Source organism: Schistocerca nitens, chromosome 3 (assembly GCF_023898315.1).
Source record: "Schistocerca nitens isolate TAMUIC-IGC-003100 chromosome 3, iqSchNite1.1, whole genome shotgun sequence".
NCBI classification, from domain to species: domain Eukaryota; kingdom Metazoa; phylum Arthropoda; class Insecta; order Orthoptera; family Acrididae; genus Schistocerca; species Schistocerca nitens.
In genome coordinates, this window is record NC_064616.1 from 932,416,895 (window position 1) to 932,993,610 (window position 576,716).

At 44.2% G+C, this 576,716-nt stretch overlaps 1 protein-coding gene and 1 pseudogene across 1 annotated transcript; one reads left to right on the forward strand and one right to left on the reverse strand.

The window, feature by feature from the left end:
- The first annotated feature begins 94,033 nt into the window (after positions 1-94,033).
- LOC126249495 (uncharacterized) lies at positions 94,034-440,080 on the forward strand. The gene is made up of 5 exons (XM_049951147.1): positions 94,034-94,102; positions 265,267-265,502; positions 324,571-324,666; positions 352,616-352,734; positions 439,643-440,080. Exons 1-5 carry the CDS (start codon positions 94,034-94,036, stop codon positions 439,717-439,719), a joined length of 597 nt encoding a protein of 198 aa, XP_049807104.1. The 3' UTR covers positions 439,720-440,080.
- Positions 383,984-384,101, reverse strand: LOC126250084 (5S ribosomal RNA; annotated as a pseudogene).
- Positions 440,081-576,716: the final 136,636 nt, after the last annotated feature.

Here is a 576,716-nt window from a genome sequence, read left to right on the forward strand (position 1 = left end):
ATCTGTCCAAGTGTGAAGACAGCCACTGAAAGCGCGCTGTTTCCTGTGAAACTATTTCATCATCATCAGGATCATTTTAAGATTAATGTGTGGGCAGGAATTGTAGGCGGATGTCTGGTGGGGCCATACGTTCTCCCAGGTCGTCTTAACAGGTGCTGTCCACAGGGACTTTATTTAGAACACTTTCCAAGCCCTACTAGAAGATATGCCCTTGAAAATAAGCAGAAACATGTGGTTTACTCGTATGCATGATGGAGCGGCAGCACATTCCAATCTCAGTGTTCGAGAAGCACTGGCTGGTGTCTGCCATGACAGGTGGATAGGTAGAGATGGATAAGTTCAAATGGTTCAAATGGCTCTGAGCACTATGGGAATTAACATCTATGGTCATCAGTCCCCTAGAACTTATAACTACTTAAACCTAACTAACCTAAGGACATCACACAACACCCAGTCATCACGAGGCAGAGAAAATCCCTAACCCCGCCGGGAATAGAAGGATAAGTTTCATGGCCTGCAATTTCCTCTGGCCTCAGTTCTTTAGGATACTACCTCTTGAGATATCTTAAACAAATAGTCTATGCAGCAGACCACCTGGACGCAGAAACCCTTCATCGACGTCATGAAGCCCGCGAAATCATTCGAAACCGTCGGAAGGTATGTGAAAGTGTGCGACAATCCGTACTTCAACAAGTGCATGCGTGTTTAGGAGAAGAGGAGCCGCCTTCTCTTGCTCCTAAACACGCATGCACTTGGACTGTTCCGAATATTTATTAGGAGTTTATGTCTTGACAAGCTCCAATCACTTAAATTGTAAACTCCCATTAATAACTCGAAAACAAAGGATTTACGGGCACTTGTTGATATGAACTTCATTTCTTGGTATGGTGTAAGGAACCTGTCTCCATAGTCTGTAAAACTCTTTTTTAAACACCTGTGTAAGTTATAGGAGTGGACCCAAAATTGACTGTTAGCAGAATGTGGAATCAGTAGGTTCAGGAGGGTAATACGGAACGCCGTGCTGGACCCAGCGGCCTCGTATCACTAGCAGTCGAGATGACATGCATCTTATCCGCATGGATGTAACAGTGGACGTTACATTTCAGATGTGTTACGACCCGTGGCTCTACCCTTCATTCGATCTCTGCGAACCCCTATATTTCAGCAGGATAATGCACGACCGCATGTTGCGGGTCTTGCACAGGCCTTTTTGGACACAGAATACGTTCGACTGCTGCCCTGGCCAGCACATTCTCCAGATCTCTCACTAACTGAAAACGTCTGGTCAATGGTGGCCGAGCAACTGGCTCGTCACAATACGCCAGTCACTACTCTTGATGAACTGTGGTATCGTGTTGAAGCTGCATGGGCAACTGTACTCGTACACGCCATCCAAGCTCTGTTTGACTCAATGCCCAGGCGTATCAAGGCCGTTATTATGGCCAGAAGTGGTTATTTCTCAGGATCTATACACCCAAACTGCGTGAAAATGTAATCACATGTCAGTTTTAGAATAATATATTTGTCCAATGAATACCCGTTTATCATGTGCATTTCTTCTTGGTGTAGCAATTTTAATGGCCAGTAGTGTAATTACAGCCTGGAAAAATTACATACTGTGCATCAATGATGGCATTAAGTTAGAATGACTTTTCAGAATTCTGTTTGGAACTCCAACAACACCAAATGAGGTTTTGTTTTTTAGAAGTTTTATAATGCTGTTAATTTCAGTGAAGGAAGTTGATGTTACTTCAGGTTGTTTAAAATTTCGTAGAATGACATTTTTAATAAATTCCCTTGTTTCTTCAACTGAATCATTTAATCCCATTTTTTTCTGCTGCATTAAGAAATTAATTGTTAGAAATATTCATAACTTGTGAATTCAGTTTGTCATTCAGTTTAATTGCGATATTATCTTGTACACTGACAGGTTTTTCTGTCTTCCATTCCACAGTAACATGTATAGTTTTAATCTTATTCTCTTCATTATTATGAATTTCTGTCATGATATATATTTTCTAGACATTTTAATGACTTCCATTAAAATACTACAGAGTTTTTTGTAGAATGCAAGTAACGTCGGATTTTGACTATTTCCGGTCTTTATATGAATTTCCCTTTTCCTCTTACAGGACATATAAATCCCTTTAATTAGGTATTGTTTACTCATTTTAATGGAGTTTATGAATAACTTTTTAGGAAAGGTACTTTCAGATATTGGCACGAATGTAGGGTATATTGAGTATCACATTAACATCTCTTTTCATATACACCGCTTCCCTCACTACCACTTTTAACTTATTCTTCAAACATTGTATCCTGGTATCATTAATAACACACACAGCTGTGTTTGGCTGTCCCTCAGAGCTGTAAATTCTACACGTTTAATTACATTAATTGTGCATTATGGGCAGATAGCCCCCTAACAACCGGGTACATATTATTTCAACCTAAATACTGTCTATAAAAATATAACAATCGCAGTCCTGCTATCTTGCTGTGCACGAGTTAGAAAATGCACTATTGAGTCACACTGAATCAGCCAAATAATGATTCCAGTTCATTTTTCTTATTAGAATCTTTTTCTACAAGCTGTCAACTATTTTGTCTCGTCTGACACGTAGTTCAACAATGAATTTATTGTACATGTCTCATAAACAGTTGACCGTTTCCTACGGGGATCTATAGACAGTTACAATAACGAGAGAAGTATTCTGCAATAACAACTCACCCGCAGATGTTTCTAGGTTTTCGTCTACACAAAAACTGCTTGTATCAATATTTTTAAATTTATGTCCGACTTTCACGCATATTGGAACTCCTGTTTCCTATTAACTATACATGAAAATGGTGCCAGTCTGGTATCTATGTCTATTCCTACGGTTACGTGGTTTCTTACATGTATCCAAATTTAAAGACAACTGTCAAATGGCATTTACGTTCAAGGCTTTACGCATTTCCTTACGATCATCCAGCGATGATACTTTCCTGCAGATATCACTATTGTCTGCGAATAATCTAGTAGTTCTGCTGACCGCGTCTGAGAAGTCGTTCATGCATATATGACTAAGTCTTCCATTCCGGTCTGGTTCGTGATGAAAATGGCTCAAAATGGCTCTGAGCACTATGGGACTTAACATCTGTGGTCATCAGTCCCCTAGAACTTAGAACTACTTAAACCTAACTAACCTAAGGACATCACACACATCCATGCCCGAGGCAGGATTCGAACCTGCGACCGTAATGGTCTCGCGGTTCCAGACTGTAGCGCCTAGAACCGCTCGGGCACTACGGCCGGCTCTACTGCGTGAAAACTAACAACAATAAATAATTTTTATGTTTATTCATGTAAACTATACACGTATCAGAAGTAATTACTTTGGATACATAAAAGCGCAGAAGTTACGCGATTATATTATTTTTATTCCTTATAAAATGCAATTTATACACACATCAAAAAAAGCTTTATATCACCCCGGTTCCCAGAGCTCCTGAAGGCAGATGTTGACTGTAGATATTGTATCACAGACACAGTCCCTTTCACTGTTCAGAGATGTCACTAACCCCACCCAGAAATGCAAACAACCGTGCATCAGCAGCGTCTATTAGACGGAGGGGATCCGACAGCCGATCAGTTCCAGTCATTCCACCTGGAAGGAGGTACACGGCTCGTGTTGTCTGTAGTTCAACCATGCCTAGACGCTCAAAACCGCAGTTCGATCGCGTTCGCATTGTCACTTTGTACCAGGAAGGGCTCTCAACAAGGGAAGTGCTAGGAGTGAAACAAAGCGATGTTATTCGGATATGGAGCAGATACAAAAAAACAGGAACTGTCGATGACATGCCTCGCTCAGGCCCCCCAAGGGCTATTACTGCACTGGATGACCGCTACCTACGGATTACAATGAGGAACCCTGACAGCAACGCCACCATGTTGAATAATGCTTTTCGTGCAGCCACAGTACGTCGTGTTACGACTCAAACTGTGCGCAATAGGCTGCATGATGCGCGACTTCACTCCCGACGTCCATGGCGAGGTCCATCTTTGCAACTACGACACCATGCAGCGCGGTACAGATGGGCCCAACAATATGCCGAATGGACCGCTCAGGATTGGCATCACGTTCTCTTCACCGATGAGTGTCGCATATGCCTTCAACCAGGCAATCGTCGGAAAAGTGTTTGGAGGCAACGCGTTCAGGCTGAACGCCTTAGACATACTGCCCAGCTAGTGCAGCAAGCTGGAGGTTCCCTGATGGTTTGGGGTGGCATTATGTGGGGCCGACGTACGCCGCTGGTGGTCATGGAAGGTGCCGTAACGGCTGTACGATACGTGAATTCCATCCTCCGACCGATAGTGCAACCATATTGGCAGTATATTGGCGAGGCATTCGTCTTGATGGACGACAATTCGCGACACCATTGTGCACGTCTTGTGAATGACTTCCTTCAGGATAACGACATCGCTCGGCTAGTGTGGCCAGCATGTTCTCCAGACATGAACCCTATCGAACATGCCTGGGATGGATTTGAAAGGTCTCTTAATGGACGACGTGACCCACCAACCACTCTGAGGCATCTACGCCGAATCGCCGTTTTGGCGTGGGACAATTCTGGAGCAACAGTGGCTTGATGAACATGTGGATAGTATACCACGACGAATACGGGCATGCATCAATGCAAGAGGACGTGCTACTGGGTATTAGAGGTACCGGTGTGTACAGTAATCTGTTCCACCACCTCAGAGGGTATCGCTGTATGGCGGTACAACATGCAATGTGTGGTTTTCATGAGGAATAAAAAGGGCGGAAATGATGTTTATGTTGATCTCTATTCCAATTTTCTGTACAGGTTCCTGAAGTCTCGGAACCGAGGTGACGCAAAACTTTTTTCGATGTGTGTATTTTGCAAGGATGTAAAATAAAAATTGGATTAACACTGAACGATGTGTGGATCTAATTTTGTGCAAAACAAGCAAAAAAACAAAGCGAAGTTGTCTGCTAGCAGTTTCTCTCTCACTCCCTAGCAATACTTCCGGTAATCCTACCATTTACTACGTCATTTACGTACTGTACCAAAATTACCGACCCGTAATTTTGCTAATGCGTAAGTCTATTATATGACTCTTCAGTTAAGCGTGCGGGCTGAAAAGCCGTGGCTGATGTAAACAACTGTTCACTCACGTTTACTCCTCATCTGCAGGAGATACCTTCGATGAGCAGTCGACAACAGCATCGAAAGCTCAAGGGACCCGCTTATTTATGGAGCTGCACAGAAGCGCCTCCATTCGTAAAGTGATGGCGCATGCTTGATTGTTTGCGGATGGTGACATTGTTCTCGATTATAAGTAATTGGTTGTTACTTTCTCGACGCAAAATCGACATCCATATTTTATTTTGTTTTATTTAACACCCTCTTCTTCTCTATTAAAATTATCACGGTGTTTATAAATTTATACCACCTCTTTTTAAACGTAAATGCCGTGTGGCTAGGGCTCCCCGTCAGGTAGACCGTTCGCCTGGTGCAAGTCTGTCGAGTTGACGCCACTTAGGCGACTTGCGTGTCGATGGGGATGGAATGATGATGATAAGGACAACACTACACCCAGTGCCTGAGCGGAGATAATCTCCCACCCAGCCGGGAATCGAACCCGGGCCGTTGTTATGACATTCCGTCGCGCTGACCACTCAGCTACCAAGGGCGAACACTTCTATATAAGACCGCATGATGATGTACTGTAGCGAGTAAAACGCTAAATTTTATTTCATGGATGGCATTTTGAAAAACATGTGCTGCTACGGCCGATTTGTCAGTGTGGCCAGACCTACATTTCCTGTTGTGTTCGGCCAAGCGGGCGTTAATACGCCTTTTCGTAGTTCCAGTGTATACTTGGCCGTAACAGCACGAAATTTTAAACACTCCAGCTATCGCTAGTGGACGATGTACAGCTGTTGCTGTTGTCGGGCAATTTCCAGGTGGGTTGAAAAACCGTTTCAAAGCTTTGCGCCTCATGTTCAATTAAAACTTTTCGAACTGATCAGTAACTTCGTTAATGAAAGGGAGGAAAGTTTCCCTTTTGGCGGCTGTTGTTCCCCATTAGTCTTTTAATTCTGTCCTTTTGGACGTAGCACTAGTTCAACCTCCTTATTGGTTTAAACAGTTCTTCATGGTTAGATTCTTTATGGACTTATGCTATATTTGTATCGCTCCCTTGTACATGTTGTAGCCCTAAGTTCCTTCCGCTGGTTTGATTCTTCAGAAAGGCAAATTGGTCATTGCCTTCCTTTTGGGTTGAAACTATAACGTCGTAACAGGAAGAGATATAACTCCTCTTCGCCGTGCGTTCACACTACACCAGCGATACCACTTAGCCGGTGTTTTATTGGCTGTCTGATGCGACGAGTGTTAAAATATTCTCCACAGTCAAGTAGGCAACACCTGGACTAAGGGGCTTCCCATGGTCAGCGCAACAATTGGACAGATTCACACGATAAATTTAACATAAAAGAAGAGGGTGTTCAATGAAACTTAATTTGGGCGTCGACTTTGCGCCAAGGGAGTAACGGGCAATTACTTTTACTCGACAACGCTGTAAACCCGTCGTAAATAATAGCATTAAATGTATTCACAATCGCGAGTATGGACAACAATCAGCCGTAGAATGGAATAACGACAATGACAATCCATCCCGGTGAGGCATGGATTTTCATTTTCGTCATCCCATTCTACAGCTGATGGTTTTCCTTATTCGCAATTGCGAATACATTTAATGTATTTAATTACGGCTGTTATCGCCGCAGTGCCTGTTCGTTTGGACGTGCATCCATGTCCAAAGGAAATTTCCACCGTACTTGAGAATAACATAGGCGCTGGAATTAGGCATAAATAATCGCGCATTTGACATCACGTGAGTAGTGGCCGTGTTCTGGATCCCCTTGAGTTTTCGATACAGTAGCTGATTTGTCTCCGATGACGTCTCCCGCAGGTAGAGACGAAACGTCAGGAAATGGTTTTATACAGGGTGAACCAGAACTCGACCGACAAACTTTCAAAAAAATATTTAGTAAATATGAGCTCTAAAATGCATACCTGAAGAGGAATGAGCGCTAAATGACCTTCGACATTGTGAAATATTTCGTCTACTGCAAGCTCTTTCTTTTCCATATTTTAAGATGGAATCATTTTTTCTTGTTTTGGTTCACCCTATCACCTCTGAACATATTTTGTTGGAGTTCTGGTTCGCTCTGTATACAGACCAAGGCCTCTCAGCCCGGAAGTTTTAAGTGGCCTGAAAGGTTGCATTGTATTGTTACGTATGTGATGTACAATAAGTGTAATAGGGTATTCAACTGAAAGATGACTGTTCACAGTCACTGAGCTGTCTTGGCAGGGAATATGACCTTCAAAATATTTATGCCGGATTACTTTTGACTTAGTAGAATGGACAGATGAACGTAGAACAACATTCAGTATAATCAGAGTCTGATTAGATGCGGCTCTCCTTGCTGGTCTATCTTGTGCAAGCGCCTTCATTTCTGTGTAACTGTTACAGCCTACATCCATTTGAACCTGGCTACTTTAGTCAAACGTTGGTCTTCCTCTACAATATTTACCACCAACTCTTCCCTTCATTACCAAATTGAGGAGTGCTTGATGAATCAGAATGTATCCTATCAAGCGATACCTTCTTTGAGTTAACACACTTTTCTCCCTAATTCGATTCAGTTACTAGTTATCCGATGTTCCCCTCTAATTTTCTTCAACATTCTCTTCTGGCACCCAATTTCAAAAGCTTCTACTCTCTTCTTGTCCAAGCCGTTTATCATCTAGATTTCACTTCTGTACAGGACTACACTCCAGATAAATCGCGAAGATACCTCCGGAAAAGACTTTATGTTCGCCGATAACAAATTTCTCTCTTTCACAAGAGGGCATGACATAGGCGCGTGTCACATCTGCCGACTCGTCCGTCCCTATTCGAGAGTACTACTGTACGCTACGTGCTGAGACCAGGTTTGCCTCTTCCTTCGCCGTGAACGACAGAAATACGACGACACAAAGCACGGAATCATGACGTGAAGTAAGGGTGTCAGTTGTGTAACTCCCGCTCGCCTAGCTATGACAATTTTCACACAGCGTGTGCGAAGGAAGAAGCAATTTTGAAATCGGTTTCTCAACAACTATTCAAGATGTTCCAGCAGTCCGTGCAGTATAACTTTAGTATAAATTCCTTGTAAGCAACAAGTAACAAGGCTCTAATAAAGTCTACACACTACTTGTATTTCCTTTAGATACAAGCACAGACGTTGGTTACAGTCATTATCACATTGGGCCACACAATGGCTAGTCTTCAGAATCTAATACGTGTAATCGAATATCATAAGCTCGTTCGTAGACAGATCTGAATAAGAAGCGACAGATTAAGAGAATATTTAGTTTGTGTTTAAAAGAAACTGAAAACAAGGAACTAAAGTGCAAGAAACAAAACAGTTCCAGAATGTATTGAATGTAAGTCTACTGTGATCTTAAAGAGTGATTAACGCCATTAAACAAGATTTTGCAATATAACCTAAGGACAGTGCTACACTTAAAAACGTAGTCTCCGAGATTAAAATCGAAGGCGAACTAGTCAAATTGAGTAAATTTGAACAGTTCAATACAGTGATTAAATCAAAAGTTTCAGGGAAGTCGACAGGGTTCGTCACAGGAAGAGTCTACTAAGAATAAAGCTGTAAAAAAATTAAATAATAAGCTTTATGTAAGAAGTCCTGAAGATGACAAATATTTGACAGAAATCGGTAATGACTGTAGTCATCCACTGTGATTGTGTACAGGAGACATAAAAAGAAATGTATAACACTCCAGTCACTTTCTCCATAGACTGAAGGTCGTTTTTTCTAAAACTCTCCATATTTTTCCACCATTCACATGATTTTCATATTTACTGCCATTCACGAATATGATTACGTGTCCTAAACGGAGATAGGATAAATAGCAGAAAGAACGGATGCGTATTGCGTGATTTTCAATTCATTTTCTACTCTCATTGATGTATCTTAATTGTTGTTTTGTTTCAGGTGCTGCAGAAGATCGACACCCCTTGCAAGAATATACAAGAGAACCTACGACTGAATTTTATGAAAAGTAAATCATTCTGTGAGTGTGAATGAAAATGTACTACAAATCCGTTGCCTCACAATCAATCAATGGGCTACGGAATTTCCACAGAACTTCACCGCAGCTTTTCTCCTACTTGCGACTGGAAAACAGCGTTAGCTGAAAGTGTGTGTACGCTCGTACCCCACTTGAACTTTTGCTGCTGACTACTTTCTACTCCTCAAGAACTGGCTTCGTTCTCAACTTCTCAAAGAGGGTTTGGAAAACCTTGTTCGAGTTAACGGAAGCAATTGGAATGAAATAGTGACTATGTACAAAAATGATCTTAAAGTATTATATTGCTTGTTCTCTACAAGATATAGTGCTTTTCATTTGTTATAATTCTGTTCTACCAAGAACCGACGGAAGAAAGAGAGTGTTTCCATCTCGCAATAAGGTTATCATCTGTATCTTTTGTGATAATTCCTTACTAACCACCCCCTGATATTTAGCTGTGCATCCTTTTTTACAATGGTAATACTCGGCAGTCGTTAAAAAACGTTTCATTCAGAAAAGTGTCTGTCTGTAACTCCTGACGAATTTCTCAAGACAATTTATCTTTAAAATTTTTCTTTGCCAATTGAGGAAGGCCTCTTAGAAATGACTGTGTACTATATTGCTACAAAATAATTGCAGTAAGCACATATACAGATTGTGTGTTCATAAAAATTTGTTGGTTGCAATAATTTTACTTAGAAGTACCATTACGGGTGAAATACGAGGTACTGAGCGCTGTCAGTGACGAATCTTCTCTAATAAGATACAAAGACAACGATATAAGTTTCGTAGAACACTTCTCTCTTTTATTCCAGAAATGTTGCGGCGATGAGAACAATTCTGGGATTCAGAATGAGATTTTCACTCTGCAGCGGAGTGTGCGCTGATATGAAACTTCCTGGCAGATTAAAACTGTGTGCCGGACCGAGACTCGAACTCGGGACCTTTGCCTTTCGCGGGCATGTGCTCTACCAACTGAGCTACCCAAGCACGACTCACGCCCCGTCCTCACAGCTTCACTTCTACCAGTACCTCGTCTCCTACCTTCCAAACTTTACAGAAGCTCTCCTTTCTTTCAGGAGTGCTAGTTCTGAAAGGCTCGCAGGAGAGCTTCTGTAAAGTTTGGAAGGTAGGAGACGAGGTGCTGGCAGAAGTGAAGCTGTGAGGACGGGGCGTGAGTCGTGCTTGGGTAGCTCAGTTGGTAGAGCACATGCCCGCGAAAGGCAAAGGTCCCGAGTTCGAGTCTCGGTCCGGCACACAGTTTTAATCTGCCAGGAAGTTTCAATTCTGGGATTGAAGGTAATGAAGGAAAGTGCGATAAATGCCGTAAATCGCAGGAATAGAGATAGTTGAAAGAACCGACCACCTGTCACTGCCCAGAGACAGACATTGAGTAATTTAAAAAAATGCAAAATATATGCTCCTCACGAATCCTTCGTACTAGTTGTAGTAACAAACGGATGAAGAAAATCGCTTCAGTCGATTGTTGGAAAACAGTCGACTCATTTGAGTGTAGTTTTACATATCGGTTGAACTGTTCATTCATTCTTTTGAGTGAAGTCAGTCTATAGAAGCAAGCGAATGAAAACAATCGCTTCAGTCGGTTGTAGTTTCGATTGTTTTGCCATTCTTAGGTAATTATTATTGACTGCACTCTGTTATCAACTGTCGTCAATGAATCTGCCGTTCCGATATTTTTTTTTTAATTGAGTGCCAATACGTAGTTTTTTTCAGTTTTTCGCCAATAAGCATTTGCTTAATAGTGAACTTTCTGTCTGAATCAGACTGTCGAAACGCTCAGTGACGTGAATAAAAAGTGATCATCAAGATAAATTCAGCGCGATGTACAGTATCTGCAAAGATGATTAATCTAACGAAACTATATTAACGATTTAAAAAAATGAACGAATGGTGACACAATTCTTACAAAAAAATGATACCTCCTAAATATAATGGTATATGCATAAGAAGCTAGTAATTAAGTCACCAAAGAACTAAAAATTGTTTCTTATATGCTTTCTGTTTCGTCACGTCAGCAGTTATCTAAACAGAACTATCGGTGATGATTGCAAAACCAGCGGGAAGAGAGAGAGACAGATTTTTCATTTATTTAAACATGAGTTCATAATGTAGCACTAATTATTAATCTTTTAAAAACAAATAAAAATCCATATTTCATACAAGAAGTACGAAAAATTCGTGTTCAAATAAATAAATACATGAATTTCGTAAATACTTTACTTTCAGAAAAATAATTTTTATTCACATCTCCGTGAAGTGAGATACGTTATTTGTCTCTAAAAAGGTTGGGAACCCTGTTTATGATTCATGTATAACCGAAAAGGCTGAAGAAGTAAGTAAATGGAATCACTCAAACCCGGAGACAGATTGAAAACATTGATGTAACGGCGGTAACTGTCTGAAATTTGCGGCACTCCGTTATGTCAGATTAAATGAGAGTGAGTGGAAACATTCATGTAGCTGACATGGCCGCACAAGTAAGTTTCAATCAATTGTCCATTCGACTGAAGAAAAAACACTGAACAAAAACAATCGACGGGTCGATAGGTTTTTAAAATCAGGCAGCTTACAGTACTTTATACAGAAGGGAAACGCGTTTGCTGGCAAATGAATGATCACGCAGTTAAGTTCATACAGTTATCTTGCAGTCAATAGGAAGTAACTGATATGGAAATAGATACAGATAGACAGATAGATAGATAGATAGATAGGTACATAGATAGATAGATAGATAGAGAGATAGAGAGAGAGACAGATAAATATGATACGGTGTAGACATTGCAAACTGCCTTTGTAGGCGAGCTTACTATTTATAGCCAGTGTGACAGTGCTCGAACCTGAGATAATCTTTCGAGTTTTGCGGGTACGAGAGTTTTCTTCTCGAGATGTCGGCCAGGAAGAGGACAAGGCGTGGCCGCCTGCAAGTTCTGATGTTTAGACTTGCACTGTCTTCCGCTGCGTTCGACACACATCCGCAATGACTCGTGAATATTTGAGAGTTGTTAGCGCTGGGTTTCATTTTGTTCATTCTGTCTGTCGTTATCTTCAACAAAATAAATCTGTCACCACTATCTACCCGTCCTTAGCACGTATATCCACAGGAAACATTTACACTTCGGAAAAGAAAAATGTTCAAATGTGTGTGAATTCCTAAGGGACCAAACTGCTGAAACCACCGGTCCCTAGACTTACACACTACTTAAACTAACTTATGCTAAGAACAACACACACACACACACACACACACACACACACACACACACACACACACACACACACACACACGCCCGAGGGAGGACTCGAACCTCCGGCGGGAGGGGCCGCGTAGTCCGTAACATGGCGCCTCAAACCACGCGGTCACCCCGCGCGGCTTCGGCAAAGAACAGTGCCTATGTATTGATGGGAGCATGCAGCTGGAACATCATCGCGAGGTTCCCCAAACGACAATATTTTACGACCAGTCTTCTAGAACACAATTAAAAAACGGTTGTGAAGATTTCACTGAGTCTCCCGTAGCTATGCAGTGTTCCGCAACCGCAGATTTTGTTGGTTGCTTTACTGAAGCCCACAAGCTTTTCTCAGGTATGTTGATCACACAGTTTTGGTGTGAAAATTTCAGGCTTTAATTACACAGAAGTTACAGACCCACAAAAAGAAACACGGTGAGGAGGTGAAGACAATGGCGTATCTGTCCTACGGCGGCAAATTATCGAACGTAAGATTAAATGCAGTTTTACAGCCGACTCCGAAAACTATTCAGTACGGTGTAACTCCGTAAACCGAGCGTCTACTGTATTCCATAAAAATAGGGTGACGCGGACAGTCGAATAAAGGTCCAAGAAGCATAGGAGACACGCAGAATTCAAGCAGCCAACAAAACCTGTGGTTTCAGAACACTGCAAGCTACAGGGAACTCAATGGAAACGTGTATTCACGGATAAATGATGATTCCCCGGAAACGGAAACCAACTGACGGTTCGTCCTTGACATTGATCATGATATGACCGGAATAAACTGCGAAAAGGTTCAGAATGGTTCAAATGGCTCTGAGCACTATGCAACTTAACTTCTGAGGTCATCAGTCTCCTAGAACTTAGAACTAATTAAACCTAACTAACCTAAGGACATCACACACATCCATGCCCGAGGCAGGATTCGAACCTGCGACCGTAGCGGTCGCTCGGTTCCAGACTATAGCGCCTAGAACCGCACGGCCACTCCGGCCGGCCTGCGAAAAGGAATGGAAGTGTTAAGACAGACCTCGGCGTTTTGGAATTGTGTTGTAAAGAAGGCTGTTGTTATAGGACTGACGCAACAGAGACAGTGCGTTTACTCTCAGCAGGGCGCGGGACACAGCGGTCAGCCAACTCAAGTCACAAAGCAGACCAAGTTCGACTTCCAGAATGGAAATTTGTGGTAAGGGCTATGGGACTAAACTGCTGAGGTCATCGATCCCTAGGCTTACGCACCACTTAATCTAACTTAAAGTAAGTTATGCTAAGGACAACACACACACCCATGCCCGAGGGGGGGCTCGAACCTCCGACGGTGGGACCCGCGCGAACCGCGACAAGACGCCCTAGATCGCACGGCTACCCCGCGCGGCCTCGTCTTCCGGCCCGGAAAAGACGCTGATTCTACAGGTAGCATAGTAACAGGACGTAGGCTGCGCTGCTGAGGTATCGTGTTCTGTTAACGACTGCACCCAAAGACCATCCTACTATCCGCAACCACTAATACTGTCAAATCCGAAAATCATCAAGCCGACCCTGTGAAGATAGGGGATAAAGATAGCTACATCACTTGGGCGGAAAGCTGAAGTTGAATTAACAAGTGTTCCAGGAGTTAACGGTGTCCTCATCACGTTTTCGGTACATACGAGGGGCGTTCAGAAAGTAAGCTCCGATCGGTCGCGAAATGGAAACGACTATGAAAATCCGATAAAGCTTTGCACATATGTGTTGGGTAGTGTCTCTAGTATAACCCCAGTTAGCATCACGTCGCTCTTCTCATTTCTGAGCTCGCAGTGAGTGCGTAAAGATGTCTAGAAAATAGTGTCTGCCGCCAAGTACGAGGGCCTGGTGAGAAATTTCGCCTGAAGCTATGCAGCTAACATTACATAACTGTCGTGCTGTTTCTTCTTCAAGACAATTCTCAGCCGCATTTTGCAGGGGCAATGAAGATGCTCCTGCATCGTTTTCAAATGGAAATGTGAGATTACCCACAATACAGTCCGCAATTGTCTCCCCCTGAGTTTCATCTCTGGTCACATGAACCGCTGTCTTTGAAGACAACATTTTGACACAGACAACGAGGTGTAGGCCAGCGTGGAGAATTGGCGGAAAGCACTGGCGGCTGCCTTCTATGATGAGGCTATTGAAAAGTTGGTACAACGCTATGACAAAAGTCTAAGTCAGAACGGCGACTACGTAGAGAAGTAGCTGAAAGGTGTAGCTAATTGTTACAAGTAAAACATTTCTGATGTTCACTGTGGTTTCAATTTGGCAATCGATCGGAGCTTACTTTCTGAACAGGCCTCGTACATCACTGAAAGTATTTAAAAAAACCAGCCTAGATCGCAATAATCATATTTATTGGTGACCAGTTTCAGTCCAAGGGCGAACCATCTTCAGACTGTACTCCAAAGGTGGAGACGGGTCCACGGAGCGCGAACTGCAGAAGTCTCCAAATGCTGCCATTAGTTGACCTCGATACGAACGGGCAATACGTTCTGCAGACCACTCAGTGAAAGCAATTATCTTGAATTGCCGACATACTGTCATGCAGTCACTCGCATGCGCCTGCGATTGATGACTTCTCGCACAGAGCCGAAGTAGCGCGGAGTGATGGACCCGTATTTGTCACCCAGATCAGTACGGCTCTGTGCCCATCTGGGTTAGAGCCATTACTAGTGACAGGCGTGTGAGGTATACACAAAATAAATAATATTTAGCTATTTGTTATCGTTTTAATGGTCAGCACTGTACAGGCGATAGGCAAAATAGTGTGAACAGTGGTAGTAATGGGATGGTTGTGTTTGACAGTCAACAACGCAGGTACGGCACTTGTCGCGCTGGACTGTGCATGTTCAGTACGGACTAGGCGTCAGTGCAGGTTGTTTTCGAGTAGTGCACACCTCGTATTTGCTTTCAGAGGCCGATGTCGGCGTGCAATGAGAGACCTAAGAGAGTTCCATAGAGGGCAGATTGTGGGCGCCCAATTACCGTGAGAATCAGTAACCAAGACAGCCAACTTATTGAATGTTTCAAGAGCAACTGTTTCAACAGTCATGACAGCCTACACAAAACACGGGAAGACATCATAGTGTAAACGTAATAATGTGCGCAAATCAAAACTAAATTACAGAGATCGTCGTACGCTAACAAGAATTGTGTCAAAACAATAGAAAACTACGGCTGCTAAAGTGACTGCAGAGCTCAATAGCCATCTTCGAGACCCCGTATCTATCGACACTGTTCGCCGAGAACTCCTTAAATCGAATATTCGTGAACGAGCTGCTCTACGGAAACCATTAGTGACGACAACCAAAGCACAGAAGCGTAAAATGTGGTGCCAGGAGCATAAATCTTGGACGTCTGATCAGTGGAAACACGTCATATAGTACGACGAGTCAACGTTTTCTTTATTTCCAACATCGGGCCGTGTTTACTTCTGGAGAACGCCAAAAGAAGCCAATAATCCTAATTGCTTGATTCCAACGGTGAAGCATGGAGATGGAAGTGTGATGGTGTGGGTAGCCATATCACGGTATTCAGCTGGTCCCATCATTACTCTCAAAGACCGTGTTACAGCCAACTTTTATGTGAACATTTTAGGTGATCCGGTGCACCCACGATTTAACTGTCGTTCCCCAACAATGATGCCAAAATTCAGGACGATAATACGCCCATTCATACAACCAGGACAGTACAATCGTAGCACGAGAATCATGCCAGCACAATCCCCGGTCTTGAACATTATCGAAATCTTGTGGGCGGTATTGAAGCGCAGACTCCGGAGTAGATGCCGGCCGAAGTGGCCGTGCGGTTAAAGGCGCTGCAGTCTGGAACCGCAAGACCGCTACGGTCGCAGGTTCGAATCCTGCCTCGGGCATGGATGTTTGTGATGTCCTTAGGTTAGTTAGGTTTAACTAGTTCTAAGTTCTAGGGGACTGATGACCACAGATGTTAAGTCCCATAGTGCTCAGAGCCATTTGAACCAAATAAGTACAGGTGTTCACATTATTTTGCCTATCGCCTGTATATACAGCCGTGAAAAGGATCCTCAGCACCGCTATTTTGTCACATACTCTTTCTTAAAGGGTGCCCGTTTTACCTGTCACATAGAGCGCTAAAGCGGGTCAACATCTAAAAACCGTGACTATTCACTTTCGTGAAAAGGTCAACTTCCAAGTTATTCATTATTACGCGAATTCTGAGTCGAACATCTGTTGCAAAGACATTCTGTACCTAGATTATCGATTGCTAAACGTACTGCGATCCTTGGCTGGTAAAGCGAAGCTGTGTCTGCTAGGAGGTACTTTTAGGGAATAATGGATTAACCATTTAGAAGCACTTGAGCACATTATGTAAACCGAAGGCGGAGGGGGGGGGGGGGTTAGGGGAGAGAAAGGAAAGGAACTACTGATGTAAGCTGCACCGAGACCTCACTCGGAATCTGTGGCGACGATGAAAATGCGTGCCGAACTGTGCGGTTACGTTAACCGCTGCACCATCCGGCACAGTATTTACAGTATTTATCGCAATTGCGCAGACTGTCTCCACACCGAGCCCCACCTATCCGCATTCCCCCCTCCATGTCCTCCATGTTCGTTACTTTGAGATTCCCGTAGGAGAATCAGTGATATGAATGCGTGGTGTCTCTTCTTTCGGACTTTCGTATTTTGCTAACGTGGCCAGTTGGACGGACACAAAGGCACTCTATTCTACTGCTCTTTTCTGATTTCTACGAACCTCTTCCTTTTTTCTGCTTCTCGGCGCTGGTTGGAGCTGGCTTATGGACGACGTGTATTTGAAATGAGGTTACATTCTGACAGCCTTTCTCATGCGTCGTTCTGTGGGTTGCGGTGAGACCGTGGCATGCCTCACTTTCTTGGCGTAATACTTTATTTGCAACACTTTCGATGTAGAGCTTAATTCCAATTTAGCCTCCGTTGTTCAAAGAGATGGTTCTTGTTCCATTATCTCTGCACGGTATCGGTATTATACTACACATCTGTGAGGTTAGTGTGCTGGCTTCGTTACACTTGCTTAAAGTATTCTGATGTATAGCGTTTTCTTTTGTTCTGATTTACATATGTGCGTGGACTTACATACCATGTGGTCCATCAGGGCATCAGTGTAATCTGTTATTTGTTATTGCTTATTGAATTGTATAATAATAATCAGAAATTTCACTACAACATCAACAATTTATTTTCCTTTTCCAATGCTATATTTCGTCTGCACAAGTGCTTTGATGTTCATTCTTGTCTCTGTACTTGTGCACGATCTTCATTGTAAATTCTTCCCTCAGCAAAATTACTAGTCAAAGCGTAGTGAAACTGCCACCAACAGAAGAATTTTGAATTCTCTGCATGTCTTCACAGCTCGGAAGGTAAGTTAGTGCTGGCGAGACTTCGAGACTGCGTGCTGTTCCCAGACGACACTGCTTTATTTCACGTTCTTGTGTGGACAGACATTAGGCTTTTAGTGTGAGGCTTAAATCCTCATCGCACATGGTTTGCATATAACAGAGATCGCATATACACTCATGAAACATGGAAATAAACTACTAGAAGTAATAGCGATCTCAGATTCATTCAAATATTCATTCATGCTTCCGTTTCTTTCCACTGCGGAATGAAAGCATCTCTTTCTCTCTTGAATAATTTAACCAAGGGCAGACAGCGTTAACATTTTTTCTTGCGTCAGAATTTTGTATTAAAAGGACACATTATCAGGGGATTTCACTGAAATCAGATGTTCTCATATACTCAGTTCAGTTCAAAAATGGTTGGAGGCTTAAGCCACAGAGTTTTAAATTTTAAAAATTTAGCATAAACCATTGGCTGCTTCAATGACTACACACACATCATTTCACTGCGAAATTTGGATAATATGTTGAATGATTTTCATGAAGTATTGGCAACGTGATGTGAGCTTTGACACTTGTAACTTGTCGATGTATAAGATGAAGGATGATTTACAGTAGGGCTGACGCAACAGTTTCGTTTTGGAATACCTACATTGGTAGCGGCCTAGATCATTGTTGTCTAATGTCACACAGCGAAACGCTCGCAAGAATTTGTCTCTTAATATGTTTCCAGCAGTCCGCATTGCTTGCTGAGGTAATGCTCCCGTTGTAATGATTTACGAAGGAATCTCGTGAATCTATTTATGGGAAATGATTCAATGGCGCAGGAGACCGAAGAAAGCAGTTTTCTAGGTAAGTATGCCCTGACATCCTCTATTGAGCACCACAGATAACTTGGCTGCGTGAAAGGCTAGTCCTGAAAGAGGTGAAACAACATTACAACCAGAGCTGTGTCCCAGCACGTTTTTTTCTTTTTTTTTTACAGAAGTTGACTGTTTTCCTGTCGTTGTCTGAGGTGGCGAGCTTGGGGCTGTTGTGATGTCCACGCTAAGCCTATTAAGACTTGGTTCACTGTTACATTTAGCTCTGGATACCTGAATTCGAGTCGACTTACGACTTAGCCGATCTTCAGAAGGAGGTTTTTCTTGCGAATTGTTTTCAGTATTTATGACTCATGTATTGGTCATTGATATTGCTTATTGCCTTTTCCGTAGTCTAATCACGTGGTGCCTTCTATACCGCTGGTAAGCATCACCATTGCCAAATTTAGTTTCTTGGTATCATTTTGGGTATTCGTCAGTCAGCTGGTTTGTGATCTTCCTCTACTTATCCTCTTTATAGCGATGCAACGGCACTTTTCCATGACGTGGGCCTCAGGTCTTCGTGTTATGGTTCAAATGGTTCTGAGCACTATGGGACTCAATTTCTGAGGCCATCAGTCCCCTAGAACTTAGAACAACTTAAACCTAACTAACCTAAGGACATCACACACATCCATGCCCGAGGCAGGTGCCGAATCTGCGACCGTAGCGGTCTCGCGGTTCCAGACTGTAGCGCCTAGAACCGCACGGCCACTCCGGCCGGCTTATTCGTGTTACATGACCGTACCATCTCAATCTGGATTCCGAGAGTTTCTCACTTGTGGGGGCTACTTTAAAACTAACCCTTGCCCATAGCAATATGCACGTTTCTTGCTGTATCGGGGCTCATGGCACTCCAGCATAACAGCACTGCACCACCGGTAACCGATGCCAAAAGTCGCTGGAGGTACAACGACGAACATCACCTCTTAATTTCCGAGCGTACCACTCGCCGACTGGCGGCAGCAGCATCGCTCCAAAAGTGCGCAGCCGCTTCTGCAGGATTATGTGCTCGAAAATAGGTGTCATCGCATCTTGCCCAATAATATAGAATGTCTGACAGGTAGAAAAGGAAGTTTTAAATCTAAACTAAAATCATTTGCCCTTGACAACTTCTGTTCTCCTGACGAATTTCTACTTAAAAACTGGTGACTAGAAAAAAATTGTTTTTATGTGTAGCTGCATGAGTAGCACTACAAAAATAATGTCTTCATTAATTTTAACACTAATCATGTATACATATCCTGTAAACTGACTCGTTCCACATCTTATTGATAAAAGAATCGTTCAGATGATCTACGCCAAGACTTGCCCTCTACTGTGCGGACCTCATGGTCTTTGGTACTCTGGCCCGACGCGGTGTCTGTGTAACAAGAGACAATCAGTGCCTCGTAAGCCAGTATTGACTCTAGTAATGGTGATTCAGTTTTCAGTGGGTGACAGGCCAATGGGCTTACGTATTCACCCGCTTCAAGGACAGAGTCTTATTGTGAACCATTTCACTCGCATTTCATTCTCTTCTTGGGCTTTCTTTTATCTGCGCTGAACCCGGCGTGGGCAATTTCATATCTGTTGCATGGAGCTTCTGCTCGTGAGTCTCTTTTGATTCCCAAAAATCTTGTTTTAGCCAGATGGTTCTATGATCTGGGTCTGCTTCAACTGGTCGGAGCTCTGATACTACTGATCCCAGATAGTTAAGATTTTTAACTCTTGGAAGAGTGACGTTATCAAGCGTGATATCTGTGATTTGTGTAGCATCGGGGCTGAAGCTGCACTTCATGAACTTCATCTTTGTTCTGCTAGTTCGTAAGCCATTTTTTCAAGTGCGTTCCTGCATTCCTGAAGGTTCTCTAAAGTTTTCTGCATGCTGTTAGATATAATGGCTACGTCATCGGCATTGAAAATATTCCACTTTGATGGTTTCTGTATCTTTGTGGCTAGATAATTCATTACACCCTTGCACAATAAGGGGCGTAGGGCGTTTCCCTGATGGCCACCTATATTAACATGAAAGTTCTTTGACGCAAGTTAGACGTTGTTGTACATGCTCATGATAAGTGTGTGTAGTTGTGTGGGTACGATGTGCACGTAGATTTGATACTCGGTCAAAATATTTTTCTAGATCTATAAAGACTAACTAACATTTTTGCTTGGTTTCTTGAGATTTGGTGCACTTTTCCCCTCTGAAGCTAGCTAGGATGCGTGTTATTTTAAATGACGTGGAATTAAGGAACTTCTACGATAATCTGTATATTTTAAGGCTACATCACTAGTTTGGCTTGTGCTAATAACCCAAGCGCGTTTCGTAGCTGTATAGCACAGTGAATTAGATGTCATAATACTGTGAATTTTCGCTATTTGTTCTGTTGGAAGCTTTCTTAATAATATTTTGTCGTCTGAATACATTGACTTAAGCTGCTATATGGTTTTTAGTGTGGTAATCTAATGCCCAAAGAACATTTTTTGACTGATGGATAGCTGAGAATGTTCAGTTATGTAGTATGTTTGAAGCTTATCGATTTTTCTTTGCACGGAGCAAACACGAAAATACACGTGGGGCTCTAGTGACTGAAAGAAGCTTTCACCCTCGCCAGTTGTTGACGACAGAAAATTTTATAAAGAGCCCCATAATGGGCTAATTCCTTGGAGGTATGCTTGGTCGGCGAATTACTTCTGGCAGAGTAAACAATTATTGATTGAGCAGCGCCAGGTTCGGGAGAAGCTAACATCCAAATTCCGGTACGTCCACGCGGAACTAACGCCTAGCTGTCACGTAATTGCGCACGAAATGACGTTACTTGTTTTAAACAATGTCTCTTTCAGGCGAGGGGCGGGTAATCGTCGTTTCTCGTGTGAGGAAGCAAGTAATGGCTCAGTCGCTCTGCCAACCACACAGCGACACAAACAAAGTTTTACTCGAGTGTTCAGAGGGCGTTTGGTATAAAGGAGTAAATTCATTTGTTATTGGCTCTTAAGTATAACCAACCAAAACATATACAATAATTTGTTTGTTACCTTGGTACAAAAACTTTTACCATCGAAAGAATATTTTAGTTTATGAGGGATCATAAACCACGATGACAATGTCACCGCTGTTTTTCTGTTGTGAATTTAGTATCACCGAGTAATTTGTCCGTCTTACCTATGATTGTGAAATACAGTTCAAACATCAGAAGGGGCTGTTTGAAACGTCCATCCGACATGCTCCAATACAGTCTCTGACGTTCTCTTAAGTTTCTCTGACTCGTGCTATAGATACTGGCGTTCTAGTTGCCTTATTACCGTCAATACTTCGCTGTTAATAGCTGTCACGCACAAAGAGCTGTGTTCCATTTTCCAAGCACTACAAAAGGGTTTCATTTCCAAGGTTTCAGCCAAATCATTGTATTACAAATATCTGAAAGAGTACATATAATGAACAAAATGCAATTTTGCTTCCAACAGATAGTGACGGAAATGGATGAATTAAAACATTCAATTTCCTATAAATTTTAGCGTCATGTAGTTCAGAGAAGGGCTGTTTCACACACTTAAATTAAATATTTACGTATTGAGAAACTGCCTGTAACTACAAGAACAGTTTTCTTCTCCTCAACCATTTTTCAACCCTGCGCTTCCCCCCTCCACACACACACACACACACACACACACACACACACACACACACCTCGCAGCCTTTCTCTCAAACCCCTTCCCCTCCCCATCTCTTCCCTTCTCTTTTCAGGTTAGGTCAGGCTGAGAATAAGAATCGGGGTTGAACTGTGTAATCGTCCATCGTGATTTACGTCATAGCTGGTGTTTTTAAACCAGTTCAGACGAGTGGTGAGAAATCGTTCACCATCAATCATCCAAAAATATTCAAGAATGCAGCGCTAATCAATTCTCCTCTTCTGACATTGTAAGTAGCGTGAATAAAAGGACGCTATGTGCAAGAAGCATGAAGCGCCCTTTGAATGTATTCTGATAGCTAAAAGAGCCACGCGCACTTTGAATAAGAAAATGCTATTTGACGCTGAAATCAATATTAAAAGATAGGGTCGCCACCAACTCTAGCCAGACGACAAAGAAGAGGTAGCACTGAGTCGGAAAATTACTTAATTCATTAATAAGAAAAACTCACAAAAGAACATTCATTGTAAAGTCATTGATAAAGAATGGGATGTAGTTATTAATATGATCCAGGCATTCTTCCCGTGAATCAAATATTGAGTAAAGCAAAGAGGGCGTGAACACCATGCGTAAGTGCAGCCTGCAGCAAGATTCGTGAAAACACGATCTATTCCAGAGCATTTGTTTCAGATAAAAAAAGGGACACTAATCACTACACCTGTGCACATGGAAACGCTATAGGTGGGCCAACAAGGAAAACTACAAGGTAAATGGCGAAGGTAACGGCGACGTAACATCGGTACACAAGATAAGATTGAAGGCAAAATTATTTATTCCTTAAAACATTGATGTAGTGCATCTATAGACTGCTGTTGCATGCTAACTATGTACAATTGCTTGTGAAATACTACACGTTTCATAACAGACTCGGGTGCCCACTCGGTCTGCGGAGACAATTTCTATGGACCGTGGCCAAATTTTAATCACATGAGACAAAGAAAATTCACAAATACACAAAAATTACCAAGATCCGGAAAAGATTAGAAGCATACACACACAGTTGTAGGCACATAAACATTCACACTGAACCGAGGGCACTTCAACATATGCAACTCCTTTGTGCTGCGTTCCTCTCACGGATCAAAGTCAAGACTGCATTGGGAATCAAACTGCAAGTCTACAAAAGCCTTGCATTCCCTGCTGTAACCCAGCAAATAACTCTTTATAAGACGAAATTCGAGACCAAAAGCTAAAAGCTCCCCTCTCTATGTGACAACGCGCCACGCGGTCAGTCCAACTCACCCTTCTTCGACTGGAGCACAGCTGTGTACGCTTCCCGTACCGGCGGCAGACTGCCTCCCGCTTCTCCAGCCTCTTCCACGCTCCGCGTGGACCGGAAAACCCCACGATGCCATTTCCGCCACCAACCTAACGCAGGTGGATTTCTCACAAGTAGCGGAAACCTCTTTGCCGACTTGACCACTACGAGAGTTGGCAATGAAAGGTGGCTACAGGACCCTTTCAACATTACGCGTCAGAAATGCACCCAGTCGCTACAGCCTGACAAATCAGCGCTGACATTGGCACGGGCCCCTGTATGGATTAGGATAACGTCAAAAATCAGGCATCCACGTCATCTTTCTGGGATTCAGTCATCGAGGAAGCTATTGAAATCCGTCTGATAAAGAACTAACTCAGTCGCAGCTTCAATGAAGAAAGAGTTCGATTTCGGCACATTTGTTAGTCACCTCGCATAGCCAACTATAGTGTCCTTATCGATATGTTCTAAATCTTGCGACCAGAGCCAGACAGGGGTTCAGGCAGCGCACATCTCTATGGAATTTGTTTAGCTTCTGCTGAAATACCAAAAGAGAAGAATAACTGGTTACATGTGCAGTTCAAGACCATATTGGATTAATAAATCATCCGTGAAAACATGAAGACACTCATCTGTTGTTCTTCTGTGCTTGTGCTCTATAGCTAACCATTTCGATACCGACGAGACTATAAAATACAGGAATCTTTCCGTTCCTGCGATGTACGTAATCACCATTTGGTTTGCTATATTGTAAGATTGGGCATATTCGCAGAAGTTAAGCACGTCTGCGTTAATTTTCTGAGCACCCTAATTAAATCACGAGGAGTTTTTAGATATCAAAATGTATTAAAATTTTGTGTCCTCACATATCTAACAAAATAGGAAACCACTGGTGATAGTACAAATAAGTCGGAAGATTTAAGTGAGAAGGCTTCCGCGTCCAGTGTAAATTTGAGTGATGTACTCCTGGACAACAGGCAACATAGTCCGTCTGTCTCTGCAGCAGTCCTCCTCAGTCACCTTGAAAAGCTGGTAATGTTAAGGTACGTAGTAGCATGTAAGTGCTTTCGAAACGTTGCTTTTAGTAGTGCTTTTATTTCGTAAAGATATACCTAATTATTGGATGTAAGGTCCGCCAGTCATGCAAAACACCGTTTTTTTCCAAGTTCTCAAACATGTTTCAGCACCACTGTGCCATAATCAGTGGCTTTCTGTTTTATTTAATCTGTAATGTGAACATTTTTACTAAATGATTACAAAATTTTGTGGATATTTAGTTCAAACAGGAAAGAGAACACAACACAGAAAAAGATCAGAACTCAAGAAACACCCACGAATAAATTTAACAGATCAGGAATATATGAACTCACATGAAACACTTGCCAGTCAGTGTACATAGGACAGACATCAGAAACTTCAAAACCAGATATTAAGAACATCTCAGAGCTTCAAAAAGCAACAGATTCCATAGCACATTTGCTGACCACCTAATAGCCCACAATCACCACGCAACTACAGTAGAAACAGACTTAAGAATATTAAAACCCAGCCAAAGCCTATACAGCAAATTGTCCATTGAAAAAATACTTCTACATACAGAAGGCATTAGCAGAAGCAAAACAGGTCATAAATGAATACACTACACTCCGCAAGGGCACACTATTCAACACATTAAAGGAACTTCACAAAAATTACAACACAGACAGCTATAAAGTTTACCAACTCTCTCTCTCTCTCTCTCTCTCTCTCTCTCTCTCTCTCTTATTCATGATAAATGGATACACTACACTCTGCAAAGACTCAACATTTTACACACAAAAGGAACACCACGTAAAAGATTAGATTAGATTATATAAGATTAGACAGCACAAACAGCTAAAATGTGTACAACACACACACACACACACACACACACACACACACACACACACACAAAGATGTGCCAATCTCACTGCTGAAGAAATGAACACTGACTGGGCTCGGACGCACAACAACCACAACTACAGTGTGTTTTGGAGCAGTGCAAAGTGCTTTTACAACCTTATTTTTGAAAATATGTTTTATATTTACGTGTGCTTCACAACACCTCACCATGATGCTGAGAATAAAAGGGCTTGCCAAACAAAAACGTAAGTAAAATCGAATGTATATGCGAAATATAGCGACAAACTAAATTACGTTTAGAGCATAAAATGATAGATTAACTCCTAACAAAATTTCTCATCAACATCGTCTGGTTGTAGATGACAAGTTACTTGTAATAAATAATATACCATGTCGTCCTGAAAAACCATGCAAACCTTGTGAAAAGGTACTGACAAAAAGAAACGAATTGTTTGTTTGAAATAATATCCACATAATTTTGTAATAATTTAGTAAAAATGTTCACATTACAGATTAAATAAAACAGAAAGCCACTGACGATGGCACAGTGGTGCTGAAACATGTTTGGGAACTTGACAAAAACGGTGTTTTGCATAACTGGCGGACCTTACATCCAACAATTTTGACTGCAAACAAGGTAAACACAGAGAACTGCAAATCCAAATGATGAATATGGTACCTAATATACAAAAGAATGTTACTGAAGACATAACATGTCTGCACAAGGAAACTAAGATGAGGGCAAAGCTCCAGAGTTCGAGTGTCGGTCCGGCACACAGTTTTAATCTGCTAAGAAGTTTCAAACTAAGAGGAATTTATGATGTAGCAGAACACAAGGAGTGATTGAATTATGTTATTCGAACGAATATTTTCGGTACTGACAGTAGCATGCAAGAAGACATTTTCAATATAAAATAATCATCCACTCTAGTGTGTAACCTAAAATAGTTTTATATTTCATTTTACTTTCGATACAAGATTTCTGAATTTGCAGACACTACACATGTACCAGCTGATATCGACGTGTGTTGAGGACTCCTTTGTAGAAAGATGACAATGACCTGTGAAGGAAACATTTCGTGCCAGACACTACCTTATAAAACGTTTTAAGCTCGGCTACTGAGCAGAGTCATTAAATCTCAATGACGCCTAATTACATTACCTGGAGGGGGGACTTTCCACTACCGAATTCTACAGTTTGTCCAATAATGACAGAAGAGATGTTGTGACGTACATTTCCCGATGAGCAGACTGTATGTAAATGTTTCCCAGCGAGAGCATACAAGACTGATGACGCAAATTAGTATGGAGGGTAGCGCGGCGTTATGTCACACACAGTTCAGGTGCACATCTGCAGGAGGCTATGTGAAGACAAAATCTCTTCTTTCCGTCCCGTACTCATTCGTAAAGCATACATACATAGTCACTTTGCACTGCCTAAAGCAGCCAGCAGCCATGCACATTAAGCACATGTAACACACCATATACAATGAGGCAGAGTTGAAGCTTGCGTAAGAGTACAGGAAACACATCTTTAATGAGGTAACTGCCGAACTTTTACCTATCCAGCACACTTATTTAACCTGTCACTGAGTTTCACCGCAACTAATTCCTTGCTAAGGGGAAGTTGCACAGGCCACACCAACACACGAAATTAATTATAGACAAGTAGCAAGCAAGGGTTCAGAAAATATTTTTGTTGTGAAACACAACAGGCTTTTCATTCACGTGACGTAACGGGTGCTACAGAAAGGAGATTTCAAGTTGATTCCATTTTTATAGATTTTTCAGAACCCTTTTGACACCGTTCCACACAAGCAGCTTCTAATCATATTGCGTGTCCATGGAGTACCGTCTCAGTTATCCGAGTAAATTCCTGATTTCCTGTCAGAAATGTCACACCTTGTAGTAACTGATGGAAAGTCATCGACTTAAGCAGAGGTGGTATCTGGCGTGGCGTGACCCAGGGAACTGTTACAGGGCTTTTGCTGTTCTTAATCTCTTCAGGGTGCTTCACAATTCCTATTACAGGCTTCTAGAGGTTGTGAAGGGTGTGTGTACTGTGTTTTGAACCGGGGACCTAGAAATGACGGAGAGGCTTCGTCCCCGCCGTAGTCCTCAGTGGCTCACAACCCGACAACAGGCTACAGCAGTCCACTCACCCCACCGCCGCCTCACACCGAACCCAAGGTCATTGTGCAGTGAATTGCGGGGTACTTACGTAGATATAGAAGGATTCTGTATAGAAGCTAAGCATTACCTCCGACACAGTTTTCCTAGATTGTCCACAAAAACAGGGCAATGGGACGCAGCGAAGTCGTATGCGGGAAGACTGCGGTTAAATTGGCGACCACCGGTATAGATTTAGCTTTTCCGCGGTTTCCGTAAATTGCTTCATCCAAATGCCAGGATGATTTCTTGCTTGTTCTTCCGCAGCGAATTCGTCATTGACAGGACGTTAAGCTCTAATCTTCTCTCCTCACTTGTCCATAAAGTTATTCAGGAGAATTTCTGTGAATCTTGGACGATAGAGCGGGGGGGGGGGGGGTTACTGAAGGACTGAAGGACGTGAAACTATGAGGGTGGGTCTTGAAGAGTTCCTGTGTCGAATAACTTTGCCTACATAAGGCATGGCCCAGGTTCAAGTACCTGTTCGGCCCACAGATTTAAACTGTCTAAAAATTTCCATTACTTTCAACTGTTTGATCGCCACTGTAAAGGATACCGAAAGTGACAACGTTTTTTACTTTTTTACGAATTAAGTTCTGTCACTTAATATTCACTTTTGGCCATTACAGTTTCACTACCAGGAAGGATATGAAAATAACTAAATTATTCTTGTTGTAAGTGTACAGTGTAGAAGGGAGAATACACGATTACGTCTGTAGTGATTTAAGGGTTCACAGGATGCTAAATTTAGTACAGTGAGGAAACAACTCTCGCAGCAACAACTACTCTAACACGGTTGGGCATCGTACCGAACTAACATTGGGTGGCTGATACGGGCACGTCATTCCATGCTGCCGCAACTCCAATCCAGAGTACATCAACTGTGGTAGCTAGCGAGTGGTGGCGTGCCAATCTCTCAGCAACCCAGCGGCGAGTGTTCATCAGAGACAAGGGTATCGTCTGGAGTGCATCAGGGAATTGTGGGAGGACCGCTGTTGTTTTATATATACCGTATGGTTACAATTACGGTGCCTCTGCTCACAGTGGTTCATTGTGGGCTGTAATTCTCGTATGGTAGCTCAACTTCGCAGGTATGCTAATGTACGAGGGTCATTCAATAATTAAAGGGACAAATTGGTCTGAGGAAAAACTGTTAGTAGCCCAAGTTTGTTACTATTATGGCTTTATGTTGGAATTACTGGGATGAGCCCTGACCAGCTGATGTATCAACATTGATTTGTTTATAACATCAAAAATACATGTCAAGATGGCGAGTCCGCTTGAAATGTCCACATTAGCTGAACAACGTTCTGTTATTCGGTTTCTATTTGCTGAAGTGGAGGATACAGTGAATATATACTGCAGAATGTAAAGTTTATGGTGAAGGTTGTATGAATCGTGCAGATTTTACAAGTGGGTAGAGCAGTTCAAAAATGGTCGCGACTCAGTGACTGACGAACACCGTTCTGGCCGACAAGTTGCAGCTTCAATTCCCTCACTTGAAAGTCGAGTTGATGACATTATCCTTGCCGACCACCGTGTGACTCTGTAAATGATAATTGATAAGGTTCAAGTTAGTACTGGTACAGTTCATAACATTATCTGTAACCAGCTGAAGTACCGCAAAACATGTTGAAGATGGGTCCCAAAGGAGTTGACATGGATATACAAGGGAACAAGGTTGCGATTGTGCACAGAGCTGAAGGAAAGTTATGAAAGAGAAGGTTAACACTTCAACAAAATTTTAATTTGTAATGAAACTGGGGTTCACTATTATGAGTCAGAATCAAAACCACAAAGCATGGAGTGGAAGCACACCAACTTACCTGTCAAGAAAAAATTCAAAACCAAAGCATCAACAGGAAAAGACAATTTGACGGTATTGTGGGATGCTGGAGGTCCAGTTTTTTATCATTATCTCGAAGAGCAGCGTACAATGAACAGCCAGTAATACTCGGATTTGCTTTTAAACAAGGTGAAGCCAGCCATGAGAAATAGACGTCGTGGATCTCAGAGGAGAGGTGTAACTCTCCAGCACAACAACGCACGGCCTCATATTGCTCAACTAACCCGTGAAGCCACCGACAGAATGGGCTGGGAAGTACTGCCTCATCTCGCTTACAGTCCATATTTAGCACCTAGTGATTTCCATTTGTTTGGTGCACTGAAGGGGACATTACGTGGGAAGAGGTTCCAGGACAACGAGGACGTGAAAAAGTTTGTGGGAAATTGGTTCAAACATCAAGATAAAGAGTTCTTTGCAGCCGGAATAGAAAAGCTTGTAGCCCGTTGGAACAAGTGCATAAATGTTCAAGTGGATATGTTGAAAAGTAGAAGGTATTGTTTTGTAAAAATGAACGCTTTTTCCTCCATACTAATTTGTCCCTTTAATTATTGAATGGCCCTCGTATTAATGTTGAACGGGTTTAAAATGAAAAAAATTAGTTCCAATTATCGCCACCAGGTGCAAATCTGGTGCATCTCATCGAGGTCTCCGGTGCTCATACTGAACAAACTGTGTAAGCGGCGGTTTATAATGAAATCAACGTTATGGCTTTCTCACTTGTTTTACCTATTCTCCCCGTGTGCCATTCCTGATCCACTGCATATGGAAACATTTCTATACGTCTTTCTGACATTCACAGCGCCAGATTTGCACCTGCGGCCAAAATTGGATTTACTTCTTTCCAGGGTAAGTCTGTTCCGCATTAACGCATTAGAATATCTAATAAGTTTTGCTGCCATACGGTAATCACAGCCCACACTGGATTTCTGTGAGTAGCTGCATTCTAATTACAACCGCCCGGGAAATAAATGATCTGGCGGACAAGATGAACAGCAGTCTGCGGTTATTTGCTGATGGTGCTGTGGTGTACGGGAAGATGTCACCGTGGAAATGCTGTGGGTGGATACAATGTAAGTTGGACAAAATTTCTTGTGTGATGAATGGCAGCTAGCTCTAAATGTAGAAAAATGTAAGTTAATGTGGGTGAGTAGCAAAAACATGCCAGTAGTGTTCGCATACAGCATTAGTAATGTGCTGCTTGACATAGTCACGTCGATTCAATATCTGACCGTCCGCCTGCTTAGCTGGCTGGTAATGTGCTCGCCTCCCATGCAAGCGGTCCCAGGTTCGATTCCCGGCTGGGTTGGAGATTTTCTCCGCTCAGAGTCTCGGTGTTGTGTTGTCCTCAATATCATTCATCCTCATCACCGGCGCGCAAGTCGCCCAATGCGGCGTCGAATTGAATGAGACTTGCACTTGGCGGCTGAACTTCCCCGAATAGGGGCCTCCCGGCCAACGATGCCATCCGCTCATTTCATTTCATTTCATTTCAATATCTGACCGTAACATTGAAAACCGACAGAAAATAACATGAGCATGTAAAGACTGTAGTAGAGAAGGCGAATGGTCGACTTCCGTTTACTGGAAGAATTATAGGAAAGTGTGGTTCGTCTGTAGAGATCTCCTGTAGGACACTAGTGCCACCCATTCTTGACTAATGCTCGAGTGTTTGTGATTTGTACCAAATCGGATTAAAGGAAGTCATCGAAGCTGTTCAAAGGCCAGCTGCTGGATTTGTTACCGGCAGGTTCGAACAACCCACAAGTATGACGCAGTTGTTTCGGGAACACAAATGGGAACCCCTGGGGGAAAGGCGACATTCTTTTTCAGGAACACCTCTGGGGTTATTTGGAGAACCGGCATTTGAAACTGACTGCAGAACGATTCTACTGCCGGCAATGTACATTTCGCGTAAGGTCCTCGAAGATAAGAGAAATTAGGACCCGTTCGAAGGCATCCAGACTGTCGCTTTTCCCTCGTTCTGTCTGCGAGTGGAACAGGGAAGGGAATCACTAGTAGCGGTACAGGGTACCCACCGCCACGCACCATATGGTGGCTCGCAGAGTGCGTATGCAAATGTGGAAATAAAAGCCATGGCCACCGGAGCCTCAGCAGAAGAATACCTCCATCGTGATGCTGTATGTGGGACCTGACTCGTCTGAAAAGACGCCGTGGAGCCATTTTTGCGTCCAGAGATGTCGATGGACGCTCTACTGTCGGCGTGTCTCTCTTGTGTCGCCTCAAAGGAAGCCGTGACAATCCGCAGTGCTCCAGGTGTCGGCACGTAGCTCCTGTGGAAACATTTGGAAACTTCTCTTGCAGCAAGCAAGCCCATTTCCCAACTCATGGCACCGGGTGGTTATAATTAAGGTGTAGCTACTCACGGAGGTGCAGTGTGGTCCATAATTATCGTAGGACAGCGAAACTGATATGGTGATGCGTTAATGTGGAACCGAGTTGCGGTGGAAACTATTAGTTACAATTTTGGCCACCAGGTGCAACTTTGGCGCTGTACGCTGTTTGTATGATGGAATGGCAGCCACGGTGTGAGTGAACAGTACGGTTATCGAGAAGAGAGACCGTGCGCTGTTAGTGAATCTGTTTTCGGCAGGAATTAGACTGCTGCAGTGGGAGAGCATCGCCGACAGAAAGGTCTGACGAGATGCCCGATGTCACTAGTTGGTTTAAAGAAGGTGATAATGGCCGGCCGGGGTGGCCGAGCGGTTCTAGGCGCTACAGTCTGGAACCGCGCGACCGCTACGGTCGCAGGTTCGAATCCTGACTCGGGCATGGACGTGTGTGATGTCCTTAGGTTAGTTAGGTTTAAGTAGTTCTAAGTTCTAGGGGACTGATGACCTCAGAAGTTAAGCGCCATAGTGCTCAGAGCCATTTGAACCATTTTTGAAGGTGATAATGATTCTCGAAAACACGGGTGACATTGGTGTGGTACCTGGAAAGGAAGGCGTCCCAACACTGTGCAAGTTATTGACAAGGTTTCTGTTTGTGTAACTGACCATGCAGCACGTGTCTTGGGTAGTGCTCATGCAGCATCACGAGAGATGTCCATCCCATGGTCAACGGTAGGAAACTTCTGCGGTCTATTTTACACTGGTACCCGTACAAGACCCAGATGGTGCAACAACTGAAACCTCAAGATCCGCAGCAACGTTCTGAATTTGCTCTTCGGTTTGTGGCACGGATCCGAGTTGAGGACATTTGACCGGGCAATATTATGTGGAGTGACGAGCAAGGGTGCCCATACTCGCGGGCAATGGGGACCAACCCGCCTCCATCTCCGCCCCCCCTCCCTACCCCCCACCCCCCACCACCTGGCTCTCAAGTAAAGGAAAAAATATTGTGTAATTAGCGTTTTTATTTCATCGTTTTTAATAGGGTCGGAATTAAAAAACTGCTTACAAGTCTCCTTTCGTCTCCCAGAATACTGGCATTAAAAGTACTTCATTCCCCCCTCACCCGCCCCTCCCCGTCTGTCCCTCTCCTACAAACTATCGTATGGGCGCTCTTGGTGAAGAAGCACATTTTACAATACAGGTTGCCGTTAATACAGAGAACTGCTGAATTTGGGGTACTGTTAAACCGAGTATCGTGCACGATGAGCCATTGCACTCGCTGTATGTGAATATACGTATATTCTCGGTCCGTTCTTCTCTGAAGAGCGTAACTGTGTGGAAACCTTTGTTTTTACTCATGATGCGGCAACAGCTCCCGTCGCTTGCCCACTGAAAGATCTGCTTAATACAACCTTGCACGAAATGATATCTCCACAGGTTTTCCCGATGCATGGCCCGCAAGATCACATGATGTGAATTAAAAAAAAAAAGGTTCAAATGGCTGTGAGCACTATGGGACTTAACATCTGAGATCATCAGTCCCCTAGAACTTAGAACCACTTAAACTTAACTAACGTAAGGACATCACACGCATCCATGCCCGAGGCAGGATTTGAACCTGCGACCGTAGCGGTCGGGCGGTTCCAGATTGAGGCGCCTAGAACCGCTCGGCGACAACGGCCGGTGATCTGAATCCATGTGGCTTTTGGCTCTTGGGAGATCTAAAAGAATGCGTTTACCAGATCTGTACCTGATCTGAAGGCCAGTATACTTGTTGCTTAGATTGCACCTGAGTTACTGCGAACGACTGTTAATCACATTGTAATGTTGATGCATTAATTTGTTCTGAAAGCGGTGCTGATATTCAAGACTATAAAAGCGGGTTAAAAGCTGTGAGCTATCTGGGGAAGTTAACCTTGTATTACTAAGCAACTGTTTCACCAGGTATCCAGTCTAGCTTACCAAACTCCCAACCAGACTAACATTGATTATAATCTTTTAATAGTCATCTTACGACAACCAGTGATATATATATATATATATATATATATATATATATATATATATATATATATATATATATATATATATATAAAGAGAATTTGAATAAAAAGAAATAAATCAGTTTATATTTGGACATTTATTTTAACATTGATCATTGTTCCGTTAAAATTTCAGCATATTAAACTTGATTCAAAATTAAACTGGTGCCTTATTTAGGATTGTGAAAATGTGAGTTTGTAATCTTACAGAACACATCAAATATGGAGCCAAGATTGGGGGACTGCATACAACACTGCATTCATAAAATAACACACGAAGAATGTTGAAACATATGCAAGAGGTAATTAACCACAACCAACTGATTCAATTTTCACCCAACGAAGTTACGTTCGTTGCGCAATCCTGTCCGTCATGGAATTACCACACACTGGTATACTAAATTCATACTAACTCTCTGTGAAATCTTCCCGAAAAGAATAGATGAGGGCTACTTTGATGCTTACACCACATGCTTCAAGTGGTCAACTTGGTTTACACAAAGAGTGTAACTCCACAATAATTTTGATAATTAAAATAAATTACATCGAAACGCAATTTACAAAAGAAAAACCACGAACTGGTTACTATCGTCTTACTATTAACCTGATGGGTCAAACAATTGTATAAGCATGAGGTACTGGTCTCACAAAGTACACCCCACGTGGGTTGAACAATAGTTGCTATATTGAAAAATATTGTCAAGACGAGACGTTATAATCTCACGCACATTCGCATTTAAGATTGATGATCTTAGTTAGAGTTACGGATCACCAACGCGAGGTTCCACTTTACTCACAAAGAAGTGACAAAGCAACTACTGGAAGATATTCTGAACTTCACACTCGAATTACACTGCATTGCAATTTAAGATAACATAAGATATTTTAGATCTAAACCTGAAATAAAGGTGATTAAATTTTCAGTTAGGCTGAACTTAAGAAATCCGTTGTCCTACGGACTTAGCAGAGACGCGCTTAGCCGGAGATCTTACCACTTCAGATGCTCGCCGCGGACCGACTGCCTGGGCCCCTACCGAGGGTGCTTAACAGGTACAAACGGAAGTGACCAGAGAGGCAGCTTCCTATACCAACATGACAAGGGACGGACAGGACCATACTAAGAATAGAAACTTCTCTGCTTTTAGAAAGCGTAGCTATCTGTTCCGACGTTGGTCCTACTGTTCTCTAGCAGACAGGCTTGTCTGCTACCATCAAGCATGCAACTAGAAATACATTTGCTCATTCATCCTCTCACACAGAATGGAAGGGGGACGACAGTATCTTATCATACAGAGTATATAAAAGAAAGCGGATGTAGGTTCGTATGAGACTGTGTGACATTAATTACATATAAACTGTGTTTTAAAGTGTAGTAGTGTGACAGATCGTTCTTGATTATGTGTAAAAGTAACACATTCCACTGCTCAGTCTACCAGATAGTCAGAAACACCACAGTAAATGCCGTTAATGACAACAGTTTAAAAAAATTAACATGAAAGGAATCCAACAGAGACCTTTCAACGTTGTTTTACGAATGCAGCAGCTCATCGACGTCCCCGATGCTCACAGTGAACGTGCTGTGTAAGCGGCAATTACTAATAAAATCTCACTTGTTTGACCTTTTCTGCACAGGTCCCGTTCCTAATTCATTACATATGGAAACATTTCTACAAGTCTTTCTTGTGTTCACAATGCCAGGTCTGCACCTGCTGGCGAAAATTGGAACTAAATTGTGTTCCCGCGTAAATCGGTTCCGCATTAAAGCATTGGAATATCTACCAATTTTCGCTACCATACGGTAATTACAGCCAACACTGGAACTCTGTATGTTCACTTTAATTATAATCAAATGGTTCAATGGCTCTGAGCACTATGGGACTTAACATCTGTGGTCATCAGTCCCCTAGAAATTAGAACTACTTAAACCTAACTAACCTAAGGACATCACACACATCCATGCCCGAGGCAGGATTCGAACCTGCGACCGTAGCAGTCGCACGGTTCCGGACTGCGCGCCTAGAACCGCTAGACCACCGCGGCCGGCTAATTATAATCACCCAGTATGTGACATGGCTGTGCGATGTATGACGGACAATACGTCTGTCTGCCTGCGCAGTAGTCGCCGAGGGCCACTGAAATTCTGCATGGCGTTGAGTGTGTTTCATATTCACACGACAGTTGTGGGCTATCGACCACCGCGAGCAATAATTATATTGACGAGCGATAAACCGCAGTCTCGATAGGTCACGTCTTTACGGCTGTTCATTTCCAACACGTGCTGGTAGACATCTTCCCTTCTTACACGAGGCATAATTCCATCTCCTCACAGACAACCAATGTACAAAAAGTAGTTGGCGTTACTGTTACCTACTTTGGATGGTTGCGCTGAAATGCTGCCCGTCTGCGAAACCAAACATGTTCTAGGGCGTGCTGAAAAGTAATACCTCCGAATTTTTTATGTGAAAGCTCTCAGCTTTTTAAATAGAACAAACGTTATTAACATTACTCAACTTCATTCTTCGTGTCTGCATCTTTATTTCTCAACAGTCACCCTGGCGACGGAGGCATTAGTCCCAGCGAGAGACCAGTTTGCTGATATCGTCACTGTAAAATGTTTGGCGTTGTTGAAGCTACAACCTCACCTTTGGTGCACTGCTTCATCATTATCAAAGTCTTCGAGGGTGTACATTAAATTTCGGAAACCGATGAAAATCGGACGGGGCCAAGAGTGTACGGAGGACGGTCGATGACAGTGAACCCAGTACGTTGGATTGTTGCATACGCCGCAGCAGTTTTGTCTGATCTGGCATTATACTGCTGAAGTAGACGGTGCTCAGTGTGTGGACGAACTATTCTAATTCGTGTTTTCACTCTCCTGAGAGTCTCTCACGCACCAACATAGTTATATTACACACCGCCTTGTTACACACTACAATTCGGAGCCCTCTAGCGGCAGAACGTTGTAAATTGCTTAAGAGAAGCGGGAAAGTTGACTGATTAATGTGCATTATTGTATATGAAGGGTATCAGACGGATGCCATATTCCTTGACTTCCGGAAAGCGTTTGACTCGGTGCCCCACTGCAGACTCCTAACTAAGGTACGAGCATATGGGACTGGTTCCCAAGTATGTGAGTGGCTCGAAGACTTCTTAATTAATAGAACCCAGTACGTTGTCCTCGATGGTGAGTGTTCATCGGAGGTGAGGGTATCATCTGGAGTGCCCCAGGGAAGTGTGGTAGGTCCGCTGTTGTTTTCTATCTACATAAATGATCCTTTAGATCGGGTGGATAGCAACGTGCGGCTGTTTGCTGATGATGCTGTGGTGTACGGGAAGGTGTCGTCGTTGAGTGACTGTAGGAGGATACAAGATGACTTGGACAGGATTTGTGATTTGTGTAAAGAATGGCAGCTAACTCTAAATATAGATAAATGTAAATTAATGCAGATGAATAGGAAAAAGAATCCCGTAATGTTTGAATACTCCATTAGTAGTGTAGCGCTTGACACAGTCACGTCGATTAAATATTTGGGCGTAACATTGCAGGGCGATATGAAGTGGGACAAGCATGTAATGGCAGTTGTGGGGAAGGCGGATAGTCGTCTTCGGTTCATTGGTAGAATTTTGGGAAGATGTGGCTCATCTCTAAAGGAGACCGCTTACAAAACACTAATACGACCTATTCTTGAGTACTGCTCGAGCGTTTGGGATCCCTATCAGGTCGGATTGAGGGAGGACATCACGCGAGTATTACGGAAATGCTTCAGGAACTCCGGTGGGAGTCTCTGGGGGAAAGGAGGCGTTCTTTTCGTGAATCGCTACTGAGGAAATTTAGAGAACCAGCATTTGAGGCTGACTGCAGTACAATTTTACTGTCGCCAACTTATATTTCGCGGAAAAACCACAAAGATAAGAGAGATTAGGGCCCGTAAAGAGGCATATGGGCAGTCATTTTTCCCTCGTTCTGTCTAGGAGTGGAACAGGGAGAGAAGATGCTACTTGTGGTACGAGGTACCCTCCGCCACGCACCGTATGGTGGATTGCGGAGTATGTATGTAGATACGTAGATGTAGATATATCTGAGTACTGTCTGTTCTAGAATGAAATTTTCATTCTACAGCGGAGTGTGTGCTGATATGAAACTTCCTGGCAGATTTAAACTGTGTGCCGGACCGAGACTCGAACTCGGGACCTTTGCCTTTCGCGGGAAAGTGCAGTTTGGAAGGTAGGAGACGAGGTACTGGCAGAAGTAAAGCTGTAAGGACGGGGCGTGAGCCGTGGTTGGGTAGCTCAATCGGTAGAGCACTTGCCCGCGAAAGGCAAAGGTCCCGAGTTCGAGTCTCGGTCCGGCACACAGTTTTAATCTGCCAGGAAGTTTCACTGTCTGTTCTGTTCGATAAGTTGAGAAGCGAGTCCGGATGGCCGAGGGGCAGTCCGCCTTCGGCGTTGTAGCGGCTCGGACGTGCCTAGCGCTCCTGCCGCGTTCCATTAGCGTGAACTTTGTTTACATCCATGAGGCTTTACTTAGCGGTGTATTTCTTACTACCGATCAAGGTGGCTCTATCCTACGGAAAAGCTACAGTGAAGTTCACGTTCACCGCACAATATACAAGATATGGTGAAGTTAGATCCTCGGAAGCTGGTAGGGATCTATAGTGTCCAGCGTAGTATACGCCAAACTTATAGCAGCATGCGACCGACTCATTCATCTATCCACCAACTGTTATCGTTTTTGCCACACCGAAAGGAACGCCGGTGTGGTTTCATTTGATCATCTCGGGCACGGAGTTAGAACGGTACGAATATTCGAAGTTCCTGCAGAAATGGTAATCGAAGCATTTCGCACATATGGTACGGTCCTTAACCACGCTGCTGAGAAATGGACTAGCTTCGAGAGGAATCCCGTTCTCAATGGGATTCGCTAAAGAAGAACTGAACTCCGGAAGCACAAGCGGTCGCCGAAGAAGCGAAAGAAACGGCGGCTGTTAACAGAAGACGAGCAGCACAACCGATGAGACGAAAAAGATAGTGGGAATGATCACGATTCGTCTCCGCCGACTGGCAAGGTGATTTCCCACTCACAGCATCTTTACTTCAGCCACAACCTCAAGGTTGGAGAAAACTTACAGACGAACGACCGTCAACAGCGAGCGTCTCCATCAATTCATTGGGAGATTGGACACAATAAATGGACGAAACTGACGAGATGCAGGAGGTGAGCGTTCAGTCGCTGGCTCCCAACGACAATGAGTCACGAGGGAACGTCGTCCACGGCGGCCAATGAGGCGGTGTCGTGTGGTCCCACCCCAGGTAAAACGCTCCGTTGCCAACCCACTCTTTGGTGCGTAACATTCTAGTAGTGCACAGCCGATACGATGTTCCAAGTCTACTGCACTGGTACAATTAACGTCAGTGGTATTAGCATCCCAATAAAGATCCAAATGCCTCAAGACATGTTATGGACAGCGGACGTCGACAAAGTTATTCTGAAGGAGGTACGAACTATAACTCTATAGAGTTTTATGATTATGATGTCTATCGTTTGAAGGGCGCCGAAGGTAGCCGTGATACAGCCATACTATTACGAGAAGCTGTAGTACTGGAAGATGCGGAATACTTACCACGGACGCGTGGTGTTGCCTTTAGCGTAGGGAATGACCACTTGGTGAATGTTTACGCTCCCTCTGGCTCGACGAAGAGACACGAACACACAGAGGAAGTGTAACCGCTATTCCGAGGACGTCTGGTGAATTTAAAAAATGGTTCAAATGGCTCTGAGCACTATGCGACTTAACTTCTGAGGTCATCAGTCGCGGTTCTAGGCGCTTCAGTCTGGAACCGCGTGACCGCTACGGTCGCAGGTTCGAATCCTGCCTCGGGCATGGATGTGTGTGATGTCCTTAGGTTAGTTAGGTTTAAGTAGTTCTAAGTTCTAGGGGACTGATGACCATAGATGTTAAGTCCCATAGTGCTCAGAGCCATTTGAGCCATCATCAGTCGACTAGAAGTTAGAACTAATTAAACCTAACTAACCTAGGACATCGCACACTTCCATGCCCAAGGCAGGATTCGAACCTGCGACCGTAGCGATCGCTCGGCCGCAGAATGTAGCGCCTAGAACCGGCCGGCCACTCCGGCCGGCTCAGGTGAATTACGTGGTCGGCGCTGACTTTAATTGCTGTCTGCGGACCGAGGACCAGTGGCCACCCTTCGTCCCGTGCCCGGCATTACAGACGCTGGTCCGGGACCTTACACTGCTTGAAACCTGGGAAAAGAGGCACGGTGACAGCCGCGGATATACGTACCTTTCGAGCCATTCGGCCAGTCGTTTAGACTGTGTGTACGTATCGCGTGGGCTACGCACTTGACGACTGACGCTGACGTGTGGCCTATGGCCTTTACAGACCATCAGGCTTACATCTACATCTACATCTACATTTATACTCCGCAAGCCACCCAATGGTGTGTGGCGGAGGGCACTTGCGTGCCACTGTCATTACCTCCCTTTCCTGTTCCAGTCGCGTATGGTTCGCGGGAAGAACGACTGCCGGAAAGCCTCCGTGCGCGCTCGAATCTCTCTAATTTTACATTCGTGATCTCCTCGGGAGGTGTAAGTAGGGGGAAGCAATATATTCGATACCTCATCCAGAAACGCACTCTCTCGAAACCTGGACAGCAAGCTACACTGCGATGCAGAGCGCCTCTCTTGCAGAGTCTGCCACTTGAGTTTGCTAAACATCTCCGTAACGCTATCACGCTTACCAAATAACCCTGTGACGAAACGCGCCGCTCTTCTTTGGATCTTCTCTATCTCCTCTGTCAATCCGACCTGGTACGGATCCCACACTGATGAGCAATACTCAAGTATAGGTCGAGCGAGTGTTTTGTAAGCCACCTACTTTGTTGATGGACTACATTTCTAAGGACTCTCCCAATGAATCTCAACCTGGCACCCGCCTTACCAACAATTAATTTTATATGATCATTCCACTTCAAATTGTTCCGCACGCATACTCCCAGACATTTGACAGAAGTAACTGCTACCAGTGTTTGTTCCGCTATCATATAATCATACAGTAAAGGATCCTTCTTTCTATGTATTCGCAATACATTACATTTGTCTATGTTAAGGGTCAGTTGCCACTCCCTGCACCAAGTGCTTATCCGCTGCACATCTTCCTGCATATCGCTGCAATTTTCTAATACTGCAACTACAGCATCATCCGCGAAAAGCCGCATGGAACTTCCGACACTATACTGTAAGTAGGATGTTTAGGTTTTCGTATTGGTAACGCCACGTAGCGCTCTGTATGAAAATCACTGGCTGTGCTGTGTGCAGTCTGTGGCTAGTTTGCATTGTTGTCTGCCATTGTAGTATTGGGCAGCTGGATGTTAACAGCGCGTAGCGTTGCGCAGTTGGAGGTGAGCCGCCAGCAGTGTTGGATGTGGGGAAGTGAGATGGCGGATCTGTGAGAGCGGATGATCTGGACGTGTGTCCACCAGAAACAGTACATTTGTAAGAATGGATGTCATGAACTGCTATATATATTATGACTATTAAGGTAAACACATTGTTTGTTCTCTATTAAAATCTTTCATTTGCTAACTATGCCTATCAGTAGTTAGTGCCTTCTGTAGTTTGAATCTTTTATTTAGCTGGCAGTAGTGGCGCTCGCTGTATTGCAGTAGTTCGAGTAACGAAGATTTTTGTGAGGTAAGTAATTTGTGAAAAGTATAGGTTAATTTACTCAGGGCTATTCTCTTGTAGGGATTACTGAAAGTCAGATTGCGTTGCGCTAAAAAAATATTGTGTGTCAGTTTAAGCACTGTCATGTAAAATTTTTCTAAGGGGACGTTTCAATATATATATTGTGAAAAGCAATGGACCCATAACACTCCCCTGTGGCACGCCAGAGGTTAAATAAGCACAATCGCTCTGGCAAGACAAAAGACATGGCGCATCAGGGGTCCATGGAAGCTAAACGTTTCCCACCTATAGAATGAGAGCAGTTACCGGGTGGTTGAAGACATATGGCGTCAATGTCAACGGCATCAACACACGTATGATTCAACACCTAAATGATGGCTCTACTGTGTTAAACCCACTTCACGCAGAACATTCACACTATTTGGCCAAGGTAAATCACGTTGGCAACTGGCGACTTCCGAATTTTATTTCACTGTCCTATGGGAGCTGGCGACTCAACAACCGTCTCCTGGCTGCCAGCGGGCTGTTCAACGTATCAAAGCAGGACTGCTGCGTCTTACGGCGGTGAAGATGGAAGGGGTTAAAGTACGCGCGAGGCCGCTCGATGGATTTGCAACGAACGACCGCCATTATTTTATACAGTGTGAGAGAGGCTGCAGCGGCTACATGCACTTTGTATGGGACGTCGAAATGGTCGGTGGGTCGCGGGTCACGTCGCAGCAACATATTGCACGTGCTTTCTCTCACCACTGTCGTGGTTTCTATGCGGAGAACCAACTGGTCAGAACAGGACTCGCGGCAGTGCTTCGAGAAGTGGCAGCAGCTGAACATTCCATTGGAGTGGACGTCTTTATGGTTGAAGTTACCAATACCGATCTGGACGCAGCGTTAAACAAATCCCCTGGACTGGACGGACTCCCTCTGGAACTCTACCGTACCTTTGCTCCTCTGATAGGATCGACGTGGATACAGATGTGCAACGAACCCTTAACACCTACGTTACGGGTCCCTACCTAGATCACAGAGGGCGTAATGATACCCATTCTAAAACCAAGCGGCGGTCGTAGACCACAAGACTACCAGCTTTTGACATTACTGAACACAGATTGCAAAATCTTTGTACGTATCCTTCGTGCCCGCCTTCAAGTGACAGTAAAGGACAGAATACATTTTGATCAAACGTGTCTCGGTGGGAAGAGCAACATACACACGGCGCTAGGGGCATACAGAGATGTCATAGCACTGATGTCAACATGTAGGGTACGAGAAGCCCTGGTGGTAGTGGATTTCAAATGGTTCAAATGGCTCTGAGCACTATGGGACTCAACTGCTGTGGTCCTCAGTCCCCTATAACTTAGAGCTACTTAAACCTAACTAACCTAAGGACATCACACACATCCATGCCCGAGGCAGGATTCGAACCTGCGACCGTAGCAGTCGCACGGTTCCGGACTGTGTGCCTAGAACCGCGAGACCACCGCGGCCGGCGGTAGTGCATTTCGATCACGCTTTCGACTGAGTGGACCGTGTGCTTCTACGCGCGGTCATGGAACGGGTAGGAATCCCCCTCATGTTTGTCGACACGATCTTGTGGTTGATTCACGGCGCCCACTCGAGAGTCTTAGTGAACGGTGCTGACTCAGAACCTATAACGATCCAACGCTCAGTGCGTTGTCCCCTTTCGGCCATCTTATTTGCAATCGCTCTTGAGTCTGTATTAAATGGCCTTCGACTTCGCATTGAAGGCGTCCAACTACGGTCCGCATCTTTCGATTCCCCCGCACACGCCGACGACGTCGTTCTTTTGGTCGCCAGGAGACGAAATCCAGGCGGCGCTGAGATGGATTCAGCAATACGGAAGTGGCCAGAGGGCTGCCATCAGGGACAGCAATGTCCATTACCAAGGTTCGCTCTCTCAAGTGTTTGGAAGTGGTGTTCAGTGGAAACACATCGCGTACAGCGGCGGATAACTGTTGACGGCTACTGCAGCAGGATCGTGCATTAGTACGACAACACGCACTGCGTGCAAGAGATATGTTCCAGCGTGCACAGAACATCAAAGTCTATTTGACACCAAAAATAGGTCATTTGGTGCACATGCTGCCGTTGCCCACAACGACTGCGTCAAGATTACAGTCAGCCTTCGGACGTTAAGTAAGCACTGACCTCCTCTTTAATATCTGCTATGGTACCTTGGCGCTGCCACCAAGAGAAGGCGGCATCGGACTCGTAAACGTGAGGAATATTTCTTAATACAATGCAACGCATTTGGAGGACCGAGAACGTCACCGTAATGAGTGCTGTGATCGACGAAGTGTTTCCCCAGTCACTCCGTCCATAAGATATGTTGGTCACATTACGGCATCGTTACTACACCTTCAGGACTTCTTCATTGATCACAGTTACATTCAGGACGGTATGCCGGAGACCAGGCTGGCCACAGCAAAAGACAATTATCGATGCTTCCTCCAACAACACCCTCTGAGTGTGGTGGAACAAAAGTATACGCACAACAAAGGCAGAGAACATGGACAGGGGTTCATCAACCCTCTCAAATGGTTCAAATGGCTCTGAGCACTATGGGACTTAACATCGGAGGTCATCATTACCCTAGAACTTAGAACTACTTAAACCCAACTAACCTAAGGACATCACACACATCCATGCCCGAGGCAGGATTCGAACCCGCGACCGTAGCGGTCACTCGGTTCCAGACTGAAGCGCCTAGAACCGCTCGGCCACAGCGGCTGGCATCATCCCTCTCCCCCTACGGAGGTAAACTGGTGTCCAAAATTAAAGTAACAAACTGCTATATCCCCGTGTTGTGTCTAATTCACGATATAATCATGCAAAATGTCAACATATGCCGGTACGATTGTGTTCTGCAGGGAAGATGGCATTCCAGTCAATGGACAACGATGTCGTCAGGGCACCTTTCAAAAGGCGAAGTGTTTGCCGGGTAGTCCCACATCCATAACAGCTGTGTATACAGTCACAGACAGAGCAGTATGCCACAAAAAGACGCCTAGCAGAGTCTCTGCGGTGGTAGGCCATAAGAAGAATGGAAGGACAGTTCAAAATGGTTCAAATGGCTCTGAGCACTATGGGAATTAACATCTGTGGTCATCAGTCCCCTAGAACTTAGAACTACTTAAAACTAACTAACCTAAGGACATCACACACATCCATGCCCGAGGCAGGATTCGAACCTGCGACCGTAGCAGTCGCGCGTGGAAGGACAGTCGCAAACTGATCTGACCTGAAGGCTTAATGTGAATCGTTCTGTTGTTTCTTGGATGTGGCGGCAATTTATTGAGACCGAAACAGTTTCCCGAATACCAGGGCTGGACCGACCACGTGTGATATCAAAAAATGAGGACCATTATTTGGACATTAGGGCACAACGGTGGCGCCTTAGTACTGAACGGCAACTGGCATCTGACATCGCAGCATCGAGACAAACGGTGTACAGAACGCATCATCAGAGCAGCTTTTATTGTCTGAGGCCGTCTGTATGTGTATCTCTGACGTGTCTTCACAGAAGGGAGCGTCTATAGTGGAGTCATGAACATGCCACCTGGACGGTCGAACACTGGCCCAATGTTCTTTTTGTAGATGAGTCCCGATTTAGTCTGGAGAGTGATTCTCGACGCATTCGCATCTGGAGGGAACGTGGAACACGATTTCGGAATCCAGATATTGTGGAAAGAGACCGATGTCGAGGAGGATCCTTAATGGTCTGGGCAGGAATTGCGTTGGCCACTCGAACACCTCTTCATGAAATTGTATTTGTGAATCGGCAAGGTTTAACTTCTATCAGGTATCGCGACGAGATCTTGGGGCCTCATGTGCGGTTGTTGGGAGGTGGTGTGGGCCCAGCCTTCGTACCGATGTGCGATAATGTTCATAGAGCACGGGTGGTTGATGTTTTCATGGAAATGGAAGATACTACACGCATGGCGTAGCCTGCTTGCACTACCGATTTGAATCCCATAGAGCATGTTTGCTCTATGGAGACAAGTTGCATCACGTCAGCATACACCAACCACTCTCCAAGACTTGCGAGCAGCTCTGCAGGAAGAATGGGCATTATTGCTTCAACATGAGACTGATGACATCACTCACAGTATGCCCCGTAGACAGACGTGGTATAATGCTACGTTGAGCACATTAACCAGTTGCCGGAAATCCGTTGAGTTGGAAAAAACGAAAAAACATTTTTGTCTACCGTTATGCAGATTGCATTTCTTTACTTTCTGTGTTCTTTATATTGTTTCTACTTTGATATTATCGACTTATATTCTTTGTGACAAAATAAACGCAACCTTGCAAGATTTCCGTTTGTTGCTTTAATTTTGGACCCTAGTGTACGTGGGTTGTGGTATGTAGTGGTGAACGCAAATTCCCGAACCGTCAACGACGGCATTATGCTCACCAGGTCGGCACGCCGATATGCCTCCACTGCGCGGTCGTCGGCTCCGACGAGCGTCGTTTGGTTTGTGGGACGGCAGTCGAGTGTTGGCTGCTCACAAACTAAATGTTGGCCCTTTTATTGCGTACGGCGCACACGGCAATCAAAGCTGACGACCTACTGTTCCCCGGCGATATACACTTTCCCACCGCCCGGACAAACGCCGTGAACTGGATAAAGTGGATAGCGACGTATTATCTGTATAGTGCCGATGACAAGGATGTTTTGGACTTCTGGTATATACTGCAAGAGCAACATATGGATCTGCAGAGGTACGTAAAATATACAGTACAACATGTTTTCCCAGTTACTTGGGTTCGTTATTCACGGACCATCCGGCTAGCAGGGGAGATCCAGGTGCGAGAAGTGAAGTGAGAAGATAGATCACAGTTCAGGACATTACGTTCGTGCCTGACGTACTCGGGGGACTATATATCATTTTTTAGTTAGCGAGAAGCCAAAATCGATACACTCCAACTGGGCCGTTGCAGGGCCCCGTTTTGTTTTGTTAGTGAATTCGTTACATCTAGACGGCACTGGGAGCCGTTTTGTGTTTGGATGTGTTGAATGGCGCTTTGAGTTTCTTTATGTTGTGCTTTTTCACCTGTAAATCACAAAAAAATATAAATATATAAAACATAAAATAAATGAAAATAAAAAGGCGATTATGGTAACTATTGTACAGTAGCTGAGCATCACTGTTCAACTATTTTCAACTTTTGCCGTAGCATTACCAATACTCTGGATGTCACGAGGTTGCCGGCCGGAGTGGCCGTGCGGTTCTAGGCGCTACAGTCTGGAGCCGAGCGACCGCTACGGTCGCAGGTTCGAATCCTGCCTCGGGCATGGATGTGTGCAATGTCGTTAGGTTTGTTAGGTTTAAGTAGTTCTAAGTTCTAGGTGACTGATGGCCTCAGCAGTTAAGTCGCATAGTGCTCAGAGCCATTTGAACAATTTTTTTTGTCACGAGGTTCCCACCCATTCGTTTCCTTTACTTCCGCATCCTCTATTTCGTATAAATAAAATGCACGTAATACCTCAACCGGTGTTGAGAACAGAATAAAAAAGTGAGAGAGATTACTTTTCAGACACCCTCGTAGTACTTTGTTTCAATAATTCTAAATTTTTATATGATGAATGCAGTAGTCGAATATTCTTATAAATGAAGACAGATTAAGGAATGTAGACGGCTTTATTCCCTGGCAGCAGTCTTATTATGTATCAACAACATGCCTTCATTCATACAATTTCCTGTGATACTTCTGCTTCCGTCTCTGGAACATAGCATCGCTGGAAGCAACTACTACCTACTTGGCAAAGTGAGGAAAAACTAAACATTTTTGCAAGTGTACCGATAGAGATGGAATTAGATTTAAGTGATGTCAGTTGAATAGCATTAGAACTTGTTGATGTAAATATATGTGACGAGAGGATGTCTATTGCTCTGAGATAGTGCAGCTCGTGTTATCGATGCTGCAGCGACCAGCAAGGAGAACGCTGAAGATAGGTACCCATGTTTCAATAATGGCAAAGCTGGCTTTAACGTTTTTGGAGTCTGACAGTCTTGTCTGTAGGAGTAAACACGGAGCGCAAACAGTGATGATGTTAACTTCTGGTGTGTGTCACTGAACTCTGTCGAGGTAGATGCTGTGTTCCTTGACTGGAATGCGAATCATACAATACGTCATTGTCGTCTAGTGGACGCAATATGAGCTTACGGAAGATCGGTGGTACCATTTGTGACTTTTGACAAGTTGCCAATAAATCGAACTCTGCCTGTTATGCTTAATGGAGATTAATTTTCATATGTGGGGGCAGCTTCAAGCGTACCCCTAGTGAGTGTTAAAGGGCAACTATTGTCCACGATGATTGTAAATGATACGTTGCAAAAGTCGAAAGATCCTCGAGATTATTCGCTGGATATGCTGTTCGGTGTAGCGTAGCTGCAGCCCCCTAGTGTGGCGATGTACGGAAGACCTGAAGAGGATCAATGTGTAGTGCATTTACTTGTAAGCGACGCTCTACACGAAAAAATGGAACTAACGAGGCATAAATAGACGGAACGACCCATTATTTGTCGATTAATCAATTTGTGATCAACTGCAAAAATTAAAATCTCTGGAAGCATTTGAGAGTAATGATTTACAATGGAACAACCATATCGATCTAATCACACAACGTTTGATTAATAGGGAAGTGAGAGAAGTTTTGACTAAGTATATCACTTGTCGTTAGGGATTCGCTTAGGAAGAACGAGAGTGTCGCAGAAAACCTTGCCCAGGCGCCACGGGGCAGACGGTATTCGGCATGTGAGAGAAATGAACGACTACGTTTTACCGTGCAAGTTCTTATTTCCCTTATTTTGATGAAAATGGTGATTGGTCCCTAGGCGTGAGCCAACAAAATACTTTCGCTTTTAGAGGAGAAAGTTGGCGATCGAAATTTTAAGACCACCTATCGAATCCTTGTTACTCCCTCCAGTGTTACGCGATAATACAAAACGAGCTATCCTTCTTTGAATTTTTTCGATCTCCTCCATCATTTCTATCTAGCAAGGATTCCTAACTGTGCAGGAATACTCAAGAAAGTTGGCAGGCGTGCAGTAAGCAATATATTTTCTAGATTACTTGTATCTGTTAAGTGTTCTGCCAATAAAACGCAGTCTTTGAGGCTGAAAAAAAATAACGTCTTGTTTGCTATTTAGCAACAGGCAAAAATAAATCACCGTCAGTGTTGAAAACTTACTACTTATTAAAACCGATTCATCTGAAACTGTTGCAGCCACTACTCTGCTACCAACTGGCACAAACCACTGAAAACTTCCCTACGTCCGAATTTCAAAATGATTTAGTAGTCGTTTGAATGATCATTTGTACAATTTCCCGTGACACTGAAGGCCAGTTTCCAGTCTGATTCAGTGAATCAAAGCAGAATTCCAGGACCTTCACAGATGGCCTGTTCTGTTTCTGTGGAGATCTTATGTATGATATACTGAGTCGAGTTAAAATGGGTATAGAAGGGCTAAAAACACAAAATACGAAAATAACTGCAGAAAAATGACAAAAAATAAAAACTGAACAGAACGTGTTCATATACACTATGTGATCCAAAGTATCCGGACACCTGCCTGAAAATGACTTGCAAGTTCGTGACGCCCTCCATCGGTAATGCTGGAATTCAATACGGTGTTGGCCCAACCTTAGCCTTGATGACAGATTCCACTCTTGCAGGCATACATTCAGTCAGGTGCAGGAAGGTTTCTTGGGGAATGGCAGCCCATTCTTCACGGAGTGCTGCACTGAGGGGAGGTATCGATTTCGGTCGGTGAGGCCTGGCACGAAGTCGGCGTTCCAAAACAACCCAAAGGTGTTCTATAGGATTCGGATCAGGACTCTGTGCAGGCCAGTCCATTATAGGGATGTTACTGTCGTGTAACCGCTCCGCTACAGGCCGTGCATTATGAACAGGTGCTCGATCGTGTTGAAAGATGCAATCGCCATCCCCGAATTGCTCTTCAACAGTAGGAAGCAAGAAGGTGCTTAAAACATCAATGTGGGCCTAATGCCTCCGAATATTACTTTGGCACTACACACGCTGGCAAATGACGTTCACCGGGCATTCTCCATATCCACACCCTGCCATCAGATCGCCCCATTATGTACCGTGATTCGTCACTCCCCACAACGTTTTTCCATTGTTCAATCGTTCAATGTTTATGCTCCTCACGCCAAGCGAGGCGTCGTTTGGCATTTACCGACGTGATGTGTGGCTTATGAACAGCCGCTCGACCACGAAATCCAAGTTTTCTCACCTCGCGACTAACTGTCATAGTACTTGCAGTGGATCCTGATGCAGTTCGGAATTCCTGTGTGACGGTCTGGGTAGATGTCTGCCTCTTACACATTACGACCCTCTTCAACTCTCGGCGGTCTCTGTCAGTCAACATACGAGGTCTGTACGCTTTTGTGCTGTACGTGTCCCTTCACGTTTCCACTTCACTATCACATCGGAAGCAGTGGATCTAGAGATGTTTAGGAGTGTGGAAATCTCGCTTACAGATGTATGACACAAGTGACACCCAATCACCTGACCACGTTCGAAGTCCGTGAGTTCCGCGGAGCGCCCCATTCCGGTCTCTCACGATGTCTAATGACTACTGAGGTCGCTGGTATGGAGTACCTGGCAGTAGGTGGCAGCACAATACACTGAAAATGGAAAACGTATGTTTCTTGGGGTGTCCGGATTCTTTTGATCACGTAGTGTATATATTGAACAACGGCATTTTAATTACAGATAAGAAATTTGTATCTTTCCGGGGCAAAGTATTTCGTAAGTGATCCGTGTTTCATTACGACAAAGTATTTCGTAAGTTATCTATTCATTTGTATCAATATTTTAATTAGTATTAATATTAATAACTTACAGGGTGGCAGTCATTTAACTACATGATAAAAGGTAAATAAGTTACAAAATACAGCGTGCACACACATTATCCACATTTAAACGTCACTACAGATATTCGGATTAAGGTTATGACATGTTCGATGTACCTGCCGTTACTGGTGATGATTTGGCGCAGACGAATACGAAATTCTGCACGACCCGCTGAAGTGTCGGAACATTGATGCTGTCGATGACCTCCTGAATGGCTTTTTTCAGCTCAACAATGGTTTCGGGATAACTGCTATCAGCTTGTCTTTAGTGCAGTCCCACAAAGCGAGTCGCACGTGTTCAGATTCTGAGAATATGGCGGTCAATCGATCCCCATGCCAGTGGCCTCTGGGTACCGCAGAGTCAGACTGCGGCCCCAAAGTGCTCCTCCAGGACATCAAACACTCTCCTGCTTCGATGGGGTCGAGCTCCGTGTTGCATGGACCACCTCTTGTAGAAATCAGGGTCACTTTGGATAATGGGAATGAAATCATCTCCCAAAACTATCACGTACCGTTCGGTAGTCACCCTGCCATCAAGGAATAGCCCGCATCTCGTGGTCATGCGGTAGCGTTCTCGTTTCCCACGCCCGGGTTCCCGGGTTCGATTCCCGGCGGGTCAGGGATTTTCTCTGCCTCGTGATGGCTGGGTGTTGTGTGCTGTCCTTAGGTTAGTTAGATTTAAGTAGTTCTAAGTTCTAGGGGACTTATGACCACAGCAGTTGAGTCCCATAGTGCTCAGAGCCATTTGAACCATTTGAACCATCAAGGAATATCGCACCGATTATTCTGTGACTGGACATTGCAACCACACCGTCACCCGTTGGGGGTGAAGAGACTTATCGATCTCGAAATGCGGATTTGCAGTCCCAGAAATGCGCGAACCCATTAAAATGAAAGTGGGCTTCGCAACAAAATCAAACCATAATGCACTTACTAATTCCTATCATGGCCCATGGCCAACCTTGCAGTTTGAAAGTCCTGACGCAAACCGATCAGAAGTTATGAGGATCTTATTTCATATAGTTCCATAACTGTCAACCTATATATCGAGGTATTTTGACCTTGTACGTGGAATGAGATACTTAAATTTCTTCATGAAGCTTTTCGAAGAAAGTGATGAAAATTAGCCTTAGCGTGCTTACGTTATGGAAGCTGTTCCCCACAAAATCTGCTGTGTCGCAACAAATGAGAGCTGGTTCTGAATTCCAGCAAATGTTCATAGTGCTTGGTATAATTTCTAGATGAGCAACCAAATATGAACGCTTCAGTCACACAAACAGGACTGATAAATAAATACGATAAATATGAAAAGAGACGGATATTTTAAGCAATTTTATGTAGTGAAACTTCCTGGCAGATTAAAACTGTGTTGCGGACCGAGACTCGAACTCGAGACCTTTGCCTTTCGCGGGCAATTGCTCTGGTGGTAGACACTATTAATCTGCCAGGAAGTTTCATATCAGCGCACACTCCGCTGCAGAGTGAAAATCTCATTCTGGAATTTTATGTAGTAGCCGCCAGTATTTGTCACGCTAGAACCAGCTCTTATCACGTGCAGATTTAGGATGTGATGAACAAAGAAGCTACTGAAGCAGCTGAATAGGTGAAGATCTCTGATTTACAAAAAGAGAGGAGAATTCAATGGAATTATTTCACCATACATCTTACGAAATTGCTATGACGGTATTGATTGACTTAGCGTATAGCACTGCACGTGAAATACAGTCAACAATACAAAAATAACATAAAGAGATATAAATACAGGTAATACATTAAAAACTGGTTTTATATTGTAACTCCCAGCCTCATTATCCATGCAGTGGCCCTGAAAAAGTCGTTTGGGTCAGCCAGGTAATCTCTCAGTTTACACTCCTCGACAATGCGCCGGATGGTGTGATTGGTCCACAGTCACAGCTTGGGATGGGCTTCTTATCCCATTAGTGCTAGTAGTATGCACAGACTCTGTGTCCTGTTCGGATGCGATTTAAATTCTTGCACTCAATGCTGTGGAAGTTCAAAGCCCTTGGGTTTCTGCAGAGGATCAATGAGATACCGCACTTCATGTGGAGCATTGCAGTCCAGATTTAATGCAATTTGCTGTCAATAGTGAATTTGTTATCAGTAAGCTGCTGGGCCAGTCACAGGGTAAGTTTCTGAAACGAAGTCGGTTTGTTCTCAATCCGGGAACATCTTCACGAATGGGAAGTTGAAGATTATTCATTTTCTTGGAATATTGTTTCAGCAGGGCTTCTTGTATTCTTAACAGAGCGGGAGCTACGTGGCTGAATGTTGGATGCTAGCATAAGGGAGTCGTTCTTGTGCAAATTATTCTCATAGTTGTATTGAGATGTGTGTCTAGCTTATTTACGTGAGGACTGTTCATCCACACTGGAGCACAATATTCAATCTAGAAAACACTAAACCTAGCGACGAATTTCCAAGTGTATCCACTGACGCTTCCCAGCTAGTACTGCAGAATTTCTGGGTAAGTTTGTTACGTGTGCTTAATTTAAAGAATTTTTTTTCTAGATGCTTCATGGAAGACAGCGTCCAATCAAGAGTCATTCCAAAATAATTTGGATCAATCTGGTAGGGAAACACTGTGTCCTTCAGATGTACCTCCAGTTTATAATCTGCCTCTTTGTTGTTTAAGAGGAAACTGCTGACTTCGGTTTTAGAGAGAGTGGCTATAAGGCTCAATTTGGTGAAATCAGAATGCTTTCAACGCTTTTAAACTCTTTGTGTTGAACCGTACGTGCTAGATGGTCAGCATATCCAAACTTCTTTGCGCTGCTTTCAGACATGTCGCAAATATAAAGGTTGAAAAGTATAGGGTATAATACTGACCAATGACGTTATCCATTACTTTATTTCCCTTCTTTACTTGCTGTTGTGGTAAAAAACTGACAGCGAGACAGGTGTTCAAAAAAAATGATTCAAATGGCTCTGAGCACTATGGGACTCAACTGCTGTGGTCATAAGTCCCCTAGAACTTAGAACTAGTTAAACCTAACTAACCTAAGGACAGCACACAACACCCAGCCATCACGAGGCAGAGAAAATCTCTGACCCCGCCGGGAATCGAACCCGGGAACCCGGGCGTGGGAAGCGAGAACGCTACCGCACGACCACGAGATGCGGGCACAGGTGTTCATTCGGAGATAATTGGCAGCCGTTTTTTCTGGCAGGATTCATACGTAGAACGAGAAATGGAATGAAGGAACAGTGTAAACCAAGTACTGTAGGCCATCCACCGAAAGGTGGTTTGTAGAGCATATATTTAGATGTAGGCGGAATTTTAGTTTCGGCAACGGCCTTGCCGCAGTGGTAACACCGGTTCCCATCAGATAACCGAACTTAAGCGGTGTCGGGCTGGGCTAGCACTTGTATGGGTGACCATCCGGACTGCCTAGTGCTGTTGGTAAGCAGGGTGCCCTCAGTCCTTGTGAGGCAAACTGAGGAGCTACTTGACTGACAAGTAGCGGCTGAGGTCTCGGAAACTGACGTACGGCCGGGAGACCGGTGTGCTGACCACATGTCGGCCGGTGTGGCCGAGCGGTTCTAGGCGCTTCAGTCTAGAACCGCGCGACCGCTACGGTCGCAGGTTCGAATCCTGCCTCAGGCAAGGATGACCTCAGATGTTAAGTCCCACAGTGCTCAGAGCCATTTGAACCGTTTTTTATTTTATTTATTTATTTATTTATTTATTTTTTTTTTTGCTGACCACATGCTCCTCCATATCCGCATCCAATGATGCTTGTGGTCTGAGGATGACACGGTGGCCGGTCGGTACCGTTGGGCCTTCATGGCCTGTTCGGGATGAGTTTAGTTTTAGTTCTAGTTTCAGTGAAAAAGTGAAAACGAAAGTAGTTGTGGTTTGGAGGATAGTGAAATAGCAATAGGTTGTTTTCCATGCTCAAATTCCTTACGTCACTGCTACAGTGAAGTGACGCAGTCACTGTTGCCATCGGGAAGATTGGACATGATATTCCCATCCGGCTAAGCAGATGTGTGTTTACAGGTAACCTTCCAAAAATATTACACCCTGCTCTGTTATAAATGTAAATGAAGTTTTGTGAGCATAGCTACTACTAACACATGTTGGAAACACCCATCATTCAAAAGTAAACATGCTTGTACTGATGACCGTAATGCGTTAAAGAATGGTTCAAGGAAACCCCGTAGATTCTGTGTTTCGTCACTTTCCACACACTTTCGGGACAGTATCGTACCAGTGTCTTCCGAAGGAAACATATTCATTTACACCCAGCAAAACACACACACACACATGCATACAAATCCGTGACATACTATCATGATCTATATGCGTAGAAAAACAGACTGACGATTTCATATTCATTTAACACGGAAGATGTTTGTGTTGGCTGTCAACTTCTGCAGCTATTAACACCGCCTCTAACTACTTTCGTAATTGCTCTCAGTTTGCCAAGTTTTTAACTGTGAAGTTTCCCTGAGCGCGAATAATCGACGTCGTTAATAGTTCTGCTCGGCGTTAGCACATCCTCGTGTATTCATTGTTGTTTGCAAAATAGGCTGAAAAATTTATTTCTGGTCGATTGTGCAATTGAAGTCGCTAGCTGTCAAAATTCAACGTGAAAATTGCTTTTAATGAGTTAATATTCTGCAGAAGCGTTCTTACTGATCGAAATTTACCACCTGGCGGAAAACAGTCTAACGTGTTTTGCACATAATTGCGAGGGGCTAGTGTGTACCATCGCAGCAAACGCAACGCAAACACTTATCGCCCGGAAAACGTCAATCATCTGAGTAAAAAGGAAAAGAACTGTACGCTACTGGATATTATGCGACATTTGCGACAGAAATAACAACTACTGGAGCTTACGTTGAGGGGAAGATATTCCACATTTCATATTCACGGACAACTCATACCGAAAATTCGCAATGACATTTTTGGATTATTATCCCTATTTATGTCCGACGTAAATTCGTTGCTTCTCACTCGGCTACATGTTTCAGGTTACGATGTGGTTCCTGAGCGATGTTTTTCATTATAAAACGTGTAAGGTAACAGTGTTAGAATTCGGAATGGACTCTCTCTTGAGCTCAACGACCATGTGTCTTTATCACTGACAAACGCGACAGTTTTAATTGACACAAAAATTTTTCACGAAATTTAAGATTAGCTTTTGGACGCAGAAGTCGATATAGAAATATTGACTTCACAGACTATTTTCAAAACTATAGCACCACCTAAATGAAGGTGCACAAATAACTGTCCGTTAATAACTATTAGATGATTATCATGAATGTTCAGTGTCTTAAATATGACTGTGATATTTATAGGGTCAATAATTATGTTAACATTTTGGAACGAAACGCTCGTAAGGCTGGTACCCACTACAAGTTTTACATCCCATCGTCTAGATGACTTTGAAGCGCGCGCCTTGCGGCGAACAGTCGTAAAAAAAGTGCGAGTCGATTACAGTTCATCAGTGTGTGTGTACGTGGAACAGCGTTTGTCCGGGGAGGTGAAACTAATAGTGCATATCTGGTGTTTAACCAAGTGAAATTTGGTATGGTTGTTGTACTTATGCTGCGAAGTTGTCTCTCATAGTTAGTGGTGTGGAATGCAACATTTTTTGATCATAATGTAAAATGGAATTTTGAGCCATGCCTACTTCAAGAACAATAGCACCAACTGGCAGCGTAGTTCACTAAATATTATTCCATTAGCCTTGAAACGTGAACAACTTAACAAATTACTAACAACCAAAACTCTGCGATGTCACTGCAACACCTTCAATGATTAAGGCAAGAACATTTTAGTAAATTTATTTGTGCTTACAACCATCTCACTTTTGAATAAAGTTAGGTATTCAAAAGGCTTCGTAAATTATTTCTTCAATTGTTACATACTGGATCCCGTTTCCGGCCATATATGTCATAAAAAAGATTTCTACGTAAATTTATTCGATTTAAAACATCGTAACAGGATCAAAATTTTACGACAAAGCTTGTTTGACGTAAGTTGTAATTAACTGTATTCCTGCGTAAAGATCTATTATTTTCTCATTTAATCACAGTGGTTGCTTTACTGCCGCGCGGGATTAGCCGAGCGGTCTAGGCGCAGCAGTCATGGACTATGTGACTGATCCCGGCGGAGGCTCGAGTCCTCCCTCGGGCATGGATGTGTGTGTGTGTTTGTCCTTAGGATAATTTAGGTTAAGTTATGTGTAAGCTTAGGGACTGATGACCTTAACAGTTAAGTCCCATACGATTTCACACACATTTGAACATTTTTGCTTTACTAATTTTGTCGTAACTGATACTGCTTCAGAGTCAAGTCACAGTTTTTCAGTAATTAATTTCGGTAGTCATGTAATGTGTGTGTGAAATCTTATGGGACTTAACTGCTAAGGTCATCAGTCTCTAAGCTTACACACTACTTAACCTAAATTTTCCTAAGGACAAACACACACACACCCATGCCCGAGGGAGGACTCGAACCTCCGCCGGGACCAGCCACACAGTCTATGACTGCAACGCCTTAGATTGGTCATGTAATTCTCGAATTTTTTTAGAGGGTAGCCATTGTGCTGTGTAGTACTTTTACAGTTTTCATCCATCTTGCCTCTAAGTAAAAGTCTGTTTGACACAAGATAATTAATTTCATTTCAGTAAAAGTAAAATTAATTCTGATACATTAAAATTAAACTGCTCCTTCAAAGCTGGCTACAGAAATCTTCGTAGAACTACATTCTTTGCAGGGGGATTGTCATACGGTAAGAAATAACAGTTCTCTTCGAGTGTACAAACTGCATGCTGCTGTGCTGAGGATAAAACTAAGTTGTAAGGAATACACCACAGGTAGGAAGTGTAGTTTATATATGTTCCAAATTTATAAATCAGACCGCTTATCCTCATAACGCTTCGGCAAAGACGTCATTGAGATTCCACGTGGTCAAAAATATTTAGAATAAATTCAGAAAAGCGTTTTAAAAAGTGCAGAATAAACGCTAATAGTCTACTGCGGAAGGGTAAAACGTTAGCGATACTGGAAACAGTTTGTGTCACGAACGGAGTTTTTTGTAACTACAGAAGTGCAGACGTGCTACGGGCTGTCCCGACAAAGAAACGGTCTGTCAAGCAGCCGGTTTACAAGCAAGCTGGATTGTGGTTACCAGACGTTAACAGTTTGATTCCGTACATCATTTAAGAACCGCTGCAAGCATAAGGCAAAAGCAAATAACTCTAGTCCACTCGTACTTTTTATTTTCGTAATAATAAAGGTTATGCCAAATTACAGAAAATTTGTTGGTTTGATTTCATACGATCGGTTTCGAGAGAGTTTAGCACCCAGGCTGAATGGGAAATCGGCGGGTTCCATTACAACTGTAACTGAACAATTCGGCATAAACTATTCAAAACACTGAGATACGCTATACAGGGTGGTCCATTGATAGTGACCGGGCCAAATATCTCACGAAATAAGCGTCAAACAAAAAAACTACAAAGGGCGAAACTCGTCTAGATTGAAGGGGGAAACCAGATGGCGCTGTGGTTGGCCCGCTAGATGGTGCTGCCATAGCTCAAACGGATATCAACTGCGTTTTTTAAAATAGGAACCCCCATTTTTTATTACATATTCGTGTAGTATGTAAAGAAATATGAATGTTTTAGTTGGACCACTTTTTTCGCTGTAATAGTCACAAACGTATAAGTACGTGGTATCACGTAACATTCCACCAGTGCGGGCGGTATTTGCTTCGTGATACATTACCCGTGTTAAACTGGACCGTTTACCAATTGCGGAAAAGGTCGATATCATGTTGATGTATGGCTATTGTGATCAAAATGCCCAACGGGGGTGTGCTATGTATGCAGCTCGGTATCCTGGACGACGTCATCCAAGTGCCCGGACCGGTCGCTGGATAGTTACGTTATTTAAGGAAACAGGAAGTGGCTCTGAGCACTATGGGACTTAACATCTATGGTCGCCAGTCCCCTAGAACTTAGAACTACTTAAACCTAACTAACCTAAGGACATCACACAACACCCAGTCATCACGAGGCAGAGAAAATCCCTGACCCCGCCGGGAATCGAACCCGGAAACCCGGGCGTGGGAAGCGAGAACGCTACCGCACGACCACGAGCTGCGGACGAAACAGGAAGTGTTCAACCACAGACAAATTGCGCGAAAATCGGGAAACTCAAAAACGTCGGTGTTGAGAATGCTACATCAACATCGATTGCACCCGTACCATATTTCTTTGCACCAGGAATTGCATGGTGACGACTTTGAACGTCATGTACATTTCTGCCACTGGGCACAAGAGAAATTACGGGACGATGACAGTTTTTTTGCACGCGTTCTATTTAGCGACGAAGCGTCATTGACCAACAGCGGTAACGTAAACCGGCATAATATGCACTATAGGGCAACGGAAAATCCACGGTGGCTGCGACAAGTGGAACATCAGCGACCTTGGCGGGTTAGTGTATGGTGTGGCATTATGGGAGGAAGAATATTTGGCCCCCATTTTATCGATGGCAAAATAAATGGTGCAATGTACGCTGATTTCCTACGTAATGTTCTACCGATGTTACTACAAGATGTAGCGGTTGAAGCGGTATTGAATAGCATATTTCATGACAGGTGGATTGGTCGTCGAAGCAACATTCCATGGCCCACACATTCACCGGTTGATACGTTCACAAATGTACAACTGAAATAAAATGTTCAAAGGTACCTACGCTTTGTATTTTAATTTAAAAAACCTACCTTTACCAACTGTTCGTCTAAAATTGTGAGCCATATGTTTGTGACTATTACAGCGCCATCTATCACAAAGCGAAAAAAGTGGTCCAACTAAAACATTCATATTTATTTATGTACCACACGAATTTGTAATAAAAAATGGGGGTTCCTATTTTAAAAAACGCAGTTGATATTCGTTTGACGTATGGCAGCGCCATCTAGCGGGCCAACTGTAGCGCCATCTGGTTTCCCCCTTCAAGCTAGACAAGTTTCATTCTTTATAATTTTTTCGTTTGTCGCTTATTTCGTGAAATATTTGGCCCGGTCATGATCAATGGACCACCCTGTATACACTGACGGGAAAAAATCGTAACACCAAGAAGAGGTTGTGCGACGTAAGTTGATAGGCGTGTTTCTACATCTGGAAGATTATGTCTATTAAAGTTTCACGGCACTCGCGTAAGAGTGGCGCTAGTAGCTCCACTATGAGGATGCGAGTCAGGTTCGGTTTAAATACTCGCTGCAACGGTCGTGAGCGTTAGTTACCTTTGAGATTGGACGTGGTGAGTTGATGTTAGTTGAGACTACCTTTAAAGCGATTCAGACGCCATTATTAACACTTCACTGCGTTCGATCGAGGTCGTACTACAGGGCTACGAGAAGCTGCATGTTCCTGCTGCGATACCACAGAAAGACCCGGCAGAAATTTAGTCATCGGACACGATTGCTGGTGGCAGTGGTCACGACAATCTATGGTCGTAAGAAAACCGGGCTCCGGACGGACACGTGGAACTACAGCCGGCCGCGGTGGCCGTGCGGTTCTGGCGCTGCAGTCCGGAACCGCGGGACTGCTACGGTCGCAGGTTCGAATCCTGCCTCGGGCATGGGTGTGTGTGATGTCCTTAGGTTTGTTAGGTTTAAGTAGTTCTAAGTTCTAGGGGACTTATGACGTAAGATGTTGAGTCCCATAGTGCTCAGAGCCATTTGAACCATTTTTGGAACTACCGAGAGGGAAGAAGGTCGTGTTCGGCATATGGCTGTGGCGCATCGTGGGTCTACTGCGTCTTCAGCAGCAATTTGAGAAGCACTTGGCACTACAGTGACACAACGAACTGTTACAAATCGGTTACTTCAAGGATAGCTCCGAGCCAGACGTTCTGTAGCGTGCGTTCCACTGACCCTAAACCGCTGTCAATAACGACTTCAGTGGTGTCAAGCAAAAGCTCAGTGGAGGGCAGAATGAAGGTCTGTTACATTTTCTGATGAAAACTCGTCCTGCGTCGGTGGCAGTGATGGCCGAGTGTTGTTTAGAAGGAGGCCAGATGAGGGTCTGCAATCAACCTGTCTGCGTGCAAGTCACACTGAACCTACACCTGGAGTTATAGTTAGTTAGTCTGAGGTGCGATTTTGTATGACAGCAGGAGCAGGTTATGCCACCCACCCTGACTGCAAATTTGTACATCAGTTTGGTCATTCGACCCGTTGTGCTGTCACTGATGAACAGTATTTCAGAAGGTGTTTTGCAAAACTACACTCCTGGAAATTGAAATAAGAACACCGTGAATTAATTGTCCCAGGAAGGGGAAACTTTATTGACACATTCCTGGGGTCAGATACATCACATGATCACACTGACAGAACCACAGGCACATAGACACAGGCAACAGAGCATGCACAATGTCGGCACTAGTACAGTGTATATCCACCTTTCGCAGCAATTCAGGCTGCTATTCTCCCATGGAGACGATCGTAGAGATGCTGGATGTAGTCCTGTGGAACGGCTTGCCATGCCATTTCCACCTGGCGCCTCAGTTGGACCAGCGTTCGTGCTGGACGTGCAGACCGCGTGAGACGACGCTTCATCCAGTCCCAAACATGCTCAATGGGGGACAGATCCGGAGATCTTGCTGGCCAGGGTAGTTGACTTACACCTTCTAGAGCACGTTGGGTGGCACGGGATACATGCGGACGTGCATTGTCCTGTTGGAACAGCAAGTTCCCTTGCCGGTCTAGGAATGGTAGAACGATGGGTTCGATGACGGTTTGGATGTACCGTGCACTATTCAGTGTCCCCTCGACGATCACCAGTGGTGTACGGCCAGTGTAGGAGATCGCTCCCCACACCATGATGCCGGGTGTTGGCCCTGTGTGCCTCGGTCGTATGCAGTCCTGACAGTGGCGCTCACCTGCACGGCGCCAAACACGCATACGACCATCATTGGCACCAAGGCAGAAGCGACTCTCATCGCTGAAGACGACACGTCTCCATTCGTCCCTCCATTCACGCCTGTCGCGACACCACTGGAGGCGGGCTGCACGATGTTGGGGCGTGAGCGAAAGACGGCCTAACGGTGTGCGGGACCGTAGCCCAGCTTCATGGAGACGGTTGCGAATGGTCCCAGGAGCAACAGTGTCCCTAATTTGCTGGGAAGTGGCGGTGCGGTCCCCTACGGCACTGCGTAGGATCCTACGGTCTTGGCGTGCATCCGTGCGTCGCTGCGGTCCGGTCCCAGGTCGACGGGCACGTGCACCTTCCGCCGACCACTGGCGACAACATCGATGTACTGTGGAGACCTCACGCCCCACGTGTTGAGCAATTCGGCGGTACGTCCACCCGGCCTCCCGCATGCCCACTATACGCCCTCGCTCAAAGTCCGTCAACTGCACATACGGTTCACGTCCACGCTGTCGCGGCATGCTACCAGTGTTAAAGACTGCGATGGAGCTCCGTATGCCACGGCAAACTGGCTGACACTGACGGCGGCGGTGCACAAATGCTGCGCAGCTAGCGCCATTCGACGGCCAACACCGCGGTTCCTGGTGTGTCCGCTGTGCCGTGCGTGTGATCATTGCTTGTACAGCCCTCTCGCAGTGTCCGGAGCAAGTATGGTGGGTCTGACACACCGGTGTCAATGTGTTCTTTTTTCCATTTCCCGGAGTGTATAACGCTCGACAACATACTGCCATTGTAACTCAACATGCACTGTAGTGTGTCGGCATGTTGCTTTGGCCTGCTCGATCACCTGGTCAAGCTTATACGGGTCACCATAGGACGACAATACCAGTATCATCCACAACCAGTCCTAACCGTCCCTGTATTGACCAACCAAGAGCAACTGGCATGGAACTCCATCCCGCAAATTGTCAGCCGGCACCCGTAAAACTCAATTCATGCACGTTTGCATGCTTGCATTAGACTTTTTGGCGGTGACACCGGTTATTAATGTACCAGCACTTCACTTCTGCAACGTCTTATGTCGCTCTTACATTAAACTGTTAGCTGGCGATGTTAATCACTTAAACGTGTTACCTAGACAAATGTATTCCAGAAATTTCATTACTCTACATTAATTATTTTTTGGTGTTGCGATTTTTTTCCGTCAATGTATATTCTGCTGATTTAAAGATCCATTCCTCTTGAATCATTATTGATGAGTCACATCAGTTTGATGAAACCAGACATATTGATAGGCCTGAGATAATAATAATGAGCGTATGGCACTTTTTTTGTAACCATATACATTGATTTAAATATATTAACAACGATACATTTAAGAAAAGACATTTTATTCTATTAACCTATTATATTCCTAGTGTTGGTTAATATTACTGTCATTTTATAGGTTTTCGTTTTTATATTTTTTCCTTTTCCGTTTTTCTCTCATTGTTGTTCCCGAAATCCTTTTAGATGACCATTTGTCATCTTTTTCTTTGGGGGGGGGGGGGGTAGACAAGACATTGCATTGGTGGCCGGCGACTTGCGAGTGAATGAGGATGAAATGATGATGAAAGACACACAACATCCAGTCATCTCGAGGCAGAGAAAATCCCTACCCACGCCGGGAATCGAACCCGGGACCCTGTGCGCGGGAAGCAAGAACGCTACCGCAAGACGACGAGCCGCGGACGGCCTGAGACGATATCACACTTATTACCTACTGTTTCTGTTTGTCCAAGGTGTCATCATGTTTTCTAGTCAGTAATCGGCACCGATATAGCAAGTTAATCCTTGGAAGAAAGCACACAGAATAGACTTTCTTGTCTGTAGATATGTGCAGCGAAATATACGCTCCGAGGAAACTTCTTGGATCTCGAAAGGAAGGAAAGTAATAACATTACGTTTTAACCTGTTGTCGACGACGAGGTCTTAGAACAAACTTGGCCTCTAACTCAGATCTATATTATCGTGATCGCTGATCTTACCAGCTGAACTATCCAAGTACGGCTGATACCAGACCCATAGGTTCAGTCTACTAAACATTCTCCCCTGCTTCCCAAACGTCGCGGAGTCTGTACCAGAAGCCATGCTGTACTAGAAAATGTGGAGAACAGGATATTGCGGGCAGTGATTAAGGCACAGTTTCTGTAAAGCTGCCAGTGTAACTCTTTACATCCAAAAAGTTTTTAGTCCATCAGGAGTCTCAGCCACAGAAGTGTTGGTGCATTTGTGTAGCATATAACGAAGAATGGTAGGCTGTAGAAGCGGAGGTGGAGCAAACCAGTTTCGAGTCCTTGTTTTAGGTGGACTACAGGTGGTCTGGAGTACATGGCAAGTGGAGTGCGGTTTTAGTTGTCCATCGACGCTTACTGAGGTAAATTCCGTCCATATTCACACCATTCCTACCTCAGATACGCAACTTAAACGATATTTAGAAGTGAAATCACGGGCTCAGCGTAACAATACTAATGGTGATCGATGACCCACTCCAAAGCTGCAACAAGGGTCAGCCTCGGCAGAGAGGAAGATTCAGCCACTGCTCTAAAACAATTTTTGGTGTTTCTCGAAACATCAAAGAAATAAGAACTTACAAATTGTTTCTTTTGTCTACGTCATTTGTACTGTACTTTCACCAAATATTTTCGAGGTTCCTATAAATTTTTTGTATACGGATAAGAAAAATGGTAATGACGACTGCCCACCACGAGATTAAATGCCACCTGGTGACGCTGTGGACATATGACGTGGTAAGGAAAGTGTACATCTACATCTACATTTATACTCCGCAAGTCACCCAACGGTGTGTGGTGGAGGGCACTTTACGTGCCACTGTAATTACCTCCCTTTCCTGTTCCAGTCGCGTATGGTTTGCGGGAAGAACGACTGCCGGAAAGCCTCCGTGCGCGTTCGAATCTCTCTAATTTTACATTCGTGATCTCCTCGGGAGGTATAAGTAGAGGGAAGCAATATATTCGATACCTCATCCAGAAACGCACCCTCTCGAAACCTGGACAGAAAGCTACACCACGATGCAGAGCGCCTCTCTTGCAGAGTCTGCCACTTGAGTTTGCTAAACATCTCCGTAACGCTATCACGCTTACCAAATACCCTGTGACGAAACGCGCCGCTCTTCTTTGGATCTTCTCTATCTCCTCTGTCAACCCGATCTGGTACGGATCCCACACTGATGGGCAATACTCAAGTATAGGTCGAACGAGTGTTTTGTAAGCCACCTCCTTTGTTGGTGGACTACATTTTCTAAGGTCTCTCCCAATGAATCTCAACCTGGCACCCGCCTTACCAACAATTAATTTTATATGATCATTCCACTTCAAATCGTTCCGTAGGCATACTCCCAGATATTTGACAGAAGTAACTGCTACCAGTGTTTGTTCCGCTATCATATAATCATACAATAAAGGATCCTTCGTTCTATGTATTCACAATACATTACATTTGTCTATGTTAAGGGTCAGTTGCCACTCCCTGCACCAAATACCTATCCGCTGCAGATCTTCCTGCATTTCGCTGCTGTAGAAGCGGATCAGGGACGAGTGGGGAATCATTCTGGAACAAGTAAGTGTTACAAGTGTGGTTTCCAGTGGAATTAGCGACTATGATAAATGGCAGATTTTTGTGGCTCGACGTCTGGGAACTAATGTCTCGGGGACAGAAAAGCTGGCCAGCTGGTCGACAGTTCTGGAGCTGCCGTTGGGAGCATGTATGGAAATTGGTTGAAGTACGATGAAACCACGAGTGGACGATAAGGTAGCTGAACATGCACGTCTCATCACAGAGTATGGATACCTAAGGATTACCCACTCTGTAAAGCAAGACAGGCAACAATCTGTTACAACGCTGGTGAAGGCACAGAAGTTTCGGAGCACGCTGCTTAGAGTACATTGTTGACCATGGGGTCCGCAGCAGACACTCACTACATGTTCCGATGTTCATACAAGACATCGTCATTTGTGATTGCAGTGGGGATGAGACTGTGGCGCCGCCCGATGTGGCCGAGCGGTTCTAGGCACTTCAGTCTGGAACCGCGCGACCGCTACGGTCGCAGGTTCGAATCCTGCCTCGGGCATGGATGTGTGTGATGTCCTTAGGTTAGTTAGGTTTAAGTAGTTCGAAGTTCTAGGGAACTGATGACCTCAGATGTTAAGTCCCATAGGGCTCAGAGCCATTTGAACCATTTGAGACGGTTGCGATTGGACTGTGGATCAGTGGAATGTGTCGCCTGAGTGCCTGCATCACATATCACGTTACAACAGGTCGATTGTCGAGTCTGGGTACACTGTTACCCAGGAAAATGACTGCTTGAAACATGCATTGCACAACGGACGCACGTCAGTGAATGCACTATCATGCTGTAAGGCAAAACTCGCCTGGGGGTTCCATGGGGAATATGGTAGTAATCAAAGGCACCGTGACAGCTGTGGACTATACGGACATTACTGCATTCAGTGCAAATTTTCAGCATACCGCTGCGGCTTACGAACGCACCAGGTACATTTCGGATATTAATGAATGTCACGTTGGGAGAACTCCATGGGACGAAGTGTTTGGTATATCAGAAAACTTGGATAGGTTAAGGATAGATACATCAAAGTTACAACCAGATTAGCGTGAATTCCTGAAAAAGAAGGTAATGTTCTTAGGACACAAAATAACGGATGTAGGTGCAGAGCTAGATGAGCGGAATATGCAGAAGGAAAAGAATTTCCCAGTTCCGGGACCCACAAAGGAGTTAAAAGCGTATTTATGGTGAGCCAGATATTGCCGGCAGTTTCTTCTAAAGTTCAGTAAGACTGCAAGACCACTACATAATATGTCGAAATCAGCAACGAGCTGCATTTGAGGAACTAAGAGAGAGATTAGTAAATCCTCCCACATTCAGCTACCCAGATTTCCAGAAAGATTTATAGTAACTATGGATGTCAGCAGAGCAATGCTGGAAGCTGCTCTGTCACAAGAAAGTATAGGTGCTGATTTGGCAGTTGCCCATGCTTCACGATAATTGAATAAGGCTAAAAGGAAGTATTCTGCGACGGAGTTAGAGTGTTTAGCGATCGTATTGGCTGCAAAACAGTTTAGACCATGTGTCTATGGGAGACATTGTACCATAGTAACAGATCACAAGCCAGTGACGTGGATTTTCAGTGTCGAAGATCCACCATCAAGGTTACTGAAATGGAGGGTGAAACTTGACCAATGTTCTTACGACACTGAGTACAAACCGGCAAAACTTTATGCAAATGAAGATGCAACAAGAAGATATAAATAAAAGTAAGAGACATTTAAGAGTGGTTAGGGAAAGTGAAGAACAGAAACCCGAAATCATGAAGTAAATGCATGATAATCCGTTAGGTGGATACCATGGAATGGACAGAACCTGATACCGAATAAAGCAGTATAAGCAGTGGACAGGCATGAAGAAGACACGTAGAGGAATACATGAGGAAGTGTGATAAGTGTCAAAGGAATAAGTTCACTCAGAGCAAGAAAAAGATGCCTCTAGTAACTACAGACACAGTGACCGCAGTATTCGAAAAATGTAATATACACATAGCTGGTCCATTAGACGCAATAATAACTAGAAATCGCAACATCTTGACACTCCAAGATGACCTGAGTAAATTCACAGTAGCAGTACAAATCGAGAAACAGGACGCCGAGACATTGGCGAAGAAATTTGAAGCTGTCAGTGTGTTGAGGTACGGAATTCCGTCCGTACTGCCGACCAATCAGGGCTCGAAGATTTTTGAGAGGATTTTTCAAGAGGGTATGTAAACTATTAAGGATACGGAAGAACCAGGCCACTTCATTTCACCCACAGACAAACGGGTCACTAGAAAGAACACACAGGACGCTAGTGGAATATCTACGACACGATATAATAGTGGACTATAGTAAATGATGTCTATGGGTACCATTACAGTATTTTTGTATTTATTAAAACAGCGCATAGCAGCATGGGGTGCACACTGTTTCACTTAATGTTTGGAAGAAAAGTGAGCGTACCAGGTATCCTACAGTGAGAGGGAAGAACTGTTAGGTGTAATTACAGTGACTGTGTGTATGAATTGCAACCTACAATTCTAGAAGCAGATCGAGTAGCACGATAAAATATAAAAGAACCGAAGGAAATCAGTAAGGCTCACTATGACCAGACAACGAATCCATAAATATTTAGAATATGCGATAAGGTTCTTTTATATGATGAGTCCGTAAGAGGTCGTTGTAAGAAGCTATATGCACAATTCCGAGGACCACATGAAGTAACTACAGTACACCTGCCCAATGTGATAGTTAAAATCCCTAGAAATAAGCAGATGAAAGTACATGCAAATAGGATGAAGCCTCATTATTAAAGACAAGAAAAGTCGCGAGGAGACAGCAGAATGAGGAAATATTTGTACTGGAGCCACGGTCCAAGCTGAACTGATCTCATGGGCACTTGTCCCACTAACCGAATGGCTGAGCACTGAATCACGTGGAGACGCAGTGGAGACCCAGAAGACAGAAGACTCACCTGGGATTTACTGTCATCATCGTGGCAAGGTGGAGATTACGAAAACCGCATTGATTATTGTGAAATACACTCCTGGAAATGGAAAAAAGAACACATTGACACCGGTGTGTCAGACCCACCATAGTTGCTCCGGACACTGCGAGGGGGCTGTACAAGCAATGATCACACGCACGGCACAGCGGACACACCAGGAACCGCGGTGTTGGCCGTCGAATGGCGCTAGCTGCGCAGCATTTGTGCACCGCCGCCGTCAGTGTCAGCCAGTTTGCCGTGGCATACGGAGCTCCATCGCAGTCTTTAACACTGGTAGCATGCCGCGACAGCGTGGACGTGAACCGTATGTGCAGCTGACGGACTTTGAGCGAGGGCGTATAGTGGGCATGCGGGAGGCCGGGTGGACGTACCGCCGAATTGCTCAACACGTGGGGCGTGAGGTCTCCACAGTACATCGATGTTGTCGCCAGTGGTCGGCGGAAGGTGCACGTGCCCGTCGACCTGGGACCGGACCGCAGCGACGCACGGATGCACGCCAAGACCGTAGGATCCTACGCAGTGCCGTAGGGGACCGCACCGCCACTTCCCAGCAAATTAGGGACACTGTTGCTCCTGGGGTATCGGCGAGGACCATTCGCAACCGTCTCCATGAAGCTGGGCTACGGTCCCGCACACCGTTAGGCCGTCTTCCGCTCACGCCCCAACATCGTGCAGCCCGCCTCCAGTGGTGTCGCGACAGGCGTGAATGGAGGGACGAATGGAGACGTGTCGTCTTCAGCGATGAGAGTCGCTTCTGCCTTGGTGCCAATGATGGTGGTATGCGTGTTTGGCGCCGTGCAGGTGAGCGCCACAATCGGGACTGCATACGACCGAGGCACACAGGGCCAACACCCGGCATCATGGTGTGGGGAGCGATCTCCTACACTGGCCGTACACCACTGGTGATCGTCGAGGGGACACTGAATAGTGCACGGTACATCCAAACCGTCATCGAACCCATCGTTCTACCATTCCTAGACCGGCAAGGGAACTTGCTGTTCCAACAGGACAATGCACGTCCGCATGTATCCCGTGCCACCCAACGTGCTCTAGAAGGTGTAAGTCAACTACCCTGGCCAGCAAGATCTCCGGATCTATCCCCCATTGAGCATGTTTGGGACTGGATGAAGCGTCGTCTCACGCGGTCTGCACGTCCGGCACGAACGCTGGTCCAACTGAGGCGCCAGGTGGAAATGGCATGGCAAGCCGTTCCACAGGACTACATCCAGCATCTCTACGATCGTCTCCATGGGAGAATAGCAGCCTGCATTGCTGCGAAAGGTGGATATACACTGTACTAGTGCCGACATTGTGCATGCTCTGTTGCCTGTGTCTATGTGCCTGTGGTTCTGTCGGTGTGATCATGTGATGTATCTGACCCCCAGGAATGTGTCAATAAAGTTTCCCCTTCCTGGGACAATGAATTCACTGTGTTCTTATTTCAATTTCCAGGAGTGTATATGAATCAGGGAATGCCTGATGAGAAATTCTACAGAGCTGTCCGAGGCCGTCCAGCTATGTAACCTTCTAGGTAATAAGGCTGATCGTAATATAACGAGGAAGGGAGTTTTCAATTTCGTAAGCGAAATCAGTAAAATACTATTCGGAACTCTAAATAAAGCAGATGCGATCAGAGCATTTTCTAAGACTATCAAAAGAACAAGTTTCTGTAATATGGGCAACGTTCTCTGTGCTGAATCATACAGTCGATTATATAATGACTAATGAGTAAATATTACAAAACCGTATGAATAATTTAAAACAATTCATTACGCATGCACTAAGGATGACGGGTGCACGACTATAGAAAATATCCGCGTTCATCACCATCAATGAAAAGATGGTACAATTAGCCTCACTGATTGCGAGCAGTTATTAAGTCCCATTGTGAATGCACGAAAGAGGATCTTAGCACCCCCATATGTTGAATTCAAAACCATCTTAGAAATGTACGATTCCCGGAGTCTTATCAGAAGCCTGTGAGTACATGCTTTTAAAAATAATCCGATGTCTTCGTGATGGATAATGAACTAAAGTATGTTATTAGCATTCCGTAAGTAGAAAACAGAGATTCAAACAAATATAAACAAATATAACAAAAATATAACAAATATAACAAAATAAACAAATATAAACAAATATAAAATGCTGCCACTCCCAAACAAAACAAGAGATGATACTTAGAAAAAGTATTTATTATTGGACAATTCTACAGGAAATGTTTGGTAACCTCCCACTCGATCAATTAGAATGGAAAGAAACTGCTAAGGGAACAAAGATATGTAAACAAATCTTTGTAATGTCATCCACGTCCGATAAGATTGAGTGTGAAGTCCAAGTATTACAAGGTATGAATGTTCAGCAGAATTTTGCCTGAAAGTTAATTACCTTAGAGAAATATTTGTGGACACATCTTAGTGACAATGAATTGCTATGCATAACTGGAAAGGAAGAAAGTATGACCATGTTGTGTAAGGAACAGGCCTCCAAGGAGATTCCTGGGATTGTTAACAAACTGCAAAGGTTATGGATCGCAGGAGTACATAAAGTCGAGTAGATTAATAGAGTTTAATATTACTAAAACGGACATTTTTCCTAGTAATACAATGGAAATCGACTGTTGTGAAAAAGTGGGAGAAGAGCTAAACATGTCAGTGGTACCATTACAATTACCATTAAGATCTACCTATGGGAAATTAGAAGAAGGAGAGAGGTGGACCACGAGACAAGACTATAGCTACGTACGTAGGCATAATCATAACTATAACAATAGTTATAAGTTTCTGTTGTTCGCATTGCCTGTGTTATATATAAATTAGTTTCAGACTGTTTTGGTGGTGGAGATTATTGCCAGTCAGTATGTTTAAGGGTACTGTAGTTAATACACAGCAGTCTACTAGTTTGGGAAGAGTAGATGACATTGTCAGTAATGAAAGATATCTTTATGAAGAAAAAGATACATTATATTTAAAGAAAGGAGGTAGAAAATAGATACGTATGAAATGTAACTAGTTTATAAGGCAAGAGGAAGGGAAACAGCGATTGAAATTGTATTTGTTAGACTAAGATTAGAGTGAATCAGTCTCCAAATAAATAAATGTCAACTTTTATTCCGAGGATTGTTAAACACCTGTCACCATTTTTATAAATGGGAGAATGATCTAGGGCTGTAAAAGAGATTTGTGTTACTATTCATTTGCATTATTCTATTCATTCTTTGACGAAATATCCTCTTGGACCTACTTTGTGTGTTGCACTATGTGGTGGCATGCGTAACGTACTGTGTAGATTTTGAAATAAACGCACTTCACATACTCATACTCGAATTCCAGCATATTTGTTCTCGATTCCCTCTCCACTACATTTCTGGCTAATCGCTGAGTTAAATTTATCTTCTCGGGAAGAGATCAGATTCACTTAAGTATAAGTATAGGCCACGAGAGGCATCGACTACGCCACATCAATCGAGGCACGAGGTAAATGCACTAATAAAAATAATTCAGTCAGGGAAGGCCTCTGCACCGAAAATAGCTATTGTGCAAGGGGACAGATGAGTTTCGGAGGGAGGAAAGTTATCCAAGTAACAATCTTGATTTTCAGCTGAAGCGATTCCGCGAGAAAAATCGCGGCCACAATCCCTCTAGCGGTAAGGCAGGCATTGCCATTGTTCTTTAAATTTTAAAGGGAGTGAGATGGCGCCAAGGTAGCAGCTTTTTACCAGGCTGGGACGTATTTCCATCCAGTCGGAAACGATAAAAGCAGCTCAGTGACAGAGCTTATTTCCAGGCAGAAATACTCGAGTTTCTGATTTTCTGAAGCTACGGAATTCAGATTCAGATGAAACAGAGAGATGCAGCTGTCTCTGGCCGTAACATAAAAGGCTAGCTCGCTGCAATTTCTCTCTTACTACGTCAGTAATCCTCACATTTCGGTGGACTCGGTTGTGTCGTGTTAGGGAATCCAGCAACTCCCCATTTTCCAAGTCATTACATGTTGTTTTCTGTGATGCCTTAAGACCCAACGAAATCACAACCAGTCTATTATTTGCTGTAGTAATAAATGATGTTATTTCGCCTGCATATTCCACACTTACGTTAGGCATGACGCTGCTTGTAACCGGCATGAAATATCCTCATATTATTTAATTCACTCACAACGAATTTATCAGTATTATTCAAACTTCAACAGGCCACTAACAGCGATTCGACGACTGTCACCAATGCTTGCAAGCAGAAGCCATACCACACTAAAATATGTGGTTAAATTAATCCTCTCGATACCATTCCTCCACACAGGTAGTCATTGGATGTATTAAGATTTCTCATTATTTGTTTGTCTTTATACTATAGTTTTCGCTTACCCGCTGCTTCCATGACTGACATGTTTAGAAGTACCTATATCACAGAGGCACTTATTGTTGTTATCATTGCGGTCTTCAGTCTGAGAACTGGTTTGATGCAGCTCTTCACGCTAGTCTATCTTGTTCAAGTACCTTCATCTCTGAACAACTACTGCAACCCACATCCATTTCAGCCTGCAGGCTTTGAAGATCATACATGGGCTGTATACGCATACAATTGTTACTGCAACGCTTCCAGTACCTAAGAAAATACATGGAATTCCATTTTAATGTATTTTATCAGTTGGCGGCGATGTGGAATTACATGTCAAGAGGATACGGCTGCAAAGGAAGCAGCCACGTTATTTTATTAAAAAGTATTATTTTTCTTCTTGTATATGTTTTGTAAATAAGTGGTTAAGCATATATTTTAAAATTAATTTAGTTTAAAATCTGGTTTCGAAATCTCTGTCTTTCCACTATATACTGAACCTGAAAGCTCTGAGTAAACCTAAATCTCTTCCACGTATACAGTCTCTTTTCACGATTTTCAAACGAAGCGTTAGTGATGATTTAATAATGCTCTGTGCAAAGCTATACCAGGCTCTTCCCTCTTCTATTACTTTTCCACAGTCCATGTACTCTACTACTTTTCCTTCTCTTACTTTTCCTGTGCGTGAAATTCAGTTACCCATCACAATTAAATTTTCGCCTCTGTTAAATACTAAATAATTTCCTTCATCTCATCCCGCATTATTTCAACCTGTTCTTCATCTGCGGAGTTAGCAGGCATAGGAACTATTATTACTGTGACGGGTGTTGGTATCATGTCTATCTTGGCTACTAGTTTGCTTTCACTATATTGTTTATAATATCTTTCTACATTCCTAGTTTCTTGTTCATTGTTAGACCTACAGCTACATGATCTCTGCTTCATATTGTGTTGATAATCATTTACTGACTTGACTAGAATTCCTGTTCTGTCTGCCACTCCACTTCACTATTTACCACTATGTCTATCTTTAAAACTACCTACTTTCTTTTTTAAATTCTCTAATCTCTCTACCCGATTAAGGAACCTAAAATTCCACGCTCCGACCCGTAGAAGGACAGTTTTGTTTTTCCCGATGACGACATCCTCCTGAGGAGTCCCCCACCCGATGGGGGGCTATTTTACCTCCAGAATACCTTACCTAAGAGGATGCAAAAATTCAAATGGTTCAAATGGCTCTGAGCACTTAGAACTACTTAAACCTAACTAACCTAAGGACACCACACACATCCATGCCCGAGGCAGGATTCGAACCTGCGACCGTAGCGGTCGCGCGGTTCCAGACTGTAGCGCCTAGAACCGCTCGGCCACCGCGGCCGGCTAAGACCATGCCAACGTCATTGAACTATAGAGTTGGATGCTCTCTGAAAAAATAATGGCTATAGTTTTCTCTTCCTTTCATCGTTTTCTTTACCAGCACAGTGAGAAATAAACGTAAATTAACTGCAATGGTCATGGTTATCTCGTTGTCTAGGGGACGATTAAAAACCAGTTGCTGTCGTTTTAATTAATGAATACAATAAAATTGCTTCTGAAGAATTAATTAGATTTAAACAGTGGTAGGCTGAAGGTGGGTACAGCAGTCTAAATTAAGTTCCCCAACTACAAATCGTTAAAGTTTATTACTAAAGTTTATTCTCCTTTGTTACAAAATGGCTCTGAGCACTATGGGACTCAACGTCTGAGGTCATTAGTCCCCTAGAACTTAGAACTAGTTAAACCTAACTAACATAAGGACATCACAAACATCCATGCCCGAGGCAGGATTCGAACCTGCGACCGTAGCGGTCTTGCGGTTCCAGACTGCAGCGCCTTTAACCGCACGGCCACTTCGGCCGGCTCCTTTGTTACACATACTGAATGTAGGCTGGTGATTAAACTCAACCACAGAGTTAAGCAAATCGTAAACAGCTCGAGCCCCCAATATAGCGGTTGTCAGCCACACCATATAATTAAAATAACTGGAAAACGTAGCAACTGTTTAAAGATAAAATTTTTCGAAGTAGCATCAGCGCTAACACAATAAAATGCAAGTCTGATAGACACACGATGTAATGATCCTTAGTGTTCATCAACGTCGAAATAAAGAGTCCCCACTAGCAAACTGAGTTGAAGTTAGGCTCAGTGCATATAACTCCTAGTCCGATCCAACTTAATTCCCGAAAAATACAAGTTCCACTGAGCTGCTTGAGAACTCCGCCCACTGTGCATTTCTCTAAGTGCCGACTGAACTATCGCAGAATATTTCAAAGTACTGTAATCGACGTCACGGAAAACTTCTAAATCCAAAAGTGCACAGCTACACCACCACCCAAGCCAGCTTCGGTGTTGCCTCCATAGCTCCGTCCAGAACAGTGCTCTCGAGGCAAGATGGTCGCTGCCTTTTATAAGTTCGGCTCTTCTTTCCCCAGAAATTACAAGATCTACGTCACTTAATGACTTAGAGCAATTACCAGTCATATTTACAATTTTTTATACAATAATGCGATCTGAAAAGTGGCTTTGCCATTAGATACGTGCTAAAAACTGAATAAAATGTTATCTTACAACTGATTCTGCGTAAAGTGGCTTGCCAACAAATTAAATTTTGCATATTTTAATTCCCTTGATCAAATTTAGTTTATGCTCTCTGTGCCCTGAATAATTATTATACAAACCCGTACGGCATCTATTTCTCACAAAAACGGGCCTGTTATTTCTACTGCTGCAATCAAAATTAATGTAACCCTAACCATTTTTAAGTTAATGATAAATCTGCGTGAAATAATAAAAAAGTAATTGAAGTAATAATGAAACATCTAAATCTTATAAACCAAAAGTTGCCAGTGATTTTTTTATGCATCCGCCAAAACATACTACCTTGCTGGTAGTGTTGCATCTGTATGTATACTTCGCACGCGACCTTACGGTGTGTGGCTGTGTACCAGCGTCACTTCCCTCATTTTTTTAATGAATGATTCATGGGAAGAACGACTGCCGGTAAGCCGCGTGTGGGCTCGAATCACTTTAGTTTAAACTTAATGGTCTTTTCGCCAGATGTATATAACAGGAAGCAACATATTTTCTGACTCTTCTAGCAACGTGCACTCTCGGCCTATAAGCTATGCTGAGTTTCATCAAATATCCAATTGAAACTTCTCTCACAGATTAATTATTTAAGTAATAAAATATGTAACTAGGTCAGTTGATGCATCGATGAGCGCTGCTAACTGATGGATTGATCTCTTCTGTGCAATTAAAATTACAATAGTTGGTACTTATTTGCTAAATTTCCGTTAAAGGAACCTTCTCGACGCTGTAGATTTTCTTGCAGTTCGTCTCCATAGTTTATCCACATATATACTTTCAAATTATGTCTAGCGCTTTATTGTAATTACAATACACGTGCGTAAATGTGTAAAATACCACTCATCCCTTTGTGACGGCAGCTGAGCAGACGTGACGTCACACCTGGGCAGCACACAGATGTGACAGTTCCGCGTGGTGCCAGACGCCCCTCCACGTGCCATCACATGCATCAGCCAGCAGTCAGAGCTGCGTCAGCTTGCCGTCCACACCACAGCCTGCGTAGATCTAACGCCTCACTCGACCAACGTCGGTCACTGTAGTTCGGTTTATAGCACATCGCGTCACAACTGCAAGACCGTGATGTTACAAGGCCAGATATGTCAGTCATCTGAACTGTAGATCCTGCAATACCAAAAGACCGTTGGCCCTTTTCTGGAACCATAGGTTATTCTGGCCCCTCCATAGGTGCCCCTCCGTTATGGTTGCATCTACGTTATGGCTATATGTATCGCTAATGCAAGCAACCACCCCACTTCGGCAAGGTCCACGGTTCAAGGGGTCGGGGGGCACTTACCGTACCATTTAAAGTTACCATACGTTTTTCACTCATTTTTAGTTCTTTGTCATCGATCTGTTCCCTGTGATCTCCTTTTCTTTCTGGACCCGGAATGCAACCAAGCTTTCCCATTTGCAGCTGCCTGTTTGCTAATGTATGTAGGGAAATCGCAACACAAGTGAAAAACTTACAAGCTTGTCGATTTTCGGACCACATTTGTGACTGGATTAAAGACTTCCTTTCATACAAAAAGCAAAGCGTCGTTCTTAACGGGAGAAAATCGACTGATATAGAACAAATTTCTGGAGTATTGCAAGGAGCAAGAGCTTAGTTCTGAGGGGGGGGGGGGGTCTTCACATTTTTTACTGATTGAAAAGAATGCGGAGATATAGGTTTAATATAATCAGAATAATTCTTTTTATTGCTAGTTAGTACATCGTTTTTGTTTTTCTTTGGGGGGCAGGAGGCATGACCCGTAGTGATCCCCCACCCTTGTTGGATCTTTGCCCGATTATAAGGTCATTCCTGTATACAATATGTAGAAATTATCTAGTCGGTAACATCGGAGCCTCCAGGATACTGTTCACAGTCTTAAATAATAAAATATAGCCATATGGTATTTTTTATGATTTTTCAAAAGCATTTGATTGCGTAGGTCATGTTACTCTCCTGGAAAAACGTAATTTTTATGGGACTGACGGCCTTCCAGACAATTAATTTGTATCTTCCTTAACGAAGACAGTGCAGAAAGATGTGCTGAACAATTCAAACAATGTTGGAAGGAGAGAAAATTTTACTGACTAAGGAGAATTCACAAAAGGAGTGCCGGCCGGAGCGGGCGTGCGGTTCTAGGCGCTGTAGTCTGGAGCCGAGCGACCGCTACGGTCGCAGGTTCGAATCCTGCCTCGGGCATGGATGTGTGTGATGTCCTTAGGTTAGCTAGGTTTAATTAGTTCTAAGTTCTAGGCGACTGATGACCTCAGAAAATAAGTCGCATAGTGCTCAGAGCCATTTGAACCATTTGAACCACAAAAGGGGTCCCATAGGGTTGAAATTTGGATCTACTCCTCTTCCTCCGATATGTGAGTGACTGCCCACTTCACATTCATCAAGAAGAATTGGTTCAAGGTGCAACAGGAATAACTCCCGAAATTTCAACATAATTAACAGGACAATGTAAACTGACATTAATTAATTTAATGCCCAGATTAAAAGAGCAGTGTTTGCCATTTACATCGCACACAGATACCCACTAGATTTTGAAAATGGTATATAAACGACGACCGTCCTTACATGTACATATACACACAAGATTTCGAAAATTATATCATCTAAATGACGACCGTCCTGTTCTATGCATATCTGAAGTATCTCCCTGAAGTTCCTCGTGACCCTTCACACCTTGAAACCTCCGCAGAGAAAGAAATCGCAAGGGACCAGATAAGGGGAATGGGCCTGCCAGGCGACGTTACCCCATAAGGAAATCATAAGCCCTGGAAACATTCCTCTGATGAGGCCCATCGCTATTCTGGCTGTCTTGATGGAACCACACAGCAGCATTACCTAGGTTATTGATTGTCGGTTGCAGGAAGCTGGGCAGCAGCTGTGTGTAACGATCATATGTTACTGTCACAGTTGTGTCTTCTTCTTCTAAGAAGTATGGACCTACAATTCCGAAATCAGCGACAGAGCTCGGAACATTAACACATTCACTATGGAGAGGGCCCTCGAGGATCTGTTGAGAATGCTTTGTGGACCAGTACAGAAAACTTTGTTTATTCACGTAGCCTGACTCTGTAAACTGTGCTTCATGAGTAGCCAGTAGACTTGTGTCAGCTGCTGCAACTTCCCTGGTGAACCTCACAAACCACTCTGTAACTGCCCCAGTCACGTTCACTAAGTTTCTGCACTCTGACAATTTTGTACAGATGGAACTCCATCTCAGTGTGTACAATTCTCCTTGCGGTGGGGTCCGAGAGTCACATAGCAGTTACGTGGCACGTGGCTACGGACAAAACTTTGAGGAGGTTATGTAAAGGCGTGGTTCACTGTAAATATGTTCTCTGGTGCTTCGATTTAACACTCAATGCAGTTCTTCTCAAACCACTCACTCACAGCCGAATGGTATCCTATGCGGAACTTTCGCATGTCGACCTAGCCTTAAGAGTCTACGAAATAAACGCTGTGTTGCGGTAACAGAATAGGCATTTTTTAAACACGTGTCGATCGCTAAACCTTAACGTTCTCGACTCCACGCCATGCTAGCGACTAACTATTGCAGAAGAAGTGGTGCGTATGTTCGCCAATAGCCCCTTCCTTGCCGTGCGCAGCTATGGCGCAAAAGTGCATGTGACATGAATGGGAAGCACTACTCTTTCAAAAAGCGCATAGTATTTTTGAATGCCATTTTGCAAAGTTGTGTTATCTACCTTTAAAATTCCGAAGTTATTTCTGCTGCACTCAGTCTTTTGGCAGCCGATACTTGTATTATAATAAATCCCATTGGGGACAAAACAACAGAAGAACTGTTAATGATGACTTCCAGTGAATTATTAGCCGGTTCTCCGAGAACAGGTTCTCCCTTAATTTTGAGAAAACACTCCATACAACAAATAGTGTTGTAATGTGTCCATTCAAAATAAAAGAAGAAATGTAATTGAAAAGTAATGACTATCCTTTATTCCTCGGAAAAGGAATTTTTCTGAGTCAGAGGAGGTAACAGTGATCAAATCAAGAGTATAATAAAGAAAGATAAGTCCAGAAGAGTTCAGTTTTGATTAAACTCACACCTACTGTTGGTAAAAATAAAACTCTTCCGTTACCTGATATCGTAGTGGTCAGGTTCAGAGTCGTTGTTGAGAGCAAATACGCTTGGTGACAGCAGGCTGTGACAATATAATGTGACCAAATGTTCTGCATTACACAAGAAAACGTTGATCAGACTTCGTTATAAGAAATTTAGACTGCAGGTTTGACTTGCAGTGAATCCAAATCTGCACATAGTCGACATGTCACCACACCAGTCGCTTCCCATAGTAATTAAAACCGAAACAGAGATAAATTCTTGATATATCATTGGTAAAGTGCGCGCAGAATAACGTGGCTGGTAGAGGCGCAGTCGGCAGGGCGCAGTAGTGGTGGGGTTTATGGGCAGGCAGTGAGTGCGCTGTACGGGGGGTGCCGAACCCTGGGGGGTAAGTGCCGCTCTAAATTCAAGCCTAAGCTCGTATTTTCTGTAAATATTAAGTGGAGGCTCTCCACTTCCACATTTGCATGGTGACCTTCCAACCTCTGCTTTGGTTAGTATCTACAGAGAATTCCTCTGAAAATGCAACAAAAGCTGCGATTTGTTTGGCTTGTTAAACTTTCAGAGGAGGGTCATGAGTGGCAAATTTTGAGTAAAACCTACATTTCTCTTGTTTCCATGTCAAAATTTGCTTCTTTTGCCAAAACACGGCTGAGTTTACACGGTGTTACCTCATTGACATGTTGTACAGACGCAGTTGCGAGAGAATTCTGAAACAGCGATTTAAGTGTATTAAGTGAGGAACTGAGGACAAATAAGGTGAAAAGCTTACTAAAAAGTACGACCTCAGTACAAAAATGAACGTGTAATATCTTCACCTAGCAGGTGTAAGGCCATTCTCCACAAACGGAAACTCACTGATGACTCACGATGCGACTGTGGTGCAGAGGAACAAACAATCCCTCACCTGATCTTCGAATGCCCTACAAGGAGGTTTGAAGGAGAATGTAGGGATATCATGAATGCTACTCCACGTGCTGTTCAATGGGGGACCTGCTTAGATGCGGACTTGTAATAGCTGCAGTGGCTGTCTCCCTAGTCTTTCGCATATTGTTGTTTGCAATCAATCATTTGATAATACAGGGTGATTCAAAAAGAATACCACAACTTTAAAAATGTGTATTTCATGAAAGAAACATAATATAACCTTCTGTTATACATCATTACAAAGAGTATTTAAAAAGGTTTTTTTTCACTCAAAAACAAGTTCAGAGATGTTCAATATGGCCCCCTCCAGACACACGAGCAATATCAACCCGATACTCCAACTCGTTCCACACTCTCTGTAGCATATCAGGCGTAACAGTTTGGATAGCTGCTGTTATTTCTCGTTTCAAATCATCAATGGTGGCTGGGAGAGGTGGTCGAAACACCATATCCTTAACATACCCCCATAAGAAAAAATCGCAGGGGGTAAGATCAGGGCTTCTTGGAGGCCAGTGATGAAGTGCTCTGTCACGGGCTGCCTGGCGGCCGATCCATCGCCTCGGGTAGTTGACGTTCAGGTTTCGTAACTAACCTTTTTCGTAGGACTCTCCATACAGTTGATTGTGGAATTTGCAGCTCTCTGCTAGCTCTGCGAGTCGATTTTCCTGGGCTGCGAACAAATGCTTGCTGGATGCGTGCTACATTTTCATCACTCGTTCTCGGCCGTCCAGAACATTTCCCTTTACACAAACACCCATTCTCTGTAAACTGTTTATACCAACGTTTAATACACCACCTATCAGGAGGTTTAACACCATACTTCGTTCGAAATGCACGCTCAACAACTGTCGTCGATTCACTTCTGCCGTACTCAATAACACAAAAAGCTTTCTGTTGAGCGGTCGCCATCTTAGCATCAACTGACGCTGACGCCTAGTCAACAGCGCCTCAAGCGAACAAATGTACAACTAAATGAAACTTTATAGCTCCCTTAATTCGCCGACAGATAGTGCTTAGCTCTGCCTTTTGTTGTTGCAGAGTTTTAAATTCCTAAAGTTGTGGTATTCTTTTTGAATCACCCTGTATATTTGTAATTCGTTTATTACATTACTTAATAGTATGTGTGTAATTTTACTCTGTAGATGCCATACGCTAAATAAATAAATAAAATCTATCCTTAGAGACGATATCCATCCCATCGTGAAGTATGTTTTTCCTCGACACGATGGCATTTACCGGCAGGACAATGCAACGCGTCACACAGCTCGCAATATAAGTGGCTCAAATGGCTCTGAGCACTATGGCACTAAACAGCTGTGGTCATCAGTCCCCTAGAACTTAGAACTACTAGACTGTAGCGCTATAACCGCTCGGCCACCCCGGCCGGCTCAGTGTCTTCGAACGTGGACTAGTCAATAGATGTCACCTGAGTAACAACTCCGTGCAGGACGTTTCAGCCCTTCTGAAGCTGCCAGAGTCGACTGTTGGTGATGAGACTGTGGCTCACAAACGCGAAGGAACGACCACTGTCTCACGAAGACCAGGCTCATGAGGAAGAATGGGCTGTCATTCCTCGACAGACATTCAAACTCATCATTTTGACCGTGTCCCTAGCAAAGTTCAAGCCATTGTAAACGCGAACGGTGAACACACCCCATGTTAATGTCCAGTAAGAAGTGTCCGGATAATTTTGATCAGATGGTGCATGTGTGTGTAATGTAGAAATTATGCCAAGCTTCCGTTTCCAAACAATAGCTTTAATGAAGTGTATATTGGCCTCTCTGATTTCCAACCGGCTAGCCATTGCTCCTGTATCTCACTTGAATTTTTCGGCCCCAAGATTTTCATTATACTGGTTGAGAAAATTTACACCCCTTGCCGAAAAATGGGCGGCAGTGAACACATCCTTTACGGGGAGCTCCTGTGAAATGGTCCAGGACGTTATTGTGACGCAACAGGCAGTTTCCGCTACCAGGGGGAAGTGGGCTCCTATTTGGCCTGCAGATGTGGGTCTTGTCTTTCCACAGTCCTCCGAAGTAGATGGTGGTTGGAGCCGACTAGGCTGGTGCCTACAAATGTTTCACAGTATTTGTAAAGGCAGGGAGAGACACCTTACGCCAAGTGCTGTAAGTGGGGGCTTATTTTTTATTATTTAGCGTATGGCATTTAGACACAATTGTTATTACAATCAATATGCAAAATTGTAATAATTTGGCATTAGATATTCTTACAGTTATTGCAATAGTTATACAGTATTATACAAAATTACACACAATACACATGTTACAGTAGTTGTACAAAGTTATAGTAGTTTGGAAGTAATTACAAACAAACATCTAATGAGTTAATATATGCTATTGATTCTGGAGTCGCCATCAGGAAATCTTCTGGGGTCCCATCATAGGCTGTCCTGGGGCAGTCTTCTATTATGTGCTGGATAGTTTGATTTTCTCCACATTGACATAGCGGCGATTCTGTCATGCCCCACTGGTAGAGGGAAAGGAGCATCTGCCATGTTTAGTTCTAATTCTGTTTAAAGTTGCCCAGGTTTTGCGTGGTAAGTCAAAACCTGAAGGCTTCTGGGAGATACATGGAAGTTTGCTGATGTTCTTTAAGGACCATTCTTGGTGCCAGGCGCTGGTTATGTTGAATTCTTCCTCTGTTGCAGATGTGGCTATTGCGGTTCTGATGGGTGACCTTCTGGAGCGGAGGCGGCTTTGGGTGGCATCTTCAATATTCTCATGGATGGGTAGATTCCGATTGCTCATTATCTTTTTGTACTCCCTTATAAGAGCGTTTGTGCGGCGTAGGTTAGGGGGTGGTATGTGGCTTAGTACTGGGAGCCATTCCACGGGTGTAGTCTTTATTACACCAGCGATCATTCTCATTGTGTTATTGAGCTGTGCATCGATTCTATGGGTGTGGGGGCTGTTTAGCCATACCGGCGCACAATATTCGGCAGCTGAGAAGACGAGACTTAAGGCTGATGTCCGTAACGTAGTAGCTGCCGCTCCCCATGTCGTTCCACAGAGCTTCTGTATAATGTTATTCCTTGTTTTTAGTTTCTCTGCTGTTTTCATTAGGTGATCTTTGAAAGAGAGTGTTCTATCGAGGGTCACACCTAGGTACTTTGGAGTTTTATTGTGGGTAAGCCATGTGGTCTCGAATTTTATTCTGAGCTCCCTCTTAGCCGCTTTATTGTTTAGGTGAAAACATGATACTTCTGTTTTGTTGGCGTTAGGTTGCAGGTGCCATTTTCGGAAATATTCTCCCATCTTCTCCAAGTCAGCTGTTAGGGTCTCCTCTGCCCCTTCAAATGACTGACTTCTCGTTGCAAGGACCCAGTCATCGGCGTAGCCAAACATCTTTGATCTTGTTTCCGGTATGTCTGCAATGTAGAGATTGAAGAGGAGTGGTGCAAGCACCGATCCTTGAGGTAGGCCATTTTTTAATTTCCTCGGTGAACTAATATCTGAACCCATGGTGACTTGGATCGTTCTGTCATTCAGCATGTTGTTTAGTAGGCGAGCTGTTAGTTTACATGGGATTATGCGGAGGAACTTATAAATCATGCCTTCTCTCCAGACTGTGTCGTAGGCAGCTGACAGGTCTATGAATGCTGCAGAGGTTTTAAGCTTTCTTTGGAACCCAGCTTCAATGTACGTCGTGAGTGAGAGAACTTGATCGACACAGCTGCGGTTTGGTCTGAAACCTGCTTGTTCGATTGGTATAGCATTGAGTATTTTCTGGCAGATTCTATTGTAGATGAGCCTTTCTAACAATTTATATATTACTGGCAGTAGTGCTATGGACCTGTAGCTCTTCGGTGAGTTTGTTGGTTTCCCTGGTTTTAAGATGGCTATTATTTTCGATCTTTTGAGGTCACTAGGCACATTACCGGTTTGGATGATGTCGGTGAAGAATCTCGCCAGCCAGAGTTTTGTGTATTTACCGCAGTGTATCAGGAGTTCTGGGTTAATGCTGTCGAGTCCTGGTGCTTTCCCTGGCTTGACCTCTTTGAGTGCTGTTTCTATTTCTTCGAGTGAGAAAGGGAGAGCGTATTCAGTTTCTGTCGCCTTATTCCTCAGATTCCTGAGTTCTCGTTTTATCTTGATCGTGTGTGCTCTGTCACTAGGGGCTCTGGACGTGGCCACTATATGAGATGCCATGGTGTTTGGGGAGACGTTTGCTGTCTGTCTCTGAATAGGTGCTCCACTTCCTAATTTCCTTAACAGGGTCCATGCTTGTCGGCTTGAAGTCTGGAAATTCAGGCTCTCCATTGCTTCTGTTCATTTACGTTGTCTTGCAGTATCAAGACTGTGGAGAAGGTCATCGGCCAGTTCTTTGTCGCCCGTCTTGAGGAAGCGCTGGTAGAGCTCGTCACTGTTTTTGGACCACCCTGGGACATACTCTCGTCGGTATCCCCTAGGGATGTGCTTCTTGGCAGTGCTTATTACTGCTCCGATGAATCTTCTATAGTTTTTATGGGTAGGTGGTATCCATCCTAGACATTTATCAAGGTCTCGAGAGTACTTTTCCCAATTTGCGTTCTTGAAATTCCATCTGGGGCAAGGCATGGAAGTCACCAGTGGGATTTGGCTGCCAATTTCAATAATGACTGGTCGGTGCTGGCTATGAGGAAAGTCGCACAGGACTTTACGGGTAGCTGGTAGTGGTTGGTTATTTCCGTCAGTTGAGGTGAAACATAGATCCGGGTTGTATTCCTGCTCCCAGGCAGCTGATCTGAATGTGTAACGGTCTTTCGCATCAAAGATAAGGTTAAGATTTTCATTTTCAGCCCATTTCACCAAGGTTTCACCATTAGCATCACACTCCTTATATTTCCACTGTTCGTGGTGGCTATTGAAGTCTCCCAGATAGATTGCTGGGTGAGGTTGAGCCTGAATTACTGATCTTGGCCATGGAGTGGTTGGAGGTTTATAAATATTTGTAACGGTTACGCTCCCAATTTTTACTGTGACATTAGTGGGGGCTATAAGAGGCCTATGAAAATGACTAAATTCTGCTCCTGATTCTCAGTGGGTGAACAGCCTAAATTTTAAATAATTTTGTGAAGTGGTTTGGAGCTCGCGAAATCGAGAGTGATGAAAGCCGCGTGTCGTCTTGGGAGGAGGTGATGTTTGCGTTGTGTGGATTCTATGTGATCGGTCAGGCTGCTCGCTGGAGCGCGTAAGACAGAGAATCCAGTGGGTGTTCTCAGGAGCTGGCGTGGATTCTGCATAGAAACTTCGTTATTCTTCTCGCTAGTGTTGCGGGTTAGTGAGCGTGAACTTGTTCATTAAAAAGAGAGCTGAGAGGAGACAGTGATTAGCTACGCGGGGGCTGTGCTGGATAAAAGCAACAGATGTAGCTAGGATTGACTAAGCGCAATAAATTTTCTTTGTTTCATGTATTTTGAGTGTTATGTTTCTTCTGCCACTATTCCTATTGAGTATTAATTGTATCCGTGTTTAATTTTAGTGTTGATTACCGGTGAGAGTTGCTATTGGCCAGTTAGGAGCGGTGGCTGAATCATAACCGTGTACGTATTCCAGTGAAATGGCTGGGTCTCTGAATCTTTCTGAAGTAGTTGGATTGCGACACTGCTTTGATGATTGATATTGCGGTAGTGGAAAGTTTAACACTGTCTGACGGGTCAAAGTGAGGCTGCAGATCCATACTGAGACTGATTTTGCAAGAGGCGCTCAATAAGTAATGCTAAACATTTTTTTCTCTGCCAGTTTCTGTTGAAAAAATTCGGAAGATTTTCTGGGACATTGTGCAATATTCCTACTTCATACCCCATAGTTTCATGAAGTTCCGTTGGATTGCAGTGCTATACGTAGCCTTCAAAATGTCGCCTGTAACGGAGCATTCTAAGCAGAGAGCTATCATTGAGTTTCTTTTGATGGAAAATCAGAGTATCCTAGATATTCATAGGCGCTGGCTGAATGTCCAGGAGACCTGGCAGTGAACCAGGCTGTGAACAAAAGCACGGTAAGTCGTTGGGCGAGGCGTCTGACATCATCGCAACAAGGTCGTGGGAACCTGACGGATCCCCCGATTGCCAGCCGGCCGCTCACAGCTGTTACTCCTGGAACGTGCGGACACTCTCATTCGAGTTGATCGACGGATCATAAGACACCTCGCTGCTAAACTGGACGTCTCTGTTTGATTATGATGAAATTGCTGATGCAACAAGACGCTGGCTGCGCCGTCGACAAGTAAAGTCGTACAGTGCGGACCAGCAGCCTTTCCCAATAAGGTGGATTGAGGCCGTCGCGTTGAACGGAGATTATGTTGAGGAACAGGGTTTTGTAACCAGAAGAGTGGAGAATAATATGGTGTATTTCAATCCTGAATAAAACCATCTTGCTTGCAGTAAAAAAAAAGTGTTGCATTACTTATTGAACGCTCCTCGTACATGTGTAGCAGCATGAACAATTAATCCAGGTCTGCCAATGAATGCTTCCAATTAAACCCGCGGAGTAGTACGTCGCGTAGAATGTATCGCGAGCTGCACATTACCAAGAGCGCATGGATTCTGGCAGAGGTCGCCAAGGAATCCCTGACGAACGTATTAAACTCCTTTAGTTCCTTGGACGAATTTTTATTTAAAAATGGTGGTCTGAAAAATACTAGTTTTACGTGTAGTTACATGAGAAGGACTAAAAAATAATATCTTCATTAATGGCAAAACTGATCATGCACACACATCCTGTAAGCTGGCTCGTTTTCATCATTTCAATTAAAAAAATTATTCATATGATCTATAGAACAAGTAACTAACTAACTAAAATTTAAAGATAGAAACGAAAGACGACTGTATCGAAATACAGGAGTACCTGGGGAGGATCGCTGATTGATGTAGGGTCTGACAGTTGACCTTAAACGTACATAAAGGTAACGTATTACGCAGTAATAGGCGAAGAGAACCACATATAGAAGCTTACCGAGTAGTTGTGCCTGCGCGCCATTCACAAATGAAGAGGAGGGTGGGGTAACACAAGTACGCTCCACCACACACCGTAGGATATCTAGCGGAGTAACTTATAGGTGTGCATGTAGAATGTAACAAGGTCAGTAGAGGATAGACACTTGCTGTCGTGCCTGGCAGTCCATCCTCAACATTAATTCATTTGGCGTATTGAACACAAATAGGAAGCAGCTCTTCTATTACATGAATAGCGATCAGTCACTGGAAAGAGACTCAGATGTCAAATATCCAGGGGTGGGCGCCTGGAACGTCCTAAAATGGACGACCACATAAACTCGCGCCCAAGGAAAGCAAATGCACGCCTAGGTTAATGGGAAAAATCGTGAGGGAATGTAATTTCCAAGAACAGTCTGACAACCTATTGCTTCCTCACATGTACCCATATAGGTCTCGCGAACTGATCATGAAAAGAAAATCGGTGAAATTTGTACTGATAGAATACTAACTGAAATACGCTATTTGTAATTCTGAAGGGAGCAAAGGTTATGTACAACTTGTACAAAATTCAAACTGCTCGAAGGTTCAAATGGCTCCAAGCACTAGGGGACTTAACATTTGAGGTCATCAGTCCCCTAGACTTAGACCTACTGGAACCTAACTAACTTAAGGACAGCACACACATCCATGCTCGAGGCAGGATTCGAACCTGCGACCGTAGCAACAGCGCGGTTCGGACTGAAGCGCCTAGAACCGCTCGGCCACAGCGGCTGGCCTGCTCGAAGGAAATGGAAGGGAAGCAGTAGATCAGATGATAATGATACAGATCTATAGACCGTCGCCAATCTGATTCATCATGTACATTGGACAAGCAGGAAAAGAGCAGAGAAGACCTTTAGAAAGGACATTAAAATCTAGGGAAACTGAATGAAAACCTTACGGCTCGCTGCGGACACTGTATAAGGGGCCATCAAATGAAAGCGAGACAGACTTTAAAATAAAGCGCCGTAACTGTTAATTCATTGGACGCGCGGGATTAGCCGAGCGGTCTCAGGCGCTGCAGTCATGGACTGTGCGGCTGGTCCCGGCGGAGGTACGAATCCTCCCTCGGCATGGGTGTGTGCGTTTGTCCTTCGGATACTTAAGGTTACGTAGTGTGTAAGCTTAGGGACTGATGACCTTAGCAGTTAAGTCCCATAAGATTTCACAAACATTTGTTTTTTGTTTGTTAATTGATTTATCCCAATGTGAGAGAAGACCGTCAGTGCCTTCATGGAAAAACGTTTGCATTTGCCATCGGAACCCAGGCGTGCACCTCTTCGTCCACAGCAAATCGACGCAACGAATGTCTAACTTCAGGGCTCCAAAAATATGGAAATCGCATGGGGAGAGATTGGAATTGTGTGGAGGATGTGTAAGAGGGTCCCAGAGAAATTTCTGTAGTGTACGCTAGACAGTATTGGCAAGATGTTAGCGGGTATTATCCTGGTACATAATGATGCCGTCCTTCAACGGTCCTGGGCGTTTGGACTTGGTGGCGCGCTTCAATTTTTGTACAGTGTCCACGTACCGCTGTGGCTAATCCTGGCTGCGTGTTCCACAAAGTCAATGAGCAGCGGACACTTGCAGTCAAAGGAAAAGGTCGTCACAACTCTTCCGGAGCTGGCGTGCCTGTTGTTTGGAATACGCTGCAGAAGTTTCGCTGGGAAGGGCTTACACATCCTGTATATAATCCCCGTCTCTCGCCACGCAATTTCCACATTTCTGGAGTCCCATACATTTTCTTCGGACGAAGAGGTACACACCTGGGTTCAATCACTGTTCCGTAGGCAATCGCATACATAACTTCTTTATCAGGTGTTTTCTGAGTCTCAGGGAACATCTGATGGACACTCCGACTTCCGACGTCGAAATATCGTACCGCGAACACGCGGATCACCGGTAGTACTCTCGATTCCACAACATGACGACATACATTTTCCCATGAAGGCATTGACCATCTTGACGGACAGTAGGATAAGTGTACTAACAGTCATGGCCATTACTTTTGAAATAATAAACAGTTTACTTACCTTTTTTCCATCTGTCTTGTTATCAGGTGACACCCCGTTATAATTCTGTCAGAGAGGGGAAACGACCTGGAATATCGGTTGAATGGAATGGATACTGCATTGAAAAGAGATAATAAGATTAACATCAATAGAAGTAAAGCATGTGAGCTGGAATGCGGGGCCATTAAATTCGGCCATGCTGAGAGAATTAGATTAGGAAGTTAGGCACTGAAAGCAGAGCTATTTGGAGACCAAAATAGGCGACTATGGCTGAAGTGGGGAGGATATAAAACCCAGACTGGCAGTAGTAAGTAAGGAGTTTGTAGAAAAAAAGGAAAATATCGACATCTAATACAAACTTATGTGTTAGGAAGTCTTTTATGAGAATATTAGTTTGCAGTGTAGTCTCGTAGGGAAGTGAAAAGTGAAAGATAATCAGGTCAGAAAAGAAAAGACTACAATCTTTTGAAATGCAGTGCTGCAAAAGAAAGCTGAAGTTTAGAATTTAAAAAATGTGTGAAATCTTATGGGACGTAACTGCTAAGGGCATCAATCCCTAAACTTACACACTACTTAACCTAAATTATCCTAAGGACAAACACTCACACCAATGCCCGAGGGAGGACTCGAACCTCCGCCGGGACCAGCCGCACAGCCCATGACTGCAGCGCCCTGGAACGCTTTTTTTCCCCAATGTCCGACTTACAATCTTTGCTGACATACATTTTGTTGTACTACCTACCGCATAAATAGTGTCTACAATGTCCAAATGTTGACAAATAGTGGCTAATTAGAAAATTAAGTAATTAAGGAAATGAATAAAACTGAAAATGTCCGAATGAAAGACATGAAGACATTGCGGATAGTAGCAATACAAAAGAAAACATGCTCCTGTAGCAATGAAATGAAATTCGTGTCGGGGGCGACACCTGCTCACGACCCGACGTTCAATAGAGCAAGAGAGCCATCTATCGACTCGTTCTCCAGACGCTGGTGTAAGACTGGGTCGTCTTCTCGAAATTAACTAAGGGTCCGTAAGTGTGATCGATGTCTATTCGCTTTCTTCGTTTATCTCATCTCTCACCCGTCACACCCCATCTGGCCGGCGGGTCGGTAAATGTAAGTCACAAGTAATTAGCGAAGTCTTGTCCATATTTCTTATGCTGTTGCAGCTTCGTGTGTCCATCCAGGAGAAAATGCCAAAAATCCATTTTGTCCTTTTCCGGTTCGTTATAGACGTAGCCCACCACCATTCCCCGTACCAATGTCACTCTGTTGTTTTTTTTGGACCGGGAAATAAGATTCTTGGGGGAAAAAAAGTGTGTCTGATGAAATTGTGTGAGGGGCGGAGCGTAACAGGAACGCCAATATCTGTTGTGCCAGTGCCACACTGGAGCCGTCCCACTACATGCTAAACGATGTTCATCAGTGTCTACTGTTGCGCAGGCTAAATATAGTGGAGTGTCTGCCAAATGAATCGCGTGCCGCCGTTGATTCGTTGCGAACTTCCTATTTACCACCACATACCATGTTGAGTGTACCGACGTTGGGAGGTAAACGTTCCGTATAACGCGCCGTATCTGTCGCCAGTTCTTGTCTGGGTACTTCTTTTCCGGGGTATTCCTGGGACACCGGCGCAGTAAGAGTTGGTATACATCTCGCTTCGTCGGTAGTCGTGTTGTTGGGAAGGATTCTCTGACATAGCTAAGCTCCAAAAAAAAAAAAAAAAGACTTGAAATGTGACAGCTTCGGTGAAATATGGCCCACATTGACTGGGGGCAGCAACGAAGTGGGCGCTAGTACATCGGCCAACGCACCCGAGATATTTCGAAATTGACCGCGCCACTGTCGGGAAATCGTACTGACGAATAACGCCCGTGCCTTTTCGTATACGTTCACTAGACCAAGTCCACCCTCTCCAGGTGGTAGCGTAAGCGTTGTGTATTGGATCTTAAACAGGTGTCCCACACTCACGTAGGTTCCGAAAGTTGCTTGTATCCGTGATGCCATTGTGCGCGTTAAAGGCAGGACATGCGCTACGTGAGTGAGTATCGGTGCTAGGTATACGTTAACATAGGCCACACTCTGAATCATATCCAACGCTCTTAATTTCTGTAACAGCACCATAGTCCGCATCAGCTTCAATATGCGGCGGTAGTTATCCGCTGCTGTCCGCTGCACATCCGTGTGGAACGTAACACCTAGACATTTTATGGCCTTAACTAACATGAGCGGCCCTTCCTCCCCCGGTTGTAATCCTTGACCGACATTCATGCAGCGTGACTTCTGTAAATTAAGCACGCTTCCTGCCGCCATCCCGTATCGCTGTATCCATGCCAGCGCCGTACGTACTTCGTCGCCTGTCCTTGCCACCAGCATCACATCGTCAGCATAAGCGCGGCAATGAAAGGTCAGTTGTGGCAACGGCACTCCCTCCAACCGTCTTCGGAGACCATATAGACAGGGTTCCAAAGCCATTGCATACATAAATATCGAAAGGGGGCAACCTTGACGAACTGACCTGAAAATAACAATGTAGTCAGTGCCCCGCCCATGCACCGAGACCTTTGATCGTACGCCGTGTAACAGTCGCATGATCACTAGAATGAAGGCCTGTGGGATTCCCAATCTGCCCATCACTGCGTGCAAAAAGATAAGATCCACTCTGTCGAACGCATGATCGAAGTCAATAGCGACGAGTGCCCCACGCACTCGGCATGCCGCTGCTAATGCGATGACATCTCGGTAGTCACCGAGCGCCGTATGTACGTTACTCTTACCGCCGAGGCAAGTTTGATCTATGAGGAGTCTATCAGAAAGTGAAGACCGCAGGCGAGTCGCAAGGATGCGCGCGAAAATCTTATAGTCGCAGTTCAAGAAAGTGAGTGGTCTATAATCTCCTGGTCTTTTGCCACCGCGTGGTTTGGGTACTGGGATGATGATACCCTCCGTGAATTCGGCAGGTATCTCAGTCTGCGGCACATCTGAATCCAGGTCCGTCCCATGAGATATGCAAAGGCGCGGTAAAATTCAATTGGGAAGCCGTCCTGTCCTGGGGACCTTTTCGGAGCCCCCCTGGCAATTGCGTCTGTCAGCTCGTCCTCTGTTATCGCTGTGATGAAAGTCTCTGCATCCAGTGGTGGTCCTCTATCTGGCATTTCCGAGATGACATCATGCAGTGTCTCGTGGTTCACTTGTACAGGTCCATATAACTGGCGGAAAGTAAACACATGCGCAATATCACGCTGGTTCACAACTTGCTGGCCAGTTTCAGAGATTAGTTCCCTGATCAATGTTCTACGTCGGCGTTGGCGTTCACGTGCTACGTGGTGCATGGAGAGGGTTTCGGCAGTAACTGTGTCCGCCAATCTCGCCCGGACCATTATACCTTCCATTCTTAGTCTCTTCAGTTGTAATAACTTGGCTTTTATCCTGCATATGGCCGTGTGCCTTTCCGGCGATGGTTGTTGGGTCATCAGCTCCCTCAGGGCTGTAAAATAAAAATCAGCCGTCGTGCGGTTGCACTGCGATTTGTCCTGCCCGTATCGTATCAACGTTCTCCGTAACGTTGGTTTTGCGCATTTAATCCACCACTGGAGAACCGAGGTGTATGTTCGTTGGCGGCGAACGCAGGTCTCCCAGACCGCCTCTATCGACCGGCGACATGCAGCGTCACGTAAAAGTGCACTATTCATTTTCCAGGGACCCTTACTCCGCCATATCTTCTGACGCGTTAGTGAAATCGTACAGACGTACGCCATATGATCAGTAAAAGCCGCTGGCCAGATTTCGGCATCCAGTATCGCCGTCCGTAGAGCTCCTGTCACATACACTCTATCAAGTCTACTCGCCGAGTGTCCCGTTACAAACGTATAACCCGGTCTGCCGCCATGCTGCAGTTCCCAGGTATCCAGAAGCGCCATTTCGGTAATCAAAGCACGCAGTTCCATGCATGGCACATAATGAGGTACTTGGTCGTTTTGGTCGACGACAAAATTAAAGTCGCCGCCCACTATATAGTTATTTATCATAGCGTCCAGCGAACAACGGTGCTCTCTATTCGGTGTAAAAGGTCGCCCTTTCTCTTCGTTTTGTGGAGCTAGATGGCGCGTATAAATTGATGAAACGAACGCCGTCGACAGTGATCGCTATGCCACGTGCCGATGGGAGAGACATGACTTCCTCCAGTCCTATTCCTTCCCTGGTGAGGATCGCCACACCGGATCCACTTTCATCGGGCACTGAATAATGTGCTTCGTAGCCGTAGAACCCTGGCGGCGATGTGAAACACACTTCTTGTAGGAGTACAATATCCACGTCCGCATGCGTAACATATCTTTCAGAATTTGAATTTTAAGGAGTGTTCGAATGCCATTAATGTTTATCGTTGCAATGCGGTACGCCTGGCGTGTGTTCATCAGTTGTAGGGGGGTGACATCAAGCGATGGTGTTGGGAACCAGACTGCTGTCGTCTATCTGCGGCACCGGCGCTCCTCACCACACTAAGTTGTTCGACATTCCCCGGCCCCTCCCGGCGGCTGGCCAGGATTATCCTCAATCATCGCGTTCGTGTTTCCATTCTGTTCCTGTTGGTCCATTTCTTGCGCCCAGTCCTCCAGCATAGTTCCGGAACTGGCCGAAGGACGGTAGGCAACGTCGTCACCGCTCTGATGTTGGACAGTTGTCATCTCCACTTCTGCCTTCCGGTCACCAGAAGGAGAGTTCAAGTTATCGTCGCTGTGCAATTCCTGCACCGTCATCTCGGTATCTGTTGAATCCGCTGGTCTCAGGTCGATACCGTCGTTGTCGTCCACTGTCCCCTCGGGACTATGGCTGTCGTCAGCAGAAGTCAGTCGACGCTTCTTTCTTCTCTTCGGCGGACGCTGTTTCCGTTGCCTTGCTTCCGCATCGACTGTTTGGGTTGCGTATTCTCCGTCTTGGGCCTGGCCTATCACGCTCTCGTTGGAAGCACAGGCAGCCACCACGGATGAGCCTGGAGCGGCCGTCAGCTGCATCTCGTGTGTGGTGCCCTGTGTCTGCTGTGGTGGAACCGGTGGTCGGAGTTCCAGTCCGTTGGTGTCCATGTTCTCTATATGCGGCAGCTGCTGGTGCCCATCGGAAATCTCCCTCACGTCTCCTCAGGGCTTCCACAAAGGTCAACGGTAATACAGTCATCTGTTGTGGCACCTGAACGTCATCCCGTGGGGTTTGCACTAAACGTCGCTGGAGACTTTCCTAGCGGACGTGACCTTCCTTCCCGCACCCCGAGCAAGTGCGAGGTTGTCCCTCATAGATTATAATCGCTCGACAACCTACCATGTACAAATAAGGGGGGACGTGTTTTCGCAGTTCTATCCATATTTGTTTCACCCCATTTAGGACGGGGTACGTGGTAAAACTCGTCCATTTTTCGGCCACATGGGATAGAACTGTACCGTATGGTCGAAAGGCGTCGATAACAAGCTCAGACGGGACCTCAAATGGAAGTTCGAAGACTCGTATGGCGCGGATCCCCATTCCCGCGTGATCGACCGTAACCGCACCAACATTCCCGTCGGCATGACAGAAACGACACCCGTTCGGTGATCGTTGTAGAAGTCTTTCGCAAGCAGCCTCGTCAACAAGCTTGACATAGACGACGCTTGAAACGATCGATAAATGGATTCCCACGAGTTCCTGTGGATCGATTTTGACCTCTTCTCTTAAAAAACGTTCATTCTCGTGTGCCTTTGGTCGTGTATAGTCGTTCGCTAAACTGAACTTCAAAGTCGTTTTTCTGTACGAGTGTGCCATCTCGTTCTAGACTCACAACACCGCACACGCGAAGCTGCTCCGGCGTCGGCTAGGCGCAAATTGAGACGCGTATAGCACGTGTGACGTGACACGACACTACAGCGCGACACGCACGTGCCGCACGAGTCGCGCGGGTGCAGCTCATATTGCGACGAGTGCACCGTACTTCGACGCGGCGACTCGCGACGCCCTGCGCTAAAAGAACCAAAGTGCGCGCAACCTGTTATCTTTCTCAAACGATTTTGCAGGAACTATTCACTGAAAATATTTTATTTTTGTCGTACTTGTAGCGTTATATGTCAGCTTCGTGGCGAAGTGCCCATCACCTCGCTAATGACCATTCTTATTGTGATGTACACATTTTAGTAAGACACGACGCAAAACTCAAAAAGCTTGCAACGAAAATTAGGGGTCGCTATGATTTTGCGTTTGGTGCATATTACACCATATATTGCTGCGTATGAAATTTAGCTAACATGCTGAATTTTTTTTTTTAGACTTGGGATGAGGTCTCTATCTGCCTCCGATCTCGAGAAAATGGATCCTATGTAGCGCGCTCACTTCCGATCTTTCCCGCGATATTGAAATACTCGCAACATCTCTTATATGACCTAAACCGCTCGAGACATCGAAACGAAAGTTTGAATGATGGCACACAAGGAGGAGAGTATTATGCCAGTTCGTAAACACACTGAAATTACTTATTTATGGCGATATATCATAAATTGTGCTTTATATTTTATTTTTTGCACTCCAGTGACTGTAAGTTTTTAAGAGTTATCGACAGCTAGCGAATGAAGAGCTTCCTAGTATGGAAAAAAACCATGAAATTCCTATTTTATGTTACTGCAAACCGACACTGTGAGATTTTTCGTAAGCTATTGAGCTCTGTGATTGCCAATTACTTGTTTAATGACGCACTCCTTTTCGGAATTCTGTCTCGATAGCTGCTGTGAGATGAGTTTGGCAAATTAGACTGTGACAAAGGAAGCACTATTAAACCAGTCACCAAGAGAAACGTGGCCGTTACTCACAAATGGTGATGCTTCTTCGAATGAGAAAAGATTGCCAATTCTGTTGGAATTTTGGTGGAATCCCCGCAACCCATCGTATTTTTAACACTGAGCGACTGGAATGGAAACTTACCAAAGGATTTTATTCCTTCTCTTGATCTGAGCAGTATTAAAATAATGACGAGCGATCCTTCGGGCGAAATGATAGGCACATGCCAGATACTGATTACTCACCTACGGCTTGCCAAACTGACAATGTGTGATCGCGAATAAAATTGTTGTTATTGAGAAAAATAAGCAATTGATCTTTCGCACAACACAATGGTCAGTGTATTGTCAGCAGCGGAGGATAATGCGCGCGACAGGAATGCACAAGCTAGCCATGTGTGCCTTGTGAGTTGGAGTTCGAAAAACATTGTCATGAAAGTAGATCTGCCTTTGTCAGCAATACATTTCAACAAATTAAATATAACTAATCATAACACTCTTTTAGGATATTCCTACTTTCGTAATAATACCGACCATTTTCTTCATTTGTGTAGCCTGTTGTATAATTAGTTTACTAATGCTGATAATGTGCATGCAACAATGGAAATGCTTTTTCTCATCACGGCGAACCAATTAAAACATTGTTATTTGTGACTGCTTTTCGACTGTTTCTAGCTTGCAGTGGAAATGTGATGTTCACATGCATGTAGTACAGTGTGTCGTATTACATCCATATCAGAGTAATCACAGTGAAACTTCTATACTTCAGATCTTGGACGCTTTTTACCAGGAGCACGAAGGGATCACACCTATGGAGATTATCCCTATCTAAATTGTTGTAACAGATCGTACACACACGCCAGCATACTAGGCAGCGAGAATATAATCTTGTTTTACTTTCCTGCCTTGATTTTTATCACAAGATTTTATAGTATTCCTTGCTTCGTTATTCACTACCCGCTGTCCCTTCTTGTGATCTGAAAACATCGCGGAGGCATACGATACAATTCCAGCGGCCAATGGCTCATCAGTTACTGAAGTATGCATTTTTCTTGACAGAAGAAAAACAAAACTATACAGATATAAATAACAGAAAAGTATAATGTACTAACAAAGAAAGACGGAGTGGTGAAAAACGAAACATTACCCAACGGCAATAAAATCTAGTATATAGTAAGGCAATATTTATCGTATGGGCAATACTACCTCTGCTCATATGCACCGTGCCGATGTGAGCATACGGCCGTGCTACTTTTCCGCTCACCGCCTCAAATTTCCCACGGTGCTAGCGAGGTACGCGCGAAGCGCGGCGCGAGAAACTGTGCCTCAACCACAACGCCGCGCGACCTGGCACAGGCGCGTGTCGCGTCCCAGTCGCGTCGCGTCGCGTCGCAATTTGCGCGGTCACATTTGAACCTATGATGTTACAAAAACGCGCGCTGCGCTGCGTCGCGCCACACGCGCTATACGCGTCTCAATTTGCGCCTAGCCGACAGGCGCGCGCACCACAGCGCGGCCGGCAGGCAACACGGTCCGCACTGTGTCACTGCCGAAGGCGGACTGAACCGCTCGGCTAATCCCGCGCGGCGAAGTTTAGAATGGTAGATCACATAACTAATGAAGAGTTACTATATAGAGGCATCTAGGTATTGTCAATTTGGTAATGTTGTGGAGTACGTGTGTGTTTGGAGAAAGGGGAGGGGGAGGGAGGGAGAGGGGATGGTAATGGTTGGCGAAGGCATGACTACAGTGCAGATGGGTGTTGTTGTTGTTGTGGTCTTCAGTCCTGAGACTGGTTTGATGCAGCTCTCCATGCTACTCTATCCTGTGCAAGCTTCTTCATCTCCCAGTACCTACTGCAACCTACATCCTTCTGAATCTGCTTAGTGTATTCATCTCTTGGTCTACCTCTACGATTTTTACCCTCCACGCTTCCCTCCAATACTAAATTGGTGATCCCTTGATGCCTCAGAACATGTCCTACCAACCGATCCCTTCTTCTAGTCAAGTTGTGCCACAAACTCCTCTTCTCCCCAATCCTATTCAGTACCTCCTTATTCGTTATGTGATCTACCCATCTAATCTTCAGCATTCTTCTGTAGCACTACATTTCGAAAGCTTCTAGTCTCTTCTTGTCCAAACTATTTATCATCCATGTTTCACTTCCATACATGGCTACACTCCATACATATAGTTTCAGAAACGACTTCCTGACACTTAAATCTATACTCGAAGTTAACAAATTTCTCTTCTTCAGAAACGTTTTCCTTGCCATTGCCAGTCTACATTTTATATCCTCTCTACTTCGACCATCATCAGTTATTTTGCTCCCCAAATAGCAAAACTCCTTTACTACTTTAAGTGTCTCATTTCCTAATCTAATACCCTCAGCACCACCCGACTTAATTAGACTACATTCCATTACTCTCGTTTTGCTTTTGTTGATGTTCATCTTATATCCTCCTTTCAAGACACTGTCCATTCCGTTCAACTGCTCTTCCAAGTCCTTTGCTGTCTCTGACAGAATTACAATGTCATCGGCGAACTTCAAAGTTTTAATTTCTTCCCCATGGATTTTAATACCTACTCCGAATTTTTCTTTTGTTTCCTTTACTGCTTGCTCAATATACAGATTGAATAAAATCGGGGACAGGCTACAACCCTGTCTCACTCCCTTCCCAGCCCCTGCTTCCCTTTCATGGCCCTCGACTCTTATAACTGCCATCTGGTTTCTGTACAAATTGTAAATAGCCTTTCGCTCCCTGTATTTTAGTCCTGCCACCTTCAGAATTTGAAAGAGAGTATTCCAGTCAACATTGTCAAAAGCTTTCTCTAAGTCTACAAATGCTAGAAAAGTAGGTTTGCCTTTTCTTAATCTAGCTTCTAAAATATGTCGTAGGGTCAGTATTGCCTCACGTGTCCCCACATTTCTACGGAATCCAAATTGATCTTCCCCAAGGTCGGTTTCTACTATTTTTTCCATTCGTCTGTAATGAATTCGTGTTAGTATTTTGCAGCTGTGACTTATTAAACTGATAGTTCGGTAATTTTCACATCTGTCAACACCTGCTTTCTTTGGGATTGGAATTATTATATTCTTATGGAAGTCTGAGGGTATTTCGCCTGTCTCATACAGATGGTAGAGTTTTGTCAGGACTGGCTCTCCCAAGGCCGTCAGTAGTTCTAATGGAATGTTGTCTACTCCCGGGGCCTTGTTTCGACTCAGGTCTTTCAGTGCTCTGTCAGGGTTTCCATCTGAGCTCTTGATATTCATATAAGTCGTTCTCTTTTCTCCAAAGGTCTCTTTAATTTTCCTGTAGGCAGTATCTATCTTACCTCTAGTGAGATAAGCCTCCATATCCTTACATTTTTCCTCTAGCCATGCCTGCTTAACCATTTTGCAGTTCCTGTCGATCTCATTTTTGAGACGTTTGTATTCCTTTTTGCCTGCTTCATTTACTGCATTTTTATATTTTCTCCTTTCGTCAATTAAATTCAATATTTCTTCTGTCACCCAAGGATTTCTATTAGCCCTCATCTTTTTACCTACTTGATCCTCTGCTGCCTTCACTATTTCATCCCTCAAAGCTACCCATTCTTCTTCTACTGTATTTCTTTCCCCCATTCTTGTCAACTGTTCCCTTATGTTCTCCCTGAAACTCTGTACAACCTCTGGTTTAGTTAGTTTATCCAGGTCCCATCTCCTTAAATTCCCACCTTTTTGCAGTTTCTTCAGTTTTAATCTACAGTTCATAACCAATAGATTGTGGTCAGAGTCCACATCTGTCCCTGGAAATGTCTTACAATTTAAAACCTGGTTCCTATATCTCTGTCTTACCATTATATATTCTATCTTATACCTTTTAGTATCTCCAGGGTTCTTCCATGTATACAACCTCTTTGATGATTCTTGAACCAAGTGTTAGCTATGATTACGTTATGCTCTGCGCAGAATTCTACCAGGCGGCTTCCTCTTTCATTTCTTACCCCCAATCCATATTCACCTACTACGTTTCCTTCTCTCTCTTTTCCTACTACCGAATTCCAGTCACCCATGACTATTAAATTTTCGTCTCCCTTCACTATCTGAATAATTTCTTTTATTTCATCATACATTTCTTCAGTTTCTTCGTCATCTGCAGAGCTAGTTGGCATATAGACTTGTACTACTGTCGTAGGCGTGGGCTTCGTGTCTATCTTGGCCAGAACAATGCGTTCGCTGTGCTGTTTGTAGTAGCTTACCCGCATTCCTATTGTTTTATTCATTATTAAACCTACTCCTGCATTACCCCTATTTGATTTTGTATTTATAACCCTATATTCACCTGACCAAAAGTCTTGTTCCTCCTGCCACCGAACTTCACTAATTCCCACTATATCCAACTTTAACCTATCCATTTCCCTTTTTAAATTTTCTAACCTACCTGCCCGATTAAGGGATCTGACATTCCACGCTCCGATCCGTAGAACGCCAGTTTTATTTCTCCAGATGGGTGTAGGTTGCAGTAATTGTGCAGAGAAGAAAGCCCTTCACGGGATAGACTAGTGTGTAGTGTTGAGAGCTGCAACGAACCAGATTTCGTGCTCGAAAGCACAATAACAAAATAAATGGCTCTAAGCACTATGGGACTTAACATCTGTGGTCATCAGTCTCCTAGAACTTAGAACTACTTAAACCTAACTAACCTAAAGACATCACACACATCCATGCCCGAGGCAGGATTCGAACCTGCGACTGTAGCGGTCACGCGGTTCCAGACTGAAGCGCCTAGAACCGCACAATAACAACTGAGAATTTTGCCCTGAAGCTTTCGCAAATGGAACAGGATAGGAGACAGTAAAAATGCTCACGCAGGTACTTTTTGTCACACTTCGGACGGTGGATTGCGGGCTAGAGACGAATATGTCGAACTGTTGGATACAGACGAAGCTTTCTTCTAGGGCTGCGGGCGTCGGTTCGTTGGCGATAGGCGTCCTCAGGCGCTCTGGGAACCACTGGTAAATTTTACACGCGCAGTAGAGGTAGCCGAAAGAGAGCTCGCTACTGCGTTTCCAAATTCGATTCTCAGTACGCCGGCTAGAGGTTTAAAGAAATCTTCCGTCTTCTTCGGCTGGATGGAATTCGCGTTGAGCTGTTTGCCTTTGACTCTCACCTTCAATTATTCGCAGAAGTGTTAGAAAATTTAAATAACGGGCTACGGTGCGGGAAAGTGAGCCAGTGTCGCTGTGAAGAGCAGGTGGCGCCATACTTCTGTGCTGGCGTCTCGTCGACGCGGCCGCACGCGATATTCCCTTTCATCGGCCCCGCGTTCCGCCACGCATAATACAAAACTCGATACTTCTCACAGATGGCGCGCACTGTCGTCACAACCAATTGCTCGACACACAAATCGTAGTGAAAATTACTCAATAATAGCGAACGACATCGATGCAATGCACTATTCAGCACGTCTGGTCGCCGCTTCCTAGAGCGGCAACCGTGTGCTGGTATTTTCGAGTAAGAGCAGTGAAGACTGGTGAACGCTCAGGGAAAATCTTCGCCGTCTGTTACACATCACCGTACGAATGCTTCTCAGCTCTTGCGCATAATACGTTCGACTGTTTGATTGCAACGAAAAATCTGAATGCAAAATCTCCAAGATTGGCGATGTTTTACTGGAGATCGAAACTTGGCACGGACTTACATGCGAGATGTTTTTAATAGCATCCATAACGAAACTCTTTCTCAAAATCTGGCAGAAAACTGAAGGAGTACACCAGCGGCAAGACACAATTTGAGATGCCAGTGGTAATATTACTGATGACAGTAGCACTAAAGTGCAGCTAATAAACACTGTTTCCCGAAATTCCTTCAGCAAAGAACCAAAGAAGATGTAGCAAATAATGCACAGCGCGAATTAAGAACTCCTGCCAACATAAATAGCTCAGAAGTAGATATTCTTGATACAGCAAAGCAGCTTAAATCAATATATATTATAAAGCTATATTCATGAACAGTCGTGGACAAAACGAGCGAGACCCCTCGCCTTTTCGTTATGCTGATTCGCACAGCTTTAAAGTCTGCCACACAGCGTAACAGGCAAGGCGACGAAGTGCTACCAACATACTATGCACAGGCGTGAAATTGAAAAACTATCCGAACTTTGTCAGACTGTTTACAATCATGTCTAAGACTATTTTATTGCTGATTAGTGTTAAACACAACACGTAATTATAAGATGTAAATGAAAAGAGAAACGCTAATTAGTCTGAAATGTACTAATAAAAATGAATTTCAACTTATCGAGATAACATAACTGTTTTAGTAAGACAAAGTAGCTAAGATCGTTACGAATTAGAAAAATATTATGCGCATTCGGTTGCGAAACGGTCTGTGTCAACGTTCAAACCAGTCATACTGGATTACCGTTGCTGACCTACCATGAAAGCGTGCAAATTTAGTAATGCGTGAAGATTCATAACGAAATTCAGTTAAAAATCATTCAGTGCCACACTTAAGTCAATTCAATTATTGACAGAAGCGGAAAAGTAGGCAGTAACAAGTATGAAATTCTACAAGAGTTTCATATTGACATCCACAGGGCGCCAGTACAGAATAAAGATAGCAAAAAAACGTATTGGAGGCGCGAGAAATTCTTAAAATTGCCTTATTGGTAGTCTATCTTCCTCCATCGAGATTAGAACCGAAAACAAACCAGACCTCCCTTGCAGTAGCAAACACCTTTCACTACGCTAGTAGACATCCAAGACATTAATAAGCCGGCAATTTCGCAATGAAAATGGCAAAATTATCTGTAGTTTCTGTTGCATAGAGCTTTCTGGACTCAAAAGCTTGAATTTTCTACTTTTGTGTCAGCCCTTATGTGACTATCATTCGGGATGTTTATCGAAATATCAAATACTGTTATTAACGAGTAAATTTAGTGGGATAATTCTGCACCACCCCAGGAAATAAACGGCGACATAGCTGCCAAACGTATTCTATAATGTTTCGATTTCTCCATTAGACTCGCCACAGCCAGGAAACGTTCATTAGCCGAAGAGTTTCTTAAGCTATGGGAATGCTTGCACTTCTAAAACTCGGTAGCATTAATACTAGGATCTGAATTAGCACGTGTATAGGAAAATGGACTGTATTTGCTTTCCTGTAAACGCGATTTGGATCGAAAGCGTAGCTACGATTAATATACTGATGTATCGACTGCAACTAGAACATTTCGAATAAAGAGTAGGGGGAATTATTTATGCGGCCCTGATCTTCAGTAACTGTCGTAGCTATTTTCGTTGTTATGATTTAGTCACCTAAATCGATAAAAATGGAACCCTACTAGTCTCACTTTCTTGACCGTCTATCTGTCTACCCAACCCTTAAAACCCGTTTACCTCGAGTTCGGGTAGACATAATAAGCGGAAATGTATCGCACTTCCTGCGGTATACGGTCCCTTGGTGGTGTAAGAAAGTGAGCTTCTATGTGAATGCAATCTAAAGATACGGCTGTCTATGTAAAGAAAATTTACGCAACGGTAATGCAGTATGACTGGTCTGAACGTTGACACAGACCGTTTCGCGACCGAATGCGCATAATATTTTGCTAATTCGTAACGATATGGGTTCTTTGTCTTACTAAAACAGTTATGTTATCTCGATAAGTTGAAATTCACTTTTATTAGTACACTTCATACAAATTAGCGTTTCTTCTTTCATTTATATCTTATATTTACGTGTTGTGTTTAACACACTAATCAGCATTAATAGTCTTGGACATGATTGAAAACAGTCTGACATAGTTCGGATGGTTTTTAAATTTCACGCCTGTTCGTAGTATGTTGGTAGCACTTCGTCGCCTTGCCTGTTATGCTGTGTAGCAGACTTTAAAGCTGTGCGGATCAGCATAACGAAAAGGCGAGGGGTCTCGCTCGTTTTGTCCACGACTGTACGTATGTTCCACATCTGGTAAACCACTGGACCGATTTCAACCAAACGTAGTGCACATTCCACTTACTGTCTGGAAAAAATCGTCGTGGTCATAAGAAACACCTACCTATCATAGGAGTTGGGGTGAAAAACCAATGTGGCCCGTGGTGAGCGAATACTTATATTTTATTCACACAGTATCTGAAAATGAGAGCACTTAGTGACTTGCAACAAACTTTAAACATAATTTAAAACCTTTAAAAAACTTTTTCTCTCTGAAAATCCCCATAAAATGATGAAAGGAAAAGAGCTTATCGCTTACTACACTTTCGGTGTTGGTGCAAAAAAGGCTGTCGCAGCATGAAGTTTTAATTTATTGTTTCTTTATTACTAACTGTATTCGCGACACATTTTGCAAACAGTATTTACATATACGTACCACTGAATGCACCAGCAAAATTATATCACTGTACACCACCAAGGTAAGGAGAGATGACGTCATAAATACTGAGACGCGTGAAAACCTGTCACTTTAAGCATGTCGCTTTAATTTATTGCTTTTTACTGCCAACTCTGTTCACGACGCATTTCGCAGACGATGACATATGTACCACTGGACGTACCTGAAAAATTATATCACTGTACGACAAATAGTTCAGAAATTGAACGACATAAACGTTGAGATGCGTTTAAGTGAAACTGTGGGGCGAAATAAGTGTGAAGTGCGTTAAATCTGTGTGACATACAACTGACAAATGCGTACACTGGCAAAGCCACAGGTAAAAAGCACAACCTAAACCCCTGGAACGATTTCAGTCGAATCTGATACACATAGTAGTTACGATCCGAAAAGAAATACTGTGGTGCTAAGAATCATCAGCTTCCTATTCGGGTGGGGGTGACCATACGGAGAGTGAAGAGCAGAGAAGGAAATGCACAGACAGAGAAGGGGAAGTTGGACACAGATAGGGGGAGAGGAGGAGATAGAGAGAGTGAAAGGGAGGAAGACATGTCCAGAGAGATGGTGGAGGAGGAAATGAACAAAGAGGAGGAGGAGGAGGAGATGGAGAGAGAGTGGAGATGGACGAGCTGGACAGTGAGAGGGAGTGGAAGAGGTGGAAAGAGGGGGCAGGGAGGAGCAAATGGAAGGAGAGGGGGACGAAGGAGGAGATGGACTTACAGAAAATTGGAATAAATACATACCCAGGCAACGCTGTATGTTCAGTTAGTTACTTAATAAACGAAAATCTTCCGTTTCACATTGTGTATCAATTAGGTTCCTTTCGGAGCATGCTGACAAAGTAGCTCCATATTTAGTAGACATATACAACCGCTGGCTCGACGAAAGATCCGTACGTAAAGACTGGAAATTTGCACAGGTCACACAAATACTCAAGAAAGGGAACAGAAGTAATCCGCTGAATTACAGATCTATATCACTGACCTAGATTTGCAATAGAATTTAGGATCATATGTTATGTTCTAATATTATGAATTACCTTGAAGTAAACGGCCTACTGACATATAGTCAGCACGAATTCAGGAAGTATCGTTCTCGTGAAACAGAACTAGCTCTTCATTTTTCACTAAGTAATGAGTGCTGTCGACTGGGGATCTCACACTGTTACATATTTCTAGATTTGCAAAAGACTTTTGATACTGTTCCTCACAAGCAGCTTCTAATCATATCATATACACTTAGAGCAGGCTCGAGAACTACTTGTTCATAAACATTTTCGGAGGATTTCTGACGATGTTTCATGCTTACTACCGACTTTAAACATGTAGATTATCAAAGTACCGTCTCAGTTGGGCGAATGGATTCGTGATTTCCTATCAGAAAGGTCACAGTTTGTAGCCATTGACAAAAAGTGATAGAGTAAAACAGAAGCAATATCTGTCGTTCCCAAAGAAAGTGTTATAGGCCCCTGCAGTTCCAAATCTATATAAATAAATTACGAGACAGTCTGAGCAGCTGTCTTACACTGTTTGCAGATGATGCTGTCATGTACCGTCTAGTAAAGTTATCAGAAGCTCAAAACCAATTGACAAATGATTTAGACAAAATATCTATATGATGTAAAAAGTGGCAATTGATCCTAAATAACGGAAAGTGTGGCGTCATCCAAACGAGCGCTAAAACGAATCCATTAAATTTCGTTTACCCGATAAGCATAAAAATCTAAAGGCTGTCTGTCCAGCTAAATACCTGGGGATAACAACTACGAGCAACTTAAATTGGAACGATCACATAGATAATTTTGTGGGGAAGGCAAACCAAAGATAGTGTTTTGTTGGCAGAACATTTAGAAGAGGCAACATGTCTACTGAGGAGGCTGTGAACACTGTTCTTGTACGTCCTCCGCTAGAGTACTGCTGTGCTGAATGGGATCCTTAAGAGACGGGATTCACGAAGGACATCGAAAAAGTTCAGAGAAGGGCAGCTCGTTCCGCATTATCGCCCAATAGCGGAGAGAGTGTCACAGATATGACAAGCGATTTAGTGTGCCAGTCATTGAAACAAAGGCACTTTTCGTCCCGTCGTGGTTATTTTGCGAAACTTTAATCTCCAGAATTCTCCTCAGAATGCGAAAATATTTCGTTGACACCCACCTGTATAGGGAGTAGTGATCATTGCAATTACATAAGAGAAAACAGAGCTCGCAGGGAAAGATGTAACTGTTCGTTTTTCCCGCGCGCAGTTAGAGTGTGGAGCAGCACAGGAACAGTGCGAAAGTGGTTTGAAGAACCCTCTGCTAGCAGTTAATTGTGAATTGCAGAGGAGTCATGTCGATGTAGACGTAGTTGTAGAAAAACAGAAATATACAATACATATGGTAGTTGCAAAAGGATTGATATGCTAATATGGAAAAAGGCCTAGTTGTTTCAATTTGCGTAATAATTTTAAAAAAACCCTAACCACAAAGATTTAGGTGTATGAATATGATAGGTTCGTGGCTATTTTAGTTAAGAATAGTCAAAAACAAAAACTGCTAGAAACACTTACTTACACAGATCGCATCAGTGCACCGAACCTTCTCGAAGCCACCTATTACATAACGCTTGTGTTTGTGGTTTACCCTCATGAGCCAAAACATTATGACCACCAGTTTTGAAACTTCCCCTTTTAAACAATTATAAATGACTGTGCTTAAACTGACACACAATATTTTGTTAGCGCAACGCAATCTGACTTTCAATAATCCCTACAAAAGAATGGGCCCTGACTAACATTAAACTATACCTTTCACAAATCACTTACCTCACAAAAATCTTCGCTACTCAAGCTGCTGCAATACAGCGAGCGCCACTACTGCCAGCTAAATAAAAGATTCAAAGTACTGAAGGCACTAACTACTGATAGGCATAGTTAGCAAATGAAAGATTTTGATAGAGAACAACCAATGTATTTACCTCAATAGTCATAATATATATAGCAGTTCATGACAAATTTCAAAACTCCGCCATCTCTCTCCCCACATCCACCACTGCTGGCGGCTCACCTCCAACTGCGCAACGCTACGCGCTGTTCACAGCCAGCTGCCTAACACTACAATGGCGAGTATTACAACAATGCAAAGCAGCCACAGACTGCACACAGCACAGCCAGTGATTTTCATACAGAGGTGGCGTTACCAATAAAAAAAACCTAAACAGCCTACTTACAGTTTAATAGCTGCTTTGTCCGTCTTTGGAACCAAATACATCACTGATCTACGTATCAGGGGTCTGACAGTTTGTTGGTAGGTTTGTGGCATTCGATGTCTACGCTCAGCTCACGTAATTCACGTCAATAACGGGCCGCTGATAAGCGCACACGGTAATGGCTCCCGATAGCGACCCAGATGGATTTACATCAGGCGAATTTGGATGCCGAGACATCATCGTGAGTTCATTATAATGCTCCCCAAACCACTGTAGCACGGTTCTGGCTCCGAGACACGGACAATTATACTGTTGAAAGATGCCATCGCCGTCCAGGAAGACATCAAGCATCAAGGGATGCACGTGGTTCGCAGCTGTCATCGTGTATTCGATTACTACCACATGTCCCATGCAAGGGCAGGAGAATGTCTCCCGTTACACAACACTGCTTGCACCAGCCTGAGTCCTTGGCGCGCTGAACGTTTCGAGCCGCCTTTCACTTCGATGACAGCGTTTGTGGAGATGACCAACGATCTAAAATGTGAACCCGAATGCCGGAGCTTTTCCATTGACCGACGGTCGAATCCCAATGATCCCGTGCCCACTGTGATCGTAATTGACGATATCAATATGTCACTATGTGAACACGTAGGGGCGGTCTACTGCGGAACACCATATTCAACAATGTATGATGAACGGTGTGCTGCGGAACACTTGTGCGTTCTGCTCTTTCGGCAGATATGTCACAGACCACAATTTATCTACTTTACAGAGCAGACAAACCTCCAAACCCCACATTCTGTAAGAGTCGTGGACGTCCAACCATTTAGCGCCAAGTGGTAGTTTTGCACTTCTACCTCTCTCCGTAGTGCTCATAACGTGAACACTGGATCAGCTTCGCCGTTTTCGAGATACTCGTTCACAGGTTCTCCGTAATAATGATCTGCCCTTTGTCAAGAGCGCTTATCTCAATGGATTTCCCCATTTGCAGCCCATACCTTCGCTAGGGTGACCCCCGTCAGTGCTCCGCTTACATACTTTTGTTACTGCAACGCCACCAGGCGGCAATCAACGTCGCGGTAGGCAGTGGTCATAATGTTTTGGCTGATCAGTGTAGTTAACAATAAATATACCTATTGGTTCTGCTAAGAAATTAATCAGTTTAATAAATTCGGTCGGCTCCTCTTGAACAGTACAACATTAGAAGCTAAACACAATCGAAAACCATCCACTAATCTACACTGAACTGTCGACTTTATAATCAAATCGAGCTTTTTGGGAGGGCTTTGTCTTGTTACAAAAACTACGCCAATGTGGTTACCCGCAAGGAAAGAGTTCGATAGCTAACAAATCCTTATGTAAACTGCCGCTGCTGGCAAGCGTAGAGCGGTCCATCAACAGCCTAGACTGTCGCAGAGGATTCCTCTCATGGCTCGCGTTGGTACATTTTCCCCTTATCTAACGGCTACAATGAAAAGCTTTCTGCCTGCTGCTTTCCGGATGGGTTCGTTCAAATGGCTCTGAGCACTATGGGACTTAACTTCTGAGGTCATCAGTCCCCTAGAACTTAGAACTACTTAAACGTAACTAACCTAAGGACATCACACACATCAAATACCGAGGCAGGATTCGAACCTGCGACCGTAGCGGTCGCGCGGTTCCAGACTGTAGCGCCTAGAACCGCTCGGTCACTCCGGCCGGCTTTTCCGGATGGGACCATACTACTTACCGTAAGCACCCAGACACATCGACAATTTCGAAGACCCGCATGCTGAACTCGAGTCATGAACTGAGCAAGGGTATAGCAGTTATGAAAAGAGGAAATAGTTCGGAGGTGTCGAATATGGCGAATAATTTGGACTGGGGCGACGATGAGGCGTATTATTCAGATAAGAGATGTCGTTTCATGGCTGCATAATGAACTGTAGCCTTGTCATATAGCAATAAAACTCTGAACGAACTCGTTGAATTCCAACTAGTAAGCATTTCAAGATTTCTTATTGGAATTCTCAATTTACTGTTGTAAGTGGAGGTATGAATTCTTTGTGGACCAGCCACTTCTGCAGATAATCACGATCAACGTCTGCATCTAGATCTACATCCACGTGATTACTCTGCTATTCACAATAAAGTGCCTGGCAGAGGATTCAATGAACCACCTACATGCTGTCTCTCTCTACCGTTCCACTCTCGAACGGCACGCGGGAAAAACGAGCACTTATATTTTTTCGTGCGTGCCCTAATTTCTCTTATTTTATCGTGACGATCATTTCTCCCTATGTAGGTGGGTGCCAACAGAATGATGATTGAAATTTCATGAGAAGATCCCATCGCAACGAAAAACGCCTATGTTTTAATGATTGCCACTCCAATTCACGTATCATGTCTGTGACACTATCTCCCCTATTTCGCGATAATATAAAACGGGCTGCCCTTCTTTGTACTTTTTCGATGTCATCCGTCAGTCGCGCCTGATGTGGATCCCACACCGCACAGCAATACTTCAGAATAGGGCAGACAAGGGTGGTGTAAGCTGTCTCTTTGGTAGACCTGTTGCACCTTCTAAGTGTTCTACCAATGAATCGCAGTCTTTGGTTTGCTCAACCCACAATATTATCTATGTGATCGTTCCAATTTAGGTTATTTGTAATTGTAATCCCTAAGCATTTAGTTGAATTTACAGCCCTTAGATTTGTGTGACTTATCGCGTAATCGGAATTTAGCTGATTTCTTTTAGTACTCATGTGAATATCTTCACACTTTTCTTTATTCAGGGTCAATTGCCACTTTTCGCACCATACAGATATCTCATCTAAATTATTTTGAAAGTCGTTTTGATCATATGATGACTTTACAAGACGGTAAACGATAGCACCATCTGCAAACAATCTAAGACGGCTACTTAGATTGTGTCCTATGTCGTTAATATAGATCAGGAACGCTAACCACACTTTTTGAAAGCACAATTTTTTTTCGCGCTTTGGAAGAATGCAATTGCAGTTTCGGAGTTGTAACGTTTTGTTTCAAGAAAAACTCAGAGCCTCTTCATGGATAACAATAGTCTATAAAATGTCACCGCAACGGTAAATCATGACTAAATAACAAGTCTTGATGTAACTGGATTGTGTACTTGCTCTCTTCTCGACACAGACGAAATCTGACACAGCTTCCCCTCGTTCAAATCTTAATGTTACATTAACGAAGCCATTGTTTATAGGTTATCTGGCGTTTATTATATCATCCGAGAAGTCTGTTTCCGATTCTCTTTAATTAGTTTAACGACAGCTGCAATGATTTCGCTGGCACGACCCTTGCGTTCGCCATCCGTCACAGTACGTCGAAACCGTTTGAACAATTCAGAAATGGCTGTTCGGTTCACTGTTGATTGATCGTAAGCTTTCCGTGGCACTGAAGATGTCCTAAATGTAACATCTGCAACAACATTTAATCGCTGCCTCTCCTTGTCGTCCATCTTCAGAGTCCAGGTAACAAGTTACTTCAAATGTCGGCACACCTCAGCAGCCCGCATCTCGTGGTCGTGCGGTAGCGTTCTCGCTTCCCACGCCCGGGTTCCCGGGTTCGATTCCCGGCGGGGTCAGGGATTTTCTCTGCCTCGTGATGGCTGGGTTTTGTGTGCTGTCCTTAGGTTAATTAGGTTTAAGTATTTCTAAGTTCTAGGGGACTTACGACCACAGCAGTTGAGTCCCATAGTGCTCAGAGCCATTTGAACCACACCTCAGCAACATCGGCTATGCCGATGTCTCTCAGCATCGACAGTTCGAAACGGTTCAGATTACATCTACATCTACATCTACATCTATACTCCGCGAGCCACCTTACGGTGTGTGGCGGAGGGTACTTATTGTACCACTATCTGATCCCCCCTTCCCTGTTCCATTCACGAATTGTGCGTGGGAAGAACGACTGCTTGTAAGTCTCCGTATTTGCTCTAATTTCTCGGATCTTTTCGTTGTGATCATTACGCGAGATATATGTGGGCGGTAGTAATATGTTGCCCATCTCTTCCCGGAATGTGCTCTCTCGTAATTTCGATAATAAACCTCTCCGTATTGCGTAACGCCTTTCTTGAAGTGTCCGCCACTGGAGCTTGTTCAGCATCTCCGTAACGCTCTCGCGCTGACTAAATGTCCCCATGACGAATCGCGCTGCTTTTCGCTGGATCATGTCTATCTCTTCTATTAATCCAACCTGGTAAGGGTCCCATACTGATGAGCAATACTCAAGAATCGGACGAACAAGCGTTTTGTAAGCTACTTCTTTCGTCGATGAGTCACATTTTCTTAGAATTCTTCCTATGAATCTCAACCTGGCGCCTGCTTTTCCCACTATTTGTTTTATGTGATCATTCCACTTCAGATCGCTCCGGATAGTAACTCCTAAGTATTTTACGGTCGTTACCGCTTCCAATGATTTACCACCTATGGCATAATCGTACTGGAATGGATTTCTGCCCCTATGTATGCGCATTATATTACATTTATCTACGTTTAGGGAAAGCTGCCAGCTGTCGCACCATTCATTAATCCTCTGCAGGTCTTCCTGGAGTACGTACGAGTCTTCTGATGTTGCTACTTTCTTGTAGACAACCGTGTCATCTGCAAATAGCCTCACGGAGCTACCGATGTTGTCAACTAAGTCATTTATGTATATTGTAAACAATAAAGGTCCTATCACGCTTCCTTGCGGTACTCCCGAAATTACCTCTACATCTGCAGATTTTGAACCGTTAAGAATGACATGTTGTGTTCTTTCTTCTAGGAAATCCTGAATCCAATCACAAACCTGGTCCGATATTCCGTAAGCACGTATTTTTTTCACTAAACGTAAGTGCGGAACCGTATCAAATGCCTTCCTGAAGTCCAGGAATACGGCATCAATCTGCTCGCCAGTGTCTACGGCACTGTGAATTTCTTGGGCAAATAGGGCGAGCTGGGTTTCACATGATCTCTGTTTGCGGAATCCATGTTGGTTATGATGAAGGAGATTTGTATTATCTAAGAACGTCATAATACGAGAACACAAAACATGTTCCATTATTCTACAACAGATTGACGTAAGTGAAATAGGCCTATAATTATTCGCATCTGATTTATGACCCTTCTTGAAAATGGGAACGACCTGTGCTTTCTTCCAGTCGCTAGGTACTTTACGTTCTTCCAGTGATCTACGATAAATTGCTGATAGAAAGGGGGCAAGTTCTTTAGCATAATCACTGTAGAATCTTAAGGGTATCTCGTCTGGTCCGGATGCTTTTCCGCTACTAAGTGATAGCAGTTGTTTTTCAATTCCGATATCGTTTATTTCAATATTTTCCATTTTGGCGTCCGTGCGACGGCTGAAGTCAGGGACCGTGTTACGATTTTCCGCAGTGAAACAGTTTCGGAACACTGAATTCAGTATTTCTGCCTTTCTTCGGTCGTCCTCTGTTTCGGTGCCATCGTGGTCAACGAGTGACTGAATAGGGGATTTAGATCCGCTTACCGATTTTACATATGACCAAAACTTTTTAGGGTTCTTGTTTAGATTGTTTGCCAATGTTTTATGTTCGAATTCATTGAATGCTTCTCTCATTGCTCTCTTTACGCTCTTTTTCGCTTCGTTCAGCTTTTCCTTATCAGCTATGATTCGACTACTCTTAAACCTATGGTGAAGCTTTCTTTGTTTCCGTAGTACCTTTCGTACATGATTGTTATACCACGGTGGATCTTTCCCCTCGCTTTGGACCTTAGTCGGTACGAACTTATCTAAGGCGTACTGGACGATGTTTCTGAATTTTTTCCATTTTTGTTCCACATCCTCTTCCTCAGAAATGAACGTTTGATGGTGGTCACTCAGATATTCTGCGATTTGTGCCCTATCACTCTTGTTAAGCAAATAGATTTTCCTTCCTTTCTTGGCATTTCTTATTACACTTGTAGTCATTGATGCAACCACTGACTTATGATCACTGATACCCTCTTCTACATTCACGGAGTCGAAAAGTTCCGGTCTATTTGTTGCTATGAGGTCTAAAACGTTAGCTTCACGAGTTGGTTCTCTAACTATCTGCTCGAAGTAATTCTCGGACAAGGCAGTCAGGATAATGTCACAAGAGTCTCTGTCCCTGGCTCCAGTTCTGATTGTGTGACTATCTCATTCTATACCTGGTAGATTGAAGTCTCCCCCTATTACAATAGTATGATCACGAAACTTCTTCACGACGTTCTGCAGGTTCTCTCTGAGGCGCTCAACTACTACGGTTGCTGATGCAGGTGGCCTATAGAAGCATCCGACTATCATATCTGACCCACCTTTGATACTTAACTTAACCCAGATTATTTCACATTCGCATTCGCTAATAACTTCACTGGATATTATTGAATTCTTTACTGCTATGAATACTCCTCCACCATTGGCGTTTATCCTATCCTTGCGGTATATATTCCATTCTGTGTCTAGGATTTCGTTACTGTTCACTTCCGGTTTTAACCAACTTTCCGTTCCTAATACTATATGCGCACTATTTCCTTCAATAAGAGATACTAATTCAGGAACCTTGCCCTGGATACTCCTGCAGTTTACCAATATTACGTTAACTTTTCCTGTTTTTGGTCTCTGAGGACGGACGTTCTTTATCAACGATGATAATGTTCTCTCTGGTAAGCCGTCAGGTATTTTATCGTTTCGCCCAAGGGGGGGTCCCTCTAACCTAAAAAACCCCCATGTGCACGCCACACGTACTCTGCTACCCTAGTAGCTGCTTCCGGTGTGTAGTGCACGCCTGACCTGTCTAGGGGGGCCCTACAGTTCTCCACCCAATAACGGAGGTCGATGAATTTGCAACCATTATAGTCGCAGAGTCGTCTGAGCCTCTGGTTTAGACCCTCCACACGGCTCCAAACCAGAGGACCGCGATCGACTCTGGGCACTATGCTGCAGATATTAAGCTCAGCTTGCACTCCGCGTGCGATGCTGGTTGTCTTCACCAAATCAGCCAGCCGCCGGAAGGAACCAAGGATGGCCTCAGAACCCAAGCGGCAGGCGTCATTCGTTCCGACATGTGCTACTATCTGCAGCCGGTCACACCCAGTGCGTTCAATAGCTGCCGGAAGGGCCTCCTCCACATTACGGACGAGACCCCCCGGCAAGCACACCGAGTGCACACTGGCATTCTTCCCCGACCCACCCGCTATTTTCCTGAGGGGCTCCATAACCCGCCTAACGTTGGAGCTCCCTATAACTAATAGGCCCGCCCTCTGTGACTGTCGGGACCTTGCCGGAGAATCGGCCACTGGCCCAACAGGCGAGGCATCCTGTGGTGGCTCGGAAACGATGTCATCACCACTAGGAAGCACCCCGTACCTGTTGGAAAGGGGTAAGGCAGCCGCCACGCGGCCAGATCCCACCTTCGCCTTTCGGCCAGGCACGCGCGAGCCCACCACTGTCCGCCATTCACCCTGGAGTGATGGCTGACCGGTAAGATGCTCACTGCCGGAAGACGCAGCGACATCAGGGGTTCCATGCGATTCCAAGGCCACCGAAGTAGGCATAGGTCTCACCACAGTTGCCCCAACGCCACTACGAGCCGACGCCTGCGCCTCGAGCTCGATGAGCCTAACAGACAAAGCCTCCACCTGTCCCCGAAGAGTGGCCAATTCTCCTTGCGTCCGCTCACAACAACCACAGTCCCTACACATGACTATGTTTACCCTACTCTATACGGTGACAAATTCCCAAGATAATCTTCTGATGAGCTACTCTGATAATCAAGAAACACTCACTGAAATACGAGACGCGAAAACTACGCTAGGTTTTCCCAGAAAAACTATTTAAAAGCTAAGCGCAGCAAATAAGTACAAAAACACTGTTATTGAAATAAAAGGTTCTACCTAGTAAGCACTCGAACACGCAAGAAATTACAAAAATAAACTAGTAATTACACAGATAACTGAAAATAAGTCGCTGCTGTTTGTAAAATATGTAAGAAGCAAACGGTGTACTCGCCTTAGTAGTAGCAGGAGCTAGCGATGCGCTCTCGCTGACGGTCTAACTGACACTGGTTAAACAGTTGACGGATGGAATAAAAGTGACAAAAGTTCTCAATCCATTAATAAGAAAAATGCCAATAATATTGCCGTATTCCAGTACAGACAACGTTTTCCACAACTTTTGGGGAATGGAATGCTCAAGATGGTGTCTTAATACAATAAATTCATTATTAAAGTGGGGTTTGGATTTATGAGTGGTACCTCAATTAAGAAATCTGCCTCCGGAACTGAGTGGCCAGTGTAGATGGCTGCCATGCAGAGGACCCAGGTTCGATTCCCGGTACTGCCGAGGATTTTTTCTTACTGGGAGCACTGTTAAGGAGCGCACTCAGCCACGTAATGCTAGCTGAGGAGTTAATCGACTGAGCAGTAACTTCTTCATGGCCCGGCAAGTCTGCAAAACGTCTGTGAGAGCGGTGTGCTGACCGCGTGCCCCTCCATGGTGCATCCGCAGTCCGCAAGGCAGAGGAAGACATGGCGGCCGATCGACATTGCGTGATCTTCAGGATCTGATCCCGGAGTTTAGTTTTAGTTTTTACTTTCAACCAAGAAATGAATTCATAAAATATAAAAATTGCGAAGGTAGACAATCTCGCCAACTTTCTGGAGACAGTGGCTACTTAATATACAATATTCCGCTCCAAAAGAGGCATTTTATGGGCTTACTGGTGTCCCTTCAAGTGACACGTTCTACTGAGCATAAAAAAATGCAGAAAAAATTGTTGATCTCTTAAACGGTATAGACTGATAAGCCAAAACATTATGACCACTGCCCACCACAAAGTAGGATGCCGGCTGATGGGGTTGCGAGCACGTGACGCCGTAACAAAAGTATGTAAGCGGAGCAAATGGTTCAAATGGCTCTGAGCACTATGGGACTTAACATCTGAGGTCATCAGTACCCTAGAACTTAGAACTACTTAAACCTAACTAACCTAAGGACATCACACACATCCATGCCCGAGGCTGGATTCGAAGAACCTACGACCGTAGCAGCAGCGCGGTTCCGGACTGAAGCGCCTAGAACCGCTCGGCCACCGCAGCCGGGTAAGCGGAGCAGAAACGGACATGGGATCACCCTAGCGAAGATATGGGCTGTAAGTGGAGAAATCCATTGAGATAAGCGACTTTGACAAAGGGCAGATTGTTATTACGCAGAGCCTGTGAATGAGTATCTTGAAAACGGGGAAGCCTGTCGAATGTTCATATGCTACTGTCATGAGCATGTATGGAAAGAGGTGGAAGGACAGTGAAACTATCACTAGGCGCTAACCGGTTGGTCGTCTGGTCTGCTCTGTGAAGTAGGACAGATGATGATCTGTGCCATCTCTGCCGAAAGACCACAATGCTGCTGCCTGCACAGGTGTTTCGGAGCATACCGTTCATCATACATCGTTGAACGTGGAACTCCACAGCACATCACCCCTGGAATTCGATTGTCGATCAAAGGAAACGTGTCGGCTCTTCGGGTGAATCACATTTTTCCTACACTAGGTCGATGGCCGTCTCCACACACACCGTCATCGAGGTGAAGTACAGCGTGCCACGGACGCAGGCTGGTGGGAGCAGTATTATGTTACGGGAGACATTCTCCTGTGCTTGCGTGGGACCTGTGGTAGTACTCGAAGACACGCTGATAGCTAACAAGGGAACCTCCCCATCGCACCCCCCTCAGATTTACACTCCTGGAAATTGAAATAAGAACACCGTGAATTCATTGTCCCAGGAAGGGGAAACTTCATTGACACATTCCTGGGGTCAGATACATCACATGATCACACTGACAGAACCACAGGCACATAGACACAGGCAACAGAGCATGCACAATGTCGGCACTAGTACAGTGTATATCCACCTTTCGCAGCAATGCAGGCTGCTATTCTCCCATGGAGACGATCGTAGAGATGCTGGATGTAGTCCTGTGGAACGGCTTGCCATGCCATTTCCACCTGGCGCCTCAGTTGGACCAGCGATCGTGCTGGACGTGCAGACCGCGTGAGACGACGCTTTATCCAGTCCCAAACATGCTCAATGGGGGACAGATCCGGAGATCTTGCTGGCCAGGGTAGTTGACTTACACCTTCTAGAGCACGTTGGGTGGCACGGGATACATGCGGACGTGCATTGTCCTGTTGGAACAGCAAGTTCCCTTGCCAGTCTAGGAATGGTAGAACGATGGGTTCGATGACGGTTTGGATGTACCGTGCACTATTCAGTGTCCCCTCGACGATCACCAGTGGTGTACGGCCAGTGTAGGAGATCGCTCCCCACACCATGATGCCGGGTGTTGGCCCTGTGTGCCTCGGTCGTATGCAGTCCTGATTGTGGCGCTCACCTGCACGGCGCCAAACACGCATACGACCATCATTGGCACCAAGGCAGAAGCGACTCTCATCGCTGAAGACGACACGTCTCCATTCGTCCCTCCATTCACGCCTGTCGCGACACCACTGGAGGCGGGCTGCACGATGTTGCGGCGTGAGCGGAAGACGGCCTAACGGTGTGCGGGACCGTAGCCCAGCTTCATGGAGACGGTTGCGAATGGTCCTCGCCGATACCGCAGGAGCAACAGTGTCCCTAATTTGCTGGGAAGTGGCGGTGCGGTCCCCTACGGCACTGCGTAGGATCCTACGGTCTTGGCGTGCATCCGTGCGTCGCTGCGGTCCGGTCCCAGGTCGACGGGCACGTGCACCTTCCGCCGACCACTGGCGACAACATCGATGTACTGTGGAGACCTCACGCCCCACGTGTTGAGCAATTCGGCGGTACGTCCACCCGGCCTCCCGCATGCCCACTATACGCCCTCGCTCAAAGTCCGTCAACTGCACATACGGTCCACGTCCACGCTGTCGCGGCATGCTACCAGTGTTAAAGACTGCGATGGAGCTCCGTATGCCACGGCAAACTGGCTGACACTGACGGCGGCGGTGCACAAATGCTGAGCAGCTAGCGCCATTCGACGGCCAACACCGCGGTTCCTGGTGTGTCCGCTGTGCCGTGCGTGTGATCATTGCTTGTACAGCCCTCTCGCAGTGTCCGGAGCAAGTATGGTGGGTCTGACACACCGGTGTCAATGTGTTCTTTTTTCCATTTCCAGGAGTGTAGTTATAAGTTGGCACAGTGTATAGGCCTTGAAAAACTGAACACAGATCAATCGAGAAAACAGGAAGAAGTTGTGTGGAACTATGAAAAAATAAGCGAAATATACAAACTGTGTAGTCCATGAGCAAGATAGGCAACATCAAGGATAGTGTGAGGCTTAGAGCGTCGTGGTCCTATGGTTAGCGTGAGCAACTGCGGAACGAGAGGTCCTTGATTCAAGGCTGCCCTCGAGATAAAAGTTTATTTTCTTATTTTTGCAAAGTTATGATCTGTCCGTTCGTTCATTGACGTCTCTGTTCACTGTAATAAGTTTAGTGTCTGTGTTTTTCGACCGCACCGCAAAACCGTGCGATTAGTAGACGAAAGGACGTGCCTCTCCAATGGGAACCGAAAACATTTGATCGCAAGGTCAAAGGTCATCCGATTCCTCCACAGGAAAACACGTCTGATAAGTTCTATACGACACTGGTGACGGCATGTGCGTCACATGACAGGAATATCTTGTCGACCCACCTAACTTGTACACTTGGCGAATGGGTAAAAAGACTCTTCTACCTTGCACGATTTAGGTTTTCTTGTGGATGTGATAATTACTCCCAAAAAAATGATGGAAACATAAGAGTTTGTCACATAAACTGAAAATGAAAAATTAAACTTATCGCTGGAGGGAGGACTTGAACCAAGGACCTCTCGATCCACAGTTGCTCACGCTAACCACGGGACCACGGCGCTCCTGAATTCGCAATCTCCTTGACGTTGCTTATCTTGCGTATGGACTACTCAGTTTGTATATTTTACTTATTTTTTCATATTTCCATACAACTTCTTCCTGTTTTCTCGATTGATCTGTGTTCAGTTTTTCAAGGTCTATCCACTGTGCCAACTTATAACTAAATCTGAGGGGGGTGCGATGGGGAGGTTCCCTTGTAAGAACCACCTGCATCCCTTGATGCTTGATGTCTTTCCCGACGGCGACACACGGTTCAATCCCGCGTCCGGCCATCCTGATTTAGGTTTTCCGTGATTTCCCTAAATCACTCCAGGCAAATGCCGGGATGGTTCCTCTGAAAGGGCACGGCCGACTTCCTTCCCCGTCCTTCCATAATCCGATGAGACCGATGACCACGCTGTCTGGTCTCCTTCCCCCAAACCGACGGCGACACCATCTCTCAGCAGTATAATTGTCAGTGTCTCGGAGCCAGAACTGTGTTACAGCGATTTGAGGAGCACTATAGTGAACTCACGTTAATGCCTCGCGACCAAATTGGCCTGATGTAAATCCTATGGCTCCTATCTGGGTCGCTATCGGGCGCCATCACCGCTTACGCTAATCAGCGGCCCGTTATTTACCCGAATTATATCACTTGTGCGTAGACATCGAATGCCACATACCCGCACAAACCTACCAACAACCCTCGGATCCCTGATACGCAGCCTGCTGGGGTGGCCGAGCGGTTCTAGACGCTTCAGTCTGGAACCGCGCGACCACTACGGTCGCAGGTTCGATTCCTGCCTCGAGCATAGATGTGTGTGATGTCCTTAGTTTAGTTAGGTTTAAGTTGTTCTAAGTTCTAGGCGACTGATGACCTCAGAAATTAAGTCCCATAGTGCTCAGAGCCATTTGAACCTGATACACAGAATCAGTGATGTATTTCGTTCTAAAGACGGACAAACAAGTTACTAAGCTCGTGGTCATAATGTTTTGGCTCATCAGTGTATGTAACACAGTCAGTGTCAATAGACACAAAACAACGGAGGAACTTACAAGTAAAATTTTTAAAATAATTACTATTTTCTTCTCCGCTATGTCTGTCCCTCCCTCTCGTAATTACAAAACACTAATATTCAGTCCTTCACATTAAAGGTTGCCAAAACAACAATAAGCTTAGTGTGTAGCTTATAGTTAATAACTGAGGAAGGATATTCATAACTTTTGAAGTATAAGCTGCAGTCAAACGAACACAAGACGTGGTAATAACATTGGGATAGATCGTGAATCTATGGAGGTTGTGTAACGAACCAGCGAAACTTCTGCAGCGTAGTCGAAACGCTCTTGGCAATATGTGGGGCCGTCCACCTCACCTTAACGTTTTTGTTTCTTCTCCTTGAACCGTAATTTCCTTTCCACATTTCTCCTTGGATTTCTCTACTGCTTTGTCAATCAGCAGATAAGATTAGGGATAGCCTACAAACCTGTCTTACTGTTTTATAAATTACTGCCTACCTTTTCCCTTCCTTCGAGTGTTGTATCTGTAGTCTCGTTTCTGTACAAGTTGTAGATAACATTTCGCTCGCTGTATTTTATGCCTGCTCTCTCCAGAATTTCAAACAGTGTATTCCAATCAACATAATCAATTGCCTTCTCTACATTTACACATTCCTTACGAAAATGTCATTGTAGTAGCCACAGGACGGCTTGAGAGACCTGATAAATCCATTTGGTAACTCAGAACAATTCACGCGTCAAAACGTATTGCTATGTGATTCGCGGAGTAAGCAACAAACTGAAATAAAATGAACTGCAATTCGTATAGCGCGTTGAGGAGACTTGCTCTGGGAAAACAGACCATAGTTGCTTTATCACTGCGAAAACATCCTTCACATCGATTATATGAAAACGATAATGAAACTAAAAATTTGTTTTTATGTGGATTCAGAGTCTCTAAATATTTAACAAAAGAAGACATGGTCCGTAGCCTACAACGAACCATGACTTCTTTTATTAGATAATCGACGTTACAAAAAAAAATGATGGCAGATATCGAGTGTGAATCAACCTTATTCTTTGTGTCAATGAACCATTACTTGTTTCTTCAGAAACAGCATGGTTTTTAGAAATGCTGTTGTTTTTTTTTCTCGGGTACGTCCAGCTATGTCTACGTACACTGTTGTCCCAAATAAAATTGTTTACTGTGACTATGCACTGAGTTTCACTGATGATCGTGATTTATTTAAATACTTGAAACGAACGCCAGAAACACGTCAGATTCCTTGTTGATTGTCTGGGAGACAAAAGCTTAGCGTTTTCGAAACTTTGTCTTCAATAAAAATGTTACAGGTAAATATGGTTGAATTGTCGCCTGGGAAAGGTGTTTTAAAAACGGAACTTTGTTTATTCCTGAGTGTAACTACCTCCAAATATCTACTTGCACAGTAGCAATCAGCTACTGACACGCTTGAATAAATGAAAGTTATGTCACAGCAAGAGTGAAGAAATGTGTACGGAGCCAGTACTGTTGTCGCTCCGAAGTACCGCGACAGCCCTCCAGCGGGTAGACTGCGAAAGGGGCAGGTGGGCCCACGCAGCTCGCAGAGAGCACCCCGGAGCCATCTGGCGATAGGCCCGTGCACTAGGTGGAGCACAGCGCGCAGTTTTCAAACGCGACACAGCAGGCACCGCGTGGCGTGCGACCGCTTCCCACCACACGCTACTGTATAACGTCCAACGTGCATTGTATTTTTGCTGCCAGATAATGAATAACGTTTAATCTTCACTACAATTTGTTTTCTGGCAAACGACTCAGTACGCGGATAGCGCCTCTGAGTATTTGTAGTGGTTTGAAACTGTTTCGTATCAGGGCTCGAAACCGGTTCCCTGTGTTACGAAATTCACATACAGATGGCGTATGCGACGTCCCCTCCGTTCGAAGGCTTAGCTGGCGTGGCGTACGGTATGTGGGTCTCGCGTTAACAGTTGCACGCAGAACAGAGAACACTATTAAAATTACCGACTTAGAATATATTTGATCCAACAGAATGAACTTAAGACACACGAGAACAGACACGACAGCATAATTCGCGCGTTAGTATGTTAGTTTTTATCGCGAAAATCTCCGTCTAAATACAGGATAGCGTCCCATCTGCGGTACTCTCCACAAAGCGAAACGTTAAAATTAAGTGTTACTGCAATGTGGGACGTGTTTCGCGTAATATTTGCTACTGGAGATTGTTACGAATTTTTGTAACACTCTCGCACTCCTTAAACGAATACATGATCAGCCACATAGTTCTTATCTGAATCTTCCCTTTTTTCGGCGATTCAGACTGCTGAAGGGAGCAACAAACAGTCAGACGAGAATTTTGTAAACGCTTGTCTTCTTGGATGAATGAAACATCCTTACCGCATACCAGTTGATCTCATTCTGGCACCTGTGATCGCATCAATCAAATTTACATTGTTATATCAACGGAAGTCGCACTGTGTGGATGCTCCAAGATATTTAACAGTTGTGTCTGGTTGTAGTAATTGATTGGTGATAATGCAATCAAGAAATATCGGACCTTTTGGTTCTTAACTCTGATATGCAAGGAACGATGTTTCAATACACTTGCATGTTCCCCTAGAGAACTTCTTCATGAATCAGTTGCTTAGTCTGCGTGACAGGCAGATGCAACATTAAACTACATTAAATTTCCTACAAGAAAAGATCTATTTGTGTTTTCTCTGGGACTAACAGTTTATGCGTTGTAGGGGATGGAAAAATAGTAGATTATTAAAAAATATTGTTTTAACGGCATAAAATTAATGTTTATCGTTAAGGGGCTCCGGAACGCCCTATACTTGCAATGTTAAAATAACGCTTATAAATTACATCTTTCCTCACAAAGTATTTGAGGTAGGAAGTTGAACTTTTTACAGATTATTTATTGGAATATGGGCTACAACGTAACACAGGGATTTTACAAAATTTTAGTTCAGTTATTAAAGATGATTTTTTTTCAATTGTAATGAAAATTCACAACATTTTTTTGCAATTTTTTATTTATATATTAAAAAATATACAGTTTTTTGGAAAAAGGCTGTGTTAAATTATGCAGAAGGTACTGTGTAACATTTACTGAAAGTTTGAAACAAATATGTTTGGAAGATCCTTAGAAAAAAATGGCTCTGAGCACTATGGGACTCAACTGCTGAGGTTATTAGTCCCCTAGAACTTAGAACTAGTTAAACCTAACTAACCTAAGGACATCACAAACATCCATGCCCGAGGCAGGATTCGAACCTGCGACCGTAGCGGTCTTGCGGTGCCAGACTGCAGCTCCTTTAACCGCACGGCCACTTCGGCCGGCGATCCTTAGAAAACATGTAATTAGTATGAGAAAATAAAAGTTTTGGGAATCGAGCGACAAAGATTCGATTAACTTTTTAGTGCATTCCAGGTCCATAGGATGGATTATCTTCATCCTCTGCAAACTCCTCCTCCAGCTTCCTCTTGTTCCTCCTCCTGTTTACTCTTGCTTGTATTTCTAGACTCTTTACAGCCCTGTCTGCAGCCCGAAGGCGTTCCTTGTCTATAGCAAGCATCGCTCGTACCATGTTAGAACCTATCTTCATTCCCATATTTCTAAATACCTTGCACCTTACAATGTTGCCATCATTGAAAGTCGCAACAGCATCATACACACCAAAGTGAAGTGTTTCTATTCCAACAAATACAGTCTTGGGGATTCTCGACCATATAACACTATTTACACTTTCATTGGGGTTTTGAGTTTTTCCGTGAATACAGTTTTTCAACAGTTCAGGTGCTGCTAAGTCTCTGAAAATAGGTTTTATCACCTCCATTATTGCATGAGGCAGACTATGCTTATGAGTGTACACTTCACCATTTAGCAATCCTTTGTTATATTTACACCAACTGTCTTCTTCTTTGGGACACAAGCTATGTTGGGGATTTTCATCGTCTTTATTGTTTACAGTAATAACACATACCTTTGGCTTTCCAACATTTCTCCTTTTCTTAAAAGCCTTCAGAGGATTTCTAATAACTTTACTTTTACTCATTATTATACTTCAACAAAACAGAGACTCAAGAAACAGAATTAATTACGAATATTTTCGAGATAACGACAGAGTAAATAAACATGAAACAATCGACAATCACACCAGCGATATATATTGAACCATCACAGGTTAGCCACAACACATACTTTATCTCACATCACTAAAATGTACCTGATGAACACGGACGTTAATAATAACACCATTTGACAGCAGTTTAACAGCGCCACAGTGAGTCACGCCCATGTAGAACACATTTCAAAAAAAAAAATTTAAAAATAGTTGTAGTCTTCGGAATTGAATAAATTATATATCTATTAAAAGGTAATAGTCTGCAGATTCAGAAAACGCAAAAAAGTAAAAATTGAACTTTTCACGATTTTGAGCCTTTCCGGAGCCCCTTAAACGAGGTGGAATAAAAAACTATTAAATGTGTGTACCACGTCTCGGTGCAGTAGAGCGGTTTTAAGGCAAAAACTGTGTTCCGTAGTGCCATAGGCTGGAGGGGAAATGTTTCGGGTAGAAGCGCGAGGGAATATAGGACTCCGGATTTTGTTCATGCAATCCCTCCTTTCTAGGTCGGCAAAAATAAGATCGAGCAGGTGATTCCGCATTCCGTCTACCCCACTATGTCACAAGATGTAACTACAAGGTATTTCACAAACAGATACAGGCCTTCCATAGAGCGCCCAATGAATCACTGAAGACAAAGTGTGCAGACTTACCCCGGGTGTGCCTATTTTCCACAAAGTGCTTTAATACTACATGAAATACAGATATGAGTTACTAATAACACTAACGCAAGTAACGCATATGGACAGTGTGGTGTCACCGCTAGACACCACACTTGCTAGGTGGTAACTTAAATCGGCCGCGGTCCTGTAGTACATGTCGGACCCGCGTGTCGCCACTGTGTAATCGCAATCCTAGCGCCACCACATGGCAGGTCACAAGACACGGACTAGACCTCGCCCCAGTTGTACGGACGACATAGCTTGCGACCAGACGTACGAAGCTTTCCTCTCAATTGCCGAGAGACAGATTGAATAGCCTTCAGCTTAGTCCATAGCTACTACCTAGCAAGGCGCCATTTGTATCAGTGCTTATAGCTTACTACTATTCAAGAGATGTATTCCAACAAGAGAATAAAAGTTAAGTAACATCTACGTACTTTTCTTCTTATTCATTAATAAGTCTCATGTTCCAGAACTTCAAGCCCGTCTGCGTCAGTTAAGCGTGCACCTAGCTACCTCATTGTGTCTATGCTGTATGAGGTAGACACAACAGACAGAATCTACGTATACCTTTGCTTACTGTTCTACGCTGCTAGAGAGGAAATTGATTCTAGCCGTCCAGCACGGCAGCTGTATTTTTCATGTGTTTGTTCAGTAAATCGTCAAAGTATTCGTAAGAAAGTTCTAGAATTTATTGCCCTCCAGGAAAGTACTCGTGCTCAAATTGTTCTGTGTTGGACTTCGTTAATTGTTGGATGCTTTTACCTGCCACTAGATTCCGCTGTGACTGTTCTAAAGTGATGCAATGACAGTCTCCTGTCAGTAGCAAGTAAATACCCAGATCGCACAATCCTTTTTGAAGGTGACTTTAGCCTACCGAGTATAGACTGGAACATCTATGGATTCATTGCAGGGGATACAGACAGGAGTCTTGCGAAGTACTTTTGAACACGGTTTCTGAAAACTCTCTCGAGCAACTAGTTCGGCATCCCACACACAGTGGAATTATCTTAGAGCTTGTATCTACGAACTGGCCGGACCTTATCGCCGCCGTTAGTACAAAGACAGGAATTAGTGTTCATTATGTCATATAGCGACTACGATTACGAAAATTAATAAATAAGTGAAGAAGGCTAGGAGGGTGATTTTCTATAAAAAGCAGATAAGCAGTTGTTAGCTTCTCACTTAGACAATGAAATGACGCCATGTAGTTCCAAGATGATGGACGTAGAGGAATTAAGGGCAAAGCTTAAACACGTAAATCGTGGTCTGGAAAGGTACGAGCCTAGTAAGTGGATTACTGGCGGAAAAGACCCACCGTGGTTTAACAATGAAATCCGGAAATGCTCAGGAAGCAAAGTCAGTTGAACTCTCAGTTCAAAAGAGAACGTTCAAGTGACTACAGGTAGAGTTTAGTAGAGATTTATGCATTTGTGAAAAGATCCATGTGGGAAATGTACAATAACTACCTCCGTCACAGCTTAGCAAAAGGTCTGGCCGAGAAGCCTACATAAAATCGCTGTTGGGTCTAAGTCTTCATCCACACACTCTTTCACCAGTCGGGTGTTGCAGCTGAAGATAACAAAACAAAGGCAGAAGTTTCAAAAATTCCGCATTTTGGAAATCGTTCACGCAGGAGAATCGCACAAACATAGCATCGTTTTACCATCGAACAGACTCTCGAATGGACATTAATAAGCATCACTGACACAGAGAAACAACCGAAAGAGTTGAAAAGAAATAAGTCGCCGAGTGCGTAAGGAATCCCAATGAGGCTTTACAAAGCGTAGTCTACGGCACTGGCCCCTTACCTTGCATTTACCGCGAATCTCTCGCCCAGCCCTAAGTCCCAGGAGATTGGAAAAAAGCACAGGTGATTCCTGTATATAAGTAGGGTACACGGACGGACCAGCAAAATTACAGACCAGTACCCTTAACATAGGTCTTCTGCAGAATTCATGAACATATATAATAAATTTATAAATTTACTTAAGACCGAGAAGCTTATGTCCACGAATCAGCACGGTTTTTGAAAGCATCGCTCCTGCGAAACTGTGGCTCGAAGTCGTTTTAAGTAACAGAACACCGCATCTTCTCATCGACGGCGACCGTTCATCACGGACAAGGGTATCGTCTGGAGTGTCCGAGGTCAGAGGCATAGGACAGCTGTTATTTTCTATATACATACAGGGTGTTTCAAAAATGACCGGTATATTTGAAACGGCAATAAAAACTAAACGAGCGGTGATAGAAATACACCGTTTGTTGCAATATGCTTGGCACAACAGTATATTTTCAGGCGGACAAACTTTCGAAATTACAGTAGTTACAATTTTCAACAACAGATGGCGCTGCAAGTGATGTGAAAGATATAGAAGACAACGCAGTCTGTGGGTGCGCCATTCTGTACGTCGTCTTTCTGCTGTAAGCGTGTGCTGTTCACAACGTGCAAGTGTGCTGTAGACAACATGGTTTATTCCTTAGAACAGAGGATTTTTCTGGTGTTGGAATTCCACCGCATAGAACACAGTGTTGTTGCAACAAGACGAAGTTTTCAATGGAGGTTTAATGTAACCAAAGGACCGAAAAGCGATACAATAAAGGATCTGTTTGAAAAATTTCAACTGACTGGGAACGTGACGGATGAACGTGCTGGAAAGGTAGGGCGACCGCGTACGGCAACCACAGAGGGCAACGCGCAGCTAGTGCAGCAGGTGATCCAACAGCGGCCTCGGGTTTCCGTTCGCTGTGTTGCAGTTGCGGTCCAAATGACGCCAACGTCCACGTATCGTCTCTTGCGCCAGAGTTTACACCTCTATCCATACAAAATTCAAACGCGGCAACCCCTCAGCGCCGCTACCATTGCTGCACGAGAGACATTCGCTAACGATATAGTGCACAGGATTGATGACGGCGATATGATTGTGGGCAGCATTTGGTTTACTGACGAAGCTTATTTTTACCTGGACGGCTTCGTCAATAAACAGAACTGGCGCATATGGGGAACCGAAAAGCCCCATGTTGCAGTCCCATCGTCCATGCATCCTCAAAAAGTACTGGTCTGGGCCGCCATGTCTTCCAAAGGAATCATTGGCCCATTTTTCAGATCCGAAACGATTACTGCATCACGCTATCTGGACATTCTTCGTGAATTTGTGGCGGTACAAACTGCCTTAGACGACACTGCGAACACCTCGTGGTTTATGCAAGATGGTGCCCGGCCACATCGCACGGCCGACGTCTTTAATTTCCTGAATGAATATTTCGATGATCGTGTGATTGCTTTGGGCTATCCGAAACATACAGGAGGCGGTGTGGATTGGCCTCCCTATTCGCCAGACATGAACCCCTGTGACTTCTTTCTGTGGGGACACTTGAAAGACCAGGTGTACCGCCAGAATCCAGAAACAATTGAACAGCTGAAGCAGTACATCTCATCTGCATGTGAAGCCATTCCGCCAGACACGTTGTCAAAGGTTTCGGGTAATTTCATTCAGGGACTACGCCATATTATTGCTATGCATGGTGGATATGTGGAAAATATCGTACTATAGAGTTTCCCAGACCGCAGCGCCATCTGTTGTTGAAAATTGTAACTACTGTAATTTCGAAAGTTTGTCTGCCTGAAAATGTACTGTTGTCCCAAGCATATTGCAACAAACGGTGTGTTTCTATCGCTGCTCGTTTAGTTTTTATTGCCGTTTCAAATATACCGGTCATTTTTGAAACACCCTGTAAATGATCTGGCGAACAGGGGAGGCAGAAGTCTGCGGTTCTTTGCTGAAGATGCGATGTTGTAGATGTAGGTGTCGAAGTTAGGTGACTGTAGGCGGATACAAGAAGACTTAGATAAAATGGCTAGTTGGTGTGATGAATGACATCTAGCTCTAAATGCAGAATAATGTAAGTTAATTCGGATGAGTAGGAAAAACAAATCCGTAATGTTCGGATACAGCGTTAGTAGTGTCCTGCTTGATGCAGTCACGTGGTTTAAATATCTGGCCATAAAGTTGCAAAGTGACGTGAAATGGAACAAGCGTGTGTAGGGAAGGCAAATGGTCGACTTCACCATACTTTCAGCTTATTGGGAGAATACTGGCAAAGCGTGGTTCATCTGTAATGGAGACATATAGGACGCTAGTCCCACCTAATATTAATTTCTGCTCAAGTGTTTGGGGTCCGCACCACATCAGACTAAAGGAAGACATCGAGTCAACTCAGAAGCGGACTGCTAGATTTGCTACCGGTTGGTTCGAGCAATGCACAAGCATTACGGAAGTGCATCGGGAACTCAAATGAGAATCCCTAGAGGGAATGCGACGTTCTTTTCGGGGAACAGTACTGAGAAAATTTAGAGAACCTGCATCTGAAGCTGGGTGCAGAACGATTTTAATGCCTCCAACATCATTTCGCGTAAGGACCACGAAGATAAGATACGAGAAATTGGGGTTCACTCGGAGGCATATGGACAGTCGTTTCTCCGTCGCTCTATCTGTCAGTGCAACAGGAAAGGAAATGACTGGCAGTGTTACAGGGTACCCTCCTCCATGCCGAGTATGTATGTAGATATAGATATAGCTCCGGGAAAGGCAACTTCCCACACCACGAGCGTTGCTAGCTTTTCGGTTTACAGACAGACTGTAACTTCCCAACATTTTCTGTCCTGTTCTCTTATGTGAGCACACAAAATGACTTCACAGAGTTCGTGTTTATATAGTGGAGCTATTATCTGTTTATTAAATGAGCACTTATTTGCAGTTGTTAAGTGAGCTCTTAAGTAAAAATGCTCAACAGCCGGAGCTGTCAGGAGTCTACCACACTGAGGAGCCTGTCCCAAGTGTAACATGCGGTCAATATGTATTCGACAGTGTCCTTTTCGTGGTCATCAGTTTTCACAGCATGGGAGGTATCAAATCCATCACTATAGCCTCAGATTTCCAAACATTAGAAGAAGCCCAGAGGTTTAATATGTCTCCATCTGCGACAGATGTAGGTCACGTAGCTGTTACAACACTTCAGATATTTGCACGCAAGACAAGCAACGTGTTAGAGCGTATTACTGAACATGGTTGGTTCCATTCCATCAGACATATTCACAGCCAACTTGGATGACCTGCTGTGGATGTGTGGTAAGTGGCAGAAATTACTGTAACCGGTCAAGTGTGTTTCCACACAAGGAACACAGCACAAACAACTGACACGCTGTTGTGTGCATATATACGGTGCAATACAGAAAAAAAAATGGGAGAAATGAATCAAACGAAATACAAGTAACCAGCAACCAGCTAATGGAAACTATGGCCGTTTTGTACCAGAATACTCAGAATATATTGTTGAACAACTTTCGAAATTTTCGCAGTGAAGTTCAGATTCGCCCTGAATACAATGTGACCAAGTCTCTGAATTTAAGGACATGAACAGACTCCAAATCTACATCTACATCTACGTGATTACTCTGCTATTCAAAATAAAGTACCTGGCAGAGGGTTCAATGAACCACCTTCAAGCTGTCTCTCTACCGTTCCACTCTCGAACGGCACGTGGGAAAAACGAGCACTTAAATTTTTCTGTGCGAGCCCTGATTTCTCTTATTTTATCGTGACGATCATTTCTCCCTATGTAGATGGGCACCAACAGAATTTTTTCGCAATCGGAGGAGAAAACTGGGGTTTTTTCATCGCAGCAGCGGCGATACGAATTGTAGGACTTAAAACTGGGTTCACAAGCTGCGACACTGTAGCGAATAAAACAGTGACCCGTACATACAATAAGTTTCCTTTAATTTACGTCTGTGGTCACAATTTTTTGTTAACAGATTACCGGTTGCGGTCTATAATGACCATCGTCAGATCTGTTTTATATAAACAGAGTCCTAATGTACTGCAGCTATAGTGGCATCGTCAAATGTTAAATGCAAAACCAGCACAAACATCGTAAAATATATATAAACTAGCTGACCCGGCGAACTTCGTACCGCCTAACAGTCAATGAATGTCGTGTTACCTTTTAGCTGAACTAATTTAGGCTTTGATGAACGTAATACAATGATACAAAATAATATTAATATAGATAGAAATATAAAAGTATTTTATTTTGATGAATGATGATGAATACATACAGAATGAGAATAAAAATTAAAAAAATAATAATAATTAAGTATTTCAAACACATGTCAGAAAAAAATCATTGAAAACTATGTTGTGCAGGTTGGGATACACTCTGATTAATTCATTAATCGGATTTTCATTCAAGCACCTTATGGTAAACGACATTCTTTGTTTTTTGGTAAGGCGCAAGAACAAATAATGCGGATGGTTTGCCGACACGTGAGCATGCCACGTACAATTGACCATGAGAAAAACACGCATTTTCTAGATTGAGGCCACAAATAGTCAAGGATTGGCCCTGTGATTTGTTGATCGTCATGGCGAAGGCAAGACGAATCGGGAATTGAATTCGTTTAAACTCAAAGGGCATATCTGTTGGGATCATCGGAATCCTTGGAATAAGAACTTCCTCATCTTTAAATTTTCCTTTAAGTATCGACGCGTGAATCACATTGCTCATCAGTTTTCTTATCACCAAACGCGTTCCATTGCACAGTTTTGGTTGGTTTAAATTTCTAAGCATGATGACTACCGAGCCAACCTTCAGTTGTAAATTGTGCGGTGGTAAACCAGGCACATCCAAGGAGTTCAAAAATTCAGTTGGATAATTAGTGGCTTCTTCTTCGTTTGTTACACAGTCGATAGATTTGAATGAATACAGAGTACCTACGATTTGATTTTGAATTATAAAATTGAGGTCATCTACGTCTTTATTTTTAGCCGCCAAAATTGCTCGCTCACTTAACCATTTAGTATTTTTGTGGTTAGCAATGATATCCGGAAATACTTTGTTGATAAGCTCGTCTTTTGATGAGACGAAATTGCAAAAAATTGGAGGAAATGACATCAAACCGCTCGATTCGTCAACAGGAACACGGCCATTACCGATAGTCAGCAATTGCTTCGAGAAATCATCAGCAGATAGATCGTTCAACATTGCAACTCTCATATTTACAGACAGTTGAAGTTTGTTTACATATCGCCACAGATTTGATGGTTTGAGGCAAGCGTTTATTTCGTCGGCAGCAGTAGATCTTGGAATTACTGGTAGTGTTTGTCGGAAATCGCCAGATAATAAAATCATTGAACCACCAAAACATCTCGAGTCATTGCGCAGATCTTTTAATGTTCGGTCTAGTGCTTCCAATGCGCGTTTGTGCGCCATTGTGCATTCGTCCCATACGATGATTTTTGATGCTACTAAAACTTTGGCCATTGCGGAGTGTTTCGAAATGTTACATGTCGGTTGTTCAGTATTTTGAAGGTTTAATGGCAATTTTAACGCTGAGTGAGCCGTACGGCATCCGTCTAACAATGTGGCCGCTATTCCAGAAGAAGCAATTGCTACCGCAATTTCGGATCTCGCACGTACAGTGGCCAAAATCAATGACATGAGGAATGTCTTCCCAGTTCCACCGGGGGCATCCAAAAAAAAAAAAAAAATAAGCCACCATTTCCATCATCAATTGCATTAATCAGTGTATCATAGACTTCCTTCTGCTTAGGATTCAACAGTGGTACATTCGTTTGAACTGATTGGATTAGTTCATGTGGATCATATTCACGTTCACGTTCCAATTCTCTATTAAATGCGTCATTCATTCCGCGATCTGGCGCTGGCATTTCTAACCTACCTAACAAACTGTCGCACATGAGGTAACACATATCTTCGATCAAGAGCAAAGCCTGGTTATGCATCTCCTCATTCGCCTCAAGATCGGGATTTCTTGAGCTGACACGAATTCGATATAAAATGTCTTCTGACATGTTATCTTTGTATTTGTTCCACAGGTCACGTGGGTTCGATGGGAAGCATGTCGAAATGATGATAGCAAATAATGTGCGTATCTGACTTGGAGATGCAGAAATAATTGCTTCAGCGATTGTCATGTCCCAATGTGTATCGTTTTCAAGCAAATTCAGCTCTTGACATGCTGCACGAAATGTGGGGCACACTATACCATTAACAGTTCGTAGTGATTCAAATGATGTTGGCCCTCGAACATGTACCAGCAACAACCGCAAATAGAAACATTCATCATTCTTCGGATGAACTGTGTAAATACGACCAAGAGCATCAGCAGAACGCATATCTGGATGACCAGGAACTGCATCGCCTTGCTTCCGACGTTGAAATTTCTTCGATGTAGCGTTCCAAGTGTAATAACGTGGCATTTCCGAGTAAAGCAACGTTCGTGCGAACGGATCGTTTTGACAAATCGCAAAGAAACTGGTCAGTGTTGTCGCTGGAGGTGTTTCGGCACGTTGAGCAGCATTCGACGCTGTGAAATATACTCTCTGACCGTTCTCTAGATGCACCCCCAAATGTACAACAGTGGGATAACGTTCGTGAATAGGGAATGAGAATATACGCCAAATTGCTTCATTGCAGTTCACATATCTACCAACTTGATAGCGCGTGATTTCATCGTTGATATTGGATGTTTGGATACCAAAAACCGCCATGTCGCTCCCTTTCGTGACATATTTGCAAATGTATTTAATAGATTTGACCGAATTGCAATACTCAACATTACAATGTGCCTTGAATGTTTTGGAAAGAAGTGGCGAATATGGAACAATCCAACTGTTGTCAACTATGAAATCGTTTCCTTTCACTTTAGTTGTGATAGTTCTACCATTATCATCGGGCGATCGACGCCGATACAATGGATAACCATCGTTGCCTGTAATGGTCTCTGCCGTGAATTTTCGCGGATACCGTTTGGAACACTTGCCGTAGACCATGCACGGTGATTGGCGGTTGATGGTGCCACATGGTCCATGAATCATATTCGTGATTACAACATCATGTAGGTCTGGATCGGTTTCAGGAGCAGGAATCTCCGCACATATGATGTCATCTATTTGATCTGGCCGAATTCTGTCTACTAACCAAATTAGAATGTGAGCATGCGGTAGGCCTCGTTTTTGCCATTCGACTGAATACATCCAGCATCGAGTAATCCCAAAGACGTGTAGCTTAACAATGTAATTTATTAGTGACCGAATTTTTTGCTTGAAAACCCGTGCGGTGATGTGTTGATCACTTGATGTTTGTCCGGGAAGCAGCAATTGAATAATTTCAATCCATTTCGGATTACATGTAAATGTAATGAAAAATCTGGCCGACCATAATGACGAACATATGTCATTGTATCTTGCGCATATTCATGCATATGACGCGGGCTACCTGTGTATGTCGCTGGTAAAATAGTCAATCGACCAACATTTTCTGAATCTCCTTCTGAGCTTATTGCATCACGTAAATGAATATACCCTTCCAAACGCAATTTAGCTTGATTCAACCGGATGAAAGTCAGGCGCTCCGTTTCGATTTTAACGTACATGTCAACGCAGTATTGTTGAAGCAGTCGACGAAATCGCAACAAATAATTGTCAGAATTTTCACGAATCATCAAACGATATGCGTAATAATTCATCTAACTAACCTTCTTGGTAGTTTCCTCACCTGAAACAAATACAGTAAAAATTGTATTTTAGAACCCCTAATAGGTTAACGACTCTTACAGCTACTCTCTACTAAATTAGGAGTGACAACTTTTTTTGTGTACCAAAAGCAAACAGAATAAAATGTATATCATGTTAAAATGAAAACAATGATATTGATCTTACCATTCAATTGATTAATCATTTTGATATTAAAGTGATATCCATCGTCTCCTTGCCAAAACATCAGCGGGTATTGTAACGCGTCATATGAACGGTGTGTTTCATATATTATTTGTAGTTGCCCAGTATTGCGTCGTGTAAGCACAATATCACGTGTTTCCAAGTTTTCACCAACAATCAGGATTGCCACTTCATCGATTGTTGGAGCATTAAATGTGCGTTCATGTGTTCCAGCTGGTCTTTTACCTGCTCTGATTGCAACTTTATAGTCATCACTTGGCATGCGCTCTAAAGCAGTCTTGAACAGCCTGACCAATGCATGATGTTCATGAAGCATTTGCTGCAAATCTTGGAGAATTGCTCTTTTCGTAGCTGTGTTGATCCCTTGACGCCGGTCAAGTAGTTCTTCCATATTGCCCATGAAGTATATTTGCAAGAATTTGTGCTGTGCACCTTCAATAGGTTGCAATGATCCAATGCGATGGCAAATCTGGCCTTGAATCTGTAAATTCAAAGCCATAGTTATAGTTAGATTTACAAACACTTTTTTTTTCAAATAATAACATACCATTTTTATTTTAGAGACAAATACAGAAATCTAACAAACCACATTCCAAATTTTTTTTACCAGCATAGAAAATAAAGTTTTTAACGTAAATTACCTTAAATGTCGGATTATATCCGTGTTCTTCGATAATTTCCGCCCCAAATGAAGTCATTTGGAAACAGACATTGTATTTTTGAGTGTTCGCTAGAAAATGTCGTGATTCTAGTGTTTCGCCATAAAGCAGGGAACGCAATGGCTCTGGTGGCGGGACCACTAATGGCAATGTCACTTTACCACTAAGGCAGCACAAACCAGACGTTTCACCTGCAAACTTCAATGCGCCACAATGCTGGCAAACAACGTCCATTGGACCAATGCAAACTAAACGATGCAAGCTGTAGTCGATGGTGCAATCATATCGAAACGCTGCTCGATTCAAATCAATACTTGAACCATTTCTTTTTGCACTTCGAAGATTATTCCTCTGTTCATCTGTACGATAAGCTCGACGATTTCTCGTTTCCAATCTAGCCGTTTCACGGGCTGCCTCTCTTTGCTCTTGTGTTTGAGAAGCACGAATTAAGGCCCTTCTTTGCTCCATCCTAACGCGGCGCTCTTCTCGGGCAATTTCTCGTTCTTCGTCAGATAATTGACTCGCGATATTCCGTTGCCTAATTGCATTATGGCTCCGCTGGGAAAGATTAGATCTTCTAGGACGCGGCATTTTTATTACTAGTAATACTGAATATGCACTCGCACAAAACCACATAAAACAATCGAGACATAGACAATAGCTTATCAAGAAAAATCATAGACAACCTATGAAAAGACATTTACACTTTTGTTAACCTGTAGAATAAATCTTTAATTAATTTAATAAATAATTTACACAAATTAATGTCTAAAACAAACAAATATAACAGTACCTACCTGAACTTCCGAGACATTTTACACAAAATAAATTTCTGAACGCACACATAAATAGTTGTTACAGTATTTGACAGGATTGGATAACAAATGTTTGACATGTACTAAACAAATGAGCATTTATTGAAATGATTAAGTATTCATTACACATTTCTGAACGCACGCGTAATATTTTTCAATCTTTTTTTAAAAAAAATACACATAATGGTTTATTCATCCATTTTAAATAGTTTATGAACGCATGCATAAATGTCAATCATTACTTACAGATTTTGACAAAAAAATTTGACAGCTCCGAAACTAAAGAACTTTTAGGGAAAATAACGCATTTTTCAAGTATTCCTCAATTTTTCATTATTTTTAAGATGTATTCTGTTATTCGGGGCGGAGACAAATCCAACAAATCAAAAACCATGAAAATTTTTATTAGTCAATTTTTCATTATTTTTAAGATGTATTCTGCTATTCGGGGCGGAGACAAATCCAACAAATCAAAAACCATGAAAATTGGTCCAGCAGATCTCGAGTTATAAGTGTAGTAACAAACCCGACTTTGTTTTATATATATAGATAACATCATCTGCACGAGCCATGTTGTCAGTTTTTATAAAACAGATCTGATGTGGTCATTATAGACGGAAGCCGGTAATCTGTTAACAAAAAGTTTGTGACCATGTACGTAAATGAAAGGAAACTTATTAAAACTGGGTGTTGATTTGTTGTTGGTACAGTATTTCAGAGACAGCTTGAGCCATCACCTAATGCTACTTCTAATGCTGAGCTGTCAATGTGTCTCAACCTGTATGGTCATAATTATACAGATAATCCTAAAAAGTGAGTTTTAAGGCCAAGAACCACTGACCGGAAACCACTATATTAGGTTGTACACGGCTTTGAAAGAGCAATGCGTCTGAGGGAGGCGACTGCAAACTGCTTTTGCTTTATAAAAAACCACTCGGGTGCATTAGGTTCTGGGGTCATACTTCCTTACTGTCTCCTCCTACACCCACCCATATTCAGTTTGCTGTCACCATTACCTTTAACATACCACAGGTCCGTAGGCTTTTAACAATAATAATAACAATAATCATGTATAAAATGTTTTAATGTAATACGCTAATGTACAGAACATTGTTTTGGCTTAATCTGCCATTCAAAAAAATATCCTTTTAAAAGCATATATGCTAAAATTTGAGAAGCTTTGGTGTCATGTAATTGTTTTGATAACAGTAATAGCAACAAAGTATCATACCAACGATCGTGTCATAATTTACAAGATATTAAATCGAATCATCAGCATCAGCAAACAGCCGCAAATTTCCGCTCATCCTGTCCGTGAAATCACTTATTTACATAGAGTATCAGTGCGGTCGGGTCACATTTTCCCAGGGCACTCCTGACGATACGCTTGTCCCTGCTGAGCACTCGACGCCGTCGACCACTTAGGAAATCTTCAGTGCGTCACCGTGTCATCCACATAGCGGTACCAATTAGCTGGTCTCTTACTGGTTGTCTGCAGCGTCCATTGTTCGAAAATCTCCATAAATAAATTGGCAACAGAAGCTAGAGGGTGAGGAATTTATGTCATCGGCATAACTGAAGAGGTTTATGTTAGGTGGTCTAGCTATATATTTGTGGCCACAACCAGTCTCGTGGCATTATTAGTTCAAGTGTGGTATCTGTACGTACGCGACAGCATGGGTATCTAATTTGTTCCAAAGCGCCGCTTATAAAAACGGGATATTCCGGTGCTCATATCTCGGATTTTATTGGTGATAACAAGGTAGGGTCACGTGTTCTGGACAGCCTTTGAGCAAGGGACCATTTGGCTACCCAGCAGAAGGATCGTCTTACTGCTACTATCCAGCAGTACAGGTTCAAAGTATGAGTAATACACACTTTCTCCTACTTAGACAAATGGAGCTAGACGGTTGATTCGTTTTGCATTTGATGTAGTCTACGGTTGGCTTTATGGGATTTATGGAGGCACCATTGGCTCACGGGCGTTTCCTTGGAAAACCCCACAAAAGGAGGTTTTTACTATATTTTCGGCGTCGCCAGTGAATCAAAGCCCTGCCGAAGATTCCAAGACGGCTTTGCATAGAAAATGGCTGAGTTTCCTACGATATATTCATAAGATCACGATCTCGAACAATCTTGAAAATTGTCTAGATATCTTTATCCGTTTCCAAGATGCAAAAGTTCAAAGCCATTCTACATCTACACGTAAAACCCTGTATAAGACGAAATCTAAATAATAAATAACCACTGCAAATTCCTCAAATTTTAACAGTATATTCTGTAGGCATTCATCTAGAAGAGCCATCTCCTCATTTTCAAAAATGTTTGTACTTTATCAAGAAACATCCCAGAAACCTGTTTTTTGGGAACCAAAACCCAGCCGCTGATTCTGAGACGGTTATGCATACCAAATGACTGTAATTTTTACAACGTATTCCATAGATTCCGATCTCGAAAAACGATGATAATTTTCTTTATATCTTTACTCGTTTCAGAAATAAAGAGGACCAAAGTTATCGTACTTGTACAAGTAAAATAAGCTAGTAAAATCCGGTTTATAAAATGACGTAGCACTGAGAAATATGCTGTAAAGTGTCTTTGTTATTGATAATATTCTTCTCGGGTATGCAGGCGGATCATAACGTCTTCATGACACAATATTTCCGCGGTCCAACTGGCCGCCATCTTAAGGTGAGAGCGCTGGAGCACAATCTCGCCGGAACTGACTTCCCAGCGCAAGCAGCAGCCCCTATATAGGCGGCAGAAGACCCATAACGCGTGCGCGAGAAGGTGCCGTAGCTGCCCTCTAGCGCAGTAAACATGCCGCGCCGCCAGTGGTGGAAAGAGGCGAAATCGAGATATCGCTGTCAAAAATAAAAGAAATTTTAAAAATTTTTATTCCGACTATTGAAACACAGACCGTTGTTTTTTAATGTCAGATAACACCGGGTCCCAAGTCTTACTTAAAAGATGACCCTTGTCTCTATTAATAAGATTGTCAGATAAACGAATCTCTATGGATTCTTTTAAAACACAGTCCCAATAGCGAGATGCAGGGGCAACCATTTGTGTCGCGTCATATAGCATTCTGTGTCCCTCGGTGAGACAGTGCTCCGCCACTGCGGATTTCTCAGGTTGAAGCAGCCGTGTGTGCCGCTGATGCTCAACACATCGGTCCTGAATGGTCCGGATTGTCTGACCAATATAAGCCTTCCCACAGTGGCAAGGGATCTTGTACACACCGGGCTTCCTCAATCCCAAGTCATCCTTAACAGAGCCAAGAAGCGCTCTAATTTTAAGTTGGACCGCGGAAATATTGTGTCATGAAGACGTTATGATCCGGCTGCATACCCGAGAAGAATATTATCAATTATTACGCCGGGAAAGCCTTCGTAGTCATGTATTCGTCATTATATGGAGACTTCATGTTGTAGTTCTGAATCACAGCCCACGTTTATTGCACGTAAAATCCAGTCTGAGGTGTAAAATTAGTTTGCGTTATTTCAGTTTCACATAAGTAAACTACCTAAATTAAACTGACCAATACATTTCTTGTCATATGAGTTACATGCTCTGCAGCAACAGGTAAAAGAAAGGAATAAGCGGAAAAATGCCTCTGCATGATTGACTGATCTGGCCTTGTAACGTTAACCAAAACGGTCTTGCTGTGCTGGTACTGCGAACGGCTGAAAGCAAGGGGAAACTACAGCCGTAATTTTTCCCTAGGGCATATTGAGCAAGAAGTGAAGGAAACAAAAGAAAAATTCGGAGTAGGTATTAAAATCCATGGAGAAGAAATAAAAACGTTGAGGTTCGCCGATGACATTGTAATTCTGTCAGAGACAGCAAAGGACTTGGAAGACCAGTTGAATGGAATGGATAGTGTCTTGAAAGGAGGATATAAAATGAACGTAAACAAAAGCAAAACGAGGATAATGGAGTGTAGTCGAATTAAGTCGGGTGATGCTGAGGGAATTAGATTAGGAAATGAGACACTTAAAGTAGTAAAGGAGTTTTGCTATTTGGGGAGCAAAATAACTGATGATGGTCGAAGTAGAGAGGATATAAAATGTAGACTGGCAATGCTTCCGAAATGTGGCGCTACAGAAGAATGCTGAAGATTAGATGAGTAGATCACTTAACTAATGAGGATGTATTGAATAGGATTGGGAAGAAAAGAAGTTTGTGGCACAACTTGACTAGAAGAAGGGGTCGGTTGTTAGGACATGTTCACGGATCACCAATTTAGTATTGGAGGGCAGCGTGGAGGGTAAAAATCGTAGAGGGAGACCAAGAGATGAATACACCAAGCAGATTCAGAAGGATGTAGGTTGCAGTTGGGAGATGAAGAAGCTTCCACAGGATAGAGTAGCATGGAGAGCTGCATCAAAATAGTCTCAGGACTGAAGACCACAACAACAACAACAACAACAGGAGCACAAAAATGTCAATAGGTTCCTGTTTATTTAAAAGACTCTGACTGAAAACTAGCATACCAGCTGCCTCATTCTACCTTCCTCACTATGTTTATTTCGCGAAAATTTTGGCATTTGAACATTATCGTGCTTTCAATGCTGAGACAGAAGAAGACAGTGGCAGTGGCAAAGAGACGGAAAAGTAATAAACAATGGAAGACAGAAAACAGTGACTGTGCTATAGAAAGAGGCAGTGTGAGAGAAACAGTGACGGAATAGCAGCGGAACATAGTTGACAGTGAAAGAACAACAGAGCAGTTCTAGGAAAAGAGAGTGAAGGAGACAGTGGCAGGGGAGGAGGAATATCAAGTTTGAAAAAGTGGAAGTGGGTGAGAGACACTGATAGTGAGAGACAGAGTATATGAAAATGACAATGAGGAAGAGGGAGATAGTGACAGAGAGAAGAGACAGCAGGAGTAGAAAGGAAGGAATGAGATACTAACAGTAAGAGGAAGCCAGTGACAGTCAGAGGAGTAGGAGAGAATGAAGAGGACTGTGGCTGAGAAAATGACATACAGACACATAGACACAGTGGCAACGAGTTGGCTCAGTGAGTGAGTGAGAAACGGGAGCTGGGAGTGGATGGATATGAGCAACTTACAACGATGGACCAGTGGGTGTGAATGAGTTACATTTAAGAGAGCTTGTGGGAGGTTGAGGTGGGTTACATGTTTTAAAAAATGCGAAAATGCTCGCACGCCGGAATTTATGGGAAAAGTTTTGAAGGTGCTGAGGATTGTTGAACAAAACAGCTGGTACCCAACTTTTCAGCTAGAATCTTAAATAAACAGGAACATATTCGCATTTTTTTTGTGCTCCGGTAGGAGCATTCTTCCGCTAGTTGCTTAAATGGGCATAGAAAGCACTACACGTTTCGAGTTTCGTCCATTTCTGGTGCAACACACATTCATAGGCTATAAAACCAAAGCAACCTTTCCAAATTTATTCTATTGTAGCAGTATCTTTGTTGTTGTTGATGTCTGCTCCTTTGTTTAGCAGTAGCTACGGAGCTTAAACTGGGGCTGCAAACTCAATATAACGACAATGGAATCATATTTTGCGGCATTGTCCGTAAATGTAGTCAGAAGAAGTGCAACTCACCACTCAGCAGTGCTTGGCGTTGCACGGACGCATTATTTATCGTCTTGCGGCCTGATGTTGTAGCACAATGCACACTTCTTTTTATCACTTCCACTGTTCCGTAGGATCAAACAGTATAGCTCGCATTTAGTACATACTACTATTTCGCATGTCCTCACTGTTCGAGACAGCATTTTTTTACGTTTTGGCCCAACGATATGTGTTTTTTAAGCTATGGTTATCAAAGATGTGACATTTGAGAAAGCACCGTAGGTCTTTTTTAATGCTGTTGTGGTGCGACAACCAACGTGAGTGGTGGCTTCACACACTCTTCCAGGCAAATTCTAGGCTGGTTTCCTGTCTCCGCCTCAGGAAACACCTTTAACAAACAATCAAAAAAGATAACAGATAGCACAATGTCTCCACAGTGGTGCATACGACCCAATCTTTTGTGAGACAAGTTCCTTAATAGCAACAAATAAGAAATACCGTCATTTTAGTTAAAATTATGTCAATGAACTGAGAAATTTAAAGTAAATTCATTAATATAACAGGACAGTTGATACACAGGACATACTTACTATTTTACTGTATTACAATGTTAAGTAATAGATAAATTTTGTATATTCTTCTGTGTCCTTTTGGTGTAATTCATGTAGAGGTTTACACGCTTGAAGGCGTTCTGCCGCTAGAAAGGTTTGAATGCGTGTTGTTAGTGCTTCGGCGGAGGACATCGGATTCTTTATATTAACTTCTTCTTCTTATTTTTCTTCACTCTATGTATTAGGCTCAAATGGTTCAAATGGCTCTGAGCACTATGGGACTCAACTGCTGAGGTCATTAGTCCCCTAGAACTTAGAACTACTTAAACCTAACTAACCTAAGGACATCACAAACATCCATGCCCGAGGCAGGATTCGAACCTGCGACCGTAGCGGTCTTGCGGTTCCAGACTGCAGCGCCTTTAACCGCACGGCCACTTCGGCCGGCTTCTATGTATTAGGCACATTGCCTGTTATGGTACTCCATCTCTTATATGGCCTTCTTAAATTTCTTCTTCCAGTGCGTTTGTAATTGAGAGCCTTTATCGGAAGTCTTTCTCCACCCAAACGTTCTACATGTTCCTTTCATTTTCTCCCACTTTCCTTTATTTTTTCGTTTTAGTTATATATTCGCAAACGTTTTCCAATATCCTCCTTTCTTTTACGACCGTCCCTTGTAAGTGGACGTGATGAAAAGTAATACATCAGAATTTTTATGTCAAAACTCGTAGAGCTTTTTAAATAAAACAAATTTTATTCGCATTATACGAGGGGCGTTCAGAAAGTAAGCTCCGATCGGTCGCGAAATGGAAACGACTATGAAAATCCGATAAAGCTTTGCACAGATGTGTTGGGTAGTGTCTCTAGTATAACCCCAGTTAGCATCACGTCGCTCTTCTCATTTCTGAGCTCGCAGTGAGTGCGTAAAGATGTCTAGAAAATAGTGTCTGCCGCCAAGTACGAGGGCCTGGTGAGAAATTTCGCCTGAAGCTATGCAGCTAACATAACTGTCGTGCTGTTTCTTCTTCAAGACAATTCTCAGCCGCATTCTGCAGGGGCAATGAAGATGCTCCTGCATCGTTTTCAAATGGAAATGTGAGATTACCCACAATACAGTCCGCAATTGTCTCACTCTGAGTTTCATCTCTGGTCACATGAACCGCTGTCTTTGAAGACAACATTTTGACACAGACAACGAGGTGTAGGCCAGCGTGGAGAATTGGCGGAAAGCACTGGCGGCTGCCTTCTTTGATGAGGCTATTGAAAAGTTGGTACAACGCTATGACAAAAGTCTAAGTCAGAACGGCGACTACGTAGAGAAGTAGCTGAAAGGTGTAGCTAATTGTTACAAGTAAAACATTTCTGATGTTCACTGTGGTTTCAATTTGGCAATCAATCGGAGCTTACTTTCTGAACAGGCCTCGTACATCTCTGTTCTTCATGTCTACACATTTAATCCTCAACATGGACACCCTGGCGAAGAACACATTTCTCCCAAGGAGAGACCAGTTTGCTTACACCGTCACTGTCGAATGTTTGACTTTGTTGACGGAACCACAACCTCACGTCTACTCGCACCGTTTCATCACTATCGAAGTGAGGTTCTCGAAGTCGTTCTTTATAATCGGATGGGACCATTTCGGGACTGTATGGAGAATGATCGATGATAGTGAACCCAAGGTGTCAGATTGTTACACATGTCGCAGCGCTCGTGTGTGGTCTGGCGTTCTCCTGCTAAAGGACAGTGTTCTCCGTGTGTGAGCGAAATTTTCGAATTCGAAACTCGATTACAGTACGATGTTTTTCTCTCACGGACATAGTTACGTTACAAACTGCCATGTTACACACTACAATTCGGAGCGCTCTTGCGTGAGAGGGCTGCACATATGTAGACATGAAGAATAAAGATGAATGTTAATATGTTTCTTTTATTTAGAAAGCTTAAAGAGTTTTCACATAAAAAATTCAGAGCTATTACCTTTCAGTACGCCTCTTTACATCCTTCCACTCTTCTTAGGAAGGTCATTTCTTGAGCATGTATTCTACATTCTTGGCCTCTTGTTATCTGCGATGCTTCACTTCCATAAGTAAGGGTTGGTACTGCTGTGGTTTATAAAACTGCAGTTGAGTTTATTCCTGGTTTTCTTCTACAAAATTTTAACGATCGTTCCACATATGGAAGTCAATTGATTTAGTTTTTGGTATACGTCATTGTTACACTCGTCAGTGATGTCGCATGCTGGATATTTACAATGTTTAACTTGCTCCAAGATTTTATTATTCAAGACTAATTTACATCTTACTGGTTGTATGAACTGAAATGCTAACACTTCCGTTTTATCCACAGACTATGTTAGGTTGTAATCTGAGGCCATCTGCTGCAGCTTATAGACCCTAACTGAAGGTCATCTTCATTCACTGCAGTCAGGGTTATGTCAACTGTATCTAAAATTACAATTTGTCTTGTGTCACAATGTAATCACACTCATTTTATTCAGCTTTTTCCATTTACTATATACAGGGTGAGTCACTAACTATTGCCAGCAAGAATAACTGATAAAGTATAATAGGAGCTGAAAAGTTTGTGGGACAAAAGTTGCATGGGACAACAGGGGCCATAATATGACGTTGGTTCCTTGTTCCTAGGTGAGGTCGCGTCAGAGATAAGGAGGTCAACTTTGTTTTTATTTTAAATGAGATGCTATCGTTTGGTACTTATTTTCTGATAGCGGCTATCGAGACGAATCCAGTGTTGTGCAACAGTATGGTCTCTGAAGGTCAACGAAGGTCACAAAGGTGGCATGAACGTCCATTTACAGAAGGTGTTCGAAGTGATGACCACTGGCGTCAATGCAGTGCTGCAATCTTCTTATCATTGATTGAGTGGTATTCCTTATCACATCAGCACTTATCGAAGCACATGCTCTGACAACTCTCTCTCGCATGTCTTCAGGTGTAGTTGTAACGTCTCTATAAACAATGTCTTTTACGAATTCCCACAAAAAAAAATCCAGAGGCGTCAAGCCTGGCGAACGAGCCGGCCACGACACATCTCCTCCTCGTTCAATCCAATGATTTGGAAATTGTCTCTGCAACTTATTTGTAGACATCAGCGAAAAATGTGCCGGACACCCATCGTGTTGACACCACATTCTGTTCCATGTTTCTAAGGGTATTACTTCCAATAACAGACCTAATGTTTCTTGCATGAATGTGGTGTACTTCCTACCATTAAGATTTCCTTCTATGAAATAAGGGCTTATAATTCTGTCCTCCAGAATGCCACACCATACATTCACCGACCACGGTGGGCAACTTGCCGGAGCAAACATGGATTTTCAGTTGCCCAAAAATGCATGTTATGCAAATTAACATTTCCGTGGTTCGTGAATGTAGCCTCGTCAGTAAATAAAATCAAATTAATAAATGTGTCATCCCTCTGAATCTGAAGTTGAGCCCATCTGCAGAATTCAGTTTGACGCATACAGTCCGTACCAGTTAAATCTTGGTGGAAACTGATACGGTAAGGATGATTTTTATAGCAATGCAGAACACGAACAACTCTACTCTGGCTCATGCCAGATTCCCTTGCGATTTGACGCGAACCAACACAAGGATCTCGAACTACAGTGGCAAGAGTATCAATTTCTATTTCCTCATTATTGGCCTAACTTTCCTTTGCCGGATATGTTTCTGATGCTTTAAAGATCCAGTTGTTCTCAATTTATCATACACATATTTAAATGTACGACGTGTAGGGTGAGTACGTTGAGGATATCTTTCAGCGTATAAGTCTCTAGCTCTCACTGAATTTCGTTGGCATTCTCCGTAAACGAGAAACATATCGACTTGTTCTTCGAATGAATACATCATTCACATTCGCTTGATTCGACGATACTAGTCTTACAGTTCCTATTAGTGTTGTATTGCTAAACCTTTGAATGGTGTTTACATGCCTCTGGCACGTTAGATGAATACGCCGTATTCGGCGAATATTTGCTATTTGCACTGTATACGAGAGAGAATTGTCAGAGCAAGTGCTTCGATAAGTACTGAAATGATAAGGAAAGCCACTCAATCCATGATAAGAAGATTGCAGCACTGCACTGATACCAGTGGTCATCACTTCGAACACCTTCTGTAAATGGACGTTCATATCACCTTTTTGACCTTCGTTGACCTTCAAAGACCTTACTATTACACATCATTGGATTCGTCTCGATAGCCGCTATCATAAAATAAGTACCAAACTGTAGCATGCCATTTAAAAAAACAAGGTTGTCCTTCTTATCTCTGACGTGACCCACCGAGCAACAAAAAACCAACGTCATATTATGGCCCCCGTAATCCCATGCAACTTTCGTCCCACAAACATTTCAGCTACTATCATACTGATGGAGTTATTCTAGGTGGCAACAGTTAGTGATTCACCCTGTATATACAGAAGAGTGTAGGAGAAATATAACATCCTTGTCGTATGCTTTAGTTTGTGATCATAGATTTTGTGATCTTATTTCCCGCATCTATAACAATTTTGTTGTGTATTGGCTTTTAATATCATTTATGAGGTGAGAGGGATAACATCATTTAGCCATTATACTCTACATCATTTACATGTTCGCATAATATAATGTCTTTTCAGAGGACTGGTTTCCGTTCTGAATTCTCGTCTCTTTTCTGTAACTGGTTCTAGTGTAAAAACATTGTCAATAATTAATTGTTCCTTTCTGAAATGTCGTTGTTCTTCAGATGTTAATTATTCCATGATCGTTTTTTTTTCCTTGCATTCAAGATTTTAGCATATAATTTGTAGACTGAACGTAACTACTGTATTTATTTTGGTCACAGTTTTTAAAGATGTATATTATTTTGCATTTACCCAGTCTTTTGGTACCTTCTTATTTCTCCAACAATGTTTTAAAATGGGAAGAATCCTTAGACCTACAAATTATCCTCCATATTTCCACAGTTCCATATCAGTACCATCTAAACGAGTGGCTTTCCTATTTTTTGTAGCTTCTAGAGCTTCCGTCGGTTCTCTCAAATAACTATCGTCCAGGCCTTTTGTGTTATTTAGTTCATATGATGTCTGAATTAGTGTCATCACACCATAATTTTTTGTGATGAGCTGTCAGTTTCTTCTCTCCCACACTGACACATATACGATTCTTTTCGTGTCTGTTCACTGACTTCATCCCTTTATAAGTGATAGTTTGTCTGCCACATAAACCATGCTCTATATTGCTAATAAAAAGTTCCGCTTGTGCTTTCCGAGTTATGTGTTTCGTATTATTTCTTTTCTCTTCTTATTCATTAACATTTTTTTATTTGTGGGATTATTTATGTAGATATGGAAAGCGTCTTGTTTTTCTTTGATCGCTGTTTACATCTGTTCTCTCCAAATCCTTACTCCTCTACATTTCCTTTAGTTAGTTTTATTCCTCAAACTCATATTAGCTATGTTTGATATGCCAGTTTTTCCATTCTTCTTCCAAGTCTTCTACCGTTTCCTAACTTGCTATTGCTTTTGTAATCCGAAATTGATAGTGATCTCTTATGCTCCTATCTTCTAAGCAGTGCACCTTAAAAGATTGTTCTTTCTTAAATCCTTAATTGGTTACTTCGGTTTTCTTTATTTTGCATAGCTACTAACGCTTGTTCTAACTGGTGAAACAAATCTTCCCCTGTAGTCATTCATTTCAAACTACATGTCTGTAAAAGCTCCTCAAAAACATTAAAGTTGTGTTCCGTTCCGTAAAGAAATAGTAGTAACTGGGCAGTATTTAAAATGTCATCACATTCATCAATATCTAAAAAGAACCAGTCAAATAATCGCGACTATTCCTGAAGTTGAGCGCAGTAGAGGCTATAACAAACGGAAGTAGTATTGCGTTACATAAACGCTGTTTAGCTTTGTGAACTCGAGTATGTCATAAAACATTCTCACACTTGCCGAAATTCAAAACAAAATAGTTGTTAGTTTCGTACAGACGCTCTATCTATCGGCGCTGTTGGCATGCGGTCGGCAATTATCATCGAGGTCGACGTTTCGTTCGGTCGTCATTGTCAATCGGATTTGTAGTCTAGTCAACGAATAACGTTAAGGGAAAAATTTCGTGAAGTCGTAAATTTTTGTACAGAGATAGGTGGGAATGCCAGGAACTACATACTAAAAATCCTGACTGATGAACTGTGAGCGTTGTAGTGTTGGAGCATTTGAAGATGAGATTTTTTAGGTTTTTCTAGAATAACTCGAAAACCACCGCTTTTAGAGAAAATGTTTCCCAGTACAAACTTAAATTACGAGGCCTGTTCAGAAAGTAAGCTCCGATTGATTGCCAAATTGAAACCACAGTGAACATCAGAAATGTTTTACTTGTAACAATTAGCTACACCTTTCAGCTACTTCTCTACGTAGTCGCCGTTCTGACTTAGACTTTTGTCATAGCGTTGTACCAACTTTTCAATAGCCTCATCATAGAAGGCAGCCGCCAGTGCTTTCCGCCAATTCTCCACGCTGGCCTACACCTCGTTGTCTGTGTCAAAATGTTGTCTTCAAAGACAGCGGTTCATGTGACCAGAGATGAAACTCAGGGGGAGACAATTGCGGACTGTATTGTGGGTAATCTCACATTTCCATTTGAAAACGATGCAGGAGCATCTTCATTGCCCCTGCAGAATGCGGCTGAGAATTGTCTTGAAGAAGAAACAGCACGACAGTTATGTAATGTTAGCTGCATAGCTTCAGGCGAAATTTCTCACCAGGCCCTCGTACTTGGCGGCAGACACTATTTTCTAGACATCTTTACGCACTCACTGCGAGCTCAGAAATGAGAAGAGCGACGTGATGCTAACTGGGGTTATACTAGAGACACTACCCAACACATCTGTGCAAAGCTTTATCGGATTTTCATAGTCGTTTCCATTTCGCGACCGATCGGAGCTTACTTTCTGAACGCCCCTCGTATATTCAGTTTCTGACAAAATAAGTTCTATTCATTTTTGCTCTAGTACTAACAGTTCCCGCACTGCAGGGGATGATAATATCGCAGATTACCAAAATGTTTTAACGGTATAAAATTAATGTTTATCTTTAAATGAAGTGGGTTAAAAACAAATATTAAATGTGCGTACCACATCTAAATGCAGAAGAGCTGTATTAAGGGATAAACAGTGTGCCGGGAGTATCACAGGGAAGAGGCGGAAGGATGTATGGGGTAAGTGCACGAGGCTAGGTAGTTCACCGGCTTGTGGCCATTCACTTGCCTCCTCGATGCGGACTCCAAATCGAGCAGGAGACTCCCCATTCTGTTTACCATATTACGTCAAGAGGCAACTACAGGGCGTTTCACAAAGTTATATCGAAGCTCCACAGCGCCCCTTACGAATCACTAACGACGCAGTGGGCAGACAGATTCTGGGGTGTGCGCGGGTTCCCGGGTTCGATTCCCGGCGGGGTCAGGGATTTTCTCTGCCTCGTGATGGCTGGGTGTTGTGTGCTGTCCTTAGGTTAGTTAGGTTTAAGTAGTTCTAAGTTCTAGGGGACTTATGACCACAGCAGTTGAGTCCCATAGTGCTCAGAGCCATTTGAACCATTTTTTAGATTCTGGGGTGTTTATTTTCCACAAAATGCGTTAACACTGTAGGTAATGCAGATACGAGTTACCAACAATACTAATACAAGTAACGCATTTGGACAGAATCTACGTAAATCTGTCGACATTTGCAGACTGCTGGAGGGGAAACTGACTCTTAGTGTTCATCCGCGAAATGCAGCTTCCCACACCACGGGCGCTGCTTACAGACTACACCTCCGCAACATTTTCTGTCCAGTACCGGTACAAAATAACTTCACAGAAACTTCCTGACAGAGTAAAACTGTGTGCCGGACCGAGAATCGAACTCGGGACCTTTGCCTTTCGCGGGCAAGTGCTTGATAGAGCAAAGGTCCCGAGTTCGAGTCTCCGTCTGGCACGCAGTTTTAATCTTTCAGGAAGCTTCATATCAGCGCACACTCCGCTGCAGAGTGAAAATCTCATTCTGGTAAATTTACAGAGCTCGTGTTTATGTGGTGGAGCTATTTTCAATTTATTAATTGAGTACTTATCTGCAGTTCTAAGAGCGCTATTATGTAAAATAAGTTCCTGTAGATAATGGCTGAGAAGTGTTGAATTTGTAAATGCGATGTTGTCAGTGACCTTAGTGCTACCTATCACTGACAGCATATTGTGAAGCTGTGTAATAGCGCTGTAGTCACCTGGAGGTTAATTAATAAATGACCAGAAAGTTACTGCACTTCCCTCACCATGAACTGTGTTACCCTTAGACTGTATAAATCTTTTCCAGTCAGGAATTTCTGGCAGTTGTAGACTGGGTACCATTGAGTGGAGCCAAAAAATGTTCAAATCTTATGGGACTTAACTGCTAAGGTCATCAGTCCCTAAGCTTACACACTACTTAACCTAAATTATCCTAAGGACAAACACACACACCCATGCCCGAGGGAGGACTCGAACCTCCACCGGGACCAGCCGCACAGTCCATGACTGCAGCACTCTAGACCTGAGTGGAGCCACTTTAGTCTTTGACCTAAAGCTTGAGTTTCATAATGCGCACTTCGGTCTCGAGTTTTTTCTGATAGTATTAATTCTGCATTAACAGTGGTACACGGCAATATGCACGTCCTATATGGGTTCACTGTATGCAGTGGGGACAGGCACACCGACACTACACTTATTGACCCCACTGCAATGGTAACCACATTACATTATTTTTGCGTCTGTAAGTAGGCACCTACGAGAACTCGGACCGTTCCATGTTGTAATAGAAGACACTGACTATTTAAGGAATGCCAGAACAACCAGTCTGGAAGAGAACAATTGTGCCACCAGTAGTCGGCGCGTTCCACGAGCTCTGAATCCAAGCCAAACAATTGTCTTGTGAATCTTACGTAAACAACTATTACATCCGTATCATCCACAGAAGGTGCTGTCATTGCAGCAAGCAGACTTCCAATGTCGAGCGGAATTAGCAAATTGCTCTCTACAGCGTTGTATGGTATACTACAGTTTTCCTGCTTTCGTTTTTTTGACAAGAGAGAACATGTTCATCCACAAGTCGCACTTTTGTATTTTTCATTTATCGGTTTCACTCTTCAGACGAGCAAGAGCATCGTCAGAATATACAGTTTAAAGTTAGATGATAGCAGTAAAGATTGCGTTTAAAGTTGGCTGACAGCTCTGTATATTAAACTGGCTGTACTATAGTACTTAAACTTACGTTTAAAGTATGTTTAAACTACAGTAGCAAATGATGACATTGACATTGACAGTGCCAGAGATGAAAGTCATCTTTGGTGCCGTCAATGTCGTCGTTTACTACTGTACTATAAACGTACTTTTAACGTAAGTTTAAGTACTATAGTACAGCCATTTTAATCTACAGAGCTGTCAGCCAACTTTAAACGCAATCTTTAATGCTATCATCTAACTTTAAACTGTATATTATGATGATGCTCTTGCTCGTGTGAAGAGTGAAACCGATAAATAAAAAATAGAAAGTGCGACTTGTGGATGTTTTCAAAAATTTAGATCTATGGGGCAGTTTGTTACAGTTTTGCCGTAACATGGAAAAGTATGGAGAGTGAAGTGTCATATAGTGACCACTATATGACTGCACAAGTTAGCATTCTCAGCAAAAGATTATAAAAGTTTTATAATACAAGATAAAGTTAATACTCTAGCATGAAGTCCCGAGAATGTTTGGCTGACTTCGAAAAGCTGTTGAAAATGGGTAGTTAAAGGCGTAGAAACCGTCACTTCTTAGCTGCATGAATGTATATCACTACTGTTAAGAATGATATTTCATTGATGTGTCACGTACTCGCAGTCTCCACTGTGTGATTGCATAATTGTGCTATCACCAGAAGATAACCAACGTTTTGTACTGTAAGATAAAGTTAATATTCTAGCGTGTGGGTTTGTATACTACTTTGCTGACCTTGATATCGATTTTTGACGAGTATGGACAAATAATACAGAAAATTTATATGTGGAAATAACCTTATTTACTTTATTACAAAGAGCAAACTATTCTCATCGATATACAATATTATGAGCTACATATCTATGTTTTCTCGAGATCTGCAACTATTATGTACTGTATGAATTTCCATAATATACAAATAGTCCATCTCCTTCATGCAGATCCGAACAACAGCAGAGAAATCCAGACTTGACAAAGCTGCTGTCGCAGTATAATGCTGCTCTCCTTTCCTCTACGTGTCACAGTTTTCTATTTGTTTCGTTTGCACAATTCAGCTTACTCAAATTCTTCTAGGCATGATGCCAAGATGGCGTCTCTGGATTTGGCTGTTTCAGTTCTACAATTCATATCATTCCAATGCTTTTGAGCGTGGCACAAAATTCACGTTCCTTGGATACTTTTGAACCTGGCACCGATTCAGGCAAAAGTCAGATCATTTGGATACTTCCGAACATGCGCCAGTGTATCCCAAAATCAGATCGTTTGGATAGCTTTGAACATTGTGTCAATTCTCATGAAATTCGGGTCGTTCAGCTACTTTCGAACATTGTGTCGGTTTACACAAAGTCAGATCGTTTAGATACTTTAAAACATGGTTCAGATTTGTTCAGATATTTGTGAAAATGGTGGAAAATTCAGGTCATTCAGAAACTTTTGAACATAGCTATGATGGTGGCTAAATATTGATTGACTGTTGGTCGATGAAATACTAAGCTGTAACTGACTGTTACATTTTAATGGCTGGTAAGAAATTGGTTGGGATGAGGAGAGCAAAATGTGTGTCTGTGTGTGTGTGTGTGTGTGCGTGTGTGCCAAATTTTACTAATGAGCTGAAATTATTTGCTGTTGACACTGGATATTAGGTTATTGCTCGCACAGCATCTAGCCCCCTTGCATATAGGCAACCTAAACATGAGGCCCCCATACGTATGGCACAGATCTGTGCATGTTCAGGGTTTGAGGTCAGTTTTAGACAGAATGCAGCTATGATATTGTCAGCCTCCTAAATTTTGTTGGGTGCTATTAGGTTCATCCTGTACAAAGTACTGCCAATGAACTATCACACTGAAAGGGATCTGTGTGATCTCTTTCATAGTAATTAATCTTGCTATTGTGTTGTTTCTACCCTTATGCTGCATGTTTGTGATAACAGCTGACCTCAAGGAAGGAAAAGAGTTTTGTTTCTTTATTTTCACCTTTGTAAGAAGAGTATCAGCATTATTTCATTTCTCACAATATTTAATGTGAATCTGAATGCATGATAAATTGAAATGGGCGTATTTTTTGAGGCTGATGGAATTCTTAGTGTGCTAACTCAGGTTTGCCAATCTTTGGACACAGAGAGTTTAACTGTAGTGTTACAATAGGTGATTTTGTTGGGGTAGTTCAGGTAGATTGGCGAGGGAGCAACAAGACTCTTTGGTGCATTGCTCCCCTCCCCACCATTGCTTTAGATGGCTTGGTAAGACACTCTGCACATGGACTCAGGATATGACAGACTCGGTTGCCATTCACTCTTCAATACGCACAATAAAGGTATCAGAATGTTATTTAAGTGAATGTAATAATGCTTTTAGGCGATTTCTTGTGATTTTCGCATGATAGCTTTGTGTTCAGACCAAGTGCATTTCTCACACAAATAAATTGTTTGACTGTTTCTCAAAGTAAATTCATTGTTGCTGTGTAGAAAAATACTAAGGAAAATAAATGCTCTCAACAGAGGATGGAAATTTCAATATTTTCTGAGTTAATGCATCCCATTACCCCCAAGGGTAATGGGATGCCCACGTAGATTATGCTTAAATTGTTAATAAGTGTTTCAGTTAATTTACGTGTGTTGAAAGATTTTCATATTTTTTTGCCATTGTAAATAATTCACCTTTACAGTACTCGGACAAAGATGAATGAACGCGCTTCACGAATACTGAATAAGATCCCTGACTCTGTGTTTATCTGTGGTTCACTTACTCGTCTGGCAGTTGTGCAGCGCTGAGGCATTCTTATTTGAGGGGTAGTAGCGAGCAGTTGAGTTTTTACGATGAAGATTTGATATTGTGGACCTGACAGAAATTATCTGGAATACTTTATTACGGAGATGAAAACTTGTTTGTAAGCAATAATTAATCATTCTATTCGTAGAGAAGATTTTTTTGGAGGAATTGTTCAGAGTCACCAATACATGCGCAAGAATGAATATTTGTTTGTCAGAACTATTAATTGAAGGAAATATTTGTCTCTCAGGCAACTAACAACATTAATGACCAGTGTAAATTTGATCTTTTGTTTTCATTATGGCACAATAACGTAACGGGTTGGAAAGTCTGTAATTTTCGCATCGAGAGACTTTCGTAATTGTTAGGATCTTCTGTGTTCTACAGTCTTCTTTCTTAACAGTAATCAGAGTTTAATTCTGTAAGAGCGACTTTCTTTAAAGTAAAACCTATCCTTCATCATTCTTGTATTGTATTGTATTGTGTGGAGCTGCCGTAGCTCTCGGTGGTTCACAACCGCACATTAGGCTACAGCAGTCTACTCACCCCATCGCCGCCCCACACCGAACCCAGGGTTACTGTGCGGTTCGGCCACCAGTGAGTGGTCCAGCAACATGTCCATCAGGCAGTGCGTAGGCCCCCGTAATGCTACTGAATTAATAGAGCTCAATTTTCTGAGTCAGATTAATTTAATTCTGTTTGGAAACCTGGATTTTAACTTAACTTTCCGAGCTTCCCAGCGACATGTCCATCTGACAGTGCGTAGGCCCCTATAATTGTAATGCTCGGATAAAGCTCAATTTGGTGAGTGTATCTAACATCACGTGCCAACGGCCTTACTGCACCGGTAACGCCGGTTCCCGTCCATCGAAGTTAATCGTTGTCGGGGTTGGCTAGCACTTGGGTGGGTAACGGTCCGGGTCTGACGAGCGCTGTTGACAAGCGGGGTGCACCTCAGTCCTTGTGGGGCCAGTTGAGGAGCTACTTGATTCAGAAGTGGCGGCTCCGGTCACATAAACTGACAACTGCCGGGAGAGCGATGTGCTCACCACATGCTCCTCCGTATCCGCATCCAGTGAAACCTTTCGGCTGATGAGGATGACACAGCCGTGGACCAGTATCGTTGGGCCTTCAGAGCCCTATTCGGACGGAGAGTGGGAGAGCTATCTCGTATAACGTCCGATAACCTTCATTCTCTTCTAGATTGTGGAATTTAACTTTTGTACGGAGGTGCGAAAGTTATGGGGTAGCGATATGTTCATATACAGATGGCGGTAGTATCGCGTACACAAAGTATAAAAGGACAGTTTATTGGCGGAGCTGTCATTTGTACTCAGGTGATTCGTGTGAAAAGGTTTCCAACGTGATTATGGCCGCACGACGGCAATTAGCAGACTTCGAACGCGGAATGGTAGTTGGAGCTAGACGCATGGGACATTCCATGTCGTAATCGTTAGGGAACTATATATTCCGAGGTCCACAGTGTCAAGAGTGTGCCGAGAACACCAATAGCGGAACAAACACTAGTAGCAGATACTTCTGTAAAATATCTGGGAGTATGAGTAGGGTACGATTTGAAGTGGAATGATCATATAAAATTAATTGTTGGTGAGGCGGGTGCCAGATTGAGATTCATTGGGAGAGTCCTTGGAAAATGTAGTCCATCAACAAAGGAGGTGGCTTACAAAACACTCGTTCGGCCTATACTTGAGTATTGGTCATCAGTGTGGGATCCGTACCAGGTCGGGTTGACAGAGGAGATAGAGAAGATCCAAAGAACAGCGGCGCGTTTCGTCACAGGGTTATTTGGTAAGCGTGACAGCGTTACGGAGATGTTTAGCAAACTCAAGTGGCAGACTCTTCAAGAGAGGCGCTCTGCATCGCGGTGTAGCTTGCTCGCCAGGTTTCGAGAGGGTGCGTTTCTGGATGAGGTATCGAATATATTGCTTCCACCTACTTATACCTCCCGAGAAGATCACGAATGTAAAATCAGAGTGGCTTTCCGGCAGTCGTTCTTCCCGCGAACCATACGCGAGTGGAACAGGAAAGGGAGGTAATGACAGTGGCACGTAAAGTGCCCTCCGCCACACACCGTTAGGTGGTTTGCGGAGTATAAATGTAGATGTAGATGTAGAATTGCAGGCATTGCCTCTCATCAATGACAACGCAGCGTCCGACGTCCCTCACTTAATGTCCGAGAGCAGCGGCGTTTACTTCTAGTTGTCAGTGCTAACAAACAAGCAACACTGCGTGAAATAACAGCACAAATCAGTGAGAGACGTACGACGGACGTATCCGTCAGGAGAGTGCCGTGAAATGTGTTGTTCGTGGGCTATTGTAGCGGACGACCGACGCGAGTGCCTTTGCTGACAGTACAACATCGCCCGCAATGCCTCCTGGTCTAGTGACCATATCAGTTGGACCCTAAACGACTGGAAAAACGTGGCCTGGTCAGATGAGTCCCGACTTCGGTTGGTAAGAGCTGATGGTGGGGTTCGAGTGTGGCGCAGATCCCAAGAAGCCATGTACCCAAGTTGTCAACAAGGCACTGTGCGTGATGGTGGTGGCTCCATAATCGTGTGGGCTGTGTTTGCCTGCGATGGACTGGATCCTTTGGTGCAAGTGAACCGATCATTGACTGGAAATGGTTATGTTAGGCTACTTGGAGAGCATTTGCAGCCATTCGTGTGTTTCTTTTTCCCAAATAACAATGGAATTTTTATGGATGACAGTGCCGCCGCGTCACCAGGCCACGATGGTTCGTGATTCGTTTGTGAAACATTCTGGACAGTTCGAGCGAATGGTTTGGCCACACAGGTGGCCTAACATGAACCCCACAGAATATTTATGGGACATTATCGAGAGGTGAGTTCGTGGACAAATTCCTGCATCGGCAACACTTTCGCTATTATGGACGGTTGTAGAGGCAGCGTGGTTCAATATTTCAAGACTTCTAGTGTTTTGTTGAGTCTATGCCACGTCGAGTTTCTGCACTACGCCGGGCAAAAGGAAGTCCGACACGATATTAGGAGGTATCGCATGAGCTTTGTCACCTGAGTGTGGACCATCACCCGGGTCCAGCCATGTGTCGATATAACAGTGCACAGATTCCTGTAATGCTATCAGTCTGCTGAGTCTGTCTAATATCTACACGTCCAATATAACTTTTATTCTGTTCAAAAATCTGGAATTTAACTTAACTTCTTGATCTTCACTTATTTCCAGCCACATGTTCATCAGACAGTGCGTAGCCACTATAATGGATTTGAATGAATAGATCCTAGTTTGATGAGTCTGTCTAGTATCTAAGTTTCCCATCAATTTTATTCCGTTCGGAAATGTGGAATTTAACTTTCCGAGCTTCACTCATATCCAGCCACATATCTCGCAGACAGTGTGTAGGTCCCTGTAGTTGTACTGAACGAATAGAGCTCAATTTGATGAGCCATCTAATGTCTACACGTCCTATAAATTTCATTCTGTTCCTAAATCTGGAATTTAATTTAACTTTGCGATCTTCGCTCATGTACAGCCACGAAACATCTTGTTACAGATGAGTTAGCCTTTAAAGCTTGTAAACTGAAATTTTGACAGCAACGACGTTTCTAAAATGTTACGTGTCTCGTTAATGAACAGAGCTCAATTTAAAAATTTGTTAAGTCTTTTGTGGCCTCTTGTTGACGAATTTGGGGGCAGAAAGGAGATGTGTTTGGACGAGCTCATACGGCACTGTGAATGAAACAGCCCCATTTGTTGGTGTACGAAAGCGGACTTTGCAACATCTTCGCAAGGAGTTGTGTGCCATTTGCAGCCATATAATAAGACGTAGTAACACAGGTCGTGAAACATTTTAACCAACAAGGACCGAAGACGGGTTTCGCATCGTGTCAAAGACAATCAATTTCCAACCCGACTAGAATTGCCGCTCTCAGTGACTGCAAGTCCATCTCAACCACTTTCACAGCTAACATTGCCAATGGAATCACATGTAATGTACTATTATGCTCAAAAGTATCCGAATGACATGAACTGTGTTCCGCCTGGTACGCATGCTGCCCACATGACGTAACTGTCTTGGAGGTCCTCTGATCACTTTTCGATACAGTCAGTTGCCTACAATAAATGGTTACCACAAGTGACCACTAGAGAACAATGGTGTGTACGACTCGTGATGTAAACAAACAGGACGATGCTACAAATATCACGAAACATCTTGTTACAGATGAGTTAGTCTTTAAAGCTTGTAAACTGAAATTTAGACAGTAACGACGTTTCTAAAATGTTACGTGTCTCGTTAAAATTTGACGCAACAAATGCCCGTAACTCTACCTTATAAATAATTCCATAATCCTTAGTCACAGCTATATTCATCTGGTAATAAGATACATTTCAAGAATTAATAAACATTCTACTATAATTCGAAGTATGCTTGCTCTCTAAAAGGCCTTCTAAACACCTATTAACCGTCATTCCCTAGCCAGTGGTTTTGTGTAAGTTGGTGAATGAACTAACCGCTTATAAAAACCACGATTAACAGCGTCAAGTGTCTACCATCACCATCAAAAAACTGTCATTAGAAATTTCACAGTATTCATGATGGCACGCGGATCTATTTGCAGTTCGAAAGTCATCTATCACCTTTATTATCTAACGGAAAATCACATTAAAAATTTACGTCATTCACGTGAAGCTAATTGTGCATGTGTTTGAAAATTAATTGACATGTAAAACTGTTTTGTTCTCGATATGGATTAAAACGCGGCACCTGTAGGCATTGTTAACTAAGCAAAGTTTTCGTGCCTGGCCGAGTCTCGAATACAGGGCCAACTTTCATTTGCTGACTAGGCGTAAAAAAGATATGACCTCGTTTTTAGTCAGTATCATTTAGCAAATATGAACCTGATACTACATGACAAAAATCTTTGTACTGGTCAGGGACTCTTAACCAGCAACTATTGTCCTTGTTAACTAAACACGAAAGCCAGCTGCGGAGGCCGAGCGGTTCTAGACGCTTCAGTCCGGAACCGCGCGACTGATACGGTCGCAGGTTCGAATCCTGCCTCCTGAATGGATGTGTGTAATGTCCTCAAGTTAGTTGGGTTTAAGTAGTTCTAAGCTCTAGGGGACTGATGACCTCAGATGATACGTCCCATAGTGCTCAGAGCCATTAAATACGAAAGATATTAAATATGGTTTGATGCACGAGTAACAAACTTGAAATGAAGTAACGTAAAGTTTTGTGTCGGATGAGGTTCGAACCGAACACCTAACTGTTAACTAATTACAATCATATGTCAGATGTCGAATTTTCTTAGCAGCAGAGATTTGTTTGAAACGGAAATGACAAGACAAATGCATAATTTCTGCTTTCGTTCCCGGGACCTATCGCCATTGTTTTCTAGCCACGAATGAACATTAAATACAGGTTTGCTCCACCAGCAGCGTGATGCGCGAATATTTGAACGCGACAAAGAGTGCAGTGCTGACTGGAAATCGAATCCCTCACAGAGCGTCGTTGACTACGTAGGAAGAGATGTTTATTATCGAATTATTTTTCACCAGTATTTAGCAGTGCCATGTTTGAGCTTGAACTGAAGTGACTAAAAGTTCCGCGTCTCTCGGGAAGTCGAAAACGTCACATATGGTTATTCTTGACAACGAACACAGGGATTATAAAAATCAAAAATATGTTCCACCAGCAGTTGTGTTTGCTCATGATAGAGCTTGAAAAGACATGATAAAAAAAATTGTGCCGGACCAGGATTCGAACACAGACGCGCACCTTACGTGAAAGCCTTGAAGAGTTTGGTATCTTCAGCAAATAACGAACTGATGGAACTGTGGCGTCACGAAGGGGTGAAATCCCGCGAAAGGGGAAATCCGAGTTACACTTCCAGTCCAGAATCTATATATTCAAAATGGCTCCGAACACTACGCGACTTAACTTCTGAGGTCATCAGTCGCCTACAACATAGAACTAATTAAACCCAACTAGCCTAAGGACATCACACACATCCATGCCCGAGGCAGGATTCGAACCTGCGACCGTAGCGGTCGCTCGGCTCCAGACTAGCGCCTAGAACCGCACGGCCTATTATCCAATTCTCATGCTCACTTAAGATGAAATAAGTACCCTGCGACATCACATGGCATTTTGTTCAATAGCTAAAAGGATATTACTAGCGTAAGATAGCGTAATCCATCACTGCAGGAATTTTTTTTTTACATAAAAAGGAGCTTGGTGTATACATTCGTGGCGATTATGTTCGGCGTGTTTATACGCAAGTTGCTGAAAGTGTATTTATTAACTGTCATTTTTTATGTGGTTCTAGTATTTATCTTGCGATGATATCTTAAACGTTGCGTATTTGAAGGTTATGAATAGCGTTGTTTATGAGTTAAAAAATGGAGCGTTAAAGGGAAAAAAGTTCTATATTCGTAACATTTCGTTACGTTTCATTTTAATAGAGAGGTAAAGGCAGTTGAGGAAGCGCTAACATTTGTGCCAAGAGTGGAGTGAGTACTATAGAAGTAATCAGGACAGAAAATAGTTTTCACTCTTCATTTGGATCGTTTTGACACGAATTATTCGCCACATTCAGGAAGCCCAACGGCTGTAGCTCTGTCACCTAAGATGTAACATGCTGGTCCCCCGTGAGACTGGAACACGGAACCGACGAAGCTTGCCTTTAAAGCACAGTGACATTGGCACAGACCTAGCGAGCAACCGTGACATTCAGTTCTTCCTCATTAACCTACTACTTCACCATCCTTCCAAATTTACATTTAACGTAATCTCTCTTTGCTGACGACTAAAGGTTACGTTGGACCATGGCAAAGGCGGAAGAGGCGGCATGTAAGAGGGGCTTTCAATAAGGAATGCAAACATACATTTTTGTTGAAAGCACGTTGGAATTATTCAGGATTCCAATACACCATATTATTCACCACTCTTTTGGCTACAAAACCTTGTTGCTGAACATAATCCTCGTTCAATGCGACGGCCTTACGCCAGCTTACTGGGACTGCCTGTATAACCTCCCTATCATCCATGTACTGCTTCTCTCGGAATGCATCCCTCATTGGGCCAAACAGATGGATGTCGGAATGTGCGAGATCCGAACTCAACGGTGGATGAGGAAGAATAGCCCAACAAAGTTTTGATAACTCCTCTCGGGTACGCACACTTGCGTGAGGCCTTCCCTTGATACGGAGAAGGAAAAGTTCGTTTGCATTTTTGTGGCGACGAAACGCTGAAGTTGCTTCTTCAGTTTCCTAAGGGTAGCACAGAACATTTTACGGACACGATTGTTACACCATGAGGGAGGAAATCAAACAGAATAAACCTTTCGCAGTCCTAGAAGACTGTCGCCAAGACTTAACTGGCTAAACTTTTTCTTCGGAGAACACGTCGTGTGGCGGCATTGCATAGACTGCCATTTTCATTACAGTTAAAAGTGATGAACCCACGTTTCATCGCCTGCCTCGGTGTTCGACAAAAAATTCTTACGATCAGCCTCATAACGTGCAAGCAATTCTGCATGCATGGTCCCTCGTTCCTCTTTCTGTTCTCCTGTTAGGCGGCGAGGAACCCTGGGGGCACATACCATTGAGTACCCCAACGGGTGGACAAGTGTGTCAGCACTATCAACAGAGACGTCCAGTTGTCCAGTGAGGTGTTCGATTCTGATCTGTCGATCTCTTGCAATGAAAGTGTCCGCACGTTGCAACATTGCCGGAGTCACGGGAGACAGCACGGGTTTGTGCGACCTTGTTGCGAATATAACGGACGCCTCGCCCAACGATTCACCGTACGTTTGTTCACCGCCAGGTGACATTCTGCAAGCGCATATAAATATCTGCGGTGTTCTGGTTTTCCACCAGTGACGGCTCTGTGGCTGGAACGCACCTCCGTTACAGACACTGTTTTGAAGCTACGTATAGCGCTGCCACCTACTAGGATCCCATGAAACTATTGGGGAAGAACCGGGAGTATCAAATTCTGCGTTTTTAAGCAAAATTGGCAAAGGAGAAACTGTTGTGTTAAAGGTAGAACACCCCTCGTAGAACGTCTGTCACCGGGAATCTTCCTTACGCTAGTAATTTTATTTTAATTAATAAACCAAACGTCATATAAAGTTACAGGGTACGTATTTCATCTTTTACTTGAGCTATTTGAGCTTGACTAGTTGAATATAATGGTTCTGAACTAGGATTGGAATTAGCATTTTCTTATTCGCTGGACTTAATCTCTTCCTGAAGATACGGTTTCGTAAGTTCGTTGTTTGTTGAAGATTCTAATCTCCACAAGGTTTCCATGTAGGGTGCACGTCTGTGTTCGAATACTGGTCCGGCACACAAATTTTTTGTCGTGACTTTCCAAGCTCTAACATGGGCACAACTAACTAGAGATGGGCAAAACTGTTCTTTTCAGAGACTGGATCAGAACTGTTCACTCCCTGAAATGAATTAGCTGTTTTTCATGACTCACCACTCATTTACAAAAGAAAATAAATGAAAGGCACATTGCCCTTTAAACTTGGTTTATTCCAGTACTATACCTGTATTTTGATCTTATTTGATCCTATTTTGAAGTAACATAGATAATGAGTAAGAATTTTGTATTGTTTATTGAAATTTCCACGATATGACAAAGTTTTTGATTATTGATTTATTTTGCACTAGCGTGGTTTTTTGGGTGATCGGAAAATGTTGTAGCTTGACATTTACATTAACAATATATTTGGCTATAATGTATTAAAATTTCATTAACCTCATACAAATACATCGCAAGCCATATATTTTTCCTTTCGAAGACGCCTAAAATCGCAAAATCCGTACCAGAATAAGAAAAAAAATATATAAATTTGACTGTAAAACGAAAGTGCTGCATATAGCCTTACGCAGAATAAAACAAGGAAAATATTGGTGTATCACATTTTGCGATACGTTTATCGGTTCGCTCGTAATTAAAGCGTAAATTCGAGTGTCCATAATAAAAATCCTATAGTAAGAGTAGTCATCAGGAACGTAATCTAATCAGTTTAAACAAATAAAAATAAAATAAAAGCAATTGATGTATACATAACATAATAATGTAATATACATAGCGGTATTACTACGAAGAACAATATCCAGTGGGGACAAACTCCGATGCAGAGGCGCTGAGTCGAGCAGGTCGAGCCGCGAGCTGTATTACTGCGTGAGCTGAGACCGCAGAGACCAGAGTGACACCAGAGTCGCTTTGCTCGACGCTCTGGCTAGAGTCGAGACGGTGGGGTGAGCGTTGAGCGGGCGAGTTCCGAGGGTGGGGGGAGCTCACCCGCTCCGAGACAAATCGTCCGCTCCCTTGCGAGCAGGTTTTTGCAAGTAGTTCCTATGTTATCCGCTAGGTGGCTCTCTGTCCTGTTGCTGGCATCAACTGCCCAGAGGGCAGGACGTGCGACTGAAACGATCGCCGACAGAGTGCGATGCGAAGTTAAGCTGCGCCAGACACTGCACAGTGCACACGGCAGACGACGCACAGAGACGGCCCGGCATATGTGAAACACAAAATCCAATGGGGCACTGCACAATGCAGGCAGCCAAGGTAGAAGCAGGGCAGAGGCCGGCGCTGGCTGTGTTGTGTGGCGTGCACTGTGCTCTGACCAGCAGAGGCGCTGCTGATATGCTCCGTCTCTCTCTCTCTCTCTCTCTCTCTGCCTGGGAAACGTTTGGAGCTACCGTTCTTTTTTTCTGAATCACTGATTGTTCACTCCTTTGAAAGATTGAACTCTATGAATTAGTTCAAGAGCGGATCCCCCATCTCTACAACTAACTGCTGAACGGCGGTTTCGACTCCCACTGAAACAAAGAACTTTTCGTCACGTAATTTCAAGTTCAAACACGCCTCCCCCAGGTAATCGTGGAAAACAGTTGGATTATTAACGTCTCTTATTGTAGTTCAAATGGTTCAAATGGCTGTGAGAACTATGGGACTTAACAGCGGAGGTCATCAGTCCCCTAGAACTTAGAACTACTTAAACCTAACTAACCTAAGGACATCACACACATCCATGCCCGAGGAAGGATTCGAACCTGCGACCGTAGCGGACGCGCGGTTCCAGACTGAAGCGCCTAGAACCGCTCGGCCACACTGGCCGGCAAATTGTGTAGTCAAAGGCGCTATGTGAGGGGCTCGATTTCCAGTCAGCGCTGAACTCTTCGTCAAGTTATTTCTAGTTCAAATACGCGCGCATCTCGCTAACGGCGAAAAAAAACCTGTATATAATGTCCATTCATCGCTAGAGAACAACGGCTGTAGGTACTGGACTCAAATTCAGGGGAATCAGAAATTTTTAATTTGTCTCATCATTTCCGTTTCAAACATCACAACCGAGCGATGTGATGCAGCGTTTAGGACACTGGACTCGCATTCGGGAGGAGATAGTTCAAACCCGTGTCCGGCCATCCTGATTCAGGTTTCCCGTGATTTCTCTAAATCGCTTCAGGCAAATGCCGGGATGGTTCCTTTGAAAGGGCACGGCTGATGTCCTTCTCCGTCCTTCCCTAATCCGATGGGACCGATGACCTCGCTGTCTGGTCTGCTCCCCCCAGCTAACCAAACAACCAACCAATCAAACATCACGCTACTGCTGAGAAGATTCTACATGTGACATATGACTGTGCTTAGTTAACAATCCGATTATGCGCTGGGCTCAAAACCATATCTAGCCCAAAACTTTACGTAACGTCATTTCAAATTTATTACTTCTGAATCAAAAAATATTTAATATATTTTGTGGTTAGTTGACAACTACAATAGTTTCTGGATAGTAGTCCCGGTCCAGTACAACATTTTCGACATACAATATCAGGTTCATATTTGGAAATGATACTGGCTAAAAATGAGGTACGTCGCATCTCTTAATACCTCGATAACAATGAAACTCTATCTCGTGTTCGAGGCCCTGGTCAAGCATGAAAACTTTGCTCTGTTGACATTGCGTTGTAATCCAGATCCCGAACAAAACTGTCTGTCATGTAACTCAGTGTTCAGACAATGAGGTACGTCACATCTCTTAATACCTCGTTTAGCAATGAAAATCTATCTCGTGTTCGAGGCCCTGGTCAAGCATGAAAACTTTGCTTTGTTAACATTGCGTTGTAATCCAGATCCCGAACAAAACTGTCTGTCATGTAACTCAGTGTTCAGACACATGCACAACTAGCTGCTAGCGGATAGTTAAAAATTTTAATGTGACTTTGTGTTACATAAGAAAGGCAATAGATGTCTTTCTAACGACTCATATAGCCAAGTCCCTTCATGAATACAGTGGAATTAGTAATGGTAGTTTTTTATTGTGATAATAGAACACTTGGCGCTGTTATTCATCGGTTTTGTAACTGATTAGTTCATTCAGCAGCCCCAAAGGGCAGGTTCAGAAGCCTAATTGGAAAGATTTTCCCTGTCCTTCGCGTCCAAAGGCACCTTTCCGTCGCGATATATGAGCTGTGTATAGAAGTGTAAATGTTAAGAGTAGGTGGTTGTGTTGTGTGTGTGTGTATGTGTGTGTGTGTGTGTGTGTGTGTGTGTGTGTGTGTGTGTATGGTCTTTGAGATGAGAGGAAGCAGAGGTAGAAACCCGGTGCTGGCATATACACTCCTGGAAATTGAAATAAGAACACCGTGAATTCATTGTCCCAGGAAGGGGAAACTTTATTGACACATTCCTGGGGTCAGATACATCACATGATCACACTGACAGAACCACAGGCACATAGACACAGGCAACAGAGCATGCACAATGTCGGCACTAGTACAGTGTATATCCACCTTTCGCAGCAATGCAGACTGCTATTCTCCCATGGAGACGATCGTAGAGATGCTGGATGTAGTCCTGTGGAACGGCTTGCCATGCCATTTCCACCTGGCGCCTCAGTTGGACCAGCGTTCGTGCTGGACGTGCAGACCGCGTGAGACGACGCTTCATCCAGTCCCAAACATGCTCAATGGGGGACAGATCCGGAGATCTTGCTGGCCAGGGTAGTTGACTTACACCTTCTAGAGCACGTTGGGTGGCACGGGATACATGCGGACGTGCATTGTCCTGTTGGAACAGCAAGTTCCCTTGCCGGTCTAGGAATGGTAGAACGATGGGTTCGATGACGGTTTGGATGTACCGTGCACTATTCAGTGTCCCCTCGACGATCACCAGTGGTGTACGGCCAGTGTAGGAGATCGCTCCCCACACCATGATGCCGGGTGTTGGCCCTGTGTGCCTCGGTCGTATGCAGTCCTGATTGTGGCGCTCACCTGCAAGGCGCCAAACACGCATACGACCATCATTGGCACCAAGGCAGAAGCGACTCTCATCGCTGAAGACGACACGTCTCCATTCGTCCCTCCATTCACGCCTGTCGCGACACCACTGGAGGCGGGCTGCACGATGTTGGGGCGTGAGCGGAAGACGGCCTAACGGTGTGCGGGACCGTAGCCCAGCTTCATGGAGACGGTTGCGAATGGTCCTCGCCGATACCCCAGGAGCAACAGTGTCCATAATTTGCTGGGAAGTGGCGGTGCGGTCCCCTACGGCACTGCGTAGGATCCTGCGGTCTTGGCGTGCATCCGTGCGTCGCTGCGGTCCGGTCCCAGGTCGACGGGCACGTGCACCTTCCGCCGACCACTGGCGACAACATCGATGTACTGTGGAGACCTCACGCCCCACGTGTTGAGCAATTCGGCGGTACGTCCACCCGGCCTCCCGCATGTCCACTATACGCCCTCGCTCAAAGTCCGTCAACTGCACATACGGTTCACGTCCACGCTGTCGCGGCATGCTACCAGTGTTAAAGACTGCGATGGAGCTCCGTATGCCACGGCAAACTGGCTGACACTGACGGCGGCGGTGCACAAATACTGCGCAGCTAGCGCCATTCGACGGCCAACACCGCGGTTCCTGGTGTGTCCGCTGTGCCGTGCGTGTGATCATTGCTTGTACAGCCCTCTCGCAGTGTCCGGAGCAAGTATGGTGGGTCTGACACACCGGTGTCAATTTGTTCTTTTTTCCATTTCCAGGAGTGTAACCTACCACTAGCGATTCGCACGAAGGAGACCCCAGAGCTTAACGTCACATCCGATGGATGGATCACCATCGACAGTGTCACATGTGGAAAATTTTGGTTCAAATAGTGCTCTAAGCACTGTGGAACTTAACATCTGAGGTCATCAGTCCCCTAGACTTAGAACTACTTAAACCTAACTGACCTAAGGACATCACACACATCCATGCCCGAGGGAGGATTCGAACCTGCGACCGTAGCAGCAGCGAGGCTCCGGATTGAAGCGCCTAGAACCGCTCGGCCACAGCGGCAGGCGAAAATTTTGGAAATGAATTCAGAACATTGGCGCAAAGATTGTTGACCAGGAACTTTACGCCATCACCTCTCCTCCCCTTGCCGGCCAAATACTGGCAGGGAAAATTTCGTCCACCTTCAGAATTCGAACCGGCGTACTCCTGAGTCGAGCGCCACCGCACAAGCGGCTACAGAGACAGAGGCGGGTATGTTGTATAGTCAAACGACTGTACAGAAAAGTGATTAGTGGACTTGCGCGACAATTACGTTATGTGGGCTGCGTGAAAGTCAGGGGGATCAAATTTCAGGTCGAAAAATGTTCAAATGCGTGTAAATCCCTAAGGGACCAAACTGCTTAGGTCATCGGTCCCGAGACTTACACACTACTTAAACTAACTTAAACTTACTTATGTTAAGAACAACACACACACCCATGCCCGAGGGAGGACTCGAACCTCCGGCGGGAGTGGCCACGCAGTCCGTGACATTACACCTCAAACCGCGCGGCCACTCCGCGCGGCAAATTTCAGGTCGCTCTGATACTTTTTTGCATGATAGTTCATTTGGAACTACCATTTATATGCTGACGACGTTTTGGCGAGCCATAAGAACACGGCTGCTGCCATGTCAGGTACGAGTGTCGAGCTTTGTTCAGCATCACGAAGATCATAAACGCTGTGTCTTAAACTAAACCCTAAGAAGTCCCTGATCATCCGCATACTACATTGGATATCGATCAGCATTTGTTTGCGTGAAGTAGTTTCTCGAACACTTGGTAATGAAATCCATCTACCCCACCAAAAACAATAAAAGGCCTCGCCATAATCTTGGATGAGCATCTAAAATGGGAAGAACAACCTGTTGCAGCATACAGAAAATTTCTATCCCATCTACATGCAATTAAACATTTAGAAAAAAAAAAATTCACCTCAAATCAAACAAAAATTTGGATAGTTTTCAGTCTTGCCAACTGTGACCTAGTTCAGCACGGCACAAAAAGCGAAAACTCCACACGATTCGAGATAGCTATGAGTACTTGCGTAAGATACGTTTGCAACATTCATTTGTACGAACCCATCAGTTCTTCCTATACTCAGATTGGATGCGAGCGCATAGACTTGGTGATTTTCACATGCTATGTTTACTTCAGGTGTTTCTTAGTCACTAGTGTCTGCAGCACATCCCCACATATCAAATATCTTTCATCAGTGCATAACTGCAATACAAGTTCGGACATGTCCAGCACTTTGACTGTGTCTTCGCATAACAGTAAATACTTCTCCATTTTCTTTTTCATTTCAGTCATACGGCGGTGCAATAAATTGCTCTACAACCACCCTTATCTGTTATCATCAGTGTCATTTCTCTCTCGCCATATCGCAACTGTTTTCTTTCATTCCAACAGGGCACCAGAATCTGTTACATTGTAAATTATCTATGTTGTTCTCATCCCCTTCTCTTTCTGTTTTCTTCTTTCCGTCTCATCTGCTAATCTCACCCTTTGTTTCTCGCTTCGTTTGCGATCAGTCAACTTCTTGTCGCACTTCTGTTCATTCTTTACTATTACCCCTGTTTCTGCTAGATGTCATTAGTCACATTCCACGTGAACGAAATGAAGAAATTACTTAATACGACGTTAATAAGAATGGTATTTCTTAAATCCGATGTAATCACTGCTATAACTTATGTCATTATTATTATTATTATTATTATTATTATTATTGTTATTTCTGTATACTGCAAACTCACTATGCATGCAATTATGATTCACTGCCGGCCGTTGTGGCCGAGCGGTTCTATGCGCTTCAGTCTGGAACCACGCCACCGCTACGGTCGCAGGTTCGAATCCTGCCTCGGGCATGGATGTGTGTGATGTCCTTAGGTTAGTTAGGTTTAAGTTCTTCTAAGTTCTAGGGGACTGATGACCTCAGCTGTTAAGTCCTATAATGCATAGAGCCATTTTGTAAAATGTTGGAAAAGACTAATTTGCAAGTTACTGAAAGAAAAACTAATGAGAAAATGGATGTGTCGTTTAACACGCAATGAATTAATGAAGCAGGTTCGTAACGTACTCTGTGTGGAACCAGCAGAGGACATTACAAACTGGTTTGAAAGCATACTACCAAAAGAAAAAAAGCTGTCTAGCAAGTAATAATTAACTAAGCGATTATCTTAGTATGAAATGAATCTATGGTAACTTCATGATAGAGCGATCAGGTTTAACATTAAACAAGTATAGCTATGAATACCTCATTTAGAATTCAACAAAAATGAACTGACTTAGAAAATACCGGAAACTATCCAACAATTATTTAAAAGCTTCAGTTAAGGAAATAAAAGTTATGAATAGCTCAATACTGAACTGTAATTGTTGAAGTTATACTGAATGTTAATGATCCATAGCAGCTACTGACTAACGCTTTAACACGTAATATGGTGCACTGGTTAGCACATAGGACTCGTATTGGAGAGGACGACGTTCAAATCCCTGTTCGGCTATTCCGATTTACATTTCCACGATATCCTTAAATCTCTCCAAACGAAAGCCGTGATGGTTCCTTTGAAAAGGGCACGGCCGATTTCTTGCCACATCGTTTAGTAATTCGAAATTTCACTCCGTCTCTAAAGACCTCGCTATCCATAGGGCGTTAAACTTTAATCTTCCTCTCTCTTCCTAACAGATAACAACAATAATAATGGAATGACAGATCCCTCCCATGATATAAGAGTACAAGGTGCAGTCAAATGGAAACTAGACAGACAGATGGGAAAAAGCAAGTAAAGTATTTATTTTTCCAAAATAAGCGTCATAGCTGTTAAGACATTTTTCCTTCTGTGAGGCAAGAGGGTCAGCGCCTTCATGAAAATATGTTTGCCGTTGACTGTGGAATCGTGATTGTACCCAGGCATGCACCTCTTCATCTGAAGCAAATCGATGGCCACGAACATCTCTCTTCACGGCTCCAAAAATATGGAAATCGCAAGGGAGGAGATTAGGATTCTATGGAGAATGTGTAAGGACTTTCGAGCGAAACTTGTGTAGCATAGACGAAACAGTCCACATGTTGCCAAGGTTGTTTCGAGTACGCTTATCTTTCGTACACTTGTGGACCTATGTAGTGGTCGGTTGAAGGTTGAAATGCCTCCCTCCCCCAATCCCACAATAAGGCGAGCCTTTGAGTGTATAAAAGGGTTAATTTTGACAGTTAGCGTTATGTTAATAGAAGTTTTTTTCTGGGTAATCAGTCACAAGAAGAAGTGCTCCGGTTTCTCGTGAGGGTCCCCACTGTCTGCACCGTCCAGGGGAGATTTGGAACAGGGGTGGGAAATGGATCCGTCTGCTTTAGGTCCAGGATGTTGTTCAGGGCAGATACACCCACATTAAGTCCAGGGTGGATGGATCCATCCACGTAAGTCCCAGTAGTGCATTCACCCTTTGTAAGTCCGGGGGACGGGGGTTTTGCTGGAAGGGGGGTGGGGGGCGGGTTCGGAGGTAGGGATTGGGAGCCCCAGCGAGAAACCAGCACACTAAATATTGTAAATAAACCGGCACCCACTGTGGACACATTGCGTGGCGCTCATGTGCGCATGCAACAACCTTTCACAGAGCATGGATGACATCAGACTGAAATGACAAGGTATTTTACATCATAAATTATGGTAATATTTGTCTTAATTCGTTTTAAGAAGTACAACTGTGCTGCTGATTGTCTTTCTCACTATTACGAACAGGCCTCGAATGATAAAATTCACGTAGTTGGAATAACAATGAAATTAATTTATTGTTATTGTTTATAACAAATACCCAGATCCTAGCTTTAAAGAAACCGTATCATCTCTATGATAAGCTAGCCACTTAGATGGTGCACCTTAGAAAACGAATGTGGTCATGTGTGCGCATCCCTTATGATGTTAGTAGCAGGCACGGCTACGTCGGGCGAGTGTTTTCACAGTCAGGATGGCGTGGAGGCGGAGCTAAGTGCATGAGACGTGCTGTGTCATCATTAGACGGCAGCACCCTTTGAGGCGCAGTGATTGGCAGACGTTTGAGTATGAGAATTTTAGACTGCAGATCACATAAACAACAGAACCTCGCCACAAGGCCGGGAAAACCCGCCCGTTGGTGAGAAACGTGTCCGGAATAAAGTAGCAAATAAGACTAAATCAAACAATAAGTAAACCCAGCTAGTGACACAGGAGACAGTAACATGGTTACAAAGACCAAATTACGACGTGTGCGCGGGGTGAAAACGCGATCTAGATACGAAATGTGGTTTTTATGTTATTTCATGTTAAATATTTTATGAATAATATAATCTATAAAAGTTATTATCTCGAAAACGCCTCAAGCGAGATTTATAAAAAAAATTGTCTACGGCTTGGTCTCATTGAGCACTATCGGACTGCCATAGAGATTTTTTATGGATACTACCTATTTTGAATTACAGGTTCTGCGCATAAAAACTTGAATTTTCACATAAGTAATGTCCGAAAAATTGAAAATAGCTGCAGCGTTCCGAAGTGGACATAACTAAGGGTGTATGAGTGCACTTAGTTTTAATTTTTTATATTTACTAGTAATATAACAACGCAAAGTAGCAATTACTTGGACAAAATCATCATTTGTAAACAAACTCCTTAAGTTAGAGAAAAATCAATGACAGCATTAGAAGTCTGGGGAAATTTAGGTGCAGGTTCATACATTCTATAATTATGTATTAAACATTAAATTTAAAGTGTTGAGTGTGATCCAGAAGTCTGACTGTGTCCGCTTGACACACAACGGTGCGAGGGTTTAAATAGTGGTGGCAATCTTCGCACAAGGCTGTTTGGCTTTAGGACACTTTGCTTCTGGTTCGTGTGGCAGTCGGGCTCCAGATCTACGAGTATGAGCTCGAGTGTGGCAGTGGGCTGCGTTTCGTGTGAGTCGAAATATTTCTAAATATTGAGTCATGGACTTGTAATACACTCCTGGAAATGGAAAAAAGAACACATTGACACCGGTGTGTCAGACCCACCATACTTGCTACGGACACTGCGAGAGGGCTGTACAAGCAATGATCACACGCACGGCACAGCGGACACACCAGGAACCGCGGTGTTGGCCGTCGAATGGCGCTAGCTGCGCAGCATTTGTGCACCGCCGCCGTCAGTGCCAGCCAGTTTGCCGTGGCATACGGAGCTCCATCGCAGCCTTTAACACTGGTAGCATGCCGCGACAGCGTGGACGTGAACCGTATGTGCAGTTGACGGACTTTGAGCGAAGGCGTATAGTGGGCATGCGGGAGGCCGGGTGGCCGTACCGCCGAATTGCTCAACACGTGGGGCGTGAGGTCTCCACAGTACATCGATGTTGTCGCCAGTGGTCGGCGGAAGGTGCACGTGCCCGTCGACCTGGGACCGGACCGCAGCGACGCACGGATGCACGCCAAGACCGTAGGATCCTACGCAGTGCCGTAGGGGACCGCACCGCCACTTCCCAGCAAATTAGGGACACTGTTGCTCCTGGGGTATCGGCGAGGACCATTCGCAACCGTCTCCATGAAGCTGGGCTACGGTCCCGCACACCGTTAGGCCGTCTTCCGCTCACGCCCCAACATCGTGCGGCCCGCCTCCAGTGGTGTCGCGACAGGCGTGAATGGAGGGACGAATGGAGACGTGTCGTCTTCAGCGATGAGAGTCGCTTCTGCCTTGGTGCCAATGATGGTCGTATGCGTGTTTGGCGCCGTGCAGGTGAGCGCCACAATCAGGACTGCATACGACCGAGGCACACAGGGCCAACACCCGGCATCATGGTGTGGGGAGCGATCTCCTACACTGGCCGTACACCACTGGTGATCGTCGAGGGGACACTGAATAGTGCACGGTACATCCAAACCGTCATCGAACCCATCGTTCTACCATTCCTAGACCGGCAAGGGAACTTGCTGTTCCAACAGGACAATGCACGTCCGCATGTATCCCGTGCCACCCAACGTGCTCTAGAAGGTGTAAGTCAACTACCCTGGCCAGCAAGATCTCCGGATCTGTCCCCCATTGAGCATGTTTGGGACTGGATGAAGCGTCGTCTCACGCGGTCTGCACGTCCAGCACGAACGCTGGTCCAACTGAGGCGCCAGGTGGAAATGGCATGGCAAGCCGTTCCACAGGACTACATCCAGCATCTCTACGATCGTCTCCATGGGAGAATAGCAGCCTGCATTGCTGCGAAAGGTGGATATACACTGTACTAGTGCCGACATTGTGCATGCTCTGTTGCCTGTGTCTATGTGCCTGTGGTTCTGTCAGTGTGATCATGTGATGTATCTGACCCCAGGAATGTGTCAATAAAGTTTCCCCTTCCTGGGACAATGAATTCACGGTGTTCTTATTTCAATTTCCATGAGTGTATTTGCGTATGTCAATAGTGAACAATGAGAGACATTCATCTTGGAGACTTTGACTAACTCGAGTCAGGCGAACTGGTTGAGTCTTGGACATGTGGCATTTCGGTGTGGAACTGGCGAATGTTCTAAAGTATTTTCTGTGTGAGAACGTCAAGTATTTTGTTTTAGATGATACAGCCTAAACTTCGCTGCAGTTATTTTTCAGAGCGACCTGCGCTTGGAATTTAGTTAGTTTGCAGTTGTGGAACTTTAAGTTTAAACCTGGAATTTCATTAACTTTCTCCGTAATTTATGGAAAACTGAGATACTCTTCCGTTTCATTTTAACCCTTACTCAGAAGATTATTATTTCTGCGTAAGCAGTTATTAACTGTGATAACTGTTACTTTAATTAAATAAACTCAGTTCGTTAAAAATTTAAAACGCTGTTAGTAGTGAACTCTAATTTCACTGCAATTTCTTGCCTGTATTTATTTGAAATTCTGACTGAATTTTTTTAGGGTTGACATGACAGATGCGTTGGTGGGCCTCTAGACTGTAGCGTAGCCAACACTTAAAAATCCTGCCACGTATTTCTGAGTTCCTATAAACAGTGAGTTTTTGATTTACACTTTGTTATTCGTGAAGTTATGTGGGGGCTCACGAGATTTTGACTGAGCAGTTATTTTATGGAAATAACGCGTTTTACCTTCTCCATTCACTATTCATTATCAGCATCATCGTATACGGTTTGTATCGTCTCAGAAAAATCTCATTCCCATTCATTTATCATTTACCTGTCAACCTGCATATGTGGGATCAGTCCGGGATAGTTCACAATGGGCGGCCAGGTGTTAACCAGAGCTGAGGAAGCTCGGCACTTAGCTCGACTCCGCACGCTGCAGGCTCAAGAAAACTATTGCCGAAGGTATGACGCGAGGCACCCGCATGTTGTCTACCAGCCTGGTGACCTCGTCTGGTTCTTCACTCCTGCTCCTCAGGCGCTACTTTGGACCTTATAAGGTTGTAAGACAGTTGTCTGATGTTGCTTATGAAGTTGAAGATTTCGACCCCGACACAAGACGACGAATGATCAGATATACGGTCAATGTCCTTCGAATGAAGTCCTATAAGGATCCTGCAACCCTGGGTAAATTCGAAGCTCCAGCGACAGGCAACAATCGGAAAGGTAACGGAGAGCGTAGCGGCGAAAGAAGTTCTAAGAAGATCACCGCCAGGGCGAACATTAGTCATCGGGAGTCGGAGTATGCAGAACCGATGACTCGTTCCCGGACTAGGAGGACGTAACACTGAGACTCTGTTCTCTTAAGGAGGGAGTGATGTCGCAGAAGAAGTTGAGTTGCACCGTGGGGCAGTGGATATGATACTGAACTTTTGCATCGAGGGTTGCCGGCACGGTAGCTCAGCGTGTTCGATCAGCGGGTTTAGCTACCCCCTGTAATAAAAAAACTGAGTGAACGAATCAACGAACAACCTGAACGGGTGTCATCGGACGCCCGCCACGACCAAATTCAACGAAAATATAGAACAAAATGAAACAAAAAAAGGGTCGTGAGTTCAAAACTCACCTGGACCGTACAATTTTAATTTCTACATTCGGTTCGAGTACATTCTAGAAGTATCAAAAATGGCTCTAAGCACTATGGGACTTAACATCTGAGGTCATCAGTCCCCTAGACTTAGAACTACTTAAACCTAACCAACCTAAGGGCATCACACACATCCATGCCCGAGGCAGGATTCGAACCTGCGACCGTAGCAACAGTGCGGTTGCGGACTGAAGCGCCTAGAACCGCTCGGTCACAGCGGCCGGCCTAGAAGTATCCACAAATGGTAGGAATCATTATACTGGAATGTTCTGTACTTATTTTGGCCTACAGTGTCCAGCTATTAAGTAGGAAAAGGTCAGCTGATGATGATTAGAAAATGAAATAAAGTGATTTAAAGTCAGTAATATGAGATGTTAGGGTCGCTTTATTTATGCATAAGTTATTATTTTCGTTTGTGGTGTTATTTATTCCATGGGATTTGATTATGTTCTAGTACAGTGTTGTGTTCAGTTTTGTTTAATAAGGTGCTTAATTCACTAGCTATGACAGCGTAGTAAGATACTGCAGTCAAACTTGGGTATTGTTTAAAGGGAGACTTTAGTTTGTAAGTTAATGCTTCTTCATAACACAAGTAGCATCTTGAGCACTGGAATTCATTTTGGTTGGAGAAACTTTGTCTCAGTGTAGTACAGTTCCAGTGACTTGGGCTATACTGACATTACATGGAACAAGTTGTTGCTACAAAACTGAAAATTCTGTTCTTATCATGCATTCCTTGCAAACACTACTACCTGTAGTAGCAGGTAATGAGAATTTCATTAAAATTAATTTATTTCTCAAATGCGCTATATTATGCCAACAAACTTTGAAACGTCTCCGTAGTAGCCGTTTCATTGATTTTGTTGAGCTGTCTTCGGTATTACGAAATTTCTTGGCAGCTCTTCACTTTATGTTTCACATTCGTAGAAGTGTTTATGTACTCCTTTAACCATGTCTATGATGTATCTGCGCTGTATTTTTGTGTTTTCTTTCCCGCTCCTTCTCTCGTCTGCTTGAGAAAGTGCGTGATTGTCTACGTGTGATACTTCAGAATGCTTTGATTCACGGCCAAGGTTTCTTGGGATGTTAGTGGTATTTTAGCCAACTTTTGCATAGAATTTGGGTAGAGCTATGCTGGTTCAAAGAGACATTATTGGCTACTGGTCAACAGCTATTTCCTAGGTTGGCAAAGGTAGCTGGCACATACACTCCTGGAAATGGAAAAAAGAACACATTGACACCGGTGTGTCAGGCCCACCATACTTGCTCCGGACACTGCGAGAGGGCTGTACAAGCAATGATCACACGCACGGCACAGCGGACACACCAGGAACCGCGGTGTTGGCCGTCGAATGGCGCTAGCTGCGCAGCATTTGTGCACCGCCGCCGTCAGTGTCAGCCAGTTTGCCGTGGCATACGGAGCTCCATCGCAGTCTTTAACACTGGTAGCATGCCGCGACAGCGTGGACGTGAACCGTATGTGCAGTTGACGGACTTTGAGCGAGGGCGTATAGTGGGCATGCGGGAGGCCGGGTGGACGTACCGCCGAATTGCTCAACACGTGGGGCGTGAGGTCTCCACAGTACATCGATGTTGTCGCCAGTGGTCGGCGGAAGGTGCACGTGCCCGTCGACCTGGGACCGGACCGCAGCGACGCACGGATGCACGCCAAGACCGTAGGATCCTACGCAGTGCCGTAGGGGACCGCACCGCCACTTCCCAGCAAATTAGGGACACTGTTGCTCCTGGGGTATCGGCGAGGACCATTCGCAACCGTCTCCATGAAGCTGGGCTACGGTCCCGCACACCGTTAGGCCGTCTTCCGCTCACGCCCCAACATCGTGCGGCCCGCCTCCAGTGGTGTCGCGACAGGCGTGAATGGAGGGACGAATGGAGACGTGTCGTCTTCAGCGATGAGAGTCGCTTCTGCCTTGGTGCCAATGATGGTCGTATGCGTGTTTGGCGCCGTGCAGGTGAGCGCCACAATCAGGACTGCATACGACCGAGGCACACAGGGCCAACACCCGGCATCATGGTGTGGGGAGCGATCTCCTACACTGGCCGTACACCACTGGTGATCGTCGAGGGGACACTGAATAGTGCACGGTACATCCAAACCGTCATCGAACCCATCGTTCTACCATTCCTAGACCGGCAAGGGAACTTGCTGTTCCAACAGGACAATGCACGTCCGCATGTATCCCGTGCCACCCAACGTGCTCTAGAAGGTGTAAGTCAACTACCCTGGCCAGCAAGATCTCCGGATCTGTCCCCCATTGAGCATGTTTGGGACTGGATGAAGCGTCGTCTCACGCGGTCTGCAAGTCCAGCACGAACGCTGGTCCAACTGAGGCGCCAGGTGGAAATGGCATGGCAAGCCGTTCCACAGGACTACATCCAGCATCTCTACGATCGTCTCCATGGGAGAATAGCAGCCTGCATTGCTGCGAAAGGTGGATATACACTGTACTAGTGCCGACATTGTGCATGCTCTGTTGCCTGTGTCTATGTGCCTGTGGTTCTGTCAGTGTGATCATGTGATGTATCTGACCCCAGGAATGTGTCAATAAAGTTTCCCCTTCCTGGGACAATGAATTCACGGTGTTCTTATTTCAATTTCCAGGAGTGTATTTTATCTGACCGTTTGCGGCTCTACCTGAGAACCCCGGCCTGGTATCATGGGACGTCACTGTAACTTGGGGCTCCAGTAAGTGAAGATGTTCTTTCAGGGTCTGTTTAGTAGTGTAGTCGAGGAAGTTGTAACGTATAACACCTCGCTTAGTTTGAGGTTCTAATGAATTCTTTCATGTACAAGCACCGAAAATAATGCCAGCTAATTCACTTCACTTAGGGAATAGTGTCAGTTTAGTAATGTTCCATTCTTTAACTTGATCTTTTGTACTACTGCATCTTAATGATTAGTGTTTTAGTCAAGCTATGTCTGCATTCAGATAGTCTGTGTTTATAATGCGTTGTGTGTTTTATATACGTTCCTGCTAGAATTCCTCTTTTGTCGTTCGTTATCGTTTCATTTTCGCGAGTTCTGTGTTTGTTATAGTGTGCGGGATTGTGTTATCGTACGTTTCTCATAAGACGCACTGAGCCTTCAGCTCTGGTAATCCATCTTTTGCTGCCTCCTTTTAGTAAACTTGCGTGTGAGTGTGATTTTATTTAATTATGCTTTTTTATTAGTCATTGTTTCGCACTGTCTCTCTTGTCTGAATTATTCTGTTATTTATCGAGAGATCAGTGGTTTTCCGCGCTTTTACTGTTGCAGAATCTTGTTCATTGTCGAACCGTATAGTTGTTAGTGTACTCAAGTTCGTGGTTTAATCCAGATTCTACATCGCGTGCGAAGCTATCTATATTTTGAATGTTTCGGTTTTTACCATTTTTCAAAAGTTCTAAATTTCCACTAAGTTACCGTTTTTTCGGTTGACCGTTAAACCTAGTTACTCTCTGGCCCTGTGTGTGTAAGTCTGGTTGTTTGAAACATCCATACAATTTCTGTTCTTCTGCTGTGTGGACAGTTAGTACGAAAGTATGATATATTCTTTCTTTCACTTATTCTACATTTTCCTCCTGTTAAGGTATATATTCATAAAATGCATGATATATTGTATAGTAAGTATCAAGCACCAGTATTCTCTTGCGACTGTGATTTTTATTTGAAATCTTTTGTGTTTTATGGTAATCTAAACAGATAATAAATGTTAAATATCATTGATGATTTCACAGTGAAAGGTAATATTATGTTAATGTGGAGAATCAGGTTGTAGATAAAACTCAGAAAATTATGATTACTGAACTGTGTTAGCCATCTGCTTATCAGCCCCCACGAAAAAAGCTATTTGAATTTTAATTTATTGTTTTATGTATCTATGTATACATGAATCTCTACTCTGCTTTTTATTTAAAGATAATCAGAGACGCAGTTTTGCAAAATTTCTCTTCAATTTTAACTGAATTAATTATTCACCAACCTCTCAGTTAGTTTAACTGAAACTTACTCTGAGTAAACGAGCGCCAAATTATGTTTCGCCTTGGCCATCGAGAAGGATATTTTAAGAGAAAACTGAGTATGAATCACTGAACTTACTTTACATCTGCAACAAAGTACCAGGTTAAACTAAAAACATTCTTCTAGCTATCTGATTAGTAATTATTATAAAAAAGCAGGTACTGGTGTTGGTTGTTCATAACGTCCAAAGGAGGTAACTGTGCTATGGTGGGACGCCGAGGGGTTAGTACATGTTCATTTTCGTAGTGAGGTATCGACGAGCCAGGCTCAACTGCATGGGTGACTGGGTTTTTTCGGTCAACTGCCTGAGGATGGAAGTAGTTTATGTATCAAAAATTTTGTGAAGTGTACACTGCCATAACAACATATGGGTGTAAACGACAGTAGCCAAGAAAAATACTATCCAGATCATGTTACTTGCAATTCCGTCGAAAAAGCCGTCTTGCATGTCAGATCAGCATCTATCTGGACACGATGGCGAGTTATTGACTCGTTACTGTCTACTATAACAGATATCTTTTACGAATCTTTAAGCACAGGTATTTTCCTTGAAGCATGGAAACAGGAACTAGTTAACCATTACCTAAAAAGGACGTCGCCATTGTACCCTCTGATTACCAACCTGTTTCCATTCTTATTGCACTATCAAGGTTTCAGAATATACAGTTCACGTCCAGATAACAAACTATCTAAATATAAACAGCTTACTGGACGAATAGCAATCACGTGTCGTAAACATCGCAGAACAACGTCTGCCTTCCTAAAGGTAACAGATCACCTGAAGCTTGCCATGGATGCACAAGAGGCAACTATTAGGTGCTTCATAGACTTCAGCAAGGGCTTCGACGCTGTCGACTTCGACATTTTACTTGCTACTTTTAGCAGTCTAAATTTCTAGAAAAGTGCAGTGCAGTGGTTTCGCTAATACTTGACGTCTCGCCGGCAATGCACCATGTCCGGCACCATAAAATTTCAATGGAAACACGTAGTATCGGGCATTCCCAGGATTCGATATCAGCTCCTGTACTCTTTTCATTGTATGACAGTGATATGTCATCAGTTTTCTCGTACTGCAAATACCACATATACGCCGATGACATTCACTTGTATCTAAGTGCAAAACCAATAAACCTGAAGACAGCTATGGAGAATCTCTACACCGATTCGTGTGCACTATCAAAATGAACGCATAAGATAGGGTTAAAGTTTGACCCATCCAAAACCCAAGCAGTAGTGTTTGGTCATCTTAGACTCAGTGGACCGAAATATCTGGAATCCCTACCATCTTTAACCATAAATGGAACAAATATCAACGACTCTCACTCAGTAAAGAATCTAGGAGCAATAATAGATCAAAATCTAATTTCGGCTGAGCACATAACTGCAGTGTAGAAGAAGGCATTAGCACCTCTTCGTGTCCTACAAAAATATAAAAAGCTCCTCCCTCTTGACCTGAAAAAGAAACTTGTACAAACACTTACACTTCCAACTATTATTTATAGCGATGTTATCCTGCAAGGTCTTTCTCAGGAAACAGGTTGTGAATGCCTGTGTTTGTTATATCTGTGATGGTCGAGTCTTTGATCATAATTCACCGTCACATGCACAACTATCCTGGTTGCGTGCAGACAAGCGCAGAGATTTCCATAGCCTCTGTCTTCTCTAATGCGTTATCAACATACACCGTCCCAGATATCTCTCCTCGACCTTAATGCTCTGGTCGGAACAACATGACAGAAACACCCGTTCCCGTCAGAGAAAATTTCTTCTGTCTCACTCCACCGTTGCTCCACTTTCTCGAAGTCCATCTCATTAGCAGGAAAGCGACTCTGGAATAACCTCCCTCGTTACATTACAGAAATGAATAACATCTCCAGCTTCAGAAGCCAGTTAATTCCATGTCTATTAAAGCACCAATAATGGTTATCATTGTCCCTGTACGAACTCTCTACCTTGTACATCCTTCTTTCCAACCATATCTTCCCCCTTTCCTAATATTCTTAACTAATGCAGTCTCCTTAGATTTCCTTTCCCCACAAAACGCTACATCAGAAAACATCTGTATTGTCCACCATAAATTCTCTTTTGTCTGCCACTATCATCATTGTTATCCCTCCGCCACACAGCGTCAGGTGGCTTGCGGAGTATGGATGTAGATGTAGATGTTATTATTCTTATTATTACTGTTATCATAATTGGTGGCAGCAGCAGGAATAGGAGAAGTACTGCCAATATTAACTTTATTAGTTCCTGGTCAGTATTATTTACGCACATTGCCACTACAGAGACCCAGATCGTTTAAATGTTGTCATATTTAAATTGTTATTTCTTAGGTAATTATGATGTAAAAAGGTATTGTATGTGTGAAACGCTGGTCCGACGTTAGGGAGGGCCTGATGACCCTAATCAGATCATGTTAAATAAATAAGTAAATATTTAATCTTTTGAGGTTCGACACGGATACTTATGTGTCGGATACGAAACCTTGAAGCAATTAGCCCAAAAGCATTTTCTAAATTTCTCACACGTGATGATCTGTAGTTGAAAACTCATCTTTGATGACTGTGGTTCCGCTTAGTGTGTGGCTTCAAAACATTGACATGCAACGCAAATCTGCCTCTCCGAAAAACGCTAAGCTTAATCCTTCGCCTGTCTCTTCGTTAGTTCGTACATTTAATGTTCCCGATTCTAAGAGTACATAAAACGCTGTAGCTTCATTGACACTACCAAATGACAATCTTATTTTTCCTCCCACGTCAAAAAATATGAAATAATAGTGAGCATTAACAATAGCCATCAAAACAATACTATAACACTTTTATAACTGTAGCACAATGTTCTACTGTTTCTTGGTTTCACAGGCCCGTGATGACTGCGTGTTGTGTGATGTCCTTAGGTTAGTTAGGTTTAAGTAGTTCTAAGTTCTAGGGGACTGATGACCATAGATGTTAAGTCCCATAGTGCTCAGAGCCATTTGAACCATTTTCACAGGCCGGCCGGAGTGGCTGTGCGGTTCTAGGCACTACAGTCTGGAACCGAGAGACCGCTACGGTCGCAGATTCGAATCCTGCCTCGGGCGTGGATGTGTGTGATGTCCTTAGGTTAGTTAGGTTTAATTAGTTCTAAGTTCTAGGCGACTGATGACCTCAGAAGTTAAGTCGCATAGTGCTCAGAGCCTTTTGAACCATTTGGTTTCACAATTCTCATGTGTTTACCATCAACGCATCCTTCACAAATTATCGCCTGCCATTTCTTCTAAACCTAAGTGCGTCTTTCTCGTCTTTATCCTGTGGCATCTGAAACACGAAATGAATTCAAAAGTATTTTCAGTGGTCTCATGCACATCTGTTATTTTGTTTTGAGGTTTTCAGAGAACCAGAGGTGAAAAGGACCTCACCACATTCATGACAACTTGCTCTGCAGCTCTCAGCACACAGTCTACAAACACGGACGACTGTAGAGCACATGGCAACTGTGTTTCGCCGAAACTGCGTAAAATGAGCGATTCTTATGTTCTGGAGCGAATTTATCCGAACTGCAACTTAAGTTCTAGTTCTTTAGGTGTGCGACTCAGTTCTTGGTATGAGCATACATAACAAATATTCAGTGGTCCTTTACAGCCATCTAGCATTCTGCATTTTTCTGCAGAAATATATTTCAAAAACTTCTACTCTGTTGTTTTCGGTATTATTCTCCATATTTCTTTTCTGCACTAGGCTAGACTGCAGTAAAATACTTTTTGGAAAGATTTCGTAACACTTAAATTTTGCATTGTTGTTGTGGTCTTCAGTCCAGAGACTGGTTTGATGCAGCTCTCCATGCTACTCTATCCTGTTCAAGCTTCTTCATCTCCCAGGACCTACTGCAACCTACATCCTTCTGAATCTGCTTAGTGTATTCATCTCTTGGTATCCCTCTACGATTTTTACCCTCCATGCTGCCCTCCAATACTAAATTGGTGATGCCTTGATGCCTCAGGACATGTCCCAATAACCGATCCCTTCTTCTAGTCAAGCTGTGCCACAAATTTCTCCTCTACATCTGCATCTACATACATACTCTGCAATCCACCATACGGTGCGTGGCGGAGGGTACCTCGTACCACAACTAGCATCTTATCTTCCTGTTCCACTCCCAAACAGAACGAGGGAAAAATGACTGCCTATATGCCTCTGTACGAGCCCTAATCTCTCTTATCTTATCTTTGTGGTCTTTCCGCGAAATATAAATTGGCGGCAGTAAAATTGTACTGCAGTCAGCCTCAAATGCTGGTTCTCTAAATTTCCTCAGTAGCAATTCACGAAAAGATCGCCTCCTTTCCTCTAGAGACTCCCACCCGAGTTCCTGAAGCATTTCCGTAACACTCGCGTGATGATCAAACCTACCAGTAACAAATCTAGCAGCCTGCCTCTGAATTGCTTCTATGCCCTTCCTCAATCCGACCTGATAGGGATCCCAAACGCTCGAGCAGTACTCAAGAATAGGTCGTATTAGTGTTTTATAAGCGGTCTCCTTTACAGATGAACCTCATCTTCCGAAAATTTTACCAATGAACCGAAGACGACTATCCGCCTTCCCCAGAACTGCCATTACATGCTTGTCCCACTTTATATCGCACTGCAATGTTACGCCCAAATATTTAATCGACGTGACTGTGTCAAGCGCTACACTACTAATGGAGTATTCAAACATTACGGGATTCTTTTTCCTATTCATCTGCATTAATTTACATTTATCTATATTTAGAGTTAGCTGCCATTCTTTACACAAATCACAAATCCTGTCCAAGTCATCTTGTATCCTCCGACAGTCACTCAACGACGACACCTTCCCGTACACCACAGCATCATCAGCAAACAGCCGCACATTGCTATCCACCCTATCCAAAAGATCATCTATGTAGATAGAAAACAACAGCGGACCTACCACATTTCCCTGGGGCACTCCAGATGATACCCTCACCTCCGATGAACATTCACCATCGAGGGCTACGTACTGGGTTCTGTTACTTAAGAAGTCTTCGAGCCACTCACATATTTGGGAACCAATCCCATATGCACGTACCTTAGTTAGGAGTCTGCCGTGGGGCGCCGAAGTCAAGGAATATAGCATCCATCTGATACCCTTCATCCATGGTTCGCAAGATATCATGTGAAAAAAGGGCGAGTTGCGTTTCGCAGGAGCGATGCTTTCTAAAGCCGTGCTGATGCATAGACAGCAACTTCTCTGTCTCAAGGAAATTCATTATATTCGAACTGAGAATATGTTCGAGAATCCTGCAACAAACCGATGTTAAGGATATTGGTCTGTAATTTTGAGGATCCGTCCTTCTACCCTTCTTACATACAGGCGTCACCTGCGCTTTTTTCCAGTCGCTAGGGACTTTACGTTGGGCAAGAGATTCGCGATAAATGCAAACTAAGTAAGGGGCCAATACAGTAGAGTACTCTCTGTAAAACCGAATTGGAATCCCATCAGGACCTGGCGATTTATTTATTTATTTTCAACCCATTCAGCTGCTTCACAATCCCAGGGATGTCTATCGCTATGTCCTCCATACGGGAATCTGTACGAGACTCAAACGGCGGGCCGGCCTGTGTGGCTGAGCGGTTCTAGGCGCTACAGTCTGGAACCACGCGACCGGTACGGTCGCAGGTTCGAATCATGCCTCGGGCATGGATGTGTGTGATGTCCTTAGGTTAGTTCGGTTTAAGTAGTTCTAAATTCTAGGGGACTGATGACCTCAGATGTTGAGTCCCACAGTGCTCAGAGCCATTTGAACCATTTCAAACGGCGGTATGTTTGTACAATCCTCTTGCGTGATAGATTTCTCAAATGCTAAATTTAATATTTCAGCTTTCGTTTTGCTGTCTTCCGTTGCCATGCTAGACTGATCAGTGAGTGGCTGGATGGAAGCCTTCGACCCGCTTACCGATTTTACGTAAGACCAACGTCTACACAATTCTATTCAATACCTCCTCATGTGATCTACCCATCTGATCTTCAGCATTCTTCTGTAGCACCACTTTTCTAAAGCTTCTGTTCTCTTCTTGTCTAAAGTATTTATCGTACATGTTTCACTTCCATACACTACATACTACACTACACTACATACAAATACTTTCAGAAACGAATTCCTGACACTTACACTACTGGTCATTAAAATTGCTACACCACGAAGATGACGTGCTACAGACGCGAAACTTAACCGACAGGACGAAAATGCTGTGATATGCAAATGATTAGCATTTCAGACCATTCACACAAGGTTGGCGCCGGTGGCGACACCTACCACGTGCTGACATGAGGACAGTTTCCAACCGATTTCTGACACACATACAGCAGTTGACCTGCGTTGCCTGGTGAAACGTTGTTGTGACGCCTCGTGTAAGGAGGAGAAATGCGTACCATCACGGTCCCGACTTTGATAAAGGTCGGATTGTAGCCTATCGCGATTGTGGTTTATCGTATCGCGACATTGCTGCTCGCGTTGGTCGAGATCCAATGACTGTTAGCAGAATATGGAATCGGTAGTTTCAGGAGGGTAATACGGAACGCTGTGCTGGATACTAACGGCCTCGTATCACTAGCAGTCGATATGACAGGCATCTTACCCGCATGGCTGTAACGGATCGTGCAGCCAGGCCTCGATCCCTAAGTCAACAGATAGGGGCGTTTGCAAGACAACAACCATCTGCACGAACAGTTCGACGACGTCTACAGCAGCATGGACTATCAGCTCGGAGACCATGGCTGCGGTTACCCTTGACGCTGCATCACAGACAGGAGCGCCTGCGATGGTGTACTTAACGACGAACCTGGGTGTACGAATGGCAGAACTTCATTTTTTCGGATGAATTCAGGTTCTGTTTACAGCATCATGATGGTCGCATTCGTGTTTGGCGACATCGCGGTGAACGCACATTGGAAGAGTTACGCGTCAGTTATTTTGCTCCCCAAATAGAAAAACTCGTCTACTACTGTAAGTGTCTCATTTCCTAATCTAATTCCCTCAACGTCGCCTGGTTTAATTCTGCTACACTCCATTATCCTCGATTTGCTTTTGTTGATGTTCATCTTATATCCTCCTTTCAAGACAGTGTCCATTCTGTTCAACTGGTTTTCCAGGTCCTTTGCTCTCTCTGACAGAATTACGATGTCCTTCTCAAACCTCAAAGTTTTTAGTTCTTCTCCATGGATTTTAATTCCTACTCCGAATTTTTCTTTTGTTTCCTTTGCTGCTTGCTCAATATACCGATTGAATAACATCGGGGATAGGCTACGACCCTGTCTTACTCCCTTCCCAACTACTGCTTCCCTTTCATGCCTCTCAACTCTTATAACTGTTAGCTGGTTTCTGTACAAACTGTAAGTAGCCTTTCGCTCTCTGTACTTGACCCCTGCTACCTTTAGAATTTGAAAGAGAGTATTCTAGTCAACATTGTCAAAAGCTTTCTCTAAGTCTACAAATGCTAGAAAAGTAGGTTTACCTTTCCTTAATCTATCTTCTAAGAGAAGTCCTAGGGTCAGTATTTCCTCAGGTGTTCCAACATTTCTACGGAATCCAAACTGATCTTCCCCGAGGTCCGCTTCTACCAGTTTTTCCATTCGTCTGTAAAGAATTCGCGTTAGTATTTTGCAGCTGTGACTTATTAAACTGATAGTTCGGTAATTTTCACATCTGTCAAAACCTGATTTCTTTGGGATTGCACTTATTATATTCTTCTTGAAGTCTGAGGGTATTTCGCCAGTCTGATACATCTTGCTCACCAGATGGTAGTTTTGTCAGGGCTGGCTCTCACAAGGCTATCAATAGTTCTAATGGAATGTTGTCCACTCCCGGAGCCTTGTTTCGAATTAGGTCTTTTAGTGCTCTGTCAAACTCTTCACGCAGTATGGTATCTCCCATTTCATCTTCATCTACGTTCTCTTCCATTTCCATAATATTGTCCTCAAGTACATCGCCCTTGTATAGACCCTCTATATACTCCTTCCATCTTTCTGCTTTCCCTTCTTTGCTTAGAATTGGGTTTCCATCTGAGCTCTTGACATTCATACAAGTGGTTCTCTTTTCTCCAAAGGTCTCTTTAATTTTCCTTTACGCAGTATCTATCTTACCCCCAGTGATACATGCCTCTAAATCCTTACATTTGTCCTTTAGCCATCCCTGCGTAGCCATTTTGCACTTCCTGTTATTCATTTTTGCCTGTTTCATTTATTGCGTTTTTATATTTTTATATTTTTATATTTCCTCCTTTCATCGATTAAATTCAATATTTCTTCTGTTACCCAAGCGTTTCTACTAGCCTTCGTCTTTTTACCTACTTGATCCTCTGCTATCTTCACTATTTCATCTCTCAAAGCTACCCATTCTTCTTCTACTGAATTTCGTTCCCCCGTTATTTTCAATCATTTCCTAATGCTATCTCTGAAACTCTCTACAACCTCTGGTTTTTTCAGTTTATCCTGGTCCCATCTCCTTAAATTCCCAACTTCTCAGTTTTAATCTACAGCTCCTAACCAATAGGTTGTAGTCAGAGTTCACATCTGCCCTGGAAATGTCTTACAATTTAAAACCTGGTTCCTAAATCTCTGTCTTACTATTATATAGTCTATCTGGAATCTTCTAGTGTCTCTTCCATGTATACAACCTTTTTTCATGATTCTTGAACCATGTCTTAGCTATGATTAAGTTATGCTCTGTGCAAAATTCTACCAGGCGGCTTCCTCTTTCATTCCTTACCCCCATTCCATAGTCACCTACTACTTTTCCTTCTCTTCGTTTTCCTACTATCGAATTCTGCCACCCATGACTATTAAATTTTCGTCTCCCTTCACTATCTGAATAATTTCTTTTATCTCATCATACATTTCATCAATATCTTAGTCATCTGCGGAGCTGGTTGGCATATACCTGTACTACTGTGGTAGGCATGGGCTTCGTGTCTATCTTTGGTACAATAATGTGTTCACTATGCGCTCCTATTTTTTATTCATTACTAAACCTGCTCCTGCAGTACCGCTATTTGATTTTGTATTTATAACCCTTTATTCACCTGACCAGAAATCTTGTTCCTCCTGCCACCGAACTTCACTAATTCCCACTATATCTAACTTTAACCTATCCATTTCCCTTTTTAAATTTTCTAACCTACCTGTCCGATTAAGGGATCTGACATTCCACGCTCCGATACGTAGAACGGCAGTTTCCTTTCACCTGATAACGACGTCCTCCTGAGTAGTCCCCGCCCGGAGATCCGAATGGAGGACTATTTTACCTCCGGAATATTTTACCCAAGAGGTCGCCATCATCATTGAACCATACAGTAAAGCCGCATGCCCTCGGGAAAAATTACGGCTCTAGTTTCCCCTTGCTTTCAGCCGTTCGCAGTATCAGCACAGCAAGACCGTTTTGGTTAATGTTACAAGGCCAGATCAGTCAATCATCCAGACTGTTGCCCCAGCAACTACTGAAAAAGCTGCTGCCTCTCAACAGAGACCCCTCCGTTGCGGTTGCACCTACGGTACGGCTATCTGCCTCGCTGAGGCGCGCAAGTCTCTCCACCAAAGCCAAGGTCCATGGTTCAGGCATTTTGCCTTAGGTGTCATCATAATTTTCTTTTTAAGAGCAAATTTTCTTGTTATTTCCCGTTTGCCTTTTATTCCCTCCATAATTCGAGCATCGTCGTCTATTTCACTGCCCAAACAGTGAATCTCATCCTGATACAGGTAGTGCACAAGTCCAAAATATTTCCAGTTTATGAGAAGCAACTCTATCTAAAACTGATTGTACTACAGCTTCAGAATACTTCAATTGCGTCATAATTAGCCATCAAATATTGCTGCAAGGATGTATTTATTATTTTCTACACTGATTTCGATCAAAAGATTACCTTCAGCCAATTTGTACTTAACAGAAACGTATGAAAGAACCTTACCCGAAGGTGCCTAGAAATACGTTCTCGACGGGTAGAAAAGTTAAGAAAATTACCAATAAAGAAAGCGTTTAGAAAGAATTATATTTGGAGTCAGCAATCATAAAAAAGTGCTGTTTTGAACATAAAAACTTGTCTTGTCTGTAATATGATATATGTGCGATATAGGACCACCAGTTGTGGACAAAAAGTTAGTCACAACTTTCTCATCATGAAGGTGTAAAAGATGAAAAATCCCAGTTTCACGCTCGCTGTTCAGAACGTATTCATTATGAAAATGTAGAAGATGGGAAAACATTAGGTGGCAAAGAATGTTGAAATTAACATCGTGACTCATATTCTCGGTAACCTGAATGTGGGGGCCTAAGAAGTGATCGCACGAAAAACGCCTCCTAAACACCTCAGAACCATCTCGGCCTCAACTACAACCTCCACACTTCACTTGTTAAACGCCTCATTGGACGTTCGGCTCACTCGACGCTTTGCATTATTTGAGAAGAGGAAAAACATCGACATGCTGGACCACACTACACGGCTCCCGTCAACTGCTGTCTAGTTTATTTGTTGTTTGGTCGATTGAAGCTTGTCCATTGCAGCTTGTTGTGCCGCTGTGAGCAAATGGTCTTTTGAGAGATAACCGATTCCATGTGTCCATTGCATATGTTCCGTTCGTTACCATCGCTCGGGAAATGGTTTCAATGGACCTACATTCTACCACAGTGTTGCTCTGTTACTTGCACTAACTAACGGTTGTTAGTTTATTCAGACATCATGTTCAATAGCTACGCGAAGGGAATGAGACAGCGACACGGAATATAAGAGGGATATTTTTTTCAACCTCCAGTGTGTCGTGAAATTAAAACCACAGTGAAAATCCATTGAAGTTTTCTGTAGATGTATTGTGCAGAGTCTCCAGTATGCCCATCTGTCTCACATCGCATTTTTCACTTCTAAGCATACAGTGAGCACGTAAAGATACCTAGAAAATAGCGTCTCCCGTCAAGTGCGAAGTCTTGCGGAGGGTTTCCCCTGATTTTATACAACCCACATGACGAAACTGCCATGCATTTCCATCTTCATGATAATCCTTGGCTACATACTGCAGGCGTTTTCTATGAAAAGTGTTTGACCATCTATCCTACAGTCCGGACTGATACTCATCTCCTAGCTCACAGGAACTGCTGGCTGTGAGAATAGTATTTTGGCACAGACAAATAGCTGCAGACTATCATAGGGAATTGGTGGAAATCACAGGTGGCTGCCTTCTATGGCGAGGGTATTAGAAAACTGGCGCCATGCTACGACAAATGTTCAAGTCGGAGCTGCGAATATGTAGAGAAGCAGCTGGCGGGTGTAGCTAAATATTGCAAATAAAATATACTTCATTTTCACTGTGGTTTCCATTTACAGATCGAGCGGAGCTAGGAAAAAAGTAGCCCTCGTAATATCATTGGCAAGTGCTGAATATAGTCTATGTCTGTGTCCTAAACTATGTATCTGATATTGTTCGTGATAATATGCTCATGGGGGATTATTCACGGGCAACAGCATTACTCTATTTCTAGGTGATATTGTTCCAAATTAACATCTTACCGAACCATGGAATTTAAACAGTAATAGAACATGCATGGTGTTATTAACGCCTTATGAACGACTTCGATGCATGTAAGTTCAAAGGGCTTTACATCTATTGTGAGTGGCTGTCAGCAGTAAAGATCGCAGGATGAATTACTGTGGCTGTCAAGTTACGTGAAACGATCGAGGGGCAAATTATTGACTTCGTATGTAGTTCGTCGTGGTGTGAAATGGTATGTTGATTAATTTGTAAGGCAAGGATGCTGATGTGTGTGTGTGAGAGAGATTTGAGAAAAGGAGATGCGGAATGAATTGGGAACCAGACAGTGGACCACAAAATGTGATGCCTGCAACGGGTGATGGCCATCTCATCTTCACAGCAGAAATGGACCACAGAGTTTAAACTTCAGTAAATCCGTGTTGTTGCTCCTACGTGTTTTCTAATGTCACTTAGAAACATTTTATCTTGTTGTCAAGTGTGCCTTTTCCGGATCGTTCGAATCCAGCAAAGTTTTTGCTTGCTGCAACTGCCGTCCACTCGTCTGGCTGCATTCCCTGACAATTTCCGTGAACTTCACATAAAGTTATGATTACGTCTTCCACTTCTGTCTCTTCCCTGATCCATATGTTTGATTTCCTCTCTTTCTGCCACTATTTACCAACACCCATCTCTCCATTATTCGCTGAGGAAACTTCAATATTTCAACAGTATCACGTTAATAGCTCAAATCTCATTGCCGTAAGAAAAAAAATTGTTTTCGAAAACGCTTTATAGTTTAACAAAAGCAATCCACTACACGTTTCACCTTCACCCATCCGCTCGTTGTCTTCAGTTAGCCCAAATATAAAAGCTATCACCTTGTTCTAACGTTCCATTGCCAGCATGTACAGTTCTTTTTTCGCTGTACTTATGGTACACCATATTAGTCTTATTACAGTTGATTTGCATGCCTACTTTGCTCTAGCATATGTTCACAATCAATGTTGATCTGCTTTAGTAGAGAAAAAGCACAAAGTCATCAGAGAAGGTGGTTCATATACACCATCTGTTCAGATGTATACGGAAACACGTATGTAATGCGTAGTTGATCTCTGGATGTATAAAAGGAGGCGGTAGGAGGGTATTTTTTTTTTGGTCAGTAGAGAACCAATAACACCACAATGGATCGATCACGAGAGGTCAGTGGCTTGAAACGTGGACTAGTAACTGGATATGGTCCTGAGTAGCAAAACAATCAGTGACATTTCAGAACTTCTAAAGATGCTCAAGTCGACTGTTGGTGATGTGATTGTAAAGTGGAAAAGCGAAGGAACAATGACAGCTAAAGCCCCAGGTAGACTTTATGTAGTGACTGACAGGGACCGCGGAGCACTGCGGAAGGTGGTAAGGTGGTTGTAACACATCGCATCAAATTAGCGGAAGAAGTCTCTCACGATTTCCAAAGTGCTCCAGCAGTTCTGCTAACACAATGACTGTGTGTAGGGAGTTAAAAATAAACGGGTGCAATGGTGGAGCAGCTAGTGATGAAACCCACATTTATGTAGCCGATGCCGAGCAACGCTTGAGGCGGTGTAAACTGCGACGCCACTGAAATATGGATGACTCGAAACGAGTGATCTGGAGTGGTGAATTACGCTCTACTTGTCAGTGGCAATCCGGTACAAGGGTTTGTGTGATACGAATATCTGGGAGAATGCTTCCTGCTGTCACGTGTAATGCCAACAGCGAAGTATGGAGGAGGTGGTATTACATAATGGTTGTGTTCCCTGTGATTAGGATATGATTCCCTTATTTCGCTTACGAAAACACTAAATGTGAAAGGATATTAATCCATTTTATAGCCTTGCGTACTGCGTACTGTAGAGGGATGATGATTTTTTGTTTGAACATGATGATGCACCCTGCGATAAAGCTGCATATGTGAGAAAATGGTTTGTGAACAGTAACATACCTGAAATGGTTCAAATGGCTCTGAGAACTACGCGACTTAACCTCTGAGGTCATCAGTCGCCTAGAACTTAGAACTAATTAAACCTAACTAACCTAAGGACATCACACACATCCATGCCCGAGGCAGGATTCGAACCTGCGACCGTAGCGGTCGCTCGGCTCCAGACTGTAGCGCCTAGAACAGCACGGACACTCCGGCCGGCTAACTGAAATGGATTGGACTGCTCAGAGCCCCGATCTGAGGCTAATGGAACAGCTTTGGGATTAGTTAGAATGTTGACTTCTCTCAAGACCCCAGCGTCCAACACCAGTACTATCTCTGGTTTCGGCTCTTGAGAGAGAATGAGCTGTCAAACCTCCAAGGACATTCAGGCGCCTCGTTGAAAGAGCTGAAGCCGTCATAAAGGCGAAGGACGGGCACATCTCATATTAACATGGACTAATGGATGTCTGGATATTTTGTGATCAGATTGTGTATGTTAACTTCCTTAGTTTCCTTACACTTCCGTAGTTTCCACGTTTTAAGAATGTAAGAACTTCCTATACGACTGTTGACATTTATTTGGGCGATATAGAATCTTTTTATCTGACTTCTCTTTCCGTCTTTGATTTCTCAGTATCCCAAAGAAGTACAGCTGAAGCTGCAACATAAACGTACATTGGGTGCTCCAAGAAGAATCACCCAATTTCACCATACAATATACCTTAAACGAATGATTGTGGTGAATTTTAAGCCGGCCGGTGTGGCCGAGCGGTTCTAGGCGCTACTGTCTGCAACCGCGTGACCGCAGGTTCGAATCCTGCTTCGGGCATGGATGTGTGTGATGACATTAGGTTAGTTAGGTTTAAGTAGTTCTAAGTTCTAGGGGACTGATGTCCTCAGAAGTTAAGTCCCATAGTGCTCAGAGCCATTTTTTGTGAATTTTAACCTTTGAATAGGACTACAATATTTTTATTTTCAAAAGAAGAATCCCATTTTACAAAGACATGTTTTTCACATGCAGGCACATACAACCTTGTAGTCATTTCTACAGTTACGTTTAAGATGAAAGTTATCATTTACCTTTGAGAAATACTGAATGTGTTCTCCACCGGACACAGGAAAAACGTCCGGACGGCAGTAAAGCTCGTCCCACATTCCGCTAGGATGTCTGCATCTACTGCATTCACTGTTGTTACTGTATGTGTTTGTAGTTCAGCCAAGGTTGCTGGAGGGAGAGACTCATAGAAGTGTTTCACAAACTCCAGCGACAACAACAACAAAATCACATACCAGCGGATCCGTAGTCCTCTTACGACTGTAGCAGGTGCAATGCTGAATCGTCATCTCGACTCCATGGACATAAACTAATGAACGAGCGAGCGACCAAACTAGCTGCACCGATGAGACCACTAAGCCAACCATATGAGCTGACATCTTATAATCCGGGCCTAGGTAAACGTTCATCTTCGATACATTAAAAAATCACCCCAAGTTTCCATCTTTGTCCACGTGGAAGATATAGTCTTATGAAATTGGATGGACTGGTCCGAAACACCCTGTATTATTCATTATATGAATATACGTTGAATCAGTGTACTTTTTTTCAAGACCCGTTATTACTCGATTTAGTTGAAACCCAGACAAAATCTTTTTCAAAATCTACAGTTGCAAACAAAGTGCAGAGTCATACTCATTTCACCGTTATACGATTATACACTAAAGCGCCAAAGGAACTGGTATAGCATGCGTATTCAAATACAGAGATACGTAAACAGATAGAAGACGGAACAGCGATCGGCAACGCCTATATAAGACAGCAAGTGTCTGGCGTAGTTGTTAGATCGATTACTGCTGCTACAATGGCAAGTTATCAAGATTTAAGTGAGTTTGAACATGGTGTTACTGTCGGCGCAGCAGCAATGGGACACAACATCTCCGAGGTACCGATGAAGTGAGGATTTTCCCGTACGACCATTTCACAAGTGTACCGCGAATATCAGGAATCCGATAAAACATCAAATCTCCGACATGACAGAGGCCGGAAAAAGATCCCACGACGACTGAAGAAATCGTTCAGCGTGACATAAGTGCAACCCTTCAGCAAATTACTGCAGATTTCAATGCTGGACCATCGACAAATGTCAGCGTGCGAACCTTTCAACGGAACATCATCGATATAGGCTTTCGGAGCGCCCGCATCTCGTGGTCGTGCGGTAGCGTTCTCGCTTCCCACGCTCGGGTTCCCGGGTTCGATTCCCGGCGGGGTCAGGGATTTTTCTCTGCCTCGTGATGGCTGGGTGCTGTGTGATGTCCTTAGGTTAGTTAGGTTTAGGTAGTTCTAAGTTCTAGGGGACTGATGACCATAGATGTTTAGTCCCATAGTGTTCAGAGACATTTGAACCATTTTTGCTTTCGGAGCCGGAGACTCGCTCGTGTACCCTTGATGACTGTACGACACAAAGCTTTACGCCTCGCTTGGGCGCGTCAGCACCGACATTGAACTGTTGATGACTGGAAACATGTTGCTTCATCGGAGGAGTATCGTTTCAAGTTGTATTGAGAGGGTGGACGAGTATGGGAATGGAGAGAACCTCATGAATCCATGGAACCTGCATGTCAGCAGGGGACTGTTCAAGCTGGTGGAGACTCTGTAATGGTGTGAGGCTTCTGCAGTTGGAGTGATATGGGATCCCTGATCCGTGTAGATACTACTCTGACGGGTGACACGTACGTCAGCATCCTGTCTGGTCGCCTGCATCCATTCATGTCCATTGTGCATTCAGACGGACTTGGGAAATTCCAGCAGGACAATGCGACACCCCATACGTCCAGAATTGCTACAGCATGGCTCCAGGGTCACTCTTCTGAGCTTAAACACTTCCGCTGGCTACCAAACACCCCAGACATGAAAATTAATGAACATATCTGGGATGCCTTGCCACGTGCTGTTCAGAAGAGATCTCCACCCACTCGTACTCTTACGGATTTATGGACAACCCTGCAGAATTGATGGTGTCAGTTCCCTCCAGCACTACTTCAGACATTAGTCGAGTGAATGCAACGTCGTGTTACGGCACTTCTGCGTGCAGGCGGCGGTCGTACACGATATTAGGCAGGTGTACCAGTTTCTTCTGCTCTTCAGTGTATCATGGTGGAAGGACATCCATTTCTAGAATTTATTTCTTCGATTGACAGTTAGATTTATTAACCTTTTTATATGGGATTGGAAATGGTTTTAGTAATTATCTACTGTCCTACGATTTTTCTGTCACTTTTTGCTATTATGGTAACCACTCATTAATGTGGAACGTGCCAAGTTCCTCAGTGGAGTCAAATAAAAGGTCGGAGGGGGGCGAGGAAACAGCTCGTCCAATAGCAGCAGACTGGTACCATGATTTGTACGATGACTAGTAAGACACTGTGGTATTCCAGCCGACGTTAAGATTTATCTTGTACAGTTTGGAAAGGAGGCTGCAGAGTCTACAGTTATAAAATTTCTTGTCTGTTCACTTAGCTACGTGAATTATTGCACCAGCTTTGGGGAATTTTATTTCACCGCAGATATTCTCTGGACAGTTTTGTGTTCATGTAGTTGAAAAAATTATTATTTAAATATTTTCTGTGTTGAAAGGCTTCCAACACATATTGGGCGTCATTTTTACGACTTCAACAAAGCTAACTTTTTTCTGTTCACTGCGTCCATTGTCCTATAGTATTTTATAAATGACAACAACTTCCGCGTGGGCTGTTGTTAAAGGATTTGCTTATTAACGATCGCGATTTCGGCAATTCTACTATTCTCAAGTAACATCTACAACAACATAAACGCCGGCCTGGGTAGCCAAGCGGTTCTAGGCGCTACAGTCTGGAACCGCGCGACAGCTACGGTCGTAGGTTCGAATCCTACGTCGGGCATGAATGCGTGTGATGTCCTTAGGTTAGTTAGGTTTAAGTAGTTCTAAGTTCTAGGGGACTGACGACCTCAGAAGTTAAGTCCCATAGTGAAAAAAAAAAAAAAACAGCATAAACTGCTACAATGCCAAGTAAGTTTTACATTTTCAAAGTCAGAGTACTCCTATTTTTGTAAGATTTATTTAGTTTCCTAGAAAGTGTGCCTTTATAAAATGGAAATTATTATTTTTTATGATACAGCACTTACTGGGTACTAAAACTGTAGTGGTCTTTTACAAATGTTGTTACAGCTGTTGTATAAGAATGGTACAACATCCGAAACAGTGAAAACAGAGCTAAAGATGTTCTAAAATTAATTTAAAACATTTCAAAAGCCCATGTTGTTTCTTTTATTATTTGAACACGGGTACTTCCAGGAGTGAAGTGCAGTTCTTTTAAGAAATCAGCTGTCAGTATTAAATAAGTTCCCCGGCCGTGTTTGCTCAATTACTGTGAGTGAATTAGCTACAGCCAACTCGCGAGGCTTCATTGAAATGCGCGAGGTTCGCAGAACAGCGCCGCTGCGGCGCTCCTCTTGGCGTTTCTTGCTCTGGGAAGGCTGCGAGGCGCGTTCCCATTGGCTGTCGTCAAAAGTCACGTGAACGAATAGCGGAAGTTTTTGGATGTATTATTGAAAGCGAGCCGCGAGGAGCCGGAGCAGAGAGGCGGAGAGGCGAAGGCGGGCGGGGGGCGCCAAGGCGCCGGAGGGCTCCGGCTGGGGAGCCAAGGAGCCGCCAAAGTTTTGTTGGCAAAGTTGGTGTGACTGCTGTATAATCATAAAGTGTTAAACTCGGTGGGTGGTTTTCTACGTCATTTATTATTCTCAGTTGATGAGACGCCAGAACGGGATTTCTGCAAAGGTCGGGCAGAAGCGAGAGTTACGATCAATGCGGCGCGCTCTTTCCATCCATCAGCGGTCCTGCTCTCGCACGCCGCACGCCGCACTGCTCCTGCGTTCCGTTCCGCTCCCTTTAATTCCGCTTCGCGCTCTCCCACGAAGCCGCGAGCTACGCCCAGCGTTATAAACCCCCGCTAGCGCCGCGCTTTTAATACCAGACTCTTTTATCTTACGCACCCACACATAGCATAAAAATGGATGTCCGTTCCACATCTGCTTCTAAACCACTAGTCCGATTTCAACCAAACTTGGGACACGTACCACTTACTGTCTGGAAATAACCCCTGTGGGAGTAATAATGAGATACCTATCAAAGGGGTTGGGATGAGAGTGAAAAAGCAGTGTAGTCCACGAATCGCGATTAGACATACTTTAGTCATTCAGTACTTGAGAATGAGAGCACTTAGTGACTTGGAAATAACTTTATACATAATTTAGAACTTTGACGAAACTTTTTCTCCCTGACACCCCGCATGAATGGAAAAAAACTTTATCGATTAACACATTTTCGCCGTTCATGCAGTAAAATTGCCGCTCGAAACATAACGTATTAATTTCTTTACTGATAACTGTATTCGCGACAGTATTCGCATATACCACTAAATACGTTGGAAAAATTATATAATTGTACGACACACGATTGAGGAGATATGAAGGCGTAAACACTGAGATGCGTGAAAAATTGCCGCATCATGCGAGAGGTTTAAATTTATTACTTTTTTGCTACTGACTCTATTCACGACACTTTTCGCAGACAACATCCACATATGTCGTTGAACGTAGCTACAAAAACATATCCTTACACGTCGCAAAGTTCAGGAGATATGACGTCAAATACTGAGATGCGTGAAAACTTCCGTATCATGTTGTTGTTGTTGTTGTGGTCTTCAGTCCAGAGACTGGTTTGATACAGCTCCCCATGCTACCCTATCCTGTGCCAGCTTCTTCATCTCCCAGTACCTACTGCAGTCTACATCCTTCTGAATCTGTTTAGTGTATTCATCTCTTGGTCTCCCTCTACGATTTTTATCCTCCACGCTGCCCTCCAATACTAAATTGGTGATACCTTGATGCCTCAGAATATGCCCCACTAACCGATCCCTTCTTCTAGTCAAGTTGTGCGACAAATTTCTCTTCTCTCCAATTGTATTCAGTACCTCCTCATTAGTTATGTGATCTACCCATCTAATCTTCAGCATTCTTCTGTAGGATCACATTTCGAAAGCTTCTATTCTCTTCTTGTCTAAACTATTTTTCGTCCACGTTTCACTAACATACATGGCTACACTCCATACAAATACTTTCAGAAACGACTTCCTGACACTTAAATCTATACTCGATGTTAACAAATTTCTCTTCTTCAGAAACGCTTTTCTTGCCATTGCCAGTGTACATTTTATATCCTCTCTACTTCGACCATCATCAGATATTTTACTCCCCAAATAGCAAAACTCCTTTACTACTTTAAGCGTCTCATTTCCTAATCTAATTCCCGCATCATCACCCTATTCAATTAGACTACATTTCATTATTCTCGTTTTTCCTTTTGTTGATGTTCATCTTATATCCCCCTTTCAAGACACTGTCCATTCCGTTCAGCTGCTCTTCCAGGTCCTTTGCTGTCTCTGACGGAATTACAATGTCATCGGCGAACCTCAAAGTTTTTATTTCTTCTCCATGGATTTTAATTCCATCCCCGAATTTTTCTTTTGTTTCGTTTACTGCTAGTTCAATATACAGGTTGAATAACATCGGGGATAGGCTACAACCCTGTCTCACTCCCTTCCCAACCACTGCTTCCCTTTCATGCCTCTCGACTCTTATAACTGCCATATGGTTTCTGTACAAATTGTACGTAGCCTTTCGCTCCCTGTATTTTACTCCTGCCACCTTCAGAATTTGAAAGAGAGTATTCCAGTCAACATTGACAAAAACTTTCTCTAAGACTACAAATGCTAGAAACGTAGGTTTACTTTTCCTTAATCTAGCTTCTAAGATAAGTCGCAGGGTCAGTATTACTTCACGTGTTCCAACATTTCTACGGAATCCAAACTGATATTCCCCGAGGTCGGCTTCTAACAGTTTTTCCATTCGTCTGTAAAGAATTAGTGTTAGTATTTTGCAGTCGTGACTTATTAAACTGATCGTTCGGTAATTTTCACATCTGTCAATACCTGCTTTCTTTGGTATTGGAATTATTATATTCTTCTTGAAGTTTGAGGGTATTTAGCCTGTCTGATACATCTTGCTCGCCAGATGGTAGAGTTTTGTTAGGCCTGGCTCTCCCAAGGCTGTCAGTAGTTCTAATGGAATGTTGTCTGCTCCAGGGACCTTGTTTCGACTTACGTCTTTCAGTGCTCTGTCAAATTCTTCACGCAGTATCATATATCCTATTTAATCTTCATCTACATTCTCTTCCATTTCTATAATATTGTCCTCAAGAACATCGCTCTTGTATATATACTCCTTCCACCTTTCTGCTTTCCCTTCTTTGCTTAGAACTGGGTTTCCATCCCCGCTCTTGATAATCATACAAGTGGTTCTCTTTTCTCCAAAGGTCTCTTTAATTTTCCTGTAGGCAGTATCTATCTTATCCCTAGTGATATGTGCCTCTACATCCTTATATTTGTCCGTATCATGTTTGGCGTTTTAATTTATTACTTCTTTACTACTAACTCCATTCACAATAAATTTATCAAACAGTAGCCTTATATACCAGTGAATGTACCTGCAAAATTATATAATTGTGCAGCAAATAGTTGATGAGATACGGCGCCGGCCGGAGTGACCGTGCGGTTCTAGGCGCTACAGTCTGCAACCGAGCGACCGCTACGGTCGCAGGTTCGAATCCTGCCCCGGGCATGGATGTGTTAGGTTTAATTAGTTCTAAGTTCTAGGCGACTGATGACCTCAGAAGTTTAGTCGCATAGTGCTCAGAGCCATTTGAACCATTTTTGAGATACGCCGTTATAAATATTAACACGCGTGAAAACGAAACTGCAGGGCCAAATTCACTAGAGATACAGGTGAAATATGTGTACAAGTACGTGTGAAATATTTTAAATAAATGCGAAATTTATTTGACTCGTGCATACGTGGGCAAGGCCACAGCTCACCGTAAACGATTTCAACCAAATTTGGTAAACATATGATTTATAATCTGAAAAGAAATAGTCCAATTAGGACGTGCGTAATAACGTGGAGAAAGAAGGGGGAGGAGTAGATGGTCAGACATTGAGGGGAAGGAAGAGATGGACACAGAAAGGGGAGGAAGAATGGACAGAGAGGGGCGAGGGAGAAATGAACAGGTAGAGGGCAGAGGAGAAGATAGGCAGAAAAAGTAAAGAGGAACAGATGGACAGAGAAAGAGAGCGGAAGAGACAGGCAGAGGAAGAGATGGGCAGAGAAAGAAAAGAGGAGGAAATGAAAAGGGAGAGTTGGGAGGAGGAGATACACAGAAAGATGAGGGTGGAGGAGATGGACAGAGAGGAGGCGCAGGTTGAGATCGACAGTGAGAGGGGAAGGAGGAGGGGGACTAAAAGAAGACTGGAATAAACACATAGTCTGGCGACGCCGGGTACTCACCTATTATTATAATAAATCGACAATGGAAAGAGGACATTTTATTTCGTTTTCACGTGAGATTCAAAGCTAGTTTGCTGTAACATGTACGTGCCAACTGGCAACTAACAAGTGAAGACTGCATAGCTTGTACGAATTCGAGAAACATGTTTTATTTCACTTATTTATTTATTATAAGAGTCGAAGAGGGAAGCAGTAGTTGAGAAGGGAGTAAGGCAGGGTCGTAACCTATCCCTGCTGTTACTGAATGCGTACATTGAGCAGAAATCTGGAAAGGGGATTAAACTACAATGACGAGAAATTAAACCTTTGAGATTTTCGAATGATATTGTGATTCTGTCAGAGAGTGCGAAGACTTCGAAGATCAGTTCGACGTAATGCATTATGTCTCGAAAATAGGTTACGTCTACAAAAGTATAATAGGGGTAACGGAATGTAATCCAATTAAATGGCGTGGCGCCGAGGGAATTACATCAGGAAATGAGGCTAAAATAGTAGATGAAGTTTGCTGTTTAGGCAAAACATAAGAAAAAAACTGACGATGGCCTAAGTAGAGAGAATTTAAAATGCAGGTTGGAAATAGCAAGGAAAGTGTTTCTGAAAAAGATAAATTTATTAGCGACGAATGTAAATTTTAAGTGTTACGTAGTCTTTCCTGAAGGTATTTGTCTGGAGTGTAGCCTTATACATAAGCGAAATGCGGTTAGCAAACAGTTCAGATAAGAAGGGAGTGTAAGCTTTCGAGATGTGGTTCTACAGATGGTTGCTGAAGAGCAGAGAGATACATCGGATGCTTGGTGAGCAGATACTGACTCGAATTTGCGACAGAAGAATTTTATGGTATAACTTTACCAAAAGAAGGGATCGTTTAACAAGACACGTTCTGAGGCATCCAGGAATCGTCAATGTAGAAATGGAGACAAATGAGGAGGGATAAAAATTGTTGAGGGATGCCAAAGCTTGGCCACAGTAAACAATAAAAAGTTCAGACAAGAAGAGAGTAGGAGCTATTGACATGTGGTGCTAAAGAAGAATGGAGATCAGATGGCTAGGTCGGATAACTAATGAGATAGTACCGAATCGAATTAGGGAGAAAAGAGTATTCACTTGAATTAAAGAAGGGATCGGTGGATCGGACACACCCTGAGGCCTCAAAGGATAGCCAACTTTGTTATGGAAGAAGAGTAGTGGGCATAAACTGTATAGAGGTAGGGCAAGGTTCAATTACAGTAAAGAGGTTCAACTGGATGTAAGGTTGCAGCAGCTACACAGATATGAAGAAGCTTGTACGGGATAGACTAATGCGAGAGCTCCATCAAACCAGTCCATGGACTAAAGTCCACAACAACAACGTTTTGTAAAGAAAAAAATGTTGCTATTTTGTAAAAGATCTTCATTTTGGGATAGCAATGGGTGTTATGTGATAAGGAATATCTGTTACACTACGTATTCCATAGGTACACCGAGCCTACTCTCTAAGAAGAGGAAAGAATTGCAACGCGTACATTTTATTCAAATGTAACACAAATGAATAACTTAAAGCTAAGAAATGCTGTTCCCATCTCCACATGGCACTTTCCACGTAATTTATGCAGTGCATGCCAACTGCTGCTGTGCTGTGTGAGAGATATTTGTATGTAATTAGTGCTTCTTTTGCCGCATGAAGATGAGTGAAGTACGAGTGTATGTCAGATACACATTACTCTGGCAGGCCAAGTAACTTTCACTGAATGTTGCACACTAGTGCAAAGTTACACAGACGCACGACACTATTTTTCAAATACAGTCACCAAGTCTATGTAAACAACGATCGGTACGTTCTAGCAATCGTTCAATTCGTTGACCATAGAAATCCGCTCCTTGATCACGAACCGTTGGAGAACTGCTCTGTAAACTTTCTCACCGTTGTAAAATCTTTTTTCCCTCTGTGTGATCTTTCCATGTTTGAAGAGATTGCCTGGAGTCGTTTTTGGTCTATGGTGATGTCATTCCTTCACGATTAGCGGCATCTGCATCTGTTCGGCCTTGGTCAATTCGTTGGCACCATTTCACACCGGCTGGACGCGACATTGCATTTCGTCCACATGCAGCTAGAATTATACGATGAATCTGTCTTAAATCTAGACGTTTTGTTCACAAGAATAGTATTCTTCCGCGTACTTCAACTTTGGAACACGTTTCCAGTTGCTATACTGATTCACTCCCCGCTCTTGTTGCCCATACCGCAGCAGATCTGTGGCTGCATGGAACACGGAACATGTACTCTCTTCTGACAATGCTATACTCTCGTTACGCAATTAAGGAAGGAAGATTAGCGTTTAACGTTCTATCGACAACGAGATAAGAAGGTGAGTCAAATGAAAACCTTAAATATTTTTTTATATATTATTTATTGTGCAAATGGTTCAAATGGCTCTGAGCACTATGGGACTCAACTGCTGAGGTCATTAGTCCCCTAGAACTTAGAAATAGTTAAACCTAACTAACCTAAGGACATCACACACATCCATGCCCGAGGCAGGATTCGAACCTGCGACCGTAGCGGTCTCGCGGTTCCAGACTGCAGCGCCAGAACCGCGCGGCCATTTCGGCCGGCTATTTATTGTGCAGATGTGGTACAAAGCTGTATCACTTTTCAACATAATCTCCCCCACGCTCAATGCACGTCCTCCAGCGCTTACAAAGTGCGTAAATTCCTTTAGAAAAAAAATTCTTTTGGTAGTCCGCGCAACCACTCATGCATCGCGTGGCGTACCTCTTCATCAGAGCGGAACGTCTTTCCTCCCATTGCGTCTTTGAGTGGTCCAAACATATGGAAATCACTTGGGGCAAGGTCTGGTGAGTATGGTGGATGAGGAAGACACTCAAAATGCACGTCTGTGATTGTAGCAACTGTTGTACGGGCGCTTCAGTCCGGAACCGCGGGACTGCTACGGTCGCGGGTTCGAATCCTGCCTCGGGCATGGATGTGTGTGATGTCCTTAGGTTAGTTAGGTCTAAGTAGTTCTAAGTTCTAGGGGACTGATGACCTAAGATATTGTCCCATAGTGCTCAGAGCCTTTTTTGTTGTTGTACGGGCTGTGTGGGCCTTGCATTTTCATGTAGCAAAAGGACACCTGCTGACAGCAACCCACGTCGCTTTGATTTGATTACAGGCCGCAGTTGATTTTTTCGGAGATCTGTGTATGATACACTGGTGACAGTGGTCCCTCTAAGCATGTAATGCTCCAAAATGACGCCTTTTTCGTACCAAAAGAGAGTCAGCATAACCTTCCCTGCTGATGGTTCTATTCGAAAATTCTTTGGTTTTGGTGATGAGGAATGGCGCCATTCCTTGCTCGCTCTCTTCGTTTCCGGTTGGTGGAAGTGAACCCATGTTTCGTTCCCAGTAACGATTCTTGCAAGGAAGCCATCACCTTCTCGTTCAAAGCGCCGAAGAAGTTCTTCACAGGCGTCAACACGTCGTTCTCTCATTTCAGGAATCAGCTTCCGTGGCACCCATCCTGCAGACACTTTGTGAAACTGGAGTACATCATGCACAATGTAGTGTGCTGACCCATGACTAATCTGTAAACATGCTGCAGTGTCATTCAGTGTCACTCGGCGGTTTTCCTTCACTATGGCTTCAACTGCTGCAATGTTCTGTGGACTCACAACTCGTTGTGCCTGACCTGGACGAGGAGCATCTTCCACTGAAGCCACACCATTTGCTAACTTCCTACTCCATTCGTAGACTTGCTGCTGTGACAAACATGCATCACCGTACAGAGCCTTAATTCTTCGATGAATTTCAATAGGTTTCACACCTTCACTAGGCAAAAACCGAATAACACAATGCTGTTCTTCCCTGGTGCAAGTCGCAACTGGGGCGGCCATCTTTATACTGATACTGCGTCGATATGTGTGCATCTGCACTATGCTGCCACCTACAGGCCATTCTGCACGCTGTTTGTAGCACGCTTACCAACTTACAGGATAATGGCGCGAAATTTCGATTTGTTATTACAAATTTAAGGTTTTCATTTGACTCACCCTCGTAATTAGAGACAGAGCACAAGCTTGGTTTAGGGCAGGATGGACAAGTAAATTAGCCGTGCCCTTTCAGAGAAATAATACCGCGATTTGCTTTAAGACATTCAGGGAAATCACGGAAACCCAGAATCTGGATGGCCGGACTGCGATGTGAACCGTCGTCCTCCCGAATGCAAGTTCAGTGTGCTAAACACTGCACCACCTCGTTCGGTTTGTTGGTCAGTGGTCTTAGCATGAGATGACAATTGTGCCTAACATTCTGAAGTCTCTACGTAAATTAAAGCCAAGTCTGTGCTATACGTGGGAGATCATTTACTGGGAGGCAACACAAGACGATGGGATATGCTACGTTAAGTTCACAGCAGTTTTCGACTGTGCTGCCCTGCTTTCTCTGTACGAATCTTCGTAAGAATACTCGCTGGGTCTAACATGGCGCAGAGTTAAGGCGAAAATATTTCTGGAACAAACAAAACATTTATTATACTTGAATCCTGGTTCAAAATTAGGCGACCTTTTCGGCTTGGCTTTGCATTAAAGGTAGTATAGATACATGACAACAAGCTGATTCAGGTACAACGTTTTGCATAAAAATTACCTAACCTCAAATAACTGTACTGCTTTTCTTGCTCGTCGAGGGGGAAGCGTGTTATTTAGTATCTTTGACTATAGATTGCTTTGGCTATTTTGCTGGACTTGCCTTCCGCTTTTATGTTATATTTGACGTCAGATTCAAAGTCGTTTATCACAGAACGAACTCTGTGGGTGAAACGAAATCTAAGTCACAGTACAACTATTTTTCAGTTAACTGACTGTAACGATGGGAGAATGGGGGGAATGATGGGCCGAAGGAGAGACCCTCTTAAGGAACTCTGCTGGCATATAAAGAAATACTATAGTTCTTACGAATTCTGTTCAGGCGAAGCCTCCTGAACACGTCCCTTCAGTAAGGCTCATTCTTACCCAGGTTAGAACGTGTCCGTTTCGAGTAACAAAATGGGGGCTGGTAACCTCGCCATTTAGCGCCCTAAAACACCAGTCACGTCACCATCTTAATGTCGATGTGCTGTTGATCCCTAATGTGGTGTCACCGCCAGACACCACACTTGCTAGGTGGTAGCCTTTAAATCGTCCGCGGTCCATTAGTATACGTCGGACCCGCGTGTCGCCACTGTCAGTGATTGCAGACCGAGCGCCACCACACAGCAGGTCTAGAGAGACGTCCTAGCACTCGCCCCAGTTGTACAGCCGACGTTGCTAGGAATGGTTCACTGACAATCACGCTCTCATTTGCCGAGACGATAGTTAGCATAGCCTTCAGCTACGTCATTTGCTACGACCTAGCAAGGCGCCGTATTCAATTGATATTTATATTGTGAAGCATGTATCATCAAGAGCGATGTTCTACAATTGTGGATTAAAGTTAAGTATTCAAGCCACTACGTTCTTTATTTATTAGACTCAACTCCTTTAATTGTTCCAGACCTCACGCCAGTCTGCGTGAGCTTAAACGCGTGTATTTCGGCCTCCTCTAGCAACACGGTGTTGGCTCTTCTGCCAACACTACACCTAATTCATATTTTTTTTTTAATTCTTTTCTTTTTCTGATAAGAAACTGTTGAAAAATTAACCGTCGAAAGGTAATATTTGTGGTGCTTATCGAGGAGAGTAGACCATATGCAATACACATCCTCCTCTGGAACATCAGAAACCAGCACCACATCGCTCATTCACTGTGCGCAATACAATTACTCTTCTTAAACATCACCAAAGAGTCAGATATCTTCTCCCTAAACTTTCATTTCTTCACCAAATCTTACTTCTGTTTCCTTTACTGCCTGCTCGATGTACAGATTGAATAATATCGGGCATAGGCTAAAATCCTGTCTCACTCCCTTCTCAACCACTGCTTCTCTTTCATGCCCTCTGTTCGTATAACTGCCGTCGTTTTCTGCACAAGTTATGAACAGCCTTTCTCTCACTTTATTTTACCTCTGCTACATTCAGACTTTCAAAGAGAGTGTTCCAGTCAATACTGTCAAAAGATTTCTCGATGTCTATAAATGCTATAAATGAAGGTTTTCCTGCCGTTAACATATCTTGTAAAATGAGTCATTGGGTCAGTATTCCCTCCCATTTTCCAGCATTTCTCCGCAACCGAAACTGATCTCTCCTGAGGTAGGCTTCTACCAGTTATTCCATTCTCCTATAAATAATTAGTGTTAGTATCTCGCTACAATGGATGATTAAACTGATAGTTCGGTAATATTTACACCTGTCAGCACCAGCTTTCTTTGGAATTGGAATTATTACATTGTTCTTGAAGTGTGACGATTTTCATCGGTCTAAAAATGGCTCTGAGCACTATGGGACTTAACATCTGTGGTCATCAGTCCCCTAGAACTTAGAACTAATTAAACCTAACTAACCTAAGGACATCACACACATCCATGCCCGGGCAGGATTCGAACCCGCGACCGTAGCAGTCGCGCGGTTTCGGACTGAGCGCCTAAAACCGCTCGTCCACCGCGGTCGGCTTTCGTCGGTCTCATACATCTTCCACACCAGGTGGAATAGGTTGTCATGGTTGGCTCTCCGAAGGACATCGAAAATTCTGACGCTATGTCGTCTACTACAGGGGCCTTGTTTCGACTCCAGTCTTTCAGTGCTCTGTCAAACTCTTCACGCAGTATCATATCTCATCTTGATCTACGTCCTCTTCCCCTTCGATAATACCGCCTTCAAGTTCATTTCCATGCGAGCTCCTGATAACTGTGCAGCTGCTTCTGTTTTCTTCGAAGGCCCCTTTCATTCTAATATAGGCGGTGTCTATCTTTCTCCAAGTTATAAATGCTTTTATATCAGTACATTTGTTCTCTAGCCATTCCTGTTCAGCCATTTTGCCCTTCAAGTCAGTCTGATTGTTTGAAGAGTTATATTCCCTTCCACCTGCTTCAGTTGGTACATTTTTGTATTTCGTTCTTTCATTAATTAAATACAATGGCTGCCGTGATATCCGAGGATTTCCACTTGCCCTTGTGTTTTTTACCTATGTGACCCTTCACTGGTTTCAATATTTCATCTCTTAAAGCAACCCATTCGTCTTCCACTGCATTCCTTGCACTTGTTTAAGTCAACCGTTGCCTAATGCTCCCTCTGAAACTCTCAACTATCCCTGGCTCTTTCAACTTATCCAGTTCCCATGTCCTTAATTTCCTAGCTTTTCCAGATTTCTTCAGTTTTAACCTACAATTCACAACAAATAAATTGTGCTCAGAGTCCACATCTGCCCCTGGAAATGTTTCCCATTTTAATATCTGGTTTAGAAATCTCTGTCTTACACAATCAAACTGAAGCCCTCCTTTGTTTCTAAGTCTTTTCCACTTGTAAAATTTTCGTTTATCATTCTAAACCAACTGTTAGCAATGGTTAAATTATGCTCTGTGCAAAGTCCTACCAGATGGCTTCCTTTTTCATTGCTTTCCTCCAGGTCATATTCTCCTTCACTTTCTTTTCCTACTACCAAAATCCAGTACCCATCACAATTAAATTTTCCTCTCCCTTAACTAACTGAATAGTTTCTTTTCTCATCAAACATTCTTTTCAATCTCTTCATCATCTGCGGATCTAATTAGCATATAAACCTGTACTACTTTAGTGGGTGTTGACTTCATGTCTATTTCGGCTACGATAATATATTCACTATGCTGTTCATGGTAGCCCACCCAAATTCCTATTTTATTCTTCATTGTTAAATCTTCTCCTGCATGAACCCTATTTGTTTTCGTATTTAAAACCCTGTGGTCTCCTGACAACGTACTGTTCCTCCCGCTACCGAGCTTCACTAATTACCCCTATATCCAACTTCAATCTACCCAGTTCCCTTTTTAAATTTTCTGACCTACCTGCCCAATTAAGCGATCTTATATACCAAACTCCGACCCATACAGCACCAGTTTTGTTTTTCCTGATGACGACACCCTCGTACGGAGTCCCCGCCCGGAGAATCGAACTGAGGACTATTTTGTCTCCATAATGTTTTACCCAAGTGAGTGCAATCGTCATTTAACCATACAGCAGAGCTGTGTGTTCTCGGGAAGAATTACGGCTGTAGTTTCGGCTTGCTTTCAGCTGTTCGCAGTACCAGCACAGGAAGACCATGTTGGTTGATATTATAAGACCAGAAGAGTCAATCCTCTAGACTGTTGCCTTGCAACTACTGAAAAGGCTGCTGCCCCTCTTCAGGAACCATATATTTGGCCTCTCAACAGATACGGATCCGTCGTGGCTGCACCTACTATACGGGGGGAACAGATTTCTGTACAGAGTTCTTTTACACCCTGTATGTTCATCCACGTATAGAAGGTGTTACCGTAAAGACAATAGAGACTTGCAGGGACGATGGAGGATGGAACACGTGGGACAAAGAACCGCATTCGTAATGTGAGTACTGTCAGGTTCTGCTCACTCGTGTCGTATTCGCTAATGTCGTATGGTATTATATTTTGGGGTAACTTCTTCCCATTCTAAAAGGTCATTTTTGGCTCAGAAACGGGCGGTTCGGGCAATAAGGAATGTAAGTTCACGAACCTCTTGTCGACCTCTGTTCACGAGTCTTGGTATTTTGGCATTGGCCTCTCAATATATATATTCCATATTGTCGCTTCTTGTTAACAATGTTAGCTTATTCCCAAGAATAAGCAGCTGTTACTCACTTAATACTCGGCAGAAATCAAACCTGCATTTGGATCGGACTTCCGTAACTCTTGTGCAGAAAGGTGTGCAGTATACTGCTGCATCCCTTTTCAATAAGCTACCACTAGAATTCAAAAGTCTTAGGAGTAATCCACGCGCTTTCATATCTAAATTGAAGAGTTTCCTCATAGGTCCCTCCTTCTATTCTGTCAAGAAGTTGCCCGCATCCCGTGGTCGTGCGGTAGCGTTCTCGTTTCCCACGCCCGGGTTCCCGGGTTCGATTCCCGGCGGGGTCAGGGATTTTCTCTGCGTCGTGATGGCTGGGTGTTGTGTGATGTCCTTAGGTTAGTTAGGTTTAAGTAGTTCTAAGTTCTAGGGGACTGATGACCATGGATGTTAAGTCCCATAGTGCTCAGAGCCATTTGAACCATTTTGTCAAGAAGTTCCTTGAAAAATTAAGCTGATTCTTGTTGTATTGTTGATTGCGTTTACTTAAACAATTCAAGTAAAATCACATTAATAGTTTTTATTACTATTAGGGGGATTGACAATACTTGACTTAGGCTTTACAACTATGTCTCAAGCGATAGGCGACATGCAAATATGTTCTTCGCTATAGACAATGTCCAAGTAAGCAATGGATATGGATCACTAATAGCTGTTCCGCGAGTGCTGGTCTAAAACTGAGCGAATACTGTCCCAATACTGAGCTGCCGAGGCTGACAGGGGTGGCCCATATATTCTCCTCTTGGAGAGGCCGCTCCTGTCGTGGTGCGGTCCTAATCAACGCACCAATGGCCGACGTCGTTTCACCATCTTCTCTTCTCTTGCCTTCTTCACCTCCCTTTCGGCGCTTGTGGTTACGCCAAAACAAGTACCAGGGTACTTCACCAGAAAAAGCTGCAGTAAGCAACAACGTGTTTATCGCTGGATCCGGTGGCAATTGGTGTGGACTATAGCAGCTTTGCGTTACTGTTTACTGTAGTCTGATTAGTAATTTACGTTTGTACTCATTCTGTGCACTGTACTGCTGCTGTTGTATTGCTATTTAAGATTAGAACAGAAAAGTATCAAAGCATCTGAGATGTGGTACTACAGAAGAATGTTGAAAATTAGGTGGACCGGTAAGGCAAAGAAAGATGAGGTTCTCCGCAGAATCGGCGAAGAAAGGAGTATATGGAAAACACTGACAAGAAGAAGGGACGGGATAACAATACATCTGTTAAGACATCATGGGATAACTTCCATGGCACTAGAGGGAGCCGTAGAGGCTACGGTCTACGAATGGATCTCCTGGGAGGGTAAAAAGTGTAAAGGGAGACCGAGATTGGAATATATCTAGCAAATAATTGAGGACGTAGGTTTGCGTATTTATGAAATACTATAGTATCCATGCTGACTTCTCCCCAAGCGAGTAACTTGGTTACGGTCAACGTATGAATCTTCTCCTGGAAGTCAAGAATGTTTTTTCCTGTGCACCACTGCCTGTTTACTGTTACCCTCGCACCCTCACATTGACGATTTAATAAAGAAATTGCGTCGCTGTTTAATAGTAAAGGATCCATACTGACTTCTCACCATGCGAGTAACGCGACAACCGTCAACGGATGGATCTTCTCCTGGCAGTCTATCTTTTTTCCGATGCACGACTGCGAGTTTACTGTTACTCTCGCTTCTTCACATTGGCGATTTAACATCGAATTTGCGTCTCTATTAAATGCTAAATGATCCATGGTGTTTTCTAACCAAGTGAGAAACTTGTCTACAGTCAATGTATGGATCTTCTCCTGGGAGTCAAGTATCTGTCTTCCGGTGCACTACTGCCAGTTTACTGTTGCACTCGCACCCTCATACTGACGATTTAACACTGGATTCGCGTCGCTATTAAATACTAAATGATCCATGCTGACTTCTGCTGAAGCGAGTGACTTGGCTACGGTCTACGAATGGATCTTCTCCTGGGAGGGTAAAAAGTGTAAAGGGAGACCGAGATTGGAATATATCCAGCAAATAATTGAGGACGTAGGTTGCAAGTGCTGCTGTGAGATGAAAAGGTTGCCGCGGGAGAGGAATTCGTGGTGGGCCGCATCAAATCAGTGATCAGCATCGAAGCAATCAGAGGACTGATAACTCAAAAAACAGTTTAAATGAAGGATTTCTCGAAGATTCACATTTTCCGGCCATTAATATAAAACTCTTGATTGCTTATTGTATGCCATAGTTTGCTGGGAAACCGCTAAGGGTAGATTCAGCAACCTAATTGGAAAGGTTTTTCCTTCCTTCCCGAAGTTTTATTATTTTGTGTAAGTGCTTCTGTTGAGTGTAACCGGTGCGTGTCGGGTGGTGTCATGTTTGTGTTGGATGACGATGAACTAAGATTGAGGGAGTACCCGGTGACGGCACACTGCCTACTCTTCTCTAGTACCACGAAGGGAACACCCAGCTTCACTTGACCATCAACGGTGTCACATGCCCTCACTGCGGAGACGTTCAGAATCTAATCTTTAATACTCGCGCAAAGTCTAGTAATCGGGAACTGTGTGACACAACCGGTCGCCTCCCCTTGCTGGCCAAATTCTGGCGGCGAAAACTTCTTCTACCACCAGGATTCGAACAGGCTTACCACCGAGTCGAATGCCACTGCTCTGATGGGCGTTAGCGACCTCAACTACGGAGACGGGCAATCTGTTAATACACTACTGGCCATTAAAATTGCTACACCAAAAAGAAATGCAGATGATAAACGGGTATTCATTGGACAAATATATTATACTATAACTGACATATGATTACATTTTCACGCATTTTGGGTTCATAGATCCTGAGAAATCAGTACCCAGAGCAACCACCTCTGGCCGTAATAACGGCCTTGATACACCTGGGCATTGAGTCAAACAGAGCTTGGATGGCGTGTACAGGTACAGCTGCCAATGCAGCTTCAACTCGATACCACAGTTCATCAAGAGTAGTGACTGGCGTATTGTGACGAGCCAGTTGTTCGGCCACCATTGACCAGACGTTTTCAATTGGTGAGAGATCTGGAGAATGTGCTGGCCAGGGCAGCAGTCGAACATTTTCTGTATCCAGAAAGGCCCGTACAGCACGTGCAACATGCGGTCGTGCATTATCCTGCTGAACTGTAGGGTTTCGAAGGGATCGAATGAGAGGTAGAGCCACGGGTCGTAACACATCTGAAATGTAACGTCCATTGTTCAAAGTGCCGTCAATGCGAACAAGAGGTGACCGAGACTTGTAACCAATGGCACCCCATACCATCACGCCGGGTGATACGCCAGTATGGCGATGACGAATACGCGCTTCCAATGTGCGTTCACCGCGATGTCGCCAAACACGGAAGCGACCATCATGATGCTGTAAACAGAACCTGGATTCATCCGAAAAAATGACGTTTTGTCATTCGTGCACCCAGGTTCGTCGTTGAGTACACATCGCAGGCGCTCCTGACTGTGATGCAGCATCAGGGGTAACCGCAGCCACGGTCTCCGAGTTGACAGTCCATGCTGCTGCAAACGACGCCGAACCGTTCGTGCAGATGGTTGTTGTCTTGCAAACGTCTCCATTTGTTGACTCAGGGATCGAGACGTGGCTGCACGATCCGTTACAGCCATGCGGATAAGATGCCTGTCATCTCGACTGCTAGTGATACGAGGCCGTTGGGATCCAGCACGGCGTTCCGTATTACCCTCCTGAACCCACCGATTCCATATACTGCTAACAGTCATTGGATCTCGACCAACGCGAGCAGCAATGTCACGATACGATAAACCGCAATCGCGATAGGCTACAATCTGACCTTTATCAAAGTGGGAAAAGTGATGGTACGCATTTCTCCTCCTTACACGAGGCATCACAACAACCTTTCACCAGGCAACGCCGGTCAAATGCTGTTTGTGTATGAGAAATCGGTTGGAAACTTTCCTGATGTCAGCACGTTGTAGGTGTCGCCACCGACGCCAGCCTAGTGTGAATGCTCTAAAAAGCTAATCATTTGCATATCACAGCATCTTCTTCCTGTCGGTTAAATTTCGCGTCTGTAACACGTCATCTTCGCGGTGTAGCAATTTTAATGGCCAGTAGTGTATGTTACCAGAAAATTATACTTGGTTCAAAATTCAAAGATATAGTCATCAATGGACGCAAGGAAAAGGAGGGAAATGTAGGTTACGTTTAGATGTGTAGCTGTGTGCACCAGATGAGAGAGGGGGTGGCTACAGATGCACAAGCTGGTGTTAGTCGGCCGGACGTGACTCGTCAGCCGCGCGCCCGCAGCTGCCTGCCCCAAATACTGCGAGACACGTGGCTGCCTACGTTACGGCAGCTTCTCTTCCCCACATTCTACGTCCGCGCGTTAAATCACGTTTCTCTTCCAAAACCTCCTGCCTAAAATCACAACTGAAATATCTGCTAATATATGAGATCCCAGCCACAAGGACACACTGCTGGCCATTAAAATTGCCACATCGTGAAGACGACATGCAACAAACAAACTGGCATGAAGTATGCCTCGTGCTTGGATATGCGTATGATTAGCATTTCAACCGTAAAAAGTACGTAAGAGTAACGCCATCTACATCCTGTGTATAAGGGAAGATTACACAAAAAACCCTTAATTCTTATTCATCCCTCAATCACACAGTTGGCTTTTCATTCGAAAGAAAATCGCTTTCCAGTATTAGCTGGTGGTGAGAAATTGGTTTTACGCCTCGCATAAGAAGAAGAAATGTCTCCAGAAGGAATTTTCCCTCTGCAGTGGATGTGCTCTGATTTGAATCTTCCTGGCAAGTTGAAACTGTGTATTGCACCGTGATTCGATCCTGGAACCTTCGCCTACCTTGGGCCAGTGCTCTATCGATTGAGCCATCCAAGTACGACTCAGGACCCGGCGTCACAGCTTTAATCTCCTGCCTTCCAAACTTCCTTCGTTCCAGGAGAGTTATTTCAATAAGGTATGCAGCGAAACTTGTGCGTAGTTTGGAAGGTAGAAGATAAGGTACTGACGGAAATAAAGCTGTGAGGGCGGGCCATCAGTCTTGCTTCGATGGATCAATCGGTAGAGCACTTTCCGGGTATGGCAGAAGACTCAGGTTCGAGTACCGGTCACCTTTCTCGAATTAGGAAATGAGCTTGTTTGCAGTAAGACAAGCATCCACAAGATGACCTTGACAAAATTTCTAGTTGGTGTGATGAATGGCAGCTGGCTCTTAATGTAGAAAAATTTAAGTTAATGTGGATGAGCAGGAAAAACAGACCCATAATGGTAGAATACAGCATTAGTAGTGTCCTTCTTAACACAGTTCTTTCTTTCTTTGGGCCTTGTCCGGCTGCAATGCGGGGTCGGGCGTCGTATTACGGATTTGACAGTTGCAGAGGGTGGCCAGATGCCCTTCGTGTCACCACCCCAAACCACCCAGACGTAAGTAGTGTACCCCAGCTGTCTGCGTCTAGTGTAAGCCATGAAATAGTGCGAATGTCTGTAAATGTCTGTGAGTCGTGTAGCTGAGGAGGAACGTGGGGACCAGACCGGGATTCATCTAGCGGGATGTGGAAAACCGCCCAAAAACCACATCCAGGCTGACCGGCATGCCGGCCCTCGCCGTGAATCCGCCGGACGGATTCGATCCGCGGCCGGCGCTCCTACACGAGTCCAGGAAGCCACGCATTAGTGCTGTCGGCTACCCTAGCGGATCTCCTTCTTAACAGTCACGTCGTTAAATACCTGGGCGTAATGTTCCGAAGCGATGTGAGATAGAATGGGCATGTGAGGCTTGTCGTAGGGGAGGTGAACGGTCCACTTCGGTTTATTGAGAGGATTTTACGAAAGTGTAGTTCATCTGTAAAGGTAGCTGGGCAATTCTTTGACACTGCTCGAGTGTTTGGGATCCGCACCATGTCGAATTGAAAGAAGACATTGAAGCAATTCAAATGCGATCTGCTAGATCTGTTACTAGTAGTTTCGATCAGCATGAAAGTGTTACGTATATGCTTCGGGATCTCAAGTGGGAATTCCTGGAATGAAGAAGACATTCATTTCGGAGAACACTACTGAGAAAGTTGAGAGAACCGGCATTTGAAGCTGACTGCAGAGCGATAGTACTGCCGCCAACATGCATTTGGTGCAGAGACCACGAAGATAAGATACGAGAAATTAGGGATCATGCAGAGGCTCTATCTACGAGTGGAACGGGAAAGAAAAGGACTAGTTGTGGTACAGGGAACCCTCCGCTACGCACCGTACAGTGGCTTGCAACGTTTGTATGTAGATGTAGATGGAAAATGTCTGCTTTCCTGCATCTATTTGTATCAGGGTCTCCTTCTTCTTCCTTGCGTTATCCCGTTTCACTGCGGGGTCGGCATTGCTATACGGGTTTTAGCAGTATTAGTGGTAGCTGGTCGCCGGATGCCCTTCCTGTCCAGCACTCCCCCCACCACCTCCCCCCTACTGCTCCCCCCTCCGCCCCTAAGAATGGAATTTGTGTACCGAAACTGACTGCGTCTAGAGTAAATCTCATGTTCAAGTGTGAGAACGGTTTCTAAATGTTTGCGCAGCACATATTGGAGACTTGATGTGGATACCAGTCCGGTGTTTACCTAGCTAGCAGTGGGAACCATGTAAAAATGAGATCCAAGCTGGTCAGCTCTGCAACCATTGTCGTTAAAACGCGAGGCGGATTCGATGCGTGGAGTTAACCTGTTCGGCTAGCCGGTCGGGTTTGCGCCGTTTTCAAAATGCAGTGTGTTAAAAGAGTTAGATTTGTTTTGTAAGAGCAATAATCTCTGAATATATGCTGTTTTATGTACGGAAGCTTTTATTTCTCTAACACTCTCATTATATTCGAGCTTAGAAAATGCTGAAGAATCCTGGAGTAGACATGTGTTACGGATATTGCTTTGTAAGTCTGTACATCCTTTCCTGGGCGCTGCAGACATGGACTGTGCGGCTGATCCCGGCGAAGGTTCGAGTCCTCCCTCGGGCATGGGTGTGTGTGTTTGTCCTTAGGATAATTTATGTTAAGTAGTGTGTAAGCTTAGGGACTGATGACATTGGCAGTTCAATCCCATGAGATTTCACACACATTTGAACATTTTTGAACATCCTTTCCTGTGTCATTTTTGAATACGGGAGTATTCAAAATTGTTCAGATGTGTGTGACTTCCTAATGGACCAAACTCCTGAGGTCATCGGCCCCTAGACTTATACATTACTTAAACTAACTTATGTTACGATCAACACACACACACACATCCCCGAGGGAGCACTAGGAGCGCCTATACGGGAGTGACCTGTGGTTTTTTTAGTCGCTTCGGACTGTTTATACAATTCACGTCAGGTCAAAATGACACTGAGGCAACCGTCCACAGAAATAAAATAAAGATAATCTGAACTGAGCGAAAACTACGATTTGCGGATCCGAAAATAGCGTAAATAAACGGATACTTCACGTAATTCAGTTACTGTTTAATATTCCAAAGCCGTTTAGGAACCACGACATGTACGATCACAAGCTAATTTGCTATAATTGGAACTTCAGTTTTATTTGCTTCAGCATCACAGCCTAAAATGTGGAGAACGCGGAAATGCGAAATTCGGCAGCCAGCGACGACTGAGAAAGGTGTGAGGTGGCTGCGAGGTGTTAACGAGAAATTCCGAATTAACTGCTTGGCTTTGATCTGACATTAATCACCGTGCAGATAGCAGCCCCGGGGCCACGGAAACACCTGCCTCCGTCTCCGCGAGCAGCCGCCTGCCACACAGGCGCGCGACGTTTTTGCTCAGCCGTTAAGAACGCGCCCGCACACCTTCGAGAGAGACGTGTACCTACATTTTGCAACAATGGTACAACAATATAAAACTTCCTTTCGCCCACGTTATCTGACAAAAGAGATAAATCGACTGGATAGGCTATTCAGTTGTAGCACTTGAAGTAAATCCTACCCATCTTTCGTCCAAGCTATAGTTCTGAAGGTCGTCGTCCATCTGAATGATTTGCTACTAGAACAAGAAAAGTAGAAGCAAGTTCCTAGTTTTACATGAACACATCACTTAATGTTCAGACTATTTTTATCTTCACTGTGTAATCAAATTGCTGCTGGATAACTTGATAAAAAATTATGTCTAGTGTCCTTTGGGTAGTGTGCTTTTATTCGCCAATGTACACCTCGAAGCTTGATCTTCGGGGCTTCTGCTAACTTCAGAAGGACCTTCTGTGTGATGTCAAAACGCCAGAAACGCCTATCTCTGGGAGATAATAATACTTTTTAATTGAAATTCTCAAAATTTATGGTGGAATATACAGAATATTACTGTAGAGTGCACACACATTATGTTAAAAACTTATAATGAAATTCGATTTGTTCTGTTTTTTGAGATGAATACCAGTTTTTCTGAAAGACGCTGTTCTACGATCGCACGTGATTTAAAGATGTCGTGGTACCGCACAGCTTCCTTGCTAATCGAACAAAAGGTTTCATTCCGCACTAATGTTCAGTTTCGCGGAAACAGCCACTATCGTGTGTAAAGCATGTATGATCATATTAGGTCGCTGAACAAAACATTAGTTACAAAACATTAGTTACCTATTTAAGAAACTTCTCGGAACCGAGAGCTGGCTGAAACTCGAAGGAAAAAGCTCTGAAATATTCAGCGAGGCATGGAACGTATATCGAGAAGACACATTAGACGTCACAGGAGGGGTAGTGTTCGTTGCAGTCGATAAAACTGTCTATCGAGATCGAAATTGAATTTCACTATGCCGTTATCTGGACGCTTCTAACAGGGCTAGATGTACTTAAGTTATTTACCGGGTATTTACGGGCCGCCGTTTCCGCCGTGACAGTTTTAGAAGAGCTCAAAAGGAAGACGACGCTTACTAGCGCGGAAATACCCAGATCCTGCAGTATTAGCTGGAGGCGACTTTAACCCAGCGAGTAGTACAGACTCGGACATCTATGGACTCACTGCACATTGTACGACAGACAGTCTTGTGACGTTGTTTTGACCACGTTTTCCGAAAACTGTCCTGAGCAGCTAGTTCGACAGTCGACATGCAATGGAAATATTTTACAACATTTTAGCTTCAAACAGGTCTGACCTTTCCAGCGGTGTCAATATAGAAACAGAGATTAGTTTTCACGATGTAATCATAGCGACAATAGCTACTAAAGTCAATAAATCAATCAAGAAGTCTAGAAGAGTATGTCTGATAGAAGAAACATATAAGCAGTTATTAGCATCCCACTTATAAAATGAATGGACATATTTAATTCCATTATGATGGACGTAGAGAATTAAAGGAAAACTTTAAACAGGTTGTAAATCGGGCCCTGTAGAAGTTACGTGACGAGTAAGTGGATTAAGGACGGAAAAAAACCCACTGTGGTTTAATAGCAAAAATTAGGAAATTGCTGAGGAAAGAGAGACTCTTACACTCTAAGTTCAAAAAAAGAACACGCAAGTTTTAGACAGGCCAAAATTAGTAGAAATTCTTGTGTCTGTAAAAAAATCGATGCGAAACATACAAGAACTAACACCGTTGTACCTTAGCAACCGATCTTGCTTAGAAGCCGAGAAAATTCTGGTCCTACGTAAAATCGCTAAGTGGGTCGAAGGCTTCAGGCCAATCACTCGATGACGAGTCAGGTGTAGCAATGGTACACAGCAAAAGGAAAGTTAACGTTCTAAATCTCGCATTTAAGAAATCATTCACACAGCAGTATCGCACAAACATACGGTCGTTTGACCGTCGTATGATCTTCCGTATGGAAGACGTAGTAATAGGTCCCTCTGGCTTAGAGAAACAACTGTAAAGCTGAAAACAAATAAGTTACTAAGTTGTGATGGAATCCCAGTTTGGTTTTACAGAAAATGCTCTACGGCATGTGCACCTTACTCAGCTTTCTTTTATCGCAAACCCGTCGCCCAGTGCAAAGTACCAAGCGACTGCAAAAAAAGCGCAGGTGAGTCCTGTATATATGAAGGGTAAAAGAATGGACCACCAAAATTACAGTCCAATATCCTTAACATCGGTTTGCTGCAGAAGTCTTAAACATATTCCGAGTTCGAATATAAAAAAAATTCCTTCAGAGAAAAACTTCTGCCCACAAATCAGCACAGATCTAGAAAGCATCGATCATGTGGAACTCAACTTTCTCTTTATAACGCATGATATCCTGCGAACCGTGGATGAAGGGCAACAGGCAGATTCCATATTCCTAGGTTTCAGGAAAGCAACTGATTCGTGCCCCACTGCAGAGTGTTGCTAAAGTAGGAGCATACGGAACAAGTTTCCAGGTATGAGATAAGTAAGTGGACCGAACATCTCTTGAGTAGTAGAACCCAGCAGATCGTCCTCGACGGGGAGTGTCCATCAGACATGAGGGTATCGTTAGCGGTGAGTCAGAGAAGTCTAACAAGCCAGCTCTTATTCTTTATATACATAACATTCCTGACAGAAAGGGGGGTACCAATCGGCGGCTATTTGCCGGTAACGCTATGGTGTACGGTAAGGCGTCGTCGTTGAGAGACTGTAGAAGGATACAAGAAGAGCTAGACAAAATCTCTAGTTGGTGTGACGAATGGCAGCAAGCTCTACACGTAGGAAAATGGAAGTTAACGCAGATAAGTAGGAAAACCAATCCAGCAATGTTCGAAGTCAGAATTACTAGTATACTGGTTCACACAACCATGTCGATTAAATACCTATGCGTAACGCTGGAATAGTTACGAAATAGAACGAACACATTAGGACGGTAGTGAGGTATGCGAATAGTCGGATCCGCTTTATTGCGAGAGGTTTAGGAAACTGCGGTTCATCTGTGAAGGAGAACGCGTATAGAAGACCAGGTTGACACATTCCTGAGTTCTGCTCAAGTGTTTGGGATTCCCACCAGGTCGGAGTAAGGGACGACATCAAAGTAAGCGGCAGGCGGACTGCTAGACTGGTTACCTGTAGGTTCCATCAACACGCAAGCATTGAAGAGCAGCTTCAGGAATTAAGCTGAGAATCGATTGAGGGAAGACGATGTTCTTTTCATGGAATACTGTTGAGAAAATTTGGAGAACCGGCATTTGAACCTGACTGCAGACCGATTTTACTGCCGACAACGTACATTTCGCGTATGAACCACGAAGATGTTGTTGTTGTGGTCTTCAGTCCAAAGACTGGTTTGATGCAGCTCTCCACGCTACTCTATTCTGTGCAAGCCTCTTCATCTCCGAATAATTACTGCAGCCTACATCCTTCTGCATCTTTTTACCGTATTCGTCTCTTGGTCTCCCTCTACGATTTTCAACCCCCACGCTTCCCTCCAGTACTAAATTGGTGATCTCTTGATGTCTCAGAATGTGCCCTGCCAAGCGATCCCTTCTTCTAGTCATGTTGTGCCATAAATTTCTCTTCTTCCCAATTCTGTTCAGTACCTCCTCATTAGTTTCGTGACCTAATCATCTAATCTTCAGCATTCTTCTATAGCACCACATTTCGAAAGCTTCTATTCTCTTCTTATCTAAACTGTTTATCGTCCATGTTCCACTTCCAGACACGGTTACACTCCATACAAATACTTTCAGAAAGGACTTCCTAACACTTAAATCTATACTCGATGTTAACAAATTTCTCTTTTTCAGAATCTCTTTTCTTGCTATTGCCAGTGTACATTTTATATTCTCATCAGTTATTTTGCTTTCGAAACAGCAAAACTCATCTACTACTTTAAGTTTATCGTTTACTAATCTAATTCCCTCAACGTCACCTGATTTAATTCGGCTACATTCCATTACCCTCGTTTTGATTTTGTTGTGTTCATTTTATATCCTTCTTTCAAGACTGCCCGTGCCGGTGAACTGCTCTTCCAAGTCCTATGCTGTCTCCGACAGAAATACAATGTCACCGTCAAACTTCAAAGTTTTTATTTCTTCTCCCTAGGCTTTAATTCCTACTACTCATTTTTCTTTTGTTTCTTTTACTCCTTGCTCAACATACGAGTAAAGATTGAATAACCTCGGGGATACTAGGCGCTCAGTCCGGAACCGCGAGACTGCTACGGTCGCAGGTTCGAATCCTGCCTCGGGCATGGGTGTGTGTGATGTCCTTAGGTTAGTTAGGTTTAAGTAGTTCTAAGTTCTAGGGGACTAATGACCACAGCAGTTGAGTCCCATAGTGCTCAGAGCCATTTGAACCGTTTGAACCTCGGGGATAGGCTGCAACACTGTCTCACTCCCTTCTCAACCACTGCTTCCCTTTCGTGCCCCTCGACTGCCATCTGGTTCCTGTACAAGCTGTAAATAGCGTTTTGCTATCTGTATTTTACCCTGGCTACCTTCAGAATTTCCAAAAGAGTATTCCAGTCAGCCTTGTCAAAGCTTTCTCTAAGTACAAATGCTATAAATGTAGGTTTGCCTTTCCGTGACCTATCTTCTAAGATAAGTCGTGTGGTGAGTATTGCCTCGTGTTTTCCTACATTTCTCTGAAATCCAAACTGATCTTCTCCGAAGTTTGCCTCTACCAGTTTTTCCTTTCTTTTGTACAGAATGCGTGTTAGTATTTTGCAACCACGACTTATTAGATTGACTGTTTGGTACTTTTCACACCTGTCAGCTCCCGATTTCTTTGGAATTGGAATTACTACGTTCTTCTTGACGTCTGAGGGTATTTCTCCTGTCTCATACACCTTGCTCATGAGATGGAAGAGTTTTGTCATGGCTGGTTCTTCCAAGGCTATCAGTACCCTTCTTTGCTTAGGTCTGGTTTTCCATATTCATACAGATGACTCTCTTTTCTCCAGAGGTCTCTTTATTTTTCCTATAGGTAACACATATCTTATCCCAAGCGATATGTGCTTCTACATCCTTACATTTGTCCTCTAGCCATTCCTGCTTAGCCATTTTGCACTTCCTGTGGATCTCATTTTTTAGACGTTTGTATTCCCTTTCGTCTATTTCAGTTAGTGCATTTTAATATTTTCTCCTTTGATCGATTAAATTCAATATCTCATATGTTACCTAAGGATTTATAGTAGCTTTGGTCTTTTTACATACTTGATCGTCTGCTGCCTTCACTATTTCGTCTCTCAAGCCTACCCATTCGTCTTCTACCGTATTCCTTTTCCCTGCTCTTGTCAATCGTTCCCGAATGCTCCCTCCGAAACTCTCTACAATATCTGATTCTTTCATTTTATCCAGGTCCCATCTCCTTTAATACCTGCCATTTTAAAGGTAGTAGTCCACATTTGCCACTGCAAATATCATACAATTTAAAATTTGGTTCCGAAATCTCTCTCTTACCATTATATAATCAATCTGAAACCTTCCAATGTTTCCAGGCCGCTTCCACGTATGCAACCTTCTTTCATGATTCTTAAACCAAATGTTAGCTATTATTAAATTATGCTCTGGGCAAAATTATACCGGGTTGCTTCCTTTTCCTTTCCCTTCCCCCGGTCCATATTCAGATACTACTTTTCCACCTCTTCCTTTTCCTACTGTCGAATTCCATTCCCCCACGACTATTAAATTTTTGTCTCTCTTAACTATATGAATAATTTCTTTTATCTCGTCATAAATTTCCTCAATCTCACCCTCATCTGCGGAGCTGGTTTGCATATAAACTTGTGCTACTGTGGTGGGTGTGGGCGTCGTGTCTATCGTGGCAACAATAATGCGTTCACTACGCTGTTAATAGTATCTCATACGCGTTCCTTTTTTATTTATGTTAGTCATACTTCTGTATTACTCTGTTTAATTTTGTATTTAAAAACCTGTACTCACCAGAATAGAAGTTCTGTACCTCCTGCCACCGAACTTCACAAACTCTCACTATATCTAACTGTATCCTACCCATTTGCCTTTTTACATTTTTTAACCTACCTGCCCGATTAAGGGATCTGACATTGCACGCTCCGATCCGTAGAACGCCAGTTTTGTTTCTTCTGATAACAACGTCCTCCTGAGTAGTTCCCGCCGGAGATCCGAATGGGGGACTATTTTACCTCCGGAATATTTTACCGGAGAGGATGCCAGCATCATTTGACCATACAGTAGACCTGCAAGCCCTCGGGAAAAATTACGGCTGTAGTTTCCCGTTGCTTACAACGGTCCGCAGTACAAGTACAGCAAGGTCGTTTTGGTTGGTGTTACAAGGCCACATCAGTCAATCATCCAGACTGTTGGCGCTGCAACTGAAAATGCTGCTGCCACTCTTCAAGAACCAAACGTTTGTCTGGCCTCTGAACAGATACCCCTCCATTGCGGTTGTACCTATAGTACGGCTATCTGTATCGCTGAGGCACGCAAGCCTCTCCACCAACGGCAAGGTCCAGGGTTCATTGGGAAGGGGGGGAGGGAGAGGGGACCACGAAGATAGGATAAGCGAAATTAGGGCTCGTTCTGAGGCATACACACAGACAATTTTCCCTTGCTTTTTGTTTTCGTGTGGAACAGGAAAGAAAGTGACTAGTTGTACGCGGTACCCTCCGCCACACACAATACTGTGGCTTACGGAGTATGTATGTAGATGTAGGTGTAGACTTTGGAGCGCTGTGGGTGGTTTAGAACTGTTACGAGGCTATCATGTAACCCTCCACTGCTGATGTGAGTCATAACACTGGAATGGTGGGTATATGCAAGTCGGTTGTATTGATTCAGCGTAATAACATGGGTCGACGTGGAATCTTGACAGAGTGTCAAAAATTGGCTGTAGCATTTGGACGTGCTCACCACCACATAGCGAATGACGTTGCCTGATTTGTTGGTTTGGCAACAAGAAGTATCTCACGTGTTGACAAGAAAAAGAGTAGCAGTCGCAGTCATTTAACACGGTGTAGTTGTTGTGGTCATAGTACATCCTGTCTTACAGAGCCGGAGACGAGCGTGACATCTTGTCAAGAATAAGTGCTTTCAAATCCCAAAGAAGTTGTTGTTGGCAGCGAATGCAGGTTCATCTAAAGCAGTTTCCGAGAGAACGATGTGAAAGGGTGTGCTTGCAATGGACATTTGGAATGGAGTACATCATAAAAGGCCTTTGCTTACAGCGACACATAAAGCTTCGTGTCTTCATTTGGAAAGAAACAACACAGAAATTCAGTAATCGACACGCATATGGGGAAATCAGACCGCTCTCAGAGTAAAGGCACTTCGACTGTAAAAATTTTATCGGTAAACTGTCCAAGTATTCATAAGAGTGTTCTAGAATCTTCTGCACTCCAAGGGAGTTCTCGAACTCAAACTATTCTTGGGACGGATAGCTAGCTGATACCCGAAGTAAAAAGCTCTTAGATATTTAGGGAGTCTTGGAATAATTATCGGAAAGACAGATTAGATGGCGTAGGAGGGAGCTATTCATTGCAGTCGACAAAAATATTGTCTCTACTGAGGTTGAAATTGAGTGTGATAGTGAAGTTATCTAGTCGCGCATATGAGGTCTAGGTGAAACCAAGTTAATTGTTGAATGTTTTTACCGACCACCCGACTTTGCTGTGACAGTTCTAGAGTCTATGGTTAGCAGTCCATAAATACCCAGATCATGCGATATTAGTTGGTGATGGCTTTAAACTACCTGGTATACACAAGGATTTGTGTGGTTTCATTGGGTGTGGGGGGGGGGGGGGCACAGACAGGCAGTCTCATTAATTACTGTTCAAGACGTTTTCCGAAAACTGCCTTGAGCAGCTAGTTTGGTAGCCTTCCCGCAATGGAAATGTCTTAGACTTTGTAGCTACAAACAGGCCAGACCTAATCGATGGTGTCAGTTTAGAGACAGGGATTAATGACAATGATGTCATCGTAGTACTATGGTTACGAAAGTTAATAAATCACTCAAGAGTGCTAGAAGATTGTTTCTGATAGAAAGAGCAGACAAGAAGTTGTCAGCATCTTACTTAGACGATGAACTGCAATCACTTAGCTCCAGAATGATGGACAGAGAGGAATTATGGGTAAAATTTAAACAGACTGTAAATCGTACTCTGGACAAGTATGTTCATAGTAAGTGTATTAAGGGTGGAAAAGACCCACCGTGGTTTAATAACGAAATTCGGAAAATACTGAGGAAACAAAGGCTGTTGCACTCTCGGTTCAAAAGAGGACGCACAAATTACGACAGGCAAAGATTAGCAGAGATTCGTGCGTCTGCGAAAAGATCTATGCCCGAAGCATGAAACAGCTACCACCGTCATACGTTGGCTAAAGATCTGGAGGACAACCCGAAAAAATTCTGATTCTATGTAAAATAGCTAAGCGGGTCGAAGGATTCCATTCAGTCACTCGTTGACCAGTCTGGCTTGGCAGAAAAAGATAGCAAAAGGAAGGCCGACATTTTAAATTCCACGTTAAGAAATCGTTCACGCAGGAGAATCGCACAAATGTAGCGTCATTTGACCATCACACAGAGTCCTGTATGGATGACATAGTAATAAGCATCCCTGGCGTAGAGGAACACCTGAAACAGTTGAAAACAATTCCCCAGGTCAGGACAGAATCCCAGTTCGGTTTTACAAAGAGTACTCTAATTTATTGGCCTCTTACTTAGTTTGCATTTGTCGCAAATCTCTCGAACAGCGCAAAATGCCACGCGAGTGGAAAAATGCGCAGGCGGCTCCTGTATATAAGAAGGGTAAAAGAACGGACCCGCAAAATTACAAAGCAATATCGTTAACATCGATTTTCTGCAGAATTCTGGAGCATATTCTGAGCTCAAATACAATAAATTTCATAGATACCGAGCAGCTCATGTCCACAAATGAGCACAGCTTTAGAAAGCACAGCTCATGCGAAACCCAACATGCTCTTTTCTCACATGATATACTCTGATTTATGGATGAAGAGCAACAGGCAGGTCCCATATTTCTATATTTCTGAAAAGCATTCGACACGCCATCCCACACCAGACTGTTAACGAAGGTACGAGCATAGGAAATAGGCTCCCAGATATGTGACTGACTCGAAGACTTCGTAAGTAACAGAACTCAGTGTGTTGTCCCCGACGACGAGTGTCCTTCGGAGACAGGGATAACATCAGGAGTGCCCCAGGGAAGTGTGACAGGACCGTTGCTATTTGCTGTATACGTAAATGATCTGGTAGACAAGGGGGGGCATCAATCTGCGGTTGTTCGCTGATGATGCTGTGGTGCACAGGAGGGTTCGAAGATAAGTGACTGTAGGTTGATACAAGATGAACCAGTCAAAATTTGTAGTTAGTGCGATGAATGGAGGCTGGCTCTTAATGTAAAAAAATGTAAGTTAATGTGGATGAGCAGGAAAAACAAGCCCGTAATGTTCGGATACAGCGTTAGCAGCGTCCTGCCTGAACAGTCACGTAGTTTAAATGTCTGGGCGTAACGTTGAAGTGGAACGAGCGTGTGAGAATTGTAGTAGTGAAGGCGGACGAATCAAGTTTTTAAATCCTTGTGCGAAAAAAGTACTTATTTGTACACCTTAAATGCGTCGATACTCGCTAAGAGCGGCAGCACTACAGCTGTTGTTTTGATACAGCAGCCTTACAGCCCTGCTCACTTTGTTCTGACCCGTGTTTACTGTCCACAACTCTTATGAAAACTGGTCCTTGTGTTTCAAACCTACGTCGCCGTACCACTACCGGCGCCCAACAGCAAGTCACGACACTAACAGTACAAAGAACGCAAATCCTACAGCGCTGTTTCTGAACATATTTCCTATAAAGTTCGGTACCCATACAGTAAATAGTTTTCCGTTTACATTGGCTCAAGTAGCGGAAGTTTAATGGTTCAAATGGCTCTGAGCACTATGAGACTTAACAAAATGGTTCAAATGGCTAAGAGCACTATGGGACTTAACTTCTGAGGTCATCAGTCCCCTAGAACTTCAAACTACTTAAACCTAACTAACCTAAGGACATCACACACATCCATGCCCGAGGCAGGATTCGAACCTACGATCGTAGCGGTCGCGCGGTTCCAGACAGTAGCGCCTAGCCGGCCGCGGTGGCCGTGCGGTTCTGGCGCTGCAGTCCGGAACCGCGGGACTGCTACGGTCGCGGGTTCGAGTCCTGCCTCGGGCATGGGTGTGTGTGATGTCCTTAGGTTAGTTAGGTTTAAGTAGTTCTAAGTTCTAGGGGACTTATGACCTAAGATGTTGAGTCCCATAGTGCTCAGAGCCATTTGAACCATTTGAGTAGCGCCTAGAACCGCTCGGCCACCCCGGCCGGCTTTGACATAACATCTGAGGTCATCAGTCGCCTAGAACTTAGAAATACTTAAACCTAACTATCCTAAGGACGTCACACACGCCCATGGCCGAGGCAGGATTCGATCCTGCGACCGTAGCAGTCGCGCGGTTCCGGACTGAAGCGCCTAGAACCGCTCGGCCACCAAGGCCGTCGGAAGTTTAAGTATAAACACTCTGTATGTACGGGGTGGTCAAAAACAGTCTGAAAAGTTTGTAAGGGTGCTGCAGGGTAGGCTGCGTTGAGAAATAATTCTCAAGGAAAAAGTTCATACGTTGTGCCGTTTCTGATTTAATTTGCATTGAAGTGAACCAATCAGACCGTTTCGCGTAAAATCAAGTGGTTCGAACATGGTACCCACCGCCACGCACCGTACAGTGGCTTGCGAAGTATGTATGTAGATGTAGTTGTAAAAGTAGATGAATGGCGTTATGTTGTGTATTCCGACCATTAGAAATGGTTCGCCGAACGTGTTCTTCGTTCAGTTTCCTAAAACCGAGCCGGCCGGGGTGGCCGAGCGGTTCTAGGCGCTACAGTGTGGAACCGAGCGACCGCTACGGTCGCAGGTTCGAATCCTGTCTCAGGCATGGATGCGTGTGGCGTCCTTACGTTAGTTAGGTTTAAGTAGTTCTAAGTTCTAGGGCACTGATGACCTCAGAAGTTAAGTCCCATAGTGCTCAGAGCCATTCGAACCATTCGCTCCTAAAACCGGACAGGACAAATGTACAGAAACTAGACATGGAACGGTAGTAAGGATCGAAACCGAACAAGGCCGAGCAGTCTCGTGCGCTATCATCTACGCCATGGAAACAACTGACACTAATTGTAACTGGCGGGTTATTTTGAATTGGCGCGTGCAACAGCCTGACTGGCTAACTTCAGTGTTAATTAACTCGGAAAAGGCGCAACGTAACGAATTTTGTTTCTTAAGGGGCTCCGGAACGCCCTATACTTGCAGTGTTAAAATAACGCTTATAAATTACATCTTTCCTCACAAAGTATTTGAGGTAGGAAGTTGAACTTTTTACAGATTATTTATTAGAATATGGGCTACAACTTAACACAGGGATTTTACAAAATTTTAGTTCAGTTCAAATGGTTCAAATGGCTCTGAGCACTATGGGACTCAACTGCTGAGGTCATTAGTCCCCTAGAACTTAGAACTAGTTAAACCTAACTAACCTAAGGACATCACAAACATCCATGCCCGAGGCAGGATTCGAACCTACGACCGTAGTGGTCTTGCGGTTCCAGACTGCAGCGCCTTTAACCGCACGGCCACTTCGGCCGGCTTTAGTTCAGTTATTAAAGATGATTTTTTTTTCAATTGTAATGAAAATTCACAACATTTTTTTGCAGTTTTTTATTTATATATTCAAAAATATACAGTTTTTTGGAAAACGGCTGTGTTAAATTATGCAGAAGGTACTGTGTAACATTTACTGAAAGTTTGAAACAAATATGTTTGGAAGATCCTTAGAAAACATGTAATTAGTATGAGAAAATAAAAATTTTGGGAATCGAGCGACAAAGATTGGATTAACTTTTTAGTGCATTCCAGGTCCATAGGATGGATTATCTTCATCCTCTGCAAACTCCTCCTGCAGCTTCCTCTTGTTCCTCCTCCTGTTTACTCTTGCTTGTATTTCTAGACTCTTTACAGCCCTGTTTGCAGCCCGAAGGCGTTCCTTGTCTAAAGCAAGCATCGCTCGTACCATGTTAGAACCTATCTTCATTCCCATATTTCTAAATACCTTGCACCTTACAATGTTGCCATCATTGAAAGTCGCAATAGCATCATACACACCAAAGTGAAGTGTTTCTATTCCAACAAATACAGTCTTGGGGATTGTCGACCATATAACACTATTTACACTTTCATTGGGGTTTTGAGTTTTTCCGTGAATACACTTTTTCAACAGTTCAGGTGCTGCTAAGTCTCTGAAAATAGGTTTTATACTTTATCTCACATCACTAAAATATACCTGATGAACACGGACGTTAATAATAACACCATTTGACAGCAGTTTAACAGCGCCACAGTGGATCACGCCCATGTAGAACACATTTCAAAAAAAATTTAAAAATAGTTGTTGTCTTCGGAATTGAATAAATTATATATCTATTAAAAGGTAATAGTCTGCAGATTCAGAAAACGCGAAAAAGTAAAAATTGAACTATTCATGATTTTGAGCCTTTCCGGAGCCCCTTAAGAATTATTTCTCAGCGCAACCTACCTTGACAAACTTTTCTGACTGTTTCTGATCACGTAAATACGTAATATTGCACATTAGCACACCTTCGGCTGTATGGTAACCAATTCGAGTATTCGTATCAGTACACGACATTCGTAAACAATCTCAGAAAGCTACTGGAGTTAAAAACAAAGACACGGGATGCTTTGTGAATCGTAAATTCGGAAGTACGAAACATCTCTGTACCGCAGCAACTACAAAGGACAGGCGACAAGGCCCGGCGCAAGTGAGCGGCACTGAAATATTCAAACTGGGCAGTCGTTCCTCCGCTGTAAAATGATTTCCTCAGGTCCGCGAGCGCCAGACTTATTCCCAGCGCCACTTCATTACTCCAATTAGCGACGACTTGCGGACAAAGTATTTACGGCTGCGAAGCGGACGTCGGCAGATAGTGCCAGTGCTCGCTCCGCACAGCGCAGCCAGTCAAACTTCTGTTTTTGAAGCGAAATTAATGGCTAACTTTGTTGGAAACTTTGAGCTCTCGAACAGCGCGGGCAGTAAAAGCGAGCCGTGTGCAGTTACAGACAACGGAACACATCTCTCAGCACTAAAGTTTTTTATTGACGTATAATTTAGTGAGCGCGCCTGCCCTACGGCGCAGTTATCAAGTCCGCTGCCCGCAAAAACCGAGACGTCACAAGTTCCATGTACCGTATCACTTCATCTCTGGTCGGCACGATTGCCGCCGCCAAACGAGGTTACGCAATTTTTTGGCTATAGCTTTCGTCAGTGAAGTAATTTTTCTATCTCTCCACTGGCATCTTGATTTTCGTGGTTGTTTTCGTGAAGTACAAATACGCTTCGACTATGTAATGTAGCACAGAGGTTTAAGGTTTAACTCTTTGAACCCCAATGGTTTCTACCTGAAACCACCATTTTATTTTTTTATTTTTATTATTTATTCTATTTTTTTTAAAGTGCCAGTGCCTTTCCCGTGAAACCACCGGTGCTATTGGAAGAGTTATTGCAACGTAAATTTGAGGTAGTACTGCAACATTTATGAATGGTTTCGATATCAAAACACTGGGGCTGTATGTACTCTTATAAATCACGTAACTAATGAGGAGGTATTGAATAGGATTGGGGAGAAGAGAAGTTTGTGGCACAACTTGACTAGAAGAAGGGATCGGTTGGTAGGACATGTTTTGAGGCATCAAGGGATCACAAATTTAGCATTGGAGGGCAGCGTGGAGGGTAAAAATCGTAGAGGGAGACCAAGAGATCAATACACTAAGCAGATTAAGAAGGATGTAGGTTGCAGTAGGTACTGGGAGATGAAGAAGCTTGCACAGGATAGAGTAGCATGGAGAGCTGCATCAAACCAGTCTCAGGACTGAAGACCACGACAACAACAACAATTTACTTTGTAATTTGTTATTTAGGACTATAATTTGTTCTAGTAATTATGTGTCTGATTAGAAATCAGAGGCATTTGAGGCAGGAAGTGACCCTGAGGATGTTTCTGTGAATGTTCTCTATCAGACAAGTACATAAGGAAATTAAACTCCTTTGCCAAGTCCTTAATTACTCGTTGAAAATGCAGTTCATGTCGATGTTGATGACGACTGTGAAGACAAGCCTGCCACGATAAACTGGCAAGTGAGATGGTTTACAAAGTGCTGATTAGCAGCTGTGCATGACTTCTTTGAAGAGGTCGGAGCAAATGTTGATGTACGTTGTGAATCTCCCGTGGAAGTGTTTCTCAGCCTGTTTGGAAAGAAATTGTTGGGGGTTGATAACTATGTCCGAGTGGTTCCAAATTGAAACAACGTCGATAAAACAATCGTTTGTTTACTTTTGAGAGTCTTGTTGTATTCACTGCTTACGGATGACAATGATCATTACTATTGGGAAAAAAATTAAAATTATATATTTTTTCGTATTGTTGGAACTCAAATGGTTAAGTGTGTACATAGTAGCGCTTGCAGCTACATACACCATTACCGGGTCACCGGTTAGCTGTGCACCGGCGTTGCCACCGCATTTAGTCTCCCGCAGTACCTGGTAAACTCACAACTCAGTGTTGTCTGTTCCCTGGTGTGGAAGTGTGGCTTACTAAGACCGCCATATCTTCAGGCACTTCGTGTTTACACTGTAACAGTGCTTCAAACGTCTCCGTCGTTTATTCGTCATATGCTTACCTGGATGGGGGAAGTTAAACTTCACATAAAAAGGAGTAGTTATAAAAATTTAGAAAATAAAACCTTCCCGCACAAAGTAGGTAAGAGTACATTATGCACAAAGGATAAGCAGCAGATTTCTTATTCCGAACTCGCATTTGACTGTTGTTTATTTTAGAGAAGATCGTGTTATACCTCGTGTAAGGAAGAGAAAAATATATCAGCACGAGTCGGAATTCTACAGTCGGGCCCTGTTGATACAGTGGGTGTACGTTCCGCGATATTGCTGCTGACTTTGGTCGGAATCCCACGAGTGTCGCGTGAATGACGAATCGATGGGTTCAAAAAAAAAAAAAAAAAGGTTCAAATGGCTCTGAGCACTATGGGACTCAACTGCTGTGGTCATCAGTCCCCTAGAACTTAGAACTACTTAAACCTAACTAACCTAAGGACATCACACACATCCATGCCCGAGGCAGGATTCGAACCTGCGACCGTAGCAGTCGCACGGTTCCGGACTGTGCGCCTAGAACCGCGAGACCACCACGGCCGGCTCGATGGGTTCAGAACGGCCATTTTCAGCCCCAAAAAAGATCTCAGCAGCCCAACGAGACTAGCGCCCGAGAGGTCGGACATCTTATTCGCTCGGCCCTGTAAGATAGTAGGACTACAATCACGTACTGCATATCGCTGTTTGCAGCAAGACAAACTGCTACAAAGACAATGGGCGATTTCTGCCAACATGGTGGCCATTATGGCTGCTTGCGCTGACACTGCTCCAAAAACAGGCACAACACTGGACAAAATACTGACACCGCATCGTCTTTTCAGGTGAGTCCTGATTGTGTCTGTAGCTTCACTATGGAGAAGTGTGATAGGACCGCTGTTGTTCTCCACATACATAAACGATTTGGTGGACAGTAGTTTTCCCTCGCCTCAATATGCGAGTGGAACAGGGGAGGGAATGACTAGTAGTGATGCGTTATACCCTCCGCCACGCACCGTACGGTCGCTTGCGGACTATCTACGTAGGGGTAGAGTTGTTTCACTTGATCTCAGCACCTCGGCACCTGCACATTAACGTGCAATCTGCAGAGGCAGATTAATAGTCCTATTTTTTGCAAAAAATTCTGACATTCATTTTACACATTACCACACAAAAAAGTAACAGCGTGTTGTAGGCTTAGAATAGTTTCAGAGTAAAGTTTTGTATTTTTCTTGTCTTCACTTCCTGTAAATTCATTTCGACCTATTACTATTTTATTGATTAAACAGTTACTATAATTTAAAAATCGCGAACGATCCTCAAAAACTGACTACGTCAACGAAAGCACCAGACGAAAAAGGTCTTGATTGACTTGTCGGACTTCTTCGTAGTACTTTTCACCGTAAGATTATAATAGAGATACTGTAAGTAGGATGTTTAGGTTTTTATGTTGGTAACACCACGTAGCGCTCTGTATGAAAATCACTGCTGTGTGCAGTCTGTGGCTGGTTTGCACTGTTGGAATATTTGCTATTGTACTGTTGGGCAGTTGAATGTGAACAGCGCGCAGCGTTGCGCAGCTGGAGGTGAGCCGCCAGCATTGGTGGATGTGGAGAGAGAGATGCCAGAGTTTTGAGAGGTTGCTATAAGCGGACGATCTGGACGTGTGTCCGCCAGAAAAAGGAAATTTGTAAAGATGGATGTCATGAATTGATAGATATATATATGATGACTTTTGAACACTATTAAGGTAAACACATTGTTTGTTCTCTATCAAAATCTTTCATTTCCTAACTATGCCTATCAGTAGTTAGTGCCTTCAGTAGTTAGAACCTTTTATTTAGCTGGCAGTATTGGCGCTCGCAGTATTTCAGTAGTTTGAGTAACAAAGATTTTTGTGAGGTAAGTGATTCATGAAAGGTATAGGTTATTGTTAGTCAGGGCCATTCTTTTGTAGGAATTATTGAAAGTCAGAATGCGTTGCGCTAAAAATATTATGTGTCAGTTTAGTGTTGATCAGAATAAGTAAAGAGAGAAATGTCTGAGTACGTTCAGTTTTGCTCAGCTGTTTGAAAATCTAATAACGTAAGAGTTTTTCCAGCACTGTCATTCATAATTTTTTTAAGGGGATGTTTCAAATGGCTCTGAGCACTATGGGACTTAACATCTGAGGTCATCAGTCCCCTAGAACTTAGAACTAGTTAAACCTAACTAACCTAAGGACATCACACACATCCATGCCCGAGGCAGGATTCGAACCTGCGACCGTAGCAGTCGCGCGGTTCCGGACTGCGCGCCTAGAACCGCGAGACCACCGCGGCCGGCCGGGGATGTTTCAATACTAGTTTCATTGCGGCGTAATATCTGACTTATAAGTTAATTAATTAATAAGTAATTGTTGGATTTACTAGCAGACAGTGAGATGGGTCTATTAGCACGTGAAGTACTGGGGAATGCCTCAAAGTGCATATGAGAGAGCGTTCTGGAAAGACCACCTAGTGCCACTTCAGCATGGTTGCCGTGTCTGTAGACGTTTCTCCTTGTTACAGGAGGCCTAGCGAGATCTTCTCGCCGGCCGTGGTGGCCGAGCGGTTCTAGGCGCTTCAGTCTGGAACCGCGCGACGTCGCAGGTTCGAATCCTGCCTCGGGCATGGATGTGTCTGATGTCCTTAGGATAACTAGGTTTAAGCAGTTCTGTTCTAGGGGACTGATGACCTCAGATGTTAATTCCCAAGCCGGCCGGTGTGGCCGTGCGGTTAAAGGCGCTTCAGTCTGGAACCGCGTGACCGCTACGGTCGCGGGTTCGAATCCTGCCTCGGGCATGGATGTGTGTGATGTCCTTAGGTTAGTTAGGTTTAATTAGTTCTAAGTTCTAGGCGACTAATGACCTCAGAAGTTAAGTCGCATAGTGCTCAGAGCCATTTGAACCATTTTTTGTTAATTCCCATAGTGCTCAGAGCCGCTTGAACCATTTGAAGATATTCTCAACATCAGGCATCATTGAAATGTGATTTCTGAATAAGAAACCTACTGTGCAGTCTTGCCTGACATACAAAATGTGGATGGCCTGACTCCCACCTGTTTTGTGTGGTTGCGCAGGAATGTAAGAAACAGAAGGCTACGTCCGTTAGGTAGCGTTGTAGGTGTGAGTATCGGCGAGGATGCGAGCACCTAGTGATGGAGCTATGAGAAGAAGTGCGACAATGTCGTCACAGAACTGTTCACTCGCGCTACCAATCGAAACCTAGAGTGCATCGACGGAATCTCACAGCGCTGCAGAGCGCAGGTGTTTCATTATTTACTGCGCGGCGTGAGGCAACGCCCAAGACGGGGAAGTGTCAGTGTTAATCTGAGCCATGGCGGCTGGGCCCCGGGGAAGCGGAGATCCCGGCCGCGCCAAAGAATGCCGCCAGATAGTGTCAGCCTGCGAGACGAGCGCGCTTATCGAACGCCCAAGTTCATTGCTACCCTCAGCAGCAACGGTGTCTGCCCGCGGGCACTGCACGGCCGTCTCACTGCCTGCCACTCCAAGAATTTTCAGTGCCGTCCCTGTAATTGTCACATCAGACGCGGAATCGGTACAAAGAAAGAGAGCTGAGGTTTTTAGAACTGTAACCGGTTACATCATACAGCACGAGAGCCTTATGAAGACGTTTCATAGAGTTACATGGGTATAACTGCCGCGAAAATAAAACAACGGCTTTCGAGTGAAAAGATCAATAGCTTTTCACTCAATAATATTGAATATCTCGCGACTGGCCGGCCGCAGTGGCCGTGCGGTTAAAGGCGCTGCAGTCTGGAACCGCAAGACCGCTACGGTCGCAGGTTCGAATCCTGCCTCGGGCATGGATGTTTGTGATGTCCTTAGGTTAGTTAGGTTTAACTAGTTCTAAGTTCTAGGGGACTAATAACCTCAGCAGTTGAGTCCCATAGTGCTCAGAGCCATTTTTTATCTCGCGACTAATGATAATTTGGGCTAGGTTGGAACTGCTTCTCACGATGTGGCGATAGTGAGGCCAACTGGGGAAAAGGATAGATATACAGAGTCACGTCGAGTCCATTTACAGCGTGCGTCTGTCTGGAGAAAGCCACCAGTCACACGACGCTAAACACACCGTTTGTGTTCGACATAGGCTCCCAGTGCTCGGCTCAATGGTAAACACGGTCAGCATTTCCACCGTTACATGTGGCTGCCAACTGCTTCCACTCAAAAGAACTTGCACTCCATATCACATGCACTTCTGAAACATAGTCTCTTCCTGTAAATAACTGCCCGGCCACCACAGTCCAACGCGTCCTCCAAATCGTCCAACAGCCTAGCCATTACTCTTTACCAGCACGAAGAATTATCACCTTGTTCTCTTTCCGACACTTCTGAACATGAGAGACTCATACACCAGTACTCAGCCGATAGTTAGAGACAACTGTACCAAGTAACTCACTCCTCCGATCACATGACCGCTCCGCCTCTCTACTCCATCCCTACTATCTTACAATGAAGCCAAGGCTTGGCACAGCGAACAATCGTCTTAACCGCCACTTCATCATTTCTACTTGCATCTCCATCATCCATTCGCTTCATTTTTCCAAGTCTAATAATTAGCCATCCCCACAATATATATCGCACTTACATAAACTAACACCGCTTCTAACCTTGATAATGGCCCCGTTCGCCTAGGAAGAAAGACCACAAACTCCTGCAGACATATCGTATTAAACTGGAGCCACTCATTGCTAATCAGATACCGCAGAACTACCAAACCTTGACTGTTACGTTTCTTCCGCTGTTCCTATACTGCCGGCCGCGGTGGCCGTGCGGTTCTGGCGCTGCAGTCCGGAACCGCGGGACTGCTACGGTCGCAGGTTCGAATCCTGCCTCGGGCATGGGTGTGTGTGATGTCCTTAGGTTGGTTAGGTTTAAGTAGTTCTAAGTTCTAGGGGACTTATGACCTAAGATGTTGAGTCCCATAGTGCTCAGAGCCATTTTTTTCTTCCTATACTCCCTCACTTTTCTGTAAGTTTTGACGTACTAGTTGAAGAATTATCCGAATGGGATGGAAATCGGTAGGTATCTTGTACATTTACAGACAGATGAATACAGTTCGGTCAGGAACCTCATTGACAGGAGTAGTATTGTTTTAAGTAATGAGTCCCGTTTGGAACTGAGCCCCCATGGTCAGCGAAGACGCGTCTGAAGACGCCGTGGACAGCGATGGGACAGCGACCTTACTGTCCTCCGCCCTGTGGCCCGACAACTAGGAGTCTTTTCGTAGCAGTCCCCTATAGTCGTCACCTGCGCCACGCTTAAGCACAGGAATGTGTCGACGATATTCTACATCCCGTGTTTTGCCCTTCATTGCTAGCCATCCTCGGCTTACATTTCAGAGAGATAATGTTCGCCTCACACTGCGAAGGCCGGCAGCTGTGGCCGAGCGGTTCTAGGTGCTTCAGTCTGGAAGAGCACTGCTGCTACGATCGCAGGTTCGAATCCTGCCTCGGGCATGGACGTGTGTGATGTCCTTCGGTTAGTTAGGTTTAAGTAGTTCTAAGTCTAGGGGACTGATGACCTCAGATGTTGAGCCCCTTAGGGCTTAGAGTCATCTGAACCATTTGAAGATTGCGAGAGATTGTACTGCTTGTTCAAAAATGTTCAAATGTGTGTGAAATCTTATGGGATTTAACTGCTAAGGTCATCAGTCCCAAAGCTTACACACTACTTAACCTAAATTATCCTAAGGTCAAACACACACACCCATGCCCGAGGAAGGACTCGAACATCCGCCGGGACCAGCCGCACAGGCCAAGACTGCAGCGCCTCAGACCGCGCGGCTAATCCAACGCGGCTGAACTGCTTGCCTTCGTGCTTGTCAAACCCTACCTTAGCCAGCAAGTTCGCCGAATATCTAAGGAATTGCGAACGCTTGGAGCATTATGGGCAGGATCCTCTAAACATCTCTATAATTTGACGATCTAACTCGCCGATTGGGCAAAATTGGCAAGATATCCCTCAGCAAGGCATCCGACAATTCTGTCAATCAATGCCAAGCCGAATAATTACTTGTGTAAGGGTCGAAGGTGGACCTACGCGCTATTGTTTGCCATATTTTTGTGAACCTCTTTCTCTTAAATAAATCATCCATTTTATTTCTTTTTTAAATTGTATCATTTACTTGTCTGTACATGTACATCACATCTACCGATTTCCGTCCCATTCGGAAAATTCCTTCGTGGTGCGTCGTTTTGTTCAGAAATCACATTTTAATGTTGGTTTTATGTGAGTAGATCGTGTAATGCCTTTTAAAACGACCACCAGCAAGTGTCGCAATTAGACATCGGCAGGATCGTGGCCTATCGAGGATGCAGTCCATCGTTCCGCGACATTGCTGCTCGCGTTGTTCGGTATCCCACGACTGTCATTTGGAATCGATGCGATCACGAGGGTCAGCGCCATTTCGAATCTCAATGGCCCCGCGAATGTAGCGCCCGATTGTCTTCTTCAGCAACATTACGTGTCTACACGGCGGACTTACTGGGCGTCAAGGAGGCTGTTTGCTATGCCACGCAGATTTTCCGGCTCATATTGGTCCTCACGGACTACCAAAGTGAGTAGCAGAAACTACTGAAATATGTGCCTTGGATGGCTTGGAGGTCATAATAGACGCACAGACATTGGGTGGTCATCATAGCATGCTCCGTAATGAAACTGTTCACTGCCTTGCTAAGAGGACCATTACAGAAGGACAGCTCCGTCCAGCACCGGTCCCCTATACGGATTTCAACCTGATGATCAAGAAAGCTGCTTATCGCGACTAGAATTGTTAATGGCACATATTCAAGTACCGTAAGGGTGCCATACTATTGAACATCTCTTCTCGAACATGGTTCACATCGGTGAAGCTTAGTGGATCTCGGTCCGCCCCGGTAGCTGAGTGGTTAGCGTGACAGACTGTCAATCCTAAGGGCCCGGGTTCGATTCCCGGCTGGGTCGGAGATTTTCTCCGCTCAGGGACTGGGTGTTGTGTTGTCCTAATCATCATCATTTCATCCCCATCGACGCGTAGGTCGCCGAAGTGGCTTCAAATCGAAAGGCCTGCACCAGGCGAACGGTCTACCCGACGGGAGGCCCAAGCCACACGACATTTCCATTAGTGGACCTCGTGTGACCGCACTCACCCGCTTGAGACTGGGACGTGGGCGTTATCCCGCCCACCTACATCGGTGGAAAATCATCGCTTCTTGACATTGTGATCAGCACACAACGGCGGTGACGGATTTGAACCAAGTCATATTGTGTGTATCAAGTACTCGGCCTCACAAGTGGTCCACTCCCTACAGTTCCACACATATAAGTATTATTTTCTCAGGAAATACTTTAAAGACGCAGGTATCCAGCTTTTGTGTGTTGTGCGTCGTATTTACGTCGAATTCTTTTTATTGTTCTACTGTAGAAATTGCAGTTGTGTCAACATTACACTTCTGTATAGTGTTTGCTTCCCAAAGCCAGAAATAAGTACATAAAAATATAGCGCCCGAGTGGAGAGACATGTTGTTCCGTTGGCCATGCAGAGTCGTGCAGCCATGTCATGTATGATGACTGAGGAAATACGCTTGTTTTGAGCAAGACAAATGTGCACACGTAGTACGACGACGTCTGGAACAGCACGGCGGAAATTGTTGTGACTGTCCCGGGCGCGGCAGCAGAGAGGTGGTGACAACGTTGAAGGTAGGAGCTACACTACTCCGCCTTTTAGACGAGCCATCACGATCGACGTATCCTTAAGCGGAGGCTCCGAGGAGAATGAGCGTTACGAGATTGCATTCATCATCACCATACCAGCACAGCATTTCGAGTGAAGGTATGTGATCGACGACGCCACTCGCCAGCCACTGCGACTGATCAGCTCTAACGGAAGCTGAAGTAGAACTGTATGATGTACTTGTGTCTGTCATCTAAGCTCAATTCACTTCGATATCCAGGTGGTAGATCCATTTTTGCTGCCATAAGATGCAGCTCTTTCAACTGAGTTTCACACCATATGTAACCCAGACTCTCTACAAACTGAACCACGTTCTCTTACTACACCGGGTGTCTCTCCTATGAGTCGTCAGACGCATTTTCTCTGATATTTCGGTGGACTTTTGCGATCTCATTTCTGCAATATGTAGCTGGAGTTAGCCCAAACAAATAATGCTCACCACGTCTTTCATGTGACACCTAGCTTCGGTGGATAGCGTTGGTTTGTTACCGGTCACAAAGAAAATGATTTCAAAGCGGAATTTTGCGTGCTAGACAAAGTTGGGCTTACTCTCTCGAATTGACACTTAAAATTCCGCTTTAAAAATCAGTTTGCTCGTAGCGGGAAACAAATCGATGGGTTCCGTCAACACTGGGCGTTCCGTAAAAGACGCGATAAGCAGTACTTTTTTGGAATGACTCCAGCCACACATCGCAGAAACGAAACTGCAAATATCTGCCGATACGCCAGAGAATATGTGCCTGTCGAGTCTTAGGAGAGAGAACGGTTCAAATGGCTCTGAGCACTATGGGACTTAACTTCTGAGGTCATCAGTCCCCTAGAACTTAGAACTACTTAAACCTAACTAACCTAAGGACATCACACACATCCATGCCGGAGGCAGGATTCGAACCTGCGACCGAAGCGGTCGCGCGGTTCCAGACTGTAGCGCCTAGATTCGCTTGGCGACTCCGGCCGGCTAGAAGAGAGATTCACCTTCATAGCTGAGGTCGTAAATACACGTTTGTGCGGTGATGTCCGGCTCGTACGTAACGCGGTTCGAATATTGGTGGTAGATGAAATCTTCACTGCCAGTATTTCACCGGCAAGGGGAGTAGGAATTGTGGCGCAAAGTTGCTGAGCACCGGTGCCTGCGCCAGTGTCCTGGCTTACATTCCAAACCTCTCTGCAGTGTCTCGTGAAGTGACGGCACGTGACACTGTTGATGATGATCCATCTGTCAGATGGGAATATTAAGATCGGCAGATCCCTTCGCGCTTTTCGAGAGGAGTAGGCTTTGTGTCGACACCTGATTTCACGCTTTCGCTTAGCTCATCATCTCCACCAAGACACTACACTACGCCTACACCCTTACAGTCACCTGCACTTAACAGGTACACTTAAACACACAGTTCTCGTAAACTCAACCGATAAAAAATTAGTCACCCCAGTTCGCACGCACAAACGAATTGTTAAGCATTGACTGTTGCCTCAGCGATCGAGTCACGTGCTCAACCGCGCGCGCGCTGCCCGTACGTGAGCATAAGACGGTAGGAATCAATGACACGCTAATGTTTCAGGCGGGCATTCTACGCAGACATGTGTAAATGTCAAGACGTGACAGAGTGGCCAAAAGTGTAATCGTGTTTGGATGTAGCCACGGCCATACAGTGTGGGAAGCTACTGTATTTTTAGTGTCTCGCAGTGGACTCTTAAACGTGTCCACAAGAAGTGAATTAACACATGTGGGTACGAAACACGACGTGAGAATTGTGGTCGGAAAAAGATACAGACAGAGACTGACCGGAGACGCGTTTCACGGCTTGTGAATCGAAATCTCTTTCAAACCCTACAGGAATTGCTCCAGGCAGTCGATGAAGATCCGTCGTAGCCCGTTACCGCGAAGACATTGCGACGGGAATTGCATACAACGGACATATGGAGTAGGTCACCTTGCAAGAGGCCATTGCTCACGCAGGCACATAAAGACAACAGCAAAGCTCATCGGGCTGGAAGAATACGAAGCTGGTTTTCTGAATACTCCCCCACCCCATTACGTCTCGAATGGCCTGCAAAATCACCTGACTCCAACCCGGCCGCTGTGGCCGAGCGGTTCTAGGCGCTTCAGTCGAGAACCGCGCTGCTGCTACGGTCGCAGGTTCGAATCCTGCCTCGGGCATGGATGTGTGTGATGTCATTAGGTTAGTTAGGTTTAAGTTAGTTCTAAGTCAAGAGGACTGATGACCTCAGATGTTAAGTCCCATAGTGCTTAGAGCCATTTGAACCGTCTGAAAATCTGTGGCGTATGTTCGAACAGCGGGTAAAACGTCAACATCAGCACTCCTGTAATTTCGTGGAGTGGCGCGACCAGATACTTAGCGAGTGGCTTAACCTGGATGCGATGCGACGTGCCTGCACGACCTTGTGCACTCTCCTCTTTACCGAATCCAGGCGGACATCAAGTCCAGACTCGGAATTACACGGTGTTAAATTATGCTTGTGGTGGTTTCTCTAGGAGTGACTAATTCTTTGTCCGGTGAGCTTACATCACGAAGGAAAGGCGTCTGCTATAACGTAGGTTACGAAAAATCTCTCCAATTAGGCAGCCGAAGCTGGATTTCGGGGACTCGCGGCTATTGACACCAGACGACTTTACTTTACTCACTATACACGCACAATAAGGAAAATTACCATTGTTGCTGGTGTCGTTATTTTAATGGTTACAGTGTACGTTAAGTTTATGTTCACGTGGCACGATATAGACATGAGTTAAGGCTTTAGTAACAGCAGACGAATTCCAATTGAGTTCCTTCCAGTTTCTTTGCCCATCCTCAGCCATTTTCGCTTCCACGCTCCCAGCAGTGACCCCGTTCTCGATGGACGCCGAGCGTGGGTCCCCTCCTCGCCTCGTGTGTTATGTGGGGGCACAGGTCACACCGTCCGCTGTGTTTACCCTCCTCAGAGGATGAGCGGATGCAGCCGCATAAAAAGTGCGTGCCCTCTCGTTAAGAGGCGAGTCGAAGGCCAGCAGAAAATGGAGCACGGCTGACGCTTACGCTTTCTCCTGGCCGGGGAAACACCGGAAGTCTCGGCTGCCCGCCGTCTGCTTATCTGGCGCGAAGACCGCAGCCAGTTACATTCCGCTCCCTCCTCCGCATGCAGCGGAGGTTCTTCTTGTGTCGAGCACGGCTTTTCCCTAATGCCTCATTCATATTAGGCTCACTTGCGAGGGGCTGCTTCATCTCGCGTACGAGGCAGCTGAACGCAGTTTCGTATTGGATGCTACAAAGTGGAACCTTATACCAACGCAGGCGAGTTACGAATTTGCCAACTGCGTAGTCCACCTAGTCACGGAGACCGAACTCCTGCAGTTGCGACTTACACAAACACAGTCCCAGTACGATATCAGTGAAATGATTACCGTTCCAAATAAACGGTGTTGCTTACGCTGTTTAGAGCGGCTTGGACTAACTCTGCGGATGGGCGGTTACATTACTGTTCTTCGTCTTCCATGGCTCTAGAGTTAATTCTGAATATGGGCCCCTTCAAAAATTCTCCGTAAGTTATCACGATGAAATATTAGAGTTTTCCATCCACTACAGTCCATTTTAAGCAATTCCTCCATTGCCCATCCATCCGTCTGGTACTCTATCGAGACCGGTACTCGATCGAGCCTGGCTCTTTGACCCCCGCGGATTTCCATTCGCTATCTTTGCCACTTGTCACTCCCATCTCAATCTTTAGTCAACAGATCTTTATACACAGTGCACAGCCTCCTCCACTCCCATCTTTCTCTTTCACAGGTTGGGCCAACAGTTCTTCGACATACCATTTTTTCAAAGCCGTCTAGCATTCCAGTATCTTTAGATGTTAGCGATCAACTTTCCGAGGAATATCTAAGCACAGGGCTTATGAGTGTTACACAAATGGTTGATCTGGTCGTAAGAGTTAAGAGTCTTGAAGAAAACAGTTTTTTGAATACAAAATAGGCTATGTTGGCTGATATTAATCTTTGTTTAACCGCATAAGATATGACACGTGAAAGGGCGAATATCGATCCTACATATTTAAGTGCCCAACTCTCTCAAAACTACACTCCTGGAAATGGAAAAAAAAAAACACATTGACACCGGTGTGTCAGACCCACCATACTTGCTCCGGACACTGCGAGAGGGCTGTACAAGCAATGATCACACGCACGGCACAGCGGACACGCCAGGAACCGCGGTGTTGGCCGTCGAATGGCGCTAGCTGCGCAGCATTTGTGCACCGCCGCCGTCAGTGTCAGCCAGTTTGCCGTGGCATACGGAGCTCCATCGCAGTCTTTAACACTGGTAGCATGCCGCGACAGCGTGGACGTGAACCGTATGTGCAGTTGACGGACTTTGAGCGAGGGCGTATAGTGGGCATGCGGGAGGCCGGGTGGACGTACCGCCGAATTGCTCAACACGTGGGGCGTGAGGTCTCCACAGTACATGGATGTTGTCGCCAGTGGTCGGCGGAAGGTGCACGTGCCCGTCGACCTGGGACCGGACCGCAGCGACGCACGGATGCACGCCAAGACCGTAGGATCCTACGCAGTGCCGTAGGGGACCGCACCGCCACTTCCCAGCAAATTAGGGACACTGTTGCTCCTGGGGTATCGGCGAGAACCATTCGCAACCGTCTCCATGAAGCTGGGCTACGGTCCCGCACACCGTTAGGCAGTCTTCCGCTCACGCCCCAACATCGTGCAGCCCGCCTCCAGTGGTGTCGCGACAGGCGTGAATGGAGGGACGAATGGAGACGTGTCGTCTTCAGCTATGAGAGTCGCTTCTGCCTTGGTGCCAATGATGGTCGTATGCGTGTTTGGCGCCGTGCAGGTGAGCGCCACAATCAGGACTGCATACGACCGAGGCACACAGGGCCAACACCCGGCATCATGGTGTGGGGAGCGATCTCCTACACTGGCCGTACACCACTGGTGATCATCGAGGGGACACTGAATAGTGCACGGTACATCCAAACCGTCATCGAACCCATCGTTCTACCATTCCTAGACCGGCAAGGGAACTTGCTGTTCCAACAGGACAATGCACGTCCGCATGTATCCCGTGCCACCCAACGTGCTCTAGAAGGTGTAAGTCAACTACCCTGGCCAGCAAGATCTCCGGATCTGTCCCCCATTGAGCATGTTTGGGACTGGATGAAGCGTCGTCTCACGCGGTCTGCACGTCCAGCACGAACGCTGGTCCAACTGAGGCGCCAGGTGGAAATGGCATGGCAAGCCGTTCCACAGGACTACATCCAGCATCTCTACGATCGTCTCCATGGGAGAATAGCAGCCTGCATTGCTGCGAAAGGTGGATATACACTGTACTAGTGCCGACATTGTGCATGCTCTGTTGCCTGTGTCTATGTGCCTGTGGTTCTGTCGGTGTGATCATGTGATGTATCTGACCCCAGGAATGTGTCAATAAAGTTTCCCCTTCCTGGGACAATGAATTCACGGTGTTCTTATTTCAATTTCCAGGAGTGTATAACTGCTTAAAGTTATTGAGGGTGCTGCCATTATATGTTCTTCTGCTGGCTGATATTCATTCTCATATTCCTGTGGCTTGCTCAAGTGCGATGAATGCCATCGCCATTGCCTTCAGAATTTTTCCAACTTAGAATATTAAGAGTGGAAGACAACTGCACTGCTAATATTTGGCAGTTAAGGAGAGCAGAAGAAATTAAGATTCTGACGTCAGATTATATGGCAGTTATCTAGCTTAAATCTGAACTTTCACCCGCAGTTTCTTACAGAATAAAGTATGTTTTACACTGGGGTAAAAGCGCACTCTTGTGTCCGTATTTGCTTCAACAAATGAATATGTTTTGGAAGGATTGCGTCGAGGACAAATAAAATATTTCTTATTTTTCTCCATATACATGTTCCAGCGTAGATTCACATTCATTAGTACTTTCCTCTTTTTTTCTGTTGATAACTCAATAACTCTGCAGATTTCTTATACTAACTGAGAAAAATTAACACTAACACAACAAAACAAAATACTTGTAGTATTTATTAGCTCACAAGTTAATACTGCAACTCAATTTGCATCGGACGGACAGGCAGAAATTTCAAATTAGACACACTTAACAAACGAGGTCACTAAAAAGTGACATTGTCACTTTACATACGCAGAGCATCTTATGTATATGGAGCACAGACCAACAAACATTAACATTAAGCTGAAAATTATTTAATGCAGTAACAGCCCTCCACAGAAACTAATAAATAAACAAAGATACTGCACACAAGCCTCCCCCCCCCCCCCCCCCAAGAACTGTGGACTTTGCCGTCGATGGTAGATGGGGTGGTTTGCGTGCCTCAGCAATACAAATAGCCATAATGTAGGTGCAACAACAACGGAGGAGTATGTGTTGAGAGGCGAGATAAACATATGGTTCCTGAAGAGGGGTAGCAGCCTTTTCAGTAGTTACAGGGACAACAGCCTGGAAGGCTGACTGATCTGACCTTGTACATCAACAAAAAAGGCCTTACTGTGCTGGTACTGCGGATGGCTGCAAGCTAGGGAAACTACAGCCGTAATTTTTCCCGAGGACATGCAGCTCTACTTTATGGTTAAATGATGATGGCGTCTTCTTGGGTAAAATATTCCGGAAGTAAAATAGTCCCCTATTACGATCACTGGGAGGGGACTACTCACGACGATGTCGTCATCAGGAGAAACAAAACTGGCATTTTACGGATTGTAGCGTAGAAGGTTAGGTCCCTCAATCGCCCAGGTAGGTTAGAAAATATAAAATGAAAAGTGGATAGGCGGAAGTTAGATATAGTGGGAATTAGTGAAGTTCGGTGGCAGGAGGAACAGGACTTCTGGTCAGGTGAATACAGAACTATAAATAAAAAATCAAATAGGGGTAATGTAGGAGTAGGCTTAATAATGAATGTAAAACTGGAATGCGGGTAAGCTACCATGAACAGCATAGTGAACGCATTATCGTAGCAAAGATGGACACAAAGCTTGCACCCACCGAAGTAGCACAACTTTATATGACAACTAGTTCCGCAGATGACGAAGAGACTGAAGAAATGTATAATGAGATAAAAGAAATTATTCAGATAGTTAAGGGAGACGAAAATGAGTTGGGAGATATTGACACTGCGAAAAGAATTTGACAAATCTCTGAAAGATCTCATTCGTAGTAAGACCCCGGGAGTAGACAATATTCCTTCAGAACTACTGTTACAAAAATGTTCTATCTGGTGTCAAAGATGTATGAGACAGGCGAAATACCCTCAGACTTCAAGAAGAATGTAGTGATTCCAATTCCACAGAAAGTAGTTGCTGACAGGTGTGAATATTACCGAACAATCAGTCTATGTCATGGTTGCAACATATTAACACGAATTCTTTACAGAAGACTGGAAAAACTGGTAGAAGCAGACCTCGGGGAAGATCAGTTTAGATGCCAGAGAAATGTAGGAAAACGCGAAGCAATACTGATCCTAAGACTTATCTTAGAAGATACGCAAACCTACATTTATAGCATTTGTCGACTTAGAGAAAGCTTTCGACAACGCTGACTGGGATACTCTCTTTGAAATTCTGAAGGTAGCGGAGGTAAAGTACAGGGAGCGAAACCCCCATTTACAACTTGTACAGAAACCACACGGCTGTTGTAAGTGTGCTAGCCGCTGTGCCCGAGCGGTTCTAGGCGCTTCAGTCCGGATCCGCGCTGCTGCTACAGTCGCAGGTTCGAATCCTGCCTTGGGCATGGATGTGCGTGCTGTCCTTCGGTTAGTTAGGTTTAAGTATTTCTAAGTTCTAGGGGACTGATGACCTCAGATGTTAAGACTCATAGTGCTTAGAGCCATTTGAACCATATTTTTGTTATAAGTGTTAAGGGTATGAAAGGGAAGGTGTGGCTAAACATGGAATGCGACAGAGTTATAGCCTATCCCCGATGTTATGCAATATCTGCATTGAACAAGTAGTAAAGGAAACCAATGAAAATTTGGAGTAGGAAATAAAGTTCAGGGAGAAGAAATAAAAGCTTTGAGGTTTGCCAATGACATTGTAATTCTGTCAGAGACAGAAGAGGACTTGGAAGAGCAGTTGAACGGAATGGACAGTGTCTCGAAAAGAGGATATAAGATGATCTTCAACAACAGCAAAGCAAGAATGCTGGAATGTAGCCGAATTCTTAAGAAAGAAATCGGTAGGTTGCGCCGTTTCGTATTTAATTAGCAATGAATTTAGCCAGCCGAATTCTTAAGAAAGAAATCGGTAGGTTGCGCCGTTTCGTAGTTAATTAGCACTGAAGTTAGCCAATCAATCCATTGAGCGCACAAATTCAAGAGAGCTGTCAGAGACTGTTCTTTGTTTACTAAAACCGAACAAGAGAGCGGTATAAAAATTAGACACGGGACGTCAGGTTGAGCCGCCTTGTTCGCCATTATCTATGCTATGAGAACATCTGACACTATGCCGGAACGCCTGAATTTACACACGTCACAGCCTGACTTGCTAACTTCAATGCTAATTAACTCAGAAACGGAGCAACGTATCGAATTTTCCTCTTGAGCATTCTTTCTCAGCACAACCTACCCTGCAACACCTTTACAAGTTTTCAGATTTTTTCTGACCAGCCTGTAGAGAAGGTTAATACGATACCAGTAAAATGCAGGAGCATCCAAGGAAATATCACACAATCAGTATCGTTTATTAAAGATTATAATGCCCAGGTAGTATTAGGAACAGGAATTTGGTTGAAACCACGAGTCAATAGCAACGAAATCGTAAGTTGGATTGGAATATTTATTGTAAGTCTCTGTATGTCCATCTTTTCAGAGATGGCTGCGGGACTTGCCTGTTCGAGACAGGATGTCAAATCAAACATCTTTCAGCCGTCTAGTTTCCAAGCATATTTTATTTGGCTGCCAGTTTCGGCGATTTACTGCGCCATCTTCAGGCCCCTGACCGACGGGTAGGAAGATTCCACCTCGATTCTGCTTGCTGTAGCGATCTCTTCAACCATCATCTGCCTACTCAGAGTATATTTTTGACCAGAACCGGGATAGAATCTTCATACATGTCGGTCAGTGGCCTAAAGATGGCGTAGTAAATCGCCGAAACTGGTAGCCAATTAAAATAAGTTTGGAAACTAGGCGGCTCAAAGGCGTTTGGTTTGACGTCCTGTATTTATAGTAAGGATAGGTTAAACGCGAATGGTAACGGCCTATTTATTGCAGTAAAGATTTTGATAACATCTAGCGAGGTTATCATGGTTTCTGAATGTGAATTAATCTGGGTGAACTTAAGCATCAAAGCATCAAAAATGGTAATCGGATGCTTTTATAGACCTCCTGGGTCAGAAGGTGTAGTGGTGGGCGCTTCAGCGAGACATACCGAGTAACATTGATAATTTTCCTGATCTTGCCATTGTAATAGGGAATGACTTCGACTTTCCGTGTATAGACTGGGAGAGTCATGCCATCAAAACTGGTGCCAGAGATTCGCCAGGGATTCGTGTGACGTTATTCTGAATATGTTGTCTGAAAATTACTTCGACAGATAGTTAGAGAACCAACTCGTGAAGGTAACATCTTAGATCTTGTAATCTGCCCCCTCCTTCCTAGTTCCATCTATTGTCCTCACGAAAGCCTGTTATGAAGATTTGAGAGCAGCGAAGATTACAGTAAACTTTCTAGTTTACTTAGCTTGTCATGTTGGGATGGCTCCAGTTCTTCTTGTCTAGGGGCCCGATTCTTGGCCAGCCGGGATGGCCGAGCGGTTCTAGGCGCTACAGTCTGGAACCGTGCGACCGCTCCAGTCGCAGGTTCGAATCCTGCCTCTGGCATGGATGTGTGTGGTGTCCTTAGGTTAGTTAGGTTTAAGTAGTTCTAAGCCTAGGGGACTGATGACCTCAGAAGCTAAGTCCCATAGTAATCAGAGCCATTTGAACCATTTGAACCTGATTTTTGATGCTGAAAATCTCATGTTTTAGGGCCTCTTTGAAGATTGTTATTACGGGAATTTTTGTTTTTACGTACCGGTAAATATATTTTCTCACATTTTAGTATATCATACAGTCTTGATTTTTCACATTAACAAAGCCGAAATTACATTGTTCGCACAAAAATATGGCCGATCACGTCAGAGGCATGCTTACGACCCTCACACTCTACAGAAATAACAATATTCCAAAGGGTTTACAATTTTTCTTAACAAACGACTTACCGTTAGATTATTAATTTCTATTATTATTTCACAAATGAATTCAGACATAAATATACTAAACAGTACAGGATTGCATAATTAATAATAGAAATTTTAAATGTGCCAATAATTCGTAATTTCAAATGTTTTTTAAAAAATAATTTTGACTCTGCATTCAGAACTAGTACTTATCGATTATAAGGTCGAAACTAAAATATTTTATAAAGTAAATCCTTTTCATGAATTTTAGCTTGAAATATAACATACTGTGTATAAAATTATATGAAAGTTTTTAGAAAAGCAACTGAGGTAATATTGACCTGTCCAAAATACGAACTTACTGAGTATCGTGCGAGATTTGCCACTAAATTCAAGACTTATTCGCAGATAGGACTCAACACGTCGCTCTTAATGGAACACAATCGACAGATGTAAATTAAATTTCCAGGGTACCCCAAGGAAGTGTGATAGGACAGTTAGTGTTTATAATTTATACAAATAATGTAGTATTAAGCGTGGGAAGCTCTTTAAGACTGTTTGTAGATGGTGCAGTTGTCTGTAAGAAAACAGTATGATCTGCAGAGGATTGATGAATCGTGCAGGCTCTGGCAGTTGACCTTGAATGTAAATGAATGTAACATATTTCGCATACATAGCAAAAGAAACCCACTACTGTTTAGCTGCACTATTGAATCTAAACTGCCGGAAACAGTATCTACCGTAAAATATCTAGTAGTAACTGTCCAGAGCGACCTGAAGTGGAATGATCACATAAAACAAGTAGTAGGAAAAGCATATGCCGAACTGAGACTGAGGGGAAGATTAAGGAAATATAACTCAACGATACATACAAGGCGCTTTGTCGACCGATTCTTGAGCGTTGGTCGTCTATCTGTGATCCTTACCAGGGAGGACTGATAGAAAAGATGGAGATAACCGAACAAAGAGCAGCTCGTTTCGCCGGGGTTCATTTAGTCGGCGCGAGAGCGTTACAGAGATACTCAACGAACTCCAGCGACAGACGTTGCAAGAAAGGCTTTGTGCATCACGGAGAGGTTTACTATTGAAATTTCGAGAGAGCATTTTCCAGGAAGAGTCGGACAACATATTACTTCCTTCCACTTACATCTCACGACATTACCACGACGATAAAATTCGAGAAATTAGAGCTAATACAGAAACTTACCGACAACCATTCTTCAGATGGTTCAAATGACGGATTATGATTATACTGCAGGCTGTTAGCAGGGCGGGGCACAGCGGGAAGCTGTGGCCACGCAGTAATTGCGGGGTGGCTGCCGGCTTTTGTGGGGGGCCTGCTCTGTGGTCGCCACGCCATCTTTTCTGTTTCCGCGCTGCATCTAAGAACGGCAGTTGACCACAATCACAGACTCTAGGTCCCACGGTGACGGCAGGGCGTGTGATACACGTTCCAACAACAAAGGCGGGTTTTCTGTCACAAAGTGGCAACGGAGAGAATTATGTGATTCCGAACGGGTATAATTGAGGGGTGCCGAAGTGATATTTATTCAGTAAATTTCCACCGATGTTACATGAGCTCAAGTGCACTGTTAGCCATGTTATTGATATGTGAGAACGTTAAGGAAGGATCATTTCAAATAAGAACTTAATTCATAGAGACCGTTCGACTGTCCCTCAGCCAACTGACATCCATTGTTAGCTAAGGGCCTCATATGCGCTACTTCATGCATTTCGGTCTTCAACTGTACGCATCTGTTTCGCTTGTGACTCCCCATCTTCCATTTACATCTATGTCATATGCAGCGAGCCACCTAACGGTGTGTGGTGCAGGTACTTCTGGTACTAGTACCACTAACGTATCCCCTCTTCCCTGTCACACTCGCTTAATGGTGCCATAGAAGTACACTCCTGGAAATGGAAAAAAGAACACATTGACACCGGTGTGTCAGACCCACCATACTTGCTCCGGACACTGCGAGAGGGCTGTACAAGCAATGATCACACGCACGGCACAGCGGACACACCAGGAACCGCGGTGTTGGCCGTCGAATGGCGCTAGCTGCGCAGCATTTGTGCACCGCCGCCGTCAGTGTCAGCCAGTTTGCCGTGGCATACGGAGCTCCATCGCAGTCTTTAACACTGGTAGCATGCCGCGACAGCGTGGACGTGAACCGTATGTGCAGTTGACGGACTTTGAGCGAGGGCGTATAGTGGGCATGCGGGAGGCCGGGTGGACGTACCGCCGAATTGCTCAACACGTGGGGCGTGAGGTCTCCACAGTACATGGATGTTGTCGCCAGTGGTCGGCGGAAGGTGCACGTGCCCGTCGACCTGGGACCGGACCACAGCGACGCACGGATGCACGCCAAGACCGTAGGATCCTACGCAGTGCCGTAGGGGACCGCACCGCCACTTCCCAGCAAATTAGGGACACTGTTGCTCCTGGGGTATCGGCAAGGACCATTCGCAACCGTCTCCATGAAGCTGGGCTACGGTCCCGCACACCGTTAGGCCGTCTTCCGCTCACGCCCCAACATCGTGCAGCCCGCCTCCAGTGGTGTCGCGACAGGCGTGAATGGAGGGACGAATGGAGACGTGTCGTCTTCAGCGATGAGAGTCGCTTCTGCCTTGGTGCCAATGATGGTCGTATGCGTGTTTGGCGCCGTGCAGGTGAGCGCCACAATCAGGACTGCATACGACCGAGGCACACAGGGCCAACACCCGGCATCATGGTGTGGGGAGCGATCTCCTACACTGGCCGTACACCACTGGTGATCGTCGAGGGGACACTGAATAGTGCACGGTACATCCAAACCATCATCGAACCCATCGTTCTACCATTCCTAGACCGGCAAGGGAACTTGCTGTTCCAACAGGACAATGCACGTCCGCATGTATCCCGTGCCACCCAACGTGTTCTAGAAGGTGTAAGTCAACTACCCTGGCCAGCAAGATCTCCGGATCTGTCCCCCATTGAGCATGATTGGGACTGGATGAAGCGTCGTCTCACGCGGTCTGCACGTCCAGCACGAACGCTGGTCCAACTGAGGCGCCAGGTGGAAATGGCATGGCAAGCCGTTCCACAGGACTACATCCAGCATCTCTACGATCGTCTCCATGGGAGAATAGCAGCCTGCATTGCTGCGAAAGGTGGATATACACTGTACTAGTGCCGACATTGTGCATGCTCTGTTGCCTGTGTCTATGTGCCTGTGGTTCTGTCAGTGTGATCATGTGATGTATCTGACCCCAGGAATGTGTCAATAAAGTTTCCCCTTCCTGGGACAATGAATTCACGGTGTTCTTATTTCAATTTCCAGGAGTGTATGATTGCCGGCCGGAGTGGCCTTGCGGTTCTAGGCGCTACAGTCTGGAGCCGAGCGACCGCTACGGTCGCAGGTTCGAATCCTGCCTCGGGCATGGATGTGTGTGATGTCCTCAGGTTAGTTAGGTATAATTAGTTCTACGTTCTAGGCGACTGATGATCTCAGAAGTTAAGTCGCATAGTGGTCATAGTGCGCACAAAAGCCGGCAGCTACCCCGCAATTACTGCGTGGCCACAGCTTCCCGCTGTGCCCCGCCGTCACCAACAGCCTGCATTATAATCATAATCCGTCTCTACACCAGCGACAATCGCCGTCGTAGCGTGTAACACCACTTTATGACATTAAGAGAAACCTGCAATAATGCACCTTTCCGTTTATTAAATAACAGTAGCAATGCGCTTCCACCTCAGTTCATTAATTTTTCGTTCAAAGCACAGGAAGCGTTCCCAAATATATGCTAATTCTCAACGATCTCCTACAAACAAAAGTGATAGACGCTTCATAAAGGATCACAGAAAATATACAGCGCTTTTTAAAGAAAGTGCCACATATTCCTACATGAGGTAATATTGGTCAAAACTAGAGGAAAACTTCCTATAATGATGTTTCCGGAAACCAATACTTGAGCAATCCGCCCTCACATTCCCATCTGGCTGTTGCGTAGAAGTAGACATTGAAGGTAGTGCCGCATGTGGTTACCATGAATCCTGGCTCAGCCTTCAGGCCTTCTTCGCACGGAATCACATACTCTTTCAAATAAACCCTTGGCTCCATTCGGATTCCGTCAAATGCATTGGTGACACGCTCCTGCCACGTCTGCACATTGTCGGTGGGTTGGATGTACACAGATGCTTTTAAATGTCTGCATAGCCAGAAATCCAACAGATTTAGGTTCGATGAACGGGTTTGCTATGCTACAGGATCCTGGACCCATCTACCGCACATGAAATGCTTCTGTCGCACGGTCCGTAGAAAATGGGGTGCTGCCCTATCATGCATTAACCACAGAAGTTGTCTTTATGCAAGGGGAACGCTCTTCTACAGCGTTGGTAATTCATCACCTAGAAATCGGTGATACACAGCACGTGTTAATCTGTTTGATGAACTGTATCGCCCTGAAAGTCTGTCACCGACAAGTCTTGCCCGTACTGAAGCGATCTCGATGCCTTACCACCATGATTGCTCGAGAATTTTCAATTGCCCACACGTGCATATTGTGGTAAATAACAATGCCATCTCTTGTATGACGCCGGCCGGTGTGGCCGAGCGGTTCTAGGCGCTTCAGTCCGGAACCGCAAGACCGCTACGGTCGCAGGTTCGAATCCTGCCCCGGGCATGGATGTGTGTGATGACCTTAGGTTAGTTAGGTTTAAGTAGTTCTAAGTTCTAGGGGACTGATGACCTCAGATGTTAAGTCCCATAGTGCTCAGAGCCATTTGAACCATTATCTTGTATGACGGTCTGCACCACCGAATACTGCATATTACTCGTCATTGGTAAAAGACACAAAAAAGTGTTTGTTTCCGAACGTATAATTCTAGGAACTTTTCTTCTGGTTTTGACCAGTAGCACGTTCTGCAGGAATATATGACACTTTTTGTTAACACCCTGTATGATTTCAATCTAAATAATGAAAGTATTAACCGACGTTAATTTGTCGTTTAATTAGGCTGCAGGGGTTTGACAGAATTCCAAAGGTCTACGACGATCGTTTGGTTTCGACCTCTATGATCATTATCAAGTTATCAACAAATGTAGATAACTTATAAAAATTTCTCCAAAATTCGGATTACAAGCATCTCCGTGAGCTTATGCCCCAAGACGGCTTGACATTCATACAACTTGTTCAACGATGTATGTCGCGTAACGATCACGACGCTGAAATTGGACCAGTTCGTGCTCATTCGGAATCTTTTTTCCTCGAATTGAGCAGGAGGAGTGGAAATGGATCGGTTTCACTCCCTCACACGCCATACAGTGGCAGATGTAGATGTGGATTTCACCAATACGCCTTCCGTTCTGTCGTTCTCTCGGTTGTTACTCGTCTCTTGACGTCAGAAAAGCACCCGGCTGCAGCATTCCAGTGCATTCATCAGGCCACATGTATGTCCAAATTCGTGCCAGTTTAAACATACACTCCTGGAAATGGAAAAAAGAACACATTGACACCGGTGTGTCAGACCCACCATACTTGCTCCGGACACTGCGAGAGGGCTGTACAAGCAATGATCACACGCACGGCACAGCGGACACACCAGGAACCGCGGTGTTGGCCGTCGAATGGCGCTAGCTGCGCAGCATTTGTGCACCGCCGCCGTCAGTGTCAGCCAGTTTGCCGTGGCATACGGAGCTCCATCGCAGTCTTTAACACTGGTAGCATGCCGCGAAAGCGTGGACGTGAACCGTATGTGCAGTTGACGGACTTTGAGCGAGGGCGTATAGTGGGCATGCGGGAGGCCAGGTGGACGTACCGCCGAATTTCTCAACACGTGGGGCGGGAGGTCTCCACAGTACATCGATGTTGTCGCCAGTGGTCGGCGGAAGGTGCACGTGCCCGTCGACCTGGGACCGGACCGCAGCTACGCACGGATGCACGCCAAGACCGTAGGATCCTACGCAGTGCCGTAGGGGACCGCACCGCCACTTCCCAGCAAATTAGGGACACTGTTGCTCCTGGGGTATCGGCGAGGACCATTCGCAACCGTCTCCATGAAGCTGGGCTACGGTCCCGCACACCGTTAGGCCGTCTTCCGCTCACGCCCCAACATCGTGCAGCCCGCCTCCAGTGGTGTCGCGACAGGCGTGAATGGAGGGACGAATGGAGACGTGTCGTCTTCAGCGATGAGAGTCGCTTCTGCCTTGGTGCCAATGATGGTCGTATGCGTGTTTGGCGCCGTGCAGGTGAGCGCCACAATCAGGACTGCATACGACCGAGGCACACAGGGCCAACACCCGGCATCATGGTGTGGGGAGCGATCTCCTACACTGGCCGTACACCACTGGTGATCGTCGAGGGGACACTGAATAGTGCACGGTACATCCAAACCGTCATCGAACCCATCGTTCTACCATTCCTAGACCGGCAAGGGAACTTGCTGTTCCAACAGGACAATGCACGTCCGCATGTATCCCGTGCCACCCAACGTGTTCTAGAAGGTGTAAGTCAACTACCCTGGCCAGCAAGATCTCCGGATCTGTCCCCCATTGAGTATGATTGGGACTGGATGAAGCGTCGTCTCACGCGGTCTGCACGTCCAGCACGAACGCTGGTCCAACTGAGGCGCCAGGTGGAAATGGCATGGCAAGCCGTTCCACAGGACTACATCCAGCATCTCTACGATCGTCTCCATGGGAGAATAGCAGCCTGCATTGCTGCGAAAGGTGGATATACACTGTACTAGTGCCGACATTGTGCATGCTCTGTTGCCTGTGTCTATGTGCCTGTGGTTCTGTCAGTGTGATCATGTGATGTATCTGACCCCAGGAATGTGTCAATAAAGTTTCCCCTTCCTGGGACAATGAATTCACGGTGTTCTTATTTCAATTTCCAGGAGTGTATCAAACTGCCTGGCTTGCAACGTCTCTCACCTGAGTTCAGTGAGCATTTCTCTAACACACACAAACTCGTGATGAGTCATACAGCCCGTATTTGTTATTTTCTATCAGTCCGTTAATCTACCTTGGTAAGGACACCAGGCGGACGAAAAACACTCAAAAATTAATCGAAACGAGAATTTTCGTAAGTGACCTTTATCACAAGTGAAATTACACTGCCTTAGGATTTTTACAGTAAATCTGAATTTGGTGTCTACCTCCCGATGACGGAATCTTTTCGTGTATTTGTACACAATACATTACATTTATTTATGTTATTCTTCGCAACAAGCGGTGATCACTTGCAATTATCTCTGCATTTGTACTATCTCCATGGCGACAGCTACCTTTAAACACTGTCTTCTGTGAATAGCCTCCTAGGGATATGAACGTAACTTCCCTGATCGCGAGATACAAGCATCAACTTTTTCTCTAAATGAAACTATAATATTTCTTGCGCTGGAATAGCACATATGTATCAGACAAATTCACTGATATAATTCATCTGTAAGCCAGGCAAAGTGATTGTAGAGTAAAAGTGAATTGAATTTGGGGATTTTTGTGGTGTTGTCCGAGCCATTTGCACGGTACGCCGCACGAGGTGTGTGCCACTCTCCACGGAAACTAATGCCACCGAAGCAAAACGTTATGTTCACATCACACTCATAGGAAAGTGGAGTAAGTAAGCACACGTTTGCAGCAAAACAGCACAATTTCTCCCATATTCGATGTAATTTTACCCTGTAATTTCCAGTATGACCTGCAAAAGATAATATGACTGGATTTGTCTCATACTGGTATTCCGGTGCTATATGAGCACCATTGTTCTCTCTATAGAATGAATGTCCCAGATGTGTTACATCGGGTTCAGACCAAGGGAATCTGGTGGACAAGACACGAAAGTGACTTTATTATCGTGTTCCTCAAATCATTGTAGTATGATTCTAGCCTTGTTACGTCAACAGTTATGCTGCTGGAAGATGCCATGTACTTGATAGAAGATATCAAGCATGAAGTGACATACGTGTCCACGGTAATGTTCAAATACTCCAATGCCCCCCAGGCCCAATGAAAGCCCATGTGAATGTCCCTCGTAGTATAATGATACCCGTATTAGCCTCCGGACTCCACATTATGTGCTGGAGCGTGATCTTCCAACATACTGCCGTTTACTCTTGCCTTCATCGTCGTTAAACGGCTTTAAAAAAAAAAAATGGTTCAAATGGCTCTGAGCACTATGGGACTTAACTTCTGTGGTCATCAGTCGCCTAGAACTTAGAACTAATTAAACCTAACTATCCTAAGGACATCACACACATCCATGCCCGAGGCAAGATTCGAACCTGCGACCGTAGCGGTCGCCTGGCTCCAGACTGTAGCGCCTAGAACCGCACGGCCACTCCGGCCGGCTTTCGACTGCAGGTTAAAGTCATCCTCAGACGTGAGCTCCCTATGGCTGGTGCTGCTGGCTCGTCGGTTATTCTCGTTGTAGCGTGACCGTTTGCAGTTGGCAGTTGGCAGCACGAGAACAGTCGATGGGCTACCAGTATCAGCCTTAGGGAGCTCACGTCTGAAGATGACTTTAACTGGTAGTTGAAACCTGCCACAATAAATAAATATTATTGTAAGCCTGACAATTATTTTAATCAAATTATAGCACCAGATGTCTAAATTTACTCACAAGACAACTAAGTCTTCCACTCACATCAATACAGACTTTACTTGTTTGTTTCATTTACATCGTTTCTTAGCATTCTCCTCAGTATTAATGTCCGTCACTGATCTTGTAATCGAATACTGCCGAGTTCTCATGGGCATTACATGTTACGTGAAGGAAAACTAAAGAAACGCTTAGAGAAAAGAGATGCGGCTTCACCAATATCAAGAACTAAAGTGATAAAGCAAAGAAGGGAAGACTGAAGGATAGAAAGAACTTACACGAGGGCTGTACAAATGAAATAAACTTGTAGACAGTATTATGGAAAATGAAGATGAGACAGGAGATGTGATACTGCGAGAAGAATTTGACCAAGTAGCGAAAGACCTAAGTCGAAACAAGGCACCTGTAGTAGATGACATTCCATAGGAGTTTTTGAGAGTCTTAGGAGAACATACTATACCAAAATTAATCCATCTAGTATGCAAGATATGACACTGGTGGAATACTATCAGACTTTAAGAAGAATTTAACAATTGCAACTGCAAAGAACATAGCTGCTGCCAGGTGTAAATATTATCGTACCATCAGTTTAATAAGTCTTGTTTGCAGAATACTAACATGAATTACTCAACGAAGGATTAAAAGACTGGTGGAAGCCTAAATCGAGGAAAAGAAAATTTAGTTATGGAAAAATGTAGGAACAAACGAGGCAATACTGAGCCTACGACTTATCCTAGAGGACAGGTTGACGAAAGGCAAACCTACATCTGTCCTATTTGTGGATTCAGAGAAAGCCTTTGCCATCGTTGACTGGAATACACTCTTTGAACATCTGAAAGTAATAAGGACAAAGTATAGTGACCGACAAGTAATTTACAATTTGTATGTAAACCACGCTGCAGCTTGAAAAGCCGAAGGACGCGAAAGGAAATAAGTAATTGGAAAGGGACTGGGACACGGTTATAGCTTATCTTCGACAGTACTGAATCCGTTAATTATGAAAACTGGGAAAAACAAGATAATTTTGGAAAGGGAAGTTTAGGGAGAAGAAATAAAAACTTTGAAGGGTGCTGATGGCATTGTATTTGTCTGAGACGGTGAAGGACTTGTAAGATCAGCTGAACAGAATGGATAGTGTCTTGAAAGGGTACTATATGATCAATATCAACAAAAGTTAAAGAAAGGTAGTGGAGTGTAGTAAGGAATTAGATTTGAAAGTGGGACACTAAAAGTAGTAGAAGTTAAGGCAAGAAGAGAATAAAAGCTATTTAAATGTAATGATATGGAAGAACGTTGAAGATTAGATGGGTAGATTGAATAATTGATGTGGAGGTACTGAATCGAACTGGAAGATAAGAAACTTATGGTACGAGTTGACTAACAGAAGACATGACTTTTACTGAGGCATCTATGTATCGTCAGTTTGGCAATGGTAGAAAGTTTGGGATATAATACAGGGTGAATCACCTAAAACTTGCACCGCAAATATTGCAGAAACTGAAAGCGCTGTTGATGTGCGGTTTTCACAGAATGGACTGGTAGTCAGGGGCTTGTACTGTTAGCCGATAACCAGAGTGTAATAACAATTAGAAAGTGTATTTCTTGTGCAAATATACACTTTTTTAAATCGAACAATGCCTATTGACATTAACAGATTAAACTTAGGATAAATTAGAAAATCAGTGGTGTTTGTTACAGGGTTCTACTGCGAGTAGTTTACAAGATATCGTATTTTGAAAAGTTTATACACCGTCACTTGTTTGTGATATTCAGTCTGCGTAGTTGGTACGGTGTTGATACCTTGGCTTGTAGTGTGCTTGTGTGTTCCTCGAGTGCAGTGCGTGTATGACAGTCAAAGCAGAAGGTCGTAAGTGGATGATGCGATTTACGAAGGCAGAAAAAGCCGACGTGCTCAAGGTGTGTGAAGAGTGTAGTAAGAATGCAGTTCGTTCTTGTACGGTGTGTGCGGTAAGTAGACGCCAACCATCTCGGCAATTATTTATCAACTTCTTCAACTAGTTACGTGAAAGTGGTTGTGTGACACCTAGACAACAGAACAGAATGAAATAAGCCACGACAGAAGAGGGGGAAATCGATGTTCTTAAGACTGTTGCAGCTGATCCGCACGTTAGCTGCCGCGCAATATCACGAGGAAGAGGCATGAGTCAGGCAAGTGCCCAACGCATTCCCCATCGACATACGTTCCATCCATATCACATTTCTCTCCATCGAGAGCTGCATGGAAACGATTATGAGAATCGTGTTAACTTCTGTACATGGGAATTAAGACAGGATACTCTAGATTTATCATGTCTCTTGTTTTGTGATGAACCCACATTTACCATTTATGGCCAGGTAAACCACCGAAACATGTACTACTGGTCTGCTGACAATCCCTGTTGGTTTCGTAAGGTGGAAAGGTGGAACGTAATCGTTCATGGAATTCTTATTATTATTTATTTACTTTATTTGCTATTTTCTTTTAGTCTGTTATCTACATAAAAGAACAGACAGAATATTGCACATGCATTGGCATGAATATAGCACATACTATTTGAACAAAAATTCAAACGTGTTAGTAATAACTAAGCACTATGCTGTTTAACGGGGAAAAATCTACATAAAATATGTAAATAAACGAAAAATAATAATAATAACTGAAAAAAGGTCTACATACTACCGTTTGGTCATCTGGCGCCTGGATATCTGTTCATCTGGAATCCAGTAGGCAATGCTAGTGGTGGATTACACTATTCTGGACTTCACTACTATACAAAACTACACTAAACAGCACTACACTTCACAACACTACACTACACTACTGTACTTGGTGTCAGAACGAAGCTGGACTTCTCATTTGTCTGGATGGTCAGCTCCCGGCGCGCTGAGATGCAATTCAGGATTCACAGTGGCTGCGCTACTGTTCCACCCAAGGAGTGGAGAATGGAAGATGGCTGTCAATGTCTCAGGAAATCCTTCCTGGTCCTACCCGAGGCTCATCTCCTCACTGTTTCCAGAAGGCTGCTGTAGGTTGAAGTTCTGCCGTGGGGCGTCTCGTTATCATCTTGGTTGTCTCTCAGCCATGTAGGCTTCCGTTCATAGCCTGATACTTTAGCTGTCAGCGTGTTCAGCTTATGCCACAGATCCTCATTCCTTATTATATTATAGACTGTAGCATTTCTAAATGCGGTCCTGTCCTGGTCTGTAACATATTGTCTAATGGCACATTTCCAGACGGTATGATCCGGGTTGCAGATGGCTCCACATTCAAACGTGTCTGTAATGCGCTGTCGTATTTTTAGTAAGTAGCTAAGATACTGACCATGTTCCGACAGGTAGTGTATAGCTCCCTTTGTCGGAAGGAAGTATGTCATTCGTATTCTTTCCTTAATGTCCCAGATTTCTTGCCGTGCCTTTATTTTCGTAATCGATGCGGCTCTAGTGCCCATTATCTCCTGTACCTCCTCATATTCGCGATTTTTGACCCAGTATTGTACACTTCTCTTCCTCACTGCTAGGTCTAGAGGTAGCAAGCCTGCGCGCTTCAGTTGGTGTTGTTCTCTACGCGCCTGTCAGTCGCAGGAGTACACTGCTCTGAGCTCGCCGTAGACCGTGTGCTGTCCTTACCTTTCAGACTCTGTGAGCCCAAATGCTCGACTCGTAGCCTACAACAGCAAGATTGCGTTGTGGCACGATCTTATCGCACTTAGTAGCAGCTGAAAACATCTTTGGCCAACTGTTCTTACTTTGTTTAGGATTTTAATGGCTCTCTGCCAGACGGTTTCTACATATGTATCAAAGTTCTGCTTGTCGTCGATGTTAATTCCAAAGTATCTATATACTGCATTTCTTTTCACAGGTCCAAATGGCTGTAAGCACTATGGGACTTAACATCTGAGGTCATCAGTCCCCTAGCCTTAGAACTACTTAAACCTAAGGGCGTCACACACATCCGTGCCCGAGGCAGGCTTTGCGACCGTAGCAGCAGCGCGGTTCCGGACTGAAGGGCCTAGAACCGCTCGGCCACAGCGGCCGACTCTTTTCACAGGTTGGTCATTAATTCTGATTGCGGGATGTCTCGTTCATGATAGCGTTCCTTTTAATAACATTTTAACTGTTTTGTGCACTGCTGTCGTTAGTCTGTTTCCTACGCACCAGTTACTTAATTTTTCAACAACTAACCTAGTATTTACCTCTAATTTAGCCGTTGTGTTACGTATGCTATAATTAGCAGATCGTCTGCGTAGGCGATGCAGCCTCCAATGTTTGCTGTACTCTGAAGCTGGTTCAGTTACGGCTCTATGCCAACATCCCAGAACTCTGGACCACATACAGAGCCCTGTGGGCAGCATTTTGTGATGTCTTTCCAGAATATTCTGACTGCACCTGCCTGTCTGTAGACACTTGGGACAGTCCACCTGTTCCAGTCTTTTGAATACGGTAGGCCACCACAAATTATCAAACGGCCCAGCTATTTCAATTATTCTGCCCATAACATGCTTTCCGTCTGAGGTGTTCACAATATTCATTGCGTGATTTATCGCATCCTCGGTTGATTTCTCTTTCCTGAAATCGTACTACAGGTGTCTCATGACTACTACCTATCTGTAGACTGTCAGGCGGCGGCAATGAAGCTTTTCCTGTACATTGGCTAAAGCATTTACCAAAAGAGTCGGTCTGTAAGATTTCGGTTCTCTTGGGTCTTCCTCTTTTTTGTTTAGAATAACGATATTCGAGATTTTTCAAATTCTAGGCACCCGACCCGACACTCCATGGAATGTAAACGTGTGGTGTGAGACAGTGAACCATAAGCTCATAGGCCCGTTTTTCACAGACGGAACACTGGACGCGCAGCCTCCTAACAGACCATCTTCCACGGACGGTAGGAAACTTTCCCCTGCAGACTAGGAGGAACCTGTGGTTCCAACATGATGGCTGCCCAACCAATAGTACACGAAGTAGCACAGCACGTCTTCACGAATTATTGAAAATCGTTCGACTGGACGCAGAGGACCTGTACCTTGGCCGACCTGTTCCCCGATTTTCAAAAATGGTTAAATGGCTCTAAGCAGTATGGGATTTAACATCTGAGGTCATCAGTCCCCTAGTCTTAGAACTACTTAAACTTAACTAACCCAAGGACATCATACACATCCATGCCCGAGGCAGGATTCGAACTTGCGCCCGTAGCAGCCGCGTGGTTCCGGACTGAAGCGCCTAGAACCGCTAAGCCACAGCGACCGACTCCCCGATTTTGACACCCGTAAACGTTTTTCTGTGGGGGAAAGCTGAAAGACGCTGTCAACAAGGACATATCAACTACACCCGATGATATGCTAGCACGTATTACTGCAGCCTGCTTGGATATATCCGATGAAATGGTAGCACATGTGCAACAGTCGTTCCGTACCAGACTGGAACCGTGTTTTGGCGCTGCCGGTGGTCATTTTGAACACGGACTGAGATGGCCAATTGTGTCGCTACTGGTTAGAATCTACATAATTAGTGTATGCACTTGTGTTGTGTGGGAAATTTTGAAAATACAGTATCTAGACTCCTCCAACCATCACCACTGACATTCTAATTTACTCTACTTTTATTTTGTTAAAGTAAATAGGGATTTTCCATATAAAAAGTTTATGTTTGCACAAAAAATGGAATTTCTAAATATTATTACAATGTGTGTACAGGCTAACAGTACGAGGCCCTGACTGACAATCCATTCTGTGGAAACCGCACATCAATAGTTCTTTCCGTTTCGGCAGTAACTGCGATGCAAGTTTTAGGTGATTCATCCAGTGTAAATTCAAGAGGGAGACCACGTCTCGATTAGAGTAAGCAGTTTCACTTGGGTGTTGGTTGCAGTAGCTATGCAGAGATGAAGAGGTTTGCACAGGATATAGCACAAAGAGCTGGATCAAACCGGCAGACGCAGTACGGGCATTTCGTTGCGTTTGTCGAGACGTTGTTGGTAGGTGAGCGGGCTGTGCTGGTGGGAAGCGGGCAGACTGCGGCCCCCCGCGCGCTGGTCAGTTGCGCCGCGGGCCATGCCGCGCCAGCGGGGCGTCCTGTCCAGCAACAGCCGCGTCACAGCCTCCAGGTTCCACGCTCCGGACAGTCGCCGCGACGCCGCCGGGGTTGCAACCGCCACGCCAGCTGCCCCAGGTACGTAATGCTGTTTTTGTGGCCCGCTGTTCGAAGACTATTAGTCGGCAACGATCCACCTGAAAGAGAGGGCGCTTCGGTCGGTTTATTATCAGTTTCTATCGTAATATTTCACGAGGACACGCTGAACCCCTTGACATTATATGTACAACTGTCTCGAAATCATTCAGAATACGACGCGTTTTCCTTAGTCACTTGTTTCCTTAGTTACTTGTTTAACGTAACGTCACCGCGTGTTTCCGACAACGGCCACGAGAAGCTAAATGCAGCCGGCCGGTGTGGCCGAGCGGCTCAAGGCGTTCCAGTCTGGAACAGTGCCACCGGTACGGTGGCAGGTTCGAATCCTGCCTCGGGCATGGATGTGTGTGATGTCCTTAGGTTAGTTGGGTTTAAGTAGTTCTAAGTTCTAGGGGACTGATGACCTCAGCAGTTAAGTCCCATAGTGCTCAGAGCCGAGAGCCACTTCCTTTATCAACAAACTGAAGATTCTTTGATGTTCCAGGATGTGTGCTATCAACCGGTCTCCACATTAAATCAAACTGTGCCGTAACACTTTTTCCCTCCTAATTCGATCAATAACTTTTCATTAGTTACTCTATTTACCCACCTAATTTTCAGTATTCTTGTGTAGCACTACATTAAAAAGTCCCGCTTTTTCTTATATAAACCGCTACCCGTCCACATTTCACTTCCGTTTAAGGGAAAACTTCAGATAAATACCTTCAGAAAGGACTTTAAATTTATATTTTATGTTAGTAAAATTCTCTTTTTGACGAACACTTTTCCTGAGAATGACAATATGTATTCTTTATCCTCTCTACTCCATTCATCGTCAGTTATTTTGCTGCATAGATGGTAAACTCTGTCCACTATTTGTATTGTATAATTTTCTAATCCCGTTCCCTCAACATAGCTTCACTTATTTCGACTGCTGTCCATTACACTTGTTTTACATATGTTGATGTTCATCTCGTAACCTCTATTATAGACACTGTCCATTCCGATTAACTGATTCTCTGAGCCCTTTGCCAATTCTAACAGAGTTATAGTATCAGCCAAAAATCTTAAATATTTTATTTCATTTCTACGAACAATAATTCATTTCCCATATCTCTCTTTATCTGCCTTTACTTCTTGCTCAATGCACATATCGAATGCCATAGGGATAGGCGTGAGGGTAATTTCCAAGAATGATTGTCTATCGAAGTCGCGGGATACAAACGATACATATCGAACGCCTGAGCCGAAATCGATCATGCGACTCTGGTGGCGGACTCTATGATCAATTATTTGTGATTGTCATTTTTATCTGTTTTCCGTCGTTCCTCCAGTTGCTCTAAATCACATACCTCCGTGAATGATTTGTGAGTTGCAAGGGAAACCCAGACGAGTTACGTCGGTAGTGAGTGGGATGTCTGGTGTTCTTGACGTTTCTTTGACGGATTCTCTCACATGGAAAAATCTAATTCCATGCGATCGCACGTTCGATATGTATCGTTTGGACCCCAGGACTTGGATAGGCAATCATTCTTCGAAATTACCGGCGTGAGCCCTGTCTCATTCCCCAGCAACTATTTGCTCCCTTTCATACCTTTCGACTCTTATAACAGCAATCTGACATTATACAAGTCTTGTATAAGCCTTTTCCCCCTGTGTTTTAATTATGCTGCCGTCAGAGTACCGAAGAGGCTAGCCCAGTAAACGTTGTCAGAAGCTTCCTTTAAGTCTACAGTTGATATATACGTATGTTTGCCTTTCTTTCAGGGGATTCGTGGCACGAAATTGTGTGAGTGCTGTTTTATTACTATCGGTTTCTATCACTGTCCATCGTCACTGTATCAGCGTGAACGAATGACACACTGAAACTACTGGAATGCACGACCACGTGTATTGATAACATGGGCTGTGACGCAAATTTTGTCCCTACATTGTGAAAAATATGAAACTATCATATATTTATTGCACACCGGGACAATTTTGCCACTCTAAAACTCATATTTCATCATTGTGCATCCAGAAAATGCTAAGAACAAATGGAATACAAATAACTTAATTGAAAACGCGTTCTCAAAATATGAAGCCACAATACGTTCTGAAAAGACCGATGCCAGAAAACTATTTGACTTACTTCCAGCCACTTCGGATTATTTACCAGGGTGTGTGTGTGTGTGTGTGTGTGTGTGTAAGTCCTAGCACTTGTACTTTTTCAGTACATCTTGAACTTTATAATGTTTCCAGCAATTTTGTTTCTATTCGAGTTGTTCTTAGCAGTTTCTAGATGTACAATGGTCAAAGATAATTATTGTGACGAGTGGTATATGTGTGTCACTTCTTCATTTTCCACATTGTACACAGAACATTCTTGCCACAATCTGTGTAAACAAATTTATGGACCGTTTTCGTAGTTCGTGTTACATTTGATAACACAGACATAATGACAATGGTCAATTTAATAAATTAAATACTGATATAGCTTCCTGCCACGAATTTCTTTAAGTCTTTCGAAGCTGTCGGCAGTGGCCTAAAAGCTCTTAAATTACAAGTGAACCGTCGTTTGCCTTTCGCAACTTCCAGGGACGTGGCAAACACATTTATGTCACAGTCCAATTCAATTTCATATTAGAAGCCACTTTCCTGTCTGAGACTGACTTGCATTGTATTTGAAATATACTTTGTCATTCGCGGTTCACTAATTTTACCTCCTTACATTCTTACGACGTATCTTGATCGACATAGAAATGTGGAAAAAGAAACTTTTAATGTCGTGCCATATTTTCATCGAAAGGCGTCACAACTCACAACCACAGATGTGAAGATGTATCTTTTTGGTTGACTATTGCTTTGGCCATCAACCCTTACGTTGGTTACACGCAGGTTTCAATTACAGCCATCCTGCTCATTTCTGCATAACTGCGACTTGTTATTGACACATTTGCATCTAGCCCTGCCCTTCGATTCTTTCTTCCTACCACTCGTGCAACTACCGTTTCGAGCAACGACTCGTGTCGTAATATGTCCCCAAGCATTCTCTCGCTTCGGTTGATTATATTCTTTATTAGGAATTATTTTCTCGTGAACACTTTGGAATTAAAAACTCCTTTGCGTGGTCAACATCTTAAAACAAAAATAGTGTTGTGCGTGCCTGTACGGTAACTAAATCCGCAAATGGGTTGCAGGGCCTTTCATTTTAGCTATAGAGTTTCACATCAGTGGTTGTAAGTTTTTACCCAGTTCGACGATATGTACGTGTAGGATGGCATTACATGTTGTTCCTTGTACTGGAAGCATACACCGTAATTTTACCGTAATTTTATTGTGAAGTCGCTTGATAAGAGACGAAATGAGCCAATTGCAAGTGAAATGAAGTGTATATCCCCAACTAAAAACATCCTCACGCTACTAGAAAACCTCTTTCAATGTTTGCCAGTTGTGATTTAAGTCATCTGTCTCTCCACCGATTTTAAATTGTTTTCTGTCGTTTTCTATGATGTGCTAATCATTTACTACTGGCAACATCCTATATCAACTGTTCTATCCTTCCTCTGCCTGTGCGGCTGCTCGCGGCGGAGGTTCGAGTCCTCCCTCGGGCATGGGTGTGTGTGTGTGTGTTTGTCCTTAGGATAATTTAGGTTAAGTAGTGTGTAAGCTTAGGGAATGATGACCTTAGCAGTTAAGTCCCATAAGATTTCGAACACATTTGAACATACTCTGCCCATACTTCTTTCGCCTCTGCTACTGCTTTCAGCGCCAAGTTTACTCTCTTGAATGCTATAGCATATGTTTCATCATCTGGTAATGCTCACCCATAGACATCTTTCCTCATCTGTTTTTTTTTAGTACTTCATTTCGTACCTTATCTGTCCACACAGTTTCCAATATTCTTCGATAGTACGTGTCAAGTGCTGCCCGGATTATCCATGGCCCACGTTTCGATGCATTCAGTTCCGTGTTAGTGACGTATACTTTCAGGAACTTCCATATCACTATCTGAAACTGGCAAAGCTCTATTAATGAAGGAAAATCTCAGTCTGTGCCATTCTGCTTGTGATATCTTCCGTTCTTCGATCAACCTGTGTAATCTAGATAGAATTCAATCACTACTGTATCATTCGCAGTTCTGATGTTAGTCAAGTGGTTATTCAGTTTCTCTCTCTCTGCATCTCTTTCATACTTGATTTGTTCATCCTTAAACCACATTATTTACCAAGTATGATGTTCATCCTCTTCAGAACCTTTCTTCCTGCACTTTGGTCGTGTTCTGAAATCTTCTCTCACTTAGTTCATCGCTTCTTCGACATATTAGATGAACAGATGTGTAGTAAGCTGCACTCCTCCGCTACACCATCCTTAACACGATCTTACTCTTTTATTAGTCCGATATGCCAATTAACAATGCATTTCCATGAGTTTGCCACCTGCCTCATCTACTGATCATTGTTTCTGACACTCAAACAGTTTGCCGGTAGACAGTGAGCAGCAAACTGGAAACCCCGAGACATTCAAGCAGAAATGAAAAGGGTACAATGTTAGACACCCCTATAATTTATCAGGATGTTTAGAATCGCCGATGAAAATTCAAATTAACATTGATGACCATATTAAACACGTTTACGTTTTTCAGTATACACCGTGTCACAGAAGTAATGGTCACTATTCAGGAATATAACAGGAACGATCAGTCACAGTAAAAATGTCCAGTAAACATAGACCCTTACGTTCATAGCTACGGAGCTATGAGCACGTCTCCATCTTCGATACTGTGAAACAAATCACTTCTACTGCAAGCTCTTTGCTTTCAATATTTTGGGAGGACATAATATGGACTAAAACAAGAAAAACTGTGCAGTAAACATGAGCTCGGAGGTATGAGCACTTGTTCATCTTCGCTGCTGTGAAACACATCTATTTTAATCAACAAGTGCTCATAGTTCTTAAGATATCCTTTCTAGAGCTCATATTTACAAGACAATTTTTCTTGTTTTAGTCCATATTACGTCCTCTCAAACATTGAAACCAAAGAGCTTGCTGTAGAAGAGATTTTTTTCACAGTTTCTATGCTGAACAAAGGTTCATTGCTCTTTAAGTGTGCATTTTAGAGCCCATATTAAGTTGACTTTTTTGCTTCGAATGATCGTTACTGTCATATCCATGAATATTGGCTCTTCCACCTGGAACGCCCTGTATAGTTAACTGACAGTGCTATTTAAATCGGTGAACTTACATAGATGTGTCGTCTGAAGTTCCAAATAAAATCAGCAACTAAATAGTGTAAGCAGAGCATTGCATTTTTTAAAGTGCTTGCTACAGCTAATTTCCATAATCATCAATAAGATTAGATTTTAACACTAGTCTGTTAAAGAAGCCTGTAGTGTTACCTTCTGCGTGTTCCCGTATAGCTTGACTCGTTACAGTTCCATGAAGGTTCCCCTTCGTGAGGAGATTTCGAAGTACGATGTATGAATGAATGGTTGTTGAGTCGGTGGATCTGAGCTGTGGTCACTATGACGCAGCCACGTGAGGTCAAATGATGAGGTACTTCAATAAATAAACAGCAACATCGACATCTAAACTGTGTTGGGTTTGACGGTTCACATCGAGATACGAGTAGGTGCTACATAAGTTTTTTCTTTATTTTTAATATATGGTGGGAATGAAATGCGTTGGCGTCAGATTCCGTGGCAGAAGCATCAGTACCTGTAACTGACATTCGGAGGAACCGGGTTCGATTACTTGTACTGCCATGGATTTTTTTCTTGGTGGAAAGAGTGGGAAGAGGTGTACTCAGCTTCGTGATGCCAACTGAAGAGCTGCTAGTCCAAGTAGCTGTTGCTCCACCTCATGAAAACTGTCAACGGCCAGGAAAGCTTTCTGCTGATCCCATGCCCCTCCGTACCGTATCCTTTGACGCCATTGGTAGGGGATGACGCGGTGGTCGGTTGGTACCCATGGGGCCGCCAGAGCCTGTGGACATAGTTTAAGTTTATTAAATGCGCTGTGCAATGTACGTTTCAGAAAATTAGTTCCGATACGAGCTGTGCAACGTCTGCGGTTCACGTAGAACGTGGCTGAAGTTTATTTAGCATAAACTCCTAATAGAAAGTAGAGTTTAACACACATAGTTTGGATAACTAGAGATGTAACAGAAATTCTCTTCTATTAACAAAATGTCTCCGTTTCTTTGAAAGAACTAGCACAACATTCAACAGTCTCTATTTTCCTTTTGTGCGCAGCCACATTTCATTTGCCGAAAGAGGTTTTTTTGCATAAAATTTTAATGACGTCTTTCAGCATACTATCACGCGTTTAAATTTCCCTAAGGAAACCGCACGAAACCAAAATCAGGACGTGCGGAATTGAATTTGAATCCTCTATATGACTGCCACAAAACCCGTCACTCGATCGATCACTCATAGTTCGAGTACTTGCACTGTCGATGAAGAGAAGGGCTCGCTCATGACTCAACATTTATAATTATTTCGTGGAAAAACTGTGAACCTCCACTAGGAGTAAATGAGCATCACGTTTGTTTTCCAGTACCTTCGGCATTAAAATTTTTCTCTATGTTTCGCTTGTGTCCTGCACGTGACTGATTACTTTAGTAACTGAACTTGTTTTTCTATTGAATGTTACTCCTAAGTGGTGATATGCAAAGAATGTTATAACTTATGAGCAGTTACGATAGGTGAGAAATAAAAAGTGAAGCGGCCGTTTGGACTACCTTACTGCTGTTGACGGGTAATAAATATCCCACCAAACTGAGAAATAAATCGTGAAACAATAATTACAAATCAGGCACTCTACAGAAGACCGTGTCTGACAAGAACGGCGTAAGACAGTGCCCTAATGACATTGGGGAATTTACACGGTATATGTACGAAGTAAGATTGGTTGGTTGGTCGATTTAGGGAAGGGGACCAAAAAGCGAGATCGTCGGGAACGTCGGATTAAGGAAGGATGGGGAAGGAAAGCCGCCGTACCCTTTCAAAGGAACCATCCCTGCATTTGTCTGAAGCGATGTAGGAAAATCACGGAAAACCTAAATCAGGGTGGCCGGATGCGGATTTGAACCGTCGTCCTCCCGAATGAGAGTCCAGTGTGATAACCACTGTGCCACCTCGGTGGGTGAAGTAATAAATAGTTCTCTTGCATGTATAACATAAATAGTTCTTGCGCTGAAATGTATTGTGTTTTTTACCATATAGATATTCGTAAATAAGAAAGATGCATTTCTGAATTCTTTTACTGTGTGAAGTCAAATAAACACAATAATTTTCGCTGTTACACATGTAGAAATAGAAAAAGGATTTCGTCGTCGACACGAACTGAAGAATGGTAGTTAAGGATACAAAAAAACAACAATGTAGGTATCTTACTCTGCATATGATGACTTTTAACCTGGTTTGCATTGTAGCTTTAGCCGTAACAGCTACTCAGTCCTGCAGGAGCAAATGTTTAAATGCAACTTTGCCATAAAAGTGTTGTTTTAACCCTCTTATTTACAACAAACTCCATAGAACTTACGTGTAATTAGGTCTGAAATTATCTCAGAGATTCAGAGCCTGATAAATGTTGTGTACAAATCAAATGCCAGTTATAACAGAAGCACGTTTGAGATACCTGCATAGTTGGTAGCAGAAATCTTTTCTCAGACTTAAAGTCGGAGGTTGTCCTTTATCTAAATTTGTTATGAGGTGTCCGGATAAACCGCAGTGCCTACGCGCACTACTACACCTGATTTATCAGATCATTGTACCACATAATCCATACTTCCGATTTAAGTCAACATTATTTTTTCTTCTCCATGACACAAAGACTGCTGTGGGAACCAACGAATGGACACAGAAGTAGAGGAAGACGTCTTAATAACTAGAAACGAAATTTTGCAAAGGATCTTTAATCCGTGGGCATGAACTTGGAGGAAACTGAAAACCTGGCAGCTGTTATGAGTGTGCTGGAGGAAATTTGTTGCCCCATAAGCTACTCAGGATTAGAGGAACTATGTCTAAGTAATATGCCAGAAGCTCGTACATGATGCAGTTGTCTATAGAAAGGTAACAACGCGAGAAGACTGTACCGAAATACTTGAGAATCTGCGGAGCATCGATGGTTGGTTTTCGAAATAATCCCGAACATAAAATAAATCTAACGTACTTCTCATAACTCTTATATTACGCTATTGATAACAAAACACTGGGAACTGTAATAATTCTAGAACAGCGAAGAGTAACGGTCTGGAGTGACCTAAAGTGAAGTGACCACATAAAATAAATTTTAGGAAAGCAGATGCCAGGCTGAGATATATTCGAAGAAAATTAAGGGAGGATAATTATTCACGAGAGAAGTGCCCTCCAAAACACTTGTAAGACCGATTCTTGTTCTTGGTAATCAATCTCTGACCCTTATGGGGTTGTAATAATGTAAGAGATAGAGAATATCCAATGAAAAGCGGTGCATTTCGTCACGGGATGTTTTATTATGCTTAAGAGCGTTGCGGAATGTTCAACAAACTGCAGTGGCTGACGCTGCAAGAGAGGCATTGTGAATTACGGGGAGGTTTGCTCTTCAAATTCCGGTAGCGTATTTTCCAAGAAGAGTCGGGCAACATGTTACTTCCTCCCACATACGTCTCGAAAAGGACATTGTCGAAAAAATCAGGCAAATTAGAACTTGTTCACAGGTTTATCGGCAGTCGTTTTTTTAACGAATGGAAGAGGAAAGGGGGAAAAGATAGTGATAGCGGAAGTACCCTCCTCTACAAGCTGTAAGTTGATCTGCGGAGTATACATGTTATTCAGAATTTGTGTTCAGTTGTAGAAGGTGTTTTAGATGCTTTCTGTGAGATCCTGCCCATTCGTGTAATACAAGGTGCCTAGGAAGCTGTTTTCTCGGATAGCTAGACAACATAAGCAAATCATATTAATGGAGTTTATTACAGTAATTGAATTCACAGTACTTAACTTTGCTTTTTTCACAATGAAGTGTCGCAAGCACTTGGTGACATGCAAATAATCAATGTCCTTCGATATATACAATTTCCATGCAAGTAATTGACACACATCACAAGTCTCAGCTAAACAGTTAGGATGACGGCTCGACTTCTAGTGCAGCTTTTCTAGTGCGGCCGAGACTTGGCTGGAGCAGCGCTTATATTCTCTTCGGATAGAAACCGCTCCTGGCGTGGTGCTGTCCTAGCCAGCTTACTATTGGCTGACGTCGTCTCACAGCCTTCTCTGCGGTTGCGTTCCATCACGACGTGCCGGCTTTTGATGTTGCGCCGGAACACTTTCGGTAGAAAACAGCTCTGCTGCAAGACTATGTGTATCACTCTTCACATTTCAATCAATAATTTTAATCGCTATTACTGAAAGCCGTGCTAATCGACGGTTTTCTTACTGGAATTTTGGCAGTGATCCCACACTATAGACCGGATATGTGGGAACGTCCTCGCTCAGTACGCACGCCCGAAACGGTGGAGTGTATGTTTCATTTAATTGACGGAATACTGCAATACTACACAATTCGAACCACATGTCTAACTGCAGGCTGGAATAACGTGTAGGCTTGCGTGGGGTGCTGTCATGCAGAAAGACAGCAGAACACTCTGTTAATCATGTTGGCCGAGCGCTAATCCAGCTATTGCACTCTGACATAATTAGACCCGCAACCAAACGTCCTTCAGCCTCTCGTGTGAAAAAGTGTTTATATATCAGAAAAAGTGCATTTCTGGACCTATCTTTACTAGACTTTTTTATACGGTAAGTCTTACCACCTCTCAAAATAATTGACACTTTTTTACACCTCGTTTAGTAAACATACAGTGTCCCAAGTCAAGCCGCCACCTGTTTCAAGATATGAGGCAGTTGCGGTTTTCTTATCTGATATTTACTGGCTATTGGTGTTAATCTAAAAGCCTTAGTCTCCACGTCCTGTATGCCAGAGGGCCATTGCAGACCTGTATACAATGCTTGCTGCAGAGGTCTAATGCTCGCAAAGCCGAATGAAAGGGCAGAGAGAAGTTTAGCAGCAGTCACCATCCTAACTGGAAGAAATTTATGGCCGTATGTAGATATGAACGAGAAATGGGCTTGAGCCACAGAAAGTTGACAATGTTCTCGAAAAAGAACTGTTTGCGCAGTAGAACTCGAAGCGACGGTATTGAATCAGGTGGAAGGAGATAATTCAATTAGTAGCACAGACAGAAGAATACTGTGTGTGGATCATCAGTCACTCCCCTGTCGTGAAAACGTATGCAAATAATGAGATGGAACGATTTTAAATCAGGAGTTCAGTTCTGTCGATGAGTAATGGTGTAATGCATGCTTGGAGACTGGCGGTTGACGTCGTTTCTATGAGCTATCCCGTAAAACATTTAAGTTGCTTATAAAAAAAAAGAAACTAAATATTTGTTTTGGATCTTTATTCCATTTCTCAAAGTACTCAGTTTACGGTTCGCTGCTATCTGCATAATTTCGATGCTAAATGTTTGGGTCATCGTGTACTTCTTGGATATCTGGTGGCAAATACTTATTTCCCATAGGAAAGTAAAACAAATGCGGATTCGAAACAAGCCGGTTGTCAGGCAGGAAAAGACGGACCGTCCCATCAATGCAGTAATACTAAACGCCTGCGCATTAGGTGGTAATGAAATTCGCTACACTTCTTTTCCCGCTTTGATTTGCTGTACAGGTAGCAGCGACTTCTCACCCACTGGGGAGCAATCAACTTAACAAGCCTTTCGCCTGATCTAACGTGTCTTACGTAGGAGGGGAGTTACGTCATCCTTTAGCAAACCCGAGGCTTCATTCCTTAATGAAGTACACTCGGCACAGTAGCGCCCCACATCACCGATATTAGTCCTGTGTTTCAGTGACGTTGTCGCGAGACATTAACGTTCTCGAAAATGTGTGTGTATGTTTGTCTCTAATGACCTCGATGTCGATTGGACGTTAAGCTCTAACCCTTCTTCGTATGAATCGAGTATATGATGCGTAGCGCCTAGCACGCAACAGCTATCAAGTAGACAAACCAGGTGACAATAACTTATCACAGTTTGCGATGTTTTCAACTACAATCAAGTCGATAGGGTAAATGGCGGTGTTCCTAATCCGTTTTCGCAAAGTGAGCCACGTCTCATATTACTTTAACTGTCTGATACGAATACACAGGGATCTCAGGACTTGATAAAACTTTATTCCAAATCATATTTTAGAGTTGTTCGCTCATGTTCACGTCTCCACCATTTGGTTTGCGTGCACGTAATGGCAGACTCTCACAACAGTTCACATCTGAGATGGGTACATGTAGTTAACATTCGTTACAACCAAAACGCCATTTTCTTGCTGCATTAATAATACTTATCTTTCCAGATATGTTTCATCTTTTATATGAAAGGCATCAACCGTGGATGTTCTGCAATAGTATACCATTCTGGTTTTACATTTGTTAATCGTAGATTTAAAACCGTTAACAAACTGTTTTTTTACATGGCAGTTATATTTTGTCTGCCTGTTTTCTCTCATGTGGTCATAGATTGAAAGCCGCAAATCTATTTCACTTACAAAAATTTGACACATATTCACGTCGAAATTCTTGGTGTTCTTGTTTTCCCAGCGTTTGTACTCAAGCAGATTTCAGATGATAACATCCAACTTCTTGAGATGACATTTTTCTTCTATTTAACGCTTGTGACAAGTTACAGCTGTGTGACGGGCTAAAACTGGATATCGTCTCAGAACACGCTATAATTTCTACAATTCTTCTTTGTTGTAGACCTCGTCTCACTGTAAAGTGATAAACCAATGTTTCGTCCACTACTGATTTGACATACGTCATAAATATCCTGACGTCATACATACCTCGACGAAGACCCTTGCAATAAAGGCTCAACATTGGTTCGTCATTTTACAATATGATGCAGTCTATTGCCCGGAGGAAATATATGGAAAGTGGCTCTGGCTGCGAAAGGCTACTAATATACGACACCACTGGAGATTCCTCCACTGCGTCCTCCCTCCCGACGTGCTGTGAAGCAAACACGTCTCGAATCCCAGTCTAGTAAACAATTTAAGGTTGTCCCAGGCCTTCATCTGATACCTATGTCTGCGTCTTTTTGTGAACGATCCCGAATGGGAACTGTAAAATTTCACGGAGTCATTGGTGGGTTTTGCATGTGATCGCATTTCTTTCGTCGTATCCCCGATCGCTTATTTTTCTCGTTTCATACTAAATTTCTGCCAGCTGTTTCTTCGGTTTTCACTATGTAGAGTAGCCACTTCCCGACTTCAGATCGGAAATATTTCCTGTTCTGGAATCTTACTGCACGATCCCTGTAAATTTCAGTTCGTGTTTATTATTTCTCCAGTAAAAATAATGGTCTGCGTTTTGGTTCAATCTTATTTTCGCAAAATTTAACTATTTACTTGGAGTTTCGATCTGTTTTCATTCTCTTGATCAGGATCATCATTATCGTTATAATAAATATCATCATCCAGGCTTTTCAAGAGTTACCAACTTTGTGAAATGCATTCATGGTGTTGCCTTACGTTTTCTGTCCTCTTGCTTCCGGACGCAGACAGGGTTTTTTGTTATCCCTGGGAATATAGCAAAGAACGTCTATTCGCTTAACTACGTGTCCCGTGTACCTCCATTTCATTTTAATTTCAGTCAGAATTTTGTCTTAACCTTCAGCTTGGTTGATGGTCCATTTGTTTGTTTGTCTGAATCTCCTAGTAATTTACAACAAGCATTTATAAATTTCTCGCTGAACAACTGACAATGCTGAATGCTTTTCGCGTTTTAGTTCACGTCTCACTATCATAATTTAACATCTGCCTTGGCCTCTTCAGAGTCCCAGAATGATTTTAAGCTTGATGCGGTACAAGGAAACTTGTACTTTCTTTCAGTTTTAAGTACGTATCACAGTTTTAGCGTTGTTTATGCGGATGGATCACACCAAGAGAATGTCCTCGGTGCTAAGTTCCTATGGGACCGAACTGCTGAGGTCATCGGTCCCTAGTCTTACACACTACTTAATTTAACTTAAACTAACTTAGGCTAAGGACAACAGACACACACCCATGCACGAGGGAGGACTCAAACCTCCGACTCGGGAAGCCGCGCGAATCGTGGCAAGGTGCCTCAAACCACGCGGCTTCCCCGCGCGGCAATACCCTCCGTTGTTCAGCTCATTTCCCTGATACGGTTTCAAAAGTGCACCTTGCGGAACAATTTAAAAATTATGGTGCGGAGCTATACTGCATTATGGCGACACTGGAGTGGATTCACAGGCATCACCGAACAAGGTTTCTCGTCTGTTCTGACTCGCTCAGTGCGCTTCAAGCGGCCCACCACATGTGTTCGACAGACCAGTTATTCAGCTCATCCTTAACTCCTTGCAGTGGCTCCAACACTGTGCAAGGAGGGGTCTTTTGCTGGGTACCTGGACAAATCGGGGTACAGGGAAACGACATAGCCGACAAAGCAGCAAAGAAGTATGTCGGGATGGTGCTGCAAGTCGATCTGCCGTCTCCTTACACGCAATTATATCATTATCTGACAGACGAATCATGCATCAGTGGGAAACTGAACGGTTGGAGGTGGCGGAAAAGAAACTGAGGTCAGTCAAATCGACGCCACAGGCATGGCGGAGTTCATGCCGACCTCACTGATGGAGGTAAGCGCCGCTTACAATACTGCCAGTAGGACATAGCCCATTATCACACTGTCTCCCCCACCGGTAGGAGGGTCCTCCACTTTGTGAAGTTTGTGCTGTGATTCCTTCGATTCAGCATCTTTTGGTTACGTGTGACATAAGAGCAGCCCTCGGTTTGACTGGCTATCAGTCCACGATCCTCTCCGATACTGATACGAGCGTTATACGGGTTCTGAAACCTTGTGAACTGTCGGGCCTCATCTCTAAAGTGCTGGGGGGGGGGGGGGAGGCGGACTTTAAAATGCATTAAAAACTACCTCCCAATGCACGGACAGCTTTCGCCTCCCCCCACCCCCATCTATCCATCCCCCTTCCAGTCTCCCAGATGAGAATGGCACGTTGACTTTCCGTCAAGGCGCTGATGACCATGCCGGTGGGCGTTCAGCATCCAGATCATTATCATCAAGATACTGACTGTATCCTTTTCGGTCTAGTTACATAGAAACTTAGTTTCGAAAACTCTAGTTTCCGAGAAACGCTGTAAGCCGTATCTGTTCGTCCGTTTACACTCTTTCCTCTACATCCAGACGTATTATTCAACTACTTAAGTATAAGAAGCAAACCGACAGGTACCATAATTATACGCTACTGCCCATTAAAATTGCTACACCACGAAGATGACGTGCTACAGACTTGAAATTTAACCGACAGGAAGAAGATGCTGTGATATGCAAATGATTAGCTTTTCGGAGCATTCACACAAGGTTGGCGCCGGTGGCGACATCTACAACGTGTTGACATGAGAAAAGTTTCCAACCGATTTCTCATGCACAAACAGCAGTTGACCGGCGTTGCCTGGTGAAACTTTGTTGTGATGCCTCGTGTAACGAGCAGAAATGCGTACCATCACGTTTCCGACTTTGATAATGGTCGGATTGTAGCCTATCGCAATTGCGGTTTATCGTATCGCCACATTGCTGCTCACTTTGGTCGAGATCCAATGACTGTTAGCAGAATATGAAATCGGTGGGTTCAGGAGGGTAATACGGAACGCCATGCTGGATCCCAACGGCCTCGTATCACTAGCAGTCGAGATGACAGGCATCTCATCCGCATGGATGTAACGGATCGTGCAGCCACGTCTCGATCCCTGAGTCAACAAATGGAGACGTTTGTAAGACAACAACCAGTTGCACGAACAGTTCGACGACGTTTGCAGCAGCATGGACTATCAGCTCGGAGACCATGGCTGCGGTTACCCTTGACGCTGCATCACAGACAGGAGCGCCTGCGATGGTCTACTCAACGAAGAACCTGGGTGCACGAATGGCGAAACGTCATTTTTACGGATGAATCCAGGTTCTGTTTACAGCTTCATGATGGTCGCATCCGTGTTTGGCGACATCGCGGTGAACGCACATTGGAAGCGTGTATTCGTCATCGCCATACTGGCGTATCACCCGGCGTGATGGTATGGGGTGCCATTGGTTACACGCCTCGGTCACCTCTTGTTCGCATTGACGGCACTTTGAACAGTGGACGTTACATTTCAGATGTGTTACGACCCGTGGCTCTACCCTTCATTCGATCCCTGCGAAACCCTACATTTCAGCAGGATAATGCACGACCGCATGTTGCAGGTCCTGTACGGGCCTTTCTGGATACAGAAAATGTGCGACTGCTGTCCTGGCCCCAGCACATTCTCCAGATCTCTCACCAATTGAAAACGTCTGGTCAATGGTGGCCGAGCAACTGGCTCGTCACAATACGCCAGTCACTACTCTTGATGGACTGTGGTATCGTGTTGAAGCTGCATGGGCAGCTGTACCTGTACACGCTATCCAAGCTCTGTCTGACTCAATGCCCAGGCGTATGAATGCCGTTATTACGGCCAGAGGTGGTTGTTCTGGGTACTGATTTCTCAGGAACTATGCACACAAATTGCGTGAAAATGTAATCACATGTCAGTTATAGTATAATATATTTGTCTAATGAATACCCGTTAATCATCTGCATTACTTCTTGGTGTAGCAATTTTAATGGCCAGTAGTGTATTTTCCTACCCTAGTCTTTCTTGATGACCTAGAATACGAGATGCAAGCATTACAAGCGCTGTACGACATATCACAACGCTAACAATTTGAAGAAACCTTTATTTGTGGATCAGTGTCGACTGTCGACTCTGCTGCATCTGTAAAAGAGTCTCCGTAGATTTAGCCAGCAAAATGTTAGAATCCATTACAAGGGAGCATCGGTCTCCTTGGACCTCTGTGGATGTGAATGCTATGGAGAGTTCTGCCTGCTGTGGCGCCGTGATCTCGGCTGCACAGCTACATTCTCTAACACAACACTGTACGCACTCTGTAGCACGTCGTCATTCACATTCACACTCCTATAATGACGCTTTGATGGGTTGAAGGGATCTCGTAAGTGTCGTGCACGGACACATTTGTGTTCTTCTTCGTCTACTTGACTACTCTGCAGTTCACACTTAGATACCTGGTGGAGCGTTAATCGAACCAGCTTCAGGCTATTGCTCTACGGATCCACTCTCGGACAGCGCACGGGAATAATGAACACTTAAATCTTTCCGTGGGAGCTCTGATTTCTCTCATTTTATTGCGACGATTATTTCTCCTTAGATCAGCGTCGACAAAATATTTTCGCATTCTAAGCAGAAAGATGGTGATAGAAATTTAGTGGAAAGATCTCGCCGCAACGGAGAACGCCTTTGTTTTAATGACTGCCACCCTCAAATCGTGCATCATGTCCGTGACAATCTCTCCACTGTTTTGCGATAGTACAAAACGAGCTGCCCTTCTTTGAACTTTTTCGATGTTGTCCGTCGGACCTACCTTGTAAGGATCCCACACCGTTCAGGTATATTCTGGTAGAAGACGAACAACCGTTGTGCAGGTAGTCTGTTCAGTAGGCCTGTTGCATCTTTTAAGTGTTTTGGGAATAAAACGCTTTCTTTGGTTCGCCTTCCCACAACATTTAAAGCCAGGAAATGATGTTGCTGACACTATCCACTGTCATTAAGCGTTTGTGATTTCTTACAACTTTTACAGAGTATGATTAACTGTACCTTGGCGCTATACTCATATGTTCACCTGTAGCCAGTTCAGGCATCGGCAGGTATGACGTGTGAAAGTCATGCTTGTTGACAGCGCCACAGTATTTTCGATCCTAGTCTTCTGCCGCAGTAAATTACCCTTAGCGAAGCGTTTGAAACGACAACCAGCGACACAGAATCGGCCTCCTTCGCTCTAAGTAGCAGACGGCGGGGCCGAGATAGCGCCACAAGATTGCGGCATTTGTCTCGCGTCTCGGCACCCTTTTTGTCTACTAGAAAGTGGCGTAACTACACACTGCCCCACGTCTTTAAGAACGTCCTCCCAGGCCGTTTATGGTGTTGCTATTACGGGGCGCAATGCGACGAAGTAGAACACTAACGCAAACTGGCAGAGGAGACGGTTGCTACGTTATAACTCAGCCAAGTACAGTCCTTATGTCGAGAAAAGCGACTCAATTTACGGAGACGCAGACACTCTAGCAGAACGTAGAATTTCGATGAATTATCCTCGGCCAATTCGAGCTTCAAATGTCTGACCATACTGTTTATTGCACGCAGAAGGAAGAGAGTATTTCAGTAAACCCACTACGTTGTTCAAGCTTTTACGACAATGAGCGGTAGCTTCTCAAACTGCTGATTAGCATTTTCACAGTCCCTTAATTTTCGAACCGTCTTGTCCTGTTAACGGTAATGAAACTGGAGTTGTTATGGAGCCCACGAAACAGTTAGCGGATAGATGAAAACGCGGGCCGGTTATACTAACTTGCAATTGCATCATCCGAAGCCTAGCCACCCACTGTAGACTATAAATGGATCCAATCCGTTATTCACAAGAGAATTGCGAAAATGAAGATTTTATCGATTTCTGGTAAACGACAGACTTGGGAGGCCACGGAGAACTATACAGGGTGGTCCATTGATCGTGACCGGACCAGATATCTCACGAAATAAGCGTCAAACGAAAAAACTAAAAAGAACGAAACTTGTCTATCTTGAAGGGGGAAACCAGATGGTGCTATGGTTGGCCCGCTAGATGGCACTGCCATAGGTCAAATGGATATCACCTGCGTTTTTTAAAATGGGAACCCCCATTTTTTATTACATATTCGTGTAGTACGTAAAGAAATATGAATGTTTTCGTTGGACCACTTTTTTCGCTTTGTGATAGATGGCGGTGTGATAGTCACAAACATATGGCTCACAATTTTCGACGAACAGTTGCCGTGCAGGATTAGCCGAGCGGTCTCAGGCGCTGCAGTCATGGACTGTGCGGCTGGTCCCGGCGGTGGTTCGAGTCCTCCCTCGGGCATGGGTGTGTGTGTTTGTTCTTAGGTTAATTTAGGTTAAGTAGTGTGTAAGTTTAGGGACTGACGACCTTAGCAGTTAAGTCCCATAAGATTTCACACACATTTAAACATTTTTGACGAACAGTTGGTAACAGGTAGGTTTTTTAAATTAAAATACACAACGTAGGTGCGTTTGAACATTTTATTTCGGTTGTTCCAATATGATACATGTACCTTTGTGATCTTATCATTTCTGAGAACGCATGCTGTTTCAGTGTGATTACCTGTGAATACCACATTAATGCAATAAATGCTCAAAATGATGTCCTTCTACCTCAGTGCATTTGGCAATACGTGTAACGACATTCCTCTCAACAGCGAGTAGTTCGCCTTCCGTAATGTTCGCACATGCACTGACAATGCGCTGACGCATGTTGTCAGGCGTTGTCGGTGGATAACGATAGCAAATATCCTTCAACTTTCCCCACAGAAAGAAATCCGGGGACGTCAGATCCGGTGAACGTGCGGGCCATGGTATGATGCTTCGACGACCAATCAACCTGTCATGAAATTTGCTATTCAATACCGCTTCAACCGCACGCGAGCTGTGTGCCGGACATTCATCATGGTGGAAGTACATCGCCATTCTGTCATACAGTGAAACATCTTGTAGTAACGTCGGTAGAACATTACGTAGCAAATCAGCATACATTGCACCATTTAGATTGCCATCGATAAAATGGGGGCCAATTATCCTTCCTCCCATATTGGCGCACGATACATTAACCCGCCAAGGTCTCTGATGTTTCACTTGTCGCAGCCATCGTGGATTTTCCGTTGCCCTATAGTGCATATTATGCCGGTTTACGTTACCACTATTGGTGAATGACGCTTCGTCGCTAAATAGAACGTGTGCAAAAAATCTGTCATCGTCCCTTAATGTCTCTTGTGCCCAGTGGTAGAACTGTACACGACGTTCAAAGTCGTCGCCATGCAATTCCTGGTGCACAGAAATATGGTACGCGTGCAATCGATGTTGATGTAGCATTCTCAATACCGACGTTTTTGAGATTCCCGATTCTCGCGTAATTTGTCTGCTACTGATGTGCGGATTAGCCGCGGCAGCAGGTAAACACCTACTTGGGCACCACGCCCGGGTTCTCGGGCTCGATTCCCGGCGGGGTCAGGGATTTTCTCTGCCTCGTGATGACTGGGTGTTGTGTGATGTCCTTAGGTTAGTTGGGTTTAAGTAGTACTAAGTTCTAGGCGACTGATGACCATAGATGTTGAGTCCCATAGTGCTCAGCGCCATTTGAACCATTTTTGAACCTACTTGGGCATCATCATTTGTTGCAGGTCGTGGTTGACGTTTCACATGTGACTAAACACTTTCTGTTTCCTTAAATAATGTACCTATCCGGCGAACGGTGCGGACACTTGGATGATGTCGTCCAGGATACCGAGCAGCATACGTATCACACGCCTGTGGGCATTTTGATCACAATAGCCATACATCTACACGATATCGATCTTTTCCGCAATTGTAAACGGTCCATTTTAACACGGGTAATGTATCACGAAGCAAATACTGTCCACACTGGCGGAATGTTACGTGATACCACGTACTTATACGTTTGTGACTATTACAGCACCATATTTCACAAAGCGAAAAAAGAGGTCCAACGAAAAAACATTCATATTTCTTTGCGTATTACACGAATATGTAATATATTAAAAAAACGCAGTTGATATACGTTTGAACTTATGCTTTGACCCTGATGCTTATGTCGTGAGATATTTGGCCCGGTCACTATCAATGGACCACCCTGTATATCAGACCTGCAAACGGCTGCACTTTACGGGTTGATTTAGAGACTATCCAAGTAGACGTCTACACGTCGGAAGTGTTAAGTTTCGGGATACGCTTAAAGATCAGCGCAAGGTGATTATAGGATGTCGGAGACTGACAGCGGCGGACCTTGGGTTCTGTTCTGGGGATCACAGTTTCTTACTCTCTCTGTCTCCCAACCCCGAAGTAAAAATTACCGTCACCCTCCCCTTTTACGTGTCAAGAATGTGTGCTGTTTTAATAATAATAACACCAAAATGTATAAATGTTTACTCTAATAATAATAATAATAATAAATTGTTTAACTGTCGTAAAATATATAAAATAGTTCAATGAAATAGTAACAACAACAATAATAATTTGTATAAATCAGTGAATATAGACTCTGAAAAGCATACACTCAAAAATTTGAGAAGTACATGCCAAGAATTTAAGAACTATAATAGCAATAATCTTCGATTACGTCATAATTTACACACTGTAAATTGTAAGTACGCGCTTACAATTGCCAGTATTTCACTAACCACTACGACTGAGAACAATGGCATGTAAACTGCGGCTGTGCGAATTTAATAGCTTCGCATGTTGTGCTGGTCAGATTCGTTCAGTGTTTTGGTTGTTGTGCTGATAAACGTGTTCCAAAAGTATCTGTACGGAGTTAGTCATATCATATATTTAGTCTATTGCCAGACGTGAAAAACGTTACTCGAGTTTTGTTACCATCGCTATTATTTGATTTGTATAAAAATAGTTAAGAGAATTTGTATTAAAAAAAGTACAGTTAAGTTTTAGAAATGATAAAACTGCTTTTGGTAAACTCTGGATGAGTGAAACAAGGGTTTACGAGTGGTATAAGCGTTTCGATGAAGGCTGTAAGATTTTTGAAGGTGATGAACGCTCTGGACATCCCAGCAGATCATAAACCTATGAAATCATGTAAAAAGTGCAAGAAATGATTATGAACGATCGCCGGACCACAATCATGGAAGCCAATGATGTTGGCAAATAAATTCACTCTTGCCATGAAATATCTTGGGTATAAGACGTGTGGCAGGAAAAATAGTTGCAAAATAGTGGAATTTCAAATAAAAACAGTGGCGAATGGAAGTCGCCCAGGGATTGCTAGAGGAGATCAGAAACGATACAGAACTGCCGAAACATGGCGTAACGGGTAATGAAGCACGCGTTCAAGGTTTTGACGTCGAAACTAAAGGTGCTCTCATCCCAGTGGAAGCATCCTACGCCGCCAAGGCCAGAAAAGCTTGACAAGCACCATGAGTTCTTGTCTCACGGTCGTACGATCAGTAAGTAATACTCACACGTTCAACGCCGTTTGTGTGGAGCAATAAAAATAAATTGGATTTGTGGCGAAACAGACAACGGATATTGGACCACGATAATGGACTTCGTTGTTTGTTGGTTAATTTTTTGACGAAAAGAAATACCGCCTCTATATTTTCCAGACATGGCACCATGTGACTTTGTTCTGTTCCCGAAAAAACACATATTAAAGGACCATCGTTTTACAAGCACAAATGAGATTAAAACTCATCGGTAGGAGAGATAAAAACTATGGATTGGAAAAAGCACTGGCATAAGTGTGGTAATATTCAGTGTGGACTATTTTCAAGCGGATAATATTAATGTAGACGCATAAATACAATTCTCTGCAAAAAAAGCAAAAATTTCAGTTTAAAAAAACATTTCATAAGTAAAAATATAAACGCTTTTAAAGTAATTTGTTTTGGGTGGGAAGGGGGGGAGGGGAGGCATGAAGCAAATCATCATCCACCTCCGTTGGATCCGCCCCTGGAGACTGATATGTAGAGAAACAATGTAGCTGCATGAGGTAGCTGCTACCTAATACGTTGTTCAGCACGGCAATGCTCCTAACCATCGGCCGCGTCCTGTGAAGCAATGGTTCCAGTAAACCAGCGTGCAATGCCTACACAAGGTCTCTCCTGTACGATACAGCCTTTTGAAATTCCAACAAAATCAGATCGCCGTTTTACGGAAGACGAAACATGGTTCTGGTCAGATGGTAACTTTCCTATGAATGCAGACAGCGTAATCATATCTCGTCTCTGTTGCCTCAGATAATTTCTCATAAAGATGTAACTTTCGAAATTTTTGTTTTATTTCTTTTCGGCTACCTTGTATTTACTCCGCAAGCCAATCATCTTCAGCGAAAGGTTTGACCAAGTCTGATTCTGTAAATCTGGTAGGAAGCTGTTGCTCATTTTTATGTTGATAGACTTAGCACGCAGTCGTGAGTCTAATTTACGTCAAATTTGTTCCATTATGCTTCGAGCAATACAGTGGAGTGGCCAAAACTGGCATAGTGGACCCTTCGCTTTGCTGTTTGAGTCAGAGTTCAAACAAGAGAAAGTTGTCTGGTAGCCCACACCTCGTACGCAGATATCCACGGAGCGAGGTGGCGCTGAGGTCAGCAGACTGGGCTGGGCATCGGGAGGTCGCCCAAGACAACGACGGCACTGGCAAAGATGGCAACACCAGTAAGGAGCCGAAACAAGCTCGAAGAGCTAAGCTCTGATACACGCAATGAAACTGTTTTGTGGGTTCTTAAACTTGGTGATATCTGTATTATTTTGTAGTTTCAGTCCCTCAACACTCATTTTAAAGATGTCTTAACTCTGAGGTTATGCGCCAACTGTGACTCGGTGAATAAAGTAATGAAACTGGGTCGTGAAGACACAACAGACAAAAAATTAGACACCCCCAATAGACACCACGCTAGTGCCGTGTGACACCACTTCCAGCCTTCATAACGGCCTTAAGACGGCGAGGGAGAAAGTCCACAAAATTACCACATTGGAGAACGTTCATTGCTGCGTTTCACTCATTGTTCCAAATAGTCCGAGACATTTGCTAAGGGATTATAATCGAGTGATCTGGAGGGTCAGTCGCGCTGTAGTACAGTGCCTGAGTGTTCCTAGAAGAAGGGACGTATGTGTACAGACCTGTGAACACAGCTGTTGTTAATTTGGAAGACGAGTGCGTCCACAGAATCCTCATCATGAATATGTGGAATAAAGGGCAACCCATAGCGCTCTGTCTCCGCCGTACGCGGCACGCAGCAATAGTCTTCAGACGGTACTGCACAAGAGACAGTCTCAGGCTGGCGCCACACAAATTATGACGAGGACGAGTCGTCGCCAATATAGAGAACGTACCAGGAACCACTTTATCGTGCCCCTATAAGATTTGCAATTTTTTTTTTTTTAAATTTGTGGTAAGTTCCTATGGGACCAAGCTGTTGAGGTCATCGGTCCCTAGGCTTGCACACTACTTAATCTAACTTAAACTAACTTACGCTAAGGACAACACACACACCGTGGGAAGGCGCCCAAGACATATGCAAGTAGTCCGTTCTCCCGCCAATAGCTACGTCAGCCTCTACAGAGATCGCTCAAACCCGGAACTAATTTTCTGCATTCGTTAAACTGTTCGGAGTTACACATTAATCCGTTGAACGCAGGATTTAAGCTGCCCCACGCCTGCACTCAGCCATTTGCCTTCAATTCCCTACAGTTATCAGACAGTTTTCATACGTGGACACCAACTGCCGACTAGTTCCAGTTGTCGGACAGTTAACGAGTGCCGAAGATTAGTCACAGAGATAGCCACAAAGTTTATCAGTTGAGTGACTGAACTTACAAACTCTAACTGCAGTCCATACTGGACTTCAATTAGATTAGTTAATCATCGGCTACTGTGTTAGGTTAGTTTAAGTTCAGACTCCTAGTACCACGCCATCTCAGCTAAGCAAAAACCGAGTAATTTTAGAAGTACACTCTTTTATTAAGCGATTGTTTTTATTTATGACGTATTGCCGCATATATTCTATTTTAGATACCTGGCCCTGTGACGCGAACGTGGCAAGCGTACAAGTAGGCCACTTTCATATAGCCATGGAACTCTGGAACAGGGGGTTCGCTTCCTGCTACCTCTATGTTGGGCACCTAAATTATTGGTAAATACAACGCTTGCACCCTGTTACGTCTGTTGCAACCTGGCTGGTTGGGCACAAGTATTGTTACGAAAAACACTCCCTAAACATAAGAGGACATCAACACGCCTGAACTATGCCGTCCACTCACAGCGGGTTGGACGCCTCGCTGGGTGATCACTCCACTCGACGCCATTGATAACTTGAAAAGAGGCGAAGCCGTGTGTCGCACTGCCTCCAGTCAGCTACTGCCCTATTTCTGCGTTGTTTGACCCTGTGAAGACGCGCAACTTTATATACCGTTGTAACGGCCCTTTGAGAGGTACCCGACTGCAAATCTCCATTTCTTGCTGGTATCTGTGCAATGTTCGCTCGGGAACTCGTTCCGATGAAGTGCATTCACTAATAACAGTAATTTCTGTCGGGTTTTAATCCGACTGTCATTGACAAGGCGTGACTACTAGTAACTGTTGACTAAGATCCTTTTACGAATACTGCTGTTACACCGAGTTACATGGCTGCGAGTAGCAGTGCATTATTTCTTGTAGACATTAATAACAGTTCACGTTGATACACCAACGAATTGGGCACTCTCATTCACGGCGAGGTCATTGGCACGTCCAAACACGATAGCCATTCTCTCACGTCTCCACGTGGACCCATTTTATTACGCTGATTCAATACGCCCTACTGGAATGTGAGCAGCACTACACTGCCATAACTTACTTCAGCACTGGAGGGTGACATGAACACGTAATATCAGCACTCTACGGCGGTTAAGCGCTCCAGAGCGACCAGACTACTCTGTTAGGGAGCTGATCAGTATTTTTCCGGCTAGTTAATGTAGATATGATTGGTACGGTAGAAACTTATTGGTAACGTCTTACACAACGATCCTACACTGAAGAGTGAAAGAAACTGGTACACCTGCCTAATGTCACGTAGGGCATCCGCGAGAACGCAGAAGTGCTGCAACACAACGTAGCATGGACTCGACTAATATCTGAAGTAGTGCTGGAGGGAAGTGACACCATGAATCCTGCAGGGCTGTCCATAAATCCGTAAGCGTACGAGGGGGTAGAGATCCATTCTCAAGAGCACGTTGCAAGGCATCCCAGATGTGCTCAATAATGTTCATGTCTGGGGAGGGGGTCTGGTGGCCCGCGGAAGTGTTTAAACTCAGAAGAATGTTGCTGGAGCCGCTCTGTAGCAACTCTGGACATGTGGGGTGTCACATTGTCCTGCTGGAATTGTCCAAGTCCGTCGGAATGCACAATGGACACGAATGGATGCAGGTGAGCAGACAGGCTGCTTACGTACGTGTCACCCGTCAGAGTAGTATCTAGACGTATCAGGGATCCCATATCACTCCAACTGCATAAGCCGCACACAATTACAGAGCCTCCACCAGCTTGAACAGTCCCCTTCTGACATGCAGAGTCCATGGATTCATGACCTTGTGTCCATAGCTGTACACGTCCATTCGCTCGATGCAATTTGAAACGATTCTCGTCCGACCAGGCAACATGCTTCCAGTGATCAACAGTCCATTGTCGGTGTTGACGGTCCCAGGCGAGGTGTGCAACTTCCTGTCGTGTCGTCATCAAGGGTATAAGAGTGGACCTTCGGCTCCGAAGTCCATGTCGACGATGTTTCGTTGAATGGTTCACACGCTGACACTTGTTGATGGCCAAACATGGAAATCTGCAGCAATTCGCGGAAGGATTATGCTTCTGTCACGTTGAACGATTCTCTTCAGTCGTCGTTGGTCCGGTTCTTGCAGGATCTTTTTCGACCGCAGCGATGTCGGAGATTTGATTTTCACGGTACACTCGTGAAATTGACATAAAGGAAAATCACCACTTCATCGTTACCTCTGAGATGCCGTGTCCCATTGCTCCTGGGCCGACTATAACACCACGTTCAAACTCACTTAAATCTTGATAACCTGCCACTCTAGCATCAGTAATAGATCTAAAAACTACGCTAGACACTTGCTGTCTTATACAATCGTTGCCGACCACAGTCCCGTATTCTACCTTTGAAGAAGCATGCCTATACAAGTTTCTTTGGCGCTTCAGTGTATGTTGTATGTTGCTTTCAGTTGCAGTACGCAGACAGCATGTTGAGCTTGCAACCAGTGGGGATGGAAACGGAAGCAAATTAAATGTCTAAACTCTTTGCTGCCGTATCAGTGCAAAACGTCAACACCAAACAGAATATTAACCTGTTACCTGTAAATAACCGTCGGCAGTATATCTTGTTTGCACTTCCTAAAAAATGGTTCAAATGGCTCTGAGCACTATGGGACTCAACTGCTGAGGTCATTAGTCCCCTAGAACTTAGAACTAGTTAAACCTAACTAACCTAAGGACATCACAAACATCCATGCCCGAGGCAGGATTCGAACCTGCGACCGTAGCGGTCCTGCGGTTCCAGACTGCAGCGCCTTTAACCGCACGGCCACTTCGGCCGGCTTTGCACTTCCTAATGTGCAGCCTAGTGGTCCTGGAATTGATCCGTTGTGTAGCATGGCAACAGAAGCCGCGTGCTTATACTTCGGTAATCTGCTGGGAAACGAAAGAAGACCTAGTTGCATCACCAAAATTGGCTGAGGTACAGATTAAAAATGTTGGTTAGCCATCTCGTTCACGGAGAGGGCAATGCGATCCGCTCCCTGATATCAAGATTAGCCACTGTGTACCCTATAGCGGTCGTAACTTAGGAAATTCTCGGAGTTACTGAATTTTAGCTTTAATTTTGCAAAGGAAGTTTGAAGATATTGTCAGTGAGCCCAAAATATCTCACTTAAGTATTTATTCTTATAGCAGTCAGTCAGCCACAAGAAAACGGATGTCAAGAGGAAAGCGAGATAGTTGAGTTTTTTATATTCATATTTCCTAAGTGCCACACATTATCTCGGTATGATGTGAAACTTGTCGACTGGTTCAGAAAAATATTAATTTTCTCAGTGAGAATATAGTTTTCCATTCATGTGAGTTTTGTAAATTATAGTATTCTTTTTGGATGTTGATGCTCTTCTTTCTTTCTGTGCCGGCCAGGGTGGACGAGCGGTTCTAGGCGCTACAGTCTGGAACCGCGCGACCGCTACGGTCGCAGGTTCGAATCCTGCCTCGGGCATGGATGTGTGTGATGTCCTTAGGTTAGTTAAGTTTAAGTAGTTCTAAGTTCTAGGGGACTGATTACCTCAGAAGTTAAGTCCCATAGTGTTCGGAGCCGTTTGAACCATTTCTTTCTGTGTTTGTTGAAATTAACTTGAGAGGCGGATTATACCTCAAATGTGTAAATTATATTTATGTGATACTCGGTGTGCGTTTCAACTAAGTGAAACAGATATTTTGTCTGTGCAGTCTACACACACGCTCCTTGTCTTTTACACTCAATTTTAATGCTGTTTAATCGACTCACGAGTAGGCATATCCGATGAATTATCTCCCGTGTGTGAGTTGTTCGTAATATATGAAAGGGGAACCTACTCAGCATTCTCCCAAAGAAGACATAAACGCTTCACAGAGGTATGTCGGTGGAGCGCTGGTCGTGGATACGGAAGATGACTTGTTCCCTCATGGACACCATACATCTTTAACGTCGTCCCCTGTGCTACAATACACCAAAAAAATTTTTAAAGCAGAAATTATTCGTGTAAGTCAATAATTGAAACTAGTATGCTGCAGTGTGAAACTGGGAATTTCTACATAAAAGAGGAATAATCTCTTTGAGTAGGATCACTTCACAGCATAAACTGTCACCTTCAAACAAAAATGAATATGAGTAAAATAACACTAAAATGCTTCATACGTCTAGGAGCCACATAAGCGACCCACCCCAGTGCTACAGAGCTATTACGCAGTCAGCAACATTCGTGATCGTGCCCCACTTGGCAGCAAGTTTGGCGTGGTTTTCCAGACTGCTACGAGCGAATTACAGGACGATTCAGCTAATGAAGGCCGGCGCCGATTTCTAGCGTAAACTTGGCCTAATGCGATCGCGACTGCTCCGTCTCTAATTATCTCGACGTCGACAGGCGAGACTCGTGCACGGCAAAAGTCCCTGTATTTAAACGGTACCCCATCCGGCCTATAATCTCTGTTCTGCTCTAATGCGCGAGTGTTGATTATGTTTTCAGAGATAAGCGTTGAGAAATAATGAGCCGAGGGACTTGGTGTGGCAGCTTTGCGGGAACTTCTGCCACCTGTATATACCCAGCACACCCACCGGCGTGGGTAAGTGGGATTCTTATAGTCGAGACGGATTCGCTGCCTTTTACTTTAAAAAAAGGAAACATTCTCGTTGTGTTAGAAAGCTTTGCGACCATTATGCCGTTATGTTGGAGTATTACGAAAATTTCTCGTTCCTTTTCACCGTAGATACAGTTGGTCTGCCGATTTCCTCTCGAGTATTCCTCCGTAGCAACTGATAAATATAACGTTATACCTTACTCTTGGTCTGAGATACTTTTTCCACCATTTTTTCTCTTTCCATCTTTGGAAATACGTATTCCATGCGTGTACCTTGAGGGAAGATGTAAATGAGTGATAACCTTAGTTGACATCACAGTTACAAATATAAATCTGCGCCTACTTATACAGTCTCAAATCTACTGTATGGTGCAACATCAGGGGCACTTTACACCAACATTAGCAATTCCCTGTCCAATTCCATTCACGACTTAAGAAGGTTTGTTGCAGTCTTTCTCGAATATTAGTTTGTAACTGTGTTTATATATTGGTACTAGCAAAATCGGCAGTGCTTCCTAATTGCTTAATACCTATGGGAAGGAGAAAGAACGTGTACGGGAGAAATAATCTATCTAACGTTTAAATTCCTTGCAGTTAGAGTTAAAACTGAATGCAGGAAGGAATATAAAACCGCACATTTTCACAGCACAGCAAAACATTTTCTTTCTTGTAGTCGGTTTTAACAGAGAACCTGTATATTTTTGTTTAAAAAATATATATAGACTACTGTCTGTCTGAATATTTATTAGAGTATCGTACAAAAATCTGAAGTAAATCAGTCAAGAACTATTCGAGATTTTTGCTAAAAGTATATATAGACCATGACCGTCCTACTGTTTGATGGAGTATCGTGTATAAATTTGAAACAAACTGGTCAAGAACTATTAGAGATTCTTGCGAAAACATTTCCCCTTCATACAGTAGATACATATTTATATACCACATATGTTACAAAAAATATGCAGCCGACATCCGTTCGAACGTTTATTAGAGTATCGTGTAAAAGTTTGAAGTAAATCGGGCAAGAACTTTTTGAGATTTTTGGCAACAAAGTTAAGCGACGACTTGCCCTTATGTAATAGTATAGATAACATTTTTGCTCGCAATTACCCAGTGCAATACAGCATTCATGTTGCGAAGATGAACGCCTTCGTGTCTTTTACGTAGCATATAAAGGCAGAGAGGGACAAGTATTCCTAGGATCGGACATTGATGAAAAACTCAGATGCGCTTTCAAACACCACCTCTCTATTTTATTTTATAATCTCTCAAACTGTTAACTTTGTGACCAAAAAAGAGCGTTATTTTCTATTTGAAACACAAAAAACTACATACAAAGTTCCACAATATCGTCAAACTCACAGGGCTCTAAAAATACTACGTAAATATGTATGTTTTTGGATAGGGTCCGCCTTTAGCAAAACACAGTTTTTTTTTAATTCCAAACATGTTTCACTGCAATTGCAGCATCTTCAGTGGGCTTTTATTTTTCGTCTGTTAAAGATAAAGAATGTTATTTACTGTTTGTATACATGTAACTATTGATTTTTAAATCGCAGTTACAGATATTTGAAAAAAGACATAAATTATGAATTCATACCTTTTTACCATATGGTGTGGTTTTCCTGATATGTTGTGTTCCTACAGTGACTGCCTTGTTCCACAGTTTGTCATCTGCAACCACTTATACCTTAAAGTGGATAAATTGTTCAAGTCAAAATTACGATTTGAAACATTGTTTTTTCTATGCCTGAAATTACTTTATTCTGTGTGTGTGTGTGTGGCTATTTACATAATGTTTCACTTTCATTTTCTTTTTCTTCATCTTCATCACTGTAAAACACTATATATTTGGTTGCCATTGTCACTGTCACGGTCACTGTTTCACTGTTTACCAGCTGTAAAAGCAGACATGGCGGCCATCTCGTTTTTACACCTTCAACTGTTCCACTATCAACTGTCCACTATCAATGGACCACCCTGTATACCAGACCTGCAAACGGCTGCATTTACGGGTTGATTTAGAGAGTATACAAGTAGACGTCTACACGTCGGAAGTGTTAAGTTTCGGGATACGCTTAAAGATCAGCGCAAGGTGATTATAGGATGTCGGAGACTGACAGCGGCGGACCTTGGGTTCTGTTCTGGGGATTACAGTTTCTTACTCTCTCTGTCTCCCAACCCCGAAGTAAAAATTACCGTCACCCTCCCCTTTTACGTGTCAAGAATGTGTGCTGTTTTAATAATAATAACACCAAAATGTATAAATGTTTACTCTAATAATAATAATAATAAATTGTTTAACTGTCATAAAATATATAAAATAGTTCAATGAAATAGTAACAACAACAATAATAATTTGTATAAATCAGTGAATATATTCTCTGAAAAGCATACACTCAAAAATTTGAGAAGTACATGCCAAGAATTTAAGAACTATAATAGCAATAATCTTCGATTACGTCATAAGTTACACAATGTAAATTGTAAGTACGCGCTTACAATTGCCAGTATTTCACTAACCACTACGACTGAGAACAATGGCATGTAAACTGCGGCTGTGCGAGCGTGCAGATGAGCGGAATGCTATAGTCTTTCAGTAGTTCCCTCCCGAAAGAAGGGTCTTTCCCTTTCGTTCTTACCTTACCCAATTTACTATGCTCCGCCGGTTCTACCTGTGGATTCATTTTTGAGATCTGGTTTCCACACTACTTTATTCTCTGAAAGGTAAATGTGGAATATGGAAATTGATATACAAGATGTGTCAAAAAGGTAACGGGAATTTAATAGCTTCGCATGTTGTGCTGGTCAGATTCGTTCAGTGTTTTGGTTGTTGTGCTGATAAACGTGTCCCAAAAGTATCTGTACGGAGTTAGTCATATCATATATTTATTCTATTGCCAGACGTGAAAAAGCTTACTCGAGTTTTATTACCATCGGCTATTATTTGATTTGTATAAAAATAGTTCAGAGAATTTGTATTAAAAAAAGTACAGTTAAGTTTTAGAAATGATAAAACTGCTTTTGGTTAACTCTGGATGAGCGAAATAAGGGTTTACGAGTGGTATAAGCGTTTCGATGAAGGCTGTAAGATCTTTGAAGGTGATGAACGCTCTGGACATCCCAGCAGATCATAAACCTATGAAATCATGTAAAAAGTGCAAGAAATGATTATGAACGATCGCCGGACCACAATCATGGAAGCCACTGATGTTGGCAAATAAATTCACTCTTGCCATGAAATATTTTGGGTATAAGACGTGTGGCAGGAAAAATAGTTGCAAAATAGTGGAATTTCAAATAAAAACAGTGGCGAATGGAAGTCGCCCAGGGATTGGTAGAGGAGATCAGAAACGATACAGAACTGCCGAAACATGGCGTAACGGGTAATGAAACACGCGTTCAAGGTTTTGACGTCGAAACTAAAGGTGCTCTCATCCCAGTGGAAGCATCCTACGCCGCCAAGGCCAGAAAAGCTTGACAAGCACCATGAGTTCTTGTCTCACGGTCGTACGATCAGTAAGTAATACTCACACGTTCTACGCCGTTTGTGTGGAGCAATAAAAATAAATTGGATTTGTGGCGAAACAGACAACGGATATTGGACCACGATAATGGACTCGTTCACACTTCGTTGTTTGTTGGTTAATTTTTTGACGAAAAACAATACCGCCTCTATATTTTCCAGACATGGCACCATGTGACTTTGTTCTGTTCCCGAAAAAACACATATTAAAGGAACATCGTTTTTGTGGTGTCACTGCCGGACACCACACTTGCTAGGTGGTAGCTTAAATCGGCCGCGGTCCATTAGTACATGTCGGACCCGCGTGTCGCCACTGTGTGATCGCAGACCGAGCGCCACCACACGGCAGGTCTCGAGAGACGTACGAGAACTCGCCCCAGTTGTACGACGACGTTGCTAGCGACTATACTGACGAAGCCTTTGCTCTCATTTGCCGAGAGACAGTTAGAATAGCCTTCAGCTAAGTTAATGGCTACGACTTAGCAAGGCGCCATTAGCCTTAAATAGCTTGTATATAAAGAGTCACTTGTATCGCCACAATCTCCAGATGTCTCATCAAGAACGATGTATACAAGGATGTATTAAAAGTTAAGTATATTCCAAAGATACGTATTTTCTTTATCAAATTCATTAAGTCTCCTGTTTCAGACCTCACTCCATCCTTCGTGAGTTAGCGCGTGCATCTTGGCCGCCTCTTTCAATTAGTGTGCGTAGTGTTGGCAAGTCTGCCGACACTACAGTTTTACAAGCACAAATGAGATTAAAACGCATCGGTAGGAGAGATAAAAACTATGGATTGGAAAAAGCACTGGCGTAAGTGTGGTAATATTCAGTGTGGACTATTTTCAAGCGGGTAATATTAATGTATACGCATAAATACAATTCTCTGCAAAAAAAGCAAAAATTTCAGTTTAAAAAAACATTTCATAAGTAAAAATATAAACGCTTTTAAAGTAATTTTTTTAGGGGGGGGGGAGGGGAGGCATGAAGCAAATCATCATCCACCTCCGTTGGATCCGCCCCTGGAGACTGATATGTAGAGAAACAATGTAGCTGCATGAGATAGCTGCTACCTAATACGTTGTTCAGCACGACAATGCTCCTAACCATCGGCCGCGTCCTGTGAAGCAATGGTTCCTGCCAAGTATGAGGCAAAGGGGAAGAGCTGAGAAACCCTAGAAGAAGTGGCGCGATAATATCAAGAGGACTACTGGATCACTGTGCTTCCTGATGGCAGAAAATCGAGTGAAGTGGAAAAATAGAAAGAGGAATTCATTCATCCGTGGACGGATAAATAAAAAAAGTGAAAGAAGACTTCTGTCTCAGTCAACAAATGCCAAAAACTTGCTGCTGAAGGACTCCGTGCCCAACCCAATATAGTCAGTCTCCATCGTGGCAGGTGAACGCGGGAATTGAGACAGCTTTTTCCGTGTGTGCTGAGAATAGGGGGCTTGCGGACTGGAGACAAAATGTTGGACTCTGAGGTTTTGGATATTACTCAAAGTTACACTCGAGAAGGCGATAATACCAATTTCTTTCACAATGGATGCAGTCACTCGGCAAATGGCCCATCCTTTTCATCTAGTACTGTGAACGGTCTACGGAAATAACCTGCAAGGTATGGTTCCAATAATATCTTCAGTGCGTCTTTCATTCGACAATAGAACGTACTGGGACTGCTGCTGGAGGGATTGCATTCTTTATGGACATTTAATTAGTCTCATTCTTTATTAGTCTGTGGTTATCCCATTACAGTAGGGTCAGAGCCAGAATATTCTGGTCAATTTGTCCATGGACTGAGACTGTCGTAGACGCCAAACCGTCTTCTTAATCTAAGAAGAAACAACGTTAGGGTTTAGTGCACCGACGACGACGAGGTCATTAGAGAAAGAGTGCAAGTCCGGAAAGGACAAGGATGAGGAAGGAAATCGGTCATGTCCTATTGAGAACAGCCTTCCTGGCATTCACCTTGGGTAATTTAAGAATCTGTGAGGCTATGTGAGGTTTCAAACACGCTTCTCGTGAACGCAAGTCCAGTGTCTTAACCTGAAGCCACGACTGTTGTAAGCGACCGCTATTTGATTGTGGGTAGAGTTAATCATGTTCTGTATTTTCTTATTTTATTTGTCGACTATTGCGAGGTTAATGAAGAACCAGTTCTGGATTCACAAAAAAGTATGTGGGAAATATTCTAAACCCAACTACAGCACCACAGCACATATTTAATCGGATGGAATTTGTTGGCAGTAACCCGCTAGAATGAAACATTCGTCCTCACTGGCTGCATTCGGTGTATTAAAACACACCTTTATTTTCTTTTATTATTACACACTTTCGGGTTGGTAGACAACTCCAAATGTTTCTATAGTATAACTCAAGACAGTATACATATTTGGGTTTCAGTGCAAGCGTTCATCAAATTACACAATGGTAAAAGCGTTGTGGGTTGGCCTGATTCCACACCTAAAGACGTGAGACCAAGTGCATCTGCATCTCTGCTGCTATACATTCATTTGGTGCCTAATCTGAAGTGGTCAATTTCGGTCAATCCATGTCATTTAGAACACTGTGGGATGCGGTGAGTTCCTGAACTTAAGCTGCCCAGTAACGGAAACCAAATACAACGATATTTTAAGCCATTTATTGATAGCCAGTGTGGTAGAATGTTATCATTGAGACAATTTCTGATGTCCGTTGACTCTTTTGTTGTTGTAGTCTTCAGGCCGAATACTGATCTGATGCAGCTCTTCATACTACTCTATACTCTGCAAGCCTCTTCATCTGCGAATAATTACTGCAACCTAAATCCCTTTGTATATACTTACTGTATTCATATCTTCGTCGATTTTTACCCCCCACCCAACACACACACACACACACGCACACACACACACACACACACACACACACACACACACACACACACACACATACACTTCCCTCTTGATGTCTCAGAACGATTCCTACAACCGATTCCTTCTTTTAGTAAAGTTGCGCCACTAATTTTTTGTCTCCCCAGTCCTGTTCAGTAACTTCTCATTAGTTACACAATCTACCCACTAATCTTCAGTAGTCTTCTGTAGCACCCCCTATCAAAAACCACTATTCTCTTCTTGTCTGAACTGCTTATCATCTTTGTTTCACTTCCATACATGGCTGTATTCAGTACAAATACATTCTGAAAAGACCTCGTAACACTTAGATCTATATTCGATGTTAACAAATTTCCCTTCTTCAGAAACGCTTTCCTCCCCATTGCCGGTATACATTTTATATCCTCTCTACTTCGGCCATCATCATTTATTTTGCTGCCCAAATAGAAAATCTCTTGTACTACTTTCAGTGTCTCGTTTGATAATCTACACTTAAGAGGGGTAGACCGTGAAACGGGCTGACTTGGAGCAGGAGAGGCACCACAGGACATTTTAATTTGCACGGTCTATACTTTTACAAATAAATTCATAAAACTTTTTCAGCATGACCAGGAAGGATTCAGGATTCACACTCATAGCAGAGGAAGTTCAAAAACATAACAAAACAAAATTTTTTACATGTGAAATTTCATCATTTTTTCACTTGTATTGGCTGCATTTATTGCTGTAGGTACACTTTTCTTCATAAGTAAGAGAGATTCTTCGATGAATTTTGCACAGCATACAAACCATACTTACAGGTGTATGAAACTCTAGAATTTACCAAATCTGTTAAAAACTGTGGTAAAAATTGAGATAATTAATTATAAAATTCGAGTTTTCTCAAAACACGAAGTTTACTTATGAAGAAACGTGTACCTATACCAACAGATGCAGCCAACAGTAAGTGAAAAAAATCATGAAATTTCACATTTAGAAAAATATTATGTTTTCGTGTTTTTGAACTTCCACTGCTATGAGTGTGAATCCTGAATCCTTCCTGGTCATGCTGACAAAGTTTTATGAATTTATTTGTAAAAGCATATACAGTGCAAATTAAAATGTCCTGTGGTGCCTCTCCTTCTCGAAGTCGGCCCGTTTGACGTCCTACCCCCCTTAAGTCAAAGAAACTGGTACACCTGTCTAATATCGTGTAGGGTCCCGGCGAGCACGCAGAAATGCCGCAACAGGACGTGGCATGGACTCGAATAACGTCTGAAGTAGTGCTGGAGGGAATTGACACCAATCCTGCAGGGCTGTCCATAAACCCGTAAGAGTACGAGGGGCTGGAGATCTCTTCTGAATAACACGTTGCAAGGCATCCCAGATATGCTCAATAATGTTCATGTCTGGGGAGTTTGGTGGCCTGCGGATGTATTTAAACTCAGGAGAATCCATGACAACGCAAGGCCTCCCGCGCACTTGAGAGAGCTCACAAAACTTCTTTGGACTGTTGTTCCTCATACACCCTACTGCCCGGATCTCGCATCTTCTGTCTTCAGTCTGTTTGGACCAATGAAGGATTTACTCCACAGGAAGCAGTACGTCGATTATGGGAAAGTTATTGATCCAGCAAGACATTGGCTCCGACGTCGACCAATAGAGTGGCACCAGCTAGGCTCTCACAGTAAGTTGGCGTAAGGTTATACCCAGAAGAGTGGGGAATAATATGGTGTACTGGAATCCTGAGTAAAACCAACAGGCTTTCAGAAAAAAAAACTGTGTTGTGTTACATAATGAACGCGTATCGTAGCTTTGCGACTAGCTAATTTACTCGGTAACAATGCTCAGCGTTAACGTAAATGTACTCACATGTCTCATCACACGTTCAGAGTCTCTTCTGTCACTGATGTTCTGCGTCCCATTCCGTTATAGCAACGGCTACTATTTGGCACTGTTATAGCTGTAAACTAGTTCTCGGAATGCTGTGGCGTGCTCACAGACTAACTAGCGACCGAGGTCGTACTGTACTCGTTCTTCGATGTGTGCAACGATAGAGACAAATTATTGTGGTATAGCACATTACGAAGTTCATTGGCAGTTATCAGTCACAGTCCGAAAACAAGAACAACATTCGTAAATACACTGAAGCTCCAGAAAAACTGGTACAAGCATGCGTATTCAAATACAGAGATATGTGAACAGGCAGAATATGGCGCTGCGGTCGGCAACGCCTATATAAGACAAAAAGTGTCTGCCGCAGTTGTTACATCGGTTAGTGCTACTGCAATGGCAGGTTATCAAGATTTAAGTGAGTTTGAACGTGGTGTTATAGTCGTCGCACGAACGACGGGGCACAGCATCTCCAAGGTAGCATGAAGTGGGGATTTTCCCATACGACCATTTACGAGTGTACCGTCAATATCGGGAATCCGGTAAAACATCAAATCTCCGACATCACTGTGGACGGGAAAAAAACCTGTGACAACGGGGCTGAAGAGAATCGTTCAGTGTGACAGAAGTGCTACCCTTCCGCAGATTGCTGCAGATTTCAATGCTGGGCCATCAACAAGTATCAGCGTGTGAACCATTCAACGAAACATCATCGATATGGGCTTCCGGAGCCGAAGGCGTACTCGTATACCCTTGATGACTGCACGACACAAAGCTTTATGCCTCACCTGGGCCCATCAGCACCGACATTGGGCTGTTGATGGCTGGAAACATGTTGCCTGGTCGGACAGGTCTCGTTTCAAATTGTATCGAGCGGATAGACGTGTACGGACATGGAGACAACCTCATGACTCCATGGACCCTGCATGTCAGCAGGGGCTGTTCAAGCTGGCGGAGGCTCTCTAATGGTGTGGGGCGTGTGCAGTTGGAGTGACATGGGACCCCTGATACGTCTAGATACGACTCTGACAGGTGACAGGTACGTAAGCATCCTGCCTGATCCCCTGTATCCATTCATGTCCAATCTGCTTTCCGACGGACTTAGGCGATTCCAGCAGGACAATGCGGAACCCCACACGTCCAGAATTGCTACAGAGTGGCTCCAGAACACTCTTGTGAGTTTAACCACTTCTGCTGGCCACCAAACACCCCATACATGAACATTATTGAGCATATCTTGGATGTCATCCAACATGCTGTCCACAAGAGATTTCCACCCCCTCGTACTCTGACGGATTTATGGCAACCATGCAGGATTCATGGTGTCAGTTTCCTCTAGCACTACTTCTACATTAGGTGATTCCATGCCACGTCGTGTTGCGGCACTTTTACGTGCTCGCGGGGGCCCTACACGATATTAGGCAGGTGTATTAGCTTCTTTGGCTCTTCAGTGTATAATACTAGAAGGAGACATGACCATTACTCAGTCTTAATTTGGCACAGAAAAAAGTGAGGTATTGAGCCATAAAAACCTTCGACTGACTAGTCAGTGACGTAAAATTTCATGCGTAATAAAATTAACTTAAACCTAAACTGAAATTTTAATCGAGAGACTTTTCGGAGACGTTTAGTGCAAGCCTCAATGTCTCAGTAGCTGCCCAGCCTAGCCCCTTTACAAAGGGAGAGAGAGTAAAATAAAATTATAACTCCGTTCGCAATCACAGATTCGGAATGCTTATGCAGTTAAGAGAGCAGTGGTAGGAGACACGTGCCGGTAAATTAGTTAATCAAAAAGTCGATGAATTTAATCTGCTTATTTATACATTAAATTAATTTTCCCCAGCCAATTGAAACCGCCGATGGCTCGTGTAAGTAGAGGCCAGTCGAATGGGGGTGGGGGGGTGGGGGGAGTATTTTTAATGGTTTCCAATCATTTAATTCACAATAATTATTTAAATAAAAACATTTTAATACAACACGTATTTAAACCGGAGTAAAAAGGACTAAATAATTTCTCCTTGCCCCGTACAGATTCCTAATCCCATTCTGATAGTCCTGAAAATATGTGCTTGTGAATATTCAATAACTACGAAAATACTTGTAGAATTTAAAAGAAAAACGTGGTTTACATGCGATAAGTAATAGTAAGTAAGTGAACCATTCATGGATCTGTTATATGTTGCATGCACCCTACGTTTTTCATTTTCAATTCTACAAATATTTTCATAGCTATTAAAATTCGCAAGCACAAATTTTCGTGACTGTCTGTATGGGTTTAGGAATCTGTATGGAGCTAGGAGGAATTATTTTACACCTTTAGTCCGTTTTCAAAACGAGTTATATTACAAGTGTTTTGTTGAAATAATTATTGTCGGCTTTTAATCTTGTGTGTATCAGATTTTTCAGTCAGTTTCCAACATTTTCAAGGGAATCCAACCGAATCATGTTATAAATTTCAGGATTATTTCAGTTATCCTTCATCTGAGTCAGCCAGTACATTACTTCCTTCTAGGATTATCTCACGGAAAGACATCGAAGGTAAAAATGAAAGAGAATCGAGTTCACACGGAGACTTACCAGCAACCGTCCTTACCACGAAACATTCGCAAGTGAAGAGGGAAAGGGGGAAATAGCAGTGGTACACAAAGTACCCTCCGCCACACACTTGGCTATAAAGCGAGTTAATATTGCATTATCATCCAGTTCTGAGCTTTGCTGCCAGTTTCAAGTATGCAATTTATCGGGCGGTAAGTTTAAAATCAAGTGCAAAATTCGTACCGAACAAACAGATAAGAAAGAGACCTAATAAAAACTTGTTGAAATACACAAGATGGCGTAAATCTGCAGGAGTCCCAGGGGCTTAGTTTCGAATTCAAGCCAAAGCAGCAGGGGCGTCTAGTGATGCTGACTACTTCCGCGGTCAGAGAATTGGCGGCGCCCCAGGACGGCCGCATCGCCTTCGGTTAAAAGCTGTATACACCGTGAGCATTGGCACCCAGCGTTAGATTGGCTACAGGAAACGTTTTCTCTCGTGGGAATCTCGTAGCTGTGTGGAGTCCGACGAAACAAAACTACTGAGAGAGCCTAACTGGCTCTCGGCTCGTTGCAGGCATTACTTACAAGGGAACCTCTCCATCGCACCCCCCTCAGATTTAGTTATAAGTTGGCACAGTGGACAGGCCTTGAAAAACTAAACACAGATCAATCGAGAAAACAGGAAGAAGTTGTGTGGAACTATGAAAAAAATAAGCAAAATATACAAACTGGCTAATCCAGGCGAAAGATAGGCAACGTCAAGGATAATCTGAGCCCAGGAGCGCCGTGGTCGCGTGGTTGGCGTGAGCAGCTGTGGAGCGAGAGGTCCTTGGTTCAAGTCTTCCCTCGACTGAGAAGTTTTTTATTTTCAGACAATTATCAAAGTTCAGGCACTCCCACATAATCAACTTCGCTCTCCAAAATTACAGGACATGTTCAGATTTGCTTGGACGGTCTACACACGGAAAAATTTGAAAACGTTAAAAACATATGTTTTGACAGAGCACAGGGAAAACTGTGCGACTGTGAAATTGTTGCATTCATTTGTTGCAGTTTATGTGACAAACTCTTATGTTTTCATCACTTTTTTGGGAGTGATTATCACATCCACAAGAAAACCTAAATCGGGCAAAGTAGAAGAATCTTTTTAACCATTCGCCAAGTGTACAAGTTAGGTGGGTCGACAACATATTCCTGTCATGTGACTCACATGCCGTCACCAGTGTCGTATAGAATATATCAGACGTGTTTTCCTGTGGAGGAATCGGTAGACCTATGACCTTGCGATCAAATGTTTTCGGTTCCCATTGGAGAGGCACGTCCTTTCGTCTACTAATCACACGGTTTTGCGTTGCGGTCGCAAAACACAGACACTAAACTTATTACAGTGAACAGAGACGTCAATGAACGAACGGACAGATCATAACTTTGCGAAAATAAAGAAAGTAAACTTTTCACTCGAGGGAAGACTCGAAGTAAGGACCTCTCGTTCGGCAGCTGCTCACGGTAACCAAGGGACCACGGCGCTCCTCAGCTCAGATTATCCTTGATGTTGCATATCTTGCGCATGGACTACTCAGTTTGTATATTTTGCTTATTTTTTCATAGTTCCACACAACTTCTTCCTGTTTTCTCGAGTGATCTGTGTTCAGTTTTTCAAGACCTATCCACTGTGCCAACTTATAACTAAACCTGAGGGGGGTGCGATGGAGAGGTTCCCTTGTTAGTGACTAGCAATAGTGCGGCAACTGCCGCCTTCTTCGCGATACATGAGTTGGTTTCCACCAACTTGGATGTAACAGTGCATTGTTACGTTCAACTTTTGTCAAGGCATTTGTGATAGAATGCTCGTAAGAACTCCGCCCGTTGTACAGGTGCAAGTACGCGATTTACACTCGCGAAATCAGCGTTACCGTTCCATCAGTGTTAGAGTAACCTTTGTCACACTGCCCCTGGCTGCATGCTCGCATTAATTGATTGCTCATCAATTATAGGCAACGAAACCCGCGTAACTCCATTTTGTTAAATTTTACCGGGAAAGCAAGGACGGTTTCTCAAAAAATAATATAAAGTGACACAGATTAAGTTGCTACATGTGTAACTATGTAGTAGATGTCAAGGTACAGACAAATTAGATAAATCCGTGCACTTCCAAATTTCTCTCTGATAATGGAGTTACTGGAATTACGAGGTTTTCACAGATAGATGGAGTCACGAGATTTTCATTACCTACCACCATGCCTCCTTACTTCCGTTCGTGATTCTAAATTCCGGAGATTCATCTCTGGTTTTCTGATGCATCCGCTCTCTAAGGTCTGGAAAATTTATCATTAATTCAGAAGTACTTGTATGCCGTTTCATGTACATTGCACGTGACCCACAGAAGTCTGCGGATCACGGTATCGTCCAAAGATGTGGGCTGCCAAATTCTCACTTCTGATAACGAGGTTGCCTCACATTTCTGTGATTTTTCGGGAATGAAACGGATTTAATTACAGCTGTTTGCCTGTTACTGGTCAACAGTCTTCCCTGTTCACCTTAATGATCAAGATACTTAACTTGCCAAACGATTCTCTGCTGTATGAGACGCTGTTCGGTGTTCCCACGGTCCAGAGAGCAGAAGATCCACAGATGAGATTATTTTAATCTGGTGCTAGGAGAAACTGTGACAGGCAAAATTCCTCGTTTCTTTTAATCCGCCAGCACACACCACTTCTACAAAATTATATCGCTTGACAACTCCTTTTACTCTACAGAAGAATCTCTAAATGTGTAATAATATCGTTTGTATGTATGTGTGTGTGTGTGATAGAGAGAAAGAGAATTTAAAAAACAGCTTGAGACAATCACATAAATGATCATCATGTTGCCATATTTTTCACAAAAAAAGTCTACTACCGCTTTATAATTGTAAAAATGATATGTTCCGCATCATAGCGAGATGTCGCAATTATGGTCTACGGAACGCACAAATAGGTAAACTAATCTACGCTAAAATGATTTGCAAGGAATCGTTATTTGTGGTTCCGAGATCAATTCTCAGTGCTGTTACACCTTTAAAATAGTGCCAAATAAAGATCTCCAGTCTTTGACCCACGAGCAACTGTGAGAACTGTCACTAATGCAATACCATTAATAAATTCCCTACACTACCCTAACTTAGTTCAGAAATGTTCAGAGTCCGACCACTGGGCTGAAAAACGTACAATATGCTGTCTCGAAATTCTTCCTTTCCACTTTCGGAGATAATCTCCACAAAGAGGGAACACGACAGTGGTTCACAGCTATGTTTATGAGCCAAAACATTGTGACCACTGCGCATCGCCGGTCTTGATGCCCTCTCGTGGCGTTGCGGACATGTGACGCTGTATGGAAAGTATGTAAACGGAGCAGAGACGAATGGGCAATTAATCTAGCAGCAGATGGGCAAATCCATTCACTGACTTTCACTAACTGCATGTTCTTATAGCGTGGCGCATTGAACATCTCGGAAATGGCGACGCTGGTCGGCTTTCCACGTGCAGCTGTCGTGAGCGTCTGTGGAAAGTCTCTGAAGGACAACAGAACGACGAGTAGCCGTCAGGGTGCTAGACGTTCACGCCTCATTACGGAACGTGGAGACTGGAGGTTCAAAATGGTTCAAATGGCTCTGAGCACTATGGGACAACTTCTGAGGTCATCAGTCCACTAGAACTTATAACTACTTAAACCTAACTAAACTAAAGGCATCACACACATCCATGCCCGAGGCAGGATTCGAACCTGCGACCGTAGCGGTAGCGCGGTTCCAGACTGTAGCGCCTAGACAGCCCGGCCGGCGGAGACTGGAGGTTTTCCCGCTCTGTGAAGTGGTACAGGCGGCGATGAGTACAAGGTCAGGCGACAGAGTGCAAGCTGGTGCACGCTCAAGTGTTTCGGACTACACCGTTCAACTCACAATGTTGAAGACGAAACTACGCAGCAGACGACCTGTACGTGTTCTATTCTCCGTTGCAGTGGGCACGGAATCATTTAAATTGGAATGTGAATCAATGGAAACCTGTCGTCTTGCCGGATGATGACTTTATTGTCACACCAGGTCCTGATGCGCCGTCATCCAGGCGAACCGCTGATCGAATTATGCATCGTGTCGCGTACACAGGCTAGTGGGGGTAATATTACGCTACGGAGAACTTTAACTGGGGATTCCTTGTGCTCTGTTGTAGTAATCAAAGACGCCGTGACAGCTGTGGACTACATGCAGGTTATTGCGGGCCTCCTGCATTCTTCATTGTTGTTGTCTTCCCCGACGCCGATGGCTTCTTCCAGCAACTGTCTGTGTCACGAGGCGTACAGCGGTTTGAGGAGCATGATAGTCAACTCACGTTGATGCCTGGGCCAAAACATTCGCCTCATATGGCCCCTATGGAAGATATCTAGGACGCTATCGTGCGCCAAATCCGCGCCCAAAAACCAACGGTCTCTAATTTGTTGGAATTGCGTGAGTTGTACTTAAAAATCTGCTGCCAAATACCTCCTGAAATCCACCTAGGATTTTTCGAATCCATACCATGCACAATCGCTGCTGTATTGCGTTCCAGAGGTGATTCAACACTATTTAAGGAGACTGTAAAAATTTTTTGACACGTCAGTGTATGTATATTAAGAGTTACATTAAAAATTTCAAACAAACGCAATTTATTATCATTAATTAATCCCCAGCCAGTTGGTCTTTCCCATTTTGAATCATATCGGCAGCGTCTTCGGCTTTGAAATCATTGGACCCAATGCATCATCGTTGAGTTCGACTGCCCCCCCCCCCCCCCCCCGACTAGTCCCTTAGACAGTGTCCATGCCGAAGTGGGGGTTCCGACGCTACCACATCTTGCTCACTTATGCAGTCGCCATTCAACAGCTTCTTAATCATCCAACATATACCATTCTTTCTGCATCCGAGAGTCGTCTGACAACCATCCTCGGATGGGATTACCAGTTGGAACGCGCCTTGCTGCGATCAGCCAGTCCCTGCACGTATCCTCCTTGGAATATACTCACTGTGTTTTCTCGCACACCTTCTGTTAGTTGTTCCCCAGGCCACGAATTAGGACCGATATATTTCAAGGACCTAAAGTCTCAGTCGCCCCATGACTTTTCTGCGTCTCTTTCTTCCAGTTCTCCAGGAGTTTCTGTGAGACCGTGTTTTATACTGAGGCTCCAAAACCGTGGGTATGATAAGTTATGCTGTTACATCTCCTGCCAGTCAGGCGTCAGAAACACCACTTGGGAACACATGTCAGTTTTGTCACCCTGTGATATCTGCTATTCATAACCTTCTTTCTGTTTGGCTAAACACGCGATTACCCGCTTGCCCCCCTCCCCCCTCCCCATACCCTCCAGTTCGCTTTCACTTTCCTAGGTGCGGATTCAAATAGTTCAAATTGCTCTAAGCACTATGGGACTTCACATCTGAGGTCATCAGTCCCCTAGACATAGGACTACTTACACCTAACCAACCTAAGGACATCACACACATCCATGCCCGAGGCAGGATTCGAACCTGCGACCGTAGCAGCAGCGCGGTTTCAGACTGAAGTGCCTAGAACCGCTCTGCCACAGCGGCCGGATCCTAGGTGCGGATCTGCGGGTTCATCTAAGGCCTCCGCTCTGCCGGAATTTACCAGGTCAGAAGCTTTTTCAAGCGCAGTGCATAGCTTAGCCAAGTGATAGAGGTTGTAGGACCATCCAACATCTGTTGGGCTAGTGCCCCCTTTAATAAACTCAGTACTGTCAAGGAGACTACTGCTGCACCGCACTCCTCCTCCTGTTCCTCCCGGAAGGAATCCACTGTTGTATGTCACCTCCACATCTGTCATACCAGACTGACCCGCAGTGTTACTGTAGGTAACGATCCACCTCTACATCGTGGTTGTGGAGCCGTGACAGTTGCTCATATTCTGGTGGAATGCCCCCTCATTCTGGCTCCCCATGATAAGGTTGGTCTTCCGAATTCTTTGTCTCCCCTGGAGCCGGGCGGCTCACGGCGAACTGAACTGTTTCTCAGTTTTCTCGGTGACTGTGGTATTTATGCTCAGCTATAACATTTTAAACTACCTTCGGGTTGGGGGCTGAGTAATTTGGGTTGGGGCGTCACCTGCCAAATGCCAGCTCATGAGAGGGGAAGGGGGAAGGGGGCTCCTTGACCCTAACTCCTTTACCTGCTGCCTCTGTCATCTTTTCTTTCCCCTGTTTAAATTGGCTTTAGGGAATTTTCCTCTTTTTCTACCACGCGCTGTTTTCCTTTTTAGAAACAGCACTCTGTTGATTAGTGGATGCTATACTTCTCTTCAACGTTTTGTCATATTCTATACATAATTTTCCGTCTGAGTTAGCGTCTTGTGAAAATAATATACCGTAGATTCCTCGAACAAAAAACTGTGCTGGGTTGTTGGAGGAAAGCGCAGGTCACATACTTCTACAAGAAGGGTAGCTGAAGTGATCCACAAAAACTCCGTCCGATATCTTTGACAATTATGTGTGGTATAATCTTACAATATATTTTGAACAGGCACGTAATGAGGTATCTCAAACAGAATGACTTTATCCAAACCACCCAGAGTGCATTCCGCAGACATCGATCATGCGAAACCCACCTCATCATGAATAAAGCCAGACTGGAAGATGTAGAATTTCTTGACTATAGAAAAGCATTTAACTCAGTATCACTTAACGCTTATTAACGTAAGGACGACAATAACGGGTATTAATCGAGTTTTGCGATTTAACTGAGCATATCTTGGGAAGGAGGACGCAGTGTGTTATCTTGGATGGAAAGTGATGCCGCAATATAGAAGCAACTTCAGGTTTGCCCAGGGAAGTGTGTTGGGACCATTGATGTTCAGGTTGTAGCTGGCTGATTATGTTATTAGTTACCTGAGCATTTTTGGCGGTTTTGGTTGGTTGCGTGATTTGGGGGACGGGACTAAACAGCGAGGTCATCGGTCCCATCGGATTCACAGTAACCATCCCGGCATTTGCCTGAAGCGATGTGGGGAAATCACGGAAAACCTAGACCAGGATGGCCGGAAGCGGGTTTGAACCGTCGACCTCCAGAATGTGATCATCATCATTCGTTACAGTGGCTAGATTGGACAGCGTAAAAATTGGATTGTGTAAAAATTGGGACTTCGTACGGGTAGTTGATGAACGCGCGGTTGAGCACCCACAAATCAAACGTCAACATCATCATCCTCATCATTCCATCATCATCATCATCATCATCATCATCATCATAATCATCATCATCATCATCATAATCATCGTCATCATCCAGAATGCGAGTCCAGTATGCTAACCACTGCGCCACCTCGCTCGGTTTGGGCGATTCTGCATTTATCTTTACTGAAGTACTATCTGATAAAAGCTGCACAAATACACTACTGGCCATTAAAATTGCTACACCAAAAAGAAATGCAGATGATAAACGGGTATTCATTGGACAAATATATTATACTATAACTGACATGTGATTAAATTTTCACGCTATTTGGGTGCTTAGATCCTGAGAAATCAGTACCCAGAACAACCACCTCTGGCCGTAATAACGGCCTGGATACGCCTGGGCATTGAGTCAAACAGAGCTTGGATGGCGTGTACAGGTACAGCTGCCCATGCAGCTGCAACACGATACCACAGTTCATCAAGAGTAGTGACTGGCGTATTGTGACGAGCCAGTTGCTCGGACACCATTGACCAGACGTTTTCAATTGGTGAGAGATCTGGAGAATGTGCTGGCCAGGGCAGCGGTTGAACATTTTCTGTATCCAGAAAGGCCCGTACAGGACTTGCAACATGCGGTTGTGCATTATCCAGCTGAAATGTAGGGTTTCGCAGGGACCGAATGAAGGGTAGAGCCACGGATCGTAACTCATCTGAAATGTAACATCCACTGTTCAAAGTGCCGTCAATGCGAACAAGAGGTGACCGAGACGTGTAACCAATGGCACCCCGTACCATCACGCTGGGTGATACGCCAGTATGGCGATGAGGAATTCACGCTTCCAATGTGCGTTCACCGTGATCCAAAAAATGACGTTTTGCCATTCGTGCACCTAGGTTCGTCGTTCAGTACACTATCGCAGGCGCTCCTGTCTGTGATTCAGCGTCAAGGGTAACCGCAGCCATGGACTCCGAGCTGATAGTCCATGCTGCTGCAAACGTCGTCGAACTGTTTGTGCAGATGGTTGTTTTCTTGCAAACGTCGCCATCTGTTGACTCAGGGATGGAGACGTGGCTGCACGATCCATTACAGCCATGCGGATAAGATGCCTGTCATCTCGACTGCTAGTGATACGAGGCCGTTGGGATCCAGCACGGCGTTCCGTATTACCCTCCTGAACCAACCGATTCCATATTCTGCTACCAGTCATTGGATCTCGACCAACGCGAGCAGTAATGTCGCGATACGATAAACCGCAATCGCGATAGGCTAGAATCCGACCTTTATCAAAGTCGGGAACATGATGGTACGCATTTCTCCTCCGTACACGAGGTATCACAACAGTCCGCAGCTCGTGGTCGTGCGGTAGCGTTCTCGCTTCCCACGGCCGGGTTCCCAGGTTCGATTCCTGGCGGGGTCAGGGATTTTCTCTGCCTCGTGATGACTGGGTGTTATGTGATGGCCTTAGGTTAGTTAGGTTTAAGTAGTTCTAAGTTCTATGGGACTGATGACCATAGATGTTAAGTCCCATAGTGCTCAGAGCCATTTGAACCATTTTTGTATCACAACAACGTTTTACCATGCAACGCCGGTCAACTGCTGTTTGTGTATGAGAAATCGGTTGGAAACTTTCCTCATGTCAGCACGTTGTAGGAGTCGCCACCGGCGCCCACCTTGTGTGAATGCTCTGAAAAGCTAATCATTTGCATATCACAGCATCTTCTTCCTGTCGGTTAAATTTCGCTTCTGTAGCACGTCATCTTCGTGGTATAGCAATTTTAATGACCAGTAGTGTTTTAAGTCTACAACTTTGCCTGTGCCATTTTGCAATAGGAGTCAGTAGTGGCAAGTTTTAGGTCGAAAGTGTCATACAATAAGCTTAGGTATATGTAAACAAACGTCATCGACATATTAGTCGATTTCCGATTACTTTATAAATTTATTCTCGACAGAATATGTCAACTTAGGAGTGCAATTCCCGTCATTCGCGAGAAGTTTTAATTTTTTGCTTTAATGAAGAAATCTGCGACTGTGTCTTATAAAATGCTGATTAAGACTTTATGGTGAGGAACCTGTTAGTGAAAGAACGTGCATAGAATGTTTTCTACTCTTCGAGAACGGTTATTTTGACGTGGAAGACCGGCATGGTGGGGAAAGAAAAAAGGTTTTCCAAGCTGCTGAAACCGACGGAAGCAGTCACAGGAGATTGTTATCGAAAGCAGCTGATGCGTTCGAGCCGACCACAGAGAGACAAATGGCCGCAGTACAGCGGTAGACTCGAAAAGGTGATTTTGCCATATGACAATGCTTGATCTCATGCTACAAAATCCATCAAAACATACTTTGATATGTTGAAATGGGACTTTTTACCCCACTCGCCGTGTTCTCCAGACATTGTTTTCTGACTACCATCTTTTTCGACAAATGGCACACGGCCTGCCTGACCAGCACTTCCATTCATATGAACAAGTGCAAAATTGGATCGTATTATGAATCTCCTTAAAAGACGCCCAGTTTTTCCGCCTCGGGATTCGTGTGCTGCCCGAAAGGCAGGAACGCTCTGAATCGTAAATTTTTTGTAATATTTTCACAATAAGACCTCGAACTTCGGTGGAAGCAAAATTGTAGACCAAATATTTAGTCATATCGTGATAAGAATTCAAATTGGTGCAACTTTCATAGATTGGAAACGTGGTTTAAATGAACAGAAACGTAAAATTTTGCACTTCAAAAAACGCAAAAAGTACTATTCTGTAATTGCAATACTAGTGAGTCACAATTTGAATCAGTCAAACGAACTGGCAAAATGCAATTACTCTACAAAGAAGACTGATTACAGAACACTTGTACATCGTATCTTAGAATATTGCTCAACTGAATGGGACCCACACAATTTAGGACGAACAGGGGATATTGAACTTATACAAAAAAAGGGCAGTACGAATGCCACGCAAGACGATACAGGGATGTGGAAAATCCTGGAAACATACAACAACACCTTACGTAACATTCTCATGGGAAATGCGAACACAATGGCAGAGCAATTAAAGCGCGTACGGAGGCATTTGAACCATAGTTCCTACAGGTCTTCATAGGTGAAAGAGGCGGGAAGAAACCTTCGTAGAGGAAAGTTAGAAGTACTCTATGCCGTGCACTTATGAGTGTTTTACAGAGAATGGATGTAGAAGACAGCTCCTGTTTCCTTTAGCCGGTCATATACCGGAGATTCGAAATGTTTTTGTCATAATCGAGCGTCACTGCGTTGTAGCGAGGCCTACTGTTTAGTAAGACATTTATGCCGTACCAAGCCTTAATGAGAATCGTCGCTGGATCTGAAAGCGCTAATGACCACTACCTCATTGGCCGGAGGCCGCTGTTTCTTCGGCAGTAGGATGTCTGGGTCGTGATGGGTAGGAAGTCCCTATCTGGGATGCACCCCTTGTTAATATTTCAGCAAGGGCTGCTCTTCGGGCGTTAGTAAACACGTGCTGCTAGGAAGGAAATCGAAAGTGGTGAGTCAGTACCCGTCCTGGCCTCACCTTCTGTTTGTCGTTCGCCGCTCAGCAGACAAGAGGCAAGTTCTGGAGGTGCCCACTTCACAATAATCGATGTCCCGCTAAATCGTCACGGCTCGTGCTTTCTGGATAACATCGGACAATGGCTTCCAGCGAGCGGCAGAACGAGCACGTCAGTTGCTTACTGAAGGATTGTGTTCGTATGAAAGTTACAGCCGAATGTTTTGGGAGACAAGCGACAAGTTTAGCCCCTGTCAGAGAATGACGTAGTCTGCTTCTTTAAGTATTCGAATTTGAAAGTAATTTCTTAGTACTGTCGTCTACAGCCTATATGGAGTTATTAAGTGACGACGTTTTTCCTTACTTAGGCTGTATTAATTAGTGAACACGCTCTTCTGATACCAGCCTGTGTGGCTATACAGTACATACTGGTAACTTTTCAGGATGAAAACGTGGTGCAAGTAGGCTGTGCACTTTTTGTCTTTATTTTTTTATATTTTGGACCATGTTTTCATTCTCAAAACACGTTGAAGTTGCAGAGCCCCACAAAAATAAAGTTTTAAAATATTGGTAACTAACAAAAATATGTGAAACGTTCTAATTAGAGGAATGTCCGAAAAGATTAATCAGGCTTTAGAAGACTATACCTTCTACGTGAATGAAAACAGAAACTTGCGGTAAATATGAACTGAAAGTTTAGTTCGGTACCGAATGTAAGGTGCTGGTTCATGCAGTTGCCGGCAGGGGTGGCACAGGTGCAGCAGCCTCGCTGAGGCAGTTGAGATAATTAGATAACAGCGAGAATATACCGAAAACTTCAATTTTCAGCAAGACTCTGCACCACCGCAGTGGCACAGACATGTAAGAGTATTTCTCAACAATGAGCTGCTAACACATGCGAGTATATCTTGGATTTTTTGTAGGCCATAATAGACCCGCGGACATTGGACACGGACGTCTGCTTACTTTGGATTAAAAGGAGATCATGGCCTATTCCATGTTGACCGCCTCGCTAACAGGAACGTTACGGAAGGACAGTTTCGCCCAGCACGGATTTCAGCTCGACGGTCAAAAAAGCTACATACCACGACTGGAACTGACTGGCACGCATCCCAGCACTGTAAGGGCGGCCATACAACCGAACTTCTCATCTCAGTGTAGCTTAATCGTAGTTATGTGACTTCTGTCATCCGCACGAGGCTGGCAGACAGGTGTCACACGCCCACCTATACCAGCTGAAAATCTTCGCTTCTGTACACCGTGGTCAGGAGACAACGGTGTTTGTGAATCTGAACCACGTCATTTTGGCGTGGCCTCCCTACAAGTGTAGCTGCTTTACTTCGCCATTTAGCTCACGAACTATTTAAAATGCACAGCTATCTAGCTTTGGCAACGGCCTTGCCGCGGTGGATACACCGGTTCCCGTGAGATCAGTGACGTTAAGCGCTGTCGGGCGTGGTCGACACTTGGATGGGTGACCATCCAGGCCACCATGTGCTGTTGCCATTTTTCGGGTTGCACTCAGCCTCGTGATGCCAACCGAATAGTAGCGGCTTCGGTCAAGAATACCATCATAACGACCGGGAGAGCGGTCTGCTGACCCCACGCCCCTCCTATCCGCATCCTCAGCTGAGGATGACACGGTGGTCGGATGGTCCCGGTAGGCCACTCGTGGCCGGAAGACGGAGTGCTATCCAGCTTTGACCTATAAGTTGTGAGAATCTTGTTCCTCCCACAGCACCAGCACGGTTCGACACCTGGGTCATAATTTTGTGTTTTTAATTTATATTACTAACTTATCTTTGTACTTCGCATTCTTATCTTTGTTGCCGGCCGGAGTGGCCGAGCGGTTCTAGGCGCTACAGTCTGGAACCGCGCTGCTGCTACGGTCGCAGGTTAGAATCCTGCCTCGGGCATGGATGTGTGTGATGTCCTTAGGTTAGTTATATTTAAGTAGTTCTAAGTCTAGGGGACTGATGACCTCAGATGTTATGTCCCATAGTGCTTAGAGCCATTTTGTAACTACTGCTGACTGTGTGTGTTCCTCTTTTACTGGTTATATTTTACATTAAGAACTCGAGTCTGTATGTCGAACTCTTTTTTATTGTTCTGCTGAGGGAATTGCAGTTATCTTATTATAGCACAATTGTAACTATTGTTGATTGTGTGGTCTTTGCTGCTCAAAGCCAAAAATAAATAAATAGGAATACAGTGAGCTGCCTTGACGGTGGATCGTCCATAAAGGGCGTACAGATTTTGCATTGCAACACCGGCCTCCAAGGTGGCCTTATCTCGCTATATGTGATTTTCTTTTGAGGCTCTGAGACCTATATGCCTCCCATTCCAACAATTTAGGATGAACTGCGGCGCCGCATTGCAACAGCACTGAATGCAGTGACTCCAGAAATGCTCGCAAAAGTATGGTGGGACCGATCTGACTGTCGTCTGGATTTATGTCATATTTATGAGTCCGCAGCTCGTGGCCTGGTGGCTAGCGTTGCTACCTCTGGATCACGAGGTCCCGGGTTCGATTCCCGGCCGGGTTGAGGATTTGCTCTGCCCGGGGACTGGGTGTTTGTGTTGTCTTCATCATTTCATCATCATCATCATCATCATCATCATCATCATCATCATCATCACTGGTGACAGAGGCCGGCCGCGGTGGTCTCGCGGTTCTAGGCGCGCAGTCCGGAACAGTGCGACTGCTACGGTCGCAGGTTCGAATCCTGACTCGGGCATGGATGTGTGTGATGTCCTTAGGTTAGTTAGGTATAAGTAGGGGGAAGCAATATATTCGATACCTCATCCAGAAACGCACCCTCTCGAAACCTGGCGAGCAAGCTACACCGCGATGCAGAGCGCCTCTCTTGCAGAGTCTGCCACGTGAGTTTGTTAAACATCTCCGTAACGCTATCACGGTTACCAAATAACCCTATGACGAAACGCGCCGCTCTTCTTTGGATCTTCTCTATCTCCTCCGTCAACCCGATCTGGTACGGATCCCACACTGATGAGCAATAGTCAAGTATAGGTCGAACGAGTGTTTTGTAAGCCACCTCCTTTGTTGATGGACTACATTTTCTAAGGACTCTCCCAATGAATCTCAACCTGGTACCCGCCTTACCAACAATTAATTTTATATGATCATTCCACTTCAAATCGTTCCGCACGCATACTCCCAGATATTTTACAGAAGTAACTGCTACCAGTGTTTGTTCCGCTATCATATAATCATACAATAAAGGATCCTTCTTTCTGTGTATTCGCAATACATTACATTTGTCTATGTTAAGGGTCAGTTGCCACTCCCTGCACCAAGTGCCTATCCGCTACAGATCTTCCTACATTTCGCTACAATTTTCTAATGCTGCGGCAATCAGCTTCCACCGATCGCGCCTCCGCCGCGCGGGATTAGCCGAGCGGTCTTTGGCGCTGCAGTCGCGGACTGTGCGGCTGGTCCCGGCGGAGGTTCGAGTCCTCCCTCGGGCATGGGCATGGGTGTGTGTGTTTGTCCTTAGGATAATTTAGGTTAAGTAGTGTGTAAGCTTCGGGACTGATGACCTTAGAAGTTAAGTCCCATAAGATTTCACACACATTTGAACATTTTTTTCGATCGCGCCTCCACCACCGCACCATCTTCTAGCACAAAGTCCTCCTTCCTGAACTTGGTGCCTCTGCACTGCCAATGGCACCATATACAATAGCCATGTCAATGGTAAAGAAAATCTGTACGTCACTCTAGTCTCAGATGACCCGAAACAGTGCTCTATGAAACTGCAGGTTGAATTTTTACAAGATCAGCAAATACGAGGGTAATCCCAAAAGTAAGGTCACCTATTTTTTATAAGTACATAGACCTGTTTATTTCTACAGTGGTTTACATCAGTTTACAGCTTGAAAATTTAGCTATTTTTCGACATAATCACCATTTCTGTTGATGCATTTTTGTAGACGCTGTGGTAGTTATTGTATGCCCATGTGATACCAGCTCGCCGCCATACTGTTCTTCATTGAACTCGTGGTCGGAACTGAATCGCTGGGACCACAATTAACGCTGACAGGTACTGTGACGCTCTGAAAAATCTCAGACAGGCAATTCAGAAGCGGAGAAGAGGATTCTTGAGCAAGGGCGTACACATTCTCCATGACTACGCTCGCCCACACATGGCTCGGCAAACCGTTGCTCTCTTGCAACAGTTTCAGAGGAACATAATCAACCACCCACCCTATAGTCCTGACTTGGCGCCCATTTCCCTACGTTAAAAGAACATTTGGCCGGAAAGCGATTCAGCTCCGACGACGAGGTGAAAGAAGAGATTCATAACATTCTGAACAGTATGGCGGCGAGCTGGTATGTCATGGGCATAAAAAACTATCACAGCGTCTACAAAAATGCATCGACAGAAATGGTGATTATGTCGAAAAATAGCTAAAGGTTCAAGCTGTGAACTGATGTAAGCCATTGTAGAAATAAACAGGTCTATGTACTTATAAAAAATAGGAGACCTTACTTTTGGGATTACGCTCGTAACACCCGATCAGCTGCTACCGCGTTTGAATAATATGTAGCGCCGGCACTAATTTTTGGGCGTTACTTCGGTAACTAGCAGCTCAGCCACTGCTGTTGAAGGAGATATAAGTAGCCAGTAGGCGTTACGGTCTTGACAGGCTGTTTCCAGCTACGGGGCTTCCCACGCATTGAGAGATGAACCAAACCGAGCTCGGCAATCTTGCAAAAGCAGCTGGAAGATGGCACTCTTGCAGGACGGGTCAAACATTTTCTACATCTCCGGGTCACGGAGTTGTTGTTTCGTACGTGGTTAGAAGCAGCTTGTCGGCACAACAAGTGAGCTCGTAACTCATATTAATAACCGACAATTTTAGCAGAGATATCAGTAATCCGATAGCGCCTACGGCAAGGGGGGAGGACTACGCCAGGCACCTGAGCTGTATGGGACGGCAGTCAGCTTCCACGCGATCGCGCCTCCAGCATTGCACCATCTTCTAGCGCAAAGTCATCCTCCCGGAACTTGGTGCATCTACACTGGTGGGCCGCCTCACGCTTACTTCTGCCCTGGAGGACAGCAGATCGAGCCTGGGGCGGTACAGTTGCTCGTCCTTCTGTTACCTGCAGGAGCGAGAACCGTCACCAGATCCTGTCGTTCTCTGCACGTATTCCGCCAATGTTCCGCACTTCTCGTGCCTCTCGTGAGCAGCCGTGCAGGTATAACTGGAGAGCACCGCTGAGCGACCTCCTTGCATCAGCATTCCTGGGCGCAAGTGTCGCTGTACACCAAGCGCAGTCTTCACCATTTCCTGAGAGCAGCGTGGCCGCCGCACAGCGACGCTACAAGTTTTAATAAGATAATTGATTTCTGATGTTATTTTTCTGAGCTGCCACCGATCGGCACTTTTGCCTCGATTTACTGCTGCAACCCAACCCTGCACTGGTGTGGCCCTCCACCCCGGATTTACTTGAAATGCGTGTTAGTTAGCGTTTGTTGAGGTGTTCTCCGATACTTAATGAACAATATACTTTTTGTTGTCTACGTGCAGCTGTGGTTTCCGTACGATGGTGCACCATCCTACTTCGGTATTAATCTCGTTGAGCACACGAACAACTGTCGTCTTCATCCTAGGAGTAGTAGGAGATTACGTTAGGCGAATCTCGCTCCTGTGTTTTTTTTTTCCTTTGGGTTACTTGAAGTGAAGAACTGACTGGCAGGATTCTGTGTGTCTCACTGTACAACATGCAACACGACTATTTGAGAGAGTGTGGTTCAAATGGCTCTGAGCACTATGGGACTTAACATCTGAGGTCATCAGTCCCCTAGAACTTAGAACTACTTAAACCTAACTAACCTAAGTACATCACACACATCCATGCCCGAGGCAGGATTCGAACCTGCGACCGTAACGGTCGCGGGGTTCCAGACTGAAGCGCCTAGAACCGCTCGGCCACACCGGCCGGCGAGAGAGTGCGGCTCAGTTTTATGCACCATAGTAATGCATACAGTGAGAGTGACACCGACACTCTGAACAGTAACTGTGAACTTAACTATTTTACGTGAGTAAAAACGTTGTTTATATCAATAAAGAAATTAAATGTTTTTCCGACCATTACTTATTTAGCTCAAAGTACTTCGTATGGTACCGTCTACCATTTGTATAGCTTACGTAAGAGGGATGGGACACACTGTATAGACATCATTTGGCTCTGAATTATGATCTGCAATAAAGTAATCAGAACATAATAAGCAGGTGATTTACATTGTATATTTACAAAAAAAATTTTTTTTTTGGTGCAGTAAACAACAGACCATCATCAAGAATAAAAAAAGACATGCGTCCAGTCATGATCATTTGTATCTAGTTCAACGTTCAGAAGACAATGCTTAGACGAATGTCCTACAATTACTGAATTTTTAAATACCTGTGGTTGGTTTTTTGTTTGACAAACTGGTAGTTTTAATACAGTGACATACGTACAGCTGTTGTGCCAAATGCCGGTTTTTCCTAAAATATTTGAACACTATAAGTCATTGTTTTCTTAAAATAAAAAATATATCGTTTCGAAATATATGTTTATAAAACGACACTAAAATTGTCATAATGTCGTATGACTATATGGAACCGTGTATATGTTTATAAACGCCGGGGAACGTTGAAAAAACCGCTCACATTGACTAACATTGCATCGTAGTTTCAAAATCTATGCAAAACAATTAACTGTACTTTTAGTGTATGTGCATTACAATTCATAATATTCCAGACAAAATATTCGTTATGAATCTGTAGAAGCGATAAAGGAGGAGCAGCTGTTAACTGTACGTAATGAAGATCGTTGTGCCCCAAATGTCATCGTAGTGTCATCTCTTTTTATTTTTCTTTGAGAATAAAGCGTTCTAGATCGCCTAATATATTTCTTTATTTATTACGACGTTTCGGCTACCTCTAACATCAGATTCGTAATAAAGTTTAAAGGACCTATTTGTTATGGAATAACATTTTCTGTTGCCATTCGAGATATTCTTTTAATTACTCCCGCACGACGCGTTTCAGGAAATAAGTCTCATCAAGATGAACGTCGTTTCACAACAAAAACGCGCACGATCATGGGAACTGCCGTGAAATCCGTCGTGCGGGAAATGAATAAAAGAAAGTCACCAATAGCAGCAGCAAACGCTATTTTTCAACAAAACACTCTTGTTTTTACACTTGCGGGAGATAACCAGCGATTTATAATCGATAAAATAAAATTAAAATGAAAGGAATATAAACATGAGCGGTGTTAAATCGTACATTGCGAGCGTGCTGAGAACCTCCATTTGCCGAGCCTGTAAGCTGCATGTAAATATGCAACCTAAAGCTAACGATATTTCAATTGAAAGTTATCGGGAAGTTCTGGAAACTGATTAAGAGATTTTTCAGTAAAACTCGATAAAATTTAGCTAGTCAAGAAACAGTTGGGTGACCACAGAAATGGGGAAAGTGGGGAGAAGGAGGGGTGGTCGTCTTTCCTTTGTTCTCAGTCCACGTTCATTTCAACAGGACAGGTGTATACACAGACATACAGGGTGACAGTTATTGAACTATATGAAAAAAATCGTAAATTAGTTGCAAGCTACGGTGCGCACACGCTTTATTCAACATGTAAACGACACTGCAGATATTCGGATTTAGGTTATGACATGTTCGATATGCCTCCCATCATTGGCGATGAGGTGGGCAGACGAATAACGAAATTCTGCTGAAGTGTCGGAACATCTATGCTGTCGATGATCGCCTGAATGGCCGCGAGGGGTAGCCGTGCGGTATTAGGCGCCAGCCACGGTCCGTGCCGCTCGCCGCATCGGAGGCTCGAGTCCTCCCTCGGGCATGAGTGTGTGTGTTGTCCTTAGAGTAAGTTAGTTTAAGTAAGATTAAGTAGTGTACAGGCTTAGGGACCGATGACCTCAACAGTTTGGTCCGATAAGACCTTACCACAAATTTCCAGTTTCTCCTGAATGGCTGTTTCCAGCTAAGCACTGGTTTTGGGGTTATTGCTGCACACCTTGTCTTTAATATAGCCCCACAAAAAGGAGTCGCGTGTGTTCAGATCCGGAGCCGGCCGGAGTGGCCGAGCGGTTCTAGGCGCTACAGTCAGGAACCGCGCGACCGCTTCGGTCGCAGGTTCGAATCCTGCCTCGGGCATGGATGTGTGTGATGTCCTTAGGTTAGTTAGGTTTAAGTAGTTCTAAGTTCTAGGGGACTGATGACCTCAGAAGTTGAGTCCCATAGTGCTCAGAGTCATTTGAACCATTTATTCAGATCCGGAGAACATGGCGGCCAATCGAGGCCCATGATAGTTGCCTCAGGGTACCCCAGAGCTAGAATGCGGTCCCCAAAGTGCTCCTCCACCACAGAAAACTCTCTCCTGCCCCGATGGGGTCGAGCTCCGTCTTGCATGAACGATATCTTGTCGAAATCAGGGTCACTCTGGATATTGAGGATGAAATCATCTTCCAAAATCTTCACGTACCGTTAGGTAGTCACCGTGCCATCAAGGAATATCGCACCGATTATTCCGTGACTGGACATTGCACATCACACAGTCACCCTTTGAGGGTGAAGAGACTTCTCGATTGCGAAACGTGGACTCTCAGTCCCCCAAATCACCAATTTTGCTTATTGACGAACCCATCCAAATGAAAGTGGGCTTCGTCGCTAAACCAAACCGTGCATACTAATTTTCGTCATGCCCCGCGGCCAGCCGTGCAGTTCGAACGTCCTAATGCAAACCGTTCAGAAGTTATGACGATTTTATTTCATATAATTCAATAATTGTCACCCTGTAAGATAGATGGCTCTGAGCACTATGGGAGTAACTTCTAAGGTCATCAGTTCCCTAGAACTTAAAACTACTTAAACCTAACTAACCTAAGGAGATCTCACACATCCATGCCCGAGGCAGGATTCGAACCTGCGACCGCAGCGGTCGCGCGGTTTCAGACTGTAGCGCCTAGAACCGCTCGGCCACTGCGGCCGGCTGTAAGATAGATCCGGACGGCTCTGTTCACAAAAATCACAGTGGTCGCCTGCTCATTAGGGAATTTATTTACATTATTAATATCTCGTTTACAGATTTTGTGTCTTCAGTTGATAAATCTTGTTTACTAGTTTGTATTTTGCATAATTTCTCGGCGTATAGATGAGAAGTGTATTTGTTAAGAAATGTTAAATAGAATATGTTATTTATTTATTTATTATTTGTTTCGGCGCAATGTGGAAGTGGACTGGAGAGACGAGAAGGGTGGCTGCGGCCTAGCAGGAGCGGTCGCAGGCAGGCAGCTTTACACACAGTGTCCGGTGGCCGAGACAGGTTTGCCGGGTCCGGCGTCGGTTGGCGCCATTCACTCGCGCCTGTCCAGCTACTAGCAATCGAGTTCTCCGATGGCTCCTTTTTTGTTTGTTGCAAACAGGTCGGGGCGGACGGTGGCCGGCGCTGTGGGAACGAGTTTAAGTGTAACGCGCCGCTCTGCCGATCGTCGCCAGTTCGCGCGGCGCTCGCCCTGCAGGTAAGTCCAGCTCGCCGCTTCGCGTTTCCACGTTCTCCTCGGTAGCTGCACTCACTCGCAAAACTAGCCGTCTACAGATTCCTTACTGTTGTTTGCCAATCTCGATCTCTTTCCGATATTGACCAACGGACACGAGAGTCGCAATGTTTCACGGGTCAGTTTAGTCAAAGCGTCCCACAAATGTTCAAATATTGCGATAAGTGATGGCAGAGTAAAGCTGTAAGAAAATCGATGAGGTAAACAGGATGTATCACGGTTAGCGGCGAAAACTGACACGGATGAAAGTAGGCCTATACGGTAACAGAACCACAAACGTTCCAATAAACGTGGGTCAACAAAAGAGCCGTTAGCGAGATAATGTCGGATATGTGGTTACTAATGGCCAGTGTCTTCAGTATGCTTAGCAGGGTGGTAACGTGCTCGCCTTCCATGCAAGCGGGCTCGGGTTCGGTTCCCGGGTGGGAGATTTTCTCCGCTCGGGGACTGGGTGTCGTGTTGCCCTCATCCTCATCACCGGCGCTCAAATCGCCGAATGTGTCATCGAATGCAATAAGATTTGCACTTGGTGGCAGAACTTCCCCGACTAGGGGCCTCCCGGCCATCGATGCCATACGCTCATTTCATTTTTCTCTTCAGTATGAAATGTTGCCTACTTGGTGCAAATAATGTATCTGAAATGTAAACTTTTCGACTAACTTCCCATCTAATTCAGCTCAAATTTTAAAATGGTTCAAATGGCTCTGAGCACTATGGGACTCAACTGCTGTGGTCATAAGTCCCCTAGAACTTAGAACTACTTATACCAAACTAACCTAAGGACAGCACACAACACCCAGCTATCACGAGGCAGAGAAAATCCCTGACCCCCCCGGGAATCGAACCCGGGAACCCGGGCGTGGGAAGCGAGAACGCTACCGCACGACCACGAGATGCGGGCCTCAAATTTTACTCACGGCCTACTTTAACAGGAAGTGCAATTCTGCTTCAGTACGTTGCATGTTACAATTTATTGTAGAGTCGTACCTGTACAAGTAGGCACTGTGCTTGTCGTCGTCGTATTTGGACGCAATACTGCACTTGTCTCTTCTGTGACTTACGAATTCTTTCAAAGATATCTGGATCATCTCCTAAGTATTGACTCTACAGTTCGCTCGCCATTTCTCCAACAGTATTAACGGGAGTGCTGTACACTTCACGTTTGAGATAACCTCAGACAGAAAAAAACAGTTCACTGAGGCGAGGTGGTCTCGGAGAGCCACGTGCAGTACCTGCTCGACAAATCCATCTTGGTGCACATTAGCACGTTACACGCCGTCTCACATCGGTGCCACATCCACTCACTCTCCAACCATAGGCCTAGGGGGCAATTTGGACCCAGACAGACGGAGGCTTATTCGAATACATTACATTTCAAACAGAGTTCTAGTAACTAGGACAATACTGCATACTGAAGTAAGAGGTGGTTTGCTACCATACGTTCGCAGTTAACTAGCTAACGGTTCGTTTGCTGACGCATGCTTACTGGTGCATCTTTCCTTCTATTATCGCATACTCCCAACGGTGTCACTTTCCGTTATTTCATGTTATACCCTGTAGCTACAGGTAGCATGGACCAGTCATTTACAAAGGATTTCTTTATATCGTTAAATAGAGTTCGAGACGGGCTCATCTTCAGACGAGGCATGCAGAAGCTCGTAGCTTTTTCTGGCGATAGATGCGGTTTTGCTGTTAACATACCGCAGGCAGCTTCCATTTTAGTTCTTGTCAGTCTAAGAATTATCCACTACTCACGAGTCATTATTATTCCGTAAACGTTTACGTATCAACAGAAACCGATTAACATCTAGCATGTGCTGAGAAACACGAAAAGGTTCGGAACTAGTTACTCGAAACAAAGAAATACGTAGCGATTTAACAGAGTAGAAGGGGCAGTCAAATGAAAACGAGACAGCCGGAAAAAAATTAAGTAAACCGTTTACTAATTTAATTTAAATTTGTGGTAAGATCTTATGGGACCAAACTGCATAGGTCATCGGCCCCTAAGCTTACACACTAATTAATCTAACTTAAACTAACTTACGCTATGGACAACTCACACACCCATGCCCGAGGGAGGACTCGAACCTCAGACGGGGGGAGCCGCGCGAACCGTGAAAAGACGCCCTAGACCGCGCGGCTACCCGGCGCAGCAAACTGTTTACTATTTCAAAAGTAATCGACATAACGGTTAATGTATTTACCCCACTGTCAGACAAGACGTTCAGTACTTTCGTGGAAAAAATAATTGCTTTTGTCTACGGAAAAATGATTGCACCCAAGTGTGCACCTCTTCGTCCAAAGCATATTGGTGGACACGACAGTCTTTCTTCAAGGCTCCAAAAATATGAAAATCGAATGACGAGAGATCGGGACTGCATGTAAGATGTGTAAGGGCTTCCCAGCGAAACTTCTCCAGCTTAGTCGAAACATCCTTGGCAACATTTGGACAGGAATTAACAAAATGTTGCCGCCCGTCAACACTCCTGGACGTTTCGACTTGATGGCGCGCTTCATTTTTGCAAAGTGCGTTAACTGAGCACGCCTGGGTACAATCGTGGTTTCGTAGGCAGCCGAAAACATTTTTCCATGAAGGCACTGACCATCTTGTCTAACAGTGGAATAACATTATTAACAGCTGTGGCGATTACTTTTTAAACAATAAACAGTTTATTTCCTTTTCCCATCTGTCTCATTTTCATTAGACTGCTCTTTTAAAGTTACACGTATCGTCCCACGCTAAGATAACTGCGCAAGAGTGGTGGATTGTTTGAAGAGAGTACATGTTTCGGATTTCATGCAGACGCAATTTTGCTGCGGTGCGGAAAACAGGTGCATTACAGATCGCGAGTGAATTGGTGCGGCAATAGGAAAGGTACTCCAAAGTTGTAGTATACGGCACAGTACGATTCTTGCGGGCAAAATTGCACACAGATTTACTGTGAAATTCTGGCCTAAATGCGATTTCCATCCTTTCGGCTAGCTTAAAGAACATCTTTAAGGAAAGATATTTTTCACAATGAGGACGTTCACACAGCGATTCTCGAATGTCTTTGTGACCAAGGAGCTGATATGTGTTGTCGAGGAATTAAACAATTGGTAAAGCGTTCCAACTGTCGTTTACAGAAGCTTGGTGGCTATGTTGAAAAATAGTGTCATGTACCTATCTGTATCGTTCTGAAGTGCAGTGCAGCATTTAAAGAAGTGGCTTGGCCTACCATGGTAATGTGAAAGTTACTTTTTGAAGTATACTCGCATTTCAAGAGTGGCTGGTCGCAGCTATCCGTATCTGTATTTCACTTAATATACGTACAGTCACTGTGTTCTTCAGTGGCAACGTCCTTGCCGCAGTCGATACACCGGTTTCCGTTTGATCATCGAAGTGGCCGGCAATTGGATGGGTGACCATCGGGGCCGCCATGCGGTGTTGCCATTTTTCGGGGTGCACTCAGCCTCGTGATGCCAATTGAGGAGCTACTCGACCGAATAGTAGCGGCACCGGTCACAGAAAACCATCATAACGACCGGGAGAGCGGTGTGCTGACCACGCGCCCCTCCTATCCGCATCCTCAGTTGAGGATGACACGGCGGTCGGATGGTCCCAATGGGCCACTTGTGGCCTGAAGACGGAGTGCTTGTTCTTCAGTATTCGTAATGGATACTCATAATCTACTAAAGCCTCTTAGCCGGCCGTGGTGGTCTAGCGGTTCTAGGCGCTCAGTTTGGAACCGCGCGACTGCTACGGTCCAAGGTTCGAATCCTGCCTCGGGCATGGATGTGTGTGATGTCCTTAGGTTAGTTAGGTTTAATTAGTTCTAAGTTCTAGGGGACTGATGACCACAGATGTTAAGTGGCTCTGAGCACTATGGGACTTAACATCTATGGTCATCAGTCCCCTAGAACTTAGAACTACTTAAACCTAACTAACCTAAGGACAGCACACAACACCCAGCCATCACGAGGCAGAGAAAATCCCTGACCCCGCCGGGAATCGAACCCGGGAACCCGGGCGTGGGAAGCGAGAACGCTACCGCACGACCACGAGATGCGGGCACAGATGTTAAGTCCCATAGTGCTCAGAGCCATTTGAACCATTTTTGAAAGCCGCTTAACACAATAGCTGCGACCGACGCTGATTCTAGACTTGCACGTCTTAATGCAAGTTATTAGGCGAAAGAACTTGCTCCTCCTCTAGTAGCGGCACCGAGAGAGAAGGCGCCGTAGTTATCGAGTTATCGTATTGTAATCGCATTACGGAGGACAACGGTTCAAATCCCCGCCCACCCATTCACATTTATGTTTTTGAGTGCCTTCCCTAAATCACTCCAGGAATATTCCGGGTTAGTTTCTTTGAAAGGGCTGATATTTTTTTCCCCATGCTTTCGTATTCCGAACTAATTTTCCGTCTCTAAAAAATGGTTCAAATGGTTCTGAGCACTATGGGACTCAACTGCTGAGGTCATTAGTCCCCTAGAACTTAGAACTAGTTAAACCTAACTAACCTAATGACATCACAAACATCCATGCCCGAGGCAGGATTCGAACCTGCGACCGTAGCGGTCTCGCGGTTCCAGGCTGCAGCGCCTTTAACCGCACGGCCACTTCGGCCGGCTTTCCGTCTCTAATCGTCTCGATGTCGGCGGGACGCTTCTGGTATCGTCTTATTATAGGTCGCTGGAACAATGAAGAAATCTAAGTGATCGGAAAGAGGTGCTGGTAATTTGCGTTATAAAACAGAATTGATGAGCTAGCGTACAAATCTATCCGCCTATGCTTACGGCGTTAATATACTGATGGAAAAAAATCGCAACTCCATGAAGGTTTTATGCAACATAAACGGAAGGGGTGTTTTTAATTCTGAAAGATGATTCTACCCAAATTTCACGCCAGTCGCACAAGAGTGGCGTTAGTTGCGCCTCTATGACGATGGAAAGAGATTTTGATTTACATACACGCTGTAACTGTCATGAGAGTTAGCTTTCACTGAGACTGGACGTGTTGAGTTGATATAAATCAAGAATGCTTTAAGGCGGGAAAGACGACATTATCAACACCTCACTGAGTTCGCTCGAGATCGTGGAACAGGGCTACGAGAATCTAGATGTTCCTTCTGCGATACTGCACGAGAATGTACGGTCGCAAGAAGACAGCTCCGGACGGCCACGTGGCACAACCGCGAGGGAAGACCATCGTATTGAGCGTATGGCTTTGGCGCATCTTACGCTTCTGCAGCAGCAATTTTAGCAGCAGTTGGTACCACTGTAACACACAGAACTCCGTTACAAAACGATCACTTCCAGGACAGCTCCGAGACAGATGCCCGTTGCGTGCATTCCACTGACCACAAGCCACCGTCATTTGCTACTTCAGTGGTGTCAAGCGAGAGCATACTGGAAGGCAGGGTGGAGATCTGTCGTGTTTTCTGATGAAGGCTGGTTCTGCGCCGATGCCAGTGATGGACGTCTGTTGATTAGAAGGCCAGTTGACGACCTGCAGCCAACCTGTCTGCGTTTTAGACACACTGAACCAACACCTGGAGTTATGGTCTGGGGTGCGATTTCGTACGACAGTAGGAGCACTCTAGTGGTTATCCCCCGCACCCTGACTGCAAAACTGTATGTCAGTCTGGTGATTCGATCTGTTGTGCCGCCATTCATGAACAGCTTTCCAGGGGGCGTTTCCCAACAGGATAACGCTCGCTCATACACTGCTATTGTAACGCAGATCACCAGATCTGTCTCTAATCCAGCACATATGGTACATCATCGGACGACAACTACAGAGTCACCCGTAAGCAGCATTAACCATCCCTGTATTGGCCGACCAAGTGCAAAAGGCATGGAATGCCATCCCATAAACTTACATCCGACACGTGTATAACACAACACATGCACGTTTTTATGCTTGCATTCAATATGTACCGAAATGCCGGTAGACCTCTAGAAGATCAAAAACTGATGCAGGGACTGGTAACTCACCCTTAGCCCAAACATGAGTAACATGCTGTCCTTAAATTGGTGGCAAAGTACGTTATTGTTTATATTATGCGATTGGTGATCAACCACTGGAAACAGTAACAGTGTTTTGCGTCCAGAACAGTACTAAGTGAAGCACCAGCTAGAACTAGTTCTAGGAAAAGCAGATTCGGAAGAATACGAAGGAAACACAATTCATTCGTGAAAGAAGTAGCTTAGAACACTGTCCTTCGACCGATTCTTGAGTACTGGTCATCCGACTGAGACCATTAGCAGGAGGTAGACAAGATCGGAAGAAAAATGAAAATTTTCGTCACTGGTTCGTTTAACAAGCGCTACTGTGTCTGGGAGATTTATTTCCAACTCCAGTGGTGGAAGCTACGAAAGAGACGTTGTGTTACCGTAAAAATTCAAAGAGCGTCAGTTTTAAGAAAAGTCAAGTAACACGTACTTTCCTCTCAGGTGGATCTCGTGAAATGATTATAGCAGTAAAATCAGAGACACAGCAACTCGCACTAAGGTTTGTCTACTTTCATTCTTCAGGCGCACCAGTTGTAAATGGAACAGTAAAGAGGGAAAACGATAGTGACTCCCTAACTACCCTCCGTCTACATGCTAATGTGATTCTGGGATATAGATGTAGATGTAATCTCCATGGGAGACGCTTTATGAAAGACACTGCACGTGACATACAGGCTTGCTTTTAAGATTCCGAGAGCGTATGTTCCCAGACGAGTCAAGAAACTTACCAGGTATAGAGGTATGAAACCGGAATTTTGCTGCTATAATTACACGTCTGTTCTTTGAAACTGATAAACAATATTTTATCCAAAATAATCTCCATTGCTATTTATACATTTTTGCCACCTCTCCGGCAGGTTATGAATGCCAAGCTAAAAAAGCAGTTCTTCTCTTGAAGCAAACCAGTCAACGAGCCATTTTCGTACATTTTCATACGATTTGAAGCGTTGTTCAGCGAGAGCGAGACCCAGTGATGCAAACAGATGATAATTGGACGGAGCCGCCTCCGGAGGATAAGCCACATGCCCTAGTGTTCCCCAACTGAGCGCCTTGACCGTTTCCCTGTGTGTGATGGGGCGTTATCATGGGACAATATCACTGTGTGGCCTTTTTCCACATTCCGGTCGTTTTTCAAGTAATGTTCGATTTAATTCGATTATTTGCTCTTGATAGAAATCAGTGTTAACGGTTTTAACATATTTTAGCAGCTCATAATAGGTGACAACCTTCTGATCCCACCGCCGGCCGCGGTGATCTCGCGGTTCTAGGCGCGCAGTCCGGAACCGTGCGACTGCTACGGTCGCAGGTTCGAATCCTGCCTCGGGCATGGATGTGTGTGATGTCCTTAGGTTAGTTAGGTTTAAGTAGTTCTAAGTTCTAGGGGACTGATGACCACAGCAGTTGAGTCCCATAGTGGTCAGAGCCATTTGAACCATTTTTTTTCTGATCCCACCAAACACAGAGTATTTTCTTCTTTCCAAAGCGACTTAGTGTTGCAGTGGATGTCGATGGTTTGACTTGGTTCACCCATGCTTTACGACGCTCAGGATTCTCAAAACATGTCCATTTTTCATCATCTGTCAGTAGTCGATGGAGAAATTTTCGTATCTGGCGAGCAGCATTTCACAAGTGATCTTCCGATCTGCTTGTTGTCTTTCATTCAGTTCATGCCGAACCCATTTCCCACGTTCTGCACCTTTGCCGTAGCTTTCAGCCGAGGAGAAACGGCTTTCTGCGTCACATTCAATTCTTCCGCGAGTTCCTTTTGAGTTTGAGTATCAACTTCATCCAATAAGGCCTGCAATTCGTCGCCTTCGAACTTTTCGGTGGTTTCCCACACTCGTCATTTCTCACGTCAATATCACCACTGCCGGCCGGGGTGGCCGAGCGGTTCTAGGCGCTTCAGTCTGGAACCGCGCGACCGCTACGGTCGCAGGTTCGAATCCTGCCTCGGGCATGGATGTGTGTGATGTCCTTAGGTTAGTTAGGTTTAAGTAGTTCTAAGTTCTAGGGGGCTGATGACCTCAGATGTTACGTCCCATAGTGCTCAGAGCCATTTGAACCATTTGAAAATCACCACTTTTGAATTTTTTTAACCATCCAAAACACTGTGTTTGCCCAAGAGCACGTTCGCCGAAAGCTCCGACAAGCATTCGATGCGATTATAACAGAAAACCAATTCTGTCCGCAAATCGTAGTTCGTAGGCGCAGAACTCGACATGTTTACGGTTCAAAAAAATGGCTCTGAGCACTATGGGACTCAACTGCTGTGGTCATAAGTCCCCTAGAACTTAGAACTACTTAAATCTAACTAACCTAAGGACATCACACACATCCATGCCCGAGGCAGGATTCGAACCTGCGACCGTAGCAGTCGCACGGTTCCGGACTGCGCGCCTAGAACCGCGAGACCACCGCGGCCGGCGACATGTTTACGGGTTTGAAAGAGATACCGACGTATGGGACTTGGGCTACTGTGTGCTGAAATTCGTTGTCAGCCGCTACAGGAAGTAGATGACGCTGCAGATGCGGTCTCACGGGTCTTGCAGTGACGGCTAGCACCATGTGTAGGGAAATTCCCGTTTCATATTTCTACACCTGGTATTCCTCTCACGTACCAGCAACGTGATTTTAGCTCCACTGCGTTTATTGGTACCTGCATTAATGTCGTGAAACAGTGCTGCGGCCCTTTGAGGCATTTGTGGGCTCCATTGAAAAGTGAAACTAATTTATAGATACTTCAAATGAAAATTGCTGAGAAGCTTTGGAAATCGGTTACGAGTAATGCTCGTGTAGCTTTCACCCATGTTCATTCTAGCTCCACTGTATGGAACTTTTCCAAAACAGACGACGTGGTGCGCGAGATCTAGTGCAGTTTCTTCATGTAACGCGAAAGCTTATACAGAATTAATCGAATTATAAAATTCATAGAGCCTTTCTAATGATTAGTATCTTGTGCATAGATTGACTGCTGACCTTAAACATAAATGAGTATAACGTGGAGTATATAAATAGACGGAACGGTCCTGTACCGTGTAACTACGCAATCAGCGACGAATCTCTGGAATCAGTTACAGATTTCGAGTATCTAGGACTACCCGCTCGGAGTGTTTTAAGGTGGAATGATTACATAACTCCAGTGGTGGGTAAGGTAGATTACAGACTGAGATTAATTGGGAGAATCCTAAGGCAGTTTGATCCAAGCATTTTAGTCCATCTGGACCTTTAATAAGTTAGGTTAATGGAAAACATAGAAAATATTTTAAAAAGAGCTACACGGTTTGTTTGCTGAACGTGATAGTACCACATGTTTGACAAACACCGGAGGAAGACGCTATTAAAACGTCGTAGTGCAGCGCGGTGAATCTTACATACTTCGTGTAATCACAATTACGATCCACACAAAGTCAAGAAATATACTAATTTCTTATCGTGTTGTCGTTGATGTCATCTTCAGTCAAATGATTGGTTTCATACTATGCTATATGGTATGCAAGCCTCTCCATCTCTCCATAACTGCCAGAAACTAGATCTGTTTGAATTTGCTTGCTGTAGTCAAGAATGGCCCTCCCCCTACAACTTCTAGCTCCAGTTTGTCCATCCAGTACCAAACTGACGATTCTTTTATAGCTCAAGAAGTATCCTATCAACAGATCCATTATTTTAGTCAAATTGTGACTTAAACTTCTTTTCTCCCCAGTTCGGTTCAGTACCTATTCTTTAATTATCCTATCTGGCTATCAGGTCTTCACCATTAATCTATCACAACGTTTCGAGAGATTCTTGTCTTTTCTTGTCTGAACTATTTCTTCAGCGTACATTGGCGTAATGACCACGGCTATTAACTTACAGAACTTCGAGCTCTTATAGGGAGTTACCGACAGTGTTTCTTCCCGCGAGCGGAATGGGAGTGAGATGATACTGGTTCACGCAGTACGCTCCACCATACACCGTTTGGTGGTTTGCGGCGTTCAGGTGTGGATACATAAACTGCAATATGGAACCACGATGGAGCTGTCTTCATAAACTAACTGCGTCCGGAAATGTAAGTCACGGTCATTTGAAAGCGACTTCTAGCTCAGCTTGAACTATATGAAGCAAGAAATTGGTCGTGTTGTATGTAAAAGAGCCTCGTTCGTCAAGTCGTAGCCGCCGTGCCCGTTCGCACGGTACCGAGGTCGAGTGGTGAAGGTACCTCAGTACCATGACGACCAATAGTCGTGCAAATTCCGCAAGGGAGCAAGACCACGCTTCCTCGCGCGTGCGCTACCCGGAAGCGCGCCCGTCTTAGCCATCGATCGGATTCCCTCAACTGCACGGCTGCCTTCCCTTTCGCCCATTGAAGGCTTTTAACTAATAGCCTCGTAATGACCTCTTCCTAATCGCTCGTGTGAGATCTCTTTGGCACCTCAGTACCACACTTTCACTCTGACTCTAATTAATAAAATTTTCGCAGCCTCACGCCGTGTCATTCCGCGATAATATCTCGAGCTTTCGGAGAATACCCACCTCGTTACGAATGAACATTTCTAACGGCTGTGCCTCACGAGCCTACTGATTCCAGTGGCCGTCGTCACCGTTGCAGAGCGTCCAGACGGTGGCCATTTTCTCGTGCGCTACACCCGGCACACTGGTACAATAGCGAATGCGTCACAATTGTTTTGGCGCATGTAATGAGCGCATCTGCTCTATAGCTTCCGTACGTTCCCCGCAGTACCTTCTCAATCAAACGTCACTGCAAGATTTGGGTATTCAGCTAGGAAAACAGTTAATTAGACATGATGGACGACGGGGAGATTTATCCAGTGAATGGGCGGGGAGACTTTAAAATTGCCATTCTTCATACAAACGTGCTGGCCGGTGTGGTCGAGCGGTTCTAGACGCATCAGTCTGGAACCGCGCGACCGCTACGGTCGCAGATTCGAAACCTGCCTCGGGCATGGATGTGTGTGATGTCCTTAGGTTAGTTAGGTTTGAGTAGTTCTAAGTCTAGGGGACTGATGACCTCAGAAGTTAAGTCCCATAGTGCTCAGAGCCATTTGAACCATTTTTTAATACAAACGTCGCCTATGTAGTTAGAACATCTTGATTTTGTACACGTGATGCTCTGCACAATGTCTGAAACTGATTTGGTGATTTCCACGGTCTTACACAAAGGCCAGTCACATAAGTGCGACCACCGCCTATGTTCGACGTGAACGTACAGTAGCCACTCACAGACTGCGTGACTGGGGGAAGCGAAAAACAGTGCAGTCGTTCTCGTACTGAGGAAACGGAGAGATTTATGTGTCTTCCAAAAGTGCATGATCGTTGGATTTCGAGCCGAGGGTGGAAGCATTTCCGAAACGGCAAAGTCTGTAAACTGTTCGCTTGCCGCCGTGGTTAAAGTGTACCGTGCATGGCAAAGTGACGCTGTCCAAAACCGGCCCAAGGCAACTGTGGTACGCCACGGGCCATAGATGACAAGGGTGAACGGCGGTTGCGGAGATGTGTACGGGCGAATAGACGCGCAACTTTTAAGCAACTGGCCGCACAGATGAGCCAAGGGGCTACCAACACTGTCTCCTCAACGACCATTCAGCGAATGTTGCTGCGTATGGGCTCCGCAGCAAGTGTTTGGTTCAAATGGTTCAGATGGCTCTAAGCACTATGGGACTTAACATCTGAGGTCATCAGTCCACTAGACTTAGAACTACTTATATCTAACTATCCTAAGGTCATCACACACATCCATGTCCGAGGCAGGATTCGAACCTGTAACCGTAGCAGCAGCGCGGTTCCGGATTGAAGCGCCTGGAACCGCTCGGCCACAGCGGCCGGAAAGCGTCTGGTTCATACACCCATGCTGACTACTGTTCGTCGGCAACGAAGACTGGAATTTGCGTGCCAATACCGAAACTGGACGTCCACTGACTGTCGACAGGTGGCCTTTTCAGGTGAACCATGTTTTATGATACATCGTACTGAAAGCAAACAGCCTGCAAGTATCATCGGAAGGGCCCAGTCCGGAGGGGGAATCATTACGGTCTGGGGAACGTTGTCGTGGCATTCCGTGGGTGATCTCGTCATTGTAGAAGGTACAATGGATCAACACAAGTATGTATCTATCGTTGGAGACCATGTCCACCGCTACATGCAGTTTGTTTTTCCTCGACATGATGGCACCTACCAGCTGGGCAATGCAACGTGCCACACAGCTCGCAGTGTACGCGCGTGGTTCGAAGAGCGCCAGGAAGAGTTTTTGTACACCCCAGGCCACCAGACTCCCCAAATTTACACCCTGTCTACAATCTGCGGGACCACCTCGATTATGATGATACATGCAGGATGTTAGGAGCATAGGTGAAGGTATTTTTATTGATGGCTGAGGACAGTGTACATGAGTATTTACTTCGTTTGCAGGCTAGTAATTATATGTTAGGAGTAATATGTTTTTAGGTTGTTTAGTACCTACAAGTAAATGTGGCAAGAGCAAGCCATTAATGATTATTTTTCACTCTGCAACAGGTCAGGCGTTGATGTTTGGATGCAAAAAGGGTATTCTATACTGACAGCGGTAGTCCACTTAGTGGTGTAGTTACGACGGTGCAGAAAACATCAGGCAGTAAATTATGTGACGTGTTTGTGGAAATACTGTTAGACACAGGGAAAAATCACCTAACACACTCAAACTGGTACATATGAAAGTACGAAAGTCCAAATCGGTAGCTGAGGGGGCACGTGTTCGATTCCCGGCCGGGTGGGAGATTTTGTCCGCTCGGTGACTGGATGTTGTGTTGTCCTTACATTAGTACCGTCATTATTGAAACGAAAGTCACCTAAAACACACTGTCGTATCGTCCTTCCACTACTAAGCTGCTTGCATGGGCACGAACCGAAAGACCATTAATAAAATTGAAAAGAAGTTACTAATGCTCACAATATCTCTACTTACACACTTAAAACCTTGAATATAAAATAACATGACATTTTTTAAACGGATAGTGTACATCTTTGGGTAGGATACGGATACATTTGACTCAGTTTCTAAAAAGATTAAGGCTTGCGACGGCACTTCGCTACCTCGATATCGATTGTTCACGTCCAAGTTTGCGCTAGTAATTTCTTTCTTGAATGATTCCCGAGCGTAACTTCGAATATTGTCGTGGAAACTGCGCAGCATTTCAGCGAGGCAGTAGGTCGTCACCTTCATGGGATTGTTCCCACAATTACATACGAGAAAGACGAGCAGCTGCCTCGTTGAAACATTGTGCAGTTTTTCAAGACAGCATCCGACGTTAAGGAGAAGCTGTTACGCGGAAAAGCGTGAAACAGCATACTAATTTCATTTCTGAATACAAAGCGTGCCTACCGGCCGGGGTGGCCGAGCGGTTCTAGGCGCTACAGTTTGGAAACGCGCGACCGCTACGGTCGCAGGTTCGAATCCTGCCTCGGGGATGGATGTGTGTTATGTCCTTTAGGTTAGCTAGGTTTAAGTAGTTCTAAGTTCTAGGGGACTGATGACCTCGGAAGTTAAGTCCCATAGTGCTCAGAGCCATTTGAACCACTTTGAACAAAGCGTGCCCGTGTTCGTTCCTGTAACTGCAAAATACGTTAAGGAAGAACCATCCCAGCTTTTGTACTAAGCGATTTCGAGAAATCGCGGAAATCCTAACTGTGGTTGGTCGGATGCAAGTACCAGCTTTCGTTTTTCTGCGCTAACCCGCTGGGGCAAATTACACGAGATCGGTTCTTAGTATCTACGAAGTTTGTCTACATTTCATTATTTTTCTCGTGTAATGAAATTTTTCTATGTCTGTATTTTCAGATGTACAGAAATAATAGAATAATATGACAATTGTCTTATACGTTTCTGTGCTATATGGCTGCGCGGAGTGGCCGCGCGGTTAGAGGCGCAATGACTGAACGGCCACTCCCGTCGGAGGTTCGAGTCCTCCCTCGGGCATGGGTGTGTGTTCTGTTCTTAGCATAAGGTAGTTTAAGTTAATTTAAGTAGCGTGTAAGCCTAGGGATCGATGACGTCGGCAGTTTGGTCCCTTAGAAATTCACACATATTTGACCTCTCTTTTTTTTTATGATTGTAGCGTCTGTGACTAGAGACTGTTGAGTTTCTTCGCAACGCTCTCGCACTTACTAAACGATCCCGTGACGAAATGTGCCGCTCTTCTTTGGATTTTCTTGTTTTGCTCTATTTTTCCTACCTGTTTATGGTCCTAGACTAATCAGAAATACTCGAGAATTGGTCTTACAAATGTTTTGTAAGCAAATTCTTTCACGGATGGATTAGGTATCCTTAAGGCTCTTCCAGTGAATCTGAACCTGGTAACTGTATAGTACAACTAAGGCGCCAGCCGCAGTGAAACTAACATCTCTAGTGAAGTGTGTATCGACCAGAAGTTAAACGTTCCATATTGCATTGTAAGTTACTGTAAGTCATTGAGTGAGAAGTCCGCCTGCTTAGCTGGCTGGTAACCTGCTTGCCTCCCGTGCAAGAGGGCCCGGGTTCGATTCCCGGCCGGGTTGGAGATCTTCTCCGCTAGTGGACTGGGTGTTGTGTTGTCCCCATGACCGGCACGCAAGTTGCCCAATGTGGCGTGGACTGCAATAAGACTCGCACTTGGTGGCCGAACGTCCGTGGATGGGGCCTCCCGGCCAACAACGCCATTCGCTCATTTCATTTTTATTGAGTGAGAAATCTATGTGGTTTTCACTCCAGAGAAAGGTTACGTAGCGATACATTTCCATCCAGTAAAGCATCCGTTGACTTCAAACAAACCTTTGATTGGATGTCTGATGTCTCTTTATACGCGGTCGGCAACTTTGGGGAAATTAGCCTACTTCGGTGCAGTCAGCCGCTCCTGGTGTAGTGGTCAGTCGGCGTTCTGTGGACACGGATCACGTCTGAGGCTGCCTCCCTGCTGTTGGGCACACCGTCTTCAGCTAGCTCTCCTGAGGCGCCAGACTCTTGCCGAGGAAGTGGAAAATTATCACGTACAGTCGCATACCCACTGATTCCATATCCGCCCGACCAGTGGCAGCAACGATATCGAGGAAAGATAAACCACAGCCTCGAGGGACCTCAATACAGCCGCTGTGGAATGCTGACATGTGCTGATAAGAAACTTCCTGGCAGATTAAAACTGTGTGCCGGACCGAGACTCGAACTCGGAACCTTTGGCTCGGTAAAGCACTTGCCCGCGTAAGGCAAAGGTCCCGAGTTCGAGTCGCGGTGCGGCACACAGCTTTAATCTGCCAGGAAGTTTCATATCAGCGCACATTCCACTGCAGAGTGGAAATCACATTGTGGATGTGCTGGTAAATTTCTCTTCTCACACAAGGCATAACGCGATCTACACTATCTGATCAAAAGTACCGTAGCACCTATTACTACACCTTAATATGATCTGAGTCTAGCCTTCGCGTTTATGACGACTTGAAGTCTGATGGAGACACCTTCACTGAGGTGTCTGAATGTCTGTGGAGGGTTGACAGCCCGCTCTTCCACAAAAACCGAAACCAGACAAGGTAGTGATGTTGTACGCTGAGGTATCGAGAGAAGTCGAAGTTGTAACTCATCCCAGAGGTGTTCCATTGCGTCCAGTTCGGAACTCTGGGAAGTTCAGTCAATTTCGTGAAATTGCCAAACCATTGCCTTAGAGCTGCTGGTTTATGACATGGTGCTTTGTAATGTTGATACAACCATCGTTTCCGGACTGTTCCTCTACTGTGCACAGTGCACACTGCTGCAAAAATCCTTCCGCATTTAGCCATTTAGCGTTTTCTCAACCATAATTATTGGACCACACTCTAACCACGACAAACAGTCCCATACCGTAGTATAAACACCTAATCTGTACTTCACTGCTGGCACTACACTTGATGACAAACAGCGTTCTCCAGGCACTCGTCAAGCCCAAACCTTTCCATAGTATTGCTACAGGGTATAGCGTGAATCGTCACAGAAAATCCCTCATTTCCATCCATTATTCAGTGGCGTCCCTCTGTACACCACCTCTACCGTCGTTTAATATTGGCTACAGGAACGTGCGGCTTATGTGGAACTGCTCAACCATGTACCCCATTCCTTGTAAGCCCCTACGCACATGCCGGCCGAAGTGGCCGTGCGGTTAAAGGCGCTGCAGTCTGGAACCGCAAGACCGCTACGGTCGCAGGTTCGAATCCTGCCTCGGGCATGGATGTTTGTGATGTCCTTAGGTTAGTTAGGTTTAACTAGTTCTAAGTTCTAGGGGACTAATGACCTCAGCAGTTGAGTCCCATAGTGCTCAGAGCCATTTGAACCATTTTTTGAACCCCTACGCACAGCCATTGAGGTATCTGGACTTCTGGTAGCACGATGGCAACCAGGAGAAATTCCTTCCATTCATTGCATGAGGTTATTTACAACCACCATGACAGCCCTTGTTAGTGCACGAGGACTGCCTGGTCTCGGTTTAGATTTGGTTGTTAATTCGCGTTTCCACTTTACTAACAGTCGCCTTGGACAGCTTCAGAAGAGTTGAAATTACCATTATCGATCTGGTATTCAGGTGATATCCAGTAACTACACACACCAAAAACAGTTTTGTATCACCTCGGTTCCGAGTTCCGGAACCTGTACAGAAAACTAACTGGAATAAACATCATTTCCGCCCTTTTTATTGCTCATGAAAACCACACATTGCATGTTGTACCACCATACAGCGAGACCTTAAGAGGTAGTGGTCCAGATTGCTGTACATACCGGTACATCTAATACCCAGTACCACGTCCTCCTCCGTTTATGCATGCCTGTATTCGTCGTGGCATACTATCCACAAGTTCATCAAGGCACTGTAGGTCCAGATTGTCCCACTCCTCAACGGCGATTCGGTGTAGATCCCTTAGAGTGGTTGGTGGGTCACGTCGTCCATAAACAGCCCTTTTCAGTCTATCCCAGGCATGTTCGATAGGGTTCATGTCTGGAGAACATGCTCGTCACTCTAGTCGAGCTATGTCGTTATTCTGAAGGAAGTCATTCATAAGATGTGCACGATGGGGGCACGAATTGTCTTTCATGAAGACGAATGCCTCGCTACTATGCTGCCGATGTTGTTGCACTATCGGTCGGAGGATGGCATTCAGGTATCTTACAGCTGTTACGGCGCCTTCCATGACCACCAGCGGCGTACGTCGGCCGCACATAATGCCACCCCAAAACAGCAGGGAACCTCCACCTCGCTGCACTCGCTGGACAGTGTGTCTAAGGCGTTCAGCCATACCGCGTTGTCTCCAAACACGTCTCCGACGATTGTCTGGTTGAACGCATATCCGACACTCATCGGTGAAGAGAACGTGATGCCAATCCTGAGTGGTCCATTCGGCATGTTGTTGGGCCCATCTGTACCGCGATGCATGGTGTCGTGGTTGCAAAGATGGACCACGCCATGGACGTCAGGTGGGAAGTTGCGCATCATGCAGCATATTGCACACAGTTTGAGTCGTAAAACGACGCTCTGTGTCTGCAGGAAAAGCATTATTCAACATGGTGGCGTTGCTGTCAGGGCTCCTCCGAGCGATAATCCGTAGGTAGCGGTCATGCACTGCAGTAGTAGCCCTTGGGCGGCCTGAGCGAGGCACGTCATCGACAGCTCCCGTCTCTCTGTATCTCCTCCATGCCTCACAACGTTGCTTTGGTTCACTCCGAGACGCCTGGACACTTCCCTTGTTGAGAGCCCTTCCTGGCACAAAGTAACAATGCGGACGCGATCGTACTGCGGTATTGACCGTCTAGGCATGGCTGAACTACAGACAGCACGAGCCGTGTGCCTCCGTCCTGGTGGAACGACTGGAACTGATCGGCTGTCGGACCTCCTCCGTCTAATAGGCGCTGCTCATACACGGTTGTTTACGTCTTTGGGCGGGTTTAGTGACATCTCTGAACAGTCAGATGGACTGTGTCTGTAATGCAGTCAACGGCTATCTTCAGGAGTTCTGGGAACCGGGGTGATGCAAAACCTTTTCTGGTGTGTGTACATCACATTCGAAGTCACTGAGTCCCCCGACCGGACCACGCTGCTGTTGTTACTGCTCCTCTACTAACACCATACTTCTCACCTCCTTTTATACTGGCGATTCAAGTTCTTGTCACATCTTGTGGTCAGTTCCGCATTACATAAGGATGTTCGTATTCTTTTGATGAGACAGTGTACTTCCAAAAAAACCACCACTTCAATGCGATTTTTGAATGAGAAACTTGTTGCGTGATCTCTCCTGGTATACATAGTGTAGGAAGAGTACGAAAGTGAAAAGAACTGCCGAAGAATCGGTCGAACGACGAAGTAAGAAGGAAGGAAGATTGAGAGTAGACTTCGATGCCATTGTAGACGTTATGGGACGAGAGTTTTGTCTTTGGGTAAATTACCTCTCCTGACGATTTCTACAAAGAAATATTTTTTGCCTTTGCTATTATTGTAACGATATTTAGGTGGTCGATACACTTATCGTTGCTCTGGACGCATACTCCTTGAGACACTGTTGCGCCAAAACATGACGACCACTGCCCACCGCGAGATGGCTTTCCAGTCACGTGATGCAATAAGGAATGTGTATAGGTGGAGCTGAGACGTTTGGCAAGTCATTATAGCGACAATATGGACCGAAAATGGGGAAATCCACGGACGTAAGCGATTTCAACAAACGGCAGGTTGTTGTGACCCTGTGCTTGTGGTCGAGCATCTCGGAACCGGTGAAGCTGGTGGGCTTGCCTGCTGTGTAATGCCGAGTAGTTGGCGATCGGCAGATCTGACGACAGGATACAACGCTGTTGCGAGCACAAGTGCTTCTTCAGAGCACACAGTTCAGCGCACAGTTTTGAAAATGGGGCTCCATAGCATAGTACCCCCCCTGGCCCATCTGTGTTTCTCGCTCACTGTTGCATGACAGGGACATACGGGCCCCTGTTGTTCGATGGAGTCCAAGCGGGAGAGCTGTTCCTCCAGGGTAGCAAGTGTTCGTACATTGTCCTTATTTCATGATGATGTCCTTGCAGTTGGCTGTGACGGTGTCTTCTTGACGCATTTGCGACTTATCGGTCGCGAAGCAGGTGGGACCACCTGGTTGCGTTAAGTCGCTGCACCCGGTGACCCAGTGCTCGGAGGAGCGGATTTGTGGACTGAGCGGACTTCTGATAGAAGATCCGTGCAGCCTGGCGGAACCTATCACGGACAGTAGGTATGTTTGAGACACGGCTGAGGTCGGCCGAGGGGAAGTTACGACGCAGGTGAAGTGCTAGCCGCAGGATCCGGTTCTGTAGCCGTTGTAGTCGTCCGACGTGGGACGCTGCAGCATTGCCCCAAACCGCAGCGGCGTAGTCGAAGAGCGGGCGTATAAGAGTGATGTAAAGCGCAACACCCAATTCAGGTGGTAGGGCAGTGGACGGATTTAGGAAGGGGTATAGTTGTTTCATTCTACCACTGACCTTTCTGACGACGCCGTCGACATGCTGTCGCCATGTTAGTCGTCTGTCCAGCGCCACACCCAGGTACTTAGCTGTGGTGCCCCACTGTGTTTCGATGTTTAAGCAACAACTTCACCATTTGCGATTGCTGTGGGCGCGGGATCATCGAGACTGGACTGTGGATCAATGGAAACATGTTGCTGTAGGACGAATCACTTTTCAGGCTTTTGTAAAAAAAAAGTGGTTCAAATGGCCCTGAGCACTATGTGACTTAACGTCTGAGGTCATCGGTCCCCTAGAACTTAGAACTACTTAAACCTAACTAACCTAAGGACATCACACACATCCATGCCCGAGGCAGGATTCGAACCTGCGACCGTAGCGGTCGCGCGGTTCCAGACTGTAGCGCCTAGAACCGATCGGCCACCCGGCCGGCAGGCTTTTGTATGTCCATCCTTTTAGCAGGACGTCTCTGGGACGACGGCCATTTACTATCTTGACAAAAAATAAAGACACCTACAGCCGTCCTTATGATTTTACTTTATTTTGTCGCTACCAGTTCCGACGCTTCATTTCGTCATCTTCAGGCTGTTTTGAGGCGTTGCAGGTGGATACGATCCCCATGCATAACCCATGAGTTGCCAGCCTTACTGGATTCTCAGATAATCTGAATGAAACTCACGTGTCAACACTCCAACCGTCAACTGTTAACTCTGACAGTTGACGGTTGGAATGCTGACACGGACGCAGGGCGTAGGTGGTAGTATTATGCTACAGAGGACATTCATTTGGGCTTGCACGTGGCTAGTGATAGTAATCGAAAGCACCATGACAGTTGCGGACGACGTGAATGTAACTGTGGACCACCTCCATTTCTTCACGTTTTACATCTTCCCAGTGGCGATAGCATAGGTTCAAAATGGTTCAAATGGCTCTGAGCACTATGGGACTCAACATCTTAGGTCATAAGTCCCCTAGAACTTAGAACTACTTAAACCTAACTAACCTAAGGACATCACACACACCCATGCCCGAGGCACGATTCGAACCTGCGACCGTAGCGCGGTTCCGGACTGCAGCGCCAGAACCGCTAGACCACCGCGGCCGGCGATAGCATTGGTCATCAGTCCCCTAGACTTAGAACTACTTAAACCTAAATAACCTAAGGACCTCACACACATCCATGCCCGAGGCAGGATTCGAACCTGCGGCCGCAGCAGCAGCGCGGTTCCGGACTGAAGCGCCTAGAACCGCTCGGCCACAGCGGCCGGCTTCTGACTCTGGGTTAGGGTTAGGTTAGTGTTGTTTAACGTCCCGTCGACAACGAGGTCATTAGAGACGGAGCGCAAGCTCGGGTTAGGGAAGGATGGGGAAGGAAATCGGCCGTGCCCTTTCAAAGGAACCATCCCGGCATTTGCCTGAAACGATTCAGGGAAATCACGGAAAATCTAAATCAGGATGGCTGGAGACGGGATTGGACCGTCGTCCTCCCGAATGCGAGTCCAGTGTGCTAACCACTGCGCTTCTGACTCTGATTTTCTGTATTCAGTGCAACTAGGTTTATGTGACAGTTTCACCTCACATCACTGCAGACTACTGTACCCTCGAATTTTGTGTGCGATTCCATTTAGTGGCCGACGTAATCGATCGATATCGGATGCTTTCTGTAATTCAGGCGTATTACATCACCTTTCAAATGGTTCAAATGGCTCTGAGCACTATGAGACTCAACTGCTGAGGTCATAAGTCCCCTAGAACTTAGAACTACTTAAACCTAACTAACCTAAGGACAACACACACATCCATGCCCGAGGCAGGATTCGAACCTGCGACCGTAGCGGTCGCGCGGTTCCAGACTGTAGCGCCAGAACCGCTCGGCCACCAGCGGCCGGCCTACATCACCTTTATTTCTATTTATGATCAGTAGTCAGTTTTACTCTAGGCACTGAAAAAAAGGAAAAGATAGATAGATAGATAGATAGATAGAGAGAGAGAGAGAGAGAGAGAGAGACAGAGAGAGAGAGGGAGAGAGGGAGAGAGAGGGGGGGGGGGATGTTGAGAGAAAAGCTCGCCGGTATTTTGCTGGCGCAAGCGGAGATAGTAGGGTAAAATTTCTGATCAGTAAACCGTACTCCAAGGACGCGGGTTAAATTCTAGATCTTTCCCAGATTCTGTTGCAGTCTCTTCTGTTTATCTTTGTGGGGTCTTTGAGTGTTTTGGTAACGTATGGCTTCAACAAAATCTTATATATCACTTATTATTTACAAATCAAATTACCATTTCACTTCTGAGATACGTCATTGGTCTAACTGTTCTTTGTGTAGATAATTGTTCACTCTATTAAAATCGTGACAAAAAGTTTGGCTAGTGGTATTTAAAAGCGAAACGCTAATGTCACGCAATAGCAAGGCGCCTGAGAATGGCAACGCGCCGTGCTAATTTAATTAGTAAATAGTGACTCAAACAGCAAACTGTTTAATGTATCGTAAAGGACGAGGTGTATTGCAACAGCACGCCTTCTGTTTGTCGCCCTCTCTCTTTGCGCACGTGCGTGCGTGTGTGTGTTGTGTGCAGAGAGAGACGGACGGAAGCGTTCGCTAAAGAGTCTTTGTGCTTTCTCTGGCAGTGGTCTCCACGTAATTCATATCATACTCCACCGACAAGACTATGCTCCACCCTGTCAGAACAGTTTCTGGGAACGAAGGCTGCAGTACCTTTATTTACCACAAAAAAACATCACGGATTTTGCTTGCCTAGTTACGGGCCTACATTAACTGATATTGAGACGTAAATATCGTGGAATTGTACACGAAGCTGCTGCCTGCCTGGAGTGGTGTGTAGTATACAACGCTTTCGTAGTACACTCGTTCCCCTTTGACGCCAAAGTAATCTGCCTAGTATTAATTTTTATTCCATTTCTAGTTGCGATAAGGCGATTACTGACGCTTTGCCGGCAGCGGCGCCCTCAAAAGTAATCAGAAGACTGATGTAGTGGAATGTGCAGTATTGTCAAAATTCCGTACAGTTTGCTTTTCGAGTTTCTAACACTTAGGGTTTTTCAACATATCTGTTACACTCTCTTGAGCCTGACGCTTCCCTCCGCTCTGCTCTGTGTGCCTTTGATGTATCCCTGTTAGTCTAAACTGGCATCGCACCCATAGACTCGAGGAGACTACAAGTGGTGATCATGTGAGTACTATGTATGTAATTTCCCTTGTAGGGAAATAGCAATTTTTCAGTAACCCACCAATGAATCGGAGCCTGCCGTTTCGCTGGCCTATAAGTAAGCCTATACTGTCCTTTCGCTCGGTATCTCTACAAGTCGTTAGTACGAAATATTTGTACAACGTGAGTAATTCTTGCTGTGATTAATTTATCCCGTGGTAAATGAGCAAGTTACCGGTCTGTGCACAGGACTGATGTATTGTCGATATGTAACTCGATATTATTGCAGTTTTCATCGTTCAGAATTTCCACATAGATTACTGTTATTATGTTTAAAGGGCCACGAGCAGCAACGACCCTATTGCGCTTTCCTAGCGCTCATAAGATATTGCTCTAAATCTGCAGCGGAAACGATAATCGAGAAAGAGAAATATCGGCTTTAGTTAAGAAGTCGAAAACTCTCGGATAAGTATACGCCACGTGCTTAAAGTATAACGAAACGTCGAGAAAAAATTATTTCATCCATTCCGTGTTTCATTCACAGGTTCGTATACGTCGCATTTGATTTACAAAACGTGGTACGAGAGCAGATAGCTTGCCCCCGTCGCGAGTCAAAATGAAATCCGACCGTGGCGAGCAAAACTCAGCAGATACCGCAGGCAGCAAAGCATCGCCATATTGCCCTATGCTCCTTTTCCTCGACAAATTGCTGCCGCTATTCTAGCTGACGGGGTATTAAAACGACGCAGCGCTTCAACTTACAACAGTAACACCCTCATCTCGGAATCTGTCTCTCTGAAATGAGCTGGCTGTCTCTACTCTTCTGACGACTTCTGCAGTCACCCGTTCTTCCGTATTGCGATGTACAGCACGTGCAATGAAAACTCTATAGACGGCCAGCACTATGAATGCTTGTGTGAGTTACATCCGCAATATTCCTCTATTTGACTAAGTTAGCGCTGCATACGCTCTGTTTGTAAGTTGCTCACAGACGGTTTAGATAGCAACAAAAGGCTACGTCTACGACATGGGCTCCTCAGTGCCTGGCATCAGTGACCAAGAGGCTGTCACTTCATCACAGCAGCAGCCCAAGTTCTCACGTACCCCGTATCCCAGCTGTTCCTAGCTACAAATAAAACAAAAACATTCGCTGACTCCTGATCTCATGGCCACCTTTGGAAAAAGTTGCTTTCCACTCTATGCGTAGTTCGGTGTCCTGTTGCAATTCTTTCTATGAACCTCATAATTTTCCCTAAAAAAGTTAACGTACGCGGCCAGTTCTCTGTGTCAAACAGTGAAGCAAATGCTTCCGTTTTCCGCCAGCTACACTTTCTTCTCTTCTCGTGTTATCACGTCCTTCATTCTCTCCCTCACTTACACCTTTAGTTGCGTCCTTTGCTAACAGCCCTCACAGTTTATATCTACCAGCCTGCAATTTCTTTTTCTTGTTTCACTTTTCGTGAACAGGTATAAATTGTGTTTTTTACTTCTTTGTGCTATAGCTACTGCTGTTGCCATTATTTATTGCACAGTTCTTTCTGAACGTTGGGTTCTATAGTAGATGTAAGACATCTATCATGCTTGTCGTACGGAATGTAATGGAAAATATGTAGACTCGTGGATAGATGCAAGAGGGGTCCTGATGACCCCAACCTTTCAATGACAAATAAATCAATAAATTTACGCTGGAAATAACACGCAGCCGAGAACGAATCTGATTCATGTAGGGCTTAAGAACTGTTAATCCGCAGTCAAACAACGTTGTTAGCAAAATATCTCGTAGTTTCAGAAACAAACACAAACAAACTTGTAATGACTATCTTAATGTTTCGAAGAGGTGTTCTTTCGTTACAAAGACGATGGTGTAAAATTTTAGCTGAGACACTTCAGATGTCACACGTAGCAGGAAATCCTTACATATGAAATGAACCAAAAAATTACAGAGACGCAGTTAGGATCAGTCTGTTCCCTTGCAAGCGAAAACAAAATGTAATGTGTTCGTTTCTGGAATGGTGTTGCATGTAATTTGCAGGATGGAGATGCGGTTTCACATGCAGCTGCCGCCAGTTAGCACAACGTTATTTATCTCAATCGCAACCTAAATCAGGCTGGCATCACGCATTGTACAGCGTATATTGCTGCCAGGAAAGGGAAGTTCGTAGCGGTGCAGTCACGTGTTCTTAAATCCGATTACTTTTGCACTGTAACACAATTCCGTACGACATGTGTACATAGGTGGCGCAGATGAGAGATTTCACTGCCTGCATCACTGTAAACAAAGGCTGTCTGTTCACTGATTACTGAGAAGCGGTGCAAAAGAAAAAAAAAAAAAAAGAAAAAAAAGAAAGAAAAGAAACGGGACGAAACTTTCACTCCACGCTGAATTTCTAGAAATGCAGTTTATACCTTTATGTTAATTAAAGTAATTTGCAACAGTAAGTAACTTAAGCATTAGTGCTATGACTTTGGATTTTGGAGGCGTCTGAGATTTCTGGCTGTCTCAAGACAAGATGCGAGGGGTGCCCTGGCGCACGGCGCGTTGGAGGGGATGGCTCCTAGGCTCCGCCCACGTCTTCCCCCTCTCTGCGGCACGCGGCTCGCCCCTCCCCTCCTCACCCCTCCCCATGGCAGTGCGCGCCTCCTCACGGTCCGTGCGGCCAAACTCCTTGCAATAATTAAACTGCCCGCTGCAAACAAAAGAACCGCATCACCTGCGAGGTGCTGCACGCTGTCGAAATGCTAGCACAGAAGCGGCACGTATGCAAGAAAACACACTGTGCGATGGGCGACTTCTCGGCACGACTCTCAGAAAACTACACGCGTGGCTATGTCTGTCGACAGAAGTAAAAGAGGGAATTTCGTTGTCCACGGCAGCAGTTTTCGGCGGCCCACGACACCTCCTGCAGTATCACTATACCCTTCCCGCACATTCTGCTACCAGACGTCCACGCCTCATATAAATGTAACCTTCATCGAACCGGATAAACGCGTAATGTTTGTCGCCCTTTATCAGTATACTACTGTACGAACTTTAAACTACGCTAATGCAAGTGTTATTTGACACACTGCTCGGTGAAAGACGCGGTACAAGCCACTTGTTATTTACTTGTAAACTCTTTTGCAGATGCTACAACTATATAAATATTCGACAAATCACAATTCACTGGTTGCGAAAGGCTAACTTATTTCTTTTTGTAAATCCTGTTACAGTTTCTCCTCGATCCCTCCAAGGATGGAGTGCGGGAAGAATTCTACTTTGCGGCTCATAATTCATTTAATCTGGGTTTCATTCCGCGCGATATAGTCCTAGATTCCTCGTAAAAAATTTGTTGCTTTTTTTTTGACAGTTTATGTGTCTGGCTTCGAGTGACTGGCACTTGGTATTTTTCGGCTTCCCGCCAGCCGAACAAAACAGTTACGGTTGACAATGTGCTTCTTCGATTTTCTGTGTCCCATACACTATATCAGTAATCTGGCACACATCATACTGGTCTTAATGTAATACCAGAGAATCGATACTCATACTCACTTTACGCACGACCGAGCTAAGGGATGACTACATTTCTCAAAACCACGCAGCGTTACGCTTGTCTTAAAGGGCTCAAATATATATTTATTTCATATTTCTGTACGTGTAAATCTGACGTGGTGAAAAATTTCTCTATCATATCTTTAAGCAGGATATTATTTTCTTAAGCTGCGGCTGTTGTGCAAGGCCTCAAAGCAAGCGTACACCTGCCAGGATACTCGCGCTATTTAAAATATTTTATCATACTTAAGTGCGTCATTCGAGACGTGTAACGAAATAATATCGGAGGATTTACAACGGCTACATTTCGTGTCATTCAAAGGTCGGTGCGTCGGCAGAATTTTTACCTAGCGACTTCTGCACCAGGCTAAATGCGTTGACGATCAATAGTAGCCATGACACTTCAAAACTGAGCGTCAGTGGAGAACCTCACCCACGATACATTTGTTCAGACCGTATTGCTCGGTTTCTACTTTGTCTCCTCTATTGCTCTATTTACTGAACGAAAACAGCCACGGCACCGAAGGAATAAAACTCGCGCCCATTGATAAATCTTTCTCTGTATCAGACCGCGTCGCTGTCATTTCTATACTAATGTACAAGTTGCAGTTTCTACTTTCTTGTCTCACGGACTACGCTTCTTCCTCTTCCTGCATCTGCTGCCAGCTTTTGATATCAGTCAGCTTTCCGAGCCGCCTTCTCTCCCTTCCTTCACTCAAACGTTTCTTCGATGCGCTTTCGTTGCAGGCAATTTACAAGCAATGTTCGGTTCCTCGTTTTTATCATTTCTATTCGTTTTCTATCCTCTCCTATTCTTAAAAGTAATTTTTTTCACTTTTCATTGTGTCCATCAGCTTCACTTTAAGCATGTTTCTCCACAACCGCATTTCAACTCCATCCAAGTATTTTTCCTCTTTTCGGCTGTCCATGATTCGCGACCGTCGCTGTCCTACAATATTACCCTCAAGAAAGAGAAGTTTGAGTCACTTCCTGAATTCTGTCCCAATTCTTTTTGTACACAAACCTTTCTATTCTTCTAATGCTACTTTATCTGCACATATTTTACTTCTTATTTACTTCACATCACTCAAAACAGAAACAGTTACGCATCTATGCTAAGAAAACCAGAGCTGTAGCAGAAAAAGTGCGACTAACTGACTGTGTGGTATCGATTCAAAAGTACGAATTGAAGGACAGTTCTGAGCCGATCCGTGTTAGCTTGTTCCTACGTTTTGCCAACCTTATTTACCCTAGAAGCCAATTTTCATGTAACCAATGCGATTTACTAAAGATCTCTAACGTTCTCTCTTTTCCATGCACCCACAGTGCACACTTACAACCAACATGCCCAAAATATGCTTGCTTCATGACACCTTTTTTTCCAAACAGTGACCTGTTTACTTTGGCCTCTTTAGGATGAAGGCCATCTGTGAAAATCTCTTACCCATGTAGTGGCTTTTGTGATCTAATTGTAACTTTTACAATCATGCTGTTAATACAACAATGGGCAAACATATAATTACAAAGCTTTGACACAGGATTAAGTACTTCAATTTTAAGTCACGCAACCAGTAGTATTACGAACAGGACGTTTCTATACTCTCTGTAATATCGTTATCTTTGTTAGCAGTAATGGTTTGTGTGTGTTTCCTGTATTGTTTTCATCCATTATGTGAATATATTGGTCCTGTTGAAATTGCGAATGAAGTCAATGCAATGTATGAAACTTTGATAATAATAATAATAATAATAATAATAATAAATATTTATTGCTTCCTGCATTCCTAGAGATGTAGATGAGCGGAAAGTCGACGGAAATACTGTGACCGCTGATAAGGGACACGCAGCGCTCAACACCTGGGCGATGGTTAATGAAAACTCGCAAGGAATCAAGGAGCGACACAGTCGTAAGTACCAAAAATGTTTACAAAATTCTGGACAACTTTGTCAATAAATACGATACTACTTATTTCCTAAGCTCAGGTCTAACATGACGGTTTCATAAATGAGGTTAAGTCCGTATTTCACAAAATGGCCACTAGGGTGACTAACAGTAGCACGGATTACGCCATGTAGCCACCATTCGAATAGATCTGTGGCCAGTGTCGCAACGATTATCTACCACAAACCCTTCGTAGCTATGGCAAACGAGACAAAGTACTGTTATCTCCTCTGGTATGCAGAGAAAAAGGTGTTCAAAATTGCTCAGCAGTAGGGAGTTGAATATTCCATGACCGAACCAGGTGCCTTATTCCACAGACTACGCTGCGCAGAGAAATGAACATCGTTATCAGATTGAAATTTCACTCAGCGCTATGATTTGCAGTGTTTTAAAACTTCCTGGCAGATTAAAACTGCGTGTCAGACCGGGATCCAAACCCGGAACATTGCCTCCCCCGGTCCTGCGCTCAGTTTTAATCTGCCAGGAAATTTCAAAACAGCGTACACTCCACTGAAAAGTGAAAATTCATTCTGGAAACATTCTACAAGGCTGTGGTGGGTCATGTCTCCACAATATTTCTCTATTTGGGAACGATATTCCTGCAAGCTATGCAGGAGCACTTCTGTGACTTTTGGAGGTTAGAGGAGCTGAGCTGGCGGAAATGAAGCTTTTGGGTGGGTCGCAAGTCGTGCCAGGGTAGTCGGGAGAGCATCTGCCTGCGTAAGGCAAAGGCCCTGGTTCGTGTCCCTCTCCGGCGAACCGTTTTTGCCAGGAAGTCACTCCATTTTCATTTCTCCCTTTGACGACAGTTTTAAAGAAAGAACGCATAGCAGTCAGTAGATGCCAGTTTATTCAGAATTAACACAAGATTGAAACACGTGACAGCAATGCATGCGAAGTGACTCCCACTGATCACTTGATGATGATGATGACGATAATTCCCTAAAATGTTGTATGATTAATGAAACAACACTGTTTATCTACAGTGTCTTTTCCTGAGTATATCGTGATGCTTAAATTTGACATTACATCGATAGTTTGCACTTACACGCGTGCCTTCTTTATTGGGAGCTCCACCTATTTAGGGACCCGGCCATGGAAAAGCATCAGAGCTTGGAACTTTCGACCCTGGTGGGAAAGCGGAAATTAGAACGACCCGTCGCGTGTAACAACATGTAAGACATTCCAGTTCGTGACATAACAGAAAGTGGAACCACCATTGTAAATGCACTGTTTTAATTTCAGCACTTTCTTCCTATATGTATACGAGAAATGGTATCTGTTATGTAGTTGGATTATTTCCTGCCGGCCGCTGTGGCCGAGCGGTTCTAGGCGCTTCAGTCCTGAACCGCGCTGCTGCTCCGGTCCCAGGTTCGAATCCTGCCTCAGTCATGGTTGGTTGTTTTTGGGGAAGGAGACCAGACAGCGTGGTCATCGGTCTCATAGGAGTAGGGAAGGATTGGGAAGGAAGTCGGCCGTGCCCTTTCAGAGGAACCATCCCGGCATTTGCCTGGAGTGGTTTAGGGAAATCACGCCTCAGTCATGGATATGTGTGATGTCCTTAGGTTAGTTAGGCTTAGGTAGTTCTAAGCCTAGGGGACTGATGACCTCAGATGCTAAGTCCCATAGTGCTTAGAGCCATTTGAACCATTTTTTGATTATTTCCTTCTTTCCATGCTTCGTACTGGTACATTTCTTGGTGGTTTTTGCAACAAAATGTCAAAAACTATATTTAGTAATAACTTGATGGAGCCGATAACATACGCATTAGGCGTTAAAGCACATAGGCATATTGAGGATTAGAAGTGATATACGGTTTCCTTTACTACGAATTACATTAAAATTTAATTTGGATTTAGAATGGTGTTTGTTTCATCCATGCGATTACTTTGCTCGAAGCGGACGTAACAGGTAAGAACAAAGAGATAATACACCTGTAACGATGAAAATTACAATAGCGCCTCCTTATCTTCTATCCGAGATGTTATGAACAGGCTCTGAACTTTTACGGTGCTGGCGGGTGAAGCATGTATAGGTATTTGCAGTGGTGGGCTACTGTTTACACGCTATGTTACACACTCTCAGCGTATAAGCGTCTACCAAGATACTAAAAACGTCGCACATTTCGCTACACACAAGTGAGGCTTCCACTCGTCAGGGGTGTTTAAAAGTATAATCGAGTGAGGTAGAGAACTGAACGAATGTCTTAAACTGCAAACACCCACGAATTGTGGAAGAAGTGGCTGTTTTTGGAGTGCTCATAAGAGCTCTTAGAAAACTGACTTGTGCAAGCTCACGTTAAATGGCTTCTAGCAGGTGTGTTAGGAGTGGAAAGGATGTAACAACCACTTCAATATCGAAACAGCGCGAGGAAGAAACGCTAGCTGGCATTCATCTCGTAGCCAGAAATAGTGTTGCGAAAGTGCGCGTACTCGTAGCTGCAGAAGGCGCTCATTACGGGGGCGTTTTAATTACACACACACAAACGCGCGCGCACACGCACTCACGCACACATCGCCCCGCATTCTCTCGTCTACATTACCGCACTCATCTTTCCCTTGTTCCTGCTTCCTCTTCTTCCGCCGTGTTGCCAGCAAGCTTAACACATAATTTCTCCGCATTCTCCATGTTTAATATTCTTTCGATAGGAAGCTCCTGTCCCGTTTTTGTTTGTTTAAGAATTTGGATACAATGTAGGCCTTTGCCAAACTCGCATTCGAAGTTTGCTAAAGATACTACCTCGACAAGAAAAAAAGGAGACTTCTCGTACTGTTAAGGAGCTATTTGGCGTGGCGTATTTGTGCGCTCTGTTCGTCCCTGTCCTTGTGCTGTGGTATGTTACACCAAAAATGAGCAGCTCAGTGGTATTGGTTCAGCGACTTACACCAGACGCCTTTTTACTTCCCATTGGAAAATGTGTACGGTGACTGGCAACGAAACTAGTCAGAATGATACGACAGATTTGTGTACCAGTTTTCTTAGCACTGGTGGCTTTAAAATCTAGGCAAATCTCTGTATTTTTTTCCTCCCACAACACTAAAAACTTTTACATGTCATTTTCCGCGAGGTTACTCAGAATCACCGCCAATTTTGCCGATCCGGCAGAGCGTGAGAACACAGCTGTAGAAAACGGCGCAGCCGCTGCCACTGAGCAGATCGATTTTGCAGTAAACAGTGGAAGCGGAAGCAGACAGTTCGATATCTAAATTCAGTCGCAATATAACACATCACGACATAATGCGCCGAGCGAGGTGGCGCATTGGTTAGCACACTGGCCTCGCATTCGGGAGGACGACGGTTCGAACCCGCGCCCGGCCATCCATATTTAGGTTTTCTGTGATGTCCCAAAATCGTTCCAGGCAAATGGCGGGGTGGTTCCTTCGAAAGGGCACGGCTGATTTCATTCCCCATCCTCGACACATTCCGGGCTTGTACTCTGTCGCTAATGACCTCGATGTCGACGGGACCGTAAAATCAATGTTCATTCCTTTTTTTTTTTTTTTTTACGACAAATAGCAGTACGAAAAGTCTCCATCCATTACGACGAGGAAGAAAATATCAGTAACTTCAGTGATGCATTACTTTTTTGAGTTTCTATACTTTTTGCTTCATCAGAATATCAAACTAAACTGGCCCAAATCGGCTCTCAAAATATCACCACCTTTTCCGAATATAAAGCAAGCTATCGATTATGAATTCGGGCGAGACACAAACTGAACCATTTAGATTAAGATAACCTATTACAGACATACAAGGATATGTGACTGTGTATTTATATTGAACCGTTTGCACAAGATTACGAGCAGCAGTCGAATTTACGTACCTCTTCTCAGATACGGGTCGCAAGTGCTAGTCTTCGTCCTTCGTTTGTGTAGCAGCAGATAGCGGGAAAAGAGACGGCAGAGCCAGACTAGTGAATAAACGCTTTCTGAGCTTTCAGAACAAAATTACAAAGTATTTCAAAGATGATACGAGAGAAGCCTCATCTGCCCGTAAGGACGAATTGACGTAAATTTGAAAGAAGGGAGAAGCAACAGTCGGGAAGAAAAGAAAGCAAACTGACTACGACAGTGGGTAAAATATCAGCTGAGTGTTCTGGGTTCGATCCTCGATTCTTCCCTGAGAATTTGCTGTATGTTATGTGTATGTGAAAAAAAAGAACAAGATTGCCCCAAATAGGGCCACGATCGGTGCAGTGGTGTCTTATCAGGGCGGTGCGCAATTCACATCCGACCAGTATTCTGTTTTCTTTTCTACTATTTCCCTTAATCGTTCTAGTGAATGCTAGACTGGCTCCTGCAGGGGCGGTTTCCTTTCCCGTCTTTGTCAAACTGAAGCACTCGCCCGCCTATAATGACGTGACGTTAAACTGTAAGCTCGTTCCTTCATGCCTCATAAAGTGCTATAAGCAACCTTCCGGCGGATGAGTGGCTCGCTTTACGAGGTATTGTAACGTTACCGTTAGTGTTCCAGCGACGGCATCTTCTTCGCTTATCTTAGTTCATTGCCGGGTACTCGCTGGAGCGAAGATGTTCTATGTTACCGGAGCATTCTTTGTTCTAGCAGTTACGTCATCGGAAACTCGGCGTATTACTAAACGACTTCGTGCTTTTATTAGTGCACGTTTCTTGGCCACGTATTCTAAAATACGACCACCATAGCAGTAAATCACCAAGCCCTCTACGGCACTTCCTGCGAACATCATCTTCTCTCTTAGTTCACGTCTATCCTGAGTATGCAACCATTTCGAACAGCAATCACTAGAACAGCCACGGAGCTATAGCTCGGACACGCCAAAGAATTAAAAAATGGCCACATCCGGTCAGCATTGTTTTGCCATCTGTAAAGATCTACTTTATCGATTTTATTTTTTAGAGACCACAAATTGTCTTGCTTGACTGAAGTCACTCAGCTATACGCTATTATCAGCCGCTAAGTTCCAGTGCGCCGTTCGGTAGTGTGACTTTGTGTTACACCCAAACATAGACATTAGTTAGTTTTCACGGTTGCCTGTGGAAAATAATGAAAAACTGAGGTGAGCTTGGTCATACTTTACTCACCGTGGCTATCTTTACTATTCCATAACTGTAACAACGGCTTGTGTGCTGTAGCGGTGTGATTATGGACGATTATGACGCTCTATACTGATACATAATGTGCACCTCTCGAACAGCATCATCAGAAGCCACCTCTGTGGCCTGGTACTTACAGACGCAAAGCTCTCCTGTTCTAATTCTGGTGATTTGTGCTGTGGTTACAAATGACGACGTCTTAAAGGAGTGGAATAAGAGAGGAGTTTATGGAATACTGTTGTAAAAACAAGAGTTCAGATTATTGGTCATCTGTTGAGACTGAGCGGCTCGTGTAAAACACTAATATAGGGGCACGCAAAGGAAAAAGAAAATAAAGAAGTGGGCCACGACACAAGCACATAGATCCAATTATAAAAAGGTGTCAGCTGTAATCCCTATAAAGAGATGAAGAACAAGACAAAAGGACGTGAATGCTGTAGCTCTGTTACGAGCTAGTCCTCGGACTGAGTGAACACTAACGGTTGAGCCAGGGGGGGGGGGGGGGGGGATCTGAGAGGCAGACTCGTGAGGCGAATGAGCAGCGGTTTGACAAAATAAGTTGGCCAACTGAGCTGCATTCCACCTAAGTGTAGTTGCATCGAAAGACGTGAGGTCCACGCAACAGTATTTATTACTGGACTGGTGATCCCTATTCTACAACCGAATCACAGACAACACCGTCTCGCGCCTTCACTGCACGAGAACCTGTGGAGAACTTTGTGGCTTAACCCAGGTACAGGCGCTCTCTGGCTATCAGTAGCTGTACGCCACAAGTTTTCTTCCTTCTTGCTGATCAGATAGGGTCTAGCTGTGATGAAAATACAAAGTTTCTTCCACCATTAGTATTCAAACCACGTACCTCCTGTTCCAACGGCCCCACATTATCTTGTGCTAGCAACCTCTGATCTTACGCTCGGTGCGTTGAAACGAAAGTTGGCCGATGGTAATAGCACGGTTTTCCATTTTCACTGTCTCAAAAACGATTTTAAATCTTTTGAATAGTATTAGGAAAGGGCGGGAATCAAACTCCAGTTCAATCATACGGTTGCGATTACATTTACAACCTAAAGGAAACTTGCCTCCATTCCACGAAATATCTTACCCTTTGCGGACATTTTTTAAAGATAACATGAAAAATCGCTCTCTGACAACTGCTCGAAAAACCCAAAGAGTAAGAGAAACTGATATGAATCCGTTGATTCTGATACAACTGAGCGAAATGTGCCTCCATGAAAACTGTCACTGACCTGATGTTCGCTTGTATCGAATACAAGAATACTGCATCCACGACCAGAAAGATTTATGGACTAACGAGCCTGATTTCGATGGAAGGAAGCTAGATGTCTTCTGGAGAAAACCGAGAGTGTTTAAGGATCGCCTTACCAAATTGCAAAAAACCAGTAATTCCACCTTGTATATTGTGGTGCTGAAGCTTTACTGGACGAGCAGCGAAAATGTAATAAGCGATTAACTTTCTTCCTTTCCTTATCTCGCGTGGGTGTCAGCGAGAAAGTGTTTCGAGAAGGTTTGAAAGTACGTGTAAAGAAGTCGCGAAGTGTTCTCATTCTCAAATACTGGACGAAAATATTCTGGATAATTTGCGCACTTTGAGTTACGCTGCCTTAAAACGTAGGCTGTACACAGTCTATAAATTTGACACTTCATTCATTGTGATAAACCTTTAACGAAAGATTAGGTCTCTTAATGAGAAGATTATGGCAGCATTGTACATTTTAATTAGATCATTAATTATATGAAGTACTGAAAAATTTTTAGCCCCTGGAAGCAGTTGGATAAGCAACCTGATACTGGAATTGCGTGATAACTTTAGCCGACGTAAATTGGAAAACTGGGAGAAGAACGGGTGGAAGGGAAACCTGAACCATCTCGTGTGCTCCATTTTCTTCAGCCTTGCTACCTGCTTCAACAAGTTTTAGAATTGGTTTTATATTTATGTTAGTTTTCACCTTGTAGCATTATCGGGGAGAGCTCCGAGGTCTTGCCAACCTTCTGACAGGTCACTACTCTTCCACCTGAAAATGAGAACATATCCGGAAATATCAACGACGCATTGCTGCTGAACGTTGTATAAGTCACTCGGGCCATTTCGATCGCGAATTGCCATTTCAACACGAACGTCTTCGCACGGGGAACATCGATGTGGTAAACTGCAAGACCTGACGGTCGCAGGTTCGAATCCTGCCTCGGGCATGGATGTGTGTGATATCCTTAGGTTAGTTAGGTTTAGGTAGTTCTAAATTCTAGGGGACTGATGACCTCAGATGTTAAGTCCCAGAGTGCTCCGAGCCATTTGAACCATTTTTGCAAGACCTTAGTTGCCTTAATTACAAGTTAATATAAAGAGGTGTATCACGTAATACAAACCAAGCATGAAGTACGAACATAGCTCGTGTCTGTGGGCGATTCTAGTACGTTCAGTACTATTAGAAGCAAAACGTGTCCGTGGACACAACACGCAATACATAATGTGAACGAGGGACAACATCCGTCTAGACAAGTGAGGAAAGCCATTTAAAAACCAGTTAAGGGTGTAAACTAGCGCGAACCTGTCAGACCGTGACAATGTAGAAACGAGCATCTCACCCAACCCAAGACGAGCGTCTACACTTTCCAAATTCTGTATGTTCATCCAGCGTTATGGAGAAGCAAGGTGGCGTCGCCAGTTTTGTGGTAGAAATATAGATGGCAGTGCGGACAGGATGTTGTGAGACAGAAGATACAGCTCGGTGATCCAGTGGTTAAATACAAATGTCTGTGGTTCTATTAGCAGCCAGTCTTAACACTTTTATGTCAGTTATCGCTTCCATTCTCCTCAGGCAACATTTTTAATGTGTGAAATGCCGAAGTGCATTGTGGTTCGAAGTCAACGTTAAATTTTACGTTTCCCTGTAAGTAGTTGGGTCAGTCTGTTCATAGGCCAGAAGGCGGCAAGGAAGTAATGAATCAGTACACCATCGACTGTGAAAATACTAATTTATTGCAGTGTCCATTGTTACAAGAAGAGCATTAATGTTGAATGGGTAAGACGTGTGAGGGACCAAGAAGTAACTTCAGCATTTATCTGTGTGCAAAAAGCTTTCATTCTGAATGCCAGCACACATCAACTGGGGGTGAAGCGTAGAGTTTGTCGACAACGGATTTGTCAGAGATCAGATCGGGCAATCATACTGGAGATCGTCAGTCATCCCGACATTCCCCTTACGCAAATGAGGGAAGTCAGAAAATGTAGATCAAGGTGGTTGTAAGACGATTCAAATCCTGCTGCGAGTACGATGGTTCACACTACGGTGATACATCTTCGGTTATCCTTGCGTAATATTTCGTTGACAGTTTGTGGAATCTGAGCAGTGATTTGTGCATACTACACGTAACAGTATATTGTGGTGTGTACAAAACAGGAGGTTTTGGCGTTTTGTATTTCAGAACAAATCTGAAGTGTGCTGAACATGACGGTGTAGAACAAGTTGAAATAACACTTAGACGAGAAAGTCATGTCTGACACATGGGAACATAAAGCTGTGTAGGGAACCGAGGCTCAAACCCGGGACTCCTACCTCCCGACAGCAGGACCTTACCAGTTGTGTGTCCGATCACTCCTCACGAATAGACTCAGCGTTTCAGCTTGTCGCTAGTACCTCGGCAAACGGGCTTCGAACCCAAGCCCTCCACATAGTCTTGGCTTGCTCATCGGAACCTGAATGTCATTACGGAGGAATATCGTGTCATCTCAACTTTTCTGGTATCACGCGACGATTTCTGTACCTACTGTTATTCCTACAGACGACGCGTCACCTCGGTAACAAATTTTGACCGTGACTTTCTTACCTCACGACTCTAAGAGCTAGTCCTAAGAAGCGTGTCGTTTTCAGTGCACGGACACACACACACACACACACACACACACACACACACACACGCACACACGCACTAACATAAACACGCGAGCGCACACGCAGACACACCGTGGCAGTCGTTTCCTCGGAACCCAGAAATACGCCTTTAGCTGTTTGGAAGGTGGCCTGTGTTATGACTGTGGAATGAAGGACAGTTTCGCAGTGCACGCTATTTCGGTAACGAGAAACTCCACTGTTTTACTCGCCTGCGCCTAAGTACTTGGCAGCTGTCTGCGGCTAGGTTGGACAATCTAAACAGAGAGTTACTTCCTACTAGCGAAACAATGAGCGCTTTCAAGATGACACACTGTTTCCACTGTGGCGGACTTTTGTTTACTTAACACAGCGTATTGGAAGTCCTGACATTCGTAAGAAGAACGATAGAGAAGAAGAAATGTTAGAAACTAGAAATTAAGAGCGAGGAAAGATAATTCGTTATAAGTTTCTTAGTTCTGAACCCTTACAAAAATATACTACTGAACTAGAAGTGCTCGAGAAACTTGTCATGAAGAGACACGCACCTCGCAAATAAGTATTCCAGTTCCGAGAAAAGACGTTCCACACGAACCAAGAAGGAAATTTTCGCGATACGCAAACGTCTCATATCTTGCATATATCACAAGGGCAACGTTTGAGAAACGGGAGCTTATAAATAGACGCACAGTTAACCGTGCAAAGGGAGTAAGTTTGCCGAAATTCTGGAAAGAGGACTGAAAGCTCCGTGGGTATCCAGAGAGGTGACGAGTGTAAACAGGAGAGCAGGTAAATGTTACATATGGGACTTGTAATACGTGTGTATACGTTTACTAGATTTTATTTTGGAGTTCATAGGTTGCAACTTTAAACATAGCTGTGTGAAGCAACCGTGAAAATATTTTTTATAATGAAGACAGCCCACTGCCAGCATTGCAACCAGTGGGCTGTCTTTACTATATATATATATATATAGTTCATAGTTTGTTTTCCTACTACAAGCAAACTCAGTTGCTTGTCGTATACTGTACCTTATTTGCAGAGCATTTCCAAGTTTTATCTCGCTTTATCTACTGTTACCGAAATGAAATGAACCTGCAAGTATATATTATTGCTGTACCGTAGTGACCTTTGAGTATAAGGGGCGATCAAAAAGTTCCCGTAGGAAGATCACACGAACCCCTTGCCTACATGTCGGTGCTTGTAGACCCACCGCTGCTTACACGCTGCAGCAACGCCCTCAAACGGAAACTTTTTGATCGCCTCTTACAGTAAATGTAAGAATCTCGTCCACCTATTTTTATATTTGCTAGATTAGATAACGATGTGGTACAGCAACAAGATATACTTGTGAGAGTGTTTCGATAACTCTGCCTGAACATGAAGCCGTATAAGACTTCGAAATCAATTGCAAGTAAAAGAAACAACAAGCACAACTGGACGGCAAATGAGTAGTAAAATAGGCAGGGTGCTCTAAAGGAAATAATTTGCAAACGTCTCCATTATCCAAAGTCACGGAAGCAACACGAGGTGTATTACGGTAATTGCAGCACTCGAAGATGTCAACGTCCTCCTCGTACGAGCGCAAAGACGTACCATTCAAGGAGAGAAATGAATGCTGCGTGCTGGAGTGCTGGAATGGCGCAGGATACACAGCTACGACCACCGGCGCCGTATCGGAAGAAATATCGAGCGGTCGCGCGGGGGAGGAGGAGGAGGGGTAATAAGATTTTGCAGCGCCTTTATTGCAGCCGTTTTTGAGTATTGGGCCTCCGCACCGTCATTCGGCCGACTGACGGGAAGACGGCGGAAGCGAAGGCGAGCTGGGCTGCCTTTTGTAGGCGCAGAAGCTGGAGGCGACCTCTCTCCTCTTCTCTTCCTCTCCCTCTTTTATTTTATTTTAGCCCTTCCTCCTCCGCGTCTCTTCTTCTTTCTGTTTTTGCGCACGAAGAGCAGAGGCGGCGCGGCGAGCTCTCCCGCTCCAGAGATGTTTGTAATAACGCGGCGGTGGCGGCGGCTGTGGAGGGGGGAGGGGGAAGAGCGGAGGGGGCTGCGGCTCGGGGGTGGGGTGAGTTTTATTATCGACGCGTGCAGTGTACAAGGCAAAGAAGGCGTGTCTCGGTCTCCAGTCTTGAGATGTTTTTCTCGCCTGCGGGGGAGGGGCGAGGCGGGGAGGCGGTGCGCGCGCGGAGGGGAGTGCGGCAACATGGCTGTCTTCTTACATTAGCGGGCGCGCATGCTCCGCCGGACCCCGCCGTCGCCGCCGCCGCCACCGCTGGGGTAAGAAACGTAACGACCGAGGAAAGGAAACCGCGCGAAAGACGGAGGGGAACGCGCTGGCGGGGAGGGGCGCGGCAGGGGAGGCGGAGGGGTGGCGGCGGGCGAGGGACGCAGCCAATGCGCGGCCGCGCCGGCGGTGGCGCCCAAGAACACGCAAGTCCGCACTCCTCACAACACGCCGGGACGTCACACCGGCGGACGTGTCCGCTGGTATGCCCGCTCACTTTCCCCTTCGATGACCCGATTCCTTACCGGACATACGCGAAAGCAAGTACATCGACACTGGCCAACTCGTCGCTTTACAAGAAACGACCTCGGGTGGGGAGCTACATCATTGTCACGACATTCTCGAATAGAAATCTTTCAGTTTTTATTTCCCTAAAACTAAATGCGAAGAAGTCCTAAGTAATTTCAGCACTCAATCAGAAATTAAGTAGTTAAGACGTTTATTTCCGCTAACTATTCTCTCCTATTCTACAGCTATGTCGTTACTCAGCTAACGGCAGCCGGCCGTGTGGCCGAGCAGTTCTAGGCGCTTCAGTCCGGAACCGCGCTGGTGCTACGGTCGCAGGTTCGAATCCTGCCTCGGGCATGGATGTGTGTGATATCCTTAGGTTACTTAGGTTAAGTAGTTCTACGTTCTAGGGGACTGATCACCTCGGATGTTAAGTACCATAGTGCTCAGAGCCATTTGAACCAGCTAACGTCCAATTACTCGGAAAATCTGTCCACTGGAATGAAAGAAAGGGGTAACAACAGAAGTAAAACAAGGGTCATGCAACGGAGACGAAGTAAATCAGGCGATGTTCAGGGAATTAGCCGGCTGGAGTGGCCGAGCGGTTAAAGGCGCTACAGTCTGGAACCGCACGACCGCTACCGTCGCAGGTTCGAATCCTGCCTCGGGCATGGATGTGTGTGATGTCCTTAGGTTAGTTAGGTTTAAGTAGTTCTAAGTTCTAGGGGACTTATGACCACAGCAGTTGAGTCCCATAGTGCTCAGAGCCATTTGAACCATTTTCAGGGAATCAGAGAAGGAACTGATACACTAAACAGTGTAGATGCTAATTGCGATTCGAGTAGCAAATTAAGTGGCTGTGGATGAAGTTTAAAGAATATGAGATACTGGTTGGCAATAACAAGAAAAGCATTTCTGAAAAACAGAAATTTGCTAACATCAAATAGTTCATAAACTTAAATGTTTGGAAGTCTTTTCTGAAATATTTGTTTGGAGTGTCTTCTTATACGGAAGTGAAACCTGGATGATAAACAGTTCAGCCAAGAAGAGAATATAAACCTTTAAAAGTGGTGCTACAGAAGGATGCTGAAGATTGAACAGACAAGTCGGATTACTAATTAGGAGATACGAAACGAATCGGAGGAATGAAATTTACAGCACAACTTGACTTAAAGAAGGGATCGTTTGATTGGACATGACATGAAGCAGCGAGAAATTGTCAATCATGTCATCAATCATACGCATCACTGTGCAATCATATATTCTCCCCTGTGTTGGCAAAAAATGGTTCAAATGGCCCTGAGCACTATGGGACTTAACATCTGAGGTCATCAGTCCCCTAGAACTTAGAACTACTTAAACCTAACTAACCTAAGGACATCACACACGTCCATGCCCGAGGCAGGATTCGAACCTGCGACCGTAGCGGTCGCGCGGTTTCAGACTGAAGTTCCTAGAACCGCTCGGTCACCCCGGGTCCTGTGTTGGCACCCACCCCCGTTGCGGTGCAGTGTCGAGGCCTCCCAAGTTGCTGCTATTTTGTCAGTAACTCCGGCGTTGGCTCACGTAATGACGGTGTCGTGCGAATGGCAGGCCTCGGAGGTGGACGGTGCAGCCCGTAGATTTGGCGAGAGTGACCAGGACAGAGCCTGCGAATTCTTAGGGCACAGGGGCTGTGCACGGGTACCTCTCAGCAGCCTACACGGTGTGGGGATGGACCACAGCGTAGCCCTCGCACCTAGGAAGGCTGGGGACGTCGATGACTGCCTGCAGGTACCGGCGTTTAGAACGCCTTCAGATTACTGCGATACGCCTATAATGCGTCAAACACCGTCAGTTCGGCTCAGCAAGCCGTAGGAAGAAGCTACAGAGTCTGGTAGACTAGACAGGTAGCAGGCTCGGAGGCGGAAGTCATCTCGTCTACGGTAGCAGCACATCAAACTCGGCCTCGTAGCTCGTGTACTGCAACGTAATGATTTAACAGAAAGGCTCGGAAGCTCGAGTGTTTATTACTGGTGGTTTGAGGCAGTGACGTGAAGTCGCGCTGGTGATGAACGAATGTGGCCTGCTTTTTCGTCCTCATCAGCCTTCTTTGACCTTCTCTATTTCGCAAGAATGGCTTTCAGGGCTTCACCTTGTTGCTTTTCCGCCACATCAGAAAGCCGATAGGTGTTTATGTGAAACTTTTACTTTCTGTTACCAAATCCAGCTGAACTGTTGCTAAATGTACAATTCAAGCTTCCCTCTCGTGCGAGATGAGGCAATAGCTTCCGGATTTGTTCCTTTTCCCGCAACGTCAGCTTTCTGGTTGTTTTTCGATTTCATTGTGGCACGGGACGTTGGCCTGGCTTCCTCGGCTTGATGCTGGCTGGAGAGGACTTTGAGAAAATTTTAAGTCTATCAAAAATTGTTCAAATGTGTGTGAAATCTTATGGGACTTAACTGCTAAGGTCATCAGTCCCTAAGTTTACGCACCACTTAACCTAAATTATCCTAAGGACAAACACACACACCCATGCCCGAGGGAGGACTCGAACCTCCGCCGGGACCAGCCGCACAGTCCATGACTGCAGCGCCTTAGACCGCTCGGCTAATCTCGCGCGGCTTACGTTTATCTACAACACATTTCTGCTGTTGCGACTTTTAGGGATATCGACATTGCAGTTACGTAGACCTGTTAGAGATACTGACATTGATTTGGCGCGCAACACAGCACATTGTACCTGCCGTCATAACACAGCCCGCGTTAATGGGTGTCCAGATAGTTTTGATGAGATAGTGTACAGTTAACCTCACAACGGGCTAGCCTATGAGATAGGGAGATAAGCTAGGATCGCGCGCTGTTGGTGACTGACACTTCAACGAGTTGAGTTCAAAATAGTTCAAATGGCTCTGAGCACTATGGGACTCAACTGCTATGGTTATCAGTCCCCTAGAACTTAGAACTACTTAAACCTAACTAACCTAAGGACATCACACACATCCATGCCCGAGGCAGGATTCGAACCTGCGACCGTAGCAGTCCCACGGTACCGGACTGCGCGCCTAGAACCGCGAGACCACCGCGGCCGGCAGCGAGTTGAGTGGTAGGGGCCAGTCGCCAAATCTCGAGCGCCGCATTCTCGGGTTGGTACCTGCAAAGCCTTGTCTAGTGTGGTTGCTGCACGCCGGCATCACTTCAGTCTATCGGTCGCAAAGTTATTCTGTTTGAACTACAGTTCGGTACACCGGCCAACCGGAGTGTGACTTTCAAGCGGTTTCACCTTCTCGTTTAGACAACATCCATGAAATTTCGTTTACAGTCCAGTTGATTCCATTTTTTGCACGTTATTTCGAAGACTGACCTAATCGCCTTCTTCAGGTGGAGTATCAGGTTTACTCGTTGCCTGGACTCCTACCTGACCTGTCCAGGTTCTCTGTTACCGCCAATTACCGTTTACAGCAATGACCGTTCGTAGCAGATACAGCAGCAGTCGAGGTGGCACTGAATCAACCAATTGCTGATACTTCTTAACGGGTTCCTGAAACCCTGACTGACTGCATCGCTTCCCGTGGTTGTTAAACTCGTCTGATGGAAGAATTACGTAGTGAGCAAATGGTCGAGTTGGTACTGTTCACGTTCAATTACACTCAAATAGGGAAGGATCTGTGCGCAGTTTGAAGTTTTCTTCACATTATTTCAACCCTTAGGGGCCACTTGTAGCCGCGTGGAAAGCAGCGTTACGTTGCTGAACTAGAATCTGTCAGTAACCTGAAGTATGGGGAGCGCTTATGGTGAGGAAATTGCTCTTCACGAAAAACGCCTTACCTGCTTTACAGGGTCACGGAGAACCAAGTTTCTCGTCTGACAGAGCAGTGCAGTGTGCGACGATTTACTTAGATTCTATTGGGGTGCTTTTCTTTTACTCGTTTTATTAGTTACTGATTCCTCTATTCCGTGTATTCACACATTTCGTCACAAATAAACACTTGCGGGCGTGTCTGTGAATGCGTCGTCACCCCTTTAATAGGAACGCTGCGGAAGAATCGGTATATTTCATGAAAAGCCTACAGGCGATCCTTGTGACGTAACTGGGTAGTAAAAATGAGGACTTCCTTGCTCGCTTTGTATTTTACAGACACCTTATACTTTCGATACGATATTGCAGTGCCTCTGTTATTCGAAATTACGATGCACTGTAACTTGGGACATTCATGCATACATGTCCAAAGAACCAGACACTGCGGGGAAGCTGTAGAATGGAATGACGACAGTGAAAATTTGTGCCGGACCGGCATCGACTCACAGCCAGACCCAAATTTCCGTGTGTCGTCTACCACGTGTCTCCAATCTGTACTCATACATCCATTATGTATATTCCCGTAAAGGTGATACATTTTACTTGAAAGTCACTGGGTCGGTGGATAAATGCAATACTGCAGTACCTGTGTTACTCCAAATCAGGATGTAATTAATGTACCTTTGGAGATGCAAGCATCGTAATTCGGCGTAATACAGACACTGCATGCATGTCCAAAAGTCCATTGCATCGTGATTCGGAATAACACAGTCACTGCAATATCGTATTTATCCGCGGGCACCGAGCAAGTTATTTACAAGTAAAATGGCTCGCCTGTACGGGAAATTTGTGGTATGTTCCTGTCGGACCAAACCGCTGAGGTCATCGGCCCCTAAGTTTCCGCACTACTTCATCTAACTGAAAGTAACTTACGCTGCGAACAGCATACACTTCCATGCCCGAGGGAGGACTCGAACCTCCGACGGGGGGAGCCGCGCGAACCGTGGCATGGCGCCTCAGACCGCGTCGCTACCCTGCGCAGCTGTGTACAGGAATATACATAACGGATGTACGAGTAGAGATTGTTGACACATGGTTGATGACATATGGAAGTTTGGGTATCGGTCCGGCACATATTTTCGCTGTCGTCATTCCATTCTACAGCTGATGGTTGTCCATATTCGCAACTTCGAATATATTTAATGTACGTTATACGAGGGTTGACTGAAAAGTAATGCCTCCACCTCCGTAACTGTTCAACAGTTGGCATAATTGATATGCAACAGCTACTAGCTTGTTCCGTAACCTCTTCTCTACAGCTCCAGTGGCGGGAAGCCTTAGCATTGAACGTGTACAGGATGGGCGGATGGGACGGCGGTTGTCGTTTTGGAAAGAGCAGGACAAAGTTTCTTTTGAAAGGCCATTTATTGGCAAAGGTTACACTATAGGGAATACATTGTCGGGTCAAGGGAGGTGAGAGTGAGCCAGAAGGTAACGTATGGCGAAGGTTGATATCTGCGAAAACTAAGTCCACAGTGCCGCAGCACCGGGAGAAGCAGGAAGATCTACACTGCTAAAGGGCGCGCGTCAGACTCGCAGGAGAGCAAGAAAACAATAGCGGGCCCGGCGACGGGCGGACGGGTATATTCAACGCACCACGCGGCTTCCTCCACCCTGATTGGTCGGGATCGAGAAAACCGTGCGGGCGGTATGGAACGTTCCAGAGCGTCCCGTGCTCAGCTACACCTCTGCAGCACATGAGGGAAACGCATGGTCAAGGTGCCCTTCCTTGGTGCTGACTTCCTGTTGCTAGACCGTGGGACGAAAGAATTTACAGGCAGCCAACACTGCCAGCCGTGGCTTGGCCGTAACAAGAAAAATGAAGTTACCATTTGAAAGCTCATATAATAAAGTAAAATCCCCTGCTGTCTGGCTCATCCTTACAAATGGTTGTGTTGTTACAGTGTTAAGTATGGCACCATGCGCAGATGATCGGTCAGTGCGATTTAAGCAACGTGCAGTCATTGAATTCTTGACAGCGGAAGGTGTCGCCACAAAGGAGATTCATCAGAGAATGAAAGCAGTTTATGGTGATTGTGTAGATGTGAGTAGTGTGCGTCGTTGGGCGAGTAAGTTTGAAGATGTTGAGGCGGGAACATCTGACCTGCGTGACAAACGAAGAAAAATGGTTCAAATGGCTCTGAGCACTATGGGACTTAACATCTGAGGTCATCAGTCCCCTAGACTTCGAACTACTTAAACCTAACTAACCTAAGGACATCACACACATCCATGCCCGAGGCAGGATTCGAACCTGGGACCGTAGCTGCAGCGCGGTTCCGGACTGAAGCATCTAGATCCGCTCGGCCACAACGGCCGGCGACAAACGAAGAGTTGGACGTCCTGTGACAGCAACCACCGAGTCGCACAAGCAGAATGTTGACAGATTAATACAGAGCGATCGTCGTACCACTCAGAGAGAAATTGGAAGCGCAATCGGCATTTCACAAGAACGTGTGGGTAACATTATTGCTTTGCTTGGGTATCGGAAGGTCTGTGCACGATGGGTACCCCGGATGCTGACTCCTGAAATGAAAGCGCACAGACTTGAAATTTGCCAGGAACTCCTCTCACGTTACGAGAATGAAGGTGACGCCTTTCTCCATTCACTTGTGACAGAGACGAAACGTGGGTACACGATTACGACCCGGAGACGAAACGTCAGTCTATGGAATATCGTCACAAAGACTCGCCCCAGAAAAAGCAATTCAAGACGCAGCCCTCAGCTGGAAAAATCGTGGCCACAGTGTTCTGGGACGCAGATGGTGTTATCCATGTTGATTTCCTTGATCGTGGAACAACAATAAATTCAGAGCATTACATCACAACGCTGCGAACTCTGAAACGACGGCTAACAAGTGTCCGAAAGGAAAAGGGAAATGTTTTTCTGCAGCATGACAATGCCAAATCACACATTCACATGCCACCACAGCAGAACTCCAGAGGCTGAATCTCACCACCGTACGGCGTCCTCCATACACTCCAAATTTAGCATCGTCTGACTTGCATCTGTTCCCGATAATGAAAGACGATCTGCGGGGACATCATTATGCTTCTGATGAAGACGTTGAGAGAACTGTGAGACTGAGGTTGCGGAAACAGTATCGACTTTTCCCGTGAGGGTTTCAGAAAACTAGTCATCGTTGGTAGAAATGTATCCCATTGGCTGGTGATTATGCAGAACAGTGAATATTGGTAATTAAAGATCATATTCTAAGGATTATTTCTGAGTTTGATTTATTAAAATATTCCCATCCAAAACAAATTAACGACGGCGGAGGCATTACTTTTCATTCAAACCTCGTACTTTGTCCTTCCCAGGGAAGAGCCTGAGTGATACGGCGATTTCTCATCCTAAAAATTTCTCTCAGGGAAGTGAATCATCCTTGAAAGGGGAGCGACATCTCTGAGAATGGTTATTTAAGCTAATCGTCTACCTTCGTAACTGTTCAACAATTGGCAGCATTGCTTTGAATGGAACACGTATTGCCCAAAATTTCGAGGGAGAGAAGCAGCTGTACCAGAGAGATCTGCGCCAACCCGAGGCAGCGGTGTTACAGGACGTCTGCTACCTCCGTCGCCATGCTTAGAGGCAACTTAAAAGTAACACGCGGACAGCAAGGAAAGGCGAAGCAATGGTGTACCACCGACAGGGTCGGGAGACGATTGATCTGGTGCAAGTCTTTCAATTGGACGCTACTTCGGAGACTTGAGTGTCCCTAACCTATCCCATTTATCAAGCCGGGTAGAGGAGCTCTACATTTCAACATGGAATTCGAACGATGTGTCATTTCTGGCGAATCTCCACATCATTGACAGGTGAATGCTAGGTTAAAAGGCAGACGGAAAAATCCGTAGCCCGACTGGAATTCGATCTCGCGATCATTCGGTTTTCAGGCATGCGCTTTATCACTAGACCACCAGACCCGACGTCAAAAATTACAAAAATTAAACATCGTTGAATTATATTATACAAGACATTGTTAAAGAAAAGCTTACAATGAGGCAATTCATAGAAGGAGCTGCTTCATTTGGAAACTCTCGCACGTACGAGTCTCCTTTGATGCATCCGTGGATGAACTAGCCGTGTATGGAAGCAGTTTCAGTAGAAACTGACATAAATAAAACTTTCCTTGTCGAGATGCCTATCTCCTGACACAGATTTAGGCTATAGAAAGGTGATAATTTGCGTGGAACTCAACAAAGGTTCTAATATGTAAATGTTATCTCCTCATTCAACCTAATACACCAAGGTAGCCTTGAGCCTGACGAAGCGGGAGTTACATCACTTTGGTCAACAATCTGAAACTCTACTACTATAGTCTTTCTTGTCAAGTGTATCTCATGAACTATAAGGAAATCCCCTACTGCGACTGTAATTTCATTCCTCATGTGGGTTCCAATCTTACACTGTTTGTAAATTCTCGTCTTCAATTTTCCATTTCCTTTACTGAACTCAAGCAAAAACTCCCTACTCTGAAGGCTGCGAACGACCCTCACATATACAGAGCAGTGGTTTTAACTCAGCCAAACTTTTCTCCAACGTAATGAACGTATCAGACAGACAATTAGTCACCTCTACCTGACATCGCCCTAATACTGTGTAACACAGAGAGTCTACAACTTTATTGTGGTGTGCCTCATTCAGCTGCACACAGCTACCAAATTGCGAGGATACTGATTGCTCGTCCAGCACAACGTCCCAAGCCAATGGAAAAAGCGCAGGTGACTCCAGTATATGAAAAGGGTAGATAAATAACGGATAGTGCAGATTAGTATCCCTAGCTTATGTATGCTGGAGAATCCTTGAACATATTCTCAGTTCGAATATAATAAACTTTCTTGAGACTGAGAAGTTTATGTCCATAAATCAGCATGGTTTTAGAAAGCATCGCTCGTGTGAATCTCAGCTTGCCCTTTTCTCAAGTGATACACTGCAAACAATGGATGAAGGGCAACAAACAGATTCCATATTTCTAGATTTACGGAAAGCATTTGACACGGTACGCTACTATAGATTGTTAACGAAGGTACGAGCGTATGGAATAAGTTCACAGATATGTGATTGGCTCGAATACTTCTTAAATAATAGAACACAACATGTTGTCCCCGACGGTGAGTGTTCATCAGAGGTAATAGTATCGTCAGGAGTGCCCCAACGAAGTGTGATAGGACCGCTGTTGTTCTCTGAGTACATAAGTTATTTGGCAAACAGGGTGGGCAGCGATCTTCGGTTGTTTGCAGATGATGCCGTGGTGCACGGTAATGTGTCGAAGTTGAGTGACTGTTGGAAGACACAAGACGACTTAGACAAAATTTACAGTTGGTGTGGTGAATGACAGCTAGACCCGAAATGTGGGAAAATGTAAGTTAGTAGGAAGATCAAACCTGTGAAGTTCGGGTACAGCATTACTAGTGTACTTCTTAACACAGTCAAGTCGTTTCAACATCTGGGCGTAACGCGGCAAAGCGATATGAGATGGAACGAGAGTGTGGGAACTGTGGTAGGGAAGGCGAGTTGTCGACATCGGTTTATTGGGAGAATTTTAGGAAAGAGTGGTTCTCCTGTAAAGGATGATGAAGTCCAATACTCCTTGACAGAGCGTAGGGGAACGATCGGGAGACCCGCTCCGCCGTACGTACTAGGCAAGGTCCTAGTGGACGTGATTTGCCATTGCCTTCCTCCGACCGTAATGGGGATGAATGATGATGATGAAGACGACACAACAACACCAAGTCATCTCGAAGCAGGTGAAAATCTCTGACCCCGCCGGGAATCGAACCCGGGACTCCATGCTCGGGAAGCGAGAACGCTACCGTGAGATCGACGAGCTGCGGACTGCTTGTAAAGGAGACCGCATATAGGACGCTAATGCGACTTATTCTTGAGTACTGCTCGAGTGACTTGGATCCGTACCAAGTCGGACTGAAGGAAGACATCGAAGCAATTCAGAAGCAGGATTCTAGATTTGTTATCGTTAGGTTCGAACAACGCTTAAGTGTTACGGAGATGCTTCGGGAAATGAAATGGGAATCCCTGGAGGAAAGACGACTATCTTTTAGAGAAACACTATTGAGAAAATTTAGAGAACCGGCACTTGAAGCTGATTGCAAAACGATTATACTGCAGCCAATATACATTGCGCGCAAGGACCTCAAAGATAAGATACGAGAAATTAGGGCTCATACGGAAGCATGTAGATAGTTGTTTTTCCCTCGCTCTATTTATGAGTCGAACAGGAGAGGGAATGAAAAGTAGTGGTACAGGGTACCATCTGCCACGAACCATATGGTGGCTTGCGGAGTATCTGTGCAGATGTACACTCCTGGAAATGGAAAAAAGAACACATTGACATCGGTGTGTCAGACCCACCATACTTGCTCCGGACACTGCGAGAGGGCTGTACAAGCAATGATCACACGCACGGCACAGCGGACACACCAGGAACCGCGGTGTTGGCCGTCGAATGGCGCTAGCTGCGCAGCATTTGTGCACCGCCGCCGTCAGTGTCAGCCAGTTTGCCGTGGCATACGGAGCTCCATCGCAGTCTTTAACACTGGTAGCATGCCGCGACAGCGTGGACGTGAACCGTATGTGCAGTTGACGGACTTTGAGCGAGGGCATATAGTGGGCATGCGGGAGGCCGGGTGGACGTACCGCCGAATTGCTCAACACGTGGGGCGTGAGGTCTCCACAGTACATCGATGTTGTCGCCAGTGGTCGGCGGAAGGTGCACGTGCCCGTCGACCTGGGACCGGACCGCAGCGACGCACGGATGCACGCCAAGACCGCAGGATCCTACGCAGTGCCGTAGGGGACCGCACCGCCACTTCCCAGCAAATTAGGGACACTGTTGCTCCTGGGGTATCGGCGAGGACCATTCGCAACCGTCTCCATGAAGCTGGGCTACGGTCCCGCACACCGTTAGGCCGTCTTCCGCTCACACCCCAACATCGTGCAGCCCGCCTCCAGTGGTGTCGCGACAGGCGTGAATGGAGGGACGAATGGAGACGTGTCGTCTTCAGCGATGAGAGTCGCTTCTGCCTTGGTGCCAATGATGGTCGTATGCGTGTTTGGCGCCGTGCAGGTGAGCGCCACAATCAGGACTGCATACGACCGAGGTACACAGGGCCAACACCCGGCATCATGGTGTGGGGAGCGATCTCCTACACTGGCCGTACACCACTGGTGATCGTCGAGGGGACACTGAATAGTGCACGGTACATCCAAACCGTCATCGAACCCATCGTTCTACCATTCCTAGACCGGCAAGGGAACTTGCTGTTCCAACAGGACAATGCACGTCCGCATGTATCCCGTGCCACCCAACGTGCTCTAGAAGGTGTATGTCAACTACCCTGGCCAGCAAGATCTCCGGATCTGTCCCCCATTGAGCATGTTTGGGACTGGATGAAGCGTCGTCACACGCGGTCTGCACGTCCAGCACGAACGCTGGTCCAACTGAGGCGCCAGGTGGAAATGGCATGGCAAGCCGTTCCACAGGACTACATCCAGCATCTCTACGATCGTCTCCATGGGAGAATAGCAGCCTGCATTGCTGCGAAAGGTGGATATACACTGTACTAGTGCCGACATTGTGCATGCTCTGTTGCCTGTGTCTATGTGCCTGTGGTTCTGTCAGTGTGATCATGTGATGTATCTGACCCCAGGAATGTGTCAATAAAGTTTCCCCTTCCTGGGACAATGAATTCACGGTGTTCTTATTTCAATTTCCAGGAGTGTAGATGGTGTGGCTCAAATTGTACCACACACATTGAGGTGACAAAAGTGGTGAGATAGCGATAAGCATATATACAGGTGGCGGTAGTATCGCGTAAACAAAGTATAAAAGGGCAGTGCATTGGCGGATCTGTCATTTGTAGTCAAGTGATGCATGTGAAAAGGTTTCCATGTGATTACGGCTTCACGACGGAAATTAAGAGACGTTGAACACTGAATGGTAGAGCTAAAAACGTGGTACACTCCATTTCAGAAATCGTTGGAATTCAATGTTCCGAGATTCGTAGTGTCAAGACTATTCCGAGAATAGCAAATTTCAGGCATTACCTCTCACCAGGGACAACGCAGTGGCCGACGACCTTTACCTAACGGCCGACAGCAGCGGCGTTGGCGTACAGTTGTCAGTGTTAAGAGACAAGCAACACTGCATGAAATAACCACAGAAATAATCAAATGGGACGTACGACGAACGTATCCGTTAGGACAGTACGCCGAAATCTGACGTTAATGGGCTATGGCAGGACGACGAACGCGAGTGCCTCTGCTAACAGCACGACATCGCCTGCAGCGCCTGTCCTCGGTTCGAGACCTTAATGGTTGGATGCTGGACAACTGGAAAACCGTGGCCTGGTCAGATGTGTTCCGATTTCAGTTCGAGTGTGGCACAGACCCTACGAATCCGTGGACCCAAGTTGTCAACCCGGCACTGTGCTAGCCGATGGTGGCTCCATAATTACAGGGTGTTTCAAAAATGACCGGTATATTTGAAACGGCAATAACAACTAAACGAGCAGCGATAGAAATACACCGTTTGTTGCAATATGCTTGGAACAACAGTACATTTTCAGGCGGACAAACTTTCGAAATTACAGTAGTTACAATTTTCAACAACAGATGGCGCTGCGGTCTGGGAAACTCTATAGTACGATATTTTCCACATATCCACCATGCGTAGCAATAATATGGCGTAGCCTCTGAATGAAATTACCCGAAACCTTTGACAACGTGTCTGGCGGAATGGCTTCACATGCAGATGAGATATACTGCTTCAGCTGTTCAATTGTTTCTTGATTCTGGCGGTATACCTGGTCTTCCAAGTGTCCCCACAGAAAGAAGTCACAGGGGTTCATGTCTGGCGAATAGGGAGGCCAATCCACGCCGCCTCCTGTATGTTTCGGATAGCCCAAAGCAATCACACGATCATCGAAATATTCATTCAGGAAATTAAAGACGTCGGCCGTGCGATGTGGCCGGGCACCATCTTGCATAAACCACGAGGTGTTCGCCGTGTCGTCTAAGGCAGTTTGTACCGCCACAAATTCACGAAGAATGTCCAGATAGCGTGATGCAGTAATCGTTTCGGATCTGAAAAATGGGCCAATGATTCCTTTGGAAGAAATGGCGGCCCAGACCAGTACTTTTTGAGGATGCAGGGACGATGGGGCTTTTCGGTTCCCCATATGCGCCAGTTCTGTTTATTGACGAAGCCGTCCAGGTAAAAATAAGCTTCGTCAGTAAACCAAATGCTGCCCACATGCATATCGCCGTCATCAATCCTGTGCACTATATCGTTAGCGAATGTCTCTCGTGCAGCAATGGTAGCGGCGCTGAGGGGTTGCCGCGTTTGAATTTTGTATGGATAGAGGTGTAAACTCTGGCGCATGAGACGATACGTGGACGTTGGCGTCGTTTGGACCGCAGCTGCAACACGGCGAACGGAAACCCGAGGCCGCTGTTGGATCACCTGCTGCACTAGCTAGCTGCGCGTTGCCCTCTGTGGTTGCCGTACGCGGTCGCCCTACCTTTCCAGCACGTTCATCCGTCACGTTCCCAGTCCGTTGAAATTTTTCAAACAGATCCTTTATTGTATCGCTTTTCGGTCCTTTGGTTACATTAAACCTCCGTTGAAAACTTCGTCTTGTTGTAACAACACTGTGTTCTAGGCGGTGGAATTCCAACACCAGAAAAATCCTCTGTTCTAAGGAATAAACCATGTTGTCTACAGCACACTTGCACGTTGTGAACAGCACACGCTTACAGCAGAAAGACGACGTACAGAATGGCGCACCCACAGACTGCGTTGTCTTCTATATCTTTCACATCACTTGCAGCGCCATCTGTTGTTGAAAATTGTAACTACTGTAATTTCGAAAGTTTGTCCGCCTGAAAATGTACTGTTGTCCCAAGCATATTGCAACAAACGGTGTATTTCTATCGCTGCTCGTTTAGTTTTTATTGCCGTTTCAAATATACCGGTCATTTTTGAAACACCCTGTATGTGGGATGTGTTTACATGGAATCGACTTGATCCTCTGGTCCAAGTGAACTGATCATTGACTTGATGAGTTATGTTCGGCTACTTGTAGACTATTTACAGGCATTCAAGGATTTCATGTTACCAAAAACGATGGATTTTTTGTGGATGACAATGCGCCAAGTCACCGGGCCAGCCGGCCGCTGTGACCTAGCGGTTCTAGGTGCTTCAGTCCGGAACCGCTCTGCTGTTACGGTCCCAGGTTCGATTCCTGCCTCGGGCATGGATGTGTGTGATGTCCTTAGGTTAGTTAGATTTAAATAGGTCTAAGTCTAGGGGACTGATGACCTCAGATGTTAAGTCCCATAGTGCTTAGAGCCATTTGACCCTTTTTGTCACTGGGCCACAGTTGTTCGTGACTGATTTGAAGAACATTCTGTACAGTTTGAGCTAATGATTTGGCCACCCAGATGGCCCGACATGAATCCCATCGAACATTTAAGGGACATAATCGTGAAGTCAGTTCTTGCACAAAATCCTCCACCGACAACATTCTCGCAATCATGGACGGTAATATAAGCAGCGTGGACCAGTATATCTGCAGGGGACTGACAACGACTTGTTGAATCAATGCCACGTCGAGTTGCTGCACTACGGCGGTCAGGAAAAGGTCAGGCACGATATTACGACACAGCCCACGAGTTTTGTCACCGCAGTGTATTTCCTATGGCATTAAGATCTGTTAGTTTAGGGGAGAGTCGATGTACGAAAGGGTGCTTGGGAATTCGTCAAACCAGTAATGTATGCGTGATGTCGTGTGAAAACGGCTGTTGCCATCTGGAAGACGCTGAATGTCCACAGCATACTCATTACGATGAGGTAAAACAAAGGGAAACACTTGGTTACCGAGAAAGCTGAGATAAACCTTCTGGTTCATGTTCACGATTATCTGAATGAGTTAGCCCAACTCGTGTTGCGAAAAACGCCCCCAAAAGATCAGAGGATCATATGCAGACTGAACATCGGACACGAACCATTGGGCAGTCGGTGCAGTCGATGCCTCGCAGCATTTGGACAGAGGCAGAATCCCACTCGTCGGCCTCACTACGAGGCCCTAGCAACCTACTGGCCAGTTTTTGTGTTGTTTTGTACAGTTTTGTGTTCGGCTGTGAGCTATGCCTTTTTGCAACGTACGGGACCCCATATGCTCATTGCTAGCTGTTTCCATCGTATTTTTTGCTCGGTAACTTACGCGCAGGGACCTGCATTCACTGGTAACAGCAATACTTGCCGGATTTGAAACCGATTGTCACTAACAGTGAGACTGTCAGAAACATCTCGGAGTTTCATAGGAATGATCGATTAATATCGTATCTCAACTTGAATGTCGGTCAAATAGAAGAATTTCTCTAATTTCGACATGAAAGAACTTTTGGCAGAGCGTACCTTCCGAAAAAATTGTATGTAGGCGAAGGCTTCTTACTCATCTGTGTTCTGTACATTATGTGCAATCGAGAAATGGGAGTCAGGTTTTGTTGAAGACTAAAATGTTGCAACACGCTGACGACTTGCCTCTTAATTTTGCCGCAGCATCACTAGATGCAGTAAGTTCGAGACAGGATGCAAGTATGATCCAAGTATCGACGTGGCTTATTCATCATAACGTAGATAGCTCAGCGTGTTAGATATAAAGAGCGTTTGAGGGCATAAATGTCTAAAACAAGCGTTGTAGAATGGCGTGCCAAGTTCTGGGTGCTGCTGCTTCGTGATAACGCACGTCCCCATATCGCAAATGTTGTAACGCAGAAGTTACGCCAACTCAAGTGGAAGACAATCGAGCACCCGTCCCACTGTTCTGATTACCCCCCCCCCCCCCATGTGATTATCACGTCAGAAAGACGTTCCTTAAAAAAGGCCTTTGATGGTAGACGACCAGTCTCGAACGAAGATGTGCCGCAGACTGTTAGGAACTTGTTCACGCATCAGGACGTGGGGTCAAACGAATGTCTTCAACCTGGGGCGTCAGTATTGTTAATTGCCTTAATGCTCACCGGAATTTTACTTGATTGACATATCGATTCTGAACTGTGCGCGTTTCGAATGGAAACTTTCTGATAGGCCCTTATATTTTGCGCTGATTTTCGTTTACGTATATGTGCGATGTTAATCATTTAGGGACTATAGTATTCATTATGGTTAACAGCAAACAAATAACAATTATTAAGCCAACAAACGATGGCCGTAATGTTGTTGCGAGAGAGTCAGAAACAGAAACAATGTATCCCTGTCAGCACATCCCAGCGTTACGAGATGCCAAGGGCGTGACAACTAAAGGGTGTGGAGTGGAGCAGAGGCACTAGCAACGCGACGTCATCAAGTATTCTCCGTCTCTCTCGTCACTGCCCACTGCTACATGTCTAGATTTCACCCATCGGCTTCATAGTTCTATGTACAGCACGCTTCACTGAGCTACTGCTGTAGAGATGAGTGTGATTGTTAGTTGGTTGAAGCCCGCATCTCGTGGTCGTGCGGTAGCGTTCTCGCTTCCCACGCCCGGGTTCCCGGGTTCGATTCCCGCCGGGGTCAGGGATTTTCTCTGCCTCGTGATTGCTGGGTGTTGTGTGATGTCCTTAGGTTAGTTAGGTTTAAGTAGTTCTAAGTTCTAGGGGACTGATGACCTAAGATGTTAAGTCCCATAGTGCTCAGAGCCATTTGCACCATTTTTAGTTGGTTGAACGGTTTGGGGAAAATGTAAGGCATCATTAATGGAAACTGCATACAAACGCTAGCAGGACCAATTTTAAAGTATTGTTGTAGTGCTTTGGAATACTTAGCAAATAGACATGAGAGCACACACCGAACGAATTAAGGGAAGCTTTGCTAGGATCGTAACGCGTCGATGTAGCCCGTTCAAAAGTGTGATAGCATTGCTCAGTAAACTCATTGCGAATCCTTAGAAGAAAGACGACGTAGTTCTCGAGAATTTCTCTTGGGTAAATTTCGAGAACCTGTACTCAAAGAAAGCTGTGTGAAAATTATGCTGCCTCCATCGCATGTCTCAATTAGGAACCATGGTAATAATATAAGCGAAATTAGGGTACGTGCAGAGGTATATAGACAGTCATATTTCCCTTACTCACTGCACGAGTAGAATAGGTGAGAGAACTGATTACATAAGTACGATGGACTGCAGAGTGGCTTTCGTAGTATATACGTAGATGTAGTTCGATCCTGATTTATTCGGAATCTCAGATGTGGCACCGAAGCATTCACATACCGTCCTATCCCACGTTATTCGCCAGTTTCAATGATACATGGAGCTCAGCGACTTCAAAGACAGTTATTTACAAAAATCTCATTAGTCCACATCCACTAAACAGGTGAACGGAAGATTTAAAGATTTAAACGTTTCTCAAACAAGGCTACCCTTCGTCCGAAAGCCTACTTTTTCTTATTTTTATTTTTTTATATTAATTATTTATTTAAATGTCCTCTATTGGGGGCAGCTCTCTGCTAACTGGACAATTTCCACGTGTGTACAAACACTTAAATGACGCAATAGTGAAGATGGGCTTACCTGTTATAGTGGTGGTGACTTCCATTGTTCTATAGTCTGTGGGGTGAATGCTGTGATGGCTGCTGGTGACTGTAGGTAAGGATGTGGATGGTAATACGACTGTGAAGAACAGGGACACAAGTAAGTTGGTTGGTTGATTTGGGGAAGAGACCAAACAGCGAGGTCATTGGTCTCGTCAAATTAGGGAAGGAAGTCGGCCGTGCCCTGTCAAAGGAACCATTCCTGAAGTTGCCTGAAGCGATTTTAGGTAAACCACGGGAAACCTAAATCAGGATGGCCTGACGCGGGATTGAACTGTAGTCCTCCCTAATGCGAGTCCAGTGTGCTAACCACTGCACCACCTCGCTCGGTAGGAACACATGTATTTGAATTAAATCTGGCGATGTTAAGGGAAATAGATTAGGAATTGAGAAACGACAAGTAGTAGAGAAGTTTAGTTACTTGGGTACAGTAATAACTGACTATTACCGCAGCATAGTGGATAAAAAATGCAGACCGGTAATAGTAAAAAAAAAAAAAGTTTCTGATAAAGAGAAATTTATTGTTATCGAATATAATTTTTTTTTTCAAGTGTAACATTTCACGGAATCAAACGTGGACGGTAAACAGTTCAGACAAGAAGAGAATTGAAACTTCTGAAATGCTGAAGATTAAATCTATAGATCGTATAACTAAGGTAGTGGAATAGAACCGAATTGTCCAGAAAGGAAATTTATAGCAACAACAATTAAATCGAAGACTCAGTTGATAGGACACATACTGAGGCATCTATCTATGCGTTGTTTGGTAACAGCGGTTATTGTGGGAGGTATAAATAGTGGAGGGAGGCCAATACTCGATTGTATTAACCAAGCTAAATTGGAGACAGTCTACAGAGATGAAAAGACTTGCAAAGGATAAATTACAGTGGTCAGATGCATCATATCAGTTTTCGGAATGGAGGCGTCCCTACAATATCGGGTCCCCCCATTTGTTCGTTTGCAGCACATTATATTTGTTTATGTTGAGGAACAACTGTCAATTCCTGCACCTTGTGTTGATCCTCTGCGGAGTTTCCGGCACATCGCTACAATTTTGTTGCGTTGCAATTTCTCTAGATAAACACTGAGTTCATTAGTAACGGAGCGTTATCCCAGCAAGATAAGACGGGTCAAGGAATCAGATATTATTGTAGGAATCTCTCTAATTATCTCGTAAAGTGGTTTAGTAAAACAAAATAAAATTTCTGTCTTATTGGACGAGTGGATACTGAATTTCACTTCTCCCAAATACGAAATGTGAGACTTCAGTTGCGGGCGCCTGAAACTATAATATTGCGAAAGTTTCGATATTTCTTCAATGTCCCAAATTTCACTTTATTTGAAGCAGCCAATTCTGATGGAAGTATTCATTTGTCTAAGAGAGTATTTGTTCACAGGGTTACTGGAAGGCACACCGCTGCAGAAGAAGAGCGTCATCCACATGGCAGTGAGGAGACCTCGGGGTTGTACATGATACGGCTCATCCCACTGCTGACTGCACGACTGATACTCACAGCAGAGCACTCAGTACTCAATGGTGGTTCTCTTACGTTCGTCACTGTAGTCGTAGAAGCGATTATTCTGTATTCTAACAACAGCTGCCAACTGAATCACTTTGATCGTGTACTGAGGAACTCAATGATCTGGTGAGTGCAGGTCATTCTGCTTTTGAAGAACAGTCTTTATGTAGACGCGCCTAACTGCAAATATACAGGGTGTACAATGGCGTAAACGTGTACAGTTGTATGTAAACGATACCAGGGAAAAAAAGAAAAAAAGGCTGTTGCAAATGGGCTATAAAATGCACACCTTTAAAGATATTAGCGCCTCTTCATATTTGATATTGTAAAACAAATCCATTCTACTGCAAGCGCTTTGCTTTCCATGTTTTCAGAGGTGGTAGTACGGACCACAAAGAAAAAGAAACAAAAACTGTAAAAAAGGGCTCTTAAGTGCCTACCTTAAGTGCTATGAGCACTTATTCGTTTTCGCTACTGTGAAAAAATCTCTTCTAATGAACATGTGCTCACAGCTCTCAAAGTACGACTTTCACAGCCCACATTTACTAGATAATTTTTTCCTATACTAAAACTAAACTAAACTCCGTCCGGACAGGCCATGAAGGCCCAATAGTACTGACCGGCCACCGAGTCCTCCTCAGACCATAGGCGTCACTGGATGCGGATGCGGAGGGTCATGTGGTCAGCACACCGCTCTCCCGGCCGTATGCCAGTTTCCGAGACCGGGGCCCCTACTTCTCAATCAAGTAGCTCCTAAGTTTGCCTCACAAAGGCTGAGTGCACCCCGTTTGCCAACAGCGCTAGGCAGCCCGGATGGTCTCCCATACAAGTGCTAGACCAGCCCGACAGCGCTTAGCTACAGTGATCTGACGGGAACCGGTGTTATCACTGCGGCAAGGCCGTTGGCTTTTCCTATACTACCCCCTCCCAAAATATGGAAAGCAAAGATCTTGCAGTAGAACAAATTTGTTTCACAGTACCGAGGATGAAGTAGTGCTCACAGCTATTAAGGTACTCGTTTTAGAGCCCATGTTTGATCGGCTGCTTGAGGCGGGGGAGGGACCAAACAGCGGTCCCATTGGATTAGGGAAGGGTGTCGGCCTTTCCCTTTCAAAGTAACCATGCCGGCACTGCCTGAAGCGATTTAGGGAAATCACGGAAAACCTAAATCAGGACGGCCTGACGTTGGTTCGAACCGTCGTCCTCCCGAATGCGAGTCCAGTGTGCTAACCACTGCGCCATCTCGCTCGGTAGAGCTCATGTTTACTGGACTCTTTCGCTTCTAGTATCGCGTACTTTCAACTGCATGCGTTTGTGCCTATATTTAGATACATCCTGTATTTAGTCAGTGAACTACAGAATCGTAGAAAAGTTTTACCCTTGCGTATTGTGGTTGTGCAAAACTTAAGGCCGTAAGTAAATTTCCCATGATGTGTCACTGCCAAGTAACACCGCTCGATAATACGTGGACCGTACTAGAAATAACTGCTACAGTGTGGTACTGAAGATAACTGAAAGAAATACGCAGTGAGACGAATAGAAATGACACATTTACTCAGATACAATAATTGCACTGAAGTCGGCGTGATATACGAGGGCTGTTCGGAAAGTAAGGTCCGGCCGGTCGCGAAATGGAAACCACAATGTAAATAAAAAAAAATTTTATTCGCAGCAGTTAGTCACGCCTTCCAGCTACCTCTCTAAATAGTCGCCCCTCCGACTTAGACATTTGTCGTTGCGTCGTACAAACCTGCCTGTACCCTCGTCACAGAAAGCAGCCGCCTGTGCTTTCCGCCAGTTCTCTACGCTGGTCTGTCTTTAGTTGTTTGCGCCAAAATGTCTTCGTAGCTAGCGTTTCATGTACGCAGAGATGAACATCGGAGGGAGCCAATTAAGGGCTGTATTGTGGGTGATCAAACACTTCCCGTCGAATACGCTGCAGGAGCGTCTTCATTGGCCCTGCACAATGCGCTGAAAACTGCCTTGAAGAAAGAAAGGCATGACATTTATGTTATGTGTGCTGCATAGCTTCAGGCGAAATCTCTCACCAGATCCACATACTTGGCGGGAGACACTGTTGTTTTAGGCATTTATATGTGATTACGAGGGCAGTTCAATAAGTAATGCAACACATTTTTTTTCTGAAACAGGGGTTGTTTTATTCAGCATTGAAATACACCAGGTTATTCCCCAATCTTTTAGCTACACAACACTATTTTTCAACGTAATCTCCATTCAATGCTACGGCCTTACGCCACCTTGAAATGAGGGCCTGTATGCCTGCACGGTACCATTCCACTGGTCGATGTCGGAGCCAACGTCGTACTGCATCAATAACTTCTTCATCATCCGCGTAGTGCGTCCCACGGATAGCGTCCTTCATTGGGCCAAACATATGGAAATCCGACGGTGCGAGATCGGGGCTGTAGGGTGCATGAGGAAGAACAGTCCACTGAAGTTTTGTGAGCTCCTCTCGGGTGCGGAGACTTGTGTGAGGCCTTGCGTTGTCATGAAGAAGGAGAAGTTCGTTCTGATTTTTGTGCCTACGAACACGCTGAAGTCGTTTCTTCAATTTCTGAAGAGTAGCACAATACACTTCAGAGTTGATCGTTTGACCATGGGGAAGGACATCGAACAGAATAACCCCTTCAGCGTCCCAGAAGACTGTAACCATGACTTTACCGGCTGAGGATATGGCTTTAAACTTTTTCTTGGTAGGGGAGTGGGTGTGGCGCCACTTCAGTGATTGCCGTTTTGTTTCAGGTTCGAAGTGATGAACCCATGTTTCATCGCCTGTAACAATCTTTGACAAGAAATTGTCACCCTCAGCCACATGACGAGCAAGCAATTCCGCACAGATGGTTCTCCTTTGCTCTTTATGGTGTTCGGTTAGACAACGAGGGACCCAGCGGGAACAAACCTTTGAATATCCCACCTGGTGAACAATTGTGACAGCACTACCAACAGAGATGTCAAGTTGAGCACTGAGTTGTTTGATGGTGATCCGTCGATCATCTCGAACGAGTGTGTTCGCACGCTCCGCCATTGCAGGAGTCACAGCTGTGCACGGCCGGCCCGCACGCGGGAGATCAGACAGTCTTGCTTGACCTTGCGGCGATGATGACACACGCTTTGCCCAACGACTCACCGTGCTTTTGTCCACTGCCAGATCACCGTAGACATTCTGGAAGCGCCTATGAATATCTGAGATGCCCTGGTTTTCCGCCAATAGAAACTCGATCACTGCCCGTTGTTTGCAACGCACATCCGTTACAGACGCCATTTTTACAGCTCTGTACAGGGCTGCCACCTGTCGGAAGTCAATGAAACTATACGAGACGAAGCGGGAATGTTTGAAAATATTCCACAAGAAATTTCCGGTTTTTTCAACCAAAATTGGCCGAGAAAAAAAAATGTGTTGCCTTACTTATTGAACTGCCCTCGTACTTTGCGCTCAGAACTGAAAAGAGCGACGTGAAGCGATCGACAGTCACACTGGGGACACTGCCCAACACATCTCTACAAAACTCCATTGGATTTTCATACACTGAAGTCTTTCACGACCGGATGTTTCAGCTGGCAAGAATTCTTCCGGGTTGTATGGCCGCCGGCCGGTGTGACCGAGCGGTTCTAGGCGCTACAGTCTGGAACCGCGTGACCGCTACGGTCGCAGGTTCGAATCCTGCCTCGGGCATGGATGTGTGTGATGTCCTTAGGTTAGCTAGGTTTAAGTAGTTCTAAGTTCTAGGGGACTGATGATCTCAGCAGTTAAGTCCCATAGTGCTCAGAGCCATTTGAACCATTTGGTTGTATGGTCGTAGTTAATGGAACTCTTCTACCCCTGACGTTTCGTCCAAAGCTACGTTGGACAACTTCGGAGGTGCTCCTGGTTGTGTGGAGTCTTGCCGACTGTCGGCCATACTTTGCGCTCATACAACCCGGAAGAATCCATTGGATTTTCACAGTGGTTTCCATTTCGCGCCAAATCGGACCAAACTTTCCGAGTACCCCTCGTATGATGGTCCCCCGGACATTACAAAAGGTGGACATGGTTCTATAGGACGTGTGATCAGCACTGTCGGTAATAGATGTTCTGCAACGCGCTCCCATACTGACCACAAAGCTGGTAAGGAGGTCTTGTGGAAGAGCGCTCCATTTCTCTAGCAGTGCGGTTGACGACTGCCGGGTGGTCGTTAGTGCATGTGGACTTCATGCAGTACGTCTCCTCAACGCATGCCACACGTGCTCGATGGGAATTAAGTCAGGGGAGCGGGCAGGCGAGTCCACTCGCTACATGTCCTCTCGTTCAAAAAGCTCCTCCAACTTCTCAGTTTGACGCCGTCATGCATTGTTATCCATGAAAATGAACTCAGAGCCGAACACAGCTCTGAGAAGACGCACTTGGGGAAGAATAACGTTGACCAGTGACTGTACCATGTTCAAATATTTGGAGGTCAGTACGCCCAAGCAACATTACGCCTCCCCACGACATAGCACGTGGATCACCGAAACGATCATGTTCGACTTGATTACTGGCGTACCGTGATAGGGAGAGAGGTGGGAACATGTAATGCACGCAGGCCACATTGTCGGACATGACCGTTTTGTGGTCCAGTTATTATGGTGTGAGAAATCATAACATCGCATAGGTGTACTGACTTGCAATTTTTAAACACGGTACACTTACCGCTCAACGTTTTTGTGACACTGTACTGCTTCGCCATGTGCATTTTTCAGGGACGCATTCGGCATTGACTTCGTTCCTATGGATGACAATGCACGACCGCATGGAAAAGCACAGTGAGGGAAGCTACTGGAACGAGAGGATATTCGACGAATGGGCTGGCCTGTCTATTCCCCCGACTTCAATCCTATCGACGACGCTTGGGGTGCGTCGGCCAAAAGTATTGCAGCGCGTCACATGCACCAACAACCATCCAGCCGTTATTAACTGCACTTGAAGACGAATGGAACGCTACACCTTAAGAATTCCTTACCGACCTTGTGACCAGCATGTGAGCACGTTGCGGAGCATGCACTGCCTTTCGCGGCGATCACACACATTATTAAGAATCATGTCCCACCTTTTTTTAATGTTCAGGGGACTCTCACTTCTAATTGTCTCATCGGGGATATGATTCAGTTACCTTCTGTACAATTTTGTGGCAGTTCTTTCTATGTATGATTCAAGTTTCATCAAGCTATATTACGTGGCAGTGACACGTCACGCTAAAGTAACTTTCGTCTTTAAGTTTGGCATAACAGTGAGTTATGATCTCTTTCTACGTATACAATGTGCTCCTCAAGCCTTCTTCTGGTGTGTGGCGGTGGATGCCTTGAAACTTAACTTGTGAACTTAGGTCGCGACGTTAAACTTTTGCTTATTTAACTATACTCTAATACCGGCGGAGACAGGTGGACTTGTCTACCTGATTGTTTCATAGGGACCAAAGCCTCTGGCACGGAACCGCCACGTTTTCCAACAGATTTTACAAGGTCACCATCTGAATGAATCCTGTCAATATATTGTATATTAACTTCAACAAAAATGAACAGTTGATTAGTAAATAGGCCCAAATTAAAGAAAATAATTATAACTACATAAACAATGAGAACTTCTTAATTAACTCTAGAAGAGGATCGGTTTGGGAAATACTCTTTAAAAATTATGTTAGTCACGCATGTGGTCTAAGTTGGCCTAGAAGAGGCTCGATGGAAATGGATAAATAGCGGGTGAATTATTAACATCAAGAATACCTTTTAATACACATTTATCCTTGGATTAAGATTTTTAAAAAAAATGGGCTCGATGACTGAGTGTCTGGCCACAAAATTACACCAACATTCATAGTAAACGTACACGGAACTACAATTAAGTTCACAGTGAACGGTAATTGAGAACAAATTCTCAGTAACAACACATGGTAACTTTTATGCAAGTCACGCACAATGAAACTCACTGAAATCTCCACAAAACACAGTGGCAGTTTTATATGAGCACTGTAATGTTAAATACATAGCAGTGCTCATAACCAGTTACACGATTCATTCAGAAAACTAATCACAGTCTTGTATACGTGTGGTCTCGTGCCTCTCTATCGAAAGGTTATAGACCACAAAGAACACTCCAATACATTCCGAAACTTGTGAATTACTATCAGTTCCTACACATGTAAAATGTCCTGAGCTAGTCTATAATGTCTAGAACCAACTAAGAAATGAATTAGAGACTCAGTTAAGCTGAACTTAAACATCCACAAAATTACTAACATTATGGACTAAAACTAGGTGTTACTTCACCGACGTTTCCAGCGCAGTGAAGCTGGTCGCTCTGTCCTCAATGTTATACACCAGAACCGCGCGAGATAGCCGTGAGGTCTCAGGCGCCTTGTCACTGTTCGAGTCTCCCTGGGGCATGGGTGTGTGTATATGTGTGTGTGTGTGTGTGTGTGTGTGTGTGTGTGTGTGTGTGTGTGTGTTTTGTCGTTAGCTTACGTTAGATGAAGTAGTGTGTAAGCTTAGGGACCGATGACCTCAGCAGTCTGGTCCCATAGGACTTACCACAAATTTCTAATTTTTTTTCCTACGCCAGACCGGAAGCCGGCACAGACAGTGTGCACATTCTACCTGTGCCAACTTGAACTAAGCGACAGACCATCGGTCACCGGCGTCTCTCTGACCCAGAACAGTTCCACTTGTCTTTAACAAAGGTTAGCTAAACTGCCTTCAGAGAAACTGACCCTAAAGCCAAAGAAAGACAGGTACTCGAACAGACAACAAGAGGATATATGTGGGAAAACATAGGGCGACGATGCAAATACATGTCGATTGCATTTACGTATCAGTTAAACGGTTAATAAGTATATAGTTAATACGGAAAACAAATTGTGTATGAAATACAATTCAGATGTCTTAATATAGCGCTAAGATATCATTGTGGCTGCCAAATACAGCACTCAGCTGGTCATCGTGGAAATCCGCCCTGAAAGTGAATGAAGCGATTTATACACAGACGCTTCAGCGTCTGGTATCAACATCCCCTCCGCCCCCTTCGCTTTTCCATTCGCGCGAACGGCACGAGGAAAGAATGAGTGTGGGTAAACATCCGTATTAGCTCTAATTTCTTCAATTTTATCGTCGTGGTCTTTTCGGAAGACGTATTGGGAGGATGTAATATGTTTTCCCACTCTTACCGCAACGTTCCCCCTCGGAATTTCAGTGGTGAATCTCTCTACGATGCACAACGCCTCTCTTGTAGTGTCTGCCAATGGCGTGTGTACATCTACTAATACAACACGGTGAGAGACCCGGCCTGATGAACATCACCGAAGAATCGATCGAACAAATGTTTTGTAAGCCACTTCTTTCGTGGATGATTTACTTTCATATTGTTCCAATGTTTCTACGCCTGGCATCCGTCTCCCCAGCTATTAGGTTTTTTGTTTATTCCACTTTAGATGCTCTGAATTGTTATTCCTGCGCATTTTGAAGTAGTTATTGTTTTCAACGATTTGTGGCCAATAGCGTAATCGTATAGTAGTGGATTTCTTCGTTTCTTTATGCACAATATGTTACACATATTTCCGTTGAGGGCCAAGTCTCAGTTCATGCATCAGTCATCGATCCTCTGCTAATCTTTCTGCAAAATTAACTGTAAATCTGTAGATTTTGTGCTGTTGAGTGTAAAGTGTTGATTTCTGTCTGCCAGGAACTCTTGAAACCAGTCTCAAATCTGATTAGATATTTAATAAGCTCGTATTTTTTTCGCTAAACGACAGTGCGGGACAGTATCAAATGCGTCCCTGAAGTCAAGGACGGCTGCGGCGCTCTGAATCTCAAGCGCAAACAGAGCGAACTGAGTTTCGCAAGATCTCTGTTTGCGGAATCCATGTTGACTTTCACAGAGTAGGTTTTCCTCCTCCAAACGCATCATAATCCGTGAATGTAAAACGTGCTCCATAGTTCTACAAGAGACTGACGTAGTGTTACAGATCTGTAGTTATTTGCATCTATTTCACGAGCCTTCTGTTTTTCCAGGCGCTGGGTACACACATAGCTCCTCCAGCGACTTTTTTTTAGTAGTTTTTCCGTTCTGCGATCACATATCTCAAGGTCTGGAATTTCGGCGTTTCTGCGTTGACTGAAAGGGATAACGGTATTGCAATCTTCCATGGTGAAACAGTTTCGGAAGACAGAATTTATCATACCAATCTTTTCTCTGGCGCCTCCGTTTTGTTGCCAGCATGGCCACTGGTCGACTGAATAGATGTTTTCGATTTTCTTAATGACTTTACGTAGGACGAAAACTTCTTGAGGTTTTTAGGAACATCATTTGGCAAAATTTTACTTTCAAATCCACTGGACGCTTCTCGCGTTGCTCTGCTTATCCATATTTTCGCTTTCTTCAACTTTTGATTATTGGCTAGGCTTTGACTTCTCCTAAATGTGTGATGCACTTTTTCCCTTAGTTGTATCTGTTTAACATGGATATTAAACCACGACACATATCCATTTTTGCCCCATATCTTCGTCCTCAGACCAGACATATGATGTTAACTATTCAGATATTCTGCAAATTTTACCCTGTCAGTATTGCTAAGAAAAATGTTTTCCTGCCTTTTTAAACATTCCTTACAACAATCGTAGTCAGTGATGCTATCACAGCTCTACAACCACTGATGCCCTACTCTACGTTAACTAATTCGAAAACTTAAGATCTATTTGTTGCTAGGATATCTACGACGTCGCCCTGACTAATCGATTTGCAATCTGCTCGAACTAGTTTTCAGACAAAACATTGTTTAGATACATTGCCTGACAAAAAAAGTGAAGCACCCAGAAGAAGAGGAAGAAATGCAATGGAACTTCGCGGGTTGAGATGATATGTGATGTTATTTCAGCAATTACAAAATGAAGTAAAATTTCCAATGAACTGGGCAATATGAGGCCACTTATCAGTATAAAGTTGCACCCTCTGTGTCCTTAATGCATGTACTGAATAGGTTGGGGAGGGTGTCATACAGCCTTTGCATCTTCTTCTGAGGTAATCTGGCTCACAGCTATTGTAACTGGCCCTTGATACTGAATTAAAAAGCCGGCCGAAGTGGCCGTGCGGTTAAAGGCGCTGCAGTCTGGAACCGCAAGACCGCTACGGTCGCAGGTTCGAATCCTGCCTCGGGCATGGAGGTTTGTGATGTCCTTAGGTTAGTTAGGTTTAACTAGTTCTAAGTTCTAGGGGACTAATGACCTCAGCAGTTGAGTCCCATAGTGCTCAGAGCCATTTGAACCATTTGAACTGAATTAAAAGGGAAAAAGTTGTAACGGGACTTGGAGGCAGAGATGGGGCGGCAGAATGGCAGTTAGGCCACACTGGAGTCAGCTAGAGCTTGCCTGAGACCGACGTGCTGAGTGGACCAACACTTATTCCACATCACAGCCTTCCACGTGACGAAACCAGGCTAATTACCAGGAAGCGCTAAGGCCCGACCCGCTGCCGGGTACGATAGCTGGTCATTGCCTCTGTTTCAGATGATTCGGTATGACACAAAAACATCGCCACCACCGCAGAGTCAGCGGGGAGCAGCAGCATTTAAACCTGCCCGAAACATCCCGCCTACACTCTAACATCTGAGCAGTTATGTGACGTCGAGCCTACGCTGTTCAGCGGCGTGCCATGACGCAAATGGATCTACCACTGCCGAGACACGAACCGCTGCCTGCCGCACTCTGGGAACTGGAACGAGACGCAGCCAGACGTTCTCGCTGAAGCAGACACCAGCCGTATATCGCCGACCAGAGCCGACGCGCTGAAATACGCCGTGATATTCCCCTCGCCTGTCATCATTTCTTGCAGTTCTAATCCTACGATTGTAAGCAAGCTGCAATATAGCAGTTATTGTAACTGTGATCAGATCTTCTTCGGATGGACACTTAATCCTACTTTAGCAGAGAATCTCAGCCCACAACTAGCATTCACAGGAATCCAACTGTAACCAACGGCGCAGGAGTCAACCACCCGCGGCAGCGTTATACCCTGGGACAGAGAGGACGTCCGAGTTGGTACCACTGTTATAGCGGAGACAGATCTGGGATTTTGCTCACCAATGGCGCGGACAGTTCATAGAGACACGTACAATGTATCTATGAGAATTGTCCTGTCGCAGAGAGGTAACACAGGAGGTTGCAAGATATCTGTGATGTACCGTTTTGCCGTCAGACTTCCCTGAGTTAAGACCAGCAGCGATCTGAAGTCGTACCCGATAGCTCCCGCACCTTGAGGCCAGGAATAACACCGCTGTACCTCACCAAAACATTCGGAGACCGAGACCTCCCTCAAGGTCACAACTATACTCACCAACGATAGCCATCCTGGGTACTGCAGAACCGTGATTGATTGATGAAGATACTGTGACACTATTCATCGGCAGTCCATGCTTTCCTGTCACGGCACCAATCCAAATGCAGCCATTTGTGTTGTGGTGTTGCCGGCAGCCTGCGCTGTGGTCGGTAGCTTCCTAGTCCGGTTGCCGATACTCCCATATCCATTGTTGTTGTTGTGGTCTTCAGTCCTGAGACTGCTTTGATGCAGCTCTCCATGCTACTCTATCCTGTGTAAGCTTCTTCATCTCCCAGTACCTACTGCAACCTACATCCTTCTGAATCTGCTTAGAGTATTGATCTCTTGGTCTCCCTCTACGATTTTTACCCTCCACGCTGCCCTCCAATGCTAAATTTGTGACCCCTTGATGCCTCAAAACATGTCCTACCAACCGATCCCTTCTTCTAGTCAAGTTGTGCCACAAACTTCTCTTCTCCCCAATCCTATTCAATACCTCCTCATTAGTTACGTGATCTACCCACCTTATCTTCAGCATTCTTCTGTAGCACCACATTTCGAAAGCTTCTATTCTCTTCTTGTCCAAACTGGTTATCGTCCATGTTTCACTTCCATACATGGCTACAGTCCATACAAATACTTTCAGAAACGATTTCCTGACACTTAAATCTATACTCGATGTTAACAAATTTCTCTTCTTCAGAAACGATTTCCTTGCCATTGCCAGTCTACATTTTATATCGTCTCTACTTCGACCATCATCAGTTATTTTACTCCCTAAATAGCAAAACTCCTTTACTACTTTAAGTGTCTCATTTCCTAATCTAATCCCCTCAGCATCACCCGATTTAATTTGACTACATTCCATTATCCTCGTTTTGCTTTTGTTGATGTTCATCTTATATCCTCCTTTCAAGACACTGTCCATTCCGTTCAACTGCTCTTCCAAGTCCTTTGCTGTCTCTGACAGAATTACAATGTCATCGGCGAACCTCAAAGTTTTTACTTCTTCTCCATGAATTTTAATACCTACTCCGAATTTTTCCTTTGTTTCCTTTACTGCTTGCTCAATACACAGATTGAATAACATCGGGGAGAGGCTACAACCCTGTCTCACTCCTTTCCCAACCACTGCTTCCCTTTCATGCCCCTCGACTCTTATAACTGCCATCTGGTTTCTGTACAAATTGTAAATAGCCTTTCGCTCCCTGTATTTTACCCCTGCCACCTTCAGAATTTGAAAGAGAGTATTCCAGTTAACATTGTCAAAAGCTTTCTCTATGTCTACAAATGCTAGAAACGTAGGTTTGCCTTTTCCCATATCCATGGTGAGTCATTACTCAGGCTGTTACAAGTAGTCCCTTTCTTGTTCGCGGTTGGCACGCGCAGAGGTGAAGGGGTTAGATGTGTTTGGTGCGCAGTACGATGATACTCCCTTGTGGGGGTCGGACGTAGTCAACCGGTACCATGACGACGAGTATGCCTGCTCTCACGATACGATGCAGTCCAACACTGGACCACTCTCACATCTGAATGACCCACAAACGCGGATGTTGCACGAATCGACCAGCTGGCCAAATGGAGACTTTTCAAAGGAATAATCCCGCAGTTGGTTGGAGCGATTTAGGGACATCACAGAAAACGTAAATCAGGATGGCCGGACGAAGAATTGAACCGCCGTCTTTATGAATGCGAATCCAGTGTACTAACCACTGCGGCACTTCGCTATGAAGACGAAAAATTTTCTTTGGCGCTTTTGTCTTTACAAATGGCCATCTTTGATCACTGCCTGACCAAAAATGTGACGCAGGCAGAAAACATGAACTGATGTCAATTTAACCTCGTACACACCATCAGCAGGTATGTAAATGATTATATTTGCAGTGCTCTGTGGCAGGTATAGCAGCCACCAGAGTGCATTAGTGTTTGTCGTGTATGCAACAGACGTGAGCAGCATCAGATCTGACTGAACACAGTGAAGGACAGGAAGATTCCTCATACTCATATGAGACAATGATATCAGCACCATACAGATTTTGCAAGGGACCTCAACTTAAAGTGCGCGCACAGTCGTCTGACGACGAACTTCTCGAATCTAAACCGATAACGGCGCTATTTGTTCTCTAGGATGGTGTGATTTTCATTTCAGTTTTTCTCAGATTTACGCAAACTGCTTGAAATGCTCCAACTCTTCGTTCCTTTAATAGTTTTAAGGTGTTAAAACAGTACCTGCATAGAGCTGTTGTCAATGGACGTGAAGTTTGACACAATCAATTTTTTTTTTTTTTTTTTTTTTTGCATGAGGTGCCGATGCCTTGTGTTACCCACAAGAGTCCGCTGTCTCTACTGGTATTTTGTTTTCTGTATCCCACTGGAAGACAGCTTTCATATGCAGTGAAAGTCTGTGGTAATTCATAGTATTTAACTTCCAAACTGAGAGGAACGTAGCAAAATATCAAGGTAGGACGCATGTTCTTTCATCAGTGAAGTGTTTCAATTGTGAAGCTGCATCTTAAGGGCGGACGACCGTAATTTCTCTATCCGATATTCGAATCGCTCCATTAGACATTCTAGGTTTCAGTCAGAAAATTAACGACACAGCTTATTGATCATGCATTGCGTTTTACCATCTCCTTATCCTTGCCAGTGAAAAACTATTGGTGAAGACTTCATCTGCCATCAGGATTCCAAACGTCTGTATCTGAGGGTCCAGCTTTCATTATTAAACAACTCTTAGATGTGTCACTATTATAAAGGAGATTCCAGCTGAACGCCACCTAGACAGACACGTCACTTAAACGAGAGCTCCTGCTGGATACTGATCTACGTGGTACTTTTCTGCGGTGCCATTCAAACTTCAGACCAGTATATTAGAAACAGTAGGGTTTGGAAATATTCGGAATGTCGCCTAAAATTATTTTCTACTATGGCTAAGCATAGTACACATAAAAGGCAAAGTGTAGTAGTGGTGACAATTTTTGAAATATTTAACTTAGGAATCCTTATCACATTATGTCAAATGACCAATGGTTCGCGGCATCTTGTGCTGTATTGCCTTGAATGTCTGTGTGTACCGTAGCACGACATAGCTCCTCTGGTCTTACTGATTTATTCATTATTACCATCCACACCTGCGTCCGTACCGATTCGCTGTGTGTGGGGTGACGCAAAGAAACGTTGCAACGCTACACTGCTACCCAATAGCGGAAGGCATGTCAACTATTGACGTGGGAACCTGGACGCGCCTCTAGGCTTCAGTGCCACTTGAAATATTTAGCGGCCGCTAGTACTGCCGGCGGCTCGTCAGCGATTCCGCACATGCCTGTCACACCAGCACCATTTCGTCAGACAGCCCCGTGTCAACCATCATGCGCAAAACAGCAGACCCTGTCATTAGCACGCTATCCCAGCGCCTACTGCGTACGACCCCTAGGATGCAGTATTTAACGCCTATCACTGGGAAGGAGGACTGGAGGTAGGCACAGTCAATATCAGTATCATTAGAGTCAGAGCATTAGCTCGGTTGGAAGAGGGTGGGAGAGACAATTGCACCTGGAACGAACACAATACGTAATAACCGCGGGCGCAGATTCTACATCTACAGGGTGAGTCAGGAGGAAAGTACACGCTTTGAGGAGTGATCGTATTCGTGATTCTGAACAAAAGACTACAAATGAACATATACCCTTTTCTTAACCGTATCCGACATACAGCTGTTTGAAAATCCCGTATCCTTCTTCATCGGCGCTCAATTGCGAAAACAACCAAAGCAACATTAGTCCACGCATTCTTGTCTTCCCTGACCATTTTAATGCGCGTGGTGCGCTATTATTGACCAGCTCATTGCTTCAGTTGTTTTAGACAACCGTCTTAAGGGGCTCCGGAACGCCCTATACTTGCAATGTTAAAATAACGCTTATAAATTACATCTTTCCTCACAAAGTATTTGAGGTAGGAAGTTGAACTTTTTACAGATTATTTATTGGAATATGGGCTACAACTTAACACAGGGATTTTACAAAATTTTAGTTCAGTTATTAAAGATGATTTTTTTTCAATTGTAATGAAAATTCACAACATTTTTTTGCAATTTTTTATTTATATATTCAAAAAATATACAGTTTTTTGGAAAAAGGCTGTGTTAAATTACGCAGAAGGTACTGTGTAACATTCACTGAAAGTTTGAAACAAATATGTTTGGAAGATCCTTAGAAAACATGTGATTAGTATGAGAAAATAAAAGTTTTGGGAATCGAGCGACAAAGATTGGATTAACTTTTTAGTGCATTCGAGGTCCATAGGATGGATTATCTTCATCCTCTGCAAACTCCTCCTCCAGCTTCCTCTTGTTCCTCCTCCTGTTTACTCTTGCTTGTATTTCTAGACTCTTTACAGCCCTGTCTGCAGCCCGAAGGCGTTCCTTGTCTAAAGCAAGCATCGCTCGTACCATGTTAGAACCTATCTTCATTCCCATATTTCTAAATACCTTGCACCTTACAATGTTGCCATCATTGAAAGTCGCAACAGCATCATACACACCAAAGTGAAGTGTTTCTATTCCAACAAATACAGTCTTGGGGATTCTCGACCATATAACACTATTTACACTTTCATTGGGGTTTTGAGTTTTTCCGTGAATACACTTTTTCAGCAGTTCAGGTGCTGCTAAGTCTCTGAAAATAGGTTTTATCACCTCCATTATTGCATGAGTGTACACTTCACCAGTTAGCAATTCTTTGTTATATTTACACCAACTGTCTTCTTCTTTGGGACACAAGCTATGTTGGGGATTTTCATCGTCTTTATTGTTTACAGTAATAACACATACCTTTGGCTTTCCAACATTTCTCCTTTTCTTAAAAGCCTTCAGAGGATTTCTGATAACTTTACTTTTACTCATTATTATACTTCAACAAAACAGGGACTCAAGAAACAGAATTAATTACGAATATTTTCGAGATAACGACAGAGTAAATAAACATGAAACAATCGACAATCACACCAGCGATATATATTGAACCATCACAGGTTAGCCACAACACATACTTTATCTCACATCACTAAAATGTACCTGATGAACACGGACGTTAATAATAACACCATTTGACGGCAGTTTAACAGCGCCACAGTGGGTCACGCCCATGTAGAACACATTTCAAAAAAAAATTTAGAAATAGTTGTAGTCTTCGGAATTGAATAAATTATATATCTATTAAAAGGTAATAGTCTGCAGATTCAGAAAACGCAAAAAAGTAAAAATTGAACTTTTCATGATTTTGAGCCTTTCCAGAGCCCCTTAATGGAATAAGGTACCCTGATTTCCTTGAAAATATGTTATCAGAATTCTTAGAAGATATTTGTTTGGCAAGACGACGTCGTATGTATTTCCAACACGACGGAGCTCCTGAAAATTCCGTACGGCCAGTGACACAGTGCCCCACTGAAACTACCTTGACTGAATCGAAAAGGTCTGGTGTTCTCGTCACCAAAAGATCTATGAATTAGTTCCTTAACTGCCAAAGGTAGTTTCGGGAACGTAGTTTTGCGCAGTATTACAGGAATGCCTTTCCTACCACATGTTCGAATCACCTCTCTGTCCACAGCAACTAATCTGAAATCCCGCTCGACTTCGGTTGTACGATATGAGTACCTCCGTGTGACATTCTGCAAGTTGTTCCTGAAACGCTCAGACGTGAGACAGATTGTGTGCGAAATGATGCGAACACCACGTAGGGCTCAGAGTGGACGCTTATCGGCAACTAGAGAGTTTCGTATTTGGGATCTATAATAGCCACGGAATATGCGAGGGGGTGCTGAAAAGTAATGCCTACAAATGTTTTTTTGAGAGAATTCTTAAAGCTTTTTAAATAAAACAAAGGTTATTAACGTTCTATATCTTTGTTCTTCATGCCTACTTATTTATTTCTCAACGTAGTCACCCTAGTGACGAACACATTTCTTAGAGCGAGAGACCAGTTCGTTGATAGCGTCACTGTTAAATGTTTTGCTTTGTTGCCAGAACCAAAACATCACCTCTGATTGCACCGCTTCATCACTATCCAAGTGAAGTCATCGAAGGTGTTCTATAAGTTTTGAAAACAGATGAAAATCGGATGGGGCCAAGTCGCTGCTGTATGTAGGGAGGCCGATGATAATAAACCCAAGACGTCGGATTGTTGCATATGTCACAGCGATAGTGTATGGTCTGGCATTGTTATGCTGAAGGAGAGTGTGCTCCATGTGTGGACAAGACTTTCGAATTGGAAACTCGATTACAGCACGCTGTTTCTCAAGCACACTGACAATGCAACCGCCATATTAACTCTACAATTCGGAGCTCCCTAGCAGCAGAGGATTGCATACATGTACACATGAAGAATAAAGATGTAGAATATTAATAATATTTGTTTTATCATCACAAAAATATTTCGGAAACATTGCTTTCCAGCACGCCCTCATATGATCGACTTGACTGTAATAATACGAGGGGCGTTCAGAAAGTAAGCTCCGATCGGTCGCGAAATGGAAACGACTATGAAAATCCGATAAAGCTTTGCACAGATGTGTTGGGTAGTGTCTCTAGTATAACCCCAGTTAGCATCACGTCGCTCTTCTCATTTCTGAGCTCGCAGTGAGTGCGTAAAGATGTCTAGAAAATAGTGTCTGCCGCCAAGTACGAGGGCCTGGTGAGAAATTTCGCCTGAAGCTATGCAGCTAACATTACATGACTGTCGTGCTGTTTCTTCTTCAAGACAATTCTCAGCCGCATTCTGCAGGGGCAATGAAGATGCTCCTGCATCGTTTTCAAATGGAAATGTGAGATTACCCACAATACAGTCCGCAATTGTCTCCCCCTGGGTTTCATCTCTGGTCACATGAACCGCTGTCTTTGAAGACAACATTTTGACACAGACAACGAGGTGTAGGCCAGCGTGGAGAATTGGCGGAAAGCACTGGCGGCTGCCTTCTATGATGAGGCTATTGAAAAGTTGGTATAACGCTATGACAAAAGTCCAACTCAGAACGGCGACTACGTAGAGAAGTAGCCGAAAGGTGTAGCTAATTGTTACAAGTAAAACATTTCTGATGTTCACTGTGGTTTCAATTTGGCAATCAATCGGAGCTTACTTTCTGAACAGGCCTCGTAAATACGCCTCCGCCGTTGCGGTGGAGTCACAGCTGTATACCAGTCTGAATGGACTCGATTGCGTTACTGGTGCCAATGAGCGAGAGAAAGGAAAGCCTGCAACCCAGTGCCGGCACGCAGCCTACTGCCCCGCAAGGGGACCGATGACCTTAATGTCTCCTTGTGACGGATGGATTGCCACTGACAGATACTGTCACTCCGTAAAACACGTTTGAGAGGTTGGCAGTTCAGTCCAGAATATTTACTCAAAGTCAGGATATCAGGAACTATACCATATAACTTAGGTAAATACTGGTTTTAAAAATTTCTTCCACTTCTAGAATTCAAACTTGTTCATTCGGGTCGAGAGGTAGCTGGGTTCCGTTAATGACGCTACCAAGGCGGCCGTTGCTGTATGTTAACTTATTCTAGTGACTCGCCATCTTCCAGGAACGAACAGCACGGTTTCATCAAAGTACTTTTCTGGCCAACAAGACTGCAGTTCCATGAAGGCGGTATGCAACCAACCTAAAATTCGTGGTTGGTTATGAAAATGATTAGCATTACAGCTCAATCCCATGGAGTACTTAGCAGTGACGTCACGTACATTCTCTACACAAGGACGATCGAAAAGTTTACGTTCTAAGGCCGTATAGCCCAGAATCAGTAAATCAGTCAAGTAAAATGGTCGTGATTATTGAAACTATGATTCCACTGACGCAACACGTTGGACATACGCTTTTGGCAAAACACAGTGCCCTGCTGCGTAAAGAAGTCCGTAACTGCCTGCTGCACATCACGTCCTACAGGAATCTTCGACACTTCAAGACCTTTTTTAAGGCACCAAAGGCGCGAAAATCGTATTGGGAGAGACCAGGACTATAGGGTGGATGCTCCAGTGTCCATATTGGATGAGGCTGTCCTCGCAGTCCGGCCAGTGTCTTATGTCAAAACGCGACCAGTACGGAACTTGACACACCATTCCATAACGGTGGTTTCCGACAGACATGCTACCCTGTACACATTCTTCATCCACCGGAAGATATCTACCGGTGCTTTACCTTCGGCAGCACATTAGTTCTATTTGGACGCATTTGGTAATAACGTCGCCATAGTTAGTTTCCCCAGTTACCACACGCAAGTCACAACGACACGAATGCCACACTAATCTCTCCCCTATACGCCGGAACTCCTGCATCGAAGTCGCTCTACGTTGCATACCCGCTGCAGCAGTGCCCTCAAATAGAAACTTCCTGATCGAACGTTACATAAGGGAAGGCACGCAGTGACTTCCACATTCAGAAATAGCAGCTGAATGTTGTGATTGTTGCTTGTTTGTGAGAAGACCGTGTTATGGTTGAAATGGCTCTGAGCACTATGGGACTTAACTTCCGAGGTCATCAGTCCCCTAGACTTAGAACTACTTAAACCTAACTAACGTAAGGACATCACACACATCCATCCTCGAGGTAGGATTCGAACCGGCGACCGTCGCGGTCGCGCGGTTCCGGACTGTAGCGCCTAGAACCGCTCGGCCACTCCGGCCGGCAGACCGTGTTATGCCTTGTGTAAGAAGAACTGTGGTGTCACAGCCAGACACCACACGTGCTAGGTGGTAGCTTAAATCGGCCGCGGTCCTGTAGTACATGTCGGACCCGCGTGTCGCCACTGTGTGATCGCAAACCTAGCGCCACCACAAGGCAGGTCTCGAGAGACTGACTCGAACTCAATCCCAGTTGTACGGACGACAGAGCTAGCGACTAGACGTACGAAGCCTTTCTCTCTCATTAGCCGAGAGACAGAATAGCCTTCAGCTGAGTTAATGGCTGCGAACTAGCAAGGCGCCATTAGCCTTACAGTGATTGTAATTAAAGTCTCCTTTGTGCGATGTACCACAATGAATTATTCAAGATAAGTATTGTACCAGCTACGTACTTTTCTTCATAGCATTAATTACGTATCCTGTTCCAGTACTTCATGCCCGTCTGCGTTAGTCTAGCGTGCATTAAGCCACCTCTATCTACAAGGTGTTGGCCCAGCTGCCGACACATCAAGAACCTTCTACTAGCACTTGTCAAATTGCGACACGGACGGGATTGTAGCTTATCGGTGGAGGAGGAGGTGGAGGTCGAGGAAGTGGAGATTAGTGTTTAACGTCCGGTCGACAACCAGGTCTTTAGAGACGGAGCGCAAGCTCGTATTAGGGAAGGATGGGGCCGAAAATCGGCCGTGCCCTTTCAAAGAAACCATCCCGGCGCTTGCCTGAAGCGATTTAGGGAAATCACCGAAAATCTATATCTGGATGGGCGGATGCGGGTTTGAATCGTCGTCCTCCCGAACGCGAGTCCAGTGCACTAACCACAGCGCCATGTTGCTCGGTAGTGGCGTCTCGTTTGCTGTTTATCGTTCCTCTATATTGCTGCTCGCGTTCGTCGGGATCGTGTGACTGTCATGCGGGTAAGGAATAGAATGGTCCAAGACGGCTGTATTCAACGTCATTCACGACTTCAACACTTCCACATGACTAGCGCCCGAGAGGACTGGGCACAATATTCACCTGTCATTGCAGTATCGTGCACCCAAATCACGTACCTTGAGTCAGTAAGTGGGTTTGTTTGCAGCACGAGAAGTGTCAACACGTATAATGCGAGCACTTCGGGAGGTCCACAGACTGACAGTACAGCGACCATTGTTACGACCTCCCTTATCGCGGCAGCAGAGGGAGGCGCGTTGACAGCGGTGGCACCACGTCGTCTGTTCAAACGGGTCCCGCTCCTGCGTACAGTATCTTCATGGACGCATCTTTGTGCGTAGACCACAACGAGAGAACGAATCTCTCGCGCAGCGCAAAGTCCCAAGCGGCTCGAAAAAAGCACAGGTGACTCATGTATATAACTAAGGTAAACGAAAGGACCCACAAAATTGCACACCAGTATCCCCAACATTGGTTTGCTGCAGAATCCTTGAACATAATCTCAGTTCGAATGTTCGAGAAGTTTATGTCCACGAATGAGCACGGTTTTAGAAAGTTTCCCTTTTCTCACGCGATATATTGCGAACTATGGATAAAGGGCAACAGGCAGATTCCACATTTCTAGAATTCCTATAACCATTTGGCAGGGTGACTCAATGCAGACGGTTAACGAAGGTACGAGTGTATGGAATAGGTTCCCGGATATGTGACTGACTCGAAGGCTTCTAAGTAATAGAACGCAGTATGTTGTCCTCGACGGCAGTTGTCCATCAGAGACAAGGGTATCGGCAGGAGTGCCCCAGGGAAGTGTGACACGGCAGTTATTATTTTCTATGTAGTTAAATGGTGTGGCGGACAGGGTGGGTGGCAATATGCCGTTGTTTGCTGATGATGTTGTGGTATACGGTAAGTGACTGTAGGGGGATACTAGACGACTTAGACAAAATATCTAGTTGGTGTGATGAATGGCAGTTAGCTCTAAATGTAGAAAAACGAAAGTTAATGCGGATAAGAAGGAAAAATAAACCGGTTATGTTCGGAAAGTGCCCTACTTGACATAGTCAAGTCGTTTAAATTTACGGCAGTAACATTGCAAAGCGATATGAAATGGAACGAACATGTGAGGATTGTAGAAGGGAAGGTGTATGGTCGACTCCGGGTTATTCGAGAATTTTGGGAAATTGTCGTTCATCTGCAAAGAAGAATGCAAACAGGACGCTGGTGCAAACCATTGTTTAGCACCGCTGGAGTGTTTGGGATCCGTACCAGGTCGGATTAAAGGAATATTTCGAAGCAATTCCAAGGCGGTCTGCCAGATTTGTTACCGGTTCAAATGGCTCTGAGCACTATGCGACTTAACTTCTGAGGTCATCAGTCGCCTAGAACTTAGAACTAATTAAACCTAACTAACCTAAGGACATCACACACATCCATGCCCGAGGCAGGATTCGAACCTGCGACCGTAGCGGTCACGCGGTTCCAGACTGAAGCGCCTTTAACCGCACGGCCACACCGGCCGGCATTTGTTACCGGTAAGTCCGAACAACACGCAAGTGTTACGGAGATTCTTCGGGAACTCAAATGGGAATCTTTGGAGGAAAGTCTACGTTCTTTTCGGGGAACAATACTGAGCAAATTTAGAGATCCAGCATTTGAAGCTGCTTACAGAATAATTCTACTGCCGCCAACATACATTTCGCGTAAGGACCACCAACACAAGACACGAGAAATTAGCGTTCATTACGGAGGTATGTAGACAGTCGTTTTTCTCCTGCTCTGTTTGCGAGTGGAACACTAAAGGAAATGGCAAGTAGTGGTACATGGTACCCTCCGCCACGCACCGTACAGTGGCTTGCGGAGTATGCATGTAGTGGTAGATGTAGAGCGAACGTTGCCGGATAGCGTTCGTCATTGTCGTACGGGCACAGCACCTGACGTGATGGTACCATTCCTACAGAACGCTATCACCTCTGCTTTGCATTTCTGTCAATTTAGACAGTAGGCGTTACATTTATGAGGTGTTAAGACCTGTGGCTGTGCCCTATCTTCGAGAGCTCCGTGTTTTATCTTTCTACAAGATAACGCAAGACTGCACGCTGGCCGTGCTGTGCCGACCTACCTCCATACAGAGTCCGTTCGACAGTGGCCCTGGAGAATCCTTTCTTCAGACCTCTCACTCACAGGATACGTATTTTACCGAGATTGTCGCATACCACTGCATGCCAGCCACTACTACTGATGAGCCTGCTTGGAGACATTGTTGCTGCTAGAGGTGGCAACTCAGTGTACTAAATTTCTCATCCAGTTTACCCAAAATCTCTAACAAATTTAATCATTTATTCTTCCCCATACACTGTAAGCAAAATAAATAAAAATACGTTACTTTTTCTGCTTCCTGGTATTGCAATTTTAATGCTGGCAATGTACACACCTCGATACGCGTGCTGATTTTTTAACTTACTTTCTCGTTACCTACACGAAATACGAGATGTAGCAGAACCTTTGCACAGTCACCCTCGAATACTTCTTCTTTCTTGGCTCTACAGCTCATGAGCAGCCTTGGCCTCTTCTACAATTTCCTTCCATCTCTCTCGGTCCTTTGCCAATACTGTCCAGTTTCTATAGCCCATCTTCCTAAGATCTTCGATTACTCCATCTTCCCATCTGGCTCTTGGTCGACCACGTCCTCTCTGCCCTCCTGGCTTTCCTTGTAATATTCTTTTTGGTGCTTCTGTATCATTCATGCGAGCCACATGTCCCGCCCACCTCAGTCTAAATGATTTCACTATCCTTCTGATGGGTTGGTCTTTGTATATGGTATACAACTCATGGTTGTATCTCCTCCTCCATCTTCCTCTTTCACAGATAGGACCGATAATTCGTCTAAGTACCTTTCTTTCAAATGCATCCAGTGTTTCAATATCTTTAGCTGTTAATGTCTAGGCTTCAGAGGCATATGCGAGCATTGGTCGTATAAGTGATTTATACACAGTTAATTTCGTGGTACGAGTCAGGAACCTTGTGGATAGAAGTCTTGTTAGGGCAAAATAGGCTCTGTTGGCCAGTATTAATCTCTGCTTAATTTCAAAGGAGGTATCATTTAGATGTGTAGCTGTCGAGCCCAGATACTTGAAATGTTCAACTCTCTCAAATGTATAATTGCCCATTGTTATTACATTTGGCATATTTTCTCTATGAGCTTTTCCAGCTGCCATATATTTTGTTTTTTGTTCATTAATAATTAACCCCATGTTCCTACTGGCCTGTTTAAGAGCTGTAAATGTCTCTTCCATTGCTTTTTGGGTTCTCGCAATTATATCTATGTCATCTGCGTAGGCCAGTATCTGCACCGATTTATAGAAGATCGTCCCTCTGTTCAGAAGGTTTGCGTTTCTCATCACCTTCTCCAGGGCGGCATTAAAGAGAAGGCATGCCAATGCATCCCCTTGTCGCACTCCATTTTTTATACTCAATGTACTGGACATCATTCCTCCTATTCTTACACTACCTTGTGTTTCGCTCATTGTCATTCTCACCAGCCTTACCAACTTTCTAGAGATACCCAGTTCATCTAGAGCTAGATATAACTGCTCTCTATTTATGCTATCATAAGCTGCTTTGAAAACTATAAAGAGGTGATGCGTGCCAACTGCGTATTCGTTTTTTTTTTCAGGATTTCCAGACTACAGCGTTTCTAAATTTACAGAGTGCTGTGAAAACGACTTTCTTCCAAGGATTCCAATTTCAGTTCCATAAGCAGCTGCGTTACATATCCATCTGAGCTGTGCTGACGATCCTAGCAATGTGTCTCTGAATTCGCTCAGTCTCTGTCGTCATTCCCAGGTTATATGAATTCCAAACACTGCACGAGCAGCACTCTAGTGTCTTGCCTGCCGTTTAATTCGTCCTTCTGCCACTCATTTCCTATGTCCGTCCGGTTTTATATCACTTATTAGTATCACAATAAAATATGACGTGCTGCAGAAGATTACCAACAATATTGCAATCGAATAATACTTTTTGTGGTCAATAACTTGCGTTTAACGTCCCTTTAATAGAGCTGCCATTCATTACACCAAGCGGAATTTTCTCCAAGCCGTTCTTCTTCCACTTACCATTATCCGGCCACGAAAGTTTCGTATAGCCAACACCATCCTCAGCTAACAACCCGTTGGTGCTGCTGATCCTAATTCACGGGTACTGAGAAACTGTATTGTTACCCTGCCCGAGGCACGCCGATGTTTCTTTCGTTTTCGTTGAACATCCAATGTCCAGTATGACGTCTGACTCCTATTAGTCACAAATTCATCAAGCCATTCACGTATCAGCTAAGACACTAATTATGGTGTCGTTATCCTGTACAATGTACCACAGTGTCGAATACCTCCCGAAAATGTACTCTGCTGTTTGTGAACATTGCAACATTAAGAAGGAGACATGTGATTACAGTACCAAAAAGATTAGAATTACGGAACTGGAAACGCACTCTGAACGTAAGAGTTCAGTACGTCTTGAAGCCGCCACGTGTTACAATCAGAACCTCTAGACCCCTCAATATTGGTTGCTGGACGACCAGAACGAACAAATCCCAGATATGTTATATCAGCAACATGTCAGGGAAATGTGCAAGCCATAGAAGCTATTGTACTTGTCGTTCTTTGAAAATACACTGAGATGACAAAAGCCACGTGCGGTAGCGTTCTCGCTTCCCACGCCCGGGTTCCCGGGTTCGATTGCCGGCGGTGTCAGGGATTTTCTCTGCCTCGTGATGGCTGGGTGTTGTGTGCTGTCCTTAGCTTAGTTAGGTTTAAGTAGTTCCAAGTTCTAGGGGACTGATGACCATAGATGTTAAGTCCCATAGTGCTCAGAGCCATTTTTGACAAAAGCCATGGAATAACAATATTCTCATGTACAGATGGCCGTAACATCGAGTACGCGAGGTACAAAAGGCCAGTGTGTTGGCGGAACTGTTCCTTGCACTCACGTGATTCATGTGAAAACGCGGTAGCTGGAGCTAGGCGCATTTCCATTTCGGAAATCGTTGAGGAATTAAATGTTCCGAGATCCATAGTGTCTCGAACGTGCCGAGAATACGACGTTTCAGGCGTTACCTGTACTATGGACATCGCAGTGGCCGACGGCCTTCACTTAGCGACCAAGAGCAGCGGCGTTTGCGTAGAGTTGTCAGTGTTAACAGACAAGAGACACTGCCTGAAATAACCACGGAAATCAGTGTGGGACTTACAACGAACGTATCCGTTAGAACAGTGCGGTGAACTTTGGCGTTAATGGCCTATGGCAGCAGACGAACGACACGAGTGACTTTGCGAACAGCACGACACTAACTGCAGAGCCTCTCTTGGGCTCGTGACCATATCGACTGGATCCTTGACGACTCGAAAACCGTGGCCTGATCAGATGATTCCAGATTTTAATTGGTAATAGCTCATACCCCACGAAGCCATGTACTCAGGTTGTCAACAAGGCTCTGTGTAAGCTGTTGGTGCCTCCATAATGATGTGGGCCGTGTTTACGCGGAATGGTCCTCTGGTCCAACTAAACTGATCGTTGACTGGAAATAGTTCTGTTCGGCTACTTGAAGACGATTTGCAGCCATTCATTGACTTCATGTTCCCAAACAACGATGGAATTTTTATGGATGAAGATGTTCCATATTACCGGAGCTGCAATGTTCGCGATTGATTTGAAGAACATTCTGAACAGTCCGAGTGAATGTTTTGGAGATCCAGATGGCCCGACATGAAACCCATCGAACTTTTGTAGGATATAATCGCTTTAGACCAGTTCGTGCACAAAATCCTACACCGGAAACACTTTCGTAATTACAATAGGTTATAGAGGCAGCATCTTTCAATAATTCTGCAGGGGACTTCCAGCGACTTGAGTCAATTCCACGTCGAGTTACTGCTCTGCGATGGCAAATGGCGGTCCGATTCGATATTAGGAGGTATTTCATGACTTTTTTCACTTCAGTGTACCTTGCATTTTTCTCGCCACATGTGGCCAGGCATCGTCCTGCTGAAATATGGAAGTTCGAGTTGCCTGAAGGGGGCGTGGGACAGAACTTTGGACTCTAAAGCGTCTGTGATGTAGCGGTGGCTATTCACATTGCTCTCGGTATGAGGAGGTAAGATCACATGTTATACCCAATGGTGCCCCAACCCATCACACTTGACCGTTGTTCACTATGCCACTTAACGTTGCAACTTGGCCCGATTACGTTCACCGCAGCAGCCTCTAACACGCGGCCATCACTGTAGCACAGTCGAAGCGGAACTCATCTGGAAACGCTGCGTTTTGCCACTCAGCACGCCACTAACGGCGTTTGTATGTTCACTGTAGTCCGAGGCGTTGGTGGTTTCTGGTCAGTAGAAGCCGACGCAGACATGCCAGTTGCTCACCTCTGATCAGACGGAGTCCAACGGTCGACGCACCCGTGTCCGCGCCCATTATAGCATTCCATCGTCGAGTAAACACTGTGGACGAAGCTGGTCTGTAGAATACGGCCATATGGTCAAGATGATGGTCATCCCGAACCGTGGTTACATTGTGAGGTTCAGTACCCGCTCCTCGCTGTGTGCGACCCACTTCTGTCGACTGATTCAGTACACGAAGCACTGTACGAGCCACAGTGTCACGGTGCAACAAACCCGTTTCCCGAAGACCAACTATTAAACACTGTTTGTGTTGTGTTGGCAGAAGAGCCAACACCGTGTTACAACTGGAAGCCGAAATGCACGCGTTTTAGCTCACGCAGGCTGGCGTGAGGAGGGAAGAACTATACTGACGTGAGGTCTGGAACATGACAAGGAATTAGAATTCAGAAAGCGGACGTAATTAGTTTGATACTTAACTTATCCCATTAATGATGAACGTCGCTCCTGACGGTACATGATTCACAATATTATCTGTTCAGGATACATAGTAACTGAATATGGCGCCTTGCTAGGTCGTAGCAAATGACGTAGCTGAAGGCTATGCTAAACTGTCGTCTCTGCAAATGAGGGAGGATGCATGCAGTGAACCATCGCTAGCAAAGTCGGCTGTACAACTGGGACGAGTGGTAAGGAGTCTCTCTCGACTAGACCTGCCGTGTGGCGGCGCTCGGTCTCCAATCACTGATAGTGGCGACACGCGGGTCCGACGTATACTAACGGACCGCGGCCGATTTAAAGTGTGGTGTCTGGCGGTGACACCACAGTTTGAACTCCAACACATACTCATACTGTGCCCTTTGCCGTCGACGTAGCATACCGGCAGTTTCTGGCACGTTTCCACCTCAGTTCGCCACTACACCGACTGAGCGTGACCTAACACCGACCAGCCTCACCGCGCAAATGCGGGCGCTGCTGGGCCTACGGGCACGTCGTCTCTCTGCAGTCTTTATCATTTATTATGGTTCCACCGTTTTACATATCACCAGATTTTGGAATGAGTAAGATGATTCCTTCTGGGTGTTACAATTTCCAAAGACAGTATTGTAGGAAGACGAAATCTAGCTCGTTCTCCTGTCTTCAAGATATCTTGTGTGCAGAGACGGAGTTGTATTTCGTAAGAGTGGTTTTTTCTGAACCCGTGCTGATTCATTGTAAGAAGCTTCTTTAACCTTAAAATTTTCATGACGTTAAAATTTAGGATACGCCCTAGGATTCTCCGACGGACGGCGTTATCGATATCTGTTCTTTTCACCCGACTGTAAGGAGGAGTTAGCTACGCTCTTTTCCAGGGAACGTGTTTTTAATACAATATAAAGCGACTGTTTGCACTTCCAAAACAAATTTCAGTTCTTTTTATTTATTTATTAGTTTTCGTGGAATCTGTTTCCTAAAGGGGTTAGTACATAGTTTACATTATACTGACACGAAACTGACTACTCTAAAGAAACAAAAGTATAATAAAAGACTAAAAAATTGCGAGAGAGTATACGAATAAACAACATATTAGAGACACATGTTCTGAACTTCTGCAAGGAGCTATTGCAGAAAAGGTGTGTGTTACAAGGTGAAATTAATCTGCATTAGTTACTGTTTGAGACACGAAATAAAAACCTCCGAGTACTACCGCCTTGTAACCATAATAAACAGTTTATCATGTTATACAACATTCCATTAATAATTTGGCCACTGCGCAGAACGGGAAACCCATCGCATTGAAACAACACCTGAAGTAGGATTTATAAAAGGAAGTCGATTTCACAAATAACCAAACTTCCATTCAAGGTTAAAAACGAAATGGAATCTTACTCCAGTGTTACTCTTGGAGAACCAATACACAGAAAAATACCATGAAAAACTGAACGTAATAGTGCGGGTTTTTGACTGACATCGTTAGGAAGACTGAAATAAGAATACTTAACTGCACAACTTGCATTTTAAAATTAACAACACAAATAAAACAACGAAGTCCGCATCCAAGATGCATAAACAACAAGATAAATGTGAGCTGCTCAGAGCACGGACTCTGAGGATGAAATTGCCACCTCATACTTCAGCAAAGAGCGACACTTACATCTTCATCGCATCGCCAGCACAGGCCAATAGGGAAGCAAATCACAGACAGCACGGGACGACTCGCAGGGAACTGTCTTTAGAGGGGTGGCGTCAAGCTTGCAACCAATGTGACAGACAAAAAAGGGCCGCGAGGCATTAAAAGAGAGGAGTACAGCGAAAGGTTCCCTGACATGCCGTACAAATAGGCTTAAGCCATTTTCTAGGTTGGTACCGAGTCTGAACGGTCTTTTACTATTGATTGATGAAGCATACCCTAAGTGTGTAAGGGGAGGCAACACACAGGATCGGCTGAACAGAAGTGCTGTTGAGATGGTGCGAAATTACTCACATTCCGTAGGAGCGGAAAGACAGAATTCTTGTTGACATGCATTCTGAGCAGATACTTGGTACATCTCAAGTGGCCACTTGATGGCTGAAGCACCTATGGAGCCATAAGTCAGAGGTTACCGCCAGGAAACTGCTACTTCAGAAATCGGCTAGTGGGCGCTGGGAACCTCCCAGACTACCAGCCAATTTGGGACAAACTTCGTTGCACACCACAGTAAACACGAGTTGTCCCGGAATCCGCTTCCTAGACTGATAATCCTTCAGTCACAAACCAGCAGTTAGTAGGCTACTTCCTGCTTTAGTTTAAAAAATAAATGTAACTGAACTAATACAGGATCGTGAAGCGATCTGTACCAGCCATGTTACAAAGAAACTTTTCGACTTTGGTTTGAAGATTTGAGGTTACCATTCAGTTTTTTCATTACTGCAGGAAGCCTGTAGAAAACAAAACCTAGTGAATAGTGTAGTCCCTACTGTACAATGCCTAAGGAATTGTTAGACAAGGGAATATCTGTTTTGTGTACAGTGTTCACTGTATGAATGTTTTAGTTTGTTCAGAATTAGTCAATACTATTAAGAAAAAATCCCAGGATGGAGTATTCGTACAGGGATGAAAAACTTAGAAATTCGAGGTACCCAGACAACGGCCTACACGAGGTTCGCGATCTGATACCGCAGATGTGCCACACTGTCCTTTGCTAGGCTAAGAATATTCTTGATGAGTGCACAGAGTTTCCAGAAGATATGGCATTCTAGGAAATAGTAGTGAGAACAAGGAAAGTAAACAAACCTTTGCGTTTCAAAATCAGAGACAGTAGAGATTATTCTACATCCACGTCTATACTCCGCAGGCCACCTAATGGTGTGTTGCGGAGGGTACTTTGTGTACAAGTGTCACTTCCACCTTCTCCTCTCCAAGTCGAAAATGGTTCATGGTAAGAACGATTCTTGGTGAGCCTCTGTGTGATCTCGCGTCTTCACGGCTTTTCCGCGACATCAACGTAGGAGGATACAATACACTGGTTGACTCTTCCAGGAACGTACGCTCCTGAACATTAGCAATAAACCACACTGTCATACAAATCGCCCCTGGAATTTAATAAGCTTCTCCGTGACGCTTTTGTACTTACTAAATAAACCTGTGAAGGAATGTGCTGTTCCTCTTTGGATCTTCTCTGTTTCATCTATCAATATTATCTAGTACGGATCCCAAACTGTTGAGCAATATTCAGATATTGCTCGAATGAGTCTTTTGTAAGCTACATCCTTCGTGGGTGGTCTGCACTTCACGTTGCAATGAATCTTATTCTTAAATCTGCCTCCCCTGCGATTAGTTTTCTGTTGTTGTTACATTTCAGATCGCTCCGTACTCATACTCCCTGATATTTAATGAGCGTGGCTGATACTAGTGATTGTTCTAGAGTCGTGTATTTGGGCCCTTCTGCTTATTTATACTAATTAAATGATATCTGTTTATGTTGATGATCAGCTGCCAATCCGTGCACCAAGCGTCGATCCTCCGATGGTCTTCCTGTATTTCTCTACAATTTTCTGGTGTTGTGTTTCAAGTCTCCAACTTTTTTTGAGTTACCTTCTAATGGTTTGATGCGGTCCGCCGCGAATTCCTCTGCTGCGCCAACTTCTTCATCTCAGAGTAGCACTTGCGATATACATCGTCAGTTATTTGCTGGATATATTCCAATCTCTGTCTTCCTCTACAGCTTTTACGCTCTACAACTCCCTCTAGTTATTCCGTGATGTCTTAACAGATGTTCTACCATCCTTTCACTTCGCGTTGTCATTCATTTGGTAATTATTTAACTTGAAGAGATCAGCATTCCGTTTCTGCAAAGATCACGAACGTGATACTTCAAAGAAAGATTTTAAAAAAACTGTACCCAGAATGCATAAGATAATCGTGCTATAATATCCTTTTAATTTGTGAGCCATAAAAAATTCCTTACTAAAAAAACTGACTGTGGTGCTGCCAGCTTTAATCGAAAATTTAGCTTTTTTTGATGTAAGCTACGTCGTTCAACGTGCTCGATAATTTCGAATTTTTGTCTTCTTGTGGAATCGACCGTTGCGAGGTCCTCGGCTGCCATTCATAATTTGCTATTACTTTGCTAGACGGCATTTTCTAGCGCTTCTTTGACGTGCGCAGAATGCGTGAGCGAGTGCGCCTAGGAAGTGGAAGGAAGACGTCGCTCGGAGCCTGGGACGCTCAAAACTGGCGCGCCGTAAGGAGCCCGAGAGCTGGGGAGAGCGAATCTAAGTGTGCAGCGAAGGCGGGGGCGGAGGAAAGTAGCGATTGTGGCGGAGTTCCTCTTTTGTGCGCATCCCAGCCCCAGCTCGTTGTAAATGCTAATAGCCCCGCGACGCGCCGCTCCGCCCGCCTTCCGCTCGAAAAAGCGGCGTCGGCGCGACGCACATCTCGGCGCCCCTTCTCTCGCCGTACTTCTTGTGTCGTTAATTTGATTTTCCAAGTCATCCTGGACGCCTCTGGCTGCGCCCGCTTTGTGCGCTTCACCTTTCAGCCTTCAGCCTCGAGCCTGGAGAGCGTGGGCGTGGGCGTCGCCCGCCTTTCTTCGGCCCGCCCGGGCCCCGCCCTCCCCTCCACCCCCGCCACCTCCACGGCAAAAAGACGACGCTACGTGCGCCCCGGCGCCGGCATTTCAATAACCGCCGTCATAATTGCGGATTCCTGCGCCCGCGCGTGCGCTCTTTCTGCCTCTGCCTCTGCCACCTTCCATTTCTCCGGGCGCCCTTTTTCTTACGTCACCTTCACTCTCGAGCCTATTTCTCACAGCGACTCAGTTTTCCCACGGAGTTTGTCATCGTGCGAAACACATCTTTCTTTTAATCTGTGTTCCAAAGCTGCTAAACCAAATACGTTGTCCTGGATGGCGAGTGTTCATCTGAGACAAAGGCGTACCTCAGGGAAGTGTGAGGGAACTGTTCTTGTTCTCTGTGCACAGTATTTAATCAAAAGTACCCGGACAGGGGGAGGGGTGGGGGTTCACCCTTCGCCTTTACGACGGCTTGAATTCTTCTGCGGACACTTTCAACGATGTATCTGAACGTCTATAGAGGAATAACATCACATCGCGACCCGTTCACGTCTGTATCGGTCATAAGTAAAAGACTTACCACAACATCCCATATTATTCCGCACCATTGGTCGAAGACTTTCCGCAGCCGGCCTACTACTGACTCGTACTGTGAGAGACTGCCGTCAACACCATAACACAGAGAGCTGTGTTTGGAATGGTGCCATATCTAGAGAGCAAAGACTGCTGACTAGTGGCGTCGAATCATTTACAGTGGTGACTCTCGGTTATGCACTACCAGGGATGACGATCGTCTGCGTGTATGGCGGCAGCGATAGGAGAGGACACATTTCGGCAGTCTTCTGAAGACAAACACTGGTGCTGCCCCTGCCGTCGTGGTGTGGAATCTCTGATAGTAAGGCAGAGACCGCTGACGGTACAGCGCTATATCACAGACATCTTACGTGCTCATGTGTTACCGCTGACAAGACAGTATCCTGCTACCATCTTTCAATAAGACAACGCTCATGCACACAGAGCTCTTGCCTCTATGAACTGCTTCAGGTACTCCCGTGGCCAGAAAGACTCCCCCATCTGTCCCCAGAAGCAAGTATGTGCGACCAGCTCGACGTGACGTCCATCTCTATGCAAATATCCAGTTGAGGACCAATTTACCGGCCGGTCGGTGTGGCCGAGCGGTTCTAGGCGCTTCAGTCGGGAACCACGCGACCGCTACGGTCGCAGGTTCGAATCCTGCCTCGGGCATTGATGTGTGTGGTGTCCTTAGGTTAGTTAGGTTTAAGTAGTTCTAAGTTCTAGGGGACTTATGATCTCAAATGTTGAGTCCCATAGTGCTCAGAGCCATTTGAACCATTTGAACCAATTTACTCTACGAGAGGATACAACGATTGTGTGGAAACCTTTGCCATCCTAACACAGGCCCAAGAGGGCGAAGGTCCTACCGTCAAGGGACCAGCATACTCCTCGTATTGCCAATTTCGTTGCTCGTTAACTTTATTTTGTGAACACTGAAACATTCTTCATGCGTGAAGTGCCCTTCTCCCCTTCTAAATGGTTAACTTTTCTTATGTCAGTGAGGCTTCTTTGTTCACTCAGCGTTTAACTAGTCAGATCGCCTGACAATCAGTAATGGACTGTGATGTATCGTTTTAGCAGGAATCTAATCCCCTCTCGTTCATCCAGGATGAGGTTTGGTTCAAATGGCTCTGAGCACTATGGGACTTAACATCTAAGGTTATCAGTCCCCTAGAACTTAGAACTACTTAAACGTAACTAACCTAAAGACATCACACACATCCATACCCGAGGCAGGATTCGAACCTGCGACCGTAGCAGCTGCGTGGTTCCGGACTGAAGCGCCTAGAACCGCACGGCCACCGCGGCCGGCGGGTGAGGTTTCCGAGGTTTCCATAAATCGATTAGCGAGAATGCTGGAAAAAATATGGCTTTCCTTGTCCTAACCAAACTTGTGCTCCTTCTCTAATGACCGACGATGTGGGTGTTAACTCGCCATTTTCTGTCCTTTTTACAGCTATTACAGCTACCTTCATTCTAAAGATTCGCATCAGCACGTGTGTGCTATCTACATCGCCGCGGTGTAGTAAACTCCTTAAGAGATACAGTCTGGCTATTTACCGAGGGAGGTGGCGCAGTTCCTAACACACGGGACTTCGGGAGGACTAAGGTTCAAACCCGCGTCCGGCCATCCACATGTAGGTTTTCTGTGATTTCCCTAAATCGCTTCTGACAAAAGCCGCTATGGTTCCTTGGCAAGGGCAGGGCCAATTTCCTTCATCAGCCTTTCCTAATCTGAACTTGTGCCCTGTCCCTAACGACCCAGTTGTCGACGGGACGTTAAACACTAATCTCCTCCTCCTCCTCTGCCTGTTTTTCCCGGCGCATGAGGCTTATGGCTGTTGTGACCTGACACTGAAACTGTCCAGTCACGTTAATGTGAGCACCTGTCAAAAGCCTGAACAACCGCTGCGAGACGTGCATGAAGAGAGTCAGTGAGGTTCTGGAAGGTACCAACAGGGTTTTGGAGCTATACCGACTCGTGTGGCGTGGCCAGCTGCTCTAGTATTCGGTTGAAGATTCATGGCGCGAACAGACCAAGCCAGGTGGTCCCACATATTCTCGATTGGGTTTAAATCTAGGGAGTTTGGTGGCCGGAAGAGTACGGTAGACTCATACAGGTGCTCTTAGAAACACACACGTTCACTGCGATCTGTGTGCCGGCCGGTGTGGCCGTGCGGTTCTAGGCGCTTCAGTTTGGAACCGCGTGACCGCTACGGTCGCAGGTTCGAATCCTGCCTCGGACATGGATGTGTGTGATGTCCTTCGGTTAGTTAGGTTTAATTAGTTCAGAGTTCTAGGGGACTGATGACCACAGATGTTAAGTCCCACAGTGCTCAGAGCCATTTGAACCATTTTGCGATCTGTGTGATACGCTGCATTGTCCTGCTGATAGATGCCATTGTACCGAGGAAAAGCATACTGCATGTAGGGATGGACATTGCAACCAGCGGTAGATGGTTGATCCATTGCGCCTTCCAAAATGACGAGATCGGTCGGCGATTGTCACGCAAACACTCTACAGACCATAAGGGCAGCGCCTCCGGCCTGGACACTTTCGACGATTGTTGCACGGTGTTCACTTCCAGATGTTTTGCGAGGTACACGCTATTAGCCGTTTGTCCGCTGGAGCATAAAATGTAATTCATTGGAAAATCTCACCTGTCACCTCTCAGTGAACGTCCGGTTGCGGTAGACGTGCAAATTTCAGTTTTCGTCACCGATGAACAGCAGTTAGTATGAGTACGTGAACTGGCCCCTGCTACGGAGGCCCATTCGCAGCAACGTTCGCTGAACACTCGTTGACGAGTCAGTGTTGGTAGCCCCTTGGTTCATCTGGGCGGTCTGTTACTCAACTGTTGTATGTATTTTCGTGTCTTTCACCCCTATCTTTTACAATAAGTGGTGCACCAGAGTGGCCTCAGCGCTGGGTTTGAATAGCGCCATTTTGCCATGCGAGGTATACTTTAATCACGGCGGCATGCGAACAGTTTATGTTTTTAGTCGTTTCGGAAATGCTTCCACCCTTGGCCCGAAAGCTAAAGATGATGACCATTTGGATGTCAGATAAATCGGTTCGTTTCCACATTACGATAACGACTGCACTGTTGTTCGCGTCCCCCGACACGTTTTATACACCCTTCACTGCTAGTGCTGCGACGTGCCGTTTGTGAGTAGTTACTGCACACTGATGTCCAACATAAACGGTGATCTCAGTAACAGGACTAAACCGTGTTGTAACCCGTACACAGCGTGTGGCACTTATATTTCCCCGGTGACAGTTGGCCAGAGGTTCTAGGCACTTCAGTCCGGAACCGCGCGACTGCTACGGTCGCAGGTTCGAATCTTGCTTCGGGCATGGGTATGTGTGAAGTCCTTAGGTTAGTTAGGTTTAAGTAGTTCTAAGTTCTAGGGGACTGGTGACCTCAGATGTTGAGTCCCATAGTGCTCAGAGCCATTTGAACCATTTTGAACCGGTGACAGTTTAGAGTGACATGTTTACACCGAGGATCTTTCTTATCTACGCTGATGCGAATTTTTTCGAGAGTAACGAGCATTCGTGTTATCATAACGAAACCTTATGGGTATTACTGAGACGCCATATGAAATATGCTGAACAGAAGTAAACAGTAGTAGGGAATGCGAATCGTTTACAGATTTGTTGGAAGGGCTGCAGGCATGGGCGGTCCGGGTGATCAAAAAGTCAGTATAAATTTGAAAACTGAATAAATCACGGAATAATTTAGATAGAGAGGTACAAATCGACACACATGCTTGGAATGGCATGAGGTTTTATTAGAACCAAAAAAAATTCAAAAGTTCAAAAAATATCCGACAGATGGCGCTTCATCTGATCAGAATAGCAATAATTAGCATAACAAAGTAAGACAAAGCAAAGATGATGTTCTTTACAGGAAATGCTCAATATGTCCACCATCATTCCTCAACAATAGCTGTAGTCGAGGAATAATGTTTTGAACAGCACTGTAAAGCATGTCCGGAGTTATGGTGAGGCACTGGCGTCGGATCTTGTCTTTCAGCATCCCTAGAGATGTCGGTCGATCACGATACACTTGCAACTTCAGGTAACCCCAAAGCCAATAATCGCACGGACTGAGGTCTGGGCACCTGGGAGGCCAACCATGACGAAAGTGGCGGCTGAGCACACGATCATCACCAAACGACGCACGCAAGAGATCTTTCACGCGTCTAGCAATATGGGGTTGAGAGCCATCCTGCATAAACATCGTACGTTCCAGCAGGTGTTTATCAGCCAGGCTGGGGATGATGCGATTCTGTAACATATCGGCGTACCTCTCACCCGTCACGGTAGCAGTCACTGACGTTTTGCTGTCCAGCGCCATCTGTCGGACATTTCGTGAACTTTGTTTTTTGTTTGGTTCTAATCAAACCCCATGTCATTCCAAGCATGTGTGTCAATTTTTACCTCTCTATCTACATTATTCCGTGGTTTATTAGGTTTTCTAATTTATACTGACTTTTTGATCACCCGGTATATAAGATGCTAACACCACGTATTCTAGAATACTGCTCTAGTATTTGGAGCCCTTATCAAATAAGGCTGGACGCAAATGTCCAAGGATTTCAGATTGAAGCTGTTGAGATCGTAAGAGGTCAGCATTATTCAACTGGAAGCGAAACAGTAGCGCTCAGGAAATTGAAATGGAAATTTCTGGAGGATATGCCACTTTTATTCTGTCCGACAGCCCGTCGGGTACGTTAGAGAACCGGTAATCGCGCTAGACTGTCCAACAATTCTACCACCTCGATCGTTTGTTTTTGAAGAGATCAGAAGAATTAAGTAACGGAGATTCAGCGCGTATGCAGCACATGCAATTGGCCCATAAGGGAAATAAGTGGCACAGCAGATGGCTAACGTTATTACAAAGTACCCGTCGCTATGTGCTGTGCGGTTTTGTATGTATTATGCAGGGTGTTTCATAGTATTTCCATCAAGCATCCATGGGTGATAGATTATGACATTGAGAATAACTTTTGTTAGAGACAAAAAGTTCGCAGACCCTTCCTGGCGACGCTTGACATCTTTTGTACGAGAGCGTGTAATAAGTATCGCAACATATTTTTTTCTCGGCCAGTCACGGTTTGTAACAATGGTGAATTTATTGTGAGGCATCATGGAATATTCTCACCTCAGCCATTATAGTTTCATAAAGTTCCGACATTTTATTTAGAGATGGGCTCCCTCCACGGCCGCACCAACGTGATCACCAAACTAAAAGTTCTACTGTTCACATGTTAGTTCAAATGGCTCTGAGCACTATGGGACTTAACATCTATGGTCATCAGTCCCCTAGAACTTAGAACTACTTAAACCTAACTAACCTAAGGACAGCACGCAACACCCAGCCATCACGAGGCAGAGAAAATCCCTGACCCCGCCGGGAATCGAACCCGGGAACCTGGGCGTGGGAAGTCACATGTTAGTTATCCAATAGGTGGACCACAGGATACTGGGCTGTGATGTTATCCATGCGTCTGGGTAAGACTAGGCATTAACACGATCCATCAGGTGATAGTGGACGAAACGCGAATGAGGGTAGCAATTAGAAGAGCAGAGGGAAAAAAGTGCCAAGGCTCTTGCCGTGGGAAAAAAAAACCTCTGCGACAGTGGGATGGGTAGTAAGAGCAGTAGTGGCTTACTCGCTGCGATAGTTCATGCAAGGTTGGGTTTGTTAGTGTGGGTATCATGCATCATTACCGTGGCAGGCGATGGCGATGTATCACGGTTTGCTGCAGCCGCTGCATTCCTGGAACAGTCAGGATCGTTATACACTCCTGGAAATTGAAATAAGAACACCGTGAATTCATTGTCCCAGGAAGGTGAAACTTTATTGACACATTCCTGGGGTCAGATACATCACATGATCACACTGACAGAACCACAGGCACATAGACACAGGCAACACAGCATGCACAATGTCGGCACTAGTACAGTGTATATCCACCTTTCGCAGCAATGCAGGCTGCTATTCTCCCATGGAGACGATCGTAGAGATGCTGGATGTAGTCCTGTGGAACGGCTTGCCATGCCATTTCCACCTGGCGCCTCAGTTGGACCAGCGTTCGTGCTGGACGTGCAGACCGCGTGAGACGACGCTTCATCCAGTCCCAAACATGCTCAATGGGGGACAGATCCGGAGATCTTGCTGGCCAGGGTAGTTGACTTACACCTTCTAGAGCACGTTGGGTGGCACGGGATACATGCGGACGTGCATTGTCCTGTTGGAACAGCAAGTTCCCTTGCCGGTCTAGGAATGGTAGAACGATGGGTTCGATGACGGTTTGGATGTACCGTGCACTATTCAGTGTCCCCTCGACGATCACCAGTGGTGTACGGCCAGTGTAGGAGATCGCTCCCCACACCATGATGCCGGGTGTTGGCCCTGTGTGCCTCGGTCGTATGCAGTCCTGATTGTGGCGCTCACCTGCACGGCGCCAAACACGCATACGACCATCATTGGCACCAAGGCAGAAGCGACTCTCATCGCTGAAGACGACACGACTCCATTCGTCCCTCCATTCACGCCTGTCGCGACACCACTGGAGGCGGGCTGCACGATGTTGGGGCGTGAGCGGAAGACGGCCTAACGGTGTGCGGGACCGTAGCCCAGCTTCATGGAGACGGTTGCGAATGGTCCTCGCCGATACCCCAGGAGCAACAGTGTCCCTAATTTGCTGGGAAGTGGCGGTGCGGTCCCCTACGGCACTGCGTAGGATCCTACGGTCTTGGCGTGCATCCGTGCGTCGCTGCGGTCCGGTCCCAGGTCGACGGGCACGTGCACCTTCCGCCGACCACTGGCGACAACATCGATGTACTGTGGAGACCTCACGCCCCACGTGTTGAGCAATTCGGCGGTACGTCCACCCGGCCTCCCGCATGCCCACTATACGCCCTCGCTCAAAGTCCGTCAACTGCACATACGGTTCACGTCCACGCTGTCGCGGCATGCTACCAGTGTTAAAGACTGCGATGGAGCTCCGTATGCCACGGCAAAATGGCTGACACTGACGGCGGCGGTGCACAAATGCTGCGCAGCTAGCGCCATTCGACGGCCAACACCGCTGTTCCTGGTGTGTCCGCTGTGCCGTGCGTGTGATCATTGCTTGTACAGCCCTCTCGCAGTGTCCGGAGCAAGTATGGTGGGTCTGACACACCGGTGTCAATGTGTTCTTTTTTCCATTTCCAGGAGTGTATATTAGTGGGAGATCGGCCATAGATTATCTCACTGTGTGGCAGTTATTCGGCAAGTGTGTTTGGCTTGGTTCAAATGGCTCTGAGCACTATGCGACTTAACTTCCAAGGTCATCAGTCGCCTAGAGCTTCGAACTAACTAAACCTAACTAACCTAAGGACATCACACACATCCATGCCCGAGGCAGGATTCTACATCTACATCTACATCCATACTCCGCAAGTCACCTGACGGTGTGTGGCGGAGGGTACCTTGAGTACCTCTATCGGTTCTCCCTTCTATTCCAGTCTCGCATTGTTCGTGGAAAGAATGATTGTTGGTATACTTCTGTGTGGGCTCTAATATATCTGATTTTATCCTCATGGTCTCTTCGCGAGATATACGTAGGAGGGAGCAATATACTGCTTGACTTCTCGGTGAAGGTATGTTCTCGAAACTTTAACGAAAGCCCGTACCGAGCTACTGAGCGTCTCTCCTGCAGTCTTCCACTGGAGTTTATCTATCATCTCCGTAACGCTTTCGTGATTACTAAATGATCCTGTAACGGAGCGCGCTGCTCTCCGTTGGATCTTCTCTATCTCTTCTATCAACCCTATCTGGTACGGATCCCACACTGCTGAGCAGTATTCAAGCAGTGGGCGAACAAGCGTATTGTAACCTACTTCCTTTGTTTTCGGATTGCATTTCCTTAGGATTCTTCCAATGAATCTCAGTCTGGCATCTGCTTTACCGACGATCAACTTTATATGATCATTCCATTTCAAATCACTCCTAATGTGTACTCCCAGATAATTTATGGAACTAACTGCTTCCAGTTGATGAGCTGCTATTTTGTAGCTAAATGATAAGGGATCTATCTTTCTATGTATTCGCAGCACATTACACTTGTCTACATTGAGATTCAATTGCCGTTCCCTGCACCATGCGTCAATTCGCTGCAGATCCTCCTGCATTTCAGTACAATTTTCCATTGTTACAACTTCTCGATACACCACAGCATCATCTGCTAAAAGCCTCAGTGAACTTCCGAAGTCATCCACAAGGTCATTTATGTATATTGTGAACCTGCGACCGTAGCGGTCGGCTGGTTCCAGACTGTAGCGCCTAGAACCGCCGGCCACTCCGGCCGGCAAGTGTTTTTCAACTGGATATCCAGTAATGGTGGCTGATTAATAGGGGTTCACCTGTACCGTTGTGTTTGCATGTACTTGGCCGTAAATGTTAGGTCCCTGAAAGTCGTCAGGATGTCGGCGCTATACATAACCTTCAAATGGTAGCTGTAATGAAAGTGCGTTTCACGCAGAGAGCTGTCATTGAGTTTCATTTGTCATTGAGTTTCAGATAATCTTAGGCGCTTATAGAATATCTACGGAGGCCTGGCAGTGAACAAAAGCACTGTGAGTCACTGGGAGAGGCGTCTGTTATCATCGCAACAAGGTCGCGCAAACCAGTTCGCTCTCCTACGTGCCGGCCGGCCGTACACAGCTGTGACACCGGAAGTGTTGGAACGTGCGGACACCCTCATTCGATGTGATCAACGGATCAGAATCAAATACCTCGCTGTACAATTGGGCATCTCAGTTGGTAGTGCTGGCACACTCTTCCACCAGCTGCGGCACTCGAGGTGTGTGGCCGCTGGGTTCCTTGCCGCCTAACAGAAGACCGTAAAGAGCAAAGAAGGACCATCTATGCACTGTGGGAAGTGATACGTGGATGATGGAGAGATTGCTGATGAGCAGGATGCTGGCTCTGACCTCGACCAGTAGAGTGGTACAATGTCGGCATACGGGCCCTCCCAATAAGGTGACGTAAGTCTGTCGCATTCTACAGGGATTGTGTTGAAAAATGGGGTTTGTAGGCAAAAGAATGGGAAACAATATGGTGTACTGGAATGCTTAATGAGACTAACCTGCTTTCAGAAGAAAAAGTGTTCCATTACTTTTTGAATGCTCCTCATTGTAGGTTATACGTCTGACGGGCGACAAGGTGTAGGTACTCTGCAGCGTTTGTCTGTAATGTGCGTTGCCTATAATACATTCAGCTGTCCTATGTGTCAGGGGGTAGACTGAGCTTGTAAAATATGTCTCCGCATTCTTAAGGTTTTCTTTTGTTGAATTTCACTCTATCAATTTACTAGGGTAGATAGCATGCAGAAGTAGCACGCGTGGCTAGTACCCCCTGTAGTTCGGTGAAATCACATCGTCCCAGTGTCGAAGAATTCAATAACAAGAAGTCTAGCGTCCCTGGGACGAGCCGGTGAACATCTTTCTCTAACAAACGTTGTTCCCCATGACGTAATGTATCATCGACAGACGTTTGCTTCAGAGACTGTAAACAACCTTATACGTAGCTGTGGTGAGAAAATTAAGTCGAATTTTGTATGCGAGTATGTTTAACGCTCTGTTTTCGTCTGCTGTCAATTCATTCAAGCACTTCGGCTGCTTACCGAGGTAAGCCCCACAACAATGACACAGTCCACATTTTTGTTTTCATTATTCCCGTCTTAGACAGTTTTTCAAGTTGTAATAGATGACAATAAATATTACGTTTTAAGTGAAAATAGAAGAAGACGATGGAAAGAGAAAGAAACGGCAGCGTAGTTCCCAGAAGCAGAGCTTCTTCCTTTTGACATCTCGCTCGTCTTGGTACTAGATAAGCCTGACAGTCGTCATCTGCTACCGAACTGGGTTGATTTAGGTCCCTGAAAAATCCTCTAACCCAAGCGCGTTATGCGGTAGTGTTTCCCAAACTGTGCTACAGTCGTTTCAAGCACCAAAGTTCTTCAATGTACGTTTTTGTCAAGCGTGCTGATTCTCACCTACAAATGATCTGAGTCGATATACGCCACTGAAAATCTTCCAAACCAGACGTGTTCATCGCCGGTGTTTCCCAAACAGCACTATAGTCGGTTTAATGGCCGTGTTTATGTTAAGTTTCGCCGTCCAACTGGTTAGAGACCAAGTGCAGAGTACTGGAGAAAACAGTGCTACCTGCAAGGCTCTGTTACTTTTGTTACGTAAATAAACATCGGAGAGCGCAGATGCTGCACAATAGTCTGTAATCTGATTACTGCGGTGATGAGCCTTGACGGTGGTGGGGGGCGCAGCCGAAAAGTGCGGCGGGGGCGGCAGCTGGCGGCCGTAATTAGTGCGAAGGGAAAAGTGGGGGAGGCTCGTGTGCGGCGCCCATTCTGAATTTCCATTCCCTTTGTTCGCACCCGCCGCCGCGTTCTAATCTCCGACTGGTGAAACTTGGAGAAATTGCCAACGACTAGTATTGGGAAGCAAGTCTTCATTAAGTAAGGGCAATTCAATGCGCGTCACATCCAGGGCGCCGGCACGTTATTTATGTTGCCGCCTTTCTTCTCCCGCGGTGGCGGTGGCGGAGCGCAAGTTGCTACCGGAGCTGCACAATAATATCTGCGAATTTAATAAGCTGGCGCGCATGTAGCGCGTTTTGGTCTAAAGTGGTTCCCCTCTCGCAAGAACTCCTTTCCAGGATTGCCGGCTACGGAACGTCGTCCGCGATTTCGGGCGAGCGCTCGCTACTTCGAGTCGACTCCCCCACCCCCAAACATTAGGTTAAAGCCTCGGCAAAGGATCCACTGCGACGGAGAATTGTACCCGCATCGAACACCCTGATGCTCTTTACAGTTTTTAACGATCGAAGCGTCAACTGTGTTCTGAGATTGTGATAATTTGAAAGCTGGCAGTTTCATTCTCAGCTCAGTACCACGGGCAGTGTGGAAATGGGCACTTAATTAGATCAGTAACAGTGGTTCGCCGATACCAGGCTACTTTGAACAAACCGCGTCAATCAGAGATAGTAGATAATCGTAACCTAAGGGTGAACTGTACAAAGTCAGGCATGTATATATTAGAAAAAACAGACTGACTGCATTTACAAACTCCCTAAAGGTATCAACATTATTGATACACACCTGAAAGTGGATTCAGTACATTTCTGAAAAACAGCAATATCTACGCTTCCAGAATGAGATTTTCACTCTGCAGCGGAGTGTGCGCTGATATGAAACTTCCTGGCAGATTAAAACTGTGTGCCAGACCGAGACTCGAACTCGGGACTTTTGCCTTTCGCGGGCAAGAGCTCTACCATCTGAGCTACCGAAGCACGACTCACGCCCGGTCCTCACAGCTTTACTTCTGCCAGTATCTCGTCTCCTACCTTCCAAACTTTACAGAAGCTCTCCTGCGAACCTTGCAGAACTAGCACTCCTGAAAGAAAGGATATTGCCGAGACATGGCTTAGCCACAGCCTGGGGGATGTTTCCAGAATGAGATTTTCACTCTGCAGCGGAGTGTGCGCTGATATGAAACTTCCTGGCAGATTAAAACTGTGTGCCCGACCGAGACTCGAACTCGGGACTTTTGCCTTTCGCGGGCAAGAGCTCTACCATCTGAGCTACCGAAGCACGACTCACGCCCGGTCCTCACAGCTTTACTTCTGCCAGTATCTCGTCTCCTACCTTCCAAACTTTACAGAAGCTCTCTTGCGAACCTTGCAGAACTAGCACTCCTGAAAGAAAGGATATTGCCGAGACATGGCTTAGCCACAGCCTGGGGGATGTTTCCAGAATGAGATTTTCACTCTGCAGCGGAGTGTGCACTGATATGAAACTTCCTGGCAGATTAAAACTGTGTGCACGACCGAGACTCGAACTCGGGACTTTTGCCTTTCGTGGGCAAGTGCTCTACCATCTTCTTTCTTTCAGGAGTGCTAGTTCTGCAAGGTTCGCAGGAGAGCTTCTGTAAAGTTTGGAAGGTAGGAGACGAGATACTGGCAGAAGTAAAGCTGTGAGGACCGGGCGTGAGTCGTGCTTCGGTAGCTCAGATGGCAGAGCACTTGCCCGCGAAAGGCAAAAGTCCCGAGTTCGAGTCTCGGTCGGGCACACAGTTTTCATCTGCCAGGAAGTTTAATATCTATGCTGTCGAATGTATTGATAAAAACAATTCGTAAGAATCAAATGCTGCCTCAATTAATTTAAACCATAAAGTTACTCAACATATTCATTTGCGTCTGTTTTGCGGCATCTGCATTGCCATCATGTAATAAGCTTACCAGTTACCTGACATGGCATTAAATGAAAGGAAGATGACTAGATGATAGATATAAGAGAGGTGGAAACCTGGAAAGGCAGTGTCGGCGTCCAAAGTTATGTTAAAAAGTTATCGTTTCCTTTTCATAGCATGTCGGAGTGGCCGAGCGGTTGTAGGCGCTACAGTCTGGAACCGCGCGACCGCTACGGTCGCAGGTTCGAATCCTGCCTCGAGCATGAATGGGTGTGATATCCGTAGGTTAGTTAGGTTTAAGTAGTTCTAAGTTCTAGGGGACTGATGACCTCAGAAGTTAAGTCCCATAGTGCTCAGAGCCATTTGAACCATTTTGAACCTTTTCATGAGCGTGGTAAAACTGGGAAAACCAACTAACACTGAGCCGCAAAAACTGAAACACGGATGGTCGCTAGCTGATGGCTCACATTAATCGGACATACAAGTTTTCAGTGACCTATTCCGACAACTATACAATTATACAATCACAGCGGAATCGACAGTGTCATTCGATACTCAATGACTAGATGAACTTTTATTTTCACCACCGAGGGCAGCACGTACAACTCGGCTATGCTGCGCATGTCAACACCTGACGCATGCGCTGTAGGATGCCAGTACATTTCACATGCGCGAGAATCGGCATAAATACCGCGACTGCACCTGGGCTCTTCAGTAGTTGTGTACTCACCTGATGATGGCCGGACGTCTCTGGGCCGAAATATCGTGGCAGAATGTCGACGGGATCCGGCTGCATACCCGGAAATTATTAGAACTATACGGACTGTAGGCCAACACAGTTAGTGCCACAACAATACAAAACAGATCATGTACATGAACGGATGCAAGTGAAATGGTTACCCGTATACGCAACGCAGTCTGCATCATTGGGGTTTCACGCAAGATCGTTACAGGCCGAAAAACGCGGGATTCTCATCACGCTGACGCAACAAATACGATTAACTGGAGCTCGAATATGAGTGGTGTGGGCGAATACTTTAAATTTAATACCCTGAAATAATGTGTCACCAGAAATAGCGCTTGAGAAAACGAACTCAGTGCAAGTACACGTGTCACGAAGTGACGTGGATTTAAAAAGTTGTATATCACCATGAAATATTGGGAAATGAAATGACTTCAATTCACTTGTAAAATGATTTGACCTTTATTAGCAGAATTGCATAACTGAAGCTGATTAATGGCAGTTACCAATCCTGCCTAATGTGCCCGCCGAAGGCGGAAAGAAAATGAGACGCAAGTACACAATGAACACGTACACAAATCCCAAAACGCCTTATTACTCAATTCCAGAGGGCATTTTTGTGGAGTTGGTGAGGGGGTAGGATGTAAGGGTTCGACAACAGCCACTGCGTGCTGGTGAATTTACGATAACAAATGAGTTTATCCAACACTATCTTCTGCTGGCCGGTGTCGGGGCTTGGCAGTTTTAGGACAGCCTGTACATACTGTGGACTAGAGCGAACACCCGAAGCACTGAAAACATAACCTAAGTCCTCAATATCAGGAACGAAGAAAAAACATTTATCTTTATTAAACTTGACGTTTGCCTGTTCTAGGATTGTGAGAAGTTTGTGTAAATCTTTGGCTAAGATCTGAGTGTCTTGGCTCGCTACAAGTATGCCATCTAAATAATTGGACATGCCGCGTTCCAGGGATCGCTAGAAGATTGCCGAAGCACTGGTGATGCCAAAGGGTAGCCTATTCTTTTGGAAAAGACAGACATGGGTGTTTATCTCCGTACTCTTTTAGAATACTGCTGCACGGTGTGGGATCCTTACCAGATAGGACTGACGGAGTACATCGAAAAAGTTCAAAGAAGGGCAGCACTTTTTGTATTATCGCGAAATATGGGAGAGAGTGTCACACAAATGATACAGGATTTGGGCTGGACATCATTAAAAGAAAGGCGTGTTTCGTTGCGACGGAATCTTCTCACGAAATTCCAATCACCAACTTTATCCTCCGAATGCGAAAATATTTTGTTGACGCCGACCTACACAGGGAGAACACCACGATAAAATAAGGGAAATTAGAGCTCGTACGGAAAGATATAGGTGTTCGTTCTTTCCGCGCGCTATACGAGATTTGAATAATAGAGAATTGTGAAGGAGCTTCGATGAACCCTTTGCCAGGCACTTAAATGTGATTTGCAGAGTATCCATGTAGATTTAGATGTAGAAAAACGGCAGAACTTCTCATCGAGTGGAAGCTGGAGTTACACATCCCGAAGATCAATTTTAGCGAACATCCTGCCATCCGAGAAGAGAGAGGATTTCCTCAACCCTACGACTTGGATAGGCATCGATGAATGACTGCCATTAATAGTGGACTTAAAATCATCACAAATGCGCAGCACCCTATTGGGTCCCTCATTGACAACAATCACTTTGGCTATTGAGCATTGGGGAGAGGAAGCTCTCATCCTGAAGCCACTGGAGCTCCAATTGAAGCTTGTCGTGGAGCACGAAAGGAACATTCCTGGCTTTATGGACTTTTGGCGTTACAGACTGAAGCAGGGCCACATGTGCCACAAAATCGTTGCCCGAACTGAGGTGGGAGAAGGCAGAACTAAATTCGGAAACAGGAGCTTTCAGGGGGACGTTAGCAACCAACGAGTTGATTGTGTGAGTGGACTTGTGGATATCGAGACCCAGTGCGTGGCGAAGATCGATACGTAAGAGGCTGATAGCACCCAGTGCATCAACAACCACGATCTTGGCCACCAGGGCAGTCGAGTGGCTCTAAACCTTAACCAGAAAATATCCAGAAGCCTTTAATGAGGTCACTGCTGTAGCTGCACATTGGGGTGTCGAAAGGTTTAAGGGAAGGGAACCCTACCTAGTAGTACGAGTTCCAATCAGTGGTGGTTGCAGAGGACCCTGTGTTGATCTGCAGCCTTATGGGGATGTTGTTGATATTCACCTTTATCCACAGCAAGTCCACCATGTGGAAAGCACTGCTTGAATGCAAGAGATGTCCAGGAAGGGGTACGCCTTTTCATATCCATCAGCATCCGAGGAGGACATGCACATGAAGTCTACATTCACCTTAACCGTTGCCTGGTATATTTCGACTGTATGGCCAGACTTCCCACAGGCTGAGCATTTAGAGCGGCAATAAGGACAGTGATGGCTAATGAAGCACTGACTGCAAGAGGGGAGTTGGTGTGGGTGGTGTCTAGGTCCCGACGACCTCTCTAAAGTAAGTCCATCCTGGGCTGGTTTCGTGACTGGGTCGGAGGGTGGTGCACCGATCGGGTGGCCCGCACTTGTGGAGAGTCCTGCTGAGTGGAAGATGATCAAAGAGAGTACTTGAATGATCTGATGATTGGGAGGCAATTTTCTAGCGGCGGTTCCTTGAACTGGAGGCCATTGTCGAGTGCATGTTCAAGGATCAGGACTTTGACAAAAGAGGCTACATACAATTACTTACATTCAGAGTTACTACACTGGAAACAGCAGTTGCGTGACAGCCCCTAGAGGCAGGTGATCCATTCCTGGTGAGATGGTCTGTGAAGTTTGTAGCAGTTAAAAAAATTTATGGTGGGCTGCTGCCACATGTACCTGCGAATTGATATAGTCCAATAAGCTAGACTTGATCTTATCATAAGGCGGAGGGCTGTCAATCCGTTTTCTGGTTGATTTGCTATAGGAGATATAATCTAGGGACCGGTATATGCCAGGAAGATGGTGCGCTGCTGGGTCTCACCTGAGAAGCCATGTACCAGGGCGTGTTGCTCCATTTGTGGGGATATAGTTCACCCATGGCTTGACCTTTTTGTTGAATGGTGGAAGCTGCGAAAGCGCCACCTGGAAACCCTTGACTATGGTGTCAATCTGCAAGAGTCGATTGGTGAGCTCCGGGGACGACATGGGTATGGCTGCAGTTCGCTCGACCAGGAGTTTGTGGATGCACTACATCTGCTGGAGCAGTACCAAGACTGAAGGAGCCATCGGACATGTACTAGAAGCAACGTAGTGGAAGTGAACCCACATGAAAACACTCGCAAGAGCACTGTATGCCTAGGTTTGAGTACATGCATAAGCAGAGACATGCAAAAAGAAATTCTCCTCTTCGCCAGTTAATGTGTCTTCGGAAGGCGGCCAAAATATAAGGTACAAATACACAGTAAATTTGTTGGTTCACAATTAACTCATTATTCTCTGGCAATGGTTAGTTTGTAACCAGTCTTAAACCAAAACAAATCTTCTTGAGAATCGACACAAACAGTTATTGCGGCAGAAGGCCGATAAAGTCACAATAAACGAAAAGAGTTCACTATTAAGAGTCTTAGCACCCAGTGTGCCAGAATGAGAGTCCTGAAATGACTTATCCAAGTTTCAGTCCACAAGCTAAGTTTGGCGAAGCCATTAGCGAAACGAAATAGAACTAAATTACAGGTATGAAGACTGATCACTGTTTCAAGGCTATGTTGATAGCTATGTTGTAAAGTGCTATGTTGGAAGATCCTGGACTAGAAGACGGTTTCGGATGACAGTGTAGCGATGGTTTTGAAGTGAGCACCTGATTGATGAAATGCAACTGTATTCAGCGTCTGGCCACTCAGAGTGAATTGGTCCTTTGGGGCCCATGAGCTGGCCTAAATAAAGCCTCGGGCTCCAGGATACAGCTGGTCGTATTTGCGATGACGAGGCCTGTGAAAGGAAAACGTCCGTGGTGCCAGCGACCTCTGACAAAGGTCTTTCATCTTTTAAGCATGGTACTGTAGTGGAGACCGTGAGTTATGAGCTGTCAAGTGTCGGTACAAAGGTTAACATGAACAAAACATCTCGTCACGGTAATTAGAAAAGAGAGTTATTCTTCTGTAGCTGCTGCCACGCGGCTTTTATTGAAAATTTCATCAGAAATCGTATGGAATTCAGGCATTGCTAAAGTGAACCAACCTGCACTCGCTATTCTGGGTTGTTGCCGGCTAACAAGAAATTACCGAAAGCATGATTGTTGCGGAAAATGAGAGCAACAGGCTGTTCCTCACCCTCCAGTAGTGAAGCCCGTAGTTGGTACGACCTCCGTCTGTTTGCTGTGCTCGCCCAACCTGTCAGTGGATGACCTGCGACGGCAAAGACGGCAAAGATGCAGGCGACTCCTGTCGCAGATTCTCACCTTCGCTCCCCCTCTGATGCCGGTGTGAAAGCTTGCATAGCCTCCACCATCCTTTTTCAAGTTCACAACTCTTTATGTTTCCTGTTCCCAAGAAGATATCATACTGTGTCCAAAACGCACGACTTTTATGGACCATCCTTTTTTTTTCAGTTTAAGCAATACTTGGTTTTCCTTGCCAACCATTTCGTAATAATGAGAAACAGGTGGCACTGTTTCGGCACACAGTGTGACTTTGTCCCTTCCAGAGGGTGTCAGCGCAGATAAACTCCGCGGCTTCGTTCTTTCCTTTTGTATACCTCTACCTGAGTGATTCAGAAAAAGGTTCCAAGACCCTGACATCAGCATGATTGTCATTTGTTCCCTCATTTCTCCTGCCATACTGGCTAATGAAAATTGGTCACTAAATAAACGTTTGAAAGTCTTCACTTGTCCCACGGAAATATGTTCCTCACGACGATCCCAATTTCAGATTACAGTAGGCGACGTGTTAATTAATCTACTAGGAAACTGATCAGATTACAGCTTGTGTAAAACACTTTTAGGTTAAATTTGAAAGTTTTTTACACCCTATGATGCAGCGCACTGAAGATGTCCGTGATTTCATAGGTCTGTGCTTCAGTCGTCACGCTCATCCAGTAGGCCAAATATCTGACCATTGGTTTAGGGTAAAAGCTATCTACAATACAGTTTTTATTCGTACAATCAATGCCAATTTGATTTGAAGTCACGGCATGATGAGCCTCTCGATGGAGCGTATGGCCACCACATAACGTCAGGGTCTGCAGATGAAGCGTCTGTCGTGTCTGGATAGCTCAGTATATTGATAAGAGAACTGCTCGCGAAACACAGGTTTCGCGGTCGATTCCCCGTCCGGGATACAGTTTTCAACTGCCAAGACGTTTCAAAACAGCTCACGTTCCACTGCAAATACTAAAATGTTTCTCCAACATAAAAAATTGCCAGTGGTGAAAGTCATGGTAACTGCTTTGTGGCTCTGATTAACATAAACTTGAATAATCACGAAAAAATGATGCGCTGAGCCCTTCCTCAAGTCTTAATGCACATGCCTTGCAGTAGAACCATGTCCAAGAGCTGCTCAAGTCAACATTTGATCTGTGTACTGAGACAGAAAGTGTTATCATTGAGTGAATGGTCAACAGTTGTTTTCTCTGGATATTAGAGACCAGGCAGCTCCATAGCCTCTCTCAGAGTGGAATCAGGAGATGTCTATTGACTGTCGACAATCTGGCCTTACTAGAGGCAGCTATCCAGCTGGCTTTCCTGCGTAAACAGCGTTGTTTAGGTACATTCTTTGACACCAGTGAGGCATACCACAATACTTGGAGACACAATATTAAAGGTCTTCACACGAATGGGACTTTCGTGGTTACCTTCCATTCATTCCGGCCTTCTTATCAAAGAGAGATTTTACGTATAGAATTGGTGAAGTGCTGTCGAATAGTGTTCCAAAGGGAAGTTTTTTGAGTCATACCCTCTTTCCCATAGCCTCAGACGGCATAACGTCTGTGGTAAGGAGAGATGTACAATGCTCCTTATTTGTGGACGGTTTTTCAGTTTTCTGTTCCTTCTCCATCACTGTAACAGCGACTCGTCAGTTGTAACTGATAGCGAAGAGGCTTGAGGTATGGACTTCAAAGGAATATTTTACATTTTCTTCAGGTGTGTGTGTGTGTGTGTGTGTGTGTGTGTGTGTGTGTGTGTCTGTGTGTGTGTGTGTTAATTTTAACAATTCTCTTTTTTTACATTTAACTGACTTCCATATGAGGGATACCGTTCTAAATGTCAAAGTGTCGTGGAGGTTTCTGACCCTCGTCATTGATTCCAAACTATGATGGTTACCACACCACAAGACCTAAGCCACAGGTTTTGGGCAGCGGACTGGGCGCGTCAGCTTCCTTTTTATAGGGCTTTTGTGAGATCGCAGCTAGGCTATGGGTCCATGGTATACGGATCGGGTATTGACTGAAGATCGATGATGCTATCCACCATGTAGGGATGAGGCTGGCCACAGCTGCTTCCAGGATCAGCCTCATAACCAACCTTTGTACTGAGGCTAGGGATCCGCGACTCACCATCTGGCGGCAAGTCCTCATGGTGCGTCGAGCACTGCTCCCAGTTCATCAGCATACAACACTGTTACTCGTCCAGCTATGGAACTCCTTTTCTCCAGTCGTCCACGAGCAACAAGGCCGTTTGGGATCCGCGTGAAACATTCACTGGAGTCATTTAGTGTGGGGCCAGCGCAACCCAAGTCCAGGGTTTCCATCGACTGCCACCCTGGTTACTGCAGATACTTCTAATCTACGATTTAGTGTAGCGTAGGAGACGGTACGCTCCTGCAAATAATTGTCATAACATCTTTTATGACTGTTTAAATAAGCACCACAACTATACAGCTGTATTCAGGGTAGACTCTAAATGGAGAGACTCCATTGGTTTCTGTATTGCTTTCCCCGATCGTGTCCTCAAGATTCGGTTACTTCATGAATTCACAGTGTGATGCCAAATTATACGCAACCTTAAGCGCTCTGGTACACATAAGATGTGCTGAGTCCGCTCAATTCTTCGTGTCCTGCGATTCCCTTGGTACACTCACCTCTTTTCAACTCTTGTACCCAGCAGATAAAGTAGTGTAGGATATCCAGGAAGTCGTTATCGACCTGCAAAGGGAAGAAGGAGGGGTCTGAGGAAGGAGGGGTCTTCCTGCTGGGTGCCAGGGCACATGGGAGTTAACGGAAAAGAAATGGCGGATGTAACAGCCAAGGAGATGTGTCGCGATACTCATACAGTTCATGTACCATCGGCCCTACATGCTATAACCTTGCTGTTGAAGTGCAGTGTCATGAGTCGATGGGAAAAAGAGCGGCTGGAAGTGACAGACAATAAGCTGAGCAATTCGGCCCTGGCGTACCTCCATCCAGCTCCGCAGTCGGGATGAAGTGCATCTCACTCGTCTTCACATAGGACACGGCTCTATGAGGCAGATCTTCTTGCTCCGGCGAGAGAGCCTTTTAAGATGAGGAGCTGTGGCGTACGGATCACAGTGCGCTACATTTTAATTAACTATGTTTTATATTCAGACAAGAAAGCAGTAGGTCATTTGCCCATAGACTTGCCCTTTACTTAAACTGACAATCAAACGATTTTTACGGTTTTGTGAAATGCACGATTTGTTTTTAACATTTCAGCGGGAAGTTCTTAATGTGTTATGAGGGTGACCTGGTTACCCATGCTTTTGTCAGTGATCAGACAGTCACATTTTTCTGTGTAATTATTTTAACTTTCCTCTTATATTACATAGTTTCAATTGCCAATTTTAGAACATCTGCCCATTTTTCGCTATCTTGTGCGGATGCGGATGACCGTGAGTGAGGTTGGAAGAGAGTGTGCGTGTTTGTGTAAGACTTACTCTTCCTTTTTTAAACCATTTTAACAGCATTCGTTCCTCCTAAAATATGTACGGGCGCTGATAACTTAGCCGCCGAGTGCCCGCAAACCACACACACAAACACGCACCCCCCCCCCCACCACCCAACCCCACGCCACACACACACACACACACACACACACACACACACACACACACACACAAAGTGTTACACCATGAAGCCCAAGTCCGATATTTATCAAATATTGTGAAGATGTTCATCACATACCGGACACTGTTTTTTTTTTAAAACTTTCATTGCACTCGAAAGTGATGTTCGTCATCAACATCAATATACGGTATGACCCCACGGGCACACATTCTCCAAATGCATTTCGAGGAATTGATTGCCGCATGTGAAACATAATGTTGAAGATTAATGGCTGGATGATGACATGAAATGTATGCATCTTTTCATTCCATCTCAAGGATGCTCTGAAGGTGAAAAATTAGTGGATCAGGCAAGTCAGTCTGTGCATTCATAAGGTGCTTGCGGTCGACCCTGCAGTATGGATCTTGCATCATCCTGCTAGAATATGCTACTTGGTACCTTCGTCATGGGCCGAGCGGTTCTAGGCGCTACAGGAGGAGGAGGAGATTAGTGTTTAACGTCCCGTCGACAACGAGGTCATTAGAGACGGAGCGCAAGCTCGGGTGAGAGAAGGATGGGGAAGGAAATCGGCAGTGCCCTTTCAAAGGAACCATCCCGGCATTTGCCTGAAGCGATTTAGGGAAATCACGGAAAACCTAAATCAGGATGGCCGGAGACGGGATTGAACCGTCGTCCTCCCGAATGCGAGTCCAGTGTGCTAACCACTGCGCCACCTCGCTCGGTGTCTAGGCGCTACAGTCTGGAACCGCGCGACTGCTACGGTCGCAGGTTCGAATTCTGCCTCAGGCATGGATGTGTGTGATGTCCTTAGGTTGGTTAGGTTTCAGTAGTTCTAAGTTCTAGGGGACTGATGACCTCAGAAGTTAAGTCCCATAGTGCTCAGAGCCATTTGAATCATTTTTGAACCTTCGTCATGAAGGATATGACAACAGGTATACCATACTTGTCACGTATTGGCGTCCAGCGTTTAGCCACTAGTCCGTCCTTTTGTCATACACAATAGCTCTTCACGTCACGATTCCAGGAACTAGAGAGGTATGAATCTCGAGAATCGCTGCTTCCTGTGATCCTTCACCAAGTCGTCTGCGGACCTATTAGCATCGATATGACCGTCACAAACAGAAGTGGGACTTATGGATGAGCTCCACAGAATGCCACTCAGTGTCTCAGATGATTCTGACTCTCCACCATCGAGGTCCCAGCTCAGGTTCCAGTAATCTGTTCTGGACGGTTCGAAGTGAGACTGTGCCTATAACGTCTCCCAGGGATTTCGTTATTGGTATCCGTCTATTTTGCTGAGCCAGTCGATCAGTCCTACGACATTTTCGTAATGTAGTCTTTCTGGAAGGACCTGTGTCTACTCTCCTTGCGACTCTGTTGTCCTGAGTCCATCTTGTCAACACCGGTTTTGTAGTCATGCACTAAAACCAACTGTCTGTGTGATCTGTTTGTATGATGCTGCCAGATACCTCATGCAAATGATTTGCCCTTTCTTAAAAGTGCGAATGATGGTGATTAGCGCAACGTGACAATCTGCTGGGCAGGCTCTGTTGCGATTTCCACTTGAAAATTCCAGTAACGTAATACACTCCAAATATCCATCATTTATTCGCACCATTCTTCACTTGTAGGAAAGGCTTTTCTGTTACTGAAATTAAGGTCGCAAAAGGATGAAATTTTCATCAACATATTCCACCGACACGGAAATAAAGGAGTATCAATTTGGTAGCATTCGTTCAAGAAGTTCATGCTGTAATACTTTCCATTTTCGTTAGCGTCTTATTTCTCTCTAAGCTTCTTTTTCTATCTCAGTACTACATGTCTACTAAATTTAGCTAATTTATGGTTATTAAATAACGGCTTTGCAACGATGACATGTGTACTGAGTGCTCTTTTCTATTAGTGCTATCCTTGAAAGTAAAAGTAATGACTACTTACATAACTCAGTACACTTTGAAATCATCTTTGGGATAGATACGTAGTCGTATGAGTGGTGGCACAACATTTTTCTTCTCTTTCAGGGCGCATATGATCCGATAAGAAATTGTGAGCCACTAGTCCAACAGCGTAGGAGATCTCCTATGAGGTTCGAAGGACATGGAAGGTTTTAGTGGCGCGTTAAACCATCGAGGTCCACGAGAGCACCAATTCAGTTTCGGATTGCAGTCTGGCATACACATTTTTAACTCGTCACAAATGTTCGTCGTACAGAGAGAGTTGCTGCGTATTTTCGACGACAACGTTCGAGCATCCTTCACTTGTCTCAGTACATTTCTTCAAGGTTATGAATGTCATTCTAACCAAGTCCGTCAGGTGTGAGTACTCGTTTTTGAGACACTGCCAAGTGAGCCCCACAAATTCTTCGCCATCTTTACGACTCATTTGTGAACGAAGGGGCAGCTGCTGCTAATCTTGATCACAACCATTACTGCAATGCTATATGCATTGTAATATAACCCATTTTCACGGAAATGATCATGAGTGTTCTAAATCAGATGAACGTAAATTCACCTTTTAGTCACAAAATAGCTTTATTTGAGTTGTGTTCTATGACATTTTGGAAACTATGGACCCATCTTCAACTGAGTTGACACTTACAAGAGCCAGACGTAATTTTTTGTGTGGTTTGTTGCGTACATTAATGGCAAAAAACATTTGTTATATACAGTAACTCACACAGAACATTACTAATTGTTTCTTATTACTGTAGCAATATAAAATAGCACAAGAAACACATGTGCATAATGTAACGTAGTATCAACAAACCAAAGATAGTAGTTCGTGTGCGAAGATGCTACAATAAATCTGCTCGTTATAATTAGAGCTATCAACTTACGAAAGATATTAAAGTGCTACATGTTAGGGCACACACATTACTTCTTTTATTTTGTCTTATGGTACCAAACTGATGAGGTCATCAGTCCCTAAGCTTACACACTACTTAATCTAACTTAAACTAACTTAAGTTAAGGACAACACACACACTCATGTCCGAGGTTCAAAATGGTTCAAATGGCTCTGAGCACTATGGGACTTAACTACTGAGGTCATCAGTCCCCTAGAACTTAGAACTACTGAAACCTAACTAACCTAAAGACATCACACACATCCATGCCCGAGGCAGGATTCGAACCTGCGACCGGAGCGGTCGCGCGGTTCCAGACTGTAGCGCCTAGAACCGCTCGGCCACACTGGCCGGCCATGCCCGAGGGATGACTCGAACCTCCGACGGGGGGAGCCGCGTGAACCGTGACAAAACGCCCAAGCCGCGCGGCTACCCCGCGCCGCACACATTCCTTGTGAGTCCAGAGACTACATGTATGATTATGCATCTAGCAACCTTGATCTCTGTCCAAAATGGTTAAGTATTTGCCAGAAGAGCTTCTATAAAGTTCCTGAACACATCATGGCTGTAGAGTGCGATTTTCGCATTCAGCAAATTTGATCTGTGATTGAATTTGTGTAAATAAATTCTTAATGGTTTTTTTTGTGTGTTTCAGATCCATTGCAGAATCACCAGCTGGCCGCAAGATCGTGCTTTATGAGACAAGTCGAGCAGTTCATCTCGTTGACATAGCGCTTGTTGCCGTCGACACACCTCAACATCCACCAGCATGGGTGTGCTTCAGTCTACGAGTTTCAGCACAATAGAACTTAATACTTATATTATCTGATGAAAAGTATCCGGACACCATATGAAAGGTGGAATTAACCACTAGATGCCGCGAGAGGCCGACCCGCCGGTATAAAAGGAAGCGGAAGCGGTAACAGTAAAATTCATCGGTCAACAGAGCTCAGTGGCTTTAAGGGGCTCCGGAACGCCCTATACTTGCAATGTTAAAATAACGCTTATAAATTACATCTTTCCTCACAAAGTATTTGAGGTAGGAAGTTGAACTTTTTACAGATTATTTATTGGAATATGGGCTACAACTTAACACAGGGATTTTACAAAATTTTAGTTCAGTTATTAAAGATGATTTTTTTTCAATTGTAATGAAAATTCACAACATTTTTTTGCAATTTTTTATTTATATATTCAAAAATATACAGTTTTTTGGAAAAAGGCTGTGTTAAATTATGCAGAAGGTACTGTGTAACATTTACTGAAAGTTTGAAACAAATATGTTTGGAAGATCCTTAGAAAACATGTAATTAGTATGAGAAAATAAAAGTTTTGGGAATCGAGCGACAAAGATTGGATTAACTTTTTAGTGCATTCCAGGTCCATAGGATGGATTATCTTCATCCTCTGCAAACTCCTCCTCCAGCTTCCTCTTGTTCCTCCTCCTGTTTACTCTTGCTTGTATTTCTAGACTCTTTACAGCCCTGTCTGCAGCCCGAAGGCGTTCCTTGTCTAAAGCAAGCATCGCTCGTACCATGTTAGAACCTATCTTCATTCCCATATTTCTAAATACCTTGCACCTTACAATGTTGCCATCATTGAAAGTCGCAACAGCATCATACACACCAAAGTGAAGTGTTTCTATTCCAACAAATAGTCTTGGGGATTCTCGACCATATAACACTATTTGCTAAGTCTCTGAAAACAGGTTTTATCACCTCCATTATTGCATGAGGCAGACTATGCTTATGAGTGTACACTTCACCAGTTAGCAATCCTTTGTTATATTTACACCAACTGTCTTCTTCTTTGGGACACAAGCTATGTTGGGGATTTTCATCGTCTTTATTGTTTACAGTAATAACACATTCCTTTGGCTTTCCAACATTTCTCCTTTTCTTAAAAGCCTTCAGAGGATTTATAATAACTTTACTTTTACTCATTATTATACTTCAACAAAACAGAGACTCAAGAAACAGAATTAATTACGAATATTTTCGAGATAACGACAGAGTAAATAAACATGAAACAATCGACAATCACACCAGCGATATATATTGAATCATCACAGGTTAGCCACAACACATACTTTATCTCACATCACTAAAATGTACCTGATGAACACGGACGTTAATAATAACACCATTTGACAGCAGTTTAACAGCGCCACAGTGGGTCACGCCCATGTAGAACACATTTCAAAAAAAATTTTAAAATAGTTGTAGTCTTCGGAATTGAATAAATTATATATCTATTAAAAGGTAATAGTCTGCAGATTCAGAAAACGCAAAAAAGTAAAAATTGAACTTTTCATGATTTTGAGCCTTTCCGGAGCCCCTTAAGAGTGCGCCAGCTATTCGATGTCACTTGAGTAACGAATCCATCAGGGACAACTCAATCGTTCTGAAAATGAGAAATTCGACTGACGTTGATCTGAGTGTGAAGTAGAAAAGGGGAAAGAACAGCCAGAGCTGAACTAAGACGAGGCAGAGCTCACGTACTGACGTAGAGGGACCGTTGAGCATAATTGAGGGTGGTTGTATAGCAGGTGCAGCCAAGAAGCAGGCCCGCGAGCAGTGCTGTGTCGCTGGTGGCGTAGCACTCACTCCAGTGCACATTTCCCCCACCGACGCACCACGCTGTCTGGAGAAAAGGGGGAAACCGCAAACGCACCTCATTTAAAAGGCAATGCAGACACATTTCTCAACAAAGATCACAAACGAAACAAATTTTCGGTATTATTTAATTATTTTTGGCGTGATGAAGACATAATATAGTTTTTATGCGGTACAGATTGTCAGCATACAGACACATGCAGAAAAATTTCAGATTTTTGCACTCGGGTTGCCAAGTAATCGTGACTTTCGTAATCTAAAAAATGGCTTTCACATACATATTTTGATCGCAATGATGTAGCACTTTTGCAGTCACATTATGGAGACGTGGAAACTCTACGCAAGGAAAGCAATGTCGACGCCCTGAGTAGTTTTAACGCAAAATGATTTGTCTGTAAAATGGGAACTACGTTACAGATCAGTTTGTTACTTCTGCATATGCACACGGGCACTTTCAACTGAAATGGCTGACGGTGTCGAAAACAGATATAAGATTGACAGTGTACTCAGAGAGTTTAGGAAATTATGGTGGTAACTCGAAATGTCATAATGAATTCTTAAAACGTAGCGTTTTCTCTAATGCCGGTGAGCTTAGGGAACTGTGCTGTGTCAGAATGTTTCCCTTCTATAAGGCTATTTTATTTTTAAATGTCTCCCCATCAATCAAATTCACGCCAACAATTTCTTCTCGTGCTGCCTGACTGAAAATTTAGCACGAAGTGCTTCTTGATGTCCAGAACCATGAATCCCGTCTGGCGATCACTGTAATTGTTTGCTCTTTCATTGTCAACCAAATCTTTACATTCTTTCTGTGGGGTCTTGCCCGCTCGTCTCGTAAAGGGCGCCAAAGGGACGCTGCGTTCTCGGAATGCTATACAATAATTCAAGCAAAGTCGCATTAAGAGTTGTTATTACAAATAAGAAGAAAGACAATACTTCACAATCGCGTCGCAAGCGATGGGTGACATGCAACATAAATCAGAGTCCTTTGCTATATACAATGTTCATACAAGTTTACGCACGGTTTGTGGATCACTAATAACAGCTATCGTAGCGTTCTCTGCTAGGCCTGTCGTATACTGTCCCGATACTGAGCATTAATGCCCTGCCGAGATTGGCAGGAGCGGCGCTTATATTCACTTCGGCTAGATGCCGCAACTATCGTGGTGCGGTCCTAATCAGCGCACCACTGCCCGAAGTCGTTTCACCGCCTTCCCTTCTCTTGCGTTTTTCGTCTTCGTTCCGGCGCTTGTGGTTAAGCAAGAACACTTTCTGTGTGGTTCCGTAATATCGTTTTGTAGCAAATTTGCTGTATCCGCCGCTCATATTGAGAATTCTCGTCCCTCTCTTCTTCATTCCCATTCATTTTTAAAGACTTGTAACTATAGATCGCTAGACTGCCTTTTTTGTACAAACGGCCACTGGAACTGTGAACATCCTTCATACCACGAACAAATACACTCCTGGAAATGGAAAAAAGAACACATTGACACCAGTGTGTCAGACCCACCATACTTGCTCCGGACACTGCGAGAGGGCTGTACAAGCAATGATCACACGCACGGCACAGCGGACACACCAGGAACCGCGGTGTTGGCCGTCGAATGGCGCTAGCTGCGCAGCATTTGTGCACCGCCGCCGTCAGTGTCAGCCAGTTTGCCGTGGCATACGGAGCCCCATCGCAGTCTTTAACACTGGTAGCATGCCGCGACAGCGTGGACGTGAACCGTATGTGCAGTTGACGGACTTGAGCGAGGGCGTATAGTGGGCATGCGGGAGGCCGGGTGGACGTACCGCCGAATTGCTCAACACGTGGGGCGTGAGGTCTCCACAGTACATCGATGTTGTCGCCAGTGGTCGGCGGAAGGTGCACGTGCCCGTCGACCTGGGACCGGACCGCAGCGACGCACGGATGCACGCCAAGACCGTAGGATCCTACGCAGTGCCGTAGGGGACCGCACCGCCACTTCCCAGCAAATTAGGGACACTGTTGCTCCTGGGGTATCGGCGAGGACCATTCGCAACCGTCTCCATGAAGCTGGGCTACGGTCCCGCACACCGTTAGGCCGTCTTCCGCTCACGCCCCAACATCGTGCAGCCCGCCTCCAGTGGTGTCGCGACAGGCGTGAATGGAGGGACGAATGGAGACGTGTCGTCTTCAGCGATGAGAGTCGCTTCTGCCTTGGTGCCAATGATGGTCGTATGCGTGTTTGGCGCCGTGCAGGTGAGCGCCACAATCAGGACTGCATACGACCGAGGCACACAGGGCCAACACCCGGCATCATGGTGTGGGGAGCGATCTCCTACACTGGCCGTACACCACTGGTGATCGTCGAGGGGACACTGAATAGTGCACGGTACATCCAAACCGTCATCGAACCCATCGTTCTACCATTCCTAGACCGGCAAGGGAACTTGCTGTTCCAACAGGACAATGCACGTCCGCATGTATCCCGTGCCACCAAACGTGCTCTAGAAGGTGTAAGTCAACTACCCTGGCCAGCAAGATCTCCGGATCTGTCCCGCATTGAGCATGTTTGGGACTGGATGAAGCGTCGTCTCACGCGGTCTGCACGTCCAGCACGAACGCTGGTCCAACTGAGGCGCCAGGTGGAAATGGCATGGCAAGCCGTTCCACAGGACTACATCCAGCATCTCTACGATCGTCTCCATGGGAGAATAGCAGCCTGCATTGCTGCGAAAGGTGGATATACACTGTACTAGTGCCGACATTGTGCATGCTCTGTTGCCTGTGTCTATGTGCCTGTGGTTCTGTCAGTGTGATCATGTGATGTATCTGACCCCAGGAATGTGTCAATAAAGTTTCCCCTTCCTGGGACAATGAATTCACGGTGTTCTTATTTCAATTTCCAGGAGTGTAGCAAAGGTTAAACAGCGCTGACATCACGATTCTGCCGAAATGAAGATAGTTGTGGTGGCCGAAAAATGTCATAATGCAGTATTAAATGAAACGTTGGGGTGAGGCGAGTAATTCCGTGAAGGGCCGAACAATGCCGAGACGGGTCGGCCTTGTTGCGCACACGACCCGCACACACAGCACGCGCGAAGCTTGGCACGCCGTGGTCGATCCTCTTGTAAACAGCTGCGTGGAATCACTGGCTGGAGCCACTCTTGATTTCCGAAGGGCTACCAGCAGTCAAGCTAGCACGGTAATATCTACATCTACATCTACATGGTTACTCTGAAATTCACACTTAAGTGCCTGGCAGAGGGTTCATCGAACCATTTTCGTACTACTTCTCCACCATTCCACTCTCGAAGGGCGCCTGGGAAAAAGGAACACCTAAATCTTTCAGTTCGATATCTGATTTCTCTTATTTTATTATGATGATCATTTCTCCGTACGTAGGTGGGTGTCAACAAAATGTTTTCGCATTCGGAAGAGAAAGTTGGTGATTGAAATATCGTAAATAGATCTCGCCGCGAAGAAAACCGCCTTTGTCCAGTGACTGCCACCCCAACTCGCATATCATATCAGTGACACTCTCACCCCTATTGCGCGATAACACGGAGCTGCCCTTCTTTGCACTTTTTCGATGTCCTCCGTCAATCCTACCTGGTAAGGATCCCACACCGCGCAGCAGTATTCCAGCAGAGGACGGACAAGTGTAATGTACGCTGTCTCCTTTGTGGGTTTGTCGCATCTTCTAAGTGTTCTGTCAACTAAGCGCCGTCTTTGTTTCGCCTTCCCCACAATATTATCTAGGTGGACTTCCCAATTTAAGTTTCTCGTAATTGTAATTCCTAGGTATTTAGTCGAATTGACAGCCCTTAGATTTGTGCGATTTATCGTATACCCAAAGTTTACCGTATTTCTTTTAAGTACTCATCTGGATGACGTCTTCCTTTTCTTTGTTTAGTGCCAATTGCCACTTTTCACACCATATAGTAATTCTCTCTAGATCATTTTGTAATTGGAATTGATTGTCTGATGATTTTATTAGAAGGTAAATTACAGCGTCATCTGCAAACAATCTAAGGGGGCTGCTCAGATTATCACCTAGACCATTTATGTAAGTCAGGAACAGAAGAGGGCCTATGACACTACCTTGCGGAACGCCAGATATCACATCTGTTCTGCTCGATGATTTATCACTACGAACTGTGACCTCACGAATAGTCACACAATTGAGACGATACTCCATATGCACGCAATTTTATTAATAGTCGCTTGCGAGGAACGGTATCAAAAGCCTTCTGGAAATCTAGGCATTTGGAATCGATCAGAGATCCGTTGTCGACAGCATTCATTACTTCATGGGAATAAAGAGCTAGCTGTGTTGCACAAGAACGATATTTTCTGAATCCGTGTTGGTTGTGCATCAATAAGTTATTTTCTTCAAGGTGATTCATAATGTTCGAGTACAGTGTATGTTCCAAAATCTTACTGCAAATTGAGGTCAGTGATATGGGTCTGTAATTCAATGGGTAACTCCTGTTTCCTTTCTTGAATATAGGTGTGACCTGTGCTACTTTCCAGTCTTTAGGAACAGGCCTTTCGTCAAGTGAGCGGTTGTATATGCTATTGTGTCTGCATACTCTGAAAGGAACCTGATTGGTAAACCATCTGGACCGGAAGACTTGCCTTTCTTAAGTGATTTGAGTTGTTTCGCAAAACCTAAGATATCCACTTTTATGTCACTCATGCTAACAGCTGTTCTGGTTTCGAATTCTGGAATATTTACTTCGTCTTCTGTCGTGAAGGAATTGCAGAAAACTGTATTTAGTAACTCCGCTTTAGTGGCACCATCATCGATAACATTTCCATCGCTATCGCACCATGACGGTATTGACTGTTTTTTCCTACTGGTGTATTTATGTACGACCAGAATCTCTTTGGGTTTTCTACCATATTTTGAGACAATGTTTCATTGTGGAAACTATTAAAAGCATACCGCATTGACGTCCGCACTAAATTTCGAGCTTCCGTGAAACTTAGCCAGTCTTGGGGATCTTGCGTAGGGAGTTAAAAATAATGTAGTGCAATGGTTGAGCACCTACTTACAAGCCACATGTTTCTGTACTCTGTGTAAAGCGACGTCGGAAGTGCTGTGAAGAGCGATGCCACTGGTCAGTAGATGACTGGAAACAAGTGATCTGGAGTGATGAATCACGCTGTACCATGCGGCAATCAGATGGAAGTGGGGAATGCCCGGAGAAAGTTATGTAGTGCCAACAGTGAAGTATGGATAAAGCTGTGTTAAGTACAGGGTCGTCGTGCTTAAGAAAACGCTAAATGCGGGAGGATATGAAAACGGTTTTCAACATTGTGTACTGCGAACAGCAGAGAAACAGTTCGGAGACGATGAGTGTTTGTATCAGCATATCAGTGCACCCTATCATAAAGCAGCATTTCCGAGACAATGGTTTGTAGACCCTGAATTTGAGTGACTTCCAAGGGTACGACGTGAAGCCGATGGTACGTCTTCGGGAAGAGTCATAACGTCGACTTCACGCCAGATCTCAGCGTCCAAGGTCACTACCTTCTGTGGTTTCATCTCTTGATCGAGGATGGACTACCATTCCTCGACAGATATTCAAACACCTCATTGAAAGTTCTTCCAGCATAGTTGACGCTGTTATAAAGTTGAACAAAAACAGACCCCGTAATAATATCCCACATTATGTGTCCGGATACTTCTGATCAGATACTGCATTTATTAACATCGTGCAATACCACAGACATTGGAATATAACAAGCGAAGTAATTACACAGTGTGACGTCTGTACAATAAACACTGGGTCGAGTATCTCGCTGAAATACCTCGATCTTTATCATCTAACACGTTGTTAAGGTGTCTTTCACTTGTTATTTCTCCTGTACCGTAACTCTGTACTCATTCAATAAAATTCCTCCAAAGTTTTCAGTAATTCCGAATCCAGTTCCTGCACTTCTTCAGCTGGAAATATGTTTTCCAGCCTTCATCCTGACGGAGGAAATGAATTTTATTAGTGGCATTCCCAGCGGTTTTTCGGTAATGGAAGGACTGAATGAGGAATGTACACAGACTTGTCAATACGGCTTCAGAGCTATTTTACAAGAGATTCCGCATTCTGTCTGAGGAGAAGAGTTTCTATCAGTTTGTATTACAAGTTTTGACTTACTCTAGTGAGGGGTGAACCTTTAACGCAAAAAATATTTAGAAACTGAACTTTGCTCAGCAAATAATGTAGAGAACCTCGATTTTACCTGAAGTGAAAGTTTGTTTCCTGTTAGCAGGTTTGAGAACTGGCCGTTACTTTTCCAAAACATACCTGCAATAATCCTATGTATTAATGATACGCTTACAGCAGATGCACTGACGTTTGGAATTGGTAGGAAAATCTTGGGATCTGTTAAATCTGATTTCACCCTCTATTAAGCACATTTATTCGGATGTGTTTGAGTGGAGTACCACACAACACTCATTTAGCGCTGAACATGAGGATAATTTGTACACAGCATATCCCATTGTTGAGATTAAAACTTTGTTAATTTTGTTTTCGTATTCTTAATATTAAAAAATCTTATTTTGAGGTAAACTTTTCTCACCTGCTGTCACTGGAAATAGTGATTGAAAGTCTTGTAAGGTGCTAATTTTAGAGGATGTATTGGGCTACTACAGCGTACTTGCTTCGTACACATCATTACATTGTAACGATATCTAGCTTCGAGTGGATTAATTAATTATTTTAGAATTAATAAAGTGAGGCCGAAATACTGCCGAAGTTATTACGACCTCGAAGCAAGATAAGTAGTCTGAACAGCGGAAATTAGTTGCATTAAAGTTCATCAGCTCCTTCACTGTTTCAGAAATAATCTGCCAGATGTCATTGCTCGAAACTTCCCTTCCTATTAAAGTCCTTTTTTAAAAGACACAAAGCAACCGAAATACGTGTTGTGTGTGGAACAAAACAGCAATCTTAGAAAGACATCTTTCAGGATCTCCACAGGGCTCAGTCGTAGGCCCATTACTGTTGCTCTTTTGTTTGAACGTAATACCTCTTCTGGGCTGTGGCTCAACGCTGGGATTTTCAATTACGCTACTGTACGAGTTAATGACAACATGTGCTGATGACTAGATGGGTGCAAAATACAAACAAGTTCTTGGCAATGTCAATAAGTCATTCGTAGCTACCCATTCACAAGCTCTGCCAATAGATGCCTCTCATCTGTCCTCGCAGCACTCGTTTGCAGTAAGAAAAAATCGTGTTCTGATCTTGGCGAACATCTAAAGCCGACAGAAATCGCTATGACGAAAAGTGCCCCTGCCTCCAGATTTCGTAATCTATGACTACCAAAACCAAAACAGAGAATTCCGCAACCTTATGCCTTACCTGATCATCACTCGTCTTCATTATCAGATATTTAACAGTCAACGTTGGTTACAGGCCTTTTCTACACTGTTTCATGCATTACGGTCACTTATGTCGCCTCTGCATGCTTTATCGTGTCACCTACTCACCTGTCTCGGTTTTCTTTAGCTATTGGAACCCTGCAAAGAACTTCCATCATCTGTTTACCATCTTTTCACCTGACCACATGCTCCGCCCATCTGTATTTAATTTTCATTGCGCACATAATTACGTTATCTACTACAAGTTGTGTTTTCTCTGCCTCGTGATGACTGGGTGTTGTGTGATGTCCTTAGGTTAGTTAGGTTTAAGTAGTTCTAAGTTCTAGGGGACTGATGACCATAGGTCTTAAGTCCCATAGTGCTCAGAGCCATTTGAAAAGTTTTTGAACTACAAGTTGTTTTTCTGTCTCTCTCTGTAATTCAATTCGATGGTCGCTCAACAGTCCTCAGCTCTTGAATGGTATTGGGATGTCTCAGTAACATCAGCCATAACTGGTAATTCACACCAATCGAAGATTCTCCTTATCGGAGCTATCAGCGCATAGTTTTGAATCTCTATTCGCATTACCAGAAGCATTGTATCCCATTTTAACTCACCATCTTAATTTCTTTCCCTGTGCAAACAATCATTGTTTTAAACTGCATTGTATACAAACCTTCCTCAACTAGTTATGTCACTGAATTTTTAATTTTGATTTTTTGCTTGTCAGTATGTTAGTTTATGTTATTCTAGTCTTTTCACGTCTACTCTTTAACTTGTGTTTTTAAACTACACTCCTGGAAATTGAAATAAGAACACCGTGAATTCATTGTCCCAGGAAGGGGACACTTTATTGACACATTCCTGGGTCAGATACATCACATGATCACACTGACAGAACCACAGGCACATAGACACAGGCAACAGAGCATGCACAATGTCGGCACTAGTACAGTGTATATCCACCTTTCGCAGCAATGCAGGCTGCTATTCTCCCATGGAGACGATCGTAGAGATGCTGGATGTAGTCCTGTGGAACGGCTTGCCATGCCATTTCCACCTGGCGCCTCAGTTGGACCAGCGTTCGTGCTGGACGTGCAGACCGCGTGAGACGACGCTTCATCCAGTCCCAAACATGCTCAATGGGGGACAGATCCAGAGATCTTGCTGGCCAGGGTAGTTGACTTACACCTTCTAGAGCACGTTTGGTGGCACGGGATACATGTGGACGTGCATTGTCCTGTTGGAACAGCAAGTTCCCTTGCCGGTCTAGGAATGGTAGAACGATGGGTTCGATGACGGTTTGGATGTACCATGCACTATTCAGTGTCCCCTCGACGATCACCAGTGGTGTACGGCCAGTGTAGGAGATCGCTCCCCACACCATGATGCCGGGTGTTGGCCCTGTGTGCCTCGGTCGTATGCAGTCCTGATTGTGGCGCTCACCTGCACGGCGCCAAACACGCATACGACCATCATTGGCACCAAGGCAGAAGCGACTCTCATCGCTGAAGACGACACGTCTCCATTCGTCCCTCCATTCACGCCTGTCGCGACACCACTGGAGGCGGGCTGCACGATGTTGGGGCGTGAGCGGAAGACGGCCTAACGGTGTGCGGGACCGTAGCCCAGCTTCATGGAGACGGTTGCGAATGGTCCTCGCCGATACCCCAGGAGCAACAGTGTCCCTAATTTGCTGGGAAGTGGCGGTGCGGTCCCCTACGGCACTGCGTAGGATCCTACGGTCTTGGCGTGCATCCGTGCGTCGCTGCGGTCCGGTCCCAGGTCGACGGGCACGTGCACCTTCCGCCGACCACTGGCGACAACATCGATGTACTGTGGAGACCTCACGCCCCACGTGTTGAGCAATTCGGCGGTACGTCCACCCGGCCTCCCGCATGCCCACTATACGCCCTCGCTCAAAGTCCGTCAACTGCACATACGGTTCACGTCCATGCTGTCGCGGCATGCTACCAGTGTTAAAGAGTGCGATGGAGCTCCGTATGCCACGGCAAACCGGCTGACACTGACGGCGGCGGTGCCCAAATGCTGTGCAGCTAGCGCCATTCGACGGCCAACACCGCGGTTCCTGGTGTGTCCGCTGTGCCATGCGTGTGATCATTGCTTGTACAGCCCTCTCGCAGTGTCCGGAGCAAGAATGGTGGGTCTGACACACCGGTGTCAATGTGTTCTTTTTTCCATTTCCAGGGGTGTATTTCAGTCATTGTTGTAGTTTCTCTGCACAATAGGCAAACAGTACAACGTCGTCGGCGAAAAGAAGGAGGTACAGATATGTTCCATTAACGCATATTCATCCCTCATTATTATTAAAGCATAATTAAACACACTACAACTCGTGAAAATTTCATGCTAATCGAACAGATAAGTCTGCATGACCGATCCGTTTTAGCAACTCGTTGTGCCATATAATCAGCTGAGGTGGATGTGACCACACAACCGACCGTTCGCATATTCTTATTAGGGTACGAATCCTTCGGTACTTCCCTATTTGCATGTCAGATACAACATAAGTATAACAAGTAAACAACCTTTTTTGTATACTTCTCCAGAGCGTGATTTACAATCAATTTAAAAATTGCCTATAATTCCTCTACGTTCATCATATTTAAACTAAATTATGTCCATTCATTGTTGAAGTATGATGCTAACACCTGGTAAGCGGTGTGTTGTGTAATAAATATGAACTGCTTCCATGAGCAGTTAAATAAAGCCCTCAAATGTTACGTGATGCTGTAATATACACTCCTGGAAATTGAAATAAGAACACCGTGAATTCATTGTCCCAGGAAGGGGAAACTTTATTGACACATTCCTGGGGTCAGATACATCACATGATCACACTGACAGAACCACAGGCACATAGACACAGGCAACAGAGCATGCACAATGTCGGCACTAGTACAGTGTATATCCACCTTTCGCAGCAATGCAGGCTGCTATTCTCCCATGGAGACGATCGTAGAGATGCTGGATGTAGTCCTGTGGAACGGCTTGCCATGCCATTTCCACCTGGCGCCTCAGTTAGACCAGCGTTCGTGCTGGACGTGCAGACCGCGTAAGACGACGCTTCATCCAGTCCCAAACATGCTCAATGGGGGACAGATCCGGAGATCTTGCTGGCCAGGGTAGTTGACTTACACCTTCTAGAGCACGTTGGGTGGCACGGGATACATGCGGACGTGCATTGTCCTGTTGGAACAGCAAGTTCCCTTGCCGGTCTAGGAATGGTAGAACGATGGGTTCGATGACGGTTTGGATGTACCGTGCACTATTCAGTGTCCCCTCGACGATCACCAGTGGTGTACGGCCAGTGTAGGAGATCGCTCCCCACACCATGATGCCGGGTGTTGGCCCTGTGTGCCTCGGTCGTATGCAGTCCTGATTGTGGCGCTCACCTGCACGGCGCCAAACACGCATACGACCATCATTGGCACCAAGGCAGAAGCGACTCTCATCGCTGAAGACGACACGTCTCCATTCGTCCCTCCATTCACGCCTGTCGCGACACCACTGGAGGCGGGCTGCACGATGTTGGGGCGTGAGCGGAAGACGGCCTAACGGTGTGCGGGACCGTAGCCCAGCTTCATGGAGACGGTTGCGAATGGTCCTCGCCGATACCCCAGGAGCAACAGTGTCCCTAATTTGCTGGGAAGTGGCGGTGCGGTCCCCTACGGCACTGCGTAGGATCCTACGGTCTTGGCGTGCATCCGTGCGTCGCTGCGGTCCGGTCCCAGGTCGACGGGCACGTGCACCTTCCGCCGACCACTGGCGACAACATCGATGTACTGCGGAGACCTCACGCCCCACGTGTTGAGCAATTCGGCGGTACGTCCACCCGGCCTCCCGCATGCCCACTATACGCCCTCGCTCAAAGTCCGTCAACTGCACATACGGTTCACGTCCACGCTGTCGCGGCATGCTACCAGTGTTAAAGACTGCGATGGAGCTCCGTATGCCACGGCAAACTGGCTGACACTGACGGCGGCGGTGCACAAATGCTGCGCAGCTAGCGCCATTCGACGGCCAACACCGCGGTTCCTGGTGTGTCCGCTGTGCCGTGCGTGTGATCATTGCTTGTACAGCCCTCTCGCAGTGTCCGGAGCAAGTATGGTGGGTCTGACACACCGGTGTCAATGTGTTCTTTTTTCCATTTCCAGGAGTGTATGAATATTTACGTCACAGAAAACAAACTGGAAACACGATCTGGCCAGAAACGCTTAACGAAATACTCATAGACACACGCACTTGCTTTACGTAGGAGCAACGAAAACGAATTTTGCATAGTCGGATATTTAAATGCCACGTAGTAGATAACCATTCATCAAGAATCTGTCTGAAAGTTATGTATTGTGTGTGCTTTCAGCCTATAGCCAAAAGCGTGCTATAAGTATCCATTGAATTTAGACATGGTTGGTTGGCTGGATTGGAGAAAAAGGGACCAAACCATAGGGTCATTAAATTTAGACTTAAAAAGAATATTTATTTAACCCTTCATTAAAGCACGCAGGTCAAAATGTGATTTAAAAACATAGTCTCCACATGCTTTTTGCAAATGGAGAGCCCCTTGCTATCCTATGGTCCTCACAACATCTCACTAATATACAAGAAAATCCCTTCGCCGAATAGCCTCTCGTCCTCCAAGAGCTCGTCCACCAGTGGTGTTCAATGCGGTCGCACATTGTCATCCATAAAAAGGAAGTCAGAGCCGAATGTAGGCTGAAGATACGCACATGGATAAATGGTACAACGTCACAATAACTTTGATTGGTGAATGTACCGCATTCAAAGATTATGCGTCTCAACACTATAAGAAGTAAATGGCTCTGAGCACTATGGGACTCAACTGCTGTGGTCATAAGTCCCCTAGAACTTAGAACCACTTAAACCTAACTAACCTAAGGACATCATACACATCCATGCCCGAGGCGGGATTCGAACCTGCGACCGTAGCAGTCGCACGGTTCCGGACTGCGCGCCTAGAACCGCGAGACCACCGCGGCCGGCTATAAGAAGTAAACCACCAAAGGATTATGCAAGAACCACGTCCCCTCTTTTGTAATGTGCAGGGGAGTATCATGAATCGCGGTGGCTTCAGTACGATTACTGTCTTGGAATAAAAGTGTCACTTCCGTTCGTCCCATTGCGTATTTCATCCAGTTACCTTCTGTAATGCACTGTACTCTCCTGTAGCCGTTCTTTCTATGTATGGTCCAAGTTAAATCGAGGTATATTACTTGGCACTGGCGCATCATGTGAAAGCTACTTTTGTCCTTAAATTTTCATACTAGTGTATTTGAAGATAATTCATTGTTACCGCTAGAATTATCGCTTATCTACGCCACTGTCGCATTCTTGAACAACGCCGGCCGGGGTGGCCGATCGGTTATAGGCGCTACAGTCTGGAACCGCGCGACCGCTACGGTCGCAGGTTCGAATCCTGCCTCGGGCATGGATGTGTGTGATGTCCTTATGTTAGTTAGGTTTAAGTAGTTCTAAGTTCTGGGGGACTGATGACCTCGAAAGTTAAGTCCCATAGTGCTCAGAGCCATTTGAACCATTTTGTCTTCAACAACGTCGACATCGCAATAGATAAATTTAGCGCAACTTTAGTTCCGACAATTTTTTGTTCCCCATGTTGGACAGCGATCAGAATGTATTTCTTATCGCGTTACTTTTCGTACTCTTTTCCATGCTTTACCTTGTCAGCAGTTAATTCCCCATTGATTTCTTCTCTCTTTTCCTTTTGCTTTCGTCTTTCTGCACTTCCTACTTTTTGCTCCTGCCCTCACGTTCAGTGTGGTAAGGCCCTACAGGCAAACGCGCACCTGTCACAAGACTATTTCCATTTCTCTGACTCAATGTAAAAGCTGCATTAATCGCCATAACATTGTCACAAATTCTACTGACATTGTTATTACTACTACCGCTGCTGCAGTTATCGCCGCTAGACTAGTGAACATTATTACCGTCCGACCTCGAGAAGTACTATAAGACAGGACTGTGACACCAAGACTCTGCGTTGAAAGTGAAATATGACACTAAGCGTTAGCATCCGCTGCCGGTTCTATTCGCCTCTTATGAGCTCGGATACAAGCGAATACGCCTATTTCTAGATTTGTGCTCCGTAAGCTATGCTGTGGTGTGGTGACAGAGGTTACATTATGTCTCCCCGCCCCAGCCACAGCCCGTTCTCAAACCCATAGTATTCGATTCGTGGCTGGTGCGACGGAAGAACATTTGTCGGTAAGCCTCTGCATAAAGCGAAATTTCCCTGACTTTCTGAAAATGACGTGAACACACAGGACTTTGCCTTAGAAGGCTATCCTAGTCATACGGCCACTATCATTACTATGTTTATAAATTTTAGTTCTTTAATTGTATTAATTTTAACTGTCAAGTAAAAAATGTGTAAATAAAAACAAATAATGCACTATCCTTCCTTAAGCAGCAATTACCGTGCCATATCATATCTTCCCGTTAGACGGTTGTTGAGATTTCTCGAAAGGATTATACTGACATATTGTGTCACATTTCGTACGTTGTTGCTACGACTCGAGTCGATGTTGTAATCGAAACTACTTTCTGTTCTTCTGACCAGTATTTATTTACATCTGACTTACTATCCAGAAGTGCTTGTTTCACGAAAGACTAGCTAATATTAAGTCAGATGTCACAATTATATATAACGATGGTACATGTCATGGGACACCTCTTAATATCGTGTCGGACCTCGTTTTGCCCGGCTAAGTGCAGCAAATCCATGTGGAATGTGCTCAACCAATCGTTGGAAGCCCCCTGCAGAAATATATAGTCATGCTGCCTCTATAGCTGTCTATGATAGCGAAAGTGTTGCCGGTGCACGAACTGACCTCTCAGTTATGTCCATAAAAATTCGATGGGATTCAGGTCGGGCGATATGGCTGCCAAAACCATTCGCACGAATTGTCCTGAATGTTCTTCAAATCAATCGCGAGCAGCTGTGGCCAGATGAAACGGCACAAAAATGACATCGTCGTTTGGGGACATGGCGCCCAAGAATGCTGCAAATGGTCTGCAAGTAGCCGAACATCCAGAGAACGTAGAAAATTCCATATAAATACAGCCCACACTACCGTGGACCACTACCAGCTTGCACAATGCCTTGTTGACAACTTGGCTCCACGGCTCCGTGGGGTCTGCGCCACACTCTAACCCTACCATCAGCTCTAACCAACTGAAATCGGGACTCATGTGAGCATGCCACGGGTTTCCAGTCGTCTAGAGTCCATCCTATGTGGTCACGAGCCCAGAACAGCCGTTGCAGGCCATATTGTGCTATTAGGAAAGGCACTCGCGTCGATCAGCTGCTGCCACACATAGCCCACTAACGCTAAATTTCGCTGCACTATCCTAACGGAAACGTGCACCCCTCCTTAGCTAACCTGGTCGCCCAAGACTCCTCTTAAGCGACCATATGGATGGCGATCTCAGTGCGGACGCCAGATCAACACATGATGCTGTGAAACAGTACTCCCATCCTCATACTATCCACTACACCCGGCCTCCAGGTCGCTGGATTACAGGAGCACGCCACCAACGGAAACATACTTCGTGCGTTCCACATTGATTTTTTCTGTTATTTCAGGCAGTGATGCCTGTGTTTTAGCAGTGACAGCTGTACGCTGTCGTCGTCGCTATCGGTTGTTAGATGAAAGCCGTCGGTCACTGTACTGTGCGTGGAGAGAGGTAATGTCTGAAATTTGGATTTCTCGGCACACCCTTGACACTCTGGATCTCGGAATATGGAATTCACTAACGATTCCCGAAATGGAATGTGCCAAGCGTCTAAATCGTACTACCATTCTGAAATGACAGCTCCGCCAATGCACTTCCCTTTTATTCCTTGTGTATGCGATGCTACCAGCATCTTCATATGTGCATATCGCCAGTGTATCTGGGACTATCACGCTGTCGGCTACCTTAATCGGCAACAGGGAACGCACCGCACGAATGTAGTCAGTAGCTTAGGCACGTAACACTCGGCTGTATGTTAGCGAATGACTTTCAGCAGACTGCGCGCCACTCTCCAGGATTCAATTCCAAACGTCACAGTGTTTCGCTGTGTGAGAGCACGTGATGATGTTGACCCTGATTGAGACGTTAGTTCCGCGGCCATCTATCTTCAACATGAGAGAAGCAGGCCCCAGGCTACCCACATGTGCGTTTATACTCCGCAAAACTACTTTATGGAGTATGGCGGAGGATACTTAGTGCACAACTATAATTTCTCTCCTTATCTCTCTCTCTCTCTCTGTCTCTCTCTCTCTCTCTTTCCTTCGTCCTTTCGTCATCAGCAGCGAAACAGGACAGTATATTCTACACGAAATGGCAACAAATCAGTTACAGTTGACGCTTAGGTGACGCTTAACGCTTACACTTTCTAGAAAAATGTATGTCTCTCCAACAGTGAACAACTATGGATTTCCTGCACTTTCCCCAAACCTAACATCACGTACCTAATCATTTCATTCGTGACTATCGAACTCAACTGTACACAAATACACTCCTCACATTGTACCCCTACAAAACTGTAATCACCTCCCCCTACCTGCCTGCCCACTGAATTCGTCCATCGTCCCAGATTTAACACAATACTTCTTTTCATCTCCATTTCTTCTCCCTGGAAGACCTAACAGACTGGTCCCCTTCTATTTCCCTCATACCGAACATCAATTTCCTTCAGCAGTACGACGCAATTCTAAAAAAAGATAAAAAATGGAAAAAAACTCGAAAAATCACGTTTGAACAGTAAAATATTTCTGGGGGCTGTTACGTACATAACTCGTTTATCACGTTAACATATTTGCCCCTAAAATAAAATGGGACAAATCACTTTTATTTGAGAAAAATTGAAACGAATCATTCATATAAGTAACATGAATATCATATGTAGACTTTACTACAATATACAGGGTGTTAGGGGTATAATTGCAGACAGTGTACTGAACAACACTATATTAGCATTTACTTCATTTGCAAACTAGTAATTATAGCTATTAGGCGTAGTGTGTTTTTAGGGTGTTTAGTACCTCCAAGTACATGTTGCAATAGCAAGCCATTAATGCTTATTTTTCCCTGGGAAACAGATCAGGTGTTTGAGTGGCGACGTATGGTTGAGTGGACCCGATAGGATTAGTCTACACTGAGAGGTGTAGTCCACTTAGAGTGCAGTTACTACCGTGCAGAAAACATCAGGTAGTAAATTACGTGACGTGGTTGCAGGAAGTCTATCAGACACAGACAACAAACAATTAACAGACTGAAGTGGGTACATAATGAGGTATCAACGATCACAATATCTTCAAAAAATGGCTCTGAGCACTATGGGACTCGACTGCTGTGGTCATTAGTCCCCTAGAACTTAGAACTACTTAAACCTAACTAACCTAAGGACATCACACATATCCATGCCCGAGGCAGGATTCGAACAATATCTTCACTTATATCCCTAAGACACCTTATATTTTACATGCGCCGCGCGGAGTGGCTGCGCGATTTAGGGCATCATGTCATCGACTGCCCGGCGCCTCCCGCCGGAGGTTCGAATCCTCCCTCGGGCATAGGTGTATGTGTTCGTCTTAGCATAGGTTTGTTTAAGTTAATTTAAGCAGTGTGTAAGTCTAGGGAACGATGACCTAAGCAGTTTGGTACATGCATACACGTACAACCATGGGATCAAAGGTTTCATTTACCTAGCATAGAGGCTGAACGTGTCCTACACCGTATGCACGACGAACATCCAGACGATAGTCGAGTTACTGCATTCGCTTTTGTTGCTATGCGTCGTCATAGTTCACTCAAAGATGTAGGTCGGGGAGTCACATAAACGAAGTCTTTCACTCTCTGTCTCTCTCTCTCTCTCTCTCTCTCTCTCTCTCTCTCTCTCTCTGACTCACACACACCCACACACACAGGCACGCGCGCACGTGCACATATCACATACCGTCAGAGAAAGTGGCGTTGGAGTCCAATGGTGCGACGTAAAATCTATATTCCCCTTTCGCTGCAGAATGTGTGGTGCCGTACTCTCGACGAAATCCGCACCGTACAAGTGTAACTGAATTACACCTGTTGAAACGGAGAACGCAGATCGCCTTTTGCTGCTATGTTATCGCCAGAGCGAACGATTAACCGTACTCGGGCAACTTACAGCTGGCGCCTAAGTAAACTTTCAGTTTCAAAGCATAGCTTAAAATGTATCCCAGTCCTATGTTCATTGGTGTACAAGATACAGCATTGAGAAAGCGGATGAACCTGTTTGAAGTACCCTGTAATTTTAAATCACTTTGCCTGAAGATCAGATCTTTATGTTACCGCTCTGGCGTAGAGTGTCTGCGCAGAGGTGACACGCTACACTCTTGTTCGGGAGATCAGCGGATCGTATACCCATCCGTCCACCCTGATTTAGATTTCCCGTAATTTCCTTAAGTCGCTTAGGGCGGGTAGTGGTGTTGTTCCTTCGAATGGGTGTGGCCTATTTCCTTCCCTATCCTTCCAGAATCCTTCCTCGTGCTCCATTTCTAATTCCCTCGTCGTCGAAGTGGCGTGAAAACCTAACCAAGTGCGGCGAGGAGGATAATGTGGTGTCACCGCCAGACACCACACTTGCTAGGTGGTAGCTTTAAATCGGCCGCGGTCCATTAGTACATGTCGGACCCGCGTGTCGCCACTGTCAGTGATCGCAGACCGAGCGCCACCACACGGCAGGTCTCGAGAGACTTACTAGCACTCGCCCCAGTTGTACGGACGACTTTGCTAGCGACTACACGGACGAAGACTCTCTCATTTGCCGAGAATATAGATAGCATAGCCTTCAGCTAAGTCAATGGCTACGACCTAGCAAGGCACCATTAACAGTATATTGCATGTATCTAAAGAGTCTAGCTTGTATCGCCAAGAGCGATGTACACCAATGATGCATTAAAGTTAAGTATTCCAGCAGCTACGTACTTTTCTTTATAGCATTCATTACGTATCCTGTTTCAGACCTCACGCCAGCCTGCGTGAGCTTATAGCGTGCATTTCGGTTTCCTCAAACAACACGGTGTTGGCACTTCTGCCGACACTTCAGATAAAATACAAGAAAGAAAATATCAAGATGATCATTACGCGTAAATATAGAAAACATTTCCGTTTAAGGGTGCAGGACATCAGATAACTCCTTAGCATATACATCGACATCTACAAGTATCCCTGCGATCCACCTTAAGGTGTGTACGAGGTGCTTCCTCGTACAACTTTCTTTCTTTTTTTTGCCAACACTTTCCTATCCCAGTCACGAACGGTAGGTGGAAAGAACGACTGATGATAAACATCCTTTTGAGATCCAATTTCTCTCATTTCTTCGTCGTGGTTAGAGACATACATGGCAGGAAGGAAAATGTTTTCTGATTCATCTTCGAGCGTCCGCTCTCCATGAAACACAAAGCTTATCTTGTAGCACGTGGCGCTGAAGTTCATTGAGCATCTCCATACCTGAACAAAATCGTCTAAGTTTTCAAGCCGCGTCAATTCGAATAAAAATAGCGAGCTTTAGATGACCTCGAGTCTTTTATTCGAATTGACACGGCTTGGAAACCGATAAGATTATTTTATTGATACGTGCTACAGCGGAAGACTCCGAGGACACATCTCCATACCGCTCTGCGTTTGCTAGAAGAAACCGGGATGAGACGCGCCGATCATCGTCGGACCTTCTCTATCCTTTCAATTTATTCAACCTCATAAGGGTCCCAAATTAAGGAGTAATGTTCAACAACAGACCTTACAACTGTTTTGAAAGCCACTTCTTTCGTGGATGACTTACATTTCCTTAACGTTCTTCCGACGAATCTGAGCCTGGCATCCGTTTTCCCTATGATTTTTAGTATGCGGTAATTCTACTTTAGATCGCTCTGGAGATTACTCCAAGGTGTGTTACTGCTTACAGTGGTTTATTACCAGTAGCATAATCAAGCATTCATAGGTCTCTTCGACTATTATAAGCAGTATGTTACTTTTATTTACCCTCAACATCAATTGCCTGTCCCTGCAGCAGTCATCGAACTTCTAGATGTGTTCCTGCCTTTCTCTACGGTCTCTTAACGTTGCAACCTTACTATAGACAACACCATCGTCTGCGGACAGCCTTTTGAATTTTCGACAGTATTTACCAAATTATTTATATATAAGAGGCAGTCAAATAAGAACAGAACAAGATAGATACAAAGTAATTACACTGTTTATTGTTTCAAAAGTAACCGTAATGACTCTTACTGCATTTATCCCATCGTAAGACAACACGGTAAGAGCCTTCATGGGAAAATATTGACGGTTGCCTACGGAAGCATGATTGTACCCAGGCGTGCATCTGTTCGTCTGAAGCAAATCGAAGGACAAGAATGTCTTTTTCAGGGCTTCAAGTGTACGGAAATCGCATGGAGAGAGATAGGGACTCTACAGAGGATGCGTAATGGCTTCCCAGCAAAACTTCTGCAGCGTAATCGAAACAACCTGCCAACAAAACGCCCTTCCACATGTTACCAAGGTTGTTTCGACTACAGTTCAGACGCTTTGCTGGGAAGCTGTCTTGTGGACAGACCCGATATCTCCCCATGCGATTTCCATATCATTAGAGCCCCGAGGAAAGAAATTCGTGGCCATCGACATGCTTCGGGAGAAGAGGTGCACCCCTGGGTACAATCATGGTTTCGTAGGCAGCCACAAACGTTTTTCCATGAAGGCATTGCTCGTCTTGTCTCACTGTGGGAAAAATTTATTAACAGCTTGGCGATTGCTTTTGAAATAAGAAACAGTATACTTACCTTTTTCCATTTGTCTCGTTTTCATTTGACTGCCGTTTATAAACTGTAACAGGAACGGCGCAATAACGCTCCCTACAGGTATTTCCAAAATTGCATTTACATCTGTCGATTTCGTTCCGTTAAGAACAAGGTGTGTTCCGTCGGCTGGGAAGTCCAGTCACGAATCTGGGTCGATACTCGGTGAGCTCGTATTTTGTTCAGCAGGCAGTGCGCGTGTAATGCCGAACGATATTTAAGTTAATTATTTTTCGAATTACAGCGTCTCTGAGGCAGGAAAGTAAGGCGAGAGGCAGCGGCGGTGCTGTGCCGGAATTTGCGGACACGCCCCCACCCCCACCCCGTACGCCCCTCACGACGCACCGCTGTCTCCCCCGCCCACGCCATCCATTAAATTGGCTGCTCAGATTCGCATCTGCGCCAAATCTAATTCCTGTGTTATGTGCAAACTTGGGCGAGGCGGGGCGCTTTTAAACTTTGGCTGGCGGCACGCGCCGCGCGGCGGCGTTTTTGAGGCTGGCGAGTGCTGAGAACACGGCGCCCTCCCGCCCGCATTCTTACAACAGCCTGCAGCCATCTCAGCTCTCGCACTCACTGTTCCGCGTGCTGTCACACGCGAGCATGCACTGAAATAATGGTTCTCCGAACTAAATTCGTCAACATTGATTTGTACACACCTTAAAACACTCTTATACGAAAATTTCTCCGTCACTGAAATACCCTGCTGGCTATCAGAATTAAAAAGCGAGGAAGGATAGCAAATAACGAAATTATACATTACTGGCCATTAAAATTGCTACAATAAGAAGATGACGTGCTACAGACGCGAAATTTAACCGACAGGAAGAAGATGCTGTGATATGCAAATGAATAGCTTTACAGAGCATTCACACAAGGTTGACGCCGGTGGCGACACCTACAACGTGCTGACATGAGGAAAGTTTCCAACCGGTTGCTCATACACAAACAGCAGTTGACCGGCGTTGTCTGGTGAAACATCTTCTTCCTATCTGTTAAATTTCGCGTCATCTTCGTGGTGTAGCAATTTTAATGGCCAGTAGTGTAGATTGCGCGCCTTCCCCATTCTACACACAGACCGCATGCTCACTGATACTAAATGCACCGAGCATGTGTGTGACTAGCAGTCATTCCTCGCCAGTTGACGCTGCTACCGCCTGGACGAGTTTATATCGGTAGTAGGTCGGTCGTCATAATGTTGTGGCTGATCAGCGTATTTGCATGCAGACGGCAGGCACATTATAAACTACCGTAGACTGTCATAAGTAAGCGTAAACTATGGTACCTTTCCTAGCGGCTTTTGGCAGTTAATGTCTTACCCGCATTACCTGTACGTTAGGTGTGTTGTATGCCTATCGGGTGTTACCTCATTACGATAGCTTTCTTTACGTATGGGATCGGTGCCTAACTAGCTTCCCCCGGAAGCAGGAAGCGATTAACCATCTAGAAACTAAGTGACGACATATAAAGGGCTGCGTGACCTACGGAACATTTTCGTTCGACATAGTTATCCTCCAGTCTGTTACATAAAAATATATTTATAAAAATGGCTCAAACGGTTCAAATGGCTCTGAGCACTATGGGACTCAACTGCTGAGGTCATTAGTCCCCTAGAACTTAGAACTACTTAAACCTAACTAACCTAAGGACATCACACACATCCAGGCCCGAGGCAGGATTCGAACCTGCGACCGTAGCGGTCGTGCGGTTCCAGACTGAAGCACCTAGAACCGCTCGGCCACTTCGGCCGGAAGTATTTATACCAAAACTGAATTTGCCAATGCCTAATTCATTATTTATTCACGAATTTTTGATTTGTAACAAAAGAACGCAAAACAAATATTTATCAAACATGGCCTCAATAGTTAGTCGAGCTTACATAAAATATGTTTCAGTTATTCATAGACAAGTTTCACATTTATCAATAATAACAGGGAACTCTTGGATTTGATCGTGACGAAGAACGTTCTGTTTAGTTGAAAATAATGGTAAAAATCATATCGTGCATGTAAACTGTATTTGCATCAAAAGTAACCGCTTTGGTTACATAAAAGCGAAGAAGTTACGCTATCAACCAATTATTATTACTTATAAAATGCAATTTATGTTCTGTAAGGATATAAAATACGCAATCGACTAATATCGAATGGCGTGCTCTTCTCAAAATGGTTCAAATGGCTCTGAGCACTATGGGACTCAACTTCTGAGGTCATCAGTCCCCTAGAACTTGGAACTACTTAAACCTAACTAACCTAAAGACATCACACAAATCCATGCCCGAGGCAGGATTCGAAACCTGCTACCGTAGCGGTCGCGCTGTTCCATTCTGTAGCGCCTAGAACCGCTCGGCCACCCCGGCCGGCGGTGTGCGGTTCTAATTATGTGCAAAACAAAACAAAAAAGAGAAGTCGTCGGTTCTCGTTTTCTCTCTTACCCATTCATTTATGTTTCTTTCCCTATCAATACTACCGGTACTCCTACTCTTCACCGCATCTTTTACGTACTGCACCAAAACTACCGTACCGTAGCTTTGGTAGAGCGCAACTCTAGGTTTGATTAATCTGACTTAAGGATACGACAGCCAACCGCGCTTGGAAATGTGTACCAAATAAGCGATAATGGTACACTCATTCGCCGCAGGGAAAAAGGAACGTGTTAACAATGCCACAGCATTAGGAGTTCAGCTTGTTTTCGTGCCCCCGTTTTTCTTAATTGCTTCGCAGAGGGCGGGACGCAGCAGGCAGGCAGAATTGCCCGTGTAGCTTGCAGGCGCACCTGCTCTGCTGACTTAAAGCAAACAAATGGCGAACTCCAAGTCGGAGAACGGAGGATTAAGTTATTCAATCGTAGATTTAATAAAAGGTGTGTGTTACACGGAAGGGGCTTGTTTTTCGAGCGGCGCGCCAACAGAACTCATATTCCAGCCGCTCCCCACTTTATAATATAAATTCGCGTAAGAGCGGCCACCCATTTCTCAGCGCCGGGCCACCTCCCTCGGCTGCCGTTCTTTCTCATTTTATGGCCGCAAATGGAAGATTAAAAACGGGTAATTGAAACAAAACATCTGCTAAAAATGAAACATTAACCAGAGCAAGCAATTCCGCGAAAAACAGCTTAAACGTAATATGATTGCGGAGAGACTTAAGGCTCGGGCTGTGTTTTGTAAAGCGGGCGCAGCTCGGCCGGAAATTTAAACGAACATTTGCAGCGCTCCGCGCACACTTTGTTTGTCCCTCGCAAAGCGTTTTTTAATTCTCTGTCAGCTTTACTTCACTTCCGACTTGTTTGTCTCGTTAAAACTGCCCGGTATTTTGAGCCAGGTTTAACACAATTAACTCCCTTTTTTTATAGAAAATTTTTTTAGCGTCCACAGAGACAAGGGTTTTTTCCACAGTTGCCCCGTAATACGGTTACAGAGGTTAATCGTCTTAACAGAAACATGATATCTCTGAACGTGCCGTGCGTCTTTGTCAAATGAAGAGAGGAATTGATAGAAACAAACACTTAATTAACAAAAGTTTGAAAGGAGTCCACGTCAGCATGCTTGGCGCTATTTTTTTTTTACAAGTGTGTGTGTCGCCTTTCATAGCCTAGCCGCAGAAGCACGACTCAGTAACATGTAGGGCTGTTTTCGATAATGATTACTGATGCAAAATAGACTCATGCATTTACTTCTGCATCGAGGTGCGAAAGCACTTTGGGCAGCGTGGTTTTGAATGCGGAATTCGGAACTGTGTATGTGGCGAGACAGTATTTAGAGGAAACGAGAATGACTTTGTTCTGCCACATATGAGGATACGCTATCGATCATGTCACAGCTTTTTTGTTTTTTTGTTTTTAGAGCGTCATGTTTCAATCTTATACGGGTTGTTAGCGTAGGCTATGGTACATATACTTGAATAAAGGAAATAAAGACACTTAATTTATAAATTCCCGATTTCCAACATATTTTTTTGTCTTCCCTCTCACTTAACAGCTGATCGCTTAGTTCATGAGTGTCAGAGAAACCAGCTTCATGAAAGTATCTTTATATGTGTCAACCGACAACCCATCAAACAAGACGTGAGGTAAGTGCGCTGCAAAGCAATATTCTCAGTTATGTAGCGTTTTCCACAGAACCAGATAGATATCAAGCTCACGTTACCATAATTCCCTCCGCAACTTTTACAGAAACGTCTCAGCATAGTGTACTCTAATCATCACTATTTCTTCAACAATAAAGCTGATAACCTTCATTCCAATCTTCTCTGTCTCTCTATTTTTTGTCTGTACCTAACAGCATACCGTTATTCCGTTACAATGACAATATAATTCTGGTAGCTGAAACTTGACTTGATCGTTTCATAGTACTGTAACAAACCTGCTGCATCCTCAGTGGTCAATGTGCTAGGTGATACTATTACTGAGTAAAGCGGAACAGTGGCAAGTCAAGAGGCTCGCATTTGGGAGGACGCCAGTTCAAATCCCTTTCCGATCATAAAGATTTTCATCTTCAATAGTTTGCCTAAATTTGTTGATGCAAAAGCCACGACGGTCCTTAGAAAAGGACACCTCCAATTTCCTTCCCGATCTTTCTCCAAACAGAGCTTGTGCTAATTCTGTAATGACCTCATCGTCAATGGACATATTAAATCATAATTGACCTTCCTCTGAGTAAGTACTTAAGTTCTACAGCTAGATATTTACTCTGAAAGCCAACATAGTGTGTGTGTGTGTGTGTGTGTGTGTGTGTGTGTGTGTGTTCAAATGGCTCTGAGCACTATGGGACTCAACTGCTGAGGTCATTAGTCCCCTAGAACTTAGAACTAGTTAAACCTAACTAACCTAAGGACATCACAAACATCCACGCCCGAGGCAGGATTCGAACCTGCGACGTGTGTGTGTGAGAGACAGCTGATGATACATCAGTATAACCTTACTTCCTTCCTATTCCATTCACAATGTGCAACAAGAATGATGATCGGCACACCTCCATGTAAGTTCGAATATCTCTAATGGTTTTGCCTTGGTCATAATGACAGACGTTTATGGGAACTGTGTTACGTTCCTCGCATTATTTTTGAATGGCCGCTGCCAGAATATTGAAAGTAAACCTTCATTTAACGGAATTGTACAACATCTTTCCTGTACACCAGGGGGATCCAAGAGTTTGGCGTGCGAGCCATGCGTTGGCACGTGTGTCATAGCGGTGAGCCTGGTGGCACATTTCCCCTACTGCCATGGCACGCTTCTGACCGTGAAGGGGGGAAGTGAGGGAAACTGTGAATGCGCTGCATTTATGTGGCAATGCAGTCGCACTGCATATGACTTCGTTTTATATTTCACTTTTCTCAACAACATAGGTCAAAAGAAAAACAACTTTTTAATATTATTTAATTATTTTTGGCGCACTGGAGACATAATAAATTTTTATCTGGTACAAACTGTCGGCATATAGACATATGTACATAATTTAACAGATTTTTTGGACTCATGTTACCACATAATCGTGACTTACTTAGCTCAATAATCGAAAAAAGGCCTTTCACGCAAATTTGTTGATCTAAATATTGATGCACTCTTGCAACGTCATAACGAAGAAGTAGAAAGAATGTAGACACCCTGGACACTTTTAACATAAAAAGATTTGTCCTGAAAACGAGAATTATCTTACAGGTTACTCATTTACATCTGCACATGCACAGGCGAGCTTTCAATTGAAACAACAAACAGTCTCTACAACGGTCAAAAATAGATGTAACGTTTCGAAAACTATCCCTGTAATTCTTTGAAGTCCACAATTAATTCTTCAGATCTCGCGATTTCTTTAATGCCAGTGCACTGTTTTTGTCAGAATTTGTCCCTACTACAACGTGATCTTTTTAAACACATCCTCGTCAAATCATAAATAAGTTGTTTCTCACACTGCAGTGCCCTACTGTGGGCAGTGTGCTGTCAGGTCCACTTAAAATGTGTGGTCTAAAATGCATTCCGTATGTTCTCATTTTTATTCCTGCACTCCTTTTTCCTTCATAAATTCAACACTAGAGGGTTTCAAATTGAAAAATCGATCAAGGAATGTCTCTTGATTTAACCAGCGCACTTTTCAGTAATTTATAAAGTTTTCACACTCTTCATTCAGTTCCATAGAAAACTGTTGCAACTGACAGAGGAATAACGTGTGTGATTTCAGAAATATTTACTATTCGTACCATTAATACAGGGTGACAATTATTGAACTATATGAAAAAAAACGTAAATTAGTTACAAACTACGGCGTGCACACGCTTTATTCAATATGTAAACGTCACCACAGATACTCGGATTTAGGTTATGACAGGTTCGATATGGCTGCCATCATTGGCGATGATGTGGCGCAGACGAATAGCGAAATTCTGCATGACCCGCTGAAGTTTCGGAACATCGATGCTGTCGATTAGCTCCTGAATGACTGTTTTCAGCTCAGCAATGGTTTTGGGGTTATTGCTGTACACCTTGTCTTTAATAAAGCCCCACAAAAAGGAGTCGCATGCGTTCAGATCCGGAGAATATGGCGGCCAATCGAGGCCAATGCCAGTAACCTATGGGTATCCCAAAGGCAGAATTCAGTCCCCAAAGAGACCCTCTAGGAGATCAAACACTCCTGCTTCCATGAGGCCGAGTTCTGTCTTGCATGAACCACATCTTGTCGAAATCAGGGTCACTTTGGATAATGGGATGAAATCATCTTCTAAAACCTTCACGTACCGTTCGGTAGTCACCGTGCCATCAAAGAATATCGCACCGATTATTCCGTGACTGGACATTGCGCACCATAGAGTCGCCCGTTAAGGGTGAAGAGCATTGCCGATCGCGAAATGAGGATTGTCAGTCCCCCAAATGCGCCAGTTTTGCTTATTGACGACATTTTCAAGTTAAAATGGCCGACAACAATAAGTCGGTGCACACGCGCATACTAATTCCCATCATACCACGCGGCCGACAGTGCAGTTTGAAAGTACTAACGCAAACCGTTCAGTAGTTATGACTATTTTGTTTCATACAGTTCAATAATTGTCACCCTGTATCTTCACATACTCCATGCCTGCAAATTTAGTCAAAGTGCTCCTTGATGAACAGAACAATGAATTTCACCTGTCGATAATTGTAATTTTGTGCTCTTTCATTGTCAAACGAATCTTTAAAGTCTTTCTATATGGATTTATAATGTCATTTCATAGCAAATCTCCACTACCTGTTGATTATGCGACTGCATAATAGATACTGAGAATTCTCATCCCTCTCTTCCTCATTCCCACTCAGTTTCAAAGGACTGCGACGGTAGATCACTAGACTACCTCGTTTTGTGCAAACAGCCAATGGACCTGTGAACGTCCTTCATACCATGAACAAACAGCGAATGGTAAATACCGCTGACACTACAATTCTGTCGAACTGAAGAGATTTGTGCCGACCAAAAACCTCACAGTACTAAATGAAATGTCGCACTGCACCGGGTACTTCCGAGAAGGACCGAGCAAAGCCGAACAAGGCCGAGCCTTGGCTCGCACGTGTCCCGCACATCCGGGTCGTGCATGTTTTGTCATACCGTGGCTATCTCTGCTGTACATTCTCCCACCAGGAATTGCTGAGTGGTGAGTACACTGGTATCGATTTGGGAGTGTGGTTCAGACTCCATCCAATCATCCACATTTAGAATACCAGCGATTCGCCCTTTCTATTCAAGTGAATGTCAGTACTGTTACTTTGAAAAAGATGCGATCAATTTACATCATCATTATCGTCCAACGAGACCTTGGGCTCCATCTCTAATGAACTCGAGACCCTAATCATCCTTCTTTCCGTTTCCGAAAATAGCCTTTCACTCTGCAGAGGTGTATCATATTATGTGGCTTCCACACAGGCAAAAGAGGGACAAGAATCTTTCTTCTGAGATTGTTGTCCATTGCGCGGGATTAGCCGAGCGGTCTCAGGCGCTGCAGTCATGGACTGTACGGTTGGTTCCGGCGGAGGTTCGAGTCCTCCCTCGGGCATGGGCGTGTGTTTTTGTCCTTGGGATAATGTAGGTTAAGTAGTGTGCAAGCTTAGGGACTGATGACCTTAGCAGTTAAGTCCCATAAGATTTCACACACAGTTGAACATTTGATGTCCATTTCTGTGACACATTTATGTTTAAAATTCTTTTAGAGGTCAGGCTGCGTGATATCTCTGTTAAAACTCAAGTTTTGGAAGATATCATCTTCTTCATCAGGAGATAACTGAATATCGGGACTTGAACAATGAGGCTTGAAGACCAATAGATTGTTATACATGGTCCCCACTGTGGATGCCACAGCCGAACTTTGTTTAAAGAAAATGTTGTCGAATCTCGTAACTCTTCAGTGAACTTTCCCTGTGTTTTCTGTTTGAGGCTTCTAGGCTGATGAAGAGTACTTATGGTATTTTAAACCACTCCTTCGTGGTTAAATTACACTAAACCTGGTATTTGTGCAGTCACTTCGCCTTAAATTTTGGGAGATTAGCTGGGGCCATTGTAACCACACAATGTGGGTACTTTATATTATTTGAAACGGCTATTTACCCATTTATTGCTTAACTTTATAAAAAATTAACTATTGTGTTCTCTTGGGCAGCTGTTCTAATGCTGTGCATCATTTGTTGTCATTGAAAGAGATTTCTCTACTTTGGACTGTGGTAGAGAGCTGAGGCAACAGACCCAGATAGATACTAATGTCCACTCCACATGATCCCACCATGCAGCTGTTAGTATCCATGAGGTAATACTCTTCTTGCACCGCTTTATGGAAAACAAAATGGATGAGCTGCTCACAAAACGGCTACATATACAGCGAGGTAAGTAAGTCTTCTACCCTCTGAACTAAGTGTATTATGTAACACAAAGTTGGATGGAAAATGGACGAAGAAAATGTTTGGCTGGATTGCAAGTCATCAAAATAACGATCTAATTGAAGGTGAGTAAATGACATTCTAAAATATAAAGGAGCAATTTCGATGCGTATAAATGGCATAGTTGTAAGTTGCCTATCAACAGCTTTCTATACTGTGTATGAGATGCCCAGTTATCGGGGCGACACAGAAACCGAAAGTTTGCTCTTCCCAGACTTATCTAAGGAAATGTGTTTAATGTACTGAATAACAGACTTTCTTGTTTGGACCCACATATTCGGTGTCGAGAAAGTCTATATTCTACAATACAATTTTCGGTCAATCCACGTAGGTAATAAAAATCTAAGTTGAGCCCGCTGACATAAGAGTCTCGTGCGACATGAATGGCGCTGGAATGAGGTCGATTGGCTCAGCACAGTGGATTGCGTGCACACCATATGAGAGTGAATTGCGTATTTCCTAACCCGCCCGCTCCATCTCGTTAGCTACACTCGTTAGCAACCTCCGCCAAAAACCGTAGATTATTTAGCTCGTTGAGACTTTCAGCACCGAGGTTATTAGCATCTTGTCAAACGTTCTAAGACGAATGTGGTAAAAATATTTAAATGGAAATGTTGAAGACACGAACTATTATTAGAACCACTCGTGTTCCTCAAGTTCACATATACTCGAAATCACCGTTGAGAGCAAAAAACACGGTAAATTGGTGATATTGAAACAATGCCTGAAAATGTACTATTCAATAAAAAACAGAGAAACAGAACAAACGCTAAAATAAATTGGTCAAGCTTGCGTTGCTCACTGGTTGCTTACATAGTGAAAGGGTGAGCAAGTCACCCTGATGTTCACAAAAATTTGTATCCTAAAAATTTTAGTCGAAGGGCAAACCATACAGAATCTTAAAACACACACCGCTTTCGTTGCATCGTCGGTTTAAGTATAAAGCAGATCTGCTGGGTGAGTGCCCTTTTCTCTCTCACTAAACATTTGGCGTACAGTTATTTGTGCAAATTAATCACCGTAAACTGGTGGACTGTCACGTAGCACTAACGTCTTTAAGGCTATGTCGCATTATACGATGCCATTAAAAAGACCCCATTTCGTCTTCTATCCATACTCAGGCAGCTGTTACGAGTTTTTCTACACATTTAGCAAATAGTTTAATTATTTGTAACAAAAATGAAGCATTATTGAAAAATATTACTTCAAAGAACTGCATCGGTGAAAAATGCTGCAGATAACAGCTAAATTAGAAATCGTATAACGCATCGTGTGTACATTTGTGTGCTACCGTTGTGGGCACTGCACATATCAGTTTCGTTTGTGCTAGAATTACAACGGAATACCAAATGCAAGCACGCTGTTGCTGCACAAATCATGTTATTCATAGACGTCTGCTCGACAGTAATCGGTTGTTTAAGAAGCTGCTTCAACGAAGTGACACTGTGACAACAGCTCGCGTTTACAGTCAAGGGCCGAGGGAAAGGTTTCTTCTCGTAGGCACAAGGGGTGGGAGAACTCACCTACTTCTCCTTGTTAAATTTCAAATCTCATCTCTTTCTCTTTTTTTCGGTCAGTTTCTGCACCTCCTCTGTGACTGCGGCCTTGGCGGCCACCGTCTCGCAACCCCCTTGTTACAGTCCTGCTGTTGCCCAACGTAATAAGCGTCAGTTAATCCCGGTTGTTCAGCACCGTAATCATAAACACATCCATAGTACATCTTCCCGCGAGCATGAAATCGTAGGCTATAAAAGACGATATTAGAAATGTAAAGTTGCCTGTCCATTGTCAGAGGTACCTCATGCGGTATATTCTAAACAAAAAAATTAACACCATCCACTACCTTAGAAGCAGAGTTACAAGCAAAAGTTCATTTAAGTACAGCAGCGCCAGGATTCGCTATACAATCTGCTCAGTTCTCAGCAGACAATCTGCGGCAGGTAAAAATGGTGGGTTCCTAAGAATACGAATTTTTAACAAAATAATGGAGCGTTGCAAGTATCTGTGAGTACTGTAGTCCATGGAAATAATAGGACTTTCAAAACTTTTTACCCCGTCTCGTCATAAATGTCTTCTATAAGAACGAAAATAGAAACTTGAGGAAAATTTTAACATAAGTGTAAGACTACGAAACTATTATTTTCAAACGGACCAGTGGTATACCCTTTACATGGATACGTATAAAAAAACGGTGTTCGTTTTACAATACTGTATAAGATCAAAGTTTTCATTTAGCTTTCACAAATGTCCACAATGCGCTCCACCGTATATACAGACTATAGTGAAATTCGTCCCATATTTTGGCGATCGTCTATGGACTATTGCATTCAGTGTTGTTCCTATGTCGCCGCAGTTCATCGATAGTTTATGCGAGGGTAGGTACGTAGGAGACCTTCAGAAGGGTCCACAGAAAGATCACATACAGTGATATGTGGCGACGTTGGAGAGCAATGGTGCAATGCGGGATCCGTACCCCTTTACGGCATACCCATGGCTGAGGCAGATCGTTGTTAATAAATCCTCTAATATGCTGGTGCTGGTGGAGTGGTATTGAAAAATGGAATTTTCTACATGTTCTCGACATCGTGGAAAACCCAGATCTGTATCATGTTGATGTAGGTCATTCCTGTAACATTATACTCTGTACAAAATCAAAAATGTTCAAATGTGTGTGAAATCTTATGGGACTTAACTGCTAAGGTCATCAGTCCCTAAGCTTACACACTACTTAACCTAAATTATCCTAAGGACAAACACACACACACCCATGCCCGAGGGAGGACTCGAATTTCCGCCGGGACCAGCCGCACAGTCCATGACTGCAGCTCCTGAGATCGCTCGGCTAATCCCGCGCGGCTGTACAAAATCAAAAAATAACCGACCGCAGACCCTTTTCCCGCGAATAGTACGAAAGACATGACGGTATGGAGAGTCTCTTCCGTGCTCGAGTATGGTAGGTGGGTTCTGTGTTCCCCATATTCTTACGTTATGGCTGTTCACTTTTCCAAGTTGGTTGGTTGGTTGATCTGGTGGAGGCGATCAAACAGCAAGGTCGTCGGTCTCATCGGATTAGGGAAGGAAGTCGGCCGTGCCCTTTGAAAGGAACCATCCCGGCATTTGCCTGAAGCGATTTAGGGAAATGACATAAATCATGGTGTTCGGACGCGGGTTTTGAATCGCCATCTTCTCGAATGCGAGTCCAGTGTGCTAACCACTGCGCTAACTCGCCCGGTGCTCTTGAATGTAATGTAGTCTCATCAGGCAACGTGAAAGAAAAGTTTGTCTTCAATCTCCATGCCCAAAATTAATTCTCTACACGTTGTTGTTTATCAGTACCGTGTAGGACTTGCAGCAACTGAATTCTTTATGGTATAAAACACAAAGGTCGCCGCAAAACAAGCTAGGAAGACACACGAGAACTGGCTAACTCTCGGTAGCCTGACGAGGAAACTTCTGTAGACTGCTCTGAGCTGTATGAGGTGCAGTGTCATACTCCTAACGAAAATGACACCTCCTAGTTGTAACAGAAATGTATTTGTGGGATTGGGGAACGCAGAACGTGTTTTACTGCTGTGTTATTGCTATCTCAACTCGACACACAATGGGCAATGAACAATCTAGCTAGATAGCTAAAGACCACAGAAACGGCATGCAACCGCATGAAAGGGCACGTTAAAATTGGCGCGAAAGTAAACTTTTAGTTTCGGTAAGTAAGTTAAAATTCGCTTTAAGTTCCTGTCTTCATTCGTGTGGAAGATATAGTATTGTTGCATTAGATTACTCATTTTGTAACGTCCTGTAGTTGGTTTAAATAAGCAGTGAGTTTAGATACATCACAAACGAATAGACTGAACGTCAGAATATTGTTGTTGAGTAGCGCTGGTGTGCGCTGTGTGGCCAGGCCTGATCCCAACACGGGCAGCCTCAGAGCCGAGGGCCACTGCCAGCACACAGGCCTGGGGCAATCCGTCAGCCGCTAACCGCTCCATCCATCACGGGCCGCTTCTTTCGCGACCTCCTTGTCACCAAACTTCGCTCGCCTGAAACCGCTGCAGCAGACGACGGATACGTACCTTACAAACTTCAGTCCAAAGCTGTTACTACAATTACAGTCCCTGATGGCTTTGCTTCTGTAAGTCATCCCTCTCCTTCGTCCCTTCCCCTTTTTTTGTTTCGCTTGTGTCCTCATTGTATCATGATGCCTTCGGTGATACCTAGTGGTCGAAGTGATCAACATAGAATTTATTAAGTTCCAAATAGGAACAGAAGTTGGCTACACGAATCAGCTACAGAGATTTCTTCGTGAATTCTGAGACGTTCTGTATTATTCTTCATGATAAACTAACCTTCACTTGCACGTTTCAGATCAGAGTGAAGAGACTGCTTCTTCTTGTTTCTATGACAATGTCATCATAACACAGTAGACGAACTTATTAAATATAGACAAAATATGCTACACTTAACCACTCCTCCATTTACGTCAACGTACATACTCTCCAAGCTACTGTGGAGTGCGTGGTAGATAGAACTCCCCTTTGTACCAATTATTAAGGTTTCTTCCCTTTCGATTCGCGTCTGTAGCTCAGGATCTGTGCCCGCTTTGGTTGTTTTAATCCTGTCTTCGGGGTCCTTAAAAGAGCGATACGTAAGGGGGTGCTGTATATTCCTAGTTTCTTATCTTAATATTGGTTCTCGAAACTTTATAAGTACTTCTGTGGGATGACTGGAGTCTATCTTCAAGCGAAATTTTTTTTCTGTATTTCTATGACGCTATTCCGTGAGTCTACCTCGTGACCAAGCATGCTGCCCCTCTTTGCCTCGGTCTATGTTCAATATCCACTGTCGGGGAATCCTATCGTCTAGGGTTAGCAGGAATCCTTCCATAAATTATGTCACTATATTTCACCATTATCCACGCACTACAGTACAGCTCTGGTGAATTGTTACAGGCAGGTGCAGGTACCAGATAACTTAGACTAACGAAGTTTACTACTTAAATTCATTGTACGCTCCAGACTCAAACGTAATCTGTCGACGGGCGAAACATCGGGCTAGTAAGACCGTTCGTGACAAGTCTTACGACTAAGTAGGGCTGGCCCAGCGCCCATCCTCACTGCCGGGAATGGGTACAGATACATTAGCAACCCTTTCTTCCCTTCACAGTAGTGTCAGCGGTTCCAACTACCAACTATATTCTACATTTACCAGAGAAAAGTCTTAGAAGGTGTCATCTCTCATCTGTTGGTTCTGTTTGGTATTGGTATCAAACACGTGAGGACTGTTTAAGATAACATTTGCAAGTGTTTTGTACTCAGTCTCCTTTGCACACGGACTTCTTTTTCTCAGTATCGTACCCATGAACCGAAGACCGCGACTTGATTAACCTATGACTGAGGCTATACGATTATTCCATTTCATATTCCCACAAATTGTTGCACCTAGAAATTCAGATGAGTTGAGCGATTCAAATTGTGACTTTATAACATATTACGCTTATTGAGAAGTGCACTTCAAGCAGACTTACTAACCTTAGAAAAATTAATTGAATATTTTAGTAGCTTTATCTGATGGTGCTTTATTATACACTCTAAGACAGAAAAAGGCGCACCGCGAGGAAATTGTTCGAATGGGACGGAAATCTGTAGATGTGATGTACATTTACACTCAAGGTTAGTCTCGTTACAGAACGCACGGAGTCATTTAAGCTATCATTCCCTCCCCGCTCCATACACAATTAGAATTGGAAAAAATCTTAAAAACTTCTACACTAGGAAGTACCCCTTGCTATGCACTTCACAGTCTTTTACTGAGTAAAATGTATATCTAGAGACTGCCTTAAACTCTTCGCTGGTAACACCTCACGTACCTGTCCTTCTCTCATTGGCTACCGAAAACCAGCTGCCAAGTCACCACCTTCCATTCCCACAGTACCTCAGGGGTACCTCTAGCACAATTACTCCAGGAAATACGTAATCTACAATCCTGGCCTTGACAGTTACCGTCTGTGACTATGTGGGTGACGTTTGTTACTATATATACATTATACAACAATTCAGATTACAGCTTAGCTTACTACGTCACGAGATGGTCAGCGTATTCCGCGTGGCAGAGCTCGCCTATGCGTCTAAACTGAAGCGAAATACACTGTCCAGTCACATTAATGTGACCACATCTCAAAAGCCTGAATAACCACCTTTTGCACCAAGGACGGCTGCGAGACGTGCCGGAAGACAGTCAATGAGGTCTGAAAGATGCCGACATGGATGTGGAGCCATGCCGACTCAAGTGCAGTGCCCAGCTGCGCTATGTTTCTCGGCTGTGGATCCATGGCACCAACAGCCCGATGGATGTGGTCCAACAGAATCTTGATTAGGTTTAAATCCGGTTAATTTGGTGGCCAGGGAGTACGGTAACTTATTCTAAGTCTATTGGAACCATTCACGTACACTGCAAGCCGTGCGACACGTTGCACTGTCCCGCCAGTACGTGTCATCGTGTCGAGGAAAATGTTTTGGTTCTCGTACCCCTATGCATTTCTATATATAATTTTACTACACTCATGCATACCCACTCAGCACTGAAAACAGTATAGTTCTTGAAACTTCCTGGAAGATTAAAACTGCGTGCCGGACCGAGACTCGAACTCGGGACCTTTGCCTTTCGCGGGCAAGTGCTCTACCAAGTGAGCTACCCAAGCACGACTCATGCCCCGTCCTCACAGCTTTGCTTCCGCCAGTACCTCGCCTCCTACCTTCCAAACTTTACAGAAGCTCTCCTGCGAACCTTGCAGAACTAGCACTCCTGAAAGAAAGGATATTGCGGAGACGTGGCTTAGCCACAGCCTGGGGGATGTTTCCAGAATGAGATTTTCACTCTGCAGCGGAGTGTGCGCTGATATGAAACTTCCTGGCAGATTAAAACTGTGTGCCGGACCGAGACTCAACTCGGGACCTTTGCCTTTCGCGGGCAAGTGCTCTACCAACTGAGCTAGCCAAGCACGACTCACGCTCCGTCCTCACAGCTTTACTTCCACCAGTACCTCGCCTCCTACCTTCCAAACGTAACAGAAGCTCTCCTGCCAACCTTGCAGTATAGTTCTTGTTACTGAGACCCAATTCTCACAAAAAGCAGAGCTTTTCTTTTTCATATATTTGCAAACTTATTTCTTTTTTATATGTGAGCCTATACGGGGTATAAACGATAACTGCTGAGAATTCTTCCGGGTTGTATGGCCGTTGTCCATGGAACTCTTCTATCACTGGGGATAGAAGAGTTCCATGGACCACGGCCATACAACCCGGAAGAATTCTCAGCAGCTGAAACATCCGTTAGTGAAAGCCTTCATTGTATGATTAAACGATAACTGTTTACAACGTACCGCAATGGTGTAGAAGTCGAGACGAACAATTTGATACAATACACCTGTGGTCTACGAAGCCAGGAAACAACGTCAAATTGGCCTACAAGGCCACGTACGCTCTACCGAATGAATGAGAGCAGGCTAACGAAACAAACATTGATGTATATCTGGAAAAAAATCGACAATAACGTGGATTACAAAAATACAGTGACGGAAAAAAATAGCAACAATAGGAAATAATTAATGTAGAGTAATGAAATTTCGTGAATACATTTGTCTAGGTAACTTATTTAAGTGATTAACACGATTAATGTAAACGCGAGATACGAGGTGTGGCTAGAAAAAAACCGGACTAGTACTGGTGAAACAATAAAACGATTGCAATAAGGCTAAAGTCGCGTGGCCTGTCACGTGACTCTCGCTCCGCCTACTGCTCGAGTTTCATCTGCCTCCTGCACTCAGTCTGCCCGTGGCGTCTGTTTTAAGTAGTTGACGTTTTGTCTGTGCGTCGGAAAATGTTGAGTGTACAGAAAGAACAGCGTGTTAACATCAAATTTTGTTTCAAACTAGGAAAATCTGCAAGTGAAACGTTTGTAATGTTACAACAAGTGTACGGCGATGATTGTTTATCGCGAACACAAGTGTTTGAGTGGTTTAAACGATTTAAAGATGGCCGCGAAGACACCAGTGATGACACTCGCACTGGCAGACCATTGTCAGCAAAAACTGATGCAAACATTGAAAAAATCGGTAAACTTGTTCGACAAGATCGCCGTTTAACAATCAGAGCAGTGTCTGAGTGAACAGGAGTTGACAAGGAAAGTGTTAGGCAGATTCTTCATGAAAGTTTCAACATGAACAAAGTGTGTTCAAAAATGGTTCCAAAGTGTCTCACAATTGAACAGAAGGAACGCCGAAGAATGATTTGTTCTGACATCCTGGAAAACATTGAAAGTGATCCCACCTTCTTACAAAATGTTATTACTTGCGATGAATCGTGGTTTTTTACTTACGATCCCGAAACTAAACGCCAGTCGATGCATTGGAAAACTACTGGTTCTCCACGACAAAAAAAAGCACGAATGTCAAAATCGAAATTCAAGGCAATGATGATTGTTTTTTTTTTTGACATCAAAGGGATTGTGCATATTGATTGGGTACCAGAGGGACAAACAGTGAATCAGCATTACTACATTAGCGTCCTGGCTACCCTACGTGAGCGAGTACGGAGAAAACGGAACGATTTGTGGAGAAAAAAGTCATGGATCCTTCACCAAGACAATGCCCCAGCTCACAGTGCGTTGTCAGTGAAGACGTTTTTGGCAAAACACAACATTCCCATCTTAGATCATCCACCCTACTCACCTGATTTGGCCCCCTGTGACTTTTTTCTTTTCCCTAAAGTCAAGTCAGCTTTGAAAGGAACTAGATTTGAGACTGTTGAAGCAGTAAAAGAAAAAGCGACGGAAGTAATGTATGGACTTACCGAAAATGATCTGCAGCATTGCTATGAACAGTGGAAAATTCGCATGGAGCGGTGTAGAGACCGAGGAGGAGAGTACATTGAAGGAGATAACATGAAATTGTAAATAATTGTAAATAAATGTTTTTTCCAGCATCAGTCCGGTTTTTTTCTAGCCGCACCTCGTAAGCCATTGAAAACGTGAAATGCTTTGACATTAATAACCGGTGTAGCCGCCAGAATGTTGAATGCAAGCATGCAAACGTGCATGAATTGTGTTGTACAGGTGTCGGATGTCGCTTTTTGAGACAGAGTCCCATGACAGTTGCACTTAGTCCGTCAACACAGGGACAGTTAATGCTGTTCGTGCTTGACGCTGCAGTTATCGTTCGGTGATGTCCCATATGTGCATGACTGAAAGCAGATCTGGTGATTGAGCAGGCCAAGGCAACATGTTGACACCCTGTAGAGCATGTCGGGTTACGACAACGGTATGTGGACGAGCGTTATCCTGTTGGAAAACACCCCCTGCACCGCTGTTCATGAACGGCAGCACAACAGGTCGAATCACCAGACTGACGTACAAATTTGCAGTGAGGGTGCGTGGGATTGCTGCGAGAGTGCTCCTGCTGTCGTACGAAATCGCACCCCAGGTGTAGTTCCAGTGCGTCTAGCACGCAGGCAGGTTGGTCGCAAACTCAACCAATAAACGACCATCACTGGCACCGAGGCAGAACCACTTTTCGTCGGAAAACACAACAGACCTCCACCCTGCCCTCCAATGAGATCTCGCTTGACACCACAGAAGTCGGAAATGGCGATGGTTCGCGGCCAGTGGAATGGACGCTGGCGCCTGGGTCGGAGCTGTCCTTGAAGTAACCGATTTGTAACTGTTCGTTGTGTCACTGTGGTGCCAAATACTACTCAGATTACTGCTGCAGATGCAGTACGATGCGACAGAGCCACACGCTCGGTAGTGCAACGTGGCCGTCCGGAGCCCGGTCTTCCAGCGACCATACATTCCCGTGACCACCGCTGCCAGTAATCATGTAGAGTGGCTACATGCTTTCTGCAGTATCGTAGAAGGACCATCCAACTTCTCGTCGCCCTATTACACGACCTTGTTCAAACTCAGTTACGCGTTAATAATGCCGTCCTTTGTCGCCTTGAAAACATTCTTGACTAACGCTGACGACCGTTACAGCATGTGTTTATAACAAACATTACCTGCATCCTCTTAGTGGCGCTCCTAACAGTACTCTTATGCGAGGAGGTGAGGGTATCGTCTGGAGTTCCCCAGGGAAGTGTGGTAGGTCCGCTGTTGTTTTCTATCTACATAAATGATCTTTTGGATAGGGTGGATAGCAATGTGCGGCTGTTTGCTGATGATGCTGTGGTGTACGGGAAGGTGTCGTCGTTGAGTGACTGTAGAAGGATACAAGATGACTTGGACAGGATTTGTGATTGGTGTAAAGAATGGTAGCTAACTCCAAATATAGATAAATGTAAATTAATGCAGATGAATAGGAAAAAGAATCCCGTAATGTTTGAATACTCCATTAGCAGTGTAGCGCTTGACACAGTCACGTCGATTAAATATTTGGGCGTAACATTGCAGAGCGATATGAAGTGGGACAAGCATGTAACGGCAGCTGTGGGGAAGGCGGATAGTCGTCTTCGGTTCATTGGTAGAATTTTGGAAAGATGTGGTTCATCTGTAAAGGAGACCACTTATAATTCACTAATACGACCTATTCTTGAGTACTGCTCGAGCGTTTGGGATCCCTATCACGTCGGATTGAGGGAGGACATAGAAGCAATTCAGAGGCGGGCTGCTAGATTTGTTACTGGTAGGTTTGATCATCACGCGAGTGTTACGGAAATGCTTCAGGAACTCGGGTGGGAGTCTCTAGAGGAAAGGAGGCGTTCTTTTCGTGAATCGCTACTGAGGAAATTTAGAGAACCAGCATTTGAGGCTGACTGCAGTACAATTTTACTGCCGCCAACTTACATTTCGCGGAAAGACCACAAAGATAAGATAAGAGAGATTAGGGCTCGTACAGACGCATATAGGCAGTCATTTTTCCCTAGTTCTGTTTGGGAGTGGAACAGGGAGAGAAGATGCTAGTTGTGGTACGAGGTACCCTCCGCCACGCACCGTATGGTGGATTGCGGAGTATGTATGAAGATGTAGATGTAGAAATTTGAATAAACATTATCTCTCAGATGGAGAAACACGCCTACCAAGTTTCGTTTATGTTGCACAACTCCTTCTTAGTACTGCGATTGTTTGCCGTCAGTATAAGAAAAGAATTAGAAAGAAACAACATCAAAGAATCGGAAATAACAGAATGAAACAGTTGTAAGAATAAAGTATTAAATTTAGAAGTCTTTCAAGGTGTAAAGAATACGAAATCTGGAACAAAATGGAAAAAAGAAGGGAAAAGACATAACGGGAAGGTGATAGAGTACGGGAAAAATGGGAAACAAAAAAGAAATAAGTGGAACAGAAGTTTTTGTCTGATCCTAGTTGGTCAATACGAAGATAAAAAACATAGATTTCTCTCGCATGTGATAATTCCAAGGGTGAACGCCTCTCAAGTGTCTCCTACAGTTATTTAGAGAATGGCGTTAGTACAAATGAGCCTCTGGTTTGATCTGATTGCAGAAACATCTCAGAATATTTGCACTCGCATTGATGACTGAGCCACCGCTATGTGCATCTGACTTGTTCGTCTTGGTAAAGCGCATTTATTCGATGGTCCAGGCAAACGCGGCTTCGACAACAGAGAAACTGCTATCAAGTCTCGCAACAGGATGTCCAGTTTTTCAATACCAACTCAGATTTCTAATTGACGGCGGATATTAAAAATGCATTAACCAGCAGCTGCCCGAACACAAAATATTCTACTACTCACGTTTTCTGTATTAGCCTGGGAAGCTAGATCGTTTTTTCTGGTAAAGGACAGTGATAGCATATCGACAGGGTGCAAAGATGGGCTACTAGCTCTTAACGTAGGGAAAAGCAAACGATTAGAGGATTAATGAAGCGCCGCGCGAGTGACCGCGCTGTTTGAAGCGCCATGTCACGGATTGCGAGGCCACTCCCGCCGGAGGTTCGAGTTCTCCCTCGGGCATGGGTGTCTGTGTTGTTCTTAGCATAAGTTAGTTTAAGTAGTATGTAAGTCGAGGGAAGTACTTGGAAAAGGCAGGGAGATACGGGAAGATTTCAATTAGATTACATCATGGTCAGACAGAGATTCCGAAATCAGATACTGGATTGTAAGGCGTACCCAGGAGCAGATATAGTCTCACATCACAATATAGTAGTGATGAAGAGTAGGCTGAAGTTCAAGACATTAGTCAGGAAGAATCAATACGCAAAGAAGTGGGATGCGGAAGTACTAAGGAACGACGAGAGACGTTTGAAGTTCTCTAACGCTATAGATACAGCAATAAGGAATAGCGCAGTAGGCAGTACAGTTGAAGAGGAATGGACATCTCTAAAAAGGGCCATCACAGAAGTTGGGAAGGAAAACATAGGTACAAAGAAGGTAGCTGCGAAGAAACCATGGGTAACAGAAGAAATACTTCAGTTGATTGATGGAAGGAGGAAGTACAAACATGTTCCGGGAAAATCAGGAATACAGAAATACAAGACGCTGAGGAATGAAATAAATAGGAAGTGCAGGAAAGCTAAGACGAAATGGCTGCAGGAAAAATGTGAAGACATCGAAAAAGATATGATTGTCGGAAGGACAGACTCAGCATACAGGAAAGTCAAAACAACCTTTGGTGACATTAAAAGCAACGGTGGTAACATTAAGAGTGCAACGGGAATTCCACTGTTAAATGCAGAGGAGAGAGCAGATAGGTGGAAAGAATACATTGAAAGCCTCTATGAGGGTGAAGATTTGTCTGATGTGATAGAAGAAGAAACAGGAGTCGATTTAGAAGAGATAGGGGATCCAGTATTACAATCGGAATTTAAAAGAGTTTTGGAGGACTTACGGTCAAATAAGGCAGAAGGGATAGATAACATTCGATCAGAATTTCTAAAGTCATTGGGGGAAGTGACAACAAAACGACTATTCACGTTGGTGTGTAGAATATATGAGTCTGGCGACATACCATCTGATTTTCGGAAAAGCATCATCCACACAATTCCTAAGACGGCAAGAGCTGACAAGTGCGAGAATTATCGCACAATCAGATTAACAGCTCATGCATCGAAGCTGCTTACAAGAATAATATACAGAAGAATGGAAAAGAAAATTGAGAATGCGCTAGGTGACGATCAGTTTGGCTTTAGGAAAAGTAAAGGGACGAGAGAGGCAATTCTGACGTTACGGCTAATAATGGAAGCAAGGCTAAAGAAAAATCAAGACACTTTCATAGGATTTGTCGACCTGGAAAAAGCGTTCGACAATATAAAATGGTGCAAGCTGTTCGAGATTCTGAAAAAAGTAGCGGTAAGCTACAGGGAGAGACGGGTCATATACAATATGTACAACAACCAAGAGGGAATAATAAGAGTGGACGATCAAGAACGAAGTGCTCGTATTAAGAAGGGTGTAAGACAAGGCTGTAGCCTTTCGCCCCTACTCTTCAATCTGTACATCGAGGAAGCAATGATGGAAATAAAAGAAAGTTTCAGGAGTGGAATTAAAATACAAGGTGAAAGGATATCAATGATACGATTCGCTGATGACATTGCTATCCTGAGTGAAAGTGAAGAAGAATTAAATGATCTGCTGAACGGAATGAACAGTCTAATGAGTACACAGTATGGTTTGAGAGTAAATCGGAGAAAGATGAAGGTAATGAGAAGTAGTAGAAATGAGAACAGCGAGAAACTTTGTGGTGTCACCGCCAGACACCACACTTGCTAGGTGGTAGCTTAAATCGGCCGCGGTCCATTAGTACATGTCGGACCCGCGTGTCGCCACTGTCAGGATCGCAGACCGAGCGCCACCACAAGGCAGGTCTCGAGAGACGTACTAGCACTCGCCCAGTTCTACGGACGACATTGCTAGCGACTACACGTACGAAGCCTTTCTCTCAACTGCCGAGAGACAGTTAGAATAGCCTTCAGCTAAGTCCATGGCTACGACCTAGCAAGGCGCCATTAACCATATCTGGAGAGAGTCTCACTTGTATTATCAAGAGAAATGTACCACAAGGAATTAAAGTTAAGTATACGAGAAGCTCCGTTCTTTTCTTTATAGCTTTCATCACGTATCCTGTTTCAGACTTAACGCAAGACGGCGTCAGTTGACGCGTGCCCTTTCGGCTACTTCAGTGTGGCGTAGCTAGCTTGTTACGCCACAACAAACTTAACATCAGGATTGACGGTCACGAAGTCAATGAAGTTAAGGAATTCTGCTACCTAGGCAGTAAAATAACCAATGACGGACGGAGCAAGGAGGACATCAAAAGCAGACTCGCTATGGCAAAAAAGGCATTTCTGGCCAAGAGAAGTCTACTAATATCAAATACCGGCCTTAATTTGAGGAAGAAATTTCTGAGGATGTACGTCTGGAGTACAGCATTGTATGGTAGTGAAACATGGACTGTGGGAAAACCGGAACAGAGGAGAATCGAAGCATTTGAGATGTGATGCTATAGACGAATGTTGAAAATTAGGTGGACTGATAAGGTAAGGAATGAGGAGGTTCTACGCAGAATCGGAGAGAAAAGGAATATGTGGAAAACACTGATACGGAGAAGGGACAGGATGATAGGACATCTGCTGAGACATGAGGGAATGACTTCCATGGTACTAGAGGGAGCTGTAGAGGACAAAAACTGTAGAGGAAGACAGAGATTGGAATACGTCAAGCAAATAATTGAGGACGTAGGTTGCAAGTGCTACTCTGAGATGAAGAGGTTAGCACAGGAGAGGAATTCGTGGCGGGCCGCATCAAACCAGTCAGTAGACTGATGACCAAAAAAAAAAAAAGTCGAGGGACCGATGACCTCAGCAGTTTGGTCCCTTAGGAATTCACACACAGTTGAACATCTTTTGATTAATGAATCACTAGTGTCACCCAGGTCATACAAATACTTGGAAGTATCATTGTGTAGTTGAATGATTACACACACTATGTGGCCAAAAGTATCTGGTCACCCCTATGTAATCTGGAATTGATAACTACATGTTACGAGAGTCGAACCTGCCAGCGTTAAAGGAGGCGGGGAGTATTGTGTTGTCAGCACAGAAGCGGTAACAGCAGAACTGGTCGATCAAGAGAGCTCAGTGACTCATTGGATGTTACCTGAGTAACAAATCCATCAGGGATATTTCAGACCTTCTGAAGCTTCCGGTGTCGACTGTTGACGTGACTGTGAAGTGGAAACGCGAAGGGACGACCACAGCTAAGGCGAGACCGGCAGACTTCATGTACTGAAGGCCTGAGACTGTCAAGCATTGCGGAGGGTGTTTGTAAAAAATCGCATGAAATTAGCGAAAGAAGTCACTCGTGAGTTCAGAAGTGCTAACAGCAGTCCAGTTAGCATAAATGCAGCTTGGCGAGTCAGAGGGGATGAGGTATAATGGTGGAGCAGCTCCTCAAAAGCCACAGATTCCCGTAATCTATGCTAAGCCGCGTTTATTGTGGTTGTAAAGAGCGACTCAGCTGGACAGCGAATGGCTAGAAACGAGTCATTTGGAGTTATGAATCACACTACATCCTGTGACAACCATAAGGAAGGATCTGAGTTTGACGAATGTCTGGAGAACGTTACCCTTATTACGCTTAAGAAAATTCAAACTGAGGACGTATACTAACATCTTTTACAGCATTGTGGACTGCGTACAGTACAAGAGCAGTAGAATGCAGGCTGTCCTAAAGCACCTCTTGTAAGGCAATATTTTGTGGGCAATAACATTCCTGAAATGAAATGGCCTGCCCAGCGTCCAGACCTGAACCCCACGGAACACCTCTGGGATGAGTTAGAACGTCGACGTAGCTCCTGACCAAGCATCCAACATAAATAACTTCCCTGATTTCGTCCCTTGAGAAGAATGGTCTGCCATTCTTCCACAGACGTTCATATACCTCGTTGAAAGTTTCCCTAGCAGTGTTCAACCCGTTTTTAAAGGCGAAGACTGGACGCGTCTCATATTAATGTGCACTAATAGGTTTTGAGGTTATCAAACATTTCCACAAGCTTCTAGTTAAGATTTAGATGGATCAAGGTATGTATGAAGACTGGAACATAGGCAACATATTCTCAGTACACAAGAAAGGCGATAATATGGAATGCTCTAACTACGGGGTGTAACCTCCTCCTCACTTATCGACCTTAATGACAGTGAAAAATTAAACCGCGTGTACCTAATGGAAATTTGGGAAAAGCAATCGTCACCGAAGTTAATCTGTCGGTAAAGAGGGAGGAAAGGGTTACATCTAAATGAAAGGAAAAATGCAAATGAAACTGGTGGAAATTAATTTTGAAAAGGGGTAAAGTTAATAAAGAAAGTAAATGTGCGGCCGTTACGTTAACAATTAACTGGCGGTAATTAGATATTTGAGATTTGGGGGAAATTACGGTGGCCAGTCCTAAGGACAATTACTATAGTAACTGAAAAAGAAAGGTTATTACACGTATAATTAGCACTAGAAGCGTGGCAACTGAAGGCTGACACGTGTAGTGTGAAAACTGAAAGTTTGTCAGAAGTAATAAATTTCGCTACACTCTGACTTAATTTAGCAAAAGAATTAATAAAACCGGAAAATTGAAAGTTAATTTAGTGACTGAAATTAATAGTGACCTTTGTTTCTGAAGCACTACGAAATTCAATAAAATAAGGTTAGTCTTGGGCTACCTCAACAATCATTTCAAAAGCTACTTGAATCTACGCAATTTAGAAATGAGAGATTTAACTTTGAATTTGAATTAAATGATTCTGAACAATTAACAATAGTAAAATTTAGTACGTACCAAGCTGAGCTGCAGTCACAGGTAAGCTAAAATATGCTAACAAAACTCGCACTCTTAATTTGTGCTGGTGTAATCTAAATATTATAGCCAGCTATGAATACCTTAACTGAACTTTGAAATTAAAGCAGTGAAATCGAATGGTGCTGGCGTTTGAATTTCAACGACAGTCGGGTTCATTCCGGAAAAGGAAGGGACCCTGCTTGGTAATGCAATTGGGACAATGAGCAACAAAGGTTCATGCTACGTTGCTGTGATTTAGTTATGAAAATGGAACAGTTTGAAAAGCTGAGGTCTGCCATACAGTTCTAAAACTTTACGTGCTTCCAGTCTTCCTTGTTGCTTGATTGAAGGTTTGAAGCCGTCGATCGAGGAGGTGGCGACAGTCACTCATTGTCGGCCGTCGCTGTTGCAGAAGCTGGATGTTGGCGCGCCTTCTTCTCGACACGGTCACCAGGCGAAACGGGCTCTTGATGTGCGCCAGCTAATGCTTCACGTCCGCGACACAATGTCAGAAACTATCATAGCAAGTCGAGCGCAATTACATGCTGCCCAACCCCGAAAGCGCGGCAACTCGCGGGAGCGTCACACAGCACACCCGCTCCACTGCACTACTCTAGCCAGACTCTCCTCTGCCGCCGGCCGCGGTGGTCTCGCGGTTCTAGGCGCGCAGTCCGGAACCGTGCGACTGCTACGGTCGCAGGTTCGAATCCTGCCTCGGGCATGGATGTGTGTGATGTCCTTAGGTTAGTTAGGTTTAAGTAGTTCTAAGTTCTAGGGGACTTATGACCACAGCAGTTGAGTCCCATAGTGCTCAGAGCCATTTGAACCATTTCTCCTCTGCCCGCGCCCCACGCGGCAGAGTTAACACTACCAAAGGTCCTAAACACTTTCGTTCTTCACACGACCTATCGATGTATTCGTTCGATATCATAGTTTTCCCTAGGCAAGACCCAGCGTAAAATACAAATAATATTTACAAAACAAACCAATTATACATCGACATAAATGCATATATATATATATATATATATATATATATATATATATATATATATATACAAATAGTAAAACAATTACAATATATAAAGACACAGAAATGTCATATCTTGAGGTAACAAAACAAGGAAAAAAATTATAGTACAATAGATGGAAATAGGAGGATATGCATTTCCGGCGTTACAAGGGGAGTTTGCCTAGTACCTAAAGCATATAAAATATTCTTTTTAATAGGCTTACATCCTACGTCGAAAATGGTTTTGGTGACTATCAATGTGGATTTCGTCAGTGAAGATATACTGTTGATCATATCTTCACAATACGGCAAATACTAGAAAAACGCAAAGGATTTGGGACTGATACACACACCTCTTTACAGACTTCAGACCAGCCTACGACTATTGACAGAAGAGAGCTGTATACAGCAATGGAAGGGTTAGACATTCCTAATAAATTGATTATATTAGTGAAAGATACTATGAAAAACACCCGGAGTCAAATTAAAATATAGAATATGTTATCAAGTGCTGTGATCGCAAAAAATGGAGTAAGACAGAGGGGCGCATTATTCTACCTTCCGTTTAACGCAGCCTTGGAGAAAGTTATAAGAGATTCGGGCGTCAATGCAAGAGGGACTATCCTGTGTAAATCAGTCCAGGTGCTAGCATAGGCAGGTGACATTGATATAATTGCCAACAGCAAGGAAAGAAACCTTTACAGGTCTTGAAAGAGCTGCCGCAAAGATGGACCTACAGATAAATGAAGGGAAGAGCTGCCAGATAGGTGAACTGTACACATGTAACTACGAAAGATTATCCAAATGAGCCCACATCCACAGAAATTGATTCATATAAGTTTGATGTCGTACGTAGATTCATATACCTTGGACCAGAAGTAAATTGTAAGAACAATGTCATCTCTGAAATCAGAAAACGACCGTCCTTTGACAAGTGCTACTATGGCCTCAGAAAATATCTGAAATCTAAGTTTCTGTTCAGGAAAGCTAAAGTTATTATGTACAGAGTATTGTAAGGGCGATGCTAACATGCAGTGCTGAAACATAGACATTACCAACGTTTGATGGAAGGCAACTGGATATGTTTGAAAGAAAGATCTTGAGAGAAATTCTTGGCTAGTGGAAGAACCTGTATACTGAAGCTTCATTAAGATTAAAAAACTGGATGAACAGGACATGTACTGAGAGCAAACAACAAAATGATTAAGAAGAGATTCAACACAGTGCCTTACGGAATCAGGAGAGTAGGAAGACCAAAGCGAAGGTGGGAGGAAGGTGATAGAGAGGGCATAAGGAAAACTGGAATTCAAAACTGCAGGAGTTCGGCACTAAATAGGGAAAAATGGAATAATCTCCTATAGAAGGCCAAAGCTCACAGAGGGCTATTGTGTCAATGATGATGACGACGATGATGATGATGATGACTGGTGTCCAGAGTCGTCTGGTCAGAGAGTGTGTGTTCAGCTGTAGGTGATGGTAATGGCGGGCTGCGTTTCATTCGTAGGATATAGGAAAACTGCGGTTTGTCTGCAAACTACATTATAAAACTTTTGCATAACCCATTCCTGAATACTACTCAAGAGTATGGGACCCGTTTCACTCCACACATCAGGATACATGAAGCTTATATAAGGGAGGGCAGTGTGACTGGTCAGAAAAATCGTAACAGGTAGCCAATGGAAGGCTGCATGGCATTCTTCAGCCCGCTATGACCACATTGCCTAGATAAAATTAGGCAAAAACTAGCTCGCCCAGAGGCGTGCCAGCAGTCATTGTTCCGACAGTTCATCCGTGAATGAAACGTAAAGAAGCATTAGTCTGCCACATACTTAACAGTCATTCGTAGCGTGGACGTAGAAAGCATTTTAATCGCATTTTTCAGATATTGTAGTACTGGCAAGATACTTTCGCAACTTATTATGTAATATAAATGTATGTTTGACAGTAAATAGTGAAACAGGAACATTTTAGTATCGGGGCACCCAGAGGTGTGTTCATTATCGTTTGAAATATTAAAGGACCTACAAGGAAAAGGGAACATAGACACACGACAAACTTTAAAAAATTACTCATACACACCCACCCACCCACCCACACACACACACACACACACACACACACACAGAGAGAGAGAGAGAGAGAGAGAGAGAGAGAGAGAGAGAGAGAGAGGTGGGAGAGAGAGGAGAGAGGGGGGAGGGGGGGAGGAAAGAGAAAGAGAGAGAGAATCTGAAAGATGGAGAGAAAAAAAGTAAAAAAGTTAAAATGTGGATCGAGAACGAGCGTTGTATAATGTGAAGCTCGAAATTTTTAACTTGCGAATGTGGTTCAGTTAAAAGACGTACTTTTCTTCTGTGTGTATTGATACATAGACGAGCATGCAGACAAGGACTGGTTCCCACGAAAATGGCTAAAAGCAGCAGCAAAACAAAGCCGTAAAATATTTTTGAGCAACAAGCTTATATACATACATAAGAAGATTTCCTAACTCGCCAGCCAATCTCACCATAACGTCATTTCTATGCACATGGCCAGCTGTATACATCAAAAAAAGTAAATATGATCCTACAAAACGTAATATTCTAGAGACTGAGGCTGTAATTGTGGTAGAAAATAACGTTTCTAGAGCTAATTTTCCTACCAATAACTAACACTTCAAACGTGTTTGCATTTAACAGACGTGAATGATCTGGCTTGTACCCACTGATGGTAGTACAAATGTGCCAAAAAATGTTTGGGCATTGAAAAGAATAGTTTTTTGCATAATATGCGGACCTGATTTCCCGTAGACCGCGTTTTCTTTTGTCGGTGAGTAGAACGATTGAAGGACGTGGTAGCTTCGAGTTGCGCAGCTGAATTCTCAGTGTGCCGAAGCTCAAGATGAGCGCCGCTCTATTTTCTCGTTCCGGAAGCCTAGAAGACAGACGGAGAAGCGAGGGCGAGGTTAATTAGCGGCCGGTATTCGGGCCATCCCAAGTTGTGCGGCGCACTTCTTCCCAGTCCACTGTCAGCCAGCCAATTTCTCGGTCGGACGGACGAGTTGCTTAATGCAGGAGACGGCTGCGGTTCTTTACGTTTTCACAGATTTCACGAGCGGCTGCGCCCTTTTAATATGCCCTAATTGGTCGCGTTCCGTCCATGGCGGAACGTAATTAGCCGGCGTAATTGTCTGCAGCTCTCACAATCGCTCTGAAATATCGGTTGTATCGCTTCGTCTCGCGGCATTTATGGGCAAGCATTTACGTGTAGCCACAGAGCAGAGCTGAAAGAAAATTGCATGAGCAAAGTGACTTGCGACTTAACATTCTTATTCAGTTCGTACGGTGGGGAAGGAGTGGAGTGAACGAAGAAAACGTAGCTTAAATGGGGGGGGGGGGGGGCAATTCTTTACGGAGAAAATAGCTATACTGCGAGTCGATCTAGTTCATATATTTCGTCCATTCTGAAACTAACTTTTGCTTTCATATTGAACAAAAATATCAGCATTAAATGTATTTCCCAGCAATATATTTTACGCTTGTGCAACATTATAGCAGGAGGGAAGCCGTTATTACTGGCATTTTATTTAGAGTTGAAGCAAAATAAATAAATAAAATAAAATATACATAAAATGTAGTATTGGAAATATCGACGAGGATCAGTTCTAAACATCTACGCCCTTTTGCTCTTGCAATATAGGCTAATAATGAAACGTGGCTTCATTATATTACGACATAATTTGAATAAAGTGGAGTACGTCTGATATGTACACCCCAATGAACAGGTTCGTTGAAGTTGTGCACTAGAGGCCCTTGAAATTCAATGAACAAATTGACATTGTGGACAAATACAGAAGGACCAAACGACTTGTTTTTACGATAGTAAATTCAAAGGAATTCTAGATATACCGGGTAGAAGAAACTAATGAAGGTTACACGAAATGAATATCACAGATTACATAATACGAAGTTTGTCTGCGTGGCCATCCTCCACAGAAAGCTCCGAAATACGTGCTTTGTAAATAAAACCCGACTTTTCTTGCTGCACTGTATTTTAGTTCTCCCAGACGCGCTTCGCTTATTTACTTTAAGGCATCTTCAGTGGAATCTACAATGGTACAATTTTGTTTTTATATGTGTTACTTGTAGATCACATACAATTCACGTTTGTTTTTTTAAGTAAGTAGGTGATTACCTCCAGTTCTCCACGTTTTTGGTTGGCATCTGGTCATATGCTTATATTTCGTAAATGAAGTTACAGAGCGACTTCCAGCGTGTGACGTGCTTATGTTTCGTAAATGAAGCTATATTGCAGCTTCCAGCATGTGACCAGGTGAGAGGAAACGCAGATGCCAACCGAGAACGCGAAGAACTGTAAGTAATCACCTATTTACATCAAAAGCTAGACGTGAACTGTTTTATAATGTATAAACAACACATATCAAAACAAAACTATGTCATTCTAGATCCCACTGAAGATGCCTTAAACTAAAAAGACAATCGGTTTTTATTTACAAAACAAATACATAATAAGAATTCATAAAGCAGTACGGATCCCAGTAACTAAACACAGGTTCGCCTGGAAAATGGTGCGTCATGTTCTTTCTAGCGTTCACTACAAACCTGTACAAAAGAACTAGAAGTTATTAGAGAATACAGCAAAAATGTGACGGAGGTCAATTTCAGAGACAGGGCATAACTCTCTAGACATAACTGATAATAATGGCAATTCAAAATAAATTATATGAAGGAGGATCCTCTAAGAAATGATGCGGTAATTTGCTCGAGAGAAAGTTTCAAGCTTTCCCGTAAGATGAGATCGTGTGTTCGGTTTAAGAGAGACGGCAAAACGAAGCGAACCGCCTTTAGGTTTGCACTGTTTCCTGACATCGCTTCCGGTGAATCCTTGAATTGCCCCTCCTAACAGCCTCGTTCTAAGAGCCCTATCATAATATATGAATCCTTGTGCCCCTCCTCCACGACATCGTGGAAGTCTGTCGCGTTGGTTACGAACAGATTGTTCTACTTACTAAGAGCAATTTTCAGACTTAGCGTTTACACAGTGATGCGGAGGAATGAGAAGGAAGGACGGGTTTAGCATGTGGTCGACAACGAGGTCGGTATCTGCAGAGCACTTGCTCGGACTGGATGAAGATGACCTGAGGAGTCGGACTCGGTCGACGCCTTTTCGAAGGAACCACATCGGCATTCTCCTTATGTAATTTAGGGAAAACGCAGAAAACATAATTTTGATGGGTGAACGGAGATTAGAAATAACTTCTGCCGAGTGCTTTACTCGAACCCTTTCTGATTACAATGACAGCATCTGCAGCACTGCGGACTTAAATCATTTTCATGTAGCTGTAAGGTTTATTCCTCTTGATATTACAGCTACACGTAATTACTTTCATTGTATAATTTCCTCACATAGTTACTTTTGTCACTGCTATGAAGCTACATCTCTGTTTCAGGAATTTGTGTTTATTCTAGCACAACGTCATCAATAAAATTGCAAGTGTACAATAAGGGAAGAAAGACTTTTAAACATCGACGCAAAATCAGGGCATGGCTTTTATTTCCTTTGCTAGTTTACTGTTTAAGCAGTTAACGAATTAAAAAAAAAATACCACTTGAAGATGCTGTTTGAATCTGCTGATGAAGAATGTAGTACTTTTAGATCACTTTTATTTCTGGCTTGAAGTGTTTATCTTTCCTGCGTATTACGCGTGACTTAGGTCTCGACTGGTTAATCCAATATAGTTAATTATGTTCTTCTTTTTATAATTATTTATGTAACATAGGGATAATATTTTTACCAGTACGCTGCTTGCCGCGTCGTTATCATCACAATTAGACGAAGGCAGCACTTGAAACGAACGTCTTGGCTGTAAGAATCACATCATACTTACACAATGTCACGCAGTGGAAATGCTTTCTTTTTTTTTCAGCTGAGGAACACGACGTTGAGAGCATGAAGAGGGCTTCTTATTAACTTTGGTATTATTTACGCTTATATATAGAGGTTTTCTTAATTACGATTACACACTTTGAGGGTATGTGGTAGGAATCTTTTTTAATGGGCTCTCGTGTGGTATAAACGTCCAGTACTAAGTTACGAACGAAACATACTGTATTCACGCATAACAGTAATATTTAGTCTCTCTTCTCCAACGTATGGCCTGCAAGTCTTATCAATTCTACAAAACGATTAGCATTGGGCACTATTACACGTGAGCTACCATGTTCGAGGCCTAAGAATTATCAGCGTCAGAGAGCTGTACCACATTTCTTTCGCCCAATAGATGTGAGAAAGTTATTTTATTTACATGTTCTACTGGCACGGAAATTGTACACTTCCGAATAAGACTTTTTATTTCATGCTGTGCCAACTTCGTCCTCATTACAAGTTCTCAAGATGTGAAACGGCAATTTAGAAACTTCCTGTAGACATGCACTCATTACGTGGCTCGACTTGATCATACAGCTTCACAGAATTCATAGTACAGAGGACGGAAAATTTGTATAGTACTAATATAATTTGTCAAGTTTATTGGGATGGCGTGCAGTTTCTTTCCTTGATCTTATTTGTTATATTTTATCATTGAGATTCCTGGTGACCTTAAAGTTATTCCATTGCCACTGTCATTTATCTCTCTAAAAGACCATAAAAACGAGGTAAGAGAAATTACTGCTACGGCTTCCAGTACGCTTCGTCAAATTGTGAGACTTTCAGAACTGAAAGTGAAGTCAGGAAATCGAATTTCATATTATCGATACAATTTGAAGAATACACTGAACTAATAAGTCATTGGATAGCGATATGCATTTATACAGCTGGCGGTAGTATCGCTTACACAAGGTATAAAAGGGGCAGTGTTTTGGCGCAGCTGTCATTTGCACTCAGGTGATTTATGTCAAAAGGTTTCCGACGTGATTAAGCCCGCGCGACGGGAATTAACAGACTTCGAACGCGGAATATCAGTTAAAGCTAGACGCATGGGGCATTCCATTTCGGAAATCGTTAGGGAATTCAGTATTCCGAGATCCACAGTGTGAAGGGCGTGCCGAGAATGTAAAATTTCAGGCATTACCTCTCACCGCAGACCACAGAATGGCCGATGGCCTTCACTTAACGACCGAGAGCAGCGGCGTTTGCTTATAGTTGTCAGTGCTAACAGACAAGCAATATTGTGCAGCGTGAAAAAACCTCCGAAATTCAATATGGGACGCACGACGAAAGTATCCGTTAGGACAGTGCGGCGAAATTTGGCGTTAATGGGTTATGGCAGGTCCTTTGCTAACAGCACGACAACGGCTGTCCTGGACTCGTGACTATATCAGTTGGACCCTACACGATTAGAAAACCGTGGCCTGGTCTCATGAGTCCCGATTTCAATTGCTGAGAGCTGATGGTAAGGTTCACGTGTGGCGCAGACCCCAAGAAGCCAGGGATACAAGTTGTTAACAAGGCACTGTGCAAACTGGTGGTGGCTTCGAAGCGATGGGCTGTGTTTACATGGAGTAGGCGGAGTCTTCTGGTCTAACTGAACAGATCATTGACTGGAAAGGGTTATGTTCGGCTACATGGAGACCATTTGCAGAATTTAATGGACTTCATGTTCCCAAACATCGATGGAATATTTATGGATGACAATGCGCTATGTCACTGTGCCACAGCTGTTCGTGGTTGGTTTGAAGAACATTCTGGACAATTTGTGCGAATATTTTGCAGCCCACATCACCCGACATGAAGCCCATCGAACATTTATGAGACAATGGGTTCGATTCCCGGTGGGGTCAGGGATTTTCCCTGCCTCGAGATGACTGGGTGTTGTTGTGTCGTCGTGTTCATCATCATCATTCATCCCCATTACGGTCAGAGGAAGGCAATGACAAACCCCCTCCAGTAGGACCTTGCCTAGTACGGCGGTGCGGGTTCCCCTACGCTCTGTAACGGAGTATGGGACTTCATCGTCATCATCAATGGAGATGTTAGTTCGTGCACAAAATCTTGAGCCGCCAATTATGGACGGATACAGAGACAGTATGTCTCAATATTTCTGCAGGGGACTTCCAAAGACTTGTTGAGTCAATGCGAAGACGAGTTGCTGCACTACGCTGTGCAAAAGCATCCGACACGATATTAGAAGGTGTCCTACGACTTTTGTCACCTCAGTATGTATTACCAGTTTTCAGTTGTGACACTAAGACATGTACTTTGAATGCGACAACCATTCTACTGCTGAGGCTTGCTTTCCGAGCAGTGAAGATCCGCATGGCACGAGTTACTAGAAGGAGCAGAAAAATAAACGGCGAAAAGATTGGAAGGGAAGACATATTTATGACCGTGAAGCTGAGGTGAGCAGGATATGCACGCAGGCGAATGAAGTCTGAAGGTGGCCTCTGCCGAGAAATACTCATTCTTCGTGCGTGTAAGTAACGAGTGGAAAAAGTAGGGACGGAAATCCTGCCTTCAAGCGTTGACTGTACAGTGACTAACGCAGTAATTATATGGATGATCCAGGGGTAGTCATAAAGTTTTATTTTTCAGTTCGATAAAATCAGGTTGTCTCCATCAAACATGGTGTCGGAGTTAGTCCTTTCCTGCGTGTTCACTCTTACTGTGCTAGTCATTGATCCCGACGATGGCTGCAGAAGTCTGCAATACGGCTGTTCAGGACAGGTCCACCTTGGCAATCACTTCGCTGTCATTCCAGATATGCCTGCAAGCAATGGTTTCTTAATCCGAGGAAGGCGGAAGAAGTCAATGGGAGTCATGCCAGGAGAAATGAATGGGGGAGGGAGGATGAGCAAAATTTGATAGCCGGCCGGTGTGGCCGAGCGGTTTTAGGCGCTTCAGTCTGGAGCCGCGCGACCACTACGGTCGCAGGTTCGAATCCTGCCTCGGGCATGGATGTGTGTGATGTCCTTAGGTTGCCCGCATCTCGTGGTCGTGCCGTAGCGTTCTCGCTTCCCACGCCCGGGTTCCCGGGTTCGATTCCCGGCGGGGTCAGGGATTTTCTCTGCCACGTGATGGCTGGGTGTTGTGTGCTGTCCTTAGGTTAGTTAGGTTTAAGTAGTTCTAAGTTCTAGGGGACTGATGACCATAGATGTTAAGTCCCATAGTGCTCAGAGCCATTTGAACCATTTGAACCAAGATTTGATAGCTCGAAGAAGTAGAAGATATGGCTGTATCCTGTGCGAATGGGCTGGTGAGCTGTCATTGAGCAGAAACACGCTTAGGCATCTTCCCGCAACCTTCGTCTTGGCAGAATCCTGTATCCTCCTCAGGAGATATATGTGGTATGCCCCTGTGAAAGTTTGCCCTTACGAACATCATCTAATAGTGATATACTGTGCCAGTGCCCAAAACATCTCAGTATTACTTTTCACAATGATGGTCGGGATTTCGCTCTTCTGGGCAGTGATGTATCCACATGTTTCCAGTGCTCGCTTTGCTCCATTCTCTCAGGGTCATAATGATTCACCCAGCATTCGTCCGTGGGAACTACACTGATAAGGAAATCATCTGGATTGACTTGATACAGCTACAGCATTCCCACTGCTGTCTCAAGCCGGCAGGATTTTTGAATGGATGTCACGAGACGATGAACCCAGCAGGCGCCGACACATGTCCTGTCGAATATGTCGTGCAAGAAGCGAGAAGCTGAAAACTGATACTTGACTGATTTTCACTTTTTCCACTAACGCCTCTATTGTGGCATACCAGGCTTCGCCAACACAGAAGCTTCTCTCCACAAATCAGCAGGATTTTAGAAAGCAACGCTCGTGCGAAACTCAGCATGCCCTTTTCTTACATTAGCCTGTGAACTATGAATGAAGGGCAACAACCAGATTCCATATTCCTAGACTTCCGAAATACGTTTGACACGATGCCCCGCAGCAGGCTGTTAACGATGGAATGAGCATACGGAGTAGGCCCCAGATATGTTGATGGCTCGAAGACTTCTTAAGTAATAGGACCCAGTACGATGTCCTCGACGGCGAGTATTCATTAGAGACAAGGGTGCCGTCAGGAGTTCAAATGGTTCAAATGGCTCTAAGCACTATGGGGCTTAACATCTGAGGTCATCAGTCCCCTAGGCTTAGAACTACTTAAACCTAACTAATCTAAGGACATCACACACATCCATGCCCGAGGCAGGATTCGAACCTGCGACTGTAGCAGCGGCGCGGTTCCGGACTGAAGCGCCTAGAACCGCTCGGCCACCACGGCCGGCGGAATCATTAGAGGGAGGGTTCTTTTCGAGGAACGCTGTTGAGAAAATTTGAAGCTGAGTATAGAGCGATCCTACTGCCGCCAATATTTATTTCGTGTAAGGACCACGAACGTAAAATAACGGAAATTAGAGCTCGTCCGGAGGCATATAGACAGTTGTTTTTCGCTCGCTCTATTTGGAAGTGGAACAGGAAGGGAAATGACTTGTATTGTTAAAATGTACTCTCCACCACGCGCCGTACGATTACTTGCCGAGTATGTATGTAGAAGTAGATGTAAGTGTAGATAGTGTCTGCCATTTCGTTCTTCGTCATTCAGAGTCGTATGACATCACTGGAAGTTTTTGTGCTACCTAATCACTGCGTTATACGATGCTGCATTGTTGTCGTATATTTCTAACAACTCAACACGGATCTTTTCTTCCCGTCAAACACAGAAAAGGAATTACTTCACAATACTCAACGTTATCAATGTGTTGCGCCGTTTTGTTTCGTTCCCCTAGTGACTCGATCAGGTCCTTGGATGCGGTGATTCAATGAGCACCAGGGCAGGTATCTGCAAGGAAAAATATAGATTTCGTAACTTTACTTTTTCGAGGGAATAAATAAAACTTTATGAGTACCCCTCGCACGCGAGGCTTTTCAGGAATGATTCAATACGAGTTCCTCGGGTACCTACGAATTTCAGGTGCTTATATTTCAGGCTGCAGATTATACGGAAAGAAGATGTCATGTAATGGAAATGTGAGCGTAATCGAGGCTAAGACAAGCGTCGCATCTGCAAGTGGAACGCGCGTCAGTTAGTGGGCACAGGATCGCCATGGCCGCTGTGGTGGCGCCCCGAGTGCAGTATAAGTTTACGTCCTCTTTTGCTTATCTCGCCCTACCTTAGCGGCCTTCCTCCGCATCCCCCACGCGCCTCTCTCGCTTCCCACCTCCGCCGCGTCCTAAAATAAACGCATTTAATTTATTTTACGATTGCAGTTATTGCGCGCTCCCATCCCACCGAAAGACAAAGCGACGCCCTGGCGCCATCGAACGCTCCGCCATGTTCCTGAACGCAAGGCGGCAGTTTCTTACACCAACGCACATCTCCTCCAGTCTCTCCACTAACATTACACACTTTTTCCCAAGGGAACTACATAATTCTTTTTATGCGTCTCTGTGGGGAAAGCTAGTAACTTAGCCAACTAAATTTTATCTACGTAACCTTTCAATAATTCTACTGATTTTGCGCAGTTGCGCTTCCGCTACCTTCCAGTTGGCTTACTGTATGCTGGTTAAAACATATCAAAGCAAAATCGCAGATACTTAGTAATATAAGGGTGCGCGTGTTATAATTTAGTCTTCATGTAGAACACGTCAGAAATCGTAGGTAAATGAGGTGGTACACTTAGGTTATTAATAGGACAAAGAATATGAGTCTACTCGATATTGCTAACAGAAACACTCGTGTGACCCATCCTAGAATATTGCTCAAGAGTGTGAGACCTATACCAGATACGACTAGCAGGAAAATTTACACGTATACGAAAATAGGCAGCACTAGCGATAGCATGATGTTTTGACCATTGGTATAGTGTCACTGGGACACTGAAAAATCTGAACTTCAAGACACTTGAAGACAAACTCCAACATGCCCAAGAAACCCCACTTGCAAGGTTCCAAGAACAAGTATTCAGTAAGGAGTCAAGAATATACTACGACCCTCTACATATTGCTCCAGTAAGGATCGTAAAAACAGGACAAGCCTAATCACATAGTGCGCCTTAGGGGCAATGAAGCAATCATTCATACTGCGCTCCATACGTGAATGGAAAGTGAAGACACTATAATGCTTAGTACAGTGGGAAGTAACCTCTGAAATGCACTTCACATTGGCTTTCAGAATGCATATGTAGATTTAGATGTAGATATGGAACTGCACTTAGCTACAAATCTCCATGTTGGGTCCGCCTGCGTAGCTGGGTAGTAAAGTGCTTGCCTCCCACGCAAGCGGGCTCGGGTTCGATTCCCGGCCGGGTTGGAGATTTTCTCCGCTCGTGGACTGGGTGTTGCGTTGTCCTTATCATCATTTCATCGTCGGCACCGGCGCGCAAGTCGCCCAATGTGGCGTCGAATGAAATAAAACTTGCACTTCCCCTAGTACAGGCCTCCCGGCCAACGATGCCATACGCTCATTTCAATTTTTTCGATGTTGTTCCGCTATTTCTTGTAATGTCATCTACCAGCCTTCCATAATGCTGCCTTTCAGGTCTTTCTTATAGCTTGGAACTCAGAAACAACTTCCTTAGTCATTCTTCCATTTGCCTGCATACATATTCCGCTCAACTTCATTATTTCACTAGTCATGATTATGCCAGTTATTTCAGTTTTTTCCATTATCTAATTAGCTTGTTTTCCAGGGTCTGTAAATAGTTCCCAACAACAGCACCCGCACTGATAGCTGATCAACACACAGTTTTTCAGTTTTTCGCATCAAAACTCATGCCTCGCTTCCTTAAGTTAAAACTGGTAACACACATTGATTGTAAACTATGCGTTTCAAACACATCACGGGCGTAGTTCGGTTTCAAAAACTCTGCTGAGCATACCAGTTGCCCTAAAGACTGTTTTCACTTTTCTGCTTTATTTCTTTTTCTGTCCATCTGTCCGGCTGCTATAAGTATAAACTGTTTCTGTAACTCTATTTTCAATTGGTACGATTTCCAGTTCGACGTGTTGCTTATGCAGATATTTTATGTCATTTTCATTTATTTTCAACCGTGCTTTCAAACTTACTCGCATAAGGTCTGCTAGTTGTTGCTGAAGTTCAAAATGGTTCAAATGGCTCTGAGCACTATGGGACTCAACTGCTGTGGTCATAAGTCACCTAGAACTTAGAACTACTTAAACCTAACTAACCTAAGGACAGCACACAACACCCAGCCATCACGAGGCAGAGAAAATCCCTGACCCCGCCGGGAATCGAACCCGGGAACCCGGGCGTGGGAAGCGAGAACGCTACCGCACGACCACGAGATGCGGGCATGTTGCTGAAGTATATCGGCACTAGATGCAAATGCACAAAGCAGATAACCTCAAAATCAACACGAAAACGCATTAATGACAAAACGCTTTTTTTATAACACGTTTGATATGTTAAAAATGGATGCGTCAGTTTTGAGTGTGTTACCTACGGAAGTAAGAAAATAGACAAACGTATACCAGTAATGATGGCGGTGTGCAAGTGTTTCAGAGTAGGTGAATGCCACTCCACTCGCAATCACTGGAAATAATAACTACCTTACAACAGATAGGAGTAAATTAACCATACGGAGAGAGCTAAAGTGGAATGACCACATAAAGCAAAATCGCTTGGAGAATTTTAAGGTAATGTAATTCATCCTTGAAAGAAGTGGCTTAAGAAATAAATTCGACCATATCATGAGTATTGCAAACTAGCCTGAGACCGTTTCGAAGTTAAATTAATACAAGAGAGAGAGAGAGAGAGAGAGAGAGAGAGAGACAGAGAGACAGAGAGAGAGAGAGAGAGAGAGACAGAGAGGATCCAAAGAAGAGAGGAGTTTTTCGTCAAACCATTACGAAGATGGTCAATAAACTCTGGTGTCAGAGACCAAGTGAGGTGCTGCAGTCGTAAGCACAATGGGCTCGAATTCGGGAGGGAAATGGTTTAAGTCCTCGTCCGCCGATCCGTGATTTCTCTAAATCGCTCCCGGCAAATCCCTGGATGTTTCCTTTCTTAGTCCGAGCTTGTGCTCCATCTCCAATAAAAGCGCTGTCGACGGAACGGTAAACTCTAATCCTCCTCGCTTCCAACGGCAGACTCTACAAGAGTGACTAGTGCATCAGGGAGAGTTCTGCTGTTGAAATTCGCGATTGGAAAAGGGAAGGAGTGGTACCACCCGCCACACACTGTAACGTGCCTTGCGAAATGTGGATATAGATGTAGAAATTTATTTACATTTCGGGGAGATCTGGGTCAGCAGCACTGCGAAGATTAGGGGTTAACGACCCGTAGACGACGTTGTCATTAAAGACGAAGTGCAGGCACGGAGTTGCGAAGGTTTGGATAGGGATTCGGCGGTGCCCTTTGCAAAGGAGCCATTCCGGCGTTTGCCTAAATACATTTAGATAAAAACTGTGAGGTCACAGTTCGTAGTAATTGACGGAAAGTCTTCGAGTAAAACAGAAGTGATTTCAGGCGTTCCCTAAGGTAGTGTTATAGGCCCTTTACTGTTCCTTATAGACATAAACAATTTGGGAGACAATGTGAGCAGCCGTCGTCGGTTGTTTGCAGATGACACTGTCGTTTATCGACTAGTAAAGTCATCAGAAGGTCAAAACAAACTGCAAAACGATTTAGAAAAAATGTCTGAATGGTGCGAAAAGTGGCAGTTGACCCTAAATAACTAAAAGTGTGAGGTCATCCACATGAGTGCTAAAAGCAACTCGTTAAACTTCGGTTACACAATAAATCAGTCTAATCTAAAAACCGTAAATTCAACTAAATACCTAGGTATTGCAATTACGAACACCTTACATTGGAAAGAACACATAGAAAATGTTGTGGGGAAGGCTAACCAAAGGCTGCGTTTTATTGCGAAGACACTTAGAAAATGTAGTAGACCTACTAAGGAGACTGCCTACACTACCCTTGTCCGTCCTTTTTTAGAATACTGCTGCGCGGTTTGGGATCATTACCAGGTAGGACTGACGGAGTACATCGAAAAAGTTCAAAGAAAGGCAGCACGTTTTGTATTATCGTGAAATATGGGAGACAGTGTTACATAAATGATACAGGATTTGGGATGGAAATCATTACAAGAAAGGCGTTTTTCGTTGCGACGAAATCTTCTCACGAAATTCCAATCACCAACTTTCTCCTCCGAATGCGAAAATATTTTGTTGATACTGACCTACATAGGTCGGAAAGATCACCACGATAAAATAAGGGAAATCAGAGCTGGTACGGAAAGATATAGGTGTTCATTCTTTCCGCGCGCTATACGAGATTGGAATAATAGAGAATTGTGAAGGTGGTTCGATGAGCCCTCTGCCAGGCACTTAAATGTGATTTTCAGAGTATCCATGTAGATGTAGATGTAGAAAATACGAGAAATCGAAATCTGGGTTGCCAGAAGGGGATATGAACTGCCACCATGGTGAATGAAAGCCTAGTGTGTTATCACTGCGCTACCACACTCATACTGAGGGAACTGGCGTCGGTATAAGACGCTAGACGCACATTCGGGAGGTCGGCGGTTCAGATTGCCGCCTGGTCAACCAGATTTAGGTTTTCCCTGTTTTTCCTAAATCTATTTATGAAAATGCCGGGACGATTCCTTTGGAATCCTACCCTGTCCTTTCCCATTGTAAGCTTGTGTTTCGTCGCTGTATCACCTCGTCGATAGGATACAAACGAACGCCAAACTACTCCCTCGTCTACATTTCGGCGGTTGTATACCCCTATCGGAGTCGCGCTATGTTGCATATACACTCCAGCAACGCCTTCAGTTGTCCACATATCCCTCCAGAACTGTGTGCGAAATATGTTTCTTATGTTTCGAAAATACATTAAAAATACGGTCTATATCGGGGAACAATTATCGTTGCATCTTTTGAATTGAGATGTATTGTACAAGAGTAGTCACAAAGTTTTAATTAACACCTCAAAAAATAGCTGTCATTTTGCAAGCTGTGTTGGATGTAAGGGTGCCCACTGCGAGTATTCGTTGCTGAGGCTAGAGATGGACGACTCACGCCTAGTTTCTACATGCAGTTTTCTATGGTCCGAGTTTTCTTCCACAAGATCGGGAATGGGACATGAATAAATACAAGACCGTTCTCTTCCAAGTTGAACGCCACTTCAGTGTACAGAATGATTCTTGTCGTACATACTTCTGGAAGAAAAATGAAAGTAGGGAGCCACGGTTGGATTCTGCTGTTGGGCGTGTGGAGCCTGTGTTTATTCCTTAAATATCGGGACTTCCCTGAGTTATAAAGAAAAAAGGCCACTTATATCTAAAGATAATTTTTATCTGTATGCTTCAAAACTTAGTTGGTGGTAGGAAGAATTCTGTTAAATTCTGACTTTTGAGAGGTACACACATCCTCTTCTTGGGGTGACAATAGCTGTCCGCATCGAGCTACTCTGCTACTTGAACCACAGGAGAAAATATCCAGCGAGGGGCTCTCTTCTAGCAAGTCTTGAGCAGTCTTCCTTTCTTTTCCATGTACAAAATTTCTAAGTTGACTTGTTGGGAGATTTACTAGTAGCCATTCACGGAATTGATACGATTACACTCAACGTGCAAATGAGAGACAACGTAACTAGACTTTTTAACAGTTTTTTGGAATTATTTTAATGTAGTTTTACAGTTTTAAGTATTAACACTTCGTTGGTGCAATAGTTAGACGTTGGCTATCATAGACGTATGCGTGCAAATAGTATCTTTAGAAATGAGGGAACAGTAAGTATACAGTGGAATGGCAACGTGGCTGAGCAAGTATCTGCGCATACCCATTGATACCATGTACATAACAGCTCACAGCTGCGTGAGAATACCATGAAATACTGAAGAGTCTTGGTACCCTCAGCTTAGAAAGAGAACGAGCAGTTGCGGCGAGTGAAGTGGGAGATTTTATATAAGACAAACATCCACAGTTCGATGAGTTCCATTTTTATTTTATTTTATGAACGCTGCAAAAGGTTTGTTAGAGCTTAATCACGTGAAGTGAGTGTCGAAAACATGATGAGAGCATTGTCCCTCGAAACGCGTTGTTGTGTTGCGTCAAGCACTGTTAAGTTGTTTGAATGCTACGAGGGCGTGCTAAAGGTAATGCTTCAGAATTTTTTATGTGAAAATTTTTAAAGCTTTTTAAATAAGACAAACGTCATTAATATTGTACATCTTTGTTCTTCATATCTATTTCTGAACATAGTCACCCTGGCGACGAATAAATTTCTGCCATCAAGAGACCAGTTTGTTGATACCGTCACTGTAGAATGTTTGAGGACAGAGTCCAACCTCGTCTCTGCTTTCAATGCTGCATCAGTATCAAACGTTAAGGTGTTATTTAAGTTTTAGAAACATGAAAATCGGAGGGGACCAAGTGGAGAGTGTATGGAGGATGATCGATCACAGTAAGTCCAAGGTGTATGACTGTTGCAGTTGTCGCAACGCTCGAATGTCGTCTGAAATTGTCATGCAGGAGGAGAGGGTGATCCATGTCTGGACGAACCCTTCGAATTCGAAACTCGATCACAGCAGGCTATTTCTCACTCACCAACATAATTGCACCACACACCGCCATGTTACACGCTACAATTCGAAGCCCACTAGTGGTAGAAGGCTGTAAACATGTAGACATGAAGAGTAAAGATGTAGAATGTTAAGCCGGCCGCGGTGGTCTAGCGGTTCTAGGCGCTCAGTCCGGAACCGCGCGACTGCTACGGTCGCAGGTTCGAATCCTGCCTCGGGCATGGATGTGTGTGATGTCCTTCGGTTAGTTAGGTTTAATTAGTTCTAAGTTATAGGGGACTGATGACCACAGATGTTAAGTCCCATAGTGCTCAGAGCCATTTGAACCATTTTGTAGAATGTTAATAACGTTTGTTTTATTTAAAAAGCTTTAAGAGCTCTCACATAACAAATCCAGAGGCATTACTTCTCAGCACTCCCACGTATCAATTATTAAAAATAAATTTAACAAAAAATACCTCACATCTGACAGATGGGTAATTTCTAACTGTTGAGTTCTGAAATTTTGACAAAATTTGTAAAACTGCTTGTCTCGAACAATAAACTGTAATTTAATGTTCCGTCGACGACATGGTCGATATAGATGGATGAACAAGGAACACAGCTGTAGCCTGTTCGTGGAAACCAACCTGAAATTTTCTGCAGGCGATGCAGGGAGACGACGAGAAACCCAAAGCTGTGTGCCTGGACAGGGATGTGAAACTCGATCTTGCTCAATATCAGTCCGTGTTTTAACTGACTGCTTCTTTCTAGAACGTAACAGAGGAAAACTGGACTCTCAGTATGCCGACTGTCTTGTGCTGCCACAGAGGAATATTACTAATTAACTGGGCTGAGAAAATCTACAGCTATTTAACTGTGAAATAGCTTGTGTGAATCAGAACAACAAAAAATCATTCCAAAGTGCATCTGTATGTACTGTAACTGTTCATTGAACATTTTTGACATCTTCGGTAACGCCATTGTCGACTATGTTACGATGATTTGAAAATGTAAATAAAAAGTAAAAGTTTGCAACTTTGGACTGATTTTTCGTTCTACTGGTTAACAGAAGTTGCTGACCCAAGCTACTCCAGAATGTTGGAAGTTCGTAACCGCGTGTGAAACCTGATAGAATTTTATTTTATTAGGCAGGACCTTCAACATGACAGAAGGAAAATTATACATGAATCGAAGGTAAAAAACCAGGGTTAAGGAACGAAAGGAATGACTAAATGTAACAAAAAAAAAACTATTAGCATGGAAGCCAAAGCAAAATGGCCCACCCATATGTACTTCTTCAACCGACTGCTCCATTTCGTTATGTCTCCTGTAGCGGTGTGCTACAATGTTGGGGCGCAGGGATTTGAACGTGTACCAGGGCTGCAGACATGAACCTGCTAATAAACAGAAAGTAAATTATGTTGCTTTATATTTGAGGTGTTAATTAAAACTTTATGACTACTCCTGTAAAACACATGTCTCTCCAAAAGACGTAACGCTAATTTTTCCTGGATATAGACGGTATTTTAATGTATTTTCGAAATGTAAGGAAATATATTTCGCACACAGCCCTGGAGGGATATATGGACAATTGAAGTCATTTCTTCAGCTTACTTTGTTGCACTTCACATATAAACATAAGGGGCAACCAAAAAGTTTGTGTCTGCAGGCGTTGCTAGAGTGTATAAGCAACATAGAGCGACTCCGATGGAGTTATATAACCGCTGAAATGTAGACGAGGTATAAGTGTGGCGTTCGTGTGTATCCGACGTGCGCGCGGTAAATACGGAAACCTGAACAATGGCAACGTCATTACCAAATGCGTCCAAACAGGACCAGTGTGCTGTTCTTATTTACTTGGCTACCGAAGGACAAACACCGTTAGACTTCCATCGAAGACTGAAGAATATGTATGGGGCAGCATGTCTGTCGAAAATCAAGGCTGAGGAACGGTGCGCCAAGTTTGGTGCTGGTCGCGTCTCGACACAAGACGCTAATCGCAAATGTAGCAACGTATAATTTACGCCAACTGAAGAGGGAGACACTCCCACAGTTATGATCTCCCCCCATGCGATTATCACAGCTTCAGTCCCTAAAGAGGCCATGATGGTCGACGAATACTGTCGGACGAGAATGTGCAGTAGGACACAGTGTTCTACCAAACTAGTATCTCGAACCTGGTGCATCGATGGGACGATTGCCTCAGTGCTCACGACGTTTTTGCCTGATTGGCATACCGTTTGTGGACTGAGCAGCCTTCGAACGGAAACGTATATAAAATTGAATACTGAATTGTATTTGAAAATTTACACTTACACAAGCTTTTTAATGTGCTTCCATAGGTACCTATGTGTTTCTTAAAAATAAAGATTAATTTATATCAATATCTTTTTGACGTCTAATTTTTTTATCCGTGAGACAATTATTTTTACAAGACTTTCCACTGTTGCATCTAATGCAGAATTTTGTCTAATGCTTTGGTAAGTAATTTGACAAGTATTAAGATATTAATTCCAAAACAACAGTTAATGAGAGAGAATATGGCTGGATGTGTAAGGTGTTCGACTAAACGTTTCCTTGAAGATTTAGGTAAGGATAACTTAGTGACAGTGCACAATGGAACAAAGGCTGCGGAATAAGCCGTAATTTAAAGTTTCATTCCTGTGCCAAAATGAGACTTTCAGCGCAATATTTAAAGGAGTTAAGGGAATTTGGATCCTACAAGAAAATTCGAGAAAAATTGCATCGTGTGCTTTTGTAAAATGAAATAAGTTTTGCAAATTTAAGACTGTCTAAACCGGAAAGTTTGAAAATGAGTATATAACCAGTTTTGACTTTCGGTAGTAAGAGATTGGCTTTTAAGGCCAATATCAATTAAAATCTAAAGTTGGGTCTGTGGACAATGGAGAGGCAAGACGGGAACTGCTGTCAGACACGTAATTATGACTGCAATGGAAACGGAAGGGTTATTAGTGGGACATGTAGCCAGGCGAACGGTTGGTAAATGGACTAAGGATCTGATTAGCTGGATTTCAAGAAATATGAGAAGACCGAGACAACGCCGTAATGGCTGGTGCGAAGTTGACACTTCAAGAGCAGCATGGATGCGCGTTGATCAACACCGCAGCAGATGTCGTTATCCAGCAGTTCATCTCAAGTGCCTGAAGATGATAAATAAAGCTTATTCTAGAAACGAAATAAGGACTCGATTGCAAGAAATATTTAAAAATTATCACACGTTCTTCAGAGTAGCTGAAATCTCGCCGAACCGATGTTTCCTATAATGGAACAAGGTCTTGGAGCGGAAATTGTGTGCGAGACCGATAAATAGTCGTAACAGTTTCAGCGATAAGCGAAATATATACTTGTAGGTTTTTGGGCACGTGTACGGCTTGTGTATTCGCGGCACACACACGTAATATACCAAGTCTCCGGGGTGCTGCAGACACACACACAGGCGCACTTAGCGGCGGCTTATCGTACTGCTGTGTACCCAAACTCTCAACTTTAAACATTAAACCTTAGAAGGAGCTCGCGGAATAATAACCAGTGCACGGATTTTGCATGGAAATTAGAAATGGCGGCGCTCGGAAAAGAGGAAATGATGGGTTAAGGGGGAGAGCGCGCCAGCCGCCTGGGCCGCAAGAAGAAGCAATTAAAATCCTAAGCTCTCCATTGGCTGAGCGCCAGACATTAGGCTTCAACTTAATCTGGCAGTCATTTTGAAGAAGCGAACATTAAGCGAACGACGAATTCTGGCGCGAGATTATACTTCTTAGGGGGGCGGCGGCAGTAAAATGCGACGGAGCGCTTTCTTGAGTACCGCTCCTTCCCGCCGCCCGCGCATTAAGCACCAAATCCCGCCCACGCCCCACCCCCGCAGCTCCGCGAGCTTTCATTTAGGCGGCAGTAATATTTTAGCTGCCAGCAGTAACCGCGGCCTTCTATCACGACCTCCGAAATAACAAATAAAACGAAGCGCTGTTTCCCGTACGACATCGAATAACCCGAGATCGCTTACACTTTATATATAGAATTTAATAAGGTACTCTTTGTGTTCCATATTTATACTATGGCATGAAATTTTAATTCCAACTGATTGCAGCGCCATAGTTCCACGAATCTGACAGGGCCCTTTTCTATTACGACTTACAAGAAAGCGACATATATTGTTTTAATTAGCGACGCTGTAATAACTGGAAATATTCAAAATTTTAGTTCGTTAATAATACATTCGCTTTGATCTGAAGGTGCGTCTTTCGAGGAAAATAAAAGTACGTTGCCGCATTAAAATGAAGTGCAAAATTCATTCGAATAGAGTATAATTATAATAAGAATCCAATTTTCTTCGAAATTTGCTGGTAATTACACTATACGACAAGCTATTCATTCTTGTGACAGTATTTCGACTACGGGTCTTCTGTTTTGTATTGATGTGACATTCGTGCGCCTAATCTGAACAATGAATAGACTGTATTCCTTTCATATTTCGTCAACGTAGTCCGCAGCAGAGAGCTGTTTTGTATCTTGTACGTGGAATGTGTTGCAGTGATAAACATAATACTGAATATATCATAACTAATAAAAATTTCTACCGGATTAATTAAGGCAACAGTTCGCAAGAAACAAGAGGTTCGGGTACGAATCCCGGTCTGGAGTAAATTTTCGTTAGTCACCACATCTTCATCACATTGAATTTCAGCATTTCTAAAAGTTCTTCAGTGACATCATATATGTCACTGCAGGTCATTAAAATGATCCTCATCTATTTCTTATCGGTGACTAATTCACTTTGTGAATACAAATCTTTCACTTTAGCTGATGGTTATTTCAGAGCAGTTGTTTTAACAGCTGAATTTAAATGCATTATGTCGTTCTGTACTCTGTATTGCGAGGCTTCATTTTCTTTTCCTCTTCGGCGGAGAGGATATTTTTGTGCAAAATTTCGCAGAATGTATTATACTAACATTCTTCAGTTCTTAAAATGTCATAACAGTAAACTGTAAATTTTTCTTGTTCTTATTACTCTTATTGTTATTATTATTATTGTTACTATTATTATCAGAATTCGTTTTCTCCAAATTGATAGTAATAGCCCTTTGATTGTAGCTGAATGTCTTTTGTGCTAACTAGTATCTAGTATCGTATTTTGTGACAGCCGAATTTGTAAAGAAAAGCTGATCAAACAAAGGGGGAGACACTACACACCTAGTTTATCGATGGTTTTTTTGGAAGGGGATGGCCGACTACCCTTCCCATCCTTCCCTAATCCGATGGGAGCGATGACCTCGTTGTTTGGTCCCCTAACTCGAATCAACCAAACAACCGACTGTACAAAATTCGTCATGAAGGTACGATACGTTGCACATGATGGAAAATACGCAATTGACGATGCTAGTAAGCTAAGAGAAGGTATCGGACTAATTTAATAGACACGTTACATCCCGTATTCGCGTCTTGCACAAAATCTTAGTTTCGGATCTTTTACGTCATCCTAAGCGCTGTTACTGAAACGTCATGCATTTACTTTTTACCTCGATATATAGATGAACTACTATGTATTAATGAATTTTTTTATTTTCCCTTGATGTTTTTACTGCATTGCTAATTGTGTACGAAAGATGCTCTTGTTGGTGTATGCTATATACGAGGGCGCTCCATATTTTTTTTCTAAGCTTTATTTTTTTCCTGTGCGCCATTCGACTCATCATCACAGTTACAAGTACGTTGGTCTAACCGTAGGTGACATGACAGTCACTAGAAGTGTGATCTCTGCGCACTACAATCCATTTTCCCGTCTGCTGTCATTACGTGAGCAGACAACATTACATGTGATCAAGGAGAGCGCTGGTCGATATGGCGGCTGCAGAAGGAGGGTGTGAACGCTGTGGATACTCACAGACGATCGGTGATAGCGTGTCGAGAGTGTGCACCGTCCAGAAAAGTGCTCTTGCAATGCGACAACTCTCGACCCTAACGTGTCGGAAAAGTACTGCTGCCATCGCTGACATGGGGCTCCACGTATTACCGCATAGTTGCTACGATATACTACATATTCTACCCACACATCATCGCAAATGTAATGTGAAGGAGGACTGAGTGTTGTTGAACTATGTTCTTGTTGCAACATACTCTATAGCGGATTACAATGGTTCAAATGGCTCTGAGCACTATGGGACTCAACTGCTGTGGTCATTAGTCCCCTAGAACTTAGAACTACTTAAACCTAACTAACCTAAGGACATCACACACATCCATGCCTGAGGCAGGATTCGAACCCGCGACCGTAGCAGTCGCACGGTTCCGGACTGCGCGCCTAGAACCGCGAGACCACCGCGGACGGCAGCGGATTACAGATATGCGTGCAGATGTATAGTCATTTGAAAAGCATCCTAAAATATCCGGACGAAATAACAAAGAAATTCTATATTACTACGAGGGGCGTTCCATAGTGGTTAACATTTTATTTTTTCCTTCATTTATGGTGTACCACTTGACTCATCATTACTGTTACAAGTATGTAGTACTTTGGTCTAACCGTAGGTGGCTCAACAATCACTAGAAGCGTAATCTCTGCACAGTACAGCACATTTTACCAAATTCCGGGATGGTTGCTTTGAAAGGGTTCGACCGACTTCCTTCCCCATCATTCTCCAACCCGATGGGGCCGGTGACTTCACTGTTTGGTCCCCTCCCCAAAATAAACTGACCAACCAAACCAAATTCCATCATTACGTGAACTAACAACATCGAGTTCAGTCATCAAGGACAACACTACTGGACGACATGGTTTCTGTGGAATGACGGCGCGAATGCTTTGGATATTCACAGGCGACTGGTGGCAGTGTGTGGAGATTCTCTTGCAACGCGACAACGCTCGTTCCCATATATGACGGAAAACCACGGCCTTTTCTCTGCCTCGTGATGACTGGGTGTTGTGTGATGTCCTTAGATTAGTTAGGTTTAAGTAGTTCTAAGTTCTAGGGGACTGATGACCATAGATGTTAAGTCCCATAGTGCTCAGAGCCATTTGAGCCAAAACCACGGCCGCCATCGCTCAAATAGTGTTCCAGGTACTGCAAAAACTACCGCATTCTCCTGATTTGGTCCCTTTAGCTTCTGTAGGCCCCATCTCGAATCATCGAGTCGCTTTCAAATCTCCCGCTTCACAATACGCACGCAGTCGATATAGCGAGCTCTGGCCCGTGTGCTCCTCAGGTGGCGACTTTGTATAGCTCCACCATTACGTCCAGCTTCACCGTAAATTGTCAGCATCTCTGTGCACTCTTCAAACATCTATTTCTCTATTCTGTGGTGTTTCGGTTATCCTTACTGCTCAGTTACGGACTGGCAAGAGAACAGAACGCTGACGCAGTGACTATCAAACACAGGGAATATTACCTAAGGGGACTGACGACGGCGCCTTCTCAGTTTGTGTGCGTACCACGAAGTGGGAAACCTGAAAGTCATCCGATCTTCAGACTTCCAAAAGAGCTTGGAATTAAAAATAATCTTCAAATTTATTTCATACTGCTGCGCGATGTGGGATCCTTACCAGATAGGATTAACGGAGTACATCTACATGGATACTCTGCAAATCACATTTAAGTGCCTGGCAGAGGGTTCATCGAACCATCTTCACAATTCTCTATTATTCCAATCTCGCACATCGTGCGGAAAGAACGAACACCTATGTCTTCCCGTGCGAGCTCCGATTTCCGTTATTTTACCGTGGTGATCGTTTCTCCCTATGTAGGTCTATCGATGTTGACCTTGAAATCGACGGAACATCAAACTGCAATGTTCATCCCTTAATTACTTAGACCAACTTGAAGGCTGAATGATGGAGAATTATGCAAAAACTACGATATGGTGTAAAGACCACATATTGCGGGGAGAACCAATCTAGCAAAGCCAACATTATACCTCGACAATCAGAAATTCCGCGTTGCGGGCGATGGAGACGTCTATATTGTGCAAGAAAGCCTGTACCGGTTGGAAATTGAGGAACAAAGCAGTTTAATTGACATATGGGGGACAAAGAAAACAGAAGTTTTGATATATATACCGTACATGTCATGAAAATTGTAACATCATGAAGGATAGCAATTAACTAAATTTTATTTGTTGCTCATGTACTGTATAGTAGGTGAAATACATGATTAAACTTATAGATGATTTGGGTGTTTGTAGGGTGTGAAATTTAATCTGGCGGCAACAGTGGCTTTGACCCAGCAGGGTATCGAGTGGAAATGAGTTTAGGAAAGCTATTCCATAAAGCTTCAGCTCTGTCCAGACTTTATTAATCGTAGCGCCTCGCGAGTGGTGTGCCAGTGTCTCGACAACCCATGCTTTGTCAATGGGTAAGAGATCTGGGGAACGCGTTGGTCAGGCCAACAGTCGAACCCCCCTATCCCGAGGAAGGCCATGACTGCACCGGCAACGTCTGGTCTTGCGTTATCTTGTTGGAGGATAACGTGTGGGACACATCGAATATAGGTACAGGCACTGGTTTTAACTAGCCAGAAACATAACATGTGCTGCGCCGATTACCAGCCATGCGAACCAGACGTGATCGTATTGTGTACACAACGGTACCACATACCATCAAGCCCTATATATCATGAGAAATATCAGTTTGTTTGGTATATTCGCCATTAAAAGCATCTTTTCGTGCCTGGACACATGAATGCTACGTATTCTTTGGCTACTAGGTGTTGTGTTATTGAGTAGAGACCGGTCGAGCTAGTGAGTCAGTTGCAGGGAGAGAAGGAGAGAGTTGTGTCATTGCAGAGTAAGGAGCTTGGATGGCGGACGTGCAGCACAGAGAGTGGAATCTTATATGAGATGTTCCCTGATGTATGATTAAGGATAAAGATGATTGTTAAGAAAATTTTATAGACAGACGGCTCATATTGAGAAACGTAATTTGCATTGAGTCTATTTGATGCAAGCGCTAGTCGAGTAATTATTGTAGTGTAAAGATTTCATTGCGATTGACAATATCTACGTGTTGGTATCCAGGATGAATCATCAGTCCCGTGTTCTATATTCTAATTAACTTCCTGCCTCCATTGGTAGTTAAAGGTATTTTCTTGGAAACGCAAAGAATAAATCTTACGGAATTTAAACATTTTGTGTGAAAGTAACTTTTATGGTGTATGACAATGCCGAGGAAAAGTTATAATTCATGATAGTTAGAGTCTCTTCTGTGTAATTAAAAGGACTTTAATTTCCATGTATACCTGTATTCATTTACATATATTTCGTTAAAGATAAACACCACTGTAGAATGGGAAGTAAATCAGGCGAAAACTTCACTGTCGCGCCTTGCACTATTGCGTGGATATTGAACTGCATTTTTTTAAAAAAAGATAACAAAACTTTAATTTTCGAAAAGAACCTAAAATCAAACAAGATATGCCAATTTGCCGCGTAGTGCTTTATTTCAGGTACATCCAGTTCACCACTTCATATTTTCGAAGTACGCAGACAGAGTCAAGTTATCCGTTGCAAGGTAAGAATGTATTATAGGGTCTAAACGAACTTTTCAAGAGGAAACTAGCAACAGTATTCATCTGAAAATCTTCGTATAAACTCAGTAGATGCGTTTTTGTAACAGGGCACATTTTTCAGCACGTAATAGCTAACCTCTGAGTGTGACTATTTCATGCGAAAGCCGTTTCGAGTGTTCCATTCTTTATATTCAATTTCCTTTACAGATAGTCAGACGCAATTCCGATTAATTGATGTCACACACATCAAAAGTAATTTGCATAAATGTCATAGTGTTCAAAATAACATGAAGAATAAACATGTTAAATGTTAATAACGTTTGTTTTATTTAAAAAACTTTAAGAGTGAACACATAAAAAATTCGGAGCCACAACTTTTCAGTACACCATCGTATACTGATCCAATAACGCTAAACGTATGTTGCCAAGTACACTGACAACAGTTACAAACCCTTCCAATTTTATAAAAATGCCGGTACATTTGAAAGGGAAGGAAAACTAGAACTTAAAGTACCGTTGACGACGATTTCATTAGCGACATAATACACTCTATGAGTGTAAGAGGACGAGATAGGAAACTAGCCGTGTCTATTCCAAAGGACGTATCCCAAAATTTGCCTTAATAGATATCTAGAAACCTCGGAATATTTAAATCTAGATGGCTGACGGGTTTCGACGAGTCCCCCCGAATGTGACTCCATTGTCTTGAGCATTGATGGACTTCGTTCAATATAATTTTAACAATAATTAAAATTTCTGCAAAGCAGAGGTGTTTTGTCCAATTTAACAATGGCTCAGAAATTTTAACATAGATTGCTGTGCAAAACTTAAGGACAAAAGTAACGTCCACATGATGTGTCATTGACAAGTAACATAGCCCGGGGGAATATGGACCATATACAGAAAGAACTGCTGTAATTGAAACCTTCATGGTTTATATTTCTGACGTTTGTGTTTGCACTTGTAACATGTCTGGATAACCTTTAGAGTTTATGCTTCTAAATACGACTGATGTGTAATATTTAAATGGTTTCTTGATTAATCAGAGTAATATTTGCCAGGGGCCTAATGTTCGTTCTTACGTGCTTAGTAAAGATAGCGAAGCTCAAGTTTGCTCTTCCTATCTACATATAATGTAACAAGCTCCTGCAAGACTGCCCGAAAGAAATCATGCGGCTTTTGGTAACAGCGTTTAAAAGAATCACACAAAGTGCAGTGTGTGTGAGCGTGCTATAAATCACGCAAGTAGTCAGTACATGTGAGCATTTCAGAATTCAGCAGGTTCAATCATCAGACGAAGGTATGAAGGCCCGGGGTTAATTAAATCAAAAGCCCTATTTCATTTAAACTACAGTATTTAATTGAGAAATCATGAACAATTAACAAGTTTAGTATCGGCTAGTATGAGCAAGTATTTGCTAAAATTTGTTGTCAGTAACGATCACTGAACATCAACATGTAGCAGACATTTCACATATTAAACATTTTTAGAAAAATCGTATTTTTTCATTCAGTATATTGATTAGCTGATTCGGGGGAGGTGACAAAACAGCAAGGTCATGGGACTTATCGGAGTAGGTAAGGATGGGGAAGGAAGTCGGCCGTGACTGTCAAAGGAGCTATCCTGGCATTTGTCTGAAGCGATTTAGGGAAAACCTAAACCAGGCTGGCTGGACGCGGGCTTGAACCGTCGTCCTTCCGAATACGAGTACAGTGTGCTAACCACTGCGCCACCTCGCTCGGTCCAGTATCATGAAAAGATTGAAAAGTAATGTAATGATTTCCTGAGTCCATGAATGGTAATCATGAAAAAGATAACCAAACTGACGGACATTACCTCATTCAGAGTAGCCCAGAGTGGAGGAAACAGTATTCTGATAGGAGGTCTCCACGTCATCTCTGACAGCAGTGCAAGCCAAATTAAAATGCATGCCCGACTAGCACAGCACGCCAGCCACAAAGTGAAGCCATTCACCCGTACCATCGTTACTCTGTTTTTAAGAATAATTTACAAGATATGACCTGGGATAAAATTTATATTGATAAAAACGGTAAAATAAAATTTAATCTATTCCATGATAAATTCATATCATTATTTGAAAATAGTTTTACACGTAAGCTAACCAGTCAGATCTTCGAACAGAAACGTAAAAATCCATGGATCACAAGACGGATTAAAGTATCTTATGAAAAGAAACGGGAAATGCATGTGTTGGCAAGAGGAAGTAGAGATCCTTCAGTAGGTGCAAATTACAGATACTACTCAAAATTACTAAGGAAGGTTATGAAAAAATCAAAGAACATGCACCCATGTCAGAAAGCAATAATTCCAGCAAGAGACTTAAGGCTACATGGACTGTAGTAATACGAGAGACAGGACAACCAGCCACAGAAAAGGATAACAGTACTGTTGAACCGAATGCAAGGGCTATAAAGGATTAGTGGCAAGTAGCACATATATTTAATAACAATTTCTTAAATACAGTGGGAAGAATAGCAGTTCTAGAGAAAAATCGCAGCACTGTGTTGAAAAAGCAACTCTCATAAAATTATGTCGTATGTTAGTATCACCAGGTTTTCCTTCTGAAATTAAGAAAGTTATACATTCTCTCGAAAATAATAGCTCATTGCTTTTGATGGTGTTTCCAATAGAATGTTAAAAATTTGTCCCCATATAATAAGCTTGGTCTTTTCTGAAATATGTAACGCACCACTAACTCAATGCACATTTCCAGAGAGACTGAAATACGCCGTTATTAAAGCCCTCCTTTAGAAAGATGTAAGAGAGATATCAGTAACTAGCGGCCTGTTTCACTGCTGATATCATTTTCCAAAATTTGTGATAAGGTGACGTATTCTAGAATAGTATCTTTCTTAGCAACAATACTAACCTCAGCAAATCACAGTTTGGGTTGCTCTATTGAGAATTTCATTTACAACTTCATTCACGAAATTTTACAAGACTTAAATAATAAAATAGCTTCAGTTGGTACTTTTTTCCACCTATCTAAGATATCTGACTGTGTGAATCAGAGTATTCTCCTAGACCAATTGAAGTTCTATGGGATTGATAGGATAGCCAACCAATGGATAATGTCATATCTAACCAAAGGAATGCAGAAAGTTGTTACGGCGTAAAGTCAAGCGCTGGCACACCAGTCGGGAACGAAAGAGAAGAGACAGCTGTGAGAAGAGGTCAGCCAGTCGCACACTGACCGATCCCTCTCCAGGACTACAATGCGACAGCAGCGGACCCTAGGTGAAGACGACATAAGCGACGCCACGGACTGGTCGCGGCCCAGTCGTATAGCAGTTTCAAGATTAGGCACGTGTATAGCAGCGACTTAGGAATCGTTTATACTGAAGACGCTTGTTTATTTCGTTAGGTCGCCCTTCGCTTGCGACACGTCTGTGTAATCACGAAGCTAAGTATTGTAACTCAAAATACGATTTGTTTGAATTGTTTGTCTAGTGATCCAAGAAAGCAGGTTTCCTAGACACCCCATATTGACGACTAGGCTAGATCAAACAAAAGTTTTACTTAGTAATTCAATCAGTATAGTCCGATGACATAACTCTGGCCAGCGTGAGATGGCGTATGGGGTTTCCCAAGGTTCAACCTTAGGTCCACTATTGTCCCGCTTACACGTAAACTATCCTCCATGCAATATACAAGCAGAATTATTTCTTTTTTCAGATGACACTGGTATTGCAATCAATCTAGGCATACATACAAAAACGGGAGAAATGGTGAACAATATTCATAAAAGTGTTATCGACTGGTTTTCTGTGAATGGTGTCACCCTCAATTTTAAAACCACACAACATATTACGATCTGCACACGTAGGGGTACTAAATGATATGTGTAACATGTGGACAGAAAATAAATGAGCTGGGAACTTCAAAATTCTTAGGTGTCCTTATTGATGAGAATTTAAAATCTAAAAAACGCATTTTGGAACTGCAAAAGGAATTAAGTTCGATCACATTTGCACGTGGAATCATTGCAAAACAGTAATAAATTTCCTTTAGTTCACGTCTACGGTCACAAATACTGACCATCTTCAGATGGTCATTATAGACCGAAACCAGTAGTCTGATGACAAAAGAAAAATTTGTGACCATAGACGTGAACTAAAGAAAATTTACTGTATATTCGGGTCACTGTTCAATTTGTAACCATGTCGCAGCTTGTGAAGAAAATCAGTAAGTTGATATACTTTGCATATTTTCATTCAGTAATGTCATATGGAATATAGTTCTGGGGCAATTCATCTTTAAGAAAGTAAGTCTAAGTTGCTCAGATGTGCTGTATGAATAATACGAGTATGTGGAACCATCATGTACCTAACTACAATACCAGAAGGAAAAATTACACTCATTACTCCACATTTAGGTTGTCTTCAGCACAAAAACGGATGCACAATGCTTCAACAAAAATTTTTGATCACTTACCCAGGAGTATGAAATGTCTCACAGACAGAAAAGTAAAATTTAAAAAAAACTGAACAAGATACAAAGGAATTACAGATAATGGCTGCAAGTGGTATTGATTGAATAAAAAATGAAAGTCTTTTACGTTTGATATTGTACTCACGCCCTTACGTTGTAGATGGTCACATGTCAAGTCTGAGTGAACAATTATTGCTGTCTGTAGTTATTGGTTGTAATATTATTTGCAGTAACGTTTTAAAGATGTTCGATAAATTGATGTTGCACATATATTACACTGAAGCGCCAAAGAAACTGGTATAGGCATGCGTATTCAAATACAGAGATATGTTAACAGGCAGAATACGGCGCTGCGGCCGGCAACACGCATGTAAGACTACAAATGTCTGGCGCAGTTGTTGGATTAGTTACTGCTGCTACAGTGATAGGTTATCAAGATTTAACTGATTTTGAGCGTGGTGTTAGTCGCCGGCCGTTGTGGCCGAGCGGTTCTACGCGCTTCAGTCCGGAACCGCGCTGCTGCTACGGTCGCAGGTTCGAATCCTGCCTCGGGCATGGATGTGTGTGATGTCCTTAGGTTAGTTAGGTTTAAGTAGTTCTAAGTCTAGGGGACTGATGACCTCAGATGTTAAGTCCCATAGTGCTTAGAGCCATTTGAACCATTTGTGGTGTTAGTCGGCGCACGAGTGATGGGACACAGCATTTCCGAGGTAGTGATGAAATGGGGATTTTACCGTAAGACCATTTCAAGAGTGTACCTTGAATATCAGGAATCCGGTAAAACATCAAGTCTCCGTTGGTGAGATTTTGCCGGCCGAAGTGGCGCTGCAGTCTGGAACCGCAAGACCGCTACGGTCGCAGGTTCGAATCCTGCCTCGGGCATGGGTGTTTGTGATGTCCTTAGGTTAGTTAGGTTTAAGTAGTTCTAAGTTCTAGGGGACTAATGGCCTCAGCAGTTGAATCCCATAGTGCTCAGAGCCATTTGAACCATTTTTTGGTGAGATTTTGTGTATCGTCTTTCTCGCCTCGTCAACTGCATATTTTATGCCCCGTATTGTATTATATGGAACAGGGGACCTAGAAACGGCGGAGAGGCTTCGTCCCCACAGTAGCCCTCAGCGGTTCACAGTCCCACAACAGGCTGCAGCAGTCCACTCACCCCACCGCCCTCCCCCCGTAGTTGCGGGTCGTTCACCTCTTCTTCTGCCTTCAGTTTCCCATCCCAGTACAAGTTTTGATATTCTTGTTACCTCCATTATTCTTACATGTCCATACCACTGTAATTTCATTCCATCTAACACATCACATATTTCGTCTTTCACTTCTTTTCTGCTTCACATTTCATTGTTTCTTACAGTAAAAATACGCCACCTTTCAAAGCATCCATCAGTTGTGCTGTTACTGTTCTCTGCAGACGCATCAAAAATTTCAAGCAGTAAGGTTCTTTTCCCACAACATTAGTATACTATCAAAATCCACTGAGCTGTGATTCAAATGAAAAATCCACTGAGCTGTGATTCAGATCGGCGGTCTTCATACTCAACTGGTAACAATTGAACAGAATTCTTTATTGCGTCTCAGCTTTCTGCAGTAAGTTTCCAGCTGTTTCCTTGGATAGTTTGTAGTACTATAGATAACTACCGACGAGAGAAAATGAGAGAAATACGCCCCAAGTTACACGATTTTAGAACAATCTCTGGAATCAGACACATCCACAAAAAATCTACGATTATGGGTTCCGAGTGATTTGAAGTTGGATGATCACATATAACTAATCGCAGGTAAGGCAGATGCCAGATTGAGATTCACCGGAAGAATTCTTAGGAAATGTACGGCACCCATAAAGGAGATACCTTACGAAACTCTCCTTCGACCAGTACTTGATAATTATTCGTCAGGTTCTGAGCAATGTAGGATTGATAGAGGAAATACAAAAGATCCAAAGAAGAGCAGCCCGTTTCGTTACACCTTGATTTAGTAAGCGCGATAGCATCACAGAGATGCCCAACCACTTCAAATGGCAGAGGTTCCCGTGATTTTTCTAAATGGCTCCAGGCAAGCACCGGGATGATTCCTTTGAAAGGGCGTGGACGATTTCCTTCCCTATTATTCAAACAATCCTGGATTGTGCTCCGTCTCTAATGACCTCGATGTTGACGGTATGGTAAATCATAGTTCTTCTATCCTTCATTCTTCCGGTGGCAGACGTCACAAGAGAAACGTTCCGCATCATAGTGTTGTTTACTGTTAAAATTCCGAGAGCGTACATCCCTAGGGGAATCAACTAATATACATAGCTTTCCCCAACATATATCTCATGAAGGTAAAATCAAAGAGATTCGAACTCACACGAGGCTTACCAACAATAGATTTTCCCTCGAACCGTTCACGACTGTAACAGGTAATGGGAGAAGTCACACTGGTGTACAAAGTACCCTCCGCCAGACCTCATAAGGTGGATTGAAATGTATGGATGCAGATGTAGAAGTCAGACTATAAATAATAACTGCTAACAAATAAGGACGTCTATATGTGCTGTGTATCTGCCAAACATTAGCGTGTAGCCCCAGCATATATGAATGGCACATTTAGTGCGAAACAGACAGGAAAGCGTATGATATTTCGCAGTAGAGCATTAGGGAGCCAAAAACGATCAACAGAAGAGTGGAAATTGTACCTGGATTAGTAGGCGACTTTATGATGGTGAATAAGTAGCGAAAAATAACACTATTGCAACTGCGTTTTGAAATATTATGAGGTTGTACCATGGACTAACAACTGTAGGGTCAAGAGCTAACGAAAGCAGTATTGGCGCAGGGACCTTTAGCGAGCTGATAGCAAAGAAAAAGAGTATCATGTCCAGTCGACGACGATGTTATTAGAGACGGAACACTACTCGGACTAACAAGAATGAGGAAGGAAATCTGTTGTGTCCTTTTCAAAAGAACATTCCAATGTTTCCCTTAAGCAATATACAGGGTGATTCAAAAAGAATACCACAACTTTAAAAATGTGTATTTAATGAAAGAAACATAATACAACCTTCTGTTATACATCATTACAAAGAGTATTTAAAAAGATTTTTTTTCACTCAAAAACAAGTTCAGAGATGTTCAATATGGCCCCCTCCAGACACTGGAGCAATATCAACCTGATACTCCAACTCGTTCCACACTCTCTGTAGCATATCAGGCGTAACAGTTTGGATAGCTGCTGTTATTTCTCGTTTCAAATCATCAATGGTGGCTGGGAGAGGTGGCCGAAACACCATGTCCTTAACATACCCCCATAAGAAAAAATCGCAGGGGGTAAGATCAGAGCTTCTTGGAGGCCAGTGATGAAGTACTCTGTCACGGGCTGCCTGGCGGCCGATCCATCGCCTCGGGTAGTTGACGTTCAGGTAGCTACGGACAGATAAGTGCCAATGTGGTGGCGCTCCATCCTGCTGAAATGTGAATTGTTGTGCTTCTTGTTCGAGCTGAGGGAACAGCCAATTCTCTAACATCTCCAGATACTGTAGTCCAGTTACAGTAGCACCTTCGAAGAAAAAGGGACCAAAAACTTTATTGGCTGAAATGGCACAGAAAACGTTCACCTTAGGCGAGTCACGTTCATACTGAGTTGTTTCCCGCGGATTCTCAGTGCCCCATATACAGACATTGTGACGGTTGAGTTTCCCGTTAGTGTGGAAAGTTGCTTCATCACTAAACACAATCTTTGAAACGAAAGATTCATCTGTTTCCATTTGAGCAAGGATAAAATCACAGAAATCGATTCTTTTAATCTTATCAGCTGCAGACAGTGCTTGAACCAATTTCAGACGATAAGGTTTCATAACTAACCTTTTTCGTAGGACTCTCCATACAGTTGATTGTGGAATTTGCAGCTCTCTGCTAGCTTTCTGTTAAGGGGTCGCCATCTTAGCATCAACTGACGCTGACGCCTAGTCAGCAGCGCCTCAAGCGAACAAATGTACAACTAAATGAAACTTCATAGCTCCCTTAATTCGCCGACAGATAGTGCTTAGCTCTGCCTTTTGTCGTTGCAGAGTTTTAAATTCCTAAAGTTGTGGTATTCATTTTGAATCACCCTGTACTCTATGTGATCAAAAGCATCCGAACACCTGGCTGAAAATGACTAATAAGTTCGTGGCGTCCTCCATCGGTAATGCTGGACTTCAATATGGTGTTGATCAACCCTTAGCCTTGATGACAGCTTTCACTCTCGCAGGCATACGTTCAACCAGGTGCTGGAAGGTTTCTTGGGTAATGGCAGCCCATTCTTCATGGAGTGCTGCACTGAGGAGAGGTATCGATGTCGGTCGGTGAGGCCTGGCACGAAGTCGGCGTTCCAAAACATCCCACCGGTGTTCTATAGGTTTCAGGACAGGACTCTATGGATGCCAGTTCATTACAGCAATGCTATTGTCGTGTAACCACTCGGTCACAGGCCGTGCATTATGAACAGGAGCTCAATCGTGTTGAGAGATACAATCGCCATCCCCGAATTGCTCTTCAACAGTGGGAAGCAAGAACGTGCTTAAAACAACAATGTAGGCCTCTGCTGTGATAGTGCCACGGAAAACAACAAGCGGTGCAAGTCCCCTCCATGGAAAACACGACCACACCGTAACACCAATGCCTTCGAATTTTACTGTTGGCTCTACACACGATGGCAGATGACGTTCACCGCGCATTCACCATACCCACACCCTGCCATCGGATCGCCACATTGTGTACCATGATTCGTCACTCTGCACAACATTTTTCCACTGTTCAGTCGTCCAATGTTTAAGCTCATTACACAAATCGGGGCGTCTTTTGGCATTTACCGGCGTGATGTGTTGCTTATGAGCAGCCGCTCGACCATGAAATCCAAGTTTTCTCACCTTCCGCCTAACTGTCATAGTACTTTCAGTGGATCCTGAAGCAGTTGGGAATTTCCGTGTGATGTTCTGGATAGATGTCTGCCTATTACACATTACGATCCTCTTCAACTGTCGGCGGTCTCTGTCAGTCAACAGACGAGGTCGGCCTGTACGCTTTTGTGCTGTAGGTGTCGCTTCACGTTTATACTTCACTATCACATCGGAAACAGTGGACCTAGGGATCATTAGGAGGGGTGGAAATATCGCGTACAGACGTATGACACAAGTACTACCCAATCACGTGACCACGTTCAAAGTGCGCGGAGCGCCTCATTCTGCTCTCTCACGATGTCTAATGACTATTGAGGTTGCTGATATGGAGTATTAGGCCAGTAGGTGGCAGCACAATGCACCTAATATGAAAAACGTATGTTTCTGGAGGTGCCCGGATACTTTTGATCACATAGTGTGTGAAAGGGAAAAAAATCTTATATATAGTTGCCAGACGAAAATTGTACCCCTTTCTTCCGATGCGAGACTGGTGTCTTAACCACTGGGGCTCGATACGGACTGTGCAATGTCATTGATACGTTACTGTACTAAAAACAAGTAGTTGTGTATTATCAGTTCGGTATATATAAAGTATCTAGTTTGAATCACACTTTTCGTATTGTCATTTGCTGGAAACTATTAGCATCCACAACCATTTACGAAACATTCAGAGTGGCCACATCATGTGGGACACCCATTTAATAGGTTTGCATTCATGTCTTAGTGTACCGCAAACGACTTAATAGGGAAGTAACGTATCAAACGCCTACCAGAAGTCAGCGAACACGGCATCAGCTTCGGCACCTGTATGTCTCGTGGACGAACAGAGCGAACTGTGTTTCACATACTCATTTTTTTCTAGACCCATTTTGATACCTACAGAGGAGATTTCGGATGACCGTGTGGATGACATCGGAAGTTCACTGAGGCGTTTTGCAGATGATGCTGTGGTGTATCGAGTGGTTGTAACAACGGAAAATTGTACTGAAATGCAGGAGGATCTGCAGCGAATTGACGCATGGTGCAGGGAATGGCAATTGAATCTCAATATAGACAAGTGTAATGTGCTGCGAATACATAGAAAGATAGATCCCTTATCATTTAGCTACAAAATAGCAGGTCAACAACTGGAAGCAGTTAATTCCATAAATTATCTGGGAGTACGCATTAGGAGTGATTTAAAATGGAATGATCATATAAAGTTGATCGTCGGTAAAGCAGATGCCAGACTGAGATTCATTGGAAGAATCCTAAGGAAATGCAATCCGAAAACAAAGGAAGTAGATTACAGTACTCTTGTTCGCCCACTGCTTGAATACTGTTCAGCAGTGTGGGATCCGTACCAGATAGGGTTGATAGAAGAGATAGAGAAGATCCAACGGAGAGCAGCGCGCTCCGTTACAGGATCATTTAGTAATCACGAGAGCGTTACGGAGATGATCGATAAACTCCAGTGGAGGACTCTGCTGGAGAGACGCTCATTAGCTCGGTACGGGCTTTTGTTAAAGTTTCGAGAACATACCTTCACCGAAGAGTCAAGCAGTATATTGCTCCCTTCTACGTATATCTCGCGAAGAGACCATGAGGATAAAACCAGAGAGATTAGAGCCCACACAGAGGCATACCGACAATCCTTCTTTCCACGAACAATACGAGACTGGAATAGAAGGGAGAACCGATAGAGGTACTCAAGGTACCCTCCACCACACACCGTCAGGTGGCTTGCGGAGTATGGATGTAGATGTAGATCTACATTTGTCTCGCAAAAAGACAATGAAGATAAGTTTAGAGAGATTCGACTCCACATGGAAGCTTACTAGCAGTCTTTCTTCCGGCGAGCCATATACCATTGCAACAGGAAAAGAGGGAAGTGGGGGTGGTACACAGTACATCTTCCGCTACACGCGGTAAGGTGGCTTGTGCAGTATAGAGGCAGACGTAATATACAACCTAAACTTCGTAGGATTTTGCTGTCGAGTCAGTAGACATAATTTTCCTTTAGAATTTGCTGAAAGCTTCAAGAATGGCCCTCCTTCCACTAATTTTGGCTTCGTTTAGTTTTTGCGTGTCTGTGAGGCTTTGGCTACGTTTAAATTTGCGGAGAAGCTATCTTTGCTTTCGTAGCAGATTTCTATCACTGTTGTTGGACCACGGTGAGACTTTTCCCTTCCTCACAACTTTGCTCTGCACTTACGAGTGTAAATAGTATTGTGCAATATTCTTGAACTTTATTCATTGATGCCCAACATTTCCAATGTTGGAGATGAAATTTTCATATTTTCATATTTATTTTATTTCATAATGCTACATAATACGCTGTTAGTTTCTAATGAGTTCAGCTTACATCGCCTTGTGATGGCTCTTTCTGAGCAAAAACCATCCCTTCTTAGCTCAGTGTTCTTCTCTATGTTTCTCATTTCATCCTTGCTTTCCATCATGAAGCCCTGGACACAAACAACTCAACTCGAAAATAACTGAATCGAAGTAAAATGAACTATTGCTTATTGCTTGAAGGACAGCGAGCGAGAAACAGATTAGAACATGTTCACCACTACAGTCAGACACGCTCGCCACATCAGCGTTCTTCATGTCAAGAACAAAAGAACTTACGTATTGCTAACTCTAGTGGACGTATTTTGAAGTACAAGAAGATTTTTCTCGTACTTCCAACGTATGTCAAGTCATTAGCCATAACACATTGAACGATATACACAATGAACACGAATGTACCTATGCTATTTTGGTACTTTCAGCGTTTCCAATTTCCAGTCTTCAGTTGCTGCCTTGTTCAATGTACAACTGCTATCCACGATTCATCTCACATGATAGTCCAGTTATACGATGTACGAGATGATTCCATGAGGATGTTACATACTTTCAGGGATGCTGTAGAAGTGTAAATGTATCAATTTCAAACAAGGGACCCTGGACAAGGAAGGACCGAAACGAAAATCGTTTTGATACCTCTTACGGTGGACCTCTTTTACTGAAAGCTCTTTGCTTACCATACTTTGGGAGGAGGTAGTATGGACCAAAAGAAGAAAAAAAGGTAAATTAAACATGAAATCTAAAGAGCTAGCAGCACTCGTTCATCTTTGCTGTTGTGAAACATATCTCTTCAATTGAATAAGTGCTCACACCTCAAGGTATGCAAATTAGAGCCCATGTTTACTGGACATTTCATTCCTTGCTTTGGTCTGTACTACATCCTCCCAAAATACGGAAAGCAAACTCCTTGCAGTAGAAGAGGTCCACTGCCATAGGTATGAGAACGATTTTTCCCTGTAACTATCGGCTCGGTACTTTCCGGACCAGGGTCCCTTACCTCAAACTGATGGACAGGGTCTTGAAGGGAAGACATAAGATGAACATCAACAAAAGCAAAACGACGATAATGGAATGTAGTCGAAATAAATAGGGTGATGCTGCGGGAATTAGATTATTAAATGAGACGCTTAAAGTAGTAAACGAGTTTTGTTATTTGGGGAGCAAAATAACTGATGATGGTCGAAGTAGAGAGGATATAAAATGTAGACTGGCAATGGCAAGGAAAGCGTTTCTGAAGAAGAGAAATTTGTTAACATCGAGTATAGATTTAAGTGTCAGGAAGTCGTTTCTAAAAGTATTTGTATGGAGTGTAGCCATGTATGGAAGTGAAACGTGGACGATAAATAGTTTAGACAAGAAGAGAATAGAAGCTTTCGAAATGTGATGCTACAGAAGAATGCTGAAGATTAGATGGGTAGATCACATAACTAGTGAGGAGGTATTGAATAGAATTGGAGAGAAGAGAAATTTGTGGCACAACTTGACTAGAAGAAGGGATCGGTTGGTAGGGCATATTCTGAGGCATCAAGGGATCACCAATGTAGTATCGGAGGGCAGCGTGGAGGGTAAAAATCGTAGAGGGAGACCAAGAGATGAATACACTATACAGCTTCAGAAGGATGTAGGTTGCAGTAGGTAGTGGGAGATGAAGATGCTTGCACAGGATAGAGTAGCATGGAGAGCTGCATCAAACCAGTCTCTGGACTGAAGACCACCACCACAACAACAACAACAACACAGTCAATACGGATTTAGAAAACATTGTTCTTGTGAAACGCAACTAACTCTTTACTCACACAAAGTGTTGAGTGCTAATGAAAAGGGATTTCAAATTGATTCCGTATTTACAGATATCCAGAAGGCTTTTGACACCTTACCTCACAAGCGGTTTGAAATCAAATTGTGTGCTTTTGGAACAGCGTCTCAGTTATGTGACTGCATTCGTGATTTCCTGTCAGAGAGATCACAGTTCGTAGAAAAATTGACAGAAAGTCATCGAATAAGACAGAAGTGATTTCTGGAGTTCCCCAAGGTAGTGTCCTCTGACTTCCTTACCTGTATAAACGATTTAGGAGACAATCTGAGCAGAGGTCGTAAGTTGCAGGTGATGCTGTCGTTTATCGTCTAGTAAAGTAATCAGAAGATAAAAGCAAATTGCAAAACGATTTGAAAAGGATATCTGTATGGTGCGAAAATTGATAATTTACTCTAAATAATGAAAAGTGTGAGGTCATACACATGAGTGCTAAAAGGAATCAAACTTCGGTTAGACGATAAATCAGTCAAATCTAAAGGCCGTAAATTCAACTAAGTACCTAGGAATTACAATTACAAACAACTTAAATTGGAGAGAACACATGGAAAATATTGTGGGGAAGGCTAATCAAAAACTGCGTTTTATTGGGGGAAATGTAATAGATCCACTAATAAAACTGCCTATACTGCACTTGTCCGTCTTCTTTTGGAGTACTGCTGCGCGGTGTGGGATCCTTACCAGATAAGGAATACATCGAGAACGTTCAACGGAGAGCAGCACGTTCTGTATTATCGCGAAATAGGGGAGCGAGTGTCACTGACATGATATGCGATTTGGGGTGGACATCATTAAAACGAAGGCGTTTTTCGTTGCGGCAGGATCTTTTCGCGAAATTCCAATCACCAACTTTCTCCTCCGAATGCTAAAATATTTTATTGATGCCGACCTACTTAGGGAGAAAAGATCGTCGTAATAAAATAAGGAAAATCAGAGTTCGCACGGAAAGATACAGTGTTCGTTTCTTCTGCGCGCTGTTCGAGATTGGAATAACAGCAAATTTTGTGCAGGTTGTTCGATGGACCCTCTTCCAGACACTTAAGTGCGATTTGCAGAGTATTCATGTAAATGTAGAACTTTGGTGACAGACCGCTGTTGCAAACCAGGCTGTGTGTAACAGTCGCAACACGGATGAGTATAGTCTTCACCACAAGATAACGAAGCGAATGTTCAGCCGTTCGTGAAATATTGCCATTTAGCGCAAACTTTCTCATGCCTTGGTATTTCACACGAAAGCATTAGGTCATCTTGGAATCACCACGGTGCTAATGACTGTCAGTCTGCACGGCGTGACACAACACGACACAAGAAACAGGAAGTCGGGGACGAGCAACAGGCCCTTGCTTCCTGGTCTATCGTCACGTTATTGAAGAGTCTTTCTGGACAGTACAGTACTTCGAAGTGAATGACACCAAAAAGTGAGGGTATGACGAGTTTGTTAACGTCTCAGGCTCTAGTATCAGACACTACTCTGAGGTTACAAACAGCTTTAATCAGTTTCTACGGCACTAAAGAATCTCAGATGTGCCGTCTTAGAAAACAACTTCGACTATAGTTATAAAGACGCTGTAGCCCCGCTCCCAGTGAACCAGCCCATTCGTTTTGGCGCACGAGGTGGTGTGGCGTAACGGTCGACCGACGGCCGTAGGCTCGTGGCCGCCTTGTGGGGAATTAGTGGCGGAAGCGGAAGGGGGAAGGTCGCCAACTTAGAGCAACTTAGCTGCTTGACCCAGTCACATGCGCCGAGCCGACCTGCCCCACGGCCCAGATGACGCCGTCTCGCCACTCCGGCCAGCTTCTCGCAGCACAGACATGCGAACGCTTTTCGTGCTCACGCTTTATGACCCTACCGGAGAATGAAAATCTCCTCTATTGGATCTAACATGGATTCCATAAACCGACATTTTGCGAAACACCGCTTACTAAATACGTCCGTAACGTCCAGGAAATCGTAAAAACGGCGCTCCGGTTCGTCCAGTGTTCCTTGACTTATGAAATGCATTTGGAACAGCTATGAATCATCTTTTAATGAACGAATTACGAACTTATTGCTTATGGGACCAGATTTGTGTGTGGATACAGGACTGCCTAGGATATACAGTCTGAACTCGAAGTCCTTGATCCTTCTGGTGAACGAAAATCTCCTTGACATACTGAAGCGCCAAAGAACTGGTATAGACATGCGTATTCAAACACCGAGATATGTAAACAGGCCGAATACAGTGCTGCGGTCGGCAACGCACGAGCGATGGGACACAGCATCTCCGAGGTAGCGATGAAGTGGGAATTTTCCCGTACGACTATTTCACGAATGTACCGTGAATATCAGGAATCCGGTAAAACATCAAATCTCCGACATCGCTGCGGCCGGAAAAAGATCCTGCAAGAACGGGACCAACGATGACTGAAGAAAACCTTTCAACGTGACAGAAGTGCAACCCTTCCGCAAATTGCTACGGATTTTAGTGCTGGGCCATCAACAAGTGTGAGCGTGCGAACCATTCAACGAAACATGATCGATATCGGTTTTCGGAGCCGAAGGCCCACTCGTGTACCCTTCATGACTGCACGAGACAAAATGGTTCAAATGGCTCTGAGTACTAGGGGACTTAACATCTGAGGTCATCAGTCCCCTAGAACTTAGAACTACTTAAACCTAACTAACTTAAGGACATCACACACATCCATGCCCGAGGCAGGATTCGAACCTGCGACCGTAGCAGTCGCGTGGTTCCGGACTGAAGCTCCTAGAACCGCTCGGCCACCGCCACCGCGACCGGCTGCACGAGACAAAGCTTTATGCCTCGCCTGGTCCCGTCAGCACCGACAGTGGGCTGGCTTGGTCGCACGAGTCTCGTTTCAAATTGTATCGAGCGGATGGACGTGTACGGGTATGGAGACAACCTCATGACTCCATGGACCCTGCATGTCAGAAGGGGACTGTTCAAGCTGGTGGAGGCTCTGTAATGGTGTGGGGTGTGTGCAGTTCGAGTGATATGGGACTCACGATACGTCTAGATACGACTCTGACAGGTGACACGTATGTAAGCATCCTGTCTGATTACCTGCATCCATTCATTCCACCGTGCATTGCGACTTACTTGGGCAATTCCAGCAGGACAATGCCACACGCCAGAATTGCTACAGAGTGGCTCCAGGAACACCCTTCTTAGTTAAAACACTTCCGCTGGCCGTCAAACTCCCCAAACATGAACATTATTGAGTATATCTGCGATGCCTTGCAACGTGCTGCCAGAAGGGATCTCCACTCACTCTTGCGGATTTATGGCCAACCATGCAGGATTCATGGTGTCAGTTCCCTCCAGCACTACTTCAGACATTAGTCGAGTCAATCCCACGTCGTGTTGCGGCACTTCTGCGTGCTCGAGGGGGGCCCTACAGGATATTATGCATGTCAACCAGTTTCTTTGGCTCCTCAGTGTCGGATCTAACTGTGGTATCGATAGCTACGATGCCACAACGTAGGTCCGCTCTACTAGGATGGCACTACGAGAGACACCGACGACAGCGCCCTCTAGCCGGCGCTGTCGAGGTCTACGACCTCCGCGACTGCTTCAGCCCATTTCATCAGGTGCAGACAGCCAGAACGCTTAACTTCAACTTCGCACCACCTTGCAAGTTATGTAACATGTTTGCAAATGTTTATCCGCTAGTAAAGGTGCTTTAACTGTATCTGCAGTACCGAGAGATTAGTACCTTTTCCTTTTCCTGTTCCTACCCACGCGCCGCCTCCCAGGCGGCATACAAAACTAACAAGGATTCCACAAACAGAGATTTTGTGAAACACTGCTTATTAAATACGTCCGTAATATCCACGACGCCGTAGAAACGACGCTTTCTTGACTTCCGAAAAGCATTTGAAACAGCTGTTCACGCTAATGAACGAAATACGGGTTTATTGGGTATCGGACCATATTTGGATATGGATACAGGACTTCCTAGGATATACAGGCTGAACCCGAAGTCCACCGAGAAAATTTCAGTGGTTTTCCAGAGATATTTTTCGAGTCTTTTGTTATTATGAACCCATCGTCTCCGGTGGTTCATTACAGAGCAATAATGTGATCATGATTTATTCGCTTTGACACATTAACTATCTTTGTTCCCGCGAAAATACCTTCACAACAATGAAAAATCCTGTAATATAGATTCATCAAGAGGTAAAACACAAAACAGAGAGTAATACATTAATCTTCAGCCAGATGCAATGAAGTTCTGTGATTTGATTGCTGGAGCAGCTCAGTAAAGCGCTGTTAGCCGGTCGCGGTGGCCGAGCGGTTCTAGGCGCTTCAGTCCGGAACCGCGCGACTCCTACGGTCGCAGGTTCGAATCTCGCCTCGGGCATGGATGTGTGTGATACCCTTAGGTTAGTTAGGTTTAAGTAGTTCTAAGCTCTAGGGGACTGATGACCTCAGATGTTAAGTCCCATAGTGCTCAGAGCCATTTGAACCTATCCATCCCGCTGCAGGGCACAGTCGACACACTGCTAACACTGCCAAAGGAAGAAACGAGAGACAAAGCCGAAAATTTCTAAATGCAGCCTTGAGGGCGAGGACTAAGATGGGCATTGGTGTTGTTAACAGCAAGCACCGTGTTGCAAACGGTGGAAGTTTGTTTCTAAACAAGACATGCAGCGCATACCGTTTATATTTATACTGTTGTGCAGATATTTTCAGTGCAATACAAATACAAAGATAAAAGGAAATAAAAAATCGAACGGAATGAAATTGCTCCGTAATGAGCCACCGTAGACCACGGCCTCCTTTTAGCAAAATACTCAGAAAATATCCCAGAATAACCACTGAAATTTTCTCGGTGAAGTTCCGGTACCGTTTGCAGAAACCAATAAGTGGGTTTTTTGTCATGACCTGGTAAACCAGTCGCACCTGCACATTTCGAGTCACGCTTCTTTGGTGGTTTCGATGTTTTATTCGGCAGTCTCTTGACGAAAAATTTACATTGAATATGATATAACTTAGAAGGGCTTCACCATGGACTACACTATGCGTGTACGCCTCCTTTATCAGATCTTGACGAAAAACCTCAATTCCATCTTGTGAAATTCTGGTGATTGAGATTTCGCTCCGAGATATGTACAGAAAAACTGAAGCACAAACAGCCGAGGAACTTTTATTGACACAGTCTCTGAGTGACGCGTAAAACTAGTACAGATTCTAAATTTCTACGCGAGGGCATCCGTAATTGCTCTACATTTATTTAAGGTATTTCGAACTTGTCTTTGCAACTTCAAAAATTGTTTATTTTCTTTTACCAACAAGCTCTTCATTTTATTGATTTCAAACACAGTTAGTGGTAGTACTGCCAGCTGATTCCGCCTATGCCTGAAAATGTCGTCTGCACGCGCAGTTTTTAAGTATTCCTGCATGTATACAGATACACATTTAGCCAGAAGAACGTAAATAAACATTAGCGGTGCATTATTTTGTCGTGTTTTGCGTAAAAACAGTGATATCAGGCTCAAACGACAGTGGTAAATCCTGTAATAAGTGCTAGCAGACGAGACCACGTGTGCAGATATAAGAGGAAATTAGACAAAAATGCTTCTACTTACAAAGTTTTCAGCGAATAAAACATAACGCGTATAGTAAAATAAATACGCACTTTTTGTAGTTGCAAAGAAAGCTTCGAAATAGCTTAAATCGTTACGGGATCGTGAAAATTCTGACAGCAGTTTTTTTATCTTCTTTAAACGACTCCAGGCGTCGAACGTTAGCAAGAGGAAGGCAGAGTAATTGGCGGAGAGGGCGGATTTTTAAATCCCCCTCGGCGACCCCTGCACGCCGTTTTCCGGCGGACGCGCGTCCATTAGGGCCGCAAGCAACCAGTTGCTCCCCCAGCGGCCAGAATGTGTTTTTAAATTCGGCGATGATTTGTGCGCAGTGTGGGCGCGGTTAAACGCAAAGCGGGGGAGGTGCCAGCGAGAAGCGCTGAAAAATGGACCGTCCGGCGCGGTTAACCTCGCAAACAAAGGCCGCGCGTACAGATTGCGCAGTTTTTGCGTGCTCTGCCGGCCGCTAAAAGCCGAGGGCTGGCCGTAGCTTCAGTTAACTCGAAACATCTTATTTGTAAGCTTCCGCCATTCTCCCCGGTGTATATGCCGGTGTTGCGACTGTTCTATTGTCGTTTTCTATCTTTGTTCTCCAGAGAGAAACATAAATTAAATTTGTATTTCTCTCCGTGTTACGTAGGAAGGTGGGGGAAGTGGACATATTGCGCTGTTTTAGAGAACGAAATAGCCTCCCTAACTGAAAGCGACACATGTTTTTACGTACAGCGTCTCAATTACGTAATCGTCGAATTCAGACAAGCTGAAAAAGCGACTGTGGTTCTTTGCTTACGATTGTTTCAAAAACACAAGAAGGACAATGAGAAAAGATTCAATAGGAACACTGGCACGAATTTTAATAATAAAGAATGTTATAAACAGAAATTATCAGATATGAGTTTCTCCGATCTCATACACTGCTCAACGTAATTCAAGGAACAGTCTTTGAAAACGCTGTAATTGTTTCCCATTGTGACGCATAAATTTGTAATTTGGCTCAAAGGCACCTTCAACCCTCCTCTTTAATGCTGAAAAAGCGTGATGCCCTGTGATGTCGTCCTTGAGCTCGGAGACACATTGAACAGCAAGACGTCGACACACGCAGAAAAAAATGCCAGAGCCCTGTTCAAGAGAGTCGTAATGTGGGTTAGTGATTTATCTTTGGCACAAAATTTCACCACAATTCTGCCCAACGCAACCGTGGACGTGTCGCACAATAGAACGATCTTCAGACCCCCTGTTACTCACTTTTCACGCCTTCTTTTGACGCCTCTGAGATGGAAGTCAGAACCGCGACGCCCAGCCTTGAAATGAGTTTTCTTATGGACGGCTGGGGAAAACATTTCAGACACACCGCCAATCAGAATACACGTGAATAGGCTTTAGGGGGTGGCATAACTGGCGTCAATGGGACCAGCTGTTCCCTTGAGGCGTTGATTCCCACACGTTTTGCGGTCGGAAACGACAGCTCGCACTGCGATGAGAAACAGGACGACGTTGTTGACAACCCTTGACACTCTTTGCACCTCCCGGACGCTGCAGCCTTTCTCTAGCTGGCAACCGAACTGGACGAGATCGCAACCCTATGGAATGTAGTGCGTCCGCAAATTTCACTTTGGTGTATAGCTTGGGACCGCAAGAAACCTTTCAAAACTATTTGACAAAATTTGAACATCATCGTCGTTCGAAGCAGCAAAGGATGTTCGTGCTTTTCCAGTCCTCCTGTTTCGCCCTATTTGTGATGCGATCATGGAGGGGTGTGACACGGGTCCATACGTGAATAAAATGACAAAGGATTCTTCTAAGAACCCCCCCCCCCCCCAATTCAGTTTGGCAAAACCCTCGGTGCCATCCACCCACTTTTGTCGAGGACTTTACTTTTTTGCGCAGTATATTTCAGGTTTGATCAAAAAATATTGTAGTGAGAAACACTTCCGTGAAATAAAAAGTGTAATCTGTCCTCACAGTATAGGTAAATTCTTTGGTCTACCTGAGTAGAAAAACGGACCACTTGGCTCGGTGGGAAGATATTCGACTCGCATTTAGGAGGGACGCAGATTAAAACTCATCCGCCCGACATTTTTCTTGCCCGCGGTTTCCCCAAGTCGGTTAAGGCAAATTCCAGGATACTTTCTTTGAAAAGGTTACGACCGATTACTTTCCCCAATCTTCCCCAATTCGAGCTTCAACGCCGTCCCTCATGATATCACTGTCGTCGGAATATTAAAGCGTAAACTTTATTTTCTTTTCTTCGAGTAGCAAGAGCCGACCATGCATCTTAACTTAAAACACAGACTCTGCAGCTTCTTATGTGTGAAATTAAGCTTACAACGTCAAAGTAATGCTAATCTAAATGACTAAAATCCTAAAAATTGACGTTTTATAGTTCCACTTCCTGTTGCTACAGCAAATAACTCGGATGTCAGTGTTGTAGAAATACCGGACTTTTATCACGATCTGTTAAGAAATATAAGCAACTGGTTTGTCCTAAGCTCCTGTGGACTAGAGAATGTACTCCAACGGCACTGGTGCTCTAGAAAATGTAAAAGCTCGAAAGCTCAGTTTCGGTATAGTTTCGAGGACAACCGTCGTTTCGCGATCTGTTGCAGTCCTTAACTCTCTGCAGTGTTCGTCTTATTAGTCTCCTTGTTTCTTGCTACCTTAACCCGCTCTCTTTGGAATCTTAAGTCGGATGGACGTGATGACCGCATCCCAGAAAAGACCGAGGAATGTCCCACCAATTCTGCAATTTGCCCTTCAGGTAGAACTGCACGTACAAATATTTTGTCCCTTTGGAGACTGATAAATGCTTGTGAGAGTTTTCATTCTCCTCATAATTCTTCGTTTGAATCGGCTCACCGTAAAGCTTACAGTTTTTTTAGTAACTCCAAAAAGAGTTCAAACAGACCCTCACATTCGGCTAAATAGTGTCCGCTCTGATTCCTAACAAGAAAGCGAAAGGAAGACAAGTATTCGTCCAGAACAAAATTGTACAATGGTAAAGTTTGAAATGAATAGATTTTTCCTCGTCTTCCTGACTTTATTCCTTGTCTTCACAGGTTCGCTATGTTATGTATTAGATTTAGCAATGTTACTGGTAGAGGGTGGATAGTTGCCCCTCCTGTCGCCACCTTTTCCCCCACCGCTTTTTCTCCACGGGCCGTAACTTGTGTAGCCCATAAGTCTGCGTCTACTGTTATCTCATGTGAAAGTGTGAGAACGTTTTATAAATGCCTACAAGCAGTGTAACTGAAGCGGGACGTGCATACCAGAGCAGTTCTCACCAGGTCGCACGTGGAAAACCGCTTAAAAACCACATCCAGACTGGCTGACAAACCGGCTCTCGTCGTTAATCCTCCGGGTGGATTCGATCCGAGGCTGGGGAGATAGCGCGAGCGGCTATCTAAGCGGGTCAATGAAATAAATAGATTACTCTTACTGAACTGTATTTCTTACCAAGCTTAAATGCTGTCTCATGAACAAAATTACTTTCATCTTAATCTCGTTATTATATGCTTCCTTTTCTTTTGTTGGTTGCTTGGTTTGAGGGAGGGGACCAAACAGAGAGGTCATCGGCCATATCTGATTGTGGAAGGATGGGGAAGGAAGTCGGCTGTGCCGTCTCAAAGGAGCCGTCCCGGCATTTGCCGGCGGCGATTTAGGGAAATCACGGAAAACCTAAATCAGGATGGCCGGACGCAGGTTTTAACCGTCGCACGTCGCACTCCCGAATGCGACTCCAGTGTGCTAAGCACTGCACCACATCACTCGGTCCTTCTCTACAAACACTTTTCCGTCATAATTCAGTCATTTAGGATATTTAAAGTAATGATTTACCTTTCTTACAATTTTGTAATCAAACCGCAATGTTAGTTGTGGATTAACTTAGGTACACTCCTACAAAAGGCATGCTGCAGGGAGGGATCAAGAGAAAATCGCTGGTCTGCTGCTTGTTGCGGAGTTCATGCAGTGGAGAATGTAAAGTTTGTGCAGTTCTCGTGAGCAGCCCCAACCACAGTAGTCACTGGGATCTCACACAACAGGGGATTAGACGGAACTGAAAATTCTAATAGCCTGCACGCACATAGATTTCTGTGTCGTCTAGTAACTGATTACGAATAAGTAAGCGAGCAGAGTGGCTCAGTTGCTCAGACAACGAGATCTCAAATTCATATTTTTCTGCGATTTCCTTAAATCGCTTAATGCAAATCCTGGGAGAGTTCCCTTAGAAAAGACGGCCAATTTCATTCCCCGTTCTTCCTCAATCCGAGCTTGTGCTTAGTCTCTGGTAACCTCAGCATCGACGTCTTTTTCAACGCTTATCTTCCTTGTTTTGCAAGTGAGGACCCAGTAAGTTCAGTTTTTGTCTTGACAACTCGTAATTGTGTGACGCAGTGTTCATCTTTTTCTAGACAGTGCTACGGCCGAGATCTGCCGTTTCTCAGAGAAAGTTATGTCGTTTGCATTATCTGCAGGTCTCCTGGCCTGGAACATTGCTGTAAACCATCGCTGTAACGTTGCCCGGCCGCTCTGAAGACTGCTAGTCGTTCGTGGTTGAGTGACGTCACAATCAGATGGCGAGGCGGCGATGAGCCCGGATTACTTGCATGGTAGTTGTTGGTAAGGTAACACCAGAGTATTTTCCTTACCTCTGCGAAAATAAATTTATAATCTTATAATGCCTGCGTCTAACTATAAGCTGTGTCACATAGAACCCCCAAATATTTTTACAAATTATGGAAGTTTTCATTAGAGCTGGCATTTACAAAATTACCTGTAGTGAATACTCTACCCAATACGTAGGACAAATAGGTGGTAATTTTTAGACTACATTCAGAGAGCCGGCCGGCCGCGGAGGTGTAGCGGTTCAGGCGCTCAGTCCGGAACCGCGCGACTACTACGGTCGCAGGTTCGAATCCTGCCTCGGGCATGGATGTGTGTGATGTCCTTAGGTTAGTTAGGTGTAAATAGTTCTAAGTTCTAGGGGACTGATGACCACAGATGTTAAGTCCCATAGTGCTCAGAGCCCAGCCATTCAGAGAAGTGGAAAACACATTTCGACATAACACCTGAAAAATTTCCAATAGTCTCATATAGCGAAAATATTTCGCGAATATATACTATCCGATTAAAAGTTTCCGGACACCCCAGTGTATTGCAAAACTGACCACCAGATGTCATTAGAGGTGGACCCGCCAGTATAAATGAGGGCGGGGAACGTTGTGTTGTGAGTAGTTGCATCAGAACGGGTCGCTCAGGAGAGCTCAGCGACTTGCAACGTGACAAGTCACTCCCTGTCAGCCGAGTAACAAATCAGTCACGTATATTTAAGCCATTGTGAAGCTGTCCAAGTCGGCTGCTAGTCATATGAGTATGAAGTTGAGCAGCTAAGAAATGACCACGGCTAAACAAAGACCAGACAGATCAGATGTACTCACAGACAGGGACAACATTACGTAGGATGATTGTGAAACGTCCCCTTTGAAAAATAGTACAAGACTGTGCTTAAACTGACACACAATATTTTTTTTTTAGCGCAACGCAATCTGACTTTAAATAATTTCTACAAGAGAATGGCCCTGACTAACATTAACCTGTACTTTTCACAAATCACTTACCTCACAAAAATCTTGGTTACTCCCACTACTGCAATACAGCAAGCGCCACTACTGCCAGCTAAATGAAAGATTCAAACTATGGAAGGCACTAACTACTGATAGGGATAGTTAGCAAATGAAAGATATTAATAGAGAACAAACAATGTATTTACCTTGATATCATCATATATATATAGAGCAGTTCATGACAAATTTCAAAACTCCGCCATCTCTCTCCCCACATCCACCACTGCTGGCGGCTCACCTCCAACTGCGCAACGCTACGCGCTGTTCACAGCCAGCTGCCTAACACTACAATGGCGAGTATTACAACAATGCAAAGCAGCCACAGGCTGCACACAGCACAGCCAGTGATTTTCATACAGAGGTGGCGTTACCAATAAAAAAACCTAAACAGCCTACTTACAATTGTAAAATGTCGCATGAAGTCAGCAGAAGGAATCACTCCTGAGTTCCAAAGAGCTACCAGCTGTCCAGTTAGCACAATGAATGCGCGTAGGGAGATACAATGGTCGAACGGCTCCTCAGGAGGGGTCATTAAAGACAGACCACAAGCTCGGATTGTGTCAAGCATAGGGAAGGAAATCGGCCGTGCCCTTTGGAAGGAACCATCCCAGCATTTGGCTGGAGTGATTTAGCGAAATCACGGGAAACCTAAATCTGGATGTCCGGACGCGTGTTTGAACCGTCATCCTCCCGAATGAACAGATCCTCACAAGCCATACAATCCCCTAATGTTAAGCGACGCTTGAGGTGTTGTAAAGGGCTCTAGATTGTACTAATAAGGTAATGTCGCTTGGGAGGAGAAGGCTCGAAGAACGTTTATTCCGAGGCTCCTCCTTCCCAATGACATCCTACATAGCGTTTAAAGTATACTGCACGGAAGCAGTAATGTATTACTCGTCTTAATGTGTGCAGACAGAAGTATATTCTCTTCTCTATTCAAAGCTACACTCAATGAATTTTATGTATCAGAAATGAATTAAGTTATTTAAGGAATAATGCATTCAAGTAGCAATGAACTATATTCTATTTCTACTAACAAGTTACAAACATAAGTGTATTTCTCGTGTAAAGATAAAATTCATTTATTCCGTGTATTAAGTTCTCAATCAGCATTTAATATGTATAATCTGTGTAAACATGCATTAGCACAAACCATTTCAGATGAGAATAGCTCGAAGTTGTACCGAGACCTTCTCATCTGAAATAGGTGCACAGTACTCGGCAGCAGAGTACACAAGACTGATGCCTTTTAAACGCAGACAGTCAACAGAGGTTCCCCAGGTGGTACCACTCAGCTTATGTAGTATGTTGTTCCTTGTAGCAACTTTATGAGAAAGCTTGGTGATGTGCTCCTTGTAGCTCAGGGTTCTATCTAGAGTGATTCCGAGATATTTTGGGAAATGATTGTACCTCAACGTTTGTCCATTGAGCAGAGCTCTTGGTTTGTAGTTCGCAGCACTATTCGCTAGATGGAAACAAGTGACATCTGTTTTTGATGTGCTTGGGATCAATCTCCAGGTCTTAAAGAAAGTTGACATCTTCTCCAGCTCCTCCGTAAGCATTCGTTCACCATCTTCGAAATTACTGCTCTGTGCCGCCTCAACAGGTTGAGGACTGGACACGGTTGTTGTAGCTACTTCAGGTACAAATGAGGCTGAATCAGTTCACCAATGTGTGAATGTAATAAAAAAGAGCAGACAATTGAACATCTGGTACAAAGCTGTCCACTTCATTCATACCCTGGAATTCCCGATGACTTGTTCACTCTCACACCCAGATTAATTAACTGGTTGAAAAACACGGACTTTAAGGTTTAATCTTGTCCTGTATCATATGAATATTGTATAAAAACATTTGCCTTATATCAACTGTATAATGTATAAAATCATCATACGATTAAATAAAATCTGAAATAGGTACAATTAGGTCATTATTAACCAACATGCTACTTAGACTGTATTACATATCCAAATACAGCATATCACTTCCCTCTACATACTACAAATTATTCTCACCACGCTCATTGTGTTAGATTTTTTTTATTTTTCTTTGACATTTGCTTTATATATATTATATTCTCATCAACTAGGTAGTAACAAATTACATGGAACCATTTTAACAATTGTTAAGCATACAATTTGCTGTAACCTAAGAGAAATCTTTATATATTACGTTCTTTATATTATTTTAAAAAAGGCATTAACAACTGTATACCAATAAGATTGTAACAATGAGAAGTCTTTGCTATCAGATTCAGAAGCATCCGACCCACCTTACATTTCAAGGCGGTGGGTTACTCTGTACTGTTAATGAAATAAATAAATAATAATGTTGTAAAGAGCAACGCCACTGGACAGTGGATGACTGGAAACGAGTGATCTGGAGTGATGAATGTCGCTGTACCCTGCGGCAATCAGATGGAAGTGTTTGCGTTTGGCAAATGCCTTGAGAACATTACTGCCATCATGTGCAGTACTAAAAGCGAAGTACAGACGAGATAATATTACAGTATGGGGGTGTTGCCTGCCCGGTTAGCCGTAGCTGTAGCACACTGCGTTCCGGGTGGGAAGGCGTGCCGATCCGCGGCACGAATCCGCCCGGCTGATTAGTGTCGAGGTCTGGTGTGCCGGCCAGTCTGTGGATGGTTTTTAAGGCAGTTTTCCATCTGCCTCGGCGAATGCGGGGTGGTTCCCCTTATTACGCCTCAGTTACACTATGTCGGCGATTGCTGCACAAACACTGTCTCCACGTACGCGTACGCCATAATTACTCTACCACGCAAACATTGGGGTTACACTCGTCTGGTGTGAGACGTTCCCGGGGGGGTTCACTGGAGGCCGAACCGCAAAATAACCCTGGGTTCAGTGTGGTGCGGCGGTGGGTTGAGTGGACTGCTGTAGCCTGTTGTGGGGCTGTGAACCACTGAGGGCTACGGCGGGGACAAAGCCTCTCCATCGTTTCTACGTCCCCAGTTCAATACAATGAGGGTGGTTTTCGTGGTTAGGGAATAATGCCTTTATTGTGCTTATAAAAACGATAAATGCGGAAGGTTAGGAAAACATTTTACAGCAATGTATGCTGCGTACAGCAACGGAACAGTTCGCAGACGGTGATTGTATGTATCAGTATGAAAATGCATCCTGTCTCAAAGTAGAATCTGTGAGTCAGTAGTTTGTGGGGAATAACTTTCGTGAAATTGGACTGGCCTGCCCAGAGTTCCGACCTGAACCCTGTGGAACAGTTCTGGGATGAGCTATGATGTCGACTCCGTTTCCTATCCCCGCATTCAACATCACTACCTTCTCTGGTCTCCGCTGTTGAGGAGGAATGGGCTGTCATTCCTCCACAGATATGCAGAAACCTCACTGAAAATGTCTCTAGCAGAATTCAAGCCGTCCATAAAGCGAAGGCTGGACATACCATCCATTAATGTCAACTAGTAGGTGCCTGGATACTTTTGATCAGATAGGGTATGTGGTAGTCTTTAGGTACTTGAAACAATAGACAGTAACTAATCCTTATGGAACCTATTCATGAAGGAAAAGCGATTCAAAACTTAGTCAAAAACAATTCCAAAAACAAATCACATTTTTTTTAGTTTCAACTCGGTACTGAGAAATCTATTAGATCTTTTGGCAATTCCAGCGTCGTTATGTAAGAAAATACCATTTTAATGCTGTATTTTATCTTATTATTACTAAAGAGAAAATTACAATATAAATTGAATATTTTGTTACAATACTAATTTCTTTTTACTTTCCTGATGCGATAAATCTGTTACAAGAATCTGTACATGGCTTCAGAAAGATGTAACATGCATATGCCACAATGCACAAAACGAAAATCATTTTCTCACGCTTCTACGCCACCAACCAATAAAATTGCAACATTATGAAGGCTGCATGCAACAAACTTTAGACTGACACGTACTAGCGTTTGTATGTGCAAATGATTAGCATTTCAGTATGACTACGCGGCTATACACAATAGGTATGAGTAACCTCATCTGCAGTCTGTATACAAGGATTGATTACACAGCGGATGGTTCAGGAATCGGACTTTAATGCTGGTAGTTTGTCTGAAGCCAACGACCTTGTCCCAGTGGTAACACCGGTTCCCGTTAGATCACCGAAGTTAATCGCTTTCGGGGTTGGCTAGCACTTTGATGTCTACCGAGGGCTGTTGCCAAGCGGTGTGCCTCAGCCCTTGTGAAGCCTATTGAGAAGCTTCTCGATTGAGCTGTAGCGACATCGGTCACGAAAACTGACAACGGCCTGGAAAGAGGTATCACCTAAGGCAGCTAAGGACTGAGGATGGCAGGGCGGTCGGTCGGTACCGTTGGGCGTTCACGGCCTTTTCGGACGGTATTTGTTTGTTTCAGTTTGTGTGCAGATTGCAGCGACTGGAGTAGGTGTGGTATTGTATGGTATTGTATTGTGGGAACTGCAGACCTAGAAATGACGGAGAGGCTTCGTCCCCGCCGTAGCCCTCAGTGGTTCACAACCCCACAACAGGCTACGGCAGTCCACCCACCCCACCGCCGCCCCTCGCCGAACCCAGGGTTATTGTGCGGTTCGGCCTCCAGTGAACTCCCCCGGGAACGTCTCACACTAGACGAGTGTAACCCAAGTTTTTGCGTTGTATAGTAATTATGGTGTACGCGTACGTGGGGACAGTGTTTGCGCATCAATCGCCGACCTGGTGTAACTGAGGTTGCATAAGGGGAACCAGTCTACATTCGCCGAAGCAGATGGAGAACCGCCTTAAAAACCATCCACAGGCTGGCCGGCACACGGACCTCGACACTAATCCGTCGGGCAGATTCGTGCCGGGGACCGGCACGCCTTCCTGCCTGGGAAGCACTGCGTTAGACCGCGCGGCTAACCGGGCGGGCTGAGTCGGTGTGATACCTTGTCTGTCGTCATGTTTGTAGCGGCAGTGGATGGATACCGGGAATGAACTGGATGTCAACATTTTTCTGTCAGTCAGGAAGTTGCACTAACCTGGTAATCTTCTGTCCTCTGACTGTGGAGACAACGGTCATCTTCACCTACTGCAGGTATTTCATCGCCAAAATTGGTGATATAAATTAAAGAAGTGGGGATAGTGGGAAAGTTACAAATCATTAATAGCCAGTAACTGAAATGAATTCCAAACATATTAAAAATAATTCACAAATATGAGGTAATTCTATCACAGTGTTTTATTAAGTTCACTCACGACTGAGAGTGACTCAGCAAGTTGCCACTTTGCTGTGGGACAAGTAACGAAATATTACATGACACAATGGAAACTGAACAAGAATACACCCAGAGACCGAGAATTGCTTATCCGAGATGAATTAAGAAATGGAGGAAATATTGGCCATGAGTTCCGAAATGCGATCACGAAGACAGGAGCAGTAGAATGAAGTTCGACGCATTGCGAACGGTGTAATCGCGATGCGGGATGTTCGCAGTGCAGACAGCGTGATTGTACGGTAGCAACCAACGTAGTCGCTGCAAGTGTACTATCGCGAAACATGCTAATCAATACCAGACTGCCTTCGCAAAAGGTTCCTCCGAAGGTAATGAAAATGGCTCTGAGCACTATGGGACTTAACATCTGAGGTCATAAGTGCCCTAGAACTTAGAACTACTTAAACCTAACTAACCTAAGGACATCACACACATCCATGCCCGAGGCAGGATTCGAACCTGCGACCGTAGCAGTTGCGCGGCTCCGGACTGCGCGCCTAGAACCGCTAGACCACCGCGGCCGGCGAAGGTAATGAAAGACAACGCTTGTGCATCTAAATGCAATCTGCGATGTGAAGACGACCAGGACCTGAAACCGAATGGGCTCAGAGAAAGTTATCTCCATAGTTTAGTCAATTTCGGCACCACACTGTACTGTGCGTCCATGGACACAAAAAGGTTCCTGCAGTCAACATGACAAGGGGTTCAGGTGGTTTTGTGTTAGCCAACACCGTGTTACGAGTGGAGGCCGAAATGCAAGCGTTTTAGCTCACGTAGGCTGGCGTGAGGAGGGAAGAACTATACTGACGTGAGGTCTGGAACATGACAAGCAATGAGAATTCAGAAAGCAGACGTAATTAGTTTGATACTTAACTTTAATCCATTAATGATGAACGTCGCTCTTGACGGTACATGATCCACAATATTATCTGTTCAGAATCCATTCTTGAAGTAATTAAAGTAACTGAATATGGCGCCTTGCTAGGTCGTAGCAAATGACGTAGCTGAAGGCTATGCTAAACTGTCGTCTCTGCAAATGAGAGCGCATGTAGACAGTGAACCATCTTGGAAGAACATGTCGTGTTGCTTGTCTGGGTGCCTCTGCACGTTCAGTAAAGACGGCAGCAGCGTCCATGATGCGAGCAAACAGTTCATCTAGAGTCGGCTGTACAACTGGGTCGAGTGCTAGGCAGTTTCTCTAGACTAGACCTGCCGTGTGGCGGCGCTCGGTCTGCAATCACTGATAGTGGCGACACGCGGGTCCGACGTATACTAACGGACCGCGGCCGATTTAAAGGTTACCACCTAGCAAGTGTGGTGTCTGGCGGTGACACCACACGCGGAACCACTGCTGCTACTTCGGACTGGTGGGGCAGCTTTCTCTCTTGACACACAAACAGGGAAACTTGTCCTGGCGCCATTTTTTCAAATGCGGGAGGAATTAGAGCCCCTGGGTGTCGACGAGGCTCCAACTTAAATTCGAACGTAACTGCCCAGATATTTACGGATTTCCACCATCTTTCGTAATTTCTAAACTAATTAAATGATGAATGTTGTGTCCTGCCCACTCGTCTAATATACGGTGCCTCCTCGTCTCTCTTCCTTCATTTCTTAGCATCGAGAGCGTAGTCTTTGGTCAACTTACGATCATTGTGACACATACACAACAGAATACACCACATATCATGTAGTTATTACATAGTAAGTACTCTTTAAGTAATCGATGTGTCGCGTCTATGAACGCTGTCTACAATTTAGCTTGTTATTAGCAGTGCAAGAAGTTACATAACAGTATGGTCACCTCGCATTTACACTGCTGGCCACCGTAAATGCAACACCCTGAAGGAAGCATCCGAATCAAGTGAAATTTGCACCATGGGTTTGCAGCGATGAGATATGCAACTGATTATAATTTCAGCGCAGACGCACATCACGCGCGCCTGTGGCGCCACCTCATAGCGCCATTTAAGGCTTGGCGATTTCGACGAGTGTACGTTCGGCACGTGTGTTTACCTTGTGGTTGTTTCACAAGACGATCAGTTATGCCTCGTAGACAACAGCGAACATCGTTTGATCAAGTATCCGAGTTCGACAGAGGAAGGATAGTGGCTTACCGAGATTGTGGATTATCATACAGAGAAATCGCTAGTCGTGTTGGACGAAACCAAACAACTGTAGTGCGGATATGTGACCGTTGGATGCAGGAGGGTACGACGGACCGACGTGGTCGATCGCATTCACCTCGGTGCACCACTGCACGTGCTGATAAGCAAATTGTGCGCATGGCAGTGAAGGATCGCTCAGTGACATCCCGAACCATAGCACAGCAAATTGCGTCTGTAACGCATCATCCAGTGTCTGCGCGTACCATTCGACGCCGTTTACAGCAGAGTGGTCTGTTCGCAAGACGTCCATTGCTTCGTCTACCATTGACGCAGAACCACAGACGTCTCCGTCGCCAATGGTGTGATGACAGACGGATGTGGACGGCAGAATGGAATGACGTTGTCTTTACTGACGAGGCACGCTTCTGTCTGCAGCACCACGATGGTCGGATTCGAGTGTGGAGACACCGTGGAGAGAGGATGTTGGACAGCTGCATTATGCACCGCCACACTGGTCTTGCACCGGGTATTATGGTATGGGGCGGTATTGGATATTACTCTCGCACGCCTCTAGTACGCATTGCCGGTACTTTAAATAGCCGGCGCTACATATCCGAGGTGCTGGAGCCAGTTGTCCTTCCTTACATTCAGGGCTCGGCCACAGCCATATTTCAACAGGATAATGCGCGACCACACGTGGCACGCATTGTCCAAAGGTTCTTCGTCAATAACCAGATTGAATTGCTTCCCTGGCCGGCTCGCTCTCCGGATCTTTCGCCGATAGAAAACATGTGGTCCATGGTTGCTCAAGGAGTGACCCAGATTACATCCCCAGCTGCCACACCAGATGATCTTTGGCAACGTGTGGAAGCTGCTTGGGCTGCTGTACCCCAGGAACACATCCAACGTCTCTTTGACTCAATGCCGAGACGTGTGGCAGCGGTGATCTCCAACAATGGCGGCTACTCTGGCTACTGATTCTGGCAGGAACCACATGTCACAGACGTCTGTAAACGTAATCATTGGATACTTGGTCAACATGTTATCTACAAAATAAATTTTGTTGTGCTACCTCTTGTCTTTCTTGGTGTTGCATTTACGGTGGCCAGCAGTGTAATTGAAATTCCACAACACTTTCCACTACGAGAATTTAAGCTAAAGGTGCTTCTGGTCACGGCGACCATTTTCTGGCCCCGCCCTGGATAACTGCAGCGACGCAGGCAGCAACAGCTGTCTCTGGGAAGCAGGGTGGAAGTCGCTGCTCGATGCCAATACGCTATTGCCATGTAATGCCAGCCCTCGTAAAAGTTCCATTATATCACAGTCAACAATATCCAACACACAATCGAGTGATTCTGAGGGAATTGTTAAGGGGATGATTGTTAGCCATGCAAATGTTTCAAGAGGAATGATCAATATTCAGGGACATGACAAGAACGCTCATCTGAAGCAAAAAACTCCATATGGACATATGCCCTGTTCCGAATGACGACGTTCATTTGGCACGCGGAATGAAATGTACGTCGAGCGTGACTGAGCCCTCCACATTTCTCTAGACGTGCGAGGGAACGCCTCAACCGCACTTACCCTAATCGCTGGATTGGTCGTGGAAGTACAATTAACTGGCCACCAAGATCGCCAGACCTTACGCCATTAGATTTTTTTTTTATGGGTATGAGGTGTACAAACGAAAAGTGAATACTCGAGAGGAACTGTTTGCTCGCATCATGGACGCTGCTGCCGTCTTTACTGAACGTGCAGAGGCACCCAGACAAGCAACACAACATGTACTTCCAAGAGTGCACAAGCGCATTGAAGTTGACAGTGGGGTATTTGAACATTTACTGTGAACTGTACAACAGCTGTAATGTAACGTGTACGATAATGCTTGTAGATGAATGTGTTAGAAATGCTTATTTTGTAATTGATTCTTTGTATAACGCATGCTATAATGTTTACTAACTACTGTACATACGTTAAACTGACAATGTATTGAATAATGCAGAAAATAAATAACAATGTACATTGAATGTGTCCTACCTCGTATACCATTTTGTTTAATTCAAATGATCGGTCCTGTCATATCCCTGAATCCTGACCATTCTTCGTAGTACACCCCTTATTTCCACATCAGTTTTCCGTGACTGTGTTACGAAACAGCATGTGCGCATGCCCTGCAGCCAGTCACAGTATTTAATATTTTACAACATTAACTTATTAGTGTCGTGTTTCAAGCAGCTGGTAGTCACCATCAGGTATCAGGGCATACATATCACTAAACATTATTTGTGCTACTGATACTATTAACTAAATTATCGCTAATTTTCTGAGTTGCCATGGTCTTCATACTGTGTTAGAAATATAAAAATAAAAAAAGCTTTAGAAATAAAGACAGATGCTCGACCACCGCAGCAACCAACAGACAAAACTGTAGTAGCTCACCCATAAATATTTACATGACAGCTCGTTTTTCCGTTCAGAAATACGCCATCCAAATTTGCTATTTCTATGTAGGCAGGCATATGTACTGAATCTAATGAAGTCCCTGGCAATTCAAGAAACTGTCGATATCTTAGTTAACAGCACTTTTAGCATAATTAATATTTAAGTGATTGTATGCCCTGATGACTGATGGTGAGCCCAAGTGACTCAGATCTCATAAGATTAATAACCTTTAAACATTGTAACTGGTTGCTGTACACGCATAGATCCTTTATTAACAGAACGAGTGTATTTATGTTTTTGAATCGTTGTGTGTGATGAAAAAGTATTAAATGTTCCAGTTTGATCACCTTAGAGCAACTAATAAGATAATTATGTAAGGGGAAATACTGTCAGTTCGGGTGTAATAATAATTTATTATTATTATCATCAATTCAAGTGTGGTCAAAAAGGATAATTCGTGTCCAGTTAAGAGCGATAACAATTTCCTATGGGTGTATCCTGGTAAATTCTGTTATAGTGATTTCAAATGAAGAAATCCAAGTGCATTAGTTTAATTAGTCCGTCTGACTGCAGTTAGCTGCACTTACGAGCATTATTTGTAATTACGGAATATGGTTACCAAATCTTAACTATACGAGCCTGATAGTTTAATTAAACATTCACTGTATAAATGACCTGACCAAAATGCACATGATGAAAGGAAATTTTACAATTTAGCTTTTTAACGTGGGGCTAACAAATATTCACAATATTTATAAAGCAAATAACACAATCGGAGCCCCTCCACCACCTCAGCGATAGCATTGGCCATTGTTACCACATTATTCTTTCTCATTTATTTATTTGTGGTCGTCACTCTTCTGAGTGGTTTGATGGAATCCCGCCGCGAGATCCTCTCCTGTGCCATTTTCTTCATCTCTCAGTAACACCCACAGACAACGTCCTCAATTATTTGCTACACTTATCCCAATCTCTGCCTTACCCTGCAATTTTTTCACTCTAAGGTTACTCTAGTGCCGCGGAACTTATTCCCTAATGTTGTAACAAATGGCCTACCATCGCATCTCTTCTTCTTTTCAGTGAGCTCCGCATATGCCTTTCATCGCCGATTCTGCTTAGACACCCCCCTCCCCCTCCCACCGTGGCCCTCCTCACTTCTCATCTAATCAGTCTACTTAATTTTCAGTATCTTTCTGTGATATCATATCTCAAATGCTTGGATTCCATTTTATTACGGTTTTCCTCTCTTAGCTGGTTTCGAGGTGATCCAACTCTTGCGTGAAACTCTTTGCATCTGAGGTGACATACGCCCTCTAGACAACATCCGCAGGACCTCGTGCGTTAGTGCGATGGGTGGCAACTTTCTGCATGTCAATACAGGTCCGTATGCGTCGGTTTTCGATACACACTGTCTTCCCTCGCCCTTTCTGTGGACCAGTATGTCCAGAAGCGGAAGCATTCCAGTACCTTTCGACCTCCATCGTGAAATTGATGCTTGGACGAAGGCAATTAAAATGATCCAGGAAATTGTTCAGAGCATCAATTCCATATAGCCACTATAGTCGCTACATATCGTCGACGTACCTCCAAAAATAGATAGACTGAAAATCGGTGTTCTCTGCGGCTTTTCTTCAAAATATTCCATAAATAGATTGGAAGTGGGCTCCCCACCCCCAATCCGTCAGTTTTCTCAAAATAATTGACAATGACTAAAAAATGTCGACATCTACACATGACGGCAGGGTAACGTCCCTTCCATGTCCAGTTTACCATCAATTACCGTTTTATTCAATGACAGTTATGTTGATCAAACTGACGGAGTGACTATGGGGAGTCCTTTATCCCCCCATAGTCGCCAATTTATTTATGGAAGGATATGAAGATGGGACGCTGAGGATGGCGTCTTCAAAACCTACCTGTTTTTGGAGGTACGTTGACGATTCGTTTATGATATCGCCAAATGGAATGGATGCTCTTAACTCTGTCCTGGATAATTTTAATTACCTTCCTCCCAGCAACAATTTCACGATGGAGTTCGAAAGCGATAGTACGCTTCCGTTTCTAGACGTGCTCTTCTCCAGAAGGGACGATGGGACAGAGTGCTTATCGAACCAGTATATGCGTGCAGCAAGTTGCCACCCATCTTACCAACGCATGGGGATCGTGTGGAAGTTGACGATGAGGGTGTATGCCATCTCAGATGCAGAGAGGATCACACAAAAGCTGGATCATATTGAGCTCATGTTCAAGCAGAGTCCCTACAAAGGCAAACAGGTCCGTCGTGGCTTTGAATTTGGACCTGGACCAGAAATACGAGAATATTCATGTAGATTGGTGGCCTTTCTACCATGTGTTGTGGACGTATCTTAGAAGATAGAAAGACTTTTAAAATGATGTACTGTCAGAAGCGTATTTCGTCCGCCAGATTTTTATATTTATTAATAGAAGTTATATATATACAGGGTGCTACAAAAAGGTACGGCTAAGCTTTCAGGAAACATTCCTCACACAAAAATAAAGGAAAGATGTTATGTGGACATGTGTCCGGAAACGCTTAATTTCTATGTTAGAGCTCATTTTAGTTTCGTCAGTATGTACTGTACTTCCTCGATTCACCGTCAGTTGGCCCAATTGAAGGAAGGTAATGTTGACTTCGGTGCTTGTGTTGACATGCGACTCATTGCTCTACAGTGCTAGCATCAAGCACATTAGTACGTAGCATCAACAGGTTAGTGTTCATCACGAACGTGGTTTTGCAGTCAGTGCAATGTTTACAAACGCGGAGTTGGCAGATGCCCATTTGATGTATGGATTAGCACGTGGCAATAGCCGTGGCGCGGTACGTTTGTATCGAGACAGATTTCCAGAACTAAGGTGTCCCGACAGGAAGACTTTCGAAGCAATTGATCTGCGTCTTAGGGAGCACGGAACATTCCAGCCTATGACTCGCGACTGGGGAAGACCTAGAACGACGAGTACACCTGCAATGGACGAGGCAATTCTTCGTGCACTTGACGATAACCCTAATGTCAGCGTCACAGAAGTTGCCGCTGTACAAGGTAACGTTGACCACGTCACTGTATGGAGAGTGCTATGGGAGAACCAGTTGTTTCCGTACCATGTACAGCGTGTGCAGGCACTATCAGCAACTGATTGGCCTCCACGGGTACACTTCTGCGAATGGTTCATCCAACAATGTGTCAATCTTCATTTCAGTGCAAATGTTCTCTTCACGGATGAGGCTTCATTCCAACGTGATCAAATTGTAAATTTTCACGATCAACATGTGTGGGCTGACGAGAATCTGCACGCAATTGTGCAACCACGTCATCAACACAGATTTTCTGTGAACGTTTGGGCAGGCATTGTTGGTGATGTCTTGATTGGGCCCCATGTTCTTCCACCTACGCTCAATGGAGCACGTTATCATGATTTCATACGGGATACTCTACCTGTGCTGCTGGAACATGTGCCTTTACAAGTACGACACAACATGTTATTCATGTACGATGGAGCTCCTGCACATTTCAGTCGAAGTGTTCGTACGCTTCTCAACAACAGATTCGGTGACCGATGGATTGATAGAGGCGGACCAATTCCATGGCCTCCACGCTCTCCTGACCTCAACCCTCTTGACTTTCATTTATGGGGGCATTTGAAAGCTCTTGTCTACGCATCCGCGGTACCAAATGTAGAGACTCTTCGTGCTCGTATTGTGGACGGCTGTGATACAATACGCCATTCTCCAGGACTGCATCAGCGCATCAGGGATTCCATGCGACGGAGTGTGGATGCATGTATCCTCGCTAACGGAGGACATTTTGAACATTTCCTGTAACAAAGTGTTTGAAGTCACGCTGGTACGTTCTGTTGCTGTGTGTTTCCGTTCCATGATTAATGTGATTTGAAGAGAAGTAATAAAATGAGCTCTAACATGGAAAGTAAGCGTTTCCGGACACATGTCCACACAACATGTTTTCTTTCTGTGTGTGTGAGGAATGTTTCCTGAAAGTTTGTCCGTACTTTTTTGTAACACCCTTTATATCAATTAACGGATGAGAATGTGGATTGACTCGGTTAATTATGACCTAGAATTGAGGAAGCCTGGTGTTCATAAAATCCCTTGCCGTTGTGGGAAATCGTATAGTGGACATACGGCTCGCCCTATTCAACAGACATGTAGTCAGCACAATCGCCACACACAACTGATGCAGCTGAGAAATCTGCGGTGGCGCAGCACTGTCTCACGAAGGGACACAAAATCTTGCATGCTAAGACACGAATGGTTCTGCTTCTCGCTATTGTGATCGTGCTTTGAAGGAAACGCTCGAAATAATAGCTGCAAACATTATTATAGAGACAAGGGGTACCCATTAGGCAAGAGTTTGAACGCCCAACGGTCGGCCTGTTCGGACGGTATTTGTTTGTTTCAGTTTGTATGAATATTGTAGCGACTAGAGTAGGTGTGGTGTTGTATGGTATTTGCGGGGAACTGGGGACCTAGAAACGACGGAGAGACCGCCGTAGCCCTCAGTGGTTCACAATCCCACAATAGGCTACAGCAGTCTACTCACCCCACCGCCGCCCCACACCGAATCCTGGGTTATTCTGCGGTTCGGCCCCCAGTGCCCCCCCCCCCCTCACCCCCCGCCATCCCGCACTGTGAACGCCTCACACCAGACGAGTGTAACACCAATGTTTGCGTGGTAGAAGAATTACATTGTACGCGTACGTGGAGAAAGTGTTTGCACAGCAATCGCCGAAATGGTGTAATTGAGGCGGAATAAGGGGAACCAGCCCGCATTCGCCAAGGCAGATGGAAAACCGCCTTAAAAACCATCCACAGACTGGCCGGCACACCGGACTTCGACACTAATCCGCCGGTGGATTCGTGCCGGGGACCGGCACGCCTTCCCGCCCAGAAAGCAGTGCGTTAGACCGCACATCAGTTGCTAGTGTGAGGGGTAAAAACTTCAGAGAGAGACAGAGAGACTTGTACATTAAGCAAGTTCAAGTGTATGTGGGTTGCATTAGTTATTCGCAAGTGAATAAGCTTGGACACGATAGAGCAGTACAGAGAGTTTCATCAAATCAGTCTTCAGACAGAAGACCAGAACAACAACAATTGTTACCGGTGTACTAATAGAATTCTTTGTATCTTCCCCGCCAAAGAGAAGCGGAACGCACTGTTTAACATGATTCTTGATGCAACACATATGCTGACATGCGTTCCTAATGACATCTCAACCTACGATACGCCACAGAACTCTGAAGTAGATTTTCTGCCTTTGTAAGAGCGCCTGTAAGATTTCCTGCCACTTAACGGTATCCTGAATTTATAATATCTCAGCAAGATGACTTGTTGCCTTCACCAGGAAATATCTATATAGGAATAAAATTTAATACCAGGCCTCTTACTAAAAAGGCTACTAACGAAATATTTGAAAACCTCAAAAAATGGTTCAAAGTAAGCGGACTATCACTAAATTTTGACAAGACTCAGTATCCACAATTCAATTTTTCTCATAAAATTCCACAAGCTTTAGAAACAGTCTACTCAAATGATAACTCGATAAGCAGAAGGTGTTGAATTAACGTACTACAGATAGCTTACAACCTTTACTTGATAAGCCCACAGCTTAAAATTAAAAAAGTGCCTCTGTTCCGCTACATTTGTGGTACACATTCTTACTGCTACAGATACGTTAAAAATAAAGAGACAAACTAATTTGGCATATCTCCATTCAGAGATGAATTCGTTTATTGGGGCAACTAAATTTACAGGGACAGTGTTTTCATAATGTGGAAACACGTTATAAGAATTTTATCTAGCTGTTTTCCTAGAAAATACTGAAAAGACCTATTCAAAAAACGTGCTAGTTTCAGAAATGCTTCACACTCCGTACATATATTAATGAGCGTTGTCGTTGACAATATTTCTGTAATCTCGAAAATAGTGCAAAACATGAATGCAACACTAGAGACAAAACTGCTCCCTTAGTACGGAAAGGAGGCAAATACATGGGTTCATATGTGTTCAACAACCTGTCAGAACGTATCGTTTGTGTTATGAGTTATGAGGTGGAGCTTAAAACTGATATTTTTATTGAAAAACTCCTTCTAACCCACTGAAGAGCACCTTCACAGAAACTCTTAAAATTAATGTTTTAGGTTAATTTAGAATTAATGTTAGCACTGTACTACAATACTGTTTTATAGATTTCAGTTTTATTTACTAACTGCTGTCATTAAACCTATTATCTGACTTTATAAACTAGGCCATGTTCACAACATTCTCTTGATATAGTTACATTTTAAAATTGTAATTGGCAAAAAAATTGTGTTTGAGCTTGGCTATGATGATACTAATAAAATAATGATTATAATAATAATAATAATGAGTCAGCAAGTTTAAGTATTAGTATCACTATTTTTGAAAGACTGAACGTTTATTTATGCGATAAAAACAAAGAGAACGAGAATTTAAAAAAAATAATACTTCATATGTTCCGTCATTTCATTGCACGACTTTACGTAATATGTACATATTCGATTTTCTTCCATATTCCAGAGACCGCTGTCCTAGAGCTCTACGGAATACGATTAATGTAACGGGCTGACTGATTAATCGAGAACACTTAGAAAGCCAACAAGTCAGCTTGTCAAAGTACCTTAAAATCTGGATGACGCTACGAAGCAAAATAATGCACAGAAGTTGGAAATCGCCGAACGCCGGAGAAACCTAAAATCCCGCAGTCTCTATCTGGCGACGATGCAAGCTTGGGGAGAAATGGAAATGCTCTCCCGTGTCCACCTGTTGCCGTATGTGGGGCTTTTTTCCCGGAGCAGCTCCATACGTTACGCGCAACAGGTTGGGCCGCGCTGCCACAAGACGGCGGCGGAAAAATCGCGCCGACCGCAGCCCGACGCTCGCCGCTCGACGGTCCGAGCTCCCACGCTGCCCCCCCCCCCCCTTCCGCCCACGCAGTCGAGAGGAGAGTAGAGAGCCTGATCGTGACACGAGGCGCCTTCCGCCCCTAAACAAAATAACGGCCCGCATTCCGGCGCGCTGCTCCGCATATTTCGTGCCTCTCATTAACACGCTGCTAACGAGCCACGAATGACGCGCCGAGTGGCATTCTAAATGCGAGAGCCGACGCGTTGTGCTAGCGCTCGTCCCAATCTCTGTCTAAATACCGCGATTTATGTGCGCCTGCTCTCTCTCGGACAGCACAGCATTGCACCTAAATAAACCCAACTACCGATTCTTTTAATCTATGTCGGACGTTCGTCTCGAAATTCGTGCTGTCACTTGGCTTCGATAAAGCACTAGAGGCTTCCAAACAATTAGTGAAACACAGTCTTAAATATTTAGAACTGAGCAGCTGGGTGGCTAAGTGATTAAGTACGAGACTATACAGGGTGTTACAAATAGGTACGGCCAAACTTTCAGGAAACTTTCCTCACACACAAAGAAAGAAAATATGTTATGTGGACATGTGTCCGGAAACGCTTACTTTCCATGTTAGAGCTCATTTTATTACTTCTCTTCAAATCACATTAATCATGCAATGGAAACGCACAGCAACAGAACGTACCAGCGTGACTTCACTTTGTTACAGGAAATGTTCAAAATGTCCTCCGTTAGCGAGGATACATGCATCCACACTCCGTCGCATGGAATCCCTGATGCGCTGATGCAGTCCTGGAGAATGGCGTATTGTATCACAGCCGTCCACAATACGAGCACGAAGATTCTCTACATTTGGTACCGCGGATGCGTAGACAAGAGCTTTCAAATGCCCCCATAAATGAAAGTCAAGAGGGTTGAGGTCAGGAGAGCGTGGAGGCCATGGAATTGGTCCGCCTCTATCAATCCATCGGTCACCGAATCTGTTGTTGAGAAGCGTACGAACACTTCGACTGAAATGTGCAGGAGCTCCATCGTGCATGAACAACATGTTGTGTCGTACTTGTAAAGGCACATGTTCCAGCAGCACAGGTAGAGTATCCCGTATGAAATCATGATAACGTGCTCCATTGAGCGTAGGTGGAAGAACATGGGGCCCAATCAAGACATCACCAACAATGCCTGCCCAAACGTTCACAGAAAATCTGTGTTGATGACGTGATTGCACAATTGCGTGCAGATTCTCGTCAGCCCACACATGTTGATCGTGAAAATTTACAATTTGATCACGTTGGAATGAAGCCTCATCCATAAAGAGAACATTTGCACTGAAATGAGGATTGACACATTGCTGGATGAACCATTCGCAGAAGTGTACCCGTGGAGGCCAATAAGCTGCTGATAGTGCCTGCACACGCTGTACATGGTACGGAAACAACTGGTTCTCCCATAGCACTCTCCATACAGTGACGTGGTCAACGTTACCTTGTACAGCGGCAACTTCTGTGACGCTGACATTAGGGTTATCGTCAAGTGCACGAAGAATTGCCTCGTTCATTGCAGGTGTACTCGTCGTTCTAGGTCTTCCCCAGTCGCGAGTCATAGGCTGCAATGTTCCGTGCTCCCTAAGACGCCGATCAATTGCTTGGAACGTCTTCCTGTCGTGACACCTTAGTTCTGGAAATCAGTCTCGATACAAACGTACCGCGCCACGGCTATTGCCCCGTGCTAATCCATACATCAAATGGGCATCTGCCAACTCCGCATTTGTAAACGTTGCACTTACTGCAAAACCAAGTTCGTGATGAACACTAACCTGTTGATGCTACGTACTGATGTGCTTGATGCTAGTACTGTAGAGCAATGAGTCGCATGTCAACACAAGCACCGAAGTCAACATTACCTTCCTTCAATTGGGCCAACTGACGGTGAATCGAGGAAGTACAGTACATACTGACGAAACTAAAATGAGCTCTAACATGGAAATTAAGCGTTTCCGGACACATGTCCACATAACATCTTTTCTTTATTTGTGTGTGAGGAATGTTTCCTGAAAGTTTGGCCGTACCTTTTTGTAACACCCTGTATAAAGCTGCACTTGAGTGCAGTATTAGCGTATTCAATATGAATAGGGGCGCGAGGAGAAATAATTTAATGAGATTAGCTAGCGGTGCCCCATTACAGGCTGTTGCTGACTTGAGTGGCTCGAAGACATATTAAGTTATAGAACCCAGTATGTTACAGTCAACGGCAAACGTTTATCAGAGACAAGGGTATGTCAGGAGTGCCCCAGGGAAGTGTGCCCCAGGAATGTATGATAGGATCGCTAATTTGCTCTATCTACATAAATGATTTAACGGAACAGATGGGCAACAATCTGTTGTTTGCTGATGATGCTGTGGTGTACGGTAAGGGATCAAAGTTGAGTGACTGTAGGAGGAAACAAGATAACAAAGTTTCTAGTTGATGTGACGAATGGCATCTGGCTCTAAATGTGGAAAACTGTAACTTAATACGGCTGAGTAGGAGAAACAAACCCATAATTTTCGGATACAGCATTACTAGCTCCTGCTTGACAAAATCTCGTCGTTTAAATATGTGGGCGTAACGTTTGCAAAGGGATATTAAACGGAGCGAGTATGTGAGGATTGTGGTACGTAGGCGAATGGTCGACTTTGGTTTATAGGGAGAATTCTAGGAAAGTGTGGTCCGCTTGTAAAGCCGACTTCATATAGGACGCTAGTGCGATCTACCCTTTAGTAGGTCTCGTGCTCGAGTGTTTACGATCCGTAACAGGTCGGATGAAGGAAGTCATCGAAGCAGTTTAGAGGCGGGTTGCTAGATTTGTTACTGGTAGGTTCGAACAACACGTATGTGTTAAGGAGATAATTACGGAACCCAGATGGGAATCCTTGGGGGGATTCGACGTTCTTTTCGAGGAACACTATTGAGACAACTTAGATAACCAGCGTTTCAAGCTGACTGCAGAACGATTCTGCTGCTTCTAACACACATTGCGCGTAAGGACCAACGAAGATAAGACACGAGAAATTAGGGCTCATACCGAGGTACGTAGACAGTCGTTTATTCCTCGTTCAGTTTACGAGAGGAACAGGAAAGGAAATGATTGGTAGTGGATTGCGTAGTATCAATGTAGATGTCGATGTAAATATTTGTTTGTAGAAGCAAAACGCCCTACGACCACAGTTATTCAAATAAATTTGAATATCACATTTATTCTTAAGAAAAGGAAATAAAAAGAGGCCATCAAAAAAAAGTTTCTGTTTCAGGGCGCAGCTGCAGTATAATTACAATATAGCGTGACTGTGATGCGGGTTGGTTGGTTGGTTGGTTTGGGGAAGGAGACCAGACAGCGTGGTCATCGGTCTCATCAGATTAGGGAAGGATTGGGAAGGAAGTCGGCCGTGCCCTTTCAGAGGAACCATCCCGGCATTTGCCTGGAGTGATTCAGGGAAATCACGGAAAACCTAAATCAGGATGGCCGGACGCGGGATTGAACCGTCGTCCTCCCGAATGCGAGTCCAGTGTCTAACCACTGCGCCACCCCGCTCGGTTTGTGATGCGGGTATACAGGGTGAGTCACCTAACGTTACCGCTGGATATATTTCGTAAACCACATCAAATACTGACGAACCGATTCCACAGACCGAACGTGAGGAGAGGGGCTAGTGTAACTGTTTAATACAAACCATACAAAAATGCACGGAAGTATGTTTTTTAACACAAACCTACGTTTTTTAAATGGAACCACGTTAGTTTTGTTAGCACATCTGAACATATAAACAAATACGTAATCAGTGCCGTTTGTTGCATTGTAAAATGTTAATTACATCCGGAGATATTGTAACCTAAAGTTGACGCTTGAGTACCACTAGTTCGCTGTTCGATCGCGTGTATCGGAGAGCACTGCAACATACATCGCGTTTCTACAGAATGATCTGCCACCGTTGCTCGAAAATGTCTCACTGGAAACGCGTCGACGTATGTGGTATCAGCATGATGGTGCACCTGCACATTCCGCAATTAACACTAGGCTGACCCTTGACAGGATGTTCGACGGGCATTTCATAGGACGTGGAGGACGCATAAATTGGCCAGCCCGTTCTCCTGATCTTACACCTCTGGACTTCTTTCTGTGGGGTACGTTAAAGGAGAATGTGTAACGTGATGTGCATAAAACCCCAGAGGATATGTAACAACGCATTGTGGCAGCCTGCGGCGACATTACACCAGATGTACTGCGGCGTGTACGACATTCATTACGCCAGAGATTGCAAATGTGTGCAGCAAATGATGGCCACCACATTGAACATCTATTGGCCTGACATGTCGGGACACACTCTATTCCACTCCGTAATTGAAAACGGAAACCACGTGTGTACGTGTACTTCACCCCTAATTGTAATGTACATGTGCGTCAGTGAAAAAGACCAATAAAAAGGTGTTAGCATGTGGACGTAATGTGCTGTTCCAGTCTCTTCTGTACCTAAGGTCCATCACCGTTCCCTTTGTATCCCTACGTAGTTCGGTGCTCTCCGATACACACGATCGAACAGCGGAGGAGTGGTACTCAAGCGTAAACTTTAGGTTACAATATCTCCGGATGTAATTAACATTTTACAATGCAACAAACGGCACTGATTACGTATTTGTTTATATGTTCAGATGTGCTAACAAAACTAACGGGGTCCCATTTAAAAAAAACGTAGGTTTGTGTTACAAAACATACTTCCGTGCTTTTTTTATGGTTTGTATTAACCAATTACACTAGCCCCTCTCCTCACGTTCGGTCTGTGGAATCGATTCGTCAGTATTTGTTGTGGTTTACGAAATATATCCAGCGGTAATGTTAGGTGACTCACCCTGTATATGCACCGACATATAGGCAAGGCATTAGTGTGGCATTCGTGTCGTTCCGACGTGCGCGCGCTAAATACGGAAATGTGAATTATGGCGCGGTGTTACCAAATGCGTCTCAACCGGACCAACGTGCTATTACTCTTTTCTTGATCTGTGACTAACACAGCAGACATTTATCGGAGAATTAACAATGTGCATCTGTCTAAAAGCACCGTTGTGGGATGGTGGGGAGCAAGCGTTGGTGCTGCTTCACGATAACGCACGTTCCCATATAACGCAGAAGCTAAGCCGACTGAAGTGAGGGGCACTTGAGCACCCACCCTATAGTCCTGATCTCTCCCCATGCGATTTTCACGCCCTCGGTCCCCTAAAAAAGGCCTCAAAGGGTCGACTATTCCTGTCGGACGAGGATGTGCACCTGGCAGTTGCGGACTTCTTCACGCAGCAGGATACGGTGTTTTACCAAACGGGTATCTTCAAACGTGCATCGATGGAATGATTTGCTCAATGCTTAAGGCAATTTTGTCTCATTGGAATACCGACTCTGCACTGTGCGGCCTTCGAACGGAAACTTTTTGATTGCGCATCGTAATGATTACCCATTATCAATTACAGTATCCTCAGGGTCTTTACCAAGATGTTTAAACCGTGGCTGCTATGAGACAAACGGAAATGGCAGACGCACTTAGATGAGAGAGAGAGCTGTAGTGCATTTTTACCGGGCGGTGATGATGCGGATATTGGCGCTGCAGGCGACTAGCAGCGCCTCCGTAGCAGCATGCAGCCGGTGAGCCAGGCGAGTTAGGCCATGGCGGAGCTCGGCATCCTGCATTGGCGGCGCTTCGGCGGGCGCTCAGCAACCTAATGTCATCTCAGCCTGTCGGGAGGAAGTCTCCACTTTTCCGTCTGGGCAATAAGTGTCTTCTGTCGTGGCTCGATCCACGGCGATCTGTTTGCGACCTCCGGAGGTGTATACCCGGGCGTGGCCATGCATTCGATTGATGGCTCTGAGCACTATGGGACTTAACATCTATGGTCATCAGTCCCCTAGAACTTAGAACTACTTAAACCTAACTAACCTAACGACATCACACAACACCCAGCCATCACGAGGCAGAGAAAATCCCTGACCCCGCCGGGAATCGAACCCGGGAACCCGGGCGTGGGAAGCGAGAACGCTACCGCACGACCACGAGATGCGGGCTGCATTCGATTGACTGGCTCATATTATTCTTCTGGCCAATCACATTATTATTAAACATTTTTGTACCATCTAAAATTTCCATATTCTCACGGTAACAAGGGAGGGCCAAACCTAGACAGATTGAGGGTAGAATTCCGTCACTGGGAAAACTCCATGTCGCCAGTTAAGAACAGATATCTAGTGTCCCCTCCATTAGTCACCTCCGCCTGCTGCTCTGCTAGTATCTACTTCCACTGCACTGCGTTTTTCCCACACTCCTCTCAGCAAGAGAGCACACGCAGGTCCCAAAAAACATTCTTACCCTTAGCAAGCTGCATATCGCCATTTCACATAAGCGTTCACTTCCTGTAGGGCAGTGGTTCCCAACCTTTTTATAACGCGACCCACTATTTTTCTGGAAACATTTTAGTGGCCCAGCATATACCATATGTATACTCTACCACTTCAGTCACAACGCAATAGTTAATAGTAATATAAAAATTACATGTATTATGAAACTGAACTTAGTATTGTATGAAACATTCTTTTCTGAGTAATAATTTTTGAAAATGGTGAAGGGAACATAATTAAAGAAAGGAAACAATATTTTGGCCCATAAGAATTTTAGTTCGTGCAAATTAAATGGTTAACTTAATGAGATTTGTGGTATTGTTTAGTCATCGTGTTAATGACACTTTCTATATCTGGATTGCAACTTGTTGGTTTTAGTCGTAAATCGTTTCCCTCGCAAAGTTTGTTTCTATATTTGTTTTTTTTTTTTAAAAAAAACGAGCTAGAAAAAGCACGTTCACATAAGTAAGTCGTTGTGAATCCCATCAGTTCCTTCAAAGCTATGTTTGAAAGCACACGGTACTCTCCCTTTGATTTGATCCAACATGGGATTACGCTTAATTCTTGAAATAGAGTTTTCAAAGAAGAATCACATGATTGTTCTATCAGGGTCTCTTCCACAGATGCCGACAGTTTTAACTTTTTAAGGTTGCCCTCTTCAAACGGATTTCTTATCCATAGCAGTTCATCAGGAATTCTTGGAAAGTAATGCCTACAACAAGAAATCGGTATTAAGTAACACTCTTGAATAAGCAAACAACTATCAATGGGATTAACACGAAACTATCAGATTCTTTTGAGTTCGCTATGTGGGGCCGGCGTGACTAACATTTTGAATCTGGAGATGGTTGAACATAATTGTTACTTTTCTGTATTGGGTGAAAAAGGTGAAAAACAATAACATGAAAATTATAAACATGTTTAATAAGGAATACTTTAAATCTAAGTGATTACAGGTAAAATTATTTTAGAATAAGTACCTGAAATTAGAGGCCAGTGCTTCAAGATATTCCTTTACGGCATCTGCTGTTTCCTCGTTAACTTTGATTCCATATGTTTCTCAGAAATCGTTGAGGAGTGTGAATGCATCAAAACAGCTCTTTTTCACTTTAGTGGACCATCTTCCCAGTTTTTTAATTGTTGCTTCTGTATTATTTTGAACATGGAACTTGTGGACATCCTTCCCTTGCAGCGATAAATTGTGGCTCTAAAGAGCACGGAATATGTCACCCAAATATAAAAGGCGTATTAGTCAGTTTTCGTCATTTAACATGTCCAAGAAACTGCTCACTGATTTCGCATCACTTTTGTGCTTCTCAGTTCGTTTCGAAGCTCAAATAATCCTGATAGCACTTTCCCTCTTGACAATCAGCGTACTTCACAATGGAGGGGAAGTGTTTTGTGCTCACTACCCATCTCATCGCACAGTCTGGCAAACAATCTTGAATTTTTATATCTATATTTAATGAAATTCACAACTTTCAATGTGTCATTAATGATTTTCTTTAGGCTTTCACAGACCTTTACATACAAGGGCCTCTCGGTGCAGGCTACAGTGGGTCCACTGAACAGAAGGGGCAACGGCCCTAACTTTGGAAATCAGATCTGAGTAAACGCCAGACGTAGCACGGGCACCGGCAGTCGTCAGTACAACGCATTTTGTCGACTATATTTCATTTTCTACCATAAAGCCATCAAGACATTTAAAAATTTCTTCCCCTGTTGTTGTCATTGGCAAACATTTACTAAAGAGCATTTCTTCTTCTATACTCCCATCAAACTGAAACCTAACAAAAGCTAGAAGAGGAGCCCCGCCGGTTCTATCTGTGCTTTCATCAAGCTGAAGTGAAAAGTAGTCACTTTGCTTGAAAACTATGGTCGTGTACTGTTTTACAAACTCTGACATTTCATCGACCCTTCTCTTTGTAGTTGTGTTTGATAGGGTATTTCGTTAGTCAGTCTTTTGTGCTTTTCGCTAAATAAAGCTTCAGGTAATGTTTTGGCGGCTGGTAAAATAATATCCTCTTCTACAGTGTGAGCTGCCCCCTTTTTGGCTGTCAATAGTAACAGTCGATATGAAGCGATTGTAGCTTGCTTATTTTGTTCCCCAGAAGTCGTTTTGTCATCACTGATTGTGACTTTAAAAATCCTCGTTTTTTTGTTTTGGAAAAAATCGATTCACTTACTTACGTATTCTGGATGTTTCTTTGATAAATGTCTTTTCAGTTTTGAGCGTTTCATACTCTCGTTAGCAAGTACTTCAAAGTACACAACACACTGAGGAAGCGGCTCTTGATCTGTGCCAGAAAACACAAATCCATATTTCAAATAATCATCATTGTATTTACGAAATCAAAGTTTTGCCTTCTTCTGGAAGGACTCCAGGTCACTAATTTTACTAACACAGGCACCTTTAGGTGTATTACATGATGCATTGGAACCGGATGTGGAAGGTTAGGCGTAATTACATGAAGTCTGTCTTTTACGGCACGATCCTGTTTTGATATTCTTTACGGGTTTGCAGCCGGATCATGTCGTCGTCCAGACACAATATTTCGGCGGACCAGCTGGCCGCGATCTTCAGGTGAGTTAATGCTAGTGCACTGCCTCGCCAGAACTGAATTCCAGTCACAACGACGGAAACCTTTATACACCACTAACAGAGCACCGCGCGTGCGTGAGATGACGGGCAGCGCCTCCTGGCGGCAGGTAGACACACAGCACGCCGGTGGGAGAAGACGGCAGAAACGATAAATCGCAACACCACTAGTTGGAAGAATCCAATGATCGAAAAGAAGACCGTTGTTGTTTAATGTCGGACAAAATCGGATTCCATATCTTACTTGGAGGAAAACCTTTATCACTCGGTTGTTCCAGCCTGAGAAGTCGGCAGATGTTTAGTGACTACATTCCTGCCAAGTCTTTCTGCAGTATCGCAGAAGGAACATCCAGCTTCTCGTAGCCCTATTACACGACCTCTGACCTCGTTCAAAGTCGGTGAGGTGTTGATAATGGCGTCTTTGTCGTCTTAAAGGCATTCTTGAATAACATCCGCTCACCATGTCCAGTCTCAAAGATAACTAGCGCTGACATCCTCGTAGTGGTGCTTCCAGCGCCACTCGTAACGGGCATGAAATCTGAATAGTCATCATCTTTTAGACGTAGAAGCACGCCTAACAGTTTTCGTTCTTGTCGCACGACTCCTTGGTATGGCGATTTTGTTACCGTTAGTATATGTTCCAAAACGCTGGGCATAAAGCTGGATTTTTTCGAGCCTCATATACTATGTGATCAAAAATATCCGGACACATGGTTGAAAATGACAAGTTCGTGGCGCCCTCCATCGGTAATACTGGAATTCAGTATGGTGTTGGCCCACCCTTAGCCGTGATGACGGCATCCGCTCTCGAAATCATACGTTCAACCAGGTGCTGGAAGATTTCATGGGTAATGGCAGTCAATTCTTCACGCAGTGCTGCACTGAGGAGAGGTGTCAATGTCAGTCGGTGAGGCCTGGCACGAAGGCGGGGTTCCAAAACATCCCAAAGGTCTTCTATAGGATTCAGGTCAGGACTCTGTGCAGGCCAGTCCATTACAGGGATGTTATTGTCGTGTAACCACTCTGCCACAGACCGTGCATTATGAACAGGTGCTCGATCGTGTTGAAAGATGCAGTCGCCATCCCAGATTTGCTCTTCAACAGTGGGAAGCAAGAAGGTGCTTAAAACAACAATGTAGGCCTGTTCTGTGATAGTGCCACGCAAAACAACAAGGGGTGCAAACCCCTTCTATGAAAAACACGACCACACCATAACACCACCGCCTCCGAATTTTACTGTTGGCACTACACAAGCTGGCAGATGACTTTAACCGAGCATTCGCCATACCCATACCCTGCCATCGGATCGCCACATTGTGTACCGTGATTCTTCACTCCACACTGAGCAGTGAAAACCGTGCCTCGGATTCCAAGACGGCTATGCACAGAAAATGGCTAAAATTTCTATGATATATTCCTAAGATTCAGATGTCGAACAACCTTGAAAATTTTCTCGATATCTTTATCCATTTCGGAGATACAGAGGTCCAAAGTTACCCTAGCTGCACACGTAAAATACGTACCAAAACGTAGTTTATAAAGTGACATAGCACGGAGAATTTTGCTGTAAACTGTCTTCGTTATCATCAGAATGGTTCTTGGAACCCCATAATGTAGTACTGAAGCACATGAAAATTTTTGTGACGTAAAATGTGGTCTGAGGTGTAAAATTAGGTTTGCGTATTGCAATTTCACACAAGTAAACTATCAAAATTTTATTGACTCATAAAGTTATTTTTATATAACTGATATTCCCCGCTGGACCACAAAAAAGACTAATATGCTTCCATTTCTTAAAAGATTCCGACTGAAAAATGGACTGCCAGCCACCTGATCCTACCTTCCTCAGCACCTTTAAAATTTTTCCCAAAAATTTTGGTATGCGAGCATATTCGCTCTCTTTTGTACTAAGAGAGAAGTACACAGTGGTAGTTGGTAGAGACGGAAAAGTAATACAGACTGGAAGACAGTAGATTGTGGTTGTGTTACGGAAGAGCGAAGGAGGCAATGGCAGTGTGGGAGGAAGAAAGGGACACAGTGGCAGTGGAACATAGCTGACAGTGACAGGACAGTGATAAGAAAATAGAAAAAGAGGCAGTGCCAGTGGAAGAGAAAGTGTGTGAAAGCCAGTGATTATGGAGACGAAAAGAGACAGAGGCAGTGAGAAGGAATGAATAAGGTAGTAACAGTAAGAGAGAGCAATAGGGAGACAGTGACAGTGGAAGGAGGCAGTAATATTAGGAGAGAACGAAGAAGAGTATGACTGTGAGACAAGAGACACTGACAGAGAGGCACAAAGAGATAATGAAAAGAAGTTGGGCCGAATGAATGTCGAGGAGCTCCTGGAAGAGCTGAAAAATTAAGCAAATTCCAGTATTACATTGTTGATTTTCTTTATTTAAACTTACGACTTGTCGCCTGAATATGTTTCTTATATTTCATTTTATCTGTTTCTACTATCGTGTTATAATTTCGTGTATTGACTTGTTCCATGACCATGAAGACTTCTCCTTAATTTCGTCCCACTGAACAATAAATAAATAAATAAATATATAAAGAGAAGGGGCAAGTGGGAGTGGATGGGTGAGAGCGACTTACAGCGATGGACTATTGGGTGAGAGAGGTAGCTTGTGGAGTGAGAGGTGAGCTGCGTGTTAAAAAGATCGCGAATTTGTTTTTGGCAAAATTTTTAAATGTGCGGAGTAAAATGGAATGAGGCAGCTGGTAACCCACTTTCCGGTCAGAGTCTTTTAAAACAGAGGCATATTAGCCTTTTTTGTGCTCTGATAGGAGCATTTTTCCGCCCTTAAATATTCCTCATTTTCATCTAGAAGTATCTCAGTCTGCTGGAATTCAGCTACGAGGTGGGACCTATGACGATCCCCAGTCTTCACATCCACTTATCTACGAGTTCCATTGGTCTACACGTGTTGTCTAGTGGATTTAGCAGTTACTAGTCGCGGCGCTGCGCTAGTGCTGTTCCAAAGCTGAGACCATGGCGCTCTGCAACCACAGGGTCTCTTCGCGGTTTCCCGTTCGTGTCTAGGAGCGTGCAGCTGACAGTCTGCTCCCACTTGTGCGAGCAAACTACTTGTTGTCCGCGTGGGCAGACTCCGCCGCTGGGGCTGCTCCTCTCGCATGCAGTCTACGTAGTGGTCATGCTCGCTCTGGTCACCTACTGCCGAGGCTGCTAGCGGTCGCTGGGCGGTGAGGGGGACGCAGCTAGTCAGCTCTGTGGGATCAGCGGCCTCGAAGCTCGCCGGTGCTGGCGCAACTGCTTCGTTCGTCGTAGCCCGCCTGCTGCTCAGCGCTTACCTCACCAGCCGTGGACTGCCGACGCCCTGCGGCACCGACACATACTGATGTATTCCGAATCATAAATACCGTTTTGCTGGCACCACATCACACGTCTAAGCGGTACCCACTCACCACGACACCGCTGACCCACGCCCTGAGGTGGTGGTTCGTCGACATCCTGATCTCGACCTACCCATCACCACCTCCGACTTTAATGGCCCGCCAGCCCGTCCGTTGCAGCATTTTGGCAAGAGGGACTTACGGTCGCCGATAGTTCTTTACAGTTATTGCATTTCGTGTGACAACAATGGATTTGTCGCGGCGGTCCTGTTCCGTGACCACGTCGGTCACCAGAAGTGACACCAATGAACTTCTCTTCTGGGGGCATTGTTTACGAGAGTCCGGTCTTTAGTCACAAGGACCTGGTTGATACGATTACCGCAGGCGCGGACGTAACACTCCAAACTCCTGGAATTCTTGAGCGTGTAAGACAGTTGATGGTGCGTTGCTGTACACTCTGCCGTGATTTTGGTGGACGACGTTTTGAACAATACCTTTAAGGGAACAGTTCTGCATTTTTTATATGCTGTGCTATATACTGACAGAACTGACTGAACACACTGTGATACAAGTGTATCTGTTCGTTGTTGCTTTGCTCTGTGTCGAGTGTTGCGTTTTGTTCGCTTTGGTTATCGCATATACTGTGATACATGTGTATCTGTTCGTTGTTGCTTTGCTCTGTGTCGAGTGGTGCGTTTTGTTCGCTTTGGTTATCGCATATTGCTGGCTCCTTCATTCTTGTGAAGGTATTTTCACAGAAACAAGGGCGATTGCGGTAATAAATCGAATAAATCATAAGTATATTATTACTCTGAAACGACCCGCCAGAGACCGTGGGACCCTTATACCAAAATACTCAAAAGATGTCCTTGAAAAACCTTTGAAAGTTTGTTGTTGGAGTTCTGGTCCATCCTGTAAAGTGGTCTCGACAACGACGGCACAAAAATCTCCGGCAGTCATTCAATGGGAAAAATATTTTAAATATGTGTTAGAGCACTGGCGCACAATCTGGTGATCTGAAACTATACCCAACACCTATCTTCTCTTTCCAGGCAGTATATTGCCGTCAGAGGGATAGGAAGTTGATACCTCCGTTTACAAGGCCACCGCGAATTAACTCTTTAGATCACAGGAGTGACTGCCAGTGAACTCAATGCAAATAAACGTACGTGGTTCGCACCATCATCTTCAGGAGGAGAACTGTTTGTTTACATTGTTTATTTACATGTAAATAAACAATTGCCGCCGGCCGGTGTGGCCGTGCGGTTCTAGGCGCTTCAGTCTGGAACCGCGTGACCGCTACGGTCGCAGGTTCGAATCCTGCCTCGGGCATGGATGTGTGTGATGTCCTTAGGTTAGTTAGGTTTAAGTAGTTCTAAGTTCTAGGGGACTGATGACCACAGATGTTAAGTCCCATAGTGCTCAGAGCCATTTGAACCAAACAATTGCCGGCCAAGGTAGCCGAGCGGTTCTAGGCGCTTCAGTCCGGAACCGCGCGACTGCTACGGTCGCAGGTTCGAATCCTGCCTCGGGCATGGATGTGTGTGATGTCCTTAGGTAGGTTTAAGTAGTTCTACGTTCTGATGACCTCCGGTGTTAAGTCCCACAGTGCTCAGAGCCATTTGAACCATTTGAATAAACAATTCTCCACCTGAAGATGAGGGTGTGAACCATCGAAACGCGTAGTTGCAAAAGAAACAAGTTCACTGACGCAGAAAATGTTTTATTTGTATGTATCAACACTCACAGCCCTCATAATGCAGTCCCTTATGGACAAAAATATTCACTGTTAGACACTGGACTCGCATTCGGGAGGACGACGGTTCAATCCCGCGTCCGGCCATCCTGATTTAGGTTTTCCGTGATTTCCCTAAATCACTCCAGGCAAATGCCGGGATGGTTCCTCTAAAAGGGCACGGCCGACTTCCTTCCCCATCCTTCCCTAATCCGATGAGACCGATGACCACGCTGTCTGGTCTCCTTCCCCAAAACCAACCAACCAACTATTCACTGTTAACTCAAGTCTTCACTATGATTCCACAATAGCAAACTACAAACGTCTACTTTATCGCTTAAAAAAATTTCTTCATCAGAATAAGCAGTTTGGCAACGAAGTCCTTACGACAAATCTTTCTAAGTTCCATGATGCAACAACGAAAGTTTCTCTCTGCAATAAATATTTTGATGGACTGATTATGTGCTATTGGAAACGCTCGCAGTGTTCAGTATTTACCCCTAACTGTATATTACGTGCTCAGTAGTCGTCATAAATCACGGATCTGTATCAGGAAAAGAAGAATATGGGATATACACGAGGGCTATTCCGAAAGTATGGAACGATAGGTCGCTAAATGGAAACCACAGTGAAAATCAAAACTGTTTTATTTGCAACAGTTAGCTACAACTTCCAGCTACTTATATCCATAGTCGCCTATCCGACTTAGACGTTTGTCGTAGTGTTGTACCAACTTTCCTATACCCTCGTTACAGAAGGCAGCTGCCAGTGCTTTCCGCCAATTCTCTACGCTGGCCTACAGCTCGTTGTCTGTGCCAAAATGTTGTCTTCATAACCAGCGGTTCATGTGAGCAGAGATGAAACTCAGAGGGAGAAAATTACGGGCTGTATTGTGGGTAATCAAACATTTCCAACTGAAAACGATACAGGAGCATCTTCATTGCCCCTGCAGAATGCAGCTAAGAATTGTCTTCAAGAAGAAACCGCACGACAGTTATGTAATGTTGGCTGCATAGCTTCAGGCGAAATTTCTCGCCAGGCCCTCGTACTTGTCGGGAGACACTGTTGTCCTAGGCATCTTTATGTGCTCCCTGTGTGCTCAGAACTAAAAAGAACGACGTAACGCGATCGACGGGCATACTAGAGACACGGCCCAACACACGTGTGCAAAACTTCATTGGATTTTCACAGTGGTTTCCATTTCGCGACGGATCGTTCCTTACTTCCCGAATAACCCTCGTAGATAGATGGACTGTCACGCAGAAACACTAAACGTCTGTCAGTGGTCTGCCTTTACGCATGGAAATCAAGACGCAGACGTTCCGCGAAATGTCAACGCCTCCAACAAAGAGAAAGTTCACATGTTGGCACGCAGGGCCAATCTTGCATCTCAACACCAGTCTTCCTAAACAATTTTGTTTCATTTTATTACTGTCGTGACCGATATATCTACTGCCACATCCTGTAAGCAAATACTCTATATCTCCAAATACGTCTATAGCTATATACGACTTCATGCTCTCGTTGATCTGTGACTTTGTAAATCACAAGAACTCACAAGCACTCTCAAAACTCACTATTCACAAAATTGCTTTCTTTGTTTTATGCCCACATTTGTTAATGGTCACATTTTAGAAAAAATGAGGCTGGGGATAACTGGGGACAACGATGAAAGGGGCGCTGTATGTCATTCTAAACAAATTATATCTTAATAATTTTTCTGTTGATACGTTTAAAAGAAAAAAGTTACCAATCACTAACAGAATGACATATCATTAAAACATGCAACTTCAGCACTCTCAAAACTCACTATTCACAAAATTGCTTTCTTTGTTTTATGCCCACATTTGTTAAAGGTCACATTTTAGAAGAAATGAGGCTGGGGATAACTGGGGCTTACATCGAAGGACTCTTGTTTGGCCACTAACGGGCCTAAGAAACGTAAAAAATCTTTTTAAAAAGTCTTTTAACTAGAGAAGGTAAGCTTCATAGTTTTTCTATTAAAAAACGTAAAGAATAAGGGAAAAATGTTTAAAACTAAACAATAATTCGGTGCTCGGAATCATTCACGTTTATTTCTTATTTTATCTTGTCATACTGAATGGCACTACTCGTACCGTACCATAATAGCGTGTTCCTACATTACTTTCACATTCGTGAGTTGGGTGTAACATCCAATACTTTTTCGTTTCCTAGACGCTGTGAACCGTTTAGTTGGTACAACATAGTTTGGAAAAAAATCCTCAAAAAGAATCTGTAGAAGCAACTGCGGTTCTAGTTCCTACCAGACGAATGGAGCTAATACTGCGTTGCTTACGTTTTGTTGGAAGCACACTCACCAAGACGAAATTACTTTTCTTAACCGTTTTCGAGGCCTCAGCACACAACGGAAAGCTGGACATGTTTATGAAATGAAACATTATACTTACATACAAATGAAGAACTAATTTAATGTACTTAATCGCAGGCATTTTGTAGGAAATATAAAAAATGTGACCAACTAATAAGTATAATTTGTTATTGATCCGAAGGTACTGTCTCAGTTCTCGTCAATCTACACTTCGACAACAGTGTAGATAAGGCAGTAACGTATAGGAATTATTCACTTCTTTCAATAAATGTACACTAAAAAATTTCGACGATAGGTTGTAATTGTAATCTTAAATTTCACATATAATTTTTTTGCCGCAGATAAGGAGTAGGTATGAAAAAGCCGGTCGACGTTCATCGTCTCTGCGTGACAAAGCTGGAGAAAATTCCTCTTTGACTTGAAGCACACGCCACAGATCTCATATACAATAAATTGGAAAGCTGTGACAAAATTAACTAGGCACTGCTTAAGTTATGGGGCTTAGCATGGCCGGTTATTTCAGTTGAAAGGCTTTCCGTGTCGTTTCTTTCGAGTGGGCGCTCTGTGGTCCGAAGGCTCACCATTTAATTAATTAGCTGGAAAAATACGACTGAGTATACTGCCGAGACTACTGCACACACGGACGTCCGTACGCAAACGTACGTCTTTCAAAACCTACGTTTATAACGTGACGCTGATGCACGTCACACGAGCAACAGGTAAACAAAGACTATGTGGGGGTGCGTGGAGAGTAATTAAAGCAAGAGCTAGAATTCAGTGGTTCGTCGAGGGCGAGGTCATTAGAAGCGGAATATGAGTTCATCAGGTGGACGATGCTCGACAGAATCGGTCACTGCCTGTTCAGAATAGTTGTCTCTGCTGTCACTTACGTGATTAAGGCAAACCACTGAAATGCACTGACTCTTCAGATGAACTCTACCTGCTGTCATTTAACTGATTAAGACAAACAACTGAAATTCTGGATTCCACTTGCCACCAACACGAATCCATTATCTTAATCACTGCACTAGCCCGCTAGATAGACGCGATTATTTCTTAACTATGCAGATACGAAAATAAATTGTACGTAACAATTATTCAAAGGTTGGTTGTTGACGAAATATTATCCTAGACACTAGTGGTCGTAAAACAAAACGATAATAATAACTAATACCCTAGAACAGACCTGTTCCGCGATCTGCTCACGCTTCAGCAGAGAACAATCGCCCGGCTTACGGAGGGAAAGGAGTGGGGGAAGTGTTGGGGGAGGGGGGGGGGGCAGGAGAAATCGGAACAAGTCAGGTCGGTACGAGAAAGTATTGTCAGCGAATCTATTTTACGGCTCCTAATATTAGCTCTACGTAGGTAGGTCTATCGGTGTGCGGTGGCTTATTAAAGCCTTCCATAGCAAATTTATTTCCTAAGATTGTTGCATTGAAGAGAAATGATAATGAAAAAAAAACTTACATTTCTTTAAATCGATGAGGTGAAGTACACGGTGCAGCTAAGTACGAAACCTGACTTTTCTTACGAATGATGCAGACGTATGATAAATGTCGAACCTGGGCGAGCAGGCTGCAGTGGTCGAGTGGTTCTAGGAGCTGTAGTCTGGGCCTGCGCGCCCACTACGGTCGCAGGTTCGAATCCTGCCTCGGGCATGGATGTGTGTAATGTCCTTAGGTTAGTTAGGTTTAAGTAGTTCTAAGTTCTAGGGGACTGATGACCTCAGACGTTAAGTCCCATAGTGCTCAGAGCCATTGTAACCATTTTGAACTTGGGCGAAGTATAAATTGACATCAGCTTGACTTTCGTGACTATTTTACTAACGGTTTGGACATATTGTCAATAAATTCTGCTTATTTTGATTTTCATTAAAGCATCAATACCTGGTACTACTTTCTCAGCGCCGGCCGCGGTGGTCTCGCGGTTCTAGGCGCGCAGTCCGGAACCGTGCGACTGATACGGTCGCAGGTTCGAATCCTGCCTCGGGCATGGATGTGTGTGATGTCCTTAGGTTAGTTAGGTTTAAGTAGTTCTCAGTTCTAGGGGACTGATAACCACAGCAGTTGAGTCCCATAGTGCTCACAGCCATTTGAACCATTTTTACTTTCTCAGCATTGCTGATTCGAAGATAAGCTTTAAAGTTGGAATCCATGAGTGAATCTCTCTGGGTAGTCTCCCGCGTAGCTGCGTGGTCAGCGTGGTGGATTGCTAACGAATGGGTCCCACGTTAGATTTTGCCCAACTATTGTCCTCACATTCGTATCGTCATAATTGACATTTCACGATTGAGATGGATGTATAGGCACGTTTCGAAAGCCAATAAATTAAAAAAAAGGAAAGATGTTAGTGGGTAGACTTCGTTCTCCTCACCGCAGAAAAAAAAAACACCGGAATAATCGTAGCTGCAGACTAGTGGAGTCCTGGAAGATTATGTTGATTTATCACGCCACTGCCTGTCCAACGGTAGGCCTAGAAGTATAACTGTAGGTAGGTAGGCATCCTCCAATGACGTCTTTTACACTGATGTTGGTGTATGTGACTTCCGCTTTGAGGTAAGTGACCTGGCCGTAATGCTGCTATATGTCAGTTTAAAAGGAACCACTCAGTCCCCACTTTCAGCATTGTGCCGTCAAGAATATACGCTTGCGTCTAAGGCTACAGCGAACTTAACATACGGTCAATCATCTGAATACAGCGCACAGACAGCACCTCCCGTGCGCTACGTAATGATTTCTGACCGCTCCATCTTACCGCAAGCGCTCACCGCCTCCTGATCAGGTCTGCCCTAGGCTCTACACATTTGTTGGTTCAAATGGCTCTGAGCACTATGGGACTTAACTTCTGAGGTCATCAGTCCGCTAGAACTTAGAACTACTTAAACCTAACTAACCTAAGGACATCACACACATCCATGCCCGAGGCAGGATTCGAACCTGCGACCGCAGTGGTCGCGCGGTTCCAGACTGTTGCCTAGAACCGCTCGGCCACCCCGGCCAGCTACACATTTGTTAAAATAAATGAAAACATCTTGTCACCTCACTGAGAAGTGGCGACCACATGGTCTGGAAAGACGGCAAAGCGGCCGGGAGAGTGGTGTATTGACAACGTGCCCATTCATACCGCATGCGCATGACGCAGCAAGGCAAAGAATAACGTGACGGTCGGTCGAAATCCGTTGGGCCTTCAAGGCTTGAACGAGAAGATATTTTTTTACCTCCCAAAAATCCATTGTTCACTACGACGTATGAGACTGCACGTCTTCGGAGGGTCATACTACAAACAAAAAAATCAAATGATCGTATGGCATTGCTGGCCGATGAATGATGATGAGGACAACACAACACCCAGTTCACGAGCGGAGAAAATCTCCAACCCG

Excerpts from the sequence above, each read along its gene's own strand:
- LOC126249495 (XM_049951147.1), top strand. The coding sequence starts at position 94,034 with ATGCGGCAGCTGCTGGTGCCCATCGGAAATCTCCCTCACGTCTCCTCA. Across the intron at positions 265,503-324,570 it reads CGCCACGCCAGCTGCCCCAG|GTCGGGGCGGACGGTGGCCG; the intron begins GTACGTAATGCT and ends TGTTGCAAACAG. Across the intron at positions 352,735-439,642 it reads AATCAAGGAGCGACACAGTC|ATCCATTGCAGAATCACCAG; the intron begins GTAAGTACCAAA and ends TGTGTGTTTCAG.